Source organism: Narcine bancroftii, chromosome 6, assembly GCF_036971445.1.
Source record: "Narcine bancroftii isolate sNarBan1 chromosome 6, sNarBan1.hap1, whole genome shotgun sequence".
Classification (NCBI taxonomy): domain Eukaryota; kingdom Metazoa; phylum Chordata; class Chondrichthyes; order Torpediniformes; family Narcinidae; genus Narcine; species Narcine bancroftii.
In genome coordinates, this window is record NC_091474.1 from 170145860 (window position 1) to 170633446 (window position 487587).

Consider the following 487587-nt stretch of genomic DNA (forward strand, 5'->3'; position numbering starts at 1 on the left):
TTTTTTCTTGCACCCCTCTGTATGTCTGCATAAGAGCCAGTATTGAAAAGAGGCTGGATAGCATAGTTTGATAGTATGCAGCACTGTGGTGTTCAATTCATGAGGACACATTAAAAGAAAGGAACTAAGTATAAAGTGATGCAATGAAAAACAAAAGGGCTAAAAGAAATCAAAAGAAAAGCAATGAAATTGGCAAGATCCAAAAAAATCTATCAATTACAAATCAGAGACTGCCTTCTTCTAGTGATAACCTGGAAATCTGATAAAGGGCATTTTGGTTGTAGGCAAAAATCAGCCCTAAGCAACAATCAGACCATTTGGAAGAAATTATCGTTCAGGACCCATTGATTTCAGCGGGAATGACACACTTATCCATAACCTGTGAATTTCTTGCATTAGACACTCCCAGCCTGAACTGCAAAAATACTCCAAGCAGTATAAAGTAAAGCCCATTGACAAGAACTCCCTTGTGCTTTTAGGCTCTGAAATGTATTTTGGTCGTTTTACAGTGGTCATAACTGCAGGATATATTGATGTTTTGGAGTGCTCCAGGGTGTTGGCTTTTATTCTTTCCAACTCACAAAAGCAGAAGAAAAACTTATCGTAATGCTGATTTCAAAAGTGCTTATATGTATTGCAAAATCCTATGTCTAAGGTTTCAAAGATTTATGTATATCTGTAAGTAGACCAACAGGGGATTATCAGAATTAAGCTAACCTCAAGCTTGAGGGAGGTCTTCAGTTTCACCTTCTCTCACTGTTTGTTAACTTGTATGGCCTTCTCGCAGGCAGCCAAGCACCTGCAATCTCTAGGGGCTGTTCCCTTTTTTTACATGCATTATATTCTGGGAAGTTGTTACAAATTGAGGAATTTCATACAACTGTAATCCATTCTGTGTGTTTTGGCGCTTTACGTTGTAAGGTCTGAATCAAAATTACATAATGGCTTGCATTTATGCTGTGTAGGTGTGGCTTCAGTAAGCATTCAAAGAACCATTAGACTGCACAAGATCTTGAGCTGGAATAAACAAAGAGGAGTAAGTGATGGGGAAGAAATGCTGCGAAATGCCAACAATTTGATATAATGAACATAATATCATAAAATACTCTGGGATTCTTCATGGGACCATTTCCTGACAAGACAGCAAGAAATTGTTCAGACAAATAATCAACAGCTTGTTCATGGAAACAGTATTATTCAAGAGAGAAAATAGATAGATATGTGAGGAAGCTTAGGAAACGCATTCCAGATCTTAGACCAGGATAGCTGAAAGCATGGCTCCTAATGATAGAAAGGTTAAATTAGGAATAGAATCACATCCAATTCACCAGATCAGCACTGGAGGACCATAAAGATGGTGACAGGGCTGAGAGATGTAATAATGATAAAGAGAGGCAATGCAATTAAGGGATTTTAAAATTATAATAAAGAATAAGAATTTTTTAATTAAGGCATTGTTAGCTACGACAATGCAAAATAGGGCATGGAATAGTCTAAGCTCAGATGAGCCAGGAGAATATAATAATAATCAAGAGACATGAATGAGACTTTCAGCAGCAAGGAACTGAGGTTCTGCTTGAACTATGGGGGAGGGGGAAATGCATCGTCAATAAGAAGGTCACTAATGATTGTTCAGGATCTCTGCAACTCCCATGTGTCATAGGGAAAAATGCAGACGGGTAAATGGCTCAAATCTTTTTAAATGAAATTGAGAAATTGACCAAATGCAAATATAGTTAGTGTAGCAATTAGCGTAACCCTGTTACAGTGCCAGTGATCAGGACTGGGGTTGCATCCTGCGCTCTCAGTGAGGAGTTGGTATGTTCTTCCCATGACTGCATGGGCTTTTCCCGTGGGCTCCAGTTTCCTCCCACCGTTCAAAATGTACTGGGGGTTGTAGGTTAGTTAATTAGGTGAAATTGGGCAGTGTGGGTTCTTGGACCGAAATGGCCTATTACCATGCTGTATGTCTAAAATTATATAAAAATAATGTTCCATTAGATAGTGTGCTATGAAGTGGGAACCTGTACTAATTTTGGGAAAAAATGTGCCACTTCTGGAAATATGGAGAACAGTAGGAGAAAATAATATGGTACATTATTTTCCGTGTGTGTTTGTGAAAGTAAGTCTTTAATCAAATTCAACATAAAATGACCTGCCTGGAGCAAAGTGCTTTTACATGCTTTAGCCTTCACGCCTGAATATGAAGAACGGTCAACTACAATATGATGGAATTAAAGTCACAATCTTCTTGTAGCGGAGGGGAGAAAATGCCACCATGTCCCTTGGTAAGGGTGGGCATAGGATTATCACCCAGTGCTGTAGACTTGAAATCTCTGGTAAAACATGTGGCCCGGAAATTACTTTCTCTTCTTATTTAAGAAGAAGGTAGACCCATATATTCCACGTAGTAATTATTTCAAATTGGGCACGAAAAAAAACATTTTGACTGTTGGCTGCAATTTGTTGCTCTGATAATAATGTAGATGTCACACACCAGTTAATCTCTCATTTTCCTCTCTTTGAAAGCCTAGTACAGTTTAATTTTCAATTGGTTTCAAGTGTAACATTTGCACTTTCTCAATATCATTGCTTTTTAAATAAATGGGAGCTGGGTATTCCACTGAATTAGAATGGTAATGTACTATACTTATAAAGTATCACAAATTCCAGTGTGTTTAGTTATCATTCTGTTGACAGATGATCTTTTAAACTTAATATGTCAGTAACAGATTTTTTTCCCCATTATTTGCTTCCAAGTAAGTACGATTACAGCACAGGTGTTTTTTTTAAGTGAAAGCGTCTGGCACTCCCTCTTGGAAAAAAAGTTCTTAAAAGTGTGTGAATACTGTACACAAAAAGATTACAAAACACTCCATCTTATAATTGCTGCATTTAACTTTGAACTTTTTTCCTTTGAGCTTCGTTGAAAGGATTGCATGAGATTGTTAAAAGAAACGAATTGGTTAATCTCTAGATTGCTCAGTTCTCTCTTTCTGTCTGTTCTATTTTTATTATCTAAACAGGTAGTCAGACAGGAAATGAGACATTTGTTTTTGTGACCTTTGACTTACCTGTGCATTGGGTAAGAATGCGAACAATACTGTCAGTGTTTCTGAAACATAGAGCACATCAAGAGTTAGTGACAAATGCTCAGGGAATTAACATGCTTCACAATTTCTCTTAAACACTAACCAGCTGCAAAAACGCATGTGGCTATAAGGAATTTTATCATTTATTCATTCACAATTTTTTATAACAACTGCCTACCTGTGATTAAATGTAGGAATAGAAGCTTAAATATAGTTTAATTTCAACAGTCTGTAAGTAACTTCTGTTTTGTTTATGTCCATTTCAAAGTTTGGTATAGGAATAAACTCCAAAATGAATTAGTCCATTTGATGTTGGTTAAACTTTTAGAACAGATACATGTAAAAAGCAATGTTGCAAGCAAAAATGTTTTCAACCTTTCTTTGTCCTGCTCACAGGAGTAACAAAGGCCCAATTCTATTCAGGTCACCATTAATCACAGTATAATTGTAGGGTCAGTAATCTACAGACCATGAGCTTCAAGTGAATGAGGGTCAAATCATTAACTTTCTTTAAATGATTTGAATAGCTTAAGAGGTGCAGTAGCTTAGATGGGCAACATAATAGTTAAGTATTACATTGTTGAAAAGACAACTCTGTATAGGACAATCCCCACCCCCTGATTTTCCACATAAAATGTAGGTTTTGAGCTATACCCTTTGTATAGGACAACCCGAAAATTTGGCACTTACCACTAACTACTAACCACTGACCAGTGGGGTTACAATATTTTAATACCAAATTACCCTGTAAAAATTTTAACTTATTGGCATATTTTAAAATAAACCACCTTTGGCTCCTGTAACAGACTGTACAGAGCCAGTGACAGTCAGACTGGGTGGATGGACCCCGTGGGGAGCTCTGAGACTTCATTTGACATGCACAGGTTTGCTGGGTTGTTGGCACAAGGTAGGTATGCCAAGGGCCTGACCGGGACATTTGCACGGAAGTGAGTCAGGTTGTGCCGAGGGCCTGACCAGGACACTTGCTTGGAGGTGAGTCAGGTTGTCTGTGCGAGAAAACTGGTAGAGTGTGCATAGGGCCTGACTGGGACACATGCGGGGAGGAGAATCAGATTGTCAGTGCGAGGAAGGCACACTGAGGGCTTGACCAGGACACTTCTGTGGAAGTGAGTCAGGTTGTTCCATGAGCCTGACCAGGACACTTGCATGGAGGTGAATCAGGTTGTCAGCGCGAGGAAGCCAGTAGAGTGTGCCTAGGGCCTGATTGAGACACTTGAGGCAGAGCTAGCAGGATGGGGATAGGATAATGGATGGAGAGAGGGAAGATGGCTGCAGTGTTGAGACTTTGCTGTCAAGGTGCAGATTTTAGATCCGGTGTATAAGATGATCCTATTTTGAGTCAACATTTTTAAGTTTCAGATCATCCTATACACCAGCATTTATGGTAACTTTCAAATAACCACCATAAAATGCCAGAAGCAAGGACTGGGTTGAATGATAGTATCTCTCCTGGTTGTCAGCATCTGATATCTGACCGAATGAATGGACATACAAATTCAGAGGTCAGTACAGTGATAATACAAATGACTCTCACTTCCCTTAGGTCTATGGTATATGGTATACATTTACCTTTCAACCCGAGTACACTATGCAAGGAACAGTGAACAAGCACACAAACTAGGAATATAGTCAATGGTAAATTTACTTGCAAGATCCTCTGGTACATGTTGTTGTTTTGTTTCTCATGAGTGTATTATAATTTTACAATGTAATGCCACTACTCCAGATCAGTGAGCTTTTGCCTGAGCTTCTTCCATCATTCTACTGAAAATATTCTCCCTATCATTTATTGATTATTTCCAGGGTTTATTTGTTCTTCCCAATTGCATTATTTTGACCTTTTGTAAATTGAATTGCACTTGCTGCTTGTTTAGACATCTGACCAAAATATTTGCTGGGAAAACAGGTGGAGAGTAAAGGACATAAAAGGATTAGTAACAGGGGTCATATTTTCCTTCCTCAAAATATGGGCCTTTTACATGGTGCTTCTGCAATAACCTTTGCTGATCACGCCACAAATTGAATGGTGACCTAACAAGGCCCAAGAAAAAAGCAGCAAGCAGCATGCTGCTGAGAATTTTTTTTCTATATGTAGTGCCCATCCAGTGGAATTTTTTAAAAAATCCTTCATAAATAATTTCAGGATCCTCTTTAAGAATGAACAATTGCCACCATACACTGCTGTTGGCATTTTTTTAATACAGTAGTATCCACCAGCGTTGTCTCCGCTCCATCCTCAACATCCATTGGAGCCCTTACACCCCTAACGTCGAAGTACTCGAGATGGCAGAGTTCGACAGCATCGAGTCCACGCTGCTGAAGATCCAGCTGCGCTGGATGGGTCACGTCTCCAGAATCGCCTTCCCAAGATCCTGTTATATGGCGAGCTCTCCACTGGCCACCGTGACAGAGGTGCACCAAAGAAAAGGTACAAGGACTGCCTAAAGAAATCTCTTGGTGCCTGCCACATTGACCACCGACAGTGGGCTGATAACGCCTCAAACCGTGCATCTTGGCGCCTCACAGTTTGGCGGGCAGCAACCTCCTTTGAAGAAGACCGCAGAGCCCACCTCACGAACAAAAGGCAAAGGAGGAAACACCCAACACCCAACCCCAACCAACCAATTTTCCCTTGCAACCGCTGCAATCATGTCTGCCTGTCCCGCATCGGACTTGTCAGCCACAAATGAGCCTGCAGCTGACGTGGACTTTTTACCCCCTCCATAAATCTTCGTCCGCGAAGCCAAGCCAAAGAAAAGAAGAGTACAGGTACACAATCTTTTATCTGAAATTCTGAGAACTGAATATTTCTTCCATGGACTTCATCTACATTTGGCCCGACACAACCCACATTCAACTCACACTTGACTATCCCGTGTCAGTCCTTATCGGTAATTAGTGGAACTCTAGGGAATCCTTGTTTTATAGGTGCCAGAGGAAAAACGGACTCCAGTGCTTCCGATTTGCCATATATGGACAACCAATTCATTGTAGACGGCCCGACGCCAAGACACCCCCATCTAACACCACTGCAAACATCCCCCATCAAGCGCCACTGCAAGCATCTCCCCACCTTCGCATCCAGCGAGAATACACAGTCGGGAGTTTGGATGGGCGGGCATCCGGGGCATCAGGGAATCGGATAGTTGAGCAGGCAGGACATCAGGGGTTCAGATGGGCAGGTTTCCAGAGCAAGGATCCTCTGAAGGTTAAAGGTTAAAGCTCCATTATTGTCAGGTTATATTACATTTAGAATGTAACATACATGAAATTCTTTAACTTTTGTCTACCTTAAGGCAGACAGAGAGTCACCACTTTGTCCAGCACCCCTCACAGAAACCTTTTGCACCTAGTGTTCCTAGGCAGTCTCCCCTCCAAGTAATGACCATTCCTGTGCCTGTTTAGCTTCTGAGATGAGATAATCCCAGATATATTCAGGCTATCAGATGCTTGAGTGCTGGAAGCTCCAGTAGGTGGGTGGCCGGGGCATCGGGAGCTATGGTTGGCAGACTGCTGGGGCAAATGTCCACTGATGGGAGTTCAGATGGCCACCACAAACACCCCCCATCCAGCGCTGCCATAACCCACCCACATCCAGCACTGCCGCAACCCCCGTCCAGCGCTGCAGCAACCCTCCCATCCAGCACCACCTCTGAAACCTACCCCCCTCCCCAACCAGAGACCCTTCTAGATAGAGTGTGTATTTGTTTTACACAAATTTGAAATCAGTGTAGTTACATAATGTACCGCCATTACTATTATTCTATCATTCGAAACATACCAAATTCCGAAAAGTGTCTGGTCCCAAGGGTTTCGGATAAAAGATTATGTACCTGTAGCTACAGCTTGATCCCTGCAATCTAATGGGTAGAAAGCAGCAATCCCACTTGCTCCTTTCCCAGGTTATGGTAATGAACTGAGTCTTAAAACATTACTAGGCTTATTCTTTATCAATCTGGATCTGTGCAATTCATAAACTTAGCTGGAAGACTTGGAAACTATCAGTCCCATGGTCACAATTTCCACATGTGCACCTGGTGAATAAATCATAACATCAAACCATTGACTCAAAACTAGACTGTAGTTATGTTATTCTGCCAAAGGATATATAGTTATTCATATACATTTTCCAACAGATTATTTTTGGCTTTACTCCACTTGCCTATTTTATGGTGATCATCAAAATAATTATCAATGATACAATACTTATGCCACTAGACCATATTAATCCATACTGGGCTGATACAACATGAGTCATAAAGAAAGAGGAAAGGTTTTATCAGCTGTAAAATAATATTCAGAATTTTCTTCTCCTGAGTACAAATTAATTTTAATGGGCAAGTTTCAAAACACAATAACAAGAGCAATGAACTCTCTACCTTTTGCTAGTATTTTAAATTCAGCCAGTGTTAAAGTTGTGGAGCCCCTGTCTCACCCCAATCTCCATTCTGGCTTCTATACTAAACTTATTTAGTATTGATGAAGAGTTTTGGCTCAACATCAGCCATTCTCTTTCTCCCATTGATGCTACTTGACAGATTGTGCTTGGCTACAGATTCCATCATCTGCAGTCCCCTATGTGCCTCCAATTTTTCAGTCTTGTTTGATCTTGAAGACTCCAGATATTAAGGAATCTAGATGAGTTACATAGATAGAAAGGTCCATGCTCACTCCCCCAATCTGTGCTAATTTCAGCTCCGATGTCAGTAACAACAACAACAAAAAACATTACTCATTGTTCCAGGATGAGAGAACTTAAGAACAGATGAAATAGGAACAGGGTTAGACAATTCAGCTCTTTGAATTTTCTCTGCTTTTTTACAAGATCTATGTTTGGTCTTCTACCACTTCCCTGCTTCTGTGATTCTGCAGCTGCCCAAAAATATATTGATCTCAATTTTGAAGGAAATCAATGACTGAGCCTCCACAGTCCTGCAAGATAAAGATTCTGAAGATTTACCACCCTTTGATTGATAAGAATTCTCTGTGCTTCAGTTCCAAATGACCTACCACCTTTGAATCTCTAAGATATACACCTTGTTTTCTCCCAACTGTCAGACTTATCTCCTATTTTCAGAATGTATTTGAGTTGAAGAAACATTGCCACTGACCTCTTTTATAGTTCCTATTCAGGAACTGTTGCCAGCAACATAGGTGTGGAGGTTTGGCGAGAGCATTAATTATAAATGCCTTGTGATAAGTACCCTGACAATGTTCTTTGACTGTAATCACACATAAATAGCATTGCAATATGCGGGTAGAGTGAGTGTAGGACTACTGAGCACAAGTTTGCTGCAGAGGAGAGGGTGAAAATAAATATTTATGTTGTGTACAACACTGACATAGAAACAAAATACTTAATAACTGTCATTGTCACTAAGATAATATATAGCTAGTGGTGATCATAGTAGGAACATCAATTTAATAGCTGAAATTTTAGAATTTTTGTCAATGCAATGTAAAAGGCCTTAATCTGAGTGCCATAGTTCATAACTACAATCGTATTTAAAAATTGGTCTGAATGAAATGATTTCTGAAGAGATAAAAACAAATATGACAGGATTTCAACTCACTCAATCTTTGAAGATTACTTTGCTTCATTTGGAATTCTGTCAGTTACAAAAAGGGGAAACTAGTAGATTCTCTGCAGAATTTAGTGTTGGTGTCTTACACTAGGCCTTGCTAATCTTGGTCCTATTTCATTTGTTCTCTTTTTCATGTGTCTTTTATTTCTTTCATCTGAGACAAAAGGCACCAGAATATCAAACAGAAAGATACATGGAAAAGATAGCTATTTTTTGTGACTGGATGTTCTGACACATGCCAGCTTCATGCTTGTTAAATGGGATCTCACTGAGTAGTAGTGTAGTTTGGTCATTTTCCTCATTCTTCATTGACAGAAAAGTTCTATTTTAATATTGTACATATGATGTCTCAAAGCTATTATCCACTATGGGTATGCAGCAAAAAGAGATTCTCTGGTGTAAGGTTTCAGTTTTGAAAAAAATATGTACATCAGACTGATCTGAAACCACTTTAAGGCTAATTTGACAGTGTATGTACCACATGAAGTTGCCTGAAATTGACAGTGCCAGCGACCTGGGTTCAAATTGGCTGCTCTCTGCGAGGAGTTTGTATGTTCTCCCAATGTCTTGTGGATTTCCTCCATCTGCTCCTGTTTCCTCCCATGTTCTAAGGACATATGGGGTTAGAGGGTTCATTGATGATATGGGTGTAATTGGACAGTGTGAACTCATGGACCAAAAGAACCTGCCCTATGCTGTATTTCCAAATTAAATTAAAATGACTTGCAAGGGTAAACTTTGCAAGATTGGGAATTACAAGGTTAATGCTAACATTTTATCAGAATACTTCTTTTTTCAAGTCCCAGTGTAGTCATTTTAGTGGAAATTATTCATGTTTTTGTGCTTCCCTAACTCCAAAAATTTTTTCTTTGTGAAACTTTTTTTTTGCTTTGAGCATTTATTTTGAAAAACCATGTAGTTCCAAAGCATATTTGAACTACAAGCAAGTAATATACGGAAGAAAAATTATGCCAGGCTTGGTTAATGGTATCACAGTGTGCATGTTTCTGTTGCAAATGTTTCCTGTTACTCAAAATAGCCCAACTGAACTAGAGCTTTCTTAAACCTTCAAAATTATGGCAAAAAAAAAGAAAAACAACAAAGGGTTGCAACAGCTTTCTGTTAATGAGGAAGTGCTTGCAACTGAAGCTTCCCGCTTTCATCCACATCATCAAACTGAAGGAATGATGGTGACAGCTCAACTTGCAAAACTCTAATCACCCAGTAGCACTGGTCAACCAATCAATCAAAAAATAAAAAGTTTAGGCAATTTTTCTGTTACACCACAGTTGAATTTGAATCATTTATTTTCTACAGGGGCAATAGTCCAAATTAAAAGAAACAATACCTTACTCACAAAATGTTCTGCCAAGGCTATTGAACGACATGGTCCTTTGTTGTAAATAATTCTAGTACATTTAGCAAGAGTGACATTGGTGTGCTTACAACACTAATACATAGATATAAAACTAAACTAGTAGTGGACAAAAGGTAAGGCAGTGTCTTTAGTTCATTGATCATTCAGAAATCTGCGGGCAGTGGGGAAGAAGCTGCTGAGTGCTGCTAATAGCAGTGCTATTATAAAATAATTTCCTGACATTTTTGCAAGGAATAACACAAGTTATAAGTAAATATTCAAATTTTAAGTATGCTTAAAGAACTTTGATACATTATGAAACTTGCCAAAAAGTTGGCCAAAAAAAATGTTGTTTCCTATAATATATTGCATTAAACGATCTATTTCAGAGTATTGACATTTTTTTGCAATCTTTTGAGATGCAGTATATTTATGTAATATGGAGATTTTCTTCAACTGATTTGGTTCATATAACATTTTTGACAACATTTTGCAGAACGAGAAGCAATTCCCATGGTCCATTTCTGCAAAAGCTTCATGAATTTACGACCCAGAATTTGTTAAAATGATTAATGCCATTAGAATGCTATTCTGGTTGCATGCCATTTTCTCTACAAGACTTGTTCTTGAACCACTAATGAGGCCAATAACACAGTATGAGTTTCTCTTCAACTTTGTTGAATCAGATGCTCAATCCTTCTTCTGAGGTTCAAATATTTAATGTACTCTAGTAAGTCAAATAGTTCAGGTTAAACTATTTTGTTGCAATGTGCCTCACATTAAATTTTGAACAATAAATATTTGTATATACATAAGGAGAAGCTGTATAAATTGATAAAAAAGAAAAATGCAAATTATGCAGAGGACACAAAGAATCTACTGAGAGATATACAGAAGCTAGGTTAAGTGAATGGGCAACAATCTGGCAGATGGAGTGCGACATTGTTAAACGTGAGGTCACTCACTGGAAAGGAAAAACAATATAATCGGACTATTATTTAAACAATAAAAAATTCCAGAATGCAGTTATGCAGAGAGATCTGTGATTTCTTGTGCATAAATTGCAAAAAGTTAATTTGCAAGTGCAGCAGGGCATCAAGAAGGCAAATGGGATGTTGACTTTCATTGCTGGAGGGATTGAATACAAGAGCAGTGAAGTTCTGTTGCAAATGTACTGGTGAAGCTGCACTTGGAGGATCAATATAGTTTTGGTCTCAATGTTTGAGAAAAGATAAAATGGCTTTAGAGGCAGGTAAGAGAAAGTTCACCAGGACCCAGTCCTCATCAAGAGCTCAGTAGTGGAGAGGGTCAAGAACTTCAAATTCCTGGATGTCCACCTCTCCGAGGATCTGTTCTGGATCCTCCATATTGATCCAATCATGAAGAAGGCTCGCCAGCAGCTATACTTTGTGAGGTGTTTGAGGAGATTCAGTATGTCACCGAAAATTTTCAAAAACTTCTACAGGTGTACATGGAGAGGATTCTAGCTGGTTGCATCACTGCCTGGTATGGAGTTGCTAAATCTCCAGAGGGTTGTTAATTTAGCCTGTGACATTACAGGCACCAGACTTTACTCCATTGAGGACATTTACAAGAGGTGGCATCTTAATAAAGCAGCCTCTATCCTCAAAGACCCCCACCACCCAGACCATGCCCTCTTCACTCTGCTACCATCGGGGAGGAGGTACAGGAGCCTAAAGACAAGCATTCAGCAGCACAGGGACAGCTTCTTCCCCACTGCCAGCAGATTTCTGAATGATCAATGAACTAAAGACACTGCCTTACCTTTTGTGCACTACTAGTTTAATTTTTTATATATATATATTAGTGTTGTAAGATTATTCATAACATGAATGTTTGCACTATGACGCTGCCACAAAACACCGAATTTCATGACTTGTTCATGACAATAAATTCTGATTCTGATTCCAGAAATGAAGGGGGTGAGGAGAGATTGAGTAGCCTGGAACAATACTCATTTAGAAAGGTGAATTGGAATCTTACAAAAACATACAAAATTATGAAAGGAATAGATAAGATAGAAACAAGGAGGATGTTTCTACTGATTGGTAAGTCTAAAACTCACAATTCAGGGAAAAAGATTGAAGACAGAGATAAGGAAGAATTGCTTCCACCAAAGTGCAGTGAATCTGTGGAATTATTAGCCTAAGGACGAAGAAGAGGTAACCTCATTGAATGTTTTTAAGACACAGATAGGTTTTTGAATGATTAGGGAATTAAGGGTTATGGGGAACCAATGGATAAATGGAACTGAGTTCATAGGCAAATCAGCCATGATCTTGTTGAATGACAAAGCAGGCATAATGGATGAGATGGCCCACTCTTGCTCCTACAGTATTTCTTATGTTCTTATATATAATAGGTAAGATATAGCTGCAACCGTGCCTGCCTGTCCCGCATCGGACTTGTCAGTCACCAATGAGCCTGCAGCAGACGTGGACATACCCCTCCATAAATCTTCGTCTGCGAAGCCAAGCCAAAGAAAAGTAAAATGGAGTGAGACTTGTGAAGCATAAGCTCAGGGATCAGCTGTTTTTGTGCTGTAAATACAATCTGAAGAGACCAAAGAAGTTTCTCTGCAGTTTCATGATCAATATTTCACATTTATCTCGTAATGAAATAGATTATCTTACGATTATTTTGTTGGTATTTTAGGAATACTGATATTCCACTAATTAGCAGTAAGGTTTCCAACATTATAAGAATTTAGGGTTTCCTAGGTTATGAATAACCTAACTTAGAAAAGTCTAACTTTACCCAAATTCTCTCATATATTTTTATAGCATTTAACAAGATAATAATAACAATAAAAATATTTAATGGCATTCATTAATGACTGGGTAAATATTTCCTTTGTTTAATTGAGCACAGTTTTTTGGTGATTATTCAATGAAATAAAATAATTATAGCCTATATATGTAGAGAGATACAACATAGGTTACAATAGAAAATAGAATTTCTGAAAGGAGAAATCTGCTTACACATAGTCCTCAGGAACAGAACCCGTATGTAATCCATGGACTCCCTATAACTGAATTTCCAAGTTTTTAACTGTCTGTCATTTAGGGCATTATGAAATGGATTTTTGCAAAGTAATTTTTTGTTGTTTCTTTTGTTGTAAATATTGTAGGCAATTAAAGGACAAACCACCTAAAGGTCTTTATGAATATAGAGCAGGTATACATTTACAGCAGTTTATTGCGTAAACAACAATTTCAACTATCTGCCACAAATATAGTATATTACCAACAATTCTAAACTGGGAGCAGTGTAATCGATTATGAAATGTCTAGAATGACAATTAATTCAAAGCATTATATAATTTTGCCAGTGGATTCAAGTGCATAAAAAATCTTTATTGTTGCCACTGTAGTATAAATGTCTGTTTCAAAATAAACAGTCAATGCAAGACACACAGAGGGAGCTGCTTTTCATTTTACCACTAATGGTGCTGTGACACAACAGAAAAATAGATAATCCTGTTTGAGGGGTCTATTACATTTTAATGCTTTGCAGAGTCAGAGAGGCTGACTATTGAATACTCGGAAGACCACATGGTAGTATGAGAACTTCTGAATAATTTATTGTATTGCAGAGTATTACAATATATTATTAAATGCTACATATGAGGTTGCTTTTTTTGTTTTTCCTTTGAGAAATTAACAACCTGGTACAAAGAGATATACAAATGATGTGACGAGCTGCGTATACTGGGATTGGATTAGGGCCAACAAAATTCACCATGCTCCTACCAGTGATGAAGTTGCATGACTTCATTTCACACTTCTACCCCAAGTGCCCCAGGCTCAGGCAGACCAATGGAAACAAATTTGATTTTGAATATGAGCATCATTTTTTATATCAACCAACTCAGAATTCCAATTTTGAGATGATTTCAATTCCCCTCAGACTTTTCCTTGCTCAGCTTTAGGTTTTCTATTGCTAGATGCTGGCTAAAAAAAAAATCATTGGTTTTATCCAACCTGTCTGAGTAATTGGTTCAAATCCAAATCTGCAAGGCTCTGTAACTGACCAGTAGAAGGAATATTTCATGAACTGAGAGTAGATTTGCAAGGTTTATAAAGCTTTCTGATTCACTTTTACATATTGTTAACCAAATGTTTTTTACAAAGACATGCAAGAACAAATTTGTGATAATTTTTAGCTTGAATAGTAGCTCCAGTCATCCTCACCTCTGCACATTCACTTCACTTTAACTTAATGTATGGGGCCAGGGTGAAGGTGGTTACTGGCAAATATAAATAACACACATGCTTGTGTTTAATGCTAATAACTAAAGTTAGGTTTCTCCTCCAGATAGATTTCACTATTGGTTCACATTATCCATTACACACAGGCCAATTTTTAAAAAAGTAACTCCAGGTAGAAAAGTGGTCAGTCCAGGGAAAATTTCAGGATTGTTGAATAACATTGCAGAGGTATCAATTATGAATGAAGTGATGTCAATCTCCTGATTTTGTAATGATGCATCCTAAGGGTGGAGGAAATTTTAAAGGCTCTGTAGGTGAGATGGAGGAATCATGGAATCTTACTCAATTTATTTATCAGCTCCTTATCCATATACATTTAAGTAGCTTTTCTTCCTAGTCCTAACCTGGTGTTTTTGGGTAACTTTGAGAGTGTGCATCAGGTAAGAAAATCTATAATATCCTTTTAACATAGAACAGCAGAACACAAGCCCTTTGATATACAATGCCATGCCAACCTCTATAAACTAACACAATGATCAACCTTTTCTCCCTCATAGTCCATAATCCCCATTTTTCTTGCATTCATGTGCCTATCTAAAAGTTCCCATTCTAACAGTCTTAACCACTACCTCCAGCAGTGCCTTTCAGGTACCCATCACTCTTTGTAGGGGTAAAAAACCTACCTCTCACATCTCCCCCAAGCATTTCTCCACTCCCATTAACCAGATGTCCTCTGGTATTGGCCACTGCCACCCTGGGGAGAAGATGATGGATGTCCCCTCTATCTATGCATCTCATGATCTTATACTTGCATCTCAATGAAGTTACCACTTATCCTCTGTTTCTTAAAATAGAAAGTCTTAGCTCACTCAACCTGTCTGGTAACTTGGGATATGTCCCATGTGATCTCTTGTCAACAAAGGATGAAAATGCTCAAAGCATGATAGTCAAAAAAAGTCCACGTGTATGGATTAAATTAAGGACAAAGTGTCTACATCTTCATTTGTGCCACAGTCCCACCCACTGCATATTAACTGCCAAGATTTTGAAGGTATCACTGGGTTGCAAGAAATATTCACATCAGAATTTATGAAGTTATTGGATTCCATTTTGCATTTTTTTACTCCATGCACAACCCAAATCCTAAACACATAGGAAAAGCTGCTGGATATGTGATTAAAACTTGGATAATTGATGGTCATTTTTATTATAAGATCATAAGAGATGGTGTATAATTAGGCCATTTCGTCCTTCGAATCTTCCCCGCCATTCCATCATGGCTAATTTACTGTCCTTTTCAACCTCATTTACCTGCCTTCTCCCCATAACCCTTGATTCTCTTCCTAATCAAGAACCTATCTACCTCTGTCATACCCCACGACAGCCTCCACAGCCATCTCCACCAATGAATTCGATAAATTCACCACCCTCTGGATAAAGAAATTCCTCCTAATCTCTGTTCTAAAAGGACATGTTCATATTCTGAGGCTGTACCTTGTGATTCCAGACTCCCCCACCACAGGAAACATTCTCTCCATGTCCACTCTATCCTGTCCTTTCAGTATTCGATATGTTTCAACGAGTTACCCCCACATTCTTCTCAACTCCTGTGTGTAGTCTCGGAACCATCAAACAATCCACTTATGATAACATTTTCACTCTGGGATAATTCTCCTGAATCTTCACTCGATCCTCTCCAATGCCAACATATCCTTCCTCAGATAAGGAGGCCAAAACTGCTCACAATATTCCAAGTTCAGTCTGACCAATGTCATTTAAAGCCTCAACATTACATCTTTGCTTTTAATTCTATCCATCTTGAAATTAATGTTTGCATTACATTTGCCTTCCTCTGATTTTTGAATTCGTTGGCCATTCTGAAAATAGTCTATGACTTTATTCCTTCTACCAAAGTCCATTATCATATGGTTCTTTACATTTTATTCCATCTGTCATTCTAATTTGCCATTTGTCCATCTGCAGACTTGGTGCTTCCTGAACACTGCCTGCCCTTCCTCCTGTCATTGTCACAGTCATCAATGACATATAAAAAGAAACGATCCCAAACTGAACCCTGTAGAACACCACCAGACAACCAGAAAGACTTCTTTAATCCTCACTCTCTGCCTCCTGCCAGTCAGCCAATTTTATATCCATGCTGATATATTTCCAGTAATGCCTTGGGTTCTTGTCTTGCTCAACAGCCTCATGTGGAGGACCTTGTCAATGGCTTTCTGAAAATCCAAGTAAATAATATCCACTGATTCTGCTTTCTCTGTCCTTCCTGTTATTTTTACAATGAATTCCAAAAAGTTTATTAAGCAAGATTTCCCCTGAGCAAAACCGCCCTGTCCTCTGCCTCTTTTACCACATGCCTCCAAAAGCCCCTAAATATTATGAATGATGATAGATTTTAACATCTTGTTAACCACTAAAAGTCAGGCTAATCAGCTTGTCCTTCTCAACAAGTGGAATGACATTTAAATTTCCCAGTCTTCTGGAACTATTCTAGAATCTAGTGATTCCTGAAAGATCACTACTAATGCCTCTACAATTTCTTCAGCTGCCCCTTTCAGATTCCTGGGGTGATTTATCCACCCTCAGACTTTTCAACTTCCCTCAGCACCTTCTCCTTTGTAATTGTGATGAAACCCACTTCTGCCCCTTGACTCTCTTGAACTTTTAGCATATTGCTGGCATCTTCCACTGTGAAAACCATCACAAAACTACTGAGTTCATCCACCATTTCCTTGTCCCCCATTCACTGCTTCCCAGTGCTGTATTCCAGTGGTCCAATGTCCACCCTCATCTCTCTTTTGCTCATTGTAAATCTGCAAAAAATCTTTTCACATCCTTTTTTATGTTACTAGCTATTTCATATTTTCTCTCTTTATTGCTGTTTTAGTTGCCTTCTGTTGGCTTTAAATTGCATATTATTCCAATAGCTTCCCACTAATTTTTGCTACATTGTATGCCCTCTCATTTGCCTTTGTGCTGTCTTTGACTTCCCTTGTCAGCCACGGCCATCAGTTTTTCTGTTTTCCTTGTAGCTAGAATGTTTCTCTGGGGCCCACCTGTGTCTTCCTTGCCCCAAAATGCAATTATCTTACAATCCTTCCAACAATTTGCATGGTCCCTTAGCAAGCTCCCATCATCTCAATCCAGTCCTACCCCACCTTTCATTTTATTTCTACTTGGTTTGGTAAGGAATCAGTCATCGAAGATTATATTTCATATTGAGGTTCTCTGCTTAAAATGACACAGTCAAGTGAGCTTACCACCATTCTCAATGTTACATTTTGCCACAAGTTAGAACACTTTAGGGAACAAAATGTAGTTTCATTTGAAGCATTCCCTTCTGTTGTGTTCTAAATTCACATTAAAGGTCCATGCTTAACATAGTGTTATACATTTCATTGACCAAGAGCAATTTTGACTTTTAAGTTAGTTGCTTGCTCAACCACACCAATGCAGCACTTTTGTGTGCTTGTGAAACATGACTAAATCCTGTAACTCACTTGCCATTGTCAAACTAGTTCTGCCCATCCCGTTGCAACTCGATCCTCATTGGCAGACCCCAGTCAGTACGGATCGGCAACTTCACCTCCACATTTTCTGTCAACACAGGAGCACCCAAGGCTGTGTGTGCTTTGAACTCTGCTATATATTCCCCATGACTGCACGGTTAAGTTCAGTTCCAACTCAATCTGTAATTTTACTGAAATCACCACCATCATAGCTGGAAATGATGAATCAGAATACAGGATAGAGATTAAGAACCTGGTTGGGTAGTGCCAGAATAGCAATGTTGCTGTCAACATCACCAAGACCAAGCAGCTTTTAGTTGACTTTAGGAAGGAGAGGCCAAGTGACCACGAATATGAATGCATTGAAGTGATTGAGTTGCAGAGGGTCAGAATCTTCAAGTTCTTTGCAGTTCATATTTCAGAAGACCTTTCCTGGAGCCAGCACATTGAGGAAACATTGAAAAAGGCACATCGATACTTCCACTGAGGAGAACCTGGTCAAACTTATGCTATGACTGTATGACCAATATAATTAATGTAAGATATAGGCTGGTACAATATAATTTTTGGCATTTTTTAATATCTTACCCCAGAAAAAAAACGTAAATTAAATCCTAATTTTTCTGATATATCTTTTAGATGCAGGGAAGAAATAGGTACTTTTTTTACATTCCACTGGTCATGTTCCAAATTGAAACCCTTTTGGAGAAACTTAAGAGCTTTATTAAATCAAATTATTGGGAAACAATTACCTCTAATTCCAGAATTGTTTCTTTTATGAAATATTACAGTCATAAGACCTAAAATGAGGCTGTTCAAATATCAATTAGAGCAATGGTTCTCGACCTTTTTCTTTCCACTCACATACCACTTTAAGTATTCCCTATGCCATAGGTGCTCTGTGATTAGTAAGGGATTGCTTATGGTGGTGTGTGGGTTGAAAGAAAAAGTTTGAAAACTACTGTTTTAATTGTACCTAATTGACTCGTTATGTGCACGTTTCATAACTCCAAAGGAAATGGGTCAATGACAATTTTTCTCAAGCAAAATATTTCAGTAACATTTGGGTTAGAGTAGTGATTCTCAACCTTCCCTTCCTACTCACATACCACCTTAAGCAAATCCTTACTAATCACAGAGCACTGATGGCATAGGGATTACTTAAAGTGGTATGGGAGTGGAAAGAAAAAGGTTGAGACCACTAAATTAGAGTTTCTCAAAATTGCATCGGCAGTTGCCAGGAAATGTATTGCAGTTACCTGGAAGTCTGATTCTCTCTTGTAAATACCGCGTTGGAATATTGAAATGCATAGTTGTGTTCCCCTGGAGAAAATTATTTACAACTTAAGGAATAAATATAACACATTTTTGTAGGTACAAAATGTAGGGTTGAATACTTAATAAATAAGACTTATTCTATTTATTTTTCTTCCCTCTGTTTTTCTTTGTTTTATTGAAATTTAGATTAAAGATAACTGGGCCTCTTCTTTGTTGAATTGCATTTCAGATCAAGATAGCTCCTTCTCTTTCTTTTTTTCATTTTGTCCTTTTTTTTCTTGTTCTCTTTTTTCTTTATTTCTCTTGTTTCCTTCTCTTTCTTTTACTTTTTTTCCTTTTTCACCTTTTTTTCTTCTTCATTAGGGGTTTTGTTTGGGGAGGGATAGGGGTCATATTTGGAACATGTATTAATGATTCACATTTAATTACTTATCTGTGATGATAATTTGGTATTGTTTGTTGATAAAATCAAAAATAAAATATAAAAAAAAGAAATCTGAGAAGAGTTGGCATATTATCAGATACTCTATCAAACTTAATAAATACACAGCGCAAAATATACTGACTGCATCACAGCCAGGTTTGGAAATTCAAGTGTCCAGGATTGCAGCAGGCTACAAAAGGAAATCAAACATAGTCAGGATCATCACAGTCTCCGACCTCCCATCCATTGCATGCAATTCCCCCATCAACCTGACCACTACCTCTTCTCACTGCTGCCTTCCCTTAGAACAGTGGTTCTCAACTTTTTCGTAACACTCACATGCCAGTTTAAGTAATCCCTATGCCATCAGTGCTCTGTGATTAGTAAGGATTGCTTAAGGAGATATGAGAGTGGGAAAGGAAGGATGAGAATCACTGTTCTAGACCCAATTGTTACTGAAATATTTTGCTTGAGAAAAATTGTCATTGGCCCATTTCCTTTGGAGTTATGAAACCGTGCACATCACAAGTCAATTAGGTATGATTAAAACAGTGGTTTTCAGCCTTTTTCTTTCCACCCACATACCACCTTAAGCAATCCCTTACTAATCACAGAGCACTGATGGCATAGGGAATACTTAAAGTGGTATGTGAGCGAAAAGAAAAAGATTGAGAACCACTGCCTTAGAAGGTACAGAAGCCTGAAGACCAGTACCCCTAAGTTCAAGGACAGTTTCTTTCCAACAACCTCCCCTTATTACACTAATCATGGACTGTTGGAACATTTATTATCTACCAATCATATCTATTTATTGCATTTTTCATTCACATTACATTTACTGTTATAGATTTTTTTAACATATACCTGTTCAGGTGCAGCAAGTAAGAATTTTGGTGCATATGTATATTGTACAATATCTGTAACAATAAATTCATTATCATACTTGTCTGCTTTAGGGTATAATACACAAAATACTGTAGCACTGAGTAAGCTGCTTCATTTTATAAATTAGGGCCATTTTGAGCTGTAGAGTGAAAGCTGTAGTTTATGAATGTGGTATAGGTGATGACAGGATGCCACAGGAAAGGTCTGGAACAAATAATCATGGACAGCTGTTTTTCCCTTCAATTGCCTGATCCTCACACTATATTTCACACCAAACAACATTTAATTGCTCATAAGAGCAATTTGCCTGGAAAATTTTAGGAGCTTGTAAAGGCACATTAAACAGGTCTGGCACCATGGGCCAATGAATGCATATATAGAAGGCCCACCACAGCAAAATATCATTGCAGAGAAACCCATGGGGTTGTACATAACAGACTTGATCTCAGAGTGGGGTTTACGAGCATATGAGTGAAAATATTTTGCAGAAAATAAGAGGGGGAATGAGATTGATGGGAGTCGTCCAAGAGCTGGGATAAATTTGTTTGATCGATATTGCGAGAGATATTTCACACAATCCTGGTTGGTGTGGGGAGCTAGCCATCAGGGTATCAGATGCCAATAGAGGGGTTATTGGGATCTTGTGGATTGAGTAAGCTTGCATCAATTTTCTGCATGTGCATTGATATAATATGGGGAGTGGGAGTGAAGATTGTTGTTGGGATCGACTTATGGGAGTTTATTGGTCAGGGGTACAATCAGACTGGTCAAGAATGATGTTGAATGGTGGCAATGGACCTACCCCAATGAAAAGATCAAGCTGAAGCTGATTCCTGGCACCAGACAAGGAAATTAAACACCCTTAAAACACGTATTCCAATCAGTCTGATGTTACTTCACATTTCTGAGTGCCTCCAGCAGTGAGTTAGATGTACTGAGGATTGAAAGGAAAATTGTGAACTTTGGCATCCAAGCAGTTACACTTAGTTTTATTTAACAACTGTTTATTTCTCATTGAACTTTATTTCCACTACACACTTACAAATTGCAGTTGATAAAGGAATTTTTAAGCCACCAACATAGATTTTCTTAAGGTTAAAAAAAAAACCTCAAATAAGTGTTTCATCATGGTAATCAGAAAAAATTAAAATGACCAAAAATTGAAAAAGGGCTTATGAACAAGAGAGATACCCGAGACCAAACTTTAAGTTTTCTTGTTTGTACTTGTGCAGGTCTTGTTAAAACTGATGACAAGCTATTTTTTTCACTTTGTCATCTTACATAGAACATGGAATAGTATGACATAAGAAGAGGCCTTTGGGTACACAGATCTGCACAAAACATGATGCCTGAGTTAAAAACTCAATTTTTCTGCATGTGCATTAATAATATTATGCAAATTAGATAAAATCTCAGTTTTAAATCATCTATCAAAAGTGAATTTTTTAAAGATTCATAATTGGACCAAGAACTTTGTAATTGTAAGGCAAATCATGTTGATGGACAGCATTGTGAAGGGAGTAATAAGAAAAGCTGGTTTTCATTCATCCTCATAGTACATAAATAAATAGGAGGAGCAAGTCATTTTACAAATTCCAACAAAAAGGAGTTTGTGATCATCCTATCCAGCCCTGGCTGGACCAAGGATATCACAATTGTTTACATTATTGTAACGTTCTGAGTTACATTTTAAATTATCAGGATATAGGCATTTAAAAATAAATAATTATTAAATTCTGCAACAATAGAATGATAGGACTGATTATAACCCCATAATGATGACATCCACATTCTTGAACTGATACATACAATTAGGGAGCATCATGAAACCAATTTTATTGCGCACTGTTATTTTTGTATGTTGTATTTCTACCACAATGAACCTGAGTTCATGGGTCCAGAGATTATGAGAAAATAAGACAGGGTAGAACACCTGTTAGTGTACCATACTCAACTTCCACAACTAAAATGTATGAAATGCAAATTAGACCATTTCCTTTCAGTTTTGCATATCTGTGGATCTGACAGGAATCATTTTGCTGAAATGATCCAGTTCACCTGAATGGAGGTCCACAGTAAGCATGCATAGATTCTGGCGGTCCTTATAATTAGTGCTGTGTTTGAACTCTTTGGAGCCTGGTGTTCAGTAATATTATTAATATTACTGTGGTTTATTGGGAAAAATACATTATTTGTCTTGATACTACTAAGTTAAGCTAAGTTAAGAAAATGGAAATATTTCTGATTTCTTAATTCAGGCAATTCTATTTCAGTGTCACCTGGTTTCATAAGTGACCATAATGACAGATGCAGAAGGCTGCTTAAAGAAAACAATAGATACTTATTTACACAAATAATCTTTGGTTAGTTTTAGAAAATACTTTCCTTCTCCTATTGGCTATAAAGATTTCCATGTGAAATTCCAATTTGCAAAGCTGCATGTGGTCTCTGATGAGTCAATTACGAGTACTAGCTTTCACATTCATTGTGCTTTGTAGCAAGTAACAAATCAGTTGTGAGGTCTGCTGGAACATTGTGAGTGAGGAATGCTGGAACATTGTGAGTGAGGTCTGCTGGAACATTGTGAGTGAGGTCTGCTGGAACATTGTGAGTGAGGTCTGCTGGAACATTGTGAGTGAGGAATGCTGGAACATTGTGAGTGAGGTCTGCTGGAACATTGTGAGTGAGGTCTGCTGGAACATTGTGAGTGAGGTCTGCTGGAACATTGTGAGTGAGGTCTGCTGGAACATTGTGAGTGAGGTCTGCTGGAACATTGTGAGTGAGGTCTGCTGGAACATTGTGAGTGAGGTCTGCTGGAACATTGTGAGTGAGGTCTGCTGGAACATTGTGAGTGAGGAATGCTGGAACATTGTGAGTGAGGAATGCTGGAACATTGTGAGTGAGGAATGCTGGAACATTGTGAGTGAGGAATGCTGGAACATTGTGAGTGAGGTCTGCTGGAACATTGTGAGTGAGGTCTGCTGGAACATTGTGAGTGAGGTCTGCTGGAACATTGTGAGTGAGGTCTGCTGGAACATTGTGAGTGAGGTCTGCTGGAACATTGTGAGTGAGGTCTGCTGGAACATTGTGAGTGAGGTCTGCTGGAACATTGTGAGTGAGGTCTGCTGGAACATTGTGAGTGAGGTCTGCTGGAACATTGTGAGTGAGGTCTGCTGGAACATTGTGAGTGAGGTCTGCTGGAACATTGTGAGTGAGGTCTGCTGGAACATTGTGAGTGAGGCCTGCTGGAACATTGTGAGTGAGGCCTGCTGGAACATTGTGAGTGAGGCCTGCTGGAACATTGTGAGTGAGGCCTGCTGGAACATTGTGAGTGAGGCCTGCTGGAACATTGGAGTGAGGCCTGCTGGAACATTGTGAGTGAGGCCTGCTGGAACATTGTGAGTGAGGAATGCTGGAACATTGTGAGTGAGGTCTGCTGGAACATTGTGAGTGAGGAGTGCTGGAACATTGTGAGTGAGGAGTGCTGGAACATTGTGAGTGAGGTGTGCTGGAACATTGTGAGTGAGGTGTGCTGGAACATTGTGAGTGAGGTGTGCTGGAACATTGTGAGTGAGGTGTGCTGGAACATTGTGAGTGAGGTGTGCTGGAACATTGTGAGTGAGGTGTGCTGGAACATTGTGAGTGAGGTGTGCTGGAACATTGTGAGTGAGGTGTGCTGGAACATTGTGAGTGAGGTGTGCTGGAACATTGTGAGTGAGGTGTGCTGGAACATTGTGAGTGAGGTGTGCTGGAACATTGTGAGTGAGGTGTGCTGGAACATTGTGAGTGAGGTGTGCTGGAACATTGTGAGTGAGGTGTGCTGGAACATTGTGAGTGAGGTGTGCTGGAACATTGTGAGTGAGGTGTGCTGGAACATTGTGAGTGAGGTGTGCTGGAACATTGTGAGTGAGGTGTGCTGGAACATTGTGAGTGAGGTGTGCTGGAACATTGTGAGTGAGGTCTGCTGGAACATTGTGAGTGAGGTCTGCTGGAACATTGTGAGTGAGGTCTGCTGGAACATTGTGAGTGAGGTCTGCTGGAACATTGTGAGTGAGGTCTGCTGGAACATTGTGAGTGAGGTCTGCTGGAACATTGTGAGTGAGGTCTGCTGGAACATTGTGAGTGAGGTCTGCTGGAACATTGTGAGTGAGGAATGCTGGAACATTGTGAGTGAGGAATGCTGGAACATTGTGAGTGAGGAATGCTGGAACATTGTGAGTGAGGTCTGCTGGAACATTGTGAGTGAGGTCTGCTGGAACATTGTGAGTGAGGTCTGCTGGAACATTGTGAGTGAGGTCTGCTGGAACATTGTGAGTGAGGTCTGCTGGAACATTGTGAGTGAGGTCTGCTGGAACATTGTGAGTGAGGTCTGCTGGAACATTGTGAGTGAGGTCTGCTGGAACATTGTGAGTGAGGTCTGCTGGAACATTGTGAGTGAGGTCTGCTGGAACATTGTGAGTGAGGTCTGCTGGAACATTGTGAGTGAGGTCTGCTGGAACATTGTGAGTGAGGAATGCTGGAACATTGTGAGTGAGGAATGCTGGAACATTGTGAGTGAGGAATGCTGGAACATTGTGAGTGAGGTCTGCTGGAACATTGTGAGTGAGGTCTGCTGGAACATTGTGAGTGAGGTCTGCTGGAACATTGTGAGTGAGGTCTGCTGGAACATTGTGAGTGAGGTCTGCTGGAACATTGTGAGTGAGGTCTGCTGGAACATTGTGAGTGAGGTCTGCTGGAACATTGTGAGTGAGGTCTGCTGGAACATTGTGAGTGAGGTCTGCTGGAACATTGTGAGTGAGGTCTGCTGGAACATTGTGAGTGAGGTCTGCTGGAACATTGTGAGTGAGGTCTGCTGGAACATTGTGAGTGAGGTCTGCTGGAACATTGTGAGTGAGGTCTGCTGGAACATTGTGAGTGAGGTCTGCTGGAACATTGTGAGTGAGGTCTGCTGGAACATTGTGAGTGAGGTCTGCTGGAACATTGTGAGTGAGGTCTGCTGGAACATTGTGAGTGAGGTCTGCTGGAACATTGTGAGTGAGGTCTGCTGGAACATTGTGAGTGAGGTCTGCTGGAACATTGTGAGTGAGGTCTGCTGGAACATTGTGAGTGGGGTCTGCTGGAACATTGTGAGTGAGGTCTGCTGGAACATTGTGAGTGAGGTCTGCTGGAACATTGTGAGTGAGGTCTGCTGGAACATTGTGAGTGAGGTCTGCTGGAACATTGTGAGTGAGGTCTGCTGGAACATTGTGAGTGAGGTCTGCTGGAACATTGTGAGTGAGGTCTGCTGGAACATTGTGAGTGAGGTCTGCTGGAACATTGTGAGTGAGGTCTGCTGGAACGTTGTGAGTGAGGTCTGCTGGAACGTTGTGAGTGAGGTCTGCTGGAACGTTGTGAGTGAGGTCTGCTGGAACGTTGTGAGTGAGGTCTGCTGGAACGTTGTGAGTGAGGTCTGCTGGAACATTGTGAGTGAGGTCTGCTGGAACATTGTGAGTGAGGTCTGCTGGAACATTGTGAGTGAGGAATGCTGGAACATTGTGAGTGAGGAATGCTGGAACATTGTGAGTGAGGTCTGCTGGAACATTGTGAGTGAGGTCTGCTGGAACATTGTGAGTGAGGTCTGCTGGAACATTGTGAGTGAGGTCTGCTGGAACATTGTGAGTGAGGTCTGCTGGAACATTGTGAGTGAGGTCTGCTGGAACATTGTGAGTGAGGTCTGCTGGAACATTGTGAGTGAGGTCTGCTGGAACATTGTGAGTGAGGTCTGCTGGAACATTGTGAGTGAGGTCTGCTGGAACATTGTGAGTGAGGAATGCTGGAACATTGTGAGTGAGGAATGCTGGAACATTGTGAGTGAGGAATGCTGGAACATTGTGAGTGAGGTCTGCTGGAACATTGTGAGTGAGGTCTGCTGGAACATTGTGAGTGAGGTCTGCTGGAACATTGTGAGTGAGGTCTGCTGGAACATTGGTTTGTGGTCCATTTAATTAGAAGGATTGTATTTTGATTTGCTGATTCAATTTCAGATCTCAATAATGCTGATCTGGATAATAGAGACCATGAATATTTCACTCTTGAACTTTGTTCGTAGGATGCCGGTAGAGAGAAAATCTAAGTCAAAGCATCCACAAAATTTCAGGTTGCAATCGAACCTTTTTAAAGGAAATAATGCAAAAAAATACACTCAATCAATTTTTTGAGAGAAGTGATTTTTTTTCAAATGCTGATTGCCTTCAACTTGATTTTATTCCAATTGCACATTGTATGCAAATACAGTGGCAATAACCCCTTAGTTGTTCAGCCTCAAATGGTAGCAATGTTTGCAAAACTTGTCTACACTATAGTTGACATCAGTCTGCTTGTTTTGGCCTCCAGCACACATTTCAACATCATGAAAAACTTTATGCATTCCCGCGAGCATTCTTTCCATTTCTTTTACTGTAGGCCTGCTGAAGCAACTACAAAGACAAAATTTAAAGAAGAACTTTTATACCAATTGTCGATCTTAGTCTTACTTTTTAGTTTGTTGATGTGTGACTATGAGAATGTATCAGAAGAAAATTCTTGCTGAACATATAGTCAATAATCATATGCATTCTCAATTAATAGTAGGGTGACATCCACAGCTCACTTATTTTTTCTGGAGATACATTAACAAGAGGAAAGTGAAACATGCAAGTCTATAGGACACTGTGATTGTCATGGATGTACCATAAATAATCACAAAAAGCCTGAAGTTGTGAAACTATGGGGCTTTATTAACTAAAGACTGGAACAACCATCATCCTGATTGAAGCAAAGAGAAAGGAAGCATACAAGGATCTATGGGTAGGATCGGTCATGGCAATAATGGCAATAACAGTGGTTTACCACAGTAGTAAAAACACAAAAGTGCTGAATGAACTCTGCAGCATTCAAAGGATGTAAAGATATATGAGTGGCATTTCAGGCCTGAGCCCTTCTTCAAGGTATAAGTAAAATGCAGACATAGGATCCTCTTAAATTTCAAAAGGCAAGGACTGATTAAGGATAATCGGTGCAGCTTTTTGTGTGAGTAATTCTGTCTCACAGACTTGATTGAGTTTTTTGAGAAGGTGACCAAGTAGAGCGATGAGGACAGGGCAGTAGATGTTGTCCATATGGACTTTAGCAAGGCCTTTTTTATAAGGACCTACCTGAGGGTTGAACTGGAGAATCAGATCATATGGGATTCAGGCTGAGCTGGAAATTGGATACAGAATTGATTGATGATGGGAGTCAGAAGGTAGGGGAGGGAGTTGTTTCGCAAACTGGAAGCTTGTGACCAGTGGTGTGGCAGAGGGATCGGTGCTGGGTCCACTTTTATTTGTCATCAGAACTAATGACTTGGATGACAATGTAGTTAGCACAATTAGTAAATTTGCAGATGATACCAAAACTGGTGTTATAGTGGACAGTGAAGATGGTTATTTAAGATTACAACAGGATCTGTGTGAACTGTGAATTGAACTTGGACAAATGTGACACATTTCACTTTGGTACATTAAACATGGCAAGGTGAATGGTAAGGCCCTGGAGAGTGTTGTAAAGCAAAGATTTGGGGGCACAGGTACATAGTTCCATAAAAAAGCCAATGCAGATAGAAAGCATGTTGAGGGCGGCATTTGGCGTGCTTACCTTCATCAGTCAGGGCATTGAGTACAGGAGCAGAGATATCATGATGCAACTGTACAGGACTTTGGAGAGACCACACTTGGAAAATTGAGTACAGTTTTGGTCACCCAGCCAAAGGAAATAGATCACTAAGCTGAAAAGATTCACAAGATTTTTTTTCAAGACTTGGATAGGGTAATGGGTGGGGGGTGAGGGGGGGAAGGAAGAAGGTGATTGGTGGGTCTTTTTTCTATCTGGATCATACTAAGCGGGGACTTAACAGAAGTTTATAATACCATAAGGAGCATAGATAAGGTTAATAGTCATTTTAAGTGAATCTAAAACTAGAGGAGACGGATTTAGGGTGAAAAGGGAAAGAATTAAATAGCTGAGGGATACCTTCTTCAGCCAGAGCGTGGTGGGTATATGGAATGAGCTGCCAGAGGAAGTGGTAACAGCAGGGACAATTGTTTAAAAGACATTGAAAGAGGAAAATGAGAATAGCTTGGTTGGCATAAATAAGGTGGGCCAAAGGACTTATTTCCATGCTGTGGAACTTGATGTCTATTTTCACAACTGCAGTTTTTTTTAGCAAAGAACTGTGAACACATTGCATGGTTTCACAAACAACATACAAGATAGATGACTGGTAAACCAAATTCAATGGTAATTGATTGCAGCAATAGTGTAAATCAATAAGACACCATTGAAAGAAGGGGAGGGTGGTGATGGAGGGATTAATCAAAATCTTGTTCTGCCTGTGGACATGAATTTGACAAGGGACAACCATGAGCAGCAGTTCAGAAAGAGAAAGCAACAGCTTGCAAGTACATAATAAGGGAGAATGGAAGGTGTTTGTTGTCAGTAGGTCTGCCATATCTACTGCCAAATAATTTCCTTCCACATCCCAAAGTTTTGCAGGCTGTTAGTTTAGTTTGCTTGTGTAAACTGTAGGCAATGGAGAATCTGGCAGGAGTTGATGGGAAAATGGGGTGAAAAAATGGGATCTGTGTGATTAATGTCAATAGAGTCAGGGAATGATATTGCACACAAACCACCCCTGCAGCCCAGAGTCTTTGTCAAAAAAAAACACAACTCCTATTTTTGAATTCTCCCGACAATTTCACAGCTGATCACGGACTTCAGTCAATTGGAAATCAATCGTCTTAAGCAAGCATCCCCCTCCCTCCCCGTTTTACATATTTATTTTTCTTCCATTAGAAGCAGCCAGTTCAGTCTTGATGGGCAGGCCAAAACTATGCAAGGTGACTGGCTTTATTTTGTTTTCTTTCTTTCCATTGTATTTATAGTAAAATCAAACAGTTTATGCACCTGTAGACTGCTGTTCTCATTGCTTGTGTTTGTGTTTCTTCTCAATGGGATGGGGTGCTGATGGAAAGGATTTGCGTGACCAACACTGTTTGCATGCAAAACTATTTCAAATGTGAATAATGATTGCCACAGCTGATCCTGTCATTGAAAATGCTTGTGGACAATTCCGATTTTTTTTGATCTTACAGCATTTGAAGTTTTTCAATTATAATCTTACTAACACGACAAAGAGAGATGAGAGAGATAAGGTTTTTTTTTTAATGCCCTGGAGCACTGAAACAATGTTGAGTTCTGCCAGTAATTTTTTTTTCATATTTGAAAGAAAATCCAGTTTATGTTTTGCTCAATAAAATGACAAAGTCTTTATTAAAATCAGGACTGTGAACAATGTTGTGTTTACAGTGCAATGGATTGTCAAATTGATTGCTGTATTAATTGCAGTAATCAAGAACAAACTTGCCATGACACCCATTTTTTTTTCCATGGCATAAACAGAAAAAGAAAGCTTTGTAAAAAGAAATATATGAATTTGGTTGCCTAATGTACATGGTTATTATTGTAGACACAATCAAGTTTGTGAAGAAAAGCAACAGAGTGGATTTGAATTTGGATATTATCAAGTCTATTTGCTATGCATGTTATCTTTGCCATGCCAAGACCATCAGCATTTAGTCTGCTTATTATTACCCTTCTCTGAACTCTTACATATTTTATTTAATTCCTTCACAACTCTTGGACCATTCTTAGTCATCATCTGCTGTTGCTGTCTGCTGTCATCTTGGAATTGAGTGCTAATGTGAGGCCTGAGACAGACCTGGAAGGACAGGCATGGGGTTACAATGCTAATTCCTGCACCTATTCACATGTGTTTCCACATGCCTTCAACTTTGTCAGTTCTGCTCTCTGAGACTTTCATTATAAAGTGGTCTAACTCCCAATCTCCCTTGGGACCATCCTTGAAATTTGAGTTTTAACTCAGTTTCTGGTCACCCTCCTCCACGTATTTCTGTAAATATTTCTGCAAAGCACGTGGGTATGTACTTTATATTATTGGATCCACCCAGTTTTTATTTAATGGAAGTTGATTTTTTTAAAAAAACTGCTTACTTTTGAATCTAATTGAAAACCAACTGAAATGTTAGAATCACTATCACAAATTACGACTTTCCTGTTCAGTGGGATGAATATGATGAGAATGTTCCTTTCTTGACTCAATCTAATACTTCCAACAAGAAAAAATAGCTACTTGATTTGCATGATGATGCAAATCTTATTCTGTAAATTGTCATTTTCTCTTCTGGATAGGACATAGACAGAAACTTGACGACCAGCCAAAAGTTGGATTATTTTCCGAACGCTTGAGTGAATTGGAACGCCTTCGCCAAACTGCAGTGAGAGTGGGTGCTTCAACACAAAGTCCACGACCTTCTCTTAATCCTACACCAGGTCCTTTCAGTCCTCAGGCTGCATCTCAGATTGGAGGTACATGAATATAATAAATTGCTTCTTGCATGATAATAAATCAACATCTATGAAACTTTTCATAGTCATCTGTACACTAATCTACCAGTTGTCAGAGCCATTGTTCAAGAAAGGACATTATTTTTGGGCCTTCAATATTTTATAAAAGAATATCTGATCGTATTTTTAAAAGGTTAGTTTTAATCATGTACACCACAAACCAAAGTGATAAAATTTAGATGGATACAATCCTTCCTAAACATTTTATGATTATGAGAAATTATTATTGAGGTCATTGACAATCAGAGGTAACAACCATTTGTTTTCTTGCAAAATACAGAGACGTCAACTACACCAGCTAATCAGTCTTGAGATTTGTCAGGATCAGACCTATCCACATAAATTGCAATTTGTTTCCTTCATAACACAACTGTGTCATTTAATTCAGTTAGTTTAACTCAAACAAACAAGTCCACCTGGATATTTATACCTTCCAGAATTCTTACGATGATCATAAATGAGTAAAAATCAGAAAATTAGACTGAAACTAAAACAATGAAACTCATTTTTTTTTTTAAACTCTAGCTAGGGTCACATATATAATTCTTTGAACAAATGGCTCATCCAGTAAAATATTAATATCAGAAAAAAAATTCTATATTACATTTTTTACATATTGTTAGATAATAATTATCATCAGAAAGAAAATAGCAACTTTAGCATTTAAGCTGAAAGGTTCTGAACTTTTGTCTTTAAATCACAGTAATCCCCTCCCCACAACCCCCAGTATCAGGCACCTATGGAGATTGGTAGATCCCGGAAAAGTGAATTTTCCGGTTGCTTGAGACTGTGTGTTGTGTGATTGGCGAACTAACCACTAGGGGGCGCCAATTTTAACTTTTGTAATTTTTATTTATTTATTTTTTGCAAATTTTTTTATTATTGCCATTTGCTTGAGGGTGCAGATTACTTCAATTCCAGATAATGTGGATTTTACCATACAGTATACCACATTTTCTCCACATTAACATCTCCTGTAATATCTAAGAGAGTCCTTTAACACAAGCTCTACCACTCCTAATAAACTTTAGTGATTCTTTGGAACTAAATTGTTACTGATGTAAGATAATCAACCTGTACAAATATGTGTTATATTGACAATATCCAATAGTGAACAAACAGGAAATTGTCTGCAAGAAGTTGGTAAGCCTTTTGAAATAGCACTGATGTCATTTTCTTTTCTACTTCTGACTATATTCAGCCGAGAAAAGTTAAGAGTAGCTTTTCAAGAGCCTCTAACGTGAGTGGAGGCTCTAAATTTGGTGCTACTCATTGGTTGATACCATGATATGCCATAAAGTATATTTCAAGATGTTAGATAGAAATGCATGAACACTCTCATCATTGCTGTTAAGTTACCAGATGAGTATCCAGAAGTAGATACTATTGATCTGAATCCCAGACAGCAGCTTTTGATTTTAAGAGGAAGCAAATGACTGAATCTGTAATAAAAATTGACCCTACTAATGTCTTTTGGAGAATGAAATTTGCCATTTGGCCCATATATATTATATAACCATCTTGACCAAAACATTGAGGTTGACCCTTACTCTCCAAGAGATGGTCATAGCACTTCCATTCAGTTCAAGGACAAGTAGGTGTGAATTGAAATCTGGCTAAGTTGGCCAGCAGGGTTGATTGACATTCCAAGTTGAGGCCCAGCATCAGGATTGAGAATGTAGAGGGAAGCTAACCAATAACCCAATCATAGCATGGTTGGCGTAGCAGTTAGCACAACACTTTTTACAACGCCAGCGATCAAGACAAGTTTCGAATCCTGCACTGAATGCAAAGAGTTTTTGCATTCTCCTCATGTCTGCATGGGTTTTCCCTGGGGGCCCCATTTCCTCCCACCTTTCAAAGGGTACTGGGGATGTAGGTTAATTGGATGTATATTGGCCTGTTATTGGACTGTAATGCTGTATGTTAAATTTTAAATTAAAAAAAAATTATAGGTGTAAGAGGAATGAGATAGTGATGGATGAATCCAAATAAGGGGATAGAGGAATGATAGGCAGCTGGAGATTGGTAGGGGACAGGGTGGACAATAAGAAATGGCATCCAATGAGACTCCCCTCTAATGAAGTGGCATCCCAGTCCCCAGTGTATTATGCCCATTGTCTTTAGTGGCTATAAGTAAGTGAGCTTTGCACATTGATGCAGGGTGTTAATTGTGTGCAAGGACAGGGCACTATCTTGTGAACTTCCTCTGCTGATGTAATAGTTTTACTTCTCATGGGATAGTACCCTGTACTGCTTGTTAGAACTGAATGGTCTCACACCCACATGTTATCCATTAGAACTTTGGCTGCAGAAGCACAGAATTAATAACAAAAATCCTACATTTTAAAATTAAGTTTTAAAAGTTACCTGCTTTTTGAAGATATGTGAGCAAATAACAATACAGTTTTAGTTTTTGCCAGGCTTTTTGCATGCACCAAGGCCCTACTCTAATATTCACACAGAAATGATAGAAGAACTCAGCATCCATAGGTAAAGGTTCCATTATTGTCATGTAATACTACATTTAGAATGTAACATACATGAAATTCTTTAACTTTGGTCTACCATAAAGCAGACAGAGAGTCACCACTTTGTCCAGTGCCACTCACAGAAACCAACAGCACATGGCAATCTCCCCTCCAAATTCTGACCAGGCTTGAGTCACCTTCGCCTCTGAGATCAGACAATCTCAGATGTATTCAGGCTAATAGGCTTTGTAAAGATATATTACCACTGATTCGAGCCTGAGCCCTTCTTAAAGGTGTAAGCAAAAAACAGGAAGGCATCTGAATAAATACTGAATGATGGGAGGGGTAGGAATTCATACCACCTAAAAGTGTTAATTGGATATTATAAGAAGAAATGTGAGAATTGACTTTGGCTCTGTGAAAGGATACAGAGGGAAAGAGAAAGAGAGAGAGCATGAGCTGGGGTAATAACATATTTTGAAAATAGAAATAGGAAAAGAAACTTGGTCCTTCAAACCTGTCCTACTATTCAACATGATCTTTGCTGATCTGGGCTCAGGCCTCCCCCTTTATATCAGTTCCCTAGAGCCCTCATTCCATGATCTTTCAAAAAAAATTAACTAATTCCTCTTTAAATATCTGCAATGATCTGGCCCCACAATCCTTGAGGGTGGAGAATTCTACTTACCAGATGATGCTTGACCTGCTGAGTATTTCTAGCACTTTTCTGCATCTGCTATAAAGTATATTATAGTAAAACCCCTGATACCTGGCACCTATGGGGATTAGTAGATGCCAGAAAAATGTATTTTCCGGTTGCTTGATACTTACTCATTTAATGCCTAACCAGAACACTTCATTAAGAGTAAACAGTTTAAGAGACAAAACACAAAAATACTACACTGTACTTACACTGAACAAACTTCATTTGCTTTCATATATAAACATTAAAGCATTTTACTTTATTTTCAGTCACTTTCTTTGAAAACATTTACCCATCGCTGCATCTACAGGTTTCTCTCCTGCCTGAAAGACAAACACCCAAGCTTACAGATAAAGCCTCTGACCGGGGAAACTCTTATTAAGCAGGGATAAGGAGACACTTTAAAAGATTCAGCCCAATAACAAATGGCCACAAATAGCTCTTCATCCTGGTCAACGCCTTTGCTGTCTCACACAACTAATTCATATAGCTGCTATGAGCAAAGCATGACCAAGACAATCTGCTGGCTTAATATCTGCTCCCATCTTCACCAAAGGTTTATGTTACTTCAGAGAACATTTACTTTTACAATTTTAAATTTAGGTATTTTACTTATTATTTCATTCTTATTTATTTAATTGTTTAAAATGTATTTTCCTCAATTTTTTTTTTTGCCACTTGCTTGAGGCTGCCAGTTGTTTGAATTCCAGATACAAGGGGTTTTACTGTATTTCACATTAGAATTGATTGCACTCACCAAAACACCCATTGAAAGTTTACTCGTCCTTTGCTTATTTCCTTTGCTCTTGCACTGCTATTTGAAATTTTGTTTTGGCACATATAATGGAAATTGTACTGTTCGATGCTTTCCAGCATTTGCATTCCATTCCGATGTACACCCACCACTGCTTCTATGGAAAAATAAGCCAATTGCATCAGATGGCAAGCAGCCAGAAAAATACTACTTGTCCCAATTTACTTCCCACACCAGGTATCTTTAGTGATGACATGCCAGTCTAACTTCATTTGAATATCCGCCCAAAGTTTTTGAGAATTTCAAGGATGCAATAATAATTTTGCATTTCCATTCCTTTGGTTGAACGAAGTAGCTTTTAAGCCCAGTTTTCTAATCATGGCTGGATCGCTGCTACCCACCAGGTTTACCAGACAGTTGACAATGGTTGCATTAACACTAAAGTGTTATTTCTAACAGTACAATTTGATTAAACTAGACCAAGTCATGTCTTCTATTAAAGCATTTGAATTCCAGAGGCATTATTTTCAGTGCATCTTTTGCAACCAGTTGTTCTTTATATTTTGTTCTTGAGCTGCAGTCAGTTGCCAGCACTCTTTGGGTCACTGCAGACTTTTCAGTTGCTCCCTTTTTAAAAGTTTGAATTGTCTAAACTGATTGAACAAGGCTGGTGGAATGTAGAAGATGGGGCCACCCATTGTGTATCATTAAATCTATCTATTGATAGCCATTAAAAATACAGAACAATGTTAAATAAATTGGCTGTGTTCTGTGCAATACGGAATTGTTCACATTATAGTTTGAATTTCATGAATGTTGCCAACTTGAGCTGGATTTTTCCTGAAAGTTTCATCATAAGACCTCCCACTTACTACCACCCAGCCCTGTTAAGCAGCCTTTTCTTTCCAAGTTTTTCTTCAATATTTTCATAACCAATAAACAAAAGAAAAAAGTATTTTTACAATGCTCCACTGACTTTTTTCCTGTGTTGCTCGCAGCCACATTTAATCTTTAAATTTTGGGAACTCTAGAGCATTCCAATGGGGATAAAAGTCCTTTTTTTCATTGAGCTATCAGTTGATAGCATTTATTTGTAACATTTATTTGAAATGTATGTTATTTATTTGGTAACTGGATGACTTGATACTAACTACTGCTGAGGATATCGTTGTACAGTCAATAGTGCAAATTGTGATCTGATCCTAATATTCAGAAGTTTTGCTATCATATTTTGGGTCCCCTTTGATGTGTTGAGCTCTTATTTATTACATTGTTGAAAGCCCTTTGTTACAATTTATGTGATTCTTTTGTAGCAATAAATTACAAGGGAAATGGCAAACTATGGATGATCACAACATGAGGACTCGGACATTAGTTTTATAGCTATGAGTAAAAAAAATCATTAACTTCCTTGAACTTGTTTTACTGAAAATTATCCACCGTGACAAAACTTATTTCTGCATTGAACACCTTGAGATTATAAAGCTAAAGATGCCTTTTTTTTCATGTTAGAACCTAGGAACTACATGTCAAATTATGTAAGATGATTTTTCTTTGGGGAATTTTATGTTCTGAGGGTACAGCTTGTTGTAGCTTACATTCATAATTACGGTGTCTGATAGTTGCAGCCTTAATTTGAAAACAATCGGGGCAGTTTTGCAAAATTAAAATGCAATATTTGCCGAAAATAGTCATATTTTAGTTGGGACTGATTAAAATAGGTCCCTTCAAAAGAAGTATACCTGAGTTATGGCACATTGAGAGGAAAAGGTAAAGGTTATTGTCTAATGTCTTGTTTTACATTTTGTTTACATTCAGGTTGCATTTTGTAAGGATGGGGATATCTGATTGATTTGAATGTGGACTAAAGTTTAAAAAAGTAACTACATTTTCTATTGGCAAATTAAGATGAGAGAAAAACAACAATTGATTGATTGCTCTGTTTCCAGACCCCAGGCAGGCCCAGTCGTCTCCACCATGGTCATATGATCAGTCATATCCACCCTATCTGAGTCAGATAACATCACCTTCCATTCATTCCACAACTCCTCTTTCCTCCACCCGTGCCACAGGGCTTCCTGCAATCACTGCTGATGTGCCAAGACGACTTTCAGGTAGACATGATCTCAGGAGTAAACCTCCTTTTCATTTAAACTTTTAAAAGTGGCGGGAGAGGGAAAAGATATGAGTTAATGGAAATTAATATTAATTACTGGTGTTCTAACAGGGAAAAAAATTACTACTTTGTTTGAAATTGTGTTTGATAACTTATCTAATTGTTTCCACTTACTCTTTGTATCTTTGTACAATTGAGAAGTGTTTGCTCCTGGATTTTGTGCCCTATTTTGTATTACAGTTGGCAGTATTCCTTGACTGGATGTCTGCAATTAAACTGTAAGATCATTTTGGAAACAGTTAGAGAATCATAAAGTTCACAGCAGAGAGACAGGCCAGTCAGCCAACACTGACATTTACACATTAATGCTGTTTTATTCATCCCACATACCCCTTAATTTCCCCAGATTCTATCATTTAACTTTTATCTTTACCTTTACATTAAAGACCAATTAACCAACCACCCTGTATATTTTTAGGATATAGGAGGAAATCAGAGCACCTGGAAAAACCCATGTGGTCATAAGGAGAATATACAAACTCCACATAGAAATAAATCAAAGGTTAGGATCGAACTCAAATTTCTGGAGTTGAGAGGTTCCTCAAAATGATATCAAATGAATTCTGTGCAAATCAGTGAACCCCCTCATGGAGTTGTAGTTGTTTCCTCCTGTATTTACTTTCTATGTGTTTATTATTTGAAACAAGGGAACTGATGGATAATGTAAGGATATTTTAACAAAACTATTTTGTGAATCGGGCAATAACTTGCAAGAAGAATTCTCTCACTGATTCAGTATAATAGATTAGAACACAAAATAAAGGGAGAAACAGCACTTAAGCTAATTTCTGAAGTAACTTAAGAACAACCAGTGTGAATATGTATCGAAAGCAGCTGATTATGAGCAAATCCTTGACGAAGCCTTCAAATTCTGCAAGATCATATCCTTTCTTTCAAGTTGCATGGGAAAAAAAAAATCATATTTGCTGTGTTTTCTTTTACTATTCATCTATGCATTTTCTTGTCTCAATTCAATTGTTCCAAAGTTTTCCTGGCTGTCTTCCATCTTGTACTGTATCCTTTAGAAAAATATTCTAATACAAAACTGTACTCACCACATCGTAAACTGAACAAAATCTTGCATACTCATTATCCAAGCTCTCCTTACTAATGTTATCATTTTAAAAATTATTTCTTTTCTTTCTGAAAACCTCTTCATTCATTATACACCCTGCTACCCTTCTACATTCTGAAATTCTAATTTTAATGATATTCCCTTGAACAGTTCCTGGTGATATCTACCTTTGTCATGTGGACCCTCTTCAATGCTTCATTATTTACTTTCATCAGTTTCCTAGTCTCCATATCTTGAGACTCATCAATTCATACCACATGGACAGCCTCTTGGCTCAACTCATCCATGCCAGCCAAGTTAGCCTTCTTGTCTAGTCTGATTTTCCTGCATTTGGTCCATATTCTTCTAAAGTTATCCTATCCCTGTATCTTTCAAAATCTATTTTGAACATCAAAATTGTGCCTGTTTCTAAAGTTTTCACCGGCAGCTCATTCCAGATACAGACCCTACTCTTTGGGTCTCTCTTAAATCTCTTAAACCAATGTCCTCCCGTTCTAGAATTGACTACCCTGGGGAAAAGACTGTGAGCCAGATTTTATCCATGTCCCTCACAATTTTATAAACCTTTAAAAGGTCACTCCTCAGCCACTAATGATCGAGGGAATAAAGAGCTAACCCATCTAACTTCTTCCTATAATTCAAGGCCTCTAGACCTGGCAACATCCTGGTGAATCTCCTTTGCACTTATTCCAACTTCCTGTAACTGGGTGACTGGAAATAATCACAGTGCTTTAAGTATAGTCTCACTGATGATTTGTACAGCAGTGTAAATATAGATGATAAAAATGTGTATATACATCTTCTTGCAAGATAAGCTATATCTTCCTCATAATGATACAAATTTTGTCTGTTTATTGTCCTGCAAAGCACATTTGTATCTTTATCATATTATGAATATCTCGGAGTGGAAAGCCCTGCAAAAGGCAACGGACACAGCTCAGTACATCACAGAAAACTCTCCCCACCTTTGAGAACATCTCCATGGGATGCTGCTGTCAGAGAGCAGCAGCAATCATCAAGGTTCCTCATCTCCAGAACATGTTCTGTTCTTGCTGCTGTCATTAGAAAAGAGATTTAGGTGCCACAAGATTTGTACCACCAGGTTCAGGAAAAATAGCTACCCTTCCACTATCAGACAGGTCCTTCTGGTTGACGACCTTAAGTCAGAGAGTTTGAATTTTGAGAGCTAACTGACCCGTTAATATAAAAGAAGTATTTGTAATGATGTGCAAGAAAGTAGATGTGTGATTGGCTTAAAGTACAATCCAGACCAAAATTAACTTTTTTTATTTTCTCATCAAAAATGTGCACCTGATGCTTTTTTTTTCTAGTCGGTTGCTGCAAAACAATTGATTGGTTGCAACAGATGACAGTTTGTTTGCAGTGTGTCATGTGAGGTTAGCAAACACATTTGCAGTGCAAATTGCACCAGTTGGAGTATTAGGATGTGCTTGGAATGCTGATGTCTGGAAGAAAATGCAGAATGGAAAAATAGTGATGGCAAGCGCTGCTAAAGTGAACTGCAGCTCTTAAAACATATCCAATATATGCACTGGATCAGAGGTTCATCAGTCAAGCAACCCCACCCCAAAACTATTTAAAGTGATTGTTCAGCACTTTCAGATTAATTCGTCAATGTTTCTAATTGACATTCACTTAAAATTTGATCAGCGCTTGACACTTTTCATTTTGTTTTAATGATGCTAATATATTCAAGGCATGTTGAGTCTCAAGCAGTTAGTTTTGTTTCCAAGGCTTCTCCAAGGAATCAGAGCACTTATAGCCATCCTTTCATAATACAATATGGCAGAGAGAATGTGCAGTGGGCTTGAAGTTTCCAAGAGTGAGGGTGAGAGATGAGAGCATGGTTCTCAGTGTAAGGCCATGTAGAGCCAGGATCGAGTGAGCAAATCTTTCATTTTGACCTCGTAAAGGATCTATGGAATATTGCATTACAACTGGAAGGAATTGTATTCCCTCAGTAACTAACTGCAAGTCAGAATCCTAAATCCTGGAAGCGATCATGCTGTTTCCATTCTATGGCAACCCTTTGTGCCATAATAAATAAAGCAGTGGATAGTCAGAAACAGGGGATGCGTTAACCACATCGATTAACCACATCATCCTTGATTTTACTACCAAAATTCATTCACATCATAGCAACATGCATTCTTCCAATACCACAATGCCAGTTGGAATTTGGTAGAACAGATTGCTGGTTTGCTCAGTGTCTAGACCACCATAGAGTCTTGTTGCACTAAACACAGAGGTTGGCAAGATTCACAATGCCTCAACCCTTCCCAAAAGTTATGTTGCAAGAACCTGAAGAAGGGTAACAAGAATATGAAGATGCAGAACACGAGGAGAAGCAGTTGGTAGAATAGGAATGAGGAAACTCAGATAGCAATCTTGCAGTCTAATTCATCAGACAGCACTCCCATGAAATACAAGCGTAATTATCTATTCACTATCTGTTTCCATTATCATTTTCTAAAGCTGACAACCACAAATCTGCTCGGCCCCACTGCCACAATAAATGCTAATACTAAATCAGTATTTCAAAATTTGTATACCACACCAACATCAGCTAATCATCCTTGTTTGTTCCCTTGGTACGAATCATAGAACCATAAAACATTACAGCAGAGAAACAGAAAGACCCTTTGGCTCTTCTAGCATGTACTGTCATATTATTCTGTCTGGTCCCACAGACCTGCACCTCATCCATATCCCTTCACACCCCTCTCCATTTATTCTTAAAGGTTAAAATTGAACCTATATTCACTCTTACAGCTGGCAGCTCATTCTACACTCCCACCACTCTCTGTGTGAAGATGTTCCCCTTTCACTCTTGTGATAGTACAGACCTATCACCAATGTATATAGTTACAGTATCTAGAGTGTAATGACTGTGCTTACAGCGATTGGCTGAGAGCTTAGCCACGCCTACTGTCTGGGCCCTAAAGGTTTGTGTCCCTAGTCAGGTCGGATCATTCCGGACTGGTCGGCCACCTGTGAAGAGCTCCTGTCTTTTGTTAATAAAAGCCTTGGTTTGGATCAACAAGTCTTTGGTTCTTTCGATGAGCTCCACAACTCTTAACCCACATTTTCTGGTTTGTATCTTACCTACCCTCAGTGGAAAAAGCCTATCGACATTTACTCTGTCTATCCCCCTCATAATTTTAAATACCTCTATCAAATCTCCCCTCGTTCTTCTACACTTCAGGGAATAAAGACCTAACCTGCTTAACCCTTTCCTGCAACTCAGTTCCTGAAGTCCAGGCAACATCCGAGTAAATCTTCTCTGCACTCTTTCTATTTTATTGATATTTTTCTTGTAGTTAGGTGACCAAAAACTGCACACGATACTCGAAAATCTTATACAACTTTACCATAACGTCCCAGCTCTTATGCTCAATACTTTGATTTATGAAGGTCAATATGCCAAAAGGTCTCTTTACAACCCTATCCACCATAATTCAGGGAATTATGTATCTGTATTCCCAGATCCCTCTGTTCTACCACAATCCTCATTTTCCTATGCTCCAGTGAATAAAGTCCTAACCTGTTTAACCTTTCCCTGTAGCTCAGTTCCTCAAGTCCTGCCAACATTCTAGTAAATCTTCCCTGCATTCTTTCAATCTTATTAATATATTTTACATCTGCAATCCTTAACCTCCTGATGCTGAATTATTAGGCCTATAACTGTCGCATAATTCCTGGAATTCTACTGACTTGGCAATGGAGGAAACTGCAGATTGCATTGTCCTTGGAAGGCCTGGTGTTATCTCTTTTCATTATGAGTGGCATCATCCTGGCTGATTAATGCTAGTGTGCCAGCAAATGAAGCATCCAGAGGAATATACTACTGGAGTGGAAACATATGTGCTGCAATCTGGGAAAATCAAAATCATCCTTGGCTGCTACCCTGGGATGGAGTTTCAATGATGCTGGGGAACAGATTAACACAATGTGCAGAACTGCAAAGACAATGAGCACCAAGTTGAGATCAGAGCAACATTGAAATGTAGAGGGTGGAAGGACATTATTTGGGTTTTTTTTTTCCCCAACATCAAAGCATGCAAAATATGCCTGAGCTTACACAATGTCATCTGAGTCATTTCTAAAACCCCCAGACATTGAGTGGATCTGACCTCTGTAGGTGGAACCTGATATCAGGTGTACAATGATAGTTGGGATGATGTGTAAGAAATGAATTCCTCACAATTTCCACGCTGCATAGTCCTGTACAGGAGGATCACACGGGTGTATTTCAGTGAGGTGGTCTCATGGACCAGAGGCTGAATCTCCAAATTTAAAAAGTGATGCTGTATTTCTCCCATTCTCTTTAACGTTGCATTGGAAACTCTCCACCGGCAATTTATTGGACTTACAGATGAGCAATTTTCTGTAGACAGCCACATCAAAGTCCTCTCAACTGAGTCTTCTGCAGTAGAATGTCTGGTGAGCTTTATTGCCTACCCCAAATATCTTTTCAAATACAATATGCTGCCAAACTGCCTATCGACGCAACTGCACGACATAAGGAAAGTAACCCCACTGTGCTGTTGGTTTGGGAGTTCAAGAATTTATATTTGACAATAAAGAAATTTTGAAGTCCAGATGTTGTTTGATTTGAAGGGAATAGATCATTGGTAACATTGACCCTCTTCCTTCTAAATAGAGAGAAAGCAGACTTGGAATGTGTTCCTGAAGAAATTTTGATCATTTCCTGCAGTGCATTTGTAGATTAAGGGTAGTAATCACGAGACAAGACATTCTGTGGAGCCTGCCAGTTAATGAGCTACTGTATTCTTGAAGGTCTAGAATGTTATTGCTCCCTCATTCTCTTGACATGCCTTTTTGATGGTGGGACACAAGAAAACATGGATGTACTCCAGGGCTTTATTTTTCTTCTGTGTCAGGTCCCTATGGCCCTCTATACTCTATCTTCCAAAAGTATGTCTACTTCCACTGTAAATACTTTAATTATCTAACCCCCACAACTCTCTGGAGTAGAGAATTCCAGAGATTCATTGCCCTCTGAAGGATAACGTTTCTCTGCAAAGATTTTAGGGAGTCACAAAATAAATCATTTGTCACAAAATACCTGCTGCCTCACCCGCTTGAGGGTGCTGATTCAGTCAAAACTTGAGTGATTTGTCCTCTGCAATGTTGAATGCCAGAAGGAAATGGCAAGATAGCCTCTTGTTGGTGCTATTCATTGTCTGACACCTGTGCAGACAAAATACATGCTTGAATTAAGTTTTGCTGCATTCATTCCTTCATTATCCAATGAGTAGTGAATTCAGCTGATCACAATATCCCCACCTGATTTGATAATGTACAGAAAGTCATTGATGAAGTGACTGAAAATTGCCTAGAAGCCACTCCTGAAGTAATCACACAGTAAAATTTGTGTTGGGATATTTCACCTCCAATAACCACATTTGTTCTCCTTTGTGTCTGCTGTATAAATTCACAGGCATGATAATTTGTTTGTTTTGCCTAGATGGGCTCAAAAGGTTAGTCAAACAAAGGGATCCTTGTACCCACTTTCAGGCATTAACCAATTTAGCCTGTCATCTTTTGGGTTAGTTATTGCTCTGTTGTGGTAGCTTTTGTGCAGAATTCCTTTAAATAACTGGTACAGTTAAACTGCTTCTAAAATTATGACACCTAAGTGATTTCTGATACTACGAATTTTACAAGAATTTATGCTAGATGCTAAATGACAAAAGAAGATGCAAGGCATATTTTTTTAATGTAATCAAAGAAAAGGCACAAATACAAGAAGCTACAGTTTCAATGAAGCTGTGCCTTCTGGTATAGTAATCCTTTGATCATGGTTCAAATAATATTGAATATCATCCTCAGTTGAGAAGGGAAAAAGCACTTAAAAGTTCTTACTGATAAATGTTCAATACTTCCCGTTTAGGTGCACATGGAGGTAGTGAACGAAGACATGATTGTTATCACAATTAAATCGTCAGACCAAACTCAGTGCAAAAGATCATGCATGAACAATGACTGCTCTGGTGAAGGGAAACAACAATACATAAGAATATAATCTTAGCAAAGGAACAAATGTCATTTTGAATGGAGTTTTAAGTGAGGGGAAGAAATGGATGGTTAGATTAAGTAGATACAAAAGTAGTTGCAAGTCAGAATAAAGCAGTAAGTATTATTTCCAGTTCTGGGGCAGATGGAACCAGTACAAACCGGACAGTCTATATCTGGACAGGGCCGGGGTCAATGTCCTGGGGAGATTGTTTGCTAGAGCTGTTGGGGAAGGTTTAAACTAATGGGGCAGGTGGATGGGAACTTACAGAGAAAGAATGAGGAAGGTGCTACAGAGACCAAAGATAGAGTTAGGAAAGAGAAAAAGAAAAAGAGGGCAGAGAGTCAAAAGCAAAGGATGCAAAAGTCACTAGATTCTAAAAGGACAATGAGCATAAGGGCACTTTATCTGAATGCCCATAGTCTGAGACACAAGGCATATGATTTAGTGGCCATCACAGAAACATGGTTGCAAGGTGGGCATGATTGGGAATTAAATATTCAAGGGTATCAGGTAATACGAAAAAATATTCAGGAAGGTAAAGGAGATGGGGTGGTACTCTCAATTAAGGATGAGATCAGGGCAATAGTGAGAGGCGATGTAAATCTAAGGAACAGAATGTCGAGTCCATCGGGGTAGAATTTAAGAATAGTAAAGAAAAAATAAATCACTGGTGGGAGTTGTCTATCACTCACCAAATAACAATAGCACAGTGGCACAGACCGAGAGGTAACTGAGGCATATAAAAACGGAACGACAGTTGTCGTGGGGGACTTTAACCTCCATGGAGATTAGGAAAATCAAGTTGGTCGAGGAGTCTGGAGGATGACTTCATAGAATGTATCCATGATAGCCTTCTTGAGCAGCATGTTAAAGAACCAACAAGGGAGAATGCTATTTTAGATCTAATATTGTGCAATGAGGTAAGCAAAATTAATGATCTAGTAGTTAGGGATCCTCTTGGAAAAAGCAATTATAGTATGATTGAATTTCTTATACAGATGGAGGGCACAATATTTAGATCTAAAACTAGTGTATTATCCTTGAACAGGGGAGACCACAACAGGATGAGGGAGGAATTGGTCAACGTGGACTAGGAAGCACAGGATATTTGGCCAAACAGTTGAGGAACAGTGGAAGATTTTCAAAGAGATTTTTCATAGTGGTCGACAAAAATATATTCCTGGTTAAAAAAAAAGGTAGTAAGAGAGGGAAAGGTCAGCCTTGGTTAACTAAGAAAATAAAGGAAAGTAAAACTCATGTGTACAAAGTAGCCAAGAGTAGTAGGAAAATGAAGGATTGGGAAAACTTTAAAAGGCAACAAAGAACAACTAAATGGGAAATAAGGAAAGGGAAGAAGGATTATGAAGGTAAATTAGCACAAAATATAAAAACAGGTTGCAAAAAATTTTATAAATATATAAAACAGAAGAGGGTGACTAGAGTCATCATAGGTCCCTTGGAAGGTGAGAAAGGAAGATTGATATTGAGTAATGATGAAATGGTCGAGGAACTGAACAAATATTTTGTGTCAGTCTTCACAGTGGAAGACACGTCCAGCATGCCAAAGAGTGGTGAGAAGGATGTGAGGCCCTCGATAAAATAATTGTTACAAAAGAGATAGTGTGATGAGCAAACTCATGGGACTGAAAGTAGACAAATCCCCTGGTCCTGATGGGATACATCCCAGGGGACTGAGGGAAATGGCGGGAGTTATAGTCGATCCATTAGTAGTCATTTAACAAAATTCTCTGGATTCTGGGCAGGTCCCAGCAGATTGGAAGATAGCAAATGTCACGCCATTTTTTTTTTTTTTAAAAGGGATGTAGGCAGAAGACAGGTAACTATTGGCCAATTAGCTTAACGTCTGTAGTCGGGAAAATGCTTGTGCTATGGGCCCAGAGGACACAAAAACCCAGCAGCAATAGAAATTCATGAAGACAAATGGTTACTCAAACAAAAGTTACTTTTATTTGTCTTTAAACATGAAAACAGGATCAAAATTTAACTTATTACTATTAATTTAACCCACTTCTAATTCTAAGCGCACGTGTAGGTAATGTGTATAAGTTCAGAAAAGTTATTTGATTCAAAGTCCAATCTCACTTCTCACTCCTCCAGTATCAGGCAATTCTTATACTGTGCACAGAATTTAACATTTATGAATTTTCACCAAGCTCTGGTGTTTAAATGGTTACTGCAAAGGAAGGTTCTTGTCGGTTTCAGAGAGAGATTGGTTGCTCATTGGACACACACAAACTGATTTACTTCCATCAGTCACTTCTGTGTCTTGCCAAAGAAACTTGCCCCATCAGGGTTTTGCAAATGATAACCTCTTCTTCCAGGTCACCACAGAGTTCCTCTTGTTTCCCTTATTTCAGGTGAAACACTCTAGCCAGCCATTTCCTCTTGTATGGGCCACAAGGATTTTCAACAGACTCAACTCAGAACTCACAACCCATCTTCAAAATGGGGTTTCAACAAGCTGCAGCTTCCAAAAGCCACTGCAGAACTCTAACTGAATTCTCTCTCTCTTAGACAAAGCCTATTTGGTCTTTTCTCTCTCTCTCCTCTCTCTCTCTGCTTGCAAAACCACGTGATCTTCTTAGAACAGCAAACTGCAACCAGACAGATTGCAGCACCGGACCCAATCTTCTGAGCCTGTTCATCTGTTGCTTTTAAAACAATTATTTATTTACTCCCACTTTTGAAGTTCCTTAGCAAAACATTTCCAAAATAGTTTTTATTGTCTTTGCAAAGGCACTTGGAGCCTGGACTGTCTGGCTTGAGCAAAGTTCTGACATTTTAAATGAGATCTGTTTTGTAAAGTGTTTGTCTGTTTGCTTGTTTGTGACCTACACTCTAACTCCACCCCCCCCCCCCACAATCTATCTCCTTTAAAACATATTTATATATATATATCTATCACACTTCAAGCTGTTATTAAGGATGAAATAGCGAGACATTTACAATGAAGGGGTTCCATCGGGCAGACGCAGCATGAATTCAGAAAGGGCAGGTCTTGTTTTACAAACTTGCTGGAGTTCTTTAAGGATATAATGGGTGCAGTAGATAGAAGGGTCCCAGTTGATGTTGTATATTTGGATTTCCAGAAGGCACTTAAAAGGTGCCGCACAAGAGACATCAATAATATACAGATGAATGGAGTTGGGGAAGTATGGAGCAGAATTGAGGATATTGATCAATCATGGATTGAGGATTGGTTAAATGACAGAAGGCAGAGTCAGGGTAAATGGGTGCTTTTTTCTGATTGGCAGTCAGTGATAAATGGGGTGCTGCATGGGTCAGTGCTGGTCCCATAGCTGTCCACCATTTACAATGATGATTTGGAAGAGGAGACAGAGTGTAGTGTAGCCAAGTTTGCAGATGATACTACATTGAGTGGAAAAGCAAATTTTACAGAGGATGTGGAGACGGTGCAAAAGGATGGTTAAGTTAGGTGAGTGGGCCAAGATCTGGCAGATGGAGTACAATGTTAGGGCAAATGGAATGTTGACCTTCATTGCTAGAGGAATTGAATTCAAGAACAGGGAGGTCATGCTGGACATACAAGATACTGGTGAGGCCACACCTGGAGTACTGTGTGCAGTTCTGATCTCCATACTTGAGGAAGGATATACTGGCCTTGGAGGCAGTCCAGAGGACGTACACCAGGTTGATCCCAGAGATGAGGGGGTTGGCCTATGAGGAGAGACTAAATCGTCTGGGATTATACTCACTCGAATTCAGAAGAATGAAAGGAGATCTTAGAGAAACAAATAAAATAATGAAAGGGATAGAAAGGTAGAGGCAGGAACACTTGTAGGTGAGATTAGGACTAAGGAACACAACCTCAAGATTCAGGGGAGTAGGTTTAAGCCAGATGAGGAAAAACGTTTTTCCAGAGTAGTGAATCTGTGGAATTCTCTGTCCAAGGAAGCAGTTGAGGGTACTTCATTAAACATATTTAAGGTCAGTTAGATAGATTTTTACATAAAAAAGGAATTAAGGGATAGGGGGAAAAGGCAGTAGGTGCAGGAGAGTCGATGATCAGATCAGCCATGATCTTATTGAATGGCGGAGCAGACGCAATGGGCCGGATGGCCTCCTCCTGCTCCTATTTAAGTGAAGTGTTTTTTTTAAAAAGATTTATACAACAAAGCAGTAGGTCCTTCAGCTCACTTTGACCATGCTAGGCATCAGAAATTTATCTACATTGAACAATGTTTCCTGCACTCAGCCATAGCATTTCAAGTGCTTTTTCAAAAAATTTATGAGAGCCTCTCCCTCCACAATTTCTTCAGGTCGAACCCCGTAGAAAGTAGAGTGGAACAAAATCTTAAAATCTTCTCTAAATTATTTACCCCTTTCTTTAATCTTATGCCATCTAGTTATAGCCATTTCTGATGAGGGGGGAAAAGATTCTCATTATCTACTGGTTATTTTGCATGCTTCAGTCAGGAGTATTTCAGCCTTCTGCTCCAAAGAAAACAAACCAAGCCTATCCAATCCCTTCTCTTAACTGAAATAAGCCACCTCAGGTGGCATCCTATTGAATTACTTTCTACTCACACCTCCCCAACCACCCCCCCCCCCCATTTGACTCCATTGCAATCACATCCTTCCTGTGATGTGGGGACAAACCTAGACAATAATATTCCAGCTGTGGGGTAACCGATACTTGATGGTTGTATCATATTATATTTTAACCCCCTGCTCATGAAGCAAGTGTATGTGCTGCTTTCAAGTATCCTTGGACACATCAAAGTTCTTCTGTCCCTCAGTTCTTTCTACAGTTCCACCATTCACTGTCCATAACTTAGTCTTACCAGTCCTTCCAAAATGCATCACCTCATGTTTTTCCATCTGTAATTCCTTGCCCATCTTACCGACTGATATATTTCTGTAGTTGAAGACTGACCTTACTGTCCACTAAAGCACCAATCTTCAGGTCATCTGCAAACTTTTTAATCATATTCATGTCAGATTGTTAACATATGTATCAGAGTAGTCCCAGCACCATTCTCTAAGGTACTTCACTGTTACAAAATATAAATTGAAAACACTTCTTGATCAATATCCTCAGCTTCCTATCACCAAGACAATTTTGGATGGCCAAATTGGCCTGCATCCCATGGGATCTTACCTTTTTGTAAGTATTCCATGTAGAACCTAGGGTTAAATGAAATCTACCTGCAGGAACCAAACTATTCTTTTGGTGGTAAACTCCTAATAAAAAATGAAATTAGACATAATCTCCATTTAACAATGCTGTACTAACTCTCCTGGATTCATTCCTACCTCCAAGTGCAGATTAATGCATTACTGTAGATTTTTAATGTAAATTATTTATCACTAATGTTTGACTCACCAGTCTATATCACCTAATTATCCTTGCTGCTTGACTTGAACAAACATATCACATGTATTGTCCTCCAGTCATCTGACATCCTTCCATGGTGAGGGAAGATTTGAAACTTCCTGCCAAGCCCTTACTTGGCATGGCAGCCCTGGAAAATGACTTTTAAACCCACAAGGACATCTCATATCTCCTTATTTTTATTGTTAATTCATTCTAGATTTCTACAACTTCCTTATTAAATTATTCAACTACAATTTCCTTCTCCTTCATGAGTACAAATCAGAAGAATTATTTACGACATCACTTATCTCCTTTGTTTCCTTTTTGGATCCTTATGGAATGCCAGCCTACCCTCTTGCCCTTAATATTCAAAAGATGCTTCAGGAATTTCCTTAATCTTGTCTATATATATCCTATTTGCCTTCCTCATTAATTTGTTAATTACCCCCCCCCCCATCTAAACATTTTATACTCCTATGAGCCTCTTCTGTTTTCATTTCTATGAAGTACTCATAGCAATCTTTTTTTTCTTTATTCAGAAGATTAGAAAAAAATCAGTTCAGTTCTTTGAGCTGCTGGCAGTGTAATGGTTAAGATAATTCTATGTTGGAGTTAACTTTCTCCAAGGGAACAGAAATCAAAAACCTAAATCATTTTCTGTTTGCGACTGTGTTTTCCCGGTTTATGAAGTAGATGCTAGTTCCTGCAAAGCAATTACTTTTCCCCCAGGGTAACATGTTAAACAAATCACCTGCTGTTTAACATATTGCAGGAATCCAGCTGTTTCAAGAATATAGTACATTTATAGAATATGACTAAACTAATAACATATTGTGCAGCTTTTTGTGATAACAGAATGTTAAAAAAAAATGTAGAACAATCTCACTGGTATTTCTCTACAATTTATGATTCAATAAACTCCTTCTGACAAGTGGCAAACTCCTCTAATGAATAAGCTTATTTCTTTGGGATGACGTAGTGGTTAGTCCAGTGCTTTTACAGCACCAGTTACCAAGGTTCAAATTCAGTACTGTCTGTAAGGAGTTTGTATGTTGTCCCCATGACCTGCGTGGGTTTCTTCTTCCCACATTTCAAATTCATGCAGGATTAGTAGATTAATTGGTCATTTGGGTGGCACAGGCTTGTAAGACAGATGGGCCAGTTACTGTGCATCTCTAGATTAAATTATTTTAATTAATAGATTAACTTTGATTTTTTTTTTCATTTTTATTCCAATTGCTAAACTAATGCAAAATATGACAAACTGAATTGTGTTTCTATTACTGAGATCAATTGCACTATTCACTTACTGCAGATTGAGGTCGAGGAGATGGATTGGAATGGAATGAGGATAATGATAAAGATTATAATAAGTTTCTTATCATATTCACTATATATATTCACCAAAATTCTTACTTGCTATGGGTACTTTGCATTAAAAAATTACAACAAAAAAGTACACTTAATTGTGTTAAAAGAGAAAATAAATGCAAAAGAACATATAGATAATAAATATTTACAGTTATCTTAGTGTAAAAAGAGAATGAGAAGTCATGCAGACAATACATCTGTAATATCAGAGCAGCCCCCAATTAATGTTATAAAGAGGCTCAGGAATGAAGCTGTTGGAATGAAGCTGTTCATGAACCAAGAGGTTCTGGTTGTAGAGCTTCTGTACCTTCTGCATGAAGGTAGTGATGAGAAGAGGTCGTGACCAGAGTGGTGGTTTCCTTTATGATGTTGGCTGCCTTCTTGAGGTGGCGTGTCACATAGATTCATTCACTGGATGGGAGGTCAGAGTCTGAGATGGACCTGACTATATTCGCTACCTTCTGCAGATTTCTGCATTCTTGGCCAGTCAAATTCCCAAACCAGATAGTGATTGCAACCATCAGTAGATTTTCCAGGGTGCACCTGTAAAGGTTTGATAGAGTATTCCACAACGTCAACTCCCTGACGCCTTAGTCATAGTTGGCTTGATGTGCTGGTTCCAGGAAAGGCCTTCTGAAATATGGACTCCCAACAACTTGAAGGTTCTAACCTGTCTATTTGTCTCATCAGTGTGGACAGGTGTGTGTCCCTTTGCCTCTCCTTCCTAAAATCAACAATGAGTTCCTTGTTCTTAGTGAAAGTGAGAGCAAGATTGCTGTTTTGGAACTATCCAGTTTCTCAATCTCCATTCTGTATTCTGATTCATAATTTATCATTATTCAGCCAGAAAAAGTGAATGTGTAGATAATGCTGGAGCTAGACTATGAAGTCATAAGTGCCCAGGGAGTAGAGCAGGGGACGAACCACGCACCCTTGAGATGCCTCTGTGTTGATGGTCAGTGTGAAGGAGCTGATGTAGTCAATTGATACTGATTTGGTCCTGCTGATGTGGAAGTCAAGGGTCAAATTAAAGAGGGATGAACAGAGTACAGGGTCTTTTAGTTTGCTCAGAAGCATTCAAATTCTCAATGCTATTCCATAACTGCCTGCTGAATGATTAAAAAATGTTGCATTAGTTTCACTATTATTAGGTATCAGCCTCTGAGATTAACTTTTTAATAAAATTGTCCATCATTCCATATTCTGAGGATGAAAAATAAGTAAACTATCACAGTCATCTCACAGGCTTAAACACCTTAAGAATAAACCAACAGAAAATAGAAGTGAAGTTATAATTCAAGACACAATGAAACTGTTGAGCTATCCAGTTCTTAAGATATTGAGGAACAAAGATGTTTGCCTACATCCAGATAACTCTGAGCCCTTCTGTCATCACTTGCTCTGGGGTGGCTTCACTTTCTTTGCCAGATATATCTGGTACAGTTCACATAAATGCAATCAAAACCAATGCTTAAGAACTCTGGGCAGGGCATCTGAAAGTAGGTCCTCTATTCTCTTGTCATGGGAGAGATGCTGGTGGTAGGAGTCAAGCCCATCACACTCATTCCATAGTAGAATTTCCAGAAAGAATAGCCAGTTATGGAATATGTCCAGGATTGTGGAATAAAGGAATTCTAATCCTAATCCCATTCTTCTTCTCGCTCTTCCAAAAGCTTCAAATGAGAAATTAAAATTAAATGTTTCGGGTGGATGTTTAATCAAGTCCCAACTGAGAGATGGCATCAGAATCTATTATTACCAAAGTGCATTTATCAGAGATAAAGTGTGTTTAATATCAGCATATTCTCTAATTTGATGAATAATATTAGTCATATTTTTATCAAATTTCATGTCAATTATCATTCATCAGTACTGATTGTACATATCTAATTTATTGATTGAACCTTTCCAATCAAATCCAATCAACAAGATGTTTCTCTGCCAAAGTGGGACACATTTTCAAACAGTGAAAATATCCAACAGATTTTATTATGTTTTCTGCAAACATTTTCCATTGCTATGAAATAACAAATATTCTTTGAACCTGAGAATATTTTTTTCAATCCAGCAAAATTATAATCTTTATTTTTGTAAGAGACTGATCAAAAATCCTTTGAGAAGAATTAGATTTATTGCAACGCAAGATTAAAGGATCAGAACCTTCAGTTTGTTCACAGAATTCATGCTTTAAAAAGACTGGTTTAGGGTACGAGATGCAAAGCATTTTTACATACTTTATATTGAAATAAAAGCAGATGAGAGAAAATTAACCCACAACAGCTGTTGCATTTGAAATGGATGTTAAATTTAGAACCGATTTAACTTGTTTGGCTCAATAATACCTTTTAAATATTTGAACCAAAATTACATGCATTTTGACTTGAATCTCCATAGGCCTCCTATCGTGTGCCACAAATCTCCTCCAGGTTCTACACAGGATAAAATAGATCTATTTGAAGAATGGTGACATGAACAATTTAACCCAATTAATTCATACTCCAACAGCACCTTTTCAGATTATATTACATATTTATAGATAAGTATGGAAGAAATGGTGGTAATGCAAACAGAAATCCCACATACACAAAGCATTCAGTCTGGAGTAATAATGACCTGAGGCAGCATAGCGAGGAACAAACTGAATGAAGCAAACATAAGTAAATCACAATCCCCCTCTCTCTGTTTGCCCCAATGAATGAGAGAATGTACTGGAAAAATAAGATCAGAAGCAGCAATCCAAGCTTCAATGATAAATAACCATGAGATTGGCACTTCAGATATTTATAATTATCATTTTCATCTAAGTTCATGATATAAAATAAATTGTTTATAATTCAGTTTGATTTCATGTTAGTTTTTTTTTGATGGGTTTACTCCCCCAGCTCCAATTGGGATCTTTGTTTTGTGTGATGCTGCCTTAGTAGGAGTAAATTTCACAGCTTCATTGAGACCTAATCAGCAGTTAATTATGATTTGCGTAATTCAACAAGTTGTGTTAATAGGTAGCAGTATAACAAGAGGCATACATTGTTATGGCATTTATTGCACCAACATTCGACTTGCCTTCAGGCAGGATGAATGTTCCTTTTCAAGTCCTTCAATATAGCTTCTATTTAAAACAACATCCACAGGTATAATATGTCTCAGACCAAGTTTCATTGCTGTAGTCTTTTTTAAAAAACTTTGTAAAGCCTATCCTGGACTAAGGGCAACCACAATAAAGTTATTAATGTGTCACAAAGCATTAACTGAACAGCACAGACATGATTTAAAAGAGGGTACAGAATGGCAGCTAAATTTTTGTAAAGAACACAGCTATGTTAATGCTGCCTGTCTAAAATCACAACATAGACAAATTAGATACTTAGCATGCATCAGATTTGTGTTCTGCACTACATACATTGAAAAAAGTAAATAACTCAAAGTTGATGTCACATTTTATTTCAGGATGCCAGCATTACCATTTATTTCCTATCCAAAATTGCATTTGAGAAGCTGGTGATGAGTCAGCTTCCAGAATCCATTCAGTGGTTCTTCAGAGAGTGATGTCAGAGAATGTTAATACAAGTTCCAGGATTTAGACTGTATCATTGAATGAACAGAGGTATATTCCTGAGTCAGGAAAGTAGTTTCTCTTTGTATGTGCTTGCTGCACTTCTCTTGCTTTGAAGTGGAGGGTCTTAGGTTTGGGAAGTGCTGATGGAATTACTTAAGCGGTGTGTTTTATTCATGGTGCACTCCAGCTTTGTGAGGTTTTTCAGTTGGTTGTTTTTCCAGACTCTTTTGTGTAGTCTTCCAAAGGCACTATTTGCCTTGGCGAGTCTGTTGTCTATCTCATTGTCGATCCTTGCATCTGATGAAATGGTGCAGCCGAGATAGGTAAACTGGTTGACCGTTTTGAGTTTTGTGTGCCCGATGGAGATGTGGGGGGGCTGGTAGTCATGGTGGGGAGCTGGCTGATGGAGGACCTCAGTTTTCTTCAGGCTGACTTCCAGGCCAAACATTTTGGCAGTTTCCGCAAAGCAGGACGTCAAGCGCTGAAGAGCTGGCTCTGAATGGGCAACTAAAGCGGCATCATCTGCAAAGAGTAGTTCTCGGACAAGTTTCTCTTGTGTCTTGGTGTGAGCTTGCAGGCGCCTCAGATTGAAGAGACTGCCATCCGTGCGGTACCGGATGTAAACAGCGTCTTCATTGTTGGGGTCTTTCATGGCTTGGTTCAGCATCATGCTGAAGAAGATTGAAAAGAGGGTTGGTGCGAGAACACAGCCTTGCTTCACGCCATTGTTAATGGAGAAGGGTTCAGAGAGCTCATTGCTGTATCTGACCCGACCTTGTTGGTTTTCGTGCAGTTGGATAATCATGTTGAGGAACTTTGGGGGACATCCGATGTGCTCTAGTATTTGCCAAAGCCCTTTCCTGCTCACGGTGTCGAAGGCTTTGGTGAGGTCAACAAAGGTGATGTAGAGTCCTTTGTTTTGTTCTCTGCACTTTTCTTGGAGCTGTCTGAGGGCAAAGACCATGTCAGTGGTTCCTCTGTTTGCGCGAAAGCCGCACTGTGATTCTGGGAGAATATTCTCGGCGACACTAGGTATTATTCTATTTAGTAGAATCCTAGCGAAGATTTTGCCTGCAACTGAAAAACCTCACAAAGATAAGCGTATACAGAGCCGTTGTCATACCCACACTCCTGTTCGGCTCCGAATCATGGGTCCTCTACCGGCACCACCTACGGCTCCTAGAACGCTTCCACCAGCGTTGTCTCCGCTCCATCCTCAACATCCATTGGAGCGCTTACACCCCTAACGTCGAAGTACTCGAGATGGCAGAGGTCGACAGCATCGAGTCCACGCTGCTGAAGATCCAGCTGCGCTGGATGGGTCACGTCTCCAGAATGGAGGACCATCGCCTTCCCAAGATCGTGTTATATGGCGAGCTCTCCACCGGCCACCGTGACAGAGGTGCACCAAAGAAAAGGTACAAGGACTGCCTAAAGAAATCTCTTGGTGCCTGCCACATTGACCACCGCCAGTGGGCTGATAACGCCTCAAACCGTGCATCTTGGCGCCTCACAGTTTGGCGGGCAGCAACCTCCTTTGAAGAAGACCGCAGAGCCCACCTCACTGACAAAAGGCAAAGGAGGAAAAACCCAACACCCAACCCCAACCAACCAATTTTCCCTTGCAACCGCTGCAATCGTGTCTGCCTGTCCCGCATCGGACTTGTCAGCCACAAACGAGCCTGCAGCTGACGTGGACTTTTTACCCCCCTCCATAAATCTTCGTCCGCGAAGCCAAGCCAAAGAAAACTCCAGCTATGGTACATCAGTGGTGGAGCTGAGGAATGTCTAGGACGAAGGATATGTGCCAATCAAGTTAGCCACTTTTTCCTGGACGTTGTCAAGCATCTTCAATGTGACTAACACTATGCTTGTCCTGGCAAGTGAGAGCATTCCATTCCAGTGCCCTCCATAACATTTGGGACAAAGACACTTTTCCCTTATTTCCCCCTGCACTTTGTAATTTAAATTTGTAATTCAAAAATTCACATGCATTTGCATTTAAAGTTCACATTTTGGTTTGACCACATAGAAATTACAGCACCTTTTATTTAGAGTCCCATCATTTCAGGACACCATAATGTTTGGAACATTTGGCTTCACAGCTGTTTATGAGTTCTCAGGTATGTTTAATTGCTTCACTTGTGCAGATAGAAGAGAGCTTGGCTTGCTTCTAAGCTTTTGATCACTTTAGTTTGTAGTTGCCATTTTTCAACATGAGGTCCAGAGTTGTGTCCATCAAAGTCAAAGAAGCCATTATGAGACTGAAACACAATAATAAAACAGTAAGGGACATCGTCCAAACCTTAGAATTAACAAAATCAATTACTTGTGTCATCATTAAGAAGAAAGAGCGTACTGGTGAGCTCAGTAATCACAAAGGGAGTGGTATTCCAAGGAAGACTTCCACTGCTTTTTTAAATTTAGACATACAGCACGTTAACAGGCCATTAAGGCCCACGAGTCTGTGCTGACTAAGTTGTATCCAATTAACCCACACCCCTGCTATGTTTTAAAGAGTGGGAGGAAACTGGAGCCTTTGGGGAAAACCACACAGACATGGGGAAAATGTACCAACTCCATACAGTGTTGGATTTGAATCCCAGTGCTGACTGCTGGCACTGTAAAGGTGTTGCACTAACCACTACACCAAGCATGCCACCATGCCGTGCTGATGACAGAATTTTAATCATATTCAAAAGTCCCCAAACTTATGTCTGACAGATCAGAAGCACTCCTCAGGAGGCAGGTGTGAATATGTTAATCACTACTGTCTGCAGAATACTTAATAAAAATATAGAGGCTACACAGAGGAACTACATAAAGGCAGATCCTTTGCACCTGCACTCTTTGCTCTTGCCATCACTCTGATGCAGGTTAATTTTGGTCTCATCTATCCACAAAACCTTTATCTAGAATTCTGAAGACTTAAATACTTTTTGGTAAACTCTACTCTGGCCATCCTTTCTGTGGCTAACTCGTGGTGCAATGTAGTATCTGTGTTTCCTGAAGATTTCTGCAGACAATAGTCATTGACACGTCCACACCTGCCTCCTGAAGAGTGTTTCTGATCGGTCAGACATACATTTGGAGATTTTTCTTCATTTGATGAGAAATTCTTCTGTCATCAGCAGTGGAGGTCTTCCTTTGCCTACCAGTTCCTTTGCAATTACTGAGATCACCAGTATTCTCCTTCTTTCTTTCTTCTTTGGCTTTGCTTCACAGACGAAGATTTATGGAGGGGTAATGTCCACATCTGCTGCAGGCTCGTTGGTGACTGACAAGTCCAATGTGGGACAGGCAGGCACCGTTGCAGCGGTTGCAAGGGAAAATTGGTTGGTTGGGGTTGGGTTTTTCCTCCTTTGTCTTTTGTCAGTGAGGTGGGCTCTGCGGTCTTCTTCAAAGGAGGTTGCTGCCCGCCGAACTGTGAGGCGCCAAGATGCACGGTTGGAGGCAAGATCAGCCCACTGCCGGTGGTCAATGTGGCAGGCACCAAGAGATTTCTTTAGGCAGTCCTTGTACCTCTTCTTTGGTGCACCTGTCTCGGTGGCCAGTGGAGAGCTCACCATAGAACACGATCTTGGGAAGGCGATGGTCCTCCATTCTGGAGACGTGACCCACCCAGCGCAGACCTGATCTAAAGGCTGCAATAAGAATCCAGTGCCACTCAGTCCCTGAATGGCATTGTTTCAATGCTGAAGTTTTGGCCACCATTGTCAACTTCAAGAATCTAAGATCACTATGGAACGAACTATCCATTTACATGTGCAAATTGGAAACCAGTAATCAGACAGGCAAGGAAAAGATACTGATGTGTACTGTGAGCAACCCTTTCAGACTTCTGTTGTTTTTTGTATACTAGGTGGATGTTCTTAATTATAATTAGTTCATGAGATTAAATGACCAACAGCAAATCATTTCCCTGTATTTAGGAAGAGGATATGGAAAATATAAAACATAAGAAATTATATCCAATTTGTATGCAGGAAAATGCCTTAAATATTCTACTCTGCGACTGTGTTCTTTGAAAGAGGTTCAAATAGTACTAGTGAGGTGACTCTGTCTACCCACCACTGGTACCCCTCATTCCCACTGGCATGACTCAATAAAGATTGTGTTTTGGAATTTGTGGTTTGTTACTGTAGCTTTTTGTACGCTGACAGAAGTGTGACTTTAACAGTATCTTTATCAATCTATACCAATTTTCATTTCCAAAACCTTTTTTGGCTCATTGGATTTGATTATATCTTCCTACATATGGCAAAAAAAACTCCCCCATTTAAATGAAGCTAATTTTCAAAAAGCTATAAGGAATGGTAGATTGGCGTTTCCTAATTTTAGATTTTATTACTGGGCAGTGAATATACATAATTTGCTTCTTTTATTACACTTCGATGATCCACTTGACTGCCCTCCATGGGTAGAAATGGACTGAATTTTACTAAAAGTACTTATATTGGCAATTTTTTAAGTCTTTTTTATCTTCTTTATATAAATTAACTGATAATCCAATAATTAGACAGTTTGAGAATATGGGCACAATTTAGAAGGTTTTTCTTGCCAGCCATATTATATCTAATCATCTTTTTCAACCTTCTTTATGAAATAATGTCTTTAGTGAATGGCAAAGATTGAGTATTAAATGTTTTAAAGACCTTTTTGCTTCCTTTGAACAATTTAAAAAAAAATATTTACAAGGTAGACATTATGTTCAATCTCAGATCCCTGACTTTCATTTCTGAGGCAAGCATTCTTAATATATTTTTTGATATACAACTTTCTCATAAAGGTTTAATATCTCATTGATAATAATTTGCTTCATTTAAGGATAGCCTCATTAGTTAAAATCAGGAACGATTGGGAACAGGATTTGAATCTTTGATTTTCAGATGAGGTTTGGGACTCTATTTGTAATTTGATTAATATGACCTCCCTTTGTGCACGACATTGCTTGTTACAATTTAAAGTGGTCCGTAGAGTACACGTCTAAAGTTAAATTGTCTCATTTTTATTCAGATATAAATCCTCTATGTGACAAATATAAAATGGTGATGCCTCTTTGGTTCACATGTTCTGGTCATATCCTAGGTTAGAAAAATTTTGCAGATTTCTTTCAAACATTATCAATTATTCTCAAGATCAAATTAGAACTTTGCCCTTAATTGCTCTATTCAAATTATTTCAAGATGTTGATGTCTTACTAACTCAAAACCAAATTTTATCTTTTACTTCGTTGATAGCCAAACGAGCAATTTTGATTAAATGGAAAGAAAATACTCCACCTACACATACATACAATTATTAAATGATATTATGTCTTGTTTAATTTTATTTAAAAAATTAGATATTCCATTAAAAAATCAAATATTAACTTTCAAAAGACATGGGGCCCATTTATAGATTATTATCATAACCTAAAGAATTGTTGTTCTGAAGCTTTGGTGCTGTGCATCTCCAGGTTGTTGTCACTTGATTCCTACATGTTTGTTTTTAACCTTGCTAGTGGTAGGGGTTTTTTAATTTCAAGGTTTTAAATTTTTTTCTTATCTTTTGAAACGTACATTACAATATACGACTGTACTGTTCAATTTTGCATAATATAAACATTAAATATTTTTAAAAAGAAAATAGATAAATAGTTCTGTCACAGTGTATAACCATTATTTTTAGCTCCAGTCATCCACCAGTCAAGGCTAAAGTAGAGCCAAAAACAACATAACTATGCTACTTCCATAACATCTATTTGAGACCAAACCAGACTGTCTCTGTCATTGTCTGAAGTAAAGTCTAAATATAAACATCAAACTTGCATCAGCTCCTTGATTTCTTCAGATTTTAGGTCAGGACAATTGTTGAGAAGTCAGCTAGGTGGGGACTTCTTGTCCAAATGTTTGATGAATATTTATAGCAGTAAAATTTTGTGACAGATTGCATCATATGTTATATTGTACGTAGATATGTTTTTGAAGGAGATAGATTGTAGGGATAGTGTAGGTCACAAACACTTCACAAAACAAATCTCATTTAAAATGCAAGAACTTTGCTGAAAGTGAGTCATGCAGGCACCGAGAGCCTTTGCAAAGATAATAAAACAAGGAGACTGCTTTTCTAAAGAATTTCAAAAGCAGGTATAAATGGATTTTTGTTTTGAAAGCAACTGATGAACAGACTCAGAAGTTTGGTCCAGTGCTGTAATTTGTCTGAATGCAGTTTGCTGTTCTAAGGTCATGTAGTTTTGCAAGGAGAGAGAGAGAGAGAACTGATTTCTGCAGTCATGGCAAGCTGGCAGCTTGTTGAAACCCCATTTTGAAGACAAGTTCTGAGTTCAGCCTGTTGAAAACCCTTGTGGTCCATACAAGGGGAAATGGCAGGCTAGAGTGTTTCTCCCGAAATAAGGGAACCAAAAGGAACTCTCTGGTAACCTGAAGAGGTTATCATTTGGAAAACCCTGATGGGGCAAGTTTCTTCAGCAAGACACTGAAGTGGCTGATCAGAGGGAATTAGTTTGTGTGTGTCCAACAAGCAACGAACCTCTCTCTGAAATCAACGAGAACCATCCTGAGTGTTAACCAATTACTTTTAAACACTAGAGCTTGGTGAAAATTCATAAATGTTAAATTCTATACACAGTACAAGAATTGCCTGATACCAGTGAACTTGGAGGAGTGAGAAGTGAGATTGGACTGTGAATCAAATAACTTTTCTGAACTTAAACACATTACATACACGTGCGCTTAGAATTAGAAGGGGGTTACATTAGGTTAAGTTAATAGTAATGTTAAAGTTTGATCCTGTTTTTATGTTTAAAGTAAATTAAAAGTGACTTTTAAGTAACCACTTGTCTTGGTGAATTTCTATTGCTGCTGGGTTTTGGGATCCTTTGGGCCCATAACAAGTTGAACAAACAATATTTGTCTGGATTTAAGATGAAATGAGAAATAAATTAATATTTATGTCAAGTAGATCAGTAAAAATTGTTTAAATCACCCACCAGGCTGCCTAATCAGTAAGGAAGTATCCATTAGAATACTACCATTGACCAGAGAAATAAACAATAATAATTCACATGGTTAACAACAATCAAATTTGTTTTCAGAGTTCAACTTTGATGTTTTCTTGGTATTTGATTCTAAATGATGTACAAAGACATTTGCAAATACCAGTTTTAATAAATCCCATTGCAAATGTAATGCAATTAAAATACTCAATGCTTTTTACGTCATTTCTTCACATTATTTTGTCAAATAAGTCTTTTCTTTGAATCACAAAACAGTTCACTGGATTTTTGTTTTCTTTGTGGTTGGTACTTGTATGGCTGACTGCCAGGCCAGGGTGGATTATTGCTGCTGATCTCCTGTGCCTTCTGGCCGAGTCTCAATACCAATCAAAAACTGCAGAGTATTAAACACTCCCCTGAAGATTATTGGGTGGTAGTGATCCAATGGCCAACATCATTTTAGACCTCACAAATCCCACAAAGGAAGCTTTGAGGCATAATTTTACAACTTAAAGTTCACTCAAAGTGGTGACTAGGTAGATAGGGTGGTGATGAAGCCCTCGTGGCACACTTGCCTTCATTGGTAAGAGCAGTGAGTGTTATAGCTATAGGTTGATAAGGTCACATTTGGAATACTGTGTAGCTCTGGTCCTTTTCATTGAGCTTCTGAATGGTGCAAAAGAACATCATGAGGATGTCACTGGGACTTGAAGTCTTGAGTTATAAAGAGATACTGGATAGGCTAGGATTTCTTTTCCTTGGATTGGAGGAAGCTGAGGGTTGACTATTTTGAGATCCACAAAATCATCAGGGTCATAGATAAAATGCATAATCACAGTCTTTTCCTCACATTAGAAGAGTCTAAAACTAAAGGGCATTTGTTAAAGAGGAGATGGGGAGATTTAAAAGGATACTGAAAGGGAACTTTGTCATCGAGAGGGTGGTGGGTATAGGGGACAAGCTGCCAGAGGAAGTGTAGAGGTTAGTCAAATTTTGACATTTTTAAAAAAACATTTGGACAAGGGCATGGAGAGAAAAAGGTTATAGGAATACAAACCATGCACAGGCAAATGGGATTGGTTCAGACGGGCAGCTTGGTTAACATGGGTGAGTTGGGCTGAAGGGAGTATTTCCATCCATACAGCTTGCTTCTTGCTTCTTCTGGGGATCCTCACAGAAATTCAGAAGGCAGCTCTTGAAGCTGTGCCTCTGCTCCACCACTTAGTTCTTGTTTGGATGGATCAGAAGGAAGGTTTAAATATTCCTTTGATGTAGATGTTGTAGGCATCAGCATTTAGCTACAACTGAGAAATCAAAATCTTCTCATTCTCTCTTTGGCTTGGCTTCGTGGACGAAGATTTATGGAGGGGTATGTCCACGTCTGCTGCAGGCTCGTTGGTGACTGACAAGTCCGATGCGGGACAGGCAGGCACGGTTGCAGCGGTTGCAAGGGAAAATTGGTTGGTTGGGGTTGGGTGTTGGGTTTTTCCTCCTTTGTCTTTTGTCAGTGAGGTGGGCTCTGCGGTCTTCTTCAAAGGAGGTTGTTGCCCACCGAACTGTAAGGCGCCAAGATGCACGGTTGGAGGCAAGATCAGCCCACTGGTGGTGGTCAATGTGGCAGGCACCAAGAGATTTCTTTAAGCAGTCCTTATACCTCTTCTTTGGTGCACCTCTGTCACGGAGGCCAGTGGAGAGCTCGCCATATAACACGATCTTGGGAAGGCGATGGTTCTCCATTTTGGAGACGTGACCTACCCACCACAGTTGGGTCTTCAGCAGCATGGATTAGATGCTTGCGGATTCTGCCAGCTCGAGTACTTCGATGTTGGTGATGAAGTCATTCCAATGAATGTTGAGGATGGAGCGGAGACAGTGCTGATGGAAGCGTTCTAGGAGCCGTAGGTGATGCCGGTAGAGGACCCATGATTCGGAGCCGAACAGAAGCGTGGGTATGACAACAGCTCTTTGTGTGTTTCTTCAAGTGGTTGTTTTTCCAGACTCTTGTGTAGTCTTCCAAAGGTGCTATTTGCCTTGGCGAGTCTGTTGTCCATCTCTTTGTCGATCCTTGCATCAGATGAAATGGTGCAGCCGAGGTAGGTGAACTGGTTGACCGTTTTGAGTTCTAATAGGTTAAATGAATGTTTAACCTGGCATTTTTCAAAAGGTTCCCCCACCCCTTTCATGGATTAATGATTTATTAATGGTATATAATGTGGCTTGGTACAATCTACCTCTGTGTGTGGCTCAACTTCCTCTTGTGGCCTGTAGAAGTGATTACCCTCATTGCATAGGACAAGGAATGATAAAGGGCATACTTTGAACTCAGAAGTGTGTGCCTTTAACTAACTTTTCAAAGCAATAAGGAAATTAAATCAGCACATTTACTTTTCACATATGGTAACATTATTCTGACTTTGAGACTTCACAATAATTGTAGTAATCAAGAAGGACAACATTGTAAAATTAGCCAGTTCTTTTATAAGAACTCATGGAAATGTAGCTGCAATTTGGCTACTTTTTCTGCAAACAAAATTGGATATTTTTCTGATACAATTTGCTCTGCCAGAGCAGTCGGTGAATACTGTGTATTTTATTATCCCTTCACTTTTCTCTACTATTTAAGTCTCAGTCGCATATCCAAGCGATCCGACAGATGTGAAGTGGGCATTTTTTAAAATACATCTTTCTGGGCTAGTCTTATTCTACATATTGAACAAAGACACTGCCTTGCTTTTCATGCACTACGATTTTTATTTTATTGTAAGGAGTTTATAATATGAATGTCTACATTATAACGCTGCTGCAAACACAGAATTTCATGACTCGTTCATGACAATAAATCCTGATCAACCGAAAGGAAAGAAAACGAGCTTATAGAAATCTGTCCCATCCCTTGACCTGTGGTAATGACATGTTGACTAAAGCCTAAACACAAGTATGGGAATTTACAAGTCAGAGCAGCATTCTTATCATTTGTCAGGAAACCAGCCACCTGTCCTTTATGTTAACATTTTTTCTCCAGTTCTCCAAAATAGAAGTGCAACTAAAATTGAATAGCAGACAGAACAATCTATAATTGCATTGTTTTTTTTAAACTCTAATCATTTGTAATTCTATTACTGTAAGGCCCACTATAATGTTGTCTGTGCCGTGGAGGCATTTTACTTTGTTTTGGCAAAATGAATAATTTATAGCAGCAATTTTAATTGACCAGCTATATGCTTATGTTTTGAACTCTCTCACCTGCTTTCAGCTGAACATTTGCTATATGTCCCTCAAGGAGACAATCTGGCTGGGAGAAAGACTATTGATTTGGAATGAAACATGAAGAAAGCTCTTTTCCTATTGGGGGGGGGGGGGGGGTGGGGAGGAAGACTTATTTTAATGTCTTTCTGTATTTGAACCACAAGCAGTTAGAGCTTTTTAATTTTTTTTAAAGCAGAATATAGATTGAAAGAGGATTTATCATTATTATTTTGCTAATTTAAGGAATTGAACCACATCTAAGGGCTTTAGCTCATTAAAAATTTCATGGAAACAGTTCAATGAAAACGTTTCCATATGCCTTTCGAATTCATTCTATTCCCTCTGAAGGGGTCCCAACTCGCACTCACTGGAAACATTTCAGAGAACATATCTGAGAAATAGTTCCTGATCAGTGATATACTGGTCACAATACTCTATGGTACAACTTGTGTGGGCTTCTTAAACACATGGCTTATTTTCCCCTTTGGACTTTGAAGAGAGAATTTTAAAATGACTGCAAAATGTTTTTTTAAAGATATTGTTGTGTCTGCTAATTGTTTTGTGGTATAAAAAAAATCCTGATTAAAGTATTCTTTAATTCATCCTTTGAATTTTAAGTGAGCAATCCAGTCTAGAAAGTTTCAAGTTCTACTCAGTGTAAAGTTAGTTCCCTTTAAAGAAACATTACCTTAACAAGTTTCTATTCATATAAACATCTTCAACCTAATGAAATGTTCCAAGATGACTCACATAAAAATCAAACAAACTTTGATGAAAAGGTACATTTTGGAACAAGTAACCAAAAGTTTTAAGGACAATCTTGAACAAGAAAGAGATAGATGCTAAGGTTTACAGAAGAAATTCCAGGACAAAGGTACCTTAAGGAAAGCTGATACCAGAGTTACTTTGATAGATTTATATTACAGGCCTTCCAATAGCCACCAAGGGATAGAGAAACTGATATGTAGACAGATTATGTCCTAGTGGGAAATTTTCATCTTTGCAATATTAACTGGATAACCTTGATCCCCAAGGTTAAGATGGGCAGAACTTTACATTCTGCATGCAGATAGTCAAACCATTGTGGACCTCGTTCTGAGAATTGAGCATGTTCAGAGTTTCAGTGGGAGAGCATTTTGGGAATAGTGATCACAATTCCTTAAATTTCAAAATAGTTATGAATTAGGATAAGTCAGGGCATCATAAGAAAATACTAAATTGGGAAAGAGCAAATTAAGATGGTATTAGTCAGAAGCTAGGGGTAGTTAATTGTGAGCATCTGTTTTTGGGCAACTGACATGAGGATTGTTTAAAGACAAGCTAATCCCAGTCCAGGACTGACAGGTTATAATAAGGAGACAAGAGAGGGATGGCAGAGTAAGATAATGTTAGATGACAATAGAGGAGATACATCCAATCAAAAAGGCTTTTATAAAGTGTAGAATCTAAAATCAGATAAGACCTTGGAGGAATGAAAGGACTGCAGGAAAGAGCTCAAGTGGGGCATTAGCAAGACCAAAAGGAGCCATAAAATGTCCTTGGCAAGCAGGATTAAAGAGAATCTCAAGGTATTTTATACTTACATTAAAAACAAGAGAATGACTAGGGAAGCCCTTCAGGACAAAGGAACAAATTTATGCTTGGAGTCAGAAGAGGTGGGTGAGGTACTCAATGAGTGCTTTGCATTGGTATTCACCAAGGGGAGGGACATGCAGGATAGTGATACGAGTGTAGATTGGAGAATGCTAATATATTATGGCATTTTAAGATCAAGAAAGAAGTGGTACTGTCTTTTGAATTAATGTGGATAAATCAGTGGGGCTTGATGAGATATATCCCAGATTAATGAGAGGCAAGTGACGAAATATCCTTATATCTTCACTAGCAACAGGCGAGGTCCTGGAGTACTGAAAAATAGCCAATTTTGTTCCTTTGTTCAAGAAGAGAAATCAGGATAATTCAGGAAATTCTAGACTGATAAACCTCATCAGTCACAGGGAAGCTACAGGAGAGGATATTTAGGGATAAAATGCAGAATAAGAACAGTCATTATTTCTTTGTATGAGACAGGCAATGTCTTACAAATACTTCTCTGAGGAAGTGGCAAAGGTAGTTGATGACAACACAGCAGTGGATAATGTCTACAAGTCTGCAGTGTAAGCTGATTCAGAATGTACATATGAAGAGGAACCATGAATAATTGACAGTTTGGATTTAAAATAGGCTAATCCATAGAAAAAAAAAGGATAGTGGTGGAGGGGTGACATTCTGGCCACAGGCCCATGGCTAATGGTATTCAACAGGGATTGGGTTGGGACCCCTGTGGTTGATTTTATATCTGGTTATATACATGTATTTATGTGCATGTATTTATGTATAATGACAGATTTAAAAAGTAGGTAGATCAGTTAGTAAGTTTGCAGTCGATGCCAGGTCACACAGACAAATCTCATGGTCACAGAGCATGCAAACTCCATGCAGGCAGTCGCCCAAGGTTGGGATTGAACCTGAGTTGCTGGAGCCTTTGCCAGCAGGCATTTTCCAGCAACAGGACTGGGGTGAGGTTGTTGCTCCCAGCTGATGCATTCACAGTCGTGGTATTAAATCCTCACCACCAGTTGCTGTGTTCGGAGCTTTCAAATCTACTCTTCCCCATGTACAAGATTGATGGAGTTGAGGATAATTATAGGACTATTAAAGAGTACAAAAGGATACAGATTAAAAATAGAAATGTGCAGAGAAATGGCAGGTGGTGTTTAATCAGGTCAAGTGGTTACTGCACTTTTGGAGGTCAAATCTAAGGAGAATAATGGTCAGATGATCTGGGGGCCGAGGTTCATGGATCTTTTAAAATGGCCAAAGTGGATAGGGTGGTAAAGAAAGCATATGGTATAGTTTGCTGCGTTGGTTGGAGCATTGAGTATTAAAGTAAGGAAGTCATGTTCCAACTATATTAAGCTTTTGTTAAGCTGCACTTGGAAATATTATGTGCCTCTCTGGTCACCCTATGATAGGAATAATGTGGAGGCTTTGGAAAGGGTACAAAAAAGGATTTACCAAGATGCTGCCAGGATTAGAGGGGATGAAGTATGGGAGTTTGGACAAAATTGGATTGTTTTCTCTGGATTGAGGGGTGACTATAAAATTAGAATATTTTTTGCAGGGTAAAAATGTTACACACTGGAGGGGATGCGTTTAAGGTGAGGGAGGGATAGTTCAAAGGAGATTTGCAGGGCAAGTTTTATTTACACAAGAGTGGTAGGTACCTGGATTGGGCTGCCAGGGTTGTGGTTGGAGCAGATATGATAGAGGTATACAAGAGGCCTCCTACATAGACACTATGTGGGAAATAGAGAGATATGTATCATGTGCAAGCAACAGAGTTTTACTTCAACCTTGGCATCATGTTCAGTGCAGGCATTTAGGCCAAATGACCATACCAGTGCTGTACTTTTCTGAGAGGAGAAATTTCAGAGGATTGAGAGGTGTAGGAACATTCTGGAAAAAAAAATGGAAGAGTTGTAATGAAGATGATGTGCTGGACCAGGATCCATTTAGTTTACAGCACAGAGATGATGGATGAAAGCCACTTGGAGTATGGGGATAAATTTAAATCATTATGATAAAAGAAAATTGATCGCAAAGGGGAAAGGTTTAGCTAGCTTCCCTGTTCCTCATCATTAGTTTGTTGCTCCTATTGGAAGAAATTGCAATTGGGCATATGGGAGTCAAATCCAGTTTAGCTCTAGTGTCCCTGCAGACAAATAGGCATTTAAGACCCACCATTTTCAGAGTGAAGCCATATGATTGGGGTGCAGCAGTCATATGGGGAATCATCATTGTCATGTAGAAATTTTAGGAAAAGGAGGTTAAGAATTCCAGGACAGTTTCCCTGCCTAAATCAGAAGTTCAAAGTTTAAAAACAAGCACTGACAATAGCATAGTTATGCATTTGCCATCTCACTGGTTCTTTTTGGTCTATTCCAGCGTCATTCTTTCTGACAGAGTTTGCTTCGAATCTGCACTGTCCGACTGAGAGACTGAACACTAGAGTTTACTGTTAAGGCTTCTTTGAAAATAATATGGAAATTGCCAGGAAAATTAGGTATATTCAAAGCGCAATAGAACGGAATACAGTATAAACACAATGCTGGAGAAATTCAGCAGGTCAAACATAGCAAAGATACATGATTAATGTTTCAGACCTGAAACGTTGATCATATATCTTGGCCCAACCCCAACCAACCAATTTTCCCCTGTAACCGCTGCAACCGTGTCTGCCTGTCCTGCATCGGACTTGTCAGCCACAATCGAGCCTGCAGCTGACGTGGACTTTTACCCCCTCCATAAATCTTCGTCCGAAGCCAAGCCAAAGAAGAAAAAGAAATAATTCAGTGTAAACTGAGCAGGCCAAGTTAAATCATCCTTTGAATGTAAACCATGACTAAGATTCAGTGTTGTAATCGCTCTCACTTTTTCTATTTGCTATGTATAGGAAAGAAATAGCCAGAATCGATTTATAGTGTTGGTAGTTTTGGCATGTTTGGAGCTATTGGGTGTGAAAGTTAAAATGGGGTTGATGAACTGCTAAACACTTTTCTTATAGGACTACTTCTAGAGTTAACAGTGGAGGAACCTCAGCATTCATGCAGCCTTACTAAATATTAAAGTGGGTTCTTGTTGCACAGAACATGAGAAGAAAGGTCCTATTAAACGTCAGAAAGAGCAGAGTAAATTGTGGGGTGAAGGACTGGAGGTCTGACTTGAATTGTTAACATAGTTCTTCTCCCCTAATAACATTCCTGCTCCTATTAAAGCAATGTAACATTGAAGTTCATTTCAGCAATTTTAATGACTCCCTTCATTGCATGCAAGTTAGGCTGCTGGCACCAAACCTCAATGAAGGTTTGGTTACAGAGCAGAATGTAAGAGGGATGTCAGTCAGCATGGCTGGCCACACCCTATACCCCCTAAGTGAAAGAATGCTGAGAATGGGCATACCAGACATACTGAAGAAAGAATTGCATTTCATACCCAAGATATCTGCTGTTGCTTAGGCACAATCTAATGAGTTGGTAGTAATGCATTTCATCCAGTTAGATGTGCAAACTTCCTTTAAAACCTCTCCAGGAATGTGTTTCAACAAATCATATATTGTACATTAACTGCAGTATAAAAAGAAACCAGTCTCTATCTAGAAAAAAAAATAGTTGAAAGTTGTTCTAAGATGGTGACCTAATTTCTGTATTTAACTAGAATTGGAGAATTGCACACGCTATATATTTACTCTCTTTCAAGTTTCTTTATCATCCGATTGAACCAGTGCAGCCCGACGAAACAGTGTTCTCCAGTTCATTGTGAAAAATAGTGCAAGCACACATAGACAAAACACACATTCAGACAAATGATATATACATGCAGTACATGTATTAAAATACATATTATTAATAAATAGTAGTCACAGGGAGTTATTTTAATAGTCACTCAGCAGCCTCAATGCACGTGGGAAGAAGCTGTTCTTCAGTGTAGTGGTTGTGGCTCGAATACTTCTATATCTCTTTCCTGATGGAGTTGACCTCATCAGCAGCAATAATGAGTTGCACCTCAGAGAAGAGGTGGAACATCTTGTGAAATGGTGCGAGAGTAGCCATCTGAGTCTCAAAGTGGACAAGATGAAGGAGATTGTCGTGAACTTCAGGAGGACCAGGAACGACCACCCTCCACTACACATCAACTCTGTAGTAGAGAGGGTGAAGAGCACCAAGATCCTTGAAGTGGGCAAGGCTACCGGCCACAATTACATCAGCCTTTTATAGGAACTCTATCAAGAACGTCCTGGCCAGCTTCATCACAGTGTGGTACGATGGCTGCAAGAAAATAGATTGGAGGTCAATCCACAGGACCATAAAAGTGGCAGAGAGGGTCATTGGAGTCTCCCTCCTTGCCATCAATGTGATCTACTGGGATGGTTGTCTGAAGAGGGTGTGCAAAATCACTGAGGATCCTTTCCACCCTGCACACTGTATCTTTCAGCTACTCCCATTGGGGAAGACATTCAAGAGTATCAGAGCCAGCACCACCAGGCTGAGGAACAGCTTCTTCCCATTGGGAAAAGGGAATGCTGAATGACCAAAGGAACTGCTCACATTAACCATCCAAGATTCATTTGTACAAAACTATTTATTTGTATAGATAAAATACTTGTCCTGGATAGGTATTATTTGTCTCTGTGTGTCTGCATGATTTGGACTGAGAACTGGAGAATGTGGTTTCGTCAGGTTGTACTCACAAAGATTAGCGTATACAGAGCCGTTGTCATACCCACACTCCTGTTCGGCTCCGAAACATGGGTCCTCTACCGGCATCACCTACGGCTCCTAGAACGCTTCCACCAGCGTTGTCTCTGCTCCATCCTCAACATTCATTGGAGCGACTTCATCACCAACATCGAAGTACTCGAGATGGCAGAGGCCGACAGCATCGAATCCACGCTGCTGAAGATCCAACTACGCTGGGTAGGTTACGTCTCCAGATTGGAGGACCATCGCCTTCCCAAGATCGTGTTATATGGCGAGCTCTCCACTGGCCACTGAGACAGAGGTGCACCAAAGAAGAGGTACAAGGACTGCCTAAAGAAATCTCTTGGTGCCTGCCACATTGACCACTGCCAGTGGGCTGATATCGCCTCAAACCGTGCATCTTGGCGCCTCCCTTGCAACCGCTGCAACCGTGTCTGCCTGTCCCGCATCGGACTTGTCAGCCACAAACGAGCCTGCAGCTGACGTGGACATTACCCCTCCATAAATCTTCGTCTGTGAAGCCAAGCCAAAGAAAGAAAGAAAGACTTGTGCAATCAGGTGACAATAAACTTGACTTGGGAGTCACTGGAAGATGCCATGTGCTGGCTGGTAGGGTCCTCACAAATTTTGCAAGCCCTCTTTAAACAATGATCCCCATAAATCAAATCGATGGGGGGAGGGGAGGGAGACCCCACTAACATGTTTATCTTCAGATATGGGCAAGCAGACTTCCATTAAAAACCTTCAGTAACCAATATATGTTATTTATAAATCCCACTCTAATGGAGTTAACAGACAATGGCTCTCTATATATTCCTAGTTGCATTGTACGTTTCCTCATGGTTGATTAGAGAAAGATTCAGAAATAGAACAATTACCTCTGAAATTCTAAATTATATTTTATTGATTCAGAATAAATAAGCTTGCAATTTTAATAAACAAGGCTGCAAGTCTTTTACACAGTTTGCATTTACAAAAAGGCACAGAGGTAGATTTAGCAGGGGAAAATGGATGATTTTTTTTAGCAGGATGCAATAATAATTGACAATAATAAACGATATGTTCTTAAACATTAGTTTTTGGGTTTTTTTTGCAAGATACATTAGCATTACATAAAGAGTTTAATCTTGAAATTTAATCAAACATATTCCCTTTGAGTTTCATGTTATTGCACAAGAATCTAAGTCTTAATGGCCAATACTCAAAAATTGCCAGATATTGTGTGAGATAATTTCAGTTAGGTTTATTTTTTGCCTGCTTGATAGACTATGTATTCCCACTGGTTCCACAAATGTTAATCATCCGAAGCAAAACAAACATCAACATTGGTTTGAGAAATGATAGTAGCTTTGCATTAGTTGTGCTAAAATTAATAAGGATTATCAAACATAATGAAACAACCTTCTCTGCTCTATTACACACGAGTTCATAACAATGATCTATTTACTATATTTGCACAAGAATTGCATAAAATTAAAGATATTAAAAACACCAGATATCAATAGGGGAAATAATAAATCCAATACATTAAATTAAGGTCAGATGACATCGTAAATTGTGTATCTGAAACTTGAACTTTGTATAGTCTGGAGATTAGTGCCTTGGAATACATTATATTAATTGTGAACATATTATTACATTCATTCTGAGTCCTACTTGCTGGACACCAGCTATTTTGTGATAGATGTTTTGCTGACGGTCCAAGCAATGCAGTTACGAGGGATTAGGACATTTGATTTAATCACTTGTTTATCAAGTGATAATCCTCATATTTACAGGTGGAAGCATAATCATAAACTTTTAAAAAGTATCAACGTCTGAGAAAGGTAATCTCATTGGCCCAGTAAATTCCATGACCACCACATTAACACTAGTACAATAAATTGTACATTATTCTCAGAGACACAAGACAAAGCAGAATGTTCAGAAAGTAACTCCAGGACTACATAAATATAAATAACTGAAACTAAAATATTAAATCTAATTTTTAATCAGGATGGTAACAGACCCTTTCCTCAGTGTCAGCAGGTACAAATAATACAATACATATGGACGGTTTGCAAATATTTCTCAACAAGTAGTGCTGCCTATGTAGATGTTTTGTAAGGTATAATATATTTCTTTTATATGTTTTTCCTTTTACAGGTGCAACAGATCTTGGTCCTTTCTCAGACCCTCGGCAGTTTGGGCTCTCTTCACTCGCAGAAAGCCGTTTCTCCAATCCTCGAATGCACTACCCAGCTACCTTCACCTACACTCCGACTCCAGTTACAACTGCCATGTCTCTAGGAATGTCTGCAGCCACACACTATCATACTTATCTGCCACCACCCTATCCTGGCTCATCCCCAAGCCAAGGTGGACACTTCCAGACCAGCAGTGCACCCTATCTCTATTATGGTACCTCTTCTGGATCCTATCAATTCTCCATGGTAGCAGGGGGAGAACGCTCACCCTCTCGAATGCTTCCACCTTGTACCAGTGCATCAACTGGCAATACACTTCTTAATCCAAACCTGCCCAACCAAAATGAGGGTGTAGACGCTGATGCTAACCATAGCAATTCTCCCACAGTGTTGACTTCCACTGGAAGGATTGATGAGTCTGTTTGGAGACCATATTGATTCTATCAGAATACAGAACAGCAGCTTGGAAAATAACTATCATTTAAACAGTGCCTATAGTACAGTTTTTAAACTGGAAAAAATCTTTTGAAATGACTGCTCAGTGAAAGAATTAGTACAGTATTTCAGGATATTTCTGTACAATTCAACATATGCACATAACCTTGGCTAGTTTAGTCCAACACACACTCCCCTTCCCTTCCACTCCACTGGGTTGACTTAGTACCAAATACACAAAGAAACTCTGCACCACATCTGAGAAAGATGGACGCAAAATATAAGAAGTGGTAGAGTGCAAATTGCATTTATTGAAGCAATGTTGAAAGTTGCAAACTAAGTGGCTAAAATAAAAGAAAGGACTCTAAGCTTGAAAATGAAAAGTCCTGGAAGATACAGCTATCCACTTGAATTTTTAAAAAATATAAATTATCTACAAGAAAAACTAGCTCACAATTAGAGCAGAAAAGTTCATGTATGCATTTTGCCGTAACTATGCATAAAGGGGCAGAATTTTTCTTTTTCTCTTGAGAAATAAATGTAAATAGAAAAAAAAAGCTGTTTTATGACCATTTATGCAAGTGTTTCTGTTCATTGAATGTTTACTATAGATTTCAAGAGGAGTTTCTATTGAAATGGTTTTGTACCTACTTAAAGCAAAATTGTTTTTCCATTTCAAATAAGGATTATCTCATCTAGTTTGGAACAATTAATTCCACTATGTTGCTTCATTTGAATACTGTTTACTCATTGATTGGTTACTTGATGATGGCATACAGACAATAAGATGATGATATCTAATTTGGCATCATTATACTCTAGTATCTGTAGTTGTCTGTGTACTCGAGAAACAATGGCAATAATTAATAATATCATAATATTCAAATTCAGAAGGGTTATTTTAATTAAATGGCATTCCATTGCAAATTTAGAATCCTCCAATTATTTAACGACTAATATTTGTGTACTTGTAAGGACAGTTGCATGAAGGAAATAGGAATATACTTGGCAGTCCATGTTAGTAAATTTTGGGAATACTGATTATTTTTTCATCATCTACTCACTTTAGTCAAGTTTTCTTAAAACTAATTTAGCATACATTTATATATTGTTGTTGAGAAACAAACAACAATATTTTATTTAAAAATACTGTATATATTGGATGAAATTTCCTTGCAGAGCTGATGCTTGGAGGATCTTGTCATGGAATACTCAAATGTCATTGAATATCAGTACTATACCCAATTACATTCTCAGAACTGTTTTTCACAATAAGAACAAGAACATTATGTAGATATTTTATAACGAATCTATAGAAGGGTTGAAGTTAGGGGTATACCATGAATTTATTACCTCTTAAATGTATTTATGGGATCACAATTCAAAAGCCCTTTAATCAAGGAATTGAAACTGCAGCTCACTGTTCAATGCTAGCAGCCAAATAAAAACATGACATGATTTTAGAGTTACTGTTTACTTTAAGCAAACATTTCCACAGAGAAAACAAAGTAAAAGCAGAAAACACTGTTTCTGTTTATTTTCTTACACTGTCCCCTTTAGTGAAGGTGATTTGTTGCTCATCCCAAATTCCTTCAAAGGAACAATGATCAAACACTTTACTTCACATACAATTATATGTATATTGGCATCAGTTCATGAATTTTTAAGTTTGAAAATGCATGCCTCAAGTAACAGGGAAAAAACTGCAAGAACATTTCACATGAATACAATTGAAAATATATAGCAACCCTATTAATCAGGAATGTTGAAATAACAGATAATATTTTGTCATTTGTTGCATAATTATTTTGACAGAGAATGTTCTCTGACCATCATTGAGGCCGTTAATCAACTTTTCAGAGACATGGTCCAGATTTTACACAGTCCATTCATGGTCATTACTGAAATGGAATTAACAGTTAAATGTCCCTTTTGACTCTTATAGTTACAACTGTCTTAAAATTTATTGGCAATAAAGGTTTAAGCAAAGCTATATTGTATTCAAGTACCACTAGAAATTAAACAGCAATCAAATAGTGACTTCATTTCAGAAGTACTTCATTGGCCATGAAGCTTTTAGGGATGTTCTGAGGCCTTTTTTCTTATCATGCCAAAGCAGGACTTTTATTGATTCATCTCTTTAAAACACAAGAGATACGATTATGGAGAAACCAACCATATATTAAAGTAACCCACATACTTGATTTATTAAAATTGCCATGCCTATAAATCATAGAAAGTTTATACATGGAAATATGTATTCAGTCTTTGTAACTTAAAAAGCACAAAATACATGAGGTACATTAATGCAATATCTTATCCTAATGCTTCCTTAGTCCCAAATCTTTAGTTCTATTCTGAGACTATTTTATGTATTAAATAAATGTCAAATATTTTTCAATATTTAGATATAGCAAGCTTTTTTTCCCCAAACGGTACCATTTTCCTGTGTGAAGCATGCTTTGAGGACCTAAGGTTCTATTTACATTAAAGCTGAACAATTTTATTGATATTATTTATTGCAAGTGGTAGCTTGAAGCAAACCACCAGTCTACATTTATATATCTGTACAGGTAATGAGTTCGATAGTTTTCAGCAACATTTTTTTTTAAAAAAGCAGGTGTCAGGTTACACAACTCAAGGTTGAACTAATCAAATCTTACTGCCAGTGCAAGCTGTTACCTATTTAAAAAGAGGTACTTTATTTGTTTAATGTAATTTTTATTGCTAAGGTGGATTTTCAAAAATTTAAGTATGTGTTTTTTATATAAAGTGATTTTTTTTTAAAAGAAAAGAACATTCTTTGTTAGGATGTGATATTTGTAGGGCTGCAGGCAGCAATTTTGGATCAAAATTTAAGATTTTGTACAGTCAAAAGCACATCCAACTAGATCCAGTATCCACCAGGTGAATGCAATAATTGCTATACATTTTGGACATCTTGCAAAATGTATACATTTTTTTTTCATTTGGAGCAGATTCACTGCAGATATGAACATTTTTGGGGATTTCTGATAGGTTTGTTTTTTTATATAAAAAAGGGTACCAACAGTTAACATGAACTATAGAGAAATGTTATGTACAGAAGGAGGCTATACAGCCAACCAGAAAGCTATTTAGATTAATCCCCTTCTCCAGCCTCAGTCAAGAGTCATGTAAGCTACAGTATATCAAACGTTCATAGAGGTACTTTTTAACGTGATGAGAGTTTCTGCCTGCACTATCCTTTCAAGACTTTCATAATTAATGATAAAAAGATCTTTCATCATATACGCTCTAATGTTTCTGACACTCACATTAAATCTATGCCCTCTGTTTATCATGGGGTTATGTGATACCTGAGATGATTTAAAGATACAGAAGACTTCATATGATTGCCAAGTGCTTGTCTTCTTTGCATGGTGGTAGTAGATAATTCAGGATATTATATAAACAGCAAAAAAGGAGCTTCAAATAATTATAGGTGGATTATGCAATCACAACTAATATTGCACATGTTCACATTTTGAAATATTACATTCAGATACAATCAAAAATTTAATTGAGAAATGACAAATTGATTGCTTTACTGAACAAATGTCATTCTCCAGTAGCTTTCACATTAGATTTCAGATTTATTATCAGAGTACATGACATCACGTACAGCCCTGAGATTCTTTTTCCTGTGGGCGAGGCAGAATTACCACTTATTGGGAGTGCAAAAAAAAGACTATACATCACGTACAAGTGTAAACAAAGAAATGTAAACAAACTGACTGTGCAATACAGAGAAGGAAAAAAATATAAAATAAATGCAAAATTAAGAATCCTGATTGAGTTTATTGTTGAGGAGTGCATTAGCACTGAATATTACAGTTGTTACCTTTCCACTTTCCTTCAGATGATTATTAGTAGTAATTTTATTACTCAATGCAATATCCTACAGTTTCATTGAAAAAATATAATGTAGGAATGAACTTATCAGACAAAATGGAAACCTAGTAGGGCAAATCAAAACACCAGATTAAAGTGCATCTAGTTTTGTGTTGGTGAAAAGATTAGTCTGTTTTCCTTTAGATACCAGTATTGGTTACACAAGTTGAAATGGAAGTAGAAGCACAAATTCTAGTTGTAAATCAAAATACTTGTTGAGCACAGTATTTTACAATCAGCTGCATCAAAATCGTTGAGATTTTCTATTTGGCAAACACACCAGCAATTTATCTGACAAGAATGGATGGCACAAATAGTCTTTGGTTATAAATTGCAGCCAGTGTTAGTTTCCATTAAAATTATTGAAATAATTGAGCCTCATCCATCTCTCATTTAGAAATGTTATCTTCAATCCCAGATACTCTCATTTACAATTCATATTTTGTATTCTTATACTTTCGGATGTGAAACAAAATGGAAATCCGAGCTTTCTATGCAATTACCACAGATAGTTGAACTTCATGAGCAAAAAAAAGCACACATTTTAAGTTGTTCATATTTTTGTTTATATAAAAGTCAACATTCCGCAGTTTTGATTTAAATGGTATACTTGCACTTCGGCTTTTTTTTAAACTTTTTATATAAATACATGCTTTTTATTGCTGTTATTCGATAATTGCTTTGCACTGAGTATACTGTACAAATGCATTGTTTTTCCACGCTATTGCCATGATTGATTATGAATCATTTTGCTACATCTTAAAAGGGAAAAATGCTAAGGTCATGATTTATGTATCACCAAACCACAAAATTCCTTGCCTGGCATTTTGTCATGATTGTAAAATTGATTTAAGTTTGAATTTCATTTTCAATAAAATGGCATTTTCTATTAATTCTGTATCAATATTTTTGACCATTTGAAGATACTGCAAAGGATATGTGACTGTGGGTTTGGAGTCATGAATTCGTGCTTGTAATGATTCTTCTAGATTTACCTCAACCAACCCCTTTAAATATGATGCAAAGTTTGGCTGCAGAATCCAGCACCATGACAGATGATTTTCAAGCACCAGAGAGGTCTCATTTGTTTTTACTGACCAACTGAATATTTCCAGCACATGTTTTAATTCAGATTTTCAATACATGCAGCATTTTGCTTTCCAATTTCATTTGAGACTCCGATGCCACACGCTGTTGAATGCTGCCTTGCTGCCAAAGGCAGTAATTCTCACTATTTATCTGCAAGTTAGTTGTTGTATTCTATGCTTGGAACTATTTTGGCAAAATCCAAACTGAGGGCCACTTTGCTATACGATTCCGTGACTCCATATGTTCAAGAAGCTGCGTTACTGAATACGAAAGGGACCAGCGTAGGAACAAAATTCAGTAAATTAATCTATCTGGCAAGATTCCATGTGTACCTTGGGCCCTTATTCATTGAAAAGCCATTTCACAGGATATAATTGACAAAAAATCTACACACTTCCTATAACTAACACTCAGTGAATGCAGCCCTGCAATGAGGAATCTAGCAAAAGAATCCCCTTCCCCAACAATGCCTCCTGTGACAAAGTATAGTTCTTGTTTAATGGAGAGGAAGTTCTGCCTTAAACAAAGTTCTACACCAACAGCAGGCAGGGAACTGGCGTTTCCACATTGCTTCCCAATTCCTATTCAGAAATGTACCACATGCCCTTGGAAATTCAAGGCCTAGATATTCTACTTTCAAACACTTCCATTAACTTTTATTCAAGTTTTATTTCTGTTAATACACCTTAACGCTTTTGATTTCATTCAATTTCACATTTATTGTCAAAGTACATAACTTGACATTACATACAACCCCGAGATTCTTTTTCCTGCGGGTGAGGCCAAATTACCACTTATTGGTAGTGCAAAAAAAACCTGAACAAAACAAACTGTGTAATACAGAGAGGCATAAAAACAATAAAGTGCAAAAGTAAGAGTCCTTAAACAAGTCCCTGATTGAGTTTGTGATGAAGAGTCTGATGGTGGAGGAGTACCAGTTGTTCCTGAACCTGGTCATGTGAGTCTTGTGGCACCTACACCTCTTTCCTGATGGTAGCTGCGAGAGCAGTACATATGCTGGGTGGTATAAATCCATGATGATTGCTTCTGCTCTCTGATGTCAGCATTCCCGATGGTGGGGAAGGTTTGTCCTGTGATGTCCTGGGCTGTGACCACTACCTTTTGCAGGGCTTTACACTCAGGGGTATTGGTATTCCCAAATCAGACCATGATGCATCCAGTCAGCACACTTCCCACCACACATCTGTCAAAATTTGCCAGTATTTCTGGTGTCATACCAAACCTCTAAACTGAGGAAGTTGAGGTGCTAATGTGCTTTCTTTACAATGCCATTTGTGTGTTCGGTCCAGAAAAAAATCCTCCGGGTTAGTGACTCCCAGAATTTAAATTTACTCACCATCTCCACCTTTGATCCCCCAATGATCCCATTATTGTACACCTCTGGCTTTCCTTTCCTGAAGTCAACAATCAGCTCTTTGGTTTTGGTAACATTGAGTGTGAGGTTGTTATTGAGTCACTATTCAGCCAAGTTTTCAATCTCCCTCCTATATGCTAACTCATCACTCCTTTTTAAACAACCCACTACTGTGGTATCATCAGTGAATTTGTAGATGGTGTTGTTGTCGTACTGAGCCATGCAGTCATAGGTGTAAAGTGAGTAGAGCAGAGGACTAAGAACACAGCCCTGTGGTGCTCTGGTACTGATGGAGATTGTGGAAGAGATGTTCTTATAAATCCTCACTTATTGTGGTCTGGAGGTGAGGAAATCCATGAACAAATTACACATTGGGGTGATGAGTCCCAGATTTTGGAGTTTGCTGATCAGTTTTGAGGGGATGATGGTGTGAAATGCCGAACTGTAGTCAATAAAGTACATTTTGATGTATGCATCTTTGCTGTCCAGGGTTCCAGGGCTTTGTGTAGAGCCAGTAAGATGGCATCCACCATAGACCCCTTGCTATGACAGGTGAATTGGAACGCATCTATGTTGCAGCTCTGACAGGAGCTGATATGCTTACACACCAGCCTTTCAAAACACTTCATTACTGTTAATACGAGTGCCATTTAGCCAGGTTAGCACACACTACTTGGGGACCAGTACGATTTAAGGCTGTTTGAAACTGGTGGATACCACGCCCTGCCAAAGTGAGACGTTGAAGGTATCTGTGAGTACATTGGTACATTGGTCAGCACAGAGTTTTAATACTCAGCCAGGTACTCCATCCGGGCTGGATACTTCCCTCAAATTCATCCTTCTGAAGGCAGCCTACATGTTATTTTCAGATACAGACAAGAAAGGATCATCAGGGGACATAGGGGTGTGTCTTTCTGGTGGTTCTTTCTTGTTCTTGTTGTCGAATCTGACGTAGAAGGCATTGAGCTCATCTAGGAGTGAAGCTTTTCCATCTCCAACTGCACCAGATTTGGTTTTGCAGCAGGTTATGTCATTTAGGGCCTGCCGCAGCTGTCGGGTGTACTTTGTTGTTTCCATTTTTGTCTGGAAACTCCATTTCACCCAGGAGATGGTTTTACATAGACCTTCTTTAGTGATCTGAATCTCTAGACTTAAATGCCCGTGATCTGGCACTCAACAGGTTCCAGATTTCATTGTTTTTTAAAAAATATTTTAGTTTTGATTTTCAAAGACTCATAAATCTGAATAAACAATAATTTTTTTCAAATAGTATATCATAGAGTCTATTTTATCCCCTACCCCTCTCCCTTCCCTCCAGTGTCCTAATACAAAAAAAGAAAAAATTATATAAACAAATGCAAAAGACAAAATATCATTAAAAGGCAAAACCCTTTAAGGGAACTTCAGAAGAACCCAAAGAAACGGAAAATAAAAGGATAAGGAACAAAATACAAGAGCACGTTGCCTGCGTCACTACCCACTTCACTGATCTCGAGCATTCTACTACTGGTATGGTCGTTGCATTCACTTTATCTAAAAGGGGTATAATTTCATCTGCACACCAATGTGCTGCAGATAGGTTGCCACATCCTGACGAATGTGCCACATTTCTTCCTCAAATTGTACGTAATTTTTTCCAGGGGAATACAACACTGCATTTCCGTATTCCATCGTGTAATATTTAGTTGGGAGTCGGAATTTCACGTGACCGTTATACATTTCCTGGCTACCGACAAGGCTCCCTTCAGAAAATGAATTTGGTATTTAGACAGTTTAAAATCACATGTCCATAATGTTTCCCAGAAGATACAATTCTAGATCCTGTGGAAAATCATCTTTGTAATTTTTTTCAGTACGTCTCCCAGGTCCTCCCAGAAGGATCTCACCTTTGCACACAGCCAGGTTGAACGAATAAAGGTTCCAATCGCCATACCACACCGAAAGCACATTTCTGAGATTTCTGATTTAGATTTATGTAATCTGGATTTCATTGTTTATCCAAAGCTTCTAGTTGGGGAAAACCCTGAACAATTTGGTGGGGACACAATCATCCACAGCTGTTTTGATATATTCTGTGATAGCCCTTGGACACTGTCCAATCTGCTGACTCGAGGAAGTCCTGTTCTTCAGCCTCCTATGACCATCTTCAAGCTTTCCTGATCTCCAGAGCCTCTCTTTTTAGGTACTGATATTTGAAGGCAGAAGGAGCACAGCCAGATGATCCAACTTGCCAAAATGAAGTCTCGGGAAAGGACGGTAAGCCTTCTTTATCTTGGTGCAGCAGTGATCGAGTGTGCTGGGATCTCTGGTACAGCAGGTTACGTGCTGGTGGAAGTTGGGCAGGGTTTCATGAGACAGGCCTGATTTGTAGTGCATCGGGATAGGCCATCTCTCATTTACTGACCATATCAAGTGCTTGTTTGTAATCTGCATCGGGAGTGATATAAATTCTGGTGAGAATCACTGATGAAAACCATGGCCTGCATTTAATCAAGATTTGCACTAAGGCAGTAGAGCAGGAGATCGACATAACCCCAATGTCCATGCTCTAACCAGTATTAACGAGAAAACACACACTGCACCCTCTCTCATACATACAATGTCATACAAGTCTTAAAGTGAGCATTTAGCTATCCATTAATGCCCTTAATAACACTGTATATCTTTGATATAATATTTGAAAGGTAACATCAAGGAAGTTATTGCAACTACTTCCTTTTATAATCACTCAGACAAGATCAGATGATGTTGTTTTGATTCATTAAAGTTTGTTTTAAAGTAGCATTGAGTTTTTTCACTGTTTATTAGAATTTTTGCATCAAGAACTTGGATAAAACAATTAAATTACATTGAAAACAATAAAATGGACAATAAAATGTTAATACATTCAAAAGGTTCAAAGAAACAGTCAAAAAGAATTATCTGGACAGTTTTCATTTTGCTCTGGTTCTATACAGTACAAAAGCAAATTCAAAACGGTTTATCCTCAAACATGTAAGCCAATTAACCTTGGAATTAGCTGTTCTAGGCAACATACTAATGGAATTCATTAACAATATTTGTTGCCTTTTTTTGCAAGAAGATGTTTGGAAGTCATTTTAACCCTTCCAATACCAGGCCCTAATTATTTTATCTAAATATAATAATTACCATTACAAAAGAAAAAAAATTAAACATAGTAATACTTGGGTAAATATTCAAAAGAAAGTGAAAGTCAATCATTAAAACTTTCTACAACTTGTAAAAGACAGATTTTGGTAATTGGAGGGAGAGTAAAAATTGGCCATTTTTTAGTCTTAATCCATTTTGCCCTGGCCCTATCCAGTACTTGAACATGATTCTTATTTTCCTAGGTATACAATTTCTTGAGGGCACAAGATGGGTCTTTTTTCTCTTTTTCTTCTGCAGTTGGTAAGACTCAAACAATATTGGTTCCTCAAACTCATTCACATCCACTCTGATTTCTATTGTCATTTCCTGTAATTCTGGATCCAATTTTGCAACTTCCAATTCAGTCTCATTTTCTGACAATTTATCTTGAAGTCTTTTATTAGGTTCTCTCTCTCTCTTTTTTCAATGGGAAACTAATTTTCCCACTATCATCTGAGAAGTTAGTAACTTGACTTGGAGTAAAAAGGTTATTTGATGCATTAGTACTTCTGCTTTCAGCCCTTCTGTAGTATATTCAAGATGTTTGAATTTTTTCACCTTATTTCTTACATTGCTGAAATTTAATATTCCTTTCTTTTTAGTTGGTTATTAACTGGGTCTTCAAGATACATTCTTGATTGTCTTCCATAGTCAGTTGTCTTGTGTCATTAAACAATAACAAAGATGTACCTCCTCTTCCAACTGTTGCATCTTGATAATGCTAAATCCCTTTCTTCAATAAATGCATTCATTTCTTTAGGAGTTTTTCTTTCCTTCCCTTGGTTTTATGAATTCAATTTACAGTTAATTCTCCATTCCTGTTAACTGCTCTCTGATCTTCTCGCTTGGCTGCTTTCAAAACAGAAGAATCATCAGATTTGTTCCCATTTTTCTGAAAATCAGTTTTGTTTCCAAGTGCAAAGGTAAAACCCTTTTGGTCTGTTTTATGGATATCTAATATTTCTAAATCCTTTCTCATCATTTTGTACTCTGAAGGTAGTTGCACCATATTGTCAATAAAATGCTCCTTTACACCATCAACCCAATTTTCTGTGTTTGCCCGTTTTAAAACATGCTGCAAGATTTCTTTGTTGATCTTGTTTGCTGGTGCATCTGGGCTACAGAAGCTACTTTCAGATTTGTTCCCAGACATTAATTTCATTCCTGCCGCAGATTTAGCTTCGCAGGAAAAATCACCAGCAGTATTTGTTTTCATCTATTTTGGATATAAACAATTCCTTCTTTACTGGTTTAGACGCTCTGATTTATTTTTGTCAATAAGATTTTCTAAGAACTGTTTGTATTCTTTTGAAGGTTTTTTTTGTTGTCATCAAGGTGTTCAGAAAAGTTTGTCTTGAATGGTTCTTTTAATGCTTCATTGAGTTTCACAGCAGATATCATATGATAATTGTTGTTGACTGCTTCTGAGCAATATCATTCCTTCTTTCTAATGGTCCAATGACTGTCCATCCAAGCATAGTTTTAATGCTCTTCAATATTACTTTTATTAGTTCCAGAGTCTTTGGTAAATTTAAACCAATTTAAGAGCTCTCTTCCAGTCTATGACTCAAATTACTCAAATATGACCATTGATCCACATCATTTTGACGTGGGATGTTTCCTTTATGCAAAGGCTTAGTCTTCTGTGTGCATATGTTTGGAAGATCACAAAAATCGTCCCTATGTATTCCAGCAACTTCTAACCCTGAAACGATGTTAATTTCAATTACCTTTTTTGTCCCATGGTTTTCAATAGAATCCTTGACTTTTTTTTCCTTCAAGATTAAGCTTTCTCATAAGCCCTTCAGTACAAAATGACGCAGTGCTTTCTAGGTCAAGAAATGTACATGTACTCAACGTTGCATCCCTATACTTGCATTTTACCACACTTGTCCCTTTGCTCTCTCCGCTTGGCTTATCCCACAGCCACTTTTCCCACCCATGGAGGCCTCATCACCCTTCTTAGAGGGGTCCCAAACAAATGCCTTTCCACTCTTTTTAAAAATCTCAGATCTGACCGTGTCAAAAGTTAAAATGTTTTCAGATGATTAACAAATTTAAAATTATTTAAGGAAAAAATTTTTAAAAATTAAATTTCATGTAAATATTAATAAAATAAAATAACAGATTTATTGAATAATATTTTCAGCTCTAATTCATTGAAGAAGTTGTGTGAATACATTGGATTTAAAGCACCTGACCAGATTAGCACAACTCAGAACTTCCACTGGACACTGATAATGATAATGAGTTTATTTTCATTTTCATTTATATTCTACAATATACATAATGCACCACAATTCTTGTTTGCCTCATCTGAACAGGTACTTTGTAAGAAAAACAACTGCATATTAAATAACTGAATTGAAAAGCCAAAAAATACACAAAAATAGACAATTATTAAATGTTCACAATTATCCAAGTACAAAAAGTGATTTAGTGCCAACAATCCTTTTGTGACACAGATGCAGAAATCAAATATGTATTTAATATAGGAGGATGTACAGATAGCAATTGCTGCAGAAATGTGTGCAATGTCAAAACTCAACCAATTGCAACAATTTTGTAATTGTAGATTGCAAGCAGGTTGCCAACTATCACCACTTTTCAATGGACCACAAACATTTCAGATGAGATTTTCTGCTCCATTGAAATATGGCATAAATTTAGTATTGTTCTCTGCTGATATTCTGGGATAAAGCTTTTTTTTTGCTAGGCTCTACATATTGACAATTCTGGAGTATATTCACCTCTTCTGTTTGGTTAAATGATAAGCTGTTCTTTACTGATCCACACAAACATTGTGGAGATTTTCTAGGTTCTTGTGAGAGATGAGCTCCTCCAATTTAACCTTCATGTATTGAACTCTTCACATCTTAGATGAGGAATATGGCAGCTTCTGCTTTTAGGTTGTTAATTCTGCTTGAACATCTTGTACATGACCACATAGCTTCATTTTAGAAAACAACAATTTATTTCCCATCTCCAATACTCCTACAGCTAATTAGCAAGAAGTGCCCAGCAATTTTTGCTAATAGAGAATTTGTCTGCCTTACAGGAGACCAAAGCAGATTTTGAATAATGTTACACCTGCTGTATTACAATGACAATAAAGGAATCTTAAATAAATGGAGGTGTTCAAAGGAAATAAAAAGCTGTGGCAACCCACTTACCAGCAGGGGAAATGGATCCTGAAATGGCAGATGTGCTGCAGAAAACACAGGAAATTGACCTGCATCCAACACAGGGTTTTATTAAATCTGAGCTGATGACATCACTTCCTGTCCATGTGACAGAAACAGTGATGTACATAAGCCCAGCAAGCATACCTGGAGGTGTTAGTCTTGCATTGGGCTTCCCTGTGTAGATATCAACTTGATAATGTGTACACCAATGTTTATAGTAGCTTAGTATAAGAACACTTTGCTACAAAGTATTAATTTTTAAAATGTTGTTTGAGCAGTACCCAGGGAGACTCTGAAACATCACTAGAGTCTCTTTGGGGTATGGCTGAAAGGACCATACTTTTCAGAAAGCTGAAGCAGTAGAATGCTTTGATATCAATTGCATCAAATAAGATGAGCATTTTCAGTTTCCCTCTCTTCTGTCATTGCTTAGGTGCAGTTAATGGGAGGCGTATGTGTTGACATTTGATTACATATACCTATGTATTTTATAGGCTCAGCCATTTGTGGTGGAGAAGTCCCAGATGAGGGAAGGTCTGTGAGCAGGTAATAGAATAGCTCTCTGCTTGATTTTCTGCTTCTGCCTGCTGAAATTATGCTAGGGTTTGCTATACAATGTACAATTTGTTCTCTTTCGTTTTAGGTTTGCCATCAAAGTAAATTTGTATATGGATACAAATGTGATATTAAATTGACCTGAATTTCCAGGTTCAGCATAATTATTATTATACAATAGGTGAGCATCAACTATGAAGAACATTATCTGCCCATTCATAGCCTTTGGCAACTTCAAGTGATATTGCTTCTGGACTGGCTGTAAATGAGGAGCAGTTGGAACATTGGACAACACCCTGTTCCACTAAGAGATGCAGAATCAGCAGGTTGCCCTATTTTTCAGAAAGAGCAGAAGTAAAAAGCACTTCCTTTACAGAAAGTCTCCAGAAGAATAGTTGGGAGTAACTTGCAGGAAGTAATTCAGTTATTTCAAGGCAATGCTCTAGATTTGGCTAACACTTTGTTGAGATGGGTTTGTATTCTTCTATAGAATTTATCAGATGAGACTCTATTTGTATCTTATTTCCAATTGTGCAGGGAATTGAGAATCTTGAATCTTTTGTTATCTCGGAGTAAATCTCTGAGGTTGCCAATCAAATTGACTGTGGATCTCCTCGAGGAAGGTGCCCAGGCGAACCATATGTTCATGAAGGCACTCTCTCCCACCATCCCAAAAGTCTGTCTGGAAGTCAAAATTAACCCACTCATTCCATGATTCAGTTGCTGGGTCTCTTGCCTTTGAATCAGAAGTTCATGTGTTCAAGGCCCACTACTCGAACATTAGATGAGTCTTCTGCTCCAATGCACTACTGAAGGAGTCTGTCAGAGATATGTTCTGTCAGATGCACAATCAAGGCTAATTCTGCTGTCTATGTTGGCTGTAAAAATCCAAAGAGGTTATATTGCAGAAGAATAATTGACATCCCTGATGGCCTGTCTAATATTCATGCCTCCAAAAAACAGATTGGCTATTCTTCATTGCATTGCAGCTCCTGAGAACCAGCTATTTTTGAAATTTGCTAACTTGTTTATCACAATGCAGAGTAAACATTTGTCTAATACTTCTCATTATTAGAATATAATAGAAGAAATAAAAGTGTTTTGAGCATAATCTGAAATTACAAATAGAGCTAGGTTTTATTTTCCCTTTCTTTCTGTACTTTATTACAATACATAGCTCCATTATTGTCCTTCAGAGTTAAGGTGACTCAAGACGAAGGAGCAGAATTAAGCCATTCAACCCATTGAGTGTGCTCTCCAAAAATAAATCATGCTAATATATTTTTCCTCTCAACCCCATTCCCATGTGTTCTCCCAAAGCATTTGACACACTTATTAATCATAGTGACCGTCTTAGTTCCATTGAGAACAGAAAGAGATTCTTCAGCCCTCTTCCTCCATACCAACCATCAGGCACCCATCCACATTAATCCCATGTCTTCTCTCACATGCTCTTCAACCCTTTTCCCCCAACCCCACAATTCTCCTGCCACCCATCCATGCCCAATTTGCAGCTGAGAACTAAATACCAACCGATCCTCTTTGGCATGGAGAAAACTAGAGCACCCAAGGAAATCTCACACAGTCAAGAGAGAGCATCATCAGAGGGGATTGAACCAAGTTGCGAGATGGTGATGTTCCTTGAGCTTGTGTTAAGCTTAATTGAAAAGTGTGAGTAGCCACAGACTGAGAGATTTGGATTGGAGAAGAGTAGAAAATTAAAGTGGCTGGTCAGCAGAGGTGAATTGAATAAGGGTCTTGCAATTATAGAGGAGAGCACATTAAGAGCACAGGATACAGTAGACGAGGTTGGAGGATGTGTATGTGATTATTTGCCTCACATGGAAGAGCCATTTAGGACCCTAAATGGTGGTAAGGAGGTGTAGGAGCAGGTGTTGCACCCCCTGAATTACCACTTATTGGTAGTGCAAAAACAACTGTACTCAATATATTCATGTAAAAAATAAAATGATGTAAACAAACTGACTGCAATACAGAGAGAAAAATATCATTAAAATACAACAGTAAGGGTCCTTAAATCAGTCAAATTATGTTTATTGTCACCTGATTGCACAAGTACAACCTTTTTTTTAACTTTATTTAAAATTTTATGACATGAATAAAATAAAAATTACATTTAAAAAAATAATAAAAAATAAGATAATAAAAATTAGAATACTACATCATTAAACTACACAAATTAACCCCCCCCCCCAATAATTATAACACAACATTAATCATCTAAGCACAAGTACAACCTGACGGAACAGTGTTCTCCAGTCCTCGGTGGAAACATCCAGACACACAACCAGACATAAAAATCCATATGCAGGACAAGTATTTCATCTTTACAAATAAATAAATAAATATTGTTTCATGAATATGCCTTGGATGAATAATGTAAGCAGTTCCTTTGATCATTCAGCATTTTCATTGCCTGTGGGAAGAATCTGTTCCTCAGCCTGGTGGTGCTGGCTCTGATCCTCCTGTACATCTTTCTCAATGGAAGCAGCTAAAAGATTCTGTGTGCAGGGTGGAAGGGGGCCTCAATGATTTTGTGTGCCCTCTTCAGTCAACAATCCTGGTAGATCAAGTCGATGGGGGGAGGGAGACTCCAGTGATTCTCTCTGCTACACTTTTGGCCCCGTGTATTGACCTCTGATCCATTTCTCTGCAGCATCCATATCACACTGTGATGCAGCCAGCCAGGACACTCTTGATGGAGCTCCTATAGACTTAATGATGGTCAGTAGCCTTGCCTGTTTCAGTCTTCTCAGGAAGTGCAGTTGCTGTCGCATCTTCCTGAAAAATGAGATGTTGGTGTCCACAATAGGTTACTTGCTAAGTGACTCCAAGGAACTTGGTGCTCTCCACTCTCTCTACTACAGAGTTGTTGATGTGTAATAGAAGGTGCTCATTCCTGGATCTATTGAAGTCCACAATGAGAGTCAGGTTGTTCCTCTCGCACCAGGTGATGTTGAGATTGTATAAGATGTTGGTGCGGCCTAATTTGGAGTTCTGTGTGCAGTTCTGGTCCCCTAATTATAGGAAGGATATAAACAGAGTGGAGAGAGTGCAGAGAAGGTTTACCAGAATGTTGCCTGGGTTTAAGCATCTGGAGCGTGGGGAGAGATTGGACAGATTGGGTCTTTATTCTTTGGAGCGTAGAAGGTTGAGAGGGGATTTAATAGAAGTATTTAAGATTATGAAAGGGATAGACAGAATGGATGTGGATAGACTATTTCCGTTAAGAGGAGGAAAGATTAAAACAAGAGGACATGAGTTAAGAATTAAGGGGCAGAGGTTTAGAGGTAACATGAGGGGGAACTTCTTTACTCAGAGAGTGGTAGCTGTGTGGAATCATCTTCCGGGAGAAATAGTGGCGGCGGAGTCAAATGTATTATTTAAGAAAAGGTTGGACAGGTATATGGATGAGAAGAAGATGGAGGGTTATGGGCATTGTGCAGGGAGGTGGGACTAGAAAGGGTTGTTTGGTTCGGTGCGGACTAGAAGGGCCTAATGGCCTGTTTCCGTGCTGTAATTGTTATGTTATGTTATATGTTACATCATGAAACTTTCCACCTCTTTCCTGTATTGTGACTCATTGCTATTGCTCATGAGGCCACTTACTTTTGTAGCATCTGCAAACTTGGTAACACTCTTGGGGATGGATCTGGCAATGCAGTCGTGGGTCAGTAGCGTAAACAGGATCAGTCTGAGCACCCAGCCCTGAGGTGAGCCAGTGCTCAACGTAATGGTGCTCAACATTCTGACCGATCCGGACAGACTCTGGTCTTTCCATTAGGAAGTCCAGAATCCAGTTACAGAGAAGGGTATTGAGTCCCAGCGAGATCAGCTTCTCCACTAGCCTCTGGGAAATGACTGTATTAAATGCCGAGCTGAAGTTGATGAACAATAGCCTGGAATATAAGGTGTCATTCTCCAGATGGGTCAGGATAGAGTGAAGGGACAAGACTATAGCATTGTCTGTGGATCGTCTTCTATAGATGACTTGAAATGGGTCCAGCGCCTCTGGGAGGTGTGCTTTGATGCATTCTATCACCAGATGCTCAAAGCAATAATGGTGGAGGCCAAAGGCACAGGGCAGTAGTCATTGAGGCCTGTTATTGTTGCCCTCTTGGGTACTGGGATGATGGGGTGACTATCTTGAAACCTGCTGGAATGATGGACTGCTGCAGTGAGGTGACAAAGATGCCTTTGAAGCCATCCGTCAATTGGTCTTCACAGTCTTTCAGTACCCGACAAGGTGGATATTATCTGATTCAGCCTCCTTGTGTGGATTTGCCTTGAATAGGGTTCTCTTCACTTCACTCATTTACACTCCCGGCTATGCAGGGGGCGTAAATTAATCCTTGATTGTTTGTTGTTGATGAGTCTGATGGTGGAGGGGTTGCAACTGTTCCTGAACCTGGTGGTGCAAGCCTTGTGGCTCCTATACCTATTTCCTGATGGAAGCGGCGAGTGCAGTACATCATTACAAGAAAATGGGTGGGAAATAGTGCATTCAAGGTAGCTCTGGGAGTCGACCTTCACCACCTAAAATTATAGAATGAGAAGAAGACGAAATAAACTGATCCAGTGTGTAAAAGTAGATGACACAATTTTCTTGTTTATTTTCATTGTGTGATGACATTGTTTAATGGGTTTAGTGTATCACATATCTTGAACGTTGAGTAGGTGGGGATGGGGGTGGGAGGGAGGGAGGGAAGGGAGGGGGAAAAAGGGGAGAAGATGACACTGTGTATATTCAAGAGAGAGGTTTTTGTGTGTATTTTGGTCAGTATGGTTCATAGTGTGAAAAATTAAAAAAATTTATTGGGCTTGTAGCAAATATCAGCAGATATTTTGTCTCCTGAGGTGAAAATAGAATTTCAGAAACTGGGAGAAAGTGTAAGAAATGGTCCCAGTGAATTTGAGGGAGAGGTGGAAGGAGATTAAACTGGTGACTTCTGCATGAGTGCAGGGAGCAGCTGCAGTGCCTTTTATCTCAATTTCAGATAACCAAAGTTTCCAGTTTATACATTTATAGATTCAGAACAGAATTCAATCTTCATTCAAATTCTGGGCAAATGAGGATGAAAGTACATTTATTCCCCACGTTATTTTTAAGGCACAATATGCATTTATAACATAGATTCAGTAGCTACTTCATCAAAACAACTGTATTTCACAAAGGTTTTGTTGCATTTGATATGCATCCAAAGTGATTTCATTATAATGGCATGGTGTAATTTTTACCCAGTTGAACTATTATTTTAGTGAAATTTTCTCTTTATGTAACAGTTTAAGCATTCTTTATCTGCATAGAGGAGTTCTTAATGTCAAAAACAAAGAGCAAAGACATAAATTGAGCTGCTAACCCTTTGAAAATCTATTCATAAATTTTCAAAGTTTTTACCCAATGTCTGTTGTCTTCAAATATTGCAAGCTGGAGTTACATGGAATGACAAACTTTCTTATCCAACCACAATACATCTGAATAAACCGATAAATATGCCAATTTTGCTCTTTAACATGACGGAAAAAAGTTATGAATACACTGCAGTTTTGAAAGGGTCAGAAGAGTACTGACTCTCCTCAGACAATTCATCTGGTCTGAACACAATCCAAACATTCTGAAGTCTAATCATCTACCATGGCACAATCAGATAATTCTTTGTTGCAATAGTATAACAGCTGATCTGATTAACTGCTTGCTGCTGTACTCTGGGATTTGAATGAATGAAGTGTGAATTGCTGAGGAGAACTCAGAAGCAGTTGCCAGTCACTAACACTTTCCGCATGTTGGCAGATATGGAATTGTGGTCTGCAACCTTAACCCTCAGAGGACTTTGGTGGGGTGAGGCGCCAAGCTGTCCATGTGTCTAGTATTTTTTGCCATGTCAAAATATTTATACTCATTCTTCTTTTGTCTTTTTTTAAAAAACACTATTCCTATTGTCAAACAACAGAGACTGCAATTGATAAGAAGCCAAACTTGACAATCTTTTTTTTAAATAAAGAACTCCAACCAATGCTGACAGAGTATGGACTATTACAAAAGATTGTGTTGAGTGAAGTTACAACCAGATTGTACACCTTCTTGTCTACAAGCTCCATTTGTAGGCATCAAGGCACAAGGAAATACTCAAACTTTAAAGACATTTTAGGGAAAAGGCCATCAAATGAATCCTGCCAAAAGAAAACAAAATCATTTTCTCAATCCAGAAAATTGAATCTGGATAGATGGAGAGTTTTGGAGCTAGGGATATTGACTTTAAAAGGGGTGGATGGTTTGGAGTTTGTCAAATGTGTTCAGGAAAGTTTTCCAAATCAATATATACCAAATAGAGAGAGTGCAATACTGGATCTCCTATTAGGGAATGAGACAGGACAGGTGACAGAAGTATGTGTAGGGGAATGTATTGGGTTCAGAGATCATAATGCCATTAGTTTCAAGTTAATTATAGATAAGGATGAGTCTGGTCCTCGAGTTGAGATTCTAAATTAGAGAAAGGCCAATTTTGTGGAAATGAGAAAGGATCTAAGAAGAGTGGATTGATATGTTGTTTTCTGGCAAGGATGTGTCCAGTAGGTGGAAGGCCTTCAAAGGTGAAATTTTGAGAGTACAAAGTTTGCATGTTTCTGTCAGGATTAAAGGCAAAATTAACAGGCAAAGGGAACCTTGGTTTTCAAGGGATATTGGTGATCTGATAAAGAGGAAGAGAGAGGTGTACAGCAGGTATAGGCAATAAGGAGCAAATGAGGTATGAGAAGAGTATAGAAAATGTAAGAAAATGCTTAAGAAGGAAATCAGAAAGGCTAAAAGAAGTCACGAGGTTGCTTTGGAAGATAATGTGAAGGTAAACTGAAGGGTTTCTACGTATGTTAAGAGTAAAAGAGTAAGGGAAAAAATTGGTCCCCTCAAAGATCAAAGTGGTTGTCTATGTATGCAGCCTAATGAGGTGGGCTGATCTTAAACAGTTTTTTTGCATCAGTATTTACTCAGGAAACTGGCATGGTGTACAAGAAAGGAAGGGAAACAAGCAGTAGTGGCATGGAACACATAGAGATTAAAGAGGAGGAGGTGCTTGCTGCCTTACAGCAAATAAAGGTAGATGGATCCCCCGGGCCTGACATAATATTCCCTTGGATTTTGAGGGAGACTAATGTAGAAATTGTAGGGGCCCTGGCAGAAATATTTAAAATGTCCTTAGCCATGGGTGAGGTACCAGAGGATTGGAGGGTGGCTCATGTTATTCTGTTGTTTAAAAAAAGGCTCCAAATGTAAACCAAGAAATTACAGGCCAGTGAGCCTGACATCAGTAGTGGATAAGTTATTGGAGGGTGTTCTGAGAGATAGGATATACAAGTAATTTGGCAGCCTAAGGCTGATTAATGATAGTCAGCATGGGTTTGTGTGTGGTAGGTTTTGCTCAATGAGGAGGTTACCAAGAACATAGATGAAGGAAAGGCTATGAATGTTGTCTACATGGACATTAGTAAGGCCTTTGACAAGGTTCCACATGGGAGATTAGTTCGAAAGGTTCAGACACTAGGTATCTGAGTAATATTAAGGTTATAAGGACAAAATTTAATTTAAATATTTATCAAATTGAATTTGTGTTGGGTGGTTAGTCAGGAAGGGTCAGACACAAGGTATTCATGGTGAAGTAGTGAACTGAATTCGACAATGGCTGGACAGGAGAAGCCAGAGAGTAGTGGTGGATGATTGTTTCTCAGACTGGAGGCTTGTGACTAATGGTGTGCCTCAGGGATCAGTACTGGGACCATTGTTGTTTGTTGTCTATATCAATGATCTGGATGATAATGTAGTAAATTGGATCAGCATATTTGCAGATGACACTAAGATTGGAGGTATTGTGGACAGCAAAGAAGGTTTTCAAAGCTTGCAGTGGTATCTGGATCAGCTGGAATAGGCTGAAAAATGCCAGATGGAATTTAATGCAGGCAAGTGTGAAATGTTGCACTTTGAAAGGATAAACCAAGAAAGGAATGACACGATACATCGTAGGGCACTGAGGAGTGTGGTAGAACAAAGGGATCTGGGAATATAGATACATAATTCCTGAAAAGAGGGATCACAGGTGATAGGGTTGTAAAAAGAGCTTTGGCATATTGGCCTTCATAAATCATTGAGTACAGGAATTGGGATGTTATGATAAAGTTATATAAGGCATTGGTGAGGCCAAATTTGTAGTATTGTGTGCAATTTTGGTCACCTAACTACAGGAAAGATATCAATAAGATAGAAAGAGTGCAGAAAAGATTTACTAGGATGTTGCCCAAACTTCAAGAACTAAGTTTACAGGGAAAGGTTAAACAGGTTAGGACTTTATTCCCAAGAGCTTAGAAAAATGAGGCGAGATTTGATAGATGAATTTAAAATTATGAGGGGGATAGACAGAATAAATGTAGAGAGGCTTTTTCCACTGAGGGCTGGCAAGAAAGAAGTCACAGGACATGGGTTAAGAGTGAAAGGGGAAAAATGGGGGAACATGAGGGGAAACTTCTTCACGCAGAGTGGTGGGGGCGTGGAACTAGCTTCCAGCTGAAGTGGTGAATGCAGGTTCAACTTTAACATTTAAGAGGAATTTTGACAGGTTTATGGATGGGAGAGGTATAGGGGGGCTATGGGCTAGGTCAGGTCAGTGGAACTAGGGAAAAAAAATGGTTTGGCACAGACTAGAAGGGCCAAAGAGGCCTGTTTCTGTGCTCTAATGTTCTATGGTTCTCTGGAGGTAGGTCAGTGGAGACCATGGAACATAGCAAATTTGGAGATGCAGAGCTCTTGCCAAATTTAACAGCAAAATTTTGCTACCACTTTTCCCTCCTATTTTAAACCATCAGATAGTTATATACTGTCAATGGGAAAGTCAGCAATGGGAGGAGTCCATAATCTGGCAATGAAGGCAGGAATGAGAGAGAGAGAGAGAGAGAGAGAGAGAGAGAGAGAGAGAGAGAGAGAGAGAGAGAGAGAGAGAGCGTGTGCACTAAAGGCCTGAGCCATCCTTTAAGAGTAGAGGAAAGCACACCTACTCTTTCTGTCCAACAAAGAGCACTGTGAGTCCACTGTAAAATATAAAGAAATAATATCCCTATTACAATGGCCTTATTTTGAATGTACTGAAATATTTTGGATTTACACATTTCACAAATTAACTTCAAATGCTCCCGTCTCATGGACCTACCTTCCAGTACAGACTAGAAGGATATTGCCTCTTCACAGCTGAGGAATCAACTAGCTGTATAATTTTGGCACGTTCTTATTGTGATCAACATTAATTAAACGGGTGGAACACAAAAGGTAATTTGTTTCTGTTTTCTCCCTTTGAGATTGTGTTATCATACTATCCCATTATCACAGTGACTTGTCTTCCTTCATCAACTGCAGACCCAGGACATTAATGTAGTAGTTCCTCAGTTCAGGTGGGACCAGATGAACAGCAAACAAGTGCCAAGTAATAACTGGTTTCACAAGTGTAAATCAACCCAAGACATTCCCAAGTTTTATTTTTACAACTTCGCAACAGAAACAGCATGGAGTAAAAATACAAAATGTTGGAAACGCTAAGCAGGACATAAAACTGGAAATAGGAATTTAGACATAAGGAAAATGGAAGAGTTTGCAATTATACAGAACATGACGTTGTGCTGACCTATATAAATCTACTGCACAACAATCTAATCCTTTCCTACCTCACACCCATAATCCTCTATTTTTCCATCATCCATATGCCCATCTAAGTGTTTTTTAAATGTCCCTATTGTACCACTCTCCATCACCACCCTTGCAATGTATTCCAGGCACCCACCACTCTGTAAAAAAAAGATAGCAGATGTCCAGCCTATCTATGTCTCTCATAATCTTATTTACCTCTATTAAGTCTCCTCTCATCCTTCATCACTCCAAAGAGAAAATCCCTAGCTCGGTCAGCATTGCTTCACAAGACATGTTATCAATACCAGGCAACATCCTGGTAAATCTCCTCCGCACCCTCTCTAAAGCTTCTACATCCTTCCTATAATGTCATATTGAACATGCATTCCCTCCAGTTTTGTTTTTCTTCTCCAATTAGAAACAGTTTATCTTTATTTCCTGCATCAAACAGTACCTAATTTCAAAGATCCCGGCTAAATCTTCCTTTTACTTTTTCTCTTCTAATGAAGATAAAATGTTTTCCAATCTTTCTACCTAATGAATCCCCTGATTTTTCCCATGCCATTCAATAAATCTATTAAATACACTCTCCACTGCCATGACATCCTAGCTACAGTATAGTGTTCGAAATGAAAAAAATAATCCAGCTGATGTCGAACTGCTGAGTCACATCATTATCTTAACTTTGTTGATGCTGTACTATGTGTCTATATGTCAGTTTCCTCATCTGAGTGCTACTGGTACCATGTAACCCAGTACTACTTGTAACATGGTTGGGTAGTCGGCGACTAAACTGACTCCCCCCCACCAGGCTTGCTGGTGTGGAGGTTGGCTAGATACCCTGCAGGATGAAAAACAAGACCTGTCAAAGGTCAGACGAATCCTCTCATAGGGTCAATGGCTGTCTAGCAAACACATGTCATGAAGTGCAGAAAGGGCATCCCTTGCATCGAACCTTGGCCTGGCCATTCACTGTAACAGAACTTCCCCCAGCAGTCTAGAACCTCACCATGCTGCTGGATCTGGGAGGGGATGTCGAGAGGGTGGGTCTGGACGTGTGCAACCCCCTACTCACCCAAATCTATTCACGCACACGCTGTTCCTTACTGAGGCGTGGGGTATCCTTATATCAAGCCCCACAAACTGATTGAAAGGAACCATTATCATCCAATGCAATGGATAGCTAGAAGAAGAACACTATGTGCCTATATTTATAAGCCCATGGATAACTGTCCTGCTATCAAAAAAGACTTGTCTGAATACACCCGTAGCTCTCTGCTCCAGTATTCACTTTAAAATAGAGCCATTTCTTTGTGCAAGTTCTCCTTATTCTTCCTTCTAAATTTTATTTCATCAAACTTGGTTGCAATGAAATTTACTAACCAGATGATTATCAATTCCTTCAATCTCCCTATGTTCGTCTGAACTCTGATACCATTCTCACCAGTGTTGATTACGTTTTGGAATTAAAATTTTTGAAATTCTGCTCTTAATATTCCAAAAAAGAGCAGCACCCCTACTGGGGGCAACCTCCCTGTATTTCCCCACTTTGCCTCTAGACTGGAAACAATAATTTTCTATTGTTACTCTTCCATTTCTTTGGTTCTTGGGCATTAATTTTGCCAATAGCTTTATTTACTGGCATTTCATCAGAAGATTTTGGAATGTCTCCATACATGATGATGCTATTCTAATTGAAGAACAAGTTATTCAAATTGACCCATTGTTTTCCAAATGCAACTTAATTTTAGGGTAAGAGTCCTGCAATTTCTGTTGTATATCTCCCCATTTTTAAATCGTGGATATAAAATTGGCAGTTATCCAAACCAATGGCAAAGTTGAGCAGAAGATTTAGGCTAAGATTTCATAATTTTCCCATTTTACTCTCCTCAGTAGCCTAGAATGTGACCTATTTGTGTGACTTTTCCACCTTAATTAGATTTTGGATTATTGCTGTTTCCTTCATGACAGACAAAATGAGAGTATTTCTCTGTTGAAGACTGGCACAACATACCCATTTGATATTTCAAGCCCTCTATCTCCCCTTCAACTCTAGTTCTTGACTCCTCAACCAGGTAAAATATCCTCTCTGCCTTTAGCAGGTTGAGCTTTCAATAAATTTATGCACTCCAATGAAGTCAATTTTCATTGACCAAAAAAAAAATGAAGAATAGAGGCTAATTGAATTCTATTTCTTCTCATTTGATTGACCAACTATTCCAGAAACTAGCTGGTGAATTTTAGCTGCGTTTCATTTTATCAGAAATATATCCATATTTAGGTAAGGAAACAACTCTCAAGGCATGATTACACCAGTAATCAAGATAAATTGTCGGCTTAGGAAAGAGAAATTAAGAAACATGTTTTTTATATTTATTATGTTAAAGATTAATATTATGTTTATATATAAGGGCAGTTGACTTTATCTGGAGTGACGGCTCTTCTTGATTCAAAATTCAATTTATTGTCATTGTAATAAAACAATGTCATATTACATGAAATTGCTTTTGCCTGCTGTAAGGCAGACAGATTCGCCACTGGCAGAAATTGCCTGAAGTACCTCTTCCAGTCAGAGAAAGGGAAGCAAAAGAGAGCCCCCCAGAGACACCGAGTGGCTGCAGATTCACCTCCAGCACTTCCGCAGCCTCTGCAGCCACACAGAGTCCAGCCCAAACACTGGCAACTCTTCAGCACCTTTGGCACCCACACACATCCCAGTTCTAATACCTGGTACCCCTTCAGCCAGTTTTGAGCCTGTCTGCAGTAGTCCATAGCCTGGCGTGAGTCCCCCGACAACAGCCTCCTGCAGCCCACAGCCTCGAGTCAACAGCCATGGTTTTCTCCTCCGATTTTCCTCCTCAGACAGGGTGTGATCTCCCCACTTTCTGGTGTCCTGCGCCAGTCCTCTGCTCCCCTAGAGCCTGCAACCCCTCATGGCTGTTGCTGATCATAGGAGTCGCCATCTTGGGCACAGACTCCGTGGATCCAGGATTTTAAATAAAACTGCTGTTGGCTCCATGAACTGGCCGTTCAAAGCCTGTGCAGAGCTGATGGCAATTGACTGGGCGGTTGGACCCCAAGGGAGTGCTGTATCTCCGCTCCCGCACCACTGCTGTTACTGTGGCTCCAGCAGCGCCACCATTTTCCACATTGAATGGATCCTCATTGAAATAAATAATGTTTTTTGTTGTTGCTCTTATTATAATTAAGAAAATTTGGTGACAGTCTGAATCACATTGTAGAGATCACCACTAAGACTGGAGTATCTTAGAGAAGAGAGGGTTTACACGGATGGAGCAGTGTATCATGTTTCAACAACTGTATGGTTCATATTTAAAACAACCAGAAATAATTCTTCCCTTGCCAATAATTTCCCATAAACTTTCTCATCAAATCAACATCCATGTTCACAATACAAACAAACAGAAATGCTACATGGCAATAATTTTTGATAACAAACCTGCAAAAATTAGTAATCAGGTGCAGAACGGAAAGGAAAGTGAGCAAAGCTTACCCTCTTACTTTGAGTCAGTTACCTGCAGAAAACAGAAAGGAAGTGGCAGCTGAGTGGAAATCAGGAGGAGACATTATCCATCACTAAGAGTACAAGTGGCTGCAAGAGGTTAAAGTGTGATGAATTGTGGGGTGGGAATAATGAAGGGGAAATTGTGTAACAGAAGGAAGCCGTTTGGTTCATTGGGGAAAAAAGAAATGACCAGATTAGTTCCCTCCTGCTTGAAGATATACTCCCCCCCCCCCCCCCCCCCACCCCCCACCCCTGCATCTGGCAGGGAAGCCAGGCTATCCTATGAATTTGATTGCAGATGATGTCACACCCCTGGATGTTGATTTGGCAATCATTACAAACCCTGGGAAGTAACTGACAAATCATAAAAAGATGGGTTTGGAGCAGGACTTCAGTGTACATTCAGTTATAATTGTCATACTGTTGGATAGAAACAATTAAAATAATTCCTACGGATTTAAAAATGCACTCACCCAACTAACAGGAGGGCGATCAAGAGAGAGACTTGTTTTAAGCAGTTTTATTTCACTACTGGAATTTGTCCTTTGGACTATCATATTACATAGTTTCTGCATTTCTTTGACTCATCAATGTCACCTGACATTTCAGTTGTTATTCCAGAAGATAAATTACCATTGGCAGTCTCTAGTATCTTTCAGTCCAGAGAAAACAAAACACTCATACCAGGGAAGGACTAGCTGTCAAATAAATGAAAGATGTGGTTTAAGAGAAATGTGGAAATAGACATGAGCTAGGATATGACAGAAAATCCATCATGGAGAAATGCAAGTAATTTCAATGCTGATATTAAACATTAATTTTGATTTCAGATTTCAGAATTATTGTCAGAGTCACATACAACCCTGAGATTCTTTTTTTTTCTGTGGGCAAGGAAGAATTACCACTTATTGGTAGGGCAAAAAAAAATCTGTACACAGCATATACATGTAAACAAATAGAGAACTGTAAACAGAAAACAAATATAAACAAACTGACTCTGCAATACAGAGAGAATAAAAAAATGAATAAAGAGCACAGTAAGAGTCCTTAAAGGAGTCCCTGATTGAGTTTATTGTTGAGGAGTCCGTAGTGAAGGGGTAGCAACTGTTCCTGAACCTGGTGGTGTGAGTCTTGTGGCACCTAGATCTCTTTCCTGATGGCAGCAGTGAGTCCACAGCATGTGCTAGGTTGTATGGATCCTTGATGATTGCTGCTGCTCTCCAACAGCAGCCTTCCCTGTAGATGTTCTAGATAGCGTGGAGGGTTTTTGCCTGTGATGACCTGGGCTGTGTTCATTAAATTTTGGAGGACTTTTTGGGGATGGGTGTCTCCATACCAGACTATGATGCAACCAGTCAGTGCATTTTCCAGCACACATCTGTAGAAATTTGCCAAGGTTTCTGGTGTCATACCAAACCTCGCAGACTTGTGAGAAAGTAGGGGTGCAGGCCTGCTTTCTTCATGATACCATTAGTGTGTTGGGCCCAGGAAAGATCTTCCAAGATAGTGACTCCCAGAACTTAAATTTGCTCACCTTCTCCACATTTGATCCCCCAATAATCACTGGATTGTACACCTCTGGCTTTCCCTTCCTGAAGTCAACAATCAGTTCCTTAGTTTTGGTGAAATTGAGTGCATCATTCAACCAAGTTTTCTATCTCCATTCCTGTATGATGACTCTCACCTTCCTTTATATAACCCACTACTGTGATATCGTCAGCAAATTTGTAGATGGTGTTATTGTCGTACCGAGCCATACAGTCGAGGTGTAAAGTGAGAATTTTGTACATAAATGATATAACTTTCCAGTTTTGTAAGTTCTATTTAGGAATATATCATAATTTTTTTACCATACATAGTTCAATATTGCTCTTTGTGAATGTTGCTGTGAATAACAATGTTATCAAAATGAATCACTTTTGTTTGGTCATCGAGCAAGTATAAAATGAAAGATGTGGTGAATTTTGTGACTGGAGCCCAAAAAATGACAATGAAGATTCAGCAACTATTGAAAAAAAGGCCTTGTTTCAGAAATAATTTATTACTGGATCCCTACAAAGATCCAACTGTTGGAGGAGATTGACATGACTCACTGAGAATGCTCCAGATAGTCCTTTAAAACGTTGAAGTATCTGTGACAATGTTCTATAGCATGTAAAATTAGAAGTTTGTAAAGAGATTGAAAGATTTTTTTTAGATTTCTTAAAAGGAATTGGAGGCTCTTAATCTTGTAATAGGGCATGTAAGAGGAGACACAGGGAAAATCTCTTGGCTTACTTTGAAAAGATCTCTGAAATTCCCTGTCACTTCCCAAGACAACCAAAAAAGGCTGCAAGAGTTTATGCCCTTCTCAAATATTATATCCACTGGCAATACTAGAAATGCCTTTTCTCAGGTGAATTTTCAGCCAAGACAATGTACTTAAGAGAGTAAAGGGGTAGCTTTTTGTCCTGAGCCTGCAATGGGTAATATAATCTAATGAATCACCAATTCAGAATCAAGAGTCAGAATTTATTGTCGTGAACAACCAATGAAATTCAGTGTTCTGCGGCAGCATCACAGTGAAAACATTCATATTATATCCATATTACAACATTATAATATAAAAATAAAAACATTAGCGCACAAAAGTCAGGCAGTGTCTTTGGTTCATTGATTATTCAGGAATCTGATGGCAGCGGGGAAGAAGCTGTCCTTGTGCCCTTGAGTGCTCATCTTTAGGCTCCTGCACCTTTTTCCTGATAGCAGCAGAATGAAGAGGGCATGGCCTGGGTGGTGAGGATAGAGGCTGCTTTTTTAAGACACCACCTCATGTAGATGACTTCAATGGAGTAAAGTCTGGTGCCTGTAATGTTGCAGCGGAATTATCAATCCTCTGGAGTCTTGTCCTGAGAGTTGGGGCCACCATTCCAGGCACTGATGCAACCAGCCAGAATGCTCTCCATGGTACACCTGTAGAAGTTTACAAGAATCTTTGGTGACATACCGAATCTCCTCAGACATGACCTCACAAAGTATAGCCACTGGCGAGCCTTCTTTGCGATTACATCAATGAGGAGGCTCCAGGACCGATCTTCGGAGATGTTGACACCCAGGAATTTGAAGCTCTTGACCCGCTCCACTACTGAGCCCTCGATGAGGACTGGGTCATGTTGCCCTGACTTCATTGTAGAATTAACCTAATCTTTATTCCACATATTTCAATGGAGTAAAAATCAGATTACTTCAACATCTGGCAGTGGAGGGGAAAATTTTCCATAAGGACTTTCTGAGAAAATATATTTAAACATTAAGCATAAATTTTAATCTGTGACAGTGAAATTCTTCCAGACTGCAACTGCTCATCATGTGCAACTCTAAACAGACTTTCTGTCCATTTCTGGTGAAGAAACTCTGGTTCAGAATGGTCAGTTGCAACTCATTCTCAGCTTATCTCATTTGTAAGCATGTCCGACAAGTATCAGCCTCCCACTGTATTTGAACCAATGTAGCCAAAGTTGCTCCTTCCAGAATTTTTAATCCTAAATTGAATTCCTTATGAAAATTTCTTTTTCCAGGATAATGAACTTAAGGCAAGTAAAAAAATGACTCAATAAGAGTCTCTTCTGCATCTTTTCCTGAAAGTTAGTCACTCATATTTTTCGGTTCGAGGCCAGCAGTGGTGTTTGGAACAGACCACGTGACTCTTGTGATCTCTGTGTTAAAGTTCTGCTCTTCCCTATTTGTGGTTGCTGTTGTTGGGCAACAGTTCAAAGGGATCCCTGGTACACAGCACCTATGATGTCATTAAACTCTCAACCAGACATTGCTACTCTGATAAACTGCATTCAGCATGTACAAATTTAAGTTAATATACTAAATATTTTGCTGAGTACAAAATAAAATTAAACCAGTTCCACCTTGATTGGAGAGAGAAAGCTGCAAAATCTTTGGAAGAGAAACATTGGCTTTAATACGTGACATCACACACGTGCTCTTTACTTTATAGCATGGGAGGCAAGTGCTGATAGTTTTTAAAAATATAAAGTGCAAATCTGGAAAATGCTGTTCACCATGTGCAGAGAACAAAAATAAATACAGAGTTGGAAAATCTCTTATCTCATTTCCAAGCTTGCCATGGTTCTCAGGCAGGGAGCTCATAACCCAATGAATTTGTCCAATTTAGCTAACTCATCAGAATGAATTTGTCCTATTTTAGTTAACCCATCAGAATCTTCTTCCAAATGAAGAATCAGGGAAATTGCCACCAAAATGGATTTATAGAAGTAGGTTTTGTGGAGAGACAGACTATTTCAATAATATTACATTTTGCTTCCTCTGTTAAAATGAGAACATAGTTTACATTTAATGGTGGATCCAATTTGTTCCTCCAGTTTGAGGTTCCAGTTCCTCCAAACTGGTCTCAGTTTGGGACTGCACGAGACCACGGACAGACACGTCAGCATGGGAATGAAGTGGGGAATTGAAATGGAGATCCCAGCGATTACAGTGGACAGAGCAAAGGTGCTCAATGGTGATCTCCTAGTCTGCGTCCAGCCTCTCTAATGTAGAGGAGGCCAAAATGGGAGCACCGGATGCAGTAGATGACTCCTGCAGATTCACAAGTGAAGTTTTGATTCACTTGGAAGGATTGTTTGGGGGCCACGAATGGAGGAGTGGTAGGCGCAATTTTTGCATTTCTATCCCTTGTCTCTCTCTTTCTCTATCCCTCTGTCTCCTAACCTTCAGCTCTGTATACATAGTTGCCTTTTCCCTCCTACCCTCCTACCTATGGCCACTTGCCTGTTGGCCTGTGCTCCTCCCCCTTCTCCACCTTTTTAATCAGCCTGCCTGCTATTTGTTCATACCTTGACCAAGGCCTCAGGCCTGAATCATTGGTTATATATCATAGAGGGCAAAGATGCTGCAGTACCTGCTGAGTTTCTCCAACACTTTTGTGTATTTACTACAATCACAGCATCTGCAGACTTGTCTTATTTCACTTCATTAAATCTGGTGCACCTTTGTTCCTTACACATATCTCATTCTTATCTTCATTACATATCAATTTATGTCATTAAATTTGGTGTTATTGCAGTTTTAGCACAATTCAAAAGTGCATTGCATATGGTTAAAACTGAGTTGAGCTTGAAAATAAAAATCTGAATCAGAAACATCTTTAGGCTGGCTATGTGTGAGTTCTTTGTCACAAGGATTCAAATGTGTTACTGACGTAGTATTGTTTTTGGACAATGTGAAAAAAGTTAACAATGAACAAGGAAGCTATCAGTTTAAATATGCTTTTAGAATAAGCTATTCAAAAACAAATGAAGATGAAAGAGTACAGACAGGTTTTCTTTATTGAATTGAATGAGTAGGAGCAGGAAGTTGGTAGGGAATTACACATTTGTAATTAGAGAATATATTATGATGTACGGTTGAGTAAAACACATGCAAAATATCATGTGCTCTGAATGTAAGGGCCAATTATGGTTCTATCTTTCCCTTTGAATGTCTTTGTTTTCCCACAGAGATGAGAAGGGTATGACACAACAGCTTTGTGGGATAAGGAATAGCAAACAAATGAATTCATGGTGAGAAGATGAACAAATCCAACAAACAATACCTTAATTCTAATTTAATTCCATGGTAGTACTCAGCCACCCCCACACCAACACTTCCTGTCAAGCTCAAAGAATGCCAAGTTCTACTTGAACCAACATGTCAGTCCATTTTTGGATAACACAAGACAACTTGCCAGTCATGACAAATGTTCTTTAACACTTTCTAATTATCATTTGCCATAAAGGCTCTTTACTTACTTTCATACTATTAAACACCACCATCTGCTGGTAGTTATAGTTTGCCATTGAATTTTGGGATAGGAAAACAATTCATTTTAAACTGATTACATGAGGAAATACAGAGAAAAAAGAGCATTTAGTTCTTGAAAAATTCTGTCCTGAGATTTAATTTCAATTTCAACCCTGGAGCTCCAGGAAATTTCCCTCCACTCTGGATGAATGTCTATATTCACTTCTCATTCAAAAGTATTTCAAGTCCATTGGTAGTGAATGGACCTGCCCAGACCTACAATAATCATCTACATTTACTTTTGGATGCCCTCACTGAAAGTAACATTACACTTGCATTAAAGTGGAAAGTAGGAATTTAGAAATGAAGAAGATGGAAGTGTTTGCAATTGCATAGAACATTACAGACAGTACAGGCCCTTCATCCCATGATATTGTGCAGACCTATATTTTTAAATCCACTCAACAGTCTGAACCCTCCATTTTTCTTGCATCAATGTGCCTAACTAAGGGTCTTTTAAATATCCTGATTGTACCAGCCTACGCCACAATCCCTTGCAATGAATTCCCAGCTCCACTACCCCGACCAATCCCCTGAACTATCCACCTCTCACCTTAAACAGATGTCTTCTGATATTTGCTACTGTTGCCCTGGGAAAAAGGTGTTGGTTGTCCACCCTATCTACAGCACCCTTCATAATGTTTGGGGCAAAGACACTTATCCTTTATTTGGCCCTGTGCTCCACCGTTTTAAATTTGTAATCAAACAATTCACATTTGATTAAAGTATATATATATGGTTCACCGGAAATGAGGGGTCTATGTGGAAAAAGTGTTATGTACTTTAATCAAATGTGAATTTATTTTTCACACTATGAACCATACTGACCAAAATACATACAGACATTTTTCTCTTGAATATATACAGTGTCATTTTCTCCCCCTTTTTCCCCCTCCCTTCCCTCCCTCCCTCACCCCCTTCCCATTTATTCAAAGTTCAATCTATAAGATACATTAAACCCGTTAAACAATGTCGTTGCTTAGTAAAAATAAACAAGAAATTTTTGTCTTTTACTTTTACATACTGAGTCAGTTCATTTCGTTGTCTTCTCTTTCTGTCATTTTAGGTGATGGAAGTCCATGGTAGGATTTCTCTATTGTATTTCATGTATGGTTCCCATATTTGTTCAAATATTGTGATGTTATTTCTTAAATTATATGTTATTTTTTGTAATGGAATACATCTATTTATTTATTTATTCAGAGAATGGGAGAGAAAAGGGATCGAAAGAATAGAAAATTGTTTTTCGGGAAATAAATTATTATCTTTTGAACAAATGAAGGACAAATATAATATAAATATAATATAAATATAATACAAATATAATATAACTCATGATACAAGGTTTGCTGATTGGGAAACAGTCTGAGGTTACCAGAAGGAAGCAATTTTGAATATGTGATTACAGACATAATGATAATTAAAAAATTTATAACAAACATGTACATCAAACTGCAAGAAAAGGAGAATGAGGAAACAAACTGTAAACCTAAACAAAAATGGGAACAAGATCTAAACATAAAGATAAAGAATGAAACATGGGAAAAGCCTTGCTCCGAAACTATGAGAAATACAATAAACACGAGGTTATGCATGATACAATATAATTGGTTACACAGGCTATACATCACACCCCAAAAGTTAAATAAATGGGACCCAACAGTATCAGACAGATGTTTTTGCTGTAAAAAGGAAACGGGAACAACAATACATGCAATTTGGACACGTGATAAAGTGAAAAAATTTTGGGAAGATCTAAACCAGATATTAAATAAAATCACAAAAAGCAATATACCAAAAAACCCAGAGATCTTCCTTCTAAGTAATATAAGAAATAAAGAATTTGGACTCGATTTGGATGGAGCACAAAAAAGATTTATTATGATAGCCCTTGCTGTAGCAAAAAAATGTATTATGTCAACCTAGAAATTAGAAGACAACTTGAGAATACAACAATGGTACATAGAAATGAACCATAATATTTGAGACATAGCAATGTGTGGTGAACACCACTCTCCTACTGCAGGGGGCAACCTCTGTACCTGCAGGAGTGTAAGGGAACAGGACAACACCTGGACGGCTGCCAATCAGTTAGCCTGAATGGATCAAGCCCCACCCGGTCAGATGTCAATCACACTTCGAGATATAAGCCTGCACTGGCCTCCCAAAGCCTCACTCAGAGTTACTGCAGCTACAGCCAGCCTGGCTCTGTGGAAGTCTTTGTGGATTAAAGCCTGTTGTACAGACTTTACCTTGTTACTGCAGCTATAGCCAGCCTGGCTCTGTGGAAGTCTTTGTGGATTAAAGTCTGTTGTACAGTCTTTACCTTGCGTGTGTCTGATTCTGGCTAACAGCGCACCACGATTTAATCCACAAATTTTTTCCACGGCTGCCATGGAAAAACTCCTGAGCGCAGGGAGCCTCGAAGATAACCCATGCCACCTAGAAGCCCAGACACGCTTCAAGATCTGGCGGCACGCAGTCAAGGCAATCATCGAGGCACACGCAGGTGGCATCCTGGACTCAGATTGGAAGAGGCTGGATCTACTCCGGTCAAAGCTGAGTCCCCACGCATTCCAGGCAACCAAAGTCTGCTCAATGTACAAGAGCGCAATAGACACTCTTGAGAACTTATACATGTCCCCCATGAATATGGTCTGTGCAAGGTACCTCCTCAATACCCGAGCCCAGCAAACCGGGGAGACAGCTGAGTCTTACCTGGGACACCTGCAAGAGTTGGCCTGACCGTGTCTGGCTGAACCCCGAGGTAGGCGCAGAGGAGGTCGAGAGGCTGATCTGGGACGCCTTCGTCCGAGGGCTACGCTCAAGGGCCATCTGGCAGAAGCTGCTGGAAGGTAATATCTATGCCCTGACCAAGACAGTGGAAGTGGTCCGAACACTGGAAGCTGCAGCCCTGCACATCGAAGCCTTCGATTCCAGGTTCACCCAGGCTCCCTCATGGCCCTCTCACACTGCAGCTGCAGCCCCAGACCAGGCTGGGGAGGAGAACATCGCTGTGACAGGTGCCCAGCGCCCCTGTAAGTACTGTGGGTCCTGGTGTGGGTCAGACCGATGATCGTGCTATAAGTGCCTGGCTAGGAACCAGTACTGTTCCCAATGTGGCAAGCAAGGCCACTTTGCTAAAGTGTGCCTCTCAAAACCAGCCGGCAGCTCAACACCACCCCACGCCTCCGGACATCATCGGTTGCCGCATGCCGCACCCCACAACCGACATCGACGTGGTCCACATGAGCGATGACCAGGCTGGCCTACCAACGCTCCCCACTCCTCTGGATGCCATAAATCACCACACACACCACACCACCCTGACCAGGGACATTCCTCATGACCTTGGGCGCTCTATGATGAACGTGCAAGTCAACGGGCAGGTAACAAAGTGCCTGTTCGACAGTGGCAGCATCGAGAGCTTCATTCACCTGAGCATGGCCCACTCCCTGAGATTTAAAGTCCACCCCACCACCTGCTCGATCGCCCTCGCCACCAAATATGACTGTTCGTACCCTCGGGCGCTGCTCGGCCGATATAACTGTGGGAGGGGAGACATACACGGGGTTCAGACTCCTGGTCATGCCCAAACTCTGCACCTCAGTCCTCCTTGGCCTGGATTTCCAGTGCCACCTGCAGAGTGTCACCCTTGCCTTTGGGGGGCCCCAACCTCCACTCACGTTACACAGTACACCAACCTACCAGCCCTGGCCAACCTGTGGCCTCTCCACACTACGCATCACCCCACCGGCGCTCTTCCCACATCTTACGCTAGGCTGCAAGCCGATTTCCGCCAGAAGTAGGCGCTATTGCACTGCAGACAGGGACTTCATCAAGGCGGAGGTGCGGCGACTCCTGGCGGAAGGTGTTATAGAGCCAAGTAACAGCCCTTGGAGATCCCAAGTCCAAGTGGTCAAAGGGAGCAGCAAGCCAAGGGTGGTCATGGATTACAGCCAGACCATCAACCGGTACACCCAGCTGGACACCTACCCCTTACCGAGGATAGTCGACGTGGTCAACGAGATTGCCCGCTAGCGGGTTTTCTCCATGATTGACCTGAAGTCAGCATATCACCAATTCCCATCCACCCAAAGGACAAGCCCTACACCGTCTTCGAGGCAGACGGGCACCTGTACTAGTTCCACAGAGTTCCCTTTGGGGTCACGAACGGGGTCTCCATCTTCCAGCGAGAGATGGATCACATGATAGACTGGCACAAGCTAAAGGCGACATTCCCGTATCTGGGTAACATCACTATCTGCGCCGTGAACAGCAGGACCACGATGCTAACCTGGAATCATGTTAGCATCTGGAAACATGTATTCATGTTTAACACTACCCACAAGAGCAAGATCGAGAACGACAAGATCCTGCGCTAGAGAATTGAGCTGGCAACCTCCAGCTACGACATCCATTACCGACCAGGGAAGTTTAACAACTCCCCCAATGCCCTCTCTCGCATCTGCGTGTCTATGCATGACGAAGGCTGCAGGCATTGTATGAGTCCCTCTGCCATCTGGGTGTCACCAGGTTGTACCACTTCACTAAGTCCCGGAACCTGCCGAACACCATCAGGGATGTCAGGGACATGACCGAGGCCTGTTGGGTCTGCGTGGAGTGTAAACCCCATTTCTTCCACCCGCCCCAGGCCCATGTCGTAAAGGCCACTCGGCCCTTCGAGCGTCTCGGCATGGATTTTAATGGGCCCCTGCCTTCCACGAACCGAAACGTCTACTTCCTCACGGTAGTGGACGAGTACTCACGCTTCCCTTTCGCTATCCCTTGCCTGGATAACTCCACGGCCACCGTCATCAGGGCCCTGGAGCAGATCTTCACCATGATTGGCTACCCTGCTTTCATCCACAGCGACTGGGGTGTCTAGTTTCATGATTGACGAACAGCGCCTGCATCACGACTAGCCGCACGATGAGTTATAACCCGATAGGCAATAGGCAAGTGCAACATGAAAACAGGGTGGTCTGGAAGGCAGTCCTCCTGGCTCTTAAGTCAAAAGGGTGGGCCACTGAGTACTGGCAGGACGTCCTGCCGAGACGCTCCATGCCATTCGGTCGCTGCTGTGTATGGCTACCAACAAGACTCCTCATGGACATCTGTTCTCATTCCCCAGGAAGTCGGTGACTGGAATGTCCCTCCCAGCATGGCTCACGTCCCCGGGACCAGTGCTCCTGCATAAGCACGAACAGACACACAAGACCAAACCCCTGGTTGAGCAGTTCTTCCTCCTACATGCAAACCACAATTACGCCTACATTAGGTTCAGCAGTGGCAGGGAAAACACCATCTCAACCAGGGATCTGGCACCAGCAGGAGCACCCACCACTCCACAGCATCCTTCAGCCCAAGATGATACCAACCGGGCATGCATCCCCATTCCCAGGCAGCTATGGGGCGCGCAGGACATCCTTGACCACCAGGGGCCTGCTTCAGCCCTGGGGGACGAACCTGCCCTCCCACCCATCCAATACGACTCTCACACGTTGACCCTGGCCCCCTCGGCCACCCCTCCGCACGGTACCACACCATTCACACAGACCTTTGCCGCCAGCCCCAACACTTTCCCTCCGACCAGTGACCAGGAGCCAGTCCTACAATGGTCACAGAGACCCCGGCGGCCGCCGGATCATTTCAATCTGTAAATATTGTAATTGTATAGTGGGTACAATTCCTTGTTATTACCCCCTTCCCGGGACAATTTTAAAGAAGGGGGTGAATGTGGTGGTAACCACCGTCTTATTGCAGGGGGCAACCTCTATACCTGCAGGAGTGTAAGGGGATAGGATAACACCTGGCCGGCTGTCAATCAGTCGGCTTGAATGGATCAAGCCCCACCCAGATGGGTGTCAATCACCATTCGGGATATAAGCCGGCCTCCCGAATTCTCACTCAGACTTACTGCAGCTACAGCCAGCCTGACTCTGTGGAAGTCTTTGTGGATTAAAGCCTGTTGTACAGTCTTTACCTTGTGTGTGTCTGATTCTGGCTAACAGCGCACCACACAATGGTATGTATATTGGTCACATTTAGTACTTTGTTGCATATCCCTTGCATACAATGACTGCTTGAAGCCTGTGATTCACAGGCATCAGCAGGTGCTGAGTACCTTCTCTGGTTTTGCTCTGCTAGGCCTCTCTGGCAGCCATCTTTAGCTCATGCTTGTTTTGGGGGATTGTCCCCTTAAGTTTTCTCTTCAGCAAATGGAAGGCGTACTCAAATGGATTTAGATCAGGTGACTGACTTGGCCATTCAAGAATTTTGCAGTTTTTAGCTTTGAAAAACTCTGTTGTTGTTTCAGCAGTATGTTTGGGATCATGTTCTTGCTGCAGGATGATGTGCACTCCAATGAGTTTAGAGGTATTTGCTCGACCTTGAGCAAGTAAGATGTTTCTATACACCTCAGGATTTATTTTGCTGCTGCCATCAGCAGTTACATCACCAGTGAAGATAAGTGGACTAGTACCAGTTACAGCCATACATGCCCAGGCCTTAACACCCCTCACCACCATGTTTCACAAATGAGTTGTTATGCTTTGGATCTTGGGCAGTTCCTTTTACACCTCCACACTTGGCTCTAGCCATTGCTCTGAAACTGGTTAATCTTGGTCTGTACACAAGATTTTTTTTCCAGAAGTCTGCAGAGTTTTTTAAAATACTTCTTGGCAAACTGAAATCTGGCCATCCTGTTTCTGTGGCCAACTAATTGTTTTTATTCCTGTTCATGAAGCCTTCTGTGGACAGTAGTCATTGTCCACACCTTCCTCCTGAAGAGTGTTTCTGATCTGTCAGACAGGCATTTGAAGATTTTCCTCCATTATAATGATAATTCTTCGGTCATCAGAAGTGGAGGTCTTCCTTGGCATGCCTGTCCTTTTGTGATTACTGAGCTCACCAGAATGCTCTTTCTTCTTAATGATGTTCCAAACAGTTTGTCTTGGTAATTTTAAAGTTTGGGCGATGTCTCTTACTGTTTTATTCTTGCTTTTCAGCCTCATAATAGCTCTTTGACTTTCATTGGTTCAACTCTGATCTTCATGTTGAAAAATGGCAACTACAGACTTCAAAAGCTTAGAAGCAAGCCTAGCTCTCTTATACCTGCACCAGTAAAGCAATTAAATGCACATGAGTGCTCACAAACACCTGTGAAGCCAGATATCCCAAACTACTGTCGTGGTCACCTACGTGAGTATGCGTCGGGAGTAGTGCCGGTTGCCGCTGGTGATGTACCCATGCTCATGTGCGGGTTGGAACAAGAGAGCTGCATAAACTCTGATGGATTACACGCATACGAAGGGGGTGCAAGAGGAGGAGATAAAGTGCGGCAGAGAGTCAATGAAAAGGTCAGGGGGTTTTGGCTGGGTGGTGTTTGGTGGGATGAAGAAAGAGTTGTAGTTGTTGAGAAGAATAAAGAAAGTTGACTCCATTTTGTACTAAAGTACAAGTGAGTGTGTTCTTTTAATTGTGTGTATGTGGTGGATTCCATCTTGGGGGTGGATTTTCTGTCACATTTCTCACTACTAATGGATTTGAGGACTAGCTGTGTTGTGGACCACAGCACTTGTATGCATGTGAGCTGCATTGGTGTACCCTTCAACATCATCACCCACCTGGTGAATCTCCAACCTAGCTTTTGCCCATTCCGAGCATTGCTCAAGCGTTTCCCTCACCTAGTAACATTATTGTATCACCATGGGGACATCAAACATTGAGACCTGGGGTCCTCTGGTTGCAGCGCAGGCTTGTAGATTACCTCTGGATTGTCTTAAAAACACAAAATTCAAGCACATGCAGAAGCTAGGAATAGGTTGCAGACCCGACAGCTACTGGCATCACTGGTGCATATGGTCCTGAAGAAATCTGCTGGGGTTTGGCAGCCTTGTGGTAATTATCGTGTGCTCAACAATTCAACAAGAAACCTGATACAGTGTCCATTGACAGGGTGAAACCGGCATGTCGACAATCCATTTTCTTCATCACACCCCTGTCAGTCGGAGCATATGCAACCCGCCTTGAAGTACTGGAACAAGGTCAAGCCAGAATGTCAGCCCTCCAGACCATTATGTAGCAGGAGAGTTTCAATTAATCATCTCCTTGCATGGCTCAGGGGGCTGAGGGGAGGATGTTGTGGTCACGCACTTACCTGCATCGGGAGCAGTGCTGGTTGCTACTGGTGAGAGGTGCAAGAGTAGTCATGTGCATGCATGGGTTGGAACAGTGGTGGTGGGGGGGCGCTGCATGCACTGTGATGGATCGTGCGCATGAGAAGGGGACACAGGAGGAGGAAATTAAGAGCATCGAGATCATCCGTGTGGCAGAGAACCAATGAAAAGGTCAGGGGGTTTTGGCTGGGTAGTGTTTTGTGACTTGAAGAAGTAGTTGCTGAGAAGAATAAAGAAGGTTGACTCCATTTTGCACTGAAGAACAAGATTGTGTTCTTTTAATTGTGTATATCGTGTAACTTATAGCAACTATACTATGTATGTAAAGTGCAGTGATTTCTGCATGGTCAAACAAAAATGTATACAAATAACCTTGAATAAAATATGGAATATGCATTTTAATCACATGTTTCATTATAAATTTGAACTGTGGCACACAAGGGCAAATAAAGGAAACAAGTGTCTTTGTCCCAAACATTACGGAAGGCATCAAATGCCTCTCATAAACTTGTAGACCTCTATCGAGTCCTCTCTCATCCTTGAATCCAAAGAGAAAAGCCTAACTCTATGAACCTTGCCTCTTGAGACACATTGTCCAATTTAAGCAACATCCTGGTAAATCTCCTCTGCATCTTCTCCAAAGCTTTCACATTCTTTCTATAATGAGGCGCCCAGAACTGAACACAATAATCCAAGTATAGTCTCACCAGAGTTTTATCGAGCTGCAACATTACTTCACAATTCTCAAAACATAATGCACCGCAACAAAGTGCATTTGTCTCAGTGTCCACAAATTGTGGGCCAGGGGTAGAATAGGCCCATGAAGTTAAATCTCTGCACAGAAGGCAGAAGGCACCCTACTGAGCCTTCTACCCAGAACATGAACACAGCCCCACTCTTGGTCAAAGCTGAAGAGTTTCTTTTTAAACCAGTTTCAAGCATTATTGTAAATCTAGCAAAGGAAACCATTTAGCCCATCTTGCCCATTCTAGTTTAATAAGAGCTCAAGCACCATCCGTAACTTAACAAGTTACAGCTCTTTAAATTAGGTTCCAAGGAGGGAAAAATAGTAAAAAGACAACATTTGTCCCTTTGTCCAAATTCATACAGCAAGCATAATTGATGAACAATTTAATGAACTAATATAAATAATAGGGTATAAATTAATAGCCATTATTGATAGAGGCGCAAGAAAGTGCAGATCTTAAATTTTGATCAAATAAAAGGAAGCTGATCAGGCAGCATCCTTGGAGAAAAATGGACAGTATAATGCAGGGGTTCTCAACCTTTATCTTCCCACTTGCAGACCCCCTTAAGTAATCCTGATGCAATCGGTCTCTGTCATTAGTAAGGGATTGTTTAAGGGGGTCAGTAAGTGGGAAGAGGAAGTTGAAAACCACTGCTCTAGACCAAATTGAAATATTTTGCTTGAGAAAAATTGTCATTGGTCCATTTCCTTCGGAGTTATGAAACCATGCATGTGATGGTACGATTAAAAGAGTGGTTTTCAATGTTTTTCTTTCCACCCACATACCACCTTAAGCAATCCCTTACTAATCACAGAGCACCTATAGCATAGGGAATACTTAAAGTGGTATGTGAGTGGAAAGAAAAAGGTTGAGAACCACTGATATAATGTATACATCAGGATCTTTTTGAGACTTGAGAGTCAATGTTTTGTCAGCAGGCATCAAATAAGCCAGTACCTGATCAGTGGTTTAGACAATAGACAATAGACAATAGGAGCTGGAGTAGGCCCTTCAGCCCGTCGAGCCAGCAACGCCATTTTACAGATCATGGTTGATCACTACCATCAGTACCCCTTTCCAGCCTTATCCCCATAACCCTTAACTCCTTTGCCCACTAGAGTCTTATCTAACTCTCTTTTGAACATAATCAGCGAATCTGCCTCTATCACCCTCTGTGGCAGAGCATTCCACAGATTCACACTTCTCTGGGTAAAAAAATGTTTTCTCATCTCCGTCCTAAAGGGCCTACCCTGTATTCTTAAACTATGCCCTCTAGTCCTCGTCTCCCCCATCATTGGGAACAAGTAATCCGACTTCACCCTGTCTATCCCCCTGATAATTTTGTATACCTCAATTAAATATTCTGGATACTTACATTTTCAAAAATATGGGGGAATGGAAAAAAAGTGATAGCCCTGAGTTTAAAGAAAGGGATAAGGCAATAGAGGTAGAAGGCCTGAGCTCAGAAGATAAAGAAAGAGAATCCGTTTCAGTGGAGCCATGCAACAGGAAGAGACTGCAAAGAGTAAATGCAATGCATGAAACGAGACAAGTCAGTGAATTACAAGCATCTGTAATAGGATAATACAATAATTAAGTGGGACTTTAATATGTGTAGACTGAATTAGATTTTCTTTTGAAAAGATTGATAAGGAAATTACACAAGGATTAAAAGCAATTTAATTCATTTTGAGGCAAAGATCTTGAATCTATTAAAGCAAAATGAAAATGGTTCTTGTATATTGAGAAACTTCATTACAAGGATACCATTCTCTTTGGCTTGGCTACCCGGACGAAGATTAATGGAGGGGTAATGTCCACGTCAGCTGCAGGCTCGTTGGTGACTGACAAGTCCGATGCGGGACAGGCAGACGCGGTTGCAATGGTTGCAAGGGAAAATTGGTTGGTTGGGGTTGGGTATTGGGTTTTTCCTCCTTTGTCTTTTGTCAGTGAGGTGGGCTCTGCGGTCTTCTTCAAAGGAGGTTGCTGCCCGCCGAACTGTGAGGCGCCAAGATGCGCGGTTGGAGGCGAGATCAGCCCACTGGCGGTGGTCAATGTGGCAGGCACCAAGAGATTTCTTTAGGCAGTCCTTGTACCTCTTCTTTGGTGCACCTCTGTCTCGGTGGCCAGTGGAGAGCTCGCCATAGAACACGATCTTGGGAAGGCGATGGTCCTCCATTCTGGAGATGTGACCTACCCAGCGCAGTTGGATCTTCAGCAGCGTGGATTCGATGCTGTCGGCCTCTGCCATCTCGAGTACTTCGATGTTGGTGATGAAGTCACTCCAATGAATGTTGAGGATGGAGCGAAGACAACGCTGGTGGAAGCGTTCTAGGAGCCGTAGGTGATGCCGGTAGAGGACCCATGATTCGGAGCCAAACAGGAGTGTGGGTATGACAACGGCTCTGTCATCAAATGAGTAATAACTAACATAAAGAATTAATGCTCTGCTTATATCAAATATCAAGTCAAGTTTATTATCATCTGAATGTACAAGTAGAACCCGATGAAACAACTTTCTCTGGTCCTCGGTGCAAAATATGCAGACACACAACAGACATAACACGTACAGACAAAAATACCTATGCAGAAGAAACATTCAAAGAAATACATAAATTTTTTTTGTAAATATGAGAGTCTCAGATGGTTAGTGTGAGCAGTTCTTTTGGTTGTCCAGCATTCTTACTGCGCACAGGAAGAAGTTGTTCCTTAGCCTGGGAGTGCTCCCTCTGATACTCCTGCATCTTTTCCCTGATGGGAGTAGCTGAAAGATGATGTGTTGGGGGTGCAAGCTCTCTTTAGACAATGATCCCTGTAGATCACATTAAATATGGGGGGGAGGGGGGGGAGGAAAGACTTCAGTGATCCTCTCTGCCACTTTATGGTCCTGTGAATTGATCCATTTCTCTACCCCAACTTTTCCACATTGTGATGCAACTGACCAGGATGGAGCACCTGCAAAAGGACGAAGTCAGAGGGACATGACCCAATCTTCCCTGAGGGCTCAGTAGTGGAGAGAGTCAAGAACTTCTTGTAAATTTCTACAGGTGTACCATGGAGAGCATGCTGGCTGGTTGCATCACTGCCTGGTATGGAGGTGCCAACTCTCAGGATGAGAATAAACTCCAGAGGATTGTTAGCTCGGCCTGCAACATCACTGCACCAGACTTCATTCCATCAAGGACATCTACATGAGGTGGTGACTTAAAAAAGCACATCTATTCTCAAAGACCCCCACCCCCCAGACCATGCCCTCTTCACTCTGCTACCATTGGGAAAAAGGTACAGGACCCTAGAGACAAGCACTCAACCGCACAAGGACAACTTCAGATTCCTGAATAATCAATGAACCAAAGACGCTGCCTTACTTTTCGTGCACTATTTAAAAAAATTTATAGTAATGTTGTAAGATGGTTATAATATATACGTTTGCCCTGTGATGTTGCCACAAAATACTGAATTTTATGATTTGTTCATGACAATAAATTCTGATTCTTCTGTGGTTGACATGATGGTGGCCAGTAGTCTTGCCTGGTTCAGTCTTTTCAGGAAGTGCAGTTGCTGTTGAGCCTTCCTGACAAGTGAGGAAATGTTGTTTGTTCATGACAGGTCACTAGTTAAGTGGTCTCCAATGAACGGTGCTCTCTATTTTCTCCACTGCAGCGTTATTGATATGCAGTGGAGGGTGGTCATTCCTGGTCCTCCTGAAGACCATGATCATCTCTTTTGTTTTGTCCATGTTAAGGCACAAGTTGTTTCCCTTGCACCACATAATGAGATTTTCCACCTCTTCTCTGTAGTGCCACTCATCATTGTGGCTGATAAGGCCAACTACTGTTGTCATCTGCAAACATGTTGTCACTGTTGGAACTGGATTTGATGATGCCTTCATGGGTCAGTAGTGAGCTGAACACACAGACCTGAGGTGTGCCAGACAGACAGACTGTGGTCTTTCATTTAGGAAACCCAGAATCCAGTTACAAAGAAGAGTGTTGTGTCCCAGCAAGGACATCTTCTCCACCAGACTCTGGGGAATTAATGTATTAAGTGCTAAGCTGAAGTCAATGAACAGCAGCCTGTTGGGTTTAAATGGAGTGAAGGGCATCATGAGTGGAGTATATATCCATTTAAAGGTTAACACCTATAGAGAAATAGGGTCCTGTTATGACTAACATGAGAAGTTCAAGATAATATTAGATTAAAGGAAAAAACTTTTAATAAAAGAAGTTACCCTAAAGATTGGATTAATTTCAGATCAGAAAAGAGAAAGTGACAAACTCAAAAACTCTAACGAAAGCTTCAAAGTAGAAAGTAAAAGCGTCTAGTGACATATACAAAGGAAAAGAACAAAAGTTAACGAGGCTCTCTTACAGAGTGAAACAGAAATTATATTGGGGAACAAGGATGACTAAAATTAAGCTAACATTTAATTAAAAATAAAAACAATGCTGGAGAAACTTAGCAGGTCCAACAGAGTACTTTATATAGCAAAGATAAAAATACATAACCAACGTTTCAGGCTTGAGCCCTTCATTAAGTTTTTACTTCAATCGCAGCATCTGCAGAGTTTTGTGTTTTACACCTAACATCTAATTATTTTGTTCATTCTCACCTCCCTCCCTTTTTAAGCACTGAAACACTTCCATCTTCCTCTACCATCCATGTAGGCAGCAAGGATTCAGAAACTGGTCAGATTCAGTTCCTCACTTGCTTCATTGCATAAGCGGGAATGTATTTCCCATGGATCTGGTGATGTATCCATTTTAAAAAAAAAGAGGCTAAATGTCTTTATCCTTCCTCTTTAAAAATATTTAGCCCATTTAATATTTCACACACTGATACAACAACACTCTTCTGTGAAGACGATCTGTCTAGACACAGTTTGACTGCCCCTATATGTGGGGCAGATTGATATACTATTTCTTCTTATCCTCTTGTTCTTCAAGTATTTACAAAACATCTTCAGATTCTTTTTGATTTTATTTCCTTGGTTTTTAAAAAAATGCTTTCTCTTTGTTTTTCTAATTTATATTCTAATTATATATCCCACACTAACTACATTCTTCCAAGTTTGTAGATAAGATTTAGGATTTGGTATTAGTTTTCTTGTCTCATCCAATTATTTATGCATTATGCCATTTAAAGCAGTTCCACTCTTTTTCTTTGAGGAAACACTTACCCTGAACCACTCAAATCTCCTTATTAAATGCTTCCATTTCTCCAAGGCCATACAATTTTCAAGTAGCTGTTTCCAATCACTTTCGATACATCACTTCTCCATCTAGTACAGCTGGCCTTATCCCAAACCAGTACCTATTTCATCTTAGACCATTTTCAAAACAATTCTAAATCTCCCTGAATTATGTTCACTACCACGACAATAGTCTCCTAGTGATACACCTTTCTCCTGCCCAGCTTCATTCTCTAAATTTAAATCCAGAATTGCCTCCTGTTTTGTGGGACTTGCCAATAATAAATTTCTTGAATACAATTTCAGAATTCTGTGCCCTCTGTACATTTTACATTGATTCTGTTTTTGCACTTGTCAGAGCTTTGTTTGTGGATTTACTGTTCTAACTCCTTTAGAATGTATGGAGATCTATAGTTCATTCCCAACTGAATGATTGTCCTTTTATGTTCTTTGGTTCAATCCATATTAACTTAGTTGATCATCCTTCTCACAGCTGCAATTTAAAAAAAATCTAGTATTGCTAAACTTTTCACATCTATTTTATGCCCCTTTCCACCTTGTCTGAAAACCTATCACCAGGAATGTTACATTTCTGATCTACCTCTCATTAAGCCAATGCCTTCAACTCATTTGCCTTATTCACCATATGCCCCAGTCCCATGGAGACAAAATACATTTGGACTTCCCTTCCCCAGATACTTTTAATAATGGTTAACTTTGATTTAAATCATTAAAAATAAATTAAATGACAAAAAAATTAAATGTGCAATATAAAACAACAAAATCAAAAGACAACAAAATAAATAGATAGGGGACACAGAAGATAAAAAAAGATAAACATATTTTTGCCTCTTTATCTCAAAGGAAGAAATCAATTTTTTAAACCAATGGATAAACTCAAGTCCCCCGCTAAGATCAAATTGGCATCGTCTGGAAAAGCATATTCCCCAGTGAAACATTGAGAAACCCAACCATAGTCAGGCTCTTCCTTTGAGGCCACCAACGAAGCACAACACTTCTCATTTAGCACAGCAAGTATACATGACCAGGATGTCCTTCTGCTCCCTTTGTGCGAGCTATAGACGACACTTTCCAGGTTCTAGAATGTCCTAACTTCAAAACGTGTCATCTTCAAGGAAATGTGGGGACGATATTCCAAATAACTATCTTATTAATCCAATAAACCAAACTTTGTAAATCCAGCTTTATATAGCTTTAATTTGTTGATAAAACAAACATTTTGCATAACTTCTGTTGATAAAACAAACATTTTGCATAACTTCACATTAAAATTTTCATAATGATGAATAAACAAAGCATATACTGTATTCAAAAATATAAAAATATTCAACTTTAAAGAGATATACAAAAAGAAATAAGATGAAATAAGACGAATTCAAAGAAAATGATCTCAAGCTCACGTCTCTTTCATAGTTCATCAAAGAATGAGATGCAAGCTCTTAGTCTGCGCAGATATTACTACATATTACATCAAAGTCATATGGTAACATTACAAACAATACTTCTTCTCAAAGAGATAGGTACAAAATTAACTAACACACAATGTTTTAACCTTTACACCACTGAACATCGATGATTACCAGCAGAAACGTAGGCTATTTACAAATTTATTATTCATCATAGCAGACCAACATAACTGCATCAGTAACATTTATATTATCTAAATTTAATGATCCTTTATTTATTCATTGTGTATCTATGGAGAATACTCAATAGCCAAATGAAACAGGAATTAAAATTCTCTTTCCCATGGTTCACATTAAAGTATTAAAGAGTACAATTTCACTCATGCCTACTTCCTAAGATTCATAAAGTACAACTTTCATTGGGTAGTAATAAGCAAGTGTCACATTGGTCTTCCAGTCAAAAAATAACATTGGTTGGCAGAAAAACAGCAATTTAGAATCATTCATTTTCTGTTCAATTGGGGACCAGTTTTATCACTCACCTGAAATTCACAAACAGAATTAATTATCGGTGTGGAATATAGACCACATGAGGAAATGGCTCTGAAGACTATATATTATCAAAATAATCTTTATCCCATGTGTTTCATTTCATTTTGATTGTGACTAACAGTGGAGGTCACTTGGAGAGACTGCTTCATTTTAAGTACGACTAGCAGTGAAGTTACTTGCCAGGGTCTTGGAAGCTTCGGGGAGGCTGCCCAGTTCGAGTCTTGCCTACAAAAGGACCAGGAGCTAGTGTGGATGGACATTTCTTCAAAGGCAACGCAAGAAGAATTTGGAAGTCTGAAGCAGCCACAATTCCAGTCTTCCCATCAGTTCAACATTAATTCTTGGAATCAAGTTTCAAAGGTTTATGCTTCAACATTGAATTTGAAAGACTGAACTTTGAAGTAACTTTCTAGATTTTGGCCTGGACTGTAATGATTTGTGTGTATCACACACACACACACACACACACACACACACACACACACACACACACACACACACACACACACACACACACACACACACACACACACACACACTAGACACTTGCACATAGCTGGGGATAGATTTAGTGTTAAGGATCGTTTAAAAGTTAAGACAATAGTTTAAGAGTTAGAAGTAAAATTAGTGTTTTAAAATTAAACACTGTCTGGTTCATTGCTTATTACTGCTTGCACAGTTCATAACAAAATAGAGAAGGGTACAATTCATTTGATGATTTAGTAGGAAAGGAAAAAATGTTACAACTCTACCTGTTGCTTGGGACAGCACATGACAAGGTGAATGTGTATTAGTTGGAGATGGATGAATGAACAAGGGAGGTTTGGGGAGAATAGACCCTCCAGGATGATGAAAGAGAAGATATAATTAAAGACCGTATGTAATATAGACAGGATAATGTGAACTATGTTGTAACCGCTTAAGAGTACGCCCTTTTCACTGTAGTAAATGTAATGCACCACCATGGTATATGAATGAGTGTGTGAACAGTGTCCTGAGATGGTGGAAGACATCAGTAAGTAAAATTTCTTCTGTTATCTGAACTTACATCTCTAAGTTATTTAAGAAGCCTCCAAAGAAACACAAAGACATGACATGGTGGCAGCAGTACAAGAGAACAAGAATAAAGGCATGCAATTGATTGTGACTAAGTTATTTAAATATGTTAACCGCTGTTAACATAATGTTAACACATTTCTGTGTTAACTTTTACAGGGACAGTTCAGGGCATACAGGCAGCACCAAGATGATGGTTCACAATAAGTATTCAGAGGCATGAAGACAATTATTTAAATATGAAGGGGAAGAAGAGAAAAAACATTTCTGAAAAAAATGGCTGGAGCAACAGCAGTTCACCCAGTGATGGACGGGGAGGCTGAAGACATTGTTGAATCGTTTAAAAGGTTTCAGCAAAAGTGTAATTTAACATTCAGAAGCTATTTTAAAAATGCAACAGCAGAGGAGAAGGTCAGTTATAAACTTCTCTGGACAGGAGAGCAAGGCTTTGACTTATTAATAGCAGTGAGATTCCATGATTTAGACTGAAATCTTTGGCTTGGCTTCGCGGACGAAGATTTATGGAGGGGGTAAAAAGTCCACGTCAGCTGCAGGCTCGTTTGTGGCTGACCAGTCCGATGCGGGACAGGCAGACACGATTGCAGCGGTTGCAAGGGAAAATTGGTTGGTTGGGGTTGGGTGTTGGGTTTTTCCTCCTTTGCCTTTTGTCAGTGAGGTGGGCTCTGCGGTCTTCTTCAAAGGAGGCTGCTGCCCGCCAAACTGTGAGGCGCCAAGATGCACGGTTTGAGGCGTTATCAGCCCACTGGCGGTGGTCAATGTGGCAGGCACCAAGAGATTTCTTTAGGCAGTCCTTGTACCTTTTCTTTGGTGCACCTCTGTCACGGTGGCCAGTGGAGAGCTCGCCATATAATACGATCTTGGGAAGGCGATGGTCCTCCATTCTGGAGACGTGACCCATCCAGCGCAGCTGGATCTTCAGCAGCGTGGACTCGATGCTGTCGACCTCTGCCATCTCGAGTACCTCGACGTTGGGGGTGTGAGCGCTCCAATGGATGTTGAGGATGGAGCGGAGACAACGCTGGTGGAAGCGTTCTAGGAGCCGTAGGTGGTGCCGGTAGAGGACCCATGATTCGGAGCCGAACAGGAGTGTGGGTATGACAACGGCTCTGAAATAGTTAAGTTAATAATATCATTGTAGTTTTTGAAACTGTATTAAATCACTTGTTATTATCTTCATTTTGAAGTATAAACTGAATGAAATTTGGAGGATTTCTATCAAGAATGCTTACATGTTGTGTACAATAAAGATCTTTTGCATCTTTAACATTTTCAAGAGCAGAGCTGACATTAGCAACAAATGTGATGAGACATTTGAATTCTTTTAAAGAGCAGGAAGCACCAGCATTGAGGTCATCAACACATGGACAAAGAAATGAGGCAGGATTCCTGACTACAACTAATACCAGGACTATTCTACATATCTATGGATCTACAAGTGTAGGCATTGCCCACAAATGCCATATCAGAAGAGTTTTTTTTCTGAACACACTTCTGAACCTTTTCCCCCTTTTATGATTGCTAACCCAATCTACTTTGGTCAGCTGAAGTCTCCCATCATCAGAACTCTATGGGTTATGCAATTTACTACAAATTTATTCCTCATTGTCCTTCCCAATAGTTGTCCCTTTTGAATAGTCCCAGTTGTATAATCACATTTCTGATGTTTCTTGAACAGAGATTCTGTCCTTGTTTTGTCAATCCTCACAATATTCTCTTAATAAATGTAATAAAAACACAGAAATGCTGAAGGAACACAGAAGGTGTCACAGCATTCATAGGAGGTAAAGATTTATAAGTGATGTTTTGGGCCTGATACCTCACACCTTGAAGAAGGGCTCAGGCCCAAAACATTGGTTAAATATCTTTACCTTCTATGGCCTGCTAAGTTTCTTCAGCATTTCTGTGTTTTTGCTACAATAACAGCATCTGCAGATTTTTGTGATTCATTCTTTAATTAATATGGCTAGTCCTGCTTCTTTCTTCCCTTTCCAACTTTCCTAAGTGTCTTGAACCCAGTAATATTTAGATCCCATTCTTTTTATGCTCCAACTACATCTCACCATTCTTGTATAGTATGCATATTGTGTTTATAGATGCATTTGGACCTTCTATTCCTTCCTAGACCCAACCACCTCTCCAAGATTAAAATTACTTTCAACCTTGCCCCACAGTGTCAGTAAACTTTGCCACAAATACACAGGTTCTATGTCTGGTGAAGTCCTATCCATCAGCCTGTATCGATCCCCCAACACCTCTTTCCCAGAGCTGCTTCTAATGAACAAGGAATATAGAGCCCTCCCTTTGGCACAATTTCACCAACCTTTACACTTTTATACAGGCTATTTTTCTGTTTCTCAACTCTCAGGTGCATGGCACAAGTACTAATTAATTGGAAGATCAACACCATTAGGATTGTTTTGGAGAAAAGCCGAGTGTCTACACAACTATTCGGCCCATAGATTGCTGAGTGGTCTTAGCCAACTGAAAACCAACTGGGCACTTTAATAGAGAGCATGTCCAATATGGACGCAGTTCCAAAGCTCTGAAGATCTTCTGAAGGATATAACAGCAGGAAAAAAAATCTTCTTAATATCAGTGCAATCTAGCAGAACAAGCATATAATACGATAGATGAAAGGAGTAACAACAATATTAAAATGCTTGGCAACTATCCACAAAAAAATAACAGTGGTTGACTTTATGATGCATTAAGTGGCAGGTCAAGTGTCTGTCACGAGTCAGAGAAGCAGTCAGGATGCAAGAATGCATGTGAGAGAAGGCAGAATGAAGGTGAGTTCTGAAAGGCAATCAAAGGAGATACAATTGCTGCTGAGTTTACAGTGTCCAATCATTTACCAAAAACAATGTACGAATGTAACTACTGCACCCACTGACAAGTGAAATTGGAATCTGTGTTAACTTTTACAGGGACAGTTCAGGGACAAGATGATGGTTCACAATAAGTATCCAGAGGCATGAAGACAATTATTTTGAGGCAGCAATTGCAGAGCAGAGTTGAAACCATCCAGGTAGGAAACCTGTATGGTGAATTTACCAACTGGAGTTACCAATACCTGAAATGGATACTGTAATGCGCGTCGAAAGAACCAAAGACTTGTTGATTCAAACCAAGGCTTTTATTAACTAAAAGACTGGAGCATATCACAAGTAGGTCGACCAGTCCAGTATGACCTGGTCTGGCTAGGAGCAATCCTTTAAGACCTGCCAGTAGGTGTGGCTACACTCTCAGCCAATCACAGTCATCCTACACTACCATCTGTACATATGCACATTGGTGATAGAATCTGTACTATCACAGATACTTTCTAGATGCTAAGTACAGCCTACAGCATTGTGTTCATTGAAAGAAAAGACCACACGATCTTTTCTTAGTTAACCAGTTATATGATTTTAAATGGTAACTTGGACTTTTAATATTATTATATGGAGTTACTTCCTTTTTAATAGGAAATCAGTCGTAAATATGTAGGATACCTTTACAAACTATTTTCTTTCCACATGCTATGTATCTTGACACATTGTTGAACCAAGATAATAGTTTTGCCTTCCATGAAGTATGTTCAGTTGAGAGTTCTCTCTCTGTTCATTTGCTTGCAATTGCACCACCATAAAAAGCCAACTGGCACTAAAGTCATTAATCCAGTCAAGTGTAAAAGAAAATTCAGAGTCAGGAGATCATATTTTTATCTTCCTCTACGTAAATTGTACTCTGTAGCAACGTTACAAAAGGGTATGGTCATATGGCAAATCAGGTAGCAATAATATATGCTTCTGAGACCAGAATTAGCTGAAACTGGCACTTAGAAAAATACCACCATTGCAGTCTTCAAAACAATTGCTAATACATGCTCAACACCAAACTCCAGAAACCCACAATCTGTTCCGAACTCCACCATAGTAAGAGATTGCAAAGTGGATAGAGGAAAACATCCAACATGTGCTCAAAACCTCCTTGGAGAAATGCAAGATCCTTTGACTACTGGGAAACTCTCATTGTTCAATGTAAAGGTGGGGCATTCATGATGGTAAAAGAACCTCAAGGCCACATTTTAGTAGAACACAGAGGTCTGTTAAAGCAATAAAAGGTGAGATAGGTCTCACATCCTATCTCAGCTGTGCAACTGACCAACCTACATCATTCTCATCAGTCACCTAAGTAACTGTATCAGGAGAAGAGGGCCAAGATGCTGTTTATTTTAATTGGTGTCAAATCTAGGCCATAAAGATCACTACCAACAGGCACACTTTACAGTAAATATACATTTTTGATTAATGATCAAACTATTACATAAAAATTAAACTTCCAATGATTGGAAAAATCGGTCTTTGGATCTCACTAGAAATAAACATTTTTTTAAAAACCTGAGCTATTTAATTCCATCTAGAATTAAAATATTAAAGCATCAATAATGATACTCAATTTCAAGTATGCATGTATTATAACTATTGCTTTTTCCATTTTTGGCTCTGTGATTAACAATGGCCCATATATAAGAGCATGGTGTCTTAAAATTCATTCCTGTAGCTAAAATGTTAATAGTCATAAAATGGATGTCAAATTATGGATACTTTTTGAATTGATCATGATAAATTAATAAATGCTAAGATTAATCTTTGGCTTGGCTTCGCGGACAAAGATTTATGGAGGGGTAAATGTCCACGTTAGCTGCAGGCTCGTTTGTGGCTGACAAGTCCGATGCGGGACAGGCAGACACGGTTCCAAGGGAAAATTGGTTGGTTGGGGTTGGGTGTTGGGTTTTTCCTCCTTTGCCTTTTGTCAGTGAGGTGGGCTCTGCGGTCTTCTTCAAAGGAGGCTGCTGCCCGCCAAACTGTGAGGCGCCAAGATGCACGGTTTGAGGCGTTATCAGCCCACTGGCGGTGGTCAATGTGGCAGGCACCAAGAGATTTCTTTAGGCAGTCCTGGTACCTCTTCTTTGGTGCATCTCTGTCACGGTGGCCAGTGGAGAGCTCGCCATAGAACACGATCTTGGGAAGGCGATGGTCCTCCATTCTGGAGATGTGACCTACCCAGCGCAGTTGGATCTTCAGCAGCGTGGATTCGATGCTGTCGGCCTCTGCCATCTCGAGTACTTCGATGTTAGGGATGAAGTCGCTCCAATGAATGTTGAGGATGGAGCAGAGACAACGCTGGTGGAAGCGTTCTAGGAGCTGTAGGTGATGCCAGTAGAGGACCCATGATTCGGAGCCGAACAGGAGTGTGGGTATGACAACGGCTCTGTATACGCTTATTTTTGTGAGGTTTTTCAGTTGGTTGTTTTTCCAGACTCTTTTGTGTAGTCTTCCAAAGGCACTATTTGCCTTGTCTATCTCGTTGTCGATCCTTGCATCCGATGAAATGGTGCAGCCGAGATAGGTAAACTGGTTGACCGTTTTGAGATTTATTTGGTTTGCATTAAATATATCAAATATATGTGACATTTGATCTTTTGTTGGCAATATCTGTTTTAAAAATCTGATTTACCCAATATCTGTCCAAAAATCATCATTAACCACACAAGGGATAATAATGGAGTTAAACTTGGGCAACGATATGAGTTGCATTTGTTCATCGTACAAGCTGATGGGTGACTGGGCACATCTCTTATTTTTATAATGTTATTAAAAAAACACTGTTCTTAATTTTTTTAGCAGTGTACAGCTTCTACCAGTGTTGCCAGCTGAAAAGTTACTGTGTGAAAAGCAGAAGAGGATACTGAATGCTTGTCCTTTTGTTTATCTACCACAATGAAATATTTACATTATAAATAAAAGACTACAGCAGGCTCAAAGGACCATATAACCTTTCCCTGTTCTTACTTCTTATGTGTTGTAGTTCTTATATTCAGATTATACTTAAATACGTTATTAAAAGGTTTTAATTTTGTTAAAATTTAGACATGCAGCATGGTAACTGGCCATTTTGGCCTGTGAGTCCGTGCCACCCAATTAACCTACAACCCCGGTACGTTTCGAACAGTGGAAGGAAACCGGAGCCCCAGGGGAAAACCCACGCAGACACGGGGAGAACGTACAAACTCCTTACAGACAACACGGGTTTCGAACCCAGGACTGATTGCTAGTGCTGTAAAGGCATTGCACTAACTGCTACACCAAACATGCCACCCCTTCCTGATATGATTATTGAAGGCATGGTGATAGGGTTTATGCAATCCAATCCATATGTATCAACGCATCATGATTTACCTCAGTTAATAATGAAAAAACTTCTGCAGGATGAAGGCTCATTTGCTTATTGAATGTGTATTTTTGCTTTAAACCTTTAGTTGACATATTGGGTAACATTGCTCATGTTTGCAAGATATGCAAAGAACAATTGTGTTCAGAAACAAAAGGAGACATCAATAAAAGTACCACGCTGTTTGAATCTGCTGGCTATTGCAAATCATTATAAGATAAACTATAACATTTGTCTGGAAATTGATTCTAAATCTGGATCATTCTGCTGACCTGTTCATCATTTATTAAAAATTGGCACAAGGGAACCTCATGCATATCTTCAATAAGAATGAAAGCTCATTGTCATAAAGATAAGAACATTGAATATGTACACCATCAGGAAACATCATTTAAATTTGGGGATGATCAAGAGACTAGAATTTTCCTCAGGTGTTTAAAAATGGAAGTAATTACAATGATGTTGATGGCTGAGACCATGGAAGATTTGAAAACACAAAAGCAAGAAATTTTAATTTCAAGATATGGCTTAACTGGCATCCACAGAAAGTCAACAAACTCAGGGGTATGAAGCGAACAAGACATGGCACCAGTTAGGATATGGAAACAGTTTCAATGAACTCAAGTCTAAAGAAGTGGAATGCAAAAGGGTGCCAGGACTATTTCAGAGGTACCAGAAGGAGTTTCAGAACAGATGATCTGCAGCAGGGACAGAACTGAAGTGTTAAGATATGGAAAGTCATCTTAACAGTTAGAAATACAATCCTAAGTTCATCTTGCCTTATATTTGATACCAATGTTTTCAGACTCTCTGGATCAGTTTTGGATAGTGGCCACGAATACAAATTGAGTTGATGGCTGGCAACAAATTTTAAGATGAGGACCATAAGAATGGCAGTGATGCAAACTAGGATGAATTACTTTCAATGTCATAACAAACAGGAATGTTCAACATAATCGGAAACCAATGCCATAAAGGACGTTTTGCATCTCCGTACAAGCCTAAAGTCAACTCAAAGTCAAAAGGTATACTAATAATAATTATTAATCTCTTGTGCAAGGTGTTTGCACGTTTAATTGCATTCTTCTGATGGATAAACCATTGAAATGCATCATAAATCTTGTACAACCTGCCTTGTAGTTTTTATCTTTAAATTTTTCTGCATCTTTTTAAAAGTAGCTACTGCATTTCCGTACTAGGACTAAACAAATTCCACATGGAGCACATAATTCAAAACAGGAACATAGCTAAAACTCCAAGCCAAGAAAAAGCAAATTAAAGGAAATATGCTTATTTTGTTCATCCTCCCTAGGCAGTATAGCATGTAAAATAATCTGTGCTGAACTATAATCCCTCATCAACAGTCACTCATAGTAAAGTTGAGCACACATAATGCTTTATTTCATTTTTTAAAAAAGTCAATTCAGTACATTTTTCACTTTAGTTCTGTAAGTCTTTTATTATTAATTCTTATGGAGTGACATTGTCCTGAGCATCTCATTGCCTAGACATTCTTTCACATTGTATACACTTACATAATACAGAACGCCACACAGAATATGTAATTATATTTCCTTTATATTTCATGTCACTTTTATTGCACAGAAAGGCTGCACCAAAATTTTAAATCTTCTGTTCAAGTTTCTTTAAACTACAATTAAGATCATCAAGATACTCCATACTGAAAGTGTATTGCAATTAAATATATTCTTTAAAATTAGTTTAAGGTTTGCGTTTTGATAGAATTACCAAACTAACATTTCAAAGATAGATCCAATATGACATCCCTTACAGTTGTTTTTTTTTTAATTACTTCAAATATAGTGAAGTGGAGAAGATTCAAATATATATTGCAATAAGTTATATAAAATGAACACCACACCATTATAACGTTAAGCTTTAAATAAATCCACAAAGCTGGTTTATAGTCATATACCATGGAAGCAGGGCCTTTGGCCCAATTTGCCCACACTGATCAAAATATCCCACCCACACTAGTCCCACCTGCCTGTCTTTGGCCCATATCCCTTTAAACCTATCCTATCCATGTATGCATCCAATTGTTTTCTTAAACTTTGAAATAGTGCCATCCTCTGTGTAAAAATGTTCTCCTTCAGGTTCCTGTTTTTTCCCTACCCTGGGCAAAAGACACTGCATTCACCCAATCTATTCCTCTTACGAATTTTTATACCTCTATGAATAACTGAACTCATAAATCTTCATTCTGTAAATTTAAATTAAACAAGGTTGACAGCTAAAAATAATTTTCATTGATGATCGAATAGGATCATTCAATAGGCTTTATCAGATGTATTTCAGAATACCTTTGCAAAAAACCAATTCTAATAGTACAAAATTAGCTTCTGGCATATTAAAAATGACATCTTTTTACAAACACAAATTCACCATATATATTTTCTTCTCGTAGTTAATGATTAAAATCAGAAGACAGCTCTACAGCCTTCTCTAATAGGTTAATGATGCTACTTAAGACAATTGAATGAGATTAAATGTGAAAGAAACAACTACTGTACTTGGCACATTAAACAAATAGAGCAACTGTTGAAGGAAAACAGATGCCATCTGGCCCATTTTACAGTCAGGTGTTATTGTTGGAGTCATGAATCATAGTCTAAGAAGACCGTACTCTATAATGTGAAGAAATGACATTGATATTTATTCAAAAATAAACATGTACAGATATACATTGGATGATACCTTATTTTCAAAAATATGTCAGAAGGATCCTGTATGAGTTACAGGCCATTAATATTTATGAAAGATTTGTAAGAAGTGATGTCAACTCTTGAATTAAACTTAGCTGCTTATTTATCTATGGTATTAAATATTGACTTGTGTTGAGAAGAGTTTGAGACAGCAATTGTATGATAATTAATTTAGAAGTTGTGGAGATTGTGACCAAGACAAATTCCATTGTGTTTTAGAGAAATTGTCTAATATAAGCAGAAAGCACAAGAAGATGAGAAACACTTTTAATTAAAATGCTTATGAGATAATATGTGGAAATGAATTTTGAAACAAATTACATTACATATGGGTTGACACAAAGGAAAATCCTCTAAAGAGTCTAGAAAAGAACCACCTTAAGACAGTGAGAAAAAATATAGCTATATTTTGGGGATTTGCTAAGAGATGAAGGTCCATAATAACAAAGGATAAAAAGTGAATGTTGTTAAGGATAATAGAGAACAATGAAGGTTGGGCAAATTAATCTCCTTGATTTATGTGTTAGATTTTCAATTTTTTTTTAAAAAGAAAAGTAGTTTGTCTCAGCTAAAGATAGCATTTTTGGTTGTATATAAATTATAGCAGATTGGTTATATATTGAGAAGTGGAGTGTTAAAAGATCCAAGGAATCAGAAACTGCAACAATTTCTCACAAAAGCATAGATTCTAACAACTTATCAACCACTGAAGTCAGCTTGACTATCAAATAATTTCCCATCTTTTACCTCCCGCCTTTCTTAAAGAGTGAATTTTCCAATCCTCTAGAACCATTCCAGAATTTAATGATTCCTGAAAGATCACCAGCAATACCTCTATCATTTCTTCAGCTACCTCTTTTAAAACTCTGGTGTGTAGTTCATCTGGTCTAGCTGATTTCTCCATCTTTCAACTTTCCCAGCACCTTTTCCTCGGTAATATCAACTGCATACACTTCTACCCCTTGACACTCTCAAAACTTCTGGCACATGCTGGCCTCTTCCACAGTGAGGACAGATACAAAATACGCATTAAGTTTGTCTGCCATTTCTTTGTCCCCCATTAATATCTCCCCAGTGTCATTTTCCAGTGATCCAATGTCCATCCTTGGGTTGTTCTCAGCTACCAGATGAGTGTTTTTGAAAATTATTTTATGCAGCCTCCCCCACAGAAACAAGATGAAGAATCACAATGAGGTAATATTAGGACTCTATTTAATAGCTTACACCTACCTGAAAAATTACAAGCAATTCAGAAGGAGAATAGTGAGAAGGTGGGGAAACACAAGAATCAGTGAAAGAAAGAAAGAACAGTAAATTCAAGCATTACATTTTAAAATGCCAGGCTGTATCTGATACACTGAATGCAATACCATATGGAAATAGTCTTATTTTTATTGGGCATCCAATAGTGTGCCATGGTTTGGCGCTCTTCCACTGTCTTGAGAACTTCCTCCTTGTTCCTCTCACAAGCAATCTATTGAGAAGAAAACTATCAGTCATTTTCAAGTCTTGCCATGCTTTGGAAATATTTGGAGGACACTTACATGAAACATTGATGGGATAGCTGGCAGTATGATTTCTAGTGTCCTTCCACTGTGGACTCAGTTCGTTTAGACCCTTCAGCCATACCTCCCATGAAGTCATCTTACGAAAAAGCTGCTTCCTGTTTCATGTGCAGTTGCTATTAAATATTTTGTTTCTATTTTTGCTCCTCCAGATGAATGAACTCTTCCTCAACATCTAAAAATTATTCAGGACCTTACTTATAATGGATTGATATATGCTGTCATTTGCTAACAAATCCTACAGCAGGAAAGGTAGGTCAGAGGATTGGGAGGCATTGAGGAAGAAGATTTTGCATTCGTTTAGTGGTTTACATGTATGTCTTTTATGTGCTTTGCGTTAACTCTATTTTTATAAAAACATATTTAACATTTTTTACTTCAAGTCTGACAGTTTCAATTACTTCTGCATGTCAGGCACTTAATGTTCAAATCAATTATGTTGTTCACAGCTGGTTAAGCTCCATGCACATTTTGGCAATTGTCAAGTTAGACCATAGACATTTGAGCAGAATTAGACCATTCAGCCTATCTAGTTGGGTATACTTTGTTGGATGGAGGGAGCAGAGGTTCCAAGGCTCATTGTTTTATCCAAAGCTCTATTGCCTGTTGGACTCTGGGACGTGGGACACTACTGATATAGGCTTGTCAGACCCAGACCATTATTGTGAGGCAATGAGTAGTGATGATTTTGGACGTGATGACTCGGTCACCCATAATATGGTGCAAGAATATTGTTCTAATTTCTGAAAATTTGGTACAAAATATTTCAACTTACTACTGAAATTTGAACAATAGTAGAAGCAGGTAAACATTTGAGCACATTTGCACTGATGTTTAAAAATATATATATAACACAGTAATACAACATGGTTTTCAGTGTTTATGTCCAAATCTTTGATGAAGTATTCCTGAAACCAAATTTGACAAGCAGCTACTAAAACAATTCTGAATGAGCTAAACTGAATTCTTAAGGGAATTGAAATCCAAAACAGATGGTTGATGATTACCAGGTGATTTTAGTGCTACTAGACATATGTTGTTAGTCTAAGAAAGGCTGTTTGTCATGTCACACCAGTGAAGGAAAGGTCCGCATCACTGGTGTTAACTTATCTGGATATGGCTGCAGGATTATCTGTTTACACTGGAGTTCTTTATATATGTGAATGTAATTCATATCCACAGATGTGCAAAGATATTTATCTGTCACTATTTGCTTTTAAAAATCAACATAGTCAAGTCAGTCTTAATATTAATCCCCATATTCGGGTAATAGAGTACACGTGAATAATCTATTTTAGCAAGCCAAAAAATCTTTGGGTTTTTCCTCCTCTAAATGGATGTTATCATCTGAATTCTATAAATATAACTACCTTAAATGCCATTCATTGAGTTATATTATAGCAAATACTATGATGAGACAACTGCTTGGTTCTTCAAACTATTATTTAATTTTACCAACTCGGATCAAAAATGTTCTTAAATTATTATTTTACTGGAAATATGCATTGTGTTATAAAAAAAATCCATCCCCATAGACAAGAGCAGGAACTGTCATAATTCTCAGGAGACACTTTAAATAAACATTTCTGAATAAGAAACACCAAGTGAGATCCTGAAGAATGGATGTGGAGACAATATTTCCTCTCATGGGGGGATCTAGAATGAGGCAAAGGGAGAAGTGGAGGAGGCACTGTCTAAAACACACAAGGTTAATTTCTTCTCTCACTGACTTGCAAGCAGTGTCTTGAAATATCTACAAGGCAGAGAAAGGTTGATACATGATAAGGGGGTGAAAGATTGCCAGTGGTAGGGGGAATGTGGAGCTGAGGTTACTGTCGGATCAGTTATCATCTTATTAAATGGCAGAACAGGTACAAGGGGCCATGTGGAATACTGCTGCTCATACATTTTGTATTTATTGTTTCAATGTTTTATATCTCACAAAGACATTTCCATAAAGAAAATTGATGGAGTCAAACATTCATACCATTAGAAGTTTGTCATTGACAGGCTTAGGATGAAATAGCAGAATGGAATGATATCCTGGGATCGATCAAATAGCGTAACTATTTTAAAAATACAAGATCCAAAGCCTAATGCACATAAGATCTTCCTCTGTATAAAACTAGGGCTATATTTATACAGCAATTAATTATATTATTTAGATCAAATTACAATCAGCATTTTAACTGCTGGAAATCATGGATTAATGAATCACATCTTGTGATGATTTGTGATTTTTCAGTTAATTGAAACATGAAAGTATTGTGGTCTGATTCCTTGTTTTGTTCTTTAGCTCAGTTCCATATGTAAATCATTGCTTCCTCAAAGGAATATTCCAACCATTTATATGCCTTATACCAGCCAAGATGGGGACTTCGACTGAATTAGATGCTATAGTCATTCCATTAATTATTGCATAGTGTTTTTTTTTAATAATTTTGTCCATACAGATGTAAAATTTCATTTTTTTCTTTAATGGGCATGAAGATTGCAACCCATGTCTGTTTAGCAAATTTATGCTTCCTGCTCTGTACAAAGATTTCAGACAAGGGCCTTATCTTCTGTCTGGGTATCCATCGAACAGGAGGGCCATTAACATCAACTTCTCTGGTTTCCATTAAACTCTCACTTCCACCCCTTCTTCTTCCTCCTCTTGTCTTTCTTCCATTTCTCTCTATCTCTCTCTTCCCTCTGTCTCCTTTCACAGAGCCAAAATCAATTTTCTCTTATCATATCCAATCAACAACTTTTGGCTTGGGACTTCCACCTCCATTCTTCCCCCTTTCTCTCTCCATTCTTTATACCGATGCTATCCTGTTTTTTTGATTTTATCTTGACGAAGGGCTCAGGCCCAAAATGTCAGAATTATATCTTTACCTCCTATGGTCATTGTGAGACCGGTTGAATTTCTCCACCATTTCTGTGTGTTTTTCACATAATCACAGCATCTACAGGCTTTCATGTTTACAAGGATTTCAGAGTCTGGCAAGCACTAATTGCCTCAGGATTGGGGTCCAGTTTTATGAGTGTCTAAAAATAGTATACAGGTTAAAACCAGCCTGGAAAAAAAATTAGGAGATACATTATGGTCCCAGTAAATGGTAGAAGTTATCAGAAAGGACATCATTATTTGCCAAAGACACATAGGACAAGTGGATTGCATTGTTATCCAATACTGCACTGCATGTCAGTGCAGGAAGCAGAAAAAAAGGCCCGGTTTCCCCTGGAGACCTTCCATTCAGCTACTCAAAGGCAATGGAAAAAGATGGCAGTAGATGTCAATGTTGGAAGGTAAACCCCAAGGACCTGGATGTGAAGATGCAATGTTTAATGGTATCCCATGCATAACCAATGAAATGCCACATCATATAAGGACTGGTTTGCCCAAAGCATAGTAGACCATGGACCACTTGCCAGAAAATTGAAATAAAAGATTGAAGATGCTGAAATCTGGAGCAAAAATCAGAAACACAAGAAAACTTCCATGGGTCAAATAGCCTCTATGGAGGCAATAGGTGTAAGGACTGTAACTGTCGGACTAGAAAAGAAGGGAACTTGATGATCAGCATGGACATTGTGATCTATTATGTTTCTCTGCGATATGATTTTGGCTCAACCAGTCTGCAAACACACTTCTTCAACATTTGACACAATTTTAGCAACTTCAAAATGCCTAGAAAACATTAAACATCATTCAATAGAAAATTGTAATGTAGAAATTAACCAATCTCTAACATGTAAGTCATTGATTATCCTTTTGAAAAAAGTTGGTATATTTTTCTTGCTTGTGCGTGTTTAGCAAATATCTTTAGTTGGAAGTATTGAGATCCAACTGAGCTGTGATTAAATCAAATCTGATAGCTCAGTGGTTAAAGCACGGTCTTGTAAACCAGGGATCGTGAGTTCGTTCCTGGCTGGGGCTTCACCTCTGTGCGGTAGTGCTGGATAAAGTGATGAATCTCTAGCCCTTTTCACACTTATATCCCACTAAATCGGCTGTCCCGATATAGGAATGGCAGTTTGGCTTTTCGCACTTGACCACTCCTAACTGGGTCACTGCATGTGTTCACATTTGCAAGGAATCATCCCCGGGGTTAGGACTACCTTCTACTGGTGACATCATGACACATTGAGTGATGGTGGACCTGCCCTAAATCTTAATCAATGTATTATGATCTTATATTTGAACAAAATTAATCATGCCTAATTATAACATAGTTAATCTTTATGTACAGTGCAGTATGAGCCCTTCAACCCCTGTTGTTGTGCTGACCTATATAAATCTTTATAAGGGACCATGGAAAAGTGCTAGCAAAAAATACAATAGCAGATCATTTTTAAACAGCATGGGAAAGTTGGTAGCGCTATAGCGCACAATATAGAAATACCATAGGAAAAGGCGCTACAGCGCTTCCAACTTTCCCACGCAGTTTAAAAATTGTCCACCATTTCTATTTATTTCCTTTTTCTCTTCCGCTGCGACTTTCCCATGGCAAAATTTTTACCTTCATTATAATCTTTTCTTCCTTCACATTCCTGCATTCACACAAAAACTTGGGTCATTTCTATCCCAGAATGCAATTGCCCGTTCTACATTTGCCTGATTGCAAAGCTGGCGTCGACAGACACTGGGGATTGTACAAGGGGTCGAGGCAGTCTATCTCCAGCATGGGATGATGTAATCTCACGTCAGTGTTGAGAAGATTTTGCTTTCACGCCATTAATTCCTGGGACCTCTTGCAAGTGTGAAAGGAGCTTGTCTTCCTTACGGTAAACAAAGTTAAAGATTTTCATGTATGTTATATTCTAAATGTAGTATTACGTGATAATACTTTACCTTTACTTTATATGACTATTCAGTAAGAACTAAAAGCAGAAGCTAGTGTCCTTCCTAATTCAATGGCCAAGCTAATTCACTCCAAATGAATGCAATGCATGAATGACCATTTGTACGGAAACATATTGGCCACCCCTTTACCCACACAAGAGACATCATATAGTAAAATATGAATTGATCAGTATTTCCAGATTTTTCTGTCCAATATTTGCAGTTCTTTGAATCAAAACAAAAAATCCTGCAAGAATTCAGTCTTAAATGATTTTTCTGCAGTGCTTTACTTTGATGTGCTAAAATTATTCTTTTGGAAAAGGAGATCTGTTAAAGGGACCTACCTAGAAAATGGATTTCAGAGTGTATGTTTGTAAACATTACATGATCCAAAATTGATTTTAACCAAAACAAATCACAGAAGCAATAATTTCCTGGTAAACAAGAGAATATTATTGCAACATTCATAACACTGAACTGACTATTTCCACTACAATCTGTCTGCGTGCCTGAAAATTTGCCACTTAATGGCGATACCTGTGCTGGGATAAATTGAAGCTGAAAGCTCCACACTACAATCTTAGTGGCACAGTTTCAGTTGAACTAGCAACACATCCTGCCATGTTCGGCTGCATGAAGTGTCACACTGTTGAGATCAGAATACTTGAGTGAGCAGCTTCAGAACTGGCTGGGGTCTGGTTAAGTATATTGTGAATTCCAAAGAGTACGGGACAATTGATGCCAGAACATTTTCTTGCATTTAAATACTGAACAACTCATTCATTAGAGGGACATAGCGTTGGCACTACTCCTATACTGAGGGCCTTGTCATAATCACGACAGCCAGTGACCGAAAACCAAGTTCCTGTATCAGAGAGTAAAGGGTCATCCAGATACAAAGTACCTGCAGGTGCACATCTTACCTGGTCCCTTCTAATGAATTATCAATGCATTATTAGGCCTCAGATTTTCCAAAGTGGATATTGCTGAGATCAAGTGACCACTTGCGAGAAAGCCTCTGGCCTGGCTCTAGGGTCTGGGCAGCTCTCTGTGAAGGTGAACATTAAATTGATTCTCAGCTTCCATTTCACAAAACCTTCCCTAACGACAGCAATGTTCAAAGCTTTAATAGCAAGTAAGCAAACTGGGCTTCAGTACATTGGGTGTGCTGGTGCTAATCACACAGCTTCGATTTCTACCACTTTGATTCAGAGCCCTCCTATTCCTCACCACTTTAGAAGGGCACAGGCCATTTTCAATGCTTGACCTCCATGTGGGAAGAGGGATAGTTGAAGATGGTGAACAGGAGATTAGGAACATAGATGAGTACGCATGTGTGTATGAGCCCATCTATTCCATCCTGGCAGCCTCTACTGTGTGGAAAATAGAGGGGGAGGTGTTTATGTTGTCCATCTTCTATGTGAAATCTGCCATGATTGCTGGGCAAAAGGTGTCTGCAGCTGTGCAACATTGATTCAGCCTCCTATAGGTTCTTCGGGGTGTAAATCTCTAACATTGTTTCAATATGGGTTTTGTTCAATTTTGCAATATTTTTGTAGGGAGTTCAATTTGGTATTAAGCACAACTATATTTTAATGCATCAAAATGGATATAGTGCAATTTTGAGGTGAGTATGCTCTGCTTCATTTTGAATGTTTGTCCAGGAAAGTCGTGCAATGGAACAAGAAAAAGAAATGACGGTACTTAACTCCTAAAGTGAAAATAGTGGTGCTTGGGAAAGGGCAAAGATGCCACATAATTTCATGTCCGTTTGGTGATTAATAAGGTTGGTGCTTTATAAAGAAAATAGGAGATCTCTGAGATAATATTGTAAAATCACACATTAAAAGCCCATTCGGAAGATAAACCCTTTTAAATGTTATTGGAAGCATAAATAGGAACCTCATTCAAATAGAAATGAAAGTTTTATGAAGTTGAACAGCAAAAATATACACATGTCATTTTGGAAGGACTTATTTTCCACTGAAACAAGTGGAAACAGTTGTGTAATGTGTAGCAGACAAGCTGTGTGGTCAGTAGCACACTCAATGCACTGAAGCTCTGCTTCCTTATTGCAATGAGAGCTTTGAACATGCTGGCTTGTGAAGTGTTGTAGTTGCCTGCAATAGAGAACATTGTGACATGGTGACTTATTTTAAATAGGAACAGAAATGCTGTAAATAACCAGCAAATCAGGTGCATTAGTGGAAAAAGAAGAAGAATTTATCTTTCCCATCACTGACCTTTCATTAGGGTTTGATACTGCCTCAGAATTAGAACCAGGTTTATTGTCATGAACATGTGTCATGAAATTCGTTGTTTTGAGGCAGCTGTATTGTGAATTAGAGATGCAAAATTGCTATAAATTACAATTCTGTAAATACAAGATTTACAAAAATAAGCAATTTTAGTGCAAAAAGGAAAATAAGTAAGGTATTGTCCATAGGTTGTGGCCTGAGCTCTTTCAACATTTTCTGTTTTATTTCAGAATTCCAACATTTGTATGTTTGCTTTTCAAGGTTCAAGCTTCCTTTTATTGTCATGTAATAATACAAAAAGTAACAATATACATCAACTTTTTCCTGCTGTAAAGACAAGCAAAGAGTCGCCATTAGCATTTTCAATTGCAATTTATGAGTTCCGGTTTATTTACCCAAATTCATTTCTCCAAGGCCCCAGTTTAGACTTTTCCAATCCAACAATTGGCAGATGAGAGGATTATCAGAGCAAAGGAAAAGAGCTGTTGGAGAAGTCATTTGGGTCCACATCATACACTTTCCAGTTGTAGCCATTAAGATAAATATAATCAGAAATGACATGGAGTAACTCTATGGTGGAAAGACATTCCCTTTTAGGGGTCACTAGGCCGAATTCTTGACACAGCTCTATCCAAATCTTCTGCTTCTGACCATATCCAAAATCACCTACATTTGGTTGTAATGGGACATTTATATGTACAAGGACACCCTGGAACAGCCCTGTCCTGATAATGATAATAGGATTTGGAAACACAAACATCTTCACTTGTGAGTCAGTCTATGGTTAGCTTTCTTGCTGATAATGGAGACTACACACTCAGGCGATCTTCATTTCATTTCAAGATCCTGAGTGCATTTGGAGGAAATTAGCAACAGTCCCTTAAAAATTTCCTGAATCTGGGACCCCATAAGGCAGCCTGGATTTAGGAGCAGGTTGAGGGGAACCTTTTTGTGTATAGCCCTGTGCTGAAATGGCAAATAAATCTTGCAAACAGAAAATGAATGGGTAAATGGGTGTTTGTGATTGCCTCCTGTAGAGTAACACCCAGAAAATTCTAAGGCCGAGATTACTTGGGTTTTACATACCTCAGTATTCCATGAGACATAGGTGAATGAACCACTGCTTGATTGCTATAAATTTTATTTTAGTGAATGAAATAAAGACAAGAAACAAAATCCATAAGCACATGGAAATATTGTATTTTCCAGTAATCCCCTTGTGAAGATAACTTATTCAACTTGTGCATGGTTGCAATCCGACAGAGTTTGCAAAATGCACCAACTTAGTTCTGATATATTTCTGCTGTCGTTTTGGCCAGTATTATTGACTATTTTTTTCTGCTGATGGGAAGACCTAATGCCTACTGGGATTCTGTTGCCCAGCAACTTGCTCACTGTGAAATTCAACACAGGGATGATTTACGCAGGCAGAGGTTGAAAAAATGACTGTGAAAATATTGACTTGAGAGGTGGAATAAGTGAACTGTCAGTGATGAGGAGAGGAACTTGGCAACTGGCTGCAACTTGAAGCAAAGTTGTAACTGTTCCCTTTTTTTGTAAAGAATGTAATATTCATCAATGTTCAAAAATCAATAATCTAGCTCTGATGGTTCCAGGAGAAAATTCTTAGTCTGGAATGTATTCCAAACATGGCCATGACATGCTGGTCATGTCATTATTCCACTGGCACCTCAGAGGCAGTTTCCCATTGCTATTACTTGCTAACTAAGCAGACAAATCCTAAACCTAACCTTGTGGAATTTATAGGCCCTTGAAAATAATGGACATTAAGCCATTCTGTCAGTTGTTTGGGAGACATTGGACAACTGTTTCCTTTAACATTTTAAATTTTGTTTGAGATAAGTACATTTACATTTTCTTTCTAACAAATGGATGTGGTCAATTGTCTATTAATTTTTCCAATCTTTCGGTGATATAATTGCTGCAAGTATTGTATACCTACATTTTTTTTTAGATACATCTACTACAGAACTACATAAATTCAGAGGATCGCAAAATGTCATTCAAAGTAATGCTTCCTTTATAGTAAGAAGTTTAGCTGAACACCAGTAGAAAGGAAAATGTTGGTGTGTTATAAAGGGTGTGATATCACAATATTTAGAAAATATCCACTGGATCAGATTAATTCAACATGGTTTTACGAAAGAGAAACTGTGAGCTTGGAAACAGAACTTGGTAAATTCAAAGAACGTTCAGGAAAATAGGAGGGGCAGTGAATTTAAAAGAAGAAAAGCATCCAGTCAGCCAAATGCTGAACCATCCCTATCCTGAACAATAGGACTATCAGAGTTTTACTGTGCTCAGTGGTTTTTAATAAATTTCCACATAAGAGATTACTGTGTAAAAATGTGACCCTATTCTCTGCTTTCAGTCTGTCAGTGATGGTCTGAGGATACTGATGAATCCTACATGACTGCTTTGTTCATGTTAAGGATTCAGTGAACAACCTCAATGAAGACATTGTTGCCATCACCAACTTTATCAGTGAGTGTGTAGAAGTATGCATGACCAAGACAACAATAAAGATATTCCTCAATCAGAACTATGGATAAACCAAGACCTTGTTGTGGGATTCAAGTCAGGAGACCTATTTCTCTACAAGAAATCCAAGTATGAGCTCTGAAAGGCCAGCAGAGAACCCATGAGATTGCACAAAGCTCAAGTCCCAAGAGAACATCACAGACATGTGGCAACCTTGGCAGGGAATGCATGGTAACATGGAGATCAAAGCAAAGCCCAGCAGCACAGAACGCAACCGTGTAACACTCCCCAATTAATTACATATGTTCTCTGCTTGCTTCAAAGAGGGACCTAACAGGGAGACAACAGACACTATATGGTCACTGCAGCTGAAATCAGGACAATCTTCTGATGGGTGAACCTGAGTAAAGCAATTTACCTGGATGGAGTCTCAGGAGAGCCTGTGGAGATTGACTGACAAGTGAATTCACAGATATCTTTAATCTTTCCTTACTAATGAGCACAGTTCCTATTTGCCTCAAGAAAGCTACAATCAGGCCAATATTGAAATTTTAAAAAAAGATAGAACTGCAGTTTCACTGCACAGGTATGTATTCTAAAATGGCTGGTTTTCTGCTGAATATAAAATAATCTTCTTACATAATTAAGATTAAATGTGGTTTTAGAAGAAAGAACCCTGGGTAAGTGACATAATCTTAGAATTAGATTTGAGTGAACAAGGGACTGTGTTTGGCAACTAATCTTAGGGTGCTGGTCAAGGCTGGGTAATTTGGAACCTTTTAAAATGAGCCTGCCAATTTTTTGTTAGGTAAGGATGCAAAGGATTACACAAACATGAAAGGTCACTGAAGTTGAGATTCAGGTCAATGATTTAATTGAATGTAGAATAGACATTCTTGTTCCTCAGAATACAGAGCATCTTAATAATTTTCATTATTGAAATGTAACATTGGAGAAAGATCCCAGCTGCATTTTCATAGCACTCTCATGAATCAATCTCAGGATTTATGCGATAAGGAAACTAGTTGCTGAATATGCTTTATCCTTCATGTTTATAATACTGCAAAGGCTTTAAGAATCCAAGATTGTGACACAAAGAACACCAAGCAATGTTTTGATGCTCATTCACCGTTATTTATACATAATTATAGCAAAGTTGAGATATCTGTAAACTGCAAAAGATTAATTGCCAATTAACTTTACCGCAGAACGTGGGACGTAACAACAAATTATTTGGCATAAAGCAATAAAAGTACTTGGCTCAGAAAGAAAACTATTTTAATTGTAGGTTTTATTTTACATGCAAGAAATTCTTAGTTTTGACATTTAAAAATCACGTTTTCTTAGTTTTCTCCATCCAATATTTATCCCCACTTTTCTTTCTCCTGATAATGCCACTGTGGTGGTACACCACCAGCCTATTGCAGGGGGAAACCTCTGTACCTGCAGGAGTGTAAGGGGACAGGACAACAACTGACCTGCTGTCAATCAGTCGGCTTGAATGGATCAAGCCCCACCCAGTCGGGTGTCAATCACCCTCCGGGATATAAGCCTGCACCGGCCTCCGGAAACCTCACTCAGACTTATTGCAGCTACAGCCAGCCTGGCTCTGTGGAAGTCTTTGTGGATTAAAGCCTGTTGTAGTCTTTACCTTGTGTGTGTCTAATTCTGGCTAACAGCGCACCACAGCCACACTCCACCAGCTTTACCAATTCCCTTCCCAGTGTGAATGAAAAGATGCACTATTACTTCCGTGGTTCTCATGGATTCTAGATGCTCTACTCTGTAATATTGAACAAAAAACATGGAAATATACAGCACAGTTACAGGCACTTCAGTCCACAATGTTGTGTTGATCCAAAAATCCACTCTAAAAACTGCCTAGGATTTCCTTTCTGCATGACCTTCTATTTTTCTGAGTTCCATGTACCTATCTAATAGTCTCTTAAAAGATCCTATTGTACCTGCCCCCACCACCATTGCCAGTAGCGCATTGCCTGTATATGCCTGAGATTGTCTGATCTCAGAAGCTAAGCAGGCTCAGGCCTGGTCAGTACTTGGAGAGGAGACTGCCTAGGAACACCAGGAGCTGTAAGATTTATGTGAGGGACACTGGACAAAGTGACGACTCTCTGTCTGCCTTACAGTAGGCAAAAGTTAAAGAATTTCATGTACGTTACATTCTAAATGTAGTATTACATGACAATAATGAAACCTTTACTTTTTCCTTGCACCCAATTCTCAGTTTGAAAATCTTAACCTCTTAAATCCCTCCTGTACTTACTCCCAAGCACCTGAAAAACCATTACCCACATTTTAGCCATTTCATCTCTGGGAGAAAGCCCTTGGCCCTCCACATGATTAATGCCCTTCATCATCTTATCTACCTCTATCAGGTCACCCTTCATTCTCTGCTGCTCTGAGGAGAAAAGACCAAGTTTACTCAACCTAATCTCATAAGTTATGCACGTAATTTTGCAGAGTAGGTCAGCCTCAACACTTATCACTTGAATTCCACAATATCTTAACACTCAGCTGGGACAAACTTGCTGCCTGAGATCAGGCAAGACCTAATTGATAAAGCTATCACTAATTCTTGGATCTCAAACAATGCAGATGGGACCAGTGCAAACCCCATCCATGAAATAGCTGAGAAAACCTTTGAAAGATACTCCTGGTTTTTACATCTATAAAGAAGACATGCGGTTGGAATATTATATAACCATATAACCATTTACAGCACAGAACAGGCCAGTTCGGCCCTACTAGTCCATGCTGTAGCAAATCCTCACCCTCCTAGTCCCACTGACCAGAACCCAGTCCATACCCCTCTAGTCCTCTCCTATTCATGTAACGATCCAGTCTTTCCTTAAATGTAACCAATGATCCCGCCTCGACCACGTCTGCCGGAAGCTCATTCCACATCCCCACCACCCTCTGCGTAAAGAAATTTCCCCTCATGTTCCCCTTATAATTTTCCCCCTTCAACCTTAAACCATGTCCTCTGGTTTGAATCTCCCCCTTTCTTAATTGAAAAAGCCTATCCACATTTACTCTGTCTGTCCCTTTTAAAATCTTAAACACCTCTCTCAAGTCCCCTCTCAATCTTCTACGCTCCAGAGAAAAAAGCCCCAGTCTGCACAACCTTTCCCTATAACTCAGACCTTGAAATCCTGTCAACATTCTCATTTTTGACATTGAGAAGCACTGAAAAAGCTACTAACAATAAGCCAATTAAAATATTAAAATTATTGCCATAGTTAAAGTAAAAAAGCACCTTAAACATAAACACAAATAATTGCAATGTTGAAATTAACATTTTGCCTTGCTGTGGTATAAACTTCATTGTAATGAATGTGCTTTTGGATCCTGGCAGTGACACCATGAGAACACACTTCAACTGTTGGGATTGCAGTGGGGGAGCACATGGACATATTTACAGTCTTAAGAGCATCACGATTTATGAAATTTCTGTACTTGGATATGCATACAGTGAAGTTCCAAACATGTTTATTCATAAAAGGTAAATGCTTGCAGTTTGCAGAGAAACCATCACCAGAAAGTTTTGGCCCATTAAAACTGATATCCATTAGTTTAAATATTGAATTCCTTTGTTATTTGGATGAAATTCAAACTCAATTTTACAATATTTAAATTGATTTATGAATTGTTTTTGGGAAATTTACTCAATTAAAAAAAAACTATTTAAAGGTAAGAAAAAATAATTAGAGACAAAACCACTTTTCAACCTTGACTGTCTTGCCTTACAGCAGATAAGAGACAGGAGACAATAGCAGACCAAGGTCTGTTCTCATTCATCGGTTCACTTCTTCTACAGGTTAACAATAATTAATTCTGTCATGGATTTACCCATTTATCAACCTCTTCAAGCACTAGACAACTTGCTGGTGGTAGAAATATTCATCTATTTTTTTTCTGAACTTTGAATTAAATCTCCAGAATACTAACATAATCTGCTACCTATGTTGTCATCGTATTTTGCAAAATTTCATTCATTATCCCTGGAGTGTATTCAGTATATATATATATATATATATATATATTTTTTTTTTTTTAAATCTTCCACACCCTATCTGACAAGTATATTATTAACAGGAGTGGTCTGCAAAATATTTTGAATTTAATAGCTTTTTGCTAGAGGAAGCCCAACATTAAAAAAAAACTGCCATTCCCACAACTACCATTGTTTTTTTTGTAATGTGTGAGAAACACTTATCAGAATATTATGAAACTACAAAGTTTCAAATATAATTTGAAAATATTCTTGTCCTGCCCTACTTGGACTTGGTCCAAAAATCAAAGAGACATTAAAGTTAATATTTACAACAGAAAATTAGATTTAGTAACTGATGGAAAATATTGGAGCTGAGGATGAAAGCATATGCATTCCACAATATAAAAAGATGTATATCTGCAATTTCCTTTTAATTTGTATAACTTGAGATGACATCATGCAATATGAAGAATGTTATTATTTCTGACTGATATGTATTCAGCTTTGGCACTAAACTGCAAATCACTAACTAGGTGCTCTTCAAAAGAAAACACACTAAAATACCTTACATTTCAGCCTATAAGTTGAGTCATGAAACCCAAAAAAACTCCCAAAAAATAGGGGTCAATTTATACACCAGATATACTTTCGAGACCTTAAATTCAGCTCAAAATCCAATCTGCGCTGATTTGGTGTATAAGTCGACCCTTTAAACACTGATGCAACATACAAGTCGACACTTGAAAAACCAAAAAAAACCCGACTGCGACAGATATTCATTGAGATTTTTATTAAAACAACACATTTAGAACCCTTCAAAATCACTCTCGGTATCATCGTCTGAAGCAAAGATGACAGACAGCACATCCATACTGTCACTGTTTAAATTGTCATCACATGAGTCCCAGTCTGTATCTGATGAGGCGGTTTCAGCTTCATTATCAGTGTCCCACAATAAATCATCTTCTATGCCATCAATTGCACAAGAGACACCACAATTTTTAAATGATCTTATCAGTCTCTACTTTAACTTTGTCCCATGCCTTGAGCATGAAGTCACATGGCACATCAAGTGATGCAGCATATTGATCCACCTTTTGTAAATGATTTTTCTGCACTCGACATCCATGTATTCCATTCCTCACGCACATGGTCTTTGAATGGCTTTTTCAAGCAGACATCAAGAGGTTGCAATATAGACATCAAACCACCCGGGATAACGTCCATATAAATATTATGTAGTGCTAATCTACTTTTAGTGTTCTCAGTTAAGTGACTACGAAACGATCCCAGATCAGCAAACTCCATTCTTTGCATAAACCACCTGGCCGCCAGCTTCACACATTGTCTATCCATGGATTTACACCATTTTCATCCATCCATCCTTTTTCATGAAAATGTCCAAAAATACCTGCAGGGAATTTCATTTTTGGTTTAATTTTGCATTTGAAGGTGACCATGGGTCTTAACATTGTCCTGTCGACCATGCACGATAACACACGGTAAACCTAGCCGTTTCATGGCCTGTACTTCTGGTTTGCACAGTTTTAACACCTTTTCATTCCACTGTTCCGTTGCCTATCATGTCAAAATTTATGGGGGTTTCGACCATGTTTCCGATATTTCCCAATACAAACTGGTGTTTCTGCTGATTACGTATAATAAACTGGTGAAAACTTACAACTTTTTGATCAAAATCTTTTGGTAGTTTCTGTGCAATTTTTTTGGAGTCATTCCAGATTTTTCCTGTTCATTAAATGATTGCACTAGCCTACTGTAGTCTCAAAATCATCACTGAGGTCCAGGTGCAACTTGACCCACTGCAATGCAAATATTCTTATTTTATTTCGGGTGACTATGTAGCAATCTTGCCTCTGTTCACTACCTATTCTGCCACATGGTTTTCCATCTCTGGGCAACAAGTGATTTCTTTTCTCAAAGAACATTGCCTTTTTGGTATTTTTCTTAAAGTCTCTTCTTTCTTCCTCCAATCTCTTACCAACTTCACTTGCACATCAAATTTTCTTAACAGCAGTGCATATTTTTGGTTCTCTTGGCCATTTCTATCACTTTCAACTTCAAGCTCACTTCATATTTTTGTCATGTGCTGTGTTGTGTCAATGGACCCGCCATGATAGCAATCACCTCCAGCCAACACCAAGCAGATCAATCTGCGCAATCTATGGGGGTCGACATACACCAGTCAACTTATATGTTTAAATATATGGTATTTAGCACACCATTGAAGCAGACATTTTGAATTAAAACTTTCAAAGCCAAGAGGAAATGATTTACAATACTTTAAATCATATAAATAATACACTCAGACTACTTGAGTTTAATGTAGAATGAAGACTTGTTTTTTAATGTAGAATGAAACTTTTATGGAGAGTTTCTTGCAAAAGAAATTAGTCAACAAGAATTGTATATTGTTCTTTTAACATATTTTTACACAGCAAACCCTTCCAACTTTTATCAGCTGTACATTAAAAAAAAATTTGCAAGAAGCAAACATGAAAATTGCTGCTGGAAAATATCAAGGGCACACAATGCAAAAACAACTTGTTGGCCCTATCCTAAACTTCCATTAACACAACAGCACATCTCCGGCCATGAATAAAATTTCATCCTTAGCTCAAAATTATTGTTACCTCTGCCCCTTCAAATGAGCTCTGTTCCCTCTTTACTGCTTATTGCATTTTCAGCTTCAACCAGCCTCTTTTACTTGGCTGTAATTGACTTTCTTTGCTGCTTTATCTTGCTGTCTGTATTTTCTGCCAACAGCCTTTCCCTCTTAGGGCCATTCTCTTTCTGTCCCAAAAGGCTGGTTATTCAAAGACTCTTTATTGGTCACCCCTATATTTCATTTCTTTGCTTCTGCTCGCTCACTTCCTTCCATTGGATTCTTTTTACCTTCCATCCTCTGCTTCTTCCTTTATTTCATCCCTATTGTCTGTCTCCTTGTCTTTCCCATCATATTTTCCAATTCATTCCTACTTTCTGCCTATTTCATTATTGCTAATAACAGTTTGAACTGATTAGCTGTGTGCTGAACAAGCAGAAAGAGCAAGAAAATAATGCCTAAATCAATACTTTAACAAAAAGTAATCCTGCAACCAATATAAATAATAAAAACTTTCCAAGGATCCGTAGACACCACACAAAAAATACCATTAAAGCTTATCTTCTTGATCATTATGAGAGCAACCTCGTTCTTTCTGAAAAGGTCAATTTGATAGTTAAATTGCTAAGAAAATCTAGTCCAACAAGAAATCTCCACTACAAAACCAAGAGCATTCCCTACATTGAGAGGAATATGTGTTTTTCACTTGGCCACCCAAATACAAAGCAGAAGTAACCTTCTCTACCTTCCTGAAGCAGATGTAAAACAAATTGTCCCCCTCCAGACTGAGCAAATGCACCATTAACCATTACCTTCAACCGTGCAGCACAAGAAAACTGTTCATTTGGCTACATCATTGCTTCTGAACAGTTCAATGAGGCTTCTGATATTTATAATCTTTTATCATTCCATTAAAAGGAATGTCATGCGTTACGAACCTAGAGGACCCCAAAACCCAGCAGCAAGATATTCACCAAGACAAATGGTTACTTAAACAAAAGTTGCTTTTAATTATCTTTAAACATGAAAACAGAATCAAACTTTAACTTATTACTATTAACTTAACTAACCTAACTAAACCCCCTTCAAATTCTAAGCACACATGTGTGTGATGTATATGCAAGTTCAGAAAGGTTCTTTGATTCACAGTCTAATCTCACTTCTCATTCTTCCAAGTTCACTGGTTGCAGGCAATCCTTTACTGTGCACAGAATTTAATGTTTATGAAGTTCATCAGGCTTTGGTGCTTGAAAGGTAAACGGTTACTGCTCAGGAAGGTTTTTGTCAGTTTTCAGAGAGAGATTTGTTGTTCTCTGGACACCCACAACTGATTCCTTTTAATCAGCCACTTCAGTGTCTTACTAGAGAAACTTTCCTCATCAGGGTTTTCCACATGATAACCTTTTTCCTTCAGGTCACCACAGAGTTCCTTTTTGTTTCTCTTATTTCAAGTGAAACATTAGGCAGCCAGTCCTCTCCTCTTGTATGAGCGACAAGGGCTTTCACCAGGATGAACTAAGCACTCACAACCCAAAATGGGGTTTTCCACAAGTGGGCCAGCTTGTCCTGTTCCAGTCCCAGCTGCTGCTGAACTGTAAAACGGCAGAACTGATTTCTCTCTCTCTCTCACGCACACACATACAGACACACACAGAAAAGCCTGTTTGACTCCGTCTCTGCTTGCAAAACCGCATGACCCTCTTAGAACAGCAAGCAGCAGTCCCAGATAGCCTGCAGCTCCAAACCTACTCCTCTGAGTTCTTTCATCTGTTGCTTTTCAAAACAACAATCCATTAGTGAAGTCCTTTGGGCACTCTTCAAAATTTTTGCAAAGGTTTTGGGGCCAGCCAGTCTAGCTTGAGTAAAGCTTCAGTATTCTGTTTTGAAATGTTTGTATGTGACCTACAATAAAAACCTTACCTTTAAAACATATCTATTAATCTGTCACACATGCTAAATGCCCAGGTGCATGGTTTCACTTTGTCCCTAAACACTTGGTATTTGGGGTTCATCCCCATGAAGAGTTGGTGAATATTCTGCACTAAATAATGAAAATACAGACACATTTCTTAGTCATTTGGCTCAGAGACATTTAATTATGTTGAATATCAAACACTTAACTGGCCACAGAAATATTACTGCTTAAATTTTGGATGATGTTAAGTGTATGAGTTTAGATTTAGAATCAAGAGAAAAAAAAAATTCTAATTTAAAGTATATGATACCTGAGGTTAAAATACTTTATTAAATAAGAAAGTTAAACTATAACACACTTCATGAATAATCTTTCTGTCAAAATAAATATGAATTTTTGGGAGATGTTTGCAGGTGGTCATAATATTTGCAGTTTTTAAAAGTGTGTTGATATTTAAAATGTTCATCTTATAATCCCCAAAGTAACATGTTAACCACCTTAGATAGAAGCCAGATTTTAGAACTTGGCTCAAGAAGGGATTTAAGAGAAAGGATCTATAAATCTGGTAGAGGAAGCTATGGCTCTGAGTATCTATTTAAAGAAAACATGTGCTGACCAACCTACATATTGTAGATAATTTTATAATAATTTAGTATATTTTTAAAGGTTCAAATTTGCATTTTCTTTTTAGACACGACAGAAAATTAAATTAAAACAGTTGCTCTTGTCCTAAAGATTTCTTACTCAATGGGATATCACAGACAGAAAGTGCAGCTGACAGGAAAGGGGAAGATCAAGATCTTGAGGCTTGTAGCTTGTGGCTAGGACAGCAACCTCACCCTCAATGTCAGCAAGACCAAGTAGCTGTAATGGACTTCTGGAGGAAGGGCAGAGCTCATTAACTAGTCCTCATCAATGGTTCAGAAGTGGAGGAGTCACGTGATGGAGTAGTGGCCGGACGGTGAACTCCAGCCCTCTCCAGAAAAGTCGGGAAAAACAAGAGAAAATACAAAGGCACAGAAATACAAGTTAAAGAAAAGTGAGTATAAAGGTGGAAAGAAGATGGAGACAAAAGAAGAAAAATCAAAATCAACGGTAAGAAGAGAGGAAGAGAAGACAACGGAGGAAAAAGGTGAAGGCCTTACCTGTCCGAAGAGGCCCGCTGTGGAGAGAGGAGCCCACTACCTCAGGTCGGTGGAAAAAGAACTACATCAATGGCTCACAGAGCCGAGTAAAAGTGCGCAACCGCGCATGCGCGAGGAGTCGCGCATGCGCGATGTGCATGAAAAAAAACACACCGACAGGAGGGGGACCAGCTGGGGAGTCGATCTCCACAGCCGGCAACGACAGCTGCAGAACACCTGCAGCAAGAAGAGACCACAGAAAACAATGAAAACAAGAAAGAAGAGAAGGAAAGGGCAACAAAGAAACAACAGATGGCCAACCCAGAGGAAGAAGAAGAGGAAGAATACAGTGAAATAGATAAAGGGAAAGGCAAGGTAAAGGATATACTTGCTCTTGTTAGAGGATACATGGAGTCATTTAAAGAATGGCAAACACAGGAATTCAATGATTTAAGAAGAAGAATAAACAACACAGAAGAGAAAGTGAATAAAATAGATATGACCTTAACAGAAATGGGGAAAAAAATGGACAAGATGGAAGAACGGGCAATAGCAGCAGAAATGGAGGTAGAAAACTTAAAAAAGAAATTGGAGGAATCTAATAAAAAAACTAAAGAGACACAAGAACTGTTAGCTCAAAAAATAGATATAATGGAAAATTATAACAGAAGAAATAACATAAAGATAGTGGGCCTTAAGGAAGATGAAGAAGGCAAGAATATGAGGGAGTTTATAAAAGAGTGGATCCCTAAGACCCTAGGATGTCCAGAACTACAGCAAGAAATCAAAATAGAAAGGGCACATAGAGCATTGGCCTCTAAACCACAACCACAACAAAAACCAAGATCTATTGTAGTAAAATTCCTAAGATATACTACAAGAGAAAAGGTACTGGAGAAGACAATGGAAAAAGTAAGAGAGGGCAACAAACCACTGGAGTACAAAGGGCAAAAAATCTTCATTTATCCAGATATAAGTTTTGAACTCCTAAAGAAGAGAAAAGAGTTCAATACAGCAAAGGCGATTTTATGGAAGAAAGGGTATAAATTTACACTGAAGCATCCTGCGGTATTGAAAATATTTATTCCAGGACAACAAAACAGACTGTTCTCGTATCCAGAAGAAGCACGAAAATTTGCAGAACAATTACAAAAATAGACTGAGGGATGAAGACGGGTAATGAGAGTAAAAATGATCACGATTGATATGTATGTGGGTAAAGACAAAAATAGACTGAGGGATGAAGACAGGTAATGAGGGTAAAAATGACCACGATGGGCATACGTGAAAGTATCTGTAATTTGAGGAAAACATAGATAGTATAGACAAGAATTAATAAGGGAAGGTAATGGAATAGAGGGAATAAGGAGGGAATTAAAAGAGTGACCTTTGTGACATATGAAAAGTGAAATCTTTTCTGGGGGGGGCTGGGTGGGGGAAAAGAGCGGTCACTGCAAAATCAGTTGACGCTTGCGAGTGGATTCGCAAATCCAAATGGAGAGGGGAGATGTGGTTGTCCAACAAGGGATAAAGGACAACTCAGGAGGGGAAGGGGAGATTGGGGATAAAGAAGATAGAAATAGGAGAATAAGGAAAATGTTGGATGTTGTAGGAATGTTGTCTGGTAAAGAGTTGAAAATAAGAAAACAGAAATGGAAAAGGAGGAAAGGTAATGATGGAAAAGCGGAAAGAGAAGATAAACAAAATATAAAATGGCTACGCTGAACTATATGACTTTAAATATTAATGGAATACATAACCAAATTAAAAGGAAGAAACTACTAAATTTACTGAAAAAGGAAAAAAATAGATATAGCATTTGTCCAAGAAACTGAATTGGAGCACAAGAAATTAAAGAGAGATTGGGTAGGACATGTAACAGCAGCATCGTATAATTCAAAAGCAAGAGGAGTGGCTATATTAATTAGCAAAAATGTGCCATTTAAAATAGAAGAGGAAATAATAGATCCAGCAGGGAGATATGTTATGATAAAATGTCAGATATATTCGGAGCTTTGGAATCTACTTAATATATATTCACCTAACGAAGAAGATCAAAAGTTTATGCAAGATATCTTTTTGAAGGTAGCTAATACGCAAGGGAACATACTAATAGGAGGGGATTTCAATCTGAATTTGGATCCAAATATGGATAAAACGGGGAAAAAAATTAACAGGAAGAACAAAGTAACCAAATTTATAATTAAATCAATGCAAGAAATGAAACTTGTGGACATATGGAGGAAACAAAACCCAAAAGAAAAAGAATACTCATACTACTCGACTAGACATAAAACATACTCAAGAATAGACCTATTTTTGTTATCAGCTAGTATGCAGGATAGAGTAAGAAAAACAGAATATAAAGCGAGAATGCTATCGGACCATTCACCCTTAATACTGACAGTAAAGCTAGAGGACATCCCTCCAAGAATGTATAGATGGAGATTAAACCCCATGCTACTTAAAAGACAGGATTTTAGAGAATTTATTGAAAAACAATTAAAAATGTACTTTGAAGTAAATACGGAATCAGTGGAAGATAAGTTTATACTATGGGACGCAATGAAAGCATTCATTAGAGGACAAATAATAAGTTATGCAACCAAGATGAAGAAGGACTATAATCAGGAAACAGAGCAGTTGGAAAGGGAAATAGTAAACATAGAAAAAAAATTAGCAATAAAGGAAGATACAACCAAAAGAAGAGAATTGGCGGATAAAAAAATAAAATATGAAACATTACAAACATATAAGGTGGAGAAGAATATAATGAAGACAAAACAGAAATATTATGAACTAGGTGAAAAAACACACAAAATCTTAGCATGGCAGCTTAAGACAGAGCAAACTAAGAAAATGGTATTGGCAACAAGGAAAAAAGACAAACAAATTACATATAATCCAAAAGAAATTAAGGAAAACTTCAGAGAATTCTATGAACAATTATACCGAACTGAAAACGAAGGGAAAGAAGGGAAAATAGATGAATTTTTGACTAAAATTGAACTACCAAAACTACAAATAGAGGAACAAAATAAATTAACAGAACCATTTGGAACAGTAGAAATACAAGAGATAATAAAAAAATTACCAAATAATAAGACACCAGGAGAGGATGGACTCCCAATAGAATTCTACAAAACATTTAAAGATCTATTAATACCGCCCCTCCTGGATGTAATCAACCAGATTGATGAGACACAAAACTTACCAGATTCATGTAAAACAGCAATAATTACAGTGATACTAAAACAAGGGAAAGATCCACTCTCACCAGCGTCATATAGACCAATATCTCTGCTAAACACAGATTATAAGATAATAGCTAAACTATTAGCAAACAGATTAGCAGAACAGGTACCGAAAATGGTAAATTTAGACCAAACTGGATTTATCAAAAAAAGACGCACAACAGACAATATTTGTAAATTTATTAACTTAATTCATGCAGTAGAAGGAAATAAAGCACCTGCAGTAGCAGTTGCTTTAGACGCAGAGAAGGCCTTCGACAGAGTAGAATGGAATTACTTGTTCAAAGTATTGCAAAAATTCAGTTTACCGGAGAAGTATATTAATTGGATTAAAGCATTATATAAGGGACCGTTAGCGAAAGTGACAGTAAATGGACATGTATCAAAGCAATTTAACTTAAGCAGGTCAACGCGGCAGGGATTCCCACTATCACCATTACTGTTTGCGCTAGCTATAGAACCACTAGCAGAATCGATAAGAATAGATAATAATATAAAAGGAATAAAAATAAAAGACAGGGAATATAAAATCAGTCTATTTGCGGATGATGTGATAGTGTACTTAACAGAACCAGAACTATCAATAAAAGAACTATATAAGAAATTGAAGGAATATGGAGAAGTGTCGGGATACAAGATAAACGTAAATAAAAGTGAAGCAATGCCTATGAATAACGCGGATTTCTCAAAATTTAAGAAGGAATCCCCATTCAGATGGCAAATGCAGGCAATAAGATACCTAGGTGTACAAATAAACAAAAATCTAGGCCAATTATATAAACTCAATTACAATCCACTAATGAAAAAATTACAGGACGATTTAGAGCATTGGAAAGAGCTACCACTAACACTGATAGGAAGGATAAACTGTATTAAAATGAACAATTTTCCAAGGATACTATACTTATTTCAGGCATTGCCAATACAACTGACAGAAAAATTCTTCAAAGAGTTAAAGAAAATAATAAGGAAATTTTTATGGAGAGGGGGGAAACCGAGGATAGCACTAGATAAATTAACAGAATGGTATAAACAAGGAGGCTTACAATTGCCAAACTTCAAAAATTATTATAGAGCCGCACAATTAAGGTACCTATCAGATTTTTATCAAACAAGGGAAAAACCAGACTGGACGAGATTAAAATTAGATAAAATAGGGGAAAAGATACCTGAACACATATTATATAAATAGGACGAAAAATTGGTACAACATAGAACTTCTCCAGTATTACACCATCTCCTCAATATATGGAAGAAGATTCATGTAGAAAGAAATAAAACAAATTATCAATTACCAAAGCTAATATTGACGCAAAATAAGCTACTCCCTTTTACAATAGACAATCTTTCCTTTAGAAAATGGGAAAAAAAAGGGATGAAAAGAATAGAAAATTGTTTTTCAGGAAGTAGATTCTTATCCTTTGAACAAATGAGAGATAAGTACAATATAACTGGAGATACAGCGCTGGCATATTACCAACTGAGATCCTACTTGAAAGATAAATTAGGAAGCAATTTGAGTTTACCAGAGGGAAGTAACCTTGAATATGTGATTACAGATACAATGTTAATCAAAAGATTTATAACAAATATGTATATTAAACTGCAAGAAAAGGAGAATGAGGAAACAAATGGTAAAACTAAACAAAAATGGGAACAATATTTAAATATAAAGATAAAAAAGGAAACATGGGAGAAATTATGTTCTGGAACGATGAGAAATACAATAAATACGAGGCTGCGTATGATACAATATAATTGGTTACACAGACTATACATTACACCGCAAAAGTTAAATAAATGGGACCCAACAGTATCTGATAGATGTTTTCGATGTAAAAAAGAAAGGGGAACAACAATTCATGCAATCTGGACATGTGAGAGAGTAGAAAAATTTTGGGATGATCTCAATCAGATATTAAATAAAATAACAGAAAACAATATACCAAAGAATCCAGAGATCTTTCTCCTAAGTAACATAAAAAATAAAGAATTTGGAATTGACTTGGAAGATGCACAAAAAAGATTTGTTAAGATAGCCCTAGCCGTAGCAAAAAAATGTATTATGTCAACCTGGAAATTGGAAGATAATTTGAAAATACAACAATGGTATATAGAAATGAATAAATGTATTCCATTAGAAAAAATAACATATAGTTTAAGAAATAATATTGAAATATTCGAACAAGTATGGGAGCCTTACATTAAATACAATAGCGAAAACCTACCGGGGACAAACATTACCTAAGGTGATGGAAGGAGAAGGAAAGAAAAGAATGGACTCTGTAGAATTTCTGGTGTATTTTTGTTGAATGACAACATTGTCTGACTGAATTAATGCAACCTAGATTGTATACCTAAAATGGATGAGAGGGGGGGGTGGGGGGGTGGCTTGGGAGGAGGGAGGTGGGGGGGGAGAAAAAGTCACTGTAAATGTGTGAAAAAGAAAAAGTGTATATCATGGCTATTGTGATTTATGGTGTGAAAAATAAAAAATTTTTAAAAAATTAAAAAAAATGGTTCAGAAGTGAAAATAGTGGACAGCTTTACGTTCCTGAGGGTAAACATCTCCAGTGATTTGTCCTGGTCCATCCCCGTTGGTTCAATGGCCAAGAAAGTGCACCATGTCCTCAGAAGCCCGAGAAAATTTGCCACATCATCATCATCTCTTAACAATTTCTACAAGTGCAGCTTTGAAAACATCCTACCAAGGTGCATCACTGTGTGGTATGGGAACTGCTCCACCCAAGGCGGCAATAAAACTTCAGAGGATTCTGAACATGGCTTAGACATTACACATAGCCCCCTTCCTCTACCATCTCCATGTATAACTCCCACTGTCTTGGAAAAGCAGTCAAGATATTAAAAGACTCATCCGACCCTGGCCACGATCTCGTCACATCCTCCTCCCATCAGGAAGAGTATGAAATCACACATTACTTGATTCAAGAACATATTTTTTCCCCAATGTTATCAGATTCATGAATGAACCCCAAAATAATAAAATGATATTGCCTTTACTCCATACCAACTGATCTCTTTCAGTAATTCTGCACCTTTGTACTATCTTGTACTACATATGAAATGCCTACTGGTCTGCTTGCAAAACAACCTCCATCACTGTATATTGGTACATGTGACAATAAACCTAAACATAAAACAAAACTTCCCTCTTATGATAGTTCTGAGCTGATAGAATGTGAATACAGAATAGCAAGACTCATTTATTTAGGCAGTGGGAATCTTTTGATGGATCTTTCCGAATGGCACTTATTCCATTTGTCTGCATCACTGGTGAGTGGCAATGAATGTATGGTCCCATTTGTTTATAGTTGAATCAAGTCTCACTTCACCTGATTTTTTTTTTAAATCAAAAAAAGGATAACTTCCAATATTCAAATGAAGCTTAGGACCTGAAATATCAGAACATCATGGCTTATCCCAGCAGTGAAAGATCAGAACATTCACTTTCAAAGCCTAAAACCACAGATGATTTGACATTATCATCACAGCCCTAGATGAAACACGATGGCCAGCCCAAAGAAGACATTGGTGGGAACACCTTCTAGAAGACCAAACTAGAAAAGGGACAATTTTAAAGTGATTTCACTGATAATAATGAGTTAGCCTTGATTCACTCTTCAAAATAATTGAAAGTCTCATGATCCTCGAGCTCATTTTAACATGGAACCGTTATGCTACGGTCATCAGCAAATCATCCAATCTTGGAAGCTATGGTTGAGGCCATGGACGAGTTCTATACAGACTTCAATAAATTCCAGACCAAGGCAAACTAATCTTTCAAAGTGATATTAATTCCATAAAATATGCAATTTTCTGGCAAGGAGTGAACATAGAATCAACCTAATAAAAAACTTGAAAAAAAGCCAAATCAATACCAGCATCCAGTTTCATCTAAGAGAAAAGCATAAAATTTCATGGCAATGTTCTCAGTCCAGATAATCAAGCCTGTTTTGTATTGCCTTATGACACAGAGGTAGACTGGGAAAATCTAGCTGGTGTGGGACTGCACTATAAGAAAGTGAGTTTATAGAATGTCTCCAGGAAACATTCTTAGAGCAGCTCATGATGGACCCCAGCAGAGGGATGACAGTTCTGGATTTGGTGTTGTGCAACGATGCAGTTTTGATAAGGGAGCTTGAAGTAGGGGAGCCATTAGGTAATAGTGATCATAATATGTTAAATTTTAATTTGCAATTTGAAAGGAAGGAAAGAAATTTGGAAGGCATATATAACAAGAGATCTTTTGGTTAAAGATTCCCCTAAGTGTTAGCGACCACAATATAGACCCAAATGTGTTTTAGGGTGAACATCCCATGATCAAAACCACTTTCTTCAACATAAATAAGGATGATTATAAAAGTATGAAGGTGGAGTTTTCTAAGATGGTCTGGGAAAATATGCTGAGAGACAGGTCAGTGGGTGAATAGTGACAGATATTCAATCAGCCGCTGCATAAAACTCAATAGGATTTTATCCTAATAAATGTGAAATGAAACGAGACATATTCAATGGAGGTATTGGAGAATTCAGGCATACAAAATTGTAATGGCTGGTGGTTGTCCAGATATCTGGGAAGGATCCAGCATCAACACACAAGAAAGCACATAAGCAATGATAAAATTGATTGAGATATGGCAGGGGATGGGAATCAGGGCAGTAGGACAGAGGTAAGCGCAGAGTCCAAAGTTAGAAAAGAGTAAAGTAAGAGTCAAATAAATAAATTCTCAAAAGACACAAAGATTAGATTTAAAAATGACAATGAGTGCAAGGGCAGTTTATCTAAAGGCCTGTAGCATTTGAAACAAGGTCAATCAGTACAAAGGAGCATGATTTATGGACCATTACAGAAACATGGTTGTAGGATGGAGATGATTGGGAGTTAAATAACAAAGGGTATCAGGTAGTACAGAAGGATAGCCAAGAAGGTGATGAAGGTGGAGCAGCACTCTTGATTAAGAATGAGATTTGGGTGATGAGAAACAAAATAAGATTAAAGGAGCAGGACATTGAATCCATCTGAGTAGAGATTAGGAATTGTAAAGGGAAAATATCACTGGTAGGAGTTGTCCATAGACCATCAAATAATAATATTGCAGTGGCACAGGGAATAAACCAAGAAATATCTGAAGCATGTAAGAAAGAAACAGCAGTTGTCACAGGGGACACATAGATTAGGCAAAACAAATTAGTCAAGGCGGTCTTATAGAGCATCACAGAGAATGGATCCATGATAGCTTTCTTGAACATCATGTTACTGCAAGGGAACATGTCATCTGAGATCTGCTCCTGTGCAATGAGACAGGTAAACTTAATCTTATATTTCTGGAGCCTCTTGGAAAGAATGATCATAATATGGTTGAATATGTCATACAAATAAATGATGAGATAGTCTGATCTAAACCCAGAAGATTATGCCTTAACAAGGGAGATTACAAAGGGATGAGGGTGTTGGTGTTGGTGAGCAGGTTACATGGTAGCAGAGTTTAAACAGAAACAATGGAAAACTTTCAAAGAGATTTTTCACAGTGCTCAGCAAAAGCATATTCCAGTTGAGAGTCAGGGTTATGGGGAAAGGCAGAAAGGTGGAGCTGAGTCCATGGCTAGATCAGACATGATTTTATTAAATGGAAGATCAGACTCAATGGGCTGAATGGCCTTCTCTTGCTCTAATGTTCCTGTGCTCATCTGCAAAAATTTCATCTAATAACAAAACAAACAGTAAGAGTTCCTGTGGTTATATAAATAGCAATAATAAAGCGAAAGTAAGTATTCACCATATTCAGAAGGCTACATAAACACAATGTAAAGGTTAAGAAAGCAAAAGTATTCTTGAGCAAAAGTAGTTGGCACACTTACATTTGAACATGAATGCAAACAAACAGCAGGCAATTGAGGCCATTATCAAAGGCAGGAAACCTGAAATTATTACTAACGTTCATTTGTTCCTGTCTGAGTTCTAATATGATGCAGAATAAATCAGAGTTAAGATTGACATGTCAGAATGGTAATGATATATTTGTTATGGGGGATTTCGGTGTGGGACTGCACTATAAGAAAGTGAGTTTATAAAATGTCTCCAGGAAACATTCTTAGAGCAGCTCGTGATGGACCCCAGCAGAGGGAAGACAATTCTGGATTTGGTGTTGTGCCACGATGCAGTTTTGATAAGGAAGCTTGAAGTAGGGGAGCCATTAGGTAATAGTGACCATAATATGTTAAGTTTTAATTTGCAGTTTGAAAGGGAGAAGGAAAGAAATTTGGAAGTATCAGTATTACAGTTGAATAAGTTGTGCAGCCATGAGGGACAAGCTCACCAAAATACAATGGAAGGATACCCTGGCTGAGAGTACAGTGGAACAAAAATGGCAGGTATTTCTGAGCATTTTTCAGAAGGTACAGTTCATTCCAAAGAGGAAGAACAAAGGGCAACCATGGCTGACAAAGGAGGTCAAGAGAGAATCAAGACCAAGGATAGGAAATATAGCAAACAGGAGTGGGAAGCGAGAGGATTGGGAAACCTTCAAAGAGCAACAGAAGATGACTAAGAAAGCTGAACAGGAGGAAAAAATTAGGTATGAGAGTAAACTACCCAGTAATGTAAACGGGGATAGTAAAAGCGTCTTTAGATATGTAAAGAGGAATAAATTAGTTAGGCTCCAAAATACAGAAATGGGCGAAATTATTTCGGGAAGCAAGGAAATGGCTGACGAGTTTAACAGATACTTTGGCTCTGTCGTCACCAGGAAAAATACAGATAAGGTCAGATAGAGTGTAGAGGTCCTGCGGTATCAAAGGAATTCATAGAAATTCTAATGGTAATGGGGGAATTGATGGAAATCCGGATTCGGAAGCATGTGATCTTGAGTGGTTTGAATGGACTGAAGGCTGACAAGACCCCAGGACCTGAAGGACTGCATCCCAGGGTGCTAGGGAGGTTGCTCTTGAAATTGTGGATGCATTGCTCGACATATTCCAATGTTCTATAGATTCAGGAGAAGGCCTGTGGACTGGAAGGTGGCTAATGTTGTGTCACTTTTTAAGAAGGGAGGGAGGGAGAAAACGGGCAATTACAGACTGGTTAGCCTGATGTCAGTAGTGGAGAAGATATTAGAATCTATTATAAAAGAAGAAGTAACAGAACACTTAGACAGAAATAATAGTATCATTACATCTCAGCATGGATTTCTGAAGGGAAAATCATGCTTGATTAATCTTCTGAAATTTTTTGAGGATGTGAAAAGGAGGGTGGACATGGGAGAGCCAGTGGATGTGGTGTACTTGGACTTTCAGAAGGTTTTTGATAAGGTCCCACAGAGGAGATTATTAGGCAAAATCAGAGAGTGTGATATTGGGGGTAGGGTGCTGACATGGATAGAAAATAGGTTGACAAACAGGAAACAAAGTGTTGGAATTAATGGGTCACTTACAGGATGGCAGGATGTGACAAATGGGGTCCCGCAGGGCTCGGTGCTGGGTCCTCAGTTGTTTATCATATATATTAATGATTTAGATAAGGGGATTATAAATAACATTAGCAAATTTGCAGATGACACGAAACTGGGTGGCAGTGTGAAGTTGAGGAAGATGTCAGAAAAATGCAGGGAGACTTGGACAGGTTAGGTGAGTGGGTGGATGCATGGAAGGTGCAGTTTAATGTGGATAAATGTAAGGTTTGGTGGCAGGAACAGGAAGGCAGAGGGGAGTGGGGAAGTGCAACATGATCTAGGTGTACTTGTACCAGTCACTAAAAGCTAGCATGCAGGTTCAACAAGCTGTGAAAAAGGCAAATGGCATGTTGGCCTTCATAAAAAAAGGAATAGAGCATAGGAGTAAAGATGTTCTTCTGCAGTTGTACAGGGCCCTGGTGAAAATACATCTGGAGTTCTGTGTCCAGTGTCCAATTCTGGTCTCCTAATTTGATGAAGGACATTCTCACTATTGAGAGAGTGCAGCATAGATTCACAAGGTTAGTTCCCAGGATGGTGCGATCAATGTATGCCGAAAGGTTGGATAAACTGGGGTCGTATATGTTGGAATTTAGAAGGATAAGGGTAGATATGATTGAGGTATATAAGATTATTAAGGGATTGGACATGATAGAAACTGATTACATGTTCCCAACGTTGGGGAGACTAGGACGAGAGGCCATAGTTTAAGAATACAGGGAAGGCCCTTAAGGACAGAGATGAGAATTTTTTTTAACCCAGAGAGTTGTTGGTCTGTGGAATGCTTTGCTGCAGAGGGTGATAGAGAGGCAGGTTCTCTGGATAAGTTCAAGAGGGAGTTAGATAAGTTTTTGTGGACAGGAGAATTAAGGGTTATGGGGAGAAGGCAGGGACAGAGTATGGATAGTGGAAGATCAGCCATGATCTAAATGAATGGCGGTGCTGGCCTGATGGACCAAATGGCCTATTCCAGCATCTATTGTCTATTTATTCCTCTACTGTCATGTAATAGTACAGAATGTGTAATATTACACAAAATTGCCTTCTGCCTGCCATAAGGCAGAGTCACCATTCGTGTTGCCCTCCCCAGTGCCCCTTACAGTTGAAAGAAAGAGAATCAAATTAGTACCTTCAAAGTCAGTGAGTGTCCATAGACTTGCCTCCAGTGCTCCTGCAGCCACACAGACACCTTCTTAATTCAATGGCTACAGATCCAAACCTTCAAATCGATCAGGAAGATTTCAGACCCTGAGGCCCTTCAGAAGTCCTTTTCGCCTTCAGCACCCTCTTGAATCCTGGCTCCAATACCTGGTTCCCATGCTCCAGACTCCAGCAGCTCTCAGCCTGTGCGAGTCCCTCAACCGCAACTTACCCACAGCTTGTGTGGGTCCCTCAGCCAGTGAGCCCCTCCCTAGTCTGCTGCAGTAGTCACTGCCCTGAAGAGTCATCTCCCAGGCTTCTCATTCTCAATGGGGGCTGTTCTCCCCATTACTGGTGTGTTGCACCAGTCCACTGCTCCCAAGGTTCTGCAGCCCCTTGTGATCGATGCCAAGCACAGACATAGATCCGTGGTTGCAGGAACACCGTTGGCTCATCTAAAAGGCCTTTTAACACCAGCATTGGGATCGGGTGGTTGAATCCTTTGGAGAAATGCTGTATCTCCAATCTCCACTCTTCCGGGTCTGCACTTCTGTTATAGCAGGTCCAGCAGTACTGCCATAGTTTTGATTTGCAATATTTTTATTAACATTGAAATTTCACATCCAAAAATACAGAATACAAATGGATATATGTTAAAAGTTCAAAAAATGACACTTACATCATATCATTTCATCGCAGTACCGCACATTTTAATCGAATAGATTATACTGTATTGATATTTTATTATTTTATTATAAAAAAGGAAAATCTAAACCCACTACCAAGAAAGAAGCTGTTTGGCCAAAAAAAGACAGAATTCTTATCAGTGATAAATTACCTCATTAGTCAACAGTTCTACCTTCATAAACAATCAAAGATTATAAACTGCTAAAAGAGTCCCTACATTGTTTGAAAATTTGAATTAAAATCAGAAATTGAGCATCTAATCTTCTCTAAATTTAAACATGACATCATGTAGCCATTGAACATGAGTAGGCAGGGTAACATCCCTCCATCTGAGTGACACCACCCGCCTAGACGTAAGAGACATCTAATACATTATGTTATGTCATGCTTTTCTACAATATCAAATAAAGCAGTTAAATGATTTGGTTTAAAATTAACTTTAAAAAGGGCAGAGAATGCTTGAGATAACTTCAATCCAATCTTTCTCAAGACTTTGACACAACCAGAACATATCAATTAATGAAGCATCCCCATTATTGAATTTATCACAACAAGGAGAGAGATTTTTTATTAAAAAGAATAGGGCAGGTAGTGGTGAGATCTGTTGAATGTATATGATTTTTTTCAGTAGTGAGTTCCAAATCAAATCAAATACAATATGAGAAATATTCAGTAACTCAAGAAGGAATGATTAAATTTAATTTGCTTGAAACCTTTACTCAGTTCTCCCTGCATATATACTGCCCAAGTTGTTGAGCATTTCCAGTATTTTATGGTTTCATTTCTGATTTCTAGCATCTGCAGTTGGGAGATTAATCACATGATAAATCTTGCTTGCAATCCTTCCAGTTATGGATTTCTGGCATGCGATGTCATCTCATGGTCATTGGTCACGAGAAATACACTGGATTCTAACCAAATTTACAAATAATCAGTGCCAGAGAAGATAGAATTGGGAAATATATTTGGAGTTATCAGGATTTGCCAGTTTTTGCTTGGGCTACCATTAACAGTAGCTACCATCTGCAAGCCTCTCTTGGCCATTCTTGTACCATCATTACATCTGCATTGGTGCCCCAAGAGCTGAGCCTTTTTTCTGTTTCAATGCAACTGCAGCTATGATTCTGATAATTAAAGCATTAACGCAAAATGTTTCTGCAAATGCCTGTTGAAATTGGTATTAAAACAGAACTTTAAAAACACAATTTACATTCCACAGGCATTAGAAGATGATTTTCCTATTTTAGCAATTTACAAGAATGACCAGTTTTGAAACGATTGTAGAAATTTATATAGAATGATTGGACTAATTCAGAAATGATTGAATAATATAATAAAGCACTTCTATCATAGAAGCAAGAACTGTCCCTGAATCAGAGCTGCATTAAATTAACTTAAAGGGCAATTATTCAAAGCAAGAACATGGGATACTAGGATCACTTGTATACTTGGATTGGAACTTAGTTTTGTGTGTGGGCCCAGCATGGATAAAGACTTGGAAAAGCCAGGTGGCCAACATACAGCTCCCCAGGACTACAAAGCAAAACCACCAAGGACAACACTCCAAGCATGGAAGTGGCCTACGAGAGCATCCCAGGGTTTTGCTGTAGATTATGGTGGAAAAGCCACAGACAAATAAATGGTAGTATAATAGACATTTGAAATTGACTGAGGTGAAGCAATGTGGGTTCATGCACCATATTGTAATTTTGATCCATTTTTATGTAATTTAGTCTTACCATGAAGAATGCATCAGATTATGGTGAATATTATGGTGAATACAATAGCGAAAACCTACCGGGGACAAACATTACCTAAGTTGATGGAAGGAGAAGGAAAGAAAAGAATGGACTCAGTAGAATTTCTGGTGTAATTTTGATGAATGACAACATTGTCTGACTGGCTTAATGCAACCTAGATTGTATACCTAAAATGGATGAGAGGGGGGGGGTGGGGGGGGGGGTGGTTTGGGAGGAAAGGGTGGGGGGAAGAAAAAGTCACTGTATATGTGTGAAAAAGAAATAGTGTATATCATGGCTAATGTGATTTATGGTGTGAAAAATAAAAAATTAAAAAAAAAAAGATTATTGTGAATATTTCAAATCATTTCACCCAGAATAATTCTTGAAAACAAACAAAAATAAAGCATCGTTTGACTTCATATAAACACTCAGTCTTGATTGGTGAAACTGAAACATCAGTGGTTACAGTAGGGAAGACACTAAGGAAAAATGTCATGGGAGGTAAGCATTGACTCATACCACCCTCAATCCTGTGGGATGATCGATAAGCAGAAAACCCAAGACACCTCAGAGTCCAATTCATCTTAACCTTGAAGGAAAGATGTCCAAAGGCAAGCAAAATATAGTAAAAAACACTCATGATTTTCTATTGTGATAGAATATTTGGGAATGTTTTTTGGAGATAACTGGGTAAAATTAGAGTTGGTTACATACACACACTTTAAAAAGATCTTATTTGACATACTGAAGCATTCATATTCAGTGACTTTACAGAAGTTATGGAGAATACTATGGAGATTTCACAAGTGGCTGTTAATTGAAGTGAATGAATGGACTATTGTCTTTAAAGCCACAACAAGAGACAGGCCATATCATAATATCTCTTCACAGAAAGGTAATTGAGAGGTTATTGTTTAACTAAAACAACAGATTGACCAAAAGACGAACTCCTATTGTTTGCTGGAGAAGGTCAAGGGTTTTTGCAAATGAGAAAGAGGACATGTTGCCTGGCAGTTTTGAGTCTGAGAGAGAGAGAGAGAGAGAGAGAGAGAGAGAAGGGAGCCTTGGACTGTGTGTGACATAGAAAGCTGTAACAAGCCAGGAGAAGCTTGTTGGAACTGAAACAGAAGCTCCAGAGTGGCGGATGGCTGGAAGTCCTGAAATAAGAGGAACCAAAAGGAACTCTGTGATAGCTTGAAAGAAAGAGGTTATCATCTGGAGAACGCTGATGGGGAAAGTTTCGTCAACAAGACATTGAGGTGATACCTCTGTTGTGGAAATCCTGGAACAACTCTCTCTGCAAACCTACAAGAACCTTCCAGAGCGACAAACATTTACCTTTTGAGCACCAGAGCCTGGTGAACTTTATACATGTTAAATTCTGTGCACAGTATAAGAATTTCCTGCAACCAGAGAACTTATAAGAATGAGAAGTGAGATTGAATTGTGAACCAAAGAACTTTCCTTAAATTCACACACACACATTACATACACGTGCACTTAGAATTAGAAGTGGGTTAAGTTGGGTTGGTTAAGGTAATGGTGATAAGTTAAAGTTTGATTCTGTTTTCATGTTTAAAGATAATTAAAAACAACTTTTGTTTAAGTGCTCATTTGTCTTGGTGAATATCTATTCCTGCTGGGTTTTGGGGTCCTTTGGACTCATAACACTATAAGGAACTGAGATTCAGATTATATGCCAAAACTTCAGTGCTGAGACCATCAGTCATGATGGCAATAAGAAAGTGGGCTTGAAATTGAGATTAAGTATGTATCAAATTGCACTTTTGAGATTAGCCTTGGCTGTAGCAAGAAAATGTATAGCGATTACATGGAAAAATGAGATTGATTTAAGTTTGCAATGATGGCATATGGAATTAAGATCATGCATTCCACAGGAAAAGATTAAATATAATTTACATGATAATTATCTTTTTTTAATCAGAAAATGTGGAGCCCTTATTTAGATTATATGGGTTTAAAGTTTTGAACTTTCTTCAGCACACTGTGGTGGTGTTACCCCATTCCATGTTATTTAATTGTTATTGATAGGTGTTTCTCCTTTCTTTCTTTCTTTCTTTCTTCTATCTTTGAGGTTGGGGTAGTAGGGAGAGGGAGGGATTGGAGGGAGGGGTATTTGGGTGGATGGGAGGGAGTGGGGGGAGGAGGGATTTAGTATATACCCCATTGTTTTTTGTATATGAATTATTATATTTGAATAATGTGGCTTTAATTTTTCAACAAAGTATTAAAAAAAGACAATAAGAAAGTGGAATATTGTTGAGAATGCAGAGATATCCATGAAAATATTGTAATGGTGAGTTTGAATGTGCACTTTCAACATGTTCCTGATGAGTCAACACTGAAAAGTCAACACTGACCATAACGGAAGAAATCAAAGAATTATGTAATCAATGAGTGCGAAGGTGGATATTTCTTCAAAAATGTCCATGAATCTTTCAATTCAATGCAAGGGACACTCACAGAGTTGCAAAGATTGGTGGCAATGTGAGGACTAGTGATTCAGTTAAACTTACAAAATTGGTAGATATATTCTACCAGTTAATTGTTCCTTTTAAAAAGAAAAGAGTGTAGTATGCGTGTGACATCATTCGTGTCATATTTCATCATCTGTACATTGTTGTGGGCATGTTTGCTACGTGAGAAGAGCCCAAAATATAAATAAATCACTCATGCTTCATTGAAGGAAACGAGTAAATGTCCATGCTCAATGATTGACATGAACTTATAAGGCCGAAGATTCAGTTCCCTGTTAGATCTTCCTAAGCCTCCAATAAAAATGAAAGACAATTTTTCTAATTGAAACAAAGATTTAGTGAATGTAGTCAGGCTGTGAAAAGAATGTTGGTAGAGCAGAGGAAATTTATACACTTTTTTAAATGTATGAACTGCTTTTGCAAATTCAAAGTAGCAAAATACTTTACTGGGAGAAGTATGCAAGACCTCCAGGGGAGTTAGATACCTATCTCCTGATAGTATCAATGCAGTATTGGGTGTATAACTGCACAGCTTAAAGAAGCATATGGCAAAAAGATTGTACTGAAATGGGAATTTTACATTTTTATCTCGGGCTAGAGAACCAGAACAACTCAAGATGTGAAGATGATTTCCAGGAGGTATTTTATGGAAATTTTGATTTTTTTTGCCAAGTCACCATTGCAAATGGTTTTTTTTTTGCAGAAATTGAATCTCTGTTTGGATTGATAGAAAGTAGTCAGCATGGTTTTGTCAGGGATAGATCATGCTCAACAAACTTTATAGAGTTTTTCGAGGGGGTTACAAAAAGGATTGATGAAAGGAAGGCTGTGGATGTTGTCTATTTAGACTTTAGTAAAGCTTTTGACAAAGTTCCCCGCAGGAGGTTAGGATAAAAGGTGGAGGCATTAGGTATAAATAAGGAGGTAGTGAAATGGATTCAGCAGTGGTTGGATGGGAGGTGTCAGAGAGTACTGGTAGAAAATTGCTTGTCAAATTGGAGGCTGGTGACTAGTGGAGTTCCTCAGGGATCGGTTCTGGGTCCACTATTGTTTGTTATATATATTAACGATCTGGAAGAAGGGGTGGTGAATTGGATAAGTAAGTTTGCAGATTGGTGGTATTGTGGACAGTGAGGAAGATTACTGTAGCTTAAAAAGAGATATAGGAAAGCTAGAGGAGTGGGCTGAGAAATGGCTGATGGAATTTTATACGGATAAGTGTGAGGTGTTGCATTTTGCAAAGGCAAATCTAAATAGGTCATATACATTGAATGGTAGACAATTGAGGAGTGCAGAGCAACAAAGGGATTTAGGAGTGATGGTAAATAGTACCCTCAAAGTTGATACTCAGGTAGATAGAGTGGTGAAGAAGGCATTTGGAATGTTGGCCTTCATAAATCAGAGTATTGAATTCAAGAGTTGGGATGTTATGATGAAATTGTACAAAGCACTGGTGAGGCCAAGTTTGGAATATTGTGTGCAGTTTTTGTCACCGAATTATAGGAAGGATATAAACAAAATAGAGAGAGTGCAGAGAAGGTTCACGAGAATGTTGACAGGATGTCAGGGTTTGAGTTACAGAGAAAAGTTGAGCAGCCTGGGGCTTTTTTCTCTGGAGCGTAGAAGATTGAGGGGGGATTTGATGGAGGTGTTCAAGATTTTAAAAGGGACAGAGAGAGTCAACGTGGATAGGCTTTTTCAATTAAGAGTGGGGGATATTCAAACCAGAGGCCTAGGTTTGAGATTGCAGTCCAGCAGTTTATGAAAATTATAAAGGGAACATGAGGGGAAATTTCTTCACGCAAAGGGTGGTTGGGATGTGGAATAAGCTTCCGGCAGAGGTGGTTGAAGAAAGGACGTTATTTACATTTAAGGAAAGACTGGATAGTTACATGGAGGGGAGAGGATTGGAAGGGTATGGACCAGGTGCTGGTCATTGGGACTAGGAGGGTGGGGATTTGTTCCGGCATGGACTAGTAGGGCCAAACTGGCCTGTTCTGTGCTGTATATGGTTATATGGTCATTTGGTGTCAAAGCACTCCTAGAGGATGATAGATTCAGGTCAAGATCAAAAGGTGGAGTTATGAAAATATATGGGCACCTCAGGTGTATCCCTAAAAATTTGGTCCAAGCCATGGATTTGAACTTGGACTGATCGGGTCTGCATAGCTGGAAGGTGCATTCAGAACTTCAGTTACTGGGAACATTATAACCTTTGAAGAACACACAGCTAGATGCAGCATAAATCTCATACTAGACATTAACCTGCAATGATGACATATTCAAGTTAATCCTAAATTAATATTTACCTGCAGGTAACTTGTTTGTGGCATTAGGAGTCCCTTCATAGTCATATTGTTATGATGGCAAAAGCTATGCAAACAAGAACCAAATGGGCTAATATGCAAAAGAGCCAAAGTTTACAATGAACACCAGATGTTCTTGCAATATTCAAATTAGACATAAAAGACTAGGATTATTCCAATTTATTCACAAAGCATTTCTTAAAGCTGCAGTGGAATTATGGAAAGCTTTCAACACAAAGGCAGCCACATGACCTATCGTGTCTGTGCAGGCTGAGAAAGAGTTTTCCCACTTTCCAGCATGTGGTCTTTAGCCCTTCAGATCATGGATTCTTTAAATGTGGTGAGAATTTCAACCTTATAGTCATTTTAGGTGGTTGATGGTGAGTAAATGAATACTTAAAGTGGTCTGTGAGAAAAGGTTGAGAAGCAGTCTTTGCCATAATTTGCTGGTGTTTAACCCTTCATTTCCCAGGATTAGAGAGGAGATTAGCAACATAAATATCAAAATATTGCAGTCGCTTGAAATCTGAAATACTCATTACATCAAGGAGTAGTTATGGATTAAGATATTTACCTGAGTTACCTGAGTTCAGGTAAATGAGTTTCTTTAGAATATGAACTAAGAGTGACAAATTTTACAGTCACTTAGCATGACACTTGTGTACGGAGATGCACAAGAGACTGCAGATGCTGGAATATGGAGCAGTAAAAAATCCTGGAGGAACTCTGTGGGTTGAGCAGCATCCGTGGAAGAAGAATGTTAAATTCAATTTTACATTTTAGACATACAGCACAGTAACAAGGCCTTGGAGCCCACAAGCCCATGCTGACCAATTATACCCAATTGACCTACAAACCCTGTACGTTTTCGAAGGGGGAGAGGAAACCAGAGCACCTGGATAAAACCCATTCAGACATAGGGAGAACGTACAAATTCCTAACAGACAGCGCTGGATTCAACCCTGGTTGCTAGCGCTGTAGAAGTGTTGTGCTAACCATGTCAACCTACATTAACCATGCTGCCAAAATTGTCAACATTTTTGGTTGAAAATCTTCAAGACTGAGAGTGCATGTATTTACACCACTAGGTCACCAGGGGTGACCTTGTATATAAAGCAGTCCAGAGCTACAGTCTAGCCTTCCAGGTTCGTCTTGCAGAGAGGCAAGACCTCTTAGTGTACATATTAGTTTATTAAAGCTGACTTATACTCGCACTGCTGGTGTGGTTATTGTCAGTACAGTGCAAAGGAGAGATAGTGTAATGAAGAAATTTTGGGCAGGAGGGTTGGACAATGAAAGATAGAAAATTGGTGAACAAGGAAGGGGTAAAGGTCTAGCTGATGTAGATGAGGCTGCATCAGGAGTACTGAATGCAGAGGATGAGGCCTGCAGGCTGCAGGATGTGGACATGAATCTTTGCCTTAAGGGCTGTTTAGGATTCTGGATGCTGGTGAGGAAGAAGGTGTCAGAGAATGATAGGGAGATGAGGTCGGAGTGTGACCGTCTCGCCAGCCGTTTGGTGTTCGGTGGCTAGGAGTGTTGGGTAGCATGCTAGCAACTGGCACTCGAATGTGCTTTTGCAGGAGGAAACCTCAGGGAGGATCATGGCCCAGAAGCCAAGTGGGTCTTTTTATCCTTTATCAGAGATTCCACTTGGCCATTGTACCGGTGGCAGAAACCTGCTGCTCAAAGGGGACCCCATCTGGTGGGGGGAGGGGAGGTTTAGTGACAGTGCCTGCTCAATGGTCTGTTTTGCCGTATCGAAATCTACTTGCTGCTCGGACTCCATTGAAAGGTAGCTTTTCATGGAGACCCAGTACAATGGGTGGAGTATTATTGTAAGGTGGGTTATGTGTGGTCAGCAAAACTCTGGGTTTTCCACTTTATTGGTGGACCCTGCTGTTATTCTTGGAGGTAGTTGGGGTCTCTCTGTAGCCTGAATGTCACTGTATTCCTAGGAATAGGAGTGTTTGATTGGGGCTCTGCACTTTCTTGGGGGTTAATGGCCCAGCCACGCACATGGAGTGCAGTAATTAAAGTGTCCAGGGCCTGTGCCACAGCGTCCTCTGAGGATGTTTGAGGAGGATATCATTAATATTGTATATGATATCAATGCCCAGGGGAAAGCTGATATTTTTTAAATTCTGGGCAATTAAACTGTGGCATGGGTAGGGCTGTGGAGATAGCCCTGGGGCAGGTGACAGAAAATATATTGGCTGCCTTCCCAAATAAAAGCAAATTTTTCCTGTGATTGCCCCTTGAACACATTCATGCCTAGAGTTCATTTGGGGGAGGCTGTGACCAGAACTGACTTGGGTCAGGGTGGTTTGTTACCTATGGAGAGGCAGAGAGTAATCTTTTTGGCAGGGATAATGAACCCTCCTAACCACTCTATGAAATCCTGTGGTCTCCTCCATTCTGCACGATTACTGGGGATAATTGTGTGTTCAGCACTGGTATCTACAAGCACCATCCAGCCCTTTGCCAAGTGTACAGCCACTGGTGGTATCTGTCCCCTAACCTGGTTAGCTCCTTGGCAAAATAGTCTCAGGTTTCTACTGTGCTTTCACAGTGACTGCATGTATGCCCACCAGAGGTCGCCCCATTTTCAGCTATTTCTCATTTTCAAGGATCACCGGGGTACCCTCGTGGTGTGTCTGGAACTATGTGGTCACTGCTTGGGCCTGCAAAGCTTAGCCACATAGTGAGGAAGATGCGTATAGGAGGATTCAACTTCCTCATAGTCATCACTGTCCATCTACACATCCCCAGCCCCCAACCAGATGTCGACCCCTTCTCCCTGCTGGACAATGGCTCGGACCTTAACTAGTTCAAGCTGCCAGCCAGACCAGCGACCCACTAGCAGCTGCTGCATTTTCATCATCTTGCAAGCTGCCTCTATAATCTTGATTCTTGCTGGCTCAAACCTGTAGGGCACAAAGTCAACGGTGGAAGGATTCCATTTTCTTATCTTTCTGGGCACCCTATTGACCTAACTCTGCAATAGTTTCCCCAGTGGTGTCTCAGGAGAGACATCATAAGTCAAAGGGCCCCCACATGACTCCCCTCAGACTTGTGAAATTCTGACTTCTCAATGAGGGATGCCTCATGGTGCCCAATCTTCTCCCCTCGCAGGTCCAAACTGTCAGCCCAGTCTACTAGTCTCCCATGGTCTGCCAGTAAACCCATTAACCTACTAAATCCTGCACTATCATCAGTCCACCCAGCAATATTACTCTCGTGCCCTGAGGCTTCCTTACTAGCTGTGGGACCCTTCCTATCAGTCCAGTTCATGAGGAAATAGGTCATAACATCCACACATGACAGGAGACCCACACACATGCTAGTTAGTATCATTTGAAACATCGTAACTGAGGGTGTGTCCAGCCGAGACTCCTTGAACCCTGCTCACAGCGCCAATTGTGATGTGGGAAGGGAAAAATTCGGTGGGTTCAATCAATAGCAGGTCTGGACACAGGCTGAATGCAGAAATAATCTTTACTGAAGCACACGTAAGGGGATCGGAACAGGGACAACATACGCAAGTATTCTCAATCACACAACAGTTCAACCAGTCACATCGGACTCAACACTACCGATACCAGTAACTGTTTACACTCTCACAAGCACAGTACCACCTAGTCACATCGGAGTTAATACTATCGATATTAGAAAATGTTTATACAGGCTTATCACACCCAAGGACTACAATACACTAACAGCTCCAATCCCTATGTAGTGCACACCCTATCAGCAACTCTTCCAGTGTTGTCCACAGCAGGGTTAATTTCAGGGACAAAAAGCAAAAGAGAAAGAGCTATTCCACGTGGTGGTCTTTATAGTACATTAAGTTGGAGTGTCTGACTGTGATAATCATGAGCTGATTAAAGAGGCCAATGTTGAGGTATGCACTAATGGATGGGCAGAGTCTAACCTTGATTGGCAGATGATGAAACTTCCAACTAGGTTCCAGACATAGAGGCCACATAACCCTCCACAATCCACGCTACAATTGGGTAGAGAGGGATGAGTGGACAGAGGATTCACAGAGGGAATGATCCCTGTAAAAGGTTGGAAAGAGTGGGAGGGCGCGGATGTGGCAAAAAGTTAGGTCTAGTTGCAAATGGTGAAAATGATGGAGGATGATGCACTGAATATAAGGCTGGTGGGGTGAAAGGTGAGGATGGGGAATCCTATTCTGAACGTAAGGCTGATGAGGTGAAAGGTGTGGACAGGGAATCCTATTCTGGTTTTGTTTGGGAGGGAATGGAATAAGAGTGGAGTTCCGAGAAATGAAGGAAATGTGGGAGATAGTTCTATTAACCACAGCAGAGGGGGAAGTGGATTCCCTGAAAGATGACGACATTTCAGATGTCCAAAAATGAAAGGTGTCACCATGAGAGCAGATGTGATGGAGGCAGAGAAACTGGGAAAGAAAGATGGCATCCTTGCTGGAGAAAGTGTAAGAGGAGCACTAATATAGATAGACGTAGGACTCAGTGTGTTGGGAGTAAATGTCAGTAGATAGCTTGTCTCTGGACACAGAGACAGAGAGATCTAGAAAGAGGAAAAAGTATTAGATAGTCCATTTATGCATGTATGTATTTTCATTTTAAACCAATTGTTGACTGCAAAGACCAAGATTTAATCTTACTTAATATAATCTTACTCATTCTAGAAGGAATCTCAACCCAGACAGAATGAGATGGTGCTTATGTTGATGGAGTAATATTCAGAGTCATGGCCATTGATGGAGAGAAAGGAATTTAAATCATTGGGGAACTTAAATTTGAGTAACACTGATGATACTCTGGCCTTGTCCCTCCACTCTGCCCTAACCCAATGACAGAACGATGCCTCACATGCCAACCTGTTGTTCAGCTCAGCATTTAATAGGATTATTCCCCAGAGGCTGGAGGAGAAGCTATCTTCGCTGGGATTCCACACCCCTCTCTGTAACTGGATTCTGCACTTCCTAGTGGAAAGACTACAGTCTGTCCAGGTCGGTAGCAGAATGCCGAGCACCAACATGCTGAACACTGGCACACCTCAGGGCTGTGTGCTCAGCCCATCTTGTTCACATTACAGACCCACGACTGCACCTCCAGATCCATAACCAACAGAGTCATTAAGTTGGTAGATGATATAACGGTAGTTGGCCTCCTCAACAACAACGCTAAGTTGCAACTACAGAGAAGAGGAGGAAAATTTCAAGATATGGTGTGAATATAACAACTTGAGTCTCAGATGGACAAGACAAAAGAGATGATCATGAACTTCAGGAGGACCAGGAATAATTATATTTCACTGCATATTAATAACTTGGTATTGGAGAGAGTAGAGAGCACCAAGTTTCTCAGAGATGTGTGACCTATCCTGGACATCTCCTCACTCGTTAGGAGGCACAACAGCAACTATGCTTCCTGAATGTGGTGATATGTGTGTCTGACTGTGTATGGGTAGCTGGCCCACCCACTGATGACTTGCTCCCTAGTAACTCCTCCCCTTATGACCCAGCCATCAAGGTCGACCTCCCTCCCCGTGTTCATTCGAGCACATGGAATCAGGCTAGCTACAATCTAAAGTCTATTAAAAACCTATCATTTCTCACTCACTGACTTTGGAGTTATTGATAAAATGTATCAATTTAATGCACTTTAATTTCCACTCAGGATGGACAAACTGCTGCGACCTGACAAGCTGACATCGATCCACAGACACATGGAGCTGCTGAACAGTATGAGCAGTGGATCGAGTGCTTCACAAACTTTCTGAAAGTCACAGTGAATCATGTGGCCTCGGATGAGGAGAGGCTCGAGGTCCTGCGAGCAAGAGTCAGCTGATGAGCATCCCAGGCTATCAGAAGCTGGATGACCTACCCAGCTGCAATGGCTGAAATCTGCAACCTCTACCGACCCCGGGTAAATGATGTTTACTCACGATACCTCTTGGCCTCAAGGAAAGAGCAGCCTGGTGAGTCCATGGATGAGTTCTTTTGAGCCCTGCATGACCTGGGGAGAGACTGCAGGGGCAATATTTTGACCCCGGTCCCTGAAGACCCGTGTGTGGAGGTGTTGGTCCAGGATGCCTGCATATCTGGGGTGAGGTCTGACCACACCCATCTGTGACTGCTTGAGGAGGACAGGCTGCCTCTGAAGAGAGCCCTCCAGCTTGTTAAGACCCTAGATTCAGCCCAACACAATGCTGAGTCGATCACTGCTGTGCAAGGAGGCTCCGACCTCACCACTGCCGCTGCTGCAATCGAGCACCCAAAGTGCTACTTCTGCAGCCAGCTGAAGCACCCCTAATGATTCTGCTGGCAATGGAGGCCACCTGCTTGGGATGCAGGAAGAGAAGACATTATTAGTGAGTTTGTAAGTCCAAACCCTCCAGATCGAGCAGCATTCCATGCACCCCCGGGGGCAGGCCATCGATTCCGATGTCATTTCCGGTCCCGAAAGGCTCGACCCCGTGCATGACCCGGGAGTCATCATCTTACTGGATGTCACTTCTGCCTTCCTCATCCTCCTCCTCACCTGGTACGGCCATGTGGTCAATATGGGGGCCGCCATCTTAACAATCAGGCCCGCCCTCTGACAGCGATAATGATCCAGATCTGGCATCTGTCATACTGAATCAAGGCAGTCCTCACTCGATTACTTCAATCTCCATCATAGAGAGGGCAAATGGGAAAAGAACTAACTGCCTGTTTGACATTTTATCTGGACACTGCTCATAAACTCTCTCTCTCTCTCTCTCTCTGTTAGACCAACGAGTGGGATGATCTCAATGGCTGCAAAGGACCAATCTGCTGAGATCCACGGGTACTGTATTGCATTGTTAACGGTGGCGAGAGCAAACATTATGATAACTTTCATTTACTTGTAATGCCACACCTCGCGCGCCGATCCTCCTGGGCCTCAACTTCCAAAGCCATTTCAGGAGAATGATGATGGTGTTCGGAAGAGCACAACTGCCCATAATGTATACAATTCCCAGTTTACAGAACCCCTCCCCCTACCCCCCCCCCCCCAGCAACCAACCTCCACCTGCAGCCTCTCCACCTTCCGCATATCCCCTCCATCCTTATTTGAGAACCTGACCCCAGACTGAAAGCCCATTGTGACAAAGAGCAGGCACTCTAGCACTGAAGACAGGGCGTTTATAAAGTCCAAAGTGCAGCGACTCCTGACAGAGAGGGTCATAGCCCACAGTTCTAGCCCATGGAGAGCCCAAGTCATGGTGGTCAGGGGCAGGAATAAACCCTGTATGGCGATCGACTACAGCAAAATGAACAACCCCTCCCCCAGATCACCAACATGGTCAATAAGATCACCCAGTATAGGGTGTTCTCTACAATTGACCTGAAGTCGGTATACCACCAACTCCCCCTTCACCCAGGGGACCGTCAATATACCGCATTTGGAGCAGATGGCAGACTCTATCACTTCCTCCGGGTACCTTTTGGAGTCACTAATGGCATCTCTGTGTTCCAAAGAGAAGTGGATCGGACACAAACTGACGGTTACGTTCTTCTACCAAGACAATGTCACCATCTGCAGTCACGACCAGCAGGATCACGGTGTGAACCTTGTGAAATTCCTCCACACTGCTAAGTCCCTCAATTTGACCTACAATAAGAACTGGCCTTGTCTGGCCCTCCTCAGATGTATCGTGGCACATGGAGTCATTGCTCTCGATCCTAACCACATGTGTCCCCTCATGGATATCCTGATCCCCACAAACCTCAAGGTGCTGAAATGGTGCCTGGGATTCTTTTCCTACTATGCCCAATGGGTGCCCAATTATGTCGATAAAGCCTACCCCCGGTAAGATCCACAACCTTCTCCTTATTGGCCGAAGCCTGGGCTGCATTTGCCAAGGTCAAAGAAGACATCACCAAAGCCACAATGCATGCCGTGGATGAATCCACCCCATTCCAGGTGGAAGCGATACCTCCAACTTCGGGCTGGCCACCACTCTCAACCAGGTGGGCAGGCCAGTGGCATTTATTCCTGCACCTTTCATGGCCCTGAGACACCTCTCTCCTCTGTTGAGAAGGAGGCACAGGCGATCATGAGGCAGAACACCACTGGCGTCATTACCTGGCCGGGAAAAGATTTACCCTGTTAACGGACCAATGAGCCATGGCCTTTAGGTTCAATACCAAATTGTGGGGTAAAATCAAGAATGACAAAATCCTGAGGTGGAGAATGAATTTCTATATTCTGTATATATATATATATATATTATATATATATACTTTTTTTTCTATATATATATTTATATATATATATATATATATATATATATATATATATATACACACATGTTAATGATATTGTATATGTAGCAGTAGGTGTTTCTTTCCTTACTTCTGGGAGGGAGGTGGGTTGGGGAGAAAAATACAAAAGTTTTTTTAAAATCACTATGTATGATCAAATGATTAATATTATATTCATTAACATTTTTGTCTGTTTGACACAAATGATAAATAAAAATTTCAAGAGAATTGAACTCTCTGCCTACAACTATGATATCCTATACCAGCCAGGCAGGTTCAATACCTCCACCTCCCCCACCAGATACCCTATCACGGGGGACATGCACCAGCGCACATCTCGGCTGCCTCCAGTCCCTCCACAACTACCTCTGCCACCCCGGAGTTATGAGATTGTTCCACTTCATTAAAGCTCGGAACCTCCCATACTCCATTGAGGATGTCAGGTCTCTGACCAGACACTGTCGAGTCTGTGTGGAATATAAACCACAGTTCTTCCAGCCCAACAAGTCGCACCACATCAAAGCCACACGCCCCTTTGAATGACTCAGTATCAATTTAAAGGGGCTCCTGCCCTTGTCCAACAGGAATGTCTATTTCCTCAACATCATCAACGAGTACTCCAGATTCCCTTTTGTCATCCTCTGTCCCAACATGGCCTCAACATCTGTCATCAAGGCACTCCATAGCATATTCATCCTCTTTGGGTACCCAAACTATATCCACAGGGATTGGGGGTCCTCTTTCATGAGTGACGAGCTGCGGCAGTACCTGTTGGTTAGAGACATAGCCACCAGTAGGACCACAATCTACAACCCCAGGGGGAATGACTGAGAAACAGCTTTTTCCCTCAGGCATTAAGAATGTTGAATGAACAAAGGAACTATTCACACTACCTGGCCACCATTTGGAAGACGGTCCTCCTGGCCCTTAAGTCAAAAGGCCTGGCAGTGTTCCAATGGCAGGAAGTCCTGCCAGAAGCACTCCATGCCATCTGATCTCTCCCATGCACCGCTACCAATATTACCCCACATGAACACATGTTTTCCTTCCCCAGGAAGTTGGCGACTGGAATCACACTGCCTCCCTGGGCCTCATCTCCAGGACCTGTCTTGCTGTGGAAACATGCGAGAGATCATAAGACTGGTCTGTTGGATGAAGAGGTGCAGCTCATGCACACCAACCCTCTGCATGCCTACATGGTCTACCCCGATCACCATGAGGACACAGTGCCGGAGACCCCTACCCACTCCCTACCCCATTCAACCCAGATCCTACCTACACCCCCATCACCTCCTCAGGGACTAGGTGCAGGTTAGCGACACTCCCCGGGCCCCCTCTCAGCTCTGACCACCACGACAGCCCCCACATACAATCAAGCCCAACCTCCTACAGAGACTGCCCTCCATCCCCAGCCTCAGAACACACAACCGGCAATGGAACCGACCAGTACACCACCGGCGGAACTGCGCAAGTCACAGAGGCAAAAGAGACCACCTGACCGGCTGAGTCTCGAGAATTTTAACCCGGCGGGGTTGTTTTAAAAGAGGGTTGAATGTGGTGATATCTATGCAAGAATCTATATGGGTGGCTGGTCTGCCCACTGATGACTCAGTCCCTAGTAACTCCTCCCCTTGTGACCTGGCCATAAAGCTCAACCTCCCTCCCTGTCCTTCATACGAGCACATGAAATCAGGCCTGCTACAATCTAAAATGTATTAAACCTATCATTTCTCACTCACTGACTTTGGAGTTATTGAGAAGACTGAAGTGGGCAAGATGACTGGCCACCAACATGTCCATCTTCTACAGGAGCTTTATTGAGAGCAAGCTGGCTGGTTGCATCACAGTGTGGTATGGTTGTTGTAGAGAAATGGACTGGAGATCAATCCACAGGACCATAAGAGTGGCAGAGAGGATCACTGGGGTGTCCCTCCCCTTCAAGGAAGTGATCTACTGGATCGTTGTCTAAAGAGGATGCACAACATCATTGACGACCCCAACCACCCTGCACACAGCATCTTTTAATTACACTCGTTGGGAAAGAGATACAGGAGTATCAGAACCAGCACCACTTGACTGAGAAACAGCTTTTTCCCTCAGGCATTAAGAATGTTGAACGAACAAAGGAACTATTCATACTAACCATCCGAAACTAAACTTTATGAAACAATATTTATCTATTTATTTATTTAATATACGCATAAGTGTCCTGCACATATATTGCTTGTCTGTATATGTGTTATGTCTGGCTGCGTGCCTGCATGTTTTGCACTGAAGACCAAAGAACACTGTTTTGTCGGGCTGCGTTTGTGCAACCAGATGATGAGAAACGAACTAAAAACTGTAACTATGATGTGGACTGCATTACTACTTTAGTAAAAATCCACTCATTTCATCAATTCCTCCAAGGTATGAAATTCTATTTTTATCTCATTTGATCTCTATTCACAAATCCAATAATGTAGCCCACCCTTCCTTCTCATTTCAGAGACAATTGAGGATAGATGAAACATGCCAGTCTTGTTATCAGTGTCCACATTCCTTCAATAAATAAATTTTAAAAAACTCGCAGCTTCATTGGATAGCACAGAAAAGAGGTTGGATTTTATAACACCACTCTTGCCCCCAGCCAAAATTTTTATCAGCTCTACAAATAAGCATGGTCTAGGATAAGGGCAACCAGCAATAAAGTCAGAATCCAAGCATAGATACTGATAAACATAACGATCAGATTTTTTTTTTTTTTTTTTTTACACACATAATTCATTTGTCCAAGCACCATAACTGCCAACAGCACTTCCAGAAACATTGAACACACATTGTGCAAATATTTCCAACTGTTCATTTTACTAACCAGGCTACATCAAGCAATATGTGTCAGAATTTCCATTACATGTTCTTGTTGGGGATGGCGTATACCAATACAAAATATATGATTATTATTCATGGATTCACCTTGGTAGAAAGGAAAACATTCACTCCTGAAAGGGTTTTGCTCTATCAAATTGAACCTTTTCCTAATTGTGGGCTGATAATATTTACAAATTTGATCAGCCCTCGCAGAAATCTAACCATTCCAAACTTTTTCTGCTAAATAACACGAGCCCAATTGAATGTCTATTTTACTAATTTGTTTGTAGAGCAACATGGTTAATGTGATAAATCTTAAACAGGAAAGCAGATTTTTATCAACGTGACTTGAGCAGATTACATTTTTGTTCATTGAATAGGAAGAGTTGTCTGTTGCATTTCCTGCCACCGGCCTCTTTATATGAAAGCAGGAAGTTTAAAATAAAGGATTGTTTTATGCAAAGTTTTTGAGTTGCCTGAAAGGAATGTAGCTCCGATATTTCAAAGCCCTGTTACAAGATGCTGAGAAAATTCATTTATGATACAGCTTCTGTAAGCAATGTTTCTTGAGAGCAATTTTATTGAAATACAAATTTTGGAAAGCAATTATCCACCTTTTAACCTTGCCAAATATGAAACTATTACCAAGTGTTTCTTTTACAATCTATCTTAAACTTGATTTATTGAGATTGCTTAGCATGCTATTTGCATGAAGCATGTGGAGTTCAACCTTACTAAAAGTAAACCAACATTGTCAAAGATGATCCTTGCTGAGGAATGGCTAAGCATCTCCATTTGAGATAGCTATGCAACAAAAATAAAATAAAATCTTTCACAGGAAACCTTGGAATCGTCAAAGCCATCACGCTGGCACACTGAATCACTTCTTGTTCCATTTCAAACTATTTTCTTACATGTCCCACATTACTCTTTCTTTGTACAATGTCCTTAAATTGCAATAATTCTGGTGGAGACCGTTCAAATCACTGAAACAATGGAGGCTGCAGCCCTAAGCATGGACCCCTATACACAAGGCTGGGCCCCCCGTTACGAAGTGAGCAGAACGCCTGCATTTAACCCAGCCTCCCATGCCACATCGATGGCCTAACCACCACCTCCACACTACCCGACATGGCCCCAGTGCTACTTCTGCGGGAGGGAGAAGCACAGCTGATCCCTGTGCCCTGTGAGGAAGGCCCGACGCCAGATGTGCTGAAAGAACAGCCACTTCGCCACAGTCTGCTGGTCCAAATTGGCCACTGCCAAGTACAGTGCCTCGAGCGAGGCCCAACCGCCTTCCACCTTCCCCAAATTCAAATCACTCGTCCTCAGATCTCTCATCCAACGTGAGCGAGGAATCAATCGCGTGGCCACGCTTTACTTCACGATGCAAGAAAGGCGCTGCCCTCATAATGCTCCATCCTCGCCCCTGTGATGCAACACTCCTCCCTTGTTTCTGTGATGCCCAACAGGACTTTCATGTCAGCAGGCCCCAATGGACTGCCTGTGCAACGATTGCTGCCGCCTCCATAGCTTGCCGCTATGGCCGACTCCGACTGGGTCCCTGCACCGGGAGACCCCGTCTGCCCGCCTGCACCACGAGTGTCGCCACCTCCTCAGGTTGCCGCTGACTCCGACCGGATGCTGCCACCTCTGCAACTTACCACTGACGGCCCGCTCACTCCAATGACGTCACCGCGCGAGCGTAGCATGCACCAGGCTGAGGCCCCATGACACTCCACCCCTACTCCAGCAACACGAGGATCTACCAGTCGGCCCCCCCCAGTGATGAGTGATGTCATCACACAAGCTTCCACAGAAACCAATACAGGCAGCAGCCCCACTCCTGTATCAGTTGCTGCATCAGTGACATTAAACCAAAACCAGCCACACCCCCTAGCTAAGACTATGGAAACGTTTAAGGTGAACAGCCAATATGCTAATTGTCTCTTTGATTCAGGTTCGGCGGAGAGCTTCATTCACCTGGACCTGGTCCAATGATGTACACTGGCAGTTCACCCGTCGGACCAGAAGATTTTACTGGCCACAGAGCCCACTTGACGGGCATCAAGGGGTATTGTTTGGTGACCTTGAAAGTTCAGGGTATCAAATTTACAGGGTTTAAGTTGCTGGACCTATCTCAATTATGTGCGCCTGTGTTGTTGGGATTGGATTTCCAATGGCATTTTAAATCCGTGTCACTGCATTGCGCGGATTCCCACTCTCCACTCTCTGTCTGCCACCATCCACCCTGGAGACCTCCTGCCAGCGACAGTCCACGCCAGTCCCCACGCCCCGGTGCTCCCACTTGCAGTCTCTCCACCCTCCGGGTTGCTCCTCTAACACTCTTCGTCAACCTCACCCCTGGCTGGAAACTGATTATCATCAAAAGCTGGTAATACAGCTTTGGGGACAGGAAATTCATTAAAAGTGAAGTGCGCAGACTGCTGGACGAGGGCATCATCGAGCCCAGCGCAAGTTCCTGGAGGGCACAGGTAGTAGTCGTGAAGGATGGGGAGAAGCTGCGGATGGTGGTTGACTACAGCCAAACGGTCAACCGCTTCACGCTCTTGGACGCTTACCCTCTTCCACGAATCACGGATGTGGTGAATCAGATCACCCAATACCATGTGTTTTCCACCATCGACCTCCAATCAGCCAACCGCCAGCTCCAGATCCACCCGGAAGACCGCCCCATCACGGCCTTCAAAGTGAACGGCCATTTGTATCAATTCCTCAGAGACCACTTCAGTGTCACAAATGGTGTCGCGGTCTTTCAATGAGAGCTGGACCGGATGGTAGACCAGAACAGCCTAACAGCTACATTCCCGTATCTGGACAATGTCACCATCTATGGCCACGACCCGCAGCACCATGACGCCAACCTTGAGAAATTCTTCCAAACAGCCAAACGGCTGAATCTGACCTACAATTTCGAGAAGTGTGTCTTCCGGACCACTCGCCTCACAATTCTAGGTTGCGAGGTGGAAAACGGGGAGGTAAAGCCAGATCCCAATCGCACGCGCCCTCTCATGGACCTTCCACCACCCCAAACCCAGAAAGCACTCAAATGGTGCCTGGGGTTTTTTTCCTATTACGCCCAATGGGTTCCACAGTATGCTGACAAGGCACGGCCACTAATTAAGTCCACCTCCTTCCCCTTGTCAGTGGAAGCCAGAGTAGCCTTTAACCACATTAAGTTAGATATCGCCGCGGCCATCCTACATGCCATAGACAAATCCATACCTTCCTGGTAGAGAGCAATGCGTCCAACTTTGCACTGGCAGCCAGCTTAAACCAGGCTAGTAGCCCTGTTGCTTTCTTTTCTTGGACCCTCCAGGGCCCAGAAAGTCGACACTCCTCTGTCGAGGAGCGGCCCAGGCCATCGTAGAGGCCGTTCGTTGTTGGAGACACTACCTCGCTAGCAGACACTTTACACTGCTGACCGACCAACGCGCGGTTTCTTTTATGTTTAGCAGCAACCAGCGGGAGAAGTTCAAAAAACGACAAGATCACCAGGTGGGGAATCAAACTCTCTACCTTCAACTACAACATTCTGTACTGGCCTGGCAAACTCAATGACTTGCCCGACACCCTTTCCCATGGGATGTGCGCCAGTGTAAAACTGGACAGGCTACAGAGACTCCATGAGAAGCTCTGTCACCTGGGGGTCACCAGGTTCGCACACTTTGTAAAGGCCCACAACCTGCCCTATTCGGTCGAGGAGATCTGCTCCATGACCCGAGCCTGCCCAGTATGCGCTGAGTGCAAGCCAAACTTCTTCAGGCCCGAGAAGACCCACGTCATTAAAGCCACTTGGCCCTTCGAACATCTCAGTGTGGACTTCAAGGGGCCCCTACCATCGATGAACTGTAACACCTACATTCTCACGGTGATCAAGGAGTACTCCCAGTTTCCATTCACTATTCCCTGCCCGGACATGACTGCCTCCACAGTCATAAATGCACTGCATAGCATCTTCGCCATTTTCGGGTACGCCAGTGACCGAGAGTCCTCATTTATGAGTGTGAAGCTGAGGCAGGACCACTAGCTACAACCCACACGGAAAAAGGAGAATGCCACCATCTGGAAAGCAATCACCCAATCCCTCCGGTCTAAAGGCCTCCCCACCATTCACTGGCAGGACGTCCTCCCAAATGCACTACACTCCATCGGGTCCCTGTTATGTACTGCCACCAATGCTACCCCGCATGAATGTATGTTCTCGTTCCCAAGGAAGTCAGAATCAGGAATGAACACACTGGCTTGGTTGATGGTCCCTGGACCTGTCCTGCTAAGACATCATGTCTGGTACTCGAAAAAACGACCCCCTGGTCAACTGGGTAATGCTGTTACATGCGAACACGCACTATGCTTATATCGAGTACCCGGACGGGCGGGAGGACACGGTCTCAGTAAGGGACCTGGCCCAAGCCAGGTCTAACATTGTCACGCATCCAATCCTCCTGCTGGGACAGCAGCACCTCGAGGATGACAATGGCAGCAGATTGGACCAGCCGATGGCTAATGATGACTGTGGACTAGGCAAAACTATGCCCACACCGGGGGACACCTGTGATGACACTCCGCCAGCTACCCCGATCCCAGTGCTACGGCGATTACGTCGGACAATCAGGCAGCCTGACTGCTATAGCCCATGAACACTGCATGCTATACCCCCCCTCTTTTTACTCACCCTGGGGTCAGTTCTTAAAGAAGAGGTGAATGTGATAGTACAGGGAACTATCACCAATGTATATATTTGTACATAATTACATATAGTAGGAGTCGGGGCAGAAAGAAGGAGGCGGTGGCCCCAGTCCGGGCACAGGGAAGGCAACGGCGGCCCCGGCCCTGGACCGGGCAGAGGGTAGGCAGCGGCGGCCCCGGCCCCAGCCCGAGCAGAAGGTAGGTGGCGGCGGCCCCGATCCGGGCAAAAGTGAGGGGGAGGCGGCGGCCCCGGCCTCGGCAGAGTGAAGCAGGCAGAGGCCCCGAGAAGCAGGCGGAAGCCAACAGGTTGGATTGCGACCAGGTATGGTCTGACCTAGGAGGGGAGGCAGGTCCCTCCAGCCCTGCATAGGAGAAGCCCACTCCGATATAAAACCTACGACCCAAGGACCTCACTGCCACATCCCAGCTTGCTCGGCCACAGCACACGAACCATGGGTGTAAAGGGTGGGGCAAGTACTGCACACACTGCACTCCATCTAAAAGCTCCTTTGCGCAGGCCCGAGGACATGTCCACGTCCTCCCCTCCAAGTCCTCTCCCTCAAAAGATGCTCACAAACTCAAGCTAGCATGCTGGAACATCAGAACCATGCTAGACAAGGCTGACAGCCACCGGCCTGAACGTCGGTCTGCCCTCATCGCACATGAACTCCTCAGACTTGACATCGACATAGCCGCTCTCAGTGAAGTCCGCCTTGCAGATGTAGGCAGCCTCCAAGAACGTGGCACGGGCTACACACTCTACTGGTCTGGCAAGCCTATGGATGAACGACACCTATCTGGTGTAGGCTTCATGGTCAAGAACTCCATTGCCTCCAAACTAGAAAACCTCCCAACAGACCACTCGGACCGGATCATGTCCATGCGACTTCCCCTTCAAAACAAGCGTCGCATCACCCTCATCAGTGTCTATGCTCCAACCCTCCAGGTGGAACCAGCAGAAAAGGACAAGTTCTACACTGATCTGCGCAACCTCATTCAACGCACCCCTACAGCCGACAAGGTTGTCATCCTTGGCGACTTCAACGTTCGCGTCAACAAAAACTCAGAAACCTGGCCAGGAATCCTGGGCAAGCATGGTGTCGGCAAGTACAACGACAACAGGCGCCTCCTGTTGGAGCTCTGCGCAGAACAGCGGCTTGTCATTACAAACACCCATTTTCAGCAGAGGGACAGCCTGAAGACTACCTGGATGCATCCCCGATCCAAACACTGGCACCTCCTGGACTACGTCCTGGTGTGAGAAAGAGACAAACGAGATGTGCTCCACACCAGGGTCATGCCCAGCACGGAATGCCACACTGACCACCGGCTTGTTCGCTGCAAGCTCAACCTTCACTTCAAGCAAAAGCCCAGGAACAGTAAAGCTCCCAGAAATAGGTTCAATGTTGGAAACTTGCAGTCAGACGAAGTGAGAGGAAACTTCCAGGCAAACCTCAAAGCAAAGCTCAAGGATGCAATCTGCCTCACGGACTCGTCCCCTGAAACCCTCTGAGATCAGCTGAAGACTGCCATACTGCAATCCACTGAAGAGATACTGGGCTTCTCCTCCAGGAAAAACAAAGACTGGTTTGACGAAAACAACCAGGAAATCCAGGAGCTGCTGGCAAAGAAGTGAGCTGCCCACCAGGCTCACCTTGCAAAGTCGTCCTGGCGAGAGAAGAAACAAGCCTTCCGTCACACATGCAGCCATCTTCAGCACAAACTCCGGGAGATCCAAAATGAGTGGTGGACTAGCCTCGCCAAACGAACCCAGCTCAGCATGGACATTGGCGACTTCAGGGGTTTTTACGAGGATCTAAAGGCTGTGTACGGCCCCTCACCCCAAATCCAAAGCCCACTGTGCAGCTCAGACGGCAAAGTCCTCCTCAGCGACAAGATCTCCATCCTCAACCGATGGTCAGAACACTTCCAATCTCTTTTCAGTGCCAACCGCTCAGTCGAAGAATTCGCCCTGCTCCAGCTCCCTCAACAGCCCTTAAGGCTAGAACTGGATGAGGTCCTCACCCGGGAAGAGACATATAAGGCAATTGAACAACTGAAAAGTGGCAAAGCAGCAGGTATGGATGGAATCCCCCCAGAGGTTTGGAAGGCTGGCGGCAGAGTTTTTCAAGCTCTGCTGGGACCAAGGAAAGCTGCCTCAGGACCTTTGTGATGCCATCATCATCACCCTGTACAAAAACAAAGGTGAGAAATCAGACTGCTCAAACTACAGGGGAATCACGCTGCTCTCCATTGCAGGCAAAATCTTCGCTTGGGTTCTCCTAAATAGAATAATACCTAGTGTCGCCGAAAATGTTCTCCCAGAATCACAGTGCGGCTTTCGCGCAAACAGAGGAACTATTGGCATGGTCTTTGCCCTCAGACAGCTCCAAGAAAAGTGCAGGGAACAAAACAAAGAACTCTACATCACCTTTGTTGACCTCACCAAAGCCTTCGACACCGTGAGTAGGAAAGAGCTTTGGCAAATACTAGAGCGCCTCGGATGCCCCCCGAAGTTCCTCAACATGGTTATCCAATTGCACGAAAACCAATAAAGTTGGATCAGATACAGCAATGAGCTCTCTGAACCCTTCTCCATTAACAATGGCATGAAGCAAGGCTGCGCTCTCGCACCAACCCTCTTTTCAATCTTCTTCAGCATGATGCTGAAACAAGCCATGAAAGACCTCAACAATGAAGACGCTGTTTACATCCGGTACCGCACGGATGCCAGTCTCTTCAATCTGAGGCGCTTGCATGCTCACACCAAGACACAAGAGCAACTCGTCCGTGAACTACTCTTTGCAGATGATGCCGCTTTAGTTGCCCATTCAGAGCCAGCTCTTCAGCGCTTGACATCCTGCTTTGCGGAAACTGCCAAAATGTTTGGCCTGGAAGTCACCCTGAGGAAAACTGAGGTCCTCCATTAGCCAGCTCCCCACCATGATCACCAGCCCCCCCACATCTCCATCGGGCACACAAAACACAAAACGGTCAACCAGTTTACCTATCTCAGCTGCACCATTTCATCGGATCCAAGGATCGACAACGGGATAGACAACAAACTCGCCAAGGCAAATAGTGCCTTTGGAAGACTACACAAAAGAGTCTGGAAAAACAACCAACTGAAAAACCTCACAAAGATTAGCGTATACAGAGCCATTGTCATACCCACATTCCTGTTCGGCTCCGAATCATGGGTCCTCTACCGGCATCACCTACGGCTCCTAGAACGCTTCCACCAGCATTGTCTCCGCTCCATCCTCAACATTCATTGGAGTGACTTCAACACCAACATCGAAGTACTCAAGATGGCAGAGGCCGACAGCATCGAATCCACGCTGCTGAAGATCCAACTGAGCTGGGTAAGTCACGTCTCCAGAATGGAGGACCATCGCCTTCCCAAGATTGTGTTATATGGTGAGCTCTCCACTGACCACCATGACAGAGGTGCACCAAAGAAGAGGTACAAGGACTGCCTAAAGAAATCTCTTGGTGCCTGCCACATTGACCCCCGCCAGTGGGCTGATATCGCCTCAAACCGTGCATCTTGGCGCCTCACAGTTCGGCGGGCAGCAACCTCGTTTGAAGACCGCAGAGCCCACCTCACTGACAAAAGACAAAGGAGGAAAAACCCAACACCCAACCCCAACCCACCAATTTTCCCTTGCAACCGTGTCTGCCTGTCCCCCATCGGACTTGTCAGCCACAAACGAGCCTGCAGCCGACGTGGACATTACCCCTCCATAAATCTTCGTCCGCGAAGTCAAGCCAAAGAAAAAAAAAGGAGTGATTGGCTGAGAGCCATGGCCACGCCTACTGGCAGGTTATAAAGGGCTGCTCCTAACCAGACCCAGGTCAATCTGGACTGGTGGACCTCGATGTATTACGGTCCAGTCTTTTGTTAATAAAAGCCTTGGTTTGAGTCAACAAGTCTTTGAGTCATTCGACGCGCCACACGAGTGATCGCAGATCAACACCCAGGGGCAGAGAATCATGGTCTTAAAGTATCTGGATCTTGATTTTCCATCATAATTCAGACAACATATTAAAGGGCAGAGAGGGATCAGGACATGCTTCTAATTGCCAGACAACTACTATTAACAACCAAGGTACCAAGGTGAATCTTAGTTTCACAGGTGAGTTTAGGTTTCTTCTGTGAGGAGAAAAAAAAGGAACTTTATTTCACACTTTCACTAGCTAAAATGGAATTTTCATTTAAATATTGCACCATTGAAGGGTTGTGGCAGAGGGAAGTTGGGTGTTACACGCAGGCTATTTTAAAATTCATTTTTTAACTGGCATGGCCAGCATTTATTAACCTTCTTAAAATTGTCCTTGACAGTGTGTTGATGAGCCGCCCTCATGAAATACAGTACGTTTGGTGTAAGTATTTTTATAGGATGGGGCAAGGGCTAATTTGAAATTCTAAGATTTAGGCCCAATGAATGATGGACAATTCAGGGGTGAACTTATTAATCATATGTAAATTACATGACCTTTCCTGGTTGACCCAGCTCTCACTGGGCAGCTCATGACTCCTCCCCTTTCTTCCCCATAAATGTTGTCATGCCACAATCCTGCCCCCAGTTTGAGTCTGGGTCAGTGTGAGCAACCAACACAGGGATACTGTCCATTCTCTTGCAAATAAAAGCCTTCAGTTTCGGCAACTTCCAGCGACCTGGGACAGGCGGACATGCACATCACAGAGACTGGTGTCCATGATGAAGTCACTTCCGCCTTCTTCCCTTTCTCTTCCGTCGAACGACAACGGGGTCGTGTGCGTGCCATGGGGGGGGCAGCAATCGTGAGTGCCATCTTACAGGACCACCTGCAGATGAGGAACTGACACTGGCATTAGTAATCCTGGATCAGGATAGACCCCATCAACTCTCCAGATCCATGATGGATATTCAGGTAAATGGCTTCCCCACCCCTTGCCTATTTGACAGTGGAAGCACTAAAAGCTTCATTCACCTAGACACTGCACAGTACCACTCCCTTGGGGTGAAGCCTGTGAGCCACAGTGTCTCCAAGGCATCCAAATCCCACTCGGCAGAGATTTGAGGCAGTTACACAATAACATTGACTGTCCGGGGCATGGTATATCGTGACTTTACACTCCTTGTACTGCCACAGGTCTGTGCACCCAACTTACTGGGATTAGACTTCCAGTGTAACATGAAGAGCATCACCATGCAGAACAACAGCCCCCACACTCCCCTCATAGCCTGTAACAAGCTGTTTTTAAACCGATCACCTCCCTCCAACCACGTGGCTGCCCATCAGCCCCATACTCAAACACTGGTCTCTCATGCGGTCTCTCCATGCTCTGAATCTCTCCCCCACCCCTATTCTCCAATCTCACCCTTGACTGTAAGCCCGCTGCCACTAAAAGTTGGTGATATAGCGCCAGGGACAGGGCATTTATTAAGTCAGAGGTGAGACACCTTCTCACTGAGGGGATGACAGAACAGAGTATGAATTCCTGGAGAGCCCAGATAGTGGTGAGGAGTGGGGAGAAACACCGGATGGTCATCAATTACTCCCAGACCATCAATAGATTCACCTGGCTGGATGCATACCCCCTCACCCGCATAGTTGACATGGCGAATCAGATTGCCCAATACAAGGTGTTCTCCACCATAGACCTTAAGTCTACATGTCACCAACTCCCCATTCACCCTGAAGACCACCAGTATACTGCCTTTGAGGTGGATGGCCGGCTTTATCATTTTCTGAGAGTCCCTTTTGGAGTATTGAATGGAGTCTCAGTCTTTCAGAGGGAAATGGATCAGCTAGTGGATGAACACAGGTGGTGGGTCACTTTCCCATACCTTAACAATGTCACCATCTGCGGCCATGATCAGCAGGTCCATGATAGAAACCTCCAGAAATTCCTCCACACCGCAAAACGCCTCAATTTGACGTATAAGACAGGGAAATGTGTCTTCAGCACACGTCACCTGGCTGTACTAGGCAACATTGTGGAGAATGGAGCCATCAGCCCCGACCCCAAGCGTATGCACCCCCTATTAGAACTCCCACTCTCCCACTGTCTCAAGGCCTTGAAAAGGTGCCTGGGATATATTTTTTTCTCTTTTTACACTCAGTGGATCCCCAGCTATGCGGAAAAGGCTCGATCCCTCATCGGGGTCACCGTTTTCCCCCTATCAGCAGAAGCCTGCGAGGCATTCGACTGGATCAAAGCCAACGTGGCAAAGGCCATGATACACGCAGTGGATGAATCCATCCTGTTTCAGGTGGAGAGCGATGCATTGGACTTTGTCCTGGCCGCCACACTTAACCAGGCGGGCAAGCCCATAGCATTTTTTTGTACACTATCCAGGGCCACGAGATCCGGCACTCCTCCATTGAGAAAGAGGCTCAGGCTATCGAAGCAGCATGGCACTGGAAAGCATTTTAACCATGCTGACTGACCAACGGGCAGTCTCCTTTACGTTTAATGATCAACAGCAGGGTAAAATCAAAAACAAAAAAAACCCTGAGGTGGAGAATCAAACTCGCCACCTACAATTATGACATACTGAAAGCTCAACGAGCCCTCGAATGCCCTGTCTCAGGGGACATGTGCCAGTGCACAGATGGATCACCTGCAGGTTCTGTACGACAACCTCTGCCACCCAGGGATCACCCATTTTTTTCCACTTCATCAAGGCCCGTAATCTCCCCTACTCCATCGAGGACATCAGGACACTGACCAAAAATTGCCAGGTCTGTATGGAGTGAAAATCATGCTTCTACCAGCCCGACAGGTCACAGCTGATCAAGGCCACTCACCCCTTTGAACGTCTAAGTATGAACTTCAAAGGACTCCAACCCTCCAAGAACCACAACATGTCCTTCAACAACATCATCCATGAGGACTCGAGGTTCTCTTTTGCCGTCCCCTGCCCAGACATGACTGCAGCTACCATCATAAAGGCCCTGTGCAATCTGTTCACCATTTTCAGATACCCCTCCTACGCCTACAGTGATAAGGGTTTGTCCTTCATGAGTGATGAGCTACGTCAGTATTTGCTGACCAAGGGTATTGCCTCTAGCTGGACCACCAGCTATAACCACAGAGGGAATGGCCAGGTGGAGAAGGAGAACGGCACGGTCTGGAAGGCAGTACTGCTGGCTGTAGCGTAGATAAAAGCTTACACTTGACTGGAGGGAGAACAAATGCTTTTATTAGCTTACAACACAGGTAGGGTTCACAAACAGGCTTCTGAGGGATTCTGAGTTTAAGCGGGAAACCAGGGTTATATACGGGCCCCAGGGGGAGGAGCCGGGTAGCGGGACCAGTTGTCAGTACAGCACACTTCTAGTGAATCCTAGTTCATTACATTTGCCTTAAAGTCCAAGGGCTTCCCCGTCCCCTACCAGCAAGAGGTTCTCCCAGGGGTGCTCCACGCTATCTGGCCACTACTGTGTACGACCACCAACAAGACACCTCATGAGAGACTGTTTACATTCCCCAGAAAATCGACATCAGGAATCACCTTACCTACCTGGCTGATGTTCTCCAGGCTAGTCCTACTCCATAGGCACATGAGGACACACAAGTCTGATCCTGTGGTCAAGAGGGTCCAGCTGCTCTATGCAAACCCACAGTATGCCTATATGGCATTCCTGGATGGGCGCAAGGACATAGTATCTATGCAGGAACTGGCACACCCAGGAGCATCTGGAAACCCTCCCCCCCATACAACCAGCTGACCGGTACGCCCCCCCCAAGGTTTCCATGGCCCACTTTCCCAACCCTCACCTCTCCTGCCAATCTGATATCAATACACTCACCCCCACCCCCCGGCCCAGCCAAGTACCAAGCAAACCAAAATGGACCAGCCGAAACCAACAGAGACCATTGTGGACCCCCAGATGGGGACTTGCTGGTCACAATACCAAAGAAAACCACCGACCAGACTGAACTTATGAGGGGGGGCTGAAGTGGTGAAACCACTATTATACATACTCTTCAAATGTAAATTACATGAACTTTCTTGGCTGACCCAGCTTTCATTGGCTGGCTCATGACTCCTCCCCTTCTTCCCCATAAAGACTGTCATGCCACAAGCCTGCCCCCAGTTCGAGTCTAGGTCAGTGTGAGTGACCAACACAGGGATGCTGTCCATCTCTTGCAAATAAAAGCCTTCAATTTTGGCAACTTCAGTCTTTGTGCAATTGATTGTGGATCAATTACATTTCCAAATCAGGATAGAAACTGACTTGGAGGGGAACCTGTAGATGTTGGTTCATGAGTACCTGACAAGCCCTTGTCCTTCTTGGTGATGTAGGTCGTAGTTTTAAGATGATAACTGAGCAGCAAAGGTGGATAGATGCAGTGAAACTGGTTATTGGGCATACTGCAGCAACAGTGTATTGGTAGTGGGGAATTAATATTCAGAATGGTTGATGTAGACCCTATGGCCAGAAATAACATGTACCCAAGCAAAGGACTGGACCCACTGCAATTCGAATATCATCACAATCGCTCCACAGCAGATGCAATATCACTGGCTCTCCACTCAGCTCTGGATCACCTAGAAAACAGCCAGCCATACAGTACATACGGCTGCTCTTCATCGACTACAGCTCAGCCTTCAATTCCATTATTCTATCAGTGCTGGTCAACAAGCTCCAAACCCTGGACCTCTGCACTCCATCTACAAGTGGATCCTTGACTTCCTCATCAGAAGACCACAAATCCTCACTGATCATCAAAACAGATGAACTTCAAGGATGCACAGTAAGCCCACTGCTTTACTCACAATACATCCATGACTGTGTGGCTGGGCACAATTTCAGTTCAATCTAAAATTTTGCTGATGACACCATGGTTGTTGGTGAAATTACCAACATCAATGAGGAAGTTTACAGGAGTGAGATAGATCAGCTCATTGAGTGGTGTTGTGCCAACAACCTTGCATTGAATATTCAAAGTCAGGAAAATGCAAACCATTCCTCATCAAGGGCTCAGCAGTGGAGACGGTCAAGAATTTCAAATTCCTGGCTGTCAACATCTCAGAGAATCTGTCCTGGAGCCTCCATGTCAATGTAATCACAAAGAAAGCTCACCCCCGGCTACATTGTATGAGGAGTTGGAGGAGATTCAGTAGTGGAATGTGATCATTCCTGGTCCTCCTGAAGTCCATGATCATCTCCTTTGTTTTGTCACGCTGAGACTTCAGTTGTATTTTTCACACCATATCACAAGATTTTCCACCTCTTCTCTGTAGTGTTACTCATTGTTGTTGCTGATGAGGCCAAATACTGTTGTGTCATCTGCAAACTTGATGACTCTGTTGGAACTGGATCTGGTGATGCATTCATAGTTCTGTAATGTGAACAAGATGGGCTGAGCCCACAGCCCTGAGGTGTACCAGTGTTCAGCATGTTGGTGCTCAACATTCACTTACTGACCCAGACAGATTGTGGTCTTTCCATTAGGAAGTCCAGAATCTAGTTACAGAAAGGTGTGTTGAGTCCCAAAGAGGACAGCTTCTCCACCAGTTTCTGGGGAATGATTGCATTAAAAGCTGAGATGAAGCCGAATAACAACAGCCTGATGTACGTAGTGTTGTTCTTCAGGTGGGAAAGGACGGAGTGGAGGGACAAGGCTATTGCCAGTGGAATGGTTCCATCTATAGGTGAATTGAAGTGGTTCCAGTGTCTCTGGGAGGTGCACTTTAATTCATTCCATCACCAGATGCTCAAAGTATTTAATAATGGTGGAGGTCAGTGCCACAGGCCTGTCACTGTTGTCTTCTTTGGCACTGGATTGATGGTGGGTGTCTTGAAATCAACAGGGATGATGGACTGCTGCAGTGAGAGGTGGATGATGTCCATATAGACCTCCATCATTTGGTCTATTTAGTCCTTCAATATTCAACCAGGTATGTTGACTAGTCCCAATGACTTGTGGGGTAAGGTTGGATTGGTTCTCCTCACCTCAGTTGTGGCTATGCTGGGGGCCCTTTCATCAGGAAAACACAGAGCTTTCTTTGGATTCAGCCTGTTCTTCTCATAGAACTTGCATATAAGCTATTCAGTCTGTCCAGAAGGGAGGAGTTGTTGCCTTTAACTTGCAAGGTTGTCTCATGATCTGTTATGGTCTTGATCCCTTGCCTCATGTTGCCAGTGTTACACAGCTGTCTATGGATCTTCTGTGCATAGCCTCACTTCACCTTTCAGATTGCACAGCAGGGTTCAGCCCTGGTTGATCTTAGTGCCAGCTTGTTTCTCGTCCAGAAGGTAGCATCACGAGCTCTTGAAAAGCCCTGACCTCTGCATCCCTGATTTACCAGTTCACTCTCACATTCTATCTTTTTACATTGTTGGTTTATTTCTAAAATATTCTCGATCCTCCAGAGCAGTGGTTAATCTTTGCAAGATTGAGTAAAATTTCCATTATTGTCCATAATACATTTCTAATGTAACATACATGAAATTCTTTAACATTGTCTACCATAAGGAAGACAGAGAGTCACCACTTTGTGCCCCTCACAGAAATGAGACCCAGCAAGGGATGAACTCACAACCCCTGTTTAAAAGACCAGTGCTCTAACCACTGAATTCATGCCATTTTAAAAGAAAATTCAATCCTATCATTGTTTCCTCAGTTAACCAGTGAGGGTGCCTCCTGTTTGTACACCCTTACTTTCTCACCAGAACATACTTTAGAACATAGAACATTACACCACAGTACAGGCCCTTCAGCCCCTGATGTGATGACCTATGTAAATTTACTCCATAACAATTGAATTCTCCCCTACTTCATACCCATCAACGTTTATTTTTGCCTTGGTTTATGCCTCTTTGATGAGATATACAAAATATTCTTTAACCAAGTGCCACTGTGAATCTATTATCTTCCCTTTTAATCTGTGCTCCCAATCTACTCTAGGCAGCTTTGACCATAATAACCTTTATCTAAGTTTAAGACACTGCTTTCAGAACAAGTTACACATCCTGCAGCTGAGTTTGAAATTACTGCGGGACATTGAGGACCAAGGAGAAATTTCTTCACTCAGATGCTGGTACCTTTTTGGAATACTCCACCTTAAATGGGTGTGGAAGCTTTATCATCTTTGAACAAAGTACCACTGAGTTGCCATTTCTGGTGGGTCCAGCTTGGCTGTGAGACAGGATGCACACAGTCTTTGTGATGGAGAAGTCTGGCAAATTGTTGTCAGGATTGAGTCGGTGAGGATGGTCACACTGGACCACACTGGAATATTCTGTGAAAATGTTCTCCCTACTTGCACATCAGTCCCCAGAGGAGGACTTGCAAGGTTGACTTTGCCAAGTCTGAATTAAGTGCGAAAGTAAATGAGGGTGGTCCATGCCATTCATTCTTTCTTTCTTTGAACAAAGCTGTATTGGTATGTGAGTGGCCTGTTAAGCTTTTTCACAACACATATAAGAATCATCCACATAGACTGAATCTGGAAATGTACAAGACAGATTGAGAAAGATTTTCTCCCAGAAGGGTCTTTACAATAGATTGCAGATTTTTTTTGTTGTCATCATTATATACACAAGTTGGATTTTTTTTCCCACCAAATCCCATATTATTATTCTGGATTTAAATTCCACAACTACCATGCAATTTTTGTGTGTGTCTCTTTTAATCAGAGCCTTTGGATTACTAACCAAGTTATGTAACTGGTGCACCACAGTGCAAACCAGTCTCAGATAATTCCTTGAAGGGAGAATCTTGGCAACACTAATTGTCTACTGAGTTAAATTCTGTGACACTATTACGATTAAAATCACTTCCAAAGTATTTCACTTTAACCACTTCAGGAATAGGAAACATGAATGATCAAGTCAAGTCACCTTTACTTATCATTCATATCATCCATGCATGGTAAAGACAAGATAACGTTTCTCCAGGACCATGGAGCATATTTACATAAATATAAATTAGAATAGAAGTTAAACACATTGAAATGTTAAAAATATTAAGATGTATACAGTAAAAGTCCATGGTGCACTATCGACATATGTTCTGGGAGTTCAGGAGCCTGATGACTTGGAGAAAAATACTGTTGCCTAATCTGGATGTAAGGGCCCGAGTGTTGCAGTACCTCCTACCAGATGGCAGAAGGGAGAACAGTTTACATGAGGGGTGTGTGGAGTCCTTCACAATGTTTATTGCCTTTCACCTGTATTGAGCATAATAGATGTTCTTCATGGAAGGAAGAGAGCCCCCATTGATCTATTCCACTTACTTCACTATCCTCTGCAGGGTCTTGCGGTCCGAGGAGGTGCAGCTTCCAAACTAGGTGGAGATGCAGTTGCACAGGATACTCGCAATACATCCTCTGTAGAATGTAGTGAGGATGGAAGGTGGGAGATTAACTTACCTCAGCCTTCTCAGGAAGTAGAGGCACTACTGGGCTTTCTTGGCTATGAAGCTGGTGTAATTGGATCAGGTGAGATTCTCCACCTAGCGCACTACAAGGAACTTGATACTCTTGACCTTCATGGTGGAGCCATCAATGGTCAGTGGAGAGTGATTCCCCTCGGGCCCTCCTGAAGTTGACAACCATCTCTTTTGTTTTATTAACATTCAGATACAGCACCCATTCAAGGGTGTCCCTTGTAAAAAAAAATGATGGGGAATGGGCTTTGCCATTCATGTCTTGTCAACAACTGCAAACAACAAAATTAATTAAATACCAGATGAATCACAAGGTTACAAAGCTGAATTCAAGGTTTGATCACAGGATTTATTCTGCTCAGAGAGAAAAAAATGGGGGAACTTGAATTTTATTTCCCATATCACCAAGAATAGGGATTTATTTTTAGAAAGTTAAGCAGAGTGGTATGGTGGATGTTGGCTCATCTGGTCCACATTTGGCCGGACCCATTTCCTTGCTCTTTCCCCACTGCTTCCACCAAATTATTATTACAGGCAGCAAAGTCCAGAACCAAACTACCTTCTACATGAAAAAAAACATTTTACCCCAGGTCCCCCTTTTGCCACAGATGTTAAATTGTGGTTCCTGACACATAAATCATTAATTTACAGGACATTTTTTTTTACCCTGTTTAAAGGGTTCACAATCCCTATCAAACCTCCTTTCAATGTAATTTGCACCACAGTCTAACCCATGAGCTGAAAATCTTCTCCCTTGGAATCATTCCAGAAAATGTTCAAACCATTGAAGTAAACCTTTCCTATGTGCTGTCTGGTACTTTCAAATCCTTCCTAAAGTGTGGGGTCAGAACCAGCAACATTTCTTAACTTGAGGACTAAACAGTGGCATCAGTGCATGAACTCTTTACTTTTGTACTTTAGGCCCCTATTAATAAAGCCTATGATTTACTTTTCCAATATTTCTGAAACCAACCAATTTTCCCTTGCAACCGCTGCAACCGTGTCTGCCTGTCCCGCATCGGACTTGTCAGCCACAAACGAGCCTGCAGCTGACGTGGACATTACCCCTCCATAAATCTTTGTCCGTGAAGCCAAGCCAAAGAAAGAAAGAAATACTTCAAACACCTCCCTCCGGTAGGATGTGGTACCCATCTGTTTCAAACAGACCTCAATCGTACTGATGCCCTAGAAGAGGGTGGCAACCTATCTAAATGACTTCTGACCAGTGGCACTCACATCTCACATCCACAGTGATGAAGTCTTTTGAGAGGCTGGTGTTGAAGCATATCAGCTCTTGTCTGAGCAGTAACATCGATCAGAACCAACTTGTCTACTACAGCAACAGGTGAATGCCATCTCACTGGCCCCACTCAAAGCCCTGGAACACCTGGATAGAAAAGACACATCAGGATGCTCTTTATTGTCTACACTTTAGCATTCAACACTGTCATCCCCTCAAAACTGATCAAAAAACTCCATCTACAAATTTACTGATGAGACCATGGTAGTGGGTTGCATAAAAATGGGTGGAAATAAGTCAACAATAGGAGGGAGATTGAAAACTTGGCTGAATTGTGTACTTACAGCAACCTTGCACTCAATGTCACCAAAATTAAGGAGCTGATTGTAGACTTTAGGAAAGAAAAAAAATCAAAGGTGTACGATCCAGTGATCATTGGGGAACCAGGGGAAGAGGGGGTAAGCATATTTAAATCCTTGTGTGTCACTATTTCAGAGGACCTTTCCTAGACCCAACACACCAATGCCATTGTGAAAAAAGCACATCAGTGCCTCTACATCCTCAGGAGTTTGCGGAGGTTTGGTGTGACATCAAAAGCCAGGGCAAATTTTGATAGATGTGTGGTGGAAAGTGTGCAGACTGGCGATCTGGTATGTAGACACCAATACCCCTGAGCATAAAGCCCTCCAAAAGGTAGTGGACACAGCTCATAACATCACAGGCAAAACCCTCCTCACTATCGAGAATATCTACAGGGAACACTGCCATCTGAGAGGAGCAGCAATCATCAAGGATCCACACCACCCAGGAAATGCTTTGTCTCACTGCTGCCATCAGGAAAGAGGTAGAGGTGCCACAAGACTCGCACCACCATGTTCAGGAACAGTTGCTACCCCTCCAGCATCAGACTCCTGAACAACAACTCACTCAGAGACTAAATTTAGGACTCCTATTTTTCACATTATTTATTAATGAATACTTTTTTTCTGGATTGCACAGTCAGTTTGTTGACATTTCTCTCTTTGTATAAGCATCTTTTCTTGAGTACTGTTTTTTTTTTGCACTACCGATAAGTAGAAATTCTGCCTGGCTCACAGGAAAAAGAATATAATGTTTGTGTGTGATGTCATGTATGTACTCTGACAATAAATCTGAACTTTGAACTTTCTGCCTTCAAGTCCATTTCTTATCCATGCTGATTCTTTTCCTTTACAGGCTTCTGGGTACAAGTTTTTAAAATCTTTTCTGAATATCCACACAGGCAACATCTACTTTGTTCCTTTCATCGACCTTTTCACCTTTCAGTTATTTAACTAAGATTAAAATCACAAAGTTGCAAATATGAAATTAATACAACGTAGAACAGGGGAAAAGTAGAAATTAATTTTTTTTTAAAATGGCTTTAAGGAATAGGATAAACACTCCTCACTCCAAGCCACTTTTTTCTAGATTTTTCCATTGTTTTGCTGAGAAAAGGGTAATGGGGAATCCCTCAATGCTAGGAAATGAGACAAATATTTTATTATTGTATCTATATTTTTATGCAGATAGAGTATTGCTGAAAACTTGACAATTCTATTGAAAAATAATTAAAGTAAAATCATAATATTATGTAAAGGTTTAGTGTACCTTGTGAAAACTGTACTTGCACTGATTCTCCACTGTTGAATATAGAATAGCCACTCCCATCATGGAAGATTCTATGTTGGTTGTGTTAACTAGTTTGGTTTACATGAATGTTTTAAATCCTTTTGTACAGTAGGACGGAAAGGTCTGTGAAATGAAGAGAAAGTGGATTAATCCAAGCAAACTCCAGAAGGTTTCAAAACTTTACTGCATCTTCTGAAGATCTCTATAGACTTTCAGAAGATCTATATCCAGATAGTTATCGTGAATAGCTAGCTCCACAATAACCATCATCAGAATTTTTTTTATCTTTTGAAAATAAAAAATTGTTTATCATGCTTTTTCTTAAAATAACTACTTAGGTTATGAAATACAGAGATAAGGAAATTGAAAAATCAACTGTCAAACCTTAGCTCTCTTTAATAACAGAGTAAACATTCTTGGAACATTAATGACATTTTTAATGAAAACATATTCATGAAAGTAGAACCTACCACAATAATAGAACCTCCAAAGGAACTTTTCAGCCAATTAAGTAATTTTAATGCATGGTCTATGTTTGTAATACTCTGAAGTGTAACAGCCAATTTGTGTGTAACAAGGTCTTAAAGTATTACTGATCAAATCATTCTGTGCTGAAATTAAAAAAAAGAATCCTGGAAATATTCAGCAGGCCAGGCAGCAAACAGAGAGAGGAACAAAGTCAATGTTAGACAACGTCAATCAGCTTTCTCAGTTTTCTTTCTGATGCTCATCATCGGTGATCTTTTTTTGTTTTTCAATGACTGTATTCAATATTTGAAGTGAACTCGTGCTTTATTAGCTGAATGAACAAAGAGTGAATTTCTATTATTTGCCTGCTGAACTGAACTGTGAACAGATAAATTCACTGAACTTCACTGTAGACTCTTGCACATTAAGAAGTATATCTGGCAGCCATACGACATTCCAGAAGTAATTATTGGGCCTACTTCAGCTCCAGCCATTCTCAGAGCACACCAAAGAATGGCAAAGATTAATTAAATATATTTTGATAATTTGCCACTGTAAATAGATGAAAGAGCTGAGAACAGCCCAATAAATCACTTCAAAATTCTGACCCAAGCTTATCTTTTATTCAATTGTAAATGTGACAATGAAAAAGACATTTGTGACCTTCATACATTTTGATATGAAATATATAGTTAATGCTTTGTTACAAAAATCATTCACATGGTTTTCATCGTGGTCCAAAAGAAAAATTAGAACCCCACAACAGCATTAGCTACTTTACATTCACCATTTAACATATGTAAATAATTACTTTTTTTAATATATGATACAAACTGTTCATTTGTTTATATCTTGGAGGTAATTAGTAGTCTGTCTTGATTTGGTCTCTGGTAAATATAATGTACTGTATGTTGCAACAACCAGAAGTAGATAAACAGGAAGAACTACACATGGTGACATGAAGCTGAAGCTATTTTAAATGTATGAGAATTTGATTTCACTTTTTTTTTCCAACAGATATATATCTGTTCAAAAGCAAGCAGAGCCTCGAATCTCACTTTTGCATCATAACATTTAAACAAAAGTCTGCATATGCTGTGACTGAAGTTACAAAAATGCTGCAGAAACTCAGCAAGTCACACAGCATTTTTTATATAGCAAAGATAAAGATATATAACCAGTGTTTCAGCCCTGAGTCCTTTATCAAGGCGTGAGCAAAAAGTAGACAGGCGACTGAATCAAATGGTGGGGTGAGGGGAAGGGGGAGGAGCAGAGGCCCACAAATTGGAGGAGCAATAACCTAATATTCTCGAACCGGATGGCATTAACATCGACTGCTCGAGTTTCGGTTAGGCCTCTCCCGTGATTCTCTCTCTTTCCCATTCCTCTGATTCCTTTCCTTTCCATTCAGAGAGTTATCACTTCCCCATCACTTCTCAGCTTTTTTATTATGTACCCTCCCACCCATATCCACCTCTGACCTCTTGTCAGTGGGCCTTTGCTCTTCCCCTGCTCTTCATCCCACCATTTTATTCAGGTGCCTGCCTGCTTTTTACTCAAACCTTGATGAAGGCCTCAGGCTCAAATATTGGTTATATATCTTTAACTTGGCTACATTAAAATGCTGCGTGGCCTGCTGAGTTTCTCCTGTCATTGAAATTATGTTTTGTTTATTGTCAGTGTCAGTGCTGCGCAATTGCTCAGCAAAAGGAGGTGTAAGGCACTCCTGTCCAATAGCCTACAGGTCACCCTTGGTCGAGGTGTAGTACCTGTTTAGCCTTGCAATCAGGGTCACGTGATGCCATGGATTGCAGATGGTGGATGGTATTTCGAAGCAGATTCTACAAATTGGAATTTATGGTTGTAAAACTAAAAAAGCTGGGCAGATGAACCTGCGGTCAATGGCCAGGATTACTCGTCCACTATGGGTACTGCAACAATTCAGTATTTTCCCTTGTATAATCATGAACTCAAGATCGACTATGGTCTCAGCTCAAGGGAAGAGCCTTCACCGAAGAAGAACAGGGGAGGAAATAACTACCATTCAGAGGGTCAGAGATTATGATGAATGGAGAGACGTGATTGGCCACGCCAAATGCCAAGGCCTCTGAATTAATGAATAGAAAGACTCTATGCTTGGCATGGTCATGATGGTAAAATGTCCTTTTTATCTACTGTACATTCTATGACTCCATAGCTTCATGATGTATCATTGATTAACCCTGATGGTGACTAGCATCAAATCACAAGAAGCAGAGTGCAGGTAAAATGCTAGTTTTAATAGGATAATATATGCAGCTAGGTCTTGAGGTCTTGCCTCTATGCAAGCTTAGGCCAGAATGAGGGGGGCTGGGTCTCCAACAGTTTATATATGCAAGGTCATCAGGTGGGTCACCTGATGACCTCGTGGTGTAATAGCATACCACCACATTCACCACCCCTTAAAAAAAATTGGGACTCATTCCCCTCCCCCCCCCATCTCTTTCCACGTGTTCATAAGTTCAATATCTAATGAGGTTTCCTCTTCCTTCTGGACCTTTGGGGTGCCGGGGCAGGGGAGGTGGGGGATATCAGAGCCTGGGGGTCATGGCCCTGGGTGAGGGTATGTTGTGGGGGTGTAGGGCTCTCCGTCTGCATGTTGGTCGTTGTGGATGTGCTCATCCATTGCACGTCCGCAACCATCCCGTGTCATCCGTGGTGCATTCCTGCTGGTCCGCCGGGGCCTGTGGCTCTCCTGCATCATCCGCTGTCCTGTCCTGCTGGTCCGTAGAGGTCTGCAGCTCTCCTGTGCCGCCCACGCTTCCTGCTGGTGCGAGGTCCCTGGTGGCCACCAAGTCTTCCCGTCCATCCCCGAGCGCAATGTATGCGTAGTGAGGGTTCGCTTGCCTCACTTCCACGGGCTCCACCAGAGGGTCCGTCCTGTGGCATCTGCAGTGCTTCCGGAGGAGCGCTGATCCCGGTGTCATCAGCCATCTAGGCAGCACTGTGCCTGTCGCGGCTTTCCTGTCATATAACCATAACCATATAACCATTTATAGAGCGGAAACAGGCCATATGTTAGTGGCAGTACACAATAGCGAGCGTATGGAGTCCAGGGCCTCTGGTAACACATCTTGCCACCTTGCCACTGGTATGTCCTTTGCTTTTAGGGTCAGCAGGGCCATTTTCCAGATGGTGGCGTTCTCCCTTTCTACCTGTCCATTCCACCTGGGTTTATAGCTTGTAGTGCGACTGGTTTGAATGCCCCTATCTCTCAGGTACTGCTGGACCTCGGTGCTCATAAAGGCAGCACCGCTGTTCGTGTGTATGTAGCTGGGGTACCCGCACAAGCTGAAGATGGACTGCAAGCACTTTATTTCCATGGCTGCAGAGACGTCAGGACAAGAGGAAGTGTGAGTATTCGTCAATGGCACTGAAGGAATAAACGTTCCTATTGTAGGAAGGGAGTGGGCTTTTAAAGTCGAGGCTGAGACGCTGGAAAGGCCTGGTAGCTTCTATTAGTGTAGCTTTATCTGGTCAGTGGAACTGCGGTTTGCATTCCGTACTGAGAATGGGAGGTTTTGGGCCCTTATAAAGTGGAAAAACCTAGCAACTCCCGGTGGCCCAGCTCATTGTGCAAGCTCTGCAGCTGGGACATATGGTTAAGGGCTGCACAGGTGCCACTCGACAGTGTGTCTGGGGGTTCGTTGAGCCTCCCTGGGCAGTATAGAATGTCATAGCTATACGTAGACAATTCTATCCTCCAGCGCAAGATCTTATCATTTTTTATCTTCCCCCTGTTCTGGTTATTGAACATGAATGCCATGGATCGTTGGTCCGTGACAAGGATGAAGCTTTTACAGGCCAGAAAGTGTCTCCAATGCTTCGCTGCTTCCACGATGACTTGGCCCTCCTTCTCCACTGCCGAGTGTCTTACCTCGGACCCCTGCAGGGTCTGCGAGAAAAAGGCCACTGGTCGCCCCTCCTGTTCAGGGTGGCAGCTAACACCGCATCTGAGGCATTGGTTTCTATCTGAAAAGGGACTGTCTCATCTACAGATCGCAGGGTTGCTTTTGCAATCAAATCCCTAATCTCCTTAAAGGCTTTGGTAGCTGCTAGGTTGAGAGGAAAAGTTGAGGCTTTTATAAGTGGGTGGGCCCTGTCAGAGTAGTTGGGGACCCACTGTGCGTAATATGCTAAAAGCCCCAAACATCTCTTTAATGTCTTCTGTGAATATGGAATTGGGAGGTCTAGGAGCGGGCGCATGCGGGCAGGGTCCGGGCTGATTTCCCCATTCTGAACCACATAGCCCAGAAAAGCCAGGTTCCTAGGGCTGAAGATGCATTTATCCTTATTATATGTTAGATTGCAGTCCTTTGGTGCCTGAAAAAAAGCATTGGAGGTTAGGGTCATGGTCAGCTTGTGTGTGGCCGCAAATCGTAACATTGTCTAGGTATGGGAACATCGCCTGTAAGTGGTAATTGTTCACTATGCTGTCCATCTCCCGCTGGAACAGGGATACCCCGTTGGTGATGCTAAAGGGGAGGCGGAGGAACTGGTACAGCCTCCCGTCTGCGTCGAACGCCGTGTATATCCGGTTCTCTCCCTAATGGGCAACTGGTGGTACGCTGCCTTGAGATCAATGGTGGAGAATACTTTGTACTGGGCAATGCTGTTTACCGTGTCCGCAATACGTGGAAGTGGGTAGGCATCCATACACTTATTGATCGTCTGACTATAGTCCACAACCATCCGTCTCTTTTCCCCAGACTTCACTACAACAACCTGTGCTCTCCAGGGACTGGAGCTCTTCTCTATAATGCCCTCCTGCAGGTGTCTGCAGACTTCTGGTCCAATTAACTCCCTGTCTTTCGGTCTGTACCTCCTGCTCTTGGTGGCCACTGGGTGCAGTTGGGAGTGAGGAGTGTGAATAACAGGGGAGGTTCTATATTCAGGGCTGTAAGGTTACAGTGTCGTCTATTTTTAAGGAGTAGTGGGGGGAGCGGCCCATCATGCACTATTGTGATGCTTTTCAGCTGGCACTGAAAGTCCAGCCCCAGCAGTACTGGCGCACAGGGGCGTGGGAGCCCCAGCAACTTAAACCCCTCATACTCCGTACTCTGAATCTCCAGTGTGACCCAGCAGAAATGTTTGACCTTAGTTACATGTTTGTTAGACGGCAATAAAATTTGGTGATCACTCAGGTACGTTTTTAACACAAAGTGTTCTACTAGCCCTTGGTCTATGAAACTCTCCGTATTCCCACTATCCACCAAACAATTTACAGTGGACCCGTTAATCTTAATACTAACGGACGCATCCGATAAATTGTGTGGACTCCTCTGATTCAATCGCAGTGAGGCCAGCATGGCACGTCCTCCATTCTGGTAGGAGTCTACATCTTGGTCATAATAGCATTCGGCATTGTATTCGTCACCCCCAGTCGCGATGTCCCCTGTCCATCATCCCTTTCCCAAGATGGCCGACAGCACACGGTACTCTGCTTGCCTGTGGGGGAAGGAGAAGAGCTTTCCCGTCACTTATTTGCATGATAGAGGGCATTGGCGGGAGCCTTGAGGCTTTTGCAGACTTTCGCGTAATGACCCTTCTTTCTACACCTCAAACAGTCCTTCTCCTTTGCCGGGCAGTGAGCTCTGGAGTGCTTTAGCTGCCCGCAGAAAGGGCACTTGGGGTGCTCAAGCGGGGATGCTGCCGCTATGTGCTGCCCTTGATCACCCGTGTATCTCTCCCTATGAGGGGCTAACAAGTCCAGTTCTGAGTACTCCTCTAGTTCCCTCCTAGAGTCCTCCAGAGCCTCCACAATAGTTTCTGTCTCTTCAAGCCTAACCATCATCTTTTCCAGCAGGCCTTTGTCTTATTTCTGTCGATCTGACAGTTCTATTACAGTGTCTCTGCAGAGTGTTCATCGCTTCTTGATATGACTTAGCGTCCTGTATTAATGAGTACGGGCATCCCCCAGCTGAGCTAACAGTAGCATCAGCATCTCCTCCTCTGACACTCCCTCCACCCCCGTGTAATTTAAAAAGCATCTCTGCCATCGGCTGAAGTGCATGTTTACTCTGGGGGTTCTGAGATCCAGCTCTAGCCTTTCAGGCCTCAGTACCTGGCTGAACCTCAGCCTGCGGTTCGGTAGCTGGAGGTGGGTGGGGGGGGGGGGGTGTACTGGTCCTGATCCCTCTCCCACGTGTTCACCTAGTTCTATGGGAATGCAGGCCTTCTCTGGGGAATCGCGGATGGTTGGGGGTGGCTCTGGGGTAGTAGTCTGTCCCCACAGTCCTGCCAGTAAATTGCGATTGGTAGGGCAACATTCCTCACGACTTACACCCTCGCTTGGCGTAACTCTTGGTCCAACCTCTTACGATCTGAGTCCAGGATGGCACCTTCGTGTGCCTCGATGATTGCCTCGACCACATGCTGCCAGATCTCGAAGCGTGTCTGGGCTTCCAGGTGGCGTGGGTCAGTCCTGGTGAGTTAGTTAACAGGCAGGGCTCTCGGCCGCTCATTACCTGCTCTGGGATGCTTCTGCCACTTGCGTAGTCCACCACGATCACTGGGTGGGTCCCTCTCTCTCTCTTGATCTTGCAGCTCTCCATCCAATCCATTTCTGGCTGCACGTTTGCGGGGCCTATCTCTGTTCCTGGGTCCCTGAGTCGGAACTCGGCTGAGTCGAGGGCTGGTGGGACATCCATTCTGGATATATATTAGCCTATTAAATTGATGGCGACTAGCATCAAATCACACAAAGCAGAGTGCAGGTAAAATGGTAGTTTTAATAGGCTAATATATACAGCTAGGTCTTGAGGCTTTGCCTCTGTGCAAGCCTTGGCCAGAATGAGAGGGGATGGGTCTCCACCGGTTTATATATGCAAGATCACCAGGTGTAATAACAAACCACCTGCAAACCCATATAATTATAGATAGTTTGAGATTTATATACTACAGAAATTAATACATAAATAAATACCTCTTTCATTCAATGGACTCAAAATATATTATGACTAACATTGTTTACAGTTTTTAATTCAAGTGCCACAGATGCACAACAGCAACAAGTGACCATAGAGAAGTCAAATGTAATAAAAAGAATATTTATTTGTTTTTATATACTTTGTATTTTATATGAAATTTTTTTTTTATAAACTATCAAAATTTACCTGTTTATTCTCCTTAAAATTTGAATTTTAAAAGTACTGTCCAGAATCCAGAATATCTGAACCGATCCAATCCCCAAACAGTCCAGATTTTAGGTCTTTTACTATATTGTTATTGTGCTCAAGTACCAATAACACTATAAAACATGTTGACAACAATTCTCTGCAATTGTATCATGGAATCAATCTGTAGCCTAGTCTAAAAATAACCAACAGTAGAATGACAAACTGCCCTCCTCAGCTGTAAGAATCACATTTAACCCAGAGAGATGCCCAAGAAACAACAGTGCCTTTTATGTTATTTCAAACCTTTTCTGGAATTAAAAATTTTAATGTAAGTATTGGGATACTTTCCTAAACTGCTCAGACCTTAAAGGCTCCTGGTCTTATTCCCAGACTCTGTTGTTTTCACTGCAGTAATTTTTTTCATCAACTCTCTTCACAACCCAAGGCTCAGTGCAAGTTCTCAATTTCCAGTTGTGATAATACACCACCGGCCTACTGAAGGGGGTAACCCCTGTACCTGCAGGAGTGTACCGCCGGCCTACTGCAGTGGGCAACACCTGTACCTCCAGGACTGTTCCACCGGCCTACTGCAGGGGGCAACCTTTGTACCTGCAGGAGTGTAAGGGGACGGGACAACACCTGGCCGGCTGTCAATCAGTTGGCCTGAAGGGATCAAGCCCCACCCAGTCAGGTGTCAATCACCCTTCAGGATACAAGACTGCATCGGCCTCCCGAAGCTCATTCAGAATTACTCCAGCTACAGCCAGCCTGGCTCTGTGGAAGTCTTTGTGGATTAAAGCCTGTTGTACAGTCTTTACCTTGTGTGTATCTGATTCTGGCTAACAGCGCACCACAATTTAATCCACAAAATTTTCCCACGGCTGCCATGGAAAAACCCCTGAGCACAGGGAGCCTCGAAGTAGACCCATGTCACCTGGAAGCCCAGACACGCTTTGAGATCTGGCAGCATGTGGTCGAGGCAATCATCGAGGCACACGAAGGTGGCATCCTGGACTCAGATTGGAAGAGGTTGGTCCTAATCCGGTCAAAGCTGGGCCCCCACGCCTTCCAGGCAACCAAAGCCTGCTCCACGTACAAGAGGGCAATGGACACTCTCGAGAACTTGTACAAGCCCCCCATGAATACAGTCTGTGCAAGGTACCTCCTCAACACCCGAGCCCAGCAACCCAGGGAGACGGCTGAGTCTTACCTGGAACACCTGCGAGAGTTGGCCCGACCGTGTCTGACTGAATCTAGGATAGGTGCAGAGGAGGTCGAGAGGCTGATCCGGGATGCGTTTGTCCGAGGGCTACTCTCGAGTGCCATCTGGCAGAAGCTGCTGGAAGATGATATCTACAACCTAACCAAGACAGTGGAAGTGGTACAAACCCTGGAAGCGGAGGCCCTGCACATCAAAGCCTTTGATTCCAGGTTCCCCCAGGCTCCCTCATGGTCCTCTCCCACTGCAGCTGCAGCCCCAGGCTGAGCTGGGGATGAAAACGTAACTGTGGCAGGCACCCGATGCCCCTATAAGTACTGTGGGTCCTGGTGTGGGTCAGACCGACAATCACGCCAAAACTGCCCGGCTAGGAACCAGTATTGTTCCCGATGCGGCAAGAAAGGCCACCACTAAAGTCTGCCTCGCAAAACCAGCCGGCAGCTCAGCAGCTCTCTATGTCCTCCCCCTTGGATCCCTCCACGTGCACATGCCGGGCGGTGCCATTGTCCCCACTACGACTTCAACCATCCCCGACTTCGACAGTGCAACATTTGGCCCCGCCAGTGACTGTTGCAGCATGTGCCTTGAGCACCTGGACCAGCCCCCGCCCTCGCCAGTGCCGGTCGCATCATCCAGAAGAGACATCACATCCGTCGCCCGCGAAAACGTCACTTCCCAGGTGCAAAGAATACGGCTGCAAGTCGATCGCTGCCAGAAGTAGGTGCTATTGCACCATAGACAGAGACTTCATCAAGGGGGAGTTGCGGCAACTCCTGGCGGAAGGTGTCATAGAGCCCAGTAACAGCCCTTGGAGAGCCCAAGTCCTGGTGGACAAAGGGGGAAGTTAGCCAAGGATAACATAACATAACATAACAATTACAGCACGGAAACAGGCCATTAGGCCCTTCTAGTTTAGGCCCTTCTGGATTACAGCCAGACCATTAACTGGTACACCCAGCTGGATGCCTACCCACTGCCAAGGATTGCTGACATGGTCAACAAGATAGCCCACTACCGGGTTTTCTCCACAATTGATCTGAAGTCGGCGTATCACCAAATCCTCATCCACCCGAAGGACAAGCCCTACGTTGGCTTTGAGGCGGATGGGCACCTGTACCAGTTCTGCCGAGTTCCCTTTGGGGTCATGAATGGGGTCTCCGTTTTCCAGCAGGAGATGGATTGAATGATAGACTGAACAAGCTGAAGGCGATGTTCCCGTATCTGGATAACGTCATTTTCTGCGGCCGTGACCAGCAAGACAATGATGCTAATCTGGAGAAATTCCTCCAGACGGCCGGGGAGCTGAACCTCACTTACAACAAGAAGTGTGTTTAGCACCACCCGCCTCGCCATCCTGGAGTATGTCGTGGCTCATGGAGTCGTCGGCCCAGATCCAGAAAGGATGCACCCATTAATTACCTCTCCCCCCCATGCTAAAGGCCCTCCGCAGGTGCCTTGGCCTTTTCTCTTATTACTCGCAGTGGGTCCCTTGCTTCTTGGACAAGGTCCGCCCACTGGCCCAAGCTACAACTTTTCCCCTCCCACCCGAGGCGCAGGCAGCCTTCATCCGCATCAGGCAAGACATTGCGGATGCCATGATGCAGGCTCTGGATGAGGACTCCCCCTTCCAGGTGGAGAGCGATGCCTCCAAGGTAGCCCTCGCCGCTACCCTTAACCAAGAGAGGCATCCCCTCGCTTTCTTCTCCAGGTCCCTCCATGGCTCCAAGCTAGGGCATTCCGCCATTGAAAAGGAGGCCCAGGCGATTGTGGAAGCGGACCGCCACTGGTGCCACTACCTGGCTGGCAGGAGATTCACCCTCCTCATGGACCAGTGGGCTGCGGCATTCATGTTTAACACTACCCACAAGAGCAAGATCAAGAACGACAAGATCCTGCGCTAGAGAATCGAGCTGGCCACCTACAGCTACGACATCCATTACCGCCCAGGGAAGTTTAACAACTCCCCCGATGACCTCTCTCGCACCTGCATGTCTATGCATGACAAAGGCTGCAGGCATTGCATGAGTCCCTCTGGCATTTGGGAATCACCAGGTTGTACCACTTCATTAAGTCCCGGAACCTGCCGTACACCATCAGGGATGTCAGGGACATGACCGAGGACTGTCGGGTCTGCGCGGAGTGTAAACCCCATTTCTTCTGCCCGCCCCAGGCCCATGTCAAAAAGGCTACTCAGCCTTTCGAACTTCTCGGCATGGACTTCAAAGGGCCCCTGCCTTCCACGAACTGAAACGCCTACTTCCTCATGGTAGCGGATGCGTACTCAAGCTTCCCTTTCGCTATCCCTTGCCTGGACACCTCCATGGGCACCATCATCAGGGCCCTGGGGCAGATCTTCACCATGTTTGGCTACCCCGCCTTCATCCACAGTGACCGGGGGTCTAGTTCATGACTGACGAGCTGCGTCAGTACCTGACATCAAGGGGCATTGCGACCAGTCACACAACAAGCTATAACCTGAGAGGCAATGGGCAAGTTAAACGCGAAAATGGGGTGGTCTGGAAGGCAGTCCTCCTGGCTCTCAGGTCAAAAGGGTGGGCGCTCCATGCCATTCGGTCACTGCTGTGTACGGCTACCAATGAGACCTCTCGTGAATGTCTGTTCTCATTCCCCAGAAAGTCGGCAACTGGAATGTCCCTTCCAGCATGGCTCACGTCCCCGGGACCTGTGCTCCTGTGTAAGCACGTACGGACACACAAGGCCAAAGCCCTGGTTGAGCAGGTCTTCCTTCTACGTGCAAACCACAACTACGTCTACGTTAGGATCAGCAGTGGCAGGGAGGATACCATCTCAACCAGGGACCTGGCACCAGCAGGAGCACCCACCACACCACGCCATCCTCCAGCCCAGGACAACACTGACTGGCGATACATCCCTGTCCCCAGGCAGCTATGGGGCACGCAGGACCTCATTGACCACCAGGGGCCCACTTCAGCCCTGGGAAACGAACCAGCCCCCCCACCCATCCAATACGACCCTCATACGTCAACCCCGGCCACCCCTCTGCGCGGCATCACACCAATCACACAGACCCCTGCCACCAGCCCCTCCACTTCCCCTCAGACCAGTGACCAGGAGCCAGTCCTATGACGGTCACAGAGACCCTGGCGGCCGCCGGACCATCTCAACCTGTAAATATTGTATGTGTATAGTGGGTACGATTCCTTGTTACTGCCCCCCCCCAACCGAGACAATTTTAAAGAAGGGGGTGAATGTGGTGGTACACCACTGACCTACTGCAGGGGGCAACCTCTGTACCTGCAGGAGTGTAAGGGGACAGGACAACACCTGGCCGGCTGTCAAGCCCCACCCGGTAGGGTGTAAATCACCCTCCGGGATACAAGCCTGCGCTGGACTCCCGAAGCTCACTCAGTTACTGCAGCTACAGCCAGCCTGGCTCTGTGGAAGTCTTTGTGGATTAAAGCCTGTTGTACAGTCTTTACCTTGTGTGTGTCTGATTCTGGCTAACAGCACACCACACCAGTGACACAGTCTGGATATGGCACCACTGTGGATCTGAGCAGGTGCATGGTCAGGGCCCACAGTGAAACCTCAACAGTCTAATAAATTGGGTGGCTTTGGAGCAAGTGGAGGAGCCATGATTTTTAAAAATATATGAAGTCTAATTTTGCCCTTTCACTAATCTTTTGACTTCTAAATTTTAATTGAGGCAGAGGAATTAACAAAAAGCCTGGAAACTCAAAGAATTGGGTTGGCTATTTAGCCATATCTTGAAGTTACCTGCAGACTTTACAGGGGGTGACTATTTATCAGGTCACAAAAAGAATCCTTTCAGTTGGTGGATTCAAAGTGAGAAGGGGTGTAAGTGTTTCTGGGGGGGGAGGTCATGTGATACTGTAGGGAACACAGCGCATCTTTACGACTCCCGGGGATTTTATTAAAAAGGTACTTATTAAGAAAAGTTTACACTATTAAAGTTACTTTAAAATAATCTAAAGTGTCTACAAACAAGATCAAAATGCCTCTGAGAAAATAATTTAAAAAAAAACTACTCTGAAAGAAAAACGTGAAGAAAGAAAAATAATCTGGGCCTACTTTATCTGTGAAGCCAGCTGTTGAAGTTTCTCCTAGAGCCGCCAGAGACAGCCCAAGAGAGGGACTATCTCACGGAGCCACCCCTGTGGCTCTCTGCAAAGATGGAGCTATCGGGAAGATTAAGACTGCACTGCTCATTCTGTAAGTGAAGAGGAAGATACAAGCAAAGAAGAAGAATTTAAAGGCAAGATAAAGTTTTTAAGCAAAAAATGGATAAAATGGAGATGAAAATTGATAAACTTGTGAAAGCAATGGAAGATAATATTAAATTTTTAACTAGAGAAATACAACAACCTAAAATTGATTTGACCATATCAATAAATAATGTTTCACATAAGGTTGATAAATTAGAAGAAAGAATTCAAATCGGTTGTAAGGAAGTTCAATGCATTGTGGAAAGAACAAACGTTAATGAGGACTCTGTTACTGCTTTGGTTTCTATGAAGGAAAAATTATTAGAGAAGGTTGATATTTTGGAAAATTATAGTAGAAGGAATAATCTTTAAATTGTTGGAATGTCTGAGGGTAAAGAAGGCCAAGATCTAATTCGTTTTTTCCAAGATTGGATACCAGAAATGTTTGGACAAGATAATTTTAAAGAGAGAATTCTGATTGAGAGAGCCCATAGAGCTCTCCAACCAAAAATGGGATTGAATCAGAGACCTCGGTCTAGACTGATCAGATATTTGAATTATCAAGACAGAGAGAACCAATTATATCCAGGCTGAAGATTTTGTTAAAGGTTTGCCCAAGGCTCGACCATTAGTACAAGAGGATTTGTTGAAATAACTTACTGATGACTGGGGAGTGTGTTCTCCTCTCTTTTTTTCTTCTGTAAGCTTTGTTGCTTTGAATTTTTCTTCCCCCTGGGAGTCAGGGTTGTCTTTTGTCAGTTTCTGACAACCGCATGCGTTTTCGTGGTTTGATCAGGCCCATACAATGGAGGGTGGTAATGCTCGCCTTTCTGGCATTTTGGGGAAGGGGGGGTGGGTTTATTATTATTTCTTTTTTCATTAGTTTAATACTTTTTTTATAATGTCTGTATTTTGAATAAATTCAGTGTAATTGGATTGCAGATGATGACACCTGAGACCAATTTAATTTATGGGAATTCTTCCTGGACAGGAATGCAAGATAGTAATTAGTTAAAATCTATAGATGAAAATAATGGGTAAAAAAGAAAAATAAATAGATAAAAAGTGTTTCTGCAAGTATTTCCTCAAGCTCACTGCCCTCAAAACACACAACAGCACTGCACAGTGCAGGACAACACAGCACAGCATAAGGGTATTAAAGGTTACGGAAAGAAGGCGGGGACGGGGTACTGAACTTTAAGATCAGCCATGATCTCGTTGAATGGCGGAGCAGGCTCGAAGGGTCGAATGACCTACTCCTGGTCCTATCTTCTATGTTTCTATGACAGCACACGACAGGACAGGACAGCACACGACAGGACAGGACAGCACACGACAGGACAGGACAGCACACGACAGGACAGGACAGCACAACACAGGACAGCACAGCGCCCCGCAGCACAGCGCCCCGCAGCACAGCGCCCCGCAGCACAGCGCCCCGCAGCACAGCGCCCCGCAGCACAGCGCCCCGCAGCACAGCGCCCCGCAGCACAGCGCACCGTACAGCACAGCGCACCGTACAGCACAGCGCACCGTACAGCACAGCGCACAACAGTACAGCACAGCGCACAACAGTACAGCACAGCACACAACAGTACAGCACAGCACACAACAGTACAGCACAGCACACAACAGTACAGCACAGCACACAACAGTACAGCACAGGAACAGGCCCTTCAGCCCCCAATGTCTGCACCAAACCCATTGCTAAATCAAACTAAATCATTTCTGTCAATACATGATTCATATTCCCTCCTTATTCATCTGTCTATCTGGAACATCTTGCAATTACTAAAGCCCAATTTTAGAAATAAATCCCACTCCCGATCACAGATTGGTCTCCTCTTCCCCAAATAGATCAACTCCAAGCTAAAGACCAGAAGATACACTCTCTGGAGTCAACCAAAACATGCAGGAAAATCCAAACACCCCAGCTCCTAGTTCAAAGCCACATCATACCTGCTCCAATATGGACCCTCCTCCTTCCCTCCCCTCCATTTCCATTCAATATAAACCACTTGTTGTCAGTGAAGGACAGAAAGAAGCAGCACATAGCTCAAACCATCTCAGCAGAAATCAATCAGGGCAGATGGGAAGAAAGCTGGAAACGAAATGTTTCACAAAGATTTCTTTTATTTTACATAAGTAAGCCTTTATTGCAACACCATTATTCAGTAAGTATGGAGATAATGATCTGCAATTAATTTCCAATCTTTGAATAATATACACTCAGCAAGTTGACAAACTAAACTAATTTTATGGTAATACTTGTGCTGATATATAAGAGTGTATGTGCTTTAAAGTTTTACTTGAAGAAAATCCATTCTACAGCTCCAAGTCATTGCTAATATTCCTGTGAAAAACATTGAACTAGGGTAACGTGCATCTATGCAGGATTTTACTTGTACAGTAGAAACCACAAGCTGACCTTGATTTTTTTTCAAGCAAACAGTTCCCTCACACAATGATTTATTCGTACTAAATTGCCAAAATGGTTTATGAATAAAGGATTTTGAACTCATTCTGTAAACTAACACCAAATAGTTTATTCTGAAATTATGCCTTTGAGTTGTCCCTCTTTTGAATAAGATAGGAACGACAATTCTATGAAATTTGAGGTAACACTATGCACCCTTGGGATACTTTATCTGTATTGTTTTCCACAGAGCTGCAAGCACAGTTGGTATAACTCGCTCAGCATTTTCTTCCTACATTCTCTGGAAAAGTAACCGTTTTCCTTGCATTAATGTCAAGACAGGATCATTCTCCATCACCTACTTAATCGTGTTACACAATCCTCACACTATTGCAAAATTATTATTTTGTATCAATAGCACCCAATAATCTTTCCAATATCATTAGACCGCCACTGCTTTCCAGACAGGATATGACAGGCCCTTACCTCAGTTAACAATTTAACATCGTGCACAGAAGCATTAAGTGCTAGATGATTGTTGAGAATCAGCTCCTGGTATTATTTATTTGTAATCATTGTCTGAACTTTGGATATGCAATTCAAGGTGGAAACTTGAGTTGCAGACACAAATGGTCTTGGAGGTGCAAAAGTTGTTAATATTTCATGAACCTAAGGCTTCATTTGCAAGTATTATGGACAATTGAGCCATTTTTGGCTTGCTCTATGTAAAAATATACAATTTTTAAAAAAATCAAGGTCAGAAATTTCATTTAAGTTGATTGATCCCCCATGATGCTGTCAACAGAGAATTAAGAGAAGTTGAGTTCTCGGGTTTAAAAAGGTTAAAGGGCATGGCAGTTGCACTAATGCAGGATGATAGAACCCAGTCTCCATTTTAATAATATATTATTAAATCTCAATTTTAATATAATGGTTTGATTTATTATGATTTACATTTTAATCTGACAATATAAGAAACAGAGCACAAAATACATGGGGTGAGGATAGATGGTTAATGGTCAGATTTAATGAGTAGAAGGGATGAGGTTCCATAGAATGGGAGAGAAGCAAGTTCAAAAAAAATCAAAAACTTAAAGTCATCTCTAATTATTACTGGTGCCATGTATTAGTATGTATAGGAACAGGAGGAAAATGCAGACCAACCAGTAGTTGAAGAGATGTTGCAGTGAGAAGGCTTTGATTCCTGGACCATTGGACCTCATTCTGATGGAGGCAAGGCCTCAATAAACCAGACAGTTTGCACCTCATCACAATGGGCATCAATGGCCTCAGTAAGCTATTTGTCATTTCCATCAAATGATTGGCAGAGAATGCTTCAAATATGATTGACAGGAGGATGGGAATCAGGATGTGGTATTAGGGAAGTGAATCAAATTTCACAAATAATTGGTCAAGACTTTTGCCAGAAGAGTTGATGTTGGTGAGTTGCAGGCACAAAAAATCAATTGGAATTGGCAATAAGAGAAACCTCGATCAAAATGAGTGTAGTTTCTATGGGTTCTTTAAAAGCAACTATACTTTATTAGCTATAGAACTCATTCAGGACTGTGCGGAGGTATCAATCTTGAATGCAACTGAGCTTCCACCAACTAGTCTCCGACTCCCTCTAGTGGTCAGGATTATCACTAGTACTCTATCATTACATCCCCTTTCCTTGAGATGTTTAATCTAACAACATGACAAACTAATACAATTTCAATTTAAAGTTCAACACAAGCATGAACACAACATCAGCAGCACAACTTTTTAAGTGTGCTGTTCTTTTTCTTTTAGAAATTCAATCTGTCAGGTGCTCAGATAACATGTGAATCTTCTTAACACAGGTGCTTGTGTCAGCTCTGCTGCTCCACTATTGTCTAGCACTGGTGGTGTTTCCTCTGTTGCAGTGCAGGCTGGATCATCTGCACTTGTCTGTTCCTGCAGTGTCTCTTGCATTTTCAGCAGGCTTTCAATTCCTCCTCAGTATTTCGCCATCCTCTTGGATTTACTTCCTCCAGAACAGTAGCCTTTTTGTCTCAAGTGTTGGAATCTCTGTCATGTTCTGCCAGTGGCCCTAAGCTTCTTGCTGACTTGTCATAGTTTGCTTTCTGTCTCCATCTCGGTTCTTGTTTGGGTTTGCAGAGTGGGGAAGTGTGGTGCATAGTCTACGTCCCATCAGAAGCTCAGTGGATGACATGCTATGTTCCAAGTGGTGAAGCTCTTACTCAATAGAGCTAAATACGTATCTGAGCCACTGACTAGTGCTTTCCTGAGCAACTGTTTAACTATGTAAACTCTTTTCTCTGCTTTACCATTTGACTGTGGATTCAGAGAACTTGGTCACATGCCAAAAATCATACTCTTCTGCAGAGTTCTGGAACTCTGCAACTGTAGTATGGTCCATCGTCACTGTAGACAATTTGAGGAATTCCATGTCATGGAAAGATTGATTTCATATATTTGATCACATAAGTAGCAGACATGTTAGGAAGCAGTGCAATTTCTGGAGAGTTCAATGGCTAATTTATAACCAGCAAGTAATTCTTCCCATCCATGTGGAACAGATCAGTCCCAACTTTCTGCTATGGTTCTGCTGGTAAATCAGTTCTGATCATAGGTTCCTTTGTCTGCTTTGTGTGATGTTTCAAACAGGTCTCACAGCTTGAAACTATTCTGTCAATTTATCCCTGGCCAATAAACAGCAGTTCTGGTCCTCGTCTTGCACTTTTCCATTCCACGGTGCCCTCAAGCACCCTTTTCAGCATCTCTTGTTGCAGTGATTGAGGAATGACAATTCTGCTCTGTCTGAGTAGAAGCCCATTTAATAAAGGTCAGCTCTGATGTTGTAATATGGCTGACATTCAGCTCTAGGCCATTCTTCATTCAGATTCTTGATGACCTTCTGTAGAACTATGTCATTTTCTGTTTCAGCTGTGATCTGCTTGGATTTCATGCTGGATATGGGAAGAGATTCAGTGATGAGGCTCACGCAGATTCACATCTGCCTCTGTGGAACTGTCATTGTGTTCTTCACTCTTGTGTTGTTGCCCTGCATAACACATCAGCTAACACGATAGGTTTCGCTCTTGACCAGGCTTAGGTTTTCACATGCTTTGTCACCAAGCAGTAATTCATGTCCACCTAGGACTACTGTGAACCTGAGGTGGCACTCTTTATCTTTAACTTGCACCTTGAGTTTACGTGTACCTTTCGTCTCAATGCTCTACCCATTGTAGGCTTTGAGCAGTACAGGATTTGCATAGATGTATGGCTTTATCTTCATTGCCCTGATGTCACACTCACAGATCAAACTGACCTTTGCCCTTGTGTCCAGCTTGAAAGGAATATTTGTTCCATTTGTATGCAATGATACAGTTCACTTGTCCTGCTCGACTCTGTTCAAGCTTGGCTATTCAGTCTCTGATGGTTTATAGTCTTTCTGCACTATAATACCCACAAAGAGTGTATGACTGAGAGCAGTTTCTTCTCTAGTGTGTACAATTTCACTTCTGTTTTGTTTCCCTTTGGAAAAACATTGCTTTGCATAATGATTCTGCCCTTTGCACTTATTACAGACTTTTCCATAGGATGGGCATTCTTTTGGTGCATGTTGATTGCCTCATCATTTACAATTAAATGTCTCTCCATCTTTTTGTTGTTTCCTATATCTCACTTTTTGTTTGTGTATGCCAATTATGTCAATACTGTGGCTATGAGTGGGCCTTCATTTTCACTGGCTTTTGCACTATCACTGAACTTTTTCAGGTGCTGCAGAACTAGTTCACTGCTGTGGCATATCTTCACAGTTCCCGCCAAGATAAACTCTGTCACTTGCATCAACCTCGCTCTCACTTTCTTATCCATAACCCTGAACACAATTTGATCATGGATCATTGAATCTTGCAGTCATCTAAAATTGCATGTTCTTGCTTTTAATTTCAAGTCCATTAAAAAAGCTCTCTCCCTGCAGTTGCGTGTGTCAGTGAAACACGTACCTTTCAAATGCTTCATTTTTCTTTGGTGAATAGTGTTCATCAAACATCTTGATAACCTCGTTGAGTTTGATATCAAGTCCAAGAGCTTGCAGGCACAGCATAAATATTTGTTTGAACAACCTCCACTCATGGCTGACATTTCCAGTTCAATTTGTAGCATCAGGAGTATTTACACTTTCCATATCTCTGCTGATAATGACTGATACACACTCTGCACCCACCTGGGGTTTCTTCCACTTCTGATACCATGCAATGTTTCATTTAAGCAATAAAGAATCTTGGGTTCTTTTAAAGCAACTATACTCTATTAGCTTTTGAATTCATTCAGGAGCTTGTGGAGGAATCCATCTTGATCCAACTGAGCTGCCACCAACTAGTCTCTGACTCCCTCTAGTGGTCAGGAGGATCACCAGCACTCTATCATTACAGTATGATCTAGTAGAGTTTTAATTATTAAGATTTAATAGCTTTGAGTAGAATTTTCAGTAGATCAGTACTGTAGAGTACTGGTCAGAAGAGTTTTAAATATTAAGCAAGTCAACAGATATGGATTTTGCACAGAAACATGGAGCTGAAGTAAAGAATCTGGCATCATCTTATTAAGCAGTCTTCATTTGTCTTATTTCCTTTCTGTTCTTATGATTGGAACTATGTGTTTCTGTATACAAAGTATTCAGGTAGAAACAAATGTTTTGTGGCTTCAATGACTAAGGAGGACATTTCAGTACTAAAAAGGTCCTGTGTCCTTTTAAGAAATCAATGAGGTAATAGATGAGGATATTGAGAACAGTAAGTTGATACTCTGTATGTGGAGTTTCAAAATCTTTATTAAAAAGCACCCTGGCATTAAGTTTATCGGTAAAGTTGAAGCTCCTAGGAAAGTGGAAGTCTAAATATAAAATTAACTTAGGGGTTGGAAAGAGTTGAGATTTTTGAGTGCCTAGAAAATATGCAATGGTGTATTGCCAGGATGATGCCAAGAACATAGCTTTTCTTGCTGCTTGTTGATGAATTGGACTTGGGTATTCAAATTGCTGCTTCTAATTTGCAAATAACATTAAATTTAGAAAATGTTTCAAGAACAGCAAAAATGATCATGATGGGGACAGACAAGAAGTGTGTAGGCAAAATCTACAAGGCTGGTGGAAAGTCTGCATGTGCAGGAGATGAAATTTAATGCAGCGAAGTGTGACAGGAGACATTTTGGTTAGAAGAACAAACAAAAGTGCTAAAAGTATAATGAGTATATTATAAAAGTGCTGCAGAGCATGATATATATCAGCACAAAATTTGAAAATAATAGGAAAGGATGAGATTACACTTGAGGCTCCATAAAATCTAAATTAACTGTGATCCAAGTAATAAGTTCAATTCAGGTTCTCCACACTATAAGAGATTTAGTGGATGAGGAATTTCAGTGATTTGGATAGACTGCAGAAATTGGGATTGCATTGTAGTGAAACCACTATTGTACATATTTGTTATATGGAAGTTACATGATCTTTCCTGGTTGACCCTGCTCTCACTGGCCGGCTCATGATTCCTCCCCATTCTTCATATCACAAGCCTGCCCCCAGTTCGAGTCTGGGTCAGTGGGAGTGACCAACACAGGGATGCTGTCCATCTCTTGCAAATAAAAGCCTTGAGTTTCGGCAACTTCAGACTTTGTGCAATTGATTGTGCATCATGCATTCCTTGGATCAGAGAAAATTCAGAGATGTTTTAGTTATGTTTAAAATCATAGCTCGAGGCCAGTGTTTTTCAAATTTTTTCTTTCCACTCACACTTTAAGTCATCCCTTACTAATCACAGGGCACCTATGACATAGAGATTATTTAAGGTCATATGTGAATGGAAGGAAAAGTTTGAAAACCACTAGTCTAGGCAAAGTGAGTGGTCTCACTTCAGGTGCAGGATACAGATTTAAGTGATTGCACAAGAAATGAAGGAAAATGAGAAAAACAAATTGAGACAGTGGTCTTGAATTTACTGGCTGAAATGGCAGCAAAAAGCAGTTCAGATATGGCTTTCAAAGGGGAACTGGATGAATAATTTTCAGAGGAAAGAGTTGCAGGGCTAGAGGAAGACATGCAGAGGAATTGATGATGTGTATTTGTAAAGAGGAGATGCAGGCAAATGTCCTCCACACTTGTGGCAATGAATATGGACTCGCTGACCTGCCTTGTAACCTCAAAGGGTGATCAGGGAAAACTCTTGGAAAAGGGAGAATAGTCTTTTTATACCATATTTCCAGACCTAATAAAGATATCCTGCTCAAGGATCCAAGCAGTGGTTGTGATGGAGTGGAACTGAGTTCAGAAGACAACATGGCCATTTAAAAAAAACTGCAAAACTTGAGAGTGCGCAGTTACAAGTCTCATCAATCAAAACCACTTACCACAATATTTCATATTTTTAACTATCTTCTTTATATCAACCTTTGAGAATGAGGCACTGAAGAAGCCAATGTGGGGAAACTCCAATGGGGCAAGTAGGTAGTTTGTGCTGCAGTCCACTCCTTTCACTGCTTATGTGGTCTCTAATTCAATTGCCATTTTCCCTTATTGAAAACATCTGCTTTTGACCAGATGTTTGGCATTTGGTGTGACAAACTAAAAAGCAAAGTTTAATAAGCTCAAGGGAAGTATTAAACTTTTAATCATATTACAATTGAATTAATTAACATTGTACTTTTGAGAAGAATAGCTCTTTGGAATTTCACTGGTTCGGAAGGTTTCTTTTGCTCACTTCCAGAAGGAGATATTAGCCCAAATATCGGAGTTATTGATTGATTTTTCTTCTTAAAAAGTGCTTGAAATGAAGTTAATTAAAGCGATTGCCAATTTTTGAGTATTGCAATGAAACTGATGACGCTTGCAAAAATTTGGATGCACTGTACAATCTAAAACTTGCTGCCTGAGATGCACTGAACTAAAATTTTATTAAATCACACTGAATCAGGATCAGAATTTATTGTCATGAACAGATGTTGCTTTGCAACAGCATCAATAGTGCCAGGAAATTACATTTAAATATTAAATAAATTAGTGCAATAATAAGAGAAAATTAGAGTGTTTGTGGTTCATTGTTCATCCAGAAATCTAATGGCAGAGGGGAAGAAGCTGTCCTTGTGCCACTGAGTGTTCATCTTCAGGCTCCTGTACCTCCTTCCCAATGGTAGCAGTTGAAGAGGGCTTGATCAGGGTTGTCAGGATCCTCGAGGACAGAGGAGTCTTTCTTAAGACACTACCTCTTGTAGATGTCCTCGATGAAGTGGAGACTGATGTCGGTGATGGTGCTGGCTGAGTTCATAACTGTTATTTTTCTTCTCCTGTGCATTAGCACTTCCATACTAGACAGTGATGTAACCAGTCAGAATTGCATAAGTTTGCAAGTCTTTGGTGACATACCAAACCTCCTCAAATTCCTCACGAGATATAGCTACTGGTGAGCCTTCTTCATGATTGCATTGACATGGAGGCCTCAGGATAGATTCTCAGAGATGTTGACATCCAGAAGTTTGAAGTTCCTGACCCTCTCCACTGTGGTGGGACATCGAGCAGGCTGATGACGTCATGTGGCAGGACTTGCGCATCTTGGAGAGAGCTCAGGACTAGCAGGGAAAACTCTGCATATGTAGATATTCACTAAATGTATGGTAAAATAAAACAAGCTACAAACTCGACTGCAGGCTCAAGGTCATGTTTATTATGAGTGTGTCTGAACCCAACACAACGTGGTGTCAGAAGTGGAACTTTGAGCCACAGAGGAAGGACTGTGAAAGAGTAAAAATGAAAGAGATGAGCTAAGATGAAGGATGGGCCTGAACATGTGGAGACGCCCCAATTGGGAGTGGTGGCACCTCCAATGGCGACTTTCACGATAAAACCCCCAGAACCCTTCGACTTCTCAAAGCCACAGGAGTTGGAGAAGTGGATAAGAAGATTCAAGCACTTCAGACTGGCAAGTAACTTAACTAATTCCTCTGAAGCTAACCAGGTGAATATGCTGGTAAACTGCATGGGGGACGAGGCTGACAACGTGCTATGGGGCCTAGACTTAACAGGTGTGCAGCGGCAGTAGTACGATGCAGTATTGAGAGGGCTCGATTATTATTTCATGCCTAAGAAGAACATAATTTATGACGGGAAAAAATTTAACAAGAGAGTGCATAAACAGTAGACGCATTCATTACAGTCTTGTATCCATTGGCGGAGAACTGCGAATATAGGGATCTGCATGATGAACCTTTACGTAACAGACTAGTAGGGGGTCTAAGAGATTCATCACTGTCCCAGAGGATGCAATTTGACAAAGATCTCACCCTTATGAAAGCAGTTACAGTGGCTAGACAGTCGGAGGCTATAAAGCAACAGCAAACTGACTGACGAGAAATGAGTGCAAGCAAACTAGCAGTAGACGCAGTGAAACTTAAGAGAGGAAAACAGCAGAAGTTTAAAGGCAAAGGGCCGATGCCAGGAGAGAAAAAAGTTAAAATGATGACGCAGATCAAAGTAGAGCACAAGACAGGCCCCAAGTGCGGTAAACTACCTTTCCACCCAGCACTTCAATTCCCAGCCAGGAGTGCAGAATGCCACAACTGCGGCAAACAAGGACACTATGGAAAAGTCTGTACGTCAACCCATATGGTGAATGAGGTAGTGGAAGACATAGCATTAGGCGAGGAGCCCTGGATGGCTGATATTAATGTAGGTGGCAGCAAAGTGACCTTCAAAATCGACACAGGGGCCGATGTTGCAGGCATTCCGGAGCAGATGTTTAAAAGAATAACTCCTGGAGACGGCAAGCTAGGAAAAACACAGAAGCCACTCTACGGTCTGGGGGGGAGTTAAATTAATCATCTTGGAATCGGCAAAAGAAACACAAACACTCTCATAGAGAGAGGAGCACAACAGAAGAAGTGTATGTGATGAGAGACTTACAAGCGCTGTTGAGCAGTCCAGCTTCGGTGAGACTCCAGCTAGTGGCCAGATTGGACATCCTAGACCAGGAGATGGTCAGGAAGGCATAGCCCAAACTTTGCGATGGACTCGGGCTAGTACAGAAGCCATATGTCATTAAACTCAAGCCTGATGTAAAACCATTTTCACTGAAGGCACCTCGAAGGGTCTCATTGCTGCTCATTGGCAAAGTGAAGAGAGAGCTTGAAAGAATGGAGAAGCTTGGAGTTATCAGCTGCATAGAGAAGCCTACAGAATGGTGTTGAGGCATGGTGGTAGCACCGAGAAAGAATAAAGAAGAAGTTCGCATCTGTGTGGACTTGACACCCTTGAATGGATCAGTGTGCAGAGAAACGTTTATACTTCCTTCAGTGGATCAAACCCTAGGCATGCTCATGGGTGCACAATATTTTACCAAGTTGGACGCAAACAGGGGATTTTTGCAAATTCTTTTGTCCAAAGAATCAGCTCTTGACACAACATTCATCACACCATTTGGCTGTTACTATTTCAACTCCCTACCCTTTGGTATCTCCTCTGCCCCTGAACACTTCCCGGACAGGTTACCACTGGCCTGGAAGGAGTTGTCTGCCACATGGATGATATCCTAATTTGGGGGAACCATGAAGGACCAACACGAAGCGAGGGTCCATGCAGTCCTAAAATGAGCAAAAAGGGCAGGGGTCACTCTCAACATGGCGAAGTTTGGAACGACGCAGGTGAAATTTCTGGTGTACATCATCTCAGCAGATGGCATGAGACCCGATCCAGACAAGAGCTGTGCAGAACATGAAGGAGCTAACATTAATGAGCTCAGAAGTTTCCTCGGTATGGTGAACCAACTAGGGAAGTTCATACTAAACCTGGCTGAAAAGGACAAACCACTGAGAGATCTGTTGTCCAAGAGAAACCAGTGAAGCTGGGGACATGAGCAACAGAGGACATTTAGTAACCTCAAGCGAGAGCTAGCTATCATTCACACCGGTTCTTCAGTTGTATGATCCAAATAGGCCACTGAGAATATCAGTTGACGCTTCATCATATGGACTGGGAGCAGTATTACTACAGAGGGATGGAGACAATTGGTCACCAGTTGCTTATGCTTCCAGATCACTAACAGAAATGGAGCAACGGTATGTGCAGCTTGAAAAAGAGGTATTGGCACTGACTGAGGCTTGCGAGAGATTCAATGATTTTATTTTGGGACATTTCAAGTTGGAGACAGACCACAAACCACTTGTGAGTCTGCTAGGTGGGCAAGTGCTGGATTCACTGCCACCATGGATACAGAGGATCAGGATGAGGCTGATGAGATACTCATACACGATCTCACACACACCTGGGAAGAACCTCACAACTGCAGATAGATTCTCTCGCTCCCCACTACAAGACAGAATCATGAGTGCTAACAAAGACCTCATGGAGGACACCAATATTTATGTCGAGATGGTGATGGAAAACCTCCCAACAAGCGACAGATACCTGACAGAGTTCCGAGAGCAAAAATGCACTGACAGTGTGTGAGCGCAGGATCATGAAAAACTGCATTGGAGGCTGGCCAGACAGAAACCAGTTACAAGGACCAGTCAATCACTACTGGCAAGAGAGGGCCGTCCTGAGTGTGCATAATGGACTACTCCTGCATGATACGAGCTTAGTTATTCCGGCTAACATGTGGAATGAGGAACTTGAGAAAATACACAAAGGTCACCGGGGGTTGTAAAGTGCTGGGAATGTGCCAATCAAACAGTGTGGTGACCAGGTCTGAGTAATCAAATAAGTGAGATTGTCTTGAGGTGCAGAGAGTGCATCCAGGAAAAGACAAACATAAGAGAACCAACCACTGATGCCGAGTAAATTCCCTGACAGGCCATGGCAAAAACTTGACATGGACTTATTCACTCTTGGAGAGAACACATACTTACTTGTGGTGGACTATTTCTCAAGATTCCTAGAAATAGCATGACTCACCCTGACACGAACTATTGATGTAATTGTTCATTTAAAATCGATGTTTGCACAGCATGGCATTCCAGAGACGTTAGTAAGCGACAACGGTCCACAATTCTCTGGACAAAACATGAAACCCTTCGCAGTGGATTACGGGTTCGAGCATGTGACCAGTAGCCCTAAGTATCCACTAAGCAATGACGAGGCAGAGTGAGCAGTACAAACAGTGAAGAACCTGCTCAAGAAGGCAAAAGATCCTTACTGTGCACTATTGGTGTATAGCGCCACACCACTGAGCAATGGCTGCAGTCCAGCCCAGTTGCTAATGGGACGTCATCTTCGCACGAGTCTACCAATCCTTCCAAAGAGGTTGCAGCCAGAACTCCCAGACTTGCTACAACTCCAGGACAAGGAGAGGGAGAAGAGGTGTAAGAATGAGAAGTGGTATAACAAGACACAGAACGAGCGACCTGGAAAAGCTGGCACTAAGATATGAGGTGTGGATCTCTGATGCAAGACAGCAAGGTACAGTAACTTCCATGCACCACAGCCCATGGTTGTACATGGTTAGCGGACCACAAGGGACACTGAGATGGAATCGCCAGCATCTCGTTCCCATACCAGAGTCTCCAGGTGAAAAGCAACAAGAGCATGGGGTGGAAATGGACACTCCTTCAGGTCCAGGGACATGGCCAACTGAGACACAGAGTTTGCCTGGCATAATAAGATGAGGTCTGGACGAGAAGTAAAGAGACCGCAGAGACTGAATCTGTAGAGACTGCAAAACACTGAGTCAAGAAAGATGTCTATATTGTAAATGGTGTATGTGCATTTGTATTGGAATACGTAAAGGTAACTGTAGTGGGCGAAGCCACAGTAAAGGGGGCTTTGAAAGTAAAGCAAGGGGGATGTGGTGTAACACTATTGGTGGGCCATTGAGCAGACCAATGATGTCACAGGGCAGGACTTCCGTATCCTGGAGAGAGAGGCTCGGGACTAGCAGAGAAAAGCCTGCGTGTGTAGATATTCATCAATGTATGGTAAAATAAAGCAAGCTACAAACATGACTCCGGGCTCAAGGTCATTTTTATAATGAGCATGTCTGAACCCAACACGACATCCACTACTGAACCTTTGATGATGACTGGATTGTGTTCTCCTGTCTTCCTCCTTAAGTCTACATCAGTTCCTTTGTTTTACCATTGCAGTGGAATCACTCAACCAGCTGATAGATCTCCCTCCTGAACCCTTCCTTATTACAATCTGTGATTCTGCCAACGACTGCCATGTTATCGTCAAATTGTAGACACCACTTGAATTGTGCCTCGCCACACAGTCGTGGGTGTAGAGCAGTGAGCTAAGCAGGCATGACAAGAAGTAAACTGTGGACACAAACTAAAGCTGCAAAGTCCTGTCTATTCCAGCCAAACCAAACACGTTTTAACAATGTTAATTATTGTGAAGCAATTTCTCTGAGTTTGATAAACAAGTACAGATTCCAATTCCATCAGATTTTAAATGTTGATGATTTAATTATCTACTAGTTTTCTACCTATTCCTTTCTCTCATTCTAAAACTCATCTTTTTCTAATTCTGTTCTGCATCTGGCCTGATGTTCTTTTTTTTAATTCTAATTCATATTTCTGAGCCTTGCAATGTTAATTATGTGGACTTTCAGTCTGATTGTTCAAGGAGAGGCTTGTCCTGATCATTTGGGTCCCAGCTGCCTTGTTTCCTTTAACTGCTATGTTATCAGCTCATATTTTCAACATTTTGTCTTCCAAAAAAAAGTAAATCTTAGGCCTTTCAAAGGCATCTGATGACAAGACAATATTAGGTATCCTACTTATTAGTATTATTTGGTATTCATCTTATGGCCCCAGTATTATCTTTAAAATATTTCAAAAGTTCAATTACCTATTTCAGGAAGCTTTAAGGCAGGAATTGGTGGTAATTAATACTAAACTGTTCCTGATTACCAGATTGAATTAAGTGATCACATTGTTCCTGCAGATGAACATCAAGAAATACTGCAGCGTATGGAGGCAGTTATGAGCAAACCACATGTCTAAAATAAGGCTTTGGTTTCATAAACTTCTTCCAGACCATCTTATGATAGTTTTGTACTTTAAAGAGGGTTTTTGAAATCCAATTTTGTGCCTGCAGACAGCTAATCAAAGTTTTAAAACAATTATATATTTGGGAACAAGGAACGTGCATTTAAACTGATTTAACAACTTGAGGCAAAAACCAAAGAGAGCCCACTTCATCTCTGAACATGGCTATCTGATATTTAAAGGAAGTATTTGAAACTGCAACAAGATAAAAGATTGTCAAAGCTAAATATTTTAGGAAACAAACATTCCAACACTTGTGCTGCAGCTGGAGAGAAAGAGAGGGGGGGGGGGGGAGAGAGAGAGAGAGAGTACAAACATAAGATTAATACCAACAATGGAATAGATACTGTAACATGACATGTATTTCAAAAGTGCAAATTATTGTTTACTTCAAAGTACAAGATTTCAGACTGATTGTGAAGATAGTAAGAGAGGAGTTTTAACTGAAAAAGCTATTACAAAGACACGGTGGGGTGGGGTGGGGGGAGGGTGGTGGTGGTGTTGAATAGCCCCAAGTGTTGTGCAATCTACTGAAGCAAAAGTAAAACATCTTGTATCCAATTCTTTTGCAGCTGATAATCCACCTATACAATTCTTTCTTTTTAAAATATTTTATTGATTTGGTAGAGAGAAACTTTTACTTTCCACCCACATACCACCTTAAGCAATCCCTTACTAATCACAAAGCACCTATGGCATAGGGAATATTTGAAGTGGTATGTGAGTGGAAAGAAAAAGGTTGAGAACCACTGATCTAAAATTTGGAAGAGATAAGCCCCCATTGCTTTTGGTCCTTTGAAGATACACCTTATTTATACTGGGTATTTACCTTGCCATATAATTTAAAATCGATGTCCATATAATTTAATCCATTGAATTAAAATAAGTTTTAGGAATGAAAATTGGTAAAGATTGAAATATATACAAAAATTTCGGTAAAATGTTCAATCTAATTGCATTGTCATACATAAGGGTGACCATCCCAACAACTCCTTAATCTGATAATTACCCCTGAAAAATGTTCTTTCAATACTTTTTTACAACTACTTGTAATTGTGATTCCCAAATATTTGAATTGGTCATTAATTATTTTAAAAAGGACTATATAATTCTAAGGTTGGGCCAAAGACAAAATCCATCAGTTAGCATGTACGTTTTACCAAGATTCATCTACTCTTTGAAGGTGTGCAAATTAGAATCATAAAGCATAGAATCACTCTCTTACACAAACAAGCCATTGGTTTCTGCTGGCAGAGTAAATTAGTCAGTCCCAATCTTTTGGTTCATCCACACAGCTCCTCTGGTTCCTGTTAGAATAGGGGTTCCTTCAAAATCCAAAAAAGGGGGATTGGTGTTGAGGATTTGGTTTCAATCTAGAGAACATTTTGGATGCCATAGATTTTTATTAATCAGTCCTCTTTTAGCTAATCCCTTTCTTTAAAACCTTCAATACAAGATTTTGTTTTTTGTCAATGGTCATTGTTTGGTATCCAATCTTTCCAAGATCTCTTTACTGACCTAAATTTGGCCTATTTTGAACAACAATCTTCTAAATTTAAAATAACTAAAGATTTTTTTTTAGATATTTACACATTAGAAGCCTTCTAAATTCCTTGGTATTAAAACTCCCTCAAGATTTGGAATTAAAGATGATAGATAAGAGATATAATCTTAAACTGAGCACTAAAAGGATGTTATCAGTTCTATGAGTTATTACTGATGTCTAGTGGTAATTCCTTGTATAAGACTAAGAAATTATGGGAGGAAGATTTTCAACAAGAATTTTCTGATGCTTCAGAGATTCAATCTTGAAATTGGTTAATTCATCTTCTCTATGTGCCCGACGTTCATTATTGCAAATTAAAGTAATACATCGAGCTTACTTATCCAAATTTTATTCCAACTTTTCATTAAAATGTGATAGATGTAAGACTGAAGAAGGTACATTATTTCATATGTTTTGGTCATGTTCCTCGCTTTCCAATTATTCCGTGTCTTGTCTTTAGTTCTTTATATTAATTTGGCTCCTTATCCTTTTCTTGCCCTATTTGGAATAATTAAGTCAGCTGATTTAAATGTGTCTGGCTCCAATCCCATAGTTGCCTTTGCTCTTATTGCCAGAAAAACAATACTTATGAGATGGTTATCTGATGTGATGGCATGTTTGACTCTGGAAAAAATTATATGCTCTACTAATGTAATGAATTTAAATTTTCTAATTTTATAGGGTCCTTAATTATTTTCAGAATTTATAAAATTATTGGATCCTATTTTACGGTTTGGTTGCCCTTTCTTTCATGCATTAATGGAACATACATGTTTAATCATAACTTCACAGGGGAAGGGTTGGACTATTAGAATAGTTTTTGTTTTATAAACATCTTATTGTTTTTCTCTCTTTCGTAGGTAATTTAGTTATTTGTTAATATGCGTTTACTTTGTGGATATATATTCTTGTTATTACCTTTGTGAGCATCTACATATATAAACTCAATAAAAATATTGGAAAGAGAACAGGAGTCCCAAACTTTCTAGATCATCAACCTCTTTATGCAATCCTTGATCCCTCATAGACCCCCAGACATGAACAAAAATAAATAAATAGACATGCTGTTTCCATGTGCATTGGCAAGGGAAACTGCATACTATAGGCATGGTGTCTGGACCTCCCAGCACCAAACCAAACTTTGTTACAACACCCCAATTGCCAAGTAACAAATTGTAAATTAAGCAAATGAGTTTTAAAAAACTTTGCTTCTTGCTGGGAAGATGCCAAATGGAGCTGGGTCCAAGTCTTCAGCATTGGCGATGGCGACTCCATTCTCAACATCGGGTGTGGTGTCGTCTGCATTGAAGAAGTTGCCTTGGGCTCCCAGCCAGGAGCGAGGATGTCAGGCTCCTGGGCAGGAGCGGAGATGGGGGTCCTTGGGCTCTACAATTCTTCTGACCCCCAAAAGTTCAATTGGACCCCCCCCCGGTGTTTTTCAACCCCCTAGCATTTTTTGACCCCTTGGATAGTCCCATTAACCCTCCAGGAATCAACATCGACCACCTTGGATTCCACTAAGAAGAATTACAATAAAAAATAATGTGCCTATAACTGCTGATGAAGATTTAAAAGGTTCATTTCCTAATTTGTTCTTCAGCTTTGGAAATTAAAAAGGTCAGATGTGAAGGTAAGCTTACCCTTGACAATTTTCTTTCCACTTCTACTGCACCCGTGCATTTCAATTTGTGATATCTGCACTCAATAAACAAGATTCTGTGGCCTTGAATAGTAACAAATAGCCTTTAGGGCAAACAAGAATTATTCTCATTCAAAATAATGAACAAATCCTCAATGAAATGGTTTTGGAAATATAATAGAAAAAAATACATGTAATTATTGATGTAGTTTTGAAGTTGTTAATTAAAAAAAAAATTAATATAAAGTTTTTTTTTGCATAAATAGCACTTCATCATTTTTTGTCTTGGTTACTACCCTACCAGTCCAAATTACTTAGCAGATAGAACCATCTGGACATGGATTGATTGAACAACACTCACTTTATTGCAATTCTGAAAATATTAATATTGCAGAACTCGAAAGTGCTGGAGAACATCAGCAGGTCACACAGCATCCATAGAAAGTAAAAGGGCTGAGCCCATCACCAGGCGTCGAAAATCAGGCAGATGCCAGAATTAAAAAGTGGTGGGGGGGAGAAACAGATGGGAGGAGGATACATGCACCATCATATTCTCTATCACCACTGTTTGGGGCCCCAAACATAGGAACATAGGAAGTAGGAACAGGAGTAGGCCAAAAATGGCCCATCGAGCCTGTTCCGTCATTCAATACGATCATAGCTGATCTAATTTATGACCTAACTCCACCTTCCTGCCTTCTCTCCATATCCCCTAATTCCTCTATCATGTAAAAATTTATCTAACCGAATTTTAAATATGTTTAATGAGGCAGCCTCAACCACTTCCCTGGTTAGAGAATTCCAAACATTCACTACTCTCTGGGAAAAACTATTTTTCCTCATCTCTGTCCTAAATCTACTCCCCCGAATCTTGAGACTGTGTCCTCTCGTTTTAGTTTCCCCGGCCAGCTCAAAAAACCTTCCTACACCTATCCTATCCATACCCTTCATAATCCTATATGTTTCTATAAGATCTCCTCTCATTCTTCTGAATTCGAGCGAAAACAATCCTAGATGATTTAATCTTTCATCATAAGTCAATTCCTTCATCCCAGGGATCAACCTAGTAAACCTCCTCTGGACCGTCTCCAAAGCCAGTATATCCTTCCTCAAATATGGAGACCAGAACTGGACACAGTACACCAGGTGCGGTCTCACCAGTACCTTATACAGTTGCAACATTACCTCCCTACTCCTGAATTCAATTCCTCTAGCGATGAAGGCCAACATTCCATTTGCCTTCTTAATAACCTGCTGCACCTGCAACCTAACTTTTCGCGATTCATGCACAAGCACTCCCAAGTCCCTCTGCACAACAGCATGCTGTAGTTTTTCACCCTTTAAATAATATTCAGCTCTTTTATTTTTCTTGCCAAAGTGGATAACCTCACACTTACTAACATTGTACTCTATCTGCCAGACCTTTGCCCACTCATCCAGCTTAACTATATCCCACTGCAGACTCTCCACATCCTCATTACAATTTGCTCTTCCACTCAATTTGGTGTCATCCGCAAACTTGGCTACACCACATTTTGTCCCCTCCTCCAAGTCATCAATGTAAATGATGAACAGTTGTGGGCCTAACACTGACCCCTGCGGCACCCCACTTACCACTCTCTGCCAACCTGAAAAACTCCCATTTATCCCGACTCTCTGCCTCCTGTCAGACAACCAATTTTCAATCCAGGCCAATATACTTCCCCGGACTCCACTTTCCTTTAACTTACTGAGAAGTCTCTTGTGCGGCACCTTATCAAACGCTTTCTGGAAATCCAAATATACAACATCAACCTGTTCCCCTCTATCCACCGCACCCATTATATCCTCAAAGAATCCTAACAAATTTGTCAAACAAGATCTTCCCTTTCTAAAACCATGCTGCGTCTGCCCGATTGAACCCTTACGTTCCAAAAGTTTCACTATTTCATCTTTAATGACGGCTTCAAGCATTTTTCCAACCACAGACGTCAAGCTAATTGGCCGATAATTTCCAGTCTTCTGCCTACATCCCTTCTTAAAAAGTGGCATGACATTTGCTGTCTTCCAGTCTACCGGGACCTGCCCAGAATCCAAGGAATTTTGGTATATGACCACCAATGCATCAACTATAACTTCTGCCATTTCCTTCAGAACCCTTGGATGCATATCATCAGGACCAGGTGATTTGTCTGGCTTTAGTCCCATTAGTTTCTCCATCACTACTTCCTTTGTAACAACTATTTTATCAAGGCCCTCCCCAACATTCACATCCTTAACTCCGCACTTGGGCATGCTGGACCGTGAAGACTGACACAAAATATTTGTTTAATGCCTCGGCCATTTCCTCATTTTTTGCTACCAGTTTCCCTTTCTCATCCTCCAAGGGTCCTATGTTAACTCTGGCCACCCTCTTCCATTTTATATATTTATAAAATTTTTTGCTTTCTGTTTTTATATTTTGTGCCAATTTACTTTCATAAACCTTTTTCCCATTTCTTATTACCTGCTTTGTAACCCCTTGTTGTCTCAAAGTTTTCCCAATCTTCCAGTTTCCCACTGCTCTTTGCAGCTTTGTACACCTGTGCCTTCAATTTTATACTCTCCTTTATTTCCTTTGTTAACCACAATTGATTTTTCCCTCCCTTGCTGCCCTTTTTCCTGACCGGAATATATTTTTGTTGAGCATTACAAAATATTTCTTTGAAAATCTTCCACTGTCCTCAATTGTTTCATCAATTAGCCTGTGCTCCCAGTCCACTCTGCCCAATTCCTCCCTCATCCTATGGTAGTCACCCCTGTTTAAGCATAATATATGAGTTTTAGGTCTAACTATTTCCCCTTCCATCTGAATGAGAAATTCAATCATAGTATGATTGCTATTTCCCAGATGATCTCTAACTATTACATCATTTACTCTACCTATCTCATTGCACAACACTAGATCCAGGAGAGCATTTTCTCTTGTGGGTTCCTTCACATGCTGCTCAAGAAAGCTATCGCAGATGCATTCTATGAAGTCCTCTTCCAGACTCCCACAACCAACTTGATTTTCCCAATCTATGTGGAAGTTAAAGTCCCCCATGACGACTGCCGTATCATTATTACATGCCTCACTTATCTCTCTATTTATTTCCTGTGGCACTAAACTATTGTTATATGGTGGGCGATAGATAACACCCACCAATAATTTTTTCCCTTTGTTATTCTTTATCTCTACCCAAATGGACTCAACATCATGCTCTTTAGATCTTGTATCATTCCTCACTGCCTGGAGCTCATCTTTGATTAAGAATGCAACTCCACCTCCCTTACCATCCTGTCTATCTCTTTGCACCACCTGATACCCTTGAAAGTTTAATTCCCATTTAGGGTCACCTTGTAGCCATGTTTCTGTGATGGCTACCAAATCATAGGCATGGGTACCGATTTGCGCCTCAAGTTCACTAACCTTATTTCTAATACTGCGGGCATTCAGATAAAGTGCCCTTATGCTCTTTGTCCTTTTAATATCTAGTGACTTCTGTAACCTTTTCTTTTGATTTTTCTGTCCACTATTTTTCTTTGTAATTTTCTTAACACTATCATTGACCCGAAAACTCACTGCACCATCTGCTTTTTTACTTTCTCCTCCCAACATTATTTTTCCTATTTTACTTTTCCTGGCCATTACTTTATCTTCCCTACCCTTTTTCCTATCACTCTGCTTCCCATACCCCTGCCAAATTAGTTTAAACCTTGCCCCACTGCTGTACCAAACATACTTGCCAAAATGTTGACACCTTTTGGATTTAGGTGCAACCCGTCCCTCTTGTAAAGATCATGCCTTCCCCAAAAGAGATCCCAATGATCCAAGAAGCCAAATCCTTGCCTTGTACACCAGCACCTCAGCCACACGTTCATTTTCCTTATCCTTACATTCTTTTCATCACTTGCATTTGGAACAGGTAATAATCCTGAGATCACCACCCTAGCGTTCCTGTCTTTCAGCTTTCGTCCCAGCTTACTGTAATCCCTTTTCATTACCTCCTCCCTTTTCTTGTCAATATCATTTGTACCCACATGTACCAAGACATCAGGCTGCTCTCCCTCTCCTCTCAGAATATTTTGGACTCCATCCAAGTAAAGCATCACTTCACCTGTGAATCTGTGGAGGTCATTTACTGCTCCTGTGGCTTCTACGTCGGGAGGACTAAACATAGACTGGGAGATCACTTTGTTCAGCACCTTTGCACTGCCTGCTGTATCATTAAGGACCTCTTAGTGGTCAGTTACGTCAACCCACACCCCGTTGCCCGTGGCCTCATATACTGCCAAAATTGAGGCCACTCATAAAATGGAACAACACCATATATTTAGTTTTAGCCTACTCCAACCAGATGACATCAATATGGACTTTTCCCATTTCTGGTAACCCCCTCCCCCTGGTCTTTCTCTCATCTTTCTGACTTCCTCCAGCTCCCCACCCCTTCTGTTCCTTTTCCTATCAGACAGCTATCTGTCAGCCCTCTGCATCTTTCTTTTCTTCCCTCCCAACTGTATCCACCTCTTACTTGTTAGCCTATGCTCCTCTCCCTTACCACCTTCAGAGTGTGGCCAATGTATCTCTAGTTTTGAGTTTAAAAAGGTCATCAGCACCAGGACCCTCCGTGTTTCAAAGAACTGCATATGAAAAGTGCGCCACCTTTATGTTTTCTACCTGAATCTTGGGCTACCCAATCTTTACATTTATAGCTCGAGAACCACCTTGAGTGAAACCATTTCAATGTCACATTTAACTATCATTGTCAAAAGATGCAGACATGATAGAGAATGCTCCAGTGGTAGGCATGCCATGGACGATGGGTATGCCAGTATGCATCCATCAGTGCCGCACTGTTAATATGATTTAAAAGCACTCAGTGAAAAGGGAGGCCTTGTGTTTTGAATTTTAGCGTGTAAACGGTCCCAACTAATGAGACTGTTACAATTCATGGAAATTTACTATTTATAAGGACAAAGAGTTCATTTATTGTTGTGAAAATATACATTTTATTTCTTTAACAACTGCCAGTCAATACTAGGGCACAATTATCTAATCAGTGCAAATAATCAGAGCAAAGACATTAAATTACTTTAGCATCTAATCTTCATCCAGTGGTTTCTTCATTATACATTCTGTGGTTACATTTCTCAAACAGACTTACTATAAAGCCATAAAACATGTACATTTCAAGCTAACAAATGGCGAAGTTTTCAGTGAAATGGGCTTTGCTGCAAATTGAAAGTGTTCACTGTTAATCACTTAAAATTTATGACATATATTAATTATGAAGCCAACATGTAATGAAAAAGGATTTTATCATAACTATTGCTTATTTCACTCAATTCAGTATAAATTAAGATGTGTTACACACTTAAGCTCCGTATGCAACTGATCATGTCAGTTTTGTAGCTGTCTAATGGCCTTTCCTGATTTTTATTCCAAAATTAAACTTCGCATTTCCAGTTTCAATAATCTGAAAAAAAAATTGCACATCACATGGGAGTTGCACAGGTTACAAACTGGTGATGAGGGAGAGGTACCCCCTTTACAGCTGATAAATCGGAAAACCAATTAAATTTATTGTACAGCTGAGTCATTGAACCTTTTGTTTGAATGATCCCAAAACTAATCATGTCCTTCACTCTCTCCCCATTGAATCCTACTTTAAACCTTTAATCGATTTTTCTATTTCGGACAGTACAATATCCACATTGTTTAGAATGAATATATGTCACATAAAGCAATATTCATTGTAAAAAAAAATAATAAAATCCCCCTAATCTTTTTGCTCACTTTCTTGGGAGCAAATTTAAGATGAAGACCTTCTTGGATGATTCCCCAGAGGAAATTGCTTTTCCTTACCAAAGCCTTTCACTATTTTAAAAAGGCTATAAGCCTTTCTTTTGCTTTCAAAGAGAAAAAAAGCCTTGAAATAGATTCTCAATCTTGGTATCAAGCTGCTGAAGCTACATTAATTGTCAAAAAGATGGCAGTTTAATAAAATAGCATTTTCCAATCACCTGTGTTTTCTCTCTTCCACTTAGTACTATGACCAAAAAAAATCACAGCACCTGCCCACATATGTCTTACTGTATGTGGACAGGCAAATGAAAAAGTATGAAAGATTTTGTGTTACATTTTGCACACTTCTTCATTTTTGGATTACTGAACATCAGATTATATGAATTGGATTTGCATTTACATTTAATTATGATGCCATCAGTTCTGATTAGTGAGTGACTGCAGTCCCTCTCCTTTTGTTTGCTGCGAATAGATTAGATGCTTAATGTTTTGGGTAACCGACTGCATCCTTGGGGAGGAAACCATCTTGCATGTTTAAAGCTGGAAATGGCATGAAGTCATTGAATGATCTTGTACACAGAGGGAGAGTGGTCCAGGGGGTACCCAATTTAGGAAATTCCAGCCTTATACTTTGGTGTCTATGCCAAAGTCTTTCTTACATTTACTTTCTGTCTTTCCAAACAACAAAACAATCCCAGTATTCAAAAGAGATTCCTCCATCTTTTATTGGTGACACTTCAATATAACCTGAAGAATGTATTTCTGTCTGTGTTCAGCAGAAATAGATTGATAACTAATTGTATTTCATGAATCTATGGAATCCATCCTGTTTAATTCATTGGAAATTAAGCAAATTGTTCATTAAATTGCTGTAGTACATTTGAAAAAACAAACTGAACTTAAAGCTGATTAAATATGTCACTTATTTCAGTTTTCCCTCTGGAAACAATTACAATACTGCAAATAGAAATGGCAGGTACATCTTACAGTAAAATTTTATTTATCCTTATTTTTAACAAAAGAATTTTGGTACTCTCTGCTGATATCAGGAAGAATTTTCAAAGGGCGACATATTCTTGTACATATACTTTGATGTTCCTTATCACCACCTGCTGAACCAACCAAAGAAAAGTCCACATAATAACTCTTGGGATGACTAATGCTGCAAAATCATCAACAATATGCATGTGGAATCAAAATCTGGTCTCTACTTGCTGAATTATTTGGTAACCCATTGGGACATTGAATTCATTCACTCTCATTTACTCTTCATCAAGCATTGTTTGGCTTATTTTCGAAGAATTAGATTCCCTTTCCCTTGACTCATTCAATATTTCATCCCAGTTAAAGTTCAAAATTTTAAACAAGCAAAATCCAACTGACAAGAAATGCCATCTGATTCAGCCCAGAACAAATTTTTGGCCAACTTTCTTTGTTTTAGTAGGAACAGCAGAGGGCGCAGTTTAACCATCTTTTACTTTACCGATGAACAAGGAATAGCATTGTTCCTAGAAAATTAACTGTAACACAAACCCTTAACAAAAATTAATAAAATTTATCTTGCGTTTGTGTTTATTTTTCTCAAATTCTGTGAGAGTGAACTTTTATTTCAAACCTCATTTATTTTGGGAAATGATTTGTTAATTCCACAGGTGTTGTAATGCAGAGTACAGTGTAGTACCCATGTTGCATAGCTTATCATTTGCTTGCATTAACTACCCACATTTTAAAATAGATTCCAATCAGCTGGTTACATTCTTTGTGAGAAGTAACCTATAAGAATCACCTGGTAAATTAACTGCCAAACTATTAACAGTTTAGTATTCATACATTTCTTTTCTGTACACCTCTTTCAGTGTCAATAATGGATCACAATGTCACCGTCAGTCAATAAGAAAATCTAATGTGACATTTATTATGTATTGCACAATTTTTTCTGATCCTTGTAGTAAAACTGTGGACAAAAAATTCAGACTAATAAATCATACTTAATATTAATACCATACATAACAACACGATAAATGTAGGGTTAAGGTCAACTTTATCTGCAAAATATATCATTTTTTCTGTGCATTATTTTTACATGATCTCAATTTCTTAAAACAAATGCAAAAGTATCAATTTTCCTTTGGAAAATACCTTCTTTGGATATTCTATGAAAATCTTTTGTTCATAAAATTAATAGAATGATATAAGCTTGTGAATTTTCTTCTTATTTTAAGGTAAAATTAATCCTCAAAGTTACTTTTACTCAATGGTCAAAATAACAAAGAAAAGAGAACAAAAATAATAGCAATTGGGATACCTTTGTTCAAGAGACCATCCTCCAATAATGTTGCTGACAGGTGTGGATGAAATACACCCCCTGTTAGAAAATAGCAACTTTGCACAAAAACACAATTGAATAGCTTGGTTTTGTATTCAAGAACTTTTCATATCTGATTGATTTGAGATCAATTGGCTTTCAGATACAATTAAAGTAGAATAAAGCAAGAGATAGAGGTATTCTGATTGATGTTGTGGATATTAAAAAGTACATCCTATTTTGTCTAAAGTAGCATAACTTTAACACTGCCTGCTTAAAGATGAAGCTTTTATAATTAGTATGGACCAACCGGGGAAAGAAAGTCCCCTGTCTACCCAAATTTAGTTTATCAACCAGCCTTCACAAATGACTGACAGGTTGAGTTCTAGCCTTCAAACTTTATCATTCTTCTGTGAGAGGAAAATGGCATCAATATGGCTGGGTATATTGTTAAATCCTGCAAAAACTGTGAAATCCCAAAATTAAAATGATTCCAGCTTGGTCCTGTGAACAAGCCCTCTTATTTGAAGTTCTTAATAAGGCCACACAGTGTTCTTATGAAAACCAACAAGTTCAAACAAAAAAAATAAAATAATTGGGCATTGATTAATGTGGGGAAAAAAGATAATTTGAAATTAGACACATTTCTTATTTACAAGTATGGTGTCATGGTGTTAATGGATGAACTTAGGTTTAAAAAGCAAGGCAAATAAAAGTAGTCTCCTGTCATCAGCAATGATTTGTGATAACCTCTTGGTGATTCAGGATCTTGAAAGTCGTCTTGCCACATCTGCATAAGCAGCTTCAATTTCACTGTCTGCAGCGCATGTATTGGTGAACTCGTCCCGTGCATAGGCATTATTCAGATATCGCCAGATTCCAGTCATTTCTGTTGGGATCTCAAAGTTTCGATATTTCTTTGCTACAACCTGAAATGTAATGGAAGCAAAGCATTTCATTTAAAATGCATAATAACTCCAAACGTTCCCCATTCACCCTGCTTGAAGAAATTCAGCATGACACCAACATGCTTTGATAAAGTTCTCTTCCTGCCTTCAACCAGAGTTCCATACCCCCGGTCCACATGAAGGATTTAGGTGGTGAGTTGAGTAAGCAAAGTGTGAAAGGTTGCAGGACTTAAATGGAAACCTCTCATCTTCTCGGGGACCCAAAAATAAGTCTTTTCCGCAGGACAGGAGAGTTTAAAACTAGAGGGCATTGGTTAGGGGTGAGGGGAATGGGATGGGGGTAGGAGATTTAGAAGGGACCAAAGGTGTGACTTCTTCCATACTCATGATGGTGCATATATAGAATGAACTACCAGATAAAGTGTTAATGGGAGGTACATTTACAAAATTTAATAGAAATTTGGACTGTACATGGAAAAGAAAGGGTTAAAGACAGAGGGTAAACACAGGCAGGTAGGATTAGCTCAGATGGGCAACTTAGTTGGTATCAATGAGTTGAGCCTGTTTCCATGCTGAGGAACTCTATGGCTACAATAGACACAAAAATTCAGAGACTGGTTACCTTCACAATATGCAGCTTGGGTAGAAGATTACAATCAGCTAATGAGAACTCATCACCATCGAGAAATTTGCGCCGAGACACAGTTGCGTGATCGACATATTCAGCATCAATCTCTTCAGGCAATGGAGAATTTAAATAGTCATCCAACACCTTCAATGCTTTGATCAGATTTCTTGCTAGACCTGAAAAAAAAATCACAAAATAAATGTAATGGATTGTATTTAATGGAAACGAAATTTACAATCCAGTGATCACTTGGGAAATCAGAGTAGGAGAGGATGAGCAACTTTAAATTCCTGGGTGTCACCATCTTGCAGGACCAAATATCATCATGAACAAAGCATGTCAGTGCCTCTACTTCCTCAGGAGTTTGCAGAGGTTCAGTATATCATTGAACACCTTGGCAAACTTTTACAGATATGTCGTATAAAGTGTGCTGACCAGCTGCATCATAGCCTTGTATGGGAGCACTAATAGATCATAGTAGAAAGCCCTGCAAAGGCTAGTGGACGCAGCCCAGTACATCACAGGCAACACTCTCTCCCCAACATTGAGAACATCCACACAGATCGTTGTTCTCAGAAAGCAGCAGCAATCATCAAAGATCCACACCACCCAGGGCATGCTCTGTTTTCACTGCTGCAATCAAGGCGGTACAGGTGCCAAGGACTTTTAATTGGTGCAACCCCTCAACCACCAGACTCCTGAACAACAGACACATTCAGAGACTCACTTAAGGACGTGTACTTTGCTCATTATTTATCAATATTTATTTTCAGTATTTACGCAGTTTGTTTACATTTCTTCCTTCTCGAGGACAGTTTATAGTTACCGATAATCAGAAATTCTGCCTAGACCGCAGGAAGAAGGAACTCAGAGTTGTATGTGATACCATGCATCTATTCTGGCAATAAATTTGAACTCAATGTTTTTCCTCAGGTTGTACCTCTGAACAAGATTCTGCCTAATTTCCAGAGTTTCTTCAGTTTTCCTATTTTTCCCAAAAGTTGATGCGCCTAACTTCCCCTTCATCTCAAATAATAACAGCAAATGACAACATTGCCTTTTGACACCACAGCCGAATTTGACTGCTCATTTTTATCTGAGCCCCAATATGCAAGAGGAGGGAAAGCTCTCATTCCCCAGCAGGTCTTTATTTTAAATTTTAATTTTTGGCACATTTGTTCTCATCAAGGCAAAGAACTTCAACGAGATTTACATGGATGAGAACAGTTGCAGAAATTTCAATACAAAATACAGCAAAACCCTGGTATCCAGCACCTATGGGGACTGGTAGATGTCGGATAAGTGCGTTTTCCGGTTGCTTGAGACTCAATTCATACAATACCTTACAAATACATCTGAGATAAGAATAAACGGTTCTGAAAACTTCATTTGAATTAATATATAAAACAATTTTCTTTATTTTCAGTCACATTCTTTTAAAATATTTAACTATCATTGCATCTGTAGGTTCTTCCTCCTCCTCCATGGAGCCGTCCGAAAGACTAACAATAACATTATAATTAATTGTCCCCTCCCCCAAGTTTACAGATAAAGCCTGACTAATATATTTAACAACAAACTAATAAATCAGATTTTAGTGCCATGAAATTAGGAATTGTGCAGCAGGCATCTCAGTGCAAACAAACATATTATAACCATCTTACAACATTACCATAAAAGTAAAAATACTAGAGCACGAAAAGTAAGGCAGTGTCTTTGGTTCATTGATTATTCAGGAATCTGACGGCAGCGGGAATGAAGCTATTCTTGTCCATTGAGTGCTCGTCTTTAGGCTCCTGTACCTTTTTTCATGATGGTAGCAGAGTGAAGAGGGTATGCCCTAGGTGGTGGGGGTCTTTGAGGATAGAGGCTGCTTTTTAAAAAAAAACACCACCTTGTAGATGTCTTCAGATGGAGTGAAGTCTGGTGCCTATGATGTTGCAGTCTGAGTTAACAACCCTCTGGAGTTTATTCTTGTCCTGAGAGTTGGTGCAACCAGCCAGAGTGCTCTCCACAGTACACCTGTATAAGTTTGAGTCTTCAGTGACATACCGAATCTCCTCAGACACCTCACAATCTATAGTCACTGGCGAGACTTCTTTATGATTGCATCAGTGTGGAGGCCTCAGGACAGATCCTCAGAGATGCTGATTCTTAGGAATTTGAAGTTCTTGATGAGGACTAGATCGTGTTCCCCTAACTTCTTCGTGAAGTCCACAATCATCTCCTTGGTTTTGCTGATGTTGAGTGCAACGCTGTTGTCGTTACACCATTCCCTCCTGTACGCTTTCTCATTGCCGTTTGTGATTCTGCCGACAACTGTGGTGTCACTGGCAAACTTGGGTTCTCCACCCCATCAACATGATCTATCAGGATTGTTATCAGAAGAAGGTTCGCAAAATCATTAAGGACCTCTAGCATCTGACACAGCATCTTCCAGCTACACCCATAGCTACAGAAGTATCAGAGCCAGAACCACCAGGCTGAAAAACAGCTTCTTCCCACGGGCAGTGAGACTGCTGAATGACTGATAAAAAGCTCATACAATCCCTCCAAGACTCCACAATGTAACAATATTTATTTATTTATATACATGTCTCCGCTCCATCCTCAACATCCATTGGAGCGCTTTCATCCCTAACGTCGAAGTACTCGAGATGGCAGAGGTCGACAGCATCGAGTCCACGCTGCTGAAGATCCAGCTGCGCTGGATGGGTCACGTCTCCAGAATGGAGGACCATCGCCTTCCCAAGATCGTGTTATATGGCGAGCTCTCCACTGGCCACCGTGACAGAGGTGCACCAAAGAAAAGGTACAAGGACTGCCTAAAGAAATCTCTTGGTGCCTGCCAGTGGGCTGATAACGCCTCAAACCGTGCATCTTGGCGCCTCACAGTTTGGCGGGCAGCAACCTCCTTTGAAGAAGACCGCAGAGCCCACCTCACTGACAAAAGGCAAAGGAGGAAAAACCCAACACCCAACCCCAACCAACCAATTTTCCCCTGCAGCCGCTGCAACCGTGTCTGCCTGTCCCGCATCGGACTTGTCAGCCACAAACGAGCCTGCAGCTGACGTGGACTTTTACCCCCTCCATAAATCTTCGTCCGCGAAGCCAAGCCAAAGAAGACATGTACTACATATAAATCACATAAATGTGTGCTATGTCTATACGTGTTTGCATGGATTTTAAAATCAAGGACCTAAGAATGCTGTTTCATTCAGTTGTACTCATCAGTGATAATAATAAACAAACTTGAATTTTGCCCTATCCTTCCTCAAAGTCTCACTTCAAATTGTATCTTCTGCCTATTCACTGACCTCTCATTTAGGCTCCTGTCTCCCTGCCAAACTAGTCTGAACTGCAACCCCACCACCACCCCAAAAGCTCTACCAATTCTGCCTGGCAGAATTAGTCCCCCTCCCATTCCCCAGCAGAAATCCCAACGATCAACAAACCTGAGCCCCTGCACCAACTCTTCAGCCACACATTCATCTGCCACAACCTCTTGTTCATGCCCTTACTGGCGCGTGGCACACACAGCAACCCAGAGATTACCACCCTTGAAGTCTTGCTTTTCAGCTTCATTCCTAACTCCCTGTTTTCCATCTTCAGGACTTCATCCCTTTTTCTATCAATGTTACTGGTACCAACACACCTGGCTGCTCACCCTCTCGCTTTAGTATGTTGTGGACTTGATCTCAGACATACCTGACACTGGCAACTGGGAGGCAACATGCCATTCAAAGTTTCAATCATGTTCACAGAACCTCCCATCTGATTCCCTAACTAATGAATCCCCAATATTCTCCTCTTCCCTTCTGAGTCATAGGGCCAAACTCTGCCAGAATCCTGACCACTCTGCATTGTTCCTGGTAGATCGCTCTCCACAAACCCCCCCCCCCCACACACACACACACACAAAACAGTAACCATAAATTATACACTGTTGAGGGGAATGGCCACATGGTGCTCTGTGCTGTCTGCTTACTCTCCTTCCATTTCCTAACAGCTAACTGCTTCTTGGGTGTGACTGTCTCCCTGTAGCTTCTGTCTATCCCCCCCTCTGCCTCCCAAATGATCCAAAGTTCATCCAGCTCCAGTGCCAGTTCATCAACATGGACTGTAATAAGCTGCAGGTAGATGCACTTCTTGCAGACGTGGTCATCATGAACATGTGTGGTGCTGCAGTTTCTCACATGCTGCAATTGCCCTAACTGCCATCTCCACTACCTACTCTGGGTTATTATGAAGAGATCTTACCTTACCTGTACCACGTCCTCAGCCTCTGCTCGCCAGAGCCCCTCAAGCCAAAACCTCCAACACTGGCCCACTCACACTCTGGCCACTCCAACAATGGCCACTCGTGCTTGTTTTACTTTTATTTGTTCTTGCTAATGAATCATGATTTGATGGATCCGTTAAAGTGGCAAAACCTGCAAATGCTCCTTGTTAAACTCTTCTCCCCAACCTGTGTGTAACTCTCTCCTTGCAAATCGATTGGCCCGCTAAAGTCTTGTCAGTTAAAGCTTGTTTGAATTGAGACTAAATTGATATGGTAATCCCTCACACCTTTCCTTCAACATACTCTGCAGTGCAGTGAAAACATTTTTTAAAATAATTCTACATTGAAAATGTTTCCTGAAGCTTTATGATTTTCTTTTTATCTTTTTCAATATTTTAAGTTTCAATAATAAACAAGTAAAAGCCATCAAAGTAGACACATAACTATATGTAGAAAAAACTATATACAAAGTACTTTGACAAATAGACTAAAAGAAAGACAAAAAAGTATATTACGCACTTAAACAAATATAAAATGGCTATATGAAAAAAAACAAAAAAAAATATTACTATTCTACAAAATCTACTCCCTTCCCTTCTGAAGTTGTTGGTAGTTTGCATGTAATTTTTCACTATATCGAGGAAACTATCAGAGTAATCCTTATAAATTATGAAAATAAATAATAAAAGGCCCCATAAATTTAAAAAAATTCAAACCCGTTACATTGGTAGGGCAGCTGATTTTTTTCCAAAGTTAAACACACTGTGGCGGCCCGCAATTGCGGAGATGAGGCCGGCACATCGCGCAGCAGCCGATGCAGACAGAGATCGCTAAAGCGACTCCCAGGACAACGAACCGGCGGGGGTAGAAGCTGGGGCAGCATCAGACCAATAGCCCTAAAATGGTGTTGGTCAAGCTGCCCAGCTAACTCAGCAGAAACAGGCTGGGGAAGAAGGGCATTCATATGCATGATGTTCCCACCTGCTATTGTTATTCATATGGATGACTCAGTCAATCAGCAAAAACGGCGGGAACTTGAACAGTATAAAAGCAGCCTAATAAAGGAGTGAGCTTAACCTGCCACACTGTCTGTGTGTGTTTCTTTGTAGTGGTTGGCTACAATGCCATCATATTGGAGGGACAGCATCTTTCCATTTAATCAGTATTGGACATCTAGCAACAACAACATTTACGTGGTTTATGTTGTGTTTCACAAACTATAACAGGGATATAGGCATGTAAGAGTCAAAATGTGTGTACTTACCTTGTTAGTCGGCATAGGTTGGATGCCACTCTCTTGATTCCTGTGCGCATGTGTGAGTCTTCCTTTGGCACATGTGCAGTGGGTTCATGTATTGGAGTTCGGTTGGGGCATGCGCAAGAGTTAAGGGTGCAAATTCAATATCTTCAGGGTACTAAACTCTTATGCATGCCCCAACTGAACTCCAATACGTGAACCCACCGAAGATTCGGACATGCACACGGGAATCAAGATGGCTGCACCCAGTCCTGGGACGCTGACTAACGAGGTAAGCATAGAAAGATTTACCGAGGTTGATTGACAAATTCAGGAATCTTTAAGTTGTTATTGTTAAATCTATGATGAAAAAAGATTTGATTTAAAAAGTTTGCTTTCAGACTTCAGTACTCCACGCACATGGGCAAAATTCCGACTTGCGTCCATTCAGAGATATGACCAATTCTTCAGTCTCCATTACAGTCGCAAATCAGGGACTGCTGTATATGATTTATTATTAAAGTCATATTAAAGTTAAGGGAGCAAGATCTTCAGCTTTCATTTTCGGATTTAAATGGGATTATATTTTAAAATTAGTAAACTCTTCTTTTGTGCCCGTCACTCACTTTTACAATTTAAGATTGGACATCGAGCCTACTTCTCTAAATTTTTTAATTGGCTAAATTTTATTCCAGTGTTTCTTTGCAATGTGACAGGTGCAGGACTGAAGAGGGCATGTTCTGGTCTTGTACTTCTCTTTCCCTTTTTGGGATGATATTTTTTGTACCTCATCTTTAGTCCTTTTTTTGAATATTTTATTTAAAAATTTTCCATATATATAATTAATAAGCTTTCAAATAGACAAATACTGATTAAATTTAAAATGACAATGATTACATGCCTCACCTTTGTCCTCCCCTCCCTCCTTATACCCCCTCCACTCAAATTGTACAAAAACAAAAAGTAAGGATAATATATAGTTATACAAAATATAGAAGTTTCCTGGATTGCGCGAAGACCCGGTTAGCACACTGGGATCCTACAGTATTTATAAAACTATTTTATTGAAGAAGATTATTACAGGTCTTAAGAGGCTGGAAGTACATTTTTACTTATGTACCCCTAAACTTTGCAATATACAAGCTCTAGATTTGTAAAAAAGGCAGAATATTTATTTCTTAAATTGTATGTAATGTTCTCCAAAGGAATACAACTTTGAATTTCTGCATTCTGTCCCTTCATACCTAAATGTGCATCTGATTTCACAGTCACTGTAATACATCTCCTTGCCACCGTTAATGTTATTTAAATAACTTTCACTTGATAAAATGATCATTTTAACTTGGGTCTTGTCCTTCTATATTTCCCAATAAAAATAGGTCTGGGTTTTATGAAATATGGTACCAGCAATTTGTTCTAAAAAATTCCCTAAATCCACCCAAAAAGACCTTACCTTAGAACATGACCAAGTAGAATGTAAAAAGGTTCCTGTCTCTTCACCACATCTAAAACATTTATCTGATTAATCTGATTTAATTTTATTCAATTTTTGCTGCATTAAATATAATTGATGCAGATCATTATATTGAACTAATCTATATCTTACATTTCATGCAATCTCGACAAATATCTGACCAATTTTTCTCATCAATTATAATATTTAGATCTGCCTCCCATTTCTGTCTAGATGTATGAACTTCCTGCTTATAATAAAAGGTCCATTACAGAGATAAATTTCTTAATATTACCTCTCCTGACAAGAATTTCCAATTCACTACAAGCCAGTAAAAACATTGTTGGACCTAACTTTTCCCAAACTTTTCTCAATCTTATCTTTAATCCTTAATGTAAATTTGAGTCCAAATTCCTTAATCGGCCTATTTGGGCTAACGAAAATAACTGACTTGAATTTAACAGTCTCTCATTCCCATGATTTCTTTTATGGTTAATAAAATAACAATATTCACTCATTTCAATATTTTGCTTAGTTTTGAATGCAAATTGAAGAGTGCTAATTCTGCTGCATTTTGAATTTAAGAGATTTTTTTCCTGATTTGGTAGAAATAAGGCATTGTGAGCATAATGACTCAAGATAGGTCCATGGAATCATAAAGCAGGTCCAGGTAACCTCAAAATAGTGGCTTACTGTATATTCTTTTCGGTGAAAATTTAAGCAGGTGGGTGAAAAGCTTTCATTGTTCTCATTGCCCATTTTCATTTTAAAAGCAAATACAAAGAATTGATCTAAAATATTTACTTTCTGTTGTGTAAATGGTACAAGGAGAGGATGTATTTAGTCTATTTAATGATATTCAGTCATTTTAAGACCACCTAATTATCAAATCAAAGTTTTGATAGTCCGTTGAACTGTTGCTATACTTCAAATTTTAAGTAACTTTCTATATTCTTAATTATGCCATGGATGTGACTGTTTTGACAGTAAATTCAGTTACACCAGATGACAATTACAAGAGCAGCTGTACATACAATACTTATTCTGTTAAACAGTAATATTTATATATAGGCAACCAGTAAAGCAGGATTGTCAAAAGCACAAGAGGTCACCATAGATTCCCAAAATTAAAATATCTTGTTCTTTAAATCTTTAGAAACTTAGTGAAGGCTTTGAATGAGAAAATAATAAATTGATTAAAAGGGTATATTAGAACTATTAGAACTTTATGATCTTTAAAACAACTGACAATGTAGGAACAACAGCAACATCTACTGTGGTTGATTAATGGGCACCATATGGAGAAATTATGAAGAAAATGGTGTGCCAGGAAGCAGAAACACGGTAAGTGTGCTGGCATTAGTGTAAGACTCAAAGCAAACCTATCCAGGCCCATGCTCTCAATGGTTTTACTTGCAGATGTAAGATCTCTGGAAAATAAACTGGATTACTTGTGGCTGCATCTGAACCTAAGGGAAATGTAGGATTGCTGCACTGAGGCAACAACAGAAACATAGCTACAGCACTCCAATCTGGATTTGGTTAACCAGTTGGAAGGCCTTATCTATTTTCGGGCAGACAGAAATGCTGCTGTATCTGGTAAGACCCAAGGAGAGTGGGTATTGGGGTTATGTATCTATATCAACATGGACTGGTGTACAAATGTCTCTATAAAAACGCACCAGAGATTGAGCTCTTAAAGGTGAAGTGCAGGCCCTCTACTTACCAGAGTATTCACAGCGACTCTAATCACAAATGTTCATGTTCCTCATTCTGCAAATGATGGGCAATCTATGAAGCAACTCAACTTGATGGCGACATGATGGATGCCGGTGACTTCAATCATGTCAACTTAAAAACAGGCCTGCTGAAGTTCCGAAAACATGTCAAGTTTGAAACCAGGGGAGAGAATATTTTGAATTTGATCTACAAGTGTCCCTACAGTATGCAAGGCTGTCGCCACCCCCTCCTTGGATACTCAGACCATATTGATAATCCATCCTGCTAATCAAGTCAAACCAGTTCACAGGGAGATCAGGACCTGGCCAGGGGAAGCCATAGCAGCACTGCAGGACTGCTTTGAAACCAGACTGCAGTACATTTCGGAAGGCGGACACTGACAATGACCATATCAACAAGTATATGGGCACAGTGACTAGCTGTGTAAGCAAGTGTATTGAGAATGTGTGGTAATCAAACAGTGCACAGCCAGAGCAAATCAAAAACCTTGGTTCATGTATTTTTCAGAGCTTGTGACACTGCTTTCCGATCGGGAGACAAGATGACATAAAGGTCAGAAAGGACTAAATTCGGGGGGGGGATGACATGATGGCGTAGAGACTAGACGTGTAATCTCGACCTCTCTGGCCAGACTTTTAAGTATCCGTTTTTTAACCCTTTGTTTTCAATTTTAAACTTCTTAAATTTTAGTTTAAAGTATTAAGGAACTATTATGGCCATTAATGGTAAAAATATTAAATCTCAAGTGCAGAAGAAGTTACATTTTCGAAGTATTGAATATCCTAAATAACTTGCTACAGCTTCAGGTTTAATTTCTTCAGTGCCTAAACTACAAAGACTGCCTGTGGGAGCTGAAAAAAAAATGTCTACTACTCACCAAGTGAAGGACAGCGCTGGAATTACCTGTTCTCTGGAGGAAGGTGCGTGTTCCCAAGAAGTGGATCCCGATTCTGGCAGCCTGCCAATTTTAACGGAGGGAGCACGCAGGAAGACGACGCCATTGTCTGAAACGCTTCAGGAAGCATTTCAACCTGAAGATCTCGAATTCATCCGTGATTTTTTTTTAAAACTGTGAGCTGTGGGGGGAGTCCAACGTCGACCCCCTGAGGAAGTCGGGGTGCCGTCGCTGGGAGCCCAGACCCGCAGTAAGACTGTTAAAATGTCTGTTGTTGAGTTGCAGCAGGAGCTGCAGTTTCCTGGTTCTGCCACTACGTTAGAGAAAGCAGGGGTGAGCTTTTCTGAATTACAATGTAAACAGTTAGATGCTGTCATTCAGCCTATAATGAATGAGTTGGCTTAAAGGATAAGTTCAGAATTGAATACAGTTAAAGTACGTGTAGAAGCATCTTGTGAAGATTTTTAAAAATTTCAGTTTGCTTTTTTGGAATGTCAACAACAAATGGCTTCTAATACAGAAAAAGTGTTGAAGGTTGAAAAATCCGTTATAGAATTGCGAGAACGTGAGAAGGAGTTAGAGAGGAAAATAGTCTACTTGGAGAATCAAAGTAGAAGGAATAATGTGAAAATCGTTGGTTTGCCAGAAGGTATGGAAGGACAAGATCCTCTTCGTTTTTTTAAAGACTGGATCCCACAAGTACTAGGGCAAGAATTTTTTTCTGAAGGCTCAGTATTGGAAAGGGTTCATGATCTTTAAGGAGATCATCTTTACCTGGTCAGCCACCGAGACCTGTAATAATTCGATGTTTGAATTATTTGGATAGAGAAGTAATACTTCGACTGGCAGTGCAAAATGTGAGAAAACGACAAACTCCGTTATTGATTCAGAATAGCAGAGTTTTTTTCTATCCTGATTTGAGTCAAGAGGTTATTCAACATCAACGTCGATTTAATCCAGTTAAAGAAGTTTTGTGGCGTAAAGGTTATAAGTCTACTTTTCGCTATCCGGCAGTGTTGAAGGTGTTTCATGGAGACTATCAATCTTGGTTTTTTGAGGATGATCAAGAAGCAATGATTTTTTGCTGATTCATTGCCAGATATAAGACAAAGACATTGCCCACCAATGTCTCCTAAAGAAAAATCTGGTTGTTCTGGAAACGGAAGAAATGGTAGAAATGGGAAAAACGGGAATGGAAAGAGTCCAACTTCTTTTGGAATGGGATCTCCGAGTTTGGAACCTCTTGGATGAATAGCAGAATCTTCTTATTCTTATTTTACTTTTTACGTTATTATGATATTTTGAGATTTTTTTTGTTCAGCTGGGGAGGAAGAGATTTGTTCTAGGTTCTATTAGTCATCAGCCACTGGTGGGTGACCCACACCCAAATTTTGTTTAGGGATTACTACCTTTTGGTAGTTTTTTTTGGGGGGGTTTTTTGTTAATTTTTTAAAATTTTCATTTTATCTAGCTTTTATTTTGTGATTTTTTTTCTCCTATTGGAGGGCCTATATACGATGATTTGAGTTTTTATATAAAGATATTATTGGTCTTTAGTAATATTAGTGGATATGTTAAAGTTGAGGTTTGCTACTTTTAATGTTCAAGGTTTATACAGTTCGATTAAGCGTAATGATGAGGGACTGCTATGGTATTGATAAGAATTCTTTGTTTCTTTAATTTTAAATTTGATCTTTGGTAAAATGTGTGTTTGGTAGCGATATGATTTTGCCTGAAATGACTAAATTTGAGACTTTTCTTATGAAGGTACCAGAGAAGGGTTATATTTCATTCATGTATGAAATGTTATAAGATGGTATGGATAAAAAGGGTTGGGATAAATCCAAATCTGTATAAGACTAAAATACTTTTAGATCTGATAGTATCTTTATTGGGCTGTTTGCAACCTCTGAAAGGTTTGGGATTAGATAAATCTCAATTTGTTTTTGTATATTTAGCATTATTTGTAGAGAAAAAAATGTATTGTTAGTATGTGGAAAGATACAAATATGATTGATATTAATAGATGGCATAATGAGAGGATACACTGTTTAATAATGAAAAAAATTACGTTTTGTGTGATAACTATAGCTTTTTTATTAGTAAGTGGTTGTTATATTCAGAATATTTACATTTTGATTTATATTGATTAGATTTTAATATGTCTGTTTAATTTTTCCTTACTATTTTTTTCTTTCTTTATGACTCTCCTTAGGAGAGCTGGCTGAAGGGGGGGGGGGGGTTCTCTCTTTTTTCGTTTTTTCTTTTTTTTCTATAAAATATAACGTTCATGTTTTTGGTTTATTGTTGTATATGTTATTTACTATCTGTATTTTGAACGAATAAATAAAGTTTAAAAAAAATGGACTACATTCTCCTATACAATTAGGAAGGCAAAGCTTGGGTACACAGAGAGAATCCACACACCTGTGTAACCCCAGTTACATGAAGCATTTGTGGCAGGGTATTCAATCCATAACAGATTATAAAACAATCGTAATATAATCATACCCCAGAAGGTCACTGAGAACTGGCTCTCACTGGGACTCAACACCCCACCATGTAACTGGATTCTCGACTTCCGAATGGAAAGACCACAGTGTGTTCAGGTTGGAAGCAGAAAGCTGAGCACCATCACACTGAGCACTGGCTCAACTCGGGGCTGTGTGCTCAGCTCATTTTTGTTCATGCTACTGACCAGTGACTGTATCATCAGATCCAGCTCCAACAGTATGGCTGTAGTTGGCCTCATCAGCAACAACAATGAATTGCAGTACAGAGAAGTGGTTGAAAATGTACTGAAATGATGTGAAAATAACAACCCAAGTCTCAACGTGGACAAGACGAAGGAGATGATTGTGGACCAGGAGGACCAGGGTCGACTACCCTCCACTACATATTAATAGCTAGGTAGTGGAGAGAGTAAAGAGCACCAAGTTCCTTTGAGTCAACTTAAAGAGTGACCGATCCTGAACACAACATCTCCTTATTTGTCAGGAAGACACTGTACTGACAATAACCACACCAGCAGTGAGTTTTAGACAGCTTAAATAAACTAATATGTACTCTAAGAGATCTTGTCTCTCTGCAAGACAAATCTGGAAGGCTAGACTGTAGCTCTGGACTGCTTTATATATAAGGTCACCGGGATGACCCCTGGTGACCTAGTGGTGTAATTATATATCACCACAGACACAGGAATGACTGCACTTCTTGAGAAGACTGAGGTCGGCAAGACTACCTTCTACAGAAGTTCTATCCAGAGCATCAGATTAGTCAATCCACAGGATCAGAAAAGCTGTACAGAGGATCACTGGGGTCTTTCTAAATCAACCTCTCCCCCCTCCCCCCATCATTTGCATTTACTAGGATCATTATCTAAAGACAGCTCGCAAAATTAGTGAGGACCCCTACCATCCTACTCACAGCATTTTTCAGTTGCTCTCTTTGGGAAAGAGATACAGGAGGATCAGAGCCAGAACTATCAGACTGAGAAACAGCTTCTTCCCATGGGCATTGAGACTGCTGAACTGCTCATACAATGTATATGTAGCCATTACAGAGAGTTTCTTAGAGGAAGGGCATGGGTTTAGGGCAGGGGTGTCAAACTCAAATTCACGGAGGGCCAAAATTAAAAACTTGGACTAAGTCGAGGGCCGAACTAAATATTTATTGAAAATTTTCAACAACATCTGCATGTTTTCTCTTCTTTCAACATATGTAATGTTAAACTTTTTCTTATTAAAATAAATGTTTAATAATAGTTTTGGATAAACTCTTTCCAGAAGCATTAACAAATGAGAAATAAAATATTCAATAAATAATATTTCTCTATAGAGGATTTGTCAAATGTTGCTAGTGTGCTGTCGAATAGTAAAATCTGAGGGCTATTGAGAATGTGGGAGAATAACATGATTCCTGAAACAATCAAATGGGTGACTGATTGAGGGCATGAACTCTAGCAGGGTTATTTGCCATGCCCTTTTTCCATTGGTACAAATATCCTTTGATTTACACACTTTTCAAGTTTTATGCCTAATGAGCTTGTGTCCAGGTGCAGGACCATTTTTAACCAGGAATATATTTATCACTGTGACATGAAACTATTGGAAGATCGTTTTATCCTGAGATTAAAGTTCATAATACTTACTCAGGCATGTGTGCGGGATGGCGGGGTTTGCGGGCGATCGGGTTGGACAATGACAGTGCGGGGGCATCAGCTCTCGCTGCAGGGCGGCATCTCGGTGGATCAGCGGCCCCGTCACCGTGAGTCACGGGTCGGACTGCGGCAGGGAGGGGGAGTGGGCAACGGTCCTGGCGAGGTCAGGCCCGAGGCCCGGTTCCGGGCGCTGGGAAGCTGCCTTGGCATCCCCAGACTCCAGCCAGGCCGCGCTGCGGTGGGGGGGGCGGACGGGGGGACACGACAGTGCGGGGGCATCGGCTCTTGCTGCAAGGCGGCATCTCGGCGGATCAGTGGCCCCGTCACTGTGAGTCGCGGGTCGGCCTGTGGCAGGGAGGGGGAGTGGGCAACGGTCCTGGCGAGGTCAGGCCCGAGGCCTTCTGTTCCGGGCACTGGGAAGCGGCCTTGGCTTCCCCTGACACCGGTCAGGCCCCAAAACCAGAGTCCACGGTGAGACCCTGCAACATAAACAGAGGAGGTGGGGGCGATTAGCGGGCTGATGCCAATGCATTCTGGGATTTATAGTATTAGCTGTGCATGCGCTATACTGGCGCGGCGGCCAGCGGGCCACCTCTAATACATTTTTGAAATGATCTTGCTGGCCACATATAATTATATCACGGGCCAAAGCCCGCGGGCCAGAGTTTGACATGTGTGGTTTAGGGTTTTAAAATAATAGGATGGGAGGTAAGAGACGGGGGGTGGAGGGGTAGCAATACTGGTCAGGGATAGTATCATGGTTATTGTTATGAGCTCAGAAGACTAAAAAAAACCCAGCAGCAACAGAAATTCACCAAGACAATGGTTTAAAACAAAAATAGTTTTAATTTTCTTCATACAGAATAATATCAATATTTAACTTATTACTATTAACTTAACTTGACCTAACTTAACCCCCTTCTAATTCTAAGCGCATATGTATGTAATGTGTACGTGTTCAGGAAAGTTCTGTGTTTCACACTGTTCATTCATTCACTTTTCACTTCTTCAAGTTCACTCGTATCAGGCAATTTTCATACTGTGCACAGAATGTAACCATTTATGATCTTCACCAGGTTCTGGTGCTTTAACAAATTGTTACCGCTCAGGATGATCTTTGTTGGTTTCAGAGAGATATTCGTTGTTTATTGGACACACACAAACTGATCATCAACCAGCCTCTTCAATGTCTTGCCAAAGAAATTTGCCCCCCTCATGGATTTTTCCCAAAAATAAACTCTTCTTCCAGGTTACCACAAAGAGTTCTTTTCCCCCTATTCCAGGAGAAACACATCAACCAGCCAAAGTCTCTTTTAATTGACTACAAAGGTTCAGAATAAGCTGGACTCAGAAGTCAAAACCTGTCTTGAAATGGGATCTTGCAACAAGTAGGCAAAACTTGTAGTCTTCAACACCAACTGCTGCAGTAAACTGACTGTCTCTCTGTATCTCTCTCTCTCCCTCCCTTTACCCCCCACCCCACCCCCCAAAAGAAAGGCATGTTTTTTCTTGTTTGAAAAACTATGACCCATCAGAGAAATTTGGATTGCTGGCACCAGTTTAGCAATAGGCCATTTCATATCGGGCCTCCGCCTTGAGACTGTCTACAGAGCTGATAGAAAAATGGGAACTGACCTTTCCGATAGCAGCCCAAAAAGGCTTCACCAGTGTCCCATTCATATTCAGCCTCGAAGTGCCCTCCGGATCCGACAGAGGTGGGGCGACTGATGCCATAGTGCCACCCGTCATCAATACGCGGCAGAGCAATGGTCGTCTTCCCTACCCATAATCCCCCATGCAGCTGAAACCACTCTGTGGTTCCCAGAACAGTTCCAGCTGTGTGGGGGATTATGGGTATGGAAGACTGCCATTGCTCTGCTGCATTTTGAGCCACAGAGAGCGGCCCTGAAGGCCGAAGTGGCCCGGTGTGGCTGACCCAGCCTGCACTGGCCGCCCCCTGACTGCCCCGACAATCACCGTTGACCGCTCTCGCTGCCCCAAGTGCTCCCTGCCACCCCTGACTTGGAGGGAGAGGGGTGAGTGAGAGATGGGTCGCGGGCTGATGGCATCATCAACCTGCCCCTAAACAGCTGCTTACCGTGGTTATACATTCAGATTGACTGACAGAGGGCTGCGCTGTGGAAATTATCCTTCTCAGAGAGGGGTTGGAATATGCAGCTCCGAGACCACCTCTGCACATTCAGAAAGGTAGATGATTATGCACTTTGGCAGTGATTCTCCACCTTTACATCTCAACTTTGGGGCTATCTGAAATAGTCTAATAAAAGATTAATCAGTTTCTGAGCCTGGACATCTGTTCAAACATGTTATTTCGATTCTACAACACGAGTTCAATTAATACCTATTTGTGAAGTCTTCACAGCCACTCTTCATGGTTCTGTAAAGCCAATGGCAGACATGGAGTCTACACTTAAGGCATAGCTCTTGCATTTCAAATGAGATGTCTTTTGTGAAATGTTAATGTATCTTGTGGAACGTAAACTAATACCTAAACCCCCACAATGTAACCTTACCCCTTAAGATATATTTAAGATATATTTAATTCCATAATTATATAAACTTATTCTGTGACACTATAGAAAGGGAGGAGACTGTAGAGGGAGTGTTCACTGAGTCGGTGTGGGTGAAAGTCAGAAATAGGAAGGGAACCAATCGCTGTGCTGGGAGTAGTTTACATACCCCCAAAGAGCTCTCAGGACTCTGAGGAGCAGATAAGCAGGCAGATTTTGAAACAGTGTAGGAAATACAAGGTTGTAGTTCTGGGTAATTTCAGCTTCCCTAATATTAGTTGGCACTTCCTGACTGCAAGAGAGATAGATGGGGCTGAATTTGTCAGGTGTGTTCAAGAAGGACACAGTTTATGGATCAGCCAACGTGAGGAGAGGCCAGACTGGATCTGGCTCTGAGGAATGAACATAGTTAGGGGGCAGACCTCTCGGTGGGGGAGCATTTTGGTGAGTGTGACCACAGTTCCCTAAGCTTTAGCATCGCTATGGAAAAGGATAAAAGCAGACAAAATGGGAAAGTGCTTAATTGGGGAATGGCTAATTATGATGGAATGAGGCAGGAACTAACGAGAGTAAATTGGAAATAAATGTTCAAGGGTGAAAGCACAGAATTAATATGGAGGAAGTTTAGGGACAACTTGTGCTGGGGTCAAGATAGGTTTGCCCCACTGGGACAAGGAAAAGATGGTTGGAAAAGGGAACCATGGTTGACAAAGCAGGTGAGGCAGGTAGTCAAGTGGAAGGAGGAAGCATATATTAGATATAGGAAGCAAGAAAAAGGAAAGGCTCATGCAAAGTATATGGTAGCCAGGAAGGAGCTTAAGAGAGCTTGACAGAGGTGTAAAAAGGCCTTGGCATGTAGGATTAAGGAGAACCCCAATGAGTTCTATGCGTATGTTAATAGAAGGATGATGAGAATGAAGATGGGGAGCTGCTAAAGGATAAAGGGGTCAACATGTGCCTGGAAGTGGAGGAAGTTGAGGAGGTCCTAAATGACTACATTGCTTCAGTATTCACAAGAGAAAGGACCTTGATCAGGGTGAGGTCAGAATGGAGCAGTCTTGTGTGCTGGACAATGAGGAGATGAAGGAAGAGGAAGTATTGGATCTTCTTAAAAACAAAGATTGACAAGTCCCCGGGGCTGAATGCAATATATCCCAGATTTTTGTGGGAAGTGAGTGAAGAGCTAGCTGGGGCAATAGTTATGTTTCTTTAAATACTCTTTGGCCGCAGGGGAGGTGCCAAAGGATGGAGAATGGCAAATGTTGTCCCCTTGTTTAAAAAAGGTAATAGGGAGAATCCTGGGAATTATAGACCAGTGAGTTTTACGTCAGTGGTGTGCAAACTATTGCAGAGGATTCTGAAGGATAGGATCTGTGAGCATTTAGAGAAGTACAATCCACTTAAGGATAGTCAGTATGGCTTTGTGAAGGGAAGGTCATGCCTCATGATTCTAATTGAGTTTTTTGAGGAGGTAACAAAAGAAATTGATGAGGATAGGGCAGTAGATGTAGTCTATATGGATTTTAGTAAGGCATTTAACAAGGTCGCCAATGAGAGACTCATTCAGAAAGTCATGAGGCATGGGATCCATGGAATCTTGGCTGAATGGAAAGTATTTGGCCTGGAGATCAGCGACTAGTGGAGTTCAGCAAGGATCTTTTCTGGGACCTCTGCTCTTTGTGATCTTTATAAATGACCTAGGTGAAGAAGCAGAAGGACAGGTCAGTAAGTTTGCAGATGATACAAAGGTTAAAGGAATTGTAGATGGTGCTGAACTTTGTCATAATTAAAAAAGGATAGAGACAGGATACAGAGTTGGACAGAGAAGTGGTAGATGGAGTTCAGTCCAAATAAGCATGAGGTGATGTATTTTGGAAGGACAAATCAGAAGGCTGAGTACAGGGTTAATTGTTGGTTACTTAAGAGTGTGGATGAACAGAGGGACCTTTGGGTCCAAATCCATACATTCCTCAAGATTGCCACACAGGTTGATAGGATAGTTAAGGCGGCTTATGGGATGCTGGGCTTCATTAATAAGGGGATTGAGTTCAAGAGACGTCACACTTGGAGTATTGTGTTCAGTTTTGGTCACCACATTACACGAAGGATGTGGAAACTAGGAAGATGTTACCCGGATCGGAAAATAAATCTTATGAGGCAAGGTTAGCAGAACTGGGACATTTTGGAGCACAGAAGAATAAGAGGACACTTAATAGAGGTCTACAATTTTATGCAATGCATAGATAGGGTTGGCAGCCAGCTCTTTTTTCCCAGGGCAGGAACACCAAACACCAGAGGATATACATTTTTCTTTTCTTTGGCTTGGCTTCGCGGACGAAGATTTATGGAGGGGGTAAAAGTCCACGTCAGCTGCAGACTCGTTTGTGGCTGACAAGTCCGATGCGGGACAGGCAGACACGATTGCAGCGGTTGCAGGGGAAAATTGGTTGGTTGGGGATGGGTGTTGGGTTTTTCCTCCTTTGCCTTTTGTCAGTGAGGTAGGCTCTGCGGTCTTCTTCAAAGGAGGTTGCTGCCCGCCAAACTGTGAGGCGCCAAGATGCACGGTTTGAGGCGATATCAGCCCACTGGCGGTGGTCAATGTGGCAGGCACCAAGAGATTTCTTTAGGCAGTCCTTGTACCTTTTCTTTGGTGCACCTCTGTCACGGTGGCCAGTGGAGAGCTCGCCATATAACACGATCTTGGGAAGGCGATGGTCCTCCATTCTGGAGATGTGACCCATCCAGCGCAGCTGGATCTTCAGCAGCGTGGACTCGATGCTGTCGACCTCTGCCATCTCGAGTACTTCGATGTTGGAGATGAAGTCGCTCCAATGAATGTTGAGGATGGAGTGGAGACAACTCTGGTGGAAGCGTTCTAGGACCCATAGATGATGCCCGTAGAGGACCCATGATTCGGTGCCGAACAGGAGTGCGGGTATGTCAACAGCTCTGAGGTTTTTTGAGGCTTGTGAGGTTTTCAGTTGGTTGTTTTTCCAGACTCTTTTGTGTAGTCTTCCAAAGGCGCTATTTGCCTTGGCGAGTCTGTTGTCTATCTCATTGTCGATCCTTGCATCTGATGAAATGGTGCAGCCGAGATAGGTAAACTGGTTGACCGTTTTGAGTTTTGTGTGCCCGATGGAGATGTGGAGGGGCTGGTAATCATGGTGGGGAGCTGGCTGATGGAGGACCTCAGTTTTCTTCAGGCTGACTTCCAGGCCAAACATTTTGGCAGTTTCCGCAAAGCAGGACGTCAAGCGCTGAAGAGCTGGCTCTGAATGGGCAACTAAAGCGGCATCGTCTGCAAAGAGTAGTTCACGGACAAGTTTCTCTTGTGTCTTGGTGTGAGCTTGCAGGCGCCTCAGATTGAAGAGACTGCCATCCGTGCGGTACCGGATGTAAACAGCGTCTTCATTGTTGGGGTCTTTCATGGCTTGGTTCAGCATCATGCTGAAGAAGATTGAAAAGAGGGTTGGTGCCAGAACACAGCCTTGCTTCACGCCATTGTTAATGGAGAAGGGTTCAGAGAGCTCATTGCTGTATCTGACCCGACCTTGTTGGTTTTACATGATATACATTATGTACAAAGTTAAGGGAGGGAAGTTTAGGGGAGACATCAGGGATAATTTTTTTTAATGCAGAGAGTTGTGAGTGCCTGGAATGCCTTACCAGGGATGGTAGTGGAGGCTGAAACATTAGGGGCATTTAAGAGACTTAGACAGGCACATGGATGGAAGAAAAATAGAGGGTTACAGGGTAGGAAGGGTTTAATACTTTAAAAAAAAAGATGAATATATGGTCATCACAACATCGAAGGCTGAAGGGCCTGTACTGTGCTGTCGTGTTCTTAAGTGATTTACGCGATTATTATGTACTGTATATTATGATTTTGTACATGCTCCATGGTCTGGAGGGACCGTTTTATTGAGTTGTATATGTACAATCAGGTGATACTAAATTTGAACTTGAAATTACATCCTAAAAGTATTTTTGTAGCTAAAGCCTTTTGAAGCTCAATGTGTCAAAATTGTATAGTTAACACCATAATATTTGGAACACAGTTAACATTAGTCCATCTAACCACTATCCTGCTTACAAAGGTTCTTCTCAAAGTCAATCTGAAGGTTTCCTAGTTAATTAAGAATCTTAGTGATATTAGAAAAATCTTATAAATATATGAAGATTCCATTCCAATTATTCCAGTCACATTCAAAGGATTGCGACAGACAAGAATCAAAGAGATGGGAACAATTTGTAATCTGGTGTTGCAAAAAATTGTTTTTCCTGAGACTTACTGCATTCCATACAATCAAGAAATGCTGTAATCTCAGGCCACCATCATACCAATGCTAAAACAAAAAAACCAGATTTGCATATCTACAAACCAGTGACTCTGACATCCATATCATGAAATGTTTTGAAACACTTATTGTTCAAATAGGCCCATGACAGGTACCTAACCCTCCACCCAGCCCTGAAACACCTGGGCACAAATGTCAAACTATTGTTCATTGTCCACTGCTCCACCTTCAATACCATGATGCCTAGGAAACATCCCCAAACTTTAGGATCTTGATCTTAGTATCTCACTTTGCAAATGAAGACTTGACTTCCTGTCTAACAGATCAAAATCATTAAAGATGGATTCATTCATTCATTCAGGTGCCTTGCCATTCAGCATGGTTGATCATGTCTCTCCATACATTATTGTCTCTGACAACATCTATTCCAACTGCATCTTCAAATTCACTGATGACACTACATTCATAAGACTGTATCAAATAACAAGATGAAATAAAGAGATTGAAAGTACAGTGGCATAGTTCCCAGATAATAACCTCTCTCTCAGCATTAGTAAGACAAAGGAGATGATCATAGACTTCAGAAGGAAAGTAGAGCCCACAATGGAACTGAAGTAGAGACAGTAGAGAGTTCCAAGTTCCCTGGAGTAAATATTTCCAAATGATAAGATCTGGACCACCACTTTGATGTGATGGTGAAGAAAGCACACCAACACCTCTATTTTTTCACCACAACCCCCATGCCCCTCAACAACTTCATGGTTGCTGGGAGCTGCTGTACACAAGATTGCAAGAATTTACAGATGGTGGTGGATGTAGCTCAGAACATCATCAAGGCTCCATCTACATCTCCTGCCTTCAACATACTAAAGGAACAATCACAAATCAGATACATTCTTCTTCCTTGGTGAGAATGCTCAAGAGTGAAATCGTACTCAAATGAGTTTATAGTTTCTTCTCCACAGCCATCAGGCTCTTCAATTAACCCCACAATTGTGCTCTCACACTACCCTGCTTTGTGCTTACCAATCCTTTTTCATTGTAGCCCAACATTTTGTCCATGTGGACTTGTTCTTCTACTTGATACAGCTGTTCAAAAGTTGGAGTTAACCTGTTAATTGCTCTTGAAAGAACCCTTCTCACGGCACCAGGTATAATATATCACATCTTAAAAGAGAAACAGGAAATCTTGGCTACTTCTGGTTGGGCTTATTTTTATTTTAATTTGCTTGAAAAATAAACATTTTCATTAATGGATGCTTATTGCCCTCAGTAATTAAAAAGAATTGATAATATTATTTCATAATCAGAATTTATTGTCATAAAATTCAGTGTTTTGCAGCAGCGTCAATAGTGCAAACAAACATCTTATAATCATCTTATGACATTACTATATAATTAGTAATAATAATAATAATGCATTAATGCATTAAAAGTAAGGCAGTGTCTTTGGTTCATTGATATCATTAGTGTCAAGTTAATTATGGAGAAGGATAGGTCTGGTCCTCAAGTTGAGGTTCTGAATTGGAGAAAGCCCAATTTTGAGGAAATGAGGAAGGATCTTGGAAGAGTCAATTGGAGTAAGTTATTTTCTAGCAAGGATGTATCCAGCAGGTGGAAGGCATTCAAGGATGAAATTTTGAGGGTGCAGAGTTTGCATGTTCCTACCAAGAATAACTGCAAAGTTAACAGATATAGGGATTTTGGAATGTTAGATAAGAAAAGGATTATAGGTCACAAGGAGCAAATGAACTACTTGCAGAGAACAATGTTTAAGAAGGAAATTAGGAAGGCAAAAAGAAGACATGACGGTGCTTTGGCAGATAAAGTGAAGGAAAGTCCAAAGGCTTTCTATAAGTATATTTAAAGTAAAAGGATAGTAAGGGACAAAATTGGACCCCTAGAAAATAAAAGTGGTCAACCATGTGTGGAGCCTAGTGAAATGAGGGAGATTTTGAACAATTTTTTTTGCATCAGTATTTATGCAAGAAACTGGCATAGTGAATAAGGATGGAAGGGAAACAAATAGAATTGTCAGAACATATGGAGTTTAAGGATGAGGTGCTTGTTGCCCTGCAATGAGAAAAGATCGACAAATCCCTTGCATCGGGGATGATATTCCCCTGCACCTGAGGGAAACAAGTGCTGAAATTGCAGGGCCCTGGCAGATATATTCAAAATGAACTTAGTCACGGAGGAGTTGCCGGAGGATTGGAGAGTAGCTCATGTTTTCCCACAGTTTAAGAAGGGCTCCAAAAGAAAACCAGGTAATTATAGGCCGGTGAGCCTGACATCAGTAGTATATAAATTATTTGAAAGATTTCTGAGAGATAGGATATACCGATATTTGTGGACTGCCCTCAGTTGGATTAGTGTGTGGTAGGTCATGTTTAACAAATCTTGTAGAGTTTTTTGAGGAAATTACCAAGAAGGTTGAAGAGGGATAGGCTGTAGATGTTGTTAAAATGGACTTTAGTAAAGCCTTTGACGAGGTTCCACAAGAGAGGTTGCTTCAGAAGGTTAGGACACAAGGTATTGTGACAGATTATGTTGTCTTTGGTTTATATATAGATATGTTTATGGGAGATAAATAGTGTCATGTTTTTTTTAGTGTAGGTCACATACAAACACTTTAAAATAGATTTTATTTAAAATACTGGAGTTCTGCTCATGCTAGACATGTCGGCCCAGAGCCTCTGAAAAAGCTTTGAAGAGTGTCCAAGAGACTTTGCTAATAGATTGTTGTTTACAAAAAGGCAACAGATGAAAGAACTTGTCAGAGCCGCAGACAGTCTGGAGTGGAACTTGCTGTTCTAGGAGGGTCATGTGGTTTTGAAAGCAGAGAGAGTCAAACAGGCTTTCTCTCTCTGAGAGAGAGAGAGAGAGAGAGAGAGAGAGAGAGAGAGAGAGAGAGAGAGAGAGAGAGAGAGAGAGAGAGAGAGAGAGAGAGAGAGAGAGAGAGGTGGGGGGAAGAGGACTGGCTGTTTAATGTATCACTTGCAATAAGAGAAACAAAAAAGTGACCTGAAAGAAAGAGGTTATCATCTGGAGGGGGCAAGTTTCTTTGGCAAGACACTGAAGTTGCTGATAAAAAGAAATCAGTTGTGGGTGTCCAGTGAAAAACAAATCTCTCTCTGAAAACCGACAAGAACTTTCCTGAGCAGTAACCATTTACCTTTCAAGCACCAAAGCCTGGCAAACTTTATAAATCTTAAATTCTGTGCACAGTATAAGAATTGCCTGCAACCAGTGAACTTGGAGGAATGAGAAATGAGATTGGACTGTGAACCAAAGAACTTTTCGGAACTTACACACACATTACAAACACGTGCACTTAGAATTAGAAGGGGGTTAAGTTAGGTTAGTTAAGTCAATAGTGATAAGTTAAAGTGTGATTCTGTTTTCATATTTAAAGATAATTAAAAGCAACTTTTCTTTAAGTAACCATTTGTCTTCGTGAATATCTATTGCTGCTGGGTTTTGGGGTCCTCTGGGCTTGTAACAGTATGCATAGAGAGTTTGCAAATTGGCTTGGCGGAAGAAAACAGAGAGTGGCAGTGGATGGCTGCTTCTCAGATTGGAGGTCTGTGTTGAGTGATGTGCCTCAGGGATCTGTGTTTGGACCATTATTGTTTGTTATAAATGACCTAGAGGATAATGTGGTGAATTGGATCAGCAAGTTTGCTGATGACACAGGAAAGGAGGCATATGGACTGTGAGGAAGATTTTCATAGCTTGCAGAGGAATCTGGACCAGTTGGGAAAATGGCCCAGTAAATGGCTGATGGAATTTAATGTAGTTAAGTGTGAGATGCTGCACTTTGGAAGATTGAATTGGGGTACAACGTACACAGTAAATGATAGGCCATTGAGGAGTGTGGATTTGGGAATAAATATACATTGTTCCCTTAAGGTGGCATCGCAGGTGACAGGGTTGCAAACAAAGCTTTTGGCATCTTAGCCTTTATAAATCAAAGTATTGAGTATAGAAGTTGGAATGTTATGTTGAAGTTATTCAAGTCATTGGTGAGGCTACACTTAGAATATTGAGTGCAGTTCTGGTCACCCAGCAGCAGGAAAGATATCATTAAGATTGAAAGAGTGCAGAGAAGATTTACTAAGGTTTACTTGGGTGCACCTGTGTTGATGATCAATAAGTAGGAGATGTTGTTTCCAATTCGTACTGACTGTGGTTTTCCAATGAGTAAGTCAAGGATCCAGTTCCAGAGTGGGGTACAGAGGCCTAGATTTTATAGTGTCTTGACCAGCACTGAGGGAATAATGGTATTGAAGGCCAAGCTGTAGTCTATGATGAGCAACCATACGCATGAATTGGTGTTTTCAAGGTGATCCAGAGCTGAGTGGAGAGTCAGTGATATTGCATCAGCCGTGGAGTGAATGTGACGATTAACAAATTGCAGTGCGTCCAGGTTGGTACGTGTTAGTTCTGGCCATGACACAAAAATGGAATTGGAGGCGTATGAACCACCACGTCGCTTGTTTTTCGGTAGGGCTTCCAGAGCTAAGGCCGCCCATCGTAAACTTGTATTTTCAGTCAGGTGATTGGCGGGAATTCCACAATCTGCTTAATGAATTGCACCAGTCGTGGTCCGATCATGAGCTGCCTGGTACACTGGTTAATGAAGTGCTCCCATCTAGGTTGGTTCAAGAGTTGCCCAATCAAGTTTGGTGCATGGGTTGCTGTAGAGTTTGATTCTAAAAGCATTCTCAAAGCATTTCATCACAGTAGAAGTTAGTGTTAGTGGGTGGTAGTCATTGAGGCAGCCCAAGCTACTTTTCTTGGATACTGGGATGATTGATGCCCTTTTGAAGCTGGAGGGAACCTCTGACTGCCACAATGAGAGGTTTCAATTTCAAGTGTTTGTATAACATTAGTTTTCCCCGAGTTCTTCACAGAGGTGCAATAACCCACACTCAAGATAAATTTATTTTTGGACAGTAAAATGGACTAGTTTCTAATGGGCAGTCAGTCTCATCATCTGCCCCATCCCACCCCTCTCTCTTCTTGTGCTTTGTTCAATAGGAATCTCACTTCCAGTGACAAAAACATGTTATTAATTCTTAATTTGAGCAGTTTGACATTATTATGCAGCTATGTCTATTCAGTAATTCTGATATTTTTTAAAACAGTTATGTTCACTGAATAATTATTGACATGCATTGAATAATCAATCAAAAGTGATAAAATGCAGTTGTTCCATACCTGTGACTCAAGCTGGCCTGAAAATGCTTAATACTGAAACTTAAAAGTTACATTCTATAAAACTTTTTCCATTGTCCTTTGACTTGATAAAGCCAACATAGAAATAACTGCAATTATTATTATTAATGACTGGCTGTGAGGGATCTTCTATTCATTGAGCAGAAATGTTCACAATATGCCTTGAACAGAAACACCCATGCATATTTATGGAAAAATGACAACTTTTTTTAAAAACTATGAAATGTAGTACAAACTTTGACAAAGGAATTGGTGGACATTGAGCCAAAAAAAGTTCCAATTCAATTCAGTAGGATGGGGGTGGCGTGATGGGGGGGAAGGGGGAGAGGGGGAGAGGGGGAGAGAGAGAGAGAGAGAGAGAGAGAGAGAGAGAGAGAGAGAGAGAGAGAGGGAGATCTGTCTCTTCCTCCAGGACTAATATTTTGAACTCCTGTAAATTTGTGAGCTCTTTGTCCTCAAATCAAACCTTCTCTCCACAACAGCCCCCAGGGCAGTAGGAATCTAACAACTCTTCCATTGAAAGAACTAAGAATATTCCTTGAGCCACCCACATGATGCTTGTGGCTTCAATGCACAATGCAAATGAGGTACTGTGCCTCAAAATATCTCAAATTATGGTGGAGATCTTAGCCACTGAAACTAAAATTAACCTTATGATTTCAGAGAGCTTGCTTTCCTTTTTGATTCATCACACACTTTGTTAATGACCATATACACCTTCTGGTGCTATGCCGGCTGAATGTTGCAAGGAAAAATAAATCTTAGACATGCATTTTCTTCCATCTAATTTTCCAGTAATCACTTGATCACTATTAAATATAGTAAGAAAATGTCCACATTATTCTTCCATAATAGCTATTTCACCAATGTAAAATGGCAATTATCCCAAAACTAATGAACTCCAATCCAAAACTAGACATTGTTTATGGCCATTATACAAATTCAAATACTCACTGTTATTCTTACATTATACTCAGAATTTATTGAGTTATTAACAAAGAATGTATTGAAATGCCCTTCCTGTTCCCTCGCTTTTCCATTTACTTTGTGACTATAATAGCAAATTTACATCAATGCAATTTTCTCTCAACTGATAAAAATGCTTACCATGTAGATTACAGTTGATTTGATCAGACTGACATACCTGGTAACCCAATACATTCACTGCTCCAAGTATTATTTGCAACTAGCTGGTAAACTTGAATCATGCCTATAATTATGGGAGTAAGACTTTCAATTCCATATTACCTTATGATATTAAAGGCAGACATTTCAGCTCCAAGACCATAGAGCTCACTGACCTATTCCACTACCTTCTAATTTTCCCAATAATCTATTCTCCCCACACTCCTCTACATTGTATCATCCATCTCCAAACTAGGGGTGATTTACTATGGTCAATTAATCAACCTATCTGCATGCCTTTGGGACAGGAGGAAACCAGAGTAATCAGAGAAAACCAGATTGTGTGGGTTGCCATAGGAGACTGCAATCAATCTCAGTTTCAAATATTCTTACAAACTCAAACACCATTTATAAAAGATGATTATAGATTAATAAGAATAAGGAAAATGTATCAGACAGTTAAACTTCATGTAGCTTTGAATCTCTGAATTACTGATCCTTTTTGCCCTTGCGAAACAGCTCTTAAAGACTGAAATTAGAGAAGCAGGATGCATCCCATCATGAAAAAGAATGCATGCAGCACTTTGAAGAATCAAAACTAATTGCTTCATACATGTCAGACATTAACAACACAAATTTGCATTTTAGTGCCCCACTCATGGGCTTTTAAACAGCATACAATGTTATCCTCAAAAACATTGAGGCTTTTAAACTTTTGCCCGAGTTGCTTAGGAACAGATGGGTGAATCTTGTGCCAACGTATTCAACACCAATATTCAACACCGTGACAAAGTTGGAAAGAATGGGGGAATTAATCTAGAGCGATGGGGCAGAGTGTTTGGAGTGCAAGAGAGACAGTAGACTACATCGACGATTCCCACCAAGTCCAGAAGGCAGAAGGAGATAGATCGCCTGGTCAGAGAGAGAAGGCAGCTGAGGAAACAATGGAGGTAGGCCACAATGGAGGTAGGCCACAGAGGATACCTGTTGTATGCAGATATCCCGAGCAGGCTTGCGACACTGAGGAGAGTTGAGAACCTGGTAATGAGGTGGAGGAAGAAGGAGCAGACAAGAACAAGCTTCTATAAAGATCCCTTCAAGTCAAGAAGAGTCTCTTTTCGGGGAGAAGAGTAGAAGTCTCTCAGTGTCAAGGGCAGAACTAGAAAAACACCTGGAGAAGCTCCACCCAAACAACTGATCCCACAAAGATGTCACCATCCCAGCTGACATGCCTCCAATCCATCCACCAGAACACCAACTTGCTATCAGTGCACCTAGATGGAGTGAGGTGGATAAAACTATGCATAGAACAAGGGCTGCATCAGCCCCAGGTCCCAATGAAGTGTCATACAGGTTCTAAAAAAAATGCATCAGATGTCCTGTGGTTCCTCTGGAGTCTCATGGAGGTGGTATGGTGTAACCAGGAGATACATCATCCTGGCGGAGAGTGAAAGGAATCCTGATCCCAAAGGAAAAGAGTTAATCTGAAATCAGCCAGTTCCACCAGATTAGTCTCCCTGAACATTGAGAGCAAAATCTTCTTTAGTATGGTGGCTCACAGACTGTCAAGATATCTGCCAAGGAACCATCTGATTGACACATCATTCCAGAAAGCAGGGATCTCTTGCTGTCTGGAACATGCTTGCACTATCTGTCATCACATGCATTTGCCAAGGAGGAGGAACAGATCTTCACATGATGTTCCTGGACCTAGCCAACACATTTGGCTCAGTCCCTCATAACCTCCTCTGGACTGCTTTAAACTTCCTCAGGGTCCAGTGGCACTTTCTTAATGCCTTTTTCCAGGACATGCAGATATGTTTGACAACAGCAGGCTACACCACAGTATGGCAACATCTGGAGGTGGGAATCATGGCCAGTTGTACCATCTCCCCACTAGTCTTCACCATGACCATGGAGGTGATCATTAGAGCATTTTGATGGGTGGTTGGAGGGCAGTGCACAAGAACTGGCTTGAGACTGCCGCCTACCAGAGCATAGATGGACAATATCACAACACTGACCACAACCAAGGCTTGTACTGTATGCCTGTTGAGGAAGCTTCAAGAGAACAGAGCAGGTTCAGATGAAGATCAACCCGAGCAAGTCCAGAATCATCTCCATTGTTAAGGGGAAGCTGGTAGATCAATACTTCTAAATGGGCAATGAGCCTTCAAGAATCCAGTGAAAAGCTTAGGTCGGTGGTACAATGCATCCCTCAAAGATATAGAGCAGGTACATCAGTTCAGGAAGGATGCTGTCAGTGGCCTTGAGAGCATGTCAGCTGGGATGGAACCACACTACCTGTCAAGTTGAAGTTCTGGATATGCAGTTTTGGCCCTTTCCACACCTCATGTGGCCACTAACCCTGTATGAACTTTCAGTCTCAAGCATGGAAAAGCTAGAGAGACTGATCAATTCATACATAAGGAAGTGGCTTGGTCTTCCTAGATGCTTCAGCAAAGAAGTCTTTGGCAAAGAAGTCCTAGAGCTACCCATTTCCAGTCTTTCAGAGGAGTACAAGTGCGTCAAAGTAAGACTGGAGATGATGGAGGCAAGTGATCCATTTATAGCTCAAGCTGCCATCATCCTGGCTACTGGAAGAAAATGGATTCCATCAGAAGTAACTATGCAAGAAAAGGTGGCACTTAAGCATAAGGACATCGTAGGCCAAGTGCAGCAAGTGAGGAACGGTCTTGGGGGCAGTATACCAACCTGGAACAAGGCTACTCCGTCTCAGAGATGTAGGCTTGTGACGGAGGAGAAACAACAGCAGGAGGAGGCGACAAGGCACGCAATGGCCATCATTTAGGCAAAGCAAGGGAAATGGATGAGATGGGAGGGAATGGAGAATAGGAAGATCTGGAAAGAGCTGTGGGAGATGAGACATTCAGAGCGAGCTTCCCCATTGGCTGCAAACAATGTCTTGCTGTCTGCCATGAACCTCAGCCAGTGGTGTGGAGAGGACCTCACATGCTCCCTCTGTCCGAATTCAGCAACACTGCAAGACCAGCCTCATTTAAGGTTGATACACCTGGAGTCACAACCAGATGCTACAGTGTCTTGTAGCAGTGCTGGAAAATCAGCAGACAAATGTTAACGCTCTATCTCCCCTTTCATCCCGCTGGCCATTAACAGCATTTGTCCAGGAAGCTGAAGGATAAGCCAGAATCACCACATCAAGATCAGATGCTGAGCAGCTAGGCGGGACAAGTGATTGGAAGATGGTGGCAGACTTAGGCCAGAGGTTCTGCTTTCCGAAAGAAGTTGCAGAAACCAACCTCAGACCAGACTTTGTGCTATGGCTGGCCTCACTCCATCTCGTTTATATAATCAATTTTACAGTGCCATGAGAGTATGCAATGGAGGAGGTCTACAAGTGCAAGAAACTGAGGTATGCTGAGCTTGCAGCTGATTGCAGCAATGTGGCTGGAAGGCAACGGTCTGACTGGTTGAAGTAGGCTGCAGAGGATTTGTAGCCATGTCGACATCAAGGCTACTCTGGGAATTGGGAGTACAAGGATCTCTCCAGAGCTGCTGAAAAGGGTAGTCAGTGCATCTGGATGAGGAGAAAAGATTCCACCTGGGCACCCAAGTGAGGGAATGGCATCTAGGTGGTGAGTCTGGGATGCCAGGATTCACTGCTAAACCCTTTGGAGGTGTCGTGGATCTATCAGTGAAACATTGAGGAAGGAGGGCACCTGCTGATAACCCAGAAGATGCTACCACTCATTTGGCTACCCCACAGAGTCTAGTCAGCAAGTCTCAGGAATGCAATAAGGGATAGATCTACATAAAAAAAAAATTCAAGCTCCTCTGACTTCCTATCCAGTGGAGTGAAAGCACAATGCTTAAGAAACTCAACAGGTCAAACAGTGTACTTTATATGGCAAAGATGCATACATAACCAGTTTCAGACTTGATCTCTTCATCAAGGTGTGGGCAAAATGTAGGCACGTGGCCAAACATTTTTTTTTCCTTTCCAGTAAACTGTTGTTGCAGGTCCATGGCAATTAATTGTTTTTTTTAATTTAGAGAGACTTCAAGGTTGTTGATGCATACAAGATCATATTTATGAAGTAATATCCTGCCTCTCATTGGAAAAATGCTGTGAATTATTATGGAAAAAATCTAAGTACATGGAAGGACACAAAAATTTAGAATCAACAACAAAAGTTCATTCATTTCTCACCAAATAAAACTGAAAATACATTGTATGTAAACGTGTCCCTATGAAGAGAGAAAAATTAACATTTATTTAGGACAGAATATCAAGAGGAGTTTTACAGAAAGAGTATCAAACATTATTTGACTGGTAGATTTTCAGTGAAATCTAAAATAAAGAGCATAATGAGGTTAGAAAAATGCCACAGATATTCTGGGGATTTTGGCACAAGAAGATACCAGAAAGTTTGGGAGAGGGAAGGAGTGGGAGATTTGAATAGAAAGTCATCTAAAACTTATTTAAATAGGACACATGAATATAAACAATGAAATAAGAACTAGATTAGAAAAGCAAATTCTGCTAGCTTTCTTCATTATTACTCAACTTGCATAACATCCTTCTTCATATCATGCACTTTGACACCCAGATCACTGCATCTCAAAGTTCCACAATCCCTTGACATTAAGTGATTTTTATTTTTCATGACAAAATGGACAATTTAGCAATTTTCTACTTTGCTTCATTTTTTCATGATAACGTTATACTCCAATTGTGCTCTTGTTTTGCTCCTTTATGAGCTGTAAATAAACTTGTCAGATTGCTCACAGAGGAATCCTTATTCCTTCTCCTTGTACTCTGTATAATATGACAAATAAACAAATTTGCCAGATCTTCACCACATCAGATAAACAACCCCTGTCCCTTTGGAGCCTCTGTATTCTCTTTGCAATTTGCTTTCTAATCTTGTATCATTAGTAAATTTAGCAACCAACATCTCCGGTGCCTTCATCCAACTCATTCATATAAAATCTAAAACGTTGTCCCCTCGACACTGATCCCTATGGCACTCCGGATGTTGCATCTTGCCAACCAGAAGACCCACTAATGTCTGTCTTCTGTTTGCCAGCCAATCTACCTACGTCAATATGTTAGCTCCAACAACTATAATGTGCCTCATTTTTACTGATGAACTGCAGTCCTTCACAGATGCTCAGGTTTTATCAACTAACTCCATTCTGTAGCTATTACATTTTGCCTGATGAGAGTGCGGCACATTCATGGGCAAGTTATTGGTGTAAAGTTGGGTTAGAGCATTACTGAGCTGGTTACTCCTATTGATGCTGTTGATTAAATGTTTCTTTGATAGAAAAACTAAAATGGATTTACATTGCAAATGGGTATTGAATAAAAAAGTAGAGAAATAGAGCATAGTTGAAACCACATCTGTGGAATAGCCTACATGATTGGTTTCCTTAAAGAAGAAAGGATATTATTGTGCTGTAACTAGTGCAAGAAGATTTAGATGATAAATAGACTGTTTTGTGAGAAGAGGCTGTAATTGAGCCTGGTAAAAAATGGAATTGATTGACCTTGAGGGATCTTGGCAAGGTGAATATGAAGAGAAAGCCAAACACAATCTGCTGGAGAACTCAGTGGGTGAACGTGATGAGACGCTTTTCTTTCTTATGAGAGAATTGGGAAACTTGGGGTTATCATTTAAAAACAAGTGGTTACTCATTTCTTTGGCTTGGCTTCGCGGATGAAGATTTATGGAGGGGGTAAAAAGTCCACGTCAGCTGCAGGCTCGTTTGTGGCTGACAAGTCCGATGCGGGACAGGCAGACACGATTGCAGCGGTTGCAGGGGAAAATTGGTTGGTTGGGGTTGGGTGTTGGGTTTTTCCTCCTTTGCCTTTTGTCAGTGAGGTGGGCTCTGCGGTCTTCTTCAAAGGAGGTTGCTGCCCGCCAAACTGTGAGGCGCCAAGATGCACGGTTTGAGGCGTTATCAGCCCACTGGCGGTGGTCAATGTGGCAGGCACCAAGAGATTTCTTTAGGCAGTCCTTGTACCTTTTCTTTGGTGCACCTCTGTCACGGTGGCCAGTGGAGAGCTCGCCATATAACACGATCTTGGGAAGGCGATGGTCCTCCATTCTGGAGACGTGACCCATCCAGCGCAGCTGGATCTTCAGCAGCGTGGACTCGATGCTGTCGACCTCTGCCATCTCGAGTACTTCGACGTTAGGGATGGAATCACGTTGCTCTCCATTGCAGGCAAAATCTTCGCTAGGATTCTACTAAATAGAATAATACCTAGTGTCGCCGAGAATATTCTCCCAGAATCACAGTGCGGCTTTCGCGCAAACAGAGGAACTACTGACATGGTCTTTGCCCTCAGACAGCTCCAAGAAAAGTGCAGAGAACAAAACAAAGGACTCTACATCACCTTTGTTGACCTCACCAAAGCCTTCGACACCGTGAGCAGGAAAGGGCTTTGGCAAATACTAGAGCGCATCGGATGTCCCCCAAAGTTCCTCAACATGATTATCCAACTGCACGAAAACCAACAAGGTCGGGTCAGATACAGCAATGAGCTCTCTGAACCCTTCTCCATTAACAATGGCGTGAAGCAAGGCTGTGTTCTCGCACCAACCCTCTTTTCAATCTTCTTCAGCATGATGCTGAACCAAGCCATGAAAGACCCCAACAATGAAGACGCTGTTTACATCCGGTACCGCACGGATGGCAGTCTCTTCAATCTGAGGTGCCTGCAAGCTCACACCAAGACACAAGAGAAACTTGTCTGTGAACTACTCTTTGCAGACGATGCCACTTTAGTTGCCCATTCAGAGCCAGCTCTTCAGCGCTTGACGTCCTGCTTTGCGGAAACTGCCAAAATGTTTGGCCTGGATGTCAGGTTACTCATTTAGTCCTGAGTCAAATAGCTATTTCAGATTCAGCCTACCACATCCATGCTGACCAACTTACCTGCACCAATCATATCTCCCAGTACTTGGCCCAGACCTTTGATTGCCCAAGTGATTCAACTGTTCATCTGGAAACTGCTTAACTGCTGTCGGCAGATCTGTTTTAACTACTCTCTCTGGCAGTGAATTTTAGGTACCATCACTGTGGATAAAGAGTGTCCTTTTCATATCCCCTCTAAATCTCTTCCTCATTATCTTAAATCTAATGCAAGAAAAAAATGAAGCAAACATTTTCTCAAAGGATTGGAACTTTGAAACATTCTTTCTCAAAGCAAGACAAAAGCACCCTTTGAATATTTGAGGGAGATAGATAGTTACCTGAATAACAAGGAGATGAAAGGATACTGCGAACAGATATGGACGGTTAAAAGAAAGGAAGATCTTATCAGCCAGATTTGAGCAACCAATTCATGCACTCCTGCTCTCAACTTGTGTGATCCTTTTTATTAGAGGAACAGACTGACATCTATAGACAGTCATCAATAGACATCTATAAAGTTCCAGATTGCTCCCACTTGCACTTTTGAATATTCTTCAGGGAGGAAATCTGCCACCCGTAGCAGGACAAAGTCCACTGCAATGTGGATCATTCCTTACTATTTCTGAAAAGACCACACGCATGCTGCACTGAAGAACTCTGCAAACCCCCTATCCAAAAATGCTAGAGGTCCCTTAACTAAAATGACTGTAGCACTGTTTCATTACTATCACCGAGGATAACCAAGTACAGCCAATGAATATTCATGTCCAAGATATGTGCATGTAACTTTAATTTAGTTAACCAGCAATGCCCAAATAGCATGAATTAATAGCAAATTATTCACCTTCTAATACCTCACCAGTCTCTAGGCAATTCAATTTACCAAATGTGATATTATGAAGCAACAAGAGACACTGAGTCAGGCAAATTAATAGATCCAACAACAGAAGTATTAGAGATATGCCATTTTCTAGCCCATTCACTAGTTATCCAGTAAAACCATACATTCTAAGGGTGGGTTAGTGATGGTATCAAAAACTTTTAAAAAAAAGTGGGAGTTGAGAAAACACCTCTACTATCTCAATCAGCTGGTGGCACTTTCATTTACCGTGAAGACATACTTTGAGAAGTTGGTTATGGAGCAAATCAACTTCCATCTCACGATCAATCTGCACCCATTTTAATTCACCTATTGTCACAACAGGTTGATAAAATCTCACTGGCCCTCCACTCTGCATTAGATCACCTGAGACGACAAGAACAATGATGTAATTTACTACAACTCAGCTTTTAACACAATCATACCGCCAAAACTAATAATAAAAATTCAGGGCTCTCGGATTCTGTTCCTCCCTTTGAAAATAAACCATCAAAATTCCCCATTCAGTGCGATTAGGCAATATCATATCCTCTTTGCCAACCATGAACACAGGCACCTCAAGGCCACAGACACGAATGCATGACCCAGATCAGCTCCAACCCAATCTATAAATTCACCAATGACACCACCTTTGTTGCCCAAATAATGGGTAATAATGAATCAAGATATAGGATAAAGATCGAATATCTGGTTGTGTGGTGTCAGAACAACAAACTTGCTCTTAACATCAGATCTGTACATTGTAATTATCTATTTGATAATAAATGCTAATCATCATCTTATCCGTCATCAAGCAATTAGCTCAGTCCTCAGGATTTGTTGAGGAAATATTTCAGGAGATCATCCTGGATGCAAAATCTTTAGTTGCTTTGTTTTCTTCATGAGTGGGATCTGACCAAGATCTTTGACTTGGTCATTCCCCCAACCAAATTCTTTAAAAAAATTATGAATGAAAAATTCATTGTATGCTTCTAACACATTAGCAATTTGATGGATTATGTGATTTGAATTTCTTCCTTTCCATTAATAAAAAAACTTTTATTTCTAATGTACAGAAGTTCTCCTGAAATAGAACAGGATCTTTAACCTTGGGTAAACCAAATTAATACCAGTTTGTGTAGGGTTTTATAAACTTTCTGCTGCTCTCACCTTCATTTGCATTAACCCTCGTGTTTTTAATATATGCTGAAAACTTCGCAAAGATGTCAATTCCAGCAGTATTCGAAGCATGTTGCTTTGCTGCAAGCTTGGGGTACCTGACAATGAAAATACAAAATATATCTTTGATCATTATGTACGACTGCCTCTAAACATCAAAACCATAGCAAAATTGACCCATAGCCATGAAGTCCATGGAAGCAGTCAAACATTTTCTCCTTTGACGTGTTCATTATTGATCTAATATTAGTGCCAGCAACCTAATGCAATTGAAAATGTGGAATATTCCTCAATTTTTGCTCAGGGTGTTTACTTCCAATGTCAGTTCGGGCAATGTCCGACGGCATATATGTCCATGGTCCCCAGCAATTTAGAAAAAGCAATGATTAGCTATAGGAAATTGTATTCTGTATACCCAAACTGATCTGGCTTCCCCATTCTCTCCCCAAAGTCCTGTATCAGTCCCCACACTGCCCTGCTCTTTTCCCACAGCCCTGTGTCAGTCCCTACACTAATCCCACTGTCCCACTCTCTCCCCACAGCCCTGTGTTGGTCTCCACACTGATCCCTACTTACAAATAAAAATTTTACAGGTACCCTACAGTATCCCAAATAGCTTTTCTAAGTATATAATATGGTATTTACACAATGTCCACATTGTATACCGCCCCATTTCACAGAACATATCATGAACGATAAGCCGCACAAATACAAAACCATTTTAATGTTACCTTAAATTTTGAATTTGTGTGATTGACAAGATGATTATTGTCAGTACAAGAAACTAATGTATCAGCATTCACCACTTCTGCACTCTACACTCATCCTCCTAGCAATTTCATTGTAATTATAAAAGGATGCTTTAACCTCAGAGTCCACGCACACCACATATTGCACCAAGTCAGACTTGACAGTTTAGTAGATCCACTTACTACATTAGTGCTGGACTGTCAATTCTTGAACACTGACAAATTCCACTTTATAAAACCATAATCAGAAAGAATATTAGGAAACACCTCTTCCATTACATCTAATGTAGTCAATGGATTTCAAATAAAAAAATTTCCAAAAATACTGGTTAACTGTTCGCTTTCCAAAGAGGCAAAATTTCTCCAAGTACCTTTCAGATTTTCCACCAAACTGATAACATTACAAAGTTTTTAATTTTAACAATTATAAACATTTCCAGTTTAACATATTTGTTCAAAATTCTACTTTAATACTTTTGAAACAGCCTTTGCATTTCCATTCCATTTAAATCGACTTAAACCAGAGCAACAAAATAAATTGTTTTTTCAATAAAATGTTCCATTAATGTTCTAATTTTTTTTCCACACTGACATAAGAACATTCTGAAGAATGTAACAAAAGCTTCATGTGGTTCTCTTGACAACCTATTGTTATCAGACATGTTGCAACAGTGATGATAAACATAATCTGATGACGTGCCCATGATAAAATCTCCAGTTACATCAATTGCAGATGAATACATTTGCATTAATTAATGGTGACCATCCCCCAAATCAGGGCAAAGTGCACAAAGGAAGGGAATAAAAAATAACCATGACATGTTAAATTTTGGGGTAGATTTTTCCAGTACTCACCAATAGCCCAGCATACAACATTCACCAAGTTCAAATTTACACAAGCAATTTGTTGATACATAACTTGGGGCGGCACAGTTAGTGAAGTGGTCAGCATAACGCTGTTATAGCGCCAGTAATCGGAACTGGGGTTTAAATCCTGCTCTGTCTGTAAGGAGTTTGTACGTTCTCCCCGTGTCTGAGTGGGTTTCCTCTGGGATTTCCAGGTTCCTCCCACCATTTGAAACGTACTGGGGTTTGTAGATGAATTGGGTGCGATTGGGCGGCACAGGCAAGTGGGAAAAGGCTTGTTACCATGCTGTATATCTACATTTAAATTTAAAATCTAAAATTACATAAAAATTTAAATAACAATGAGTGAGATTCTCAGAAATTTTCCAAAAAACCTACCTTTTTGCTGACTTATATTTTCTTACTCGTGCATATTAGATCTCTAAATCTGTTCAAATATAACCCTTAAAGACCATTAAACTATTTATATAAATACAGTGCCTTCCATAATTTTTGGAATGAAGACACTTTTTTTCCGTTATTTGCCCCTATGTTCCACAGTTTTACATTTGTAATTAAACAATTCACATGTAATTAAAGTGCACATCCCAGATTTTATTCAAGGTTATTTCTAAACATTTTGGTTTGGCTATGTAGAAATTACAGCACTTTTTATATATAGTCCCCTCATATCAGGGCACGAAATGTTTGGGACATTTGGCTTCACAGGTATTTGTGAGAACTCGGGTATGTTTAATTGCTTCATTTGTGCAGGCATAAGAGATCTAGGTTTGATTCAAAGCTTTTGATCACCTTTGGAGCCTGTAGTAGCCATTTTTCTATATGAGGACCAGAGTTATGCCAATGAAAGTCAAAGAAGCCATTTTGAGGCTTAAAAAACAAGAATAGGACAGTTAAAGACATCACCCAAAGCTTAACATAACCAAATCAACTGTTTGAACACCATTAAGAAGAAAGAGGTCAGCAATCACAAAGGGAGTGGTATTCCAAGGAAGATCTCCACTGCTGATGACGAAGAATTCTCATCATAATGTCACCCATCATCACTGATTGAGCATGAACAGAGTCTTGATCTAGAGATAGCAGCCAGGAAGAGGTGTGGTTGGTTCACTGAACCAGATAGAAGATTTTGCAGAGACATGGTTGGCTTATTTTTGCAATGATCTGAGATGCTTCCTGTAGCAACCTCCAAGTGGTTAAAGTGATAACTAAATAGTCACCATCTACTCTGTCAGCAAAATTTGCAAGTTATTGATATTTTAAAAACTGGCCATTCTCCAGTTCCCTTGTAAACCTAATGAGGAATATGAAACTGGAACTTACTTTGGTGGGCTCAAAGTCTCCTCCAAGAATTCTTCAATTTTGTTGACATCAGTCTTAACCTCTCCATTGAAGGTCAGGAATGGAGGATGAGTACCAGGAGCTAGGTTATGTAGATCAGCTGGTTTTCTAGAAATAGATAATCAAGAATGCAACTTTAGGAATAAATAAAACAAAAGATAAATCAACAATAGTGCAAGAATCTCAGGTTCTTGATATCTCAGATGTTCTATCATTGGTTTCCAAGTTTGCAGAAATGAAGTAGGCTTCAGGGGCTTATTAAGATATATATATTTTTTTTAAAGTGAAATAAGTTAAAATCCTATAATAACTAGTTTTCAGATACCTAACTGAAATACAGGGATGTTTAATAAACTTGACAAATGATTATTAATTTAAGATGATTTGATTATTTAGTGAAAATGTTTAAAATTTTCAATAGTGAGGTAAATAGAAAAGAGGTTCTGTGGAAGAGATTGAGAATCATGGATGGCACGTTGCCTTCCAGATACCAGGGTTCAGGATACGTCAGATTGGGTTCACAGCACTCTCAGGAGGGAGGGTGAGCAGCCAGATGCCATGGTCCATTTAGAGATCAATGACGTGGGTAGGAAGGGTGAGGAGTCCCTGCAAAGAGAATTCAGAGAGTTAAAGTTGAAGGACAGGACCTCCAGAGTTGTGATCTCAGGATTGCTATCTGTGCCAAGTGCTAGTGAAGATAGAAATAGGAGGATAATGCAGTTTAACACGTGGGTAGAGAGATGTGTTATGAGCCCAGAGAACCCCAAAATCCAGCAGCAATAGAAATTCACCAAGTCAAATGGTTACTCAAACAAAAGCAGTTTTTAATTTTCTTTAAACATAGTTTAATTTAACCTAACTTAACCCCCTTCTAATTCTAAGTGCACATGTAAGTAATGTGTATAAGTTCAGAAAAGCTATTTGATTCACAGTCCAATCTCACTTCTTACTCCTCCAAGTTCACCAGTATCAGGCAATTCTTATACTGTGCACAGAATTTAACATTTATGAATTTTCACCAGGCTCTGGTGGAAACAGTTAAATGGTTACTGCTCATGAAGGTCCTTGTCGGTTTTCAGAGAGATATTCGTTATACGTTGGACATACAAACTGATTTACTTCCATCAGTACTTCAGTTTTCTTGCCGAAGAAACTTGCTCCATCAGGGTTTTCCAAATGATAACTTCTTTTTCCAGGGTCACCACAAGTTCCTTTAGTTCCCCTTATTTCAGGTGAAACACTCTACCCAGCAATTTCCTCTTGTATGGGCACAAGGGTTTTCAACAGGCTGAACTCAGAACTCACAACCCATCTTCAAAATGAGGTTTAAACAAGCTACCAGCTTGTTGTGCTGCAGCCTCCAGAGAGGCACTGCAGAAACGCCTTTCTCTCTCTAAAGAATCGCGTGCTCTTCTCTCTCTCTCTGCTTGTGAAAACCAGAACCTCTCTTAAAACAGCAAACTGCCACCAAACAGATTGCTGGCTCCAAAATCAATTCCTGAAAGATCTTATCAGTTCCCTGAGATGGGCTCTTCTTTTTTCACCTCCTTGTGAAAACCTTCAGCAAAGCAGTTTCTATCATCTTTACAAAGGTGCTGGGCCCAGAGTGTCTGGTTTGAGCAGAGCTCTTGCATTTTAAATGGGATCTGTTTTGTGAAGTGTTTGTTTTCTGCATTAAAACCCCCACAATCTATCTCTTCCAAAAACATATCTAGATATAATATAAAATATGATATAATCTGGCACAGATAGTGCAGGAGGGAAGGTTCCAGATTTCTAGACCATTAGGCTTTCTTCCAGGGAAGACGGGACCTGTACTGCCAGGACGGTTTGCATCTGTACTGGAGGGGAACTGATATCCTTGCTATAAGGTTTGCTAGTACTGCTCTGGTGGATTTAAACTAGATTTGCAGAAGGTGGGAACTAGAATGCCAGAGCAGATGGTGGAGTGGAGGAGGAAAAAAATGTTAAGACTACATATAAAGGCAGAAATCAATGGGTTGTTCCTGGTAGAAATAATAATCTCAGGTGCATCTATTTAATTGCAAGGAGTATTGTAGGAAAGGTAGACACGCTTCAAGCATGGATTGGCACATGGAATTATGATACTGAGGCCATTAGTGAAACATTTGCAAGAAGGGCAGGACTGGCAGCTCAATGACGAGAATTCCATTGTTTCAGGCTCAGTAGAGCAAGAGGGATGAAAGAGAGAGAAGTAGCATTGCTCATCAGGGAAAATGTCACAGCTATGCTCAGACAGGACAAATGAGAGAGCTCATCTACTGAGGCTACATGGGTGGAGCTGAGAAATGAAGAAGGTATGATCACATTAATGGGATTGCATTATAGACCACCTAATAGACATTATGAATTGGAAGAGCATATCTGCAGGGAGATAGCAGACAGCTGCAGGCAGCAGGCAGTTGTGATGGTAAGTGATTTTAACTTACCACATATTGACTGGGACTCTTACACTGTAAAAAGGGCTAGATGATTTAGAGCAGTGGTTCTCAACATTAGGTGCTCTATGGTTAGTAAGGGATTATTTAAGGTGGTATGTGAGTGGAAATAAAAGGTTGAAAACCACTGGCTTAGAGTTTGTCAAATCTGTTCAGGAAAGTTTTCTGAAAAATTGAGAGAGTGCAATATTGAGTCTAATATTTAGGAATGAGACAGATGATGGAAGTATACATAGGGGAACACTTTAGGTTCAGTGACAGTAATACCATTTGATTCAAGATAATGATGGGTAAGGATAGGCCTGGTCCTCGAGTTGAGATTCTAAATTGGAGAAAGGCCAATTTTGAGGAAATGAGACACGATCTAGAAAGCATGGATTGGGCTAGGTTGTTTTTATGCAAGGATGTGTGAGGCAAGTGGAAGGCCTTCAAAAGTGAAATTTTGAGATTAGAGTTTGTATGTTCTTGTCAGAATTAAAGGCAAAATTAGAAGGCATAGGGAACCTCTGTTTTCGAGGAATATTGGGGATCTGGTTTAGAAGAGATGTATAGCAGGTATCGGCAACACAGAACAAATGAGGTATTTGAGGAATATAAAAAAATGCAAGTACAACTTGATAGGGAAATCAGGAAGGACACATTGTAAGCCAAAACAACCTTATAAAAGACATGAGGTTGCTTTGGCTGACAACTTGAAGGAAAATCCTAAGGGTTTCTACAGGTATATTAAGAGCAAAATGATAGCAAGGGACAAAATTGGTCCTTTCGAAGCTCAGAGTCGAATATGCTTGGTGCCACAAGAGATAAGGGAGAACTTAAATGATTTTTTTTTGCATCAGTATGTTCTCAGGAAACTGGCTGAGTCTAGGTAAGTGAGGCAAATAAGAAGTAAGCTCATGGATTAAAGGAGGGAGTGCTTGCGAATAAAGGTGGATAGATCCCCATGGCCTGACAAAGTATTCTTTTGGACCTCCAGGGAGGATCATGGCAGAAATATTTAAAATACACAGCCACAGATGAGGTGCCAGATGATTGGAGGGTAGCTCATATTGTTCCATTGTTTAAAAAGTGCTCCAAAAATAACCCAGGAAATTATAGGCCAATGAGCGTGCCAACAATAGTAAGTAATTTATTGGAAGGTGTGCTAAAGATCGGATATACAGGTATTTGGATAATCAGGGACTGGTTAGGGAATGGCAACATGACGTGCTCCTACAGAGTTTTCCAAGGAGGTTACCAGGAAAATTGATAAAGGAAAGACTATATATGTTGTCTATATGGTCTTTATTAAGGCCTTTGACAAGATCCCACATCGGAGGTGTCAGGAAGATTTGGTCACCAGGTATTTATGGTGAGGTAGTAAACTGGATTCGACATTGGCTTTATTTTTGCAGCATTTGATTTCTCATGTACAGAAAGATAATTAACTAGGAGTCCTACTTCTCAAATTAACACTGTGAACAAAACAGAGTCCACGCTGTGAGGAGCAGATAAATGAAAAAATATCAAACAGAAAAAGAGAGACTAAGACAGATTGTCTGATCTTGGAAGCTAAGCAGGCTCAGGACTCATCAGTACTTGGAGAGGAGACTGCCTAGGAACACCAGGTGCTGTAGGTTTCTGTGAGGGGCGATGGACAAAGTGGTGATTTTCTGTCTGCCTACAAAAGATAAAGAATTTCATGTATGTTACATTCTAAATGTAATATTACGAGACAATAATGAATCCTTTACCTTTACATGATCAAATGCTTGGCTGAGGTTGTGTTAAGGACAAATATGAACAAAAATTTCAAGAATTCCAGGATATTCAGAAGTAATCATCCTACTGCCAACAGAGTAGGTGAAAGTAGAGGAGGAAGTCAAATGTAAAATAATAGGGTAGCAGGAGAGATTAAAAGATAACAAAAATACAACTAAAAGCAAACTATCAACAAATTAGCTGAACATGATATTCTAAACTGACAAGAGTTCCTGATGAAAGTCATCAACCCAAAATGTTAAAAGTTTCTCTCGGCATAGATGCTGCCTGAACTATGGAGTATTTACAGCATTTTGTTTTTAAATATTTCAATTTCTTTTTGGTTTCTGACCCTACATATTTTACATGATTGTCAACAAGTACCAACTTTAGTCCCTTACCTCTTCAGATCAACTGTTGTGACATTGAACACAACACCTTTCAGCCACAGAATCATAAACAGACGCTGGGAAAAGGGGCAATTACCGATGCTCTCTCCATCAATACCAGCCTGCAGGAGAAGAAGTGCACTTTATTGTACCATTTGGAACACAAAGTTACTGTACTTTTTTTAATATTTATTTTCAGCTTTGTTATTCTCAAAATTTCAACATGCTTGATCTCTATTCAAAGTCCATGAAAACAAGTCATTTTTATTTTCGACACTGCAAGTAGAAGAAAATTCAATGATGGAATCAAAGAATGTTAAGAACATTTATTTCTACATAATTTTCCTCACTGCATTGGTATTTTTCTGGTGTAATTTCTCTTTTTGAGTTTCTTAAGTACTATTTTGAATGAGGCATTACAAACTGATTATAGTGTAAATGCACTCCTTCATGTAGCTAATCCCATAACATTTTTCAAAGTAATCAGGTGAGCTCTTCCTGTTCTTTCAAGTTAATATAATGCTTCAACCAACTAACACATTGTCAGGTCATTTTTTTCAGACTGGTTGATGATACCACCTGATTGAAAATAGTCTGTGCATTTTCAACATTACAACAATGGCTGCAAAAAATGTGCTTAATTGGGCAAAGCATTCATGTCCAACTGACCAAAAGCAAAAGCCTCCTCATAATCATATACCATAGATAATTTGACAGATTGTCATTACTGAATATAGGATCATGACAAGCTACACAATTTATGGAGTCGGCATAAAGCTGCCATTATCCATACCTCCAAACAATGCCACACCTAATGGTCTAGGGCTATAGGAAACTGGCATCTCAGCAAATGAGTCCTTGAATAGCAGAAAAACAAGCACTTTATTGATCATGTAACTGGATGGTTGTGCATCAGTGACAGTAAGAGTCCGCTGACTCCAAAAACTCAAAAACTACCCTTCCATACATGCTGACATTAGGGATAATACAGGGAATTAGCACAGAAGGAATACAACAAACTATTTTCAGCGTACAAAATTGGAAAGCAGGAGCTGAGCTATTCCATACATTGCAATTTTTTCCTCACCCCTCCAAATAGGATGCTATTATATATGGATTGTGGAGGTACACGTGACCTCTCTGTCTGTCTGGAACATTGTGGATTGCAGATGGTCATGTGATCACCCTGTCTGAAACTTATTAGGAAGTTGCATCACTTGCTAATCAAGGTTAGACTCTGGCCACCCATTAGTGCTCACCTTACCATTGGCTCATTTAAATGACTCAGCGTCATAATTGGCCAGATGCTCAGGACAATATAAAACATCGATGCATACCACATTTCTTTCTCTCTGCCTCTTGGTCCACGTCCAGGACATTTATCTACACTAGGTCACTGGAGGAATCATGGGTAAGGTGTGCACTACACTTAAGTACTGCAATAGATCAGTACTTGCAGAAAGCCGCACTCCCATGTACAGGGAATCAGGAGTGTGCTTGAATGTCCCTATCTCTGAAGTGTGTACATGTGCATGACTGTGTAGTAAAAGATAGGTGGTCATTAGTATTGAAGTTCAACCTGGGTCCAATGTGAATGACTATATAGTTGTTTAGTAGTAATTAAGTATCATTTGATGTCTTTTTTTTTCTCCTGTGATCAATAAAGTTTCTTTTGACTGTAAAACTTGTGTTCAAATTCTTTTCTATATGAACCCACCAAACTTGATACTTTCCCAATACAACAGATGCACATCCTTTAATTTTCCTCACTCAGTTTTAGTTGACTTACCTAAAAGTCCTCCCATCATAGAGTACCCATTGTGAACCAAAAGGTTAAAAAAAAAATCTGGGACATATTCCGTCTGCCAGCCCTTGTGGAGGGAAAAACAAAATTCACATTTCAGCTCAGTAACCTTTTGTCAGAACTGGCAAAAATTCGAACATTCAGCACAGTTAGCGCAATGCTGTTACAGGGTCAGTGACCTGGGTTCAAATCCAGCGGTGTTTGTCGAATTTTGTACATTTTCTCCATGTCTGCATAGGTTTCCTTTAGGTGATCTGGTTTCCTCCCACCCTTTAAAAATGTACTGGGGTTATAGGTTAATTAGGTGTGATTGAAAGGCATGTTACTATGCTGTATGTCTAAATTAAATTTTAAAAATTCTCAGATCTGATAAAAAGTTAACAACCTGTGGTGATATGACCACTAGCCTACTGCAGGGGGCGATCTCTGCACCTGCAGGAAAACCACCTAAGGATTGACTCCACCTGACCGACTGCCAATCAGCTGACCCGAATATAGGCCTGAGCCGGCCCCTCCTGAGCCAGCCACTTGGAAGCTACCACAGCTAAAACTGGTGTGTGCCGACTTTTAGCAGATTAAAACCTGTAGTACAGTCTTCTGAGTTTTTAATGTCTGCTTGCTGCTATCACAGCACGTCACAATCTCAAACATTAATACCGTGTACCACCACTTTTCCCAGAGTTGCTCACCAAACTGATTGAACATCTTTACAACTTTCTACTCCATCTGTCTTAATTTGCACCTGCAGCTGTGAAAAACAAAATGGCCTGGAAAACCTTGTAAGCAGCACACTTCCATTCCTGGGACTGGAACATTTCCCCATCACTCAGGTGCAAACTAAATCTGTACAGTATTGGAAAATCCAGACATTACATATGGAAATATCCTCACTTGTATTACTAATTCAAAGCTGGCTGCAATTTTGCAGGGGCATCAGTCCTACTTCCGAAGTAAATCCAAGTGTGGATATTTATTCTTTTCATGCAATCAGAATGGGATTGAAACATAACTGTTTACTGATTAGCAGGTGCATGTAAAATTATTTTGTGCTCCAGCTAATTCAATCAGTAATCTATTTTAAAAAAATGCTGGAGGAACTCAGCAGGGCTTGCAGTGTCCATAGGAGGTCAAAATATCTTTACCTCCTATGGATGCTGTGAGACCTGCTGAGTTCTTCCAGTATTTCTGTGTTTTTCTATGATCACAGCATCTGCAGACTTTCATGTTTCATTTTCATTTTAAAAAACTTGTGTCCTAACAACAATTAAGCTGAACACTACAATCAAGTTACCATATGTGCAACTTTAGCCCCACAACACAAGCATATTTTTAAACAATTATAATCCTCTTCACCTGTTGTGGAGTTCCTCATTTAATGGACAGATTAGCCAATTGTCTTCCCTGCATTTGGATCAACTCCTCCAGAATGATTTCTTCCTGAAGCATCATATCGCGAATGGGCCATTCTTTTGCCTCCTTTTATCAATATCATGTGAAATATTCAATTACAGAGTTCTTTTCCATCTATCTTTAGTTTCAAGTCTCTTGTAATTGTTCACAAACTAACAGCCTTCCAAATAAAAATGGTACATTTATCTGAAACCTTACTCTTTTAGTTCCACAAGTTTCATTTATCATTAAATAAGTAACTCTTACTGATGCAATCCTACACTTACAATGGAGAAGCCTGAAACCAGATAATATCTAATAACTAATCAATATTAACTAATAACGAATCAAATATTAACTAACTATATGGTAGTTCTAATGACCTAATTGAATTCAGAAATCATATTATTTCAAATCAATCCTGAGCATTCAGTACTTCTTATTGGTTAAACTGATAAAAAGGTATATAATAATCCAAAGAGAAAGTGTAAAAAAAATCCAACTGAATTATAATGGTTCCAAGTTGCTTGCAATAATAACAATTGTGATTTTACGGGTTCTGGATCCACAGCATATGCTGCAAAATATAAAACAGCTGTGCCTTTGTTAGATCACCATTCACTGCTTGTCTGAAAACAGCTGACACCTTTGTCCCTGTGGATACAACATCATTGAAGAATGGAAATAACAGGAAGCCTGTGTCACATTACAAAATGGACTAATTTATTGAATTGGAAGGATTTTTTTCCCCACAATGGATTGAAAAGCAACAACAGAAAACTGGAAGCAATAAAATTAAAATGAGCATTAATATATGATTTTTTTCTGCTAATTCTGGCTGATAGATGCATAAACGTTAAATTTACATTGTTTTAATTTCCTCCATGCCAACATATGAAGAATAGATTTTTATTTTTCCTGAATATGTACCAACCTTCTGAATTTATTGATCATTTCTATTTGCATGACATTAATTAAAATGTTCTCATATAATCCTATATATAAGATTCTCCAACATGTACTGGTCTTTCATATTATGCATACCATAAAGTGGCATATATATCTTTCAAAGCCTTTTCAAATAGTGTGGCCTCAAAGTTATCACACTTCCAACTCGCTTGTGTATTGTATTACACTTGTGTAATAGTTGTTCCCATGTAAAAGTCGACCCCCCAATTTTTTGCCTCTGCTGCCTGCCCATCTGACCTCCTGACGCCCCAAACACAGATCTTTGCCCTGACTGCCCACCCACTGGAGCTTTCGATGCCCCAACCATGGATCCTCACCCTGGCCGCTCGTTTTGGCTACCTGCCCATCCGAGCTCCCAATACCCTGAACGCAGACGCGACCCAGTCCTGGCCATCTGTGCTCCCAACACCTTGAACGACGCAGGTACTTACCATGATCAAAAGTAGTATTGTGCAAAATTCGACCCTCTAAATTTAACTCAAAAATTGGTCCCCAAAACTCAACAGTTACACGAGTACAGATGGTAGATGAACAAGAACTATTTTTATTTCAGAGAGCCTGTTTGAGTTCTTGATTAAATAAAGCAGAGGGCTTATTGAATACTGGGTAAGCAGTGACATCCAAACTGTGGTGCGCTGTTAGCCAGAATCAGACACACACAAGGTAAATATTGTACAACAGGCTTTTATCCACAAAGACTTCCACAGAGCCAGGTTGGCTGTGGCTGAGGCCTCTGAGTGAGGCCTCGGGAGTCCGGCACAAGCTTATATCCCGGAGGGTGATTGACACCCGACCGGGTGGGGCTTGATCCATTCAGGCCGACTGATTGACAGCCGGTCACGTGTTGTCCTGTCCCCTTACACTCCTGCAGATATAGAGGTTTCCCCCTGCAGTAGACCGGTGGTGTACCACCACACAAACATCTGCTTCTTCATATTTTTTTCTCCACCTCCCAGTTCTCTTCACACATGGTTTCTAATTTTTGCCATTGACCTGACTGCCTCCAAATGGCACTCTGATGACAACCTGTAAGGGGCAGAATGCAAGCACCAAGACCTCTTACTTTTCCTTTTGTCATCAGAAAGAATGCTTTTTCCTTTCCTGCACTGAAGTGCTCGCGATCGGGAGATGAGTCAGAGCTGGGCCAAACTATTTCTTTGATAATTGCAGATTTAAGAAAGGTCACACCCTCCAGATTGAAAACTCAGTCAATCAATTTGTCTCTAGACTAACATGCTGTAGTGGGGGACCAACTGGACAGTCAAGACACCCTACTACAGGCAACACTGAGCAGGTGCCATGATCTGAGAGATACATATTCAATACTTAAGAAAACACCCTGAAAAAACTTGAGTATCACATGATATTTTTCATGCAATTGACAAAATTTTGGTTCTCAGTTCAATATCAGATGATCCTGGAAAACATTTCATAAATTTGAAAAGCTGGGCAAAATGCATTACAAGTCTTTTGGTTAAGTGAAGATTGGCATGCTGTTGATTTTGTGACAAAAAGGTTTTTAAATTGAGGTCATTCACCCCAACATAAAGTTATAGCAGAAACTGACATTTGAATTGAGGAAATTGCCTGATTAGGATTGATTAGGAAAGGGAATCAATGCCCACATTACAGGACTTTCTTAATATAATGCTGATTAATCCAGATTGTGTTATTTAACTTGAGAATCAACTTTTAGGCATAGCCTTCTTGCCTCAGTAGGAGGGACTGTTAAGACTGCTCAGACTCAGAATAAAATGATTTTGTTAACACGGTAAAAATTCAATTCAATTGGTGTTCTGGATATGTACATGTTAGATCCACTACTTCCAGTGGACAAAATGAAGTTGTCATTTTGTTGCTTGTCAGAAAGTCAAGATGCACATGAAATTGTGGCAAAGACTTGGTTCGATTACTGTAATCCTTACAAGTTATGCATTTAATGAAAAGGCTGCAGAGAGTTGTGAACTCGTGGGCACTGGTCTTCACTCCATTAAGGACAAGAGGCAGCATTTTAAGAAAGCAGCATTTATCAAAAAGGACCCTCACTATCCAAGCCATACCCTCTTTTCACAGCTACCATCAAGGTGGTGGTACAGGAGCCTAAAGATGAACACCCAATGTTACAAAAACAGCTTAATTCCCTCCGCCATCAGATTTATGAATGGTCAATGAAGCACAGACACGACCCAATTTTTTTTCTCTTCTCTTGCCCAAATTTAAAAAAAAATGTATTTACAGAAATGTAATTTATAGCAATTTTTGCATCTATAATGTACTAGATCGCTGCCACAAAACAATGAATTTCATGACAACAAATTCTGATTTAGATTTAACATCAAATATTTCTGAAAAAGTGAATCTCTACTTCCACCATGCCCCCTCCACTCCCACTCCCATGCCCCCTCCACTCCCACTCCCACGCCCCTCCCACCCCCATTCCCAGCAGTACACATCCTTTAGAACTTATAATGTAATATAGATGATGAAAGGCAAGAGTGAAATTTAAACCAATTACTATGGGTAAAATATTTATGAAAATTCCACTGGCTGGCTCATTTGGTTTAACTGCCTCTGAATCAGTAAAATGAAAGCGTCTCAGTTAAACAACAGGTATTAATCTAGCATCCTTGATCTTCTTTAAATCTTGTCTCAGTAACATCAAAGATTCATTTCCGTACCCTCAAAAAACGGACACAATTTAAGGTAGAGATCTTCAAATAGAACAGGAAAACATTGGATGAAAAGACAACAGATGGAATATAAAGTGCAAAGTATGAAGGTGTTCATTTTGATTAGAAAATGAGAATGACAACTTTCAAAAATCCAGGTTGTTTTGATGAAACAAGTATTTATCAATTGGTTAATGTGTGGGAAATAAATTAACTTTTACTGTACAAGTCCAAACTCTCATATTGTTAGATCCTGACAAAAAAAGTTTGCAGGATCCTGTTTATTCCTTCTATTCTGAATTCTGCCTAATATTGCTGCGACTTCAGGCAGATCCCTGAAGTCCAGCACCTCTCAATTCAAGAACTGATATTTCCCCATCAGTAATCAGGCTCTAGTACTTTCCTATACTAATTTAAACCCCAATCAAAAATGGTCCAGGGACCATCAAATGACCTGTTTGCACTTTTGATATGTCACTTTTTGTTTGCACTAGTGAATATTTATCTATTCTTTTCTTTTATATTTGTCATCTCTTTTTCTGTCATGGCATATTGTGGTAATTTAAAGTATACTATTATAGTTGATGTATGTTTAAGCATCTACTTGGCTGCACTAAGAATTTTACTGCATTTGTACATTACCCTTATATAATAAACACAAACCACTCATCATCTTTTAAAATCTAAAACATGGCAATTAGATTTTACATAGGTCAAAGATACCTGACCTCACCATCTGACTGAAATGGTATATTTCCGTCCTAGCATCACCCAAAATGTGATGGGTTTCCAGGGCTAGTGGCAATTCTTTTCATGCAATATTTGGATGCAACAACCTGGGCAGTGGTCATGATATAAAATCTGATCTGTCATCAGTACCATCAAACAGTTACAATCTAAAACAATCAATTTTACTTTTAATAATTTATTGGGAAATTGGGCAAATTAGAACTTTTTTTGAAGAAAGTGATCATATTCATGACTTTGTTCTCAATGAATAACTAAATAAAAAAAGTGGCACTGCTAGAGCTGATGTAACGGCAGCACTCCCGGGGGGTACAACCGCCCAGCCCAACAAGTTTTAAATGGCCTGTTAATGGAGCCAACGGTGGTTTTATTTGTAAATTTTGTGACCGTGAGGTCTGCGCCCAAGATGGCAGCAGCTATGAGTAGTTGCAGACTCTAGGGAAGCAATGGACTGGCACTGGGCACCAGAAAATAGGGGGAAGGAGAAACAGAGGAGACTACCCATGGTACAGTGACCACGGCAGCAGACCAGTGATGGGTTCTACGTCTGAAGAAATCACAGGTGGTGGGCTGTTGGCGGCTCAAGGTGAGGAACCCACACAGGCTATGGGGTACTGGCAATTGCAGTTAAGGGATTCACACGAGCGGTGGACAGCTGGAGACTGGCTGAAGAGATACCAAGCACTGGCACTGGGATGCCAAGGGCACGGAGACTCCCTGATTGTGCCAGAGGTTCAGATTTAGAGCTCAGGATGCTGATGGTTTGGACTGGATTGTGTGGCTGTGGGGGCTGCAGCATCACTGGAGGTCAATTCATGGACACTCGATAACTCTGAGGGGACTCTTTTTTGCTTCTCTTTCCCTGACTGTAAATGATGCTTCAGGCCATTTCTGCTGCTGGTCCATCTGTCTGCCTTAAGGCAGTCAAAAACAAATTCCATGTAATATGAGAGCTTACAATATATTTAAAAAATTCACTGTCCCTGTCTGAGAGCCACAGAAACTATGAGACCCATAATTTTGTGAAGACACCATTTAATCAAAATAAAATAACTGTTCAATTAAAAAAATAAATAGGCAAAATAATGCACCAAACATTAGAACGTAAAAAGCGATCACTGACATTCAACCTGTGTAAGCTTTGACGTGAGCTTTTCATTGAGCGAATGAAGTAGAAAAAAAACACCGCAGTACTGTAATTCAATACAATTCAATTACAATGGAATAAAGATCTAGAAAATGACTGATAATAGCCTGCAAACTTGAATGACTGCACACATTTGTTCATACTGATTACACTCATGACAAACCTAAAGGTGCTAATATGCTAGTAAGTTCATAACAGATGTGAATAATTTGGCTTACAAGATTCATTCCAAAATGTATTCTCATAGGTTTAGAACATAACCATAGTATTATGCAATTATTTTATTTCAGCAATTTTGAATGGTGACTGAAATAAATTAATCTTCAGTCATTCAATCAGATCCTTCTGGGCATAACTCTATTGTACATAATAGCATCCTACTCAGTCAGTTTGGAAATGGCATTGGCAATTTTTATACTCTGGCCCCTTTTCCATTGGAACCTTGTCCCAGGAAGTGATAGCCAATTTACCGGTTAAGGGTCCAATGGAAAATGGGAAAAAAAATCAGCACGTCGACATAAAATCATGCCAGGAATTGATGTCCTCGACCCCTACTCACATCCCGATGTAACCTGACTCCAGTGTGTTGATTAAACCAGTGAAAAAAGGATAAGTTGTACCAAAGGATTATTATGGAAGGTAGACTCTCCCATCCCCGGAGATTATTTGTGGTCAGTGGCAATTATTTGTGTGTCCTGGTTAAAAGTGGTCCAGTGGAAACAGCAAAAACAGTCAATTAACTGGGATGCCAGTGGAAAAAGGGCTTCTGACGATGCACTTTGCATTAATTTCCCCATCTCTAACATGGATGCTGAAAAGAGGTGCATAGTCCGACTCACCCCTTATGAAATTCAAACATTTAGATAATGAATGAAAATTAAATTTGTCATTTTACTGCCATACATGGCTCATATGGCGAGTGTCACTTGATCTGATAATATGCAAGCCAAACAATTACAGGGGCAGAAACAAGGCTTCAAACATAGAGCTGGAACTGCAAATCCCAGTTTTCACTGCTGTTTACTTCATCCATAGAATGGAAACGTTTTTGATCAAATTATTAGATGGATCCCTGCATGTCGATAAATAGAAACATTTCTAGTATCAACCTGGTGTGAAATGGCATTACTTGGCCCATGTTGTTGAGACAAGAAACAGAATGATAGAGGAAAGCAGGGTAAGGATAAATAATCAAACACTTAAGCTTGTATTTTTTTAGTACATTTAATCTAAACACTGCATTTTAGCATGTCCATAACAAATATTTTCAGGCCATACAGGCAGCCCTGTTGCAAAATGGTTTCCAGTCATTTCCAGAATTGATAACAAGCTAAATGCTTTTCAGCCATTTATTGGAAGGGCTCAAGCCCGAATGTTGGTATTGATTCTTAATCTTTGCTTGACTGATCTGTTGAGTTTCCCCAGCTTTGTGTTTTTACTTCAATCATAGTGTCTGCAGACTTTTATGTTTTACTCCCACATTTTTCACATTTCATTTCTGGAAATATGAAAAGCCCCAGAATTTAATTCATGTGATTAAATGACTCACCAGGCAATACACTAATCATCAGCAGGCAAATAAAAGCCACAAGTTTGCCATTAACAGCAACATCCAATAAAGCAAGATTTGTTATCTAACACAGAGAAATAACAGAAAATGTTTAGATTCTTCTCTTCTTTATTGGTCTGGGATTAGATGTCAAATATCACGTCAGAAGAGGTTTTTGTTGGTATGGAGACCAAATAAACAGAGGTATATTTGTATACGTGAGAAGTTACTGGTACAAATACAGCAGCAGAATGCCCCACGTGAGCTTTGGACTGCAACGGATTTGGAAGTTAATATTTAGATTTCAGATTCATTTAATTACACTCCTATTTTTTTTAAACATAAAAGACAGAAAATGTGTGGCATTGAGTAAACTAAGTAAAACATAAAAGTCTGCAGATGCTGTGATTGTTGTAAAAATCCAAAAATGCTTGAGGAACTCAGCAGGTCTTGCAGGGTCCATAGGAGATAAAGATGTATTCTGGCATTTGGGATCTGATCCCCTTCCTCAAGGTATGAGCAAAAAAGCATGCAAGGGGCCTGTATTAAAAAGCTGGTGAATAGGGAAGCTTGGGAGAGGGAGGAGTACAAACTAACAGACAAAAGGATTCAAGAGGGCAGGAGAGGGGAAAGGTGGGGTTTGATGGGGACGGGAGTAGCTTTTGGCTCTGTGAAAGGAAAAAGGAAAAGAGAGACAGAGCTAAAGGAGACATGGAGAGGGGGAAGCTAAATGAAACCAGAGAAGTTGATGTTAATGCTATCCGAATGGAGGATGCCCAGATGGAATATGAGGTGTTGTTCCTCCAGTTTGTGAGTGGTGTCATTCTGGCAATGCATGAGGTCACAGATAGACATGGTAGCAATGCTATGGAGGAGGGAACTGAAATGAGTTGCTACTGGGATTCTGCACTACTGCAGCAGACAAGGGCAAGGGGTTCAATGAAGCAATCTTCCAGTTTGCATCAAAGTTCTACGATACAGAAGAGACCACAATTGGAGCAATGGATACAATAGATGACCCCTGCCGATTGACAAGTGAAATATTGTTTCACTTGGAAGGACTGTTTGGGCCCCTGAATAGTGTGAGGGAGGAATGTGGGCACAAGTGGAGCACCTCCTGTGGTTCAGGGATAGGTGCCAAGGTGGCAATTGGTGGGAAGGGAGGAGTGGACAAGAGAGTTGTGGAGGGAGTAGTCCCTGTGGAAGGCAGAGAAGGGAAAATGTGACTGCTGGTGGGATCACATTGTAGGTGACGGAAATTACAGTGGATGTGGAGGCTGGTGGAGTGGGTAGGTGAGGACAAGGGAATCCTGTTTTTCTTGCTTCTAGGGGGAAGCGGGGGCCAGGGCAGAGGTGCGGGTAGTGGAGGATATGTGGGTGAGGGCAAAGTGATGGTGGTTCAGAGGAAGCTCTGTTGAATGAAGAACATTTCTGATGATCTGCATGGAAGTCTTCATCCTGGGAGCAGATGCAACTGAGACTGATTTGAGAGAAAGGAATGGAATCCTTAAAAGGGACAGGGTGTGAAGAGGTGTGGTTCAAGGTAGCTGTGGGAGTTGGTGGGTTTCCAGAACATGTTTGTTGAAAGTTTGTCTTCCAAGATGGAGAATGACAAATCAAAAAAAGGAGATAGACCAAGTGATTGTGAGATCAGAGTGGAAGTTGGCAGAAAAATGGATAAAGTCAACAAGCTCATCATGGATACATGAGATAGCACCAAAGTAGTTATCGATGTAGCAGAGGAAGAGTTGAGGAGCTTCGCCTATGTAGGCTTGCAGCATGGATTGCTCCACATAGCCAACAAAAAGGCAGGCATAGCTGGGGCTCATGTGAATACCCATGGTTTTTTTTCATGCAAACTCATCACCTATTGGTTTTTGTAGCTATTAACTTCATCTTATTACATAACATTTCACCCAAGGTAATTTAATACTGGTGGAAAATAGTTTTTAACATTTAAAAAGGCCCCAACAGCAAAGGTTATAATTCTGTGCCTTTAATATCCCTTGAAATTCTAATCTCTGTCTTGCCACAAAGACATTTTTAACTTTTAAAAAGTCAATTAAAGATCATGTTTCTTCATCATCAATGATTCCAAATCCTCCAATTCCCTACCAGGCTGCACCTTACCCATAGGGAGTGCAGAGATTCAAGATGGTGGCTCACCTTCTCAGCAATTGGGAAAGGGTAGTAAGTGTTGGCCTTGTGAGTAATTACTAGATAAATAAAACTCTTAACCTTTTCAATATCCATTTACCAAACAGGTTCCAGAATTAGACCAAATTTATATCAGCATTAGTAAGAGTACTGTCCGTTGCAATAACAACTGGAAGTAAACTTGAAAATCGTTTTGTTGAGCACCTTTGCTCTGTCCACTGCAATAAAAGGGACCTATCAGTGGCCAATCATTTTAATTCCACACTCCATTCCCACAGTGACATGTCCATCCATGGCCTTGTGCACTACCAAACTGAGGCTACCCACAAATTGGAAGAACAACATTGGCAATGTCCAACCACATTGCATTAACATTGCTTTTCCAGTTTCCGTTACCTCCCCTCCCATTTCTCCCCCTCCCTATCCCTCTACTTTCTTTACTTCAGTTTTCAACCCCATTTCCTCTCCAGAGAATTACCCTCTCACCCATCACTGCTCAGCTTTTTTGCTATTCAGCCCTCCCTCCCACCCATCGCCTCCTATGACCTTTTGCCTGTTGGCCTAGGCACTTTCCCCTGGCAATTCTTCCCTCCTCTCCTCTCCCACCCTCCCCCAACCTTTTCATTCAGGCGCATGCCTGAAGGCTCAAGCCAAAAAAAAAACTGGTTATATACTGCACAACCTGCTAAGCTTTTCCAGTACTTTTGTGTACTGTCCATGTTTTTAAACAAAATTATGAGTCTGCTTTGTATGGTGGGATCTCTAAAACAAAAGGGTATAGGTTGAAAGGTAAGGAGGAGGATGTTGAAAGGTGAGGTGGTGGATGTTTAAAGAGGATCTGAGGAGAACATTTTTCCAACTTGTCTGGCAGGTCATTCATTCCAGGTACCAGATTTCAGATTTTTTGCGAGAGTACATATATGACTCCATATATAACTGAGATTCTTTTCCCTGCAGGCCCGTAAAAAAATGTTCTAGAATATTTGAAGATAGGCGGATATGAAGGACTCAAGCCTGAAACGTCGGCTATGTATTTTTTTATCTTTGCTATATAAAAGGACATGGTTTGACCTGCCCAGTTCTTCCAGAATTGTGTTTTTACTAGAGGTGGATATTCTATACAGTATCAATTTAAAATCTAAATTTTAACCATGCTTAAATTAAATGGTGCCACAGAATAGTTTAAATTGAATTACAAGTGCCAAGAAGTGTCATATCAACATTCATGTTAGTTAAAATGCTGTTCCTTTAATTAGGTGGCTTATGTGAAGCAGGGATTTGTTTGTGTTCTCAGAACTAAACCTTTGATAACTTCTCCATAACAAGGCATGTCAGGGCATGCCGTCGACATATATATAGAATCATACCCCTTAGCAAAAGAACTAGAGTTCAGAGTGTGTTGTAATTGTATTCATTCTGAACAATGAGTGTGAATAATAGCAATAATTTGATGGATTTGAGAGGAAAACCTAAAGTGCACAAGGGAAGAACAGTAAATGGGGGTTGAGAGTAAGGTGGTTGGATGTTTGGTAAGATACAAAATGTTGAACAAGGCATAAGTGGAGCAAAGTGAAATATACTAACTAGATCATATTGATAGTCTCTCAACCCTCCAATTCAGAAAATTGGAGAGAAATATCTAGAGTGCCATCGGTGCGGTGTAGAAAAAAATATATTGAAAGTGTAACATTAGGTCTTTTCACACTGCAGGAGAGCGGTGACCCTACTTGGACCCTGGTGAAATTCCCAGGAAGGCAGGACTTCCAGGGCCTTTCACACCATGGTCCAACTTTCCTGGAATTTGCCCTCCACAGCAATATGGGGGGGGGGGGGTCCTGCTCTCAGCAATAACACGTTACACATGAGGCTACTCTATCCAGTGTTCTCAGGATCTCGGAATTGGACCTTTATGTCGCTCCCCCATTGTTCATTCAAACAGACCTTCACAGATATGTGAACTGGATATGGGGCTTTTATTTCATCATCACATAAACACGCATCTTTAAAGAATTTCTTTACCCAATTCTCCGATCGGCGTTGAATGAGATTCAGATTTGGTGATATGGTCAAAATGTTTAATGAGATGTGCCCTTCCCCACCCCGCTTCAGGGATGCTTTGGCAATGTCGTGACAGTGGCACAATGCAGGATCAATGACCAACTTCGTTACCCATAATCCCTCATGAAGCTGGGGAATGCAGAGCGGTAGGGCAGCGGACCCGGGTAATTTTCCGCAGGCCGACATTTTCACCCCATTAATTCCCAGGAATTCCCATTTTGCACAGCGATGTGAAAAGGTCTATTGAATGTACAGACAAAATGACACAAAGAATGTGCACTGATATGGCTGTTTTTTTTTCTGGCGATTGAAAGAAGGAGACCCTGCTGATAACTTTGGTTTTTTTATGATTAAAATCAATAAAAAAATTTTTAATAAAAACAACTTGAACCAAAAAAGGTGCAATTCAATACATCATGGATAGTTGCACAACTTAATAAGGCATTCATTATGACAAAAACATACATGAATTGTAAATTGTATCCATTATTCATATTCTGAATGATTTTTTTGGAAAAATTTAAGAACAAAAGTGATAAGAAAATAGTAAAGGAGAAAAACTCAAAACCCTTGCCTAACTGCATTGTCAGATGCTATATATATTTTCAACCAAGTTAATAGGTAATCCAAATGTTAAATATTCTATGAGAAATTTGGGCACAGCTTAGAAAATATTTTGCATTTCATCATTTCTCTCTCTCTCAAGTACTATTGTATCCAATCACTTTTTTTTCAACCTTCTTTACATGATGTAGAGATGGTATAGAGAGGGTATTCAAAGCTTTAAAGATCTGTACATTGATAGATGTTTTGCATCATTTGAGCCCCTTTCTGCGAAATTTAACTTGTCCAAATCTAAATTTTTTTAGTTATATTCAAGTCCAGCATTTTCTTGAATCACAATTATCTAATTTTTCAAGATAATCTGAATCAAATTTTGTAGATGAGTTTTTTTTAAGCTTCATGCCTTCTCATAAAGGTTTAATATCTATTATTTATGAGAAACTGTTATGTTTAAAACAGACTTTGTTAGTTAAAATCAAAAATGCTTGGCAATAGGATTTAAATTAGACTATATCGGATGTGGATTGGGACACAATTTTTAAGTTGATTAATAACTCTTCATTTTGTGCTCAACATTGATTATTACAATTTAAAGTGGTACACAGAGCACAATTATCTAAGGCTAAATTGTCTCGCTTTTAATCCGATGTGAAGTCCTGGTGTGACAGGTGTAAGAGCAGAGAAGCATCATTAATTCATATGTTCTGGACTTGTCCTAGTTTAGAAAAATACTGGAGTGAAGTTTCCATGCTTTGTCAAAAATTTTTAATATAGATTTAACACCAAATCCTTTGGTGACCCTCTTCAGTACAACAAGAGGGAAAATTATTCTTCTTCGCCTCTCTCTTTTGTCGAGGAGTGCTATTTAACTTAAATGGAAGGATCCTGCCCCACCTACTCATGATCAGTGGTTGTGTGACATCATGTCTTGTTTGAATATGGAAAAGATTTGTTATTCAATTAATAATTCAGTTATAAGATTTCAGAAATTATGGAGGTTATTAATGACTTGCCATCTTAATTTATAATTTCACACAATGTAATTAAATTGTCTGACTTGTATCTTTTCCACGTTCTTTTTATTTATTTTTTTTCTACCTTCATTTTTCTTTTGATAATAATCATGTTTTTTTTTAAATGGTAGTCTTGTTGATTACATCCTTAGGTAATTAGGGTATTAATTTTGCAAGACTTTTTTCTCGAAATCACCCCAGATTCAAATCTGCAAAAGGTGCTGCAATTCAATGAATGTTGAACTTAATTTCTTAATTTTGTCATGTTAATAAATAATTTATTATAATTCCTTGCTGTTCTCAAGAATGACTATCCCTCCCTCTCTGAAATCATTCATACCTTAATAAAGGCGCTTTTGATTCTAGACTTGTAACATGAATGTAAATTGTGAACTGCAGTGGACCCAATATGATCTTTGCTCAACCCTTTTGCTAGTGTTCCTATATACTATCTAATTACAGGTTTGTAAACAAGATGTGATTATGCTGTTGGTATTGTTTCATTCAATCTACAGCAGTGAAGGAAACAAAATCCTGATACAATTCAGAAAATATCCTGGACTCTTCAAACCTTTCCTCAATTATAAGGCCCTTTCATGCCAAACATCCACCTGGAGGCCGGCTATAAACTCAGAGGGGAAAAATATAAACTTACATTTCACAGAGCACCCTAAAAAGCTGTTCTTGTGTTGCATTCATGTGCTCTCCGGAGCCAATGGAGGGCGACTAGTGTTGTGGCATGGCCCGTCATAAATACATGGTAGAGCAATGGCCGTCTTCCCTACTCATAATCCTCCATAAGCCCCAAAACTGTTCCAGCTGCGAGGGGGATTATGAGTAGGGAAGACAGTGGTGAGCCCTGAAAAGCCTCAGCACCAAAGGCTAAGGCAGCCCAGTGAGGTGCAGGAGCGGCCAGCAGGGCAGTACAGCTTGCACCGGCTGCCCCCTGACGGCTCCCACTGGCCGCTCCTGCCCTGAGGGGGGTCACAGAGGAAGAGGGGTTAGCGGGTGGGAAAGAGAGGAGAGATGACTCGCAGGCTGTCGGTGTCATCTTGACATCATCAGCCCTCCCATAGCCAGTCGCTTACAGTGGCATTTCATTCATGTGAGGCAGTGGAGCACAGCACTCCGCCGATGATCCTTCTGAGATGGATTGCAGTCGGTGCCTTGGAGCTGGCCATGGTACATTCATTGAAGTAAGTTTCCCAACATAAGGGCAGAGAATCTCCGCCTTTACAGTTGGGCTTTTTCACTGCCTGAAGTGAAAGGGCTTTAGAATGTAGCCAGGAGCACTGAATAATTAACACACATCCCAGAACTGAAATCATAATTCTCAATTCCCATGATCTTGTCATTTTGCTGCCACCAACAAACTTCAGGAAGCTCACGGATGCAGAATTCAACTTAAAACTTGTTAGAATTTTCAACTCATCCATATGGAATATTATGTTTCAAAATTGCATTCATAGGAAAAAAAACAAACACAAGGGACAAAGTAGGTAAATGAAGAAGGATGGATGGCACTTGTGGACTAAGATTACTGCAACCATTGTAATTCAGGAGCACTTAATTGACTGGGAAATCTTTCAGAGCATTCCAAATGGTATGCACAAGGAGCTATTTAAATACCAACATGGATATTCACTTCATACCCCACTTTTGTGACACATGTACAACACAAATCTATGTTGAAATATTATTACTATTGAGGCAGTTGGCAATTGGAAAGAACTTGCACTCAGTCTTAAATTAAGATGCATTACCTATTTGCCACTTTCAACTTGTAACCAAATCATGTGCTTCAGTGAATTAATCTCACAATTTGTAACTTCAGAAATAGAGCATTCTAAGCACGCTTGTGTGTGTGGGCTTCGGCAATAATGCCAGATACTAAATGGAGGTTAAAAATCAGAGCCCAGTCAATTATGTCCTAAAGTAGCTTCCACAAATGTGCAGTTTCAACAGGTGGAGGCTGGTTTTTTTTTTAAAGCCTGTAATGTCATAGGACGAGTTAACAACCCTCGAGTTTTTTTTCTTGTCCTGAGAATTGGTGGCTCCATACCAGGCAGTGATGCAACCAGCCAGAATGTTTTCCACGGTACAACTGTTGAAGCTTTTGAGTGTCTTCTCAAACACCTCACAAAATGTAGTCGCCAGCGAGCCTTCTTCGTGATTGCATCAACATGGAGGCTCCAGGTCAGATCTTCAGAGATATTGACACCCAGGAATTTGAAGTTCTTGATCCTCTCCACGACTAAGCCCTCGATGAGGACTGGGTCATGTTCCCCTGACTTCCCCTGAAGTCCACAATCATCTCCTTGGTTTTGCTAACATTGAGCACAAGGTTGTTGGTGTTACACCATTTAACAAGCTGATCTGTCTCCCTCCTGTACACCTCCTCATTTCCGTTTGTGATTCTGCCAACAACTGTGGTGTCATCAGCAAACTTGTAGATAGCACTGGAATTGTGCCTGGCCACAGCCATGGGTGCATAATGAATAGAACAATGGGCTAAGCACGCATCCTTGGGGTGCGCCTGTGTTGATAATCAGTGAGGAGGAGACGTTGTTTCCCATTCATACTGACTTTGGTCTTCTGATGACAAAGTCAAGGATCCAGGTGTGGGATGGGGGGGGGGGGGGAGTTATAGAAGCCTATGGTAGTTTATGAAGAGCTGCCGTATGTATGAATTACTGTTTTCTAAGTGATCAGAACTGAGGAGAGTCACCGATATTGCATCTGCTTTGGATCGATTGTGATGATAGGTGAATTGCAGGGGGGGGTCCAGATCTTTGCTTAGGAACATGTTAATTCTGGCCATCATCGCAGTTGAAGTTAGTGCGACTGGGTGAAAATAATTGAGGCAGCTCACACTGCTCCTCTTGGGTACTGGGATGATTGATGCCATTTTAAAGCAGGTGGGAACCTCTGACTGCAGTAATGAGAGGTTGAAAATGTCCGTGAACACTTCGGCTAATTGGCTAGTGCAGATTTTCAGGGTACCTGCCAGGGCACCATCTTGAGTGATGTTCTGACATTGTCCTCAAAGACAGGTATCACAGGGTTGTAGAGGCTCACTGCAGGCTTAGTCAAACCAGCTTGGGAGGCTCTGAGTGGCGTCATGATGTCACAAAGTGATGACGTCATTTGGAATGCACGGGGTTTTCAAAAGCTACGTGTGACTGTTTGAGTAAACAACATTTACTGAAAATTGGCCCCAGTTCCCACATTAAGACATGGAACAATGACACCCTTCACCCAAAAGGAACTCCAGGACTGGGAGTTGTGTTTGTGCGTAGAAGTGCACATAGGCCACCCTTTCAGAGGCAGTATGAGGGCCCCTTATGAGTACTACAAAACCATCATGTACTGGACATGGGGGGGGGGGGGGGGGCATCCAGAGACATTTACAATTGACTGATTGAAGCCTGCACATCTCAGCCTTGATTGGCCCTTCCTATGACCCCTGATGCGAAGGCGCGGACGACCGTCCAAGGGCAGTGGACGGTAATGGCACCAGAGTTTTAGCCTCCTATCGTCAGTTCTGGCAGAGGGCCCACGTAGTGGCTCACCGGAGACTAAATTGAACCAGCTCGGGAGGTTCTGAATGACATAATTTGGAACATGCGAGGTTTTCAAAAGCTGCAGAGGACTGTTTGAGTAAATGACTTTTACTGAAGTTCTACTCGATTACGTCTGATCATTTTCTCATTTCGCGCCACTACACAATTGCTACAGGGTCCTCAGCCTTTGCAGGGATTCTAGTAGGCTGTTTGGTTCTTCTTCTCAAACCAGTCATAGAAGGTTTTCAGCTCATTGGTAATGAAGCATCACAGCCATCTATGGAGTTTGCCCTCACTTTGTAAGCTGTAATGGCCTGCTCTCTCTGCCATAGCTGGCATGTATCTATCTCGGTCTCTAGCTTACTCCAGAATTGCCACTATGGCCTTCCACAGATCGTACCTGGTCTTCTTGTGGAGATCTAAATCTCCAACCTTAAACGCATTGTTCTCGTCCTCTGATTCATCCAGGGGTTCTGGTTGGGGAACACCAAGTATGTGCGCATGGGCACACACTTGTCCACACAGGTCTTGATGAAGTTGGCGGCACCTGTTGCATATTTATTCAAGCCTATGGATGAGTTATTGAATATGCTCCAGTCCACTGGATGCTCCTCTGCCTCCGTCAACCATACTTTCGCCACCTTCACTACTGGTGCTGTGGTCCTCAGTCTCTGCTTGTATGCCGGGAGTAGAAGTAGTAGTTTATTTATATAGAACATTTAACACGACGTATGTTGATCCAAAGCACTGAACATACAATTAGGAATAGCTAACACACTGCTAAAATACACTGACGGGGCCATCCTTTTCCATAGTCTATCCAACTTAGAACATTAATTATTTAAACCCTAATCCATTCCTCCTGATCGCAGCAATGAACAACTTGCCAATTTCAAATTGACAACAGCGCTAAAAACACCAGACTTCAAAGAATAAGCTGTGAATACAAATAAGCCCAGTCACAATTCCATTCGGAGGTTACAAAAAGTCCAACCGCAGCCATCTTAGGGCTGGTTTACTGGCATAGGCAGGACATAAATGTTAAATTCTGCCAGCTTCAAAAGGGAAACCACCAACCAAGTCACAGTTTCTCGAAGTGGCAGACTTGCCAAAGTGTAGTCCTGGTACGGCTCAGTTGGAGTTCTTCATGTTGATGTAGCAGTGATCGAGTGTGTTGACACCCCTGGACTCGCATGTTATGTGTGGATGGTAGTTTGTCAAAGACTACCTCAGGTTGGCCTGATTGCAGTCCAATACAATGATTGAGAAAGCATAAGGATGGGCTGTCTCATAGCTGTTAATCACAGTGCTCAGTCCATCCAGTGCCAGCCTGATGGTAGCCTGGGGGGGAATGTACACTGCGACCAGGATGATGGCAGTAAATTCCCTCGGCAGGTAGAATGGGCAGCACTTGATTGACAGATGTTCCAGGTCAAGGGAGCAGGACTGAGACATGACCATCACGTCTGTGCACCTTGATGAAATGATGATGACACAAACGCTCCTCCCATGGTTTTTCCTGACACCAGTGTTCAGTCGGTGCGATGGAGGGCTCTAGCGTCATGTCCAAATTCTCCTGTTTAACCAGGTTTCTGTGAAGCACTCACCACCCTGACGTCTCTCTGATGTTGAAGTATGGCTTGGAATTCATCAAGTTTGTTCTCCAAAGATTATATGTTGGCCAAGAGGGAGGGAGTGGAAGATCTCAAAGGATCTTTCCTGGACCCAACACATTAATGGTATTGTGAAGAAAGCACGTCAGTGCCTCCACTTCGAGGCAAAACACTCCCCACCATTGAGAACATCTATGGTGAACACTGGCATCGTAGAGCAACAGCGTCATCAAAGGCCTACACCACCAGCACATGCTCTGTTCTCGCTGCTGCCATCAAAATAGAGGCATAGGTGGCGCTACTCGCACCACCAGGTTCAGAAACAGCTGCTACCCCTCCACCATCAGAATCCTCAACACAAGCTCAATCAGGGACTCATTTAATGATTCTTACTTGTTCACTTTGTTGATTTTTTAAATTCTTTCTATATTGCACAGTTTTATTATCTGTTTACAGTTCTTTATTTGTTTACATGTGCATGTTATGTATAGCTTTTTTGCACTACCAATGGTAATTACCACTACCAGTGGTAATTCTGTCTCGTCCGCAGGAAAAAGAATTTCACGGTTGCATGTGACGTCATGTATGTACGATGACAATAAATCTGAAATCAAAAGAAGAAAAGGTGGAGATAGTGACATGCTGGGTGGTGAAAAACAGTTGATGAAAAGATTATGAAATCTGACAAGAAAGGAAAGTGATGAATGGAACCGGATGAAGGGAGGGTTGGTGGATGCATGAGATGAATGCCAGCAGGTGATAGGAATCCAGATGCTTAAAATGAATGGCAGCAGATGAGAGGGGATCCAGATGCTTGAGCATTTCAAACTCCAGGTGCAAGCTATTTCAAGTCCCTTCCAATTGCAACTCCAACCTGTCTGCCCTTAACTTCTTTGCCAGGGTAAGGCCAAATGAATTTCATTTATTCTATAACTATTGTTTGTTCATTCACTTTTTAGGATTTAAAAAGTGTATGGGAAAAATATCAATAGGAATAATAGCCAATAATCCAAAAAATCTACCAAACAAGCACCAAAATTCTGATCATTATTGATGAACAGTTTTACAGAATTCTCAATTATTTCAGGACAGGCATAATTAAAGTGGCATTTATAATCATATCAATAAGTTAAAAAGAATGGATGCATTTACCAGTAGTCATAATTTGGTGGTGGCAGAAATACATGCATTTCTGGCTTTTCAGTTGCTTACTTTCTTTAGCTCATTGAAAGTGAAATTTGTTGCTGAAAACCTGGGGTCTTATGCAATCATTACATACTCATTGCACAAGTGAGCTTTGCTGCTGGTATATCAGGAGGAAAGACAAGTACACCATGCTCGAAAGTCCTCTGCTATCAGGTGTCTGCTAAATTAATTAGTATATCTAATCATGAAATCCTTATCTTTGAACTCTGTCAAGTCAAGAAAATGCGAGGGAAAAAAAAATACAAACTCTTGTACTTCAGGAAATCTCAGGGTGTAAAATAACCTTTGCAATCATATGCATTTCAATTTTCCACTGAAAATTCAAAGTTCAATCTACTTCTCAGCATTTTTTCCTCGCTACTGCTGTTATTTGAGCCAATCACAATGTTTCAGGTTTCTGCACTGAGGAACTTTGCACCTTTCAGTCAAGCATCATGGATTGTGTTGGAATGAACAACTGAAATGTAACTATTAAAGGACATACCCTCGTTCCATGGGCAGTGATACTAATTTAATACAGTGCTGAGTCAACAGCAGTACAGGACCATCAATGTCTGCTCACTCACAATGTAATAATATTTTACCAGTGAAATTCATTCATGAATAATTTTAGAAGTTATACACTAGACTGTTGAACTTTAGCTCAAGGAAGAAAAGTTGCTGAAAATCCACTTGTGCTAATTATAGTAAAGCCCCTGGTATCCAGCACCTACGGGGATTGGTAGATGCCAGATTAAGGAGTTTTCCAGTTGCTTGAGAGTCATTCTTACAATGCCTAACCAATACATTTATATTAAGAATAAACCATTTAAAAGACCAAAAAATCCTATCTTGCACTGCATGAATATATGAACCTTAAAGAATTTAACTTTATTTTCAGTCCCAATCTTTGAAAACATTGAACCATCACTGCATCTGCCTTCGACAGAGTTGTCTGAAAGATGAATAAAGTGATAATTAACCCCCCCTCCCCCAAGTTTAAAAATTCAGGAGCTGGAAAGGGAAAGCAAAAGATAATATACTGATAAAGGTTCTTACTAAGCAAGGATACGGAGACACTTTAAGAGAGTCACCCCAAAGGTGAGTGGCATCAACCACCTCTTCATCCCGGGCAATGCCATTTTATTCAAACAGCTGCTACGAGGAAAGGATGACCAAAACACTCCACGGGCTGAATATCTGCTCCCATCTTAAAGGTTTATGTGATAATTCGGAGAAAATTTATTCTTACAATTTTAAACTTTTATTTAAATTTTTATTCATTCTTATCAGTTCCAATTATTTATTTATTTACTCCCCCCCCCCCCCCCCCCACCCCCCCACCCCACAGTTGCTTGAATTCCATTAATAGGGGTTTTATTATATGTCAATGGGAAAATTTACAACCTGTGGAATTGTTTCAATCTGCACATGGTAGCAGAGATATAAAACTATAGGAACTCATAGCATCATTTTGATTTTTGCCTTATAACTGACATTTGCGCTTGTGCAAATGGAATTCTTAAGTACAAGGATACAAGAATTCAGTTTTCCCAGGAACTAGTTTCCTGCTTTACTGAGATCATTTCAAGGCCCTAATTTTGCGTTCGCAGCAACATCAAGCTGCATATGACCCATGCAAGGCAGGAAAAGTCATTTGCCAATGACCTTAATAATTTATTTGTAAAGGTTATTTATAGGGCTCAATCACTATCTTTAGAGGCAGCTGTTGGTGGACAAGATCAAAATTCAGACCATCTTTATCCAATTCTATGGGAATCAAACAGCAGGGGGATTTATTTCTGTTTTATAAAACGTTAGGTTAAAAATATTGCAAACTAATTGTTGAGAGCAATGTATAATGTAGCAACTGCTCTCCTGGAAACCAAAAGTGTTAAATCAGGCAGAGGGTGTAGATCACCCCCAGGAGCAGTCTCATATGTTGTCACCTAGCCAGCAAGAGCTGATAATAGGACCAACATGCATGCAACACACCACTGAAGTTTTCATGAGATTACTGTGGCCACGTCGAGCAAATCCATTTTTATTTTCAATCACATTTCTTTGGAAGACATCTAGCTTGAGACCAGGAATAGTTCAGCAACATTTAGAAATAAAGATACAAAGCAGTGTTTTATATAAGGGGGCAAGAAACATCATTTTCTTCATCAAATGTACACAGCTTTTCCAGTGAACAGGAGTTGGAGTGAAAATGAGTGAGATAAGGTTAGTTTAAGAAGGCAATTACTGTGGTCATAAGTTTCTTTCCCAGCAAAAGGGAGTTGGAGTAAGAGCAGAATAGTTTAAGAAGGTTAGAGGTATAAACAGTGACCATTGTGTGAGTGGGCCAGAATTACAGTGGTGAGTTGAGGCTTTAGCTCAACAGGCTTCAGCGAGATGAGGTGGAGACTAAGGTAAGATTCTGGTGAAATGTTATTTATTCTTTTGACTTCTTATTAGTGCCCAGTAGAATAGTCAGAATGGCAAGAGGATTAGTAGTGTTCACTTTGTGAGAATGGCAATTCTGGGAGACTTGCCATCTCCCTGACAACTACATGTACAGGAGGTGCATCGAGTTGCAGCTTCTTACGGTCAGTGTTAGGGTACTGGAGCTTCAGTTCAATAACTTTCAGCTTGAACGGGAGAATGAAGAGTTCATAGATAAGAGTTGCAGGAAGGCATTCACACTGAAGCTGCAGGAGCTGGAAAGGGAAAGCAAAAGCAAGCAGACAAATAATGCTGAGTACCTCTGTGGTCATTTCCCTTAATAATGTACAGTCAATCACTAGGTTAAAAACAAGTTCCGTTACCTCGGTCTGTCTTCGACTTGAATTTGTATTTAAATCAGAACAGTACATACTGTCCTTATTTAGTGTTTAATCAAATGCTTAGCATAGCATATAGTCTTCCAAATAGCGCCTTTGGAAGACTACACAAAAGAGTCTGGAAAAACAACCAACTGAAAAACCTCACAAAGATAAGCGTATACAGAGCCGTTGTCATACCCACACTCCTGTTCGGCTCCGAATCATGGGTCCTCTACCGGCACCACCTACGGCTCCTAGAACGCTTCCACCAGCGTTGTCTCCGCTCCATCCTCAACATCCATTGGAGCGCTCACACCCCTAACGTCGAGGTACTCGAGATGGCAGAGGTCGACAGCATCGAGTCCACGCTGCTGAAGATCCAGCTGCGCTGGATGGGTCACGTCTCCAGAATGGAGGACCATCGCCTTCCCAAGATCGTATTATATGGCGAGCTCTCCACTGGCCACCGTGACAGAGGTGCACCAAAGAAAAGGTACAAGGACTGCCTAAAGAAATCTCTTGGTGCCTGCCACATTGACCACCGCCAGTGGGCTGATAACGCCTCAAACCGTGCATCTTGGCGCCTCACAGTTTGGCGGGCAGCAGCCTCCTTTGAAGAAGACCGCAGAGCCCACCTCACTGACAAAAGGCAAAGGAGGAAAAACCCAACACCCAACCCCAACCAACCAATTTTCCCTTGCAACCGCTGCAATCGTGTCTGCCTGTCCCGCATCGGACTGGTCAGCCACAAACGAGCCTGCAGCTGACGTGGACTTTTTACCCCCTCCATAAATCTTCGTCCGCGAAGCCAAGCCAAAGAGAAAGAGCATAGCATATAGTGTATACTGTATATATTTTACCTATCTATGCATGTAAAACACTTAAGAAACACTTCCAAATACACTACAAAATCTTGAACATAATAATACAGTATATAATTGGATGAAGTAGGAGATGATGGAGAGATGGTTAATGTTGGAGAGGATGGACCTGGTGCTGGAGAGTCAAGGTTTGATTTTCATGCTGGAGAGGAGGTGGGCGTTTTGGTTTACTATTGGAGTCAATTTCTTGAAGTAGGCATCAAGGGAGATTTGTACAGAGCTTTTCTTTTTCTCGTCATAAATGGTTTAACTCCCCTGGTAAATTAGGTCCAGTACAAGTGTATTAGGGTTTTTGTCACGTGAAACTTGGAAGTGGAATCAGCTACAAAGAAGCATCTGTTCATTTCTAGCTGCCTTTAACTCAAGGAGGCAGTAAAGAGTCACCAGAATGTTGGTTCACAAGTCACTTGTAAACCACACCAAACTAGAGTATTCAGCGCAGGTGCGATGTTCAAATGCATGCTTTTCAATTTCAAATTTCTTCCTGTGCTTGCTATATGCGGTACATGTTTTTTTCCTTTTTTTTTTAAAACGGAAAAAAATTCACAACTGAAAAACTTTCTTCAAAAATTCCAAATGCAACCATTGTAAAACAGATAAACAATATAAAGACCCATGGGTGGTAGGAGTAATCTTACAACAATTGAGCCCCTGCTCATACTCTGTTCTAGTGGGGGAATGATTGTGGAAGTGACACATTGACCAATTACGAGTACTGACTGACACTAAGGAACATGAACTGCTTCATGAACTGGAGGAGGTGGAACCAGACCTGCCATGGTTGCCCCAATCATCCCACCCCTCAGGCCGAGTGAGGTGGGGGCAGGGACGGTCGCTGAGCCAAGGAGTCCAGTAACTGAGACACACAGCCAGGAGGGCAGCGAAGACAGGCAATCGCCGCCGAAGGTCAGCAAAGTTGTCTTATACCCAACAGTACACTAATCTCTCACAATGTTGACTCAACCATGCTCGAACCTGAAGTTGAAGGCAATCTACTACCGGCCAACTTGTCAGTCTGTAAGTAGGGGTTCTTTGTAAATTGGACGTTTTTAACCCGTAGACTGTCTGAATACCTCTTTGGTGCAGGGAGCAGGGTTTCAGGATCATTGGGATCTTTTCTAGGGAAGATATGATCTGTGTAAAAAGGTCAGGTTACACCTGAACGGGAAGGGGACCAATTACCTGGAAGAGAGGTTTGCTGGGGATTTTGGAAAAGTTTTAAAATATTTGGGCAGGGGGTTGGGAACCAGAATGATAGGGCCAAGAATAGGGCAGATGGTGGAAATGTTGATGCAGTGTGCAGTGTGACTGCGAGGAAGGACAGGCAGTAGAGGGAGCATAAATGTCATCAGTTGGAAGGATTGAAATGTGTTTACAGGTAGTCGACTTCCAATCTATGCAAGTTACGCCCAACTGCACATATGACCACATTTAAAAAAAAATATTTATTAAAACTAGTTACAAGTTCATATTATGTATTAAAAGTACTGTAAACAGTGGTCCCCGCTCCCCATCAGCAGCCAGAGGTCCCCATTCCCTGACTTAGGACCAAACCAGAGTTATAACCAATCCTCCCGGTCCCATTACAGTTGTAATTCAGGGACTACCTGTACTTCAATGCAAGAAGTATTAAGAATAAGGGAGATGAACAAAGGGCATGAATCAATACATGGAATTATGGAAGTTACAGAGACATTGCTGATTCAATGACAGGATTGGCTGATGCAGGTGTTGGGTTTAGATGTTTCAGAAGGGATAGGAAGAGAGTGAAAAAATATTGTGTGGATGGGGGAAGAGGCATTACTAATCAGGGATAGTAACACAGCTGCAGAAAGGGCTGATATTGTGGAGGGATTGTCTGCTGAGTCAGTGTGGGTGAAAGTCAGAAACAGTAAGGGAACTCTATTGGGAGTACTATTTCAGCCTCCAAATAGTCCTCAGATCAATGAGGAGCAGATAAGTAGGTGGATTTTGGAATGGTGCAAAAATTACAGGGTTGCTGTTATGGCAGACTTTAATTTCCCCGATATTGACTAGCACCTCTTTAATGCACGAGGACTAGATGCACAGAATTTGTCAAGTGTGCCTAAGGATTCCTGGTCCAGTATGTGGACAAACCGACTAGAGGAGAGGCCATATTGGATAGACCTCTTGGTGGGGCAGGGGCAGGAACTAAGAGAGTTGGAACTCAGGAGAGTAAACTGGGAACAGATTTTCTTGAGGAAAAGCAAAGTAATGTGGAGGATGTTTAGGGACCATGTGTCAGGTTCTGAATTGGTTTATCCCACTGTGACGGAAAAGATGGTAGGATACGAGAACCATGTTTGACAAAAGAGGTGAGGCAGCTAGTTAAGAGGAAGTATACACAAGGTTTAAAAAGCACAAGTCTAGAAGGGCTCATGAGAATTATATGCCAATAGTAGCCAGGAAGGAATTTAAGAACAGACATGAAAGTTAGAAAGTGGCATGAGAAGGCCTTGGCAAGTAGGATTAGGGAAAACCCCAAGGTCTTCTCTGTATAGGTGAAGAACAGAAGGATGACTAGTTTGACAGTAAGGCTGCTTAAAGATAAATGAGAGATTGTGTCTGGAGGCAGAGGAGGTCCTAAATAAAAACATTGCTTCAGTGTTCATCAGAAAGAGTGACCTTGGTAAATATGAGATAGGTACAGAACAAACTGGGGCGCATGAAGGTTACGAAGAATTTCTGAATCACTTTAAAAATATTCAGATTGACAAGTCCCCAGGATCCCCAGGTTACTGCAGAAAGAGATTGGTGGGGCATTGACAATGATCTTTGTGTCCTTCCTGGCCACAGGGGAGGTAGCAGAGGATTGGAGAATGGCAAATGTAGTCCCCTTGTTTAAAGAAGTTAACAGGAAGAATATTGGGAATTATAGACCAGTGAATCTTACGGCAGTGGTGGGCAAGCCATTGGAGAGGATTCTTAGGGATAGGATTTATGAACATTTAGAGAAGCGTAGTCTTCTTAGAGATAGTCAGCATGGGTTTGTGAGGAATTGGGTGTGCGTCACAAGCCAAATGAAGTGACAAAATAAATTGATGATGGCAAGGCAGTAGATGTGGTGTATGTGAATTTTAGCAAGGCATATAACAAGGTACCCTATTGGTAGACTCATTCAGAAAGTCATGAGGCATGGGATCCATGGAATCTTAGCTGTGTAGATTCAGAATTGGCTTGCCTGCAGAAAGTAGAGGGTATTCTACATGGAGGTCAGTGATTAGTCCAAGAATTCTGTTCTTAGACCCCTGCCCTTCATGATTCTTTTTAAAAAATGACCTGGACAAAGAAGTGGAAGGATGGATCAGTAAGTTTTCAGATCATACCAAGGTTGGAGGTGTTGTGGATGGTGTAGATCAGCCATTCTCAACCTTTTTATTTTGGCTGTAGCCCCCTTAAAACTCTGCTCAAAGTTTATGGGCCCTCTTCCCTATGAACCAGTCAAGTTTAGTTGGTTTGTTCCATACTTCTTACATATCAACTTCATAAAAATATATTTTATGATTTCAGTCCATAGCCTCCATTGAGAATGGCTGGTATACAAAGTTAAAATGAGCTACAACAAGATATCAACAGTATGCGGAGATGGGCAGAGAAGTGGCAGATGGAGATCAATCTGGTCAAGTGTGAGGTAATGAATTTTGGAAGGTTGAATTTGAAGGCAGAATACATGGTTAAAGGCAGGATTTTTAACAGTGTGGAAGAATAGAGGGACCCCAGCACCCAAATGTATAAATCTCTCAAGTTAGCATATAGGGTAGTTAAGAAGCCTTATGTTATGCTGGCCTGCATTTGACAGGGGATTGAGTTCAAAAGTCATGAGGTAATGTTGCAGCTCCATAAAACTCTGTTTAGACCACACTTGGTTACCTCATTACAAGAAGCTTTGGATAGGGTGCAGACGAGATTTACTTGGATATTGTGTGGATTGGAGAATGTGTTTTATGAGGCAAGATTAACTCAACTCTTTAGAGTGAAGAAGGATAAGAGGTGAATTAATAGAGGACTACAGGATTATGACAGGCACAGATTATTGGAGACAGCCAACAGTTATTTTCCACAGGCAACAGTACCAAGTATCAGAGGACATCTGTCTAAGGTGAGGAAGTAAAGTTTATGGGAGACGTCAGGGATCATTTTTTTTCTTACAGAGTATAGTGGGTACCTGGAATGAATTGCTAAGAGCGGTGGTGGATGATGGCACAATAGGAACATTGAAAAGACTCTTCAGCAAGTGGGTGGAAGAAAAATAGAGGGTTATGCGTGTGAGGTATGGTAGGTTTAGATTGTTGAGTAGGATTTTATAGGTTGGCACAACATCATGAGCCAAAGTGGCTTTACTGTGCTGCAAAGTTCTACAACAAAGACATCACCCACTGCAATGGGGACACATTGCATCAATTTAATTCATGTAATCACAAGATAACTGAATGGAGCACAGAAAACTCACACCCTAAATAGAGTTTGGGAAAATCAGGAGTATAAATGTTTTTATAATGCCATTATCATACAAGAGGGAGAAATGCTTTGAAGGGCACAAGCCCTAAATGTCAGTTATATATCTTTACCTCCTATGGAGAGTGTGAGACCTGCTGAGTTCCTCGCATTTCTGTGTTTGCAGAAACATTCAAAACCATTACCATACCTGCTAGATGACACTTCTTTCATAGTGAAGCTCTTAAAATCTGGCACATATGTGCAAAACTGGTCGATTTTCCCGAGTATTGGATGTTAATTGTTAATTTGCAAGCACATTTTAAATTCACTCAAGATTTCCAAACATTATGAATGGATTACTAAGGTTTTACTGTCTATAGGCTGGTTTGAATATTCTGCTCAAGAGTGTGACTGGGTGGGATTTTTGAACAATACAATGCATGTGTCAGACTTTGGCCAAATGTTCAACTTGGCCTGGCTGGCAGAGCATGGAAATAGGAGACCACTAACATATAATAATCAACAGCTTTTGAAGTTTATTTTTACCTATCAAATATTATCATCCTGTCATAGGGTGACTATATTTTCTGAACTGAATCAATGGACCTGCGATGGAAGCACAATTTATTTGTTACATTCTACTTAGCACAGCAAGAAAGGTTCTTCTACCTAGCAGGTTAGCTTTAACATTCGTACTGCTGTATAAAGTAGAAGAACACAATTTACAGAGCATAGAGTTACAATGAAATAAAAGAACAATTAGTACCAAGCAACAGCAATATGATAGCACTATTGTGGAGCTCATTCAGGCAAGGTAATCGATGGCTGCTGTTTAAAAAAAAACCCACGAGGTACCCAGGACTGGAAATACATGCAGTACAGTTCATTAAGCAGTGTCTATAGTCACCACCTTCACCTACTTCCAAGGATTCCACCAACCATTGTCCTTGCATTATGGTTGGTCAAGTCTGAAATAATGGCTCACCTAAATATTTGTTTTATTCTTCACCATTTTATACAGGCTCCTATCAAGAGCTTTCAGTTCAACATTATCAGAACTTTTCGATATACAAAAGAAATAGGGACTATTTTTTTTACATGCGGAATGGTCTTGTGAGAAAGTGGAAAGGTTTTGGAACAATTTGAGTGTTTTATTAGGACAAATTATGAAGATAAAGATACAAAAGGATCCAAGAATATTTTTTCTTGGGAATATATATGAAAAGGATGTAAGGTTGAAATTGGATAAATGTTAAGAGAATTTTTTAAGTATTGCAAAAGCAACTGCGAAGAAATGTATAGCAATGGCATAGTGAAATGCAAAATTGTATACCTTTAGAAAAAAAATAACAGTTTAAGGAATCAAGTTGAAAATTTTTTATAATATTTGAAAACCATATATGGATTTTATGAATAAATTTCCATCCACCTCTTCCAGCTTACCCACTCCTCTCAATTAGAGATTATAATATCAATGAATATGTATATGCTAACATTATATATGTAGTAATAAGTGTTCTTTCCTTTTCCTTCTTTCTTTTGGGAGGGAGGGAGGTTGGGGAGAAAAATTTAAAAGTACTTTTTATTGTATCATTATGTATGTCTAAATGATTAATGTTATATTATTGAATTGTTTTGTATTGATACAATGATAAATAAATTCATTTAAAAAAAATAATTTATCTGATATTAGCAACTTGACAAGTGGTTAATCTCTGAATGACTGAAAGCTTGTCAATCTTTATGACCATTACTAGACAAAGCACTTGAATCTACAAATTTTGGCATGATTTGTAGCCTACTATTTCACATGCCTAACATTAATCAATTTTTTCTGCTGCTGTTCCACAGTGGATTATTTAAATGGCAAGCAAATGCAGCATGCTGACATGCAGAAGGACTGAGGAGTACTTGTGCACAAATTACAAAAGGTTGGTTTGCAGGTGCAACAGGTTATTAAGAAGGCAAAAGGAAGGTTTGCTTTTGTTGCTGAAGGGATTGAATTTAAAAGCAAGGAGGTTATGCTGCAACTATACAGGGTACTGGTGAGACCGCATCTGGAGTACTGTATGCAGATCTGGTCATACTGGCTTTGGAGAAGTTGGAGGAGGTGCATAGGAGGTTCACCAGTTTGATTCCAGGGATGAAGGGGTTGACCTATGAGGAGAGACTGAATCATCTGAAATGGTACTTGCTGGAATTTAGATGAATGAGAGGGGTTCTTGTAGAAATATAAAATTATGATAGAGGTAAGCAAGTAGTTTACTTTGGTAGGGGACACCAGAACTAGGGTACTAGGCCTCAAGACTCAGGGTAGTAAATTTAGGACAGAGATGAGGAAGAACTGATTTTCCCAGAGGGTGGTGAATCTGTAGCATTTGCTGCCATTGAAGCAGTGGAGGAGACCTCAGTAAATATATTTAAGCCAAGGTTGTAGTAAGGGAATTAAGGGATATGGGGAAAAGGCAGGTCGGAGAAGATGAGTATATCATCAGATGAGCCATGATCACAATGAATGGTGGAGCAGGCTCGAAGGGCCAGATGACTTACTCCTGCTCCTATTTCTTATGTCCTTATGCAAATTGACATTGATCACAAAGTTTTCCAGAACTCCTCGATTTCTTAATTTATCTTGTCAAGATCAGTTTATTCACAACAGACTAGAAGTAAAACATGGGATTATCCTAGCTGCTTATGTTGAACCACAAATAAATAGTTCCTCTAGCAATTCTGTGATTTTACACAAATAAGTAAACCTTATCCACTTTGCTGCCAAATTTCACCCTAATGTCAAATTCACTTGGCCCATCTCCAGCAACTCTCTCCTCTTTCTCAATCTCTCTGTTTTAATCTCAGGAGACAATCTCATGGACAGAATTTTTTTTAAACAAACTCCCCAACTCCCACAGTTATCTTGACCACACCTCTTTACATCCCGTCCCCTGCAAGGATTCCATTCCTTTCTCTCAACTCCTCCGTCCCCTTTGCATCTGTTCCAAGGACGGGATCTTTCATGCCAGATCATCAGAGTTGTCCTCCTTCTTCAAAAAAATCATCCACCCCCACACAGCAAGGATAGGATTCCTCTTGTCCTCACCTACCACCCTACTGGCCTCCACATCCAACATATCATCCTCTGCCATTTCCACCACCTCCTACATGATCCCAACACCAGACACATCTTCCCCTCTCACCTTCCTCAGGGACCGCTTCCTACGTGACTCCCTCATCCACTCCTGCCTTCCCACCACAGAAAGTGCTACACTTCCGCCCACACCTCCTCCCTCACCACTATTCAGGACCCAAAATAGTCCTTCCAAGTGAAGCAACACCTCACTTGTGAATCTGCATGGGTAATCCATTGCATCCAGTGCTCCCATTGTGGTTTCCTCTTATCAGAGAGACTGGACCCAGACGAGGCGATCACTTCATTTTGCATCTTTGCTCTGTTCACAGCAACAGGAGGGATGTCCCATTGTTTTCAATTTGCATTTCTTGACACATGCAAATAATGTAGCTTTGAGTTATGGAAAATCATGATATTAATCATTTTCATTACACAGGGGCTGTCTGCCTATTTGCTGCTTTAATCAATTGGAGGCATTTGTATTTGAGTCAATGGCAATAACTGTGAACACTGCCAGTATATTCCTGTGATGGAAATTATTAAGTGTTACAAATGAGCTTTGGTGATACAAGAACATACTGATAATTGATTCAATATTGCATTAAATATCTATTTTGAAAATATGATTTTCCCTTTAAGGAGTCAGGACTACATTAATTTTTCAGCATAACAAATAATCTGATTTCTTTTTCACTCATTTGGAGAGATAAGATGATGTTCATCACAACTCAAATAAGATAGAATCATTATTTGATACATTTGGTACATTTTGACATTATGATCATTTTTTTCTCCCAGTACTCATTCTAAAGCTGTTTAAACCAATGTTTTAGTGAACACACCTGTTTAATAATATTATACAAACATTACTAAACATTTACAACCTTATAACAGACAGAAGTTCCAGTGTATTTAAAAGAACTGCGTCATTCCTTGTTCTTTGAACAAACTCATAACAGACAAGGTCCCCTTCCCCTTGGTGCACAAGGCCCTCAATTTAAACAGTAGCTTACCTTAACAAATAGTTCGATTTCAGGATCTTTGTCTAAACCATTGACAGGAGCCAAGCCTGCCATGTCAAAGCAGGTTCTAGTCCTTTACCGCTGCTATTCCTCACCACAGTGCTTCAATAATCCACTTGGAATCATTCATACATTCTGAATCTGGGACCGTTCCAGCAAGTTCCAAAGACCATCTGGTCACTCTCAATACTACCAATGTATTCCTGATATCCGCAGTAAACACCACCAAAAGTTTAAAATCAGTCTTTTTAATCGGGTTGCTTATCCTCTGAGAAAGCAACAAGTGATGACAGTTTCTTTTCCTTTCGTGCAGAGCTCCTCTCTTCACAACTGCTATTAATTCTACGTGTTGTAAGTGAGATAGGAAAGCAGCTGAAAATAGCATGATGTGTAAAGAGGCTGGGTTACACATACAGAGGGTGGAGCCAGCCTGTCAGCAACCACTCGTCTCCTTTTATTATTTTCCATTAACCTTAGGCAGAAAGTTGCTTTTAGCTAATTGATGCTTGAATAGTGGTGTCACAATATCAGGGACTGAGATTATTCTATTTAAATAGAGGTTTTATCACCCGGACTCTTTCACTGACAGAAACTAACACAAATCCTGTCAGTGAGATATTTGTCAGAAATATACCCACATGTCTATTAATCATTGTGGAAAGTTAAGGCCCTGTACGTGTTGGATATTGTAAAAAAACCAAATTATTCTCTGATTTCACTGGCTTGGTCAGTAAATTGCTCATTAAGTTCAAGGAGTAGAAACCGAGTATGCATTATCTGTTTTACATATTGATAAAACATACAAATTCAGCAATGTACACTTTTAAATTCATTGGAACCATTCTTTATTTGGATGTGCAATTCTCACACCTACTCAGACTTGGGCCGATGTTACAAAGTGGAGCTAAAGCTTGCAAGTTTGCCCAGACTCATTTCTCATTCCTGCAAATATATTTTCTCTGCTGAATTGTACCACCAATCAAATCGCATTTCTCTTTGGACCATGGAAGCTCATCCTTTTCCTTATCCATTCACCAGATTGGGCACCGTCTGGATTGCATCAAACAAACCTGGCAGCATAATTGGTGTAGCAGTTAGCACAACGCCTTAACAGCGCCAGCGATCAGGACTAAACCTAGGTTCAAATCGTGTGCTGTCTTCAAGGAGTTTGTACAGTCTCCCAGTGTCTGCATAGGTTTTTTTGGGGGGTTCCAGTTTCCTCCCACCGTTCAAAATGTACCACGGGTGTAGGTTAATTGGGTGTAAATTGGGAGGCCCAGGCTCGTAGGGCTGAATTGGCCTGTTACATTGCTGTATGACTAAATTAAGTTAAAAATTAAATTAAAGTACAAGTATTGAAGCAGCAGCATTTAAAGTCACCTTCAAGCATCCAATAAATGCAACAATCTATAAATGGTTCTTGAATTCATTTTCTATCAATAACATGGCAATTAATGGAAACAAAGTCCTCACCTGCCTGTTTTAGTCTCTCTGGGTACGTAGCCATAGAGACTAGGCCTTTTTATGGTGGGGGAAAAAAATGCGAACGTAAAGGTGGATATTCTCCTTTTACCTTGCTTAACTTGCCTTGATGAAAGCTCCGAGGATGGATTCAGAAGGCAGACTCTGATCCGTCTAGGTGGGGTAGAATCAGAGGTGGAGCGAGGCTGCTCCACCTCCACCATGAAGGCAATGCTGTTGAAGCAGCTGCAAAGGGGCAGGCTGATGACATCTCAATGACGTCATCAGCCAGCAACCCGAAAGAGGGATTTTTAAAATCATCAGATAGTTAATATAAGTAATCACATTGTGCAGGAGACCTGCCTGAGTCCCAAGATTCCTTGAGCAGATCTCCACCAGTGCTCTTACCTGCTCTTTGGTCGCCATTTCGGGTGTAGGCCACTTTCCCTTCCCTTGCTTATGAATGATGTCACTTTCCCTTCCCTTGCTTATGAATGATGACACAACTACACCACTCCACCCACCTCCCTCAGCTCTGGAAGGTGGTTTCAGTCGCTGATCAGCGAGAAAACAACACTGAATCAATCTAGTAGGCCTTCTCCATAAAAAGATAAATTCAACTATTTTACAAAAACAGTGAAAGCAGTGAGAAACATAACACAGAGAAAAGGCAGCTGCACAGGGCGGAATGGAAATATTTAAGTCATAACCTCAGCATGGAGATAACTTTCCTCCACTGCAACATCATCAAAAAGAACTTCATTGTCTGTAATATACTCAGGGAGGTTTTCAGATCATAAATGGTGGTCTAAGAAATGAAACTTTATAACGGGTGGGGGTGGGTTCCCTTGATTTTGATTGGAAGGTTCTAGAGCATTCATTCAGTGGGACATCACAGGAAAATTTGAATTGCAACTTTGAGTCAAGGGAGCAAATCAGCCTCCATCAGATCAAATTGTAAATCCAGCACTTCAATGATTCCATCATCCACAATACAGATTAATGCACATTTGGAAAAGCATAGTTCGATAATAGGCAGTCAACATGGCTTTGTGAGGGAGAGGTCATGTCTTACCAATTTGTCAGAGTTTATTGAGCAGGTGGCAAAGGTGGTTGATGATGGTAGAATAATGGCTGTTGTCTACGTGGACTTTGGAAAGGTATTTGACAAAGTTCATCATGGTAGGTTGATCCCAAAGGTGCAGATATATGGGATCCACAGTGAATTTATAGTTGGATACAGAATTGGCTGGCCATAGAAGACAGATGGTAATGGTAGAAGGCAGTTATTCTGGCTGGAAACCCATGATCAGTGGTGTTACACAAGGAGTGGTGTTTCTGCCTCTGTTTGATTGTGTATGTTATTTATTGTATCTTTTTGTGTATCAAATAAATGATTTTGAGGAAAACTTAGATGGGTGGGTGAGCAAGTTTGCAGATGACAAAGGATGATGGAGTTGTGGAGAGTGTAAAAGGCCACCAAGGAATACAGCAGGATTTAAATCGGTATCAGATATGCGCAAAAAATAGCAGATTGATTTTAATTTGTATAAGTTTGAGTGGTTGCTCTTTGGGAGGTCAAATTTAAGGGGAACAATGCAGTTAATGTCAGGTCTTTTAAAGCTTTGATGTGCAGAGGATCCAGGGTTCCAGTGTGTAGCTCTGAAAGTGGCCACACAAGTAGATGGGGTGATAAAGAAGGCACGTGGTATGTTTGGCTTCATTGGGTGGGGCACTCAGAACAAAAGTAAGGAAATCATTTTGCATCTAAATAAAATTTTGGCTACACTTGGAATACTGCATGCAATTTTGGTCACCTCATTCCAGGAAGGAAGTCAAGGCTTTGGAAAGGGTACAGAAGCTTGCTTGGAATATTGCCTGGATTAGTGGGTATGAGTTATTGGGAGAGGATGGATAAATGTGGGTCATTTTCTCTGGAATGTTGAAAGCTGATAGAGGTTCATAAAAATAATGAGAAGTATTGATAGGGTTGACAGTCAGAATCTTTTCCCTAGAGTTAAAGTGTCAAACACTAGAGGTCATGCATATAAGGGAAGGATAAGTTTCAGGGAGACATACAGGGAAGATCTATTTATACATTTAAAAAAAAGAAGTGGTGGATGCCTGGTACAGGCTGGTAAAATAAGTGGTGGAGCAGATACATGTAGCATTTAATTAGATACATGAATGTGAAGGGGATGGAGGTATATTTAACAAGTGGAAGCAGCAGAGTTTTACTTTTATTTGGGTGTCATGTTCAGCACAGATACACAGGCCAAAAGGCCTGTTCCTGTGTTGTATTGTTCTGTTTATACAAGTACACACACATATAGTGCATCATGAATGCTAAGACTTCATGCTACAGAAAAAGAGCCTTGAATACTACAAAATATGCCATGATTCAAAATGAGCTCAAAACTAGAAGGGCCTAATGGCCTGTTTCCATGCTGTAAATTGTTATTATTATTATGTTATTAAAAGGCAGTGAAATAAATATGCTCATCAATATCCACAGGAAATCCTGATCCATTATTAATTACAGTAATTAATGGATGAACCCCACCTTGTGAGCACTGCTACAATGTAGGCTGCAAATAAATATAACAGAATCTGAAAAAATGTGTATAGTGGTGACATGGAATACTGTATCACTGTGTATAAAAGCAGGTAGGACCCAGTACATCAGAATAAATGTGGTAGTTAAGACTTACATGATTTCTAATTTTGTAGAGAATGTACTTATTTTGCTCTTTAACTTGGGGAATGTTAAGAATTCAAAGTTTCCCACAATTCGTTCCCTGCTTTCTTGCCCCTTCAAGTCATTTTAAGCTAATTCCAGGAATGGCTGACTTTATTACCAGATTGCACCTCCAAGGGTGGGTCCATCCAATAACCTAACCAAAGTATTTTCAATCAAATCAATGGTTTTAGAATTAATTTCAATCAGAACTTCATCTAAACTGTCGAACATGATATTTACAATTGCTTCAAACAAAACTTTCAAGGTTAAAAATTACATGTCGGCCAAGATAAGAAAAAAACAAGCAAACAGGTTACTGACACTGAAGAACTGGCCTCGAGATCACGAGTTCAAATTCTACCAGAGCATAACTTGTGTGAAATGAATGCAAATTTTGAGAAAAGACAAAAAAACATAAATATGCAATGATCATTGCAACATGATCTTGCAAATGTTACCCAAGGAAAAGGGAATAAAGACTAAAGGTCTGCATGCCAGTTTCTGCTTTACATTGCATGGTACCAAATGTACTGTGGCTCACAGCACATTGCCTCTGATTCAAGGGGCTGCATTTACTTGGCTGTATAGCTGTTAAGGATATCACAAAGCCACATCAGTGATGAGATACAAAATAGGCAGGAGCTCTGCTGAACCAATTCTCTGCCACTGATACAAGGGACCATTGCTTCAATTAGCTCATCAGATTGGAAGCCAGAGTTCCCAAGGGTTCAATACTGTGATATACATTTGAGTTGCATTCTGCATTTTAGATTTGATCAGGCTTTGTGTAGTGCAATTATCCAGTAATTTTTCAATGAATATTCAGAATATAATTCGAAAATCATCACTAAAAATAAGAATTTATGGAAGGCCTGAACAAGTGTGATATTTATGCCTGATGAGCAAATTCCTGCCGTATATTGGTCAAAGTGGAGACACAGAAAAAAAGACCAGAATAAAGACTGCAGGAGCAGGCAAGGCCCAGCCAGCAAATTTCAGAAGCATGTTGGTCTTATGGTGGGAGAAGGGTACATGCAATGAACCACAACAGCAAATCATAATTTTACAACATGGAAATAGGCTTTTCAGCCCAAAATGTCTATGTTGACCAAATTATCTACTTAAACTTGTCCCACTGCACAGTACTTGGCCCATATTTCTCTAAACATTTTCTATCCAGGTATCTCTCTACCTGTGCCCACCTTAACTACCTTGTTTGGCAATTTATTCCATAAACCTACAACCTGTGTGAAAAAGGTGCCCCTCAGGTCCCTTTTAATTTTTTCTCCTCTCACTCGAAACCTATCTTTTCTAGTTTTAGATTTTGCTGCCTTGGGGGAGGGAAGGCTATGATTATTTACCATGTGATCCTAAATGCCTCACATATTATGTCTGACCTCACAGTTTGAATTTGAAAATTAATGCACACTATTCTGATGACATGCTATCTATGCACAACAGAATTCACTGATTCGCAAGTACATACTGATCTCTAACTGAACTGTGGGCATATTTGTAAAAAAAAATTTTAATAGGCCACAAATTGATGTCAGTGAAGAAATGTCTGTACTCACTACTGATATTGATATTAACTATAAACTTGCTTTTTGCAGACACCTCTATTTTGATGTGCCCCGTCCCAATCCCAAATGGGAAGATTTTTTCTGAAGCTTAATATTTTGGGAGAAGCAAAATCTATGCTCAAGTTTTGTCAAAAAATATTTCTTTAAAAGATTCTGAAAGTCTCTAGCATTAAAAAGCAAGGAAAAACTAATAGAAAAAAGATTAATTACAAACGTTTGGGGGGAAAAAAGAAGTTAAACCCATTCAGTCAAATTTGGGTTTCCTGATCTCTCTTGAGGCCTATCCTCTCCAAAATGTTAAGGGTTATCCCTGTGGGGGTGTGACTGACGTCACATTAATATTGGCAGGGGAATATAATACAATGTACTGGGGGAACCATTATAGTTTCTGGAGTAATAAAGAATACTGAACGGCTAGCTGGTGTGTGGAACTCTTTGTAAGCCCAAATACACAACAGACTAGCGACAAGGATAAATTCGAACCTCATCGGCAGAAAGGACAGACCACTAAATGCATTGGTGGTGAGTAAAAACGAACATCCAAGCAAACAGCTCAGCCACAGAGAACAAAGACAGACTGCCTCAGGATGGCTAACACATGGTATGAAGCGTTCATTGCAGAAAATGATTGGTTTGATTATGTAGAGAGATTTGATTACCACTGTAATGCTAACGACATGACAGACGTTTCCCAAAATCATAAACACACCCTGTTTGTAAGCAAGACTTTCAAATTATTAAATTATTAACTATCAGAACATATACTCAACTATGTGAAGTCCTGGGGACACATCTGAGCCCCAGACTGCCGGTTGTGGCAGAAAGACAAAAATTTTATGGCAGAAATTAAAAACCAGGGGAATCAATGAATTAATTCCTGTCCTTATCATGACACTATAGTTTTGAAGTTTTATAGTTTTGACTATAGTTTAAACGGTCAACCAGTTTACCTATCTCGGCTGCACCATTTCATCAGATGCAAGGATCGACAATGAGATAGACAACAGACTCGCCAAGGCAAATAGCGCCTTTGGAAGACTACACAAAAGAGTCTGGAAAAACAACCAACTGAAAAACCTCACAAAGATAAGCGTATACAGAGCCGTTGTCATACCCACACTCCTGTTCGGCTCCGAATCATGGGTCCTCTACCGGCACCACCTACGGCTCCTAGAACGCTTCCACCAGCGTTGTCTCCGCTCCATCCTCAACATCCATTGGAGCGCTCACACCCCTAACGTCGAGGTACTCGAGATGGCAGAGGTCGACAGCATCGAGTCCACGCTGCTGAAGATCCAGCTGCGCTGGATGGGTCACGTCTCCAGAATGGAGGACCATCGCCTTCCCAAGATCGTATTATATGGCGAGCTCTCCACTGGCCACCGTGACAGAGGTGCACCAAAGAAAAGGTACAAGGACTGCCTAAAGAAATCTCTTGGTGCCTGCCACATTGACCACCGCCAGTGGGCTGATAACGCCTCAAACCGTGCATCTTGGCGCCTCACAGTTTGGCGGGCAGCAGCCTCCTTTGAAGAAGACCGCAGAGCCCACCTCACTGACAAAAGGCAAAGGAGGAAAAACCCAACACCCAACCCCAACCAACCAATTTTCCCTTGCAACCGCTGCAATCGTGTCTGCCTGTCCCGCATCGGACTGGTCAGCCACAAACGAGCCTGCAGCTGACGTGGACTTTTTACCCCCTCCATAAATCTTCGTCCGCGAAGCCAAGCCAAAGAAGAAGAAGTTTTGAAGATTTCCTAAAGCAAGCAATAAGGGATCGTTTAGTTCTAGGCTTAGCAAACTGAGCTACGAGACAGCAATTGCTCAGAATAGGGGATATAACCCTCAAAGTAGTCTTAGAATCAGGCTCAGGAGCCAAGGCGGCTAGAAGAAACAATGACCTCGGCCATGGCATTTCAATGGTAGTGGGTAAAGATTCCTGCCAAGAATGTTTTCGCTGCGGGAAAAGCAACCACAGCACCAATAAGCATTTCTTCAAGAAGTCCAGATGCGGGGGAGTCACGTGATGGCTGATCGGGTGAAAACAGCCCTCTCCAGAGAAAAGAAAAAGTGTGAAAAAACAGAGCTCAATAAATATAAAATACAGAAAGAGAAAGTTACACAGAAGAGACAGAAGATGGCACCCAAAAGAGAAAAAGAAAAAATAACAGAGAAAAGGGAAGAAGGAAAATCAGTGGAGAAGAAAGAAGGCGGCCTTACCTGCACATCGAAGCGGAGAGCCACTGTGGAGAGGAGCGGCCGATCTCCAGTGTTGGTGAGTCCCCAGAGAAGCGGTGTCCTCCCGACCGGCAGACTCCAAAAATGGCTCTCAGAGCCAAGAAGAGGTGCGCAACTGCGCATGCACGAAGAGTTGCGCATGCGCAGCGCGCAAGTAAAAGAAAAGGTTAATGCCGATGGGAGGGGGACTCAACTGAGGAGTGGCCAGCTGGGAGACACCCAGGATCGGAGCGTTCGGCTGGGGGAAGTAAACAAGAAAGAAGAAGAGTGGTGAGAAAGAGAATGAAGGGCTGGAAGAGGGTGAATGGCAACGGGGCAACCAATAGGGGGACAAGCTGCGGCAGGAGACCCAGCAACGGGTCGACCTGCAGCAGTAGACCCAACAACAGGAGACACAGCAGCTGGAGGCCCAACAACAGGAGACACAGCAGCTGGAGGCCCAACAACAGGAGACACAGCAGCTGGAGGCCCAACAACAGGAGACACAGCAGCTGGAGGCCCAACAACAGGAGACACAGCAGCTGGAGGCCCAACAACAGGAGACACAGCAGCTGGAGGCCCAACAACAGGAGACACAGCAGCTGGAGGCCCAACAAGGATACAGAAGCAGCTCACCAGAGAAGGATGAAGATACAAAGATACAAAGAGAAGAAGATGACACAGACATAGATACAGACACAGAAGAAGAGGAGGAAGAAGACCAAGAATTTTAAAGGAAGGATGGTAAAATAGAAGGGCAAAGTTTAGATAAAGCCTTTTTCGAAGAATAAATGAGGTCATTAAAAGAATGGCTACCATTAGAATTTAGTTCAATCAAAAGAAAAATGAAAAGAGCTGAAAACAGAATGTAAAGCTTAGAGTTGGTCATGACTGAAATAGGGAAAAGAGTAGAAAATGTGGAGGAACGAGAAGTTGCTGTAGAAATGGAGATAAATGATTTAAGAGGGAAGTTGGAAGAGAGCGAAAAAAATTAAAGAGACAAGATTTATTGACACAAAAAATTGACGTATTGGAAAACTACAGTAGGCGAAACAACAAAAATAGTTGGCCTGAAAGAAGGCAAAGGAGGGTTAGATATGAAGAAATTTATAAAAGGATAGATCCCGAAGGTGCTGAGAACGACAGATTCACATGAAGAAATAGAAATCGAAAGGGTGCATGGAGCGCTAGTACCGAAACTGCCATCACATCAAAAACTGAGATCCATATTGGTAAAATTTCTAAGATATACGACAAGAGAAAACATACTGGAGCAGGCAAGAAAGAAGGTTAGAGAAGACAATAAGCCATTGGAATACAAGGGTCAAAAAATATTTTTTTACCTGGACATAAGCTTCGAACTTTTAAAGAAGAGGAAGGAATTCAACATGGCGAAAACAATCTTATGGAAGAAAGGGTATAACTTATATTAAGACATCCAGCAGTACTCAAAGTATTCATTCCTGGGGAATGGAATAGACTGTTCTCGGACTCAAAGAAAGCCCAAGAATTTGCTGAACATTTGCAGGACAGGAGAAGAGAGGAGGAGGAGTGACAAGAAGGATGACTGGCATGAAAATATACAAAAATATGTAGAATTATAAAGTATAGATAATGTATATATAAAGATTTAAAGATGGATAAGAGAAAGGGAAGAAGGGAAAAAGAGAGAGCTTTATTATAAGTATAGGAAAATAGTGTTCTCTGGGGGGGGGCTGTGGGGGGGAGAATAATGGTCACTGCGAAATCGGTTGATGCTTGTAAGTAAGTTTGCAAACCGAATGGAAAGGGGAGTTGTGGTTGCTGTCAAGGGACAGGAGGCAATCCAAGGAGGGGTGGTTCATTTGGGGTTAAAGAGTTATTGCTTGTGGGGATTGTTGGGGTATTTCATGTCTTAAATGCGTGTTCATATATTGAGATTAAAAACGAAAACTTAAAAAACTGTAATGGAAAAAAGGGGGATAGAGGTGGTGAAGAGGCAGAAAAGTGAAAATAAAGATATAAGATGACTACGTTGGACCATATGACTATAAACATTAATGGAATATATAACCAACTTTAAGTGTATCCCATTGGGAAAAAAAAAATCACATATAATTTAAAAGACAAAGTTACAATAATCGAAAAAACCTGGGAACCATATATGGAACATAACAGAGAGAGCAGACCACCACCACCTAAAATGATAAGAAGATAAACACGATCAGATTTAATGCGAATAAGTAGATGATACGTCTTTTTTGTTTGTATTCCTTTTGTTTAAAGATATTGTTTTATTGTATTTTATATGTCAAATATCTACGGTTTTTGGAGGGGGGTGGGAAGGGGGAAGGGAGGGATGGGGAATAAAAGAGAAAATGTCACTGTGAATATTTAAAGAGATACCTCTGTAAATATATTGGTTGATATGGTTCATAGTGCGATAAATAAAGAATTACAAAAAAAGTCCAGATGCCATCTGTGTGACCAAGAGGGACACATCAGATCTAAATGCCCCAGAAACAGGGGGGAAAAAATGAAAAACAAAAGTACGGAAAATGATCTACTGTAGAAGAAACGGAAGGAAATGATAGCCCAAGCACAGGAACAAGCGACTCAGATGACAACAAACCAGTGAATGTTGCGCACATCCATGGTATGAAAAAAAATCAGAAATACTGGACAGCATGGCGATTAACAACGAGTCTCTGCAAATGGAATTAGACACAAGGGCAGCAGTCTCAGGCAGTTACTACTGTGTACTCTGGTGAAGAAGACAAATGTCCTCAGGAAGAAATTTAAGGTGTTCAGAAAATGTAACGTGATCGTGGCACACCGGGATCAAACGCCGAGATCAAACGTCCAGTTGTTATCATTGACTCATCAGGCCCAGCACTGCTGGGAAAAAACTGATTATCATACATCCAATTGGACTGGATGGAAATCGGATCGATAATGAGCCTATGGATAGAAGAGAACGACAAAGTTGAAATCATTCCTCGTCAAGTACTAGGCAGTTTTTGGAAAGGATCTAGGAATGATCAAAGGAGTACAAGCAAAATTACATCTAAACCCAGGTACGGAACCCAAGTTCTGCAAGGCCAGGACAGAACCCTTTGCCATGAAGAAAAACATCGAGGTGGAGCTCCTCAGGCTACAAAATGAAGGGATACTGAAGAAAATAAAATACAGCGATTGGGCTAACCCCATAGTAACGGTCCAGAAGAGAAACGGTGAAATGGGGATACCATCATCAACCCAGCACTAAAAATACCAGAATATTCTATGCCCAGAGCTGAAGAACTGTTCCAAGCCCTGCATGGGGAAACAAAATTCACAAAACTGGAGTTAATCACAAGCTTACCTTCAAATAGCCTGGATGCCACATGCAAAGAATATGTGGCCATAAATATGCACCTGGGACTATACACATACAAACACATGCCATGTGGAATATTGGCAGCACCAGCAATATTCCAAGTGGTAATGGATAAACTACTACATGGAATCAAGATGGGATGTTACCTCGATGACATTATAAGTACAGGCCAAAATGACACAGAGCATCTTGCCAACCTGGAGAAAGTGCTGCTGCGCCTACAGCAAGCCAACATACACCTTTGTCAGGACAAGTGATTTTTCTTGGTATGCTCGGTGACATACCTAGGTTTCACCATCAACAGCGAAGGGCTAAGAATGGACCCGGAGGGGACAGAAGCCATTCACAGACCACCCTACTCCACAAGACAAACAGAATTGCAATTATTTCTGGGATTAATCAACCATTATCAAAAACACATCCCCAACATGCCTACCCAATGTGGGCCATTAAACCAGCTGTTGAAAAAGGACCAAAAATGGTACTGGAATGAAGAAACCGGTAACGCAGTAGTCAGGTTAAAAGAGACACTAACATCCCAAGATAACGTCCTCATCCACTGCAACCCTGGCAGTGGATGCTTCGCCAATAAGACTGGGAGCAGTATTAACGCAAATCACAGATAAAGGAGAGCAACCGGAAGCATATGCCTCTCGATCACGAACGACCAGTGAAGGGTATTAAGCGCAGCTGGAAAAAGGGTAATCGATAATATTCTGCACAAAATTTTTCCATCAATACTTGTAACCAACAACAAACCATTCAGTCTGATCCTAGGCCCAAAGGAAGGATCCAGAGGTGGCCCATATTATTTGCTGCTTAAGATTTTGACATAAAACACAAGCCGGCAGCCCAAAACAATTACGCCGATGTGTTATCTTGCTTACCACCGCCCGAGACAGGATTAAAAGACAAGATAATCAAATGGACGGCAGAAGCCACCACCATAAATCAAGAATAAATCAATCACTTACGAATAACGGCCAAAGTAATCAGCAGGGAAACGTGAAAGGAGACCATCTTATCAAAAGTCCTATACCTCACCTTGAATGGATGGCCCGAGGCTGAAACCATCGCAGCTGAACTAAATCCACACTATCAATAATGACTTGAACTGTCGATCAAAGGAGGATGTTTACTATGGGGATTCCGAACAATTATTCCCGCCCAATGGCAAGCCGCCATCCTAACAGATCTTCATCAGAATCATCCAGGAATGGTAAGAATGAAAGCCTTAGCACGGATGCATGTATGGTGGCCCGCCTTGACATGGACATAGAACAAACAGTGAGGAGATGTAGTACCTCCCAAGAGATGCAACCAAAACCCCCCATGGCCAAAGCAAACACATGGGAATGGCCATCACAACCGTGGCATAGAATTCTTATCAATTTTGCCAGACCCTTTATGGGGAAAACTTCCTGAATTTGGGAGATGCACCCTCAAAATGGCCAGTGGTGCAAAAAAAATAAGAAAAACTATGACGGAACTGACCAGCATAAAACTGCGAGACATCTTCACACATATGGGTTGCCAATAGAACTAGTCTTGGATAATGGGTCACAGTTCACATCAGACAGTTTCAAAACATTCGCACACGATAATAACATTCAGCACATCTATTCAGCACCCACCACCTTCTGTAGCTTCTTGCAATCTTGAGCAGAGCAGCTCCTCTGTGATTCATCCAAGTATGCTTTTAATGTTGAAGTCGTTTAAGGACAAGAGGATGTGCTGACCTTCCTCAGTCATTGAAAAACAAAAGGGGATGTTGTGTTTGACCATCATGTCGATAGCTTGTCCCAGTTCAGGTTGTTGCCAATATTTCTAACTCATCTACTCTTTCTATTTCAATAGCATTATTGTGCCCTAATGTGCACCCTCTCCTGAAGTCAATGACATTCATCTTACTAACATGAGAGAGGTGTGGTTTTCTTGGCATCCTGCATCAGATTATCAATCTCTTTCCTGTATTCCATCTCAGCGTTATTTGATACCTAGCCCATAACAGTGATGTTGTCAACAAATTTGAAAATGGGGTTGGAATGGTATTTCATGGGAGTGAGGGTACAGTACAAGGGACTGAGTACTATCCTTGAGGTACGCCAGTGTTAAGTACGTTGAGAAGATGTTGTTAGCCATCTTCACTGATTGCATTCTGTTGAAGTCAAGAATCCATTTGCAGAGGGGGCTGCTGAGGACTAGATCCCAAAGTTTGGGTACACTCTCTGTTACAAGTCCAACTTTAAGGAACTTCCCTGATCTCAGAACTCCCTTCTTGGCATTTTGTTCCAGCACATCCCATTCAAATGATACAGAACCATTGAGCATATTAACCTGATAATAAATAATGCACCAGATAAAGGCTTCTCCATACATTTTTTTTTGGTTCAGAAGATTTGCTTGGGTAACATCCTAAATGAGGTCCGATGAGCTACATTACATCTCTCCATTCATTCTTGGATTCTCCCATTTGAGAGGGTATGAAGCCAGCCAAAATATATTTCTCTTCATTTATTAGAATTATAAATGAGTTTCCTATCTTTCTCATTTTAAAAAGGACCTGGGTTTCAGTTGCACATTCAAGAGAGATTAATTCAAGCTTCTGATCACTTCAGTGATCAAACTCATTAACAGAATGTTTCATGAAACACTGGCAAATACTCATCAATAATAGATGAACAAAGTTTCAGAAATAACTCTAGGCCATTGGTGGACCATACAGGTCTTTAAAAGTGTTAAATAAGATACTTCAAATTAGGTAAAGATATATTTTTAACACAGCTGCCTTTGACTTGAAAATATTCCTCAACATTGCCATTAGCAGGCCATAGCACATTAGGCTGGAAGCCAGGTGGGCCTTAGACTGAAAAAGGTTGAGAACCTCTGGATCTAAGGTTTCTTGGATGGAAGCATTGCTTCACATTCTCCAGGAATGTGTCCAAGATTTTCCATGTCCAAGTTTCATCATGCAAGAGGCAACTAATGTAAACCCAAATCAAAAACTTGTTTCCATGGTGTAATCTTGTGGCTTCTATATGGATAAATCGAATGCAGCAAAGAAATAGGCCATTTGATCAACTCATCCGCACTGACCAGTTTCTGTGTTAATCCCATCATCCAGTACTTTGAAATTCTCAAATAGTCTTTCTGTACCTATCTTTACCTTCACACCTCAGTTTTATGTATGTCTTTTGTTTTCCCTCTCAACCTCTTCCAGTCCAAGGACAGTCTCTCCTCATAACTGAACTTGTTCCAACCCAGGCAACATCCCCTCTGCAACCTTTTGAAAATTGTTGGGTTCTTTTTGCAAAGGTGTGTCATCTCCAAGCTCTTTTCCTTGTTCTCATTTGGAAATGATGCTTCCCCCCTTTCCCCCCCCCCCACCAAAATAGAATGAGACTGCCAGGTGTACATCATCTATGCAAACAAGCTCCAATGGCAGATTTATCCCACTCACTTTATTGATAATTGGAAGCCACATTCCAGTAATCTAGCAGTACAATGCATTCACAACGTCTGCAGACTTTCTTGTCATCTAGCAGTATTCCGACAGTATATCATTCACCAATGCTTTGTAATTTTTCGGATACATTCCACCTTGGTCAGTGGTCAGTTGAATGTAAATAATGATGATCATTTTAATGCATCTTTCCTCAGCTACAATCAATTCCACAAGGGCTCCCAGTTTATCCAAGGGTTAACACCTTAAACGTGTATTTTATACCTTTAATTTACCTACCTTCCTCATACAGTAAAGCATGCCTACTCTGTCCAAATCCCCTTCATTGCTTTTTAGAAATCATTTTCTAAAAAATGTGCTGGGCATCTTCTTTAAGTCAGTATTTGAATTATGCCTCCATCATCTAATTAAATATTGTTGTTCAAAAGAAAAGTCTGCAGATGCTGTGATTGTAATGTAATATACAAAAGTGCTCTAAAGACCGTCATGACCGGAGGATGGTAGTGGAGAAGAGTTCCCACTGCTACACAAATGCTCTTCATGGTATGCGTCTCAAACAGCCTCTGACAACCAAGCCCAACTCCTGGCCTTCACATGTGCCATAGTTCTTATGCCCAGTGGAGCAGTTCTCACTGACAGGAGAAGAGGCAAAGGCGGGACACTGGCGCCTTGAAACCAATTGCTCCAAGCAGAAGGGGCTTGTTAACCATAGATGGTAATTCATCTAGGAGAGGGAAAACTCCGATTTCAAACCTCCACTGCCTTGTGGCTATACTTGCTTATGAGAAAGGTTCTGGGTTGATAAATCTGAAGTCGAAGTCCCAAAGGTGGCTGACTGCTGTACCCAGCACCAGCACGGCAACTCCTGCGATGCTGCTGGCACTAAAATGTATCGACTTTCGTCCTTCCTTTGGACCTGTCATTAGTTGGTGGGGGGGAGGGGGGGGGGGGTCCCACTGCAAGGGTAACAGACAGATTTCCATTCCACTCCAGTTTCACTTGTATGTTTGGTCAACCATGACTGATGGAGGCCACAACAACAAAAGTGCTAGAGAAATCCTAGAGTGCTGCAGGGAGGCTAAAAGATAGATCACCCAGAAGTCCTGCAGGGGAAGCAGTGGCAGTTGAAAACAGTCGAGTGGCTTTGGCAGCAGAGATAGGTGTGAACAGGGAGAGCCTGACATAAGGGAGAGAGAGGAGAAGTGACCAGATCATACAGCTATTGGGTTATGACTGGAGCGAAGGCCGTGCTGGATTCCCATCAGGAAGCTGCTGTTATGTTTTATTTCAGTTTTAAATTTGATTTGCCTGTTATGTCAAAGGTAAATGTTACCATTGTCTTGATTAATCTTATTACCTTTTTCTTTGAATTTTCTCTGTGGATCCAAAATGGTACTAATACATGATAACTTTTGTCAGGTGTCACTATGGCACATTAAGTCTCTGCGCACATGACAACAATTCAAGCAAGTTTCCATGTTTCTGTATTTGTTATAGTGTGGCATTGGGAGCAATCCTGAAATTACAAAATTCATGTTCTTAATTTTTCTAATCTTTTTTCTGAAACTATGCTTAAAGAATGTCAGTCAAGAGGATGCGCAATCTGGAGCAAAAGACCAATCTGCTGGGCGAACTCAGTGGGTTGAGCAGAATCAGTGGGAGAAAAAGAACAGTCAACATTTTGATTTGGAATCCCTCATCAAGACTAATGAGAGGATCTCTCCATGAATGCTGCTTAACCCTCTTTAAGTCTCTCCAGACTTTGTGTATCTGCTCAAGATCACATCATCGGTGTTCATCTTCGATGATATGCCATATATTGGTGCCCTCAAGAGGTGTAGTGAAAACATTAAGGTGTTAAAACATTTTGGATTTAAACCCAAATGCTTTGCCAGGGACATATGAAAGCAAGTCAAGCAGTACCTTAGAAAAAGCAGCAGCAATAGACTGGGAGAGTCTGCTGAATTTTCTACACCTTTTATACACCAACTATTTTTAGCTACAGTCAAAGCTCAAGTTTGGACCAATTACAGAATGAAGAATTACCTGCCAACTCACATTCTACACGCCCCAGTTCAAATTCCATTTATGAAAGCCATCAGGGAAAACCAGATCTTTATTTTTGTAAGTAATGAAACAATGCCTTCCTGAATTGCACCTTTTCAATCTTCAACTGTACAAATAATTGCCATTGCCAGAAAATTGGAAGACCAAGACCACTAGTCTTTCATCCTTAGCACAAAAATCAGTTCTATTATATCACTTTCATCTTTCCAGCAATTGTCAGAAACAGTTAGCAGACTTTTCACAGCCTTAGTTAACCCACATCCAAACTTCTGACAACATATCCAAGCTATCTGAAGGACGACCAATGAAAACAGAAAATGCTGCAAACATTTAAGCATTGACGCAATTGTTTTCAGTTTTTATTTCATATTTCCAGCATATGCAGATTTTGATTTTTCATCTGTAATCACAGATTCACCTTCAGCTGCCATCCCTGCATTAAATGATCTACAAGAGAAATCATTGTCCAAATCCTCTTTGAAAGAAATATTCAGTTTTCATTTTCACCATCTGGACAAGACTGGCAGGTCAGCATTTGTTGTACCTTCCTAATTGCACTTGAAATGATTGGCTCGCTATTGTATTTTTAACAGCATTTCAGTCATATATTGCTGGCCAGACTGGATAAAGATTTAAAAAAAAATAGTAATCATTGCCAATAATTAATTTCCTTTTTCGATTCAAGATTATAAATTTACTCTAAATTCCATATCTGCCAATGTGTATTAATATTTGCAACTCTGGATTAATAGTCTTGTAATTTAGCACCAGCAAACTGGAACCTCAAAATTTAATGCCAATACATTCCACGCCAGCTTTTAAGTTTGAGATCATACAATAATCTATCAAATTTCTTAGCCCTATTCACTATCATTCATGTTTTTGACACTGGACATTTTTGGTGCACATTTTCCTAATTTGCACCAGACATTGCCCCCAACTGAATGTTCATGCCCAGTTTAATAAAGTAGGAAATCAACAATAAGGCAAGCAGGCCTCTCTTCAGAAACTATTTCTTCTCATGTTTGAATTGAGATCAATTTCCATAGCTATTTGATAAAATTGATCTGTAACAAATACTATGAAGTTTGAACAAGTCATTAAATTGATGTGTGGATTTTGTTTTATTGATAAACATATTCATGAAAGGTCAGCATTTTATTGCTAATCCCTGCCACCTCGCTAGAAACTCATTCCAAGCATGGAAGGAAAACCCAGAAACTCCACTATTTTAACACAATAATAATGATGGATATTGCCAGGTCAGGGTGGAGAGGAGCATGCAGGTGACGGTAACACCACTGCCATCCATCTAGTCTCTTGGCTTGTGGATAATAATAGTGACTGAGCAAAAGATGTACCAGCAAATTCCTGCATTGCACCTTCTGCATACAATCCACAGGATAGAATGCATTAACATGATGGGTGATGATAGGGTGCCAATTAAGCTGTCATTTCAACCTACATAATACTGAGCTTCACATGTTGTCATTGCAAGCTGGGGGAAACAGTATTCAGTCCTAACATATGCATCATGGACAATTGTCCAATGCTATCCCAACTACAACATCTGTTGCCAAGGCGTTCATATATATCTTTATGCTTCATATTATTACTATGACATGCTTCACGCCAATCTTCTTCTTTCTTTCTTTGGCTTGGCTTCGCGGACGAAGATTTATGGAGGGGGTAAATGTCCACGTCAGCTGCAGGCTCGTTTGTGGCTGACAAGTCCGATGCGGGACAGGCAGACACGGTTGCAGCGGTTGCAGGGGAAAATTGGTTGGTTGGGGTTGGGTGATGGGTTTTTCCTCCTTTGCCTTTCGCCAATATCTCATAATCAACTCTCCATAAACTTATCAATTGGATGATTATGTCCTAACTCATATGTCCCACTACCCAGTTTTTTTTTTTAAAAGCTAACTTTTCAACCAGAAGTGCTTGAACATCCATTGCTTAGTCCTTTCCTTTCAGTGAATGATTGGTGATATTGTTAATCCATTCTGCTTAACAATGTGGTACAGACACACACACTTTGATTTTGTACCCATACTCAATTTTTTTAAATTAAATGTAAAGCATGGTAATCCCCTTGTGCCCATGAGGCCAGACTATCCTATACCCCCAAATAACCAACAACCCTCATACATTTTAAAGGGTAGAGAAAACCAGAGCAGTCGGAGGAAACCAAGCAGGGAGAATGTACAAACTCCTTACAGACAACTCTAGATTCTAACCCAGATCGCTGTCACTGTAATAGCCCTGCACTAATCGCTACACTAGCTGTGCCGCCTATATATGATTATAATTTGTCAGGATATTAAATACAACATTAAAAATCAAAAATAAAATCAACTGCTGTGAACCTTTTGGGATGACAGGCAAGTTGAAACAGGTGAAGGTGAGTTAGGAGCCTCAAGTTGATATGAGCCATGGCCAGCCTCTCAAAGCACTTCAAGATGATGGAAGTCACAGCTACCAGTCATTTAGGACCATTATTGTGATTTTGTTCAGTAGCATTTTGAAAAAAAGTGGCAACTATGGTCTTTTGCAAGGAGAGAAGAAATGACTATGCCGACAAGTTGATCAACATAGCCTCTCAGAATACCTCCAGGGACTCAGTCTGGGCCAGTCGCTTTCTGAGGGTTAATTCTCCACAAGGTCGATCCAACTTCAGAAGTTTTCATGAGTGCAACAGCCAAATGTTTGCTTGTTACTCAGGACTATATTTTTTACCTGAATGCTTTCAAGTTAAATCACCTTTGAAAAAGTGAATTTTAAAGCTCAATGCACTAGCTACTCTCATACAAAACAAGGTGGGCAGTATGTTCAGGTTATCAAAATCTTGCAAAACTACCAAACAGCATCACTCACACAGAAATCAAAAATCTGTGAGTAATTAAAGGTCAAAGTAACTTAAATTATCTAAAAATAATAATGAATCCATTCCAGTCGGTGCCCCACACCAAAGACTTGAGTAGAAGGTGGTTGTGTGCTTTGGTAAAACTGTCAGAGACATTGGCAAGAAAACTCTCCAAAGTTTGTAGTCCTTCCTTGTATATAGGAAGATGGTTGGAGGTTAATCATCCCAGCCATAATACATTGCTACAGGAGTACCTCCAGGCAATACATAAACATCCTAAATTACATCAATGACATTCCATCAGGTAGTCAAAAATTCTAATATTCTCAATTTTTAATTCAATCCGCACATCACACAATAAAGCAGACCATGAATGCAGGAAGCAGAAACTTGAAAACAGTCTGGCATATTAATTGCCAAATTATATTTGTGCCTCTGAAGTGCAAGGTAATTACCAGGAATGTCATCTGACATTCAATCACATTCCCATACCCATTATCAGAGAGATAAGGCGATTGCTTTGTCCACCATAATTGCGGGGATCTCCCAGTGGCCATTTATTTCAATTCCCCACCCCTTACCCTTGCTGAAAAGTCTGTGCTTGATCTCATGCACTGCCAAACAGAGATCACCCCCAAATTGGAGGAACAACACCCATTTTCTATCTGGACACCCTCCAACCAGATGACATTAACAGAGACCTCCAGTTTCCTCTAGCTCTGTCTCTTTCCTTTTACTCCAGCTCTGCATTCACAGAGCCAAACCCCACCTCCCCCTCTCAATTATTACCTTTCCTCTCTCCTGTCCTCTTATCCATGTCCAATTAACACATTTTGTCTGTTGGTCTGTGCTCCTCTCCCTGACCTTTCTTTCCTTCTCTCCAGCCTTTTAATTCAGCCTGTTTTTTACTCAGGAGTGAAACACAAAAGTCTGCAGATACTGTGATTGTTGTAGGGCTCAGACCCGAATTACCAGTGGTAAATTGTTACCTCCTATGGACGATATGGGACCTGCTGCGTTCTTCCACCATTTCTGTGTTTCCACTACAATCACAGAGTCTGCAGACTTTTGTGTTTTACTTTCCTCCCATTACAAAGTCCTCCAATAAACATCACCAGGTGACAGGTGGTTTCACTCTCCAGAAACTCAAATGAACCAGCAAAACAGTTCACTAAATGGTTAACATTCTGATAACATTTCCCCACTCAGAAATGTTTCCATCGTCTACCTGGGTGGGTAGAGCTTCTAGAACTTCACTACACTAAAGAAGTTCAACAATAGCCAGGAGGACAAAGCAGACCATTTGGCATCCATCCTAAACATTCATCCCCTTAACCTCCAGTGGTTACAATATGTGCCATCAAGGCAAATATTCAATCAGGTAACATCACCAGCACAACCCAAAATCACTACCTTTACCTGGAAGATATCGAAGGACAAGCAACTGCTTGGGAATATTCCAAGGTTCTTCTCCAAGACACAGCCAGTTCTGACACGGAAAGATAATCACCATTCCTTCATTGTCACTGCATTCAATTTCCAACTTAAACAGAATTGAGGTAATATTTTCACCAGGACTGCAGTAGCTCAAGGTAGCAGCTCACAACCACCATCTCAAGGACATCATTACAAATGGACAAAAAATGCTGGCCTCTTTTGTGAAACACATCTCAAAGAAGTAATAATTCTGTTGCAATTAGAATGACAATTTTTTTAAAAAGAATAATTAATTGTATCTATCCTGCTAAATAATAGATTTTTAAGATGTGTTCCAGCACTTACACCACATCCAGTATTGAGAGAAGGTTAACAATTGCTTGGCCTTTGTTCTCTCTTATTGATTAATGACTTCATAAGGTACAATATAGATTTCAACAAGACTTTCATTCATTAAGATCAGTGAAACTGTATACTAATACTAACATTTTCACAGAAAATTATGTCGAGATGTTGTATGAATGAGAATCATACTCATTGGAGACTGCTGTAACATTCATTCTGTATATTGTAGTGCTATCAGTTCTCTTTAATTTCAGTTTCAATAATCAAAACAAGTTATTGCAACACATAGAAAAGTCATTATAGTTATCAATGAACACAATATCTTGAGACAAGTGATACAAGATAAACCTGCAGAACATGGCATTTAATATAAAAGAAAAACAAAATCAATACCATCAAACTTGCGCTGCCAAATTGAAAGCCTTGCATTGTGTTTTAAACAAATCATAATTTAAAGTACCTATTATTCAAATGCATCAGCCGAACAGAAGAAAACTAACCACCAACTTCACCACCACATTATATCCATCTACACCCATTACAGGCCTGCAGACCTCCACTGCTGTCCTGGCTGCATCTCCTCTCATCCTGCACACTGGAGCATGTTTATTCCATCCTTTCAGTTTCTACAAATATATTCAAATACACTGATGTCTTATCATTGGGGGGAAAAAAAGACAGTGTTTCCAAAATGGCTTCCTTGGCCCTTAATCATGCTTTTCTGTCCACCGTAGTTGACAGGGTTCTCAACCACCTCTCTATTTAATGGATTTCCTTTTCAAACCACCCCCCCCCATCCATCCATGACAAGGACAAAGTACTTTAACCTTGGCTCCCCCAATCACCACATTCAACAAGTTATCCTCTGCCAGCATGTCCATGACTTGACTATCTCCATCTCAACTTTCCACTCATCTCCATATATTGTGTTGGTTGATAGCTATAGTGACCTTTTTTCCAGTGTGTTGTAATAATTTGTTTGGATTATTGAAACTGAAATAAAAGAGACTACAATGCACAGAATAAATGTTACAGCAGTCTCCAATGAGCGATCCTCATTCATACAACATTTCTTAATTTCAGTGTGAAAATGTTAGTATAGAAGCTAGTGCAAGTATCACCACCCAAATTCCCTTTTGGTCCTTAGTTTTCTCATCCCAACAATACTTATTCTTCTTTTCATGGCACACCTCCATGCCACATGCAATAAGATGCAACAACTGCTTTTTCACTTATTCCCTTCCTACCATCCAGGAATCTTAACAAATATTCCAGATTATTTACTTGCACTTGTTCCAATTCTGGGCTTATCCATTAAAGAAGCAAAACACAGATTGGCTATCCACTTTGAGAAAACCTCTGTTTAGTCTTCTGGGATGACCCACATTTTCAGTTGCCTAGAACTTTGATTTTCCAATCCTACATTCCTACAGTGATCTCTTTGTCCAATTACAATGTTCAACACTGTTGTGGATCTGGGAGAGTGAAGACCGGAGTCACAGCGCTGCTCCAAAGGGTTCAACTAACCAGTCCTAATTCTGGCAGTTCCATGTTTTTAAAACTGAAATCCTACAACCACATGCCTGTGTTCCAGATGGCAGCACCTGTGCTGGCAGTGGCCATGAAGGGTTGCAGGCTCCGAGGAAACAATGGACTGGTTCAGGGCCCCAGAAACAGGGAGAGCAACCCTGTTGAGAAAGAAAAGCGGAAGAGACGACCTTACAGGGAAGGTGACCAATGTAGCGGACCAGCAAGGGAGTCAGCAGCTGTGGGACCCACAAAGGCTGCTGGTGGTCAGTGACTTGCAGTCAAAGAAAACTGACAGGCTGCAGGCTGCTGGTGCCTTGTGGTCAAAGGACCCGCATAAGCTGCCAGAGATTGGCTCGTGGGAACCAGGTATCGGAACTGGAATTTGAGAGGGTTCTGATGCAAGAAGGGCCCCCAAAGAGCTTCAGGTACTGAAGGCTAATTGTGTTGGAGGTTTGGATCTGGAGCTCAGGATGGCATTGGTTTGAAATGTAGTCTGTGCAACCGCAGAGGCTGCAGGAGGTGAATCCACGGACATTCAGTGACTCTGAAGGGACTCGCTTTTGTTTCTCTTTCTCTCGTACTGCAAAGTGTGCCGGGTGACACTAATGGTGACTTGTCTGACTTACAGAAGGCAGGAGGCAATTTTGTGTATGACAATAGAGGAATCTTGATCAGCATCTTATCTTGCCTCTGGGCTATTAAAACCCTCTGAATTCAACAATGGATGTAATAATTTCAGATAACCTGCTTTCTCAGTTTGTGCAAGAACTGGCCAGCTTTGATACAATACCTCCCACAAATGGCATGAACATGCTCTGTGATGTCAGAGTATATGATGATGTTTACAAAATTTCTGTCATTTTCAGAAAACTTTACAATGGCTCAGTTCAGGCAGCAGCTGTGGACAAAGAAATATAATGAGCAATTCAAGTCAATTATGTTTCATTAGAACTGGGAAAAGTTAGTAAACAAGTGAGTTTTCCAGTATGCACTTTTTTTTTGCTCTTAAGTATATTTATACAGCATCTGTCAGCTCCCTACTACCCCCTAGGTGTGAATGTTTGAACAGCATGCAAGCCACAAAGCTGGCCATTTTTTGGTACTCTTGCACTCTGAACTTAGAGAGGACAGAGTAGATCCTACAAATGTGAAGTTCTCGCATACAAGCAAAATGCCAAGAAATGGCCCTTTTGAGACAACAGTAAGAGGCAACATGGAGGAGGGAAATGAAGACAGGCCAAAACTTAATTTATGATCCATGACATATTGCAAGAAGAAACTTACTAGCTGTTGCCTGGAGTGGACCATTAAAAATACAGTTTGACATAGAGAGAAACACAAAGACAAAAAAAAAGTCAGTTGAGAGGAAATGGGCTTTAACAAAATAGGTGAAGCTACAGTTATTCAATGCAGAATAACTATGACATCAGTGCTCTGAAAGGAACAAAGAGAGGCAGGCTTGCACTGATAAGTCATGTTATTGTCCTTCAAATAATAAGCAGATTAGTTATGGTATCAAATAGCACTTTGGAATGATAAAAATTTGTGATAGAGTAAGTCAATCCACAAACATTTCAATTATCAAAGAACGTAGCAAGAGTGAAATTACAAAAGTCAATCAGAATCAAGACTTCAGGCACAACATCCAGCCAAACAATTTAAACAGGGCCTCAGTACCCCACTATGTAATTGGATCCTAGGATTTTTCACCTCCAGACCCTAATCAGTGCAGATTGGCAAGGACATCTCCTCCACAACCTCCAGCAGCATTGGAGCACCAATTTTTATGCGTTCTATGCCCCCTGATTTACTCGCTTTACGCTCATGACTGTATGGATCAGTAGAACAACACCACCACCACCACGAAATTTGCTGACGATGAGGCAATGAGAGAGCAGACAAGAGGGAGATTGAAAACTTGGCTGAATGATGTACTAACAACAACCTTTCACTCAATGTCACCAAAATCAAGGAGCTGATTGTAGATTTTAGTTAGGGAGAAGCAGAGTTGTACGATCCAGTGATCATTGGAGGAAATGAGAGATGGAGAAAGTGAGCATATTTAATTTCCCGTGAGTCACCATTTTGGAGGGCCTTTCCTGAACCTACCGTACTAAATTATTTACGAAGAATTCACATCAGCATCTCTACTTCCTCAGGAGCTTGCAGACGTTCGGTATAACATTGGAAAACTTCCTCTGATGTGTAGTGGAAAGAGCGCTGACTGAATGCTTCATGGCCTGGTAAGGGGGCACCAATACCTCTGAACAGAAAACTCTAAAAAAGGTAGATACAGCCCACTAAGTCACAGGCAAAACTCTGCCCACCTTTGAGAAACTCTACGTGGAACCCTGCTATAGGAGCAGCAGCCGTCATCAAGGATTCACACCACCCAGAATGTGCTGTTTTCACTGCTGCTATCAGGAAAGAGGTATAGGTGCCTCAAGATTTGCATTACCAGGTTCAGAAACTGAATCAGAATTTATTGTCACGGACACTTCACAAAATTTGTTGTTTTGCGGCAGCATCACAGTGGAAACATTCATATACACCACTTTACAACAATCTGATGGCAGGGGTGGGGTGGGGGGGGTGAAGAAGCTGTCCTTGAGCTGCTGAGTGCTCATCTTTAGGCTCCTGTACATTTTTCCCAATGGTAACAGAGTGAAGAGGTCATGACCTAGGTAGTGGGGGGGGGAGTCCCTGATGATAGAGGCTGCCTTTTTAAGACACTGCCTCATGTAGATGTCCTCGATGGAGTGAAGTCTGGTGGGTGTGATGTCACAGGCTGAGTTAACAAACCTCTGGAGTTTTTTTTTCTTGACATCAGCCTTGGCACCTCCATACCAGACAGAGATTCAACCAGCCAGAATGCTCTCCACAGTTTACCTGCAGAAGTTTCAGCATTCGGAGACATACTGAATCTTCTCAAACCTCACAAAGTATAGCCACTAGCAAGCTTTCTTCATGTTTGCATCGAAATGGAGGCTCCAGGACAGATTCTCGGAGACGTTGACACCCAGGAATTTGAAGTTCTTGACCCTCTCCGCTACTGAGCAGTCGATGAGGATCAGGTTCTCCTAAAGTCCACAATCATCTCCTTGGTTTAGCAAATGTTGAGTGTAAGGTTGTTGGCGTGACAGCACTCAACGCGCTGATCCATCTCCCTCCTGGACACTTCCTCAGTGCTGTTTGTGATTCTGCCGACAACTGTGGAGTCATCGAAAAATTTGTAGATAGCACTGGAATTGTGCCTGACCACCCAGTCGTGGGTGTATAATGAGTAGAGCAATGAGCTAAGCATGCATCCTTGGGGGGACGGGGGTGCCTGTGTTGATTATCGGTGAGGAGGAGACGTTGTTTCCAATTTGTACTGACTGTGGTCTTCCGACGAGGAAGTCAAGGATCCACTTGCAGAGAGGGTTGCATTGGCCCAGAGTTTGTAGCTACTTGACCAGCACTGAGGGAATAACAGCTGATACCCCTCCACCATCAGACTCCTCAACAACACTCAATGAGAGACTCATTTAAAGACACTTACTTTGCACATTACTTATTACTTTTTTTCTTCACAACTTGTTTACATTTATTTTTTCTTGAATACAGTTACCAATAAAAATTCTGCCTGGCCCACAGGAAAAAAAACTCGGGGTTGTTTGTAATGTCATGTATGTACTCTGACAATAAATTTGTACTTTGAAATAGTACAATTCTCTGTTTGTATATTTTATGCCATCCTCCCAATCAATAATTGAAGATTTAATGACACAGGTCTTCAATTTAAATTTTGTGTCTTTAAAAACAAATGGCTATTCAGCAGCTAAGATGGAGAAAAACAACTTGGGTGTGTTTTGCACAATTTAAGCACCAAGCATGTCTTTAGAATGCCAATAACTCTGGGATAATTAATAATCATGGCTTTCAGTCCTTTTCCAACGATTTCCATTAAGTGGCTAGCAAATATTCATCAAAATCCATGAGAGGAAAAGGCAGCTACTTCCTTGCCTGCCTGTAGTCTCTCTCTCTCTCTCTCTCCCACTCTCTCCATCTCCCTCTCTCTCCCTTCCCACCCTTTCTCTCTCCCCATCTTTCCCTCCTTTCCCTCTGTCTCTCACAGACATCTATCTACCCCTGATTGTGGTATGAACCCACTTCGTTGTGCATGTATTTCAACCCTGCTGTCACTATAAATGTCCGTGAATGTGTTTTATGGCCAATCCACTTTCTCACTGTCCTTTATAAATTGTGCACATATGTTTTATTAAATTATGTGCATTTTTTCCCATGCTCTTATTCATGTACTTTATTCCCGCTACAATTCCCTAATACTGGAGTTATATAGGTCAATTATGTGCTAATTAAGCATGAATAATTTTGTTTATATACAAGATCGTAATACATCGATCAGGATTGCGAATTTAATAAATTGAATACAAAGTTTATACCTTCTTTTTAAATCAGTGTTGTAATTTGGAAGAATATTTTTTTGTTTCCTTCACGTTCCTGCATGCATGCAAGAACACCTTCAACGTGACATAATTAGACCTGGCATTTCAAGTGTACCGTTCTCATTGGGTGACCCTGGTATACCGATTCAAAATGAATCGGCAATGATACTACCCCCCCTGGGATAGAAATGGGGGTTTGGCTTTTCACACTTGACCACTCCTTACTGGGACACTCAATGCTTTTGCACTTGCAAGGAGGAATCCTTGGGGTTAGGACTGTTCTCCCTTCTACCAGTGACATCATGACACATCGAGTGATGGTGGACCTGCCCCAAATCCTGATAAATATATTATGATCCCATATTTGAACAAAATTAATCATGCCTAATTATAACATAATTAAGCTTTATGTACAGCAAAGTATGAGTCTTTCAGCCTGTTGTTGTTGTTGTTCCGACTGATACAAACCTTTGTAAGAGACCGTGCAAAAGTGCTACAATAAATAGCAATAACGGACAATTTTTAAACAGGGTGCAAAAGTTGGTAGCGCTTTAGCACTCAATTTATATAGCATGGCAAAGTTTGTAGCACAATAGCACATAATTTGTATAGCGTGGGAAAGTTGGTAGCACTATCACATACAATTTATAAATACAGTGAGGAAAAAGCGATGGCTGACCTCCCCTCCCACAATTCCATGCGGCAGATAAAGGGCCGTATGCCCAGCTGCATGCATGGAGCATTCATAGAGGGGTTTCTCTGCTAGATGGCATTCTGGGAAGACAGGCTCGCCATTGCTTTTTTCCCCCCACGGTCTTTATAAATTGTGCGCTATAGCGCAATCAATTTTCCCACGCTGTTTAAAAATTGTCCACTGTTGCTATTTATTTCCCCTCTCTCTCCACTGCAACTTTCCCATGACAAAGCTTATACCTTTTTAATCTTTTCTTCCTTCATGTTCCTGTCCTCAAGTAAAAACTTGGGTCATTTCAATCCCACAATGTAATTACTCGTTTCACATTGTCTGATTGCAATGCTCGTGTCTACAGACGCCAGGGATTGTACTTGGGGTTGAGGATGTCAATTCCCGGCATGACATGATGTCATCTGACACCAGCATTGAGCTGATTTTGCCTTCACACTCGACACTTTAAAGGCCGATGGCAGTTAATTCCTGGAATCACTTGTAAATCTGAAAGGGGCTTATGTTGCTGGGAATTTTCTCCATAAAGTATTTCATAATTTTATGTGTTATGAAAATGTAGGAAATTTAAGTAAACAAATACATTACTTAATTGCAATCTGATACATTCTCAGACTGGTCATCAAGCATTTTACTTTCCTGAACAATTGTTTTACCAGTTTTTTCTTACCATGGAAACATTTAAAGAAAATTAAAAATAAGGGGTGGTGGAGATTAACTCACTGTTTCACATGAAAATTTTATATGGTAAAGGTGCTCAAGAAGTGAAATAGGATCTTCAGCAAAAGAACAGATCCTGATCAATTTGTGGGACAACTTCAGTGGCAGTCACAATGAAGAATGTCTTTCAGATATGCCTAATGTAGCAAGTGATTGAGCAGGAAGATTAAGTACGGTAAGTATACACATCACAAGTTCAACTATTTTCCCCCCACATCTTCCAATCAGTAAACCTTCCAACCATTAAACCTTTCACCTTAAGCAAATAGCTTGAATTTTTAATCCTTAGTACATTAGAGGTTTCCATATAATGACAACAAATGTTCTTTTACTTCTCAGTGGAGTTACTCAACAGGTGCCCATTAAAGCCCATTCAAGCAATGTTTGAAAATTGAGGGAAGTGGTCTGAAAATACCTCCACCTGAGCCACCAAGAATATCACAGTTTCACTACACAATTAAGATCAAAATGTTATTAAATACAATTTATATATTTGTATGCACTGATTAAATGATACCTGAATAATGTTCAAGGAAAGAATAAAGTATTCAATGAGGTCTGAGAAAGTCTTACCACTTTTTAGTATGGAAACATGCATTATAGTTCATATTGGTAGTTAATAGAAATGTACAGTCAATGATCACATAATTCTCCAAAAATAAGTCCAATTAAGATCTTCTTTCATTCTTACTGTCTCATTTTACAATCAGCTGATATTTATGTTACTGTTTGTTATCAGTGAACCAACAAAAGGTCCTGGGTACAGAACACCAAGATTGCTAAATACTAACTCTTTAATGATGGCATAGAGGGAGTGTGATGATGACATAGATTTAGAAATTGGAGAGTTTAAATGCATCACATATGATGTATGGCTGAAGGAGGTTGCAGAAATTGGGTGGAATGAGAACATCAGACATTTGTAATGTGGGACAGCCATGGCTGTCAGCAGTAAAGCCCAATTTTTCAGAAAAGTAGAAATGAGGTGAGTGGTGGGGAAAGGAGATAACAAACAAGACCAATTTAGTAAAATAAAAACAGAATAAAAACCCCTCTTTCTATTCCTTCTATTCGCACAGAAAAAAAATTTATCTGATAACACAATTTAAAGGTTCCCTTGCTAAGTAATCTAAATTAAACAATCACTAAACCCCTCTCTAAACAAAGTAAAACTTACACTAATAAAAAGGTTTTTTTTTTAGAAAAAGAAACTGCAAAAGTAGTAACTCCCTACTTAACTGGGTGTGGAAAGAAATAAAATCCATCCCACTGGTGGCAGATGACTTTCAAAAGCTCCATCCCCCCAACCGGACATAAAATGATGTCTAAATCACAACCCCAATGAATTCAATCCCAAAACTTGTTCTGGATCATCAATATCAATCAAGGTCTTTGACATATTTGTCTTCCCATTCCCAGTTCCATTCTTCTTATCAGGTATCTTCCTCTTAGGTGAAGAATGCGTTTCAGTAGCCCTGTCTGGCAAAGAATTGGCAAAAATTAAACCATCATGACCACTCTCAAAAAACTGTGATTAGAAATTCCAATAAAAGATCTTCAAAACTGCAGGGTATCTAAAAGAAAATTTATAACCCTTCCTCCAAAGCACCTCTTTAGCAGAATTAAATTCTTTACGCCTTTTAATAATTTCTTGACTTAAAATTGGATAGAAAAAACCTTATTTCCTTGTTTCATCAACAGGGATTGATATCTGCGTGTATTTTGAACTGCTACTCTCAAAATAGTTTCCCTATCTTGGTAGCATAGACAACGAATCAAAACAGCTCATGGAGGTTGACCCAGATATGGTTTACTTCGTAAGGCCCCATGTGCTCTATCAAATCCAAACCTTCTGGAAAAAAATTCCAATCCCAGTGCTTCAGGAATCCACTTTTAAAAATTTTTTATTGGATCCAAACCCTCAAATCCTTCAGGAATTCCCACTATTTTAACATTATTCTGACGGCTTTGATTTTTCCAAAGAGTCTATTTTCTTCAATAAGTCCTTCTTCTGAATTTCCCATCCAACAAAAGAATCTTCCACTTTTTCTATTTTTTCTTTATTACTATCCACTTGTTCTTGACAAAATTGAAAGGCACCTTCCATCTTCTTAAAATTGTCTTGAACTGTATCCACCATATTCAAACATCTATTAACATCAGCTTTAACGACAGAAATATCTTTCTTAAGAGAAGAAACTTCTTCACAAATATTATTCATTTTTTCAGTCATATTCATAAATCCATGGTCAATCTGAGTAGACATTTGTGTTGACATATTACCCATTTGATGAGCTATAGATTCCAAAATTGTAAAAACAACATCAAAATAGTATCACTAGTCTCTCCATGAGGCCTATCTTCTTTCCCTTCAATAGCAGTCAATGACTCTTCTTCTATTTCTTCAGTTTGGCACAAAGCTTTTCCTCGTTGTTCCTTTGATTCTGCCATTTTCATCACTTTGCTTCCGGTCTGCACACCTACAGACCCAGACCCAACATGTTCAGATCACTGCCGGCCGACTTTGCTGATAGCCCAGACCCTGTCCAGAAGATCGCGTACTCGCGATGCACCGCGCATGCCCGGCAGCATCGGGGACCACACGTGTGCATCTTCCGACTCACTGCCTCGGGCCTCCGTGCCGCTGGGACCCACAGCAGTATTGTGCGTTGGGCCCGATACTATTAACTCCAGCACTTCTACAGCGTGCCCAACATCACGGGCGCACTGATCAAGATAAGAAAAAATTGGAAGCCCGGCACCATCTTGATTAGCCCACATCAACAAAATAGCTCATTATAGTTTGGAGAAATTTGATGTTTTCATGGATTTGCTCTTCATTGGCAGAGTACAGCTGCTAATCTCAAAATGTTTAATCCTCACCGACATTCAGTTTCCAGACACTGCAAAGTGGATAATACTCTTGGACCTTTTGCAAGAAGGGCATTAGGATTTAAATAATAAATATGCTGCTGGTAGACATTAAGCTTGCCAGCCACATATCAGGATGAAACAGGCCACCTGGGAGATCCGTGGCATAAAAAAGTCAGTAAACTCAAAAATGTGGAAAAAGGTTCAGTGGCCTCAATGCTCACTTAAAAAAAAACTTTGGAAGACCATTTTATCCTGAACACAAAAGACACTGTAAAGGCTGAAACCTGAAACAAATAAAAAAGAGAAAGCAGGAAAAAGTCAACATTGCACGTCACATTTATAGAGGCAAAAGGTGCAAGTCAATGTTTCAGGTTGGAATCCTGCAAAAGGAAAGAGGAAAGGTTGCCAGTATACAGTTGGTAGGGGTAGAGAGATGGGAGATGTGAACATAAGGGGAAGAGGAAAGATTGCCAGTATACAGTTGGTGGGGGTGGGGGAAATGGGAAATGTGAACAGAGGGAGAAGAAAATTAGGGGAATGGGTGTATGAAGGAACACTGGGGACAAAGGTTTACCTAAAATTTGAAAATATTTCATACCTTCTGGTTGCAAATTATCCAAATGGAAGACACAATGTGATACTTTTATTTTCCCATTTACAAGAGTTTATCAAGAACCAAAATGCCTAACGTAGTTGATTTGAAGAATTCATCCTATTGCCCAGATGCTGCACTCCATTTCACATGAGTAACAAAGCATTAGGCATGTCATTTTATCCCCAAATATTAAAAGTAATTAAAATCACACAAGTGCAAGAAAGCATCAATTTTCAAATTAGTGTAACTACACCTTTTGAAACTGATAGGAAATTGGCAGAGCATCAAACCTCAATGTCATTTAATTTATTCTCAAGTATTTCATCTGTGCAATTGGTCTCTCACATATTTTGGGTCACAATGGGGTCAATATCAGTCTCCTTTCTCGAACATCCAGGTACAAAAGAAAATGATTTTATTTCTTCAGAAACTAAACATTTTTGCTTAACTAACTTTCTTATAATCCTTTATGAGATAAAACTATGTTCATTTGACCAGCAAGAAAATTTAACTTAGATTTAACACTTGAGAGAATTGCCTAGCAATAGATTTCAAAAAAGACGATGTTGTTCTCAATCAGCAGATTAAAAGACAATTCTTAAAATATCAACAAATTATAGTTTATTATATAGGGAAAATTCAGGGATTTTTTTTCCCCCATACAAAACACCACCATTTACTAATGGAAAAAAAATGCCTACAACTCTTGTCCCCCCAAAAAATCCTTTTCTTTGTTCATCAGACCTCTTACAATTAATTTATCACATTTTATTTTCAAGCATTCTATGGATAGATTTGGTTTAAAATGTAAAATGACTCATCTTACTGAGCAAAAATTAAGAGAGGCAGTTAACAACAAATCATGAACAAAGGTGTAATTAGTTCGCTTATACATCCATAAGTCGCTGGCATTATAGGAACAAGTTGAGAATGTTCTTATTGAGCAAAGAATATCCTTGGCATATAGGACAAATCAAGAAAGTTTGCTAAACTTTTAGAAGAATGGCAAGAGCCACTAATTCTGATGGGAGGCCTGGATAGGACAAAGAAGATTTTTTTTTAAATGGTGTCAAGACTACTGGACATCAGGTTGTCATTAGCACAAAAGCTAGGGAATTTCTCCTGTTAAAAGCAAAAATGGACATTTTTTTGTCAAGTATACTTATATTTAATAAAAGTTCAAGATTATTTTTATTGTCATATAATAAAACCGAAAATTTGATATTATATGTAATTCCCTTTAGTCTATCATAAGGCAGACAAACATTTGCTATCAGCAGAAATTGCCCACCACCTCCTACAGTCAGAGAAAGTGCTAGGACGCCCTAATCAGAGTGACCCACAGTCGTCAGGGGTGGATGTTAACACTGGAGCCATCAATCAACTGAACGGCTCACAAGAATGTCTTGTGCTTTGAAGTCAAGCTTGTGTAAATTTCAATAAAAGCTCACTCCATTTTTTGGAAAAAAGTAGTAAAGAGAATTCGGGTGTGGTTTGGTGAAACTCTGTGTCTGTTAATTCTATGAGTGAACTCAAAAGTGGGAGTTAGATTACCAGCTATGTGTGTAGCCCAAACATTTTGGGCACAGTTTACAACATATATTTTGGAGAGGAGGCTGAAGAAAAATGTCAGTAACAATGGAACAGCTCAAGGCTGTCCTCAAACATCAGCAAGAGAGCTTTGAATTGATACAAGCGAAGCTAATGGACCAGCTGGCAACAAAATTGTCCATTGGAGCTTCAATCATTGAGGAAGGAGAGCCTGCAGCTAAAACAAATTTTGTTTTCAGTAAATTTTTCCAAGCTCAGTGAGGCATGGAAGATTAGGTCGTTGTTGAGGAAGTTGAGAACACGAGCACTACATACACTTTATTCTGCCAAAACTTCCCTGGGAGCTCAGTTTCTGGGAAACACGATGTAATGGCAGAAATATTCAGTGAACAAACATCACTGTTCCACATTCGGTATTAGTGTTTCAAAATGACTAAGAGAGATACCAAATATTTTGTGGCATACTCGAGTATGATAAATCGAGAATACGAGCATTTTAAACTCTCTACGCGGACTGAAGACCAGTTCAAGTGTCTAGTCTTTGCAGTGGGAATGCAGTCACACCAAGATACAGACTTCAGAATGTGGTTGTTGTTGAAGATTGAGCAGGAGTCTGGCATGACCCTTCAAAAATTAACCGCTGAATCGCAATACTTAATTAATTTAAAACACAACAAAATGGTTGAAGTAGAACACTTCCAGACAGTCAAGTTAGCAGACCCCACTAGACCAAATAAAAGTGTGACCCGCCAACCTGCCTAGCACCTGTTGAAACTGCAATGAGTGCAATGCAAGCATCCAGGACATAAACCAGAATGCTGTAGAACTGGCAGGTGGCAAACACCTGATGAGTTAGCTTGATACACAAAAGTAAAACCAATCAAGTGACTTTTAAGGTGGCAAACACCAAATGCAGGAAATATGTGAAAGTGCTCATTAATGGCATCCCAGTGACGCTTCAAATTGATACAGGGTCTGACATTATCTTAATATCAAAGAAAATATGGAAACAGATTGGTCAGCCAGAGGTAACTCCAACCGAAAACACGGCACGGAGCACTTCTGGGTAGATCCTGGAGTTGCTGGGCAAATGGACTATTCCATCAGCTTAAAAGGTGCAGAAGGAAGTGGATCATTTTATCTGGTAAAATGTCCTAACCTCGATCTCATGGGTCTCAACTGGATCGAAAAGCTGAAGCTACTGGACCGTCCACTTTATGATATTTGTCAAAAGTTGCAAGTGGCACATACCCCAACAGTAGGAAATACACCACAAGAGTTGCTGGTACAGTTAAAGCAAGGTCATTTTCCGAAGGCCTCAGACGGTACACTAACATAAAGGCAAAATTTTGCCTTTATGCGACTGCATTCCCACTGCCAAATGTGAAACCGGCTTTCAAGCCAAAACAACCTGTTCCATATGCAGCACTGCAAGAAGTGGAGCAAGAATTAAAACGGCTGCAACTTGAAGGAGTCATTGAACAGTTCAACTGTGTGCTGATTTTTCAACTGGTCTGAATGCAGCATTGGACATCCATCAATACTCACTGTCATTGCCTGATGACCTTTTCACGAAGTTGAATGATGGCAAATGCTTTGCGAAGATCGACTTAGCAGAGGCATATCTACAGGTGGAGTTAGATGCCGAAACCAGAGAATCGCTAACTATCAACGCGCACTTTGGACTGTTCAGATACACCATCCACCATTCGGCGTGAAGACTGCTCCAGCTATCTTTCAACAGATCATAGACACAATGTTGAATGGTGTTCCTGAAGTTGCAGTGTATCTAGATGATATCCTGGTCATGGGAGCACATGCTTGAGAATCGTTCAATAGTCTTGATTGTGTTTTGTCCTGCATCAGAGACTATGGTTTACGAGTGCGTGCAGAAAAATGCACATTTTTCACGTAGTCAGTGAAATATCTTGGTTTCATCATTGTGGTGATACGACCACCAGCCTACAGCAGGGTGGGGCGATCTCTGTACCTGCAGGAAGACCACCTAAGGGGCTGACTCCACCTGGCCAGCTGTCAATCAGCCGACCTGAATATAAACCTGAGCTGGTCCCTCCTGAGCCAGTTACACAGGGAGCCACCAAGGCATGAACCAGTGTTCAGACTTTTACTGGAACCAGATCCACAAAACGCTGATGTTATCAGGCACATGCCTACACCCACAGATGTGATCATGCTACGTTCATTCTTGGGTCTAATTAGTCATTGTTGTTCATTTCTGTGGGAGATGCATCCATGATCCACTCAACAAGCTCCTTACACAGGGTAGCAAATGGAATTGGACTTCAAAATGTCAAGAGTCATTTAATTAAGTTAAGACAATGCTAAATTTGAACCTTATTTTGACGCACTACGATCCAAGAGTCTGGTGTGGGTGCAGTCATTTCTCACATATACCCATCAAAAAGCCATATCACACACAGCTTGCTCTCTATCCGCTGCAGAGCACAAAACTATGGACAAATTGAAAAGGAGGCTCTAGCAATTGTTTCTGCGGTGAAGAAACTCCATAAAATGCTCTATGGATGGCAATTTACTCCTGACAGATCACAAGCCACTTGATTCAAAGAAAGGAATTCCAATTTACACGGAAAACCGACTGCAAAGATGGGCAACGTGCTTCTTGGGTATAATTTCAAAATTAAATACCTGCCGACTTCAAAAATCGGAGAAGCTGATGCATTGTCACAACTCATCAGTGAGCAGGAAACAGAGCCGGAAGATATTCTTGTCGTGGAACTCTCGGTAGAGGCAGAAGTCAACCAGGTATTCAAAGATGTTATTAAATCACTGCTGGTTACAGCAGAAAGAGTCAGACAAGCAATGAGCAAAGATTACATTCTTCAAGAGATAATGCAATATCATCATACAGGATGCACAAATACTGGTTCAAGAATGGAAATTCAGCCATTTTTTAAAAGCCGAGAATCATTAACAAACTCTAATGGCTGGCTTTTGTTTGCCAAAGGATTGTGATCCAAAAACTCTGCAATCATCAATCCTGAAACAGTTTCACAGGGGACATCCTGGAACAAATCGTGGAAAAGCACTTGCATGAAGCTATGTTTATTGGCCTCTGATGGCCAGATTGAACAACTAACACAGTCATGTATCAGATGTGCCTCGGCTGCAAAATTCCCTGTCAAGACAAATTTACGTTCCTGGCCACAACCAAGTGGACCATGGAATCGTCTTCAAATAGACTATGCAAAACCAATTAATGGGAAGTTCTATTTAATCGTAGTGGATGCATAATCCAAATGGCCAGAGATCATCAAAGTAACCCAACCAACTGCATCAACTACAATTATGGAACTCAAGTCCATGTTCAATCGTTTTGGTTCTCCTACAACATTAGTTTCGGACAATGGGACACAATTACAGAAGCTGGCTTTGATTTATTCTGAAAACAATATTGCATTAATCATATTTGCTCACCTACATATCATCCACAGTCCAATGGTCAGACAGAACAGTTTGTGGATACATTCAAACAGGCTATACACAAAGCCAAGGGGGAGAATCCAATGGAGGAGATCCTGCAGACATTCTTTTTAAATTACCGGATCACTCCAAACCCACAAACTCCAGTTGCTGAAAACTTCTTCAGTGGGAAAATTAGAGCACCATTTAACATTATTTTTCCACTAAAGTCAGAACCTAGACACAGAGATTTGGATATGGAAAGACAGTTCAATCACTGGCATGGATCAAAACAAAGAACATTTAGCGATGGACTACATGTGCTGGTGCGAGACTACAGGGTGAAGTCGGGTGAGTGGCAGCTGGGGAGAACCCAGAGGAAGATCGGGGAGGTTTTCTCTCATGTGCAGGTTGGACCGGACAGATGGACTAGACATGCCAACCAATTGCGACCAACTGAATGTAACCTCACTAAGACCACTGAGCAGCTCAGGTTGGATGCTCTGCTGGAGACTTTCGAACTGCAGAAACCAGTTACCAACCAAGCACGACCATTAAAATAAAAAGAGATTTTACTCACTTCAACCCGGGAACCTGTATGAACTTCACAAAGAGTTTGCAAACAAGCAAAGCCCTTCCAAGTGGGCCCAAGTCTCCACTCGCATGAGTAAAACATCTCTAAAGGGGAAGGTGCTAGGACGCCCTAATCAGAGTGACCCACAGTTGCCAGAAGTGGGTGTTACCACTGGAGCAATCAATCAACTGAATGGCTCATGAGACTGCCTTGTGCCTTGAAGTCAAGCTCGTGTAAATTTCTATAAATAGCTCACTCCATTTTTTGGAAAAAAAGTTGAAAATTCAGGTGTGGATTAGTGAAACTCTATGTCATTAATTCTCTAAGTAAACTCAAAGTGGGAGTTAGATTCCTTAGTTTGGCATGCAGCCCAAACATATTGGGCACAGTTTACAACAGAAAGAGAAGCAAAACAGAGTCCCCTCAGAGTCAAGAGTGTCCATGGATTAACCTCCAACATTCCTGCAACCTCTGCAACCACACGACCTTTAGTCCAAACCATCAGCAACCTAAGCTCCAGAATCACATCTCTGACATGATCAGGAGACCTCGAGCATCTTTGGCACCCTCTCGCATCCTGGTTTCAATTCCTGGTACCCCTTCAGCCATTTTCGAACAAGTTTCCAGCAGTTTTCAGCCTGGTACAAGTTCCTTGACTGCAGCCGCAAGCAGCTCACAGCATGTATGGGTTCCTTGCCTTGAATCATCAACAGCCCACCTCCTATGTGTTCTTCAGCCTCAGAGCCCCTCATTGACATGACCGTGGTCACAATCCCTAGGTAGTCTTCTCAAACTGGAGATAGTTTCCCCACTTTCTGGTGCCCTGCACCAGTCCTCTGCTTCCCAGGTCTGCAACCCCTCATGGTCACAGCTGATCATAGATGCTGCCGTCTGGGCACAGACTCTGCGGTCATGGGATTTTAATAAACTACTGTCAGCTTCTTAACAGTCTATTTAAAGCCTGCCATTACAGCAGCACCGCCATTTTTTGTTCCCTCAGTTCTGGCAATGTTTATTCGGTGGGCTAATGTACCAAACAACAGTGTGATATCACCACTGCAGCATTGTAGACATAGGTGAATTAACCAATGCAATATGCAATACTCATATATTGCACATTTCAGAGTTGTTTGCAAGGTCATGGTAATATTGCACAAAAAGTTATTATTTAAGTCACACCAGATTACACAACAAACCACATGGTCAGAGATCATCTAAATTCTGATTAAGAATTGATAGTTAAACATATCACGAACCCAAACTCCACAATCTGTTCATCAATGCTGACAAAAAAACCTTTTTATCCTGAAGTCAAAAGAACAATAAAAAATGCTGAAATCAGGAACAAACAAAACCAACTGCAGGAAAATGTCAGAGGGTCAAGCTGCATCTGTGAAGGCAAAAAGGTCAAGTCAACTTTTCAGGTCAAGACCCTGCATCAGGACAGAGATGGAACAAGTAAGACTGCCAGTATGTAAGAGCATAAGGTTGAGTAGGAGAGACTCATAACTGATAGGACAAAAGAGATAATGAACAGATGGAACCAAGTAGGGGAGGGCCTGGGAGAAATGAATAACAGAGAAAATAGATATCCCAGATTTGAACAATGGGAAAATACCTCCATTTTACACATGGCCCTTTGGCACCTTGGGTCAATCGAACATCTGCTAGCCTAAACTGATTACCATTATCACAAGACTTCATTACCCTGCTCATCTCCACCCAATCCTATAAACATCTGTTAATTTTTAATGTGTTCTTCAGATATCTAACTTTACAGCCTTGAATTGCCACACATGTAAAGGAACAGTTTTAAATTCCACAGGAGGCCAGTGAAAAGGATGAACGACTTCACAGTCAAAGACTTTTGGGGAAGTTACTGGAAGATGATGAATATGTTTATGGGGATTTCTGGGAACATGGAAAAGAGAGCCTAAGGAAGTCACCTGTACTGATTTGTTTAAAAGTATTTTACAAGTTCCACACAAGAGCTCATTGGTGAAAAAGAACCATAACTTGGAAAAACTTCATGATATGGGCTAACAATTACTTAGAGATGGACAGCAAAAAAAGTCCCTTATTGGTGAATGTGACAGTTCAGAAAGGATAAAATAGCCCAACCAATAGGTTGTCAAACATTCATTCCCTTCACCAACAATGCACCTTTACTGTACCTTCTATAAAATGGACTCCATTTATTCACCTTGGACACTCCAACAGCCCCCACCCAGACCCTCAACCTCTACTGTCTATGCCAAGGCACAAGAAATGTTGAAATACCTCAACTGCAAGTTCCCCTTCAAGTTGCACACTGTCCTGACTTGGAAATATATTTGCTATTCCTTCATTGTTGTTCATCTAAATCTTGAATTCCCTTCCCAAATCCAGATGTCTTCCCACATGGATGGAACCAGGTAGGGGAGAAGCTGGGGAGATATAATGAGGTGGGGGAGAAGCATGGGAGAAATGAACAATAAAGTCTGTAAGGGTTACGTTACCAAAAAGAACTGCAGTGTTTCAAAGTGATGGCTCAGTGCAATCTATTCAAAGGCAATTAGTGATGGGACATAAATGTTGATTTTGTCAGCAGGGCCCAATTTTTTTTAAATTGCGTATTCCATGAATCTGATTTTATAGTACAAAGTTATTTATTTGACGGAAAACCTATCCCACCTTAAAAACACCACCATAGTAGGAGGCAACATGAAGTTAGAAAAAAACACAAGCACAAAAGTGAAGCAATGACATTTATTTATCTGTATGGAAGGTCATTCTCTTTGGATCCAAGAATTAAAGGCCTCCAAAGACCCAACAAGTTACTAAAGAAAAAGGCCAATTGAGAATAGGTGAAGGGTAGATTTAAAGACTGCAGAAGTTTGGGTGCGTTGAAGCTTTTTTGAACAAGGCAGATGGGAAACCTGCTGGGACAGCAAAGAAATTGAGATCTGTTAGTCTGAAAGCACAAGAGCTTAGCAGCAGGTGAGCGGAGCTCATTGTATACATATACAAAATATAAAAGCAACCAGAAATGCACAAAAAGCTGGAGAAACTAAGCAGGTCCCGCATCCAAAAGGCAATCACAGTTTCAGGCCTGAGCACTTCATCAGGGAAGTGACCTGTTAAGTTTCTTCAGTATGACTGTGTATTGCACCAGACAACAGCATCTGTAGATTTTCTAGTTTAACTCCACAGAAGCAAGCAGCCTTAATAACCACTGGAACTAGGTATAGGATAGCAAGCTCAGTCTTGGGTCAGTTAGGATGCCATGATACTGAGCATCCTGTGAAATTGAAATATGAAAAAGGACAGAAAGGAAGGGAGAGTGAAATAAAGGTTTGGTGATACCTGCATCTGTCAACCAGTACAAAAGTGAATACAAGACCAACCATTGAGAAGTCACATTTGGGTTTTTTGGTTGGGGTGGGGGGGGGGTTCACGGGAGGTTGGTTCACGGGAGGTTGAAATAGAACCTGACTATCATCAAAACCTATTACAGTGCCAGCGGCCCGGGATCCAATCTGGCGCTGTCAGTAAGGACTTTGTACATTCTCGCAGTATTTCCTCTGGGTGCTTTGGTTTCCTCCCACCCTTCAAAAATGTAAGGGGTTTGTAGGTTAATTGATGTATTTTTATGGCACAGGCTTGTGGGCCAGAAGGGCCTACTACAGTGCTGCATGTCTGAATTTAAAAATCTAAATTTAAAATACAAAGGGAAATATAATGAAAAACTGCAGCTTACAACCAAATTACTATTTCAAGTTTTATTGGTGGTGGGGGAGTCACATGGCACAGAGGTCGTAGGATCCGAATGCTCCCATGAAAATACAAGAAAATGATTGTTTACATGAAGTAAACAAAGATTAAGATAAGGAACAATACAAGAATAGTCCATTTGCTTTTTAAAATGCCTTTGAAGAAGTGTTGTTGCTGGAATGGATGAATGTATTGTTCTTGGAAGTGAAGGGAAACCTCTGATCTGGAATGATGACCAGAGCCTGTCAAGAGAGTTAGGCTGCTGGGAACAGCAGCAAGTCATTCCAGCATGTCCATTGGGGAAGATGGTGCTGGGCCAAGGGAAGCAAATTCCTTAAGCAAGGACAGATCATCGAATTCGAGTGAGATGAGTGATTGCAATGAAGTTACTTCAGTATATAAAGATGTTAAATATAAATTCAAGGCTATACAAAAGGATAAAAACAATATCAATTTTGAATGACAGAATACTGTATGCACAATGTGGATCCAAATGGACTTAATGCGATTACAAATAAACCTTTTAATAGGGGAGAATTAAAAATATAAAAGTACAACCAGTTATTAACAAACATGATGCAAGTACAAGAGCGGAAAGGTGAAGAAAATAAGGAAATTATGAAAATTCGACAGAAGGTTGGAAATGTAAAGGAGAAGCTGGAACATTTGGAGTCTGAAGTTAAGGAAGAAATTGTTGAGAGGAAGATAATTTCGGAAAAAATTGGTAAGATGGAAAACTTTAGAAGGAAGAACAATATTAAGATTGTTGGTTGGAGGAACCTAAGTTTCTGGGGGTAAATAAATTTGAAGGCCCAATCGAAAATGAAAAAGCACAGAGCCCTCAGGCCCCAGCTGCAATCAGATGAGAAACCCTGCTCTATAGTAATAAAGTGTTAAAAATACCGAGATAAGGAAAAGATTTTAGCCTTAGCAGTGGAAAAAGTAAGATGAAAGAAAAGTCCACTTGAATATCATGGTTCGAAGGTTTTCTTTTATTGGGATATTACTACGCAGTTGTTGGCCAAGAGGAGACAGTTTAATCAAGTTAAGAGAAGTCTTTGGGAAAAGGGTTACAAGTTTATATTACGTTACCCAGTGACAATGAATTACCGGATGGCAAAATCATTTTTTGTAATGGATTGCAAACAAGCATCAGAGTTTGTGGAAACTTTTGCGTTTTAATAGACCGAGTAAATGAGAGGAAATCATTTGGAATGAGGTAATGGATTAGAAAATTATAAGCTTTGTATTGATGTAATATCTGGGAGGTGAAGAAAGCCAATGATCATCTAAATGAAGTTAACAGAGACTAAATGTGAGGGAAAAATATAAGAATAGCCCATTTACCCTTAATATGCCTTTGAAGATAAGAATTATTGTTGCTGGAATGGATGTAAGTGTTATTCTTAAATATGAAGAGAGGCCTTTGATTCAGAAAATTTTGGATCTGGAGGGATGACCAGGGCCCGTTAGAATTGAGATGCTGGAACAGCAGCAGGTTTGATCAGCCTTTGGGCCGGTCAAGATGGTGTTGGGCCAAGGAAAATGGATTCTTTAAGTAAGATCAAATTATTGAATGATTGATGATGATTGCGAGATGATTGATTTCAGTGACGAAGGAAGTTTTCTTCATGGTTTTGTCAATTTACGGAGAATTTGAAAGTTATTTAACAACAATTATGAAATAAGGATAAGGGATACAAGTTTATGTTACGTTACCCGGCGATGATGGAAATTGTACTATCAGAAGATAAAATGAATTTTTATAAATTATAACACACATTAGATATTGTGGGAACTCTGCCTTTTAATAGGCAGAGTTAATAAGAAGGAATGATTTGGAATAAGGTAATGCACCAGTAAAAATGATAATTTTGTTCATGGGCTCGTTGTGGCAACAAGCTATATCTCGTATGAAGAGGGGGGTGGTGTTATATCCTTAAATGCCATTAAAGGGGTATTTCTCTTATTTTCTTTCTCAGGGTTTTGGGGGGATTGAGTGGTTTTAGGGGCTTCTTTTTTTAAAAATATTTTTTATTTTCAACTTGTAAAAGCCATGTATGATTAATTGTGAATGAAATATATGTAATGTTATTGAAAATGAAAGAATTTAAAAAAGATTCAAATAGTTTTAATGGTGGCAAATCCAAGAACAAGCTAATCATTTTTCACTCAATTGACAGTGGCCACTAACATATTAGTGAGGTGTGTGTCCTCATCCCAGCAGACTACACTTTACAAGTCTTTGGAAAACCCAACGCCTAAAGGATGCTGAGAAATACAGATCAATTAATCAATCAACTGCTTTTACAACCTTACTTGGTAGTGAGGAGCACTGGTTCCTCCATCTGACACAGCCATAAAACTTTGCTGATGAGCAAGAAACCTGTTGACAACATTAACGACAGGTCCAACAATAAAATCAGATGAGACCTCCAGAATCCCCAAATCTCAGAATTTGCAACACACACCACTCTTATCCCTTCTAAAAATTAACAGAGTCCATGCTTTGATATTACTAACAGTGTTTACATACATGAAGAATGAGTACCAGGGATCCTTGGTGTCTCCAGAGGTAACGTGCAGTGCTCAGAGATTCCATTGCTAAAGGTGCTCATATTATAATTTAATAGGGAAATGTGAAAGCAGAAGAAATCTAATGAGATTGATAGATGAGGTTAATATAGAGCAATGAATTTTAAAAAAAGATGGTTGTCTTATATTTATGTAAATATGTTCCATGGCCCAAGAGAAATGCCATCTCGTCTTTACCATGCGAATATGGTATGAAAGATAAATAAAGGTGACTTGACTTGAGTCAACTATATCTAAAAGTAAATTACTTAGGCCAGATGTATCATGGCAACTGTTAAAAGGATGTTACTGTTGACTATGGGGATCTCTGTTATATTTGGAAGAAAAGGCCGATTGAAGAGCTTCAAATTTGGTGTGTGGCTGGGTGTAATGTAGAAGACATGGCTATAAAATTTATGAATCCTTGAAGCCAGAAGACATTGAATTTGGAGATGCCTGGGATGCTGTGAAGTTTGAAATATGGGCAAGGATAAGTTGCTAAGGAAGGTGATTATCCAGGTTTGGAAAATGGAAAGAAATGCTCATGCTTGAAAAAAAACCATTTACAATGTTACTGAGTAGAAGGACCAAGATCTGTTCCAGTTTTGATGCAGAGCCTTCAATCTGACAATGTGAAATATTTCTCTTTGCATAGGTGTTGTCTGGCCTGCTGAAAGTTTCCAGCATTTTCTGTTCATACAAGGAACCAGGATGGTGGGGTGATTATTGTTTACAAAGAACAGATAAAGGGGTAAAAAGGAAAAGAATTCTGAAAGACATGGCAGACTTAAATATGAACCAGGGAAGAACACTGAAAAACTAGAAGAAAATTGGATCAGTGGACATGGACAAAAATAAAGCTCCAAAATATGTAAAAGCATAGCCAGTTCCAAAAGACAAACCAGATAGTTTTTGCACATGCAAAGCTGCAAAGGTAATGTGGTTTAAGGAGATCTTTTTATAGGAACTGGTGAAATGCGAGAATAATTTTTGAGAAGACATTTCAGTGACAAATATATTCCAACACAATTTAGTTAAAATTACACATGATTCTTTTAATATTGAGAATCTATATTTCATAGTAACCAACATTATTTTACTTGCCTGAACCAATCATTAAAAAACTTTGTGCATGATAAAAAACAAAGTGATTTATTTCTAAGTCATTATAACAAAAACACATTTCCAAAATCAATTTCTAAATCAATTTCCAACATCAAATATTGTTTGACCAAAAACAGTTTATTGAAATTCTCAAAAGTTTTGTGCAACTTTGAAGGGAATATAGTTTGACAATCACATCTTTCAACTCAAGTCTGTAGACAAGATCTTCATTTTCCTACTTCACAATGTCAGTCTTGTATGAAAGCAGTTGATAAAGACTCCACTGTTAGCTTTTCATATAAATTTTTTTTTATCAAGTTTCACATTCAGGTGTGAATTTATGCCCTGATGATGCCTTGTCATATCTAGACTTAATTACTCCAATGGCCTTCTAACTGATATCTCATCCTTCATCAGTTCCCCCCATATCTTTTTTTTTGAAAAAATTATTTTCATTTGCATCAATAACAAATACAGTACTTATCCGTAATCATACAGAATAAAAAAATGATGCAAGAAGAATACATCATTTTATATTTTCTCTCCCCTACCCTCCCTTCCCAAAAAAGTAAGAAAAAAAAGGAAAAGCCTGCCTGAATTTATCATATATCCTTCATTGATTAACTGAATTTCAAATTTACAAATATAATCTTCGATCTTAAATTAATTAGGGTGAGTTGGGGTGGAAGCAGCAGATGCCACAGATGAACCCTTAGCAATAAAATTCATAAGGTTTCCAAATCTTATAAAATTTTTCTGATTGATTCCATAAATTATACATTATTTTCTCTAATGGTATACAATTTTGTAATTCCATTTACCAACTATTCAACCCCCACATTATTATCTAGTTTCCACTTTATGGCTATACATTTCTTTGCTATTGCTATTGCTATATTTAACTTCCTCCGATAAATATCTAATTTCAAATCATAAATGTCCCCTAACAAAAATATTTTGGGTCTTTCAGAACTTGCATCTTCATAACTTGTCCCAATAAAATACTTACATCTCCCCAAAATTTTTCTACTTTTTCACATTGCCATACTGCATGTAAAAAGATTCCTATCTCTTTATTAAGTCTGTGTAATTTATGTGAAGTATAATTTAATTGATGTAAAAAATTAAATTGTACCATTTGATATCTAACATTAATTGTGTTAGTTACACTTACATAATACTACTTCTTGGATTTGTATATTTAAATCTCTTTCCCATCTCAATTTAGATTTAAATAGATCTTTTTTCTGCATAGTCTCTTGCAATTTTATATACATATTTGTATTAAATCTTTTGATAAACGTATCAGTTATTAAATATTCAAATTGGCTTTGTTCAGGAAATCTAAAATTCAGTCCTAACTTTATTATAATTTAAGTTGATAATAAGAAAAAATAGTATTATTTCATATATTATATTAATCTTTCAATTGGTCAAAAGTTAAAAAAGAATCCAATCAATAATCCTTTATCCTTTTTATTCCCCAATTATACCAAATATTTTTAAAAATGAATTATTAACTGTAAAGGGAATAAAAAGATTTTGCTTTAATAACATTCTAGCTAATTGCTAATTCTTCATTCCTCTTTCTACATGGATTCCATTCCATACTTTAAGTATACGTTTCAAAATTGGTGTATCTATTTTCCCTTTCAACAGTTCTATGTGCCATTTATACAAAAAATGTTCGAAATTATTTTCCCCTATTTTACTCATTTCAATTTGTACCCACATTGTCTTTTCATCGGTCTGATAACAAGACGACAAGAATCTAAGTTGACCTGCTTTATAATAATTTTTAAAATTAGGCATTCATAGTTCCCCCCCCACCCGATCATATTTCCATGTTAATATTTCCATGTTAATTTTTCCATCGCCATCCTAGGCAGTTTGTCTTGCCAAATGAACTTTCTTACATTTTTATTTAAACTTGAAAAAAAAAGTTGTTGGTACAAAAATTGGTAATGATTGGTAATAATAGGAAAAATATAAATCTTCACACAATTTATCCTTCCTATTAAAGAAATTGGTAAATTCTTCCATCTTAATAAATCTTCTTTAATTTTATTCAGTAAAGGTATAAATTTTAATTTAAATAAATTATTCAAATTCTTATCAACATTGATTCCTAAATACTTAAATTCTGCTATTTAAATTTTGTCATTTTCTTAGCTTGAGTATAATCAGTCTCAATCATTGGCATCACTTCACTTTTATCAATATTTACTTTATAACCTGATATTAACCTTTACACTGCCAATCGAACATTTACTTTTTTTAAAATGAAATTTCAAAGTTTGTAAGATATAATATTACATCATCTGCAAAAAGACTAATTTTATGTACTTTATCTTTTATCTTAAAACCCTTAATCTCATTATCTCTTATCACCTCTGTTAAAGGTTCTACGGCCAATGCAAATAAAAAGCTTGATAATGGACAACCTTGTCTTGATGATCTTTCCAATAAAAAAAGTTTTGATATTTGTCTATTTGTAACTACTTTAGCCTTTGTCCTTATCCAATTTATAAAATTTATTGGAATTCCAAAAACCTTCAATACTTTAAATAAATGGTCCCATTCTAATCTTTCAAACACCTTATCTGCATCTAAAGCCAAAGCTAATGATGGTATTTTTTCTTTGAGCCACATTTAATAAACAAAAATATTATCAGCTAATCTTCTATTCCTGATACAAACTGCTTGGTCCATATTAATCAATTTAGGTAAACATTTAGCTAATCTATTAGCTATTAATTTATGAAGATGGAAGCAAAAGATCCTTTCCATTTTTTGGAATAACGGTTATTAATGCTGTTTTAAACAAATCCGGTAAATCACAGAAGTCATTCACTTGATCTAACAGTCCCATAAATATAGGGATCAATAACTCTTTAAATTCTTTGTAAAACTCCAGAAAGAAACCTTATTCTCCTGAAGCCTTATTATTTGGTAAGGGGGGGGGGGGGGGGAGGGTGAAGGGGAGAAAATGACACTGTGTACATTCAAGAGGGAAATGTTTGTGTGTATTTTGGTTAATATAGTTCATAGTGTGAAAAATAAAAAAATATTTTAAAAAAGCCTTATTAATTGGTAAAGACATCAATATGTCATAATTCTGTAACAATCAAAACATTTGTTAATTCAATCTTTTCCTCAATATTTCATTCTGGTAAAATAATTTGTGATAAATATTCATCTATTTTATCTCCATCCTTCAAGGATTCTGATTGATATTATTTCTTTTAAAATGTCATTAAAATATCATTAATACCCCGTGTTTTATAAAAAAGATGACCAGATTCCTCTTTTATGGCTATTATTGTTCTCAATAATTGCTCTGTCTTCAATTGCTTTGTGGGCTCTATTTCCCAACTCATAATATTTTTGTTGAGTTCACCTTATATCTTTCTCCACTTTATATGTTTGTATTTAATTAAATTTCAATTTTTTAAAAATTCCATTATTCTTCGTTTCTCATCATTTACTCACCTGATTCTTTTTTCAACTTTGTTATTTCATATTCCAAATGATTAACTTCAGACATTTTTTAAATCTTGGCTTATTTAAGAGGGCAAATAATAAATTATACAGCTTTCATAGAGTCCCAAACCAAAGATTTGTTGGTTACAGAGTGTTGATTGATGTCTAAAAAAAATTATCTGCAGTCTTATAAATTCACAAAAATCTTGCCTTTTTAAATAATGCAGTATTAAACCTCCACCTATAACCTATAATTTGCTCTTCTTTCAATAGAATTGACATAACTAAAGATGAATGATCAGATAATATTCTTATTTGATATTCAATCTTTTGAACTCTTGCTTGTCATTGTGGAGATTAAAAACATATCTTTCTGTGAATATGTCTTATATCTAAAGGAATAAAATGAATAATCCCTAATACCATAATGCATCTTCCTCCAACTATCAGAGTTCCATTTCATTCATAAAATTCATCACAGTTTTAACTATCTTGTTTTTAAACCATAATTCCACCTGATTTATCCAACTTCAAATTAAAAGTAAAATTAAAATCTCCTCCCATGGTTATTTCTGATTTGCATTGGTTAATTCCATCATCTATATTTGGTGCATATATATTCATCAATGTCCAATATTCTGAACAAATTTTATAATTTACCATCACATATCTTCCCACTTTATCAATAAATGTATCCAATATTTTAATTGGTAAACTTTTATTTATTAATATCACTACCCCTCTGGCTTTATAGAGTTAAATGAAGAAGACAATATCATTCCTACCCAATCTCTCTTTAATTTTATATGTTCTATTTCTGTTAAATAAGTTTCTTATAAAAAAAGCAACATCCACTTTAGTTTTTTTTCCATATAACTTAATAACCTTTTTCTTGTTATCGGATTCTGAATTCCATTAATATTAATACAAATAAAAGTCTATTTCCCTGCAATTAAACACCAGTATTAAACCATATGTCCATCTGGCATCTCCCTCCCGCCAATATGCCTTGTATAACATACTATGTTCATAAACAACCCATGCTTTGAACAAAAAAAAATGAAAAGAAGAAGAAAGTGAAGAAAAACCCCAGAGGCACATGATGATAAAACGTCTCCAATCCCCTGATCTATACAGGAAAAAAAAAGTCACATTTGTACCCATGATTCCACTGTGGTCAGCATCATATTCCCCACTAACTCACTCGATACACCATAACATCCCTTACTATGGTTTGTTCAATAAATCTAATAGTCCATTGATCTTATCAAAATATAATAGATCATGTGCATTATAGGTTAAACCTTCCTCCCCTTTAAACTCTCTCAAAACACAATGTAATTTCAGTACAGCAAAATTATTTCAGTTATGTAATTAATTCAAGATTCAGCAACCACCTGTTATTCTTTAGCAGGCAATGAATCAGCATATACCTTTGCTTCATTAGGCTCTGTAAAAAAAAAAATCTATTTCTCTCGCCAGGGACAAATATTTTCAATATTTCAATACAGCTGGATATCTCAAAACAAAGGCATAACCTTTTTTCTACAACACATCCTTAACTAGATTAAACTCTTTTCTCTTTTTCAACAAATCAAAACTGATGTCTGGATAAAAGAAAATTTTCTTTCCATTATAAATTAAAGGTGATTGACTTTCTTCAGCTTGTTTTGCTGCCAACTCCAATATCTTCTCTCTTGAGTCATATCGAAGGAATCTGACAAGTATTGGATGGGAACTTTGGTCAGGCTGAGGTTTAGGTCTCAGTAACCTATGGACTCACTCAATCTGCAAATATCCTTGAAATTCATCCTGACCCAAAGATTTCGGAATTCATCATTGCAAAAATTTTTTCAAATCCTGACCTTCATCACCTTCTTTAAGTCTAACAATCTTGATATTATTCTGTCTACTAAAATTTTCCAAAATGTCTATTTTTTTAATTAACTGATCATTCTTTTTTTTTAATTTTTAAAAAAATTTTCACACTATGAACCACACTAACCAAAATACACACAAACATTTCCCTCTTGAATATACACAGTGTCATTTTCTCCCTTTTCCCCCCCCCTCCCTTCCCTCCCTCCTTCACCCATCCCCTCCCCACCCACTCAACATTCAACCTATATGATACATTAAACCCATTAAACAATGTCATCACACAATGAAAATAAACAAGAAATTTGTGTCTTCTACTTTTACATACTGGGTCAGTTCATTTCGTCTTCTTCTCCTGTCATTTTAGGCGGTGGAGGTCCGCGGTAGGACTTCTCTGTTGTGTTCCATGTACAGTTCCCAAATTTGTTCGAATACTGTGATGTTATTTCTTAAATTATATGTTATTTTTTCCAATGGAATACATTTATTCATTTCTATGTACCATTGCTGTATTCTCAGGCTATCTTCTAATTTCCAGATTGAAATAATACATTTTATGATCATTCTTGACAGCAGCTTCTGCTTGTACTTTCTTCATTTGGTCTTTGATATTTTGAATCTCAAATTCATTTCCTTTAATTTTCCCATCCACTATTTCAAATCTTGTGTCAACTTGTTGCATTAATCTTTCAATCTTGTCACCATTCTTCCTTACGTCAGTTAATACTTACATAGATTGTCAAAAAGAATCTAAAAATTACTTCATTTCCAAAGAAGATAAAGAAACTTCCATACCTTTCTCTGCTTTTTTTTCTTGATGGTAGATCATTCTTGATCTTTCTTTTGCTTTTCCATGTCCTCTTCTTGATGGCTGGAGCTGCGAGTATCTTTTTTAAAATTTCCTCCTTTCTTCTTTACTTGATGTCAGCGGCTATTGTTTGAGGAGACCTTGTGCAGCAGTGTCCAAGGTCACCCCAGCTTCTGGCCTCTCCTTTGGATATTACCTTACAGACAGCTCCAGGATCCTTTCTCAAGGAAGGCTTCTCTTTATCTTGCTCCATTTCTTATATGGCAGTAAGACCTTTTTCTTTCTTTGGTGGCATTGTTAAGGTCTTCTCTATGTCTTTAAATAGTTCTTCCTTATAGTTATGTAACCTTTTTAGTATTTTTTAAATCACTTTTTCTCAACTTTTAAGGAGAGCAGGGATAACCAGTCTAACCCCATGTCATCACATGGCATGCACCGCTTTTTCCCTCAAATCTCTTGATACCCATGGCTTATTGTGTAAAATTTAACTCAAATTCACTCCTGTTCCAATGATTTGTAATCACTCATTGTCCTTCAATTTTAACCATTTAACATTTTTATCCTTGGTCATCTATTTTCATAGTCTCATCCTTTGCCTTATCTATCATCCCTCTGACTTCCAATCCTCTCTAAATTCTGCCCACATAACTTTATTTGTTCACTTATTACATATTTTCCTTCACTCAAAATTAGTCTTTCCTTAAACCCCTCTGCTTCGTCCCCAGAAGCCCTCCTGTCAACTTAACTTTCATAACTTTAACATCCTCTTACTTTCACCACTTCGGACTTCCTCATGCCACTATGAAGTGCATTGGGAGGTTCTGATTTTATAAGATTATCCAATCTTAATCAATGTTAAATAATAATTGGTCAAGCACTATCTTACAAAGCCAAGAATGAGCTGGGATCAGTTTCAGCCAGAATCATAACTTGCACTGCAGCTGGTTTAAACTAACACAAGAGTTTTGTTCCTCATCTTTCCTATGTTGCCAATAAAGGGATCCAAAGCTACACTTTCTTTTGTTGTAAGCTTTAGAAAAAAGCACGTGAATAAAATGCATTGTAGAAATAGAAATTATGAATCAACTAATTGTCCTTGATCAACAATCTTTCAACTTTCATGGTAAAGCAGTATATTTTGTTTAGACATCAAATATAGCTTTGCTTTTTCAGGATCTATTTAGAAAACAACCTGTTGATATTTTAGAAAACAACCTGTTGACGAGTTGAAAAAAGCTTCAGTTTTGAAATTTGGACTTTCACTCACAAAACAACATGCATTAAAACATAGGCTATACACCATCATTTTTTTGTCGCAAGGTGGTGTGAGAGATGAGTAAAACTAATATGAAAATATGAGAGATGAAGAAAGCTAGTATGGATATATGTGTAATGAATAAAGCCAGTATGAATAGGATAAGGGTAGATAATAGAATGTAGGAAGTAAAGTTAGTCTGAATAAGATAAGGGTCTTCTAGAGAGAGTCAGCAAGTTCCGCATATGTAATTAGTAAGCCTTAGACAGAATTAGCAAGTTCTGCATATAAGAGTTAGTAAGCCCTGAGGGTTGGGAAGGTGTGAATAAGGACAAAGGCAGGTTTGTCAATACATGATGGGACACAGACAGGATACCCCCTGGTCCTCCAAGTTCACAGAAACAGCACATAGGCAGACAGGATTGCCTAATGCAAACTCATCCAGGAGGCAGAAGAATGTAAGGGGGAGGGTACCTCTACACTGAAATGAACTGTATAAAAGTTGGGTGAGCCCCAGTACGTGTGTGTATTCCCAGGGTAAGGGGAAGCACCCAACTTTGCATTGTTGTATAATAAATGTTCTTTGTTCTCAATTTTTGTCTCGAGCAAATTCTGTGAAGGTACTTCTGTTTCTCACAGTGGCAATGGCCAATACCAGAGGACGCCCATTTAAGATGAGTGGAGGAATGTTTAAAGGAGATATTAGAGGTAGCATTTTTATATACAAAGAGTGGTGGGTGTCTGGAATGTATTGCCATGGGAGGTGGTGGTGGTGGAGGAGGCTAATACAATAGGGTCATTTAAAAGATTCTGAGATAGGCACATGAATGCAAACAAAAAGGGAGGGTTGTGAACTGTGAGGGTGAGAAGAGTTAGATTGATGTGGAGCAGGGTAACACATGTGGACTGGACACAACATCATTAGCGGAAGGGTCCATAACATCCTGTAACATTCTACGTTCTATGCTCTAAGCCTTGTCCACTTCTCATGGTAAGCATGATGCAATGTCTTAATTAAATATATGCTTATAAAAGGGATTAAAATTGGGTTAGCTGTTAGGTTGCATACATTTCACAGACAGAACAGCCTTGCAAAGTTCCAAGGACAGGTACAAACAGGTTCTGGGCTTCAGCGACATTTGCAAGCACACCCCAGAAACTGAAACATTTGCAGAGAGTTGGGGCCATGTGTTTTTTTTTGTAAAGCCTGGAAATTGCAACATTTGCAAACTGTAACCAAAATAAAATAACAGTGCCTGGCACATCAAGAGGGGAGAGACAGAGAACAAGAGAAAAGGCAGTTAGCAGAAGGCATTCAGAGAAAAGGCTAGACTGGAAATAATCAAGTGCACAGCATCTGTAGAAAGAAAGGTCTGATAAAAGTTACAATGACATAACATGAATATGGTCTGTCTAAAAGAACATTCTTCTGCTATCTGCAAATGAAAAAAAAGGGAAAAATTCTGACCATCTATGACCCTGCCTAGGTCGAGTAATGTGGAGATTCTAATTCGACAAGAGAATGTGTGTAAATTTATTTCTCGAATGTATTACCTATTCCAAAGTGAGGGCCCAAAGCTAGGCTTACACAGGACAAAGGAGAAATGAGAGTTGTACTTGGGCACAACAATCAATGAAGAGTGGTGGCAAGACCAGTGTCTGGACAGTATGACTGGGATTATTAACGCCAGATATAGGTTGGTGCAATATAACATTTTGCACCAGCTATCTCTCACACCACAAAAATTACATAAATCAAAGCCTGAAATTTCAGAAATGTGCTTTAGATGTGCAGTTTATAACCTTTGTCCACTCCTCTGAGACCCTTCTGGGAAGAACTGGGGGACATTTTGAAAAAAATTACAAAAGTGGATTTTCTACAAGATCCAAAGTTATACCTGTTGGAAAACATTTGAAATACGAGTCCAAATATCACATTCAGTTTGTGAAGGTCACCTTTGCAGTAGCCAGGAAGTGTATAATAATTGCATTCCCTTGGAGGAAGTCACTTATATTCTATGGGGGAAACATAACACAATTTATTAAAGTGTGGCAACCATATCTGAAATACTAAGGCATGTAGATTGACTAGCTCCCCTCCCCATGAAATATGGATATTACAAAAACCTGTCCTAGTAGGGGAAAAAAAAACATGTGAGTTTTTTAAGCACCTTTTTTAGTTTGTTTTATTTTAGTTTTGATTTTTATTTTATTTCTTACTTGGTTTATTTAGTTAATTAGCTTTTTTTTAAAAAAAGATCTTCGGAGTGGTCTCTGAACCCTACTTGTATTTGTATCAATGGCATGGCTATATGTTTGTGGGCAGGAGGGGAAGAAGAAAATAATCTCTGTATTGAATGAATGTTGAAAAAGATTGTATTGATTGTTGAAATCATTTTATGGGTCTGTAAAAAAAAAATTCCAAAAAAATGACATAACATTATGACAGGCCCAGAGGACCCCAAAACCCACCAAGACAAATGGTTACTTAAACAAAAGTTGCTTTTAATTTTCTTTAAACATAAAAACAGGATCAAACGTTAACTTATGACTATTAACTTAACTAACCTAACTAAACCCCCTTCTAATTCTAAGCGCATGTGTATACAATGTGTGCATAAGTTCATTAAAGTTCTTTGATTCACAGTCCAATCTCACTTCTCACTCCTCCAAGTTCACTGGTTGCAGGCAATTCTTATACTTTGCACAGAATTTAACATTTATGAATCTTCACCAGGCTTTTATTCTTGAAAGGTAAATGGTTACCACTCAGGAAGGTTCTTGTCTGTTTTCAGAAAGAGATTTGTTGCTCATTGGACATGCACAAACTGATTCCTTCCGATCAGCCACTTCAGTGTCTTGCCAAAGAAACTTGCCCCATCAGGGTTTTCCAGATGATAACCTCTTTCTTTCAGGTCACCACAGAGTTCCTTTTTGGTTTCTCTTATCTCAGGCGAAACATAATACAGCCAGCCATCTCCTCTTGTATGGACCACAAGCGCTTTGAACAGGCTGAACTCAGAACTCACAACCAGTCCTTCGAAATGGGGTTTCAAACCAGCTTCCAAAAGCCACTGCAGAAAACCAGCAGACTCTCTCTCTCTCTCTCTCTCTCTCTTCCTCTCTCTCTCTGTCACACTTGGAGAAAAGCCTGTTTGACTCTCTCCCCTTGCAAAACCACATGACCTTCCTAAAACAGCACAATCCACCAAAACAGCTTGCAACTCCCAAAATCAATTCATGAAAAATCTTTTCAGTTTCCTGAGATGGGCCCTTCCATTTGCAACTCGTGGAAATCTCCAGCACAGGAGTCTATTGTCTTTGCAGACTTGTTGGCACCACCTTATGCATAACTCTTGAATTTTAAAATGAGATCTGTTTTGAAGTGTTTGTATCTGTTTGTGACCTAAATAGAGCCCCATAATCCATCTCCTCCAAAAACACATCCATACAAAATATAAAATATAACAATCTGTCACAACATGCAATTATTTTCCTCTCCACAAATGCAGCAGGCTCTCTAGAGTATATCATGAATTTTCTGGTTCATTTTAGATTCCTTGTATTTTCTTATTCTCTCTTCATTAACATTGTTTCCAACCTGCAAGAGTGACCATTCAGTATAATCTGTCCCCACCTCACTAACTGCTCAGAAGCTCAACGTGTTTATTCAGATTGTGGTTGCTGAGAGGTGACATATACATTATCAACTATTGCAGAAATAAATGTAGCCTTTCATTCAGCAACCTTGAGCCCATTTGATATGCATCATAATTCCATTTACTTTCAAATGGTTCCATAATCATTAATACCTTCCTCTACCAAAAATCTATACTTAGAAATTTTTAAAAGATCTTGCCGTGAAAAACTTTTCAGTGTCCAGGCTTTTCCTAACATTATTGTGATTAAGCACTTTTTGACTCCGCCCATAATTTCTACTCTTCAAGCAAAAGGCACTCATCTTGAACTCATTGATATAATTAATTTCCTTAATTGTCTCAAACATTTCTATTTATATTATTTCTTGATTTTATAAATAAGAAAAAGAATAATTAACCATTTTTCATTCAAGATCAGAGCATATAGGTCACAGTCTTAGAATTAAAAAGTACCAATTTACAACAGAGATGAGGAGAAATTTCTTTAGCCAGAGGGTAGTGGATTTGTGGAATTCGTTGCCACAAGCAGCTGTGGAGGCAGGATCATTGGGAGAATTTAAAGGGGAAATTGATAGGTATCTAATTAGTCAGGGTATCATGGGATATGGGGACAAGGCCGGATCTTGGAACTAGATGCGAGAACAGTTTAGCTGAGGGAGGATTCACGGAGCAGATGCAATGAGCCAAATGGCCTGCTTCTGTTCCTTATTTTTGCAATATAAATGGGTGGGAAACATTTATTTGCATTCAGGCCCTTATTCAAAACAGAACATAGAAATCTTCAGCACATCTAGATGACATATAACCATATAACTACTTACAGCACATCATTCTTATTCTGAAAGGACAATCTTACCATCAATCTAATGTGAATTGTCTTGCGTTGATTAAGACGCAGGTTAACTGATAAGCAGCTCTTGGTCTTTCTTTTCCCATGTCACACATCAGCCTTGGAATGGATTTCAGATCATATTCTAATGTATTAAAAATACCCAATGCTCTATGGTATGTTTGTAAACCCATTTAAAACTGAGCTACAAAAAGTGATATTAGTGCAAATGAACAAGTCAGGAAGCTCAAAGCACATCTTAGAAAGGAGAGAATAAAAGATTATTAGAAGGAACATCCAGAACTGTGATTTTTGACAACTGAATGCACGATTATAAATATTGAATTTTTGAAAAATAAAATCAAGGAATTCTCAAGAAATAGGACTGGATAAATTCCAGTATTTCACAAACCCAGAAGAAATTACTGAGATAAGGGGAGCTCATGCCAATAAGTACTTGAAAGCAAGAAGATATGAATTTTAAAACTAAATGGCTGTTTAACTGGTATCTTTTTAGCTTACCAAGGACAGACTGAGTGGTGAACTTGATTACTTGAACTGGATTTAGATAGCAGAGCTTTGAAGGGCCATAAATTTGCACAGAATAGGTCAGTGAAGTCAGAGAGCTTTCCAAGAGCACCAACAAGAGTTTCACCAACAAAAGAGTTGAGGCTGTGCAGCGTTGGAGAGGGAAATAAACATAATAGGAACTTATCTTGTGTCATGCATTAACCAAGGTTGCAAGAACATAAGAAAAAGGACCAGGAGTTGGCCATCTGGTTAATCAAGCCTATGGCAAATAATCGGACTCTGCCCCAGTTACCAAGTAAAAGGATGGAATTAATCCCTAGGATACCGTGATTCTAACAGAAGCCAATTACAATAGATACAGTATTTCTAAAATTCACTTGGAAGAAATGTTTGTTTATTACTGTCTAATGAGACAAAGGAAGCAGACAAAACTTGACTATTACCATTTATCTTATACATAAATGAGAAATAGGAAAATATTTGCATGATTATATTACTTACTTCCCTGGACCTCCCAAAACACTTAACAAAAGTACCGACGGAACTTTCAGATCCATCAAATATCAAACATTGCCTCAGTTGTCTTGGCAGCCAAGACAATACCAATAGTGTTGAACTCCCTCTGTAATGCAAAAGAGCCTCAGACCAGGCTTAACATTGAGATGGTAAGGAGCAATATTAATAGCACTCTATAACTATGTTTACTCCCTTGGGACACATTGACATGACTAGTTATGGCATTATAAAACTGCTTTTGTAAATTATGCCAAAGGATTTAAATAATTCCAACCATTCTAAGAATATCTAAATAACCACCCAGTTTGTGTTGTGTTCAAGAATAGATTCGATGGTTTCAAAGAGAATTAAGGCAGGCCATGAGTATCAACAAATAGTGGGTTTTATTTACACACAGCAGAATTCACAAAAGAGCACGCACTCATACAGATCAATCCAGAATAACAAAAAAATAAATACACATCGGAAGTGAAAGAATCACTGCTAAACATTCTCAACTCCCAATTGCGAACGCAAAGGTTAAACACAGAGTACCATCAACTCTCTCTATCTCTAGCAGACACAGCGCACTAACAAAGAGTAAATTAATTACAACCAAAGAGTACATCAAATGAACCCAATCTCCAGCATTGCCCATGGCTTGGGATCCATGATGGACCCATTGCATTTGCCCCTCCTGAACTACCTGTGGCCTGGAGTTCAGTGATGGTCTCATGCAGAAACAATAGGCAGAGAGCCAGAGAACATGATTGGCTATTTTCAATGCAAGACCCTTCTATGTGATCTGAGAGGACAAATCATGCATCAGTCTAACTATGGGCAGATCCAACCCTTGATTGGTAGGTGAGGTGACATTCGACTAGGTGCCAGCCAGAGAGGTCACATGACTCACCACAATCCATGTTCCCACCAGGTCCCAGTCAGAGACCACATTATCCTCATAATCTACACTTCCACCAGGTTCCAGACAGAGAGGCCAAATGACCCACCGCAATCCATACGACATTCCACCCCTCAGAAGTCATCACACCAATCCATTTACAGGCCCCTTCATCATGGATGTATCCACATTACAGAGCCCATACCCACTGATAGCACACCAATTCCACCTTCTCCCTGCCCCCCCCCCACCTTACAAGCCCCACAGGTGAACTGTGTCCAAAGGACTGGCCCTGGTTCATTTAATTTGTTCACTGACTTTCATGTGTGGCGAGTGAGTGGTATTCCCTGACTGGCCCAGAATTCGGCCTTCTTAACAACAATAGCACCAGTACCACCTCTGACCATGTGCAGATAGTCCAAGGCCATCCTGACACCGCCTTATGCCAAAGTGCTACAGTAACTCTTCTATGGTGGCCATTTGTTGGGGTGCTCTTTCAGTTCTAAGAGGCACATTGTGGCACGTATCCCAGATAACAGGCACCGTACCATCCCATGGGTCCAGAATATACCATTTAGCCCCCAGGGAGCACCGACCTTCACTGGGCTGTGCGCTGCGGAACCTCTCATTCCTGTATACTTTTCCTGCTCGCTCTCCCACTGATTGCTCAGAGCAGTGCCGGCTGTACCGTCTGCATAAACATTCCCAAGACCTACTTACAGTTTGGGGACTCACTCTGAGTAGAGACTTTGTACTGGCCTGATTGTGCATAGAGAAGGACTTGTCCCTGGGCCACCCACCCCATTGGGAAGCTGCATGTAAACTGTTACTGATGTGGGGCAAAGTTGGTTGGCGATCATTACCTTCCCAATACAGGAATATCAAAACCTGCAGAGCTAAACAGTTCTTTCCACCCTCCACCACCCCCCACAGAACCAAGAGTGTCTGTTTTCAGTGTCGTCAGGGATTTACTGTTCATGGCAGACCTTCAGTAGTGTTCAAGTTGTTAGCTGGGTCAACATATTCATCAGCCACACATCCAACCACTGCTCAGTGGTTCCAGTATCCATAAGTAATCATCCTGTGAAGGAGGAACACTCACTCACTCTGTATTAGCACACAAAGTACCATCAACTCTATCTCTAGCAGGCACAGCACACTAACAATTAGTAAATTAATTACAACTAACAAGTGCAACTCCGATTATCCAAATTCCTCATTTATCCAAATTTTTTTTGGACCTGGAAGTGACATCTGTTCAGCTCTGAAAAACAGAAATCTTCACTTATCCGAAAATTCTCAAAGCCAAATTACTTAACTTATTTTGTTCAGGTTGATTGTTGGTGAGAATTAAACATTATTTCATGCTTTAAAAACAGCCCAGTAGCAACAGCAAAGGACTTGTGTCAGTGTTTAAACAACAACAAACAACAAGGGAAAGTTTTTAAGAAAAAAATCATTTATCCGAAATAGGCCAGGTCCCAACCATTTTAGATAATTGTACTGTACATCAAATGAACATGGTCTCCAACATTGCCCATGATTTGGGATCCAGGATGGGCCCACTGCATTCAGCCCTCTCAAGCTGCTGTGGCCTATAGCCTGGAGTTCAATGATGGTCTCCATGCAGCAGCAGTAGCAAAGAGAGTGACCCAATTATGTGACCTGCAATGTCCATACACAAGCCTCACTTGTAGGCAGAGCTAATCCTTGATTAGCAGGTGAGGTGATTTCCAACTCGACTCCAGCCAGGGAGGTCACATGACTCTCCACAATCCACATTTCCGCCAGATTCCAGACAAAAAGACCACATTATCCTTATAATCTATTCTCCCACCAGGTTCCAGATGGAGAGGCCACATGACCTGCCATAATCCACACCTCAGCTTGGAAACTCAAGACCTTCAGCAGATTCTGAAAAAATTTTGGATTGGGTGCTTCTTCACATTTTTTTTGCTCTCAATTACAGTATTTCAGCTTTACAACAGTAATAGCAAGATAAACTCACAAATTAATAGCAATAAAACCAAAGAGAATGTTATCCACATGCTTAGTTCTACTTCATTAGCATTCAAATGATGAATTTAAATTCACGTGTCAAGTTTAACTCTCTATGCAAACTATGTTGTGAACCCTGATATCCATGTTTTTTTCCAATTATGATTTAATGCAGGTTATTCAATAAATGGGTTTAGCCAGTAGCTTCACATAAAAGTACATAGACAAAATAATCTGCACAGCCTACGTGCAACTTATTTATGGTTTGAGTGCAGTGGAGCAAGCAAATGTAAAGTCCATGTAAATCTGCTACAGAATCAAAGTTCAACATATCACGCACTCCTTTTATTGGGCTGGTCTCAAATTTTCCATTGTTACCCTTTTAAATTTTTGTTGGTAGGTGGTAATTGTTTGAGAAGCAACCCTCTGGTAGTTGTCTGAAAATGTGGGGTCAGGGTGGGGGGGTGGTTGGAGGAACCATAGCAGTGCAATAAACAAGTAAAATACTGGTTCATCTAATAAACCAGGGCAGATTACCAAAAGATTAGTTTCCACTTTAACATTTTTAATCTTGCACAGTGAATCTTTCATCTTTTGCATGGTGATTAGAAGGCATTGGGCTTCATCTAAAAGAACATTGCAGACAACAACAAAATACCATGGCTTAGTTCATGGATCAAATGTTTCAACTTTGCTAGCTGAATAAAATGTATAAGGCACATTATATCTGTCTATGAATGAATAAATATTCTCACTCATCTATTCACAAATAAAATTTGGGCAGATTTTACAATGATCAAAAACAATCGGTTCTCTCTTGAAAAAGTTGAAAATTAATTGTGTCCACTTTTCCTGCAGCCATTTGCCTCCACCTTCTTTCTTCATTTTGAATTTCTTTCTCTGCATCTCTCACCCAATCTATTTGTGAGGAGCACGTGTGTTTATACTGTTTTGTGTGACATGGTAACTTGCAAGGCTCTGAAAGGAGCAATCTTGTGAAATTTCAATTCCTTTTGAAAGTCTCACCTACATAATTCAAATTGAAGGATTTGACCTTCATGGTCTTAATAGGTAGAAAAGCCACAACACTGAACTAGTTCCTGCCAAGCAAGGTTTCAAATCAGTCCGTGTTGAGCAAAATAACTTCCTATAAATCAATGATTAGCCAGAAATAAAAACACTCTGAAATTATTAAATGAATGCTTGCCACTTGCAATTTATTTGTTTCCAGGAAACATGATGCAGTGGTCAGTATGCTATGCAGCAAACAAACAAAAAACACATGGAAGCTATGAGTGAGTGGAACCAATCAATTGATTTTACTGGAACTCTCCAAGAGGTTATCAGCATGATCCCAATGATCCTTTGCACCCCACCCCCGGGACCATTGTGACATCAGCAAGTGCGAGCCTGCATCTTCGTAACCTGGTTCACATGCCGATCAGTGCAGCTCACTACATGACACCATCTCTCCCTCCCCCCACCGCCCAGAACTGGTGGTCGAAGGTACCGAGTCCACAGTTCATACATTAAGAGGCCGACCTCTCCTCTAGAGGGCTGGAACAGTTACTAGTTTGTCAAAGTATGCTGGTTTGAGGCAGTTGACCATGAACATTTCCTGCCTACCCCCAAAAGGCACATAGTCCTGTTGTGTCGTGACACCTTGTATGGACCCTCATATTGGTGCTGAAGGGGCGTCAAGTTCGTGCCTCTCCTTATGAAGAAGTATTCACAGACTGAGATCCTTTGGGATGTAGCATAGAGCTGGACCATGACATGAGGTTGGGACAGGGGCCAGGGTGTCCACCTTATCATGACATCATGTTAGCAGTGCTGCAGGTGATTCCTCCTGGCCACGAGCCATTGGCACAAACTCTCCCAGGACCGTCAGTGGGGTCCCAAAGACAATCTCAGTGGAGGACATGGTCAAGTCCACATTTGGTGCTGTGTGAATGCCAAGGAGCACCAAAGGCAGCTTGCCCACCCAATTAGAGCTTTAGAGCCATGCTATGAAGGCAGTCTTCAAATGCGAATGGAATCTTTCCACCAGGCCAATAGACTCTGGGTGGTAGGCCATGTGTGATGTAAATGGGTCCCTAGGAGCTGTGCCAGCCCTGCCCATAGGCCGAATGTGAACTATGCCCCCCTCTCTGACATGATTTGGAAGGAAGGCTGAAACAGGGCATCCAGTGGCATGAAGGCTCTGGTGCAGGATGTTGTGGAAATGTCCGAGAGTGGGACAGCTTCCAGCCATCTAGTGAACCCGTCCACCATCGTGAACAGATATGTGGCACCTCTGGAAACCGACTGCAGTCCAACGATATCCATGTGAACATGGTCAAATCGTCTGTGTGTCAGCAGGAAGGACTGAAGAGGGTTTATGCAGCCCATGCCACGCGAATTTGTCTGTAATCAGTTGAGTTGTCGCCCAGATGGATGGATGGATGGGCCAACCCATGTAGCACGTCGAGGACATGATGCTTCCATGCAGCATGAACGATGGGCCTAGGTTGGCCAGTGGACATGTCACAGAGAAGTGTGGCTTTGGATGGCCCGAAACGCACATCTTCGAAGTTTATCCCTGAGGCTGCAGTGCTGTAGCCTGGTATTTTGCCATCCTATATCTGGGCTGCTGTGAGCTGCTGTGTACTAGATTTCAGGGGACAGGGTGTCCACAGACAGGAGGGGAGCATGGGACAGATCGTCAGGCACAAGGTTGTTCTTGCCAGAAATATGCTTGATAGCCATTATGTACTCTGAGATACAAGAGAGGTGACGCTGCTGCCTTGCCAATCACGGGTCCAACACCTTGGCGAAGGCAAAAGTGAGGGGCTTGTGATTGGTGAAGACTGTGAAATCCTGTCCTTCGAGGAACTAGCAGAAATGACATACAGCGAGGTAGAGGGCTAGCAACTCCCTGACAAACGCACTATATTTCTGCTCCGGTTTAGGGGTGAGGTCACAGGTGTCTGCTGAAGAAAGCAAGTGGTCTCCAATGTCCATCAATCAGCTGCTTCAGCTATCAACGCATGTTGAATGCGTCGACTGAGGGTGGTGAGCACATCAATGCATGGATGCACTGGAAGGGTGGTGTTGGCCAAAGTGTCTTTGGCCTGGTTGAAAGCTGCCATAGACTCCACGTCCCAACTGAGTTCTTTGGACTGACCGGACAGCAGCTTGAAAAGAGGTCACATGATTCTGGAAGCTGACAGCAGGAACTGATGGTAGAAGTTGACCATCCCAACGAATTCCTGCAAACCTTTCACTGTTGTTGGTTTGGCAAACTTATGATCGATGCAGTACCCAAGGAAATCGATGACCATCAGGGCAAACTGACATTTCACAGAGTTGATAGCTAGACTGTAGTCACTCAGTTGCTGGCAGAGCAGATGCAGGTGTGTTAGGTGCTCCTGTCATGAACAACTGGCAATGAGGATTTCATCTAGGTAGATAAAAATGAAATCCAGGCTGTGCCTCACTGAGTACATGAGTCTCTGGAAAGTTTGCTCTATGTTTTTTTAAGGCCTAATGGCAAGTGGAGGGTCTCAAAAAGACCAAACAGAGTGATGAGGGCTCTCTTGGGGACATCGCTGGGGTGCACGGAGATCTGGTGGTACTCCCAGACCAGGTTGATTTTTTAAGAAGATCCTCGCTCCATGTAGATTGGCAGTGAAGTCTTGGATGTGGGCAAATCAGGTACCAGTCAGATAATGTCGCATCATCGAGCCAGTGGTATTCCCCACAACGTCTCTATCCCCCCCAGAAGACTTTGGCACCATGTGTAGAGGATTCGCATCTCCTCCATCTTGCTGAATTCTTCCGTGGCAAGCCACAGCTTATTGGGAAGAAGCCTATGTCCCCAGATGTGTAACAGTGATCCCTGCGTGGGGTTGTGGTGCTGGATGCCATGTTTCAGGACCATGGTGGAGAACTGTTATAATGGCCAGGAATCCTATCCGGATTCTGACAAAGATGTTGCCCGATAAGGTTAACGAGTCAACGTGGGAGGCTGGCAACTTGGTTTCTCAAAGGGTGAAGGTCTGGAAAGTCCTGGAATTGACAAGACAACATACTTTCAGGTCCACAAGGAGACAGTGCACTCGAAGGAAGTCTGCGCCCAGTAGGGGCTGAGACACGTCAGCCAAAGTGAAGGTCCAGACAAAACATCAAGAACCAAACTGAAGTGAGATAGTCCGCATCCCGTACCTGCGTACGCTGCTATTGTTGGAGGCACTGAGAGACGATCCGACTTCCTGATGCAGGTGTCTCAGTTTGAGGGGGGAAAGACACGGACTTCTGCCCTTGTGTCCATGAGGAAACACTGCCCTGAATGCTGGTCTCAGAGAAAAAGGAGGCTGGCAATAAAATCTAAAAATGTGTCTAAAATCACATCAGGGTCACCATGATGGTCAGTGTGCTTTGCAGCAAATGGAAGAAAAACACCACAGAGAAGCTGTGAGTGAACAGAACCATCCAACTAATTTAGCACAACCCCCATGATCCTTTGCGCGCCCCCCCCGAGACCATTGTGACGTCAGAAAGTGCGAGTTTGCACCTCCGTGACCCAATTTGCTTGCAGATCAGTGCAGCCTACTACAATGCAGCCAAAAAGGAAATGTGCAAAATGAATGCAGTAATACAATAATATGCTATCCCTTTGAGCACATTCTTCTTCATCACCTAGTCCTTTGGTAAATTTATCATATTCTTGTGCAGCATCCAAAGAAGTGAATCAAAATGATAAGGAGGCATTTCTTTTCCCAGAGGGTAATGAATCTGTGGAATTTGCGACCCATGGAAGCAGTGGAGGCTACCTCAGTGAATATATTTAAATAAGGTTGATAAATTTGTACAAAATAAGGGAATTAAGGGATATGGACAAATGGCAGATGGGTGGAGATGATCTTATCATCAGATCAGTCTTAATCTCATTGAATGGCAGAGCAAGTTTGATGGGCGATTCTTAATCCTATTTCTTATGTTCTCATGTCATTATGTTCAAGCATTAATATTCTCACCCCCATCCAAACCAATGACTTCACTGAATTACTCATTAACATTAAAGGATGGCTGCCTCTAGCAGTGAACCGTTTCATCAAAAAGTCCTATTTAAAATGTTTCAGGCAGCATGTAACCTATTCACAGTATCAAAACAAGTCCAACCAAAAATATTTATCATCTTCTATGATTGTAACAATGCATTATTGATCTCTTAAATCAAATTCACAACTAATACTTCTCCAATGCATTCACCTCCAGCAGACTGACCACAATGCTATTATTTATTCAGCTGCACCCAAGGTGCCTCCATTTGTGGCTACCCCTCCAGGTCCTAACATGGTGCACAAGTTCCAACACATAGAACAGTACAGCCCTTTTGGATCATAATGTGGTGCGGACCTTTCAACCCTGCATCCCACATAACCCTCCATTTTAAATTCTTCCCTATGGTTGTCTGGTTGTCTCTTGAAATCACCAATGTACCTGCCTCCACCACTGACCTAGGTAGAAGATTCCACACACCAACCACTCTCAAGATAAAACTCTTCCTCTAATAGGGCGGCACAGTTGGTGTATCACTTAGTGCAACACCTTCCAGGGTTCAAATACCGCACTGTCTACAAGTGTCTCCATAGGTTTTCTCTGGGGGCTCTGCTTTCCTCCCACCCTTCAAAAACATTCCAGGGTGTAGGTTAATGGGGTGTTAATTGGGCAGCACAGACTCGTAGGGCCGAATTGGCCTGTTTCAATGCTCTTTGTCTAAATTTTTAAATTAAAAATTTAAAGAACATCTCCCTTGAACTTCCATTATCTTTTCTTTGGAATTCTTTATTTATCGCACTATGAACCATATCAACAAATACATTTACAGATGCATCTCTTTAAATATTCACAGTGACATTTTCTCTTTTTTTCCCCCATCCCTCCCTTCCCCCCTTCCCTCCCCCCTCCAAAAACAGTAAATATTGAACATATAAAATACAATAAAACAATATCTTTATACAAAAGGAATAAAAACAAAAAAGACATATCATCTACTTATTCACATCAAATCTGATCGTGTTTATCTTCTTATTATTTTAGGTGGTGGTGGTCCTAGGCCTGCTCTCTCTGTTATGTTCCATATATGGTTCCCAGGTTTTTTCAAACATTGTAACTTTGTCTTTTAAATTATGTGATTTTTTTTTCCAAAGGGGATACACTTAAACTTGGTTATATTTTCCATTAATGTTTATAGTCATATAGTTCAACGTGGCCATTTTATATCTTTATTTTCATTTATTTTCCACCTCTTCACCACTTCCATCCCTTTTTTCCATTACTGTTTTTTAAGTTTTCCTTTTTAATCTCAATCTATGACAACACACTTAAGAAATGAAATACCCCAACAATCCCGAACTTCCATTATCTTAAAGCCATGCCCTCTTGTATTGAGCAGTGGTGCCCTGGGAAGGAGCTGGCTGTCCACTCCATCTATTCCTCTTAATATCTTGTATTCTCTATCACGTTGCAGTGAACTGGGATTCACTGGTAGTGTGTTGTGCTGATGGCTGGCCCCACCCACATCTGCTCACAGATAACCCTGGTTTCCTACCTGAACCCAGAACCCTTCTGAAGACTACTGCGAGACCCTACCCTTAGTTATAAGCTAATAAAAGTGTTTGTTCTCCCTCCAGTCGTGAGAGCTTTTATTCACGCTACAATTTTATTAGCTTATTCCCTAAACAATGGAAGCGCTACTCAAGCCAGACATGCTGCTGACAGACCCTCTGTCCCTTGACGCAGCTGAGGAGTTCATGTACTGGTTAAACTGCTTCCAGGCCTACCTGAATGTGTCCAGAGACGTCTTCCACACCAATGAACTCAGGAGGTCTGCACACATTTTGAGGTTAGGAACGAAAGGGTATGCTGTCATCAGGAACTGCATGACATATGAAGCTGCCTTCAAGGTGTTGAAGGCTAGGTACCTGAAGTTGCAAAACGAGGTCCTAGCGAGGCAGCAACTCTCTCTATGTCGCCAGTGGCCAGGAGAGACCATCAATGACTACCTGCTGGATCTGTCGACGCTTGCCAAGAATTACAGGTACGAAGCGGCGTTCGTGAGGAAGAACAGATCTCGGACAACCTAGTCGTGGGGGTCCACTCGAGGTACATGAGGCAGCGACTGCTTGAGTTGGGAAGGAAGGACCTGACTAGCCACGATGAACTGGCCAAATCATTGGAACAGGCCAAGCTCGAGAATGACAACCTCAAAGCCAGCGATCTAACTCACCCAGCTGACCCCTTCCAAGGACCATCTGCTCCCACTACCCCAGCCCTAACAGCTGCCACTTTCCATGCTAGGGAGTGCTCCCATGTGAGGGAGTGCTTTTTCTGCGGCAAGAGCCAGCATCCCTGATCTCGTTGCCTGGTTAAAGACTCAGTGTGTTACAGCTGTGGCAAGAAAGGACATTGGGCAGGGTTTGCTGCACGAGGGGAAGCCTGAGGCCTGTACCACTCCTGGATCCGATTCCAGCCCCAAGCCATCTGCCCCGAATTCACCTGAACCCACTTGCTGCATGACACACCACCAGAGGGTGGCAGTGAGGAAATGGCATGAAAGTCTCGAAGGCCACCTTGCCTTAAAATTCAAGATCGGCACCATCATCGTCAGAGGAGGAAGGAAGGCGGCCATCTTGCTGCACCATGAGATCACCGTCATCTTACCCACACAGGGCAACCCAGGTGGTGGGAGCCACTCAAGTGACACGTATGGAGTCTCCAGGGATCTAGCCTCGATGGTCCTAGATCAGGATAGACCTCACCAGTTCAGCAACTCTATAGTGACTGTGAAGGTAAACGGACATTCCACTAAATGCCTAATCAACGCAGGCTCTAATGAAACCTTCATAGACTCACGGACTGTGCAAAAATACAACCCAAAGATGTATCCATCCAATTACCGCATATTCCTTGCGTCTCATTCGCATTCTACGTATGTTCAACAACATTGTAGAGTACATCTGTCATTTGAAGGGCAGAGTTCTGTAAATTTCACTTGTATATACTTGATGAATTGTGTGCTCCAGTGTTGTTGGGTCTGGATTCCTGCATCACCTTAAAAGCATGACCTTGGAGTATTCTGGTCCCCTCCCCCCGTAACGGTTCGGAATGGAGGGCCCCTAAAATCAGAATCCACATGCAGCCTCTCCACACGGAATATCGACCCCCCCCCCCCACTTCCTGAATCGGTCCTCAGACTGCTAACCCATTGCTACCAAGATCAAGAGGTACGGTACAGCGACCGAGATTTTATAAAGTCTGAGACACAACGTCTGCAACACAAGGTATCATCGAACCTAGAACCAGCCTGTGGAAAGCGCAATTGGTAGTGGTAAAATGGGAAAACAAGTCCAGGCTCGTAATTGACTATAGCCAAACTATTAATCAGGACACACTCCTGGACGCATAACCCCTCCTTCAAATTTTGGACATGGTGAATGATATTGCACAGTATCAGGTCTATTTGACCATCGAACTGAAAGCTGCTCATCACCAGCTGCCAATCCGTTCTGAAGACCGTCCATATACAGCATTTGAGGCTATCAATTCTGGAAGGTTCCTTTCGGTATTACTAACAGGGTTTCCATCTTCCAGAGGCAAATGGACAGAATGGTGGACGAGTATGGGTTGAAGGCTACCTCGATAACGTCGCAATCTGTGGGAACATTTTGAAAGACCATGAAGCCAACCTCCAGAATTTTCTCCATGGGGCAAAACTCTGACAAGTGCATGTTCAGGACGAAACAGCTGGCTATCCTTAGCTGTGTAGTGGAGAATGACATCATTGGCCCCAATCCCGATAGGATGTTCCCTCTGTTAGAGCTCCCCAATCCCAGGACCACAAAGGCTTTGAGGAGATGCTTGGGGCTTTTCTCATATTACGCCCAGTGGATCCCTCAATATGCTGATAAGGTTTGCCTTCTCTTAAAAGCCACTATTTTCCCATCTCGGCTGAAGCCCAAACGGCTTTTAACTAGCTCCAGAATCACAATGTGAAAGCTGCCATGCAAGCGGTGGACGAGAATGCACCTTTCCAAATGGAAAGCGACGCTTCAGACATAGCCATACAAGCTCTGAAACCCATCTGTGGAAAAGGAGGCTCAAGCCATTGTAGAAGCTGCAAGGCACTGGAGACACTACCTAGCTGGTGGAAGATTTATGCTTTTCAATGACCAGCACTCGATCCCATTCATGTTTAATAAGGTCAAGAGGGGAAAAATCAAAAATGACAAAATTGCTAGGAGGGGGAATCGAGCTCTCCACCTACAATTATGACATTGCCCATCAGCCAGGAGCTCTTAATGACACTTCAGATGCCTTATCCAGAGGAAGCTGTGCCTTTGCACACACCAGCCAACTGCAGTCTTTGCATAATGAGCTCTGCCATCCAGAGTTCACCCGTGTGGCTCATTTTGCAAAGGCGTGCATTCTGCCCTACTCCATGGAAGACGTCAGGGAAATGACCAGGTCTTGCCAGGTCTGAGCGGAGTGCAAGCCGCACTTCTACCGTCCCGCAAAGGTGCATCTGATCAAGTCATTCAAGCCCTTTGAACGGCTCAGTGTTGATTTTTAGGGTCCTCTCCCCTCCACGAGCGGGAACACCTTCTTCCTCCCTATCATTAATGAGTATTCCCACTTCCTGTTAACAATTCCACGTCCAAACACGTCCTCTTCTTTAGTCATAATGACCCTAGACACCATTTTCACCCTGTTCTGGTATCCCAGCTATATTCATAGTGACTGGGAGTCATCCTTTATGAGTGATGAGCTACGTCAGTTCTTGCTGGTGAGGGGCATCATGTCCAGCAGGACTACTAGGTACAACCCCTGGGGAACAGGCAAGTTGAAAAGGAGAACACCACTGTCAGGAAGGCTGTCAAACTGACCCTCAAGTCAAAAGGCCTTCCAGACTCATGCTGGCAAGAAGTCCTCCCTATGGCACTCCATTCCATCCAGTCACTACTATGTGCCGCGACCAATGCTACTTCTCATGAGCTTTCAAAAGAAGATCGGCATCAGGAACTGCACTCCCAAAAATGACTCACCACTCCTCATCCTAAGGGTGAAACTGCTCTACACCAATCCCACGTATGCCTATGTGGAGTACCCAGATGGCAGGGAGGACATAGTCTCTATCAGAGACCTGGCACCCACTGGAACAGAAGGTCCATTGCCTCAAGTGGCCTGCAAGCCATAGTGCTCATTCTTGACACTCCAGTCAGGGCCTCGGGGGATCCAGTTCAGGAGGAAAGTGCATCCCCCTCCACCTTTGAGCCGGAGACCCAGCCCACCTCTCCTTCCTCACAGGGAGATCAGGAGACCCAAGGAGTCCAAAGCCCCCCCCAGTGCTAAGATGCTCCACCAGGATCTCCAGACCCCCGAACCTCTTAAATCTGTAAATTTGTAAATGACTATATTTTTCAACCTTTTTTCTGGACCCATGTTCTCAGTCTTCATTCACAGACCCTACATTCTGCAGGAACGGGTGAACTGCAGCGAACTGGGATTAACTGGTCGTGTGTTGTGCTGATGCTCCACCTCCCAGCTCTGCCACTATCTGCTCACATATAACCCTAGTTTCCTACCTAAACCCCGAAACCTTCTGAAGACCACTGTGAAAACCTGCCAATAGTTATGCTAATAAAAGCATTTGTTCTTCCTCCAGCCGTGAGAGCTTTTATTCATGCTACACATGTCACCTCTCATCCTCCTTCCCTCCAAAGAGTAAAGCCCAGCTCCCTTAATCTCTTCTCATAATGCATCCTCTCTAAACCAGGTATCATCCACTTCATCTCCTCTGCACCCTTTCCAATGCTCCCACGTCTTTCCTATAATGAGGCAAACAGAACTGGACAAAATCTTGAGATTTTGAGGGCCAGGTCTGCTACCACAGCTAGTTCTACCTTGTTGGCACACTGCTTATACATTATTCAGCCTTTGATGAGTCACAGAAGTTATCATAACTAAATATTGGAAGAGTGATAAAGCAGGCAAATCTCAACATTTATCACAACCGCATCCAACACATTGTCCGCCAGAATTTCCCAGCACTTACTGCAGGATCCCACCACCAGACTCATTTTTCCTTTTCCTCCCCTCTCAACCTTCCGCAAGGACTGCTCCTTCTGTGATTCCCTCGTGCACTCATCCGCCCCTACCTACCTATTGCCCCTCCAGCATGTTCTCCTGTGGCCGCAGGAGATGTAATACTTGCACCCACACCTCCTCCCTCACCACAGTCCAGGACCCCAAAAAACTCTTTCAAGTGAAGCCACACCTCACTTGTACATCCACGGGACTTATTTACTACATCTGGTGTTCCCTTTACAGTGTTCTCTACATTGGAGAGACCAGTTGCAGATTGGGAGATCACTTTGCTGAGCAACTCCTCTCCGTTCGTAGCGACAGCGATCTCCCAGTAGCCAATCATTTCAATTCTGAGTCACACTCCCAGACTCACATGGCCTTATGTACTATCACACCCTGACCACCCACAGATTGGAGGAACACCTCAGGGCACTCTCCAGCCAGATGGCATTAACATCAACTTCTCTGCTTTCTGCTAAACTTATTCCTTTTCATTCTTTTCCCCTTCGCAATTTCTAACACCTACTACTTAATCCCACCACCAGACACCTCTTCCCCTCTCCTCCTTCCGCAGAGACTGCTCCCTCAATGACTCCCTCATCCACTTATCCCTTCCCACCAATCGCCTCCTTGGAACCTACCCATGTGACCACAAGAAGTGCTACACCAGTGTCACACTTCCTTCCTCACCACGATTTGAGGCCTCATGCAGCCCTCCCCAGTGAAGCAACACTTCACGTGAATTTGCAGGAGTCATCTATGGCATCTGGTCCTCACCTCGTGGCCTCCTCCACATCAGAGACTGGAAGATCGCATTATTGAGCACCTTCACTCTGTCCACTGTAAGAGAGATATCCCAGTGGCAATACATTTCCATTCCCTGCCCCTTGGCATGCTGACAGTCCATGGTCTCATGCACTGCCACACTCAAATTGGAGGAACAACACCTCAAATTCCATCTGGGCATTCTCCATCTAGGTGGCATCAACAGCAACTTTTCCAGTTTCCATTAGCACCCCCCATCTCTCTCTTTCCTTATCGCAATGTCTTCTTCCCTTCAGCTCCCCACCCCAAGTCTCTCTCTTTCCCTATCACTGTCTCCTTTACTCCAGCTCTACATTCAAAGCTACCACCTCCCCCGACCAATTCTTAGCTTTTCTCTCTTGCCCTCTTATCCATGTGCATCTATGGCTTCTTGGCTATTGGCCTGTGCTCCTCCCTTTCCCCTTCTTCCCTCCTCTTGCTATCCTTTTTGCTCAGGCCTGAAACGTAGGTTATACCTCTTTGCCTAATATGGAAGCTGTGGGACTGCCAATCTTCTCCAACACTTTTGTGCTTTAACTACACTCAGAGTGTCTGCAACTCATCCCACTGGCTTCAATTTTGCCTTATCTCCTCCTGTCCTTCCGCACATACTCCCTACCGGCTATCTCCACCCTACCAGCTATCTCCACTCATGTGCTAACCACTTCTTTTGCCTCTTCTCTTTGGTTTCCACCCCCAGGCAAATCTAGTTTTAACCCCCCCCCAAACAGTACAAGCAAAACTCCCTGCCAGAATATTGGCTCCCTTCAAGTTGCAGATGTAACCCATCCCCCTTGGATACATCACCCCTTCTCCAGAAAATGTTCCAATGATCAAAATAAAAACCTTCACTATCTCCTCAGCCACTTATTTGCCTGCACTATCTTCCTGTTCTGACCTTCCCCTAGCACGAGGCTCTGGAAGTAATCCAGAGATTATCATCTTGGAGGTCCTGCTCTATAGCCTTCTTTCTACCTCTCTGAACTTAATTTACAGGACCTCTACCCCACTCCTGCCTCCATCATTGGTAGTAACATGTATCACAACTTCTGGCTCTTTACCCTCCCCTTAAAGAATATTCTGTCACCACTCAGACACACTGGACGCAGCTCCACATGATTTCACCCTTCCCTTCTGAGGCTCAGAGCAGACCACAGTGAGTGCTGCCTTGCTCAGATCGGTCATCTCCCTCAGCAGCATCCGAAGGAGCGTACTTGTTGCTGAGGGGAATGGCCAAAGATGGTACAACACTGACTTCTTTCTCCCCTTACCTCTCTAGGTGTTCACCCATCTACTAGCTGAATTAACCACCTGCTCAAAGGCCTGATGCAGGATTTACTCAGCCTCCCGGATGATCCCGAGTTCATCCCACTCCAGCTCCTTGAGACAGCCCTTTGGCTGCACTGCCCATAAGTGTTGTCAGTCATCAGGGGAATGTTTCACTCGACAACAGTATTCCAAAAGTATCGCCAAGACGAATTTGAATTTGCAGATAAACGGGATACAGCAGTAATTTGCCCTGAGTAAATGCATCTCAAGGTTTTGAACCCATATTTTTGTTGTTAATACATCGATACTTTCAGACCTTAAAAATAATCCGAGACTGATATAAACCTCTCATTATAGCTGGTGTTTTCCGGCATTGGGGGAATCGGTAAAGCGGCGGCGGAGGTACGGGAGGACGAGGGAATGCCCCCCAGGTGCTCCCCCGCCGCAGGTTTTCAGGGCGGGGGGAGAGGATGCATTGACTTGGAAAATGCTTTGTCAATTCAAGAGCATTTTGCAAACACAACTTTGCAGGGCGGAGAAATCTGCCTGGAAGTTATAGGGGGTGTGAGGCAACAGGAGAGAGAGAGCGCTTACCCTGACATAGAGGGAGATGACGAAATTCTGCGGCGGCGGCTGGTCACGGTCGCCCTGGCCCGGGCTGCCGATCAGCTGCGGGCTGGGACTCCGCTCCTCCGCCTCGACCTTGCTCTCGAACACCTCCTCTCGCTCCAAGCCGTTCTGGTGATCGCTCAGCTCCGCGCTTTCGGGGTCGGAAGCCACGGAGGAGCGGGAGGAGGAGGAGGAGGAGGAGGAGGAGGAAGAAGAGAGGGTAGGGGTAGGGGAAGGGGACGAACGGCCCGGGGATGGGGAACGGGCGATCTCCTCGTATTCGGCGGCGTGTTCCCCATCTGCGAGCTCCTGGAGCGTGCTCTCGTAGTTCACCTCCAGTTCCAGGTCATCCCCGAGGTTTTCATAAATGTTCACCGCCAAGCCGTTCTCCATGGTTGGACAAGGTAAACGAGCAACAAGTGGCGCCGCGATCTCCTCGGGCAACCGGTCAAGGACTGGGCTCTGCAGCCGGGAGGGAAGTCGGATTGAACTCGGGCTGAGTCCGCCCAATGCACGGAATTGGAATGCAGCCCCAACAACTCTGGTGGAATTGTGCACGTTATTGATTGGTTTGGAAAAAGTATTCGTGGGCGAAATATGTTGCAAATCATTAACTACTTGGATGAAAAATCACCCACTGCTGACTTGCCAGTCAAGTTCCTTCATGACTTGTCAATGCGTCTCGGCAGAAGGACTTGGTCAACTTGGAAGAAGCGGGTGGGGGGCATCCAGAGAGATCGGAAAACGGGTAGCAAATGTACCGCCAAAGGCAATAGATGAGAAGGAAATGCTAAAAGTGGTGAATTTTGAGGTTCCATTTGGACTGACATTTATCACATCAGAACGAACGTGGGGTGAGATGCGAAGTTTAAGGGTTACCATTTTCCACGTGAAGAGCTAGGAAGGGTAGCCTATTGCATTTCTCCTGCAACGTCCACTAATTATGAATGATGAGTATGGTTCTGTTACTCATGATGGGGCTGATCACCAATTTGATGTCCAATTGAACATTTCTGGATGTCAAAAAGATACTCAATTCAAATGGCCAAAAAAACCTGAATTATTTAGGAATTTGTATAGATGATATTGCTTTTTAATTATTCACCGTTACTTAAAAAGGTCGAGGAGGATTTAAATAAGCGGATGAATTTACCTACAATGTTAAGAGGTAGGGTGAATTGTATTAAGATGAATATTTTCCCAAGAATACAATACCTTTTTCAAATCTTGGCAATATTATGGCCTCAAAAAAAAAATTAAGGATCTAAACAAATATGAGGAAATTTCTCTGGAAAGGTAAGATGTCAAGAGTTTCTGTAGAAAAATTAACGGAAGTCTGAACTGGGAAGATTAGCTTCCTAATTTTAAGAATTATTATCAAGCTGTTCAAATGAGATTTCTTACTTTTTGTTTGAACGAGAGAGAGAGAAGTCCAGAATGGTTTAATTTAGAATTGGGAAAAATAGGAGAGAGTGGAGCAGGAGAGTTTATATATTGTTACGAGCCCAGAGGATTCCAAAAAACAGCAGCAACAGAAATTCACCAAGACAATGGTAACTTAAATAAAAGTTGCTTTAATTTTCTTCCAACATAATATCAATCTTTAACATATTACTATTAACCTAACTTAACCCCCTTCTAATTCTAAATGCATGTGTATGTGTTCAGGAAAGTTCTTTGTTTCACTATCCAGTCATTCACTTTTCACTTCTCCAAGTTCACTGGAATCTGGAAATTTTCATACTGTGCACAAAATGTAACATTTATGATCTTCACGAGGTTCTTGTGCTTCAACTTAAATTGTTTCCACAAAGGAAGGTCTTTGTTGGTTTCAGAGAGACATTCATTATTTGTTGGACACACACACACACACAAAAACTGATCTCCTTCAATCAGCCACTTCAGTGTCTTGCCGAAGAAACTTGCCCCCTCATGGGGTTTCCGAAAGATAACCTCTTGTTTCAGGTAACTACAGAGTTCTTTTTGCCCCCCAATCCAGGAAAAACACATTAACCATCCACTTCCTCTCGTAATTAATTACAAGGGTGGAGAATAGGTGAACTCAGAACTCAAAACCCATCTTCAAATGGGCTCTTTCTTATATCAGGAGTGCAAAGCTTGCAGCTTCCAACACCAACTTTTGCTGTAAACTGATTTTCCTCTCTCTAAAGAGAAATCACCTGTTTGTTTATCCTCTCTCAGTTTGCAAAAACCACATGATCACTCTGAGAATACAAACCTTTAACCAGACTTGGATCATTAGCACCGCAATCAATTTCTGAGCCTGGACACCTTAAAAGACAATAGTCCATTTTTTTCCACAACATCAGTCCAACTAACACCTACTTGTGAAGTCTCCATAGGCATTCTTCAAAGTTTCTGTAAAGTCACTGTGGACATGAAAGCTCTACTTATGCATAGCCCTTGCATTTTCAATGAGATGTATTTTACAAAATGTTTGTGAAGTGTACTTTAACTAATACCTAAACTAAAGACATATTTTAATCATAATTTTATTAACCCAATCCATAACAATATAAATGGCATTCAAAATTAATGGTTGGTGAAAAAGAAACACTATTTTTTGTTGAAACGTTTAATTAATTTTTGGTATAAGATAAATGTTGAAATTGGAATTAAAGGAGGAGTGTCGCCTAAGGCACTGTTATTTCAAAATGATCTTGTACCTTCTCAATTAATAATCATTTTTTAAGTATTTGGTCCCGTAAAGGGATCAAGAATATTGAAGATTGTTATGAACAGAATCAGTTGATTCCATTTCAACAATTAAGGGATAAATATTTGATATCTGGTAACTCTCTTGTCTGTTATTTTCAATTGAGAGAATATTTAAGAGAAACATTTGGTTCAATTATGAGATTATGCAGGCTCTTCTTATTAAGGCCTCACGATGAAGATTAAGTAGGCAACCGCAGGATTATAGTCCCTCCAACATCCTGTAGAATCATCTAGGAGTTGAGGAATGAATCCCACAACTAGCAAGATATCACCAAATGGAATTCTGTTGGTTCATACTTATCATCACTGAGTGTTTTAATTAATTCCCATTTTAAATTTAGTTACTTGAGTTTGAAATCCCTGGTTGGCATTATGGGATTTAAACTTATGTCTTTGGTTCAGTGGATGCCAATCCAGTCATTGATTCACTGTGCTACTTTTTCCACAAACCATAAGCTAAAAGTGTTTGAGGGAACATAATAAATGCATCATTTGATGATAAAACGAGCAACCAGCAATGAAGTTAAAGGCAACTACAAGAACAGCTGCTCTTAAGTGTCGTTTTTTTTCTATTTGCTAGAAATATACTATGTATATGTATGTACTGTATGGGCTGGTCCGCCCCCTGAACCTGTGACTCCTCCCTCCCGGATATCCCCATAAAGGCTGTTACGCCCAACCCCTCCCTCAGTACCTGCCTTGGAACAAGGCTAGCAACATGCAAGCTCTGCCGACACTTTAAGCCTATTAATCACATTCTCTGACTGATTGTGGTTGATTGGAAGCACAATAGCAAAACTTGGAAAAATTAGATTCTAAAAGAAAATATCTTTCTCATAAAATATGCATCAACTAAGAAAGAATAAATTAATCTTACAATTAAACATCAGTGAGTTAGAATTATAGTTCTACATTAACTACATTAAAACATCCCCACCCTTTACAGACACAAAATGGGACTAAAATTGACCCAGATTGAAAGGTAAAGTTATTCAAAAGGATGGCTAAATGCTAAAAGAGAAAATGTTTATCTGGTTCACAAATTTTCTCCTGTTCTCCCTTTTATTGGCCACTTGTGTATGTTTTTTTTTCTGGTTACTGACTATTCTCACACATGAATAGTTTCTCCCTATTTATCAGAACCCTCGAAGTTTTGAACACCTGCACTCTTAAACAAAATATATTATCCAGTCTTCACCAGATAAAAAGCCTTCATCCCACAAAATCTCCTGAGAACCAGGAAATGGGTCCAGGATTTGTGAAGGTGACAATGACAAACTGTGTTCCCAAGTGATAAGTTTCCTAATCGTATCAAAGGTTCAGTACAAGGAACTTAGGTTCATCACTGGACTGCAGAGGTTACAGAGGGCAAGAGGTGAATCTATGGATACTTGGTATCTCTGAAGAGACTCTCTTTTACTTCTCTTTCTCTTACTGGTGGGGGTGCTGAGCTGGTAGTCCTTTATGGCAAACAAAACTTAACAAATTTTGTGCATTATGTACATAATAATAAAGGAATCTTGAAATTCTCAAAACCTTTAATATTCTTCCTAAATTGCAGTGTCACGAATGGCAAATAGTCCTGCCACTGAGGCCTGATGTAATTTATAAAGCTTTTGAATAATTTGCCTGTTTCTTTCTAAACATGATTTAAAGAATTTTAAATCTAATGGAGAACAAAGTGCAGGAAAAACAGGTTAATGCAAAGTGCAGGAAAAACAGGTTAATGGCAGTTGATAAGGTTAAATATGATCTGTGTACACCAAGAAATCAGTGTAAGTCCTTATCAAAAATTGCAGTAATCTCCTTATCATAAATGGCTTCATTTACATGGGAGGGTAGGGGTGCAGAGGAGTCGATGGGAGATCACAGGTCAATAGCAATCCTTAGCATTCGCAAACTTTTTGTTTAACCTTTTAATGTCAGGAAATTGTGAAGTTGTCCTGCTTCTTTCATAGCATCCCACTTTCAGAGCTTGTTCAAATCCAAGCTGTTGTCCCATCACTAGCATATACAAGCCCTCAATATTTACCATATTTGACGGAGGCCATCTTGGCCTTTTGACTTTGTATGGATCATCACAGATTAATTCTACCCCCCATTAATTGTCCTCATAACCTATTTTCTCAATGTTCTGAATGTAAATTCAAACAGGGATTGAATCAAGATGTATTTTGCAGCATTTGGAAAGGTGCTGCCTCTCAACGGGTATCTGATATGATGGCATGCCCAACTTTGGAAAAAGTCAGATGTTCTTCTATTGAAACAGATTTAAATTTTCTAAGTTTATGGGGTCCTTTTATCAATTGGTTTTGTAATTTATAAGATACTTGGATCTTGCTTTGTGAGTTTGTGTTTTTTTTTAATGGTAGTGAAATTATATGTACTTACCGGATAACTTCAGAAGGGAAGGTGTTAGAATTTGTAGTAAAGTTTTTTATAATCTTTTTCAGTTAGCCATATGTTGTAATTTTGTAACTGCTTGCCACTTTTTTTTCTCTGTGACTGTTATGACATTGAGTATATATAATAATTTTATTTTTCTTATATAATTTTTATCTCTGTATATTCCTTAAATATTACCTTTGATTAATGGTTTTTATTATGTACTATTTCTGTAAAATCCAATAAAAATATTGAAAAAGAAAGCTGTTAACACAACAGTATTACAGTGCCAGCGACCTGGGTTCGAATCCAGCACTGTCTGTAAGGGGTCTATGTATTCTCTCCACGTCTGCATGGATTTCCTCCAGGTGCTCTGGTTTCCTCCCACCCTTCAAAAATGTACAGACGTTGAAGGTTAATTGGTGTATTTGGGGAGCACGGGCTCATGAGTGAAAAAGATCTGTTACTGTGCTCTATATCTAAATTTAAAAATTTAATTTTATAAACACAGAACCTAGTGATGTGAATTTCATTGCTTTGTTAAAAATCCAGATTTATGAAACATTGAGAGAAGGGGACAAAACAGACTGCAGATGCTGGAATCTAGACCAAAAAAAAACCACTGGAGTGACTCAGCAGGTCATACAGCTTCTGGAAACTGGAAGATGACGATTGTGGAACTAGGCAAGGAAGGATTGATGGATAGATGGAACCAAATGGGAAGAGGGCTTAGGTCAATGGAGAGGAATCCCAGGTGCATTGGTCTGTGGGTGATGGGCAGATGGAACCAGGTGGGAGAGGGTAATGAATCAAGGTAATGGAAAGGCAAGGACAAATGAGTCAATTTCATTTCAGTTCTGTGATCATACAATGCATCTGCATGGAAGGAGGGCATTTACATGTGAGCTATTTAGAAGAAGACCATAGGACATAGGAGCACAAGTAGGTTATTCAATCCATCATGTCTGCCCTAACATTTAATCATGAGTTGATCCATTTTCCCACTCAACCCCACTGCCTGGCCTTATCCCAATAACTTTTGGTGCCCTGGCATCTTTTACCTAACCTTACTAGATGCTGATCAGGAAAATAAGCCCAAGATAGTTTTTGTTATCCAAAATCTGAGACTGCAGTGACAACATTTGATACCCATTTAAATTAGTTCGTTTGTGCTGGATCCTAAGAGAAGGAATTTATTGAATACCTTCAGGATGGCTTCTTAGTGCTGCTTGTGGCTGAGCTGACCAGGGAAATGGCAATTCTGGATTGGGTATTGTGTAATTAATGAGAGAAGTAGATATTCTGCCTGGCCCACAGGCAAAAGAATCTCAGGGTTGTAGGTGAAGTCATATATGTACTCTAACAATAAGTTTGAACTAGTGTTGATAAGGGAGCTGAAGGTAGGGGAACCTGAGAAATCTATGATGATAATATGATAGAATTTTCCCTGTAGTTTGAGAGGTAGAAATTAAAATCAAATGTGTCAGCATGCCAGTGAAATAAAGGGGGCTGTAGAGGTATGAGAGAGGAACTGGCCAAAGTTTATTGGAAAGATACACTGGCAGGGATGATGACGGAACAGCAATGGTTGGAGTTTCTGTGAGAGATAAGGAAGGTGCAAGACAGATATATTCCAAATAAGAAGAAATATTTGAATAGAAAATGACACAACTGTGGTTGACAAGAGAAGTCAAAACCAAAGTAAAAGCAGAAGAAAGGGCAAACCAAGAAGCAAAAATGAGTGGGAAGATAGAGGATCGGGAACTTTTAAAAAGGTAACTAAGGTTATTAGGAAGGAAAATATGAACTTTGAAAGGAAGACAGGAAAATCATGAGGCATGGAATCCATGGAACCTTAGCTGTGTAGATTAAAAATTGGCTTGGATGTTGAAAGCAGAGAGTAGTGGTGGACAGAAAGTATTCTGCCTTGAGGCCAGTGACTAATGGAGTTAAACAGGTATCTGTTCTGGGATACCTGCTCTTTGTGATTTTTTATAAATGACTTAGATGAAGAAGTGGAAGAATGGCTCAGTCAGTTTGCAGATGATATGAAGGTGGAGGAGTTGTGATAGTGCCGAACGTGTTAGGGTTACAAAAGGAAATAGGATGCAGAATGGAGTGGAAAGGTTGTCCAGCTTTAAGGTTAACAGGAAATGGAGTTTCATTATGTGACTTCTCTCTCCCAAGGAAGTCCCTAGGGTGTCCATATATCCATTGTTGTGAAACCAAAGAAGCATTTATAGTAACTGCTGTCCGATGGCTGCGTTCCTTAGTAGATGTTCTCAATAGTGGGGAGGGTTTTGCGTGTGATGTCCTCTCCTGAGTCTATTACATTTTACAGGGCTTTACGCTCAGGGGTATTGGTGTTCCCATACCAGACCATGAAGCAGCTGGTCAGCACTCTTTCCACCATACACCTGTATAAATTTGCCAGGTTTTCTGAAGTAATTGTTGCCTATAAAAAAAAGGCTATGCCACTGTTGAATTTTGTCCCCAGTATTTCAGTGGATCAAATGAATTCACTCCAATAGCAATCATAGGTTGCTCTTCCTATTTGTTGTAATTTATTTATCTCTTCTTGCACACTTTGGATGAATGATGTCAAATGCATGATGAGGGGCTAAATTATTTTTTGGTGTAAAAACAAATCCATTGCAAAGACTTAGTTATAAAGCAAACAAGAGCCCTAAACAATTGTGTCAAAATTGCTAAATTTAACTGAAATCCAGGCAGAAACCACATGGTTCCACTGGGAGGCTACATCCTGAATACTATACACATTAATCAGAAAACATCAGTGGATGCTTCACATCATGGAGTTGCATTATGAAAAAAAGATTAGAAAACTTGAACATTTCATGTTTGAAAGAGGGAGAATGATAAAGGTAAAGGTTCCATTATTGTCACATAATACTACATTTAGAATATAACATACATGAAATTCTTTAACTTTGTCTACTGCATGGAAGACATAGAGTCACCACTTGTCAAGTGCCCCTCACAGAAATGAGACCCCAGAGAAGAACAAACTCATGACCCCTGGTTTACAAGACCAGTGCTCTAACCACTGAACTATGGAAGCCCATAAGGGATAATATAAATGTTTTTTGCCTAAACCACATTAATGGGAGGCAGGCAGTCCTTTCCATTATCTCAATCTTTTTTAATTGTCCCTGAAAGGATGACTGACTCCCTTTTTCAACCATGGCCATAATCTCTTTAAGGTACTTCCAAGTTGTTTTTGGGCAAGGAGTTCTAGGTTGAACAAGTGGTGATATCTTTCCAAGTCAGAAGAGTGTGTTGACTGGAAAGGAATTTGTAGGTGGTATTCCTATGTGCCTGATGCTCTTGTCTATATTGGCATTAAAGGCCATGGGTTTGGAAAGTCCTATTGAAGTATTAACTAGTGTATATTATAGATACTTCTTCTTTCTTTGGCTTGGCTTCGCGGACGAAGATTTATGGAGGGGGTAAACGTCCACGTCAGCTGCAGGCTCGTTTGTGGCTGACAAGTCCGATATAGCACAAATAATATGGAGATTCTTTAACATAACATCCGGTACCGCACGGATGGCAGTCTCTTCAATCTGAGGCGCCTGCAAGCTCACACCAAGACACAAGAGAAACTTGTCCGTGAACTACTCTTTGCAGACGATGCCACTTTAGTTGCCCATTCAGAGCCAGCTCTTCAGTGCTTGACGTCCTGCTTTGCGGAAACTGCCAAAATGTTTGGCCTGGAAGTCAGCCTGAAGAAAACTGAGGTCCTCCATCAGCCAGCTCCCCACCATGACTACCAGCCCCCCCACATCTCCATCGGGCACACAAAACTCAAAACGGTCAACCAGTTTACCTATCTCGGCTGCACCATTTCATCAGATGCAAGGATCGACAATGAGATAGACAACAGACTCGCCAAGGCAAATAGTGCCTTTGGAAGACTACACAAAAGAGTCTGGAAAAACAACCAACTGAAAAACCTCACAAAGATAAGCGTATACAGAGCCGTTGTCATACCCACACTCCTGTTCGGCTCCGAATCATGGGTCCTCTACCGGCATCACCTACGGCTCCTAGAACGCTTCCACCAGCGTTGTCTCCGCTCCATCCTCAACATCCATTGGAGCGCTTTCATCCCTAACGTCGAAGTACTCGAGATGGCAGAGGTCGACAGCATCGAGTCCACGCTGCTGAAGATCCAGCTGCGCTGGATGGGTCACGTCTCCAGAATGGAGGACCATCGCCTTCCCAAGATCGTGTTATATGGCGAGCTCTCCACTGGCCACCGTGACAGAGGTGCACCAAAGAAAAGGTACAAGGACTGCCTAAAGAAATCTCTTGGTGCCTGCCACATTGACCACCGCCAGTGGGCTGATATCGCCTCAAACCATGCATCTTGGCGCCTCACAGTTTGGCGGGCAGCAACCTCCTTTGAAGAAGACCGCAGAGCCCACCTCACTGACAAAAGGCAAAGGAGGAAAAACCCAACACCCAACCCCAACCAACCAATTTTCCCCTGCAGCCGCTGCAACCGTGTCTGCCTGTCCCGCATCGGACTTGTCAGCCACAAACGAGCCTGCAGTTGACGTGGACTTTTACCCCCTCCATAAATCTTCGTCCGCGAAGCCAAGCCAAAGAAGTCAAGCAGTTGAAGCAAATAATTTTCATTTAGAGTGGATTGTTGTAGCTCTTAACTCTTAAGTATTTAAGTCCCCATGTGTGGATGTATCCTTAAAAGCTTCCCAAGTCAAGTACAACATCCCTCATTAACTTCTGTAGGAAAGCATACTATAGGAACTGCTCTGCCTAAGACTGCAAGAAACTGCAGGGGGTTGTAAATGAGGCTCAGGTCATTATGCATAGATCGCACCCCCCACCAACACCATGTATAACTCCTTTTGTCTTAGAAAAACTGCCAACATATTAAAAGACATCCCATTCTGGCCACCCTCTCTTCACCCTCTCCCATCAGGAAGACAATTCATGAGTATATCATCATGCACCACCAGATTCAAGGACAATTTCATTCCTGCCATTACCAGTCTAATGAATAAAGCTCAAAATAGTAAAATGATACTGCTTTTGTTCTGTACTATCTGGCCTTTCTCAGTAACTTTGCACTTCTATTATGTCTGACTTGTACAATGTATTAGATGCCTTGCTAGACTGCCTACAAAACAAACTCTATCACTGCATCTGTACATATGATAATAAACTTGAAACAAAAACTCCATTCGGTAAGGAAACGGTTACATTACTCGATTGAAAGTAAAAGTTAAAACAAGTTTCTGTAACACTGTTCATAAGGGAAGTAGGAGGTTGCTATCAAGTTGTATTTTGTTCACAGTCAGTTTGGACAATATTTGGGATGATTCTCTGGAGAAGCACTGTTACAGAGTTCTGTGTTGTGTATTGACCTATGTGTTGTGTGGTTTTACGTTAAAAAGTGACAGTTTGCTTTTGAGAGCCAAGGTGAAGGTAGGCTGCTGAGAGTAAGAGAGAGTTAGAGACAGGCTGAGCATGTGCAAAAGATGATCTAGAAATTTCTGGACTTGGAAGACAAACTACGACTGGGTGTGGCTGTAGAATGAAAGGAAACCCAAGCATGAGTCTTTGCCTAAGAGACAGTTTGGAATGTTGGGCATTTTAAAAAAAAATGAAGATTCTGAAGGCAGCCAGAAGGATCCGGAGCAACACAAGAAGACCATTTTGAATTTTGTGCTCTCTCTCTCTCTCTCTAAAAGATCTTTTGCGTTCAGTTTACCAAACTTGTAATCGAAATTTGGTGAGTCTTATGTGTTTTGTGTCTAAGTTTTTTTCTGTGGGCTGGTTGGGAATATAACTTAGACTTTGATTATATATGTTATATTTAGGCTGAGGAATTGATCAGTTTTACACTGTTATAGAAATTTGTATATTAACCAGTGGACATTGTTATAAAAGGGAGGACTTTAAATTAAAGTTTGAAGGTGAAATTTTGTTTAAAAAGTAATTGTTCATCTTTACCCTTGTGTGATATGCCTTCTTTGTGGTTGCTGGTTTGATCTTGTAAAAGGCACAAATCCTCAAATCATTCAAGTGTAACTTTTACATTTCTGTGTATCATTAGCCCCATTCACACTTGCAAGTGATCCCACGAAACAAATGCTAATTGACCTTTAAAGTGGCAAGTGTGAAAGCAAAACCAGCATCAGATGACATAATCTCATGGTGGGGATTGACACCTTCATCCCCAGTACAATCCTTGGCATCTGCAAATGCTGGCATTGCAATCAGGCAAGTGTGAAATGGGTAATTGCATTGTGGGATTGAAATGACCCAAGTTTTTGCATGAGTGCAGGAAGAAAACATTAAATGAAGGTATAAATGTTGCCATGGGAAAGTCGCAGTGGGAGAGAGAGAGGAAATAAATAGCAAAAGCGGATAATTTTTAAACAGCGTGGGAAAATTGGTAGCACTATAGTGCACAATTTATAAAGACTGTGGGAAAAAGCAATGGCAGACCTGACTTCCCAGAATGCTGTATGGCAGAGAAAACCCTCTATGAATGCTCCATGTATGCAGCCAGGGATACAGCCCTTTCTCTGGCACATGGAATTCTGGGAGGCAGGTCCGCCATTGCTTTTTCTTATGGTCTTTATAAATTGTGCTCTCAAGCATGTTATGAGCTCAAAGGACCCAAAAAACCCAGCAGCAATAGATATTCACCACAATAAATGGTTACTTGAACAAAAGTTGTTTTTAATTATCTTTAAATATGAAAACAGAATCAAACTTTAACTTATCTCTATTAATTTAACTAAATCCAACTTAACCCCCTTCTAATTCTAAGCACATTTGTATGTGATGTGTGTGTAATTGTAAGAAAAGTTCTTTGGTTCACAGTTTAATCTCACTTCTCATTCTTCCAAGTTCTCTGGTTGCAGGCAATTCTTATAATGTGCACAGAATTTAACATATAAAGTTCACCAGGCTTTGGTGCTTGAAAGGTAAATGTTTACCACTCAGGAAGGTTCTCGTAGGGTTTGCAGAGAGAGATTTGTTGTTCCAGGATTTCCACAACTGAGGTATCACCAAATTGCCCCATCAGGGCTCTCCAGATGATAACCTCTTTCTTTCAGGCTACCATGGAGTTCCTTTCTGTTCCACTTATTCCAAGAGAAACATCAGACAGATAGCACTTCCAGCCATCTGCCGCTCTGGAAGTTTTCTTCAGGTCCAACAAGTTTCCTGGCTTGCACTGTCCAGCTGCTTTCATTCTCACACAAACTAGCTGAGAGAGCTTGTTTCACCTCTCTCTCTCTCTCTCTCTCTCTCTCTCTCTCCCCCCAACTTCCAACTGCTAGAAAGCCCATGTGACTCTCTCACTTGCCACAAAACCCCCACCTTCTTCAGCAAACCACAGGAGTTATCCTTCTGCTCCCATCCATTACTTTAGGTAAACAAAACCCAGGAGTGACCTTTCTGTGAGCACCAAAGATACTTGTAAACAGCCAGAGCGTCTCCAGTCCAAAACCATGGTCTATTCATTTTATGATGTCATTTCAATTAGCACTTACTTGTGAAATGTGCATAGCATTCACCATAGTTTCTGTAAAGTCCACTGAATATGAATTTTTCAATATTTCAAATAAGATCTGTTTTAAAATGTGTGCATGTAACCTACTCTAATTTTACTTTATCTCCCAAATATTTATCTACATTACAAGTGCTACCAACTTTCCCACCCTGTTTAAAAATTGTCCGCTATTGCTATTTATTGCTCGCTACCAACTTTCCCACACTGTATAAATTATGCTCTAAAGCACTACCAACTTTCCCACAGTCCCTTATAAAGGTTTATTTTGGTCACCACAACAACAATGGACTGAAGGTCTCATACTGTGCTGAACATGAAGCTTAATTATGTAATAATCAGGTATGATTAATTTTGTTCAAATATAAGATCATAATAAATAGGATTTAGGGCAGATTCACCTTCATTTGATATGTCATGATGTCACCAGTAGAAGGTAGAACAGTCCTAACCCTGGGGATGGCTCCTTGCAAGTGTGAAAGCATTCAGTGTCCCAGTTAGGAGTGGCCAATTTAGTGGGATGCAAGTGTGAAAGGGGCTATTAATTACCAAGTCAAAGTCTAATGAAATGAAAGTGATTTTGCATTAAACTGCGATAAGACATCCTTAATGATGATGTTCTCCATTATATGCGTAATCTTTATGATACGGGTAATTTAAATATGGAATTGAAGTTATGAGTTTGTGACAGTATTGTAATGGCTTGTAATAAACATTATTATTTCTTAATCTTAATTTTGTTCTAGCTACAAGATTAAACTCACGTTTCCAGTCTCAGTTCATCCCATTTCTGGATAACAGCCATAATAATGCCAATTCATCCATTTGAATATCTGCAAAGGGTGCTAATAGAAACTGCTTTTGGCAGCTCCTAATCAGCCAAAATTAACTGGGACTTTTTAAACTTAACAGTGGTAAAAGTGAAAGTTGAAGTGCCTGAGGGTAAAATGTAGCCATACAGCATGGTAACAGACCCTACAGCCCACAAACCCCTTCTACCCAAATACACCAATTAACATACAATCCCCGTAAACTTTTGATAGCTGGGAGGAAACTGGAGGAACCCCACACAGACACAGGGAGAATGTATAAACTCCTTAAAGACAGCACCAAATTCAAACCCAGGTTGCAGGCGCTGTAATAGTGTCGCGCTACCTGCTACGCTATCTCATAGTTTGAAATGTTTCTATATTTGTACCTGGAGGATGCCGAGACTGTATTTGCACTCACATGAGGAGTTGTCATTTAGAGTAAATAGATATTGATTCGAATTCTAAAATATTCAATGAAGTCAGTATGGGAGCTGCAGACACTTTCACAGATGGACTTAATGGCAGGTAACTTGCTGGGTGTTTGTGTGGTGGTATGCCTTTCCAACACCAATTTAGGAAATGCAAATGGCCTTTCAATGACATCCCAAATACTCCATCTGCACTTTGAACTCACAGGCCAGAGATTCCCAGAAGTCAGTGAGGATGTTGTATTTCTTCAAGAAAGCTACAAACCCATCTTTGATTTTTTCTCTCTCTGTTCTCCCATGATAGAGTTGGAATAAGTATTTTGGGAATGTGTATTGGTCACCTGAATAATGTGGCTAGCCTAGAATTATTCAGTGTTTGAATTATACGAATGCACAATTAGTTGTTTTTCCTTCCATGAATTGGAAGGATTTAGCAGACACAGTTGGTGCTATTATTCCATTATTTGAAGGTGTATGCTGAAGGTGGTCAAGGTCTCAGAAGCATGTAAGAGGGCAGGGATCACCACAACCCATTCACTTGAAACAATGAAAATCAGAGGTGTTGGACTGAAGGCAACGGTGAATATTATCATCAACACTTGCTCCTGAGATGTGGGGAGTGGTTCAGGTTTTCAAAGGCCTGACTCTTTATTGTCTTTAATTGTCACAGGACAATGGGAATAATTTGTTAGAGGATCTTGATCTTGCAGGTTGAGATATCAGGTCCCTCTTGTATGCTGTTGGTGAACATCTTGGGGGTCAGCTTCTGAGTGTACACAAATGCAAGCATTGTTTGCATACGACTACTGAGGTATGAGTACCCAAGGTTCTAGAGCATTGCTGTATGGGTGGAACAGCTCAATATTTGGTCTGAGCGCTAGCTTTATTCCCATGGTAAGTTTTCAGGAGAAGAAGTGGAATATTGTGGCAAAAGGACTGACAAAAATGTTGAGGGCAATGATGCAGCCTTGCATATTACTCTTCGTCGCTGAGACTGGTTTTGCTGTGTACCTTTTGGTTAGCATTATTTCAGATTTATTGTCAGAGTACATACAACCCAGAGATTTTTTTTCCTGCGGGCAAGGCAGAATTACCACTTATTGGTAGTGCTAAAAAAAACTGTGCACAGCATAAACATGTAAACAAATAAAGACCTGTAGACAGATAATGAATTTAAACAAACTGACTGTGCAATACAGAGAGAATTTAAAAAATCAATAAAGTGCACAAGTAAGAGACCTTAAATGAGTCCTTGATTGAGTTTGTTGTTGAGGAGTCTGATGGTGAAGGGGTAGCAGCTGTTCCTGAATCTGATGTTGCAAATCTTATGGCACTTAAACCTCTTTCCCAATGGAACCAATGAGAACATAGCTTGTGCTGGGTGGTGTGGATCCTTGATGATTGCTGCTGCTCTCCGATGACAGTGTTCCCTGTAGATATTCTCGATAATGGGTGGGTATTGTCTGTGATGTCCTGGGCTGTGTCCACTACTTTTTGCAGGGCTTTACACTCAGGAGTATTGATGTCTCCATACCAGACCATGATGCAGCTGGTCAGCACATTTTCCACCACACCTCTGTAGAAATTTGCCAGGGTTTCTGGTGTCATACCAAACCTCTGCAAACTCCTGCGGAAGTTGAGGTGTTGACGTGCTTTCTTCATGGTGCCATTGGTGTGTTGGGTCCAGAAAAGATCCTCTGAGATCATGACTCCCAAGAACTTAAATATGTTCATCCTCTCCACCTTCCAATGATCACTAGATTGTACACCTCTGGCTTTCCCTTCCCGAAGTCAACCATCAGCTCCTTAGTTTTGGTGACATTGAGTGCAAGGTTGTTGATGGTGCACCATTCAACCAAGTTTTCTATCTTCCTCCTGTATGCTGACTCATCACCTTTCTTTTTTTTTTAAAATTTTTTTATTTTTCACACCATAAATCACATTAGCCATGATATACACTATTTCTTTTCACACATATACAGTGACTTTTTCTCCCCCCCCCTTTCCTCCCAAACCACCCCCCCACACCCCCCTCTCATCCATTTTAGGTATACAATCTAGGTTGCATTAATCCAGTCAGACAATGTTGTCATTCAACAAAATTACACCAGAAATTCTACTGAGTCCATTCTTTTCTTTCCTTCTCCTTCCATCAACTTAGGTAATGTTTGTCCCCGGTAGGTTTTCGCTATTGTATTTAATGTAAGGCTCCTATACTTGTTCGAATATTTCAATATTATTTCTTAACCAATATGTTATTTTTTTCTAATGGAATACATTTATTCATTTAAATTTGGTAGTTTCTTCCTTTTAATTTGGTTATGTATTCCATTAATATTTAAAGACATATAGTTCAGCGTAGCCCTTTTATATTTTGTTTATCTTCTCTTTCCGTTTTTCCATCATTACCTTTCCTCCTTTTCCATTTCTGTTTTCTTATTTTCAACTCTTTATAAGACAACATTCCTACAACATCTAACATTTTCCTTATTCTCCTATTTCTATCTTATTTATCCCCAATCTCCCCTTCACCTCCTGAGTTGTCCTTTATCCCTTGTCGGACAACCACATCTCCCCTCTCCATTTGGATTTGCGAATGCACTCGCAAGCGTCAACTGATTGTGCAGTGACCGCTATTTCCCCCCACCCCGCCTCCCCCAGAAAAGATTTCACTTTTCATATGTCACAAAGGTCCCTCTTTTAATTCCCTCCTTATTCTCTCTATTCCATTACCTTCCCTTATTAATTCTTGTCTATACTATCTATATTTTCCTCTAAGTACAGATACATTCATGTATGCTCATTGTCTCTATTCACTCTTATACCTCTTTACCTGCATACATATCAATCGTGATCATTTTTACTCTCATTACCCGTCTTCATCCCTCAGTCTATTTTTGTCTTTACCCACATACATATCAGTCGTGATCATTTTAACTCTCATTACCCGTCTTCCTCCCTCAGTCTATTTTTGTAATTGTTCTGCAAATTTTCGTGCTTCTTCTGGATCCGAGAATAGTCTGTTTTGCTGTCCTGGAATAAATATTTTCAATACCGCTGGATGCTTTAGTATAAATTTATACCCTTTTTTCCATAAAATCGCCTTTGCTGTATTGAACTCTTTTCTCTTCTTTAGGAGTTCAAAACTTATATCTGGATAAATGAAGATTTTTTGCCCTTTATACTCCAGTGGTTTGTTGCCCTCTCTTACTTTTTCCATTGTCTTCTCCAGTACCTTTTCTCTTGTAGTATATCTTAGGAATTTTACTACAATAGATCTTGGTTTTTGTTGTGGTTGTGGTTTAGAGGCCAATACTCTATGTGCCCTTTCTATTTCCATTTCATGCTGTAGTTCTGGACATCCTAGGGTCTTAGGGATCCATTCTTTTATAAACTCCCTCATATTCTTGCCTTCTTCATCTTCCTTAAGGCCCACTATCTTTATGTTATTTCTTCTGTTATGGTTTTCCATTGTATCTATTTTTTGAGCTAGTAGTTCTTGTGTCTCTTTAGTTTTTTTATTAGATTTCTCCAATTTCTTTTTTAAGTCTTCTACCTCCATTTCTGCTGCTACTGCCCGCTCTTCCATCTTGTCCATTTTTTTTCCCATTTCTGTTAAGGTCATCTCCATTTTAATTATTTTCTCCTCTGTGTTGTTTATTCTTTTTCTTAAATCCTTAAATTCCTGTGTTTGCCATTCTTTAAATGATTCCATGTATCCTCTAATAAGAGCAAGTATATCCTTTACCTTGCCTCTCTTTTCTTCTTCTATTTCACCATACTCTTCCTCTTCTTCTTCCTCTGGGTTGACCATCTGTTGATTCTTTGTTGCCCTTTCCTCCTCTTCTATCTTGTTTCTATTGTCTTCTGTGGTCTCTTCTTGCTGCAGGTGTTCTGCAGCTGTCGTTGCCGGCTGTGGAGATCGACTCCCCAGCTGGTCCCCCCTCCCGTCGGTGTGTTTTTTTTTCATTCGCATCGCGCATGCGCGAAGTTTCGCGCATGCGCGGTTGCGCACTTTTGTTCGGCTCTGCGAGCCATTTTTGTAGTCCATTATTTACCGACCTGAGGGAGCGGGTTTCTCTCTCCGCAGCGGGCCTCTTCGGACAGGTAAGGCCTTCACCTTTTTCCTCCTTTGTCTTCTCTTCCTCTCTTCTTACCGTTGCTTTCGACTTTTCTTTTTTTGTCGCCATCTTCTTTCCACCTTTATACTCACTTTTCTGTAACTTTTATTTCTGTGCCTTTGTGTTTTCTCTTGTTTTTCCCGACTTTTCTGGAGAGGGCTGGAGTTCACCGTCCGGCCACTACTCCATCACGTGACTCCTCCCTCATCACCTTTCTTTATACCAAGATAGAGTCGGCAAATTTTTAGATGGTGTTATTGTCCAACCGAGCCGCTTAGTCATTGGTATAAAGTGAGTAGAGCAGGGGGCTAAGAACACAGTCCTGTGGTGCTCCAGTACTGATGGAGATTGTGGAGGAGAAGTTCTTACCAATCCTCACTGATTGCAGTCTGGAGGTGAGAAAATCTATAATCCAATTTCACATTGGGTTGTTGATCAGTTTTGAGGGGATGATGGTGTAGTCAATAAAGAGCATCCTGATGAATCCATCTTTTCTGTCCAGGTGTTCCAGGATGTTGTGCAGAGCCAGAAGATGGCATCCACCAAAGACCTGTTGCTATGATAGGTGAACTGGAATGTATCCATGTCACCACTCAGACAGGAGTTGATATGCTTCAACACCAGCCTTTCAAAACACTTCATCACTATTGATCTTTGTGCTACTGGTCAATAGTCATTAAGGCAGGTTACTACACTCTTCCTGGGTACCGGTATGATTGATCACTGAAACAGGTGGGTACCACACCCTGCTGGAGTGAGATATTGATATCTGTGAATACATTGGTAAGTTGATCAGTGCAGATTTTTAATACTCGGCCAGGTACTCCATCCGAGCTGGATGCTTTCCTTGGATTCACTCTCCTGAAGACAGCATGCACGTCATCCTCTGATGCAGAGAGGATGAGATCATCAGTGGGGTGGCCTTTATTGTTATTGTCATCAAATTGGTCATAGAAGGCATTGAGTTCCTCTGGGAGCGAAACCTTGCTGTCTGCTACTTCACTGGATTTGATTTTGCAGCAGGTTATTGGATTTAGGCCCTGCCCACGGCTGTTGGGTGTTCTTTGTTGTTTCCATTTTCATCCAGAATCTCCACTTTGCCCGGGAGATAGCTTTTCTCGGGTCATATCTGCTCCTTCTGTATTGATCTGGATCTTTGAACTTAAATGCCTGTGATCTGTTTCTCAGCAGGTTTCGGATTTCATTGTTCATCCAGATCTTCTGGTTGGAGAAAACTTTGAACGACTTGGTGTGGTCACACTCATTCACAGCTGTTTTGATAAAGACTGTGACAGCCCTAATGTAAACTGAGCTCTGATGAGTCCTTGAACAACTCCCAATCCCCTCACTCAAGGAAGTTCTGTAACCGTTAATCACCCTCCTGTGACCACCTTCTAGCTGTCCTGATCTCTGGAGCCTCTCCTTTTGGCTCTGTCTATATGAAGGCAGAAGGAGCCATTACAATGGTGAGCCATTACAAAGCAAATGTAAGATGAAAAAAATTCTGTGGCCAACCTAACTAATTTGAAAGGGTTGTTCCACTGTCCTCCTGATAGATGGAGTCAAAGGTTTTAGTGAAAATGAAGAAGACCATGTACAGTGGTTGACACTGATTTTTACATTTCTCTTGAAGTTGGCACAGTGAAGATTTTGTCCATTACATCACTAGATGTATGGAGGCCAAACTGTGATTCTGGAAGCAACCATTTGACCACTGGGAGGAGGCAAAGACTTTCATCGTGGTGGACTGGCAAGAGATCCCTCTATAGTGGTCACAGTGGAGTTATGACTTTTTTTCTCTCTCTAACAAGAAAACAATACACAATGTTTATCAGTGTGTATGCCCCAACACTGGATATTTCAAATAAAGTTGAGAAGACTTCTGCACTGACCTGAAAAAAATCATGTTCTGCATCCCAAGACAAATTGATTTTCATGGGCATCTTCAATAAGAAGGAAGAAAGTGTCATTGACCAGGTATGTCTATGGAAAGTTAATTCCAATAGATTGATTAATTGCTTGAACCCTGGCTTGTCATAATCAACAATATGTTTTTTTCAGAGGGACGACCATAGTGGACATCTTGGCAACACCCTGGTCCAAGAAATGGAATGTATCAGGCCATGTAGTTAAAGGCTCAAACACTCACCTGGCAATTGTCTATTGACTGATCTCCTTGAGGACAGATGAGCTCCACTTGGGTAATGTGGAACTCATTTTGTCTTCTCATAATCTAATAACTAAGGCATATAAATCTCAGTATCCCAAATCCACAATGAAAACACAGCCTGAATGAGTTAAATTAAACCTAATGGGGTAGATAAGTCATTGGGAGTTGAGATTCTTCATACTTTACTCCAAGCAAACTTGCAAACAAAACCTCAGGAATTTGAACAGTGCAAGATCAAATACTCTAAGAACCCACTGCTCTATTGCCATCTAGGGGACTTAATGTGAAAGAACAATCCAAGAGCTGCTTATTTTAAAAAAAAACACAAGAATCCTGGAGGAACTCAGCAGGTCTCACAGAGTCCATAGGCAGTAAAGATATATTACCAATATTTTGGACCTGAAAACTCCAATGGACACTGTGACACCTGCTGAGTTCCTCTAGCAGTCTTATTTTATGATAATCAGAGCATCTGAAGACTTTCATACTTCACTCCAATGCTGTTATTTTTCTGTTTGGTTGTGATGTGTACTACTAAATAACTACTAAGAGTTACTACACTTTTTTATTTCAACCAGAATAAAGTTACCTGAGAATATGATGTCTAATTTTTGTCCCAGAAATTTCATTTTAAAGCTTCTTTGTCACATTATTTGAAAAGTTTATAAACACACAAGTCTAAGGACCTTTCAACAATTCTATTCAGCCAATACTTTGAATCAAAGTTTAGCATAATAGATACAGAATCTTGGTTTTAGTGAAAATGAAGAAGACCATGTACAATGGTTGACCTGGTGTCTAAACACCAGGTCAGAATGAATCTTCCTCCATCTGACCCCCTTGTTTTTGTCACCTCTCTTTTGGTTTGCCGGGCAGCTCAAGTCAACTCAAGTCACCTTTATTTATTGTTCATGCTCGGCTTACATAAATATAAGAATAGAAGTTAAACACAATAAAATAATAAAATATTAAGATGTATATAGTACATGGTACATTATCCACATATGTTCTGGGAATTCAGGAGCCTGATGGCTTGAGGGAAAAAAAAAACTGTTGCCCAATCTGGATGTAAGGGCTTGAGTGCTACAGTACCTCCTACCAGATGGCAGAAGGGAGAACAGTTTACATGATGGGTGTGTGGAGTCCTTCACAATATTTATTGCCTTGTGCCTCATCGAGTGTTGTAGATGTCCTTCATGGTAGGAAGTGAGCCCCCAATGATCTATTCCACTGACTTCACTATCCTCTACAGGGTGTTTTGGTCCGAGGTGGTACAGCTTCCAAACCAGGTGGTGATGCAGTTGCACAGGATGGTAGGAGGTGAACTTTTCTAAACCTTCACAGGAAGTAGAGTTGCTGCTGGGCTTTCTTGGCTATGGAGCTGGTGTTAAGGGATCAGGTGAGATTCTCCACCAAGTGCATTCCAAGTAATTTGATATTCTTGACAATCTCAATGGTGGAGCCATCAATGGTCAGTGGAGCATGATCTCCTCAGGCCCTCCTGAAGTTGACAATCATCTCTTTTGTTTTTTTAATGTTCTGATACAGGTTGTTGGGTCTACACCAGTCTGTTAGCAACTGCACCTCATTCTTACTAATAAGGCCCACCACAATCAGCGAACTTGATGATGTGTTTGGCTGAACAGTTGTGGGTCAGCAGAGTGAACAGCCCCCCCCTCCCCACTCCAGGGGGGGCATGTTCAGTGTGATTGTATTCAAAGTGTTGTTACTGATCCAGACCACTTGAGGTCTCCCCAACAGGAAGTCAAGAACCCAATTGCAGAAGGAGGTGCTTAGACCCAGCAGGCTCAACTTGCTTATCAGGTACTGAGGTATGATTGTGTTGAATACTGAACTGGCCAATAAACAGCACTCAAACATACGAGTCCTTATTATCTGCCAATCTCCTAGTTCTGTTCATCATGTTTCAACCCTCTACATTGTTCATCAATCCCACATGGGGCCCCTATCGCATTCTGTCCTCTTCACACTAATTTCTTTTCTACATTTCCCCAATCTCAGCCATTCTTTTTCTCCTATTAATGCTGTTTGATCTGCTGTTTAACTTCATTAGGCTAATGGAAAATAGAGTTGAACTAATTTACTTTCTGTTGGGTTATCCAAGGAACATTTTAATCCCTTCATTTCATGTGACATCTCTTTTCTAAATGATCAATGCATGATCCAATGATGAGACAGGCTAGTAAAAACAAAATGCTGGAAAAAGTCAACAGGTCAAATAGTGTCCTTTATAATAGCAAAGGTAAAAATACATAAATGACGTTTCGGGGTTGAGCCCTTCATCAAGGCATCCTTTGGGAGTTTATGGGGTTCTTTCTCACTGCTCCCCATCTATAGTTTTACTTCCTGCTAAGACAGGCTAAATGGCTTCTTTCTTTGCTGCTCACTTAGTGTTGTCAGATTATCACAGGAATAAAATATACAGTCATCAAAAAATATAAATTTGCAAGATAATCATAACCTTTATTCCACTTATAACAAGAGTTATTTATAACACAAAACACTCACCTTGTCACAGAATTCAAGTTCAAGGAAATCAAATGAGAAAATATCATTTATAAGATACCTTTATTGTCATGTCAGTACAGAACATGTAATATTTCACAAAATTGCCTTCTGCCTGCCATAAGGCAAAGAGTTGCCATTAGAATCATCCAGCACTCCTTAAAATAAGAGAGAAAGAGAAACAAAAGAGAGTCCCTTCAGAGTGCTGACTCTGTGGATTTGCCTCCAGCGCTCCCATAGCTTCTGCAACTGCACAGACCATCAGCAATGTGAGCTCCAGATCGAAATCTCCAACACAATCAGGAAGCCTTCAGCACCCAAGGCATCTCAAAAGCCCTTCTTGCCCTCAGCACCCTCTCAACAGTTCTTACCATTCTACATATTTTTGTTTTTCCAATAATATATTCAGGGAGGTCAGGGACGAGGAGGGTGTGGTGCCGTGGGATTGGCGGGTTGCAAACGTGGTTCCGCTGTTTAAAAAGGGCGCAAGGTGTAAGCCAAGCAACTATAGGCCAGTACGTTTGACATCGGTGGTGGGGAAACTAATGGAAGGAATTCTTAGGGATAATATATATAAATATCTGGATAGGCAGGGATTGATCAGAGACACCCAACATGGGTTTGTGAGGGGAAAGTCATGTTTGACAATCTTGTTGAATTTTTTGAAGAGGTAACCAGAAAGGATGATGATGGTAGAACAGTTGATGTGATTTATTTGGATTTTAGTAAGGCTTTTGATAAGGTTCCACATGGAAGGTCAGTGAAGAAGGTTCAATCTCTAGGAATTAATATAGAGATAGTCAGATGGGTTCAGCGGTGGCTGGAAGATAGGCACTAGAGAGTCATGGTGGACAACTGTCTGTCAGGATGGAGGCCGGTGATGAGTGGTGTGCCTCGGTGTTGGGTCCTTTGTTGTTCGTCATTTATATTAATGATTTGGATGACGGTGGTAAATTGGGTGGGTAAATATGTGGATGATACAAAAATAGGGGGAGTTGTGGATAGAGAGAAGGGTTTTCATGGACCACAGAACGATTTGGACTGTTTGGAAAGGTGGGCTGAAAGGTGGCAGATGGAGTTTAATGTAGAAAATGTGAGGTGCTTCATTTTGGGAAGAATAACCAAAATAGGATATATGCAGTGAAGAGGAGGGCATTGAGGAATGCTGAGGAACAGAGGGATCTTGGAATAATGGTTCAGTGTTCCTTGAAGGTGGATTCCCATGTAGATAGGGTGGTGAAGTATGCTGGCTTTTATAAATCATAGCATAGAATATAAGAGCTGGGAGGTGATGTTGAGACTGTTTAAGGCATTGGTGAGGCCAATTTTGGAGATTTGTGTGGAGTTCTGGTTTCCAAATTATAGGAAGGATATAAATAAGGTAGAGAGGGTGCAAAGAAGGTTTACAAAAATGTTGTCTGAATTGCAGTATCTTGAATACAGAGAAAGAGTGAGTAGTCTGAGACTTTATTTATTGGAGCGTAGAAGGTTGAGAGGGGATTTGTTAGAGGTATTTAAAATTATGAAGGGAATAGATAGAGTAGATGTGAATAGGCTCTTTCCCCTGAGGGAAGGGGAGATTGGAACAAGGGATCATAAGTTAAAGGTTCGGGGGCAAAACCTTAGGAGTAATATAAGAGATGCTTCTTCACTCAGAGGGTAGTGGCTGAGTGGAAAGATCTACCGGAAAAATTAGTTGTGGCAGGGTAAATTCTGTCATCTGGCTAGATGAGTACATGGATGTGAGGGGATTGGAAGGTTATGGGCATGGAGTGGGTAGGTGGAACTAGTGGAGTTTCAAGCAAATTGGTGCGGACTAGAAGGGCCGATATGGCCTGTTTCCATACTGTAAATTGTTATATGGTTATATATTGGAATCTATTTCAGTATTGTCTGATATGGCTGCAGATATTTATCAATAATATCAAAGGACCATCACAATTTTTATTCAGTTATTGAATTTCAGTTTTAATGAAAAGATGCTTTGCATATTAAATCATGGGAATTTCTGGTGAACACTTCATATGCAATGCAATAGAATATTATGCACATTCAGAGAAGTATTTTCCGATAGTAATTTGTATGTTAATAAACCCTCTTGAGTGATCTGGTGTGTGTGGGATATAGGGGATGTGGTGAGTGGGTGACTGTCAGGATCCAAGTATACTATATCTTTTACACATCTCAAGAAGAGTGTCAAGGACAATGGACACATTCACACAAGCAGAAAATGATGGTTACTTTCACAAACTAATGGAAGTGCATCTGATAACACCCAGATGCATCCTGGTGGCATATCTCTGTTCCATTAGATTTTCCAATAGCTCTAGACCTCTGGCTGGTTCATGGACTGACCAGAAACAGCAAGGTTTTCTTGACCTCCAACTGTCCCTAAACTGCAGTTGCTACCTGAAAAACCAGGTGCTGGGTAATTGGATTGCCACAAACATTCAATGAAGATATTCATTGCTAATTGCCATGAACAAAGGAGGCAGCTCAAAGTCAACCACTGTTTAAAAATGCTAGGTAAGGAACGACTTCAGTTAACCAATTATTTTTACATCAATTAAGTTAATTGAATGTAGACCCTTTGACAATCTAGCTCAAATATATCCCAGTTTACAAAGCTCTTTCACCTTTTGCTTATCCCTTTTGATCAGTTCCATAATGTAATCTTAATCACCAAGGACAACAGCCTTACATATAATTTAGTAGTATAATTTTTATTTCTTTTTGGATCTTTGAACATTTTTCATCTAATCTTACAATTTTCAATTTATTATTATTCATCTCATTCAAAAATTCTGGAATAGTCCAATTACAAAATTAGAGTCTTCAATTATCTTTACCACAACAATCTTCCCAAGTATCATCAAGGTTAAGTTCAAATTAGATCAATTTTTCAAGCACTTTTAAACTTCTTGATATTTTATTTTCAAGAGCAACAATGACCCAGAATTCACTGCAATGAAGCAAACTTCCCACAATCACCATTAACTGATAGATTACACCCATGTCTTCCAGATTCATCTGGCTGTTAAAAGCTGGCACAATCCTGAAGCTTGGCACAGCTTTAAGGTCTTGCATATATAAGAGGAATCACATGGGAGAGGGTGGGGAAAACACCTTCTGTAATAAACGTTAAAGCTACGTCCATGGCTTGTTCTGCTGTCAAGTAATTGAAAGATTCTGAATCTTTGTCTTCCAAAAATATTTTTTTAAATGTAAATAATTATCCAAATACTTAAAAATACAAACAAAAACTAAATGAACTAAAACTCTCTGGATAACAAGAACAATTAAAATGTTTATTGACACGGAATTAATTTAAAACATTGTAAATTACTTAACAACTTTGTAGCTATTCCAATCCATTCAAATGGGGAAGATTTTTCAGGTAGATTCTCAAGCTTGTGTATTATAGAAGCTCCACAATCTCGTGTTCCGCTGCTGCAATTTTGAAGGAATCTAATATTGGAACATAGTTTGTGAAAGCTTGGAAAATTTGATAGATCTTAGAAATGAGCATGGTGGCCCTGTGGTGGTACACTACTGGCCTACTGCAGAGGTCAACCTGCAGAAGAGCATGGGGACAACACAACAGCTGGCCGGCTGTCAATCAGCCGACCTGAATGGACCAAGCCCCATCCGGTCGGGTATCAATCACCCTCCGGGATATAAGCCTGAGCCGGCCCTTCGAAGTCACTCTCAGAGTTTGCAGCAGCTCTCCTCACAGCTGGCTCTGTGGAAGTTTATGTCGAATAAAGCCTGTGATACAGTCTTTTGGTTTTGTGTGTTTGCTTCTGATTGACAGCGCACCACAATTTACTTGACGTAAATTTTTAAAAGCTCCTATGGAAAAGCTCAAAATCAACCCACGCCACCAAGAAGCACAAACACGCTTCAAGATATGGAAGAACACAGTCGAAGCGATCATCGAGGCTCACGCCGACGATATCCTGGACTCCGATCGATAGAGGCTTGCCTTACTCCAATGAAAGCTGGGTCCCCGAGCCTTCCAGGCTCTCAAAGACTGCACCAGGTACTCGGAAGCGATGAACGTCCTTTAGACCATGTATAAACCTTCCACGAATGTGGTCTTTGCAAGGTACCTCCTGAGTATCTGAGCCCAACTACCCAGGGAGGCGGCTGAGTCTTACCTAGGAGCCCTGCGTGAATTGGCCTGACCTTGTCTGGCTGAGCCCAGGGTAAATGAAAGGGAGATCAAGAGGCCGATCAGGGACACCTACATCCAAGGGCTACACACGAGTGCCATCAGGCAGAAGCTGCTGGAAGAAAATATCTACTTCCTGGCCAAAACAGTAGAGGTAGTCCGAACCCTGGAGGCAGCAGCCCTGCACGCCAAAGCCTTTGATTCCAGTCTTCCTCAGGCCTCCGCATGGTCAACACATTTGGCTGCTGTGGCCCTGGATCAAGCTGGGGAAGAAAACTTTGCTGCTGCGAGTACTCAGCGTCCCTGTAAGTACTGTGGGTTCCAGTATGGGTCTGATCATCGATTGTGCCAAAACTGCCCGGCCAAAAATCAGTATTGCTCGAGATGTGGCAAGAAATGCCATTTCACCAAGGTATGCATCTCAAAGCCAGCAGGCAGCTCAACGGCCCTCTACAATCTCCCCCTCCCTCACAGCCCCCACCACGTGCGATTGCTGGGCAACGCCATTGTCCCCGCAGCCACTTACAGCCTCCCCAGCCCCGGCGGCCCAACTTCCAGCCTCGCCGGCAATGATCGCCGCATGCGTGCCATGCACTTGGACGAACCCTCGCATTCGCTAGTGCCACCCGCCGAAGCCTACAACGACGTCACTTCTGGTCTATGGAATTACGTCACTTCAGCTGGCTGTGATGACTTTGCCCTCCTCAACAGCCAGCGGCATGATATCACTTTCCTCGGTGCACCAAGCGCAGATGGGGAAGAAGGCCAGCCATGCCTCACCCTACCATGCGGCACCACCATCTTGGGCTGAACAGGCACGAATGCCGCCAACACTGAGACCTTCCCAGGCCTCCAGTGATGATGACACGGTCAACACGGGTGATAACCAGGCTGCCCTACTTATGCACTCCATGCCTCTGGATGCCGCTAACCACCGTACACCACACCCCATGACTACAAAGAGCACCACGGGTCGTCGATCACCTCTCACAATGTCTGCAGAAGACACCAACGACCACAAATCGCCTCCTCTGTCGGGGAATGACAACTCAGACCCAGAGATGGTCCTAGCAGCCACCACATTCCCCACGACCTCAGGTGCTCCATGATGGACGTCAAAATCAATGCACAGGTAACAAAGTGTCTAATCGACAGTGGCAGCAACGAGAGTTTCATTCACCCGAGCGTGGCCCACTCACTAAAGCTAAAAATCCACCCCAACTCCTTCTCTATTGTCTTCATTGCCAAGGACCGGACTATCAATACCCTCGGGTGTTGCTCGGTCAATCTGACTGTGAGGGGGGGAGACATACACTGGGTTCAAGCTCCTTGTCATGCCCAAACTCTGCACCCCAGTCCTCCTGGGCTTAGATGTCCAATGCCACCTGCAGAGCATCACCGTCCTCCACTCACGCTCCACAGCGCGCCGTCCAACCAACTCCGGCCAACCTGCAGCCTCTCCACTCTGTGCATCACCCCTCCTGCGCTCTTCTCACACCTCATGCCAGACTGCAAGCCGATAGCCGCCAGAAGTAGGTGCTATTGTGCCACAGATAGAGACTTCATCAGGGCAGAGGTGCGGCAGCTTCTGGTGGAAAGTGTCATAGAGCCCAGCAACAGCCCTTGGAGACCCCAAGTCCTAGTGTTAAAAGTGGGCAGCAAGCCAAGGATGGTTATGGACTACAGCCAGACCATCAACCGGTACACCCAGCTGGATGCCTACCCCCCTACCAAGGATAGCCGACATGGTCAACGAGATAGCCCATTACCGGGTCTTCTCCACAATCGACCTGAAGTCAGCCTATCACCAACTCCCCATCCACCTGCGGAACATGCCCTATAACGCCTTCGAGGCAGATGGACGCCTGTACCAGTTCCGCCAAGTTCCAAATGGGGTCTCCATCTTCCAGCAGGAGATGGATCAAATGGTAGACCAGCACAAGCTAAAGGCAAGTTTCCTGTACCTGGATAATGTTACCATCTGCGGCCACGACCAGCAGGACCACGATGCCAACCTGGAGAAATTTCTCCAGACAGCCAAGGGAGCTGAACCTCACTTACAACAAAGAGAAGAACGTGTTCAGCACTACCCGCCTCACCATCCTGGGGTACATCGTGGCACATGGTGTCATCGTCCCAGATCCAGAATGGATGCGCCCGTTAATGGAGCTGCCCCTCCCCCCCACACTCAAAGCCCTCCGCAGGTGCCTTGGCTTATTCTCTTACTACTCACAGTGGGTTCCCTGCTTCTCGGACAAAGTCCACCCACTGGCCCAGGCCACAACATTCCCACTCCCATTCGAGGCGTAGGCGACATTCATGCACATCAGGCAGGACATTGCAGACACCACGATGCATGCCATGGACGAGGACTTCCCCTTCCAGGTAAAGAGCGATGCCTCCAATGTAGCCCTTGCCACTACTCTCAACCAAGGGGAGCGTCCGGTTGCCTTCTTCTCCAGGACCTTCCATAGCTCTGAGCTAGAGCACTCTGCCATTGAAAAGGAGGCCCAGGTGATCATGAAAGTGGTCCATCACTTGCATCACTACCTGGCTAGCAGGAGGTTCACCCTCCTCACTGACCAGCGGGCAGTGGCGTGCATGTTCAACACCACACACAGGGGCAAGATTAAGAACGATAAGATCTTGCGCTGGAGAGTCAAGCTGGCAACATATAATTACGACATCCAATATCATCCCGTGAAGTTTATCGACTCCCCTGATGCCCTCTCCCGGACCTGCATGTTGTTCCACGATGACCAGCTGCAGGCACTGCACGAGTCCCTCTGCCTCCCAGGTGTCACCTGCTTGTACCATTTTATCAAGTCCCAGAACCTCCCATAAACCACCAGGGATGTCAGGACCATGACCGAGGCATGCTGGGTCTGTGCGGAATGCAAACCTCGCTTTTTCCACCTACCCCAGGCTCATATCATGAAGGCCATTCAGGCCTTCAAGCACCTCGGCATGGACTTCAAGGAACCCCTGCCTTCCACAAATCACAACTTCTATTTCCTCACTGTCAGAGATGAGTACTCCCGCTTCCCGTTTGCCATCCCTTGCCCAGAAACCTCCACAGCCACCATCATCAGGGCACTGACACAGATCTTCACCATGTTTGGGTACCCTGCATTTATCCACAGCAACCGGGGAGGGGGGGGTCTAGCTTCATGAGCGAGGAACTATGCCAGTACTGACATCATTGGGCATCGTGACTAGTCACTCGACTAGTTACAACCCAAGAGGTAACGGGCAAGTGGAACACGAGTACGGGGTGATCTGGAAGGCAGTTCTTCTGGCCCTTAAGTCAAAAGGGTGGTCCATAGAATACTGGCAAGATGCTCTTCCTGAGGTGCTCCATACCATTCGGTCACTTCTGTGCACAGCTACCAACGAGTCCCCACACCTGTTATCGTTTCCCTGGAGATCAGCGACGGGATCGTCTCTCCTGGCATGGCTCGCATCCCCGGGATTGGTGCTCTGGCGTAGACACGTGCGGGCGCACAAAACCAAATGCCTGGTCGAGCAGGTTTTCCACCTACACTCGAACCACAACTATGCCTACATTAGGTTTGGCAGCGGCAGGGAGGACACCGTCTCAACCAGGGAGCACCCACCACAGTACAGCATCCTCCAGCCCAGGACTCCGCCGGCCTGACACACACCCTCAATCCCAGACGGCTATGGGGCACTCAAGACCTCCTTGGGCACCAAGGACTTGCTACAATCATGGGGGACAAACCCATCCTCCCACCCATCTGATGCAATACACACAACTTAACTCCACCCCGCCGGCCACTCCTCCCCGCTGAATGGAGCAAGCTCCACCCGGTTGGGTGTCAATCATCCTCGGGATATAAGCCTGAGCCGGCCCTTTGAAGTCACTCTCAGAGTTTACAGCAGTACAATCTCACAGCTGGCTTTGTGGAAGTTTATATTGAATAAAGCCTGTGGTACAGTCTTTTGGTTTTGTGTGTTTGCTTCTGACTGACAACGCACCACAGACCCTTCTGGAAAAAAATGCCAGAAATTCCACATGGGATTATTAGTTCTTCCTTGAAACACAGTCTGATCGCTTTTTGGTTGCTAAAATAGCAGCACATGTCAAGTTAAATTTTAGAGATATATAATTCACAGACCAGGTAAATTTAAAATTGAGACAGATGTACAGGCATTTATTTTGGGAGGCAAATTCCCTACTTTCATTCATCACCCAATATCCCCCTTGGCCACTCTACCCTACCATGAATGTGTAATACACAAATGTGCTGGAGAAACTCAGCAAGCGAGAAAGGATCCACAGGAATTAAAAGTAACCAACATTTCAAGCCTGGGTTCTTTGTCATGCATATGGACACCTGCTGAGCTGCACGACCTTCTGAGTTTCTCCAGCATACTTGTGTTTTGCATTTGACCCCAGCATCTGCAGACTTTCTTGTTTAATTCCTACCATGCAGATAAGAAATTAACCTTGCGTATTTTCATCTGTCAAATGATATAAAAGGTGGACATTCAGCCCATCTATGCTGGATTTCACAGGAATCCCATTCTCTCATTTCCTTGTATTCAATTCTTTCACACATGCTCATTTGACACCACCCAACCCAAATTCCCCTACTAACCACCTAAACATTGGTCAATTTACAGTAAGTAGTCAATTAACAGGATCCAGCACATCTTTGGTGTGGAGTAAAGTGAAGCACCTGGAAAAACTCTCACAATCAATCATTAAAGGGGTGTGAAAAATCCACAGAAACAACACCAGAAATCAGAAATGAACTTCAAACACTGGAACTATGATACATTTAACTGCATGCAACCCACAGTGGGTTAAACCTTCAGGAGAAGTCTCCAGCACAGTTTGCCATCAAGACAATGATTATTCATTATACAATTGAAGGTTTTACCATTATTCAGGATAATCATGTGTCATCACTGATATCAAACAGAAAATTCATTGCAGCTTTTCTTAAAGGCTTGATGAATTGCAACACATGCATTTGTCACTTACAGTCAACCTCTGTTAATGTGGTGAAATATCCGCTCAAATGAAGAAACTTGACATGTAAAACTTAGTCATATGTTCATATTTAGAAAAGTTGTTGTATATTGATACAGTGAATTTGATGCAAGAAAAATTAAAGTCAGTCGTAGGCTCAGGCCCAAAACTTTGGTTATATATCTTAATAGATTTATCTAAAGTAAATTTAAAATCTGAATCTCCTATGGATGCTGTGAGACCTGCTGAGTTCCTCCAGCATTTCTGTTTTTAATCCTTTCCCTGACATTGCACTTACAATTTGCCTCAATTTTGGACAACTTCATTTCTTTCAGTGATATCTATAACTACCTACATTACTTACTCTTAGAAATCTGGGGAAGTCCAACAATTATGTCTACAGATCATTTTCACTGAGATGGAAGGAGCTCTTCAGATCCCATTCCTCTTGGTTGTTTTTTTTTAAGCCACAATAAATACTGTTTGCTCATGGCAGTCTGTTCAGTATGTCCTGCTCTCAGATTTGAAATGAATCACAACCCAAGTTATTCTCTCCATTTAATCTCTGAGTCTTTTGCATGGATGAGAATTCTAAAAGTGTAATTTTTTAAAATTAAATTTATTTACAACAGAGTGGGTTAATTTTGGCCATATTTTAAAAGAATTGATAATATTCTGTTCAGAATAAATATTTTTCATTATTTACAATAACTGGAATTTTATCACACTCATAACATCTTTGTCACAATTTAATAAGTCAGTTAAGATCAATTATATTAATCGAATCCCAAAACTAATAAAATGTACATCTCAGATCAAATCATTTCCTACGGGTTTTAGCAACTTTTAAATCATGAAAAAATATGATAATATAATTGGAGAGAAAGAGAGATGTAAAAAATGTCAAAACAAACCTTTGATTAATCTGACATAGTAAAGGTTACTACCTCCAGAATGAAAACAAGGCGATTGAATTTCTTGCATTTTCTGGTGCCTGAAATGTAAACATCATACATAGGTTTGTTTAAATAGACAGGCCGTGAGTGCTGAAGAAATATCTTTATCACATTCAGTTCACAACTACTTTTATCATTTGATGCTATCTGTAAGGTTTTCACATTTTCAGTCAGACTTTGGAGATAGGAAAGGGTCAAGTAACAAAGATGCATGTGGGCAGAAGGACCAGGTATCAATTTAGAGTCTCATTTTACTGCATTTGTCAAAGTTAATTCCAATCCAAAATCTTTCCTTTATTCTAAACTCATTCTATACATCTCATAGAATTTACCAAAATCCACTGTACAAAGCTCCAGGACTTGGTAGGTTAGACATAATCAATATAATAAGTCCTTATCACCTGAAAATGTTAGGGCACACACTAAGAAAAACCACGGAAACTACCAAGATCTTCTTTGTGCCATAAATAAACACATCCGTCTTATTACCTTTTCAGAGCATTAATATGCAAAATCATTTAAATGTTACTATACATAAAATTAATATTTATTTAATAAAAATACCAGTTATCCCAAAAGTACACATATCTTTGAGTAACGGCACTGATTTACCACAGCTTGCAAACAGATAAAGAACACACTCACTCGTTTCTTTCAGCACACCATGAAGTCGACTTTCTTTTATCATTCACTAGACACAACATTGCATTCTTCAACTCCCCAAACACCACCCAGCTAAACTCCACCCGACAAGGGTGATCCTGACACTCTCACTCTCCTCCTCCTGCGTCTGAGATCATCACCCGTATACTGACGCTTAACACACCCGCTATTAACTCCGCATGTCACATCGCTCACATCATCAGTGGCAGCTGTCACTGCTCCTGATGAAGATAAATATGCAACCATGATAGCTCCCCCCCACCCCCACCCCAGCCTCTGAGCCATGCAAGGAAGTGACTCATTGGAACTGTCCCACTACGTAATGGTCTGGAGAGCTGACAATTCGGCCTTACCCCGAACAATAGATAGTGCAAGACAGGTAAAGTATGGTCTGACTGGCAAGGGTGCAACTGGTCTTATGACACTGGCTCTGATGCAGAACATGGAGTGTCAATATATGCCAGCTTCAACATGTTGATGGAAACTGTGTCAGCTATTCTATTCCAGTCGATGACAAAAGTCTTCTGATGATGTTGGAAGTCCTGAAAAGGACCAATTGTAAATGAAGTAGTTTGCGAACAGCATCATTCCAGAGGAACACAAGTTCAGCATTGTAAATCATTCAGCACATGCATTGCAGGTGACGCCTGCCACGTAGGAGCAGGTTGGAGTAATCTCAGGTTTTCCCGAAGACAATCAGCGTAACTGGCCGGATCATAGGGCGTAGTGCTTGGACTCGGATTCACAAACTTGCCTAGCAAGGTTAACGTGGTGCCATATACTAGCTCTGCCACTAAACATCCAAGATCTGCCTTAACAGCAGTACACCTACCAAGGAGAACTATGGGCAAACATTCACTCCACGCATCACCACCTACTGTCAATGCTGTTTTCATTTGTTGATGGAAACATACAATGAGGCTGTCACCCTGTGGATAGTAAGCCATAGTGTGAATTCAGGTGGTACCCGCAGTGAGAGCTCAGAACAATGCCAACCTGAACTGAGACCCTTGATCCAATGTAATAGTAACCGGAGCACTGAAAGATGGAATCCAATGATCCAGCGACCATTTCGCCAGAGATGTCAGTGATAGGAAGGGCCTCCTGCCACCTGGTAGTCTGGTCTTCAAATGTGAGCAGATATGTATATCCCCGAGATGGTGGAAGCAGGCCAACCAAGTCTAGATGCACGCGCTGGAAACGGGAATCCAGAACAACAGAATACCCCAGCTATGATTTTGTGCATCTGGAGACCTTAGAGCATTGACATGGCAAACAGGTCCTTGCCCATAGTCCAACATCCCATTTAACATGAGGCCAGGTAAAACATTCCATAACTAGTTTGAGTGATGCTCTTTTACCATGATGCAATAGATTGTGAAGAGACTCAAAAATCTCCCACCTCACAGCTGCTGACACAGAAAGCCTAGGCCTTCCTATGAAAAAGAAATTGCAGACTAACTTTTAACCCAATTCATCCAGGGTCATATCTTGAAGATGGAGACCAGAGTTGATCCTACAATACCAGATGAGATTGGGATCAGTGTGCTTTGCATGAACCATGGCGTTAAAATTGATGGCAGTAGTTTTATGTAAGGTGTCAATGTTGCATCTGGACAGAGCGTCGGCCAAGGCATTAGCTTTTCCTCGGATGTGCTATATGTCTGATGAAAATTGTAGGATGAAGTCCAAGTGCTGAATCTCTCTGTGTGCTTATACTTGCAGTCTGTATAAATGGTGAAAGGACAACTTTTCAATAAAAAGTGGAAATGTTTCACTGCGAAATAGATGGCCAAGAGTTCTCGATCAAACATTCTATATTTTGCCTGAGCCGGTGACAGCTTGGCTGAAAAAAATGCCAGAGGTTCCAATTATCCATGGACTTATTGTTCTAACACTGCTCCCACAGCTCTGACAGATGCATCTATGGTAAGAGAGAGTAAGGGATTGGGCTTTTGATATACAAGCATTGTGGCATTTATAAGTACAGTCTTCACGTCATTGAAAGCACACATGGCATCATCTCCCAAAGTTAATGGTCTTTTGGACACTGACTTATTGAATCCTTTTAATCGTTCAGTAAGGAGTAATAGAGACACTGCTGCATTTGGCAGGAATCGGCGATAAAAATTCATCATGCCTAAAAAACATCCAATGCAATGTAACAAGTGGAGGAAATTCTTGAATCTCTCGCACTTTCGATTCATCAGACAAAACACCCTGTTGGAAACTTTATGACCCAAAAATATAAGATCATTTCAGGGTCACCACTTGTAACGACACCGATTTACCACAGCTTGCAAATGGATAAAGAATACACTCACTTGTTTCTTTCAGCACACCATGAAGTCAACTTTCTTTATTATTCATCAGACTCAACATTGCATTCTTCAACTCCCCAAACACCACCCAGCTAATCTCCTCTGACCTTCTCATTGGCTCACTCCCACACAGTGATACTGACACTCTCACTCTCCTCCTCCTGCATCTGAGATTCATTACCCATATACAGATGCGTAACACACCGCACATGCACCCTATTACCCCTGTGCGTCGCATCGCTTACATCATCAGCGGCAGCCAGGACCACTCCCAATGAAGTGATCATGCGACCATGACAACTTTGAGGAAGATGGATGAGATCAGGCCAGGTGCTTGCCTGTTTTTGGTTATACCTGATAAAGGGCCCAGGTCAGAAGTGCTGGTTACCCTTTACTTCAAATGAGTTACTGCATGACCTGCTGCATTTCTCCAGCACATTTTTGTATTGCACATTGTGGTGGTACACCACCAGCCTACTGCAGGGGGCGACCTCTGTACCTGCAGAAGAGCCCAGGGACAAAACAACACTTGGCCGGCTGTCAATCAGCGGACCTGAATGGACCAAGCCCCACCCGGTCGGCTGTCAATCACCCTCCGGGATATAAGCCATAGTTGGCCCTTCAAAGACAATCTTAGAGTTTGCAACAGCATTTCTCACAGCTAGCTCTGTGGAAGTTTATGTAAAATAAAGCCTGTTGAACAGACTTTGTGTTTTGTGAGTTTGCTTCTGTTCGATAATGCACCACAATTTATTTGAATAAAATTTTAAAGCTGGTATGGAAAAGCTCCTGAGTGCCAGGAGCCTCAAAATTGACCCACACCACCTGAAAGCACAAACACGTTTCGAGATCTGGAAGCACGTGGTCGAAGGGACAGAGGCACACACCGACGACATCCTGAACTCCGACTGAAAGAGGCTCATCTTACTCCAATCAAAGCTGGGTCCCTGAGCCTTCCAGGCTCTCAAAGACTGCACCGGGTACTCGGAAGCGATGAACACTCTCGAAACCATGTATAAACCCCTCACGAATGTGGTCTTTGCAAGGTACCTCCTAAATATCCGTGCCCAGCTGCCCGGGGAAACAGCCGAGTCTTACCTGGGAGCCCTGTGTGAGTTGGCCTGACCTTGTCTGGCTGAACCCGGGGTAAATGAAAGGGAGGTCGAGAGACTGATCAGAAATGCTACGTCTGAGAGCTACGTGCAAGAGGCATCAGGCAGAAGATTCTAGAGGACAATATCTACTCCCTGGTCAAAACAGTGGAGGTGTTCCAAACCCTAGAGGCAGCAGCCCTGCACATTGAAGCCTCCGCGTGGTCAGCACAGTCGGCTGCTGTAGGCCTAGACCAGACTGGGGATGAAAACATCGCTGCTGTGGTCGCCCAGCACCCTTGAAAGTACTGTGGGTCCTGGTATGGGTCTGATCATCAATCGCGCCAAAACTGCCCGGCTAAAAACCAGTTCTGTTCGAGATGTGGAAAGAAAGGCCACTTCATCAAAGTATGCCTCTCAAAGCCCGCCGCCAGCTGAGTGGCCCTCTACAACATACCCCCCTCTCTCACGATCCCTGCCATGTGCGATTGCCGGGCAACGCCATTGCCCCCACAGCCTCCCCAACTTCAGGCCTCGCCAGCAGTGATCACCACATGCGCGACATGCGCCCAGACCAGCCATAGCTCTCACCAGCGCTGCCTCCCAAAGACTACAACAATGTCACTTCTGGTCTACGGAATGCCATCATTTCCACCGCCCGTGATGATGTTGCCCTCACCGACAGCTGGCAGCAGGACGTCACTTCCCCTGGCGCAACTAGAGCATCTGGGGAAGAAGGCCAGCCATGCCTTGCACCGCCATCTTGGGCACAGGCGCACCCAGGCCCTCCCAGGCCTCTAACAAAGATGGGACCGATGACGATGACAATGTGGTCAACACGGGCGCTGACCAGGCCACCCTACCGATGCACCCCATGCCTCCAGACGATGATAACCGCTACACCCCATGCCTACGGAGCGAACCACCAGTTGATACTCACCTCTCCCGACGCCTGCAGAAGATGCCAATGGCCACGACTTGCCTCCACCGTCGGGGAACAACGACTCGGACCAAGAGATGGTCCTAGTGGGCATCACCTTGACCAGGAAAATCCCCCATGACCTTGGGCCCTCCATGATGGACGTCAAAATCAACGGGCAGGTAACAAAGTGCCTAATCGACAGTGGCAGCACCGAGAGCTTTATTCACCTGAGCGTGGCCCACCCCCTGAAGCTCAAAATCCACCCCACCACCTTCTCTATTACCTTCACCGCCAAGGACTGGATTGTCAATACCCACAGGAGCTGCTCGGCCAATCTGACTGGGGGGGGGGGGGGGGGGGGCGGGTAGACATACACCAGGTTCAGGTTCCTGGTCATGCCCAAACTCTGCACCCCAGTCCTCCTGGGCATAGACTTCCAATGTCACCTGCAGAGCATCACCCTCGCCTTTGGGGGCCCCTACCTCCATTCACTCTCCACAGCGCACCGTCCAACCAGCCCCAGCCAACCTGCGGCCTCTCCACTCTGCATATCACCCCTACCACACTCTTCTCACACCAGACTGCAAGTGGATAGCCACCAGAAGTAGGACAGAGTCTTCATCAGAGCAGAGGCTTCTTGTGGAAGGTGTCATAGAGCCCAGCAACAGCCCATGGAGACCCCAAGTCCTAGTGGTCAAAGGGAGCAGCAAGCCAAGGATGGTCATGGATTACAGCCAGACCATCAACCGGTACACTCAGCTGGACACCTATCCCTTTCCAAGGATAGCTGACGTGGTCAATGAGATAGCCCGCTACCAGGTCTTCTCCAGGATAGACCTGAAGTCGGCCTATCACCAATTCCCCATCCACCCGCAGAGCCCTGCGGTATAAGACTTATACCGCCTTCGAGGTGGACAGCGTCTGTACCAGTTCCGCCGAGTTCCATTTGGGGTCACGAACGGGGTCTCCATCTTCCAGCAGGAGATGGATCGGATGGTAGACTGGCATAAGCTAAAGGCAACTTTCCAGTACCTGGATAATGTCACCATCTGCGGCCATGACCAGCAGGATCACGATGCCAACCTGGAGAAATTTCTCCGGACACCCAAGGAGCTGAACCTCACTTACAACAAAGAGAAGTGCATGTTCAGCACTACCTCACCATCCTGGGGTACATCGTGGCACATGGTGTCATCGGCCCAGATCCAGAACAGATGCGCTCATTAATGGAGCTGCCCCTCCCCCCCCCCACACTCAAAGCCCTCCGCAGGTGCCTTGGCTTGTCTCTTATTACTCATATTGGATTCCCCACTTCGCGGACAAGGTCCGCCCACTGGCCCAGGCCACAACTTTTCCTCTCCCACCCGAGGCGCAGGCAGCCTTCACGTGCGTCAGGCAGGATATCTCAGATGCCACGATGCATGCCGTGGACGAGGACTCCCCTTTTCAGGTGGAGGGCGATGCCTCCGATGTAGCCCTTGCCGCTACCCTCAACCAAGGGGGGTGCCCGGTCGCCTTCTTCTCCAAGACCTCCATGGCTCCAAGCTAGGGCATTCCACCATTGAAAAGGAGGCCCAGGCGATCGTGAAAGTGGTCCGCCACTGGTGCCACTACCTGGCCAGCAGAAGGTTCACCCTCCTCACCGACCAGTGGGCCATGGCATTCATGTTCAACACCACCCAAAATATGATCTTGTGCTGGAGAGTCGAGCTGGCAACATACAGCTACGACATCCAGTATCGTCCGGGGAAGTCCAACGACTTCCCTGACGCTCTCTCCCAGACCTGCGTGTCACACGACGACAACCAGCTTCAGGCACTGCACGAGTCCCTCTGCCACCCGGGCGTCACCCGCTTATACCATTTCATCAAGTCCCGGAACCTCCTGTACACCGTCAAGGTTGTCAGGACCATGAACGAGGCGTACCGGGTCTTCGTGGAATGCAAACCTCGCTTCTTCAGCCCACTCCAGGTTCATGTCGTAAAGGCCACTCAGCCCTTCGAGCGCCTCAGCATAAACTTCAAGGGGCCCCTGCCTTCCACAAATCAGAATGTCTATTTCCTCATGGTCATAGACGAGTACTCCCACTTCCCTTTCGCTAACCCTTGCCCAGACACCTTCACATCCACCGTCATCAGGGCACTGACACAGATCTTCACCATGTTCGGCTACCCCGCATTTATCCACAGCGACCGGGAGTCTAGTTTCATAAGTGAGGAACTACGCCAGTACCTGGCAGCAAGGGGCATCGTGACTAGTCGCACAACTAGTTACAACCCGAAAGGTAATGGACAAGTGGAACGCAAAAATGGGGTGATCTGGAAGGCAGTTCTCCTGGCCCTTAAGTCAAAGGGGTGGTCCATAGAAATCTGGCAGGACACCCTCCCCGAGGCGCTCCATGCCATTAGGTCACTCCTATGCATGGCTACCAACGAGTCCCCTCACGAACGCCTGTTTTCGTTCCCCAGGAAATCGGCAATGGGAACATCCCTCCCAACATGGCTCAGGTCCTCGGGACCGGTGCTCCGGCATAGACACGTACAGTCACACAAGGCTGAACCCCTGATTGAGCAGGTGTTCCTCCTACACGCAAATCACAACTACACCTATATTAGGTTCAGCAGCGACAGGGAGGACACGGTCTCAATCAAGGACCTGGCGCCAGCAGAAGCACTCACCACAGCACAGCATCCTCCTGCCCAGAACTATGCCGGCCTGACACACCTCAACCCCGGCACCCCCAGCCACCCCTCCGCGCTGCACCATGCCAGACGTTCTGGCTCCCGCCTCCATCCCCCGCATACCCTCACCGACCAGTGACCAGGAGCCAGTCCTGCGACGGTCGCAGAGACTCCGACGGTTGCTGGACCGTATCAATCTGTAAATAATGTGTATATGTTTTGGGGCACTGGGTAGACCACGGACTGCAAACTCCCCCTGGTGCAATTTTAAAGAAGGGGGTGTATGTCGTGGTACACCACCGGCCTACTGCAGGGGGAAACCTCTGTACCTGCAGAAGAGCATGGGGACAAGACAACACCTGGCCAGCTGTCAATCATCCAACCTCAATGGACCAAGCCCCACCCAGTCGGCTGTCAATCACCCTCCGGGATATAAGCCAGTGTCAGCCCTTCGAAGACAGTCTCAGAGCTTGCAACAAACTTCCACAGAGCTAGCTGTGAGGAACGGAGAGAAGGCGGGGACGGGGTACTAAACTTTAAGATCAGCCACGATCTCGTTGAATGGCGGAGCAGTCTCGAAGGGTTGAATGACCTACTCCTGCTCCTATCTTCTATGTTTTTTCTATGTTTCTAGGAATGCTATGTCAAATAAAGCCTGTTGAACAGACTTCATGTTTTGTGTGTTTGCTTCTGTTCGATAGCAAAACACACGCATATGAAAAGCAATTCTGTATGTGTGATAGAGAACAGAGAACAGTATAGAATAATGGGATATGTACAGATACATGCAGACAGCACCAGAGATGTGTGTGTAAATTCAGATTATAGAGGAATAGACCTGTACATTTTTATGCTTTTGGAGATGTTCTGAATCTTTTTTGCAGTAGCTGAAAGATATTGAAAAAAAAAATGCATGATAGATTCTGGGCTTGACCTGTTGATACTACATCATTAGGTCATTCATTAAAAAAAAAAATTTAGACATACACCACGTCAACAGGCCATTTGGGCCCACGAGCCCGTGCTACCCAATTACACCCAATTGACCTACACCCCCAGAATGCTTTGAACAGAGGGAGGAAATCAGAACCTGTAGAGAAAATCCATGCTGACATGGGGAGAATATACAAGCTCCTGACAGACAGCACAGGATATGAACCCTGGTCCCAGATGCTGGCACTGTAAAGGTGTTGTGCTGACTGCTACACCAACCCTGCTAAGTCTTGCTTTATCTTGGATCTTTGATCAGAAGACTAATCCATTTAAATACTATGTCTGGATCGAATTATGGTCCTCGAAGGCGGATACCCTTAACTCTTAATTAGTTTAATAATGATAAGACAAAATAATTTACTGTAACATGGCAGAGTTAAAACTCTGAGAAATAGAATTCAAAATGGAATCTAAACGTTCCTCCATTCAGTATCAGTGACAGTCTTGGATATTTGCCCTTGTGGTCTTTTTAGCAACTGAAATTAGTTACATGCTCATTGAAGGTCAGAAGCTATTTATGTTATATCCCGTGAGTCAGTTTCATAATTTCAATTATAATGAGTTACTTGAAATGTTAACATTTTTTCAGACATGAGAAACTAGTGCCATTCAGGGGGCTATGCTGTGTAATCTTCATTCCGTCATATTGATTAGTGAAGAGCAACAGGCTGCCAAAATGACAGTGAGAGTGTTTTGTTGAATCAAGAGAAGCTAAGTTCTTCCCTATGGGTTTCACTGACCTCAAGCCAACCAGTCCTGACTCGGATATCTCTGCTGAAAGTCAGGTAATGGGAGCAGGATCATTTTTGATGCAACAATTTTAACAAGGCCTGACCTGGGTCTCAGTCACTGACCATCTGTCTTTTAACCAACAGTTCTTTGCATGCAGTTTAAATCTAATTGTGTACATTCTTGAAATACATTGAAAATTTTTGTGCTTTATTCAGTTCAAATTCACTACCTAAAGTAATTTTTTGCTTTAGAAAATGTATGATTAGAGCATAATTCCCTGAAATTTGCATGGTATGTTTCCTTGATTGGCTCACACTCTGTGAGTTTGTGTATGCTTCATTGCTTTTCCCTCTTATGCAAAAATATCTGGATACAGGAAGAAGTATTTCAGGCCATATGCTCCAGATCAGTGGATGGGAGTGCAGGCTGATGGTAACAGTGCATGGAGCAGTGTTCCAGAGTCCAGGGCTGACAATCCACAGAAATGATTTCACACTTGAATTTGATGGTTGGGAAATTTAAATTCAATTAATTAATAATCCAGAATGTTAAAATATCTAATGCCAGTGAAGGTAACCATGAATCTATTGCTGTAAACACCTAGTTGATTCAGAAAGTTTTGTCTTCCATTTAATTATTTTGACCTATAGGTGACTGCTACCCACAGCCAAGTGATTGGTTTGAATGAGGAGGAGTTTTTTCCACTCTGGTCTTGAGCTCCACTCTGAAGCTCATGTAGGAACCACAATCACCAACACAGATGGGCAGGAGGTGCCTAAAAGAATAGTTGGGTGGGTAGTTTATGAATTAATGTGTTCTTTCCATAGGGATTCTGTATGCATGGACTCAAGATCCTCAATACCATCCTGAATACATCTTTTCCACCTTGAATAATCATGGGCTCACACTTCTCTGTATTCAGAGGATGTATTATTTCTTCAGGGATGCAATGATCACACCGGTTTACCTGGTAATCTTTTCCAACTATAAAAATGAGAATTGACTAGTTTCAGGAATCTAAAGAATCTCAGGCAAAATAGATGGCCTGCCAGAATTACCAGAGTGCAAAATAACACATTCAGAACAAAATTGGCAGATAGACACTGAATATCAATAAGGTACTGTCATCCAAGCGCAGATGAATATCTATATTGCACTCCATTCTGTGGCCTCATGGTCCTGCATATACCAGGAGCAAAGAGAGCAAAGAAGAAGCATGAGACATTCCAAAATGTTAAACACCATCATCCTACCTTGAAAAATTGCTCCTTCATCACTGCTGAGTCCAAATCACAGAAATCCAACTTTTCAGCATTGAGAGAGTATCTCCACCATGACAACAATGGTGTTTCAAGACTCTGCCTTTGTTAACAATACCTTCATTTTGTAAATTAAAGTAATTATCCTGAAATTCCCTAAAACTTCAGTTTTTCAAGAAAATTACCAAAAACAAGATCAAATCAATGAGAGTTAACAGTATATGTATTGTGTTGACATGAATATCTTATACTGGTGAGATTATGAATTCCACTATGTTGTAAATTTCTAAGATTCCATGGGGAAGTTACAATAAATGCAGACTTGTCACAAGAGCAGCATAATCAGTTTCATAAATTAAATCCACTGACTTTACACTGACAAATATGCTGAACAGAAAATAGGGAACATGTGGAACCTACAGAGAACTGGCTAACTCTCATACAAACAGAGCAAATGAGTTACCTGAAATTCGAGTCCAGTTCCACTCCTTCTGAAGTATCTTTCTATCCATGCTGCATAGTCCAATGCAAGTTTGAGTAACAGCTTCTCATCTTTTGTTTAGGCACTTTATAGTCTTCTGGATGAAATATCGAAGTCAATATTTTCAGGAAACGCACTTCCTCTCTGTTTTGGGACAGGCCAGTTCGAATAGAATAAGAGGGACAGAGAATCTTACAGCACGGAAACAGGTTCATAATCCCATCTTGCCTATGCTGGGCAATATGCCCTGCTTTAGTCCCACTTGCCCTCATTAGACCCATGCTTCTCTAATCCCCTCCTATCCATGTAGTTATCTAAATGTTTCTTAAAAGAGGCTAATATACTCATCTCTACTACTTTGTCTGCAGCTCATTCCATATGCCTACCACCCTCTGTGTGAAAAACTATTCCCTTCTACATCTCAGCCCCTCACCTTGTAGTTATGCCCTCTCGTCTTAGATTCTCCTATTCCAGAAAATGGACCATCACTATTCTAACTATGCTTATATTTTATACATCTCAATTAGATCCCCTCTTAACCTCCTGTCCTCTAAGGAAAGACAGCTCAGTTTTTCCAGTCTCTCACGATAACTGAACTTCTCTAATCCTGGTAACAACTTGGTAAATCTCCTCCGTACCCTTTCTAACTTTATATCAGACCAAAATTCCACCCAATATTACGTGTTGTCTTACTAATATCTTGTTAAACTTCAACATGAAACCCCAACACTTGTATTCAATGCCCCAACTGATCAGAATCGAAATTTATTGTCATGAATATGTCACGAAATTCGTTGTTTTACAGTAATGTTACAGTGAAAATTTTGCTATTGTAGTTGGTATGCTATGCAGCGAACGGAAGAAAAGAAAAACCACAGGGAAGCTGTGAGTGAACTGAACCAACCGACTGATTTTACTGGAACTCACGGAGAGCTTATCAGCACGATCCCCATGATCCTTTGCGCCCCCCCAGGATCATTGTGACGTCAGCTCTGAGCAAGCCTGTACCTCCATGACCCGGTTTGCTTTGCAGATCAGTGCAAAGCACTGCTGGCACATTACCCCCCCCCCCCCCACCCCCAGAGCTGGTGTTTGGAGGTGCCGAGTCCACAGTTCATACATTTGGGAGACCAACCTCTCTACCATGGGGCTGGAAGAGTTATTGGTTGGTTGAGGTCAAGGTGTGCTAGTTTTAGGAGGTTGACCATGAACTACCCCCAATGTCCAAAAGGCACATAATCCTGTTGTGTCATGGCACCTTGTATGGACCCTTGTACAGGCGCTGAAGGGGTTTCCGGTGCGCACCTCTCCTTATGAAGACATATTCACAGTCTTCAAGATCCTTCGGGACATAGCCTGGAGCTGGACCATGGTGTGAGGTTGAGACGGGGGCCAGGGTGCCCATCTTCTCACAAAGTCATGTTAGCAGTGCCATAGGTGTTTCCTCCTGGCCACAAGCTGCTGGCACAAACTCTCCTGGGACTGTCAGTGGGGCCCCATAGACAAGCTCAGCAGAGGACATGGGCAAATTCTCCTTCAGTGCTGTGCAGATGCCAAAAAGAACTCAAAGCAGCCTGAAGGTGTGGATAAGGAGCACCTTAATTGCCTCATACCTGTCGGGGGCTGGCAGTTGATGTAAGAAGTCGATGATTCGTCTGGCAGTCCACCTAGTGATCTGCCTGACCTTAAACTGGGCCTCAGCCAGACTAGTGGCTGTGAGGTCCAAAGGTCGGCATCTTCACCGAGGCTGCATTCTTTGTGCTCCTGTTGTTCATCATGGGGTCCAAATGCCATTTTGGACCATTGGGGTCACCACTGTGGTCGGTGGGCTGTGCAGCAAATGAATAAGCTGAACCAACCAACTGACTTTACTGGAACTCTCTGAGAGCTTAACAGCACCAGTTTCATGATCTTTTGTGTGCAACCCCCCCACCCACCTGGTACCATTGTGACATCAGCCCCATGTGAGCCTGCACTTCTGTGACCAAGTTCACTTGTGCATCACTGCAGCTCACTACACTACGAAATTTACATTTAAAAATAAATAAATTAGTGCAACAATAAGAGAAAGTGAGGTAGGTCTGTGGTTCATTATCCATTCAGAAATCTGATGGCAGAAGGGAAGAGGCTGTCCTTGTACTGCTGGGTGTTTGTCTTCAGGCTCCTGTACCTTCTCCTGATGGTAGCTGTATGCAGTGGGCATGGCCTGGGTGGTGAGAGTCCTTGAGCTAAGAGGCTGCTTTCTTTTATTTTTATATAATTTTTTATTTTTCACACTGTGAACCATATCAACCAAAATGTTTACAAACGTATCTCATTAAATTTACAGTGGTCTTTTCTCCCCTTCCCTCTCCCCCCTTCCCTCCCTCCCCTCTAACCACCCCCCTCCAATACCCATAAATATTCAACATAGACAATACAATAAAACCATAAAACAATATTTTCACACAAAGGAAAATAAACAAGAAAAATGCATCATCTATTTATTACACGCTGAATCTAGTCGTTTTGTCTTTCATCATCTTCATTCTCATTTTAGGGGATGGAGGTCCTAGGCAAGCTCTCTCTGATATGCTCCATGTATGGTTCCCAAATTTGTTCAAACATTGTGACTTTATTTTTTAAATTATGTTATTTTTTCCAGTGGAATACATTTATTCATTTCCATGTACCATTGCTGTATACTCATGCTCGCTTCCATTTTCCAAGTTAACATTATACATTTTTTTGCTATCGCTAAAGCTATCATAATGAATTTTTTTTGCACTTTATCCAATTTGAGGCCTAATTCTCTACTTCTTATGTTACTTAAAAGAAATACCTCTGGCTTTTTTGGTATGTTACTTTTTGTAATTTTATTTAGTATCTGATTTAATTCTTCCCAAAACGTATTTACTTTCGTACATGCCCAAGTTGCATATAATGTTGTTCCCATTTCCTTCTTACAGCAAAAACATCTATCTGATAATGTTGAATCCCATTTTTAAAATTTTTGAGGAGTAATATATACCCTGTGTAACCAATTATACTGTATCGTGCATAACCTTGTGTTTATTGTATTCTTTATAGTTCCAGAACATAACTTTTCCCATACTTTATTTTTTTAATCTTTATGTTTAGATCCATTTCCCATCTGCTTAGGTTTATAGTTTATAGTTTATTTCATTTTCCTTATCTTGCAGCTTAATGTACATGTTGGTTATAAATCTTTTGATTATCATTGTGTCTGTAATCATGTATTCAAAGCTGCTTCCTTCACGTAATCTCAAGCTATTTCCCAATTTATCCTTTAAATACGCTTTCAATTGATGATATGCAAACATTGTACCATGAGTTATTCCATATTTGTACTTCAACTGTTCAAATGTTAATAAATTATTTCCCGAAAAACAGTTTTCTATTCTTTTGATTCCTTTTCTCTCCCATTCTTTAGCATCAACAATTTTGGTATTTGATAATTCATTTTTTTCCTTTCTAAGTGGATCTTCTTCCATATATTAAGTAAATGATGCAGTACTGGTGAGTTTTTATATTGCACCAGCTTTTCTTCCCACTTATAAAGTATATGTTCCGGTACCTTTTCCTCTATTTTATCTAGCTCTATCTTAGTCCATTCTGGTTTTTCCCTTGACTGGTAAAAATCTGATAAATACCTCAATTGTGCGGCTCTATAATAATTTCTAAAATTTGGTAACTGTAAACCACCTTGATTATGCCTCTCTGTTAATTTATCTAATGTTACCCTTGGATTCCTCCCTTTCCACAAGAATTTCCTTATTATTTTCTTTAGTTCCTTAAAGAATTTTTCTGTTAAGGGAATTGGTAATGTTTGAAATAAGTATTGTATCCTTGGGAATACGTTCGTTTTAATGCAGTTTACCCTCCCTATCAATGTTAGCGGTAATTGTTTCCATTGTTCTAAGTCTTCCTGCAATTTCTTTATTAGTGACTGATAATTTAGTTTGTACAAGTGGCTTGTTATTATCTAACCTGATCCTTAGGTATCGGATTGCTTGTGCTTGCCATTTAAATGGTGATTCTTTTTAAAATTCTGTATAATCTGTGTTACTCATTGGCATCACTTCACTTTTAATTGCATTGATCTTGTACCTCGATATTTCTCCATATTCCTTCAATTTCTTATGTAATTCTTTACTGATACCTCTGGTTCTGCTAGGTATACTATGATGTCATCTGCAAATAAGCTGATTTTATACTCCTTCTCCTTTATTTTTATCTCTTTATTTTATTTTCTATTCTTATCAGTTCTGCCAAAGGTTCTACTGCTAGGACGAACAATGAGGGGGATAGTGGATATCCCTGTCTAGTTGACCTACTTAATTTAAAGTGACTCGATACATATCCATTTACTGTTACCTTCGTCAATGGTCCATTCTACAATGCTTTAATTCAATTTATATATTTTTCTGTAATACTTTAAATAAGTAACTCCACTCTACTCTGTCAAAGGCTTTTTCTGCGTCTAGAGCAACAGCCACTGTTGGTTTCTTATTTCTTTGAACTGCGTGAATTAGATTAATAAGTTTGCAGACATTGTCCGCTGTTCATCTTTTCTTAATAAATCCAGTTTGATCTTGTTTAACTATTTTAGGTACACAGTCGGCCAATCTGTTTGCTAATAATTTCCCTATTATCTTATAGTCTGAGTTAAGTAGAGATATTGGTCTATATGATGCTGGTGTTAGTGGATCCTTCCCTGTCTTTGGTATTACTGTAATTATTGCTGTCTGCAGCTGACGTGGACATTTACCCCTCCATAAATCTTCGTCCATGAAGCCAAGCCAAAGAAGAACATGAATATGGCAAGTTTTGTGTTTCTTCTATCTGGTTCATTACTTCCAGGAGAGGAGGAATTAATAGCTCTTTAAATGTTTTATAAAATTCTATTAGAAATCCATCCTCTCCTGGTGTTTTATTGTTCAGTAGCTTTTTTTAATATATCCTGTACCTCCTCTATTTCAAATGGTTTTATAAGTTTGTTTTGTTCCTCTTCTTGCAATTTCAGCAGTTCAATTTTAGCTAAAAATTCCTCTATTTTATCATCTTTCCCCTTGTTTTCAGTTGGATTATTTGTTATTTGTTTGTCCTTTTTCCTTGATGCCAGTATCGTTTTTTTTTAGCCTGTTTTGATTTAAGTTGCCAGGCTAATATTTTATGTGTTTTTTCTCCCAGTTCAAAATAATTTTGCTTTATTTTCATTATGTTCTTCTCCACCTTGTACATTTGTAATGTTTCATATTTTTTTTGTCCGCCAATTCTCTCCTTTTCATGATATCATCCCTTTTTACTAGTTCCTTTTCTGTACTTACTATCTCCCTTTCCAACTGCTCTATTTTCCGATTGTAGTCCTTTTTCATCTTTGTCACATAACTTATTATCTGTCCTCTAATGAAGGCTTTCATTGCATCCCATAATATAAATTTATCTTTCACTGATTCTGTATTTATTTCAAAATATGTTTTAATTTGGCATTAAATAAACTCCCTAAATTCCTGTTTTTTAAGTTGCATGGAGTTTAACCTCCATCTATATGTTCTTGGTGGAATGTCCTCCAGTTCTATTGCTAATAATAGGGGTGAATGATCTGATAGTAGTCTAACTTTGTATTCATTTTTCCTAACTCTCCCTTGAATATGGGCTGACAACAAAAACATATCAATCCTTGAGTAAGTTTTGTGCCTACTCGAATAATATGAGTATTCCTTCTCTCTTGGGTGTTGCCTTCTCCATATATCCATAAGTTTCATTTCTTGCATTGATTTAACCATAAATTTGGCTACTTTATTCTTCTTACTTGTCTTTTGTCCAGCTTTATCCAACATTGGATCCAAATTAAGGTTAAAATCCCCTCCTATCAATATATTTCCTTGTGTGTCCACAATCTTCAAAAAAATATCCTGCATAAATTTTTGATCCTCCTCATTAGGTGCATATGTATTGAGCAAATTCCAAAATTCTTAGTATATCTGACACTTTATCATTGCATACCTCCCTGCTGGATCTATGATTTCCTCCTCTATTTTGATTGGTACATTTTTGCTAACTAGTATGGCTACACCTCTAGCTTTTGAATTATAGGACGCTGCCATTACGTTTCCTACCCAGTCTCTCTTTAGTTTGTATGTTCCGCTTCAGTTAGATGCGTTTCTTTCTTCAATAAATTTAGTAGCCTCTTCCTTTTAATTCGGTTATGTATTCCATTAATGTTTATAGTCATTTAGTTCAACATGGGCATCTTATATCTTGCATACATCTCTTTTCTATTTCTTTGCCACCTCCATCCCCCTTTTCCCCATTTTCATCTCTTAGTTTTCTCTTATTACACTTAATATATGACAACACATTTAAAATACCCCCGCAGTTCCCACATCCATTAATATCTTAACCCCCAACAGTTCCCTCCCCCTCTCTGAGTTGCCCCATACCCCTTGCCGGGCAACCACAACTCCCCTTTTCATTTGGGTTGCAATCTTGTATGCAGCATCAACTGATTTTGCAGTGATGGTTATTCCCCTTACTCCCTTCCTTCCCTTCTCTTTTCCCTCTTTTTACATATACATTGTTTTTACATCTTTATATATACTTTAATCACCATTCTTCATTCTTGTTACATCTCTTCTCCTGTCCTGCAAACGTTCTGCGAATTCTTGCGCTTTCTCTGGATCCGAGAACAGTCTGTTTTGCTCCCCAGGTATAAATATTTTAAGCATGGCCGGATGTCTTAATATGAATTTGTAACCTTTTTTACCATAAAGTTGATTTTGCTGTATTAAATTCCTTCCTCCTCTTTAAGAGTTCAAAAACGTGTCTGGGTAAAAAAATATTTTTTGACCCTTGTATTTCAATGGTTTATTATCTTCTCTAATTTTATTCCTTGCCTGCTCCAGTATATTTTCTCTTGTGTATCTCAAAAATTTTACTAAAATGGATCTTGGTTTTTGATGTGCCTGTGGTTTCGGAGCTAATGCTCTGTGTGCCCTTTCTATTTCCATTTCTTCCTGCATTTCTGTCATTCCCAGATCCTTCAGGATCCATCCTTTTATAAATTCCTTCATGTCTGTGCCTTCTTCACCCTCCTTTAGTATCTCTTGTATTTTTATGTTGTTTTGCCTACTATAATTTTCCAACATATCAATTTTCTGAGATAACAACTCTTGTGTCTCTATAATTTTTTTGTCACTTTCTTCCAATTTTTCTCTTGTCATTCACTTCCATTTCTACAGCTGTTTCCCGCTCTTCCACACTCTGTATACTTTTCCCTATTTCTGTCATGACCAGTTCTAACTTTGCATTTTATCTTCTGTTCTTTTCATTTTCCTTTTAATTGCGTTAAACTCTAATGACAACCATTCCTTTAGTGATCTCATTTGTTCTTCAAAAAATTCTTTATCTATATTCTGTTTTACCTTTTATTTCTCTTTGTCCATCAGTTTTACCTTCTCTTTCTCTGTGAAGATCTTGGTCTTCTTCCTCTTCTTCTGTGTCTGTATCTGTGTTTGTGTCTGTGTCTCTTCTGTTTTTCCTGATGAGCTACTTGTATCTCTTTGTCGGGCCTCTTGTTGCTATTCCTCCCCTCTTGGGCTGCTCGTCTGTTGTGCTTCTTGACATTGGTCTTCTTGTCGATCTTCCCTTCGTCTGTCTTCCACATCTGTTCCGTCACACCCACTTCTGCTGTCTTCCTTATCCTCCAGCTGAGAGCCCTGGTATCAGGCGTCTCTTAGCTGCTCGGTCTGTGACAGCCCACTCCTCTGCTGAGCCTCCCTCCCGCCAGTGTCCTCTTTCTCCTCTGATTGCACACTTTTGTTTGGCTCCGAGAGCCATTTTTGTAGTGTACCGGCTGGTGGGTCTCGACTCTGCAGGGCAGGTACTGACCTCAAGGGTCGGGTGCTCCTCATCACCACAGCGTCCTGTTCCTTCCTGCAGTTAAGGCCTTCTTCCTTCTTCTCTGGCGACTTTACTTTTTTTACCAGCTGTTCTTTCTTTCTCCTTCTTGGAAGCCATCTTCTTTCTCTTCTCTGTATCCTTATCTTCTGTTTCTTGTACTTTATTTCTGTTATGCTTTGCTTTTTCCTGACTTTTTTTTCTATTTTCCTGGAGAGGGCAGGTTTTCCCGACCGGCCACTACTCCATCACGTGACTCCCCCAAGAGGCTGCTTTCTTGAGACACCACCTGTGGTAAATGTCCTCAATGGAGTGGAAACTGATGCCCAGTATGGCGCTGGCTGAGTTCACAACTCTGTAGTTTTTTTCTTGTCCTATGAATTGGCACTTCCATACCAGACAGTGATGAAACCAGTCAGAAAACTCTTCACAATACACCTGTAGAGACTTGTATCCCAGATGCTCTCTTTGCAATTGGTCTGCTATCTTCAAAGAGTTATGTACCTGCACCCCCAGGCCCTTCTGCTCCATAACATTCTTTAGGGTACTGCTGTTAACAAAGTAAGTCTTATTCTGGTTTAGTTTACCCAAGTGCATCACCTGCCACTTCTCCAGGTTGATATCTGCCTTTTCTTGGCTCAGATTCCCATCTAATCTAGATTCCATTGCAAACCCATCATATCACACATGTTGTATCATCAGCAAAAATTATCCACCTCGCCACAATAATTTTTATCCAGTTGGTTAGTTGGTGTTATGTTGAGAAAGAGTGTTCAGTTCAGTGGGTTCAAAGAGAGACGACTCTGGAAACAAGGGTTTGTAATCACACGTAACATTTATTAATGCACGGGAAACAAACAGGGGAGAAGGGTAATTATTAATTCATGCAAGTGATACAGACATTGCAGGAGTTCTACACCCACTCCCGGACCCCTGATCAGTGGAAGTATAGCTCTCCTACACACTATACACATTCCAGGACCCCTGATCTACTGCAAGCATAGATTGTGATAGTACAGGATACTGTCACCAATCTATATATTTACATATAGTAATAGTGATTGGCTGAGAACCATAGCCATGCCTACTGGCAGGTCATAAAGGGCTGCTCCTAACCAGACCCAGGTCAGTCTGGACTAGTCAACCTCGATATACTAAGCTCCAGTCTTTTGTTAATAAAAACCTTGGTTTGAGTCAACAATCCTTTGAGTCATTCAACGCGCTACAATTTTATTAACAAATATTTCAATGGATGGAGAAAATGCTGCCACCAGAACACCTCAGCATCAACCTGCAGTAAGCTACTGCCCAAAGTGATTTCAGGCACTGGGTGAGGTGCTCCGAGGTATATCTGCAGCGATCAAACCCCATTGTGGAGGAAGACATAGATAAATCTCCAGGCACTGAGGTTACTGGGTAGAGCTCGTCCGTGCACCGACAAAACTGCAGCCGGGATCACTGACCTCATCCGGGATGCCTATGTGGCTGGGGTCCAATCTAATAAGATGAAGCATCGATGGCTTCAGTGTCGCCGCCACACTACCCAAGGCGGCCCCGGAGTGCTACTTATGTGGGATGGAGAAACACAGGCAATCCCTGTGCTTCGGGGACAGGAAATTCATTAAAAGCAAGGTGCGCAGATTGCTGGACGAGGGCATCATCGAGCCCATCGCAAGTCCCTGAAGGGCACAGGTGGTAGTTGAGAAGAACAGGGAGAAGCTGCGAATGGTGTTTGACTACAGCCAAACGGTCAACCGCTTCACACTCTTGGACACTTACCCTCTTCCGCGAATCACTGATGTGGTGAATCAGATCACCCAATATCGTGTGTTTTCTACCATCGACCTCTGTGGAAGAAAATCTGAACACAAAGGGTCAAGGGTTCACCCATAAGTTGCTTACAAGAACATACAAGAGTTAGTTCCATACTGCTTAAGTGGAGGCAGGGAACGTCAAGGTTGCGATTTATCTGCAGACATGATAAGCTTTGGAATTCTGTGAAACAGATTAAATTATTGCCAAATGTTGACAATGATAAAATATTGTCAGGTTGACTGCAACAGGGAGCCCACATGCAGGAATGCACTGCCATTTATTGTATATAAACTCTGTTAAAACTGGCTGTGAGCAGAGCAAGCTCAGACTGGGTGCTGGGCATGCTCTATCTTGCTAATAAAACTCTTCCGAAGCGTTACCCTGGTGGTCTCTGCAACAACCTCCAATCAGCCTACCACCAGCTCCCGATCTGCACAGTAGACCACCTTTTCACAGCCTTTGAAGCGAACAAGCGGTTATATCAATTCCTCAGGATCCCCTTAGGTGTCACAAATGGTGTCATGGTCTTCAGTGAGAGAGGGACCAGATAGTAGACCAGAACGGCCTAACAGCTACATTCCCGTATCTGGACAATGTCACCAACTGTGGCCACGACCCACAGGACCACGACGCCAACCTTGAGAAATTCTTCCATACGGCGAAACGGCTGAATATGACCTACAATTTCGAGAAGTGTGTCTTCCAGACCACTTGTCTCACAATTCTAGGTTGTGTGGTAGAAAACAGGATGGTAAAGCCAGATCCCGACTGCATGCGCCCTCTCATGGACCTTCCACCACCACATACCCAGAAGGCACTCAAACACTGCCTGGGGATTTTTTCCTATTACTCCCAATGTGTCCCACAGTACGCTGATAAGGCACAGCCACTAATTAAGTCCACCTCCTTCCCCTTGTCAGTGGAAGCCAGAGCGGCCTTTGACTGCATCGTCGGACATCGCTGCGGCCACTCTGCATGCCATAAACGAATCCATACCCTTCCAGGTGGAGAGCGATGCATCCGACTTTGCACTGGCAGCCGCCTTAAACCAGGCTGGTAGGCCTGTTGCCTTCTTTTCTAGGACCCTCCAGGGCCCAGAAAGCCAACACTCGTCTGTCGAGAAGGAGGCCCAGGCCATTGTAGAGACCATACGTCATTGGAGACACTACCTCGCTGGCAGATGCTTTACACTGCTGACCGACCAACGGGTGGTCTCATTTATGTTTAGGAGCAACCAGCAGGATAAGATCAAAAATGACAAGATTGCTAGGTGGAGAATCGTACTCTCCACCTTCAGCTACGACATTCTGTACTGGCCTGGCAAACAACGACCTGCCCGACGTCCTTTTCCGTGGGACGTGTGCCAGTGTACAACTGGACAGGCTGCAGAGACTCCATGAGGAGCTCTGTCACCGGGGGGTCACCAGGTTCGCACACATTGTAAAGGCCCGCAACCTGCCCTATATGGTCGAGGAGGTCTGCTTCATGACCTGAGCCTGCCCAGTATGCACTGTGTGCAAGCCCAACTTCTTCCAGCCCGAGAAGACCAATGTCATTAAAGCCACCCTGCCCTTCAAATGTCTCAGTATGGACTTCAAGGGGCCCCTACTGTCAACAAACCATAACACCTACATTATCATGGTGATCAATGAGTACTCCCGCTTGCCGTTCACTATTTTCTGCCCGGACATGACCACCTCCTCATTCATAAATGCACTGCACGGCATCTTCGCCATTTTTGGGTACCTCAGTTACATCCGTAGTGACCGGGGGTCCTCGTTTATGGGTGCGGAGCTGAGGCAGAACCTTCTGGAGTACAGTATTGCTTCGAGCAGGACCACTAACTACAACCCACACAGTAACGGGCAAGTCAAAAGGGAGAATGCCACCATCTGTAAAGCAGTCATGCTTTCCCTCTAGTCCGAAGGCCTCCCCACCACTCGCTGGCAGGATGTCCTCCCAAATGCCCTATACTCCATCAGGTCCCTGTTATGCACTGCCACCAGCGCTACCCAGCAAGAACATATCTTTTCATTCCCACAGAAGTCGGAATCGGGAATGACCACACCGGCTTGGCTGACAGTCCCTGGACATGTCCTACTGGGACGTCATGTCCGCCACTCAAAAAACGACCCCCAGTCGACTGGGTAGCACTGTTACACGCAAACCCGCACTTCTTTCTTCTTCTTTGGCTTGGCTTCGCGGACGAAGATTTATGGAGGGGGTAAAAAGTCCACGTCAGCTGCAGGCTCGTTTGTGGCTGACAAGTCCGATGCGGGACAGGCAGACACGGTTGCAGCGGCTGCAGGGGAAAATTGGTTGGTTGGGGTTGGGTGTTGGGTTTTTCCTCCTTTGCCTTTTGTCAGTAAGGTGGGCTCTGCGGTCTTCTTCAAAGGAGGTTGCTGCCCGCCAAACTGTGAGGCGCCAAGATGCACGGTTTGAGGCGATATCAGCCCACTGGCGGTGGTCAATGTGGCAGGCACCATGAGATTTCTTTAGGCAGTCCTTGTACCTTTTCTTTGGTGCACCTCTGTCACGCTGGCCAGTGGAGAGCTCGCCATATAACACGATCTTGGGAAGGCGATGGTCCTCCATTCTGGAGACGTGACCCACCCAGCGCAGCTGGATCTTCAGCAGCGTGGACTCGATGCTGTCAACCTTTGCCATCTCGAGTACTTCGACGTTAGGGATGAAAGCACTCCAATGGATGTTGAGGATGGAGCGGAGACAACGCTGGTGGAAGCGTTCTAGGAGCCGTAGGTGGTGCCGGTAGAGGACCCATGATTCGGAGCCGAACAGGAGTGTGGGTATGACAACGGCTCTGTATACGCTTATCTTTGTGAGGTTTTTCAGTTGGTTGTTTTTCCAGACTCTTTTGTGTAGTCTTCCAAAGGCGCTATTTGCCTTGGCGAGTCTGTTGTCTATCTCGTTGTCGATCCTTGCATCTGATGAAATGGTGCAGCCGAGATAGGTAAACTGGTTGACCGTTTTGAGTTTTGTGTGCCCGATGGAGATGTGGGGAGCTGGCTGATGGAGGACCTCAGTTTTCTTCAGGCTGACTTCCAGGCCAAACATTTTGGCAGTTTCCGCAAAGCAGGACGTCAAGCGCTGAAGAGCTGGCTCTGAATGGGCAACTAAAGCGGCATCGTCTGCAAAGAGTAGTTCACGGACAAGTTTCTCTTGTGCAGGCAAAATCTTCGCTAGGATTCTACTAAATAGAATAATACCTAGTGTCGCCGAGAATATTCTCCCAGAATCACAGTGCGGCTTTCGCGCAAACAGAGGAACTACTGACATGGTCTTTGCCCTCAGACAGCTCCAAGAAAAGTGCAGAGAACAAAACAAAGGACTCTACATCACCTTTGTTGACCTCACCAAAGCCTTCGACACCGTGAGCAGGAAAGGCCTTTGGCAAATACTAGAGCACATCGGATGTCCCCCAAAGTTCCTCAACATGATTATCCAACTGCACGAAAACCAACAAGGTCGGGTCAGATACAGCAATGAGCTCTCTGAACCCTTCTCCATTAACAATGGCGTGAAGCAAGGCTGTGTTCTCGCACCAACCCTCTTTTCAATCTTCTTCAGCATGATGCTGAACCAAGCAAACCCGCACTACGCCTATATCAAATACCCGGACGAGCGGGAGGACATGGTCTCAGTAAGGGACCTGGCCTAAGCCGGGTCTAACATTGTTACGTTCCAACCCCAACCTCCATCCAATACTCCCCTAGGTTACATGCTGGGACAGCGGGACCAACAGCACCTCGTGGATGACAACAGCAGCACATCAGACAAGCCCCACGGTCAACGACAACTGTGGATTAGGCGAAACTGCGCCCACACCCAGGGACCCCAGCAATGATACTCTGCTAGTTACCCTGATCCCGGCGCCACGGTGAACACGTCGGACAATCAGGCCTCCCAACTGTTACAGCCCGTGAACACTGCATGTTATAACCCCCTTTCTTTTTTACTTACCCCGGGATCAGTTCCTAAAGAAGGGGTGAATGTGATAGTATGGGATACTAACACCAATGTATATATTTACATATAGTGATAAGTTGAGAGCTGTAGTCATAAAGGGCTGCTCCTAACCAGTCCCAGGTCAGTCTGGACTCGTCGACCTTGATGTCTTTTGTTAATAAAAGCCTTGATTTGAGTCAACAAGTCTTTGAGTCATTCAACGCACTTAATCTATTGCAATACTACAGCTCAGCTTCAGTGCAGTTCACACCTTACCCATGACCCATCCAAGCAACCTCGTATGGAGTGATGTCCAGGGCTTTCACCATGAGGCAGAGAGAGAGAGAACATTCTGTGGTCTCTTGTTAAATACTGTGCTAATCTGTGTGAATGGCCAATAAGGATACTAGGTGATTTGAATTAGCCAATGGCAAGATGTGCACCAATTATTAACCAGAGCCCAACCTTGATCAACAGGTGATGTGGCTTCCAAATAAGATTCAGTCAAGGAGGACACGTGACCACCTGCAATACACACATTCAGGTAGTCCTCATTTCCTCCAGACACAACATCCAACCTCTCCGAGACCACACTACTCTGGAGTCACAATGATGACAATCAATGTATATGTACATATTATAACTAAAAACCAAAAAGACGTGTTTAAAACAATGATACTATTCAAGCAGATCAATATATACACAAGTGCCTCCCGTATACTGGACAAGGCACATAATCAAATTCAATGACAGCATCTCACCAGCATCACCCCCCTCTCCACCCCCCCACCCCAAGCCCCCCCCCCCCCCCCCGATCAAACTGGCTTGCTGTGTTACCAATGGAACAGGGTACTGTAGCAGCTGCTCCCTAGTGTTAGAGGGGAAGGTAGAAAAATAAATTTGTATGGCAACTGATTGACTCACTAGCTTGGTTTCTCTGGCTTGGCTGGCAAATGTGAGGACCCCTACCATCAATGTCTGAGTGCAAGCAGTTGCCAGAGCAGTTGGTTTGCACAACCTGCCCCTTGGCCTCATGCTTGGGCGCTCCATAAGCTCAGAGCCCAGAATCCTGTGACCGTGCTATCCTGTGGTGAGGCAGGGGGGCTGAGGGTGCAGGCCAGGGTGTTCCCGGAGCATTCCGTTTTTCAGAGCTGTCGTTTTGACACCAGGATAGCGATTCTGCTCATGTTCCCTGTAACGATAGTGAGGAGGAGTCCGGACTGAAAGGTAGCCGATTTAATGTTTTTTGAATAAAAGTTCCCAAAGCCCCCACCCCATGAGGTGTTTCGTTTCTATTAATGGAAGGGCTGGAGCAACGCTGTCACTTTTAAGTGAAACAAAAAGTACACAATGTCCATTCTCTGACACTCCACCTGCAAAACGTAACTTGGAATCTACAAATTGTAATATGAATCTATAAATTGTAACTAATTCCCTGACACTACTTATAAGACATCATTACTACAACTCAGGGTGATTGAAAAAGAATAAGAAAACCACAAAAGGTCCATTACAAAGTCCACCCTCATAAAGCAAATCACAAAAGGTGCACTCGAATGTCCATTGCTGAGGATTGGGTTACCATGGCAATAGCTGTTGCTTGTCTGACAAAATTCTTGATGGCTGCTGCTTAAACAAGCTGGTGTAGTGGTCACAGTTGTCAGTGTTGTTGGTGGCTGAAATCAGTGAATTGATTACAGTTGTCTGTTGAGATGATCGTTTCATAGACCCTCTCTTCGAGAAGGGGAATTGCTTGAAGGGTAATCTCCTGTGGGGATGGGTTTGCAGAGCTCAAATCGGGGGCCACCTCCAGTGAGGAACAACCAGAAGGAAGGTTGGCTAGGTCGAAGTGGGCAGCGCATGGGAAGCTGCATCCCCACAGGGCTTCCCCTGCAATGCTTTCTCTGCTCCACGTACTCCAATCCCTCCAGGAGGGTAATGGCTTCCTGCACCACCTTCTCAGTTGCCAGTCCCATGAAGGGCAAGACCATCCCTCTAAGGTTGGGATGTGCGGTGGTGTCTAAATACCCCACCAAAGCACCAGTCACCTTGTGTGCGTCCCCATAGATACACTAACAATCCGTGTCCCCAAGCCTATGGTGTGTCTCCTAACTGAAGCGGCGGCATGGCTAAGTGTTCGCCTGGCCGCTGGTGGTATCGGTCCCCTCACCCAATTAGCCCCTTAGCAGAGTAGTCCTGGGACTCAATTATCTCAAAGTGACCACCCACGTGCCCACCCAAGGTCTCCTAATTTTGGAGGGTTGGTGGGGTGCTACCTTAGCAGACGTGGGACCGCATGGTCACTGGTCGGGCTAGTAAAGGTTCAGCCTCACGCGGTGGAAGAAGTGTATTGTTGGACTCAGTTTCCTCAGGGTTATCACTATCCATTGTCACATACCCATCCCTTACCCACGTATAGATCGCATCCCCTGGTGGACAATGGCTCAGGCTTTTTCTGAGTCATACTGTGAGCCAGACCAGTGAGCTACTTGCAGCTCAGAAACTGCCTCCCTGATATTAAATTCTAAATTGGTCACTTGCCCTTGGGCAATCCACAGAGCCTCTTGCATTTCCCAACACTCATATTGCAAGGATTCTATCTGCCTATTTTTCCAGGTCGCTTGTCCTCGAGCATTGCTCCTATTATACCTGTAACTATAGTACCCTGGAACATCAAACTGCCAGCCTTGGTCCTCTTGCAACCACATCTTAAAATAAGCAGAACAAAGTTTACTTATCTGACCTCGATGTTTATCTGCCACAATTATGTTCTACTTCAATGCACTTCCTTTGTCTTTCTTACTCTGCTTAACTTTCTCTCTCTCTCCTCTTTCTCTCACTCTGAAATAATAGTGATAATGGCTGCAATATGCCTTAAGGATTATACCTTCTGTTTGATTATACTTGGCTGCCAATAGGGGGCTGACACAGAGCAAGGCACAGTATGCAGATCTGTAATGTAGGCTTGCAGCCTCATGGCATGCCTCATGTGCTGATATCAACTTTAAAGAACCTTTTCCTTCATCCACGTGTTGTCCAAGAACTCACATCTTGCATCCTACCTCCAAACCCCCTCCACGCACCTCCATTGTAAAGCCTCCTGAGGGTATCTATTAAATCTGTCAGAATATTGGTTACCCTCCAATTTAGGTGTAACCTGTCTCTCTTGTTCAGTCACTGTTACTCCCAAATAGATCCCATTTATTATAAACCTGAAGTCTTCCATCCTGGACCCAGTGCGGTAACTCAGGGTGTTTCCCCCGCACCGCCACATGGACCAAGTGTACGAGTGTACCGAGCATAGGAAAAACAGGTGTGTGTTCCTTGTATGTCCAGGGTAGCAGCAGCTGCAGCAGTGCTGAGCTGGGGGGTTGGCGGCAGCACTGAGTGGGGAGGGGGTGGCAGCGGTGGCGCTGAGTGGGTGGGGGGAGAGCTTAGATGGTTTGAAAAGTAAATTAGCATAGAGTTTTAGCCTTGCATGTATATTGATACATGTAAACTTGGCTTATGAAAAATGTTTTAGTTGTTATAACTAACTACAGGGGTATTTGTTGTATAAGCACTTCTTCTGGAACACTGCACAAAAATTTTAGACAGGCATTTTGGTGCCCACACCCCTCTAGTGCCAGTGGCTGCACCAACTGTTCAGCCACGTGTTCATGGGCTCTAACCCCCCCTCCCCAATTCAGCTCTGGCTGATCCAGTGCAGGTCTGCTGCAGATGATCCAGCAGGAATATCTTCTCTCTCCCCTAACCCCGTCTGATCTGACCAGCATTGCCTTGGAGCTGTGCATTTCCCAGCACGTCCACATCCTTTGGTTTGCGTCTGAGTTCTCGAACGGACGGCTTCGTCAATCATTTATACCCACAGTGGAAACCCTGGCCCCGGGTCTCTCTATACCTTATCTTTTGTTCTGCGCTCCTTCGAACAACATTTCCCCTGCAATTTAAAAGTAGACGGATGAGATGAGCAATTCTGTTATCTGGAAGCAACCCCCCCCTCCCCCTCATGTTGGAATCTAGGGGTTAAAACATTATGAAAGAAATGATTAATTAATAAGTTTATATGTACTGCATGGTTCAAGGAAAAAGAGGAATGTGATTAAGTGGCAATCACAGCATGGAGCAAAGTTGGCTGAGCAAAATTGTCTGCTCCCAAAATCTTTTCTTTGGCTTGGCTTCGCGGACGAAGATTTATGGAGGGGGTAAATGTCCACGTCAGCTGCAGGCTCGTTTGTGGCTGACAAGTCCGATGCGGGACAGGCAGACACGGTTGCAGCGGTTGCAGGGGAAAATTGGTGGGTTGGGGTTGGGTGTTGGGTTTTTCCTCCTTTGCCTTTTGTCAGTGAGGTGGGCTCTGCGGTCTTCTTCAAAGGAGGTTGCTGCCCGCCAAACTGTGAGGCGCCAAGATGCACGGTTTGAGGCGATATCAGCCCACTGGCGGTGGTCAATGTGGCAGGCACCAAGAGATTTCTTTAGGCAGTCCTTGTACCTTTTCTTTGGTGCACCTCTGTCACGGTGGCCAGTGGAGAGCTCGCCATATAACAGGATCTTGGGAAGGCGATGGTCCTCCATTCTGGAGATGTGACCCAGCTAGCGCAGCTGGATCTTCAGCAGCGTGGACTCGATGCTGTCGACCTCTGCTATCTCGAGTACTTCGACGTTAGGGATGAAAGCGCTCCAATGAATGTTGAGGATGGAGCGGAGACAACGCTCCCAAAATACAGGGAGAGGAAATGCATAAAATGATTTAGGAGGAATGCTCAAACTGAAGGAGGTGGTGAGTAGCACAGGAGACACAGGCCAGACCAGAACAAAGAATGGCCTGCAAGAAACAAAGGGAATGGAAAACCAGTCTCGGAGGAAGATTAAGACAGGAGGAGGTGTTAAAGAGAACAGCAGAAATTGGCCAGACAGGAACAGAATGGTGATTAGAAATATCTGGGGATGAATTAATTTCTGATCAAAACAACAGGATAGTCTGGCCTGGAGGATTAAGATGGGAGTGCTACACCCCAGATATCTGCAAAACAGGAGATGACGTGATAACCCTTATGCAAAAAGATCTAGCAAAGGAAGACAACTTTTGTTCTGTATGATAATGAAATCTAGCAAAGGAAGCCAACTTTTGTTCTGTATGATAAGGTTGACCTATATAAACTGAGCCAACTGGACAATAGGGGTCAGTCTTGGGGAGTAGCTCACTGTGCAGGTGACCTATGAACTAATGACTGAACCAGAGCTCTGTTAAGTTTTATTCTTGCGCTGTGTAATAAACTGATTGTTGAACCGAATACCTTCTCCTATCACTCAGACGACACATAGACTAAATTGAGGGTAGGGTAAAGCCAGAGTCCGACACTCACCCCGAGGTGCTGTTGGAAGAGGTGAGGTGTGAAGACGAAGGGATGTGTCCATGTCCACACCCCAGAGTTAAATTCGCCTCGCTCTTTCCCAGTTCTGCCCCTAACGGAGCCTTTTTCCACAGTTGCCCCCCCCGTGAGCTTTTCCAGCATCTTCTGCCTTTAAGCACCCAGACATTTTGGAAGCATCTTGCCGCCATGACGAGCTCAAGCCCCGATGACGGGCGCCCTTGGGGGCGTGCGCCGGGCTCCGCTGTCACTCAAACGCCCTCAACCTTCTGGACGCGGAAATCAGGCAGTTTCTTCCACAAGTTGAGGGCGTTTGACGCTATCTGTTTCCTCTCCCGCAGCAACCGGTGCCCGGACGGGGCTGGAGCTCTGATTTCCCCTGCAGAAGTGATCGGATGTGGGGCGCGGGCTGGATGTGCAGCGGGCTGCCTTGACAGCGAACGCGCTTGGCATCTGAACCATCCGACCAGCCGCCACCTTCGGCTGTGCCGCTGCCCGCGTTCATCCCAAGGCTTTTTACCTCGTAGGCCTGGACGACGGTGGATCACCCTGCAGGTAATGGAGCTCAGCCTCTTTCCTTCAGCGCATTTCATTTCGTCGTGTCCCCCCCCAAACGGTCGTAGAATAGAAAGTTCTGGAAAGACGCAGGGGAAATGCGAGGCGAATGCCTTTCATGTAATGAGGATTAGCTGGATCCGAATCCCCTTCTTCTCTGCCAGTAACTGGGGATCACATGATCACCCCAGAAACATCATTAGTAAGGCATTTGACTCGATGGCTCTTCCCTTGGGGAAATTATATGTCATCTCCCATTCTCATGTCACTCCGTCCACAATTCCCAGTGGGCTGACCAGAGTCTTCTGTCTGTCCAAGGTTTCACTTCTCAACCATTAATTACATTTCTGCTTATCTCAACCTCCCAGTAGTGACTTATGGTGCTCATTGAACACCAAGGAATTGATCAGCAGGAATCCTCCAATTCCTTTAGAACTGTGTTTACTGTACATTTGAGACCACAGCTGTCAATTCCAACCAGTCTGGGGGTGAATTTAACATCCAGTTTGATCCCAAGTTCAGTTTCAATTCTATCCTCGAGCAACTACATCTGTCTCCTTGACCCATCAGTTGCTGACGCACTCATCTGGGCTTTTAATACAGCTAAAATCTCCTGGTTTGTGCTGCCTGCAAATGTGAGCTTGTGCAAATGTCTTTCTTTGTACCATTCCCAAAGAGTTGGAACGTTAGTCAGAATTTGCCTCACTCCCAGCGATTACATTTTAGTTTCTGATTTGCATGTGGTGAATTGGAATATTTCTGATTACCTGGCTCTGTCCCGTTCTGTGACTGGACCTGAGGCCCCTCCCTCTTTGACCTTGTCTAAAGCCTCGACCCAGAAAGCCCGGGTCATGACACAGGATGAGGTCCCTGTCCATTGTGAATAAAAGCCTGTAGATCAGTCTCTGGGCATCAATTTTATTCACAATTTTTGGTTTTCATCGCCAACAATGGAATAACTCTTGAAACCTGACAAGCTGGAAATTGACCCACAGTCGCCTGAGGCCTCAGACAGCTTTGAACTCTGGCTACGCTGTTTCGAGGTCTTCCTTCAAAAGGGCCGGCATTGTGGCCACCAATGCAAACAGACTGCATCTACTCTTCTCTGGGGTCAGTCCCCGAGTGTTCCCAATGATCAGGGACGCCACCACATACGTGGAAGCAATGGATGTACTCAAGGGACAATACAGGGAGAATGTTAACAAGCTGTACACCAGGCACATGCTGGTTACCCGCAGACAGCGACCGGGGGTATCAGGCAATGAGTTCCTCTGGGCCCTGCGTGGACATGCAACCTCCAGGTAATATCGGCCACCCAAACCACGGAAGACATGATCTGGGACACCCATGTTGAAGGCATCAGGTGCGACTACATTCACCAGAGGTTACTTGAGCAGAGCAAGATAAACTTAAAAAGGGCAATTGATCCTGCAAAGTTGCTGGAGATCGCCCTCCGCAATGCGGAATTGTACTCTGCGAGCAGGCCCACACGGGGATCACTATCCTGGGACATGGGTGTAGAGGCCACTGGTCTATCACACCTGATTAATGAGCTCACTGCAGCCGCTGTCTCCCAGGAGCACCTGAAGTGCTACTTCTGCGGCCAGGCAAAACACCCCCCAAAAATGCCGCTCAGCAAGAGACACTATGTGCTCCAAGTGCAGGAAGGAGGGGCACTATGCAAGAGTATGCCGCTCACAGCCCTCCAGCCCCAGCACCGCCATGTGCACAGCATGGCAGCAGCCATCTGGACACCAGCATCTTTCGGGGATGACCTCGCCGCCACGTGGGCAGCACCATTATGGCCCCAGACTGCAAGTTAGCGTGGGACGGACTCTGGCCTCAGTGATGCTGGATTAGAAAAGCCCTCACCAACTCGCTCGCTCCGTGATGGACATCTCCATCAACAACCAGGTGACTAAATGCCTTCTTGATAGCAGGAGCACCAACATCTTTATTCATCCTGACACTGTCCAACGTTACTCCCTTGAGGCAAAACAAGTCACCTACAAAGTTGCCCTAGCCTCAAAGTCTCACTCCACAGAAATCCATAGCTACACTACGGTAACGTGGACCATGTGGGGCACAACCTATAGAGACTTTAAGTTCCTCATTATGCCACAGTTCTGTGCACCTGTACTTGTTGGGGCGAGACTTCCAGTGCCACTTAAAGAGTGTCTCTATATACGATCGCCCTCTCCCACCCCTCACAGTCGGCAACCCACAGTTCCTTAACCGGCTACTCTGCCTCCCCCCTCCCTCCCCCACTGGCCCAACTGATGAGCAATCTGTCTACCCTCCACATCATCTCCCCCCCCCCCCCACCAGTGTTGGCCAACCTCACCCCTAACTAAGCCAATTGCCTCAAAAAGCAAGCGATATAGTGAGTTCAGGGCATAAAAGCCTGGATGAGGGGATTATTGAGGCCAACACCAGGCCCTGGAGAGCCCAGGTAGTGGTATTCAAGGGTGGGGATAAACGTAGAATGGTGATCGACTATAGTCAAACCATCAACCGCTACATGCAGCTGGACGCGTAACCTCTTCTTCGCATTGCGGATACAGTCAACCAAATCTCCCAGTATCGTGTGTTTTCCACAATAGACCTGAAATTCACTACCGCCAACTTCCCATCCACCCCGAGGATCGTCAATACACAGCTTTCAAGGCAGACGGCTGCCTCTACCACTTCTTCAGGATCCCCTTAAGTGTCACCAATGGTGTTTCTGTCTTCCAACGGGAGAGAGACCAAATGGTAGACCAAAACAACCTGTATGCCACCTTCCCATATCTGGAGAATGTCATGATCTGCGACCACAACCTGCAAGACCCTAATACAAACCTCCAGAAATTCCTCCCCACTGCCAAATGCCTGAACCTGACCTACAATAAGGATAAGTGTATCTTCCGCACCACCTGACTGGGGATCCTTGGCTGCATGATGGAGAATATGGTCATTGGCCCCGATCGCATGCGGCCTCTGCTAGACCTCCCCTTCCCCACAGCCTCAAGGCCCTGAAAAGTTGCCTGGCATTCTTATTACGCTCAGTGGGTTCCAAATTATTCATACAAAACCCACCCCCTCATCACGTCCACTTCCTTCCCCCTGACAAATGAAGCATGGGCAGCCTACTGCCGCATAAAAGAGGACATTGTGAAAGCCGCAAGGTATGCGGTGGATGAACCTGCCCCCTTCAGGGTGGAGAGTGATGCATCCAATTTCACCGTGGCCGCCACCCTTATTCAGGCAGGCTGCCCCATTGCCTTTTTCTCCCGCACTCTCCAGGGCCCTGAAGTCTGACACTCTTCTATAGAGCAGGCAGCTCAGGCGATCGTTGAGGCGTTGGAGGCATTACCTGGCCGGCAGATGTTTTATTCTGCTCATGGACCAATGGGCCATGTCATTCATGTTCAACAATAAACAGCGGGGTAACATAAAGAATGATAAAATGTTGAGGTGGTGGATCGAGCTCTCCACCTACCATTATGATGTCCTGGACCAGCCAGGGAAGCTCAACGAGCTTGTCATGAGAGACATGTGCCAACGCATAGGTGGATCGCCTCAAAGCCCTCCACAATGAACTGCCACCCAGGTGTCATGAGACTTTTTCTCTTTAACAAATCTCGGAATCTGCCATACTCCATTGGGGGATGTCAGAGACATGATCAGGGACTGCAGGGTCTGAGTGGAGGGCAAGCTGCACTTCTACCAACCGGTGGGGGTGCACCTGTGGAATGGGAAATCTAGCAGACAATGTAGCCAAAAAACTGTCAAAATGAGGGCCTCATTAAAAAAGTATTAAAAAAAATGCTTCAATAATTTACCCTTTGCTAAAGAGCATGTTGGGTTACTGCATCTGTTGAAACAGGAAGTGGGCACTTTTGGTTCCTGTTTAAACTTTTCAAACAAACAGGAAGGGAGCAGTTGTAGTAGAGGAGAGGTGGGAATCCCTCTGAACACCTATGGTGGTGAAGAAAGGAAATAATTGTAAGGCAGCAGGAAAAGGCCAGAGGTATGAGCCTGCCCCTCTAAAAAATACTTAACATGTTCTGTGCCACAAAGAGTGCAAGGAATCACCATTTGTGAAATGACAACGTGGAATTTTTTTGTTTTCTATAAATTAGTAACTGGTGGGCCATGCACATGAAAGTCAGATGATTTCAGTTTATTTCACAGAACTGCCCTAATTTAGTTTTGAAAGCGAGAAACACACCCTTTTTAAAAGAGAAATTTGCAGTAATTCCTCCCCCTGATCTGAAATACCAATTAGGTAATTAAACCATGCCATTTATGTACTTCTAAACCAAACAATATATTCATTTTATGTAACCAAAGAAGAGTGGTTCAGAAGCACAAGGACCACATTATTAATAGTTGAAAGGCTACTGACAATGCATTAGCTCTGTTTGATCTCATTGCACTTATTAGCACCTCATTTCATGTTTCCTTCCAGCAGAAAATTATTTTTCAGCTCATCTTGCCTATTCCATAGACCCATATGGGTTTGTACATTAATAGTCCTCTATAGGTGGTAAAATTGGGGCATGAGGAGTGAACAGTGATATACCCATGAACTCCTCAAACTTATCCACTGATACTTCCCCCCTCCCTTGTATTCTGCTACTCCCCTACACCAAGAACAATTTACAGTAGACAAGGAATCTAACCATGTCTTCAGGATATGAAGGGAAACTGGAGTGCCCAGCAGTCACAAGGAGAACATGCAAACTGCACATGGTGTTATATACTGAGGAAACCTGGGACTATTTTATGTTAGAGCATGAACACTAACTTACACTTGAGAGTGGTGCATGCATGGTGAGACACATTGTATCAATAAGCGACCCAGTAGCTGAATATAAGTAAAGAAATGTGCTGTTAAACTTACAAGTCTTTCTAGTGTTTATTAAGACCTCCGATAGTACAACCCAGATATAACATGGTGGCAGCGGTGGGATAGATCAAAACCCACTCCAGGTAGAGAAAAAAATTGAAATAAACTCAGAAAGAAACAAAGAAAAAGCACCATTTATCTGATTACCAGTGCTGGAGAAGAACATGGCTGCGTCAGCAGCAGTAGTAGTAGCAGCGTTGCACCCAGTAATGGACGGGAAAGCCGACGACACCATAGAGCCTTTCAAAAAGTTCAAGCATAAGTGCAACCTGGCATTCAAAGGTTTCCTCAAGGGAATCACACCAGAGGAAAAGGTGAGTTACATCCTTCTTTGGACAGGGGAGCGAGGATTAGACCTGTTTAGTAGCTGGGAGCTGGCTGAAGAGAAAGAAAATAACCCACCCAGAAAGGATATTTGAAAAATTTTCATCTCATCTAGAACCGAAATCCAACCATATAATAAAGTGATATGAGTTCCAGGGATTAAAACAAGCCTGACGAGTTGATAGATAATTTCCTCACAAGACTAAAGAATATTCCTGCGAAATGCAAGTTCAAAGAAATAGAGGAGAGAATAGTCGACCAACTAATCTGGGGAAGCACTCATCCTGAAGGGCAGAAACTCTCATAGGAAAAGATAGTTTGAAACTAGCAGATGCCGTAGATGCAGCTAAGGCCTTTGAGGACACTAAGTAGTCAATTTATTTGTCAATGTTAGCCCTGAGTCCAACTCTCAACCCAGCTTGTCTTGGCCTTCCTCCTCAGGTTGATCCTGTTAGAAACAAAAGTTCTCGCTTGCACAAAACGTGGGGATTTATTGGAGCATGCAAGTACCCTGCACATGGTGTGGACATCAGAGGACTTTTTTTTGATGATGGCTATGCAAAGAAAATTAATGATAAAAGCACAGCAACTCAGGTGTATAGAAGAGTCTTTCCTCTGTGCAATCACATTAAAATCTGTTGTTTGATAGTACAAGTTGAAGGACAAATATTGGGCAGTTCTCTTGGGTAATACTACCCCACCTGATGGGAAGTGATAATCGATTCTTTTGAATAACATTTCCAATCATAGAGCCCTCTCGCTTAGTTCTCATTGAAAAGTCAGCCCAGCATACATAAAAGTGCTGGTGAAATTTAGCAGGTCATACAAAATCCTGCTTGCTTCTCCAGCATTTCTGTGTATTGCAATCAACCCCAGAATCTGCAGATTTTATTGTTTAACTCAGCAGGCCACGAAGTATCCATAGTAAGTAAAAGGCAGGCAGCATTTCGAACCTGAGCCTTTCTTCTGGGGTTTCCTTTCTATGGATGTTGTGTGACCTGCTGAGCTTGTTTGTGTACTGCAGTCGATGCCAGCATCTGGAGATTTTCTTGATTACCACCAGTGTACACATAAACTTGAATTTCAATTATTCCTATTGGGTCATTGGTAAGTTCTTGTTATTTGAATGGACTTAAAATTCAACTACCAGGTGCAAAACATTTTCCAAAGACACTTGGACACTCAAGCCAATCTTTAAACCACATTTTTTCACCACACTTGTATCAGTTTTACAATGTGTCTTGGTTTGTTTTGAATTTTGGCTTTTGCATTTCTCATTCAGCACATTATTACCTTCATTATAGATAATCAGCTGATCTTTATGAATGAAGAGAAATCAGTTTTTTTTCTCATAGCATATTTCATCATTGTTAAAAATGTGCAGATATTGGTCATGCAACTAAGGAGAAAGTAAGTGGTCGTTCTATATTCTTTGGTTTACAATATCACTGTTGCCATTAGTATTTATCTTAATCATCTTTTAACCTTGGGTTTATGATTGAAACCAGACAGTTGTAGGCATGGACTGACTAACATTTTACATAATTCACCAGCATCTGAATTAACCAGTTTAACTGGTTATTTAATCAGGTCTGTCATGGACCACACCTCTGCATGAAAGCTTGGCGTGAATGGAGAGCAATTGTCTGCAAACTCATTTCAAGTTTTAAATGCATTTAGTTCTCATTTGGTATGTGTGATGGCTGATTTTTTTAAAATCAATATCTCAGTGTGCTGAAAGACCACAGGGTTTCGGGCTGCCCAAAGGCCGTCCTTCACCAAGTTGATGGTCTTCTAGCAATTCTGGATGTCAGACTCAGAGTGGGCCCCTGGGAACAGTCCATAAATCAGGGAGTCCTCTGTCTCACTGTCACTAGGGATGAACTGTGACAGAGCCCCCCTGCATCCCCCTCCACATCCTCTTTGCAAATCTGCATTCAGCAAAGAGATGGGCAACAGTCTCCACCCCACCACAGCCATCCCAGGGACAGCATGCGTTGAGGGTGATGTTCCAGTTGAACAGTAAGGATCTCACCACCAGCCAAGCCAAGTCCTGGTACTTGTTAGTGAGCTCTGGCGATATTTACACCATGCCAGGTACAGTTTACGAAAAAATAGGTAAGATGATCCTGAAATTATAATGTACAGATTGCTGTATATCACTTTAAATTTCTGCACATTAAATGCAACTGTGTTGATTTAAGATGAAGAATAGGCCTGTCAGTTATCTCTACATTTTTATTAACTCCTTGAAATTTGGTGGCTTGATTTTTCTTTAAAGGAAGTTATTTGCTCTGCTTAATCAGCTGAAGAACAAATCCTGGAGAATTCACAAATGAAAGGAAGCAATCTTTCAGCACAATTTTGATATTCTAGATTAATGATGTGTTACGAGCCCAGAGGACCCCAAAACCCAGCAGCAATAGATATTCACTGAGACAAATGATTACTTAAACAAAAGTTGCTTTTAATTATCTTTAATCATTAAAAACAGAATCACCCTTGAACTTATCAATATTAACTTAACTAACCTAACCTAACCCTTCTAATTCTAAGCACATATGTATGAAATGTGTGTGTAAGTTCAGAAAAGTTCTTTGATTCACAGTCCAATCTCACTTCTCATTCCTCCAAGTTCACTGGTTGCTAGCAATTCTTTTACTGTGCACAGAATTTAACATCTATAAAGTTTACCAGGCTTTGGTGTTTAAAAGGTAAATGGTTACCACTCAGGAAGGTTCTTGTTGGTTTTCAGAGAGAGAGAGAGAGAGATTTGTTGTATGCTGGACACCCACAACTGATTCCTTTTTAATCAGCTACTTCAGCGTCTTGCCAAAGAAACTTGCCCCCTCAGGGTTCTCCAGATGATAACCTCTTCCTTTCAGGTCACCACAGAGTTCCTTTTTGTTTCTCTTATTTCAAGTGAAACATTAGACAGCCAGTCCTCTCCTCTTGCATGAACCACAAAGGCTTTGACTAGGCTGAATTAAGCACTCACAACACATCTTCCATATGGGGTTTTCCACAAGCTTGCCAGTTTGACCTGTTTCTATCTCTCAGAGAAAAATCTGTTTGACTCTTTCTGCTTGCAAAACCACATGATCCCCCTAGAACAGCAAGTTCCACTCCAGACAGTATGCGACTCCGACAAGTTCTTTCACCTGTTTTCCTTTTTGTAAGCAGCAATCCATTAGTGTAGTCTCTTGGGCACTCTCCAAAGCTTTTGCAAAGGCTCTGGGGCTGATATGTCTAGCATAAGCAGAGCTCCAGTATTTTAAATAAAATCTGTTTTAAAGTTTTTGTATCTGACCTTCTCTAAAAAACCTGCCCCAATTTATCTCCCAAAAACATATCTATATTCTGTCACAGCTGCAATAAGGGAAGATGTTGGCCATGGTATTTAATGGACATTTCCCACATTGTTCATTTTCTTACATTTCACTCTATTTGTGGAGCGAGATCTTTGTAGCATGCTCTGTTTTTATTCTTGCAAATCAGACAACATGTAGGCATGAATTAAGTTACCTGCAATTGATGAAAAAAGTGTCATTCAAATTATTGGTAAAGGAGCATTGTGCTGTGAAAGCCATTTACTACTCTTCCGTCAGAATTCTCCCTGGAGTCAGTTCCCCAAATATTTTTTTAAAGAATAAATTCTATTTATTGTTTCTATAATCAATTTTTCTGTTTCTCTTCCTTTCTTTTATCCTATTTTTTAGATTTTGCTCCTATTCTAACCAAAATACGGGTGAGCCAGTGTTATGGGGAGGGATTAAGCTCTGAGAAAATGGGTGCTACTTATGTTATGGCTTTACATTACAGAAAATCTGTGGATGGTGTAAAATTAAGTATTTACTTTTAAAAAAAAACATAAATGTTGTAAGACCCTATTTTTATTCCATTCCCCGGATTTTTTTTGTTATGATTTGTGAATTCCATAAGGGTGAATTTCTGTTACCCATCTGTAAAATAATGGTTGCCTGTATATTTCCTGTTTTATAAATAATGAGTGTTTGTCTGTTTCTGTCTTCAAATGTTAAGTTGTACACACCCAGCATGTTCATTTTATGGACACCCAAGTTTTTAGTTAAATGTTTAGTTGTTTGGAGTGACTCAAAACACACGCTTGTACCTAAAAACAAAAACATGTTGTTATCTGTCAAGATTACTTTGCAGACATCAAGTGATTGCATTTCACATCAACATCCAGCACCCCTTTCATTTTTTCACCCCAAAGTGGAATGCTCATCACATTAAATTTAGAGCCATTATAACGATGGCAGTAAAATAAAACTGCAGAGGTCAGGGAATGTGGACAGTCTCTGGCTACAATTTGGAGGACAGTGTCTCTGCCCTTGAATAGGATCATTAACAAAGTCATAACATCGGGACAGATCGAGCTTGACTCTGGAGCAGGGAAGGATTCCTTTCTCTGAGCTCCAGGGAGGCATTCTTGTCCCTCCTATCCGTAAGAAATATTGAAAAATAAATATAAGAAAAATAGACCATGTCAACATCAGTTCAAAAGTTGGTTCATTACCATTATCTCAAAGAGATTGCTCATTTGTCTTTGCCATGATGCATTCAACTTGTACCATAAATGATCAGAGAAAAAGCCCCAACCTTTTTGTCACGAAGTTCAATAGTTTATTAGTCCAACACTAATAAAAGATGATCTCCCATATCCCAACAAGAGCAAGAATGTGAAGATTTTGTGACCTTAGTACCATTTTGTTAATTTTTCTCGTATATAGTTGCTGGCAGTCTTTTTTTATAATAAACTCGCCATTTAATGACTTTTTTGTATTTTTAGTGTGTCGTTGGCTTTGCAGAAGATCTGAAGAACAGTGGAAATTTTGAGAAAATAACTTTGCAATGTCCATGTTACGGATTTCTTTTTTACTGTTTGTAACTGCAGTCTTTGAGTGTCTCTGTAACAGTGCAACAAACAACTCTGAGGTTAAATTACTGCTCGTGTCTTTCGATGGATTCAGAGCCAGTTATCTTGAACGTTACTCATTTCCTAACCTTCAGAAGATGATCTCTAATGGAGCCATGGTGAAAGATGTAAAAAATGTATTTGTTACCAAAACCTTCCCAAATCATTACTCCATTGTTACAGGCCGTTATGCAGAAAGCCATGGTATTATAGCCAACTACATGTATGATCCAGCAACCAAAAATAATTTTTCAGTCAATACCGTTGAAGAATTTTGGTGGAACGAGGCCACTCCAATATGGGTAACCAATGAGCGACAAGGTCACAAAAGTGGTGGAGCAATGTGGCCTGGCACAGATGTGTCTATACACAATACAACCCCTTCGTATTACTTGAAATACAACCAGAGTGTTACATTTAGTGAGAGAGCTGACCACATTATAGAATGGTTTTCCAATTCAACAAACACCATTAATTTTGGTACATTGTACTGGGAGGAACCTGATTCTACTGGACATCGTTTTGGACCCAACAGTGAAGAACTGGACAAAATGTTGAAGGAAGTGGATGATCACATTGGCTATTTAATTGATCAGCTTAAAAAGACTGGACTATGGAACAAAGTTAATGTTATTATCACCAGCGATCATGGAATGGCACAATGTTCTGAAAAGAAAGTTATACAACTGGATAATTGCATTGGACGTGGTAACTACACTCGGATAACCTATTCTCCAGTGGCAGCTATATTACCTCTTACAAGTAAGTGATAATCAAAGTCGTAACAGGTGTACAATAATAATAGCAGGTTAACTATAACAGCAAAATTATGTTTAAATGTTTACAATGTGAATTTGGGTACAAATGGCTAAACTCAATATTCATAACAACTCTTAATTTGCTGAAAGTTGTACAAATTGTAAATGTCAGCCAAAATTGACGTCCTGTTATTTGGTAACAGAGAGCAGTTTGAAAATGATCGCAATAAGAATGGGAATGTAACGTTTTCGATACCTTAATTTTACTTCAGTTATTATTCAATTGAGAAAAAATTGCATTTAGTTATCCTTGTGTAAATATACAAGGAAGAACTGTGTCAGTGCAAAATCATATCTGTGCAACAATCTACATAGACTGGCATGTGTGAGTAGCCAATGGTAGTCCTTTGATCGTGCAAATATTACTGCACCTCTGGTAACCATGTGACTTAGATTTATCAATAATATTTGTTGATACAGTCTTCGTATACAGTGACTTTAAATAGTGTGCAATGCTGAGTATCAGTGGGAATTTAAGAGAGAGGGAAGGAGGAGCTATTACCAAATCTTTTTTTTTGATTTGCAAAATGTAAATGTTTGCAAATAATATCCCAATTGAACACAATCTCTGGTTCAGCCTTTGAACAAGATAATTGGTTAGAAACAAGGGAGGAGGTAGAAAAATCTGCACAATTCACTGCAGGACTGAAGCATCTCGCATCCGGATTGGGTGGGGGGGGGGGGGTGGTGTGGAGGATCAACATAGTAGCTGATAATACACAGAATAAAGGGAACCTCAGTGAGAGAGAATATTAAGCTATTTAAAACAAGCTTAATTTGGATTGATCCACACTACAATAAAACTCCAATAATTCATTATCTGACCATTTGGAAATCCTGGTTGTTCAGTGTCTGGCTCACTGTGTCCCATTTCCTGCATTCTTTAAACTTACAGGGTCCACTGAACAATTTATTTTTCCACTGAGCCACATCTTAAAGAAGTGAGTTATAAGTTGGGGGTTGAATACAAGTAACATACAGTTGTCCAGAAAACCTGCTTGTCCAGAACCAGTGTTGAGGATGCTGGATGAACAGAGTTTTCATGGCACCAGTGAGGATAAGGAGGCCATCAGCAAGCAGCTGGAGTGCTGAGCATGATTCAAAATTTCCCCAAGCCAAGCACGACCAAAGGTCTGCAGGAGTTCCTGGGGATTGTTAACTTCTACCATCGCCACCCTCATGCAGCCCCTGTTTGACGACAAGATGCTCCAGTAGACGCCAGACGCCACCGAAGCCTTCCATGCCATGAAAACGGCACTGGCAAGGACCACGGTGCTGGCATACCCAAACTCGACCTCCCCTTGGCCCTTACAACAGATGCGTCAGACAGTGGGTACAGTGCTGGAGCAATGGGTCGACAAGCACTGGCGCCCCCTTGCTTTCTTCAGTAAGTACTTTTGAATGCCAGAGCTCAAATACAGCGCGTTTGACTGAGAACTGTTGGCCCTGTACCTGGCAATACGCCATTTCTGGTACATGCTAGAGGAAAGGGTTTTCACTGCCTACACAGACCACAAGCCACTAACCTACACACTCGGCAAGGTCTCGGACAGCGAGACAACAGCGGCACTTCTCCTACATCTCAGAGTATACCACAGATATTCGCCACGCCACAGGGAAGTCCAATGTGGTGGCCGACATGCTGTTCAGACCCATGATCGCCGCAACCTCAAGAGGGCTCCACGTCGCCCAGCTCACCAAGGACCAGATGGAGGACGCGGACATCCAGGCCTACCGGATGGCTATCACCAGCTTGAAGGTCAGCAATTTCTGCCCCTCACCAGGAGGCCTGTCCCTGCTGTGCGACATCTTCACAGGTTTTCCCAGACCTATCCTACCCATGACCTGGTGACCAGATCCACAGCCTATCCCATCCTTTCATAAGATCCATAGCCCGCTACACCACCGCTCCTAGAATCATCGCTGCCCCAGGTGGTATCCTTCGATAAGGTCCACCTTGGAGAAAACTCGGCAGCCTGGTAGCCTCGTGGTGAAGTCCTGGACGTGTGGGATGGAGTATCTGTCTGGGACTGTCACCTTGTTCAGCTGTCTGTAGTTGCTGAGTCAGAGCTCTTCTGCATGGGCTGTTTGTACGGCGGACGATCCCCAGCTCCTCCACGGCGGTGAATTCAACCTTGGCTTGTTGGAACTTGTCTTGCAGGAGACACTGGGCCTGTGCATGCACTGGGGGGCCAGCGGTCTCTACGTGGTGCTCCACGCCATGTAGTGGGTTAGTGTCTTGGAAGTTTGGGACCAGTAAGGCTGGGTACCTGGCCAGTAGGCGGGCATACTGATCTTGGTCCAGTGTGTGGATCCCTAATGGCAGGAAAGAACGTTGCTCAAGGTGAGGGGGAAAGACTGGAATGTGGTAGCATTCACTAACTAACATCTCATCATGTCCACCAGCAGTTCGTGTGCCCGTAGGAAGTCCGCTCCAAATAGTTGGGCCATGATTGTGCACTCCCTCTGGAAAACTGTGTCTGTGACGTAGATGGTGACTAGGCAGGTCCTGTAGCTTGGGATGGAGGATCTGTTGGCCACTTGCAGGGAGAGACCCTTGGGGTAGTGCCTGGCCTCAGAATACATAAGCAGGTCGAGGCTGATTTCTGCACCCATGTTGACTAGGAAGTCCCTCCGTCCGTTGGTCTCTGAGGTAGAAACGGTCTTTCAGAGCGCCAACCGTCAAGGCCACTATTGGTGGCCGGCTTTCCTGTTTCCTATTGCTTTGTTGGTTTGGTAGCGGGGTATGAGCACAGGAGGGGGTGCACTGCTGGGCATTCTGGCCCCATCAGCAGTGGTAGAAACAATATTCATAGTGTGCCCATCGCGTTGCTGCTGGGCTGCGCCCACTGTTGGGGTTTCCAGTGGGCTGATCACGATGGCAGGCCCAACAGCATGGATGGGCTGCACATGGAGGGAGTTCTGCTGTGGGGTGTGGAAGTGCCTGTCTGCCTCCTTGGCTACAGGTGCGGAGTGCTGAAATCCATGTCCTAAACCATCGAGGAAACACAGCGGCAGCTTGGTGAGGAACAGGGCCTCGAAGAGAAAACAGTCTGTAGGCCTATCCACTAGTGTCACTATCTCATGCATGAGCTCGGAGGGATTCCTGTCGCCCAGGATCCAAATGGCATGCTTGTGCCGGCTGAGTTCTAGGGAATTGAGGAGAAACTGCTGGAACTGCTCATACTTGCGCTCCATTGGCGGGTTTTCCATGAATGAGCTTACTTTGGCAGAGGTGGCAGTGTCCAGAGCGCTGACGATGTGCCAGAACTTGCTGCTTTGGAGATGATTCCCCTGATGTGGAACTGGGACTCAGCCAGTTCCTGGGCTGATTTGCCCAGAAGGGTGGTAAATGCATGCCCATCGTGTTGGTCGCAGCCATTACAACTGTAGTAGTAGCAGATTCTCGCATTCTGATGCATTCAATGCGGGTTCAAAGACATTGGAACTGTCAGGGTCACCACTGTAGCGACTGCTGCGGCAGTGCTATGAAATGAAGAGATGTCCACACAATAAAGGGTGAACCAAAAACTGACATTATTTGAATTTTCCGCGTTGCCCCGTGGGAACGCCCACTTCCGATATCATAAGTGCTGCCTTCCAGAAGTGACATCAGCGCGTCTCTGCGTCACTCCTTGGCTGGCGGTGTGCCACATATGGGGGGGGGGGTCCCTTAGCTCGCACATGGAGTCAACCGCAGGCTTCTTCTCAGTAGTGAAGAAGGGCCTGCACCATCTTGGAATGGGCAACTATTGCAGCAATTCGCCCCATCCACTTGCGCAGTCACTCTGCACGCTACACGCAATTAACACTCATCTGATTAGTTTTCAGAGCAATGCAAAAAATCTATTGTTTTTAATACATTTTTTTTTGCTTGGTAGAATAAGAGTGGTATATTGGTATGGCTGGGAGAACTTTCTCAAAGCATCAGAGACCCAGCTTTAATCCTGACCTCATGCTGCCTGCACAGAGTTTGCCTATTCTCTGTGACTTCAGTTGCTCCATTTTTTTCCCATATTACAAAAAAAAGTGAATTAATAGGGTTATTGCCACTGTAATTCACCCCCCTGTGGAGGTGGTTGATGAGAATATGGGGAGAATAATAAAATGAGATTAGTGTAATAGGTGGCTAGATATGTATTGAGGATTCAGTGGGCTGAAGGATTTGTAATTTCTCTGTAGCTCTATTATGCTGTTAAATTAGGTCCATCCATGACGTTACCGATGTGCAGTGACATAAAGATCCTGATTCTATATGGGAACACAGGGAAGTTCATCTCGGCGACGTATTTCTTACTCCAAGTGGAAGGCCCTAATCCGGGCCTTCACAAATTGAGGCAAAGGTGGGAGTTAGATTTAGGAACAACAATTGATTAACTGTGCTGGTCAGATCTGTGTCGGAACAGCATGGCCGCGATTATTAATGCACAGTATAGGCTGGTGTAGTATAACTTTTTCCACCAGCTATATTTTGACACCGCAAAAATTGAATGAGGCTGAAACAGAAATTTCAGACCAATGTTTTAGATGTGGCATTGACATGCAACCTGGACATGTACCATGGTGTGATCCTTCTGGGTGGACCCAGAGCTGTTCCCATTGGGAAATATAATGGACATATGGCTTAAGATGAAGCTGGCCAAATTTCAAATCCAATTTGTAATGATCTCATTGGCAATGACCAGGAAGTACATAGCGGTTACCTGGAAATCTGACTCTTACTTGGGCATTGTGCGCTGGAATCCGGAAATGCAAAGCTGTGTTCCCCTGGTGAAAATTACCTATAACTTAAGGAAAAAAAATAAATTTTTTCTAAAAATTTGGCAACCATATTGAAATTTATAGGAGCACAGTTATAGCGTGGATCTGTGTGCCTCGCCACCCTGTGTTCCCTCCCTATCTTTTTACTGGGGGGGGGGGTCCATTCCAGCCCAATCAAGTTAAGTCAAGAAAAATGTAACAGCCTGGGTGCCAGCTGTCAACCCATGACAAATCCCTGATGTGTTCCCAACCTTTGTTGTAGGTGTCTTGAATGTTGTACATAATTGCGATCTGTCGAGTGTGAGGAAGGGGGAGAAAAATGGCTCGGACCCAACGGTGAATCTTGTACATAATAGATAACTATAAATTATGATTGATTACTGGAAATTGTTTGAGTTTGAAAATTTATAAATAAAATATTCAAAAACCATGTTCAAAATGTGACCAAGCTGCATTGCCTGCTTACAAAAGGAATTGTAAGAGATAACAATTAGTAACACAAAAATTTAAAAAAATGGTAGAATGCCTTGTGTATGAAAGATTGTGTCCCAATGCAACTTGAAAAATTGCTTTATGTATTTCATTTTTTTTCATGCAACTTAAAATTGGGACCATTGCTATGGTAATTTTTTTTTTCAAATCATTAAGTCCATTTTTGGCTCTATTAATCAAATAAACAGATTATCAATCTGAAACAAATATTTAAAAGAAAAACAGAAGTCAAAGTTTTAAAACACTGCATGGTTGTGACAGTTTGGAAAGATGACACATGTACCAGAACCACCTGCAGTAACCAAAGTAGAAATTCTACTTTAACTTGTTAATAACACGATCCATAAAAGCAACAGTAATTGGACTAGCTAGGATCAACATTAAGTTTGTGTTTTATATATCAGATAAACCTGTTGAAAGAGTGTTCTCTGGTCCTTGCTGCAAAACATGGAGACACACAACCAAACATAACAGATACAGATGCAGGACAGATAGACATACATAAAAATAAATCAATAAATAGTTTAGTAAATATTATTATCAGGGTCTTGGATGGTTTATGTGAGCAGTTCCTTTGGTTGATCAGAATTTTTTTTTAAAATGTTTCATTTTAAGAATTTTTAATCAACATGCAGTCAAAACGAAGAATAATAAAAAGTAAAACATCAATATCCATAAAATTAACAAAATAATACAAATATCAATCTGCACGTCGATATTAAAGAAGGTGAGAAAAAGAAGAGACAACATGTGATTAAATTATTATAAAGAAAGAAAAATTACAAAAATACTAAAAAAATGCAAAATCAATGTCCATGTTGAACCAAAGGGGAAAAAAAGATAGAAAGAAATAACAAAATCAGAAGAATCCTTCCACGCCGAAACAAGAAGAAAGAAGAAAATAAAAAGTAAGAAAAGAGAAAGAATAAGAAAAAGAAAAGATTGGCTTCACCTAGGATAAACCCCACTCCCATTAAGGGACAAATAACCTGACTTATCTAGGGTCCTCGACACTGCGAGCACTGAGGGAGGAAAGAGACAGGAGGGGGGAATTGTTAAAGATTTACCCCAATGTACCTTAGGTATGAATTCCATATTCTTAAAAATACATCCTACCTGTTTCTAAGGTTATAGGTGATCTTCACTGCCCCACGGAAAGAAGATGTTCCTCAGCCTGGTGGTGCAAGCTCCGATATTCCTGCATCTCTTCCTTGATGGGAGTGACTGAAAGATGCTCTGCGGAGTGGTAGAGGTCCTCAATGATTTTGCGCATCCTCTTCAGACCATGATCCTGGTAGATAATCTCGATGGAGGCTATTTAGGGAGAGGAGGGAGATCCCACTGATCAATACCAGTGATCTATAAAAAGCTTCTAAATATTGGATTGTATTTTAATGGCTAATATGTCTGGGTATGTCTGGCCAGTTTTCCAAAATTGTTTCATCATTTAATATCATTTTGATTAGTTCTTCGAGTAAGATTTAACACAATGTATTTTTTTTTGTTCTGTACAGATGCAAGTTATGTATACAAGCTGCTGTTGAACTGTGATAAACACATGAAGGTTTATTTGAAAAAAAATATCCCAGACTATTATCATTATAAGGACAACAGTAGAATTCAACCAATTCTTCTCGTCGCTGATGAAGGATGGACGATAGTTCAGAATGGATCACTCCCACGTTGTAAGTTCAGAATGTAAAAGTGCTTTGATATTTTCTTGTCATAACTAATCTGAATGAGTTTGATCCTGGTATTATGTCAGTTTGTTTTATAAACTGTTCCAACCAATGAGTACCAACTCTCATCTACAGTAATTTGAGTAGGACCAAGCACAGAATTAAATTGAACATTTATTTTAATTATGAAAAAGCAAAGGCCACGAACTGAAAGTAGCTCATCATGGAGCTCTTATTATTTTCTAATAATTGCACATGAATAATCAAACATCCATGTTTATTCATTGTTTTTTTTTAAATTTTATTTTTCACATTATGAACCATATTAATCAAAATACACACAAACATTTCCCTCTTGAATATACACAGTGTCATTTTCTCCCCTTTTTCTCCCCTCCAAACCCATTAAATGTTCAACATATACAATACAATAAACTCATTAAACAATGTCATCACACAATGAGAATAAACAAGAAAATTGTGTCATCTACTTTTACACACGGGGTCAGTTCATTTCGTCTTCTTCTCGTTCTATCATTTTAGGGGGTGGAGGTCCGCGGTAGGCCCTCTATGTTGTGTTCCATGTACAGTTCCCAAATGTGCTCGAATATTGTGATTTTATTTTTTAAATTATAAGTTATTTTTTCCAATGGAATACATTTATTCACTTCTATGTACCATTGCTGTACTCTCAGGCTCTCTTCTGATTTCCACGTTGACATTATACATTTTTTTGCTATAGCTAAGGCTATCATAATAAATCTTTTTTGCGCTTCATCCAGTTTGAGGCCTTATATTACTTAGAAGAAAAATCTCTGGATTTTTTTGGTATGTTGCTTTTTGTGATTTTATTTAATACCTGATTTAGATCTTCCCAAAATTTTTCCACTTTCTCACATGCCCAAATTGTTGTTCCAGTTTCCTTCTTACAGCGAAAACATCTCTCTGATACTGTTGGATCCATTTATTTAACTTTTGCGGCGTGATATATAGCCTGTGTAACCAATTATACTGTATCATGCATTACCTCGTATTTATTATATTTTTCATAGTTCTGGAGCATAACTTTTCCCATATTTCATTTTTTATCTTTATGTTTAGATCTTTTTCCCACTTTTGTTTGGGTTTACAGCTTATTTCATCATTTTCTTTCTCTTGCAGCTTGATGTACATGTTTGTTATAAATCTTATAATTATCATTGCGTCTGTAATCACATATTCAAAGCTGCTTCCTTCTGGTAATCTCAGTCTGCTTCCCAATTTGTCCTTTAAGTAGGTTTTCAGCTGGTGGTATGCAAACATTGTACCATGAGTTATTCCATATTTGTACTTCATTTGTTCAAATGATAATAAATTATTTCCCAAAAAACAATTTTCTATTCTTTTGATCCCTTTTCTCTCCCATTCTCTAAAGGAAAGGTTATTTATTGTGAAAGAGATTAGTTGATTTTGCGTCAATATTAATTTTGGTAGTTGGTAATTTGTTTTTTTCCTTTCTACGTGAATCTTCTTCCAAATGTTGAGTAGATGGTGCAGTACTTGTGAACTTCTATATTGCACCAGTTTTTCATCCCACTTAATAAAGTACATGTTCTGGTTCCTGCTCCCCTATTTTATCTTCGTCCAATCTGCTTTTTCCCTTGTTTGATAAAAATCTGATAGGTATCTTAATTGTGCTGCTCTATAATAATTTTTAAAGTTTGGTAGCTGCAAACTACCTTGTTTGTACCACTCTGTTAATTTATCTAACACTATCCTCACATGTTTATTCATTGTTGAAGCAAGAATCTTTCTAATAGAAAATAGTGAAATCAAACAGGATGAGTAACCATGTGGATTTTCAATGTCATTCAAGAATTGCACAGCGATCTCGCTGAAAAGACACATAATATAGAAATGTTTAGAGTGATGTAGCCATCTCTTATCCCTGCTCTTCATGGCAGTCCCTATTAGCTTGAGTTGAATCTGCCTCCTGTTCCAATTTTATGGTAAGGCTGTCTGGCTCACTTTTGTACTATTGCTCATTGCTTTTCCAGAAAAGATGGTAGTTTATCTAAATTTCCAATTACTTCCAATATAGCATTCTATGAATCAGCATCATGTTACAGCCAAAATGTATGCTTTAGTTTTGATAATTTTATTTTAAATTTTAATTTTTAAAATAATATTAAAACATTTAAATGTTTTTTCATAAATTAAATTGTATTTATACATATATTAAACAAAACATTTGGATTATTGTGCATAGTTTTAGTCACCTAACTACACAAAAGTTATCAATAAGATAGAAAGAATGTGGTGATGCCCCCTCCTGGGTACTAATTGGATTGCACTCTGAAAGAGAAGGTGTATAATGATTTCATGAATAAATGGAATTCCAGAATTATATCCAGCAAAACAGACAATCCAATTTTAAAACACTTGGTTAAAATATGGGGTGATACCTACTGAGGCTCTGAACTGAAAAGAGGATAATCACCGAAGACACCTTTAAGACAAAATGAACTTGTACCCATGACTTTGAACAATAAAATTTTGGAAGCCTGGTATTAGATTTTTATGAAAAAGGACTTTTCATGTCATTTGAACAGGTGAAGAAGAAATATAATTTGTCCAATAAGACATTTTTTTGTTACCTTCAGTTGCGATCCTTCCTTAGGGCCAATTTAGACCCTGAAATTACTCTTATCAGAACTCACTGAAAAGGAGAAACTACTCCATGAAGGAAATGTATATATTTATTTATAAAAGGTATTTTTTATTGATGAGTGAGAGTTCAAAGCCAGGTTTGCATAAATCTAGGGTGAGACGAGTCAGACCTAGACACAACAATTGACAGACAACTCTGGTCAGATCTGTGTCCAGGAAGTCTGATGGCTCCTATCAATGCCAGGTATGGATTAGTCCATTATAATTTTCTCAAACTGTACCTCATCCCACAGAAATTACACCAATATAAACCTGAATGAACAGAGATGTGTTTTACGTGTGATGTAGAGGTTTGTTCTTTTTCACATTCTACCTGGCTTTGCATGAAGGTGAGGCCCTTTTCTAAGACCTCTGATACTCTAATTAAGATCACAGGAGTCACCTTCCCAGTAGACCCAGAGCTTTGTCTTCTGGGGAACTTTGCCACGGTTGGTGGATTACTAACTAATTCTCAAATTAAATTCACAGAAATTGCCTTATGTGCAACCAGGAAATACATAGCTGAAACATGGAAGTCTGATTGCCATCTACTCATGGATAGGTGCTCTTCGGAGATGAATAGCTGCATCCCACTTAAAAAGGTCACATACAATGTCAGGAAGGGATACAACACCTTCCTAAAAATCTGGCAGCCTTATTTAGGGCATATAGAGCAGAAGAATGAGGAGGGATTTGATAGAAGTAATTAAAATTATGAGGGGGATAGACTGAGTAAATGTAGATAGGCTTTTTCCACTGAGGGTAGGTGAGATACAAGGGTTAAGGGGGCAAGTTTAGAGGGAAACTTCACTTCACACAGAGTGGTGGGAGTGTGGAAGGAGTGGTGAATGTGGGTTCAATGTTAACTTTTAAGAAGAATTTAGACAGGTACATGGATGGGAGGGGTACGAAGGGCTATATGCACTGGGTGCAGGTCAGTGGGACGAGGCAGAAAAATAGTTCAGGACTGAGTTAAAGGGCCAAAGGAGCTGTTTCTGTGCTGTAATGTACTATGGTTCTATTTATGCCATTGATTGCATAAATAAACTGAATCCAGCTGGCTGCTGTTTAAGAACAGAAGTAGAATGAAACCAGGGATAAGAACTATTGGAATTGCTCTCCAGCCTTCATTTGGGTTAGGAAGTGACAGGTTTTGGAGAGGCCATCATGGAAGGGAGTGAGTGGGTGCCTATTCTAGGGACATGTACTGGGGAAGTGTGCAATTGTAGCTGTATCAAGTGACTCGAAGCTACGGTAACTTTGCTCAACATGGTGCGCTATCTACAAAACCAAAAGACTGAAAGGTGTTCCAATAATAGGACTTCCAAATTTAAAGATGGTACTTCTTCTAGGACTGGGAAGTTGAATTATAATTAAAGGTGATAAATTTTTTATTATATGAATTACTGGCCACAGGAAACTACTCAGTGATAAGAATGTTTTTTGACAGAGAAAAGATATTGATAAGAGTGAGATGAGGCATGTAGGAGGAGGTAACAAAGCATTTGTGTCTGGAATGCATTATTAGGGTGGTGATGAAGACTGGTACAGTAGGGACATTTAAAAGATTATTGGATAGACATGCCAATGTAAGAAATATAGAAATATGGGTGTGTGGTGAGGAAGGACTAGATTGCCGTGGAGTTGGATTGTATAGATCATCACAGCGTTGTGGACAGAATGGACTAAACTGTGCTGTCATGTTCCATGTTCTATAAACAAGATAATCATTGGGATAAATGCACCACACCCAGTCAGCGAAATACAAGCTCTGGAGCACATTTTATTTACTTGTTATTCCCAATGGAATGGAAAATAATATTTTATGTTTTGCATTTTTCATCAGTGGGTGACCATGGTTATGACAATGCCTTACCAAGCATGCATCCACTTCTGGTAGCTTATGGACCAGCATTTCAAAAGGCTTATAAAACAAAAACCATCAACAGCATTGACGTCTACCCACTGATGTGCCACATCCTCGGGCTGAAGGAAGAGCCCAATAATGGAACTTTCCGAAATGTGCGATGTTTGCTGGCCAATGAGTCATGTATAGGCCAACCTGAAGTGATTGGAATTGTGATTGGTTCTTTAATGATATTGATGACATTGTCCTGCCTTATGATACTAGTGAAAAAACGAGCATCACCTCAGCGTACATTTGCACGTCTTCAATTACAAGAAGAAGAAGATGATGATGATCCTTTGATAAATTAATTTAAAGACTATGTGTTAAGAGCCTTCTGTGATTGTCATTCTGGTGTGATAAAAGCCTATGTTGTTCCAGACAGTCTCAACAGGGCCCTTGGCAGGGGGGTTGGGGGAGGGGCACAGCACATTTAAGTAAAAGCCTGGTTTTCTTTTCACCTCACGTCATACAAATATATTTTTTTAAACATGGTCTGTATGAGAGAAGTACAGAATTAACTAAATCTTGACTGCTTCACAGGGAAGTGGGGGGGGGGGCATAAATTTTGAGGCCATTGTCAAAAATAAAGGTGAGAATGGTTGGTTTAGATCTCCCATTCTCTTTAGTTTGAGGATTCCAATTTTTGTACAAGACAAAGCCACACCAAAATAAATTTATTCCAAATCAGAGATAAATTTGCAGGGAGCAAAAGCTAGTCCTGTTAGAATTAGTAAGGAGGAGTAAATTATCCAGTCCTTGTGCTTGTCAATGGCAGTTATCAGTTTCAATTTTGATTTACCTACTCAGCAAATTAATCCCCCCCCACTTCACACCCATAACTTTCTATTTTCATTACATCCATATCCTTAGTTAAGAGTCTTCTGAACATCCATATTGTACCAGTCTTCGGCACCACCTTCAGCAATGCATTCCAGGCACCTGACCCTCTCTGTGGGGGGGGGGGAAACCTTATGACATTTCCCCTAAACTTTCCTCCACTCACCTTAAATAGATCTGGTATTTGCCATTGAACAGATGTCATCAGGTATGTGCTATTGATTCAAGCAGATTTGAGAGATTTTTGTATCGTGGGGGGTGGGGGAATTATTTTATTTAAATTTTCCATTATGTAAACCAGGCAATTGAATAGAGCTAGCTGTAATTTTTTTTTCACTTGTTACTGGAATAGTCAACTATTGACTTTAAGGATTAACACTTCTAATATTTGCAATGTACTTATATGATTGATTTTTAAACTATCTACAGTCGTGTCCCAAGTTTTATTTAACTACTCTTATCCAAATCCTTTCATTTTGACTTTACTCTTTAAATAGATGTTGATATTTGTTAATGAGGATGTAGCCATACAAAAATATAAGTATATTAAAAACCTCTAAAGCTAATATATTAATACCTATAATTACTTTGAATGCTAACAAGTACAGTAAAACCCCTGGTATCCAGCACCTATGGGGATTTTCTGGTTGCTTGAGATTATGTATTGCATGATTAGTGAACTAATGGCGAAGCATGCCAATTTTAAGCCTATTTATTTCTGCCTTTTGTTTTTGCCAATTACATGAAATCCAGATAATAGGGGTTTACTGTGTACAGCATTTATATGATAGCCAAGGATTAAATTATAAATGGGATACATGCCTTATTCATTATTTAACATAGGATGGAAGATATTATTCTATTTCAAAGCATTGGAATAAAATTTGTACCCAAATTAAAAAATACTTTTCAAATTGAACTGAAGATGGCAACAAAATTCAATTTTTTTTGTGTGTATAGTGTGTTTCGGCCATGTGTTGCAAAATTCTATTAAATCAGCTGGATTGTGCTGGATCCACACATACTTTATAATTGCGCTCCGCACCCCATGCCACACCAGTCTTTTTCAGACTTGTGGATCTAATAAAGCTGGAGACCTTCCTAGAATAGCCATCCCACAAGCAGTGACTCAGTCTCAAACTTGTGAGCCTGAGAGTTCATTCATAATATGAGCCTTTGTCAGCTCATGATATCTAAAAACCAGAAAAATATATTTGATGTACAAAGCTTGTTTTGAAAATACCTGAGGTATTATCATTATTATTAAAGAAAATCCCAAGTAGTTTATATTTTCTATCCTGATCGGTGATCCTATTTAGTTGAGCCAACAGGATAGATAGCCAACGAGACACTTATGGAAGATATTCAGCTCTTCACCAGTCAAGGCAGAGTCCAGCAGCTGATCAGAGAATAGATGTGATTTAGACTGACCTCCATCATATTCCATATTTCTAAACTCAGCCACATACTTACCATATAAGCTAGTTGCTTTCGTTGGAATTGGCTGACGAGCATGATTTTTTTGGTCAATATGTTTAGCTACTGTGGATTATGTGATCAACTCATAAGAATTTAAGTTTATTATTACATAAAAAGCATTCTCATTCTATTGAATAAAAGCTGATGCAGTTATAATAGCAGTTAAGTTTTGAAATATCAGGAAATAATCAACTTCAAATCACCAACATTTATTCTAATCTGTTTGTCAAACTGGCATCACTTGCTTACTGCAAGATAAATAAGAGACCACTAAAACAAATAGGAGATTTCCACAAAGCTTCTTGTACTCAAACATGTGAGTCTTTGATGCTGTTTAATTAAAAACTTGAATAATATCATCCTTATTCTGCTGAGATATACCACCAAAGGAAAATGCTGTAATATAACAATTATGTTGAATTTATCTTGATGTACCAGTTTCAGTCTTGAGCCTTATAAAACTGTCCCATTTTAGAAAAGACTCCCATTTAAAAAATATTGTGTATTCAAATTTGTTAAAGCCAAGTGAAAATAAACACAAGGTTGAAGAAAGTCGAAGTAAAGAGAGAACAGGTGAGTGGTAACACATTTTATTAAAAATTGTGCAGTTTATTCCTTTTCCCATGGCATTCATTGAACACATCTTTCAGAAAACAAAATTCTGCACAATGTGCACCAACTAAAATCTTCTTGACCACGAATGTCTCCTCATTAGTTCATTACTTGTCAAAATAGTCGATAAAAATGATCAACTAAATTGTTTGGCAGCATGGAATTTTTTGGATTCCCTTCAGACATTCTGGGAAAGAAAAACAATGTTTTAATCTTTCTCCTTCCTTCAACAATGGCTGTTAAGTAACTTTAGTAAAGCTATTGACACTGGTTTTTAAAGCTAACTACTGTTCACCATTTTACCTTTGATGCTCGCCTGTTTCTAAATAAATTTAAGGTTTTAAAATTAAATTGACTACTGCAACAATTACATTGCAATTTTAACATTACAGAAAGATGATTAAATATTTTTACAACAGATCTCAAAGATGTAAAAATTTACAATAATGCATTCAATAATTGTCATTTTTATGCTTCATGTATTTGAATTTTGAAGTGTATAATAAATATTTTACTTTTATTGGACACCTAACTGATTTTTTTTATTTTGCAACGTTTAAACAATTGCCCATTGCAGTAGATTGAATATAGATGTGGAAAAAAAAGACAAAATAATACTGATATCACATAAAGACACATTATCGCCTTGATCAAGAGATTCAAATGGTAAGGCCCATCTTCAGAGATGCTAAAATGGGTGTTCTTATTTAGTATTTATTATTGTTGGCCTTCAATATATTAATGCATCAATGATATGTGCAACACTCATTTTTGTATGTCAGCAAAATCGTAATAAACATTTTGCAATTTTGGATTTTTTAACAATTAAAATAAAAGTACATTCATGTTGTAAATGTCACTATATTGAATAGTATGTTGGGAAAGAGTATCAGG

At 40.9% G+C, this 487587-nt stretch overlaps 3 protein-coding genes and 1 long non-coding RNA gene across 13 annotated transcripts in view; 3 read left to right on the forward strand and 1 right to left on the reverse strand.

Moving 5' to 3' along the window:
• runx2a (RUNX family transcription factor 2a) overlaps positions 1-126074 on the forward strand; it is a 140227-nt gene extending 14153 nt beyond the window's left edge. The window contains exons 4-6 of one of the 4 annotated variants that reach the window (XM_069886699.1): positions 30668-30844; positions 36761-36925; positions 38930-41101. In XM_069886699.1, the coding sequence (XP_069742800.1) occupies positions 30668-30844; positions 36761-36925; positions 38930-39033 (446 nt within the window). In that variant the 3' untranslated portion in view covers positions 39034-41101. Of the gene's footprint in view, positions 1-30667; positions 30845-36760; positions 36926-38929; positions 41102-73099; positions 78381-126005 lie in introns of those variants that run through there. The other 3 variants (XM_069886700.1, XM_069886696.1, XM_069886698.1) reach the window with 3 other exon arrangements.
• Positions 126075-239739: 113665 nt separating this feature from the next.
• Positions 239740-443582, reverse strand: LOC138736733 (chloride intracellular channel protein 5-like). Of its 4 annotated transcripts, XM_069886715.1 has the most exons (8): positions 443265-443582; positions 441634-441795; positions 430467-430546; positions 287866-287975; positions 283248-283373; positions 280300-280406; positions 244395-244576; positions 239740-243793 (listed from the first exon to the last, which is right to left on the reverse strand). In XM_069886715.1, exons 4-8 carry the CDS (start codon positions 287919-287921, stop codon positions 243626-243628), a joined length of 639 nt encoding a protein of 212 aa, XP_069742816.1. In that variant the 5' UTR covers positions 287922-287975; positions 430467-430546; positions 441634-441795; positions 443265-443582; the 3' UTR covers positions 239740-243625. The 4 variants fall into 4 exon arrangements, with proteins under 4 accessions (XP_069742816.1, XP_069742813.1, XP_069742817.1 ...); XM_069886712.1 differs by lacking the exons at positions 430467-430546; positions 441634-441795; positions 443265-443582 and adding an exon at positions 397611-398157; XM_069886716.1 differs by lacking the exons at positions 430467-430546; positions 441634-441795; positions 443265-443582 and adding an exon at positions 346266-346380.
• LOC138737657 (uncharacterized) lies at positions 346527-351936 on the forward strand. The gene is made up of 3 exons (XR_011341114.1): positions 346527-346611; positions 351544-351685; positions 351850-351936. It is a non-coding gene; the product is annotated as an uncharacterized lncRNA (long non-coding RNA).
• Positions 443583-443626: 44 nt separating the features above from the next.
• enpp4 (ectonucleotide pyrophosphatase/phosphodiesterase 4) lies at positions 443627-487218 on the forward strand. 4 transcript variants are annotated; one of them, XM_069886709.1, is made up of 5 exons: positions 443633-443726; positions 461048-461261; positions 471293-472180; positions 479004-479174; positions 483703-487218. In XM_069886709.1, exons 3-5 carry the CDS (start codon positions 471355-471357, stop codon positions 484071-484073), a joined length of 1368 nt encoding a protein of 455 aa, XP_069742810.1. In that variant the 5' UTR covers positions 443633-443726; positions 461048-461261; positions 471293-471354; the 3' UTR covers positions 484074-487218. The 4 variants fall into 4 exon arrangements, with proteins under 4 accessions (XP_069742812.1, XP_069742810.1, XP_069742811.1 ...); XM_069886711.1 differs by lacking the exon at positions 461048-461261 and having other exon boundaries at positions 443627-443726; XM_069886710.1 differs by lacking the exons at positions 443633-443726; positions 461048-461261 and adding an exon at positions 443775-443864.
• Positions 487219-487587: the final 369 nt, after the last annotated feature.

What these genes read in the sequence shown, in the direction of transcription:
- enpp4 (XM_069886711.1), top strand. Translation starts at nt 471,355, where the DNA reads ATGTCCATGTTACGGATTTCTTTTTTACTGTTTGTAACTGCAGTCTTT. An exon ending in AGCTATATTACCTCTTACAA is followed by an intron (nt 472,181 to 479,003) that starts GTAAGTGATAAT and finishes TGTTCTGTACAG; the next exon opens with ATGCAAGTTATGTATACAAG. An exon ending in GAATGGATCACTCCCACGTT is followed by an intron (nt 479,175 to 483,702) that starts GTAAGTTCAGAA and finishes ATTTTTCATCAG; the next exon opens with TGGGTGACCATGGTTATGAC.
- LOC138736733 (XM_069886712.1), bottom strand. Translation starts at nt 398,018, where the DNA reads ATGGAGAACGGCTTGGCGGTGAACATTTATGAAAACCTCGGGGATGAC. An exon ending in TCATCTCCCTCTATGTCAGG is followed by an intron (nt 287,976 to 397,610) that starts GTAAGCGCTCTC and finishes CTTCTCCTGCAG; the next exon opens with GCTGGTATTGATGGAGAGAG. An exon ending in CCAAGCTGCATATTGTGAAG is followed by an intron (nt 243,794 to 244,394) that starts GTAACCAGTCTC and finishes ATTACATTTCAG; the next exon opens with GTTGTAGCAAAGAAATATCG.